The following is a 576,716-nucleotide window of genomic DNA, read 5'->3' as shown; positions in this document are numbered from 1 at the left end:
CTCTGAAGAAAACTAAACACATATCTTTCGCAAATAAGCTTAGACGCATATCTAGTGTTATAGCTATGGTCCAATCTACATGCCTCAAACAAATCCTTATTTCTAAAAACAAACATAACACACTCCATAATGTACAGACCAGTGACAGTCAAAATTTGGTTACACACAAATACAGGCTTACATGACTCCATCAGACTCATAGAAAATATATTTCGAATACAACGCTTTTGCAAAATAAATACAAATCTTTGAAATCTTTATGGTTGCTTCCGGAAAGATAAGGAAAGTGAGGAAATAAAGGTTGCTATTTTCTTAAATATAATAGGTGAAGAAGCAGTAGAACTTTTTAACACTTTTCAACTACTACCAGCTGATAAAAAGGAACTGGTAAAAGTGCTAGGTGCATTTGAGGGCTACTGTAATCCAAAAAAGAATATTGTGTACGAGAGGTATATGTTTAATAAAAGAGTTCAAAACCCAGGAGAAAAGTTTGAAGAATTCCTAACAGATGTGAAGAAACTTGCACAGTCATGTGAATTTCAGTATTTACAAGATCAATTGATTCGGGATAAGTTGGTGATGGGTATCACTGACTTAAGTTTGCAAGAAAGATTATTGAGAATGGGTTCAGAAGAATTAACACTACAGAAGACAATTGAGTATTGTAGATCTGCAGAAGCATCAAAGCAACAAATGTCAAACCTTCATCAGTCCACAAGTGAAGTACATAGGCTAAGGGTAGTTCCTCAAAACCACAATAGAAGTACTCAAGGAAATAATGAAGAAAAAACTGAAAACTTTAAGTGTAGAAGGTGCAATACCATTCATGGTCCCCGGCAATGTCCGGCATATGGGAAGAAATGTGCAAAGTGCAGTAAGTTGAATCATTTTATGGCCTGTTGTAGAGTGCAACCAAGACAATAATCTGTGCAATCAAATGTTCATCCTGTTGAATTGGATTCAAATCAATCAAGGAGTTTTTCTGGTAGATGGGTTGAAGAAGAGGAGAAAGCTCAGGAAGAATTATTCTTGGCACCTGTACAGATTTTGAACAGTATGGATACAACAAAGCGCACACAGGGTTGGTATCAAGATATTTGGATTGGAAATCAGCTTATTAGAGTTAAGTTAGATTGCGGTGCTGAGGTGAGTACTCTACCAGAACATTTGTTTAATAAATATTTTAAAACTAAAATGATGTTAAAACCTACTGAAGTTGTATTGAAATGTTATGGAAATTTTAAAATTCACCCAGTAGGATGCTTAATTTTAAATATTAAATATAAACATTTTGAGTGTATTGAAAAGTTTTTTGTGATAAAGGGTAATGAAATACCTTTGTTGAGTTACACAGCTTGTGAGAATTTGAATCTAATTAAACGTCTTGATGTTGTTAACTCAAGCTTAACTAGTAGTGTGAAAGATTTTGTTAATATTAATGCAGATTTGTTTGATGGATTAGGATGTTTTACTAGTAGTTGTAAAATCGACATTATACCTGGGTCAAATCCTGTAATTAATCCGCCTAGAAGGATTCCGGTTAAATTAATGGAAAAGCTAAAACCTGCATTAGATAATTTAGTGTTAAGAAAAATTATCGAAAAAGTAGAAAATCCTCAGGGTTGGGTGAGCAATCTGGTTATAGTTGAAAAGAATGATGGTAAACTAAGAATTTGCTTAGATCCAAGAAATTTAAATAAAGTAATCAAAAGACCACCAGATGTGCTCATTCCAACATTGACTGATATTACTGAAAAGCTTAGTAATAAGAAAGTTTTTACAGTTCTTGACTTAAAAGAGGGATTTTGGCATGTTAGGCTTGACCAGGAATCATCAGACTTGTGTACGTTTTCAACACCATATGGATGTTACAAATTTTTGAGATTGCCTTTTGGCATATCAATGGCACCAGAATATTTTCAACGTGAAAATTTTAAAAATTTTGGAGACATTTTAGGTGTAATTATTTACATAGATGATTTATTGATTGCTGCAGAAAATGAAGAGCAGCATGACAAAATTTTGGGCTTAGTCTTACAAAGAGCTAGACAGTTGGGCGTTAAATTTAATAAGTCTAAAATTCAATTAAAACAAGACAGTGTTAGATATTTAGGACATATTTTTTCAAAGACAGGAATGCAAATTGATCCTGATAGGGTTAGAGCTATTGATGCTATTGAAGAGCCCACTAATATGAAAAAAATTGCAAAGCATTTTGGGCATGTTTAACTATTTAAGTAAGTTTATTCCAAACTATTCTGAGGTGACTGCCCTCCTCAGAGTATTGCTAAAGATGAATTCCCTGTTCGTTTGGTTACCAGTTCATTCAAATGCTTTAAAGAATTTAAAAGAATTAGTTAGGAAAGCTCCGGTACTGGCAAGTTTTGACTCAAAAAAGGACATTGTACTTCAATGTGACGCTTCTCAGAATGGATTGGGATGTGTTTTACTGCAGGGAGATAGACCGGTTAGTTTTGCGTCGAGAAGTCTCTCTGAAAGTGAACAGCGTTTACCTCAGATTGAAAAAGAAATGTTAGGAATTTTGTTTGGTACAAAAAAATTTCATTATTATATTTATGGTCAGTCAGTACAAATTGTTACAGATCATAAGCCTTTATTAGCTATTGTAAAGAAACCTTTAAGTGATATTGCGTCCAGTAAACTAAAAAGAATGGTACTTTCATTGCTAAGATATAATGTAAATCTAAAATATCTACCAGGAAAATTTATGCATATTTCTGATCTACTATCAAGATCATATTTACCAGACTCTGATGAAGAAACTAATTGGTTATGTGAAGATGTACACTCTGTGGCAATTTACCTTAATATGACAGATTTAAAAAAGAATGAGTTTCAGCAACTTTGTCAGACCCTATATTAAGTAAATTGAAACATTATCATCAAAATGGTTGGCCAAAAAATAAAACAATAGTTGACCAAGCAGTTAAATTTTATTATAGTTTGAGAAATCAACTTCATGTTGAGGAGGACTTATTATTTTTAAATTTTCGATTGATAATACCACTATCAATGCGAGCTTATGTGTTGGGTATTCTACATGAGACGCATTTTGGTATGACAAAAACAAAACAACGTGCTAGGCAAATACTTTACTGGCCCGGAATGACAACAGATATTGAAAAAATGATATCAAAATGTACCATATGTGAAAAATTTTCTAATCATAAGGCCAAGGAACCTCTATTGTGTCACGACATTCCTGATATTTCATTTAATAAAGTTGGTTGTGACTTGTTTGAGTGGTTTGGGAAAAATTTTTTGGTTTTACAAGATTATTATTCCAAGTGGTTGGAAATTATTTTGTTAAAAGACAAGACAGCTGGTGAGGTCATTTCAAAATTAAGAAAAATATTTGCTCCCATGGGATACCTAGGTATGTTTGTAGTGACAATGTTCCTTTTAATTCATTTGAATTTAGGAAATTTGCAAAGGAACTTGATTTTGAAATTATAACTAGTTCACCGCATTATGCTCGAAACGGACACGCAGAACGTGCAGTTCAAACTGCTAAGAAAATGTTAAAAAAATGTAAGGAAACTGGTACTGAGTTGTCAACATCATTATTAGAGTATCGAAATTTACCTATATCTGGATTAGATCTTTCTCCTGCTCAAATTTTGTTTTCACGCAGGACTAGATCCAAAATACCAGTACATTCTAAACTTTTGAAACCTGAAATTGATCATAATGCTCATACTAAAATTAGCAATAATCAGTGTCAATACAAGTTTTATCATGATTGTCATAGCAAACCTTTTAGGCATAATTTTGTTAAAGGGGAAATTGCTGTAGCCAGAACAGTTCATGATAAAATTTGGGAACCTGTTAAGGTTGTTTCACATCATGACAGTCCTCGATCGTACAATGTAGTTAACCAGGAGGGAAATCTAGTACGTCGTACTACTAATTTTTTGAAACCTAGTAGTAGCAGTTTTACAGTACGTACACAGGATGATGATTCTGGAGCAGGTTTAAATGAGTGTAACAAAGATGTGTTAAGAGACTCGATTGAGAATGACTTCACTAGTAGAAGTGAGATGTTAGAGCTTAAGAATGCTAGTAATAAGAAATGTGAAATTCAGGGTGATTTATTTAACGCGGTACAAAGTGTCAAACAATCATGAAGTGAACAAAAGTGCATTGTTGGACAATGGTAGTGACGTTATACCGTGTACTCAGACGCGTTCGGGTAGGTTAGTTAAACCTCCTAGTAGGTTTAAGGACTATGATTTGTCAAGAGTTTAGAAGGTAGTTTTATTTTTAGAATTTATGACTCATTTGACTATGACTTCCTTTTATAAAATGGGGAGATGTCATAACTACAGTTATGTGTCATTGTTGTCATGTTCATAGACATGTGACAGTTTTATAAAAAATGACTTTTGTCAGAATGAGTCAGTGTAAAGTAGTTGTTAGAAAAATATCATGTCGTTAGTTAGCATTTTATTTAATAAAGTTTAATGTTATTAAAATGTGAGTTTATTAATCTAAATATAAATTATAATATACGACGTGATATTACAGTTAGTGGTGTTATCAGGAACACTCCGATCTATGGCTGAGAACTACATTGTTGGCTCACTTCAAGGAGTTTATAACGGGGCCTTCTAAGAACAGGACCAACAATCTCCTGCAACTCAGCAGACCACACCTGAGGGCAGTGCGCTGTACACCGGTCACTGTCGTCAGCTAAGGGCTCACATGCACCGGATAGGCCTGGCGGAAGACGCCGAATGCCGCTGGTGTATGAAAGCTGACGAGTCGGTCCGGCTCTGGCCAACTTCAGGTCTTCCATATTTGAACGGGCGGATGTACGCCCAGGAGACCTGGACAACCTCTCATCCAGAGCAGTTGTTCGGTTCCTCAGGGAGTCGAGTATTCTGGATGAGCTTTAACTTATGTGTGAGCCACAATAGACCTGCGGTCGCGGTTGCGGGCAGAATATGCCCACTCACGGTACATAACTAACTAACTAGTGCCATAGGAAGCCCTACATATAAGGTGGCCAAAAGTACCTTACAACGTCCTTCAACCAAAAATAGGAAAAACGGATAACTTCATAAAGCATATTTTGTGGACAAATTGCATGCCTTAACTTTAGCTCCAGGTGACGTCCTTGTGAGTTTTGATGTTATTTCTTTATTGAACTATGTTACCCATCAAAACGGATATGGAGCAGAGAACGGGAATTTCCACTAATCGCCAAACTGTTCCGACACTGCCTAACCACCACTTATTTCCAATGGCTGGGTAAATTCGTCGAACAGAATGATGGTGTAGCAATGGGCAGCTCTCTCAGTCCGGTAATAGCAGACGAGAATTCGAATAAATCCAAAAATTCAATTTAGTATGGAGACCAAAAAAGGAACACGTCTATCTTTCCTGGATGTAATGGTGACAAGGAAACCTGATGAAACATTGGCCAAAAGGTGTATCGAAAACCAACCCATACGGACCGTTACCTCAATAGTGGATCTAATCATCAGCCTAGCCAAAAAAGAAGAGTGATCAAAACCATCTGAGTTGGAAAAGGAGCTTAAACACCTGGAAAGGGGTTTCGGATGGAACGGTTACAGTAGGCAACAATTCAACAGAACCACTCGTCCACGAAACATCGAACTACGTAGACAACAAACGGGGGATGTTGAAGAGAAAGATGGATGGGCTTGCTTACCATACATACACAAGGTCACGGATAGGATTGGAAGAATTTTAGAGAAGCACAAGGTAAAAACGGTCTTTAGATCAACCCGCAGGATTCAATAGAGTCTCAGATCGGCTAAGAAGAAATGGGATCCTTTGTCGGCTTCTGGAGTTTACAGGATCCCATGCAGCTTTGGATCAAATCATTTGATACACAGCAGTTTTTACAATATCATTAAAACAAAATGATCACAACTGGCATTTTTTTTTATTTCTCTCACAATGAACGTTAATGTAATACGAAAGAAGTAAACGACTAAGATAAGTATGATATAACCTGCATAATGTTAATAGAGACTTTAACTGAGGGTTACGGTTAACTGAAGGTTTACGTTTATAGTAAAAGAGGCATAAGATAAAAATATGACTATTGAAAATTAAAGTTGTTTAATTTAAAGTCTTAATAAGATGATTAGGTCTCAGTCAAACTTCCTATAAGCATCCACCCACATTTCATTACTATTAAAACCAACTATCGTAGGAGGTTCCTAAATGGATGCTTGCGTGGGTAAAGCTGGTACATAGACTAATTAATGTAATTGCACGGCCAATGAATTCAGAGCTAAACTGGAGGCGGTTCTCACCATTTTCGTAATTAATGCAGAAACATTTTTGTTGGAAAAAGTCGTCGCAATAAAATTGCTGTTTAGTAATTGAAGGAATTGGAGAGCAAAAGCAAATAAAACCCCATCGGAAACGAAAAGTCATCGAAGAGGCAAATCCAATATAGCGGCAAAAAATCGTTCAATCCTGCATCTAAAACGTGAGAATGCAATATTAAGCTAACCGTTTTCTGTTATTGATATAAAGGATTATAATTTATTTTCTCACAAACCAGTCCGTATCTCAACGTTTTTTGTTCTAGACAATTTTTTCGATTCTCGTAACGCCATAATTGCATTTGCGGAATATGACGAAAACGGTCAGCAAAAGCTCGAGAAGAAACCTTCTTGTTATTTCTATCCATTCTGCCTCTACTTCCTCTGACACGACCCAACACTTTTGAAAAGAACTGACAATAAATTTGAGCAAAATTGTCTTATCAATACTCCTGACAACAGTTCCACAATGCCCAGTTATAAAAAAGTAGCATTTTACGACTTGATGGTACACCCTTGAGGCCAATTTCTCGGTACTAACAAACCCATAAATTTTAAGCATGTTGGTAAAATCCTGGCCATAACAGAAACCAATGATGGGCAGTAAACTAAACCATCATTTTTCATAAAACTGTCGCACTCTTAAACCCTCCTTTTAACTTTTGTTCAGACTTTTATGTTTATTGGGGGTATATTGCATATAACGGACGCTAGAAAGTCTATATTTCAGCTTGTCTATTTTCACAATAATACAACTTTATTAACTCTGAAAAAATGCCTTTGGGTACCTAAACATTCTTTGTCCTTTATTTGAAAGAATGTTTTACAGCATTAGGAAAAATTGTATTGTACTATTTTATAATAATTATGAAACAAATGATTTTAAATTAGATCGGAAATCAGCACTTATATAATCTGATTTTTGGCTCAAGTTAGTGGTTGCCAAATATTAACAAATAAGTACGGTTTGATTATTTTAACTTTAGTTGCATCTAATAACTCTACTATCTCTGACCACATTGGATGGAGCGAGCAGAGCGAGTTAGATGTCACGATGACATAATTTGACAATGGGTCAAATTATGGTTTTGCCAAATTACGTCAGCGTGACATCATATTTGCTATGCTCGATTCATGGAGCATCAAAACGAATGCTGCTTCTGCTACTGTGTAGAGTTTTGTTTTGTATTATTTTGTGACGGTGTGAGTATAGTAAAGTAGTTATTATACTGGAATAAAGGTTTTGTGCTTTGGTCCTCTCTGATGGATTGGGATTGATAAACAAAAAACAAAACCTATGGTTAATTTTTTTTCCCGTGGCGGTTACGTCATCAAGTGCTCCGCCATATTGAAATTTACGCACGTCGTTTATTACAAGCTAGGCTATCACCGCCCTCTGTCCAAGAAAGCCAAGAAGGTGCATGCCAAAAATTCCAATATGGCCGAAATACTGGTTTGACAGTTTGCATTTGTTTGTATTGTGGAAATTGAGTTTTTCGATGATTAAATTAATTTTTGTTTAAAATCAAGATTTGGGATTACTTGCCAAAGTAATTTTTGTTTGCTATTATATATTGTTGTTTATATGTTTATTGTTCTAGTGAAAGTGTAGTTTGTGTTCATTTTATTGTGTTATCACTATTGTTATTGTTCCTTCATTGTTCTATAATTTGTTGTTGGTTTTTTAACTTAAATTCTATTGCCTCTACAATATGCCGTCCACTTGTTGTTTGCCAAATTGTAAAAGCAATTTGGTGAAAGACCCAAAAGTGTCAGTCTTTTACTTTCCAAAAGACCCTGCTCGAACCCAACAGTGGTTGAAAGCTTTGAACTGGAATGATTTTACTCCAACACACTACTCAGTGGTAAGTACAATATGCTTTCTCATTCAGTAAACTTATTGCCTCTTACATACATAGGTATGTGAGTTACATTTTGAGGCCGCCTGCATTTTGAGAGCAACAAAGGTTTACTCTGAAAAAACAGGACAGCTTTTAGAAGTTCCATTGGCACATTTACATTTTAAAAGAAAGGTCTTGGTAATAATATAAAACCCATTTACCAGTTTTGCTTACCTAGCTTCAAGGATTTCCAAATTTTCTTTGATTGAGCAGTTTTCACATTAGTTTGTTGTACTTTCCAGGACAAAAGGTTCTAACCAAACTTGCTTTGGCTGGACTTTATTGGGTATAAAAAGCCATATCTATACATATCTGGATCAGGAATGAAGCGTTCTTTGATTTTTCACTCACAACTTCTAATCAACTACACGAAAAAATAAAAAAAAACATATTTTCTACTGCATCTGCATAGGTTTGTGTGCAAAACGAAAACCGCTAAATGACCGATAACGCCGCCATTAAAAGTGACATTTTAGGCTTTCTTGTACAGAGGGCGGTGAGGCTATCCATCTTTTTAATCACCTGTTTGGACGTTGCCGTATTGACAAATTCCTCCTTTAAACCTCACAATATACAGGGTGTCCCACGACGAAAGACCTCGATTGATATTGGAAAAAGTATAAATAGGAGAGTTTTGAAAATTTGGTAGGATACTGATGTGGGCATGCCCAATCCAACTAAAATATTTTCAAGATGGTTGCACTTCCGCTTATACCGGAAGTCGATCACAACTTTCTTATTTTAAATAGAACACCCTATATATTATTACATATTTGGATTCCTCACAAAATTCTGACCAACTTTTGTATAGAATGCCCTATGTCTATCTCTAGCCGTTTTCGAAATATTTGATGTTTTTCCAAAAAAGTGACAGTTGCAACGCTCAACATATTTTTGTACTATGTTAAAACCGTATTTCATTTTGCAATGAAACTTTGGGTTATTGTAAATAAAGGATCGTTTTATTAAACTGAGGGTGCGTAACGACTCATTTGTATACAGGGTCGTCAAAAAAAAATCATAAACTTGCCACTAAAAAAAATGAAAAATCTCAAGTTTTTTAAATGGAAACCCCCATTTTTTATGACGGAATCATTTTGAGCATTAAAAATTACTATAAGTTTCAATTTACTTGCCTATACCTAAATCCAACCCATTTCGTTTTATTTGAGAATAAACATTTTTTTATTAGGCTGCATGGTTGGGATTAGCTGGTACTCTAGTTGGCCATGCTTTTGACACACGGTGATATTGGAGACCTGCAGGGCATGTTAATAACACTAGTTTTGAGTGTTTTGACAACAGCAAATATGCCGTCGCGGTTACGTTATTCAAACCAAGATTGCTTAAATCTGTTTATTATTTACGGAAAATGTGATAAAGTTCTGAGTAGAACATGTGAGGTATTTGCCGCTCGTTATCTAGAAAAACCAAATCCATCACCAAAAGCTGTCAAGCAAATAATTGAAAATTTTAAGAATACGGGATATGTGAAGATAAAAGCTATTAAAACAAAACCAATTCTACAAATGTAGAAATTGCAATTTCTAACCAACTTTTGTGTACAATGCCCTATTCCTATCTCTAGCCGTTTTCGAAATATTTGATGTTTTTCCAAAAAAGTTATAGTTGCATTGCTCAACATATTTTTGTACTTATATTAATAATTAATTTAACAAATGTTCGAAATTTCGACCTTCAGCTTCGTGACACTTTGCGCACCTTAGGATCAGCTGCTCATGGGTTGCTGCTCTTATTGCGTTTGGGCTTAAACCACGAAACGCGTTTCTCAGTCTTTCAATACAATTTTCCTTTGTTGTTAAAGGAAGATTGTAAACTTCATCTTTAATTGCCCCCCATACAAAATAATCTAAAACTGACATGTCTGGCGAGCGGGGTGGCCATTGAAACGGTCCGTTGTTAGCAATCCACCGGTCGTCAAACGTAGCTTGTAGAAAATTATTGACAATATGACCATTATGAGGAGGTGCGCCATCATGCTGATAAATTACCCGTCTTCTGTCGGCTAGAGGTAAATTATCCAAGTATTCCCTTTCTAAATCTTGAATTATAGCTAGATATCGATCACCTACAATAAAAACATAGCATTAAATTTAGTTTTAGAACTTCACAATTTGTCGTTTAACATCGTCGATATACCGTTTAAATTTTCTTCATAAAAACGTATCATAACAATTTGGTCATTCCTCACAGCACAATAAACATTAAAACTCCAGATTTCTTGAAAATTTCTCTCTCTAATTACGTGTGGATTTATGTCACACCAGTAGTGTGAATTATGTCTATTGAACATTCCATTTTTAGTGAATTTGGCCTCGTCGCTCCAAATAATATTATTCAAAAACAATTCATCTCCATAGTGACTAGTCAGCAAAAACTCACTAAAAACAACTTTCTTCGGAAAGTCAACCTCTTTTAAGTGTTGCACTAATTTAAATGAAAAAGGGTGAAATTTATGTTTCTTCAGGATCCTCTGAATTGAGCTTTTGGATATGCCTGATTCTACGGAAACTTGTCTTATTGACAAAGTTGGATTTGCAACAAAATAGCCCAAAATTGCAATTTCTACATTGGTATTATTAAGGATTGGTTTTGTTTTAATAGCTTTTATCTTCACAGATCCCGTATTCTTAAAATTTTCAATTATTTGCTTGACAGCTTTTCGTGATGGCTTTGGTTTTTCTGGATAACGAGCGGCAAATACCTCACATCACAACTCACAACTTTATCACATTCTCCGTAAATAATAAACAGATTTAAGTAATCTTGGTTTGAATAACGTAACCGCGACGGCATATTTGCAGTTGTCAAAACACTCAAAACTAGTGTTATTAACATGCCCTGCAGGTCTCCAATATCACCGTGTGTCAAAAGCATGGCCAACTAGGGTACCAGCTAATTCCAACCATGCAGCCGAGCATGCAGCCTAATAAAAAAATGTTTATTCTCAAATAAAACGAAATGGGTTGGATTTAGGTATAGGCAAGTAAATTGAAACTTATAGTAATTTTTAATGCTCAAAATGATTCCGTCATAAAAAATGGGGGTTTCCATTTAAAAAACTTGAGATTTTTCATTTTTTTTAGTGGCAAGTTTATGATTTTTTTTTGACGACCCTGTATACAAATGAGTCGTTACGCACCCTCAGTATAATAAAACGATCCTTCATTTACAATATCCCAAAGTTTCATTGCAAAATGAAATACGGTTTTAACATAGTACAAAAATATGTTGAGCGTTGCAACTGTCACTTTTTTGGAAAAACATCAAATATTTCGAAAACGGCTAGAGATAGACATAGGGCATTCTATACAAAAGTTGGTCAGAATTTTGTGAGGAATCCAAATATGTAATAATATATAGGGTGTTCTATTTAAAATAAGAAAGTTGTGATCGACTTCCGGTATAAGCGGAAGTGCAACCGTCTTGAAAATATTTTAGTTGGATTGGGCATGCCCACATCAGTATCCTACCAAATTTTCAAAACTCTCCTATTTATACTTTTTCCAATATCAATCGAGGTCTTTCGTCGTGGGACACCCTGTATATCTTTCATTAAGCAATTATAAATGAAAATGAGAAAACTATATTGTTTTGGAAAAAAACATTCTAAGAATCTCACATGTTTTGCATGCAATAAATGCTTTTTTTTTTCGAAATCTGTATAATTCATCGGTCCGTTTATTACTGCAACCATTCAACCAACAATACACCAGGTTCACATCTGCTCGTGGAAGATGTGGCAACATAATGGCATTTGATCAAATTTATGTATTAAGTAACTTGTATCTTTCTAATATTACCTGAAACTTATTAGAAATTTGTTTTTTCAACACACAACATATAGATTTTGACAACACCATTATAACCATAGCTTCAAACACCTTTTGTTCAGAGTCTTTTAGAGCAATTGATAATGGACTGGATGGACATTTTAAATTTGGACCCTTTTAAAGCATTATAAGCAAACTCTAGATTAGGCAAATAAAAGTACCTGAAACATAAACTATTTAGTATTAGCAGCTCATTAATACCTCTACCAGAGTCCTTTTTATAGTATTAGGTAAATCACCTTGTCAGCTTCTGCTAAATATACCTTTACTCTATATCCATGTTTCTTCGAGAACCACTGGCTTGAATAAACTTGGTTTTTGTAGAAAATAAATGGACCATAACCATTTTTAACTGAATGATATGGCATCAATGGGGCTGTTCCTAGATTTGTGGACGCCATTTGTACTTTCTCATAGAGTTGAATTACACCAAATAAGAGAACAAGTCCCTCTTTGTCTGTTTAGTAGATTTAACCATTCAACAGGGTCCTATTAGACCAGAACAGGCCCTAAAGACAGGAAGTGGCTGAAGAAGAAGAAGAAGAAGAAGAAGAGTGAGGAGGTTCTTCATGGAAATGAATGTCCTTCTGGCCTGTTCTATCCTTGATCAGATTTCCATTTTAGGGTCACTGTTCTCGTTGACGAGGGCTCCAAGATATTTAATAGACGGCACTTGTTTCACAGCTTGGTTGTTGATCTGAAGGATCGCCCTTCTTGGTGCCTTGGAGAACACGACCACCTTGGTCTTGGCAACGTTTATGTGTAGACCATACTGTGTGCTATGTTCAACGATGAGGTCCATCATATTCTGGAGATGTGGGAGGCTGTCGGCGACCACGACCGTCGACATGTCGGCGAATCGCATATTATTTATGAGGGTGCCGTTGATTTTAACGCCTTCTTTCACACACTTCTCCAGTGCCTCCCTTTACCACTTACAAAATTTATATTATTTGTAATTTAAGCACAATGTCAAAATAGAAGGTTTGCTTCGATAGTGCCTTGTATTGTGTTGACTCTTTTCAGTTGAACTGTATTTTTCACTTTTCGATAATTAGTAAGCTTCAAAAAACCACCATATCTAAGCTGGTTGACCATGTTAAAACTTTTATTACTCCCAAATTAAATGCATAAAATCGAAATTTCTAGCGCTGTAATGTCTCTAATAATGTGTTAAAATTGAGACACTAGCTACTTGCTTCTAAAGGTTTATACTGGTTTATACACCGTAAAATTTGAACAAACAAAACTGGATCATAAACCCATAAATCGTCAACCAATTCAAAATAAATGTACTTCGAAGTATTATGCCTCTCGTCGACTGTCATTTTATTGCCCCCACCTCAGGGGGTTAACAAGTCTATTTCTTTTGTTCGAACAATTTCAAACTGTTTAACCTAAATTTTCAAAAAATATCCTTTACAAACTTTCAGTTTTGAATTTGGGACTATTTGCACAAGCCGGTTTTAAGGATCCCTACGCCTTAGGTTAAGAATAAAGTCAGGTAGGGCCCTGTATCTGTTGCACCATCTGAAGTTTCATTCCTAACTAAGTGGTCATTTCTGAGCCCCTAACAACTCCCTAAAATTAAAAGTTTTTGTTTGTTATGAAATTATTTCTCAAATTAGCAGAAAAATAATTATTCACAATTTTTGAATTATAATGGATGTGTTTGACGATTTAGAAATATTGTGTGCTAAAGTTCCCTTACTAAGTAAGGTTGAAATAAACATGGTGCAAACAAATTTTATGTTAGGGTAGGTATAAATATTTTAGACAAATGACTGCATAAATCTGCAGTCAAACCACAGAGTTAACTTTTTAGTGTTGTCGTCAGTTTGATGGTTCAATAAGTGTCATATTATTTTCACGTTTTTCTCAAAATAAACAGCGTAATAATCTTTGTATAGAGCAGTTTCGTGTCCGAAATGCCGTTCACGTTAAAAGAAGAAATCTCTTTATCAAGACAAGTGAAAAGTGACTTGAAAAACTTACTTGAATCTTCCAGGATTATTTTAAGGCCTCTAAATGAAAATGAAAAAACTGTTTTAAATTGTCACAGGTCCTTACAACCATTTTGAAAGTTCCGTAAAGCTCTAAAAGTGTTCTAAACATTTTATGATCTGTCGAGAACATTCATTGGGTCTGGTTGGTCATATACTATATAATTTATTGTAGTCCCTGCCTTAGGTTATAATTGACAATCAATCGGTCGACATACGTTTTCTGCTGATGATTGTGTCGCAACAGTCTCATTGTGAACAGACTATACCATGTTTGTTATGTTGTAATACTTATTTACGTTTCAAGGGCTGAAAATGACGATAATTACACCCTCGGCCCTTATTTGAGCTTTTCTATTTGCTGAAGACTACCCTTCTTTCGGCCCATAATACCATAGGAGGCAAAGGCAAAACGGTACAGTTTTACTTTACCACCCCCGACAGACGGGTGGTAAAGTAACTACGGACCGTAAATATGTCATAAGCATACTAGAAACGTAGGCGTAAAACTAATTCATATTACCGAGTCCTTCGTGCATAAATTATTCAAATCGTCTTTCAAACTTGAAATAGAACAATTTGAACCTTTCCGGCAATATTTGGGTTCTGGTTAGTTCAGGTATTTCCCTAAATATTGGCCACGTTGTAAATATGACAACGTGGTTCTCTTTGAGAACGTCTTGAGTTTACTACCAAACTTATTTATTATTTTATTTTAATTTTTTCTACTGTCAAATCACAAGGGGTTTGTTAAATTTCTTTCCCAGTGTTGTCATTTAATTTTGTGGGTTGACAACGCTGTTTTTATGACAAAACCACGTGTCATAGTTTGTCTTTATAATCCGTTAATAGAGTTCTGCTCAAGCATTAAACAACTTATCTATTCCGACCAAAATTATTGCCCAATTATACATTGTGGACCATGACGAATTGGACAAATTCAGTGCAAACTTGATGTAGTTTGACTCCTACCCTATGAAATGTCATTGAATAAATAATGCAACACAATACAGTTCAGCACTGAACTTGCCAATGGCAAAACGCCATAAAATAGTACCAAAATGGTTTCCGGTTTCACAGGAAGTAAACATGAAATGAGCTTTGTTTGAACTAATGATTCTGCATGGATGGGATAAGTATTGCTGAGTACTGATTTGCTAGCAAATGGTCCAAATCCATATTCGAAACAGTTTAGTATCAAAAACCCAAGCAAAGACAACTCTGTATATTGTGTTCTTTTTTCGTATCTACGTTCTAGACATGTTTTATTTTTGTATAATATCGCTTATTACTTTTACTCATTTATTGGTTTTTTCTTTTCAGCGTTTCATTCTGCCAAGTAGAGTTTGCTCGAAGAATAGCTGCAGAAAAATGTGTAAAATATAATCTTTTTTTCTGTATTTTGTTTTTATTATAAAAGACAATAATGACAGTGATATGTCAATTTAGTTTTATTATGCAATTATTAAAATGTATGATTATTTCACATATTACCGTAAATTTAACAAAATATGCATGTCGCAAACAGGTTTTCACATATATTTCAAGTTTTGATCGAGCAATCTCTAAGCAAATCTACTCATAAGGAAGGGAGATTGAGTGATAAATAGAGACAAATATACAATATAAGAGGGTGATTTAAAATAAGAAAAGATATGCCTACTTTCGCTTTAACCGGAATATACCATCTTAAAGGTATACATTTTTGTTTTTAATAGATCGTGGCAGTTTAATGTTGTTCATACTGTACTAAAGTCAATAAGTAAGGTAAATGTGATTAAAGGTATTCCTTTTTAAGGTTGAATTAGGTTTTTATTATTCCTCTTTAGACATTTCTGTGTTTGATCTTTAGATTGATTGGACTAACAATAGTCCAGAGAAATCTGGTCTGTAGAATGGAAATATAATAAATTAATGACATCAACACTACTATTACTATTACCATCATTACTTTCGTTCAGATAGTCTGCTATGTTGAAATTAACTTGGTTTCTCCACCTAATATTCCATTTTTCTTTTAACTATGTTCCAAACTCTCGATTGATTGAAAGTATGGGCTACCAGAAAGCTATTGCAAAACTTCTACTCTACCTTTTGTAGCCACATAGTATTGCCTTATAGGAAAATAATTTGGATCATTGTTATGTTAGTATTACCATTACATTCCAGGAGGTTTTCTAGTATTATGATATATTCACATTGAACCATGAACACAAAAAGATCAACTTCAAACTTGACTGATGTTTTGACAAAATTAGAAGAGTTTGTTGGAAAAGAAAGATTATTTTCGTTATTAGCAGCTGGTTTCTGAACTTACTTTTCTTTAACGTTACTTCCTGAATCCCCTATCTAACTAGGGGAATATGGCTTCTGCCCAGAATTGGTCTGACCCTAGGCCATCCCCAGGAAGGCCTCTTTGTGCCTCGGTATACAAGTCAATTGGTTGTCTTGTGTGGTTTCTGAGCTTCATCCTTGATATGGGCGTACGGTGCTGAGCATTAGAAAGACAACACAACAAAGGAGGGCAACACAACTACTGGATGAGAGCAAAATGGGTCCAGGAACCTTATGTACAAACAATATAGGAAAGGCATTTAAGATCAGTTGTCTACAATCATATTATCATAATCCCTAGATGTCTATAACAATCAAATCTCAAATCCTGCATCTCTTGTTTCAATTAAAAGTCTTTTCGTTTTTAAAGTGATATGATCATTTTTAGGGTTTATGGTATTGTCATCCAATTTTTGTATGGCACTCTTGGAGTCGGTGAGAATTAAGGTCTTTTTGATATCCTTATATGAGATATGTTTCTGGACCACCGTATTTATCCTCCCGATCATTCCTGATAATATTGTATCCCTTAATGTAAATGTTTTTATTATTTTTCATCCATGTTTCATTCAGTGCTATTATTTGTAGGGTGTATTCCCAAATGAGAGAAAGTAGTGCATGTTTATTACTTACTAGGCTGCGAATATTCCATTGCAAAAGTCTTTGTGTTCAGTCATTTTTGTCTCATGATTTCCTGGTTTCTCTTCTTTGAGAACATCTATACATTATTTACTATTTAGTTAGAATTCGCTATCTGATCCCATTTAGTCATCCTGTATTTCCGGGCTGTTTATAATAATTGGCATTAATGTTTTGACAATAAGCTGAATTGTGTTATAGGCATTGTTTTGGTTTATTTGTAAGATGGGTTGGAGACTTTCAAGAATAATCACTTGTTACATGAACATTGTTTAATGGTAATAAAATTAATGTAAAAGCTTGACTACCACTTCATTAATATCTAAACTAATTGTTCTCTCATTTCATCAAAGCGGGAATCAAATCTAACCTACCTGACACATGACGTGTTACAAAAGACAGTAAAACTAAATATGACATTTTACAGAAACAAAACAGATCTTAACATAACAGGCATTTCCTTAAAATATTTGTTCTATATGTTCTCTGTTGTAGAGAACATTCTGTTTTGTTGTCGATGATCTGCACTAGGTGGCAAAGTCTGTTGGGTTAAGGGTGTATATGTTGTTTGTCTTGTTGTATTAATGGGTTCTACTTGAGTTCTTGGTTTTTTTTCTCTCTTTATATAGTGGGCTTCTCCCGTTGGGGTTTAGAAGTGCTTCATTATGCTTACTTTTATTATAAGGCTGTTTCATTTCTTAGCTTGATTTCTAACTACTTGATCATATGTTCTTCAAATCCCGGCTGCTGCTCTACTACCTTCCTTCTTTGCATTATGGATATTCGATTAGTAACCTGTTGTCTCGATGGAAGGAGAGGGTGTTCTCTTGAGTTATACTGGAAGTCCCTTTCATTGGTGTTTTGCTTAGGGCACTTATCGTTGGCTTCTTGGTAGGTTATGTTTTCAAATACCATTAGTTTTTGTTTCTTCTTTATGTTAATAAAGTTTTTATAAAAACTAAATTGAATCGAGTATGAGAATATCCAAACGATTATAATATCACCTTACCTTTTAAGACAAATATAATCAATTTTGAATACATTTATTGCAAGTTTCTATGAGACATTCTTCATTATTTGACTTTGTTTTGAATGTTTTCATTTGCTTTTTTATCGGTTTTGATCTGACTTTTTCTGTTGGGTAAATTACCATAAACAAAACAATTTGTCAAGTGCTCACTTTTCGTTTCGCGTTTTGTTTTAAGGATGCACATATTAAATTAAATTAGGCAAAGCTGTCGGCGCCTTTGCCACCAACCGCAACCATTTTGTTACTTGATACCTTCAACGTTAAAAATGGTTTTTTCGAGGGACCTTTGAATCGTGCCGCCGATGGCGGGAAAATTCATTAGCTTAATGATTCCGGGCCCGACTTTCTGTTTCGTATTGTATTAGTCAAATTCACACTTTTTGTTCTCTGTTTGTTAAGGTGTCCGTCATCAATTCGGGGTGGAAATGAGTTTTGCTTTATTTCATTTCGAGGCGGACGTCCTAGTTTTTTCGGCCAAATTTGCTGACTAATTGGCGCCAACGCACCACCATTTATCTCCACGCAAATATGATTTTTAGAAATTTTCGGGTTTGCTAATTTTCGAGTTTATTAAGCGATACGCCCCTTAAAATAACCTTTAAACAGGGCGGTTAATATCAAAACAAAAAGGTAATTTACCGCTAGAAATTGAAAAAACAATTACCTTAGAAATGACTCACACATATTCGTATTTTTAATTATCCACAGAAACAACTTTTGGAAAAAAAAATAGTAATTGATGCTCTATTTTGATTGATCTGAAAAATGGGCCACATTGAAGAATGGAACAATGTCAATGTAATGTCATATTGAAATATCCCCTTTTGGTCGCATTCGTTTTCAAGCTCCATGGAGCAAGCAGAGCGTTTTTGACGTAATTTGACAGTTGATGAAATTATGGTTTTACCAAATTACGTCATTGTGACGTCAAAAACGCTCTGCTCGTTTTTGACGTATTTTGACAGTTGATGAAATTATGGTTTTGCCAAATTACGTCATTGTGACGTCAAAAACGCTCTGCTCGCTCCAGTGCTCTTGGAAGCTTTTCCGCTTTACTTCTGCGAGGTTATTAACTTCTTGACAGAACCATGGTTTGGTGGGATTTTGTGCCTTTATGTTGATTTTCCTTTTCCAATGGCTTCTTCGGCCGCCTGGTGTACCTATACAATTCTTTATATCATTCCAACATATTTCAACATTTTGGTTGACCAACCCCTTTTCCTGTATGTAATGAAAAAAACTGAAATAGCCATTTGATGTAGTTTAAAAAGTTAAATCCAATAATTAGTACCAGAATATTCCTAACCTTCAAATAGAAGAGCAAATACAGCCAATGGTGTTTTTTCTAATTGATCACCCGGTATATTTAAATATTTTCGGAATGTGCTCAAAATTCTTCAAATACTTTTACAAAAATAAAAATAAATAATTTTTAAGGAACAATTTTTCTCTTTTCTACCTTCCTCTGTAATTCAAAATCCAGCAGGTTAATTTCTTTTCTTTAAGAACAATGCAGTACTAAAATATAATAGTATTAAACTCAAAGGTTTTACACAGGTCATGGATTGATGACTGAATAATAATTTAAAGTATTTTGCTTGCAAGTTACGATAAGTAGTTACTTTAAGATCAGACAATGGAAGATACAAAATTAAAGTTTGGGTTCACAAAACTGAAAGTTTAAAAGTCCGTCTTAGTGCAAAGCGGACTATACAGTCTGTAGTCCAGAGTGCAATTCATATTGTTGGTGAAGATGTTATCCACCCATTAAGTACCGGCACATCTAGCAAACTCCAATAAATATGCAGGGACAAGTTCAAATCTGGTGCTGGAAACCAAAAAAGTCCAATGATTAGTTGAACTGATGTTGAAAACAACCAGGAAACTACAGAGGAATAACTCTCCTAAGCGCTGTAATGGAACTATTCACGAAAATCATCTGCGGTATAAGGGATTCAGGAAAAACAGGTCTACCACAGACGCCATATTCATCTTTCGACAAATAGTCGAGAAATCAATCGAATACGAGAAACCGGCGTAAATGTGCTTCATAGATCTGAGCGCAAAGAGTTTGATCGAGTGTGGCTAAATGACATTACAACCATATTGAGATGGGGCAGCATTCCGAAAGAAGTAGTTAGAACTATTGAAAACTTGAACACCAATACAACGACCAGAATACTTGTGAATAACAGCCTGACCCAAAAGGTGCCCATATCAACAGTAATAAGACAGGGAGACTCTATGAACGAAATAATAAAAGACGTTAAAAAAACGCGGGGCATGGTTACAGAACTAACAATACTGTGCTATGCGGATGATGCAGTAATTATATCAGAAAACGAAGATGAGCTGCAGAGACTACTTCATCAATTCTACCTGACAGCGAAACGCGATTCGACGCGATATGTCGATTGCGATAAACAAGACAAAATCACTAGTTGTAGCAAAAGAACCTAGAAGATGCAAACTAGCTGTTAACGACGAAATAGTAAAACAGGTGATGTCCTTCAGATACTTAGGGGTAGAAATAACCGCCCATCAAGACAGAAGATCTGAGGTAAAGAATCAAATAGATATGGCCTCTAGAATAGCCGGATGTTTGAGACATTATATGGAAAAACCAGTTCCTAAAAATAGAAGCAAATACCAGAATATATAAATCATGCGTAAGGTCAATAATCACATATGCCGCAGAAACCACGGCAGACACCAGCAGGACCAAGAGCATAACCCGAACGGCAGAGATGAGAATGCTCCGAAGTATCACGGGATACACGCTACGTGACAGAATACCCAACCAAGAAATAATACGAATTTGCGACATACAGAACATTGTAAGATTGACGAGACAGAGACGGCAAGAGTGGAATCAACACATCACCAGAACGGAAGACAATAGAAATGCTAAAATTGCGAGAGACGGAAAACGACACTCTAGAAGACCGCCAGGCAGACCACCAAAGAGGTGGAGGGATAGCTGGATGTCGACGTCGCAAGGAACTCCTTAAAGCTGGAAAAACAGGCTGAAAGCCTATTTCAAGAAGAAGAAGAAGTTTTCTGGATATTTCATCTGTTTAAAATATTTTGGCTTCAGCTTCATTTCTAGCTTCTTTGCAAGCAGAAACGCGAAAATGTTGGTAGGTTAGGTTTTTGTATATGCAAGTCCAAATTTTGATGTACCTATAGGTTGTGACCAGTTCCAAGTGTGAATTTATTATGAAGACTTGTTGTCATATCATTCTACTGAAAAAACCAATGGTTTACTTAGGTGGTAGTTTTACCATGATTTCTCGGTTATCAACACTCCTGAAGATGATTCTTTGATGGTTTTTATCAACTTCAAATTAGAAACCACGTTGAAAAATTTAGTTGGAATACAAATTTGTGTATCGAAGGGATACTGATTTAAGTTACGTCAAAATAAATATCAGTTTACAAAAAAAGTGATTTCTGAATATTTTAAATTAATTTCAGATTTCAGAAGTTTTTTTGGTGCACAAAATTGAATTGATCTGGACGTACTAGCTGTAACATAACGATCCATCATCCATTCATTGTTTCTTGACTTTAAGGCTAACTTTTTTTAATGAAGGCGATCCATTCTTCCTTAGTGACATGGAACTTTTCAGCGGCTTTACAAATAATTCCCACAATAATTCAAAATTATTTTGCGCCTTCTCAGCTGAACACAAAGAGCGAAATTTTTCAAAGTTACCGCACGTATTTGTCAGTTTTAACCGGTCCAAAAAAATTGCCTTATTGGTGACTGTTGTTTCGCAGCATTTAAGACACCTTGCTCCAGCATCTGCTGGTGGTACTTTGGGTTCCGCGGTCGGGTAAACAATTAATCTTTAAAACGATTGGGTGTCTTAAAACCAATCATCTATTAAATTTATTTAAACAACATTCTCACAGTGTTACAATCAGATTTCTCTATTTTACAATTTTTTGTGCATTTCGGTTGAAAAATTTAGCGGTACTTCTGTAAAGGCAGTTAGGTAGTGGCGATTGGTTCCCACGACGCAGCGTTGAGAATCACTTTTATATCGGGTGATTGAAAAAAGTTCACCGCCACTATGTAAATAATATCGGTATTTTCTTTTGGGCCATGACCAATCAGGAGACGGACAAATGACATTTCCTGATAGCAGATTTTTTATTGAAAACGGTCTCTGGGTTTACGTAAAATTGGTGGGAATTATCAAACAAAACCTAAACGTTTGCATAACATAAAATCGATGTAACCACCAACGTCTGCGGTCAGCATCATCATCTTTATTTGCAGTTGTTTTAGAAATATTACAAATTTTGATTTTGTTTTGCTCTTCTTAATGGTTTATGGTCATACATTTTTAAATCAACGAACTACTAAATCATCAATTTTCTTCATTTTATCTCTGGTACTGCTTCATGCATACAACCCACAAAACGAACTCATTATGTCGAACATCCACATAAATCAAGCCACAATAAGAGAACCATTATGGCCAATTGAAAGGGACAGATACACAAAAACACGTCCAAACAGAGTGACTAAATCTCGTTTACGACCCTATAATTTGTCACCAGATATGTCGAAATATCTATTGGAGAAATGCGGAGCGAAAAATCCGACTTCTGTCCTACCCCGCTGTGGCTGAGAACGATCGAATATTGGGTGCAGACAAACTCAGTGTGTATTCGTGATTTTTTTGAATGTTTAATGTCAAACTTTAGTGTTTTCTGAGGTACGACTACTGTTAATGGTTTCCTTGAAGATGTGGTCTTGCAGTTTTTGGAATAGACGGTAGTTTGAACAAATTATTTTCGAATTAACACTTCATGCTGTTTTTCAGGTATTCTCTGCATTTGTTTACAGATGTAGTTCAGTAGATTTGTTTGATTTTGTTTTTGGGAAACTTGAATTTCAACTGCTTACTTAATTTTTATTAGAATTATTTGCGATTTTTAAAAGAACAGATTTCAGATGATTTTGTTGAAAGTTTTGTTTTGACTATGTTATTATCCACCTGATATTGTCTTAAAAATTTCTATTCTTTTTAAGATTTATTTATTTACTTGTTCTTTTTTGCGCACATTAAAATTTATAAGGGATGCCAGAGATATTCCGGTAGAGGTAGGGATGTCAATTTTTGATAATAATTTTTAGAATTGTCAGATATTATATCTGATTTTCTTGTGAAGCTAAAGTTGCGGACTGATAGAAGAATAGCTTTCAGAAAGCTCCAAACAGTTTTTTGTTCGAGGACTATGCTAATAAGGTGTAATTTACATTGAGTAGTTCCAATCAGGTACCAATTGGAAACATTTGTTGCTGCTTAAGCAAACTACTTGAGAACGCTGCAAAGCTGTCCAACAGATTTCATCTTTGAAGAGCTAGAGACTAAGCTAAGTACTGCTGTTCAAAACGATACTGATGCCCCGATGATGTTGGGAGCGAATTCCAGAAAACCTGAAGTAGGAGCCATAGTGCGACACACCACATGATCTTTAGACGTTTTGTTTCTTGAACTAATTGCGTAAACGTGTCAGAGAAAGTAAGTAATTAGGCTAATATATACAAAACGTTTCTGGTATCCGATCTATTCATTTAGTAGTAGTAGTCATGTATGTAAACATTGAGCGCCAAATAATTACCCTGTTAGTTTCTGAATGGAAGAGTTACTGTAGTAAAGTAGTTAGGTTAGTTTTGTTTTAGGTTTAGTTATTTCTCCGTTTATAAAATAACTTGGCATCCCTGGGATCTATTTTTTGTAGTTTTTATTTGAAAGAATGGATATTAATCAAGATAATAAAATATTACTGAAATGGTGTCGTCCAACGGTTCAAGAAAGGACCCAGTCTCGAAAGTAATTGTCTTAACAATATGTCACAATCAAAGCGTAAAACTAACTTACATAACAGAAAACAACTTTGTCTTCAGCAACATCTCATGATCTTCAAAAAATGTGTTTCTATTTTATTCTTCAAAGCACCGTAGTAGGGTTCTACGACAGAAATTATATGTATCATGCATGTATTTGTCTGCACCTAAACTGTTTTGGTACTAGAAGGGCCACACTCGTTATTTTTCCTAAATTCCGTCCGTGTTGAACCAAAATAGTTGAATTTGTCAGTTTGGTAACATTTCAAATACTCTAGGAACCAAAATTGTAGAATTTGTCATTGTCAATTTGATAACATTGCAAACACTCTTCGAACCAAATCAGTAAAATTTGTTAGTTTGGCAGCATTGCAAAGACACTTCTGAACCAATTATTAGCAAAATTTGTCAGTTAGGCAACAAGGCAACATTTTTAAGGTTTTGAAGTCGGAATTTAACTAAATTCTGACTTCAAAGTCGGAGTTTAACTAAATTCCGAGTTTGAAGTCGAAATTTAAGGAAAATAACGTCTTTGGCCCTTCTACACCTTCTTAGTTTACAGACCAAAGTATTTACTACGAAACAGAAGCAAATCAATCAAGTTCATTAAAAACGATGCAAGTTAATTTCTTCTACCTTTTACTGCCAAAGATTTGCTTTTGCTTTGTACTTTGAGCCAATGATCAATTTTTATTAAAGAGACCCTTGCCTTGCCTAGCTAGTGAAAATGAAGAAGAAGGTCTTGTCTATTAATATTTGCAAAATCTTAGATTAGAAGAGAATACCGAGATATTTGAATCAACGAGTCAACTGAGGCCAAGAGAAAAAACACAACTTTCACATGGAGAGATGTGTGAATGTCATGTTGTTCTGTGTGTAATAAGCTTATGGTAAATAGAAGTTTGATCGAAGAGGAAAGATGGAAAAGACATTTATTAGGTGTTTATCATAAGTCTCTGGAAAAGGTTGTTCATATAAGCTAAGGTTAGTTGAACTCTTTTTATCAGTTGTGATCGCCCTGATTCTAAAAGGATTTAGGTCGTCCTTTCTTCTTCCTGGGGTTTCCACTGCATTACTTGTTTCGGTAATTTTTCCTGGTCCATCCGTTTTACGTGGCCATAACACATGTCTTTGTGTTGTCTTTCTTCTCAATGTTGAACAATGTTCTTTCTTACATTCATCTTGTCTCTTATGACATGTCTCTATTATTTCTTCTTCTTCTTCTTTCATCAGCCCTTTTGCATCCACTCCTGGACATAGGCCTCCCCTTACTGCTTCCATTCGGATCGATTCATTGCCATCTGGTGCCATTTCCTTCCCGCTATCTCTTTTATGTCGTCGATCCATCTGTCATTGTCTTGTAGTGCCACATGCCCCATCCAACGCCATTTCTGACTTTTGTTTATTTCCTCTTTTTTTTAAAGTTATTATTTATTTACTCGTAAGAAACCAATTGGTTCAATTAAAGTTAATTCACTAATTTTCCGTGTTTAACCAGTAAGTTAAGAAACTGTTCTTAAGTAAGTAAACCAGAGATCTAAAGAGGAAAGCAAAACTTATAAATTGGTAAAGTTATCTGAAATTAGGCATCAGCTTATTGAAGCTGGTGATCTAACAGGTGTATTAAAAGCTTAGTCTTCTTTGGCTTCTCTACCTGAAGGTAAACAAATTAACCATGTTTATTCTTCATAGATATGCTGTGAATAGTTAATTTGGTACTTGGTAACTGACCGATTACTTACGCTGTCCTCAGTCAAAACAACGATATAGCAAAAACGGCCGAACCGGTTTTGGGACGCACGTTTTTCATCAAATACCCCGTTTTAACTGAAATTTCTTGATCCCATGACGGTACCATTCATTATTTTAACCAATTAGAGCCGCTTATGCCGTGGCTAAATTTCTGCACCGTTACGGCGGCGGCCAATTGTGAACGGAGTTTCAAAGGATATTCAACTAGAGAACCAGCGCAAACATAATGATCAGAGTCTTTGAAAAAATGGGACAAGTGTACAAACGACAGGTCTGTAGTCCGTCCCTGGGTGTAACGTGTAAAATAATTCAATTTGTAAACCCACATAATAATTTTAAAATTTTTATTAATATTTCTCGTACCGGCTTTAGTAGTATCAAGCACGAAATTTCAATTTTAGCCTTGTTAACGTAGCCGATTGTTTTAGATGAATTTTTTTCGCTGACGCACCGTTCAATTTTCGGAATGGGGTGATGCTCCCCGGCACCGTAGAGGCCATTAATTCCATTTTATTAAAAAACTATTTATTTTTTCCTCGCCCTTGTAAATGGACAGAAACAAGAACCAGCATTCGTCCTTCCATTTTGGCCGCAGGTTCTCGATCAATATAGTTATTTTCAGAAAGACAGAGACAGAGAAGAAGAGAGAACGTTATGTATGAGGCTACAAAAAAATCCAATTTGTTTCCTGATAAAGGAACCTACCGAACCACCAGCATTACAAAGCGGAGATTAAACTACCCCACTAGGTTCCTCTCCATGTAAAGTATCGATAAACTTCAAGGTGAATTTAATCTGTAGATGGGATTGAAAAAGGTTCGTGAGCAGTGTGGAGGGAACCTGTATAATGATTTGATTGCCGCTCTGTATAAAGAAAGATCCGGTAGCCGAGATGGCAAAGAGTGAACCGGGTACCTATTCAACGTGATACAGCTATATTTTAATTTGATATTTTTTATAGGAGTGCCGGCGACCCATCGAGCCAGTACCCAGTAGCACTTTTAATTTAAACCATGAAGGAATTAGTATCGATATCTTTTGTTGCCCGATGATGGCTTAAGGCCGCCACATATTGAGCTATCTATCATCTTCGATTGTTCTCTGATATGTTGAAGTATCTTTAGTCTGATGTCTGAGCATTTAATGGAAAACACTATCTTTTTCCTAAAGTCGGTATATTTACATAGTTTTGTGATCAAAATCATGTCTTTTACAAAATCTAAAGGAAAGCTGATAAATGAACCTAAGAAGCTGTCATTATTAACAGTCAGTACCATTTCGATAACTTTGAATTCTGCTGCTGCTAAGTCTATCATCTAATAGTGATCATTCAGTTAATTTAAACAGGGTTTTAGCTGTCGTGTAGAAAAATTAATACAAGTAGTTGTAGGAAGTTAATGCAATAACACAGAAAAACCGTTTTTATCTCTCAAGGCAACTCATTAAGCACAATATAATATCGTATTGTATTTGCTTATGAAAAGCAAATTTGAATTTGGACTGCACATATGTATAAAAATGTTCCAGAAACATCCACCACATTCTGAGATTTTTAGTAGACAGTCTAATAAAGCCTTAACTGAAAACAGAATACAAACCAGATGGTGAATTTTCGTTGGACTTAAGTAGCAGTTTTGTACTTAAAATACAGGGTGCTGCTTTTTCGATGGTTTTACGGGGTACAGAGAAAACGGTAATAGATAGAAAAAAAGTAGCATACGTGTTCCGATCTCTTTTTCTGAGCTGAGATGACTGGCGAAGAGTGGGCTGCGCAAACTCCTCTGTATTTCATTTGCCATTAAAGTTATCAAAAAAGGAAAAACGGTTTCCCGTAGAAGTTTTGACGTAGAATTCAATGGCGTAGTCAGTTTTTTTCTATTACGTTTAGTTTCTGACATATGACAGTAAGTTATATTTTTTTAAATGGAACACCCTATATGATTTTAGTTCATTTAATTCTGTTGATTTTTACTTTTTCAACGGTGTATTAAAACATATAAGTTTGTAAACGTTAATCTTGGTAATTAGAAAAAAAGCGTTTCCTTAACAAAAAAGTGCTAAATAATATGTATAAAAATACCCACAGTAGAAACAAAATTTGGCTATGTTCATATTAACATGTTACATGTCGTTTTTTCAACTTCTACCTTAAAAATAGTAGAAAATAGAAATGGCCACTTTTCTTATTAAAGTGACGGTATAATTGTTTGTAACTTAGATTTTTAATGAGATTTATTAAAAATATTTAATTTTCTGATGTGTTAGTTTATATGATTTCCGATTTTGTTTGGTATTTTAGCTATTGGCCTTTTTTTAGCTTAGCAAAGGTATTTTTTTTTAAATAACAGGATTAACCTATACAAACTTATAAGTTGTAATACACCGTTGAAAAGGTAAAAATCAACAAAATTAAATGACGTAAAAATATATAGGATGTTCCATTTAAAAAAATGTAACTTACTGTCATATGTCAGAAACTAAACGGAATAGAAAAAAACTGACTACGCCATTGGATTCTACATGAAAACTTCTACCGGGAACCGTTCTTCCTTTTTTGATAACTTTAAGAGCAACTGAAATACAGAAGAGGTTCAAAAATTAACAATTTTCGAAAACCCCCCGTATCTTTGAAACAAAAGAAGTTTGCGCCGCCCACTTTTCGTCAGTCATCTCAGCTCAGAAAAAGAGATCAGAACACGTATGCTACTTTTTTTCTATCTATTACCGTTGTTTTCTCTGTACCCCGTAAAACCATCGAAAATGCAGCACCCTGTACACTATTTGCAGTTTGTAAAAAGTCCTTCAATATTGTCGATTTCTTCCTTTTCGTTTTTACTTTTGATGCCAATGATGTATGTTATTCTGAGTTTTTCACTTCTTTCATCCTCCTCGATTTCTATGTTAGTGCAAACAATTGTCATATTTTCTGTTTTCAACTTGTTAGGTTTTTAATTTGGTGTTGATCCTGAATTAGTTTTCATTAGTGTCTACTGTCCAACCCTAGTAAGTTCCCATAAATTGGCTGAACGCTATGTAAAATTTCGGTTTTGAGGTAAGCTGAGTTTTCCCAGTTTCTTCTTGTAAGACTCATTATCTCTTTGTGTTCATTTGCTTCATCAATTTGCTTTCTTATATAGGCAGTTTCCCATTATTCGTCTGTATATTTGGGTTCCTGTCGTCACCAGTTTACTGATTTATGCCTTGGTCTATTCTTAAATCATGTGATCCAGTTTGTATGGTTTTCCAAATCTTGCTTTTCTTGTCTGTTTGGCCAGTCAGTCCATTTTACCTATATTATTTCCGGATGTTACTTGTAAGTCTGGACATTCTATTCTAAATTTCTTTCTTTTCGGTTAGTGTTTTGTTCTGTGTTCTTCTTCGTCGTCGCTCAATCGGAAGATATTATCATCCAGGAAGTTTTCTTCCAGTTTCAAAATTCAACCAATCATAACTGTAGAAATTAAAGTTTAAAGATTGTATTAAGGCACTTTTCCCTAAGTGATGGTCCTAATATTTGCAAAAAATTGCCCTTAAGGCACTAAAGTGCTTAAAGAGATTTAGTTTCAAAATACAACTAATCATAACTCCGTTATTGTCTACCGGTTTATTCACTCGAAGAACTTAGGCCACTCGCTACGCTTGTGGACCTAATTGTTCTTTTCGTGAATAAAAAATGGTTTAAATCACTTGCTGTATAAATAACTATTAAAACAAAAAAAAAGTAAAACGAGATGAGTTGATTGGTAAAACTGAAGAAAAACAGTAAAACTTAATTTAATACTTTTTTTTCGTCTCTAACATAATATTAATTTGTTATTTAAACCGATCGCGTTACGTAAACCGAGCAGGCGAAACAAAACGAAAAAACCATCGAAAGCAATTAATATTTCTGGTGACGTAACTGTTTCCCTTCAACCAATCCGCAGAAAAACAATACACTATCGATTTCAATTGTCTAGGAAACTGAACAAAAAAACGACAATTAAAAATTGCATTGGAACTCGGTTCTTGCAAATCATTTGCTTTTTTTTTCACTAGTGGCTCGGTTTGTCACGGCGACAGTCCATTAAAGCGGAATCCCTTCTTTTTGAATCACTGTGTGTAAATCCAGTCACTTGATAGGGTTATAGCAAAATAGTCTTATTTACAGTAATTTTGATTAAAGTTCGAAAAAAACCAGAAATATCTAATAACGTTTTCTCTGATAAAAAAGTTATAACTTGCCACTTTACAAAATACATTTACAACTGGGGTTAAGATCTTTTTTTATTTTGTTCAATTAGATAGGTGATACAAGTGATGACTGATTTTGGAATGATGTTTCTGGGGTAAACGCGCTCATTGAGTCGACACACCGCAACTGAATAAAAAACGGAAGCGCTATTCCGACATTTTGTTTTTGCCTACCGGAAATTAGAAACAAATGACAATCTATTGAGCGTTGTATTAAAATAGGCAGTTGGCTTGATCGAGCGTGACGTGATCTCCATGTTATGAAATTTTCATGGAAACTTTATAAGGATTTTCTCCCGAAAAAACCATCATATGTTATCAAAAGTAACAACATAGAAGTACTGATTGTGTGGTCCGCAATTCGATTAGTTTCGGTCCCATTCTAATTCTTAACCCCCTAATTGCGGACGAATGTCGCTCTGGGACTAATTACGTATGACGTGAGAGAAAATTAAGTGAAAATATTGCCACGAGCCAGAACTTTATACCATCTGCTTTCTTAACGATTTGGAAAATTCATGCTTCAATTTTTTCTTCTTGGTTTTTGACCCTCCCCTGTTTAACATCCCTAACAATCTATTTTTACCTTAACACTTCTTCAGTTTTTATTGCAAAAATAGAACTGTAAATGAACTAATTTGGTACTAATTATATTCAGTATAATAATAAGCAATCCTATTTCTGCTATCTAACCCCAACATCCGCATTAAACCCTCTTTAATTAAAATCTATTACTAACAGGCAATATAATAATTAAAATTACCAATTCGTAATTCACAACTCTTTATAAAACAATTAACATGTAATATAAGCTGAAAACCATTACATGTTTTGTGACACGTTCCATGTCCCATAATTTTTTTTTTGTGTTATATAAAAATGCAATTAAAATTGATAATTAATTACCCTATTTATAAAACTTAATAATTCTATTTGTTCTGATTGTATTACTTGTTAAACGGCAAGACAGAAATTCTTTATGAGTGGTAAACTCGAGCGAACAAATTAGTCAAGCTTCTCAGCTATGCAATTTATAGCAAAGCTGAAGTTTGTTAATAAATACAATATTAATTATAAAGCATCATTCACATAAACTTTATGGCTATTGCAACGGTACGGTATGTGTACTGCTAAAGGTTAGGTACATTATAAACTACGGTACTGTTCATACTTGTATACTGTTGAATTAATAACTTAATAGTAGTGCAAAACCTATCTAGCTTTTAGCTTTTACTCTTAAGTTTTGCCACCTTAATACAAGCAACCAATAAGGAGAGCCACTTCAGTCGTTTGACACATGCGTATTTTTGTTGTCAATTAACAGTTCAAAATTCGAAAATTTGAACGATTGCTTTTTTGTATTTGTTTATGAATGTCTGTTTAGTTTGTACCTCATTATCTTTTTTGAAACAAATAGTCGAAGTCTAGACGCTGGTTACGATTATTAGCATGACGTTTACGTTTTGTGTTTCTAACCTGATTCCTATTTTCTAATTTTAATTTTGAGTTTATTGTGAATGATGTCATTTGTCTACTTCTTGCAGTGCACTTACCATTAACAGTACGAATGCACTGCATGATATGTGAATGTTACTTAAGGTTGTTTTGCCATATTATTATAAGAGTAAAATTTTTGCTCTGAGGTACTTTTGGGAAGTAAGGAACTAATCTGGGGATATTAATAAAAAAACGCTTTTTTCAAACCAAACTTTCTACAGCTTTTAATATACCATGTCAGTGTTGTAGCTTGTGACAGAATCTGTGAGGCACCAACAGAACGTAACTCATCGAACAATATTAGAAAAACGCTTCTCCAAAAACATATTGGGAACTTTAAGAAACTGTCATTGTCAGTTGCTGGATAGGGGAATTTAGGACAAAATTACCGTTTGTAGGATATTTTGAAAATAATTTTTGATTAAAAATTTTCTGTATATGTTCAATTGCACCAGAGTGCCAATGTCTAATTTTGAAATTTTCATACCTTTATAAGTAGATTATTAATTGATCATTAAAGAAACAAATATAGTGATAAGACATGCAAAGAAATGGATATAAAAGTTTTAAAATCTAACCGTACATTTTTTTTGCGAGAACAACACTAATTACAGAAAAGTAAATTGAAAAATCATTTTTGACAAAATAATACTGAAAATATTGCAATTATTTTACTTATTAATAATAACTAAAACAATACCAAAATGTACTTTTATTTGATCTTGGATGACACAGAGATATTCTTATTAAAATTTTTTATCAATTTTTTTTATTTTAGTTTTAAAATTATGGAAAGTTCACTACTGGCTCACTACTACTACACTCACTTCACACTTATTATTATTATTAAATGTTAATTATTATTGTTGCCTTATCAAAATAGATACCGGTTTCCAAATTAAGCAATAAGCTTAATTAAGAAAGAAGTATCAAATATTGATTTGCAATTTGTCAAATACCTCTACTTGATAACAACAAAGTAGCTAAACTAAGCACTAAACAGACACTTTGAATAATAGTTTTATTTTTCGTATACGCACCCATCTTGTTTTAAATTTATGGTATATTGGGGGCTTGGTCAACTGTTGGGTAGGGAACGTAAAACCAAATATCTTAGAATAGTTAGTGAAATCATTTTGAGAGATTTTTGATTAGAAAATTAGTTTTTACGTACAGTTTATAGGAGGCCTTTTACTGATAAAACATTTTGATCAGTTTTAGCTTCGTTTTGAGAAAACAGATTTCTGAAAATATCGGTTATTTGATAATGTAATGATACGAGTAATGTATCTAATAATTCTTAGCAGTAGAACTTACTAGGAAGTTGGAGTTATGGTGATTAGTTAAAAGTTTCAATGCCTGTTTTGCTATAATAAGTGCTTTAAGCGTTGAAATTATAATGTCTTAGTATAGATTGCATGGTTTTCTGTAAATTAAAGGAAAAGAATTGAATTTAAGTATAGGTATGTTTTCCACCTGGACTGAAAACATTGATTATCCCACTGGTAACTATTAGTTGATCTTTTATCCAAGCAGAGACCAAAATAGAATTTCCAAGTTACAGAATAAAATGAAAACAAGTTACAAGGATGTTCGAAATTCAATGAACCACCCTGTAAACTGCTCCACTGTATTGTCAATAACTCGGTTATTTTGACAATTATCGGGTGGTTCAATATACCAATTTGTAGCCCTTGAAATTCTCGTTTGACCACCCTCGATTACGTCGATTAATGGAGTTATTTACTGGTAAAACTGAGTTGTTTTTTTTTAAGTTTGATTTCGACAGTTTTTACTGTGACAGCCCAGAAGGCATTTAAACATGGAATAATTTTCCGGTAAATTTCGAAAAGTGGAAATTTTTCGACTCGAAAATTACCGCTTTTACATCTCTGCTATTGACCCATCAAAAGATCCAACGGTGCTCATCTATTGAGCTAAATTAAGAAAAAATTCACAACCCGAAAATCATTTCCCATAACAGAAAGAGGGGAAAGTTGCACTAGAAAAAAATCAATTTAAATAATTTCCGGCCCATCGACCAGATCTATTTTACGTCGATTTACTATAGTACTAAATCCAAAGCGACGGGTCTTATGAAATTTGCATTGTTACAACGACCGTTAAATTTTCTCTTTGTCCACCATTCGAAACCATACCGTTTAAAGGCGCGTTTCCAAATAAAAATAATAAAACAATAATAATTTCACTTGCTAATCGGCATGGGAACTACGGTTTTCGGTTCGCGGAATATCGGTTTTTATTGTTCGAGACCGATTCTTTCGATCGATTCACGTTTTTAGAAAGTGAATAATTGACAAAATATAGTTTTTTTGATGCTGTTCTGTCGGTCCTCCAACCAAATTCCCAGGTTCTTACTTTTACGCAACTCTCTTACCTAATTAAAATCCATCTTTTAAAAAAAGCATTGTGGGTGGTTAATTAGTGTAACAAAAAGTTAATAAAAACTGACTTTTTTTGTCATTTCGATTGTGATAAAACGCTAAAACAAACATCCTAACTTTCAATATACACCGTGCTAACGAGTGTGAAAAATTCTCTAAATTGGTGTGACAGTACAAAGAGTTTTTGATGAGTGGTTTTTAACGTTGTAATTCTACACATTAACCACATTGAAGCATATCCAGAGCTAAATGTGCTTGAATTTTTTTTTTATCAAATTTACAGGGTAATGTCAGCCTCTGAATTTTAAATATGATTTTATTTTATTAAATCCTTAGAATTAAACGCCAAAAATTACTTGTGATTTAATTATTTTAATTAAAACACTCTAAATTGTATCACCTTTTCCTAGTTTCAAATATATAGGATGTCTGTTTTTCAAGCCTCAAAATTCAGCTAGTAGTAATATCAACAGAAACTTCACTCAAAGATGTCCTCCAGTCGCCATTTTTGCCAGCCGACGTCACCCTGATCTGGATTAACTTCCTGGAGGACAACAACAAAATTGTGGTTATTCTTTAGATTAAACTGTACACTAATTGAGACTCTACAAGTTGTCCGAGTTTTTTGAAACAGGACTTTTACATCTAAAAATAAGTTTAACTTGGGGATTAAATTTTGTCGAAAAATCTTTCGTTACAAATACTACGGAGGTCAAAAAAGGCCCAAATCTTTTCAGCAGGTCACTTTTTTCGTGATTTCCAAATATACAGGATGTCCGTTGTTTTAACCTTGGTTATTTGAAGAAATACATTTTGTCAACGGAAACTTCAGTCAAAAGATGACCTCCAGCCGCCATTTTTACCCTGATCCGATTAATCTTCTGTAGGACAAACAAAGTTGTGGTTCTTTAGTTTAAATTTCACACTTATTGAGACTACAAGATGTAGGCCTTTTGCAACCTTAAACAACCAATCAGAGATCATTAAGGAAGGTAACAGAAAATTTAATAAAACATTGTTTGTGTAAAAATTAAACAATTGGTTTAAATTTTAATTAAGGAATAAAAACCTGCATCACTTTGATAAACTACTGTACAGGATGTAACAGATGTTTGCGGCAAAAATATTTATAACTGAAAAAGCCCTGAGAAAGCATCTAAAATATTTTTCTGATTCCAGCGTTTCCACATCCACATCAAATCAGTGATAACAACGGATTTTCATTCGACAACCGTATAGTAACTGATACCAATTTTCGATTCTGCTACTTGATTTCTGTCAAAGTTTCTCTCTAAATTTGGCCGTTTTTGAGATATTTACAATTAAACATTGAATTCACTCAAACTCTCAAAAATCGTAACATTTGGAAAATGCGCCTAACCTAACATCAACCATACAGCTTTGCAAATATTAAAAATATAAAGGTTTATTAATGGTAAATATTTCGAATACGACAAAATTTCCCACATAACAAAATTGTATGCCTGGAATATGCCTGGGTGTGTATTCTTGAAACGAGGGAAGGGAATTATCAAGAGAAAAACCAGTAGAACGTGACAGGAACCCGCCATTGTCAGCTTCCTCTGTCACATTCTATCAAACAATTCTCTTGAGAATTCCGTTCCCTGCTTTCAAGAATAGGTCCCCTGGCAGTTACTTTCAGACAGGGGAATATTCTCAAATATATGCCAGATATGTGCCCATCAGTATATGAAAGTATATTCCCAATACGTGCCTGACATATACTACATATACTTTGTTCTTAGTTCATGTGCCAGGCATGTTTCTCAGGAATCTAAAAATGACATTGATGTAGGCGAAAATTTGAAAATTGTATTTTTTTTGTAATTTCAGTACTTTTTGAAGTTTTTGTTTGGTTATGTGGGTTGGAAAGACATACCCCATATAGGGTTGCCAAACAATCTTCCGTTGTTGTCACTCATTTTATGTAGATGTGGCAAAGCTGGAATTAGAAAAATATTTTCCAGTTAAACATCTTTGAAGTTTTTCAAATTTTTAGTGGGAACCCAGTACACCAAATAAATAACATTTAGCTTAATATCCTACTGAAACAAATTTAAATAAACGGAAATACATTCCAAGTAGCAGAGTTAATCTCGCCGTTATTATCATTTCCAACATCTGCCTGAATGAAACAGTAATTAGGCATCAGAATAAGAAAAATATCATTAAAGTATCACCCGGTATAAAGTAATTTATACGTATCCAATTTTGAAACGGCTACCTGTGTTGGACCGAAAATGATTCATGGTCCTATGAATGAAAACGCATTCTATCTAAATAACACAAAAAATAAATCAAAAATGTAATATGCCTGATGGCTTTTTTATGTAGCCGACCGGGGATTTACAAGGTGAGACAATAAAGGACCGTTTTTTAATCATGGAAGTGTCCATTCCATTGAGAGATGGGTTTCATTCAACCTGTCGGTCATTTGTCAAATTCGCAATTTCCAAACACTACTGAGGTATACCAACAATTAAAACTAACTTGGCCATGAAGAGATTTTTTCAAAAAAAAAAAAAACAAACTAAAAAGACAACATTTAAATTGATTACATAGACATGGAAGAACATTGATGTTGGTCATCATGCACTTCATTAAGGAGGCTGTATAAGAAATGCCACCCAAGGAAAACGTCCTAGTTTTTGCTTCAATGTGAAATTATGACGCTATTGATATAATTTATTTAAACCTTTAAGGTGGTAAACTAAATCGACGTTAATGGGTATCTCAGGGAACTGATGGTCTGGAACATCAAAACGTATTTAAAAACTTAATCTGTTTTTTCTCTCTGTCCATCTCTCTTGGTAAAATAGAGCGTGAAAACTATTATGATGCTTCCAGCTTCCGATCATGCTAAATGTGTGTTGGTACTGGCAGTACTGCATAATTGTTTACGCAATTACCGCCCGATTAGTAAGCCCGATTCGCCGTTAATTCAGCATCAAGCGCAAAAGAACATTCTTCATGTAATGTGGGTGGTCCCGCATTAAATTAAGATGAGTTGCTAAATTTGTCATCATGTTTATTTTTGATGGAGTTTTAACACTGCGAAAACATGTTAATGATATTTTTCAGGTTTAAAGGTGATGGTTCTAAATAGTTTTGTCATTGGTCATGAATTAGTACAGAAAACATTTAAACAAAAGGAAATAAAAAAAATTGTAGTCGAATAACACTGATCAATGTTAAGAAACAGAAATGTCTGTAAGAGACCTTATTTTAAACATCCTGGTCATTGTACCAGGTCTTCGTATAGACTTCTTATGGACAGTAAGTCTTCTTCTTCTTCTTCTCCTTCAGCCTTCTTCCATCCGTTTTTAGACATCCTCTTTCACACTTGCCTGTCTTGTGTGCTGCCGGAACCAGCATCTGGTAAGTAGTACAAGAATAGCAAGAAAATTGCCAATTCAAACTGATATTGCAGGATTTTGAAATAAATTTTTCTTTTGGCGCAAAAATAGTTTGCACATGGGGAACAATATTTCGCACTGATATACCTATTTCTTATTTTTTTATTCAGCATACAGTTATTTCTGTAATCCTCGATAATTCAGTGCTTAAAAAACATATAGAACATATTTGATTCATATTTTGAAATCAAACAAAATTGATATGACGTAACAATGTATGTATGATTTTTTGAATAGACTGTTGCTTAAATTTGATTTGCAGTGCCTTATCAGATATTTTTAGAAAAAAGTTGTTAACAGAATTGACCATAGCTAAAACCGTCCATGTCGTTGGAAAAGGCACTTATGGTATACAAAGCGGTTATAGGAAATAATTTCCAAATTTATGCAATTACACCCTTGAATGATATAACAGTATACACGTACCGACAGCAAATCAAAATTCGCTATAAAAATCCTTAAAACTAAAAATACCTGGTGTTCAAAATATTATATACAATTATCTTATCTTATTTGTTCTGAAAAATACAAAAAAAATTTAAAAAAATTAAAATTACTTTTGATTTAAACATTTTTAGGTTCTTCACAAAATTTTAAAACTTTTTTGTTAACAGTGTCATATACCTAAACATAATAGATTTTCTAATTTTTTAATTTTTTCGTACAAAAATATTAGTTTTTGTTTTTCGTTTTTTTTATGTTTGAAAATTGATTGCAGCGCCATTGTTTCTAAAGATGGAATATTCATATTTAGTACGAACGTTCTACAGGGACGACAAAATTTTGACTTTTTTAAATGGATCACCCTGTGCCTCATTCGTTTTTCTGATAGCTTTTACGAAACACAATAATCTGAGATTTATTTATATTTTTCAAGTTTTACTTGCGTTTTTTGTTATCTTAGCTTTTCTAATAAAGCAATATAGTGATATATGGTACTCTACATACTGCAGTGTATTGATAGATAAATTTAGTTAATATTAGGAAACTCAACAAACTCGAAATAGCTAGACGACGTTTAGTAAGACTTATCTAATTAATAAATATATTATTCCAAAAATTAGAAAAAAATTAAACAAACTATTTGAGCAGAAACCCCATTATAATAATGTCACTGTCACGTGACCATACAACCAGCTACTTCATTGATTTTCTGTTAGAAACCAGTTAAATTTTGCTTCTTCGAAAAAGCCTAGTAAAATACGTGCCGAATTTTTATAATACATATAAAATCCGTTTTATATAATAGTTGGTAGACACAGGGGTAATTGTTAATAAACACCCTGTCGAGTGCAACTGGACTGGGTTCTGGGTTGCCATTTTTAGCCAAGTAAAACTTTATTTAATTGGAATTATTAGCGCCACCTGTGGGCGTTTATTGCATATCTACTCCATTTCAGCTTTAGTAATCTATTCTTATTGGATAGGGTTCTGTCTACTGTCACTGTCAGTCTAATGTCAACTGGCTGTTTGATGGCTTGGTGCATGTCAGTCAATCAGTCATTCATCGACAGTGCAGTGCATCAGTGAACAGGCAGCCATACTTGCTTTGTGTAGTACTAATTTTACCAAGAATTTCCTGAGTTTTATGTGGAAATTTCCATATTTCCTTCTCTTATTGTAGACTAATATCAACAATGAACTCCCTGGCTGGTTATGGTAGCGACGACCACAGCGATGACTCCGGGGACGAGAGATTTCCGGTAAATATCAATAAATTACGTCACAACCAAAGGGTTCCAAAACATGCCCATTTTTGCTTAAAGAAATGGTTTTTTTTCACTTTTTGTCAAGGTTTTTGGTTTTCACCACCATTCTTATAACAGTTTAAAGCGTTTTTAGGTTATTTCCTCCTGGAATACCTATTTGATTTGTAGTTTTTTTCCTTCAGGTGGTGGGAGTTTTTAAACCAAAAACTCTATTTTCCTACCAAAACATATGTTGAGAGCCAAAGATTAGAAATGGAATGTTGCAGTTTATTTTTGTTTAGACAATCTGTGTCATAACTGCACTATTTTCAACTGAAAATGAATGGTAATTTTAATTAAAGTTTCAGTAACTGTATTATTGAGCTCAAAATTTTCTGGGCTAAATTTTGTTTTTGGCAAAACAAAGTTCAGTTTGGTATACTTGAAGGGGGTCATTTAATGAAAAAGTGCTCTATCTGAAAATCTCTGTTTAAGTGAGGAGTTTCATGAGGTTGCTATGTTGCAAATTTACTCTTTTCTGAGTTCAAACTGGTTTTGTTGTGGTATTTTGTTTTGTGTTCCTGCACTAAAAAATGAACTAAATCTGCCACAATACTATAGTAGGTATTACTATTTTAAATTACAAAAACGAAAAGTCAGTGACAAAGGCTCACAACAAGTAACCTGTTCAGGTCAGTTTAAAAATGGTGATTTTTAAGCAACTGAGGTATTTTATATAATTTTTTAAAAATACTTTATCTAGAGCATGTTTCTAAACCATAAAAGACACATAATTTCAAAACAAAGTGTCTTTTGCACTTGCAACTTGAAGCTTTTTTTAAATAACTATCAGATAGTTATGATTTACAGTTTTTTCCTGTCACCATGGGTTCAGTTAATTTACTTTTATGTTCCAAAAATGCAGTTGATAGTAGATCTAGATAAGAAAAACCAACACAATTTGATTGATTGATCAAGTTAAGTATTTGTAAGTTTTCAATTCCACTCCAGGTTATGAAAACTTCATGTATTGTTTCTGTGTAAAGTATCTAGTATAGTCTGTTCAGTGATTCTGACTGTTCTGTCACAATCAGCATCAAAAAATGTATATTCATTATTAAATCTAATAGGTATGGATTGGTTGTCAAAATGATTGATTGTATCGGCTTCTGGCAATTTTAAACCATTCTTACAAGGTTTAAAACATTTGTAGAGGCTTCTGGCAACTTAAAACAGTTATGGGAAGGTTTAAGACACTTGTGGAGGGCTCTGGTACTTTTCAGAAGTTTGTCAGTAGCATTTAGAGGTCTCTGGCACATTCAAAATGACCCTAAAGCCATCTGGAAATTTAAAAGATTTCTAAGAAGATTTAAAACATTTGTAGAAGTCTGACAATTTACAGCCATTATGGGATGGTTTCAGACACTTTTTAAAATGTTCTCTGTAGCATTTTGAGGTCTTTGGCACATTCAAAATCGTCCTAGAGGCCTCTGACAAATTAAGACACTTTTTAAAAAGTTTTTAATTGCATTTAGAGATCTGTGCAACTTTCAAAATGATCCTAGAGACCTTTGGAAATTTAAACAGTTATGGGAAGGTTTAAGACACTTGTAGAATTCTCTGGCACTTTCAAAATGGCCCTAAATGACTCTGGTAATTTAAATCAAGCTAGTTTTTCAAGCCACTTTTAACTTCTGGAATTAGTCTATGAAGTCTTGATATAAGGATTTGTCCCTTTTCGCTATATCTAAACAGCATTTTGGACACAAAACTGATTTATACATATAAGATGACTCACGCTGTTTCTTCATGAAACGTCAAAATAACCTGACATTTATTGTACCCTTAAACTAACAATAACTAATACTATCCTGTTATAAACAACACATTCTCTTTGTCTAATGAAATGAGATAAGGAATATGACCACCAATCAGAAATCACTGAACAGAGTTACCATGTTGAAGAATAATCTAAATAGAATATAAAAACAATCCAGAGAAAAATTTAAGCTAATCTACTAAAAGCCAATAAAAGTGATTCAACAAACTTTAAAACATGATGCATTTGCAAAAACTTGATTATTTGAAATAAAATTGTGAAAAGGTCTCTCAGAATGAAGTCAAAATCTTAAAATTCTCTTCTCAGAACTAAAAATTTTTCAATGATGACCCTTTCACCCTTGCAAATTTTAACTGTTTATTTCATTTTTCTTGTGGCTAGCTGCAAAACTTGCAACATATAAAACTGGATTCATATTTAATTATGCATAAATATGCATAATTATCACTTGGTATTCATTCTATTAAACATGTCACAACATTATATAGATTTAATGTTCTCATGTCCCAAAATGTTAATATTTACTTTTGCCAAATGCTAGTTAGATGAGCAACAAATCTTTCGATAGGAGATGCCTAGAAAAAGCGCCATTTCAAAGTCATACAGCACTGCTCCACCACACGAGGACAATTATGAAGAAGTTGGAATGGACATGAGCGAGGTAATTCTATTTTTATTTAAAATCCTAGTCTGATAATGCTAAAAACAAAACACCAATGGCTCTGCAATTTGTTCTAATTCTGTTCTTTTCCGCGACTGAAATATAGGTGTGATTTTTATGTTTTTTTTTTGTTGGGTTAGTGATTTGGCTTTCTAATAAGTAAAAATCACACCTGACAACAGTTGTGTCCCCCTTGGAAAATTATTTGGGGATTCAATATTACTTTATACACTTTTGTTCTGTGAAAAGATATTTGATATTAACATTGTCTGTTATAATTATATTGTAAAGACCTTGATATCGATCAATCGAATCGAGCCTTCAACAAACGAGCCACTTAAGATGAATTCAGAACGAGAACCTGCAGCTCTTTGGTGAGTATTAACCAGGGTTCTTTTATTTTGGTGAATGTCAGTTTACATCTATAACGGTAATTATTACGATTGTTATATCAGTTATTGTTTTTTTACTAAACTGTTTATAATTCTTAAAACCAAACACACATAGTTGGTCGTGTCACAAAAATAAAATCACACATTATACTGCTTCAGGACGAAAAGTTTTGACTTTACATTCTTTTGCTCTATGTTATCAGAGCCAAGCGTCCAAATAAATCAAAAACTACTCCTCAAATATGCAAGGCCAGACGGTTAAGCGTGACCGTTTCTTCAACAGGACTCCAACGATTCTTCAAATCGTGAACTAAGTGAATCGTCGAAAAGTTCGAGACCCGACAAATCCAATCACGCTTCGAGTTCCGAGCAGAGAACTGATCGTAGAAGTAGCAGCAGAAGTCCTAAACAGTATAAAGGTGAAGACAGAAGGACTCAGAGAGAAGATAGACATAAAATTGATGACAGGCAGAGACGACGCGATGGTAGGGACAGTAGAGAATCTAGAGATGTGGAGCGAAATAGGAGAGATGATGATAAGGGCAGAAACAGACATGAGAAACGCGATAGACGAGATGAACGGTACTAAAAACTTAGGTTTATAGTGCTGAAGAAATTAACAAGGATTGTTGCAGACATAGTCGGGATCGTAGAGAAAGACGACGAAGCAGAAGCAAAGACAGGAGACGATCAAGATCACCCAGAAGATCTAGGTCTCCTAAAGATTCTAGGTCCCGTGATCGGGGATCCAGGGGGTTTGCTTCCAGAAAGGAAAAGGCCGATAAGCGGATGAACAGACTCGATCGACTAGGTCTGCATTACATTAATTAATTTAGTAGCCTAAAACTTAATTAAAAAATTTAGGAATCGAATTCAAGCCCGATAGTTATCCAGCTTCCGCTTTGGAGGATGCGGAGTTGCAAAGTACGCAAGGAGATCGATTTTTCATACCGGGAATTACAGGTTGGTTGACCGTCTTGTGTTATTGAAACAAGTTTAAGTTTGGCGATGTTTTCAGGACGATTTAGGGATCAAATTGAGAAGAGGAAGCTTTTGTGGCAAAAGGCTAAAGAACCAGAGGAAAGTGTTGTTAAGCCCAGCACTGCACCTGTTAGTCTTAGTACAGCAGCTGGCAGTAAATCTTCTAAAGTCTATGAGGCCACCACTTTTGCTGATGGTAAGTTGTACATAATACTAAGTTTTTATTAATCTTTAGATCAAAGTGTTTTTAACTTTTGAGTCTATAAGGCAAATATGATGCTGTTATGGAGATGGTTAGCTAAAACTATCAATTTCAAAATTAGTCTGGCAATTAACAGCTTTACAAAACACTATAAATAAATTCTCAAAATATAACTTCGCTCATTTTAAAGTTTAAAATGAGCGAAGATTTTACTGTTTCCGAGTTATTAGGAAAAACTAGTTGAATGCAACACATTCTCAAATCAGTTGGTTGCAATTTGAACACCCTGTAACTTGGTTGTTTTTGGGAGTTCAAGGAGGTTGAACCACTCAAATTAACCGTTTTGAGCTCCTCTTTCCAGTGGTGTTGAGCAAAAAATTCTATCTGAAAAATTGCGTGCAGAGTGACCAAGAACAGTCAATCACCATACTTTTCATGCACACCCTGTATACTGGAAGCAAAAATGATCCTGTAAATTTACGGGATTGGGTTAAGGAGTTGATTAGAAGCATTTTTGGTCTCTTGCAATTTTTGTAACTTTTACCGTTTTCGAGTTATTTAGGAAAAACTGTTTGGTGCAACAAATTTAGAAATTAGTGAATTTGTAATCTGAAATTTGAATACTATTAAGGACAGTCAGGGACAAAATCGACTGTAAAACCCACTTAGGTTATCCGAATCATGTTTTTAAGCACGTTTTTCGAATCTTCATTAAATTTCCTATTCAATTACCTAAAAAAAACCTACAAAATCAGGTAAAGTCTTAGAGAAAAGTGGTGTCAAAGTATACACTGTCAGAAAGACGGTTTGAATGGACATTTAGGGACCAAATCGCCTGTAAAACACACTTAGAGTCAGAAAATGATTATGTTTACCACATTTTTGGAGTCTTCATTAAATTTCCATCCAATAACCTGAAAAAACATTACAAAATTTGGTCAGGGAGAAAAGCGGTGTCAAAATTTGAAATTCCAGAAACACACTATGCATAATTTACCGGTAAAATTTTCCTGGTAAAGTAAAATATTGGCTTTACTGGTAAATTACCCATCACTATTTTAAAGCCTTTTATAAAATTACTAGCGATGTAATATTGAAGCCTTCGAATAACGAACGAAATAGTTCATTTTAATGCATACATTTTAAAAAGTTTATTTTTCAAATATTAAATTCTCCTATGGTTTATGACCCCATTGTCAATAAAACGTATTATTAGTTATGGTGATAATTAGATTTTTTATCAAACCCACATCCATGTTATTAGCACAGTCTTAGTGAAAGTACACAACAACAGAACAAAAACCTTGTGATTAACCAATCAAATTGAACAGTAATTGTCATTCAAGGAAAATAAACAATTTTGATTGGTCAGGCACAATAGTTATGTTGTGTATTTGTCCTTGACCAAAACCTGCGTTGTAGCTTTTTTTTGACTAATCACAAACTATGAACAATGCTGTGATTTACGCAAATGCTGCCCATGTGGGCTTACGATTATAGTAACATCACGTTCCGTAATATTTCTACGTTCATTACTTTTTAACCTTAAAGGTCAAAATTTGTAGGGTTTTCTATAATTTTATCATATAAAATTCTGTAGATTCAAACGCTTTCCGACTGTTTTCAGTTTTCTTTAACTCTCCCTCGTTCAAGAGGTGAAAATGGCATACACCTAATAAGACAATTTGTCGATTTTTCAAATGAATCCATGAAAAATTGTAGAAATCGAAAATCTTATAATTTTCTGCTTTAACACAGAATATTTTCTCCTTTATATCTCCTACCTTTGACTTGACCAGAATGTATTTATTGCAGACAAAACATCAAACAAATTCAAACGCCTAATGGGCATAAAAGAAACGGACACCGCTAATTTACCGGTTAAAAGCACGGACGTCCTTAAAAAACAACAAGAAATGTTCAGTTCCATGGAAGCGCAGTACGAAGTAGCCAGGACTACCACTCACACAATGCGCGGTGTAGGTTTAGGGTTTGGAAGCCTTCAAAGATAATTTCTATGTTGGTAACACTAGGAGTAATAAGAATTGTATGTAATAAGGCTTGGGAAAGAGTATTGCAACATTTTGCCATTTTTTTTAACAACGTTTTAGTGTTGAATTAACACGCAACTGGTATAATGCATATTGAGGTTACTCCTTATTTAATTCTTTTTATTTAAAAGATGTTTTTTTTTCAGTTGAAAAATTTTTTTTGTATAGGATTTACTTGTAATAAATTAATATGTTAAAAACGTGTATTTTTACTAAAATCCTTGCAGCCCATTTTAGGTTGAAACATCACAGAATTTTGGTTCATCTTTTTAGTGGCCAGCCAAATTAACAGATTTATTTTTTTTGTAATTTTTTTCTTGTCAAGCTGACTGTTAAAAGAGTTGTTTTTTTATCGGAGATTTACCATTATCTGTTGGGATTTTTCAACTTTTTAAATCGCCACGTAAAAGTGCGCTCCGGTTGAGATACTTTTATATGTATAGGATTTTAAATCAATACACCCAGTTATTAATAATTATTGTATGTCGCTGATATTTACAAACAATTTTCCTGGTTTCTTTCGATTTGGTAAAGCTTGAGTTAAATATATACAAAGTTAAGTAAATCAAATCTCAGACAGTTTCTGGAGGTGTGGCACTGCCACCTTCCGGTTTACTTTCTAATGAAAATGGTGGTATTCTGCAGTCAAAAGTGTATCCATCTTCTCTTTCCATTCGGAAAGTACCCCTAAAGACATCCAAAATTAGCTCCCAGATGGTTAACCCAATTATACAGGGTGGTCCAGTTTTAAATGTCAATAATTCACCAATCCATAGCCAATTAAAAAATAAGTTCACATTCATTATGTCATTTTCCTGAAAAGTGCATTCTAAGGAAAATACAGTCCTTCAAATTTCTGTTTAAAAAATCGTTTTTTTTGTCATAACTGTCAAACCGTTGGGGCAATTTGATCAAATTTGGAACAAGCACTTTATTACACGTTATTAGGGTCAAAGACCCAAAACTAACCCAACCCAACTTCAAAATTGTCTTGGAAACGGAAAATTCACTTAAGAAGTTTAAAAAATATTATTGTAGCCAGTTTTCATAGTTTCCAGACAAACTAAAAGACTTTAGTTTTGAAAATTGAATTAGAAAAGATAAACATTTCAGAAACTTAAAAATTGTGTTTGTAACCAGTTTTCATGCAAATCGAGAGACTTTAATACTAAAAATTGACTTGTAGACATAAAAACTACTTTTTCAAGAATTTGTTACTACAAATTCATACATTTAAACCTTAAAAATTGACTTGAACCCCAAAATGTGACTGAACTAATGAAAAGTGACATCAGAAGCTTAAAATTTGCATTTGAAGTAAGTTTTCATAATTTGAAGACAAATTTCAATATTTTAGTCTTGAAAATAGTCTTAGATGCAGGACATTGACATTAGATTCATGAAAATTGTCTTGAAAACTAACTTTTCGTGCTTTTTACTTTGCTTTTCATTTTCTTCGAACTGGGCTATTTTTAGTGCTTCAAAACTGCTTTCAGCTTGGAAAATCGAGTTTCAAAACTATCTTCACCAAGTTATTGACATAGCAAACTTAAAATACAATTTTTACATTCCTCATAGACTTAAAATGCCATTCCAAGCTTTGTCACTATTAAATCGACTTCTAGACACCTCAGTGCTAAAAATTCGTGTATTTCTTAATAAACTAGACTGTTTTTAGTGTTTTAAGGCTGTTTTCAGTGCCTCAAATCGAGTTTCAAGACTATCTTTAGGACTTATCAGGTCTAAAAGCCAGTTTGTCCACTGACCATAATCTTGAAAATGTTATTTCAAGCTTCTTCTCTATTAAATTGACTTCTACACTCAAAGGTGCAATAAATTGTAGCATCTCTAAGAAATTCAGACTGATTTTAGTGCTTTTTAAGACTGAAAAATCGAGTTTAAGACTATTTCCAAAAGTCAAGTTTCTTCAGTAATAAAAGTAAAAAATTTTGGTACCAAATGCTACAATAATACGTTTTGAGAACTAATTTTTAGAAATAAAATAGTCCGAAAATTTAATTTACTTCTAGACTTGTTGTCCAGTCCAGAAAATTGAGTTGTACACCAATTAAAGTCTTGAAAATATACTTTTGGACTCTATTTAGTCCTAGTAAAGTCAGTTCTAGCATTAAAAGTCAACTTTTATATTATTTTTAGTAGTAAAAAATGAGTTTTTCCTCCTTTTTTTAGTTCTTGAGTGCCAGTTTCAGACACTCAACCAGGATGGCAGTCTGAGAAAGCAAATCATAAGACCATTCCTAGTAGTAAAAAAGTTTTTAGACTATTCAGTACAAATTTGGACTTTCACAAGTCTTGAATGTTCAGTTTTAAACTATAAAACGATTTTTTAAATTGAAATTTGGAGGACTGTATCTTCCTTAGGAAACGTTTTTCAGAAAAATGACATAATGCAAGTCAACTTATTTTTTGATTAGCTATCAAATGGTGAATTATTGACACTTAAAACTGGACCACCCTGTATAAAACTGCAACAAAACTCACCACATATGTCCACTGGGAGCTTGAAGGCTCACATGGCTACTGTATTGGAAGGCAGGCAATGATTTGGTAAGAGCTGGTTCTTGACCTACCACTCCTCTTCCTAATACACAACCACAAGTGACAACCAAATTTTAAACACCCCGCCCCCCTCCAACTTACCTCTAACAGTTTCAAGAGTCCCCGACAGAGAAAAAATTCTCCAATGTCGTTCTCTGAGCTGCACAGTTAAATTTCCTAAGTTTTCTAGTCGTATGCAGTAACGCCACTACAAAAATACATTAAAACTAAAACTCACAAAAACCAAAGACCGACTAACCCAATAAACTGAATTGGCGTGACTTTCCCGACATCCCATATAAAAAGGTATGACAGTGACTCGAATGTTTTCAGTTGTTTCTTTGTGAACATCAGACAACTCTAACCATGGATGGTTTTTGTTTTGCCACGCCTTGAGAGTGTCTTGCGCCGTGAATGGAGGATCTAAACCATCCACAACTAACGTTATAACCTAGCAAAATTTGATTTTACATTATCAGTTTCGTTACCTCTGTTAGGGTTGGGTGCTAGAAACTTATCAAACAGTTCATGGTGTAACGGCGCCTTATCGGCACTAACATATGGTATAATGTCTTCATGGGCAACATAATCCAAACCAGGTATGGCATAAAGACTTCTAGAAGAATCTTGGTTTCCCAGAAAAGTTACTGCTTCAGTCTGAGCCCTCTATAATATTTTCTTATTAAATTTTGTCTAATGTGGAGTTTTAAATAAAATCTTACAATATATGGGCAATCTCTTTGATCTATAAGCACTTGATAAAAAGTATGAGTTCGGCCTCTTACTTCTTTGCCAACTCCTGCATTAGGTTCCTCATCACCTTCTCTGTGTTGTGGTAAGTCTCTACAGCAAATGTGCTTTATAAGTCATGGTTGAATTTGAAAGGGTTGCCAGATTATGGGATTTTTCCCAAAAAATAGGATTTTTTTAAATATTTTTTCCCCAGAAAATAACTGGGGATTTTAGGTCTGTTGGAGGACAGTTGGAGTTTATGAGGAACTCACCATACTTTCGAGATCTGTGTAAGGGAGTATACTAAACTATTTGGCAATGTTCTAGGCCAGTTTTCTCTGTTATTAGTGTTTTTCATAAGAACTCATGTTGTGACAAAAGAAAGCAGAAGTTTTGGGCTACATTTTGACCTCCTAACTGTCACAAAAACCAAGTTAGGAGCTGTCAGTCTGTGACAACTTCAATAAAACTTGTTTACTTGAATTGCCGAGGGGTGTGACACCAATAATATTTGGGTCACTCACCAAATAATATTAATAATATGCAATAATCTTACTAATCTTGATAATACGAAATAATCCAATAATATAGTACATAATGCAATAATACTAATAATAATACGAATAATACCCCATAATATAAATAATGCAGCATAATCTTGATAATACCACATAATCCAATAATATAGTAAATAATCTGAATAATACGAATAATACGGCATAATATGAAAAATCATAAAGCCGTGGGAATTGTTGGTTATTAAGAATAAATATAAACATTTTAAACCAACTGAAGATTGAAAAGTGTAGAAATAATTATGCAGGTATGTTTTTTTTGCTTGGTTATTATAAGGAGCTTTTTGCTGGGCTTGTGACAATAATAAACTGACAAATTTTTTTATTTTATTTATTTATTCCCTAAGTATTTTGCCAAAATGTATTTATCGTCTTTAAATTAATAATTTATGCAATTACATATTAAATTACTAGCGGGTGATTAAATAGGAAACAACATGGGCAGTATTGAGGAAATTGAAACTGATACATTACACGTTCGAAACAAAAATGAAATAAAAAAATATGACCATAAAAACCTGGATCAAAACACATTCAAAATATTGAAGTGATTGGTTCGCACATCTACGTGAAACCAGTAGTAAACTCGGATTTTGTTATGACAGCTTTATTTACTGATACCATTTTTGTATTCTAAATTATAATCTAAACAATTTTTAACTTACTCGTTTGCCCTTAAACTTTTGCGCTTTTGCAATAATATATTGCATCATTAATATAATATGTAATAATCCAAGTAGTAAAGAATAATCCTTAATAATACGCTAATCAAGCAATAATACGTATAATATCAGTATTATTTCGAATAATACAATAATACGGGTATAATACCAATATTATCAATAATATCGCATAATATTGAATAATCTATGATAATCCTCGTATTATACAGGGTGGACCATAAGTAATGGGACATAGAGCTACAGCATATTCCTGACATCAAAATAATACGATTTAGCGAAATTGTTCTATACCGAAAATTAATATTAAGAAAGATACAGGGTGTGAAAGTTGAAATTTTATTTTTGTTTTTTTATCATATCTTCACGGTCGTTTGATATAAATTACTGAAAGTTGGTATAAAGGGGTTTTGGCAGGCGTTAAATACGATGCTTTCATTTGTTTTGTAGTAGCTGATAGGGGGCTCTAGCTGCAACCATATCCGTTCCTTCAAGAGACTCTAACTTTTTTTTACGGAACTGAAACGACCATATGCTCTCAAAACATGATTCTAAGATGTTTTCTATGTAAAAAAGGTATACTTGTTGTAAGTCTTAAAAGTTGACTGTTTTAGAGTTATTTAATGTTTTATTATTGCATGCATTGTCATATGTTAATACGATATGTGCTGTATACCCTTAAGTTACACACATAACAGTTTCTGTATGTAAATTTGACCGTTTAAAAAATGTTTGTAAACTTTAAAATAAAGCTAGTTGTTATGAACGCCCTTTTTGTTTTTGTATCAAATCCTACTTAGAATTAAAAAAAAATAGTAATTAAAATCTGCTGTACATGTAAATGCATGCAATAATAAAAGATTAAATAACTCGAAAACGGTCGACTTTTAAGACTTACAACAAGTATACCTTTTTTACGTAGAAAACATCTTAGAATCATATTTTGAAGTCATATGGCCGTTTCAGTTCCGTAAAAAAAAGTTTGAGCCTCTTGAAAGGACGGAGATGGATGCCGCTAGCGCCCCCTATCAGCTACTACAAAATAAATGAAAGCATCGTATTTTACGTCTGCCAAAACCCCTTTATACCAACTTTCAGTAATTTATATCAAAAGACCGTAAAGATATGACAAAAAAGCTAAAATAAAATTTCAACTTTCACACCCTGTATCTTTCTTAATATTAACTTTCGGTATAGGACAATTCAGCTAAATCGTATTATTTTGATGTCAGGAATATGCTGTAGCTCTATGTCCCATTACTTATGGTCCACCCTGTATAATATGGGCCCAAATTTAAGAGAGTGTCACACCCCTCGTGAATTGCTCTATTTCCTCATAAATACCTCTGTTATTAGTGATTTTTTCAAGAAAATTGTGTTCAGTTAAAAAAAAAGCAAAAATGATTAGCTACATTTTGGCGTTTGAGGAAACTTCCTAACTGTTATAGGAACCAAGTTAGCCGCTGTCAAATTGTGACTCCTTCAATATTGCTAGTACAGTTACACTGTTGTATTTCCTGTCAAATATCTCAGTTATTTGTAATTTTTTAAAGAAAATTGGGTGGGGATAAAAGAAAGCTGAAACTAGGGGCTAAATTTTGATGTTTGAACAACATTTCTAGCTGTCATAGTAACCAAGTTAGCATGTGTCAAATAAGGATGCTGTCCTCTTTAAAGAAACAGAAGAAAGATGGCAGTTTGAAGGAAACGGCGAGAGATAGAGAAACAGTAATGACAGTTAATGGAAGAAAACAAGATAAAAAGAAAAAATTTTAAGATAGTAGGAAAACCCAAAATAATTTAGAAATTGGTGTAGATAGCAATTATAATCAGATTACAGCAATTTGCCTAAAATATTAGGTAATTTTGGGACAGTTGGGGTTTATCAGAAATGCACTATACCTCCAAAATCTGAGAAACTGAGTATATGTACTAAGATTTGTATTTCAGTTTTGTGTGCACAACAGTGTTCTAGGCTGGTTTTCCCAGTTATTAGTGTTTTCATAAAAAGGTATGTTTTGACAAAAGAAATTAAAAGCTTTAAGCTAGATTTTGACAACCCTGATTTGAAATGTGGAGATTTTATAGACAAGGAGTCTCTAAAATATAGGAAAAACTCATACAAACCTATCATAAACTCTTGCCAACCATGGAAACAGTACAACTCCTCTATAACCAAATACTTTGTGAAGTATCAACTGACCAGTGTCATATTTACCAGCAACTTTAGGGGTTTCCAATCTACCCACCTCAGCTAAGCTAGAAATGAAAAAAAATACTTGAAATAACCTTGACCAATAAACGTTTATGATACGATGTTTAATTGCGGCTTCTACATTATGAAACTACGCATTAACTAAGAGCTAATGTTATACAACTTACCGAGCGTAATTTCGTCGACTTCCTAGAAATCTAAGGGTTACAATAGGGATGAATTTTTGGTGTATTCTTATACATGCAAGATCCATTTTTCATTTTTGTTACACAGTACTTTTGAAGATCATTCTATATTGTCCTTAATATAATTTAAACTTGTTTAAATGGCACTGAAATTTGGAAAACTTGATAGGGCGAAAAATTTATGAAAACTGGGTTGTTTTTTATTTATTTTTTAACTTGCAAATATGCAAAATGAAGTATTTTTCTGTATTTGATGGATGATGTGACAGTGACAGTGTTAATGGTTGTTTGGGTTATTTCGGGCTTTCTGATTGGTTGCCGGTTTCTCTATTCAAAACAATCAGCTGGTGACTGCCTATAATTAGAGCGCCACTATTCGGCGTTTACAGAACTAATCTCTACCACATTCTGTTGTATTATAAAATATTGATATATCGGTTACTTGATTCTTGAATAAAAAGTTTGTTTATTAATTATTTTTGTTTTGCAAAGGATATCTTTCATAATGATATAATGTAATAAAGGGTCTATCATGTATTAAACGTATAACCTGGATTTCAACTTTATATGGTCTAAACGCATGCATCATATTGTCAAGAATCTTGGCATGCGCGAAATTTTAAACTTTAAACCAAATTTGGAAGTTGTTTATAAATATTTTAGTTTAGTGTTTTATGAATTGAATATTTACAGAAACAGTAATAATTTTTCTTCAAGTAATAAATTAGAAGATTGACCCGTAGAAGTTTTTTTGGATCCGCAAATAAACTCCATGTAAAAGCGTTAATGATAATTTAACAAAACTACCAAAAACTAAAAGCAATAAATCATGACTTACGCATGGAACATTATTTTTAACTTTACCTCTTCCAGAGAGCGAGGGTCTACTGGAATGTTTATTATTAAAAATCTATTTTTAACCAAATTTCCGAAGCGACTCTCTTTAATAACATTAATAAAATAGTTACAACTTAGTTTTACACAACGTAGCACTCGCAGTAACTTTTAATCAATAATTGAATTTTTGGTGCAACTTATTTTTTAATGCGTTTACGTCATTTCAAAGCCACCCCAGTTTTATGTTAATATGTCTTATATACAAGCAACGCCGCCCTAGCCGGCATTTGTTTACCGTAGATACAGTCGGGGCCATAAACTATTTGAACAAAGCTCGCTCGCACATGTCTTTTTCAACCCGCTTCTTCGGCTCGTCGGTTTTAATTTAAACTTCTACCTAATTCGGACTCGTTTTATTTTGTGGCGAGGCCCTGAAACTCGCTTTGTTTGTCCGGCTCAGTCGTGGTGCTCTTTTTTTGCTCGATTTTGTTATTCGGTTTCGTATGTTCTGAGGGCCGCCGTCGCGTAAATGTTTATAGCCTCGAGTGTACCAAGCCGGCACAAATTGCAAATGGCGGGGGTCTATATATAAATATTATTGTATTTTTAGATTTTGTTGCTATATTTTGTTATATGAAGCAAAATTTGTGGTTTATCGGACGTTCGTTTGTGTTCAACGGATAGTTTTTTACATCAAAAACTGGTAAGAACTGTTTACAAGAGCCTATTATTCAGTGAACGACACTAAAATACACCCCCTGAACACCTCGAGTAAATATTACGAGCAGTCGAGTCTAGTTACGACCTACGCGCCGTTTCTTACGTATTTCTAACCTGCGTTCTTAATCCGGATTTTGTCGTAAACTTCGGTCCTAGCTTGAATCGTCTTGGCGATATAATTATTTAAGCGAACCTTTTTGCATTAAAAGTTTTTATCGATCATTTGAGCCCGTTTCCACCTTGAAGTCAGTGCAAAATAACCGTTTACAGCTTCTGCCAAGTAAGTAATTCAATCAGTGCTTCATTTCATTGATAATTTTTGTATAAACAAAGATGTTGACTCAGGTATTGCTATTATTTTTTCAATGCCTTTATTTAAGGGTTAGCCAATATGGCGTTCACAGCTTTTCTGCAATGTTTTGTTAAATTTTTACCCTTATTTTAAATTCCCTTAACGTTTTCCAGTGTCGCATTAGAAATTCCCTAGTGTTATTGAAGAATTTTCATTCATAAACTGCTTTATAGTTGGACATTTTGATAGAGGGTTTATGTTTAGGACGGTCTAACCACCAATTTACCACCCTCTCAAGCATGTCTCAAAAAGCCCCTAAATAAGGTTATGTAGTACTGCTTATGACATTGTTGTAGAACAATTTTTGGGTCCCAAGCCGGTATTCTTCATACAAACAGTGGATATTATGTCTGAATTCCTTAAGAAACCGCATGTTTTCAAGTCAGTGCAACAAAGACAACACTAGCGGGCGTCCTGCCCCACGCCAAGGTTTTCTCTTTAACTCTTTTAATTTACTTTTACAGTCAAGAACATTTCAATTCGAACTTCAATTTTGATCGATTTTTGCTCTTGCCCTGTAAAATTTTCTTTAATTCAATAACGCCTCAAATCTCCAAGAGTCCCACGCTCAGGACTTTTTTGCGTTATTGATTTCTTTGCTAATAATTTTGTTATGTTGATTCAGGGGGAATATGTGGGACTAGTCTTGTGTGATTCAGCGGATTATTTTTATTATCTGTTTAACGCACATCGTTGTGGTGGCATTTTAAAATTAAACATTTTAAAAATATCTTTGTTATACAATTTGTTATTTTAGATTAAAACTTTTAATGTTTTAACTCTTTTAGATTTTTATTTCATTGATTTTCAGTGTAAAAGTTAACCTTAGTGATCACAGAGAATTAGTTCATACAGGTATGGTAATTTCAAAACCATTTCCCTAAAAAATCAATAGGAAGAAAAGAGAAAACCACTCCAAAGCAATGCTCTTGATTGGTTGACTAAGATGTGTCACATTCAATGGATGTGAGGTGATTTGACACTTGGTTGAATGACGTCACGTCCATTGCAGCAAAATGACACATGTCATTCTGCCATTGGTCTGCCACTGATTTCTTATAGATTGAAGGTTTCAGACCTAAACCTAAATAGTTATGGCAAAAATGAAAGTAAAGTGAATGAGACTTAACATTCTAAGAGAAAAGTAAATATTTTGACTGTGACTTTGACTTCTATTAGTTCAAAGCATGATTTTTGCCATGACAAAACTTATTTGAAATAAAACTTCTTGATTCTAGATCTAGAAGAATACATTTTGAGTTTAAGCCACGTTTTTAGTGTAACATTGCATTTTGTTGCAACCATAAATTAAAATCATCAAGAATTAGAGCTTTTAGAATGTACAGGGTTGGTCCATTTATTTTTATGGGTAGGAAGGATACTGTTACTTAATACAGTTACAGGGCTTTTCCTAAGTCATCAGAAGACGCTATTGAATAAAGTATAGCAAAGGTAAAAAAAATACAAAGTTGATACATTTTTAGAGGAACATTTTTATAGATCTTTTTTTCTGGTTCCAAAAATATACAGGGTGTCCCTGAAAGGTTTTTACAACGCTTTGCCGCAGTTAGCTGGGCTCAAAATAAAGCGATTTAACCATATTTGCCTTAATCCAAAAGTTGATAATTACAGAGCTACAGGGCGGCAAAGTTAAAATTTAAAAATAATTTTTAATGGTAGTTTTTATAGCAAACCATTTAAAATTATGAATGGGTTATTAGGTAACAACGGTTATTGTTAATTTACATTGATCCTAGAGGGCGCCACATACGGTTCAAGCAATTTGTTTAATTCCTTTGTATTTTTTTCTGGGTAACGGTAAATCACTTTTGAGTATAAAGGCGTATTCGCCTGTTATTTCTGCTTAGAAAAGGTATACCTTAGGCACTATTGGAAACCGTTTTCTAGAAAAATGCGTTTGAACTACTAAATGTACGTTAATCTCAGTCTAAAACAGTCTCCAGAAGTAGCTCTGTAATTATCAACTTTTGGATTAAGCCAAATATGGCTAAAGACCTGCTAAAGACGCTCTGCGGCAGAGCGTTGTAAAGACCTTTCAGGGACACCCTGTATAATATGTTGACATTTAGTTAGTTAATCAAATGTGAAAATTGTAATTTTATTGTCTTTCGAAATCACAGTTGCCATGAATAATCAAAGAGAAGAATGTGTGTGACAGTTGACGTCACGGTGCGAGCAGAACGAATGTGACATCACGATGACGTAATTTGATCAAAACCATAATTTGACCAACTGTCAAACTACGTCAATGTGATGTCATATTGGCTCTGGTCGCTCCATGTAGTGTGACTTCAACAAATGATAATTTAACCTCAGTGTGCAGAACGAGTTTGACGTTACGATGACGTATTTTGACAGTATAAATGTATTGTTTTATTAAATTACGTCATCGTGACGTCAAATAATAATAACGTTCAGTTCCTTCAAAATTTTACATTCAATTAACTCTCAATTAAATGTCAACCTATTTTATGTTGTAATACATGGTGTCCCATTTAAAAGGGTTTACATGATATTCGTCTAGGATTATTGGAAACCGTTAGATGTACAAGGTTGATTAAATGAACGAAAGGTCTGCTTAAGAATAATTCAGGTAAATAAGGCTTAAAATTGGTACTGTTCTGTTAATATAGGGTGACAGCCAAAAACAGGCAAATTTGACAATTGACTGTCAAATTTGGTGTGGACTTTTAAAATGTCCTTTTTTGGTTTTTGGCGGTATCATATTAATCCAGAGTATATTATTTAGATAGTCCAGTCTACAACTTTTTCCTTCATTTAACCAAAGTTGTATCAATCAACGTTTTCGAAATCCTCCATGTAATTACTCTTATCTGGGACACACTGTGTACCGCTTTACAGGCCGTCATTTTTTACTTTGCGTTTTTGTGTTTTTTTTTTCTTTGTAGACATATACAGGGGGTTCAATTAAAAAAGTACTTATAGTAAAAAATACCCAATTTAAACTTCATAGTTTTTTTCTCTATACCTGACAGTGTTTTTGAAATACAAGGAAACATTTATTAAAGATCAACAAAAAGGAGTTTTTGTTTTTTCTTCTAATATCCACACTAATTGAGATATCAGGCATCAAAATAAAAAACTGAAAAATTATTACCCACCTCTTGGGTCTAACGTGTGCACTATTTTATACAGGATACAGTGTTTCTAATAAGAAAATAAATTCTTCATAAAAAATACTTTCATCCTCTTCCATTTTCCAGTTAACTTTCGAGGTACGTAACATTTTTTTTTAGTTGTTTGGCAATAATTCTTTCACTCTAATCAAATTTATTAAACACACCAGTGGTGGAGATTTTAAGGTGTGTGGCATTTAATAAAAAAAAAACACTAAAAGTTTGAATAAGAATAAGTTTATTCTAGACACGTGGTTAAAATGCAATTTTCTATTTAAAGTTAAAACAAAACTGTAATATGATTAGAACGATATTGGACGTAAATAAAATTTTTGAAAGCGACAGTGAAATATTTTTGGAAGCCTTGCAATAGTTATTATTCAATAACGTCACGACGAAAAAAGTTTACACAGTGTAGGTCTTGTGTTATTATTTGTTCTACTTTTGCGCGATTTTTTGGCAAAAGCGCATTGTCGGTTTTATTTTTAAATATTTTGATTTATTTAAAAGTTCAAGTACGTCAGTACTCATATTTGCGTTAAATCAGCTTGGTTCGGACCCGCGCGCCCGTTTTACAAAAACAATGAATGTCGTGTCACGTCACCATGGATTTTTAAAAATACCTACACATTTTGCAATTAAAAATTCACGTAAACGTGTCCTTCTACCCGAAAAACTGTTAAAGTTGCAACAAAATCTTCTACCTGCATTTGCCCTACCCCGAATCCGGGCGGTTTTTGTTACTTTACAGACCTTATATAACGTAAATGGCCCTACATAGGATAAATAAACTTTCTGGTATTTAGGTACCTGACGAGAATAAGTTTAGTTTATTCTTTTGCGTGTTACTTAACAGTACGGTTCAAAATTGTGTTGTTTCTTTTCACCACAGTAGATTTTTAAATAATATCATATTTGATTCAGTGTTTTTTTTTTTTGTAGGTTTGGCAAATCTTCCACTGTTTTTGTACATAACAAGTCAGTTCATGCTTTACTCAAAATTAGTGTGAGTCACAATCAAGATGGATACACCAGCTCCTCAACAATTTTGTGTCAAGTAAATGAATGTCAATTAATTTGTAAAATTGTATTTAAAACAATTCAATTTAAAGATGGAACAGCTATCAGTCGAATCTGCAGGACGCTTTTCCCAAGTTGCTGACTTCTGAGCATTTCGTCGACGTTACTTTAGCGTGTGAAAATGAGATGCTCAAGTGCCATAAAGTTGTTTTATCAGCATGCTCCACGTACTTTGAAAAACTTCTTCTGGATAATCCCTGCCAGCATCCAATCATTTTTATGAAAGACATGAAGTATGTACGTGCTTAAACTTTTAAGCATTTTTATTTAAATTCTCTTAATTTTAGATTCCAAGAAATGCAGTTGCTAGTAGATTTTATGTACAAAGGCGAGGTTAACGTAACACAAGACGATTTACCATCGTTGCTAAAATCTGCTGAAGCATTACAAATTAGGGGTCTGTGCGGTTCTGATGAACTATTCAATCCTAAATTCTTTGGAAACATGATTCAGTCTTCTGCTGGTAAGATATAAAAGTTATGGAACAATTAGCAGGAAACAAAAAGAAAACTCTTAGGGCAAATGACGCAGTCTCCAATTAAACCAATCTCAAATTATCAAACGATCACTTCGACCCCCAACTCTACTAAAGACAACCTGCCCCAACCCAGCCAAGTTACCATGCCTAAAAACGATGGAGTAGTCAAAAAAGAAGTCAACACTGCGGCTGCCGAAGTAGCCTCAGAATGTGGAGGTGCTCCATCCTCCTCAGAATGTGATAGTAATGATGGAATGCTGCAAATCAAAGGTAAGTCTTAAGTGTGTTTTATATCAAAAAATTTGCAGTTTGGTCACACATTTCCATTTCATTAAGTAACAAAAATTTTAGATACTGAGAATTTTACTACATTGTTTAGAGGGATTTGTTACAATAATTATGACTTTAACAGATTGGAAAAAGCTACATTAAAACATGTGGTCTTAATATTAAATATGATCCAAAGATTTACATAAAAGTTTCGTTACACCATCTATTACGAAAGCAATTTAATTATTGCTTTTTTACTTTAATAGCTAAAGCTAATTGCGAATACATGTGCGGAAACCTGGTAATGCATATACAGAACTAAACACTGTTTAAAATGCGCTATGTTTGGTGTTTTTGCACTATCTCTATTTATATTTTGCAACTTCTTCAGTTTAAATGGAGGATAGCTGGATAGATTAGATACAGCTCTTTTACAAAATGTAAAATAGTGACATAATTTAATTTTCATATTTGACAATGCATTTAACTAGATCTTTCATTGGTACACACTTTAAAACTTAAGTATTTTTCTATCATCAGAACTTGAATGTCAATAAATACTTTATTTGATCTTATTTGAACCATACATAACTAATTGGAAAAAGATAACTTTCTTCTTCTACTACTCCACATTTGCGGTTCATGTGGTGTAGATACCTCATTTTACTACTACTATACTGCATTTACTCTACTCTTTTTGAATCACTATTAATTTACCATTTTACAAAAGTTGTCACGTTGTTTTGACCAAGAAGTACAACTTCTTTGAGTGATTAAGGTGTCAAGTATCCTACTTTTCTGTTTGCTCTAATTTTTTTTGGGTGCAAGCTGATGTTTAGTAGCTTTTTTATATTCTGGATTTGTGGAAATTCAATGCATAATCTATAACAACAGAAGTATTTTTGTTTTTTAAGCTGCATTTTATTACATTGTTTTTAAACCTTCTTGTGTTAGATCAGGTGTAGTTAGTGAGAAACATTCTGAGTTTTTCTAAACATAAAATTCTTTTCAATACATATATTAGTTGTTCTAGGTCAAAAGCAGAGTTTTTATTAAAAAATTGACCTATGCAAAACTTGGGATTGTTATTTTAAGGGGAGAGTTTCACTTGATTTAATGCTCTTAATAGAATAATGAAGAAAAGGTTAATATGTGCACAGAAAACAAATTTATATAGAAGGTAATAGAAATTGGAGAAAACACTCAAGATGCCTATCTTTAAGAGAAGAAATAAAATATGCAGTTTAATACAAAAAAAATATGATATTTATTTTTTTCAATGAATACTTTTTACTTTATTTCTAAAATCTTCATGAATTTTTAAGCATATTACCATGCATAGATTCAATGCACGTGGTTAATTTTAAGTATTTAATAAATTAAAAATGTCTCGTTATTTTTTTCTGCCTTAAACCTTCTCGAAATATAAGCAAATAAAATCTAAATTACTAAATCTAATATTACTACTAAGGAGATTAATTAATGATATATTTTCTCATAAAAATCGGAGTGTATTTCGTTTTCAATATTTAATATTTTGTCTATGCAAATATATTCCACAAATTTGCTGTATGCTTAATGCTTAGTTTCATGTTTTCTATAAAAAACAAGCATAAGAGAAATATTTTAGATAAATTACTGAGAATTTAACAAAATAGAAATATTGCAAAATAGACTAGGTGTGTAGAAGCAAGTTCTCGATAATTTACCATTTTCCGGAAATTTCTTGAAACATTACTTCCCGCCATCTCTACATAAAAATCATCATAAATCTGCATTTTTACCAGAAAGGTTGAATGCGCCAGACTTTTTCAGAGACAGCAACAAAAGAAATTTAACTGAGGAATAATAATTATTTTTTATTGTCTGGTAATAAAATATTTTTGCGGCACCACTTTACTGTACCCAATCCGTTGTGCAAAAATAAAGTTGACCGTTCATCGTCTGCAGTTTGAAATAGACAATAGATAGATGTATATTTGACCTAGTTTGAACTAGGAAACCTTTTTAGATGTATATCGCAAAGGCTTCAAAAATTGCTGGCCTAACTGTTTGTGTAAACTCTCAAAAACTTTGTTTTTCAAAAATTCATTGAGTAAATAAGGGTGGATACACACTAATCACATAAACTGAATTTTATTCTGAGTTAAAATTTATTTAACCAAGTTTATAGTCATAGAGATTCAAATTAATTTAAAAACTGAATAGGTATTTAGTTTTTAAATTCTACTCTTGTCACACATTGAAATATCTATAAAAGAATAGTATTTTGACTTAGATGTCAAAACCCATATACTCAACACATGGCGTCTTATATCAAGCAAAACTTAGAAATCACAGCAAAATTTCTGTTCTAGAAGACATAGAAGAAGGTGATGATGACACATTTTTCGAAGGAGACGGTGAATCTTTGATGGATCAGGAATTAATGGAACAAGATGGACCTGTTAACACTGGCGACAACTCTCGAACACCTGAAACATTTGCGATTGCTAATGTTTCGTGCCACTACGACGGATCAGCAGGAAATATGAGTAAGTCTTTTATTACAGTACTATAAGTATTTAATTTTGTGTTATTCTGATAAATTAAACATCATCATTAGCGGTGCTTACTGTAAGTGAAATATTTTTACAGAACTGTATTATAACGTCACTATGACGTAATTGAACAAAACGATTTATTGATCAACTGTCAAAATGCCAAACCCTTTTATAAAAAAGGAAAAAACCCATATGCGACACATTTGATTTCTAATTATCTCCGTTATGTCAAACAATGGGCTGAAATATATTTTTGGTATTTGACATTTTATTCTAATGTCAACGGTTAGTGACATATTTACAAAAAAAGGGTATGAAAGGTTTTAGTAATTTTGTAATAATTCGATAACTCCTGTAGATATCTTAGATTTTAAGACACATTCTGAACTGGCACTAAATGGCGCAACTTTTTCTCCATTAAACGAACCCTGTAATTATTGCCATTTCCAAGATTCCAATGATGGGTCAACTTGAAAGTTCTCACCCTGTGTAACCTCTAATATATTTGCAATAGTCAAGTGTCATTTGTTTGCAGTTATTTCATCAAATAAATGTTTTAATGTCCGACAGGGCTATTATTTCATCAATAATGACACCTACTAAGGTCAATTAAAGTAATAAATTAAAATCTAAGAAATAATTCCCTAGGGCGTTATTTTCATAATGCCCCCAGGTGCCTTGTTGTCCTTATAATGTCCTTGGCATCTTAATTACTATTTTTAATTTTAATTTTTAAAGTGAGATTTTATTCAAATCCAAATTGGGCAACTTTGCCCCAATTTAAGCTTACTTGTATTTTAAAAGTGGTGAAAAAACACGCAATCTCTCTCCACAATATATTTATTAGACCCTCAAACTGAGGTGAAAGTCAAAACGACTGACATGTTTCGAGCATATAGATGCTCATCTTCAGAGGCTGTAAAAATCTTAATCTACTAAAGAGCTCACCACATAAGTGGAAAACGTACCTTAAGTTTGCTAAATACCGCTGACTGTCTTTCTAGACGGGGAGAGACAGTAAGACCCAGGGAACGGTTTATCAGCGCCCCCTATAGCTTTTGAATTCGAAACTCAACGGTTCCCTACTCTTTGCTTTTACATTTTATCAAGGTTTAACTTTTTTTTTGGAATTCTTCCACTTAATCGCCCATTTTGCCCTGACTGTCTGGGGGAACCAGTGGGATTTGTTAAAGGCTGTAGTTTTTGTTTTTGGAGGTCACCCTGACCCAGGGCAAATGTAGCCCGTTAATTTTAATTCAATGTTATGTGTAATTTCTTTCCTTTTTTTTTCCCATAATAGGTAACTATATTGTTTTATATAAAAACTTCAATATTAACTTCTCAATTGTTTCAGATTTATTAACTCTATAATAATGTTTCACAAAACATTTTTTATGTAAGCTTAATCTGGGTCTTACTGTCTCTCTTACCTGTCTAGAAAGACAGTTAGCGATATTTACTAAACTTAAGGTACGTTTAGAGATTAAGATTTTTACAGCCTCTGAAGATGAGCATCTATATGCTGGAAACATGTCAGGCGTTTTCACTTTCACCTCAGTTTGAGGGTCTAATAAATATATTGTGGAGAAGGTTGCGTGTTTTTTCACCACTTTTACGATTTCACCTCCACTGCGAGTAACATGGACTACTACTTCACTCTTCCTTATATCTCCTCTAAGTACTAAATACCTAGGATCTCCGTGTTGAGGCTCAGAAAACGGGCATTCTGTGTATAATAGAAAAGGAACAATATTTTCTGGTATCACTGCAATTTACGGTGGAAGTGTGTGAATGTACTTTAATAGATACCGTTTTTCTGTCAGCTTCAGTAAACAAAAGGATTAGACGTTCAGACGAGGAACTGAGAAGGGCGGCAGAATGCATAACTCGAGGTCAAACTTTCCAAACAGTGTCCGATCAGTTCAACATCCCCATTTCGACCATTAGGTTCTACATGGCTCGAAAGGTAAGTCACTTAAACATTCAACTAAATGTTCTAAATAATTTGACAAACAGGGAATACTTCCGAGACGTAAACGAGGTCGGTCTTGCGCCCCCGCAATGAGTTTGGGAGCGATGCCAGTGACGGCGAGTTACGCGTCACCGGGTAGTCCGATAGGGCCACCCTATCACATCGTGCACTACAAATTGCCTCAATTAGGCGTTCAGAAACTTAAATAGGGTTACGTTATTTTAAGTGTAGATCGCTAAGGTAGGAAACTACACTCCAGAGAGGATTTAAGAAGCTGTTAAGCTTCCTTAAAATTTAATTAAAGTTACGTTCAATTATCTTTATTTACCAAAGATAATTGAACGTAAGTTGAATTATCTTTGGGAAATTAATGGTAGGTATGGTAGGTTCTGGTTGGTGAAGTTGGTATATCTCTTATCTTCAATTTTCTGATTTGTTTTAAAGGGTTAAATATTTAACCGTTTTTTTAAAGTAGTTCTATAAAACTTTTTACTTATTAATTTTAGAGCTTTAATTGGTCTGCAAATACTTTTTATCAGTGTGTTTGATAGCTCCTTATTAGCTTGCCAAAAAAAAATCAGGTAATTTTTTTCTTAGGTATGATATTTTTACATTACCTATTCAAGTACAGTTATTAGTTTGATGAAAATTTTGATGAAAATTCCTCTATTAAACAGGTAACTAACTAAAAACGAGATTAAAGTCTAAAGTTGGTGATGCGGATATAGCCATTTTAAAGTTTCTGCCAGACCTACCATAACCAGTTAGAGGCAATAACTGGAATGGTCTGTAAAAATCACGATAACTAGAAATTTATTATTGAACGGCAATTTAAACCAATTACTTATTGTGACCATTCAGAATTGTCTACTAACAAAACCAACCAATGACTGAATTTTTACTCAACTCGAAATTGTTTGTGTTTTGTGCCATTTGTGGAATCTCATCCCAGTTATTTTTTTTTTGTTGACTTGAAGCAACGATCTCTTTTTTTCTGTCCACGTTTTATTGACTGGACTTTTTTTTTTGTAAGTAGGTATTGTTTTTTTATTAAGTTTTTTATTATTTGTATTGTATAGGCGCTCATTGCCTATTCGGTTTAGTTATTATATTAATTAACTGAACCTGAATAGGCAAAGAACGGCGTGATAATTGTTTTTGCCAGTATATACATCGTCACGGTCATTCGAGCTGTCTTAAAACCTCGTTCTGCGCAAGAAGTACATACTACTTAAACTAGCGTTTTGTAAGTGTAAAATATTATATGGTTAAGTATTTGTAGAGCGAGAGTGTGGCAGTTTACTTAACTCATGTTTGCCTGAAACTTTAGATGTACAAATATCCCGCTTTTTAAAGCGACGCGGTAAAATACAATTTAATCACTTCAATAAAAAAGGGACATTAAAGCTTCCAGTGCGCTGTTTGATATGACGGTTGAAAGCTTTGACCGTTCGCTACAGTTTAGATATATATGTCGTGATATTCCTCCAGCTTATTTTGCTCAGTTTTACAATTATTCCTATTTGTTGAGATTGTTTTCATTCAATTCATCATCACATCCTCCCCGAACCGGGACTAGTCTAAAAGTTTTCCAGACTGATATTTATTTTTTTACTAACTCTCATAACTTCTTATTAATTATTTTGTCGTCGATTGCTTGCCAAAATAGGGTAGTTAAATTTAATAGAAATTGTTCCTAAAAAATGGACATTTTAAAATAATTTAATGCTGTTTTTAATTGCACGTTTCACGTCACTTTTATGTTTTTGAAACCAGAATTTTCTGTGGCGGATTGTTTCAAATTTGTTGTCTATGTTGATATTTAAATAGGATGTTCTATAAAGAAAATATCTCGTTTTGAATGAAGTACAGCTTTTAAAGAATATAAATTCAATTTCTTCAAAATATTTTCTAGTCTAGTTATACAGGGTGTCCAACAGTACCTTAGACGTTTATGGAGATCTAGACGTACGATCATTTTGAAGATTTGCTTGTTCATTTTATCATTTTTTATTAATACTACTTAATGTGTATTTTTTTACCGTTGCTACATTTAATGTTTTTTTTTTATTGAAAACACTGCATCAATATAATTGTTCTTATTCGGTAGCAAGAAAGCATTTTGGTCATAGTTTAAAATATGGCCTACCAAACTATTGCCGTTAAGGTCGCAGCGCCAGTTGAACTAAAATCGGGCAACCCGTTCCTAACCTAACATTATAAATAATATGACACTGTCACTTCATATTTATGAAACCAGTGCTAAATTCCTAACCAAAATCAATGTATCCAAACGGAGTTGGAATGCCCGAAACTGTTTTCAAAACTGATCACCAGAGGGAATATTTCTTATCTTGAAACGCCAATTATTACGAGAAGAGATTGTAAATTATACAGGGTGAATGAAAATTAATGGATTTCTCGCCAGTCCTAAAAAAATTTAAAGTTGTGTTTTTTTTATGAAATTTTCCTCATTGGGACTAAGTAAGTTCAGGCCAATTGCGTGTGACAAGTACTACCAAGTAATCTTCATAAAACTCTCTCTAAGTCTCATTAACTCAAGCTAAGGTAAAATTAGTTTTTATTGAATTATGTTGTTATTTATGAAGGAAATCATAAGTTGTTATACATCACTAAAATCAGAATAAAAAGATCAGAACAGAATACTATTTGGTGGGCTAAAAATCCAATATAGCGCCCATAAAAAAAAGAAAGTTGATGATGACTGCCAAAAAACGAAACGTCGTGTGGCAAGTTTGAATCCATCATCGAAATGAAAAGATGCTTTTAGTTTTGGAATATCTCTTCAAATAAGGTTAGAAATAAATAAAAACAGAAAATCAATTTTTCAGTTTTTTCCGGATATCTTCGGAGGTACTCGGAAAATCGAAATTTTTAAAACTGCATTTGGTTGAGCATTAAATTGAGCAACTTTGCCCCAATTTAAACTTTCTCGAATCTCTTATAGTTTCCGAAATCCCAATGGTGAGGGTCGAATTTGAATTACCTTGTATAGACTACCTAAATTTTACGGTTTTCAAAATAAACACAAATATGTGAAAAGTTATATAATTTGCTGCAAAAATACAAAATTGAAACAATAATAACATTTCAAATACAATACCTTAATTAATTTACTCTAGCAATTATTCAGAAGGACGATCATTGGCATTTCAAAATGCGATTACTGACTCTAATAATCTCTCAATTTCCATGGAAAACGACCCAATCTTTGTAAGAAGAAACGTTCTTGCAAAGTTTCTATATTTTTTTCAATTTTGTATTTTTGCCGTGAAAACAGTAATTTCTCACAAATTTGCGTTTATTTTGAAATCAATTAGATTTAGGTATACATATATTTGGTTTTCAAAAATAATATACAAGGGGTTTCATTAAAAAAAAAACACGGAAAAAATATTAGTTTTTAACCACCCCGTATAATTTAGAATCAATTTCTTTCCGTAATAATAGTTCGTCAGCCCTTAATTAAACTGTGAACAAAATGTTTGCTTTCTATGAATCAAGATAACCAATTTGCAGAAACAAATTGTAACTATGAATTTATAAAAATCTACAGAATGTTCTATTTAAAATAAGAAAGTTTCTGGTACTTTTCAGTACAAGCGGTAACGTGGCAATGATGAAACTATTTTAGATCAGTGCAAAACACGGAAATTTTCAAAATCCATGATCCACTGTTGGACATGTGGTATGTATGCCAAAATCAAAGTATAAAGTAGAAACTCTGTTATGCTTTTGGTTATTTTGTCTCAATTTTACTAAGTAATAATATTTAGTTAGGAAGCTAACTTTCCTGTTTTTTACTTTTTCAAAAATTGTTCTAACTTAATTCTTTAGGTAAAATAACAGACACTAAGGGCCGGTACTTTCACTTCAGAATAATTAGAAATTAGACCCTACTATTGGTCAATTCTGTAATTTCTATAGAGAGTATTAGCCCTAATAATATAGCCCCCCCATTAATATACCAAAAACAGCTGGTTTGTATAGGTATTAAGAACTCATGGTTTTTCTGTTTATTTATTTTGAAAACTCGAGCTTCTCTATCTACTATTTTGACTATTTTTGTTTTTTGCTAATCATTTGACAACTAAAATACATATTTGCCTAATTTCTGAGGTTAGTGCGTTTTTTCGGAAAAAAGTAGTAGGGAAACCCAGGCAGTTTTTATTACATAAAAGTGAAAAAGTTTTATCAAAACCCAGATTTGTTATCAATATTGTAGTGTTTAGATGGAGCAAGGTTTATTTTTCAACACAATGATGATGATGATGATGATAATTAAGATTATTCAGGCTCCGACTTCAAGTAAGTTTACCATCAATACCGGGTTTTTAGTAAGTTTTTTCTACTAATAAAATAAAAACTAACTGGGTTTTTCTAAACGCACTAACTTCAGATGTTACGCGTTCTTCGACTTTAACCAATTTATTGAAATAGCAAATATTAAATTTTAACACACACAACATAGTTAAACTTTTAGATTCAATCCGCCATTTTAAAAAATAATCATAAAATTATTGTAAAAAGAATTCAGTAATTGCACAGACAATGACATTAGAAAGGCCGATTTTGTGTAATAAATTACAACAATACGGTCTCGCTTTAAAAACTTTTTTTCCAAATCCTCAGTTTGTCACTATCCATTAACAATAAAGTTTGATATTTTATTATTGCTCACCTACAGCATTTCCGCATGTCAATAGTTATTCAAAGAAACTTCAAACAACCGCTCCCACCTCATTAAATGCAATATAGTCAGGTTCATAATAGGATATAATGTGATCATGCAGGTCAATGTGAAATAATTACATACATAGTGCAAAGCCAAAAGTTTCAGTTACTTTTTTCAAAAAATTCAAATACTCACATTTAAAAAAAGGCGAAGCAAATTATATAATTTAAGGTGACACTAGTTGTAGGCGCAAATCTGAAGATATTTTCCTGTAAAGATATTACTATAATAAAGAAAAACAATCGCAGCATATGATAATATGATATAGAAGTTAGATGAAATTATCATTATAAAGGATTATGGAAAAAAGTTTAATGTTATAGCGCGTATATATTTACTTATTTTTCATAGTCTCAGGTCTTTTCAGACTGATCTTACGATCAACAATGACTCTTATAGTCTTTATATGATAAAATAATATAGTAGATGACTATATGTAGAGTATAAGTAACGAAACTCCAAGATGTAGAGTTAGAATTTTTCTTTCGACATCGATATCAAAGTAAGCTTTTTTTAGTGGTAATAATGATACCTGTTAGATCTCGTTTTCGGATATTTTTAAGTTTGTATTTTTGTGCGACCTGTTTTGTGATTTTTGTATTTAACTAAGTTTTTTTAAGTAGGATACTTTTGTGCATTTTACACATTTACAGTAGGTATAGCAACCAGTGCGCGGACATTGTAATAAAATAATAACGCGCTGGTTTCGACAGCCAGTTTTAAATCAGTAGGTAGCTAAACAGAAGATTTTTTGTCTTGTGTGCGTCCTGTTTATTTATTTATTTATTTATTTGTTTACCTTCAAATTATTGAAATTTTTCTCCTCATAGATTATTGATTATTTTTGGCGATATTAGGTTCCGGCAGTTTAATGTAAAGTAAGTTTATTGTATTGTAAAAGTGCCATTCGATATATATTTTTCTAGATACATAGTAAACGGCTTATGTCATGTGAAGACTTAGACACTGATGTATACAGTATTCGGTATTAAATATACAAAATATTATATAAACAGTCGAGGTAATTAACTTTTTGTTTTTTCTCCTTTATTTAATTTAAACAGCATTATACAATGCGTTTTTTTTTAACCTTTTGGCACCTAACACAACTTCCTCTCCATCAGTGTCCCTATACATATTCGAAAACGTCTGATTTTCGTAATTTTATAGATTGAACCAGAAGATCACCTGATCTGTTCACCTGATGGTATAGGTGCGTTGGTATACAGTGAGTGGTCTAAACTGCGTGAACCAAATTTAGGAGTATTTTATTCCCGCCAAAATATGAAAGGTAAGATTTTTTTTATTTCATTAAACCTTTTTTTGCAATTTTGTATTTAGATCAGTAGGTATGACATATTTTTTGGCAATTTTTTATTTTGCTCCAGGAGGGTTCCAATGCATAGCAAAGGGCATATTTATATCAAAGGACCTTAAATTAGGTGAAATAAGTACAAAAAAAGCACTTTAAAATTTTTCATTTTGTATTAGGGGTCTTTTTTTGCTACTTTTTGAAATTTAGTATCTCGGTAATATGGAGGGCTAGACAGGCCAGTTTTAGCTCATTTTGTAGTTTTTTTTTATCGTTTTTCTAATGACGTGTTAGTGAAATCTATAAGAGTTCAAATAAAAATCATTCAAAAATTGAAAAAATACCATTTTTGTAAAAAGTGCAATTTTGGCAATTTTTTATTTTGCTCCAGGAGGGTTCCAATGCACAACAAAGGGCATATTTATACATACCTACATCATACTTAACAAATATGCAAAAAAAATAGTCCAATCAACCATAACAGTAATATTAACTGTATAAATTGCTACTTATCTTATTCCAATGGAAGTTGAAAGGGACAAAAATATCTCTTCTTATAATTGAAAAAAAACTTGTTGGGGAAAAATGTCTTCCTTTCAATGAGTTTTGCTGTTTGAAGATTAAAACAAATTTCTCAAGTAACTATAAAAGGTTTTTTCCTACGCTATTCTATGAGTAGTGTCTGAGCTCCGTTAAATTCGGTTATTAAAAAATACTACAGACATGCAGTTTTGATTTTTTACACTTTCCAAATATTACAATAAATAGCTAAGATAGAAACGTGCAAACCGTTTTGTTCTCAATCTGGTTATAGGAGGTATGACACTCTAAAATAAATAAAAATTATCTTTATCTTACTATCCAAAAATCATCAACATTTCCCATTATTCCATAGTAATTATGCTGAATTGTGCGGTCTCCAATGTTAAAAGATATGCTCATTGACCAAATGTTAATAAGCTACAACTGTTAATAAAGTTCACATAATTTTACATACTGTAAGTACCATATTTAATATTTTCATAAATAATACATATCACAGGTATAAAGGCAATAAACTTTTGTAGGTTCAAGAGAATCTTTTGTTTCAACAAGATATAGCAGAAGAAATTAACGACAAAATCCATCGAGTGAGGTATAATGAAGTGTGGAAAAAGCAAACATTTTGCTAGTTTGAAAATCATTCTACCTCCACCTTCTGCATTTTTGATTCATCGAACAAAAGTTGAACGTAATTTTAGAAGAACTTATTTCTTTCCTACGGGTAAGTATAATTTTAAAAATTCAAAAGTTATTGATATGGTCCAAAAGTGGTAGATTCACACCAAAACCGTTTAAGCTTAGGACATTTGCCAAAAGCACAGATTTCAGCCAAATAATTTTGTTTTGCACATTTTACTAATTTTATCTGTAACAACTTGAGTAACCTCTGGTTTGACCAAATAAATGAGAAGTCGTTCAGTGAAATCTACACTCTCTCACCAAAACTTTTTATCCTTGCCCTGGAGGATGTCTTCAAAAAACTTGACTGGAAAAGAAAACGGGATTAATAACGATGGAGTGCGTCCAAACCATTTACGATTTGCCGACGATATTGTGGTCGTTGCCAGCACAGGTGAAGAGCTGAAAGACATGTTTCGGGAGCTTCGCTGCAGATTGGACTTGAAATGAACTTGAACAAAACAGAGATCATGAGTACAGAAGAGATCCAGGTGACCGTTAACGACAAAATTCAACTTGGCAAAGAAAATCAATCTTCTGAAATCACAAGAAGAATAGGCATCTCCTGGGCAGCCTTTGGCAGACTAGGATTTATCCTTAAATCTAATGAATTTCCTATAAATTTGAAAAGGAGAGTGTTTGATGCCTGCGTGATGCCGGTTCTCACATATGGACTAGAGACAATGGCAATTATACCTGCGAATTTGCCAATAAACTGCAAACCACCCAACGAGCAATGGAGAGGGCTATGATAGGAATCACTCTAAAGCTCGGTTCTCATGTATCAGGAATTATAACGGAGCGCGGGGTGCGGAATGAATGCATTTTACGCACGGAAAACTACTTGTCGTTCACATGTGACGAGTGACACAGTTGCGGAATGGTTGACGGAATAGTGTTAATACAAGTGGGTTTTACAGGCGATTTGTTTCTAACAATTCAAACTTTGACACTATTTTTCACCATGACTGTACCGATATGTTTTTTGTTTTTTTTTTTGGCTATTGAATAGGAAATTTACTGAGGATTCCAAAAATGTACTTAAATCAAACATTTTCTTACTACAAGTGGGTTTCACCAGCGATTTTGTCCCTGACTGTCCTTCCAAACTGTGTTTCTTTTAGTTCAAAATTTGACACTGCTTTTCTCCCAGACTGTACCACATTTTATACGGTTTTTCCAAGTAACTGAATAGGAAATTTAACGAGGATTCCAAAAATGTGCTTAAAACTGTCATTTTCATACTACAAGTGGGTTTTACTGGCGATTTTGTCCTTTACTGTCCTTTCAAACTGTGTTTCTAGCAGTTCAAATTTTGACACTGTTTTTCTAACTGACTATACTCGATTTTTTAGTGTTTTTTTAGACTATTGGATAGGAAATTTAATAAGGATTCCAAAAATGTGTTTAAAACTGTCATTTTCACACTACAAGTGGGTTTTACTGGCGATTTTGTCCTTTACTGTCCTTTCAAACTGTGTTTCTAGCAGTTCAAATTTTGACCCTGTTTTTCTAACTGACTATACTTGATTTTTTAGTGTTTTTTTAGACTATAGGATAGGAAATTTAATGAAGATTCCAAAAATGTGCTTAAAACTGTCATTTTCTCACTCCAAGTGAGTTTAACAGACGATTTTGTTGCTGACTCTTTTTTCAAACTGTGTTTCTGTCAGTTCAAACTTTGACAGCGCTTTTCTCTCTGACTGTACCGAATACCTATTGTTTTCATTCGATTGGCAATCTGAAGCCAAGCCTTCTTCAAGGCATTATTATCCTTGTGCTGAGGGTGCTTAGAATCCCACAAAATGGGGTAACTTTGGACAAAATCAATTAGCGTAGTGTTAAAATCGTTTTCGTTCATCTCCACGGACATATTTGCTTTGCTGTTTCTGTTTTGGTTTCTGTCCCTGTCATGAATGTCATGATTACGACGTTTACGCGCGGAAAATATCAAAATATGCAATCCGGTCCGGATAGACGGACAGAACGCTTACGGAAGAACGCTGATTGGTTGAACGATTTTCCGCTGTCCGCATTCCGCGAATGTTCCGGATTCATGTGAACCAAGCTTAAGGGATAGAATCCGCAACGATAAAATTCGTAGAACTAAAGTGACAGATGTTCTAAAGCTTGTGGCACAACTGAAATGGAGATGGGCTGGTCATGTGGCAAGGCAGGACGACTACAGGTGGGCACATAGGATACTAGTTTGGCGCCCAAGAGAGACCAAACGGGGAGCATTGGTAGGCCCCAGAAACGATGGCGAGACGATATCCAGAATGTTGTTGGAAGGAATTGGACCCGGACTGCTCGAAATAGAAAGGCGTGGAGGGATTTGGAAGAGGCCTACATCCAGGAGTGGATAAATACGGGCTGAGAAGAAGAAGAAGAGTAGGGTATTATTTTTTCTAATGCCCTCTGACCATTTTTTAAATACATATCTACAGAATAAAAGTCGGACATTAAACATTGAAGACACCACAGGCATTATAAGAATTATAATGCCCTTGATATCTTAATTGTTATAAATTGAATGCGCAGTGTATATTTTGAGCTTATCAATAATAATCCTGCTAATTTTTTTAAAGTTATTTCAATGTTGTACCAAATATATCGATGATTTTCTGCAAGTCGAACTTTGTCTTAAGCGTGCATAATTTCTCAGAAACCTTTTTATGGTTTTCCCACTATCTCCTTTTGAAGTCTTATAACGACCTCCTATCATGCATTTACTAGAAATTCTTCGAAGTGATCCGTATCTAGATAACGTTTAAAATCGTCAAAACACACTGAATCATTGTCTTTTTCATTGTGTACTACATTATTGAATTAAAACCACCATTGGCTGACCGCTGACTCACCAATGTTCATAATTAACTTAAGTAATTTGCTTTTCATGACCCCTGGTGACGTCGCGTATCTTGTTAACGAGTATATTTATGCTCAGTTGGGTTCAAGACAGTTTAGTTCTTTGTCACTCTGAGGTTTAAGTGGTTGTGTATAGCGATTGTAATTTATTGATAATGGGTGTTAAACCAGTTTTTATTTTTTCTTGTTTGCTGCTATTAATGGTTGTTAGAGATGTAACCATGCACTCGTATCATTTAGGGGCTTGTCCAGCTATTGAACCCCAAGCTGATTTTAATATGAACAAGGTAAAGGATAAGTACTAAAGGAATATCAATATAACAACATTATTTTTGATCTAGATGTTGGGTATTTGGTATGTAATTGAAAAAACAAGCACAGCAAGCTCCTGCATCATCTACAACATAACGAAAACGGATGAACCGGGTGAATACAAAATAGAGGAAGTCAGTCAACATTTTTTTTTGGCTCTAACACCTTTAAAACACGGTTACCATTACACTGGTACCCTTAAAGTACCTGACAGTGCGATACCCGCAAGAATGAATGTGAAATTTCCTTTAAGTGAGTCCTACTTCAGAGTTATGTTTTTATCCAACTTTGATATTTGTTGTGACTTTTGTAGGTGTTGCTGGATCATCATCGTTTACCGTATTCATGACAGATTATGATACATATGCAGCAATATTCACTTGCCAAAAATTGACTTTTGCCAATAGACAATCAGCTACAATTTTGTCAAGAACAAGGACTTTGGACAAAATGTATGTTGATAAGGTTGTATCCATTAAAAATGTTGTAAATAATAAAATTAATGAAACAAGTTTCGTACAGATCAGGTCAAGGCTGGCAAATTCCCAAATAGATCCCTTTGAACTTTCAATAATCAGCCAGAAAGACTGTCCCAGGGATTTGCAACAAGGTTACAATTTCAATATTGATGACGAGACTATTTCAGCTAAATCAGCGGCTGAAGTGATCAGAAAAGCCGGCGAAAAAATTGGTAAGACATAAATAACAATCTCATTTAGACTAAATTTTTAAAATATCTGAATGTGTACTATATGTATAAACTAAATTAATTTTAACAGGAGATGGCGTCGAATACATAGCAGGAAAGACCAAACAAGTTTACAATAAAGTGACCGATAAGGCATACGATGCTACTGATGAAGCACGCACGGTCGTTCCGGCCGCTCTCAAAAAATTAGAGCCTGAAGCTGAATGGCTTCCCTAAACATTGCGAATATGTATTTAATTTAATTTTGTGCTCAATTGTTGATTTTCTATAAACATTTTTCCTAAAAATAAAAGACATTTTTTAGAAAAATTCATTTCTTATTAGTCACAAAACTATGTAGTGTGGTAAATATAATTTATTTAGTGACTGTTGCTCCTATTGTTTGCAGTTTGCCCTTTTCGGAAAGTAATCGCAGGAAATGGCATGCCAGAACAGTGAATAACGGGTCAGCTGAAGATTATAAATTGTTTGTTACAAACTTTATATGACACACTTTTGTTTATAAACCTAGAATGTTTTGTCCAGTTAGAGTCGTATGAAATAAATGACTACATAACAGCTATTACCAAAACTATATGCTATATCCATTTCAGCATGACGTCATTTGTTGGACGGTTAACCTCATATTTAACTTACCTCTAGCATTTTGACAGATGGCAAAACCCAGAATTCTGAAAACAAAAAACTAACCTAACCCTACTTCTGTGAGTTCTGTTTCTGTTTTCGCATTTTCCATTCTAGAACCATCAATCATAGAATTTTACTAATTTTAGCTATATTTTTGGTATTTCTAATATAATACAAGTTTAAACAATTTTCAAGTTTTCCTTTTTTATTGTGTGTAGTGATTGACATCTTCGGATATGGCAAACATAGGTAAATCTTGTAGTACCCATGTGCTTCAAACTTGTTTCAATGAATTTGTCACTTTCCAGAGTCAGCAAAGCCCGGAATAAAGGGTAAGAAGTTCAAGAAAAAGCGTTTTAACAGTAGGAAACTCTCAAAACAGCTACTAAAGGAAAAACGCGCTCGTTTAATAGTGAAAAACCTTCCATTTAAAGTCACTGAAGATGATGTTCGCAAACATTTTGAACAGTATGGAAGTGTAGAGAGTGTGGATTTATTAAAAAGGCCTGACGGTAAACTTGTGGGCTGCGCCTTTATCCAGTATAAATTAGTGCAGTTTGCTCAGAAGGCAAAACATCACACTCATAATCAACCTTTTATGGGGAGGAACTTAACTGTGGAGTTTGCAAAGGCCAAGGATAAGTATGTGAAAGAGAATAAGGTGGTTGTTAAACCTGAAGTCAAAGAAGAGTCTGTTGATGAGGTTAAAGATGAACCAGTGGAAGTTATAGATGGGGAGGACAACTCAGATTCAGAAGAAGAAAACCCACAAAATTCATCCAAGTAAGAACCCTTTTAGCAATTTTACACATAGAATATAGAAGAATTACTTCAGTAGTAAGTTATAAGTAGAGTCCAGATTTCTAAGAGTTTTGCTTTTCATAAATAAAAACAGCCAACTTTTGATATCTATCTAATGTGAATGATTTAGGCAAAAACACATCATTTGGCACTTTTTTTTCATGATTTTTTTTTGCTTTTTTCTTATTTTTGTGCTTAATATTTAGTTTTTTATGCTAAGGCTTCTGAGAGACAAAAACATACCAATTATCTGTTGGAAAATATTAATTGACAAATTTAAACTGACCAAATAATTTCCAAATGCTTCAAAGTAGTCTAGAAAAATGTAAAAACATTCCAAAACACTAAATAAGTTCCAAAATGTCTTTAAAAATCTTACAAAACAGTGTTGAAGCTTCCAAAAGTTTTCAAATTATTATATATTTTTCAACTTATCTATAGAAGCTCTCAAACAATTTGAAATCAGTCTAGAAGCTTCTGTATGCTTCTAGAGCAGTTTAGCTTGTTTTCCAAAAGTTTCTAGAACATTCTACAAGCTTTCAAATGTCTTAAAAGCAGTCGAGAACCTCAGTGCTCTTAAACTGTAAACACTTTTCAAATGCTCAACACAAATCTGGTGTCTGTTTTGCTGTAACTGCCGTCATTTTGTGACTGACTTTGAAATTAGGAAATTTTTTACAGTTTTCAAGACATGGCACCCTTAAAAATTATATTTTTACAAATGACACTTTACGTCACATTTCTACAATTAACCTTAACTACCTAAGGCAGCTATAGACAATTTTCAAAATTCTTTTAAAAATGTCAAAAATCTAGTATTTTATTTTTCAAGGTCGACGGGTAAGTTGTACAGTAAAATGTTATATTTAATGAAAGTTGCGTCTCTTTGAGAGGCATACATGAAAAAAATTTCACACTGCTAACTCAAGCCGTTTTCGAGATATTTAGAAAAATGTTCGAGAAAAGGTAATCAAGTATGACGCCCTCTAGCGGGCAGACGGGGCAAGTTATCGGTGCCCGCTCAACGTCACGTGATAGATCCAATCATTAGCTACTTAGGATCATTTAATGTGTCTATAGGGAACATTTTAAATAATCAAGTTATTTGCGATTTTTTGGGAAAATGTACTGAAATTTTGTCCAAATGAAGGTTTTTCCTGGCCTACTATACTGAACGGTTAGATGTACATAAAAACTACAAGAATGCAAAATTTTGTTGTTAATGAATCACTAAACCAAACTATGTAAGGTTTGAACCTCAATACAGAGTGTGCACGAAATTGTTAATGGGTCATTATTTTTGCTCACCCTGTACACAATTTTTTAGATAGAATTTTTTGCTCTACACCACTGAAAAGAGAAATTCAATATGTTTCTTTTGAGTGGTTAAACCTCCCTGGACTCCCAAAAATAACCAAGGTACAGGGTGTTCAATTTTTGAACTAATTTTAGAGCAGTCTAAAAGCATCCAAACGCTTTTCATCTAGTCTAGAAGCTCTCAAATCAATTCAAGACAGTCTAAAAGTTTCAGTATGCTTTTGGAGCAGTTTAAAAGGTTCCAAAAGTTTCTAGAACCTTCTACAAGGTTTCAAATGTCTTAAAAGCATTCCAGAACCTTCAATGTTCCTAAAGAAATCTAAAAAGAATTCAAAACACTACAGAAACTTCAAAATGTTTCTAAAGCCATCAGAAGTTTTTCAAAACGGTCTAAAAGCTTCGAAAAGTTTTTAGAACAGTCTAAAAGATTCCAAATGCTCTTCAACTATAGTTTAGAAGCTTCATGAAAAATTTTACAGATTTTAGTTTTATGCTTTTTTGAGAAAAATTAATTCAATTTTTAAGCGCTTTTTTTCACGATTTTAGTGATTTTTAATCCGGACTCTAATTATAAGTATTTTTAAAGATGACACCATTTATTATAGTCACATAGTATTTTTTTTTACTCTGTATTAACATCTTGGCACGGCTAGGTTAGGCAGATTAGATAGAATTTAAAATATTAGCTAATTCATTAATTCATCAAAGTTTTTTTTAATTGAAAGGTTGTAGTGTATATCAGAGTCAATGTTTTTTAGTTCAATGTTTTAGGACAAGTGAAGATGATGTAACATCTGTTACTTCAGAAGTAAAAACTGACAAGAAATCTTTTGAATCTCATGATGTAAATGAGGGAAAAACAGTTTTTATTAAAAATGTACCTTTTCACGCAACCAGCGAAGATTTAAAGCAGTGTATGCTGCAATTTGGCCCTGTTTACTATGCCTTAATTTGCATGGACAGATTGACTGAGCATTCAAAGGGCACTGCTTTTGTTAAGTTTGTCGTAAGTAATTTTTTCCTGATTTATATTATTCCTTCAATTATTTGGTGTTTGAAGAACAAAGAAGACGCTGAAAAGCCACTACAAGCAGGCACTGAACTAACTCTATTAGGCAATGTGTTGGATTGCCACCCTGCCATTGACCGTAACGATTTAAAAATAAAGAACAACTGAACAAAGAACTAAAAGGCAAATCTAAAGATTCAAGAAACCTGTATCTAGTAAAGGAAGGAGGTATGCCAAGTATTTTATTTTTTACTCTACAGCTTGTAATTTAATTGATTTGACAGTTATACTGGCTGGAACCAAAGCAGCCGAGGGAGTATCAGCAAGTGACATGGCTAAAAGGCTACAAATTGAACAGTACAAAACACAAATGCTGCGAAACCTCAACACATTTGTGGCAAGAGATCGTTTGGTTGTACACAATCTCCCAGCAACGTGGGACGACGCAAAACTTAGGTCACTTTTCCAAAAACATGGTGGTAAAGGGGCTGTAATTAAAGAAGCTCGTGTAATGCGCGACTTACGGCAACTTGATCATAAAGGAGTAGGCCAATCAAAAAGATTTGGGTTTGTGACTTTCGGCACACATGAAAGTGCTCTGGCTGCCTTAAGATCACTAAATAACAACCCCAATGTGTTTTCCAAGGCTCAAAGACCAATTATATGCTTCAGTATAGAGAGTAAAACAGCATTAAAAGCTAAAATAAGAAGACAAGAAAAATCCAGAGTTAAAAACCCTAAATCAAAGGACTACAAAAATGAGGTGGTTGGGAATACAAATGAAGTACCAATTGAGGAAGATCCTGAAAGTTTCACAGGAATCACAGCAAAAGCGGGGACAGTGCAGAAAATGAGGAGCAGGTATAAGCTGACTGAACAAGCTAAATTACATTATCAAACACTGAAAAAAGAAAAGAGACAGAAGAAAATGGCTAAGAAGAGTTTAAGTGAGAAAAAGAAAGACTTTATTAAACAACCCAAGCAGAAGTTGGGCCGTGGAAAAGGAGAGGATGATAACTTTTCCAAAATGGTTTCCAGCTATAAAAAAAGATTAGGTGAAGCCCTTCAAGTTTCTAAAAAGTCAAAATGGTACCAGGATTAAGTTAGTAATTAGTAAGTACCTAAATGTTTATTTTTTTGTATATTATGTTTACAATAATGGATTAAATTGATGGTTACTACAAAAATCAAAATTTGTGGAACATATATTACAAAACAGTAGCAAATTAACAAATCTAAATAAATACAGTAATAAACTTAATTAAGTCCAAACACCAAATATAATATTCTTCTGCAATGTTGCACTTCTTCCTGAAATGCACCACAATTATGAGCTATATAAACACACACAACAATGAGTTACAAACTCACCAAACACTCAGGTTTATCTGCATTATTATTAATGTACTCCTTTAAAACTTGATGTAGGTTGTGTCTGGGATTTCTGCACTCAGCTATTGCAGTATTATTATCCTCAATTATACTGGCTAATAATGCCAATACATGTTCATGACTTGGCTGTCTGCTTTTTGATAAAAGTCTAATTAGAACTGGAACAAACTCCAGGAATACCAAACGGCCTATAAAAATATTAGTTATCTATTTATTTAGAAGGAAAAAATACCAAATTTTACTTTTAAAATCAGGCTGGGATTGACATAAACTATCCAAGAGGAACGTTGACTTGGTTATAAGTTTATCATCGCCCCTATCAAGAGCTTTGAGCAATATTACAGGTCCATTATAGTGGATGAACTGACTGAACCCTTCTTCACTATGTCTAACAATTGCTGCAAGTTAACAAGCCCAATAAAAATGTTGAACTAATCACACACCCACAGACATACCACTTAAAGCATACAAAGCTTTAACTGCAACCTGATTGTCCTCATCCTTTTCTAGTAAACTTAACAATTTAGGGACAAACTCATTGTCCAAAACCACTTGTTGGCAATAGGGGTTATGTTGACAAAGCACTGCCAACAATTCACAACCAGCAGCCCTTATTTTTGGATGAGGTGATTTTAAACAAGGGTAGAGCACCATAAAACCACCAATTTTATGGAAATCTTATTTAAAAAAAATAAGTGAGAGTGGCAGAAATGATGATTATTTTTGGTTAAAACTCACCACAAGCCACATCAATATGATCCACATGCTCCAAAATTGTGTCCACAGCATCCTCATACTGAGATACATCATCTTCTGCCTTAATTTTATCTACATTCTTTAGTATTTCAATTTGTTTCCTCAACAGCTCAACCACATCAATAGTCATTGACTTGATTGCATTTTCAAGCCACTGTCTCCTCTGTAATGTTCACAATGAGTTATTATTAATGAAAATTAGTGGAAGCAAAGTACAAACCTGTTCATCCATGGCCATATACTGAGATTCATGTGGGGCATCCTCTGACTTTGTTGCTTCCATGCAAAATTGGAGAAGTCCTTGTAAACTGCGGGGTTGCCTAGGTTGGTTCGGCAATACTTGTATTTCACCTACAACAATTTAAAAGTGATTCTGTGTATGGATAAATTATTGAAAATAAATCAACCTGAAGGCTCTGGTGGGGCACATATTGCTCCAGCAATTGTGGGCTTTTTTTCATCAAGTCCCGGCATGATTTTGGATAATTCACTAGGACAAAACTATGACTGTTTACACGCAATGTGTTTATATTTGAAATAGGGTCTTGTGAAGAATAGCTAACCACGAATTTTGAGTCAATTTTTTTTTTTGGGTTAGGTTACGTCCTATATAGTACAGATAAAAAAGAAAAAATGCGAACGATCCACAATTTTTGTCACAAAATCGTTCAAAAAATCCATGATTTTACAAGCATTTTGTGGAATTTGATCAGCTGATTTGGAAAGTTCGTCTGCGCTGTTGCCAAATCGCACGCGTAGTCTGAAATCAAATATTACATCATTCTTAAAAATTGTAGAAGTGTTTTGAAAAAAGAATGAATATGAGAATATGTGAACCTATGCTAACCTAGTGGCCGATCACATAGAGTAATCAAAAACATGGTTATGCTGTAAGGGTTATTTTTTAAATATTATTAAAAAAAAATGCTTAGGTGAACCTATGCTAACCAAGTGACTGATCACTTAGATGGCAACAGCGGACAAAGCATCTCGTCGTAGTAAATTCATGGTTAGTTATTGTTCACAAGACCCTTTGAAATATTAGTTCTAGATGAGTTTTTCTGTTCTAGAAGGATTAGAAGGAAAGTTTGTTGTTTTGCTGAAATTCTAGAATAATGACATGACAAGTGTAGATTGTCGATGTCAATAACGATTGCACTCGGTTACATTTAGTATCTTTGTTTTTCTAATTGATGTTGCACTGTGTTAGAGAGAGACTTACAATGACCCAACTTCCGTGTTCTACTCTCGGAATGGTAATTTTAAACGTCCATTGTCAACTCTTCTTTTTTTCGATATTTTTAAACAAAGAAGAAACACGAACATCATAACCTTGTTTTTCTCATGTGTTTCTTGGTTATGTTATGTTAAAAGGCAGGGACCAGGGTAAACAGTTTCATTTAAATTTAATTTTCAGTTGATTTTACGTTTTAGTTCTGCAGAACAATGGGAAAAAATCGGTATAACTGGAAGGCCAGACAAGTGGTAAATGCTGTGGTAGATAATTCAGTAACCAAACAGGTAAGTTGCCTTAAAATTTGAAATTGCTAAATCCAATGTGTTTTCTATTTAAACTGTTCACTGGATAGTAACATGGATGGATAGTACATAACATTCACTTTGACTTACAGATAGAATTAGATTTGAAAGCTCCTGGCAAATATGATGAAAGCAATGAGCTAGTTCTACCATCAGCAAAAAGAAAAACTAAGATCAAAGATGATAAATTTAAAATTACTAGAATATTATCAAAGAAGCAACGAAAGAAATTGGAGAAAGTTGTGGAAATCAAAAAGAAAAAAGAAAATGTAAGTATAACTTTAGTTAACTGTGACTTTAACACAGTACAATTTTTATAACTTTTTAGAGAGCAAACTTACTAGAGTCTCTACAAAAAGTACAAGCCAGTTCTGACGAACTTGCTCAGCTCACTTCAATTAAATCAATCCAAACAAAAGGGCTAAGAAAACACTTTTTAGAAGAAGCAAACCCTGATAAATTTAACCTTAAAGTTGACTCTGAAGTTAAACCGGGAGTAATATTAAATCCTTTAAAAGGTGCTAGAAAAAAAAAGGTTACAACTAACATCAGTGGCTCCAAACAAAAAGTCCAAAAGTAGCACAGATCCTAATGTGGTTGGGTTTGATTCTGATAGTGATAGTGATGAGAGTTTTGAAAGTGAAAATGATGAAGCTCCTGAAATGGAGGAGGTCTTGGAAGTAGCAGATAAAATTGAAGAAGCTTCTGTACGAAATGAAGATGATAATAAAGTTGAGGGAGATAATGAGGTGGTTATAACAGAAAAGCCACCAGAAGTGATTGAAATTAAGGATACTCCAGCACCAGTTAGTAATAAACCAGCTGTGTATGTTGATGTTATACGTACAGAGGAGATACAAGCAGCTAGAATGAAATTGCCTATATTGGCAGAAGAACAACAAATTATGGAAGTTATTAATGAGAATTCAATTATTATTGTTGCTGGTAAGTTATTTTACAGGTGAGATAAAAGTAATACTTATTTTCCTTTTTTAATTCTTGTTGAAGTTATTTTTTATAAACAGCCTGAGATGTAAGTACTCATAAAATGAATTTAGTAAACAATGTTTATAAACTATTTATTAAAATTTTATGATTTTCAGACTTAAAATGGTTTTAGCAAAATCACACTTTAAAGTGCATATTATTTTCAAAATGTCTAAACCATGTTCTACAGGGTGATTATTAAAAACGAATTCTAATGTTTTATGATGAATCTTAGGGTGATCAGCATTTTTTTAATAGACCCTGAAAATGTTTAAAAAAATTGCAAAATGTTTATTAATTTATTTATTACCTACTTATTTAATGTGATATTAAATTGGGGTTATTTTTTATTTATTCTCCTGATTATTCCTCAAATTCCTTTGCCATTTTATACTGCAAGTATTCTTCATCTAACATTGTAGTACTGCTTTTTCAAATATTTAATCTCAAGCACTTAAATGCTTAGAGTAAAAAAAAACAATTGAAGACCTTTCTTAAGTAACCTATAACAGTAATAGTGTTTGGTTAGGTTTTATACCTTACAAGTTTGTTTTGTTTGAAAGTTTAAGAGTAGGATTCTGTATTTTTTTGCAAATTAATTAGGTTGGAACTCTTTGTGTAACTTCAAACTTCTTTATTTAATCAGAAATCCACAGGGTGTCCCTGCCCCATTAGAACACTTATAGGTATACTTGACAAGAGAGAAAAATTCTTAAAATATGAAATACGGTTTTTTCTTGAAAACTAGATCTTGCACTTTAGTGCCTTAAGGGCAGTTTTCCACAAATATTTCCCTAGGACCACCACTTAGGGCAAAGGTGCCTTAATACAATCTTGTAGACAATGGAATTCACTGAAACTTTTATTCTTACAGTTTTTTTTGTACTTGTCAAAATAACGGAGTTATGATTGGTTGAATTTTGAAACTGGATTTCTTTAAGCATTTTAGTTCCTTATGGGCAGTTTTCCGCAAATATTTTCCTAGGACCACCACTTAGGGCAAAAGTGCTTTAATGCAATCTACTAAATTCAAATGCTTAAAAATGTCACAATACATCAAGTGGACAAACCACATTAAGTTCTTTTTATCGCCCAGGAAAATACTAAATTCCTCTTTTTTCTTTTCAAATTGGGCAAAATAAGGCTGGTAATTTCTTAAATTTTATAATAGGTGAAACGGTAGCGGTAAAACAACCCAAATACCTCAGTTTCTTTACGAAGCCGGTTATGCACGGGAAAGGCAAATTGGCGTTACTGAACCTCGTAGAGTAGCCGCCATTTCAATGTCTCAAAGAGTTGCCCAAGAAATGAATTTAAGCAGCAGAGAAGTATCTTACCTGATACGTTTTGAAGGAAACGTGACAGAGGAAACTAGGATCAAGTTTATGACTGATGGAGTCCTTTTAAAGGAGATGCAAAGCGACTTTTTACTAAAGAAATATTCAGTTGTTATACTTGATGAAGCCCACGAAAGGTGAATTAATCTGTACACTTTTGGCTTTTGGCTTTACAATTTTTACTTACAGGTCAGTTTTTACTGACATTCTGATAGGTTTTCTTCACGTTTGGTGCCTTTACGCCAGAAAAAGGGCGACCCTTTAAAACTTATCATAATGTCCGCCACTCTAAGATTGTCCGATTTTACGGACAATAAAAGACTATTTAAAGTACCTCCGCCTGTTATCAATGTCGAAGCCAGACAGTTTCCTGTTACTGTTCATTTTAATAAACGGACAGATGAAAATTACTTAAAAGCGGTAATAAAAACGTTTTAATGGTAGTTTTTGTGTGTTGGTTTAATTGCCAGTCATTTTAGGCTTACAGCAAGGCTGTTAAGATTCATACTACCTTACCAGAAGGGGGTATATTAATTTTTGTAACTGGTCAAAGAGAGGTAAACCACTTGTTGAAAAAACTTAGGAAGGCTTTTCCTTTAAAACATTTCAAAAAGAAAGACTCTCAGATTGATAATAAAATTGAAACTGACCAAGAAGAGGAGGCTGATAATGGAGATAATTTTGATACAAGTAAATGGAACTTGAGTATTTTATTTTACAGACTAATAGTACTAAATTTGTATAGGAAGGAAAAAGATCAAAAAGCGAAAAATGAAAGTTGTCCCTAAAATCAATTTGGATGATTACAGTGTCCAAAATGATACTGAAACTTTCTCAGACGAAGGTTCAGATCATTTTTCTTCTGATGAGGATGACGTTGATGACACTACAGTGTATCAGAATGCACAACCTTTGTGGACTTTACCTTTGTACTCCATGTTACCTACACAAAAACAGCAGAAGGTTAGTTTTTATTAGAGACTTGTTGAGGGAGTAGCATAACGGTGTTTTTAGGTTTTTCAACCACCTCCCGAAGGTTGTCGTTTGTGTATCGTAAGCACTAATGTTGCAGAGACTTCATTAACAATTCCTAACATTAAATACGTCGTGGACAGCGGCAAAGCTAAGGTATAACCGTTAAAATTTGTATCTTGACTGCACTTCAGTTTAATATAACTTCAGGTGAAACTGTATGACAAAGTCACGGGATTGACTACACAAATGGTAACTTGGACTAGTAAGGCTTCTGCCAATCAGAGAGCTGGTAGAGCTGGACGTACCGGTCCTGGACACTGCTACAGGTATTTTTTTGCATCTAGTAACACATACTGTTTTTATAATGCGAATTTTTGTGTGTAGATTGTATTCTAGTGCCGTTTACAACGATGAATTTCCGGAGTTTAGCATTCCCGAGATCCAGCAAAAGCCGGTAGACGATCTGTATTTGCAATTGAAATGCATGCACGTGCACAAAATTATGAACTTTCCTTTTCCGACCGCTCCTGATATGTTGCAACTGGCCGCTGCTGAAAAACGTCTTGAATTGTTAGGCAAGTTCTTCATTGTCTTGTAATGTTTGTGTTTTATTTACTTTTGATAAGTTTAATAGTTGAGAACATGTAAAGTTTATGTCCACATCAGGTTATAAACTGCGCTCCACCTCAACCAGGACAGACATTTTTTGGGTCATTTTTAAAACCGCGCCATTTCAAAATGAAACAATAGATTTTGATCAGGTTTGATCCATCGATAAGCTTAATTTATTGGCTTTTGTCTGGTGGAAAAAACTTGGACTTGGATGCACTATAACTGTACTGTACAGGGTGAGACAGAAGTTTGTAAAAAAAAAGGTATTTTTTTAAATAGTCCCCAATTAACAACTAATGCTGAACATGGGGAAGTGTTGTTTAATTCCATATCTCGGGACGTTTTGACCGTTTTCCAGTTAACGTCCTATATCCCAAGCAGTAGCTTTGATTATGTCATTTTTAGAAGTTAGGTTTTGATCCTATTATTATCATCATCATCAATCAGCCCTCTGCGTCCACTGCTGGACATAGGCCTCCCCTAGTTGAGTCTTGCGCGCTACGAATCCAGTTTTTTGTAATTTTTGTAATGTCGTCTGTCCAGCGAGTTGGTGGTCTTCCTCTATTTCGTTTATCGGATCTGGGTCTCCATCCAAGTAATTGTTTTGTCTACCTGCCATCTTGCATGCGAGCCACATGACCTGCCCAGTTCCTTTTGAGTTTTGCTGCATGTACGACCACATCAGTCACTTGATGATGATCCTATATTATGTGTTGAAAAGATTTAAGTTCCTTGACCTATAGAATCATATATACGGTGTCTAGACAGTTAAAGTGACAAAACAACTTGTCCAAACAATTTCTAGTTTCACTCACTGTCTCTGAACACCCTGTAAGGTGTTATCAAACCAACAATTAAACTTAGAAGGTTTTCAGTCGTATTTAGGAGCCTCTGGCAATTTTAAACAATTGGAAACGCTAAAATATGCTTTAACTTGAGACAGGTCATGTGCAAAATGTCACAGTCAAATGAAAACTTATAGGGTGCCTTTTAATATGTCGGTGGCCCTTAGAACTCTCTAAACTTGTATACAACATGACTGTAGAAGCCTCTCGAAATTTCAGTCATATTTAGAGAGCTCTGGCAAAGGTTCTATAGGCATCTGACACCTTTTAGAAGGATGTCAGTAGCACTTAGAGTTCTCTTGCAGATTCAAATGATCCTAGAGGCCTCTAACAATTTAAAACAAGTCTGGAAAGGTTTAAGACAGTTGTAGAGACCCGTGGTATTTTTATAAGTTTCTAAACAGCATTTACATTTCTATAGAACTTTCAAAATGGTCTTAGAGGCCTTTGGCAATTTATGACAGTTATGGGAGAGTTTAAGACAGTTGTAGAGGGCTCTGGAACTTTTCAGAAAATTCTGAGCAGCGATTTTTGGTTTACGATCGTCGGTTTGATAGTATGTAGTAGCTTTTTCTTTTTTGGGAGTTGGATCGGGTTTACGTAGAATCAAACTACAACAGTGTAGCCGACGTTTCGCAAATTTATTTTTGCATCTTCAGCGCCTATGGTTTACAAAAAAAGGGAGTTGAAACTAAATGTGTATTTCAATGGGTTGTTACGATTTACTTACACGCTGTTCTTATGATCCCGTGTCATTGTTTTTTATGCACTCATTTGGAGGCATACACGGGGATATTACACTTAAATAAAACGTTATTAAAAGAACATATAACATTTAGAGCACACACAAATTAAAAAAATTAAAAACTGATGGCGATTTGGTTGGTAATCGTAGTCAAATGATTTGAAACGGCTGGCTAGGGATACTGCTATCTATTTATTTGTGTTATTTTTTGGTGTTTGTAAATTGATATTGTCACGTTTTAAATTTATGAGCCCTTCTGGATTCATTAATTAAACTGACTCACGACGTTAAACGTCGCGCCGGGATCTCAGTTTCAAGGATGGAATCAAACACTGAGTTTTCTATTAAACACTTAAATCTATTAAATACGATATACACAAATGGATGCACAATACGGTTGTAAACACACTAAAAGTTGACAATTTAACAATTGTACTTACATAGACTCATAAGCTAAGGACTTAGCATTTTCTGGCGGCGGGCTTGGTCACTTTCTTGTTGGAACAATTCTGGAGAATGGACTACTTAACTTGATCTTCTTGACCGAGGAGAGTCGACATCTCGACTTCCTGGTTCAGCTGGTCGCACTACCGTCGATTGGTTCACACTCTTCTATACTGCTGAAATCGGCGTGTTTTATACCCGATTGATCGGCTGACGTCGTTTGTTATTGTTCGTCGCCTATTTTTCATATTCCTGCAAAGCAGGTGGTGTTGACTCATCACCGATATAATGCACTCGGTGCATCTTGGTGCGACCTTGCCTCGTGCGCTTAATATTTCGCAATCCTCGAATATTCTTATGTTTTTAAGTTAATAAGTCCATCTTTTGAATTAATGGATTTTCCATTCGTGACAATATGAGCAGCTTTTCAAAGAAATTGTTTTTTTTTCAATAGTAGGCTATTCTAATTAATTTATTCAACTAAGATTTTCGAAGAACAACTAAAATTTGTTTTTTGAAATACTTCTTCATGTCATCAGAGCTCTTTATTTTGTAAAAACTTTTGATATTTGCTAGTAGCTGGAATGGTTCTTTACTACAAACTAACTAAACAGTTTCTAGAAGATTTCAACAAGTATTATTTTTAGGTGTTATCAAAGAAGACAAAGTGACGCCTTTAGGTCAAGCTGTGGCTAAATACCCAGTTTTACCGCGTTTTGGTAAAATGCTGGCCCTTAGCCACCAGTTCGACCTTCTGCCCTATACTGTCTGTTTAGTAGCCGCGTTGAGCGTCCAGGAAGTTTTACTAGAGGTCTGACTTTCCAAAGTTTTAAGGAATATCTTAGTTTTAAATAAACTTTTTTAGACTCCAATTCACACAACTTCTGCTGAAGACCAGAAAGCCGTGCGGGATCGGTGGAGGACGTTAAGAGAACGCTGGGCGGGGTCCGGACACTCTCTTCTTTTGGGAGATGCTGGCGTTCTTCTCAGAGCGGTTGGAGCTGCTGAATATGAGCACAGCAAAGGCAAACTGCAAGAGTTTTGTGATAGAAGTGGGCTGAGGCATAAGGCTGTGATAGAAATACGGTAAAATTTTGATTAGTCTTTTCAACATTTCTTGATACAATAGGTTGTTTGCTTATTCTAGAAAGTTAAGACTTCAGCTCACATCAGAAATAAAGAAAAATTTCTCCAATGACGACTTGGTTGTTGATCCAAAAATGGACCCTCCTTCTGATACGCAGGTATTTTCTTTAATTATTTTTTGCATCTCAAGATATTTATTTAGTGAAACCAAAAGGCTAAATTACTGCGCCAAATTCTCCTGTGCGGTATGGGCGACCAATTAGCAAGGAAGGTGACGTTGGACGAAGTCAAAGACAGAGAGGACAGAGCCAAGTTTAAGTACGCTTACTGGGCTAATAACATGGAGGAACCGGTACATTTGCATCAGGGCTCTGTTCTCAGGAAAACACTGCCCGAATTTGTGGTAAGTTTACTCCCACCGCGTTGCCAAATACTACCAACACATTATTGAACAGGTTTATCAAGAAATTTATGAAACCAACAAGATCTACATGAGGGGGGTGACAGCAATAGAAGCGGAATGGCTGCCCACATATGTCCCAGCGCTGTGTAATCTATCTGAGCCTTTGTCAGATCCACCACCTTATTATAATGAAGAAACTGGTAAGTTGCAACTATAGTTTTGTTAATCCATATAAATTGTCAGTGGGAAATTGCTGTAAATTGAGTTGTTACTCATTGTCATGAGAGAAATGTCTCCAAAATCAATGGAAATAAGTCAAGTTTAATATTTTTTAGTCTACTGTTTGCCTAGAATGATAACCCTAACATTATAAGATAAAGAAAATCTGTATTTCTAATATTCCAACCCTCAAGAGTAACTAACTCTTGGTATGAGGTAGTAGAAAAGCAAAATTCGATTTCAAACTATTTATCCCGTCATTTGTTAAGAAAAATTAAAATAATTTTACTGTTAGATCACTTATATTAGATACAAGTTTGTTGTACAGGGTGTCCCAATAAGCCGTGCACGCGGCTGTTCCTCGTAAACGTAAACCCTATGCAACATATAGTATTCTAATTTGATTAATAATGTAATGTTTACAACTGTAAAAAGGCTATTCTTCACGTTTTTTTCAATAACATCTCGTTTTACACAAGAGATAAGGTACTGCAGTTTTCACACAACGATAGATAATCTAATCTGTTGTTGCTTATGGAATAAGTAATAGGAAGCTAGACCATTGCATTTGATTTTTTCGAGATATCTAAGATGAAAGTGCAATTTTTATAAAAACACCCTTTATCGAAACGACCGAAAACTAAATGGAACTTTATTTTGGGACACTCTACAGGACAGAAAGAAAATGCTCTTAAAAACTCCGGAAAAACGAAGTCTATACGATTAGCCGTTTTCAAGATATTTCATTTCTTTCAAAGCAAACTTTGGACTACTCCCAACACCTTATTTGAAGAGATAGAAAAAACAGTTAAATAGGAAAATTCTTCGTAGAGAATAGGGGATTACTTTTATTAGATTTTTACTATACCTTTCCATTTAAATTTTCAGAGATTTTGGACATTTTTCATTTTAGTGGTATTGAAACGTCCGCTAGCTGTGGATTGCTGAAAATTATTTCCAGTATTTTCCCTTGGCCACATTTACTAAAACATTTTTTCGTAGCCATACTATGTATAGTTTTCGAGAAACAACCGCGTGCACGGCTTATTGAGACACCCCGTACAGTTCGTTTCATTAGCCAATTTAATGCGGATAACTTTTTTGTAAATAGTTTTGACCATTAATAACTACACACCTGAACAATAACTATAGTTTTAACTACGATGGGTTTAGTTATTTGCATTAAATTGGCTATTAACTTTGATAACATTTTGATCAACTGTAACTTTTGGAATAAAACAAAAACTACATTGCATAGTTGACTAGCAAGTTTTTTCGGATTTAAGGATAAACATTAAAAACCAGCGATTTTGTAAGAATTAAAATAGGGAATAAATAAAAAGAGCTATGCAGAATTTATGTTTTTTGACATCTCCAGAAGTTCCCAAATTTTTTTTACTTTAATGCAGTTTTTAAGTTGGCTCTAAATTGCGCAACTTTGTCCTAATTTAATCTACTTTGCATCTCAAATAACCAATTTAAACATTTTTAGGAAAAGTCCACTGTTCCATAACAGGAACGATAGGAACTCAAGCATGGCCGTTGCCAAGAATTGACGTACCCTATCCAGAAGGACTTGACAACATAAAGTGGTTTGCTAGCTTTTTGTTGGCAGGAAAACCCTTCAAAAAACTGGAAAAATATGTCAGCAGTTTATTAAGCCAGCCTGGAATTATGGTGAAAAAATGGGCTAAGTATGTGCATGTACTATATTGGTCTAAGATTTTTAAACTTTGTTTTTATTTACAGCTTACAGCCTAGAACACAAACACTTTTGAAAGCACTTCTAGATAGGAGGATAACTTCGAAACAGTGTTTGGAAGAACAGTGGAAAAAGGATCCAAAATGTAAGTGAATTGTCAACTTTTTTGTCTTGATTATCATTGATTGATCAATTTTTTTCAGATTTGTTAACTGAGTACCTCAACTGGGTGCCTCAGTCAGGCCATGCAGAGATAAGTTTAATGTGGCCTCCCTTAAACTGATGAACAATAAACCTAATTATTAAAGGTAATGATTTTTGTATATTATGTGTATAAAATTTTTAATTTTAGTTGTAATAAAACACTGTAAAACATAAACAATTTACTCTTTACTAAAATCCTGAATTTCATCAGGGTCTTCTTCCTCAAAATCTTTAGTTTTTACATCTTGATCCTCACCATACTGTATTGTGTTATCTATTGTAATTAAGATGTCACCTGAAATAGTTTTAAAATTAGATAAAACTGTAGCAGAGGCTTGCAGCTTACCCATATTTTCATGATTTTTCAGGTTTAAAGGTATAAATCGTACTAGTGAGTAATCTTCAATTATTTTTCCAATAGTTTCGGTAAGGGCTTTGTACTTCAGGTTAAATGCGGACATTCCATTTAACTCCACATCTCCTGCCGTAATTTCACTTTAATCTAGTTTTAAATATGCATAAAAAAAGTTCAAACCTAAGATTGCATGGCAATCAGGTTCCAAGAACCTTTCCAATCGTCTCCTTGCTGTTTTACTTAACAAGTCCATTTTTGACAAAATATTTACATGAGGTAATTCCAAATTGACCATAACACTCAGTGCTGCCATTGTTCCTGTAACTTGCCAATTTTAGTAAAAAAATAAATTAAAAAAACAAGTGACCACACCTGATAAGAATTTAGCACCATCAGTCATAAACTGTACATCAACTAGAAACACTGAACATACATTAAAATTCCAGTCTTGCAACTGTTTTACCAACTTCTTCATTGCTGTTAAATGTGTGTATAACTCAATTTGACCAGGACAATCAAATAAAATGTAATCATTTTCATGCTCCCCTACAATTTTGAACAATTACCTAAAATACCATATTATTCTGCAGATTGTGGTTTACCCAATCTTTCCCTTAACCAATCGGAATTCTCCAACAGGTACTCAATGCAAAACACCAAACCCCCTAAAAAAAGTAACAGTAGATGCAAGGTTTATGAAATTAGGGCTGTGTAGGGTACCATTTGGACCAAAATGTAGTTCATCATCCTCCATGGTGTCTTGCACTTGAATCAACTCTCGGATGTCCACTAGTGGTGTGTAGTCAAAATGTTCAGCAGCAGGATCAAGGTTTACTACCTCGATTGTTCTATGCATATCAGCTCCATACTGTGCTACTGCACTGCAGTATGTAGACTTGTGAAAGAAACAGTTGTATTAAAAAGATGAGATAATTTCTAGTCAAGAATAAATAATACCAACCTTTCCACAGCCTGCAGGACCGACAACTAACTGAGCGTAACGCATTTTTGGTACTATACCTTAGAAAACCAATAAAACATTTATAGCAGAAAAATAAATTTATTTCTTGTGTTTATGTACATGTTTATACAAAAATGTGAGGTTATGTTAATGTTAAACAAAACGTATTGTCAATTGTCAATTTGCTGTTAACGTAAATTTTTCCCACTTTTGACATATACCACGTCATTTTTAGGTTAGGAATTAAACGTCAAAAAACATTTGATGTGAATTTGTTGATCTGTGGAGTGATCTTTTAGGGGTGTAATGTTTATTTATAACATTTAGGAGAGAGCCAAGGGGAATACGTACGAAAATGTTTAAAAAATTGAAAGACAAAATTACCGAGGAGGTGAAAATCAGCCCTCAACGATTCCAACAGCTTACGCAGAGTGTCAGCGACAAATTACAAGGCACTAGTGCCCCAGAAGAAAATATGTTTTCCATTGGAGATGACGGTAAATACTTTTAATTTACTTTCTTGTTTATTCAAATAGAGGCCAATGTTTGTTAGTGGAAAACCTACTAGAATTAGTAATTTGGGTCTGCTGTTCATTTGATTATGTATTGGAATTCAATGAAATTATTTTATTTTACAGTGTACATAAAGGAACAGTGTTTATTTGCTTTTTTCAAATGAATCCCACTTGATTTGTAACTCAAATGCACTAGGTTTCATTTCTTTTATTATTACTCTAAAAATGGCTGTAAATTATTAGCTTAACCTTTCAATTGTGCTGTGATCTCATTTAAAATAACTGTTCTTTAATTGGAGGTATTTATTATGAACTCCATGTCTAGTAAACATACTAATAGATCAATACCACACAAGGTTGTATTAGACATTAAAAAAATATGAAATGGAATAAAAAATCATCAGTTTTTGAGTGTGGTTGAACTGATATAGTATTTTAGATAAGAAAGTGGTCAAAAAAGCTGTAATGTTAAATATAAAATATCACATTGTCAGGAAATATTTTCAGGTACAGTTCTTTTCAAATTGTTTTGTTATTATTTGTTGGTAGTGTATCAGAATTTAGTTTTTGTATTAGTTGATAGTTCAAAATGGACTATGATTATGAAAACCATTCTGAACAAGAGATGTGCAAATATACCTAGAGGGTTTTGATTTGAAATAGCTAAAGACAGACTATTACTTTTTCTCACATTTAACCCAAGACATGAAAATGATGAAGAACAGCTTTTAATTTTTAATTCAAGAAGATTAGGGCTTTTATTGATCAAATTCAACAGTGTAACCATGTCATAATTTTACTTTTTTATATAGGAAAGATACCCAATTAATATGTGAATGACCAAATATTTTTTTTTTGAGGAATGAGCTGAAGTGTTGTTTTCTCCTCCTGATAGACATTTGCATTAAACTATTTATTTTATTTAAAAAAATGTAGTTATTATCAGTTTTTCCAGATTTCTGAATGTGGAATAAATTTCACTGATGTTTTTTCTAAGTATAGTATTAATCATCAACAATTCTATTTTACTCAAAAACTATTATTTGTGATGCTTAGTTGGCAACTTACAAAGTCACATTTTAAACTAAAATCTTCAAGCTTAGACTTATTCTTTTAGTCTATGCTTAAAGCCAACAAACAGTGCAGTAGTCTAAAATTGAAACCAAGTGGAAAGTGCTTACAGTTGTATTTTCTTCACTGTTCAATTGCATTGTTTATTACTATATTATATACACATATTCTTACATGTGCTAACCTAATTGTATTTCAAACTCATATTATCAGGGAATCAAATTTCAGATGAAAATACAAACAGTTCAAATAATGCAAACTCCACAGACCATGGTTTCTCTAGTGTAAATCTGGTTTCCCCTTCTTCAGAAAGAAGCAGGCGCCTGTCTAATTCTTCAATGGCCAGTGACATTTCCTTCCTTCCCAGATATGAAGCAAGCAGTTTATATCATTTACAAGTAAGTGATTATCAATATTTCTAGGTCAACTAAGATTATATCATTTTTAAGGATCTAATTACAGTGAGATAAACCTTTGACCTTGTCTCAATGCCAATTAGTCTAATCACAGTTTTTAATTTTAAGATGGGATTGTTATTTAATGCTACTTTTGCTCACATACTAGAATAATGTTTAAAGGTGAACACATGCTGAAATAATAAAGCTGTCATTGATTAGTTATTTTTAACTCATATTTTTTATTAATATTTTTGATGCAATGTGATTCAGAATTTTAGTTGTTATGCAGATAAATAGAAACAGTTTTATTGCAGTCAGACTTAGATGTGTCCGCGAGTGAGTTGGAGGATAACACATCTCAGTCCTCATCACAGTTTGGCCGTTTATCAAAAGAGCAAATCTACTCCGCCTTTCAAAAGTCGCAGATGCGATATCACAAATACCGCGGTAGATACACGGATTTAGCTAGACATTACAAAGAACTGGAAAAGGAAATTGCTAAAATGAAGGTGCGTGACGCGTTTGTGTTTAGAAAATTTAATTTTGCTAATTAGGTCAACAAAGTGGGATTTTTTAAAAATACGCCTTGCACTAAATTTTCGTTTTTAAATTCAGAACCTCTGTTTGCTTTAGTCGGTTTTGGTGGAAACCCAAGATAAGTCAATCAGACGCGTAAACGAGCTGAAAGAACAGTGCGCACTAGAACAAAAAGCAAAAGCCCATTTGGAAAACGCGTTACGTGACGAATTGGATGAGAAACAACTGAAAATTGACTCCTTACAAACTAAAATTGGGTTGATGAATCAAGGCCAGAATGACACAAACAATCTGGTGGATGTTGAAGACAGAGAAACAACAAACGTGGATGCGGGGAAACTAGAACAGCTCACTAAGTACTTAAATGATGCCAGAAATGAAATCGAGGCATTGAATAGCAAAATTCAGGAGTACAAAGCTAGCGCCATTGTTTATCAGAGTAAGGAACAGCAGTATAAGGCAAAAATTGCTAATTTGGAGAAGGATATTTCAAGTTTTTCTGAAAGGTTTGTTGTTTTCTTATTAATGTTGTTTAGTTAAGTAGGTTCAACAATGGAGTAATGTTCAAGTATCTATTATTTTCTAAATTAAGATTATGTTTGTGTAGAGATGGCCCAATTTTGTCCACGAAGAATTTACGGAAACCGGTAAATTATCGAATATTTTTTTTACAATCAGAATTTTGAATATTTTTTCATTTCATTCATTTCTCAGTAATTTACCGAGAATATTCTCTTGCGCTTCTTTTTTATTGGTAAGTTGTGAATAAATACGCTTCCTTTCTACCAGAATCAAAACAAAATCTGAAACATTATCTTTAGTCACTTTTGGCAACGTCGGAAAGCTCAAGTAGCTTTTATTTCTGTGGTTGGAAAAACTTGGACCACTTTGACGAACGAACTGAAGATATGACGTTCAATGACAGCTGTCATAACTGTAAAAACTCATTAAACAGTGCTGTAAAACTTTAAAATATCAAATAGTCGCCTCTCTTTGATGAATTACCTTTCTTTGTGTCTTGTTATTCGTAACTTTGTGGAGTTAAGTTTGACAGTTGTTACCTTAAATGACAGTTTAAGACGTTAAATTTGACTGTTATGACACACACACACAGTGTCACTTATAGTCAGGTGGCACTTGTTATAACTAACTCATTCAGCAGTGAAATGAAACTATGAAATGCAAAACAGTTATACTTTGTATTTACACCTCAATAAATCTTGAAATTCGACCTTTGTGAGCCAAAGTGACACTTTGATATGTTTCTTACGTCATCTGACAGCCGTCCACAGTCAAAACTCATTCATTGTTCTACTGCAAGGTGTATTTATAGCTCCAAAGAGTTCAATTTAACAATTGTGACATTAATAGACACTTTGGTATGTTATTTATGTCACCTGACAGCGGTAAAAAATCACGCAGCTATGACGCGAAGTTGCCAATCCAAAATAGTTCTACCGCTTAGATAAATCACACTGAACGTTGTTTTTATAGTTCTATGGAGCAAAATTTGATGGTTGTGACGTAAGTATCAAAGTGTTCCTTCACATCAGAATTAACAAATTTGGCTTCAAGGAGCTGTAAACAAAACTTAAACTTGTAAACAGTGCAATTCTTTGTGAGTGAGTTTTGACAGTTATGACAGCTGTCACGTGACGCCAGCAATGTGTTAAACTAATTCTAATTTTGTGTTACATAAAAGTATAAGAGTGTTCCTCAACGTCAGCACTGTCAAATTTGGCTCCATGGAGCTGTAAAGACTACTTATAGTGTGGTTCCTTCAAGAAACACATCTACTTGGCATTTTATAATTTTCAATTTCTTAAATTGTCTTGGCATTTTCTCCAAAAGTAAATTTCTGAAAATGTTCCATCTCTATGTTTGAGTATACAGGGTAGTTTGAAAAATCGTGGCAAATATAGCTACTAATCGTTTTTAGGGAAGAAGAAAACAACATTAAACTAGCCGAAAACAAAATGGAGTTGCATAAAGAGTTGTTGGGTAAAGACTCAGAAATAAGCAGGTTACAGGCAGAAATAGAGTCTTTGAAGGGCAGTCAGGAAAAATCAGTAAAGATGGAAAACCTGCAAAGCCAAAACACTAAACTAATAGAAAAACTTGAAAATATGACTGTAAAGTGCAACACTTTGGAGAATGAGCTGCTGAAACTGGAAAAGTACAAAATGGATATTAACCATCTTAGTGAGGAAAACATTAGACACTTAAACCAAATCCAGGAGGTGAGTGATGAAAACAGCCGACTTCAGAACATTATAGGAACGTTAAAAATTGGTTTAAGTGCCTGCCAAGACAATCTACAGCGGTAATTTTGCTTTTTTCATCGGGTTTAAGCACGATTTTTGTTGTTTTATATTCCTAGGCTTTCTCAAGAGAAACAGGGTCTTATTGAGACAATCCAACAGGAAAAACAGAGCTATGAATCCCAAATAGAGCACTTGAGAGAAAGTGCAAAAAAAGGTTTGTTCACTTTGGAACATCAAATATCCGAACGAATTCGAAGGGAATACTGGGCTAAGGAAGCTGATTTAAAAGAAAACTTTGAACAACGGCTAAAGGAGATTTCAGAAAATAATCAGAATGTGGCAGACATTTATTTGAGACTTGGCGAGAAGGATAATATTTTAACTCAACTTAGTGAGGAGTTGAAGGATGTAAAAGGAAAGCTGGCTGCTAAAGAAAAGCAGTATAGGGAGTTGGAGAATAACCATTTAGAGTTGATTGAGGAGAGTAGTCAGTTAAGGAGTATGGTCAATGGTTTGGAGAGGCAAATGTCAGAGGCTAATAATGAGGACAATCGGGTTTATGAGGAGAAAATTGGACGATTACAGGTTAGTAAATTATCAGTCTTGTTACCAATTATTGTCAAATAACGTTATTTTGTTGTTACTATATCAAACATTGTTTTTTTTTAATCATTGTTGACAGCTGAAAGCTTGAAAACAATCATGACTGATGTTAAATATCAATTCAATACTTTGTTATTTAAATAATGCAGGCAAACATAAAAACCCTTCAAGAGGAAGTAGAGCACTTACAAAATTGCTGTGATGTTAAAGAGAAAATCAACATACAACTTTCTAAGGACATTCTAAAGTTACAAACAACCAACACTGAACTAACCCAAAAATCCCGTCTAATGGAAGAGAAAGAGGAGGCGGCGGAAATGGAAATAACCGAAAACAATTTGCTGACTATGAAACTTCAAAGTTTAGAGCAAGAAAAGAAAGAATTACTTGAAAGTTTTGAGGTAGAACGCAAGCTATTTAATAAAGTATTAGAAGAGCACAACGATTTGAAAATCTTACAAATTAACGTGTCTGAGTTGGAGCAGAGCAATAAAATTTTGGAGGAAAAAGTTGTCCAGCTAAAAGGTTATTTAACTGAGAAGGAAAATGCTTTGGTGGAAGTGAATAAAGCCAAACTACATCTAGAAGAAGAACTAGTTAAATATCAAGAACTAGTACGGATAAGCGAAGAACGAGAAGAAGCCATTGATTTAGAAAAATCTGAATGCGGCTTGCTGCAAATGAAGCTCCAACAGTTAGAAAAGGAAAAGGCTGACTTGCTGAAGTCATTCGATAAAGAACGGGAGGTTTACGATCAAATTTCGCATACATCCAGCGAACACGACACAGTAAATCATAAGGAAGGTATTTTACAAGAGAACGTGGAACTGGCCAAAGAGAATTTGGATTTGAAGCGAATAAACCAGGAGTTGTCTGCCAAAGTTCGACTTATTGAAGAAAGGGATATGGTAATATCATACATCCCTGTATTATTATAGTTTTTAAATAAATTGATTCAGGTGGTTGAGTTGGAAAGCTCCGAATGTAATTTACTGAAACTTAAAGTGCAACGGTTGGAGCAGGAGAAGGTGGAATTACTGAAGAGTATAGAGACTGAGCGGGAGTTGTTTAATCGAATCATGGCCGAGCACAAAGATTTGAAGGTGAAAGAAGAGCGAATAAAAGAGTTGGAAGGAGTTAACGAGAGTTTAACGGCTAAATTAGTTCAGTTTAAGCAGTACTTGGAAAATAAAGAAGAAACTATAGTAAAATTGCATAAGGTAAGTTTAATTTGTCGCTTTTTTGTTACTAATTATTTGTGTGTGTTGCTTTTTTAAGTAAGTATTTCAAAAAGCGGTCGTTTTAAATAATTATATTTAGGAATTAGTGAACAAGTTGGTAAAATCTAATAGTATATCTACAATGTGAAAACTACTAATGTGCTATTGTTGTGACTCGCACATTTGTGGTTTTGACATTATATCGACGATATCTGATTGCCAGTGACTGACAGAAATAATCAGACAGCAAAATGTGTGAGACCGCCTTACGACCGAGGTGTACAACACAAAATTTTTTGTTCAAACGATATTTAGAAATTCTTAATTTTTGATAAATAAAATGAGAATTTATTTTATTGTTATGTTTGCTGGTTATGCATTGTTGATCTGACGTTAAATAATAAACTGACTCTTGTCAGAAATATTTTCCATTTTTTCATATACGCGAAAATGAAATTGGGGGACAAAGATTGCTGTACTGATATGGATGGGTGTACTGCTGTAAATGGTGCACACCGTGACCACAAATCGTAACCAGCAACCATAAGCGTAGACGGTGACATAGTGATTGTTAATTTACTTTTTCCTTGTATTTTTTTTTCGGCCGTTGCTATTGACACCCTTTGAACAAAAATATTTTTAAAGATCACGTGACTTTTATTAAATGCCAAAACGGAACCCTGAAGATCACGTGACTGTAAATGACAAAATATTATTTGACGGGTCACGTGACTATTTTCAATAATTAAATTTAATTTTAAAGATTACGTGACCGTTTTTTATTTTTATCTCGTGACTCATTTTAAGGTACAAATGGTCATGTGAATGTTTTAAGATTAAACATGGAATTCATAATGTATTAAGTATAAAATAACCCTTGATGAATATTAAAAATAAACTAATAACAAATAACTAAACTAAAAATACAACGAAGTGAAACACAATAATTAAAGAAAACACACACAAAATCTGTTATTTTTTGCCTAGAAACAAAACAAAAAATGTGATTTGTCAACTAGACAACGCCGCATTAAAACTGATGTTTTCCAACAGTCAAAATTTCCGAATTGCTGCGTCTGGCTTTAAAATTACGCGATATGCCGTTAGTGGTGCCATCTCACGCTGCTTACTTAAATTAATTTTTGGTTCCATTGCCACTGTTTGTCTATAATTATCATTTAGTCTATGTCCCTACTCTTTCTTTTGTAGGCAAGAAAACTAAATATAATTTTAGAATTTTCAAATCATCATCTTTTAAAATATTTGAATTTTTTTCAGAAACCGTTAAAATCATATCTGGAACCTGCATAAATGTCTTTATAACAACAGGATCAAATGTGCATTACATTTTTGTGGTAATTACTTTGTTGATGATTAGTGAATATTCAAATTTCAAATCAATAATGAATTAGCCATAGTCACTGTTAATTTTTCAAAATCTTTTATAAGGTTACGATTTTCTCTTTTATCTTTTATCTATAGAAATACATTCTATGTACTAAGACGGCAACTTTAGAAGTTCAAGTAAAGCAATGTTTACAATAAACATCTGAAATATTTAATTAGATGTCATTAAACGCTTATCGCAAAAGTACCGCTAACCGCTACGATTATTGACACATAAAAAATCATTCCAAAGTTTCCAAATTGTAAAAATCGGTTTATAACCTGATAGTTTTCATGTCAGGATGGCCGAGCGGTCTAAGGCGCCAGACTCAAGGTTACCTTGCCTATTAATAGTAGGCTCAGAGCGTTCTGGTCCTCTTTGAGGGCGTGGGTTCGAATCCCACTTCTGACAAACTTTTTTTTTTAATATTAGCAAAATGTGTTACTTTATTTATGTAGCTGCTTGTGAATGCGTACTTAATCTTCTGGATTTACTGTTAAATTCAAGTAATAATAAGATACATTTCAAGACAAGTAGTATTAAAGCTACAGTTTTGATTGATTTTTTGATAGTAGTTCATAATCTGATCATTTTTCTATATTTCAGCTCTGGTTTCACTCATTTTTTTACGCCTGCAAGTGTTGATTTAATTAAGTTTTTTTTTGTTTCAAAAATGACCGTTATTTTGAGGGAGAAAGAAGTTATGACTTAAGAGTACAATCTGCTCTAGAAGCTTGATCTAAATAGTTTTTCTATTAAATTAATCGCTAATCGAGACTGCCCTGTGTGAGTTTCAAGTGAGGGTTGTCGACGCCTTGGACAGCAGAATGTCCGCTATTGAATGTCTTTTCGTGGATTTTTCTCGTGCTTTTGACGTGGTAAATCATAGTATTTTGCTTGCCAAATTGTATAGATACGGTTTTCGAAGTACCTGCTTCAATTTGATTCAGTCTTACCTTCAACATAGAAAACAATATGTTTCAGTTAATGACCAGAAAAGCAAATATTCAATTTTAACTAAAGGTGTGCCACAGGGATCAATAATTGGTCCTTTTCTGTTCTTGGTTTTTGCTAACGATTTGTTTAGTTTTATTATTGGGTTTTAGATCCCCATTTTTCTCACTTCTCTACAACATATACCACAACATATACAATCATAGATTTCGGGAAAAGAATTACATCGACAAAACTTCTTACAGGCTATAGTATGCTGACGATACTGCACTTATTGTACATGACAAAACAACCACAAAAGCAGCAGAAAGGCTCCAGATGCTGACAGACCATACTATGACATGGTTTTATAAATGGAGACTCACCACCTCCTTTTATGCAACCAAAAAACGACATAAAGTAGTTGGGACTTACTTTTGACAAAAAACTAAAATTTACAAAATATGTATGAGACAGAAATTATCAGAAGATCGAAACACTTCAGATCTCTAACGTATAAAGACAAAGGAATCAGTACTAAAACAGCTCCCACAATTGACAAATCCATTTGTCGACCAATGTTGGATTATGGAAACATACTGAGGACAAACGCAACGGAAAGAACTATAAAACACGTACAGACAACAGAACAAATATCCAGAATCTCTGAAAGACTGCTACAAATATAGGCTAAATGGAAAAAACAATTCTGATAACTAAACCAGACTGACTATTCCGATTCCAGTTTTCTTCTTGTACCCTACTTGAAAAATTTAGTTTATAAGAACACTACACTTGACTACACTTACAAGTACATTGGGTCAACCATACCTCAAAAAGAAAAACTATTGTTTGGATTTTTTTTAACTATTGACGACATGTTCTGTTAAGTTGATAACCTCCAGCTGTTGATGTAGAAGCATATTCCTGTTAGTAAAATACTATTTAAGAAAATGTTATCTGTCGAAAACATCCATTGGGATATTTTCGAGAATTTCGGAATACTGGCTACACAATTGTTTTGATAATATTTGAAGAAGGACATATTATCTAAAGACTAAATATACGTCCCACACAAAACCTAAACCACATTACATAGAGAAATTCAACATCGAATCTCTGGAAGACGAAAGTGTGAAACAATTGTACGAAAGTAAGCTGTCACAGAAGATAACACAAAACCCAATCAACAGAGAAGATGCTGTAGACGAACAATGGAGAACCCTAAAACATAATATCCTTAACGCAGCCAACGAAGTTCTAGGAAAACGACAGGTAGATGTCAACAGAACAAATAAAACTGCACCATGGTTTACACAGGAAATAAAGGAACTATCAGAACACAAGAAGAAAGCACACATTTACGCAACAGTTATATGCAACAGGCATATGCTGACGACACAAATATCCTTATTTTAGATGCGAGCTCTAAAGGCGCTATCGCAAAAACCGAATTGGTTTATAAAAGGATTTTGTTGTGGTCCGATAAGAATCAATTAAATCTCAATATAAGCACTTTCTTCACCACTTCCCACTTCCACTTCCCACTTTCTTCATTTCTCCAATAACACAGCCTTGTCGGTGAGAGCGACTATGTTTGAAGATTCTGACCGTGCTATAACTTCTTCTAGGACATCGAAAATGCTGGGATTAACTTTTGACTCATGTTTACTCTGGTACGATCATATTGTTTGTAATAAATTACGCAAAAATTGTTATGCGCTAAAATGTATGTCAAATCATTTCAGTCTTGATGTGCTTCTGACTCAATATTACGCGAACTTTTATTGTCATCTGCGTTATGGTATTTTAAAATGGGGATTGAGTTTCCAAGTGTCATGGGTGTCATTTCTATTACAGAAATATGCGTTCCGTATAATGACTGGTTCGAGTCCTCGTCAATCATGTAGAGAGTCGTTTGTTCGACCCAAAGTATTACCTCTGACGAGCATATATATTTTTGAGATCTGCGTCTTTGTTTTTAAGAATAAAGCTCTTCTTGACGCGCCTAGAGTATCGCATAATCATGACACTAGACATAAGATTCGGCTGGTATAGTATATACGAAGTCAGTTGAAACTACTCAAAAAACAATTCTGGTGGAATAATCGTCGGCATCTTTGTTAAACATGGGCGGCGTTATAAAAATTTATTAAGGCAATCAGCTCAAACAGCTTTACGGTGGTTATACTCAGAATTATTGGTGACACTCACACATCAAGTCCACGTTGATTCGCTGCAAATTTCTACGGGGGACAATCACATACAAATTTGCTCGTTTTTTCCTATGCTTTATGTGGTGTGTTGATCGAACCCCGTATTTTGACCTGTCCCAACTGACTTCGTATAGACTATACCTGGATTGCACCGCACCGCACTTTATCAAAAGAATATGGTTTTTAATTCCTAGGTTTTATAATAACCTCAAAAATACCTTTAAAACTTCTCCAACACTTCATGTTTTTAAATTTAGATTGAAAAAGTTTTTAGTACAAAAGTGATCCTACTCGGTGGAGGATTTTTTTAGAGCGCGGGTTTTCAGTTTTTGGCGATTGACGGACATAATTTGAAATTTTGTAATTTTTGTATTTATTTAAGATAAAAAATCTTTTGACGTTTTCGATAGTTACATTTTTTATGTTAAATTGTGGAAATAACTGGATTATTATTATTATTATTATTATTAATATCTTTTGTTTTTTTACGTGGTAAAACAAACCTAACAAAAAACCACGTTGCATTTTTCTAGTGTTTGTTATATTAGGATAATCTGGTTGAAGAACAAGACCTGGCCAAAGTAAACGAAACCTTGCAACTTAAGGAATTGCAATTTGAAACTCAACAAATCGAATCCACCGAGTGCGACTTACTGGAATTGAAACTCAAAGCCTTAGAGGAGGAGAACCGCAACTTGCTTAATTATTTCGAACTTGAACGTGTCAGTTTCGAAAATGCCTTGGCCAAAGGTGCACACAGCGCAACCCAGCTTGACGATTTGAAGCGACAAATTATTTTGATGAATCAAGAAAATAGTGATATGGCTGAAGCTTTCAGGCAGGAGAAGCTTGATATGATTGATTCTTTTGAGGTAAGAACTCAGTTATGTTGCTGGTTTTAAGAAATTATAGTTTAAAAGTTGTTCAGGTGGAAAGAAAGAACTTCCAAATGACCGACGCAGAGCTGCGCAAAGTAAACCAAGAAAATTTGCTACTAAAAGAAGAAAAGGACAACTTGAACTCCAGGCTGAACGAAGAAACTGAACTTCTAGGAGGTCAAGTGAGTATTTTAAAAGAGGAGGTGAACAAACTGCAGGAAACCAATGAAAAACTGCGAAAAGAAATTGGTAAGGTTGGATTGTTCTGGCCGAAGTGTCACAGTTAATTTATTTGGGCGATTATTTAAGATCAGCGGCAAGAAAAACTTGATGAACTCACTGCAACTTTAACCCAACTGAGAAAAGACTTGGAGAACAGCGAGGAGAAGTACAAAAATGCGCAAGAGACGTTGAATAAAGTTAAATCAGAGAAAAAAGAAGCTTTAACTAAAATCAAAGCCATGCAACAGGAACTAGACAAAAACAACGAGGAAATCAGTTCAATAAAGAAATCGTTAGAGATGGTAGACCAACTGTACAACGAAGCCAAAACTAAACATTCCAGCGATTTAGAGATACTGGAAACGACAAAACGTGAATTGAACGACCTGAAAAATGAAAAAATCAAGTATGCTTACCATAATATTTGATACAGTGTTGAGAACAAAATTTTTAGGCTGGAACAGGAGTTACAAAAGAAAACGGACGAATGGCAATTTAAACGAAAAGAAATGAGCGTAGTGGAACAGCAGTTCAACGTTTTAACGCAGGACAAAGAAGCGCTAATACAGGAAAACAAACAGTTGAGAGAGAAAATGGAGGAAATTACTGCGGAATGTGACAAGTTGCGTAGTTTAACGTTGAAAGTTAAGGAACTGGAACTTGTTAAGAATCAAAATGAGGTAAGTTCTGAATTTTGCCATAAAGTGAAACGTTCATTGATTTTTAAATTTTATTCTATGAATTTATTTGCATGATTTATTATCCCTGTAAATAGATTACACTATACACTGAATATTTTTTCATATCAAGATTTTGAGTTTAAAAGGATCAACAAAAACTCTTGGAATATTGTAAAAGCAAACTCTTTTTGTCAAAATGTTTTTGTTGACGTTTTTACATCCATCGAAAACAAGAGAATTAGTATACAGAGTGTTTGAATAATTCGGCAACAGTAATAGCTATTTGGAAAAAATCTTTAAAAACAATCATGATCCACGACGTTTATTGTATCGGTTTGAATAAGTAGATAACAGAAACAATTCTTTTTGGCCTCTTCATGTTTAAACATAAAAATGGTCATGTAATCCTTTAAATACCATTTTGGCATTTAATTAGTAATTTTTACCTTAAAAAGAGTCACGTGACTGTGGAATTTGATTGAAAATAGTCACGTTATATGCACGATAACGTTTTTAAACATAAAAATGGTCACGTGACTTTTAAAATTAAATTTTATAATTACACAGTCACATGATCATCAGAATATCAGTTTGAGTTTAAACATGAAAAACGGTCACGTTATTCTTTAAATATCAGTTTGACATTAAAAAAAATTACGGAATTTTAACCTAACAAAGAGTCAGTTGACCTTCAGAATTCCCTTTGAAATTAAAAAAAAATTGAATTTGAAGATTGACAATAGGTCACGTGACATGCAGGATAACGTTGAATGGTCACGTGACCTTAAAAATGCTCATTTTGCCATTTAAAGTAGCCACGTGACTTTAAAAATTAAATTTGAACTTTAACTAAAACGTAAAAAATAAATTGCAGGTATTTAATCTATTAAAACTTGTTTAGCTGTAAAAAAAGGAAGTTTTGTGTTCAAACTTTAACACCCTATACAGGGTGATTCACGGTGATGGTATATTAAAAGTATCTAGAGAACAACTCAATATTTTTCACTGAAATTTGGAGTGTTGCATAGGTTGGGTCCAAACTTTTTCCAAAATATTTTGGATTTTATGGTGTACGGTGGACCAGATCAGTCGGAAAGAACACCAACTTTTGATTTTCAAAAGGAACACCCTGTTTTTAATCTTCTTTTTGAATTCCTCGCAAGAAGGCTAGTAATTAATGTTATTACTTTCTTATACCTATCTTGCACCGTTTCTTAGATATTTTATAAAAAATGGTGAATTTGTCAGCAAAACGGTGCTCTAAACTTTAATTAAATTCTCAAGTCCTGAAAGGTTTGCTGATGTGACCTTTTGTCCTCAGTTAGACAATGCTACATGGTTGAAAAACCCAGAGACAGAAAATGAAAAAAACCTACAGAGTGGTCAATGTTTTTACCTTTTAGTCGGACAGATAAAAAAACTGCAAAAAGTCCGTTTTTTTAAATGGATCCATCGGCGTTTTATGGTTTGTAATAAAAGAACATTAAATTTAGAACAAATCCATGAATACATTTCCTTTGTTTCTGTCAGTTCAAAATTAACACCGCTTTTCTCCCTGGCTGTACCAAATTTTGTAGTTTTTCAGCTTATTGGATAGGAAATTTAATGAGGAGACCAAAAATGTGCTTAAAACAGTCATTTTCTTATTTCAAGTGGGTTTTACAGGCGTTTTTGTCCCTGACTGTCTTTTCAAATTGTGTTTCTGTCAGTTCGAAATTAACATCGCTTTTCTCCCTGACTGTACCAAATTTGGTAGTGTTTTTTCAAGTTATTGGATCAGAAATTTAATGAGGATTCCAAAAATTGGCTTAAAACAGTAATTTTTTCACTCCAAGTGGTTTTACAGGCGATTTTAACCCTGACTGTATTTTTAAACAGTGTTTCTAACAGTTCACACTTTGACACCGCTTTTCTCCCTGGTTGTACCAAATTTTGTAGTGTTTTTTCAGCTTATTGGATAGGAAATTTAATGAGGATTCCAAAAATGTGCTTAAAACAGTCATTTTCTTATTTCAAGTGGGTTTTACAGGCGTTTTTGTCCCTGACTGTCTTTTCAAATTGTGTTTCTGTCAGTTCAAAATTAACAACGCTTTTCTCCCTGACTGTACCAAATTTGGTAGTGTTTTTTCAAGTTATTGGATGAGAAATTTAATGAGGATTCCAAAAATTGGCTTAAAACAGTAATTTTTTCACTCCAAGTGGGTTTTAAAGGCGATTTTAACCCTGACTGTATTTTTAAACAGTGTTGTTTCTAACAGTTCAAACTTTGACACTGCTTTTCTCCCTGGTTGTACCAAATTTTGTAGTGATTTTTTCAGCTTATTGGATAGGAAATTTAATGAGGATTCCAAAAATGGGCTTAAAACAGTCATTTACTTACTACAAGTGGGTTTGACAAGCAATTTTGTCTCTGACTGTCAAACTATGCTCAAAAGTTGCAAAAATCAGGATTTAGAAACGTTTTTTGCAGTATTTGATACACAACTTATATCTGAGATTTATGACAGTTATTTTGACAGTAGTCAACTTAGCTAAATTATCCTCCAAAAACCTCGTGATACCTGTCACTAATCACTGTCAAAATTTGCCTAGAATTTGCAAGAATTACAGTTTAACACAGTTTTCTTACAGTTTTTGAAAAAGACGTGTTTTATTTATGACAGTTATTTTAACAATTGTCAATTAACAAATTGTTTTTAAATAATAATATCGTTAGATTTGCGTCATTTTTCTCAACTGAAAAACATATTATTTGTCATAATTTAAACATAATAATAAAGAAAAGTGACAAAAAGCTGAAAATTCTATTTTTTAGAGGAGGATGCAAACGTAAATTTTGCCAAACACCTGTACATTAATTTCAATTAGTTAATATAAATTTAAATTTAGTAATTTAATCAAGGCTTACAAACTACAAAGTCAAATTATTTAAACTGTTCCTATTGTCACGTTTAATTTATGAGCCCTTCTGGGTTCACCAATTAAACTGACTCACGACGTTAAACGTCGTGCCGGGATCTCAGTTTTAAGGATGGAATCAAACACTGAGTTTTCTATTAAACACTTAAATCTATTAACCAAACAATACAGTCATGAACACACTAAAAGCTGACAATTTAACAATTCGTACTTACATATCGTAAGCTAAGGACTTAGCATTTTCTGGCGGCTGGCTTGGTCACTTTCGCGTTGGAACTACTTTGGAGAACGGACTACTTAACTTGATCTTCTTGACCGAGGAGAGTCGACATCTCGACTTCCTGGGTCAGCTGGTCGCGCTGCCGTTGATTGGTTTACACTCTCCCCATACTGCTGCAATCGGCGTGTTTTATACCCGATTGATCGGCTGACGTAACTTGTTATTGTTCGTCGCCTGTTTTTCATATTCCTGCAAAGCAGGTGGTGATGATTCATCACCGATATGGTGCACTCGGTGCATCACGGTGCAACCTTGCCTCGTGCGCTTAATATTTCGCAATCCTCGAATACTCTTATGTTTTTTAAGTTAATAAGTCCATCTTTTGAATTAATGCATTTTCCATTCGTGACACTATTTTAACGATTTTTAGTTACGTTAATCATAATCTTATACTATAACTTGTTTAGGCTTTACAAACCAAATGCGATAAACTAAATAAAGAAATATCAGAGTTAAAAGTCCGAATCAATCAGTTGGAGTCAGATAATCGTCACGTGAACGAAGAACACGAGAAAATAATCGGGGAGATGGAAGGGTACAAGGCCAAAGCCGAATTTTTAGAAAATGAAAAAAGCCAACTGGTAAAGTTGCGTGAAGAGGTCGAGGTAGAAAGAGACAGTTTAAGGGTAAGTGAACTAGTTCAATAAATTTTATGTTTTGGAGTTGTTGAAGTATTTTGCAGACAACCTTTATATGAAGAGTATTAAATTGTAGGTGGCAGTCACGGATCTAACCGAACACTTGGAGAAAAACCGCGAAGAACGAACCAACAATCCCGACCTAATGCAAATTCAAAAAGACTTTCTAGAAATCAAAGACAAATGCGATAGGTTACACTTAGAAAATAGGAATTTAAAGGCTGAATATTCAAAGCTAGAAGAGCAATGTAACAGCTTTACTAAGGTTTCTTTAGCCCACAACTAAAATTTTCCCAAATATCACGGTTATTTGTTTAGGTCAAAAAAGAATTGGAAACTCAACTAGCCGAAGTGGAAGGTCACTACAACGAGGTCTTGCACGAAAAACAGCTGCTACGAGACGAAATACAAGAACTAAAATTCTCCCCTGTGTCCCACCAAGAAATAGGTCAGTTGTTTAATTTATCAACTTTCTGTAGTCACTTAATACAGCATTAATAGCAAAACAAGAAACATTACCACTAGAAGCGACAAACGGACCAAGTCACTTGCAAATAGAAGTGGAAAGCTTACGGGATAAACTCACTCAGTATAAGAGCCTTGACATGACCAATAAAAGCTCGATTGATTTCTATGAAAATGAGCTGCAAAAGTTGAAAAACAAAAACGAAAAACTGAACAGAAAGTTGGACGAAACTCTGGTGACTCTAAATCACTGCGCAGAACTGTCGACTTCCACTGAGGTGGAGTATTTAAAGAACGTTCTGTACAACTACATGCTGGGTAAAGAAAGTTTGGTGCTTGCCAGAGTTATAGCTGCCGTTTGCAAGTTTGATCCCGCACAAACCGAGGCAGTTTTACAAAAGGAGCAACAGAAACAGACTTTGGTTAGTAATTTTTCAGTGTCAAATTCCAAGTATAGTCAAAATTTTACCCTTTGAGAATGACGTCAAGCAGGTGAAAACACCTGCGCTCCAGCACTTACATTACATACATTTTAAAAAAAATTATCAACATTTACTACTTAATTTCCTAATAGCTATTTATGTAGTAAGCGCGCAAACATTGACTTTTATGCGCCGAGAATGAAGTTGATTTATTCGAAAGCAAAAATTTTGAAGCACTAATTCGAAAGCATAAAAGTCACATTGTGCGCGTAATACGTACATACAATATCGAAAAATGCATCATTATTGAATGTTCGTAGAAAAAGTATTTTTAATTCGGAGCTGGATTGGCAAAGATAATCAATAGCAGTGTTCGAATCTATGGAGTTCAAAATATCAGCTTCTGAGTGCATTAATACCAAAGATTCTAAATTTTCGTTTGTCAAAGACGACCTTAACCTGGATTTAATAAGTTGTAATTTAGAAAATGCTCGTTTGCAAGAAACTTGACTCAATGGGATGGTTAGCAGAAATTTGTATACTTTTGAATGTTCCGGGTATTGTTAACAGTACTGTTCTCGCGGAGTGAGTTTACCCGTACGTCACGAAGGCTACGTCATTTATAATCATATGAATCATATCAAGTTTTCGTCAACAAACCTGTTGTCATATTATAAAAAAGGGCGTGTCTAAAGCTTCGTCACGTTTAAAATTTTGCGTGTATTGTCAGTCAGAAAGTAGAGATCTTTGGCTGCAAATTTGCACTAAAACAACCTTATACCAAAGCAAATCAAAAATATCTTGACCAAAATAACATTTTTTATTTATGAGACATCTCCGTTTGGATCATAGAATTCCGTCTAAAATTGAAACCTAATTTATTTACCAAAATTCGCAGAGATGTATCACCAATATGGAGTATTTCTTTAACTTTAAGCTCTTGATTTAGGTTCGGCATGGTTACATGTTTCTTTAAAATAAATACAACAAATTAAAAATTCAATAAGACATTCTGAGGGATGCTGTAGTGTCTCATATCTCATTTTCAGGTTGCAATCCACTTATTTTATTTTAAACCCGCTGGACAACATTTTAGACGCTTATTTTATTTTTTCTATTACTTTATTATTATGTTTCAAGAAATTTTTATGAAAAATCTATAATGCAACCCAAAAATCTCAGTCTCTGGAATCATTGAAATGTTAATAGATGTTTCTTACAAAAGTAGATATATTTTACTATTATTAACATACTATCGTTGTACATATTGTTACGGTTTGGGCCTACTATGCTCGATACTCGATGAAACCGATGCGCCGCAATATCTGGCCGGGCGCGTATTAAAGTAGGCCACAGTTAGGAAGCGCCACACCTGGAAGATTCGAAGCAATATAAAAGATATATAATATAAAAGAAGCGGCGCCGACGAGAGTAGTGAAGTAGTGTAGTAGTAGTGAATTTGGGAACGCGGTAAAGTTTAAATAGCGGAGTAATTGTGGAATTGTAGTAGTGTTTTTAGTAGCTGTGTTAATTATTGTACGGAGTGTTTTGAAGTGTAATAAATTTATTAATTGTTGAGTTAAATTGACTTTGTGTGAACCCACGGGAAAATCGTAACAATTGGTGTCAGAAGTGCGATCAGACTTTAGTGCGACGTGAATTGGAACTAAACTAACTGGGTGTGTTAAATTTATTTTATGCCAATAACAAGACGTCAAAGTGCAAACATGGAGGCCCAACTTGCAGCTATTATGGCAATGCTTGAAAAACAAGAAGAGAAACAAGAACAAACAGAAAGGATTCGACAACAAGACAAGGAAGAACAAGAAAGAATTCGACAACAAGACAAGGAAGAACAAGAAAGGATTCGACAACAAGAGAAGGAAGAACAAGAAATGATTCGACAACAAGAAGAAAGAATTCGACAACAAGACAAGGAAGAACAAGAAAGGATTCGACAACAAGAGAAGGAAGAACAAGAAAGAATTCGACAACAAGACAAAGAAGAAAAAGAAAGAATGAGACAACAAGATATAGAAATGCGTCAAGAAGATAGAGAGCGGCAAGAAAAGCGTAACGAAGAAATATTGAACGTTCTAGCGGGGACCAAAACAGAAATCCAAGAGTATGTAACCCATAGTCTTAAAAAGATGGAGTGTGATGTTGAGGAAAAATTAAAGGATGTTCGGGAAGACATTAATGATGTTCGGGACGACATTAGTAAAATTCAGATTGATGTTCGGGAGGACATTAATAAAATTCAGAATGATGTTGAGATAAAGCTACGCGACTTAGAGCAGAAAATTGACAGCAGAGGACCCAGCTCTACAGTGATCACCGGAAACAAGATCAAGCCTCCCACATACGACGGTCAAACTTCATGGGCAACGTACCAACTCCAATTTGAGGCCGCTGCAAATGCAAATCGATGGAGTAACGAGGAAATGGCTGTAGCACTGGTGGTGGCATTACGAGGACCTGCATTGGAGCTGTTACAGACTCTGCCTATCGCCCAACAAAGCAACTATGACGCATTAGTAGCTGCATTAGAACGACGTTATGGGGATCAGCATAGGAAAGGAGTGTACCAAACACAATTAAAGGCAAGACTGCAGAAAACTGGTGAAAATCTAGAAGAGTTTGAAACCGAAATTCGTCGCCTTGTGCATCTGGCTTACCCAGCCGTCCCGGATGAGATCCAAGAAGAACTTGTGGCACAGTATTTTGTAGATGGGATTCGAGATCCGGAGGTAAAGAAATGGCTGAAGATGTTCAAAGGGAGCAACAACAGCGAATTACTGGTTCGAGCGCTGGAAGTTGAAGCTGCGTGCAATGATTTAAAGCCAGAGACTATTCAAGAAGAGAGAGAACCGCCAGCCGATCATGTTGCTACATCAATAAATAAAATTGAATCAATGTTCGGCCAATTAGTGCAACAAATGGCAGCATTAGGAAATGGTCAGTCCAGACAGTTAGAACGGTCACGTCCGATCACTAGAGTGGAATGTTATCGATGTGGACGCAAGGGACACTATAGAAGGAATTGCAGACAGCGGTCTTGTTCTCCAAACCCACAGTGTCGACGAAATCAGGACATCAGAACAAATCACCGGAACTCCTCTGCTAAAAGAAACATTACATGTTATGTTTGTGGACGTAAAGGACATTACCAATGGAATTGCAGACAGCAGTCTCGTTTACCGACCCCGCAGAATTGGCGTAACCAGGAGCAGGAAATGAAGAATCCGGAAAGACATTTACCGCGATATGTAGAGGATCGTCAAGTATTTGATAGTGATCAATCGCGAAGGTGACAGATAAAGAGACTACAAAAAGAATGAAGAGCAGCGTTTCTAAAGAAGACATAATAAAAGGACAGCGCTCAGACTCTGATTTGGAAGTAATCAGAAGATGGTTGGAGAAAGATTTGAAACCGGATTGGCAACAGATTTCCAGATATGGACCAACAGTAAGGGGTTACTGGTTGCAGTGGAATTCGCTTCGACTGCGAGATGACTTAATTACTCGCAAATGGGAAAGTCCAGACGGAAAACGTTTTGTTTACCAAACAATAGTGCCCAATTTCTGCAAAGAGAATGTGCTGCGAGAACTACATGACAGTCGCGGAGGAGGACACTTTGGAGTAAACCAGACTTTGGCTAGAATAAGAGATCGATTTTACTGGATTAACTTCAGAAAGGACGTTGAGGAATGGTGTAAACGGTGTGACCAGTGTTCGTTACAGAAGGGATCCAGCACAATTCGGGAACTTGAGAGAGAGAAGATGAAACCAAACAACAACCGTGTGAAGATGACACTAGACCACAGACCAACTGGTGGCAATTATAAGGAAGGTGATGCCGTGTGGATGTTTCAACCCAGGAGGAGCAAAGGATTAAGTCAAAGATGGCAACGACACTGGGAGGGACCTTACAATGTGGTAAAAAGGTTAAACGACGTCGCATACAGAGTCCAACGCAGCCCCAAAGGCAAGATGAAAATTGTCCATCTGGACAGACTCAAGAGATACCAGGGACTAGATGAAGCGGATCGGGACGATCAGCTTTAAGAGGGGGGGGCAGTGTTACGGTTTGGGCCTACTATGCTCGATACTCGATGAAACCGATGCGCCGCAATATCTGGCCGGGCGCGTATTAAAGTAGGCCACAGTTAGGAAGCGCCACACCTGGAAGATTCGAAGCAAATCGCGAAGCGTTTCGCGGTCATTCTAGAACGTGGTTTGTGAATATAAAAGAAGCGGCGCCGACGAAAGTAGTGAAGTAGTGTAGTAGTAGTGAATTTGGGAACGCGGTAAAGTTTAAATAGCGGAGTAATTGTGGAATTGTAGTAGTGTTTTTAGTAGCTGTGTTAATTATTGTACGGAGTGTTTTGAAGTGTAATAAATTTATTAATTGTTGAGTTAAATTGACTTTGTGTGAACCCACGGGAAAATCGTAACAATATCATATAATGTATTTCGAACATCTATTTTAATGCTTTCAGATAAATCAGTGGTCTTGGCCCGTCGATAACGTCTCGATTTACGTTTTCTAGGTGAAGAAATCATAAGATTACTTGCTTGCTTTTTCCGAATCGAATAAACAGTTTTGCGGGAAATTTTCAAAGCAGCTGCAACCTTCTAGTATCAAAAAAATTACATCAGTAAGAATATGTAAGGTCTTAAAATTTCTTATTTTCTTCCTGAACAGATGATAAAGCTTCTAAAGGTCCTCCATTGGTTTTTTCCAATTCAAAATATTCACAAAGGTTAAGAATTAACTGCTGGGCTTGTCTGTGGAGAATTTTTCCAGGCATTTTCTAAAAAAATACTGTAATAGTAAGTAATTCCGAATTTACGAAAAACCAAATGGCTAAATAAAAACCATAATAGACACTCCCACTTTTTTTTCAAAACAGGTTAATAATTGTGCCAATTTTGGTTAGATCGTGACAGCCGACATAAAAAAAAATAATAATATTATGAAAGTATAGTTTTGTGCAACATCTGGTGACATCTCTACTCAACTCTATGAGTTAGAAAGTACAGATGGCGTTCCAAAATCTAGGAACAGCACCATTAATGCCGCATCATTCGGTAAACACCGATCTGATTGGTTGAAAATGGTGAGGTTTTGTTTTTTGTTTATCAATCCCAATCCTCTGACCGGTTTCGCCGTATTACGGCTCATCAGAGAGGCTATAGGGCTTGATAACCAAAGAACAAAACCTTCGTTCCAGTATAGTCAACTGGATGCCAGAAATGATAGTTTGAGAATGTGGGAATGTGAATATTTTTTTTTTTTTTTTTTTTTTTGCTGTTCCTAGATTTTGGAACGCCATCTGTACTTTCTAACTCATAGAGTTGAGTAGAGATGTCACCAGATGTTGCACAAAACTATCATTTCTGGCATCCAGTTGACTATACTGGAACGAAGGTTTTGTTCTTTGGTTATCAAGCCCTATAGCCTCTCTGATGAGCCGTAATACGGCGAAACCGGTCAGAGGATTGGGATTGATAAACAAAAAACAAAACCTCACCATTTTCAACCAATTATGAAAGTACTTACAGAATGTTAAAAGCGTAGAAACAATAGCTCTTAAAAGAACTGTGGTGGTGTGGTAAATAGAAAACTTTATAAATGATTAACAACACAAAGAAACGGAAAAGAATTAATAGTAAACAAATCAAATAAATTTCGATGGTTTTCAAACTGACAATGACTGAAATAGAAGCGCTAATCAGTAAATGTTTTTTTTTTTGAAGACATTCACTTAGATATTTACCCTTTCTGAAAGTGAACAATAGACAAGGATGAAGTCAATAATGCATGTCTACTTCTAAATCACAGGGGGATGACGCACGGGTAAACTCAGTCCGCGAGAACAGTACATGTTATATTCTAATATAATTTTATAAGCACACATACAACTGTTGCATGATGCCGACGCGTTGCACTAGATCTCATGGTCTTCATCATCATCTTCTTGATTATCGCCATCATCATTATGGTCATCGTTTTTCTCGTCTGAGACATCTTCATACGCATAGTCCGCGTCCATACTTACATTTGAAATCTGGGGCCAAACATTCATGAACGATATAAGTTCTTCTTTCAGCTTTTTTTCGTCAACGTTTAAAAGTAATTTTATTTTCGCCAATGATTTAGGATGAAGATATTCTTGGGATTTTAATCTTCTTTGATCGAAACTTGCCATATCCAAGTAGAGCGATTTGTGCTGCACAAAGCGGCTTTCCATAGTTTGAACAGCTTTATTCACAATTACGAAAAATATCTTTATTTTGAATTCATTTTTAAGGGAAGTTCCAACACTGTCATCTTCAGGAAGTTCTGCCATTTTCTTTACTTTCTTCTTTCTTTTCTCAGTTATTGCTTTGCCAATAACGATGTTATTAAGTGTTTCATCGTAGTTTGCTCTTTCTTCAAGCCTCTGCGTTATTATTAGAACAAAACGTTGGGCTAAATTTGTTGCTTGTGAAATTTTGAAAAGAGCCAATATCAACTCTAGATAAACAGGTCTATTCATCTATTCTGCCGAATATTTTATTTGCTGGGTTGCTGCGGCTTTGCCATCTAGTAGCTCCAATAGCTTCCAATTTGTAGTCAGGAATTTGCTCCCTGAATTTGTCCAGTCTCGCCACTCGGATTAAGCGTTGTCGCTGCAGGGGTGACCGGTAACGCAAAACCGTTGAAACGCTCTCATTTAATACACATGGGTTCATATTGGAGCAAGCCATTGCGCGGTTTCGTCGTAACTTCTCAGTTTCAAAACAGGAGGGCGCCAACATTTCTAGGCTGGAGGGCGCACCGGGATAGGTCCCGGCGGCCCAGCACGGCCCTGATTAGATCACAAATTTAAAAAAAAAATAAAAAAAAAATTTGGTCACAGCTATTTGAAAGCACTATAGATCCAGTGACGTAGTAATTTTTTCAATAAAAAAATCGCTAATAAAAATTCTCCATTTTCTATCAAGAAAAAGTATCGTAATATGACCTGAAAACTGAAATAAATATTTAAAATTTTCTCCCGTAATAGACATTTCATTCCTAATTATTTCAAAAAAAAAATCATTGAAATCGGTTAATAACCTAAAATTTTATAGGGGTGTTTCCATTCTAAATGGGTCACACTGTATTATTAATGTTCATTGATTTTCTGCTGTTATTGTGCTTTGCACAATAAAGCGAAAATAGTAATTTGTCATACCAACATTACCAACTTCTTTGTTTTTCCTAAAAGCGGTTATTTTGGTTTTACTGACCGAGATTTTCTTAGAAATGCTTTCGGCATAGGATAGCAGTACTCACTTTTAAAGCCTCTGATGCTCTATCATACACATTGGAATAATCAATTGGGATGACATCTGGAAACTGTTTCTTTTCGTACTCCAAAAAAAACAGCACATTTAGAATTAGCATTTGGGCTTGCTCATTGTAGCACAGCATTTTTATTCCTTTGATATTTGTTTATATCAAAGTGACAGTAAATGTCAACGTTTTTAATTTGACAGGATGACAAAATTACTAACGTGCCTTTTTTGCTAAAATGGTTTATTTCACATGTTTGATATGCGAGAAACAAAGATGTAAAAAGATGACGTCATTCTCAAAAGGTAAAAATTCAACTATATAAGGTGTGTTTTTTTAGTTAGGACAGTTGGGACTTCTCTAGCATACAGAAAATGCGGATGCCTTAGATCCATTTAAACTGGAGTAACCTTGGAGGTAAGTTTGCAATGAGGACCTGAATATGATATAATAGAGACGGTGATTGTTGTCTTTTGCACTTAAGTGGATATACTTAAATAGTGTGCAACTCTAGTCCTCTTAATAGATCACTTAATCGCTATTTATTTACGCTAGGACCCCAATAAAAAAACGTCTAACATAGCCAAAGGTTCTAGCTTTTGTACAACTTTAAATAAATGGACTTAACACTTTTATATGTTTAGCATTCCAGTTAATCACAGTATTCCTTCTTAGTGTTGTGGATTTTTTATATAATGTAAATAAAAATGAACTGTTTTAGAAACAGCCTTAAATTACTTACATATTTAAGTTTTATCTGAATCACTTTATATAAAGATGTTTACTGGTATTGTTAAAATAAAACATTTTACTAAATGAACGTGAAAGTTTCAGTAGAACCAAAAACGAGGTAAAACTTCTTTATTGCTGAGTGTATACATTTATGTACAAGTGAAAACAGATTAGTAGAGTCCGGATTTATAGGAATTTAGCTTTTCGTAAATAATAAAAGCAGCCAACGTTTGACATCTAATGTGAACGATTTACGCAAAAACACGTCATTTGGAAGGGTTTTTCATGCTTTCTTCTTTTTTTTGTGCTTAATTTGGTTTTTTATGCTTATTTGCGGCTATTTTTTGTATGGTTTTATTTGTATAGGTTAATTTACAATTTAAGCTTTTCAAGCTCTATTGAGATATTGAAGGCTTCTGAGAGACAGAAACATACCAATTATCTGTTGGAAAATGGGTAAGTATTAATTTACAAATTTAAACTGACCAAATAATTTTCAAATGCTTTAAAGTAGTCTAAAAAAATGTAAAAACATTCCAAAACACTATAAAAGCTCCAAAATGTCTTGCAAAAGCTTACAAAACAGTCTTGAAGCTTCCAAAAGCGTTCAGAACAGTCTAAAAGCTTTCAAATGTTTTTCAATATTTATAGAAGCTCTCAAACAATTTGAAGACAGTCTAGAAGCTTCCGTATGCTTTTAGAGCAGTTTAGCAGCTTCCAAAAGTTTCTAGAACCGTCTACAAGGTTTCAAATGCCTTAAAAGCTTCCATAAGTTTTCAAATGCTTTTTAAACTCTCTGGAAACCTTCCAAATAGGCCTAAAGTAGTCTAAAACGATTTCAAAATACTACAGAAATAACTCCAATATGCTTCTAAAGCCGTCGAAAGCTTTTCAAAACGGTCTAAAAGATTCCAAATGCTCTTGTCTCAATTTCTCCAATCTAGTCACAATTGTGGTAAAGTGGCAGAAAGTTAGTGGGCAAGTAAATAGTATGACCTATTTATGAGACTAGTTAGACTACCTGCTGGTACAAATACTTACCTTATGAGGTTTACATTGAGATAAGTAACTAACCCATTTACCAAACCTATGTAAACGTTTTTCAAGTGTATTTTATGATGGTGCAGCAAAGATTGCTTTTCATTATTTAGAATCACTGAAGAAATCTTTATAACTATTTCAGTTACCACTAAATAGATATTGCAGATTGTTTGTTCTACCTAAACGTTTCTCAAATAGCCAGTCTTGAATGTTTACCACTGCCATTTGATTCCTACGGTTTTAAAAGAAGCTTATTTTTGTTGAGGTGTTTGGGTAGGCAGATTTAAAATTCTTTGACAACAACGCTAGTGGCTTGTTTACTTTATTAGCTCTAATGATAAAAAATATATGTAAAGAAACAAAATATGTAAAGTAAATGATTTGTTGAAGAGCTAAAATGACTAGAGAAGCTTCCAAAAAATTTCAAATTTGTCTAAATTTTCCAAAAAATTATGGAACCGTCTAAGAGTTTGAAAATGCCTCTAAATCATTCCAGAACCTCCAAATGCTCTTTAAACTGTCCAAAAAAATTCCATATGCTCCTCAAGTAGAACAAATTTTGAGAACAGAAATTTCCAAAACAGTCTAAAATCTTCCCTATGCTTCTAAAGCAGTATTAAAGTATCAATTCTAGAAAAAAAAATTGCATCTCTGAAATAGTGTGTTTTTACAGATTTTTAATATTTTTATGCTTTTTTGAGAAAAATTAATTAGTTTTTTTTTCATGATTTTAGTGTTTTTTAATGCAGACTCTACTTATCAGCTAGGGCATCCAGGCAAAAATTGGTACACAAATTCAAATTTTGGAAATAACTTATTTAATACTTAAAAGAAGTTCTTAAATTAATATAACTTACTTACATTTACACAAAAAAAATTGAATAATCACCATTCAATTTGCACATTTGGAAAATCACTTAGAATCGCTTTAAAAACTCTTCGGCAACGATTCTAGCTCGGGCGTTTACCGCCAGTTTCATTTCGGATATTTCCTTGTCGATTTCTTCCATGAAGTGTATCACAAAGTCGACCAGTTTATGCTTGTACATTTGTTCGGTGTGGAAGTTGGTGATAAGAAAACTGATGTCGTATCCTTCGATTGGTTTCCGTCGCAGTACGATAAAGTTTTCCGCTCGCATCATCATGAACCTCATGAACTTTTTGCACAGGATTTTTTCAATTTCGTCTGCTTGTTTTACCGCAATACTGATGCGTACCGAATTCACTGCCGTTTCAATTAATACCTGAAAGAAATTTCAAAACTCTAGTGAATAAAAAATTGTTTAAATCCTTGCCAAGCCTTGAATAATTGACTAATAATAAAGTGAAATATAATAAAAGAAATTAAAATAATTTCTTTTTTTTATTAATAATTTCTTTATTTTTTTTTTTTTTAAATGATTCCATATGAGTTGTTGGTTGTAACCTACAAAATATTGTTTTTTAGTGTTTTTTTATTATTATTTTTATTAATAGTTTTTTTCCAAGGTTTGTAAACTTCAAAATTGTCCTTATAAAGTAGGGATGGGGTTGTACAAAACACCCCCTGCATTATAAGGTCACATGACTTTTTTATCTAGTTTCAAGTTTGGCAGTTTAAATTTGCCATTCAGTCACATTTTGAAGCTCAAAATTGCATTACTGTGGGTCATGTTACTGTTTTAATAAACTTAAAACTTAATATTTTTCAATTTGAAGTTTGGCAGCTTTAATTTGACGGCCCAGACAATTTTCAGGTTCAAAACTGATTTTCACTTTTCATATTGTTTTTATCAGGGTCACGTGACCGTTTTAATCATTTTTAAATTCTAATTTCTTTATTAATTTAAACTTGAAAATTCAAAACTGTAGTCATAAGAGTCAGGTGTCACAGGTGTTTCCCCATCTCTATTGCTAAGTGACAGCCTTGTGTCAATTTGTCAAATTGCAAGTGACATAATTTGACAGTTGATCACAAGATGTCAATCAAGCATTTGCAGAAATCCCAACATTGTAGTTTGTGATCATCACAATTATATGTATCTTTGTTTATTTTTTTTAGCAAGTTTTAATGTAATTTGAAATTTTGAAAAATAATTGATCAAATGTTTTTATTCACAAAACCTCATGACTATATCAACAGTGCTGTGATTTCCCAAAAATGGTGGCACTGAGGGCTAACCATAGTTTCATTTATTTTGAGGCACTGTCATATTCTGAATGTGACATCACAATGGCATATTTTGGTACAACATGTCAATCAATACAATTACGTCATTGTGTCGTCAGGATTGCTCTGCTTAGTGCTTAATCATAAAGTTTAATTGTGGGCCATGATAAAGTGACAAACTGCAAACTGTAAAATTATGTCATATCCTTAGATTAGGATAATCCATTACTTAAAACAGTCTAAAATAACCAAAGTGTTTTGGTAAGGTTGGAGTTGTTTTCTGGCAGGTGCATAATACCTAGTTTTTCAAAGTAGGGAAGTAGGCTTAACTTAGGAAGTTGAAGTTCAAAACAGTAGACTATCAAATGCACAACATAACAATGTAAGCAAATAATAATGATATAGATTAAAATATTCTAAAGGATAGGGAACTATCAGAGCTGTATTTTAATAAAGACAGGAAAGAAGTCATTAAGACTACATTGGGGCATTATAGTAAGTTCAACTCACAAAAGTGATAAGTGGTGGTTTTAATATACTTGAGACACACTGTACATTATACATACCTTTTCTTTCTCATTTCTGGAAATTACCACAGGGGTGAGTAATAACTCCTTGGAGCTCCTAACCTCAACTTCGGGTTTATTGTGCCGTTCCACCACTTGTGAACTGAAATTATCCAAGCACATCGCCGCGGTCAGGGTGTGCCTAACCGCCGTTAGGTACGGTTTAAGGGTTGCGGACATTTTTTGTGTTTTAATTTAGAAAAACAACTTTCGGGCTGATTGTGGGGCAAAACTTGACACACCTCCCGTTTTTTTGTTGATAAAAATTATCAACTGAAACTGACAACAAGACAAAATGTCATTTTAATGTCAATTGTCAGTGGCTTAGTGGCGTTGACAGTGAACATGAATACGAACATTTCAAACTGAATGGATGAAATTAAAATATTTCTATCTCATTCTAACCCGAGGACAGACAAGGTATGCAAAAGTAGTGATTTTTTGTTTATTTTAGCATTTTTAGGCTATTCCTCGACATGCCAATTGAAAAGTGTACTTGAAGATGATTTGAAACCACCCTGATTGGCTGAATAGTGGTGCGTCGACTCTTATCCAACTTTTTGATAGGCATCACTGATTTTGCACCAGGCGCGCCATCTATCCATTCGTGAACACGTGAACGTGACTTGTGACAGAAATGACATCACCACCACCAACACTACAAAAAAAAACAAAACATCAACAAACTTAACCTAATAAAAATGTCAAAAACGATCAAACTGAAAATTGTTAAAAGTCTTGACCTCAAACTCATCTAAAAATATTAAAGAATCTATGGGGGTTCTATTTTTAGCCCTTACTTGAAATGACCGAAGGCTCCTCGTACCCGAATGATACGTACAGTTATATCAGCATAGCACCGCCACTAGGCCAGTTCCTAGTGCATTTCTGTGACAATTTGGACTTTTTTTTGGTGCATTTTGAACGATACGTGGTCGACACAGTGGAGCATTTTATTTTAGGCCTCCTCTGCTACATAGTACTATGCATAGTGCTGTACATTTGTATCACCCAGCTGGGATTGCTGAGTTTTGCAAGAGACATGCGAAATGCCAAAAGAGTACTGTTTATAACTGCCCACCCAGATGACGAAGTTATGTTTTTTGGGCCTACTATTTATCACTACACACAGAAACCGAATTGTTCCGTTTTTTTGATGTGTTTATCTTCAGGTAATCATTGAAACTTAGTAAGGTAAGGTACACTAAAAAATACATTCAGGTAAAAACTATGGAATGGACAAAATAAGAACCAATGAGCTGTATGAATCATGTAAAGTGTTAGGTATAAAAGAAGAGAACATAATTGTACATAACAATAGTGACCTACCAGATGCTATGGATGTGCGATGGCCTTTGGAAATTATTGCCAAACATGTATTATACACTGTTGAGGTATTTTTTATTTTACAAGCAACTGAACTCTCAAAACATGAATATTTTTGTAGGCTTTTAATATAACAAATATCATAACTTTTGATAGATTTGGTGTATCAGGTCATCAAAACCACTGTAGTATTTACTATGCTGTGGCTAACTTAATTTTAGATGATGAACTACCAAAAAGTGAGTCTGTTATTTGCGAGGGGTAAACTGCTGAGTACAATTTTGTACAATTCCTAATATGCCAGTAATGCCCATTAATTTCTTATTAAATATTACCCACTAACTTCCTGAATTATCACAACTGGAGAGTCTAAAAAACCTTTTTCATTTAAAAAAAGTAAAAATGAAAAAATATGCCTGCAATGAATTAACCAGAATGGGACACCCTGTATATTTTTTAATTTTTGTTTTCTATGCCAAATTCTAGACATATTTTGTGTATTAATTTTATGTGAAAATTGATATTTTCAGTCTCCAAAACATTTTTCATTTTTACAAATCAGGAAAGGTTTTTTTCTTGGTTTTTGTGTTTTGTCATGTTAGACAAGGTTTGTTCTAGGAATGGTTGCAGAAAGAGGTCAAAATATATAATACAGTGTGGTCAAAAATTCAGTTCTAAAAATCGGCAGAAAGTCTAGTTTTTCAAACAGAACACATTCTTATAATTCTGTCTGATTCTCTGTTCAAAATTAAAGAAGTTTGTATTACGCCACTTATTTAAAAAAATAACTTTTTAAATTGATACATTGAACCACCCTGTAACTGTCAAAATAATCAAATTAATGAGGGGTAAAGTAGTAGTCGTCAAATTTAGTCAAAACTGTTTTTATTGTCACTCACAACACTTTGTATAGAATTTTATATGTCAAGAAAATAAAATGGGCTTTCAAATAAATATGGCCGCCTGTGTTGATAGGTTGCTTCGTTTGGCCGCCAGAGGGCTCCAAAGCTAACTAAGTGTTTTCCTTGACTGTTACTGCTCTAATATCTCTAAAGTATTTTTTTTTAAATCAGGCAGATATGGCACTGATATTTGGCACAAACCTAGCACACTGATTGCCAAATCTAGGGTAGTAGCAAAACTGTAGAAATTCACTCATTAAGGTCGATTTTCGCTTGCACTAACTGGTCAACCTAACGCGCAAAACCTAATGGGATTAATAGTGGCGGTGTTTCAGGCAAATTTGACCCTTACGAAAATTGTAATTTTCAAAAACAGTGTTTCAAAAAATTTCCAAGCATTACGTCGTTGTAGATCTAGTAAGTCATGTGACCGTGTTTTTCTATTTTTCTATAGTCAAATTAGCCTTTAACCAGTCAAAAAATTTTTGTGGTGCATCCTGTCACTAAACCAAAAATAATACACTTTGTATATACTTTCATATGTCGATGGACAGCCAATGAAATGCGTTTTCCATTGACGTATAAAAATCGATTGGTTAGCCGTTTGCCCGCTAGAAGGCGTCAACGTTGACCAATTTTTTTTGGGTATTGTTTTGTTTAATCTTTAAAAACTCGCTTAATTGCACTACTTTTAGTAGCGTCAATGGATAACCAATAAAATGAGCTTTCTAAAAACATCCCTATTTGGGTTGACAGATTAGACGGTTTGGCCGCTAGAGGGCGTCAAATTTGACCAATTTTTTGTATCAATTTCTTGGTGCATCCTTTTGTTTAATCCTCAAAAACTCGCTTAATTGCACTATTTTTGGTAAAGTTTTATACGTCAATGGATGGCCAATGAAATGAGCTTTCTAAAAATACCCCAACGGCTGTTAATAGGTTGGACGGTTTGGACACTAGAGGGCGTCAAAGTTTTAATGACTGTTTTTGGTGTATTTTTTTGTTCAATCGTCACTAACTAGCTTATTTGCTACACTTTGTATAAGCTTTTATATGTCAATGGATAGCTAATGAAATGAGATTTTTATTGACGTATAAAGTTGATTGATTAGTTGTACGGTTTCGCCACTAGAGACTAAAAAATTACTAAAATTACAAAATTCATATTTTTTTCTTGTTTTCAAACGGATTTCATTGAAATTATCAAACTTTATTTATTTTAGTTATGTTTATAATATAATTTAGATCTTTTTAATTTTATTAATAACACTAATTTAATGCCTACTAATTCCTACAGTTTGTATACTATAATGCCCCAGTGGTTTACCCCTCGGTTATTTGCCCCCTAAAGTTTGAATATTGCTTTTTTAGCTTGTGGGGTCTTTGTACTGGAGTCTGTAAATATCATTAGAAAATATTCACTTATCTTGGATATTCCTATATCTTTTCTGATGTCAAGGTTTAGGTGAGTAAAATTTACTGTTTAAGTTTAATTTTTTTATATTTTGAATTGTTAGATATATGAGAGGCTTTAGACAAAGGAAACAACTGTTCCAAGCAATGTACCAACACAAGTCACAGTTGGTGTGGTTTCGCAAGTTGTATGTGCTCTTTTCAAGGTACATGCTCATAAACACTTTGCAGCAGGTTAATTTGGTTGATATTGAACTGGACTACTTGGAATTAGATGAGTGATGCATGTACATTTATAGGCTTAAGGGAAAAAGCAATCTTTTATATTATTGGATTGAATAAAGGCTATTTAATATTAGCCTGAGGTGAAGGCTATGCAATAAAATGAGAAAGTTTGAGGAATTCAGTTTGAGCTACAAATTGAGTTTGGTTTTATTTTTTGTTTATTAGGTGGTTTTGGTGGGGTGGGGTTCGAACTTAGATGGCACATAAAGATGACTTTCCTGTCTAATAAAAATTCTTACAAAATTATAAGAATCAAAGTAAGTTTTCGAAAATCTTTAACTATAAATGTCTTTGACACTTTTTGAGAAACTACAACTTTCACTCTTTTATGGAAGCAAGTTTTGATAATTGCCACGTACCTGACAGATGTCATGTGACACTAAGATTTTAACCTTCAAAAACTCCCTCCCATAAAGCTGAGAGTGCATTTAACTCTTACCAATTCAAGAGAAATTGAAACTTTCATTTTGATATATCTTCGTCCTAATTGAGGCCTAATTTGACAGTTGTGACGTAACTAACAGGTTGTCACGTGACACCAACACACTTTTTATATACTGACTACGTTACAACTATCAAAAATGCCTTCCACAAAGCTAGAAAATTCATTTTCCCTTTGACAGAGAACAACTTTTAAGTTCATTTTTATAGCCCCTAACCCAGGTAAATTTTGACATTTGTCATGTGATCTAGCATGTGATACTAAGACACTTTTTAATTTGATGCTTACGTCACAACTGTCATAAAGTGTCTTCCACTTATAAAGTCAATTTGATTGTTTGACAGTTTTTGAGTAACTAACTATCTTTACCAGTACTTCCACTTTTGAGGAATTTTGTTACAATGATAATTTCCACAGAAACTAATGCTGTTGGTCAATTCTGTCATTTCTACCCAAATTATCCTAAGAATAAACTTATCTGAAGGTGAAAAAAACTAGTCCTCAGTCTGCTCTTGGAAATTTACTTGGTTTTGGTTAACATTTGAGATTTAATGGATTTTGTTTTTTTTAAGTGATTTTTCAAATAATATCGATATTTGGATGAAGCTTGGTATTTGGGGGTTTTGTAACATGAGAAACTTAAATTGGATCTTGGTTTTGCTCTTACATGTTTATTTAATTTTTAACGCCCTGTAGCTCGATAAGTGAAGCCTTGCAGACCCATGCCTATATGGACTTTTTTATTTAAAATACCTGAGCAATCACCCTGGAAACCATTGACACAAATTTAAAAAACACCCTGTATATTTGTCTTAGTAATATTGACCATCGACTTCTTATGCAACTATCACATCGTCTGCAAATAATAACGTTTGCAATGTAGTATGTTAGTATTTGTAAAAGCAGACATGCTACTTAATTAATCTGACCTAAAAACTGCCACATTACCAAAAAAAAAATTTAAGGTTGTATTTCATCAAGGTTTATCATTGTTCCAATACCAGGGCCCTTATAACTAAATTTAAAAATGCCACAAATGTGTAGGTAAACATTTGAAGGCATTCTGAGACAGTTTAAATAATTTAAAGGCATTTCGAGGTATTTCAAGGTAATATGAGGCATTTTGAGCAATAATAAAGCATTGTGAGGTATTTTAAAGGCATTTCAAGGTATTTTGTATGCAAAAAAGCATTTTGGTGTACAAAAAATTATCGGCGGTCTACCCCTCCTGGAATATATAAATACATGACTAAAATAATTCCGATATCCTGCAATTCTAATGCAAACTACCTACATTTGAGGGAAATATTTAATAATTAAAATACAGTGTAAGCTATACTTATTCCCAATTCTCCAAAAGAGTAAAAAAGACTATGAATATTTTTGGTAACAAAGTTTCAAGCCTACAATTAAATCACAATTCTTCTCCAAAAATCATAATAATTGTTATTTTACTAATAACATAATAACAGTCTATTTTACTGCATGTTTATTACTTTTAATAAAATATCTTTCCAGGTTCATGTCTGTATTTTTAAATTACCCTTAACAACCTCTATCCTAAGGGAAGCTTTATAAAAAAAAAAAAACTATTAAATACTTTTATAAAAGCAGCATTTATATTTAATATTAACTAACATATTCAAAGACAAACAATTCTTAATGTAACATAAATTTTTTAAACCAAGCAATCCCTTATTAAATAGGTGCAAATATTAAACATTTTGAATTCATAAATATCACATTCATAGAGTCTGCTAAAATATTCTTTGGTATAACAAATACAGCAGTTAAAATTCACATTCTATAGTCACTGGTTTTTAAAAATTGTTAAAATGATTATCAAATTTATTTTTTTTAAAGCCTCATTAGAAGTGTTTAAAAAACTGTTTATCCACAAGTATTCACTCAGTCATTTTAGTTTACTTATTTGCAAAAGCGGAATGTGAAAAACTACCTTATCAACAATAATCTTAAGTAATATAAATGTATTTTTCAAGCTTTTAAAAACATATAAATAAACTTCTTGTGCATTAAATACAGTTAAAAAGCCCTTATTTTTAACAATATTTATATCACTTTCTCAGTAATACATACTTAGAGACTGTCTTAAAAAATTGTGTAAGAATCAGTCCAGGGCTAAATGCCATACCAAAACAAAGAGATCAGCTTGCAACTTACCCACAAAAATTGTTCAAACTTCATCAAAACTATTGTCAAAATTTGGTTATGTTTGCACACCTCCATTGTATGCATAGTCAGCCTTGTTGTGCATTATTAAACAGTCATCCACAAAGTAGAAACTATCTGATCGAGTTTCAAATGGGTTTGCAATCATTTCATTTACTACAATTGTCACTTGTACTAAAAAATCTATTACATAAAATTGACACTTACTGAGCTCCTGAGGCAGTGTTGGAAACTCATATATGTGTTCACAAGTGTTTCTTGAGTATGGAATGCAGAATCCAAACTCAAAATCAAAAGTTTTTAACAGCTTTTCTCTAAAGAAATGTTTCTCAATCATTCGAAATCTGTTTACTGGATGAGAACCTACAGTAAACTCCACACTAAAGCAATTAATGTTAGTCAGTGCAACACTGCAGAAACATTAAAGGTAACTTACGTGGCCCCAACAGTTTTCAGTTTTAAAAACTGGGGTGTAAACTGGTACCTTACAAAACGTCCAGAATTGGGATCAATCAACTCATCACTTTCACAATTGATTTCTGTAGACCCATCTGTGTTTACTGGTTTAGCTATTTCGAACAGGATAGCTCCGCTTTCCAAATCTCGAATCTTAAACCTAACCAAACGGTAAAATGCTAGTAAATAACGAGATTTAGTAAATTTTACCTGGTGAAATCAATTTCGTAAATATTTGCGTCTGGGTCGCAAAGATAGGTGTCGGTGATCTTTTGCAACCTCAAAACTTCTTCGGGAGTGATGACCTTTTTGTTTTCGGGCGTCGGTAAGGCCCTCGGAATGTTCTCGCGGTTTTCCCTTAGAACGCTCATTTTTTACTGAAATTATTGTTTGTTTAAATGCTTTAATGAATAAATAATAAACAATTGTTTGTAGAAAGATCTTTTTTTTGACTTGGACAGTTGTCAAATGTCAGATGTCTAGCGGACTAGGTTAGCGCTGTTGTCACACATTATTTTTCTTGGTTTAACGACTTCTTGTTAAATAAGCAGGAAAGTGTTATAAGACAGTAAGTTTAGATTTAAGTAACAAAAAAATATTCAAGGCAAGAACGGTAAAGGATGGATAAGAAAGGTCTAATTTTCTATTAGAATAAAGAATGTCGTAAGCGTAATGTTGCCAGTTTAAACGAACTTTCATTGTCAGCTGTTTTTTTTTTTTTGAAAATGACAGTTATCCTACGTAAACTTTAAATAAACTTCTGACGTCACCGTGAGTACGATTCCGTTCATAAATTCTGTTTATGAATAATTAATTACTGTAAACATGTGTTTATGTCTCTTAGGTATTTTCCATGTTTGGCCAATTATCGAATCAGGCAACATTTAGCTGTCCCTGGGCTTAATATCCTCTAATGCTGTCTTTTAATTGAATTTATGTCAAGTACGTTCCTACAAGTTGGCAAAAGTAATAATTTCCAGATGAAGAAACAAAATGTTTCAATCTGCATTTCCAAAAAAGTATAGATTCTTTTAAGTTATTGTTATTAAAATAAATAATGTAAAATATGTATAATTTGTGTTATAAGGACTGGAAATCAGCAGATTGATTGAACATATAGATTGATCTAGGCTAGGAATTGTAAAATTGGAAGTTTTACTATTTAACTGATGATATCAGAGGACACTAAGTACAACTTGCCCTCCGACGTTCTGCTGCCACCGATTTCTGCTACAGGACCCTCGTACCATAGAGAGTAGACTGAGCAGATATCTGCTGGTTTACGGACGGCTCAATGTCCTCAAAAGGGACTGGAGTCGGGGCTTTCTGTGCCAAGGCGGGGGTCTGCTTGACTGAGAGACTGGGACAAACACCGACGGTTCTGCAGGCTGTACTCTACGCCATCAAGATCTGCTCTAGGGAGATGATGAATAAAAACTCCCCTAGGCGGGAATCGATAAAAATCTCAGCCAACTCCAGGTCCTCCATATTTGAACTGGTGGATGTACGCCCAGTAGACCTGGACAACTTCTCATCCAGAGCAGTATTTCGGTTCCTCACAAGAGAATTATCAAGAGAAAGACCTGTAGAATGTGACAGGAACCCGCCATTGTCAGCTTCTTCTGTCACGTTCTATCAACACTTCTCTAGAAAATTCAGTTTCCTGTTTTCAAGAATAGGCCCCCTGATGGATATTTTAGTCTCCCTAATGCTTGATGTTTTTTTGAATGATTTTCCATCATTCCTAGTATTCAAAATTGAAGTTTGCACTTGTCCTATAATATAATTGATTTGTTATTTTGATGTGAAAGTGATTTTGATATTCCTGCCAGTCAACAGTAATTATTGCAAAATGTATGAAATTTTGCACAATATATGAGAAAACAATAAAGTATAATCACAGAGCACAATACCACAAAAAAATTTCATGACATGTTTTAATGCAATTCACATCTGTTTACCAAATTACCAACTTTCTTATTAGTATCTTGGCACGTCTAAACTAGATTATGGCAAAAACATTATTCTATCAGAATGATAGTCACAAGTACAGTTTACATTGATCATATAAACACCAACTCGAATTTATATGAAGTGTTTAACAGATTATTGCCGGATGGTAGTGGCGTGCCCATAAAATAAACTATGCTCAACTTAAAAGCCAGAAATAAAAGCTCTCCTACCATTTCCTACATAATACATATTTCATCCCGGCCCTCGCTCTCGCAATTAAAATTGTCATTAGCAAAATAGCGTCATTATGATTCGAGAGGATGTTTTTTATGCGAACACAATTTGCATTTCGTGTCAATGTTCACTATTATTCCCGTTAACTATGCTCTATTCCGCACTAAGAGCCAGTGGCGTATCCTAAAAGTTTCTTTCCAGTCCAGATTGTTTACTGATTTAGGAAATAATGTAAGTAATTACATGGTTTGCCATGTTTATTTTGAAAAATATTGTAACTAAAATTTTTCTAAAATTGATTTTTTTTAGTTACATTAGTCGGGCATTTAGTGCACCATAATGGGCATAATGCACTAACGGTTTTTCCTTCGATTTTTACTAAAGTGAGGCTATTGAAATGATTTTTGAAAAATGTGCCAGAATTTGCTATATTTTTAATAACATTTGGTACATGTCTCCTGAGTCTTGAGGTGGGTTTCTTCAGTGGTGAGTGTGGCTTTTCAAGATAAGGGATACGCCCTCTGATGGCCAATTTTGGAAAAATCTCATTCAAAAACTCATCACACTCAAAAGTGTTCCATAGAAAATAGTGCCTTCCTATATTTTTTTTAATCCATTTTCTAATAGAGGATTAAAAATTGATTGGTTTGCATACATTTTTAACCTTTTTGTAAACTGCTTGAATCCAAAAAATTCGGTTTTTACGTTTTTTGGGCAAAAACTAAATTAAATATAAAAATTATTTAATTTATTTGCGGGTAAGACCAGTGTAAAGTATAATCGCAACTGAGAGCATGTGACCTGAACACTGCCAGCGAATTTAGGGTCACATGATGCACTCAATGTGGATGAAAAAAACGTTTGGAATGGCATGGCACTAATCTTTAGAATGTTGCCAAAATGTTTAAAAAATTGCCAATTTGCACAGTTTGATGTTTTAGAAAAAGTATCCCATTCAAATTTTGTATATCACTCAATATCCTTTACTAACAGTTCCAATTTAATCAGCAAATCTCATTAGTGGCTTCATTTGTTTAAAGCCATTTTAGTCCTTTAAAAAAAGTGATAAAAAAATTGACGACAGTAAGGTTTAAGTTCGTTTACAAGCAATTCCCATTTAATCGTTAAGTGTCAGTAGAGGAATTGTTTGTTTCAAGCCATTCTCAACCTTATGACCATTTAGCGAAGTTGATTGGTTTGCATACATTTTTAATCTTTTTGTAAATTGTTTGAATCCAAAAAATTAGGTTTTTACGTTTTTGGGGGAAAAACTAAAGTATATATAAAAATGATGATTCTATTTTATTTGGGGGTAAGACCAGTGTAATGTATAATTGCAACTGAGAGCACGTGACCTGAACACTGCCAGCGAATTTAGGGTCACATGATGCACTCAATGTGGATGAAAAAAACGTTTGGAATGGCATGGCACTAATCTTTAGAATGTTGACAAAATGTTTAAAAAATTGCCAATTTGCACAGTTTGATGTTTTAAAGTATCCCATTCAAATTTTGTATATAACACTCAATATTGTTTACCAAACAATTCCAATTTAAACAGCAAATCTCATTAGTGGCCCCATTTGTTTAAAGCCATTTTAGTCCTTTAGAAAAAGTGATAAAAAATTGACGACAGTAAGGTTTAAGTTCGTTTACAAGCAATTTAAATAAAGCTTAAACTTGTATAGCGTGTCCTTAAAATGGGTGATTTTCAAAATTTGGATACGTTTTATAAAGAAATTAAACGAATGTATTTAAGCAGGTTTAAGTTAAATGTTACTTTGACTGTGACAGATCGTTAAAAAAATGTCACAGTCAAAGTAACATTTAAGCTAAACTTGCTTAATTACCCTCGGTGCATACGACGGTTATCATTTCAAAAGAAACAGTTGAAAAATTGGTAATTTAAGTTTAGACAGTAGTAAAATAGTAAGAACTACGCCACGTGACTTGATAATTCAATTTTTGAGCTTGCAACACTGCAAAAGCCAGTTGACATTGTCAAAAACAGTCACGTGAACTTCAAAACGCAGTTTAAACTTTGAAAAATGGTAAATTAAATTTAGACAGTTGTAAAAATTTAAATTGCAAAATACACCTTACGTGATGTTGAAAATGCAATTCTGCATGTTCTTGCAACACTGTAAAGGCCAGTTGACATCTGTCAAAACTAGTCACGTGACCTTTAAAACGTGATTTAAAATTTAAAAATTTGGTAAATTATATTTAGACTATTTTAGACAGCTGTACAAGCTGAAATTGCAAGAGACACATCACGTGACATTGATTATGCCATTTTAGAGGTTGCAACACTGTCCAAGCCAACTGACATCTGTCAAAAACAGTCACGTGACTTTAAAATGTAATTTAAATGTTGATCATTTGGTAAATTAAATTTAGACAGTGGTAAAAGCTGAAATTGTAAAATACACGTTACGTGACGTTAATAATACAATTTTGAGTTTGCGACACTGTAAAAACCAGTTGACATTGTCAAAAACAGTTACGTGAACTTCAAAACGCAGTTTAAATTTTGAAAAATGGTAAATTAAATTTAGACAGTTGTAAAAATTTAAATTGCAAAATACACCTTACGTGATGTTGAAAATGCAATTCTACATGTTCTTGCAACACTGTAAAGGCCAGTTGACATCTGTCAAAACTAGTCACGTGACCTTTAAAACGTGATTTAAAATTTAAAAATTTGGTAAATTATATTTAGACTATTTTAGACAGGTGTACAAGCTGAAATTGCAAGAGACACATCACGTGACATTGATTATGCCATTTTAGAGGTTGCAACACTGTCCAAGCCAACTGACACCTGTCAAAAACAGTCACGTGACTTTAAAATGTAATTTAAATCTTGATCATTTGGTGAATTAAATTTAGATAGTTGTAAAAGCTGAAATTGTAAAATACACGTTACGTGACGTTAATAATACAATTTTGAGCTTGCAACACTGTAAAATCCAGTTGACACCTGTCAAAAACAGTCACGTGACCTTAAAAATGTAGTTTAAATGTTGAAAAATTGGTAAATTATTATAATAATTTATAATCAATATTGTTTTAACTCAATATCATGTAACAAAGATTTTACCATAATAATTACATGTGCATATGCTGTTCTGTTCAATTTTTAATCAATTTTGTTATATTAATACACTACAATTTGAAATATACAGACAATGCCTCAAAATACTCTCAAATGCCTTATAAATATCTCAAAATGCCTCGTAATACCTCGTAATGCCTTGTAGTACCTCACAATGCTTTGTAATAATGGGAAAGTGCTTCATAATACCTTGAATTACCTCGAGTGTGTACACCAAATTACCTCGGCCAACTACCCCTCGACTCAACCAGTTTTAGAGCGTTTAATTTAAATGTTTAAACTGTACAGAGTGTCTCAAATTGTTATGATCCTGAATTTGTCGACACTCTGTATGGTACCAGACGTTTAGTGTTGTTTCAAGACCGCTGTCGTAAAAAAGGAGGCTCTGAGCTAAATTTTGGGTGGTTGGTGTTTGTCTTGGAATAAAATTTGAAATTTTGACTATATTTTGAAAAAAAAAAAAATTTACACCAAACGAGTTTTTCTTCAATATCTCAAAAACGAGTAGAGTTACTACTACTTAAAAAAAACTACTCAAAAAAAGCTTGGTTAACACAACACAACAAGTTTTAAAGCGTTTAAATAAAGTGTAAACTGTACAGAGTGACCTAAGTTTTTATGATCTTGAATTTGTACACACCCTTTATAGTACTGGTCATTTTGTGTAGTTTTCAAAATTCAAATGTTTTTACGGTTAATAGACGTTATTGATTGGAGCAGTTAATAGCTAATTCTGGTGTTAGTTTGTGTACGTATATAAAAATGCAAAATTTATGACAAATCCGTGTTTGGATGATAAAGAAAAACATCTGGCAACAGCTCGAACAATTGCAATTGCAAAGCAAGATGCTTTTCTACGTCACATGGGACTTTTTCGTATACCAAATAAGGGTGGGTTTTACTAACTTTTTTTGAGGTTAAATATATTTAAAGCAAAAAATAAAAAAACATGTGATCCATAGTTATCCGAATACTACTAATTACCATAAAGACAAATTTTTGGTAGACGATCCTATTGGCGTGATTTTCAAACAGTATACCGGCTGTCCTGGATGTCATGTACACTCATTTCAGAAACTGTGACAGACATAGTATGTGAATGCTGAAAAACTCACCAATTTCTGTTAAACGAGTAGAAAAACCTTTTAAAACTCTCTTTCCTTTGATGATTTAACCACTAATAATTATTTTTCTGGTTAGTTATTTTAGAAACATTTTAAATGCTTTAGCTGTTCAATTTGATTCCTCATAACCTGAACACGTGGAAGGATAAGGATAATATAAGAAAAATGCTTGTTTTTTTTTTCTACAAAACGTTGCCAACTTTTAAACAAAATAACAGATTTTAATACAACTTCTGTTTTGTTTTTGACCCCGACTAAAAATCCTCATTTCGAGTTCATAAAACTTAAATCTTTAATCGGTTTTCTGCCAGCCGTAAGACTCAAAGTCAGTTCCTGCTGTGCCAATTAGGAAATGACTGGTTTCTTTGTGTCTGGTGCCCGATGCAATTTTTATTGCGGTCAAAGAGTTTTTGTTTTTAGCGTAAAAGCTTCTGAAAGAGCGCGACACTTGATTGAGCAAATAAGAAACGATTAGGGGGTTGCCGGAGCGGAAATGAGAAAACGCTGAAGTTTGTAAATTCATTGCTAATTCGGTCGGGTCTTAGCGGAATCTTGAAAATTTGTAACGACTTTCGCGAAGAGATTTAACCTATTTACCGAGTCTGCGGAACATCCCTCAAGTCCGATAAATCAAGTCCCAGCGATTTATACACAGTGCAGGCGTTAATTGTGCTCCATCGTCTGATTTCTGCGAAACTTTTTATTAACCACCACTAAAAGGTGTTTAACCTTTATTCCAGCCTCATTTTCCTGGATACTTCCCGAAAAACTATTTTAAATTCCATCAAAACGACGTACTAATTCTCCTAACTGCGTTACGACGTTCCAAGTTTGTACTACTGATGGAGGCTGATTGCTGCAGATGCACTAATGGGCAATTTGCACAAACCAATCAATGTTTTCCATTAGGTGGAAGTAAATGGGATAATTTGGCCTCAGATGTTTCCAGTTGCGCTATAATTTTATGCTTCGTAAAACTGGATTATGCAATCAAAGTTATATTAAACTCTAGGTTTGCTCTAATTAATTTTAAAAGCTCGCTGGTAAGGCTTCTAGCGTTTGACGTTTAACTCAATCATTCTTATTAGCATAGATGATGGTTACATAAGACGTTTGTTAATTATACAGATTAGGGACAGAAATGTCAAAAGAATATTTAACCAAAGTGCATCAGCTGTAATGTTTCTCTGAAAGAATTTTAAAAAATGGTAACAAATTGTTCATTATTATATCGTTTGTCTATTGGAATAGAAATTATGAAAAATTTTGGATTTTAACATTATAATGGGCCTATCCCACATATCATAAATTTTTGTTTTAACGACTGGAATCGAAAGAATAGGATCAAAAAACTAATTTTTCATATTTTTGAAGAAAAAATTATGGTCGTAAATGTTCCTACATTAGTTTGAATTTGTCCATTAAATTTAAAAGATCGGTTTTGGCGCGCATGTGACGTACGTAATTCTGGGCGATTTTATTGGCTGTTGCACGCCATCTGTTTCACTTCTTGTCGCTGATTGGTTGATAGTGTAGTACGTCACCGGCGGCGGGCGTTTTAAGCATGAGATTAATGTAGTTTTTATCATCATTTTTTTTCTATTTAGACTTAATATTTTTGAAAACAAAAAAATACGGGTATAATATTTTCAATCCGTCTTTGTAGTTATGAGATAAAAAAAAATTGTGGGACAGGCCCATTATAACTTAAGTATAAGTGATTTTATTAAAAAACTTCAATCTTTCACATACTAAACAAATGAACAAGATCTTAAATTGGTTTTAAGTGGATGTGACAACACTGTACATAATTAAAAAAATGTCAGTTATGTTTCGTTGATCTCATAATATACAGACGGATCAATACCATATTGACATGGCAATCGGCTATAATGTTTATGTTTCCTATTCCTTTCAAACTCTGTATTTCTAGCAGTTCAAACTTTGTCACTGGTATTTTTTCCTGACTGTACCAAATTTTTTAGTGTTTTTTATTGGATGGGAAATTTAATAGAGATTTCAAAAATGTACTTAAAACAGTAATTTTCTTACTCCTCTGGCAGTTCAAACTTTGACACCCTTTTTCTCCCTGACTGTACCAAATTTTGTAGTTTTTTTCAGGTTATTGGTTAGGAAATTTAATGTGGATTTGCTAAATGTGCCTAAAACTGTCATTTTCTCACTCCAAGTGGGCTTGATAAGCAATTTTGTTCCTGACTGTCAAACTGTGCTCAAAAGTTGCAAAAATCAGGGTTTAGAAAAGTTTTCTCGCAGTATTCGATACAAAACATGTTTCTGAGATTTATGACAGTTATTTTGACAGTGGTCACGTGACGACCTAGATAAAATATACTCTAAAAAAACACGTGATATATGTGTCAAAACTTTGTCACTGGTTTTTTTCCTGACTGTACCAAATTTTGTAGTGTTTTTTAAGTTATTGGATGGGAAATTTAATGAATAATTCAAAAATGTGCTTAAAACAGTAATTTTCTTACTCCAAGTTGATTTCACAGGAGGTTTTGTCCCTGACTGTCCTTTCAAATTGTATTTCTCGCGGTTCAAATTTTGACACTACTTTTTCTCCCTGACTGTACCAAATTTTGTAGTGTTTCTTCAAGTTATTGAATAGGAAATTTAAAGAGGATTCTAAAAATGTACTTAAAACAGTAATTTTCTTACTCCAAGTTGATTTTAGAGGAGGTTATGTCCCTGACTGTCCTTTCAAATTGTATTTCTCGCGGTTCAAATTTTGACACCACTTTTCTCCCTGACTGTACCAAATTTTGTAGTGTTTTTTAAGTTATTGGATGGGAAATTTAATGAAGATTTCAAAAATGTGCTTAAAACAGTAATTTTCTTACTCCAAGTGGATTTTACAGGAGATTTTGTCCCTGACTGTCCTTTCAAATTGTATTTCTGGAATTTCAAACTTTGACACCCTTGTTCTCCCTGACTATACCAAATTATGTAGTTTTTTTCAGGTTATTGAATAGGAAATTTAAAGAGGATTCTAAAAATGTACTTAAAACAGTAATTTCCTTACTCCAAGTTGATTTTACAGGAGGTTTTGTCCCTGACTGTCCTTTCAAATTGTATTTCTCGCGGTTCAAATTTTGACACTACTTTTCTCCCTGACTGTACTAGATTTTGAAGTGTTTTTTCAAGTTATTGGATAGGAAATTTAAAGAAGATTCCAAAAATGTGCTTAAAACAGTAATTTTTTTACTCTAAGTTGATTTTACAGGAGGTTTTGTCCCTGACTGTCCTTTCAAATTGTATTTCTCGCGGTTAAAATTTTGACACCGCTTTTCTCCCAGACTGTACCAAATTTTATATTTTTTTTTTCAGGTGATTGGTTAGGAAATTTAAAGAGGATTCCAAAAATGTGCTTAAAACAGTAATTTTTTTACTCTAAGTTGATTTTACAGGAGATTTTGTCCCTGACTGTCCTTTCAAATTGTATTTCTCGCGGTTAAAATTTTGACACCGCTTTTCTCCCTGACTGTACCAAATTTTATATTTTTTTTTTCAGGTGATTGGTTAGGAAATTTAAAGAGGATTCCAAAAATGTGCTTAAAACAGTAATTTTCTTACTCCAAGTTGATTTTACAGGAGATTTTGTCCCTGACTGTCCTTTCAAATTGTATTTCTGGCAGTTCAAACTTTGACACCCTTTTTCTCCCTGACTGTACCAAATTTTGTAGTTTTTTTCAGGTTATTGGTTAGGAAATTTAATGTGGATTTGCTAAATGTGCCTAAAACTGTCATTTTCTCACTCCAAGTGGGCTTGATAAGCAATTTTCTTCCTGACTGTCAAACTGTGCTCAAAAGTTTTCTTGCAGTATTCGATACAAAACATGTTTCTGAGATTTATGAAAGTTATTTTGACAGTGGTCACGTGACGGCCTAGATAAATTATCCTCCAAAAAACACGTGATATCTGTGACTAAAGACAAAACTATCAAAATTTGTTTAGAATTTGGAAAAATTACAGTTTAAAACACAGTTTGTTTGCAGTTTTCGAAACAAGACGGTGTTTTTGAGATTTATTACAGTTCTTTTGAAAATTGTCAGTTTTAAAAGCGTTAGATTTTTAATATTCAAAGAATTCTCTAGAAACAAAACATCGAGTGAATGTACGTAGCACGTTATGTGAGTACTGGCAGTTCAATATTGGGCAACCACAGATTATACCTCTTTAGAGAATCGTTGAACAGTCAAACATTTTCGCTTTCTTGATCTTCTCATACCTGTTTCTAGTCATTATTTGAATCATCTTTTTTTCTTGATCAATCATCAACTTACTTTAATGCAATTTAACTGATTTGGGGTGAGATTATTGACACCATCTTCTATAAAAAAAGTATGTTTTCCTTGAAAAGTCGTCTGCCTCAAAATAATCGTTAGAGCCCTTCGGCTGTCTAACTTGGCCACTCACAAAGAGACCTCCTTCCCGTGTGATATGCCAAGTTGAGGGTTTTCAGCACTCCGGTGTCCCTGTCCTTATTAATTTAAATTGCGTCTCGACACTCCACAAACAATAACAAAGCCCTCGAGCCGACCAAGATAAACACAGAACAACCCTCTTGGTAAGAAGTATTTGCTTACTTTCCACTTTGTAAAGGATAATAATATGATCTTTTCATTTTTTTCCTTGTAAAGGTGAATTGGGTTTGAATGTTCTGCATAGTGGGATGATTTATACTATAATTGGTGCTTTGTGTCTGGCGTGAACGACGAAGGTTTTGCCAGCAAAACGACACGGATAATGAACTGCGTTTATATTAAAACAAACAGATGATAATTATGGAATAGGCGGTGCTGTGCCAGTTTGTGCAAGTTCTCGACAAACTGCACGTGTATATTCCGGACTTTTAGAAAGTTAATCAAAGTTGGAAGAAGCGACGAGACTGAAGTAGTAGTGCACCAAGAATTTTCATTTATTGGTTTCTCAAGTGTCTCAAAACTTAGACCAGTTTCACTAAAGTTTTAATTACGGCTCTTCAAAAAAAAAAAAAGTGTTGTCTTGGTTAAAGTGATCAGATCGGTCATCCTGACCTTTTAGTTACAGTTTAAGTGGCGCGTCTCTGAAAAAATCTAGCTTGAATCCAATACACGAGCTCTGAAATCCCCTTAGGTGATGGATGACCCATAGAAAACGTAACAACTTTCGTGCAAAGAATTCATTTTCTTTTCCGAGTTTCCCTCAAATTGAACCTTTTTACCGGTATCGACGAGCGGTTTTTTTGCCCTACCAAAAAAATATAAATTAGCGGCCTTTTGTACGAGTCCGACTTGGGGATCTGCCGTTTCATAAATCAACCGGCGATATATCTTCCCCCCTAATCGATTGATTGCTGTAGCGCATCAAGACTCCTTTCGATCAGGAATCTAATAAGGCGACTACTTTTTGTTGCTCCCCTGTTACTAGAATTAGTTTAGTGATTTATGACTTGTTTGGGGCGGTGTTCCGGTTGAATTTAAAGGCTTAAATACACCGCAGTATCTAAATCTTTATATAAAAAGGTGAGAAAAAGTGCACTATCAGACATTTTTTTTCAAGATTTTAATATGTTACTAGTAGAAATGTTAAACTGTTAAGGAATGAACTAATATCCCTTTAAAAGTATAATAGTTATTTATGTATTAAGCACAAAAAGTATGACTTTTATGCTCTGAGAATGATGTTTGCTGCGCGACACAAAGTGGAGCAATCATTCGAGTGTTTGTTGTACCAACTACTCAAATAAAGTGGATTACCTGTGGAAACCTGAGTTTTTCTCCCTCTGGGCTACCCTTTAACGTGACAATATTACGTCTCAAGTTTGAAGTAAAGCATTAACCTTCAGCCAGCTTCGCTTTGGTTTGGTAAAAGAAACTAGCAACTACTTTCTAAAACCTGAAAATTTATATGCGAGTAGCATTCTAATTAAAAAAGAAATTTGACACCAAATCCGGATACAGCATGGATTGATGATGGAAAACCGTACAAAATAGATCTCAAAATTTGGCAAGCCACCAAAGTTGATGTTTTATGTCAAAAATTGGCTTTAACTGAGCAAAAAATTAGTCAGCATTATAGCTACTTATGTACCAAGGGTGTATGTAGTGCATACAATGTTTTACGTTTCACCTAATTCAGCAATTATTTACTGTTTCTGGAATTGAAAAGTAAGCTATACCTTTACCGCTATGTTGTTTAGTGTTTATATTACCTGAATGATGTGACTTTGATAGTCCCATAGAAAACCTAACATAAATAGAACTAAATCTGCAATCAGTGTTGCCAAGTCAAAATATTCAATAGCGCGGTAAAATAATCAGTCAAAAAACGGTAGATAAAAACAAATTAAATTAATTTGTTTTGTTTTACATTATTATACAGGGTGTCTTTTAATAGTTGTCAAAAATTTTAATCATTGATTCTTGTTATAAAAACCGTACTTCAAAAATACAGATGTTTCATTTTTTCATTTAATTGTTTTTTAAATTTTGACATTAGTGACAGATATAACGTGATTTTAAAGGATAATTTAGCTAGGCAGTCACGAGACTATTGTCAGAAATCATAAATCTCAAAAACACTCTTTATATCGAATACTGCAGAAAAACGTTTCTAAACCCTGATTTTTGCAACTTTAGAGCATGGTTTGACAGTTTTGACGTTAGTGACAGTTGTCACGTGATTTCAGAAGACTATTTAGCTAGGCTATGAAGTGACAATTGTCAAAATAACTCTCATAAATCTCAAAACACGTTTTATATCAAATACTGCAAGAAAACGTTTTTAAATCTTGATTTTTGCACCTTTTGAGCATGGTTTGATAGTTTTGACATTAGTGACAGTTGTCACGTGATTGTAGAACATTATTTAGTTAGACGGTCACGTGACAATTGACAAAATAACTGTCCTAAGTCTCAGAAACACTCTTTATATCGAATACTGCAGGAAAACGTCTTTAAACTCTGATTTTTGCAACGATAGAGCATGGTTTGACAGTTTTGACGTTAGTGACAGTTGTCACGTGATTGTAGAACACTCTTTAGCTAGACTATGAAGTGACAATTGTCAAAATAACTGTCATAAATCTCAGAAATTCGTTTTATATCAAATACTGCAAGGAAACGTTTTTAAATCCTGATTTTTGCATCTTTTGAGCATGGTTTGACAGTTTTGACATTAGTGGCAGTTGTCACGTGATTTCAGAAAACTATTTAGCTAGACTATGAACTGAAAATGGTCAAAATAACTGTTAAATCTAAGAAAATCGTCTTGTTTCGAAAACTGTGTTAAAATGTAATTCTTGCATATTCTAGTAAAATTTTGACAATTCTGACAAGAGTGAAAGACATGACGTCATTTTAGAGAATAATTTAGCTAGGCAGTCACGTGACTATTGTCAAAAATCATAAATCTCAAAAACACTCTTTATATCGAATACTGCAGAAAAACTTTTCTTAACCCTGATTTTTGCAACTTTAGAGCATGGTCTGACAGTTTTGACGTTAGTGACAGATGTCATGTGATTTCAGAACACTATTTAGCTAGACTATGAAGTGACAATTGTCAAAATAACTATTAAATCTCAGAAAATCGTCTTGTTTCAAAAACTGTGTTAAAATGTAATTCTTGCAAATTCTAGTAAAATGTTGACAATTCTAACAATAGTGACAGACATCACGTGGTTTTAGAGAATAATTTGGAGTAAGAAAATGACTGTTTTAAGCGCATTTTTAGAATCCTTATTAAATTTCCTATTCAATAAACTGAAAAAGTATATGAAAAGTTTCACAACCAACATAATGGCAATAACGTAATTAAAAACGGTAGATTATATACAAAAAGCAGGAGAACGGTAGAAGAACTACAAAAACGGTAAATATACCGTTTTAACTGTAGACCTGGCAACATTGTCTGCAATACTAAGCGGTGAGTCAGTGTTTTGCCAGTTCTTTGAAGAATTTATCGCCGCTAGATGGCGTCAGCAGCACACATTGAAGAGCCATCTACTGGCTGGTAAGGGAATTATAATGTGGCGGGAAATTTAAACGGTTCTCTTTATAATTTATGACGTTAAATTTATGGTATGATTTTGCGACTTTCCTACGTCGATGTCTATCTTAGCGTTAAATAACTATAAGGTAAATCACCACAAATCTATAGCATCGACGTATAAAAGTTACAAAATCATACTTAGTAGGTAAGTATGTAATTTCAGAGACATTGACTGCATTGTCTGTCACATATGTAGCAACTAAAGATAGATACAAATTTATTTAGTAAAATAACAGGAAATAAATAAAGATAGCAGAGGATACTGCAACATAATATTGACATCTTGATTAACATTCTTGTTTTAATTTAAAAAATCCTCATGTTTCAATACAATTAAGTCTAATGTTATTACAGATTTCTAAGTAACTGAACATAAAAAAGTTAGTAAGTTATTATTTTTATCATCAATATTTATTATTAAATTAAGCATTTTTTAATGGTATGCCACACTTCCACAGACTAAAAGTTGCAATTACTGGATGTGAATATCCAAACTGCCAAACTCTTTTGGGACAAACCCTGGATCGAAACTAAATTAAGCATACTAGATCAGTAATACGTAAATTAGGTATGTTGTATAAATATTGAGAAAATACCTTAATTTGCGCACTTCTAATAACGACTAAACTTCTATATCTGTCGCATTGTCCAAATCAACTCAAAATCCTTTTCCACTGAGCGAAGCGGAGAGGTTTAGAAGGGTTGGAAAACGTAAAGCGGCTACCACCACTATTTGGTTTGGAACAAATTTTATTTCAAATTTTCGTCCTCGTGCGATAGGTAACATACATCTTATTCACCCTTGTTGTACAATATGCTATTGTAGCACACATGGTCAGGACCTAATATTTACAGAGTTAGTTAAATGCACTCTCTGATTAACTAACAAACAATGCGCAAACACTGTTCATCAAATTAAGACCAGTTTTCGCTTATTTTTCACAGCTGGATTATTTAGAGTCAACTTCGTGTGCAATAGGTAACTCAATCCTATTAAAAAAGTTTCACGTTTCAAATGAATAGCAAATGTACCGGCGAAATGGAAATCAGGTTTCTACAAAACGTTTTCTACGTTTCGCATCCGGCGATCACTCATTTACTCCCGGCTCTGGTAATTAATGAGACGGCCATCTTTAACAAAGGTAACCACGTTAGTATTACATCCTCTCGACGTGTGAAGGCCGCTAAATAACTCTGACATGGTCGATAATTAGTTTATAGCCCCTGGATAAATTCCAGATCCGCATTTTCAGGAAAATGATACTCTTTTTGTAAGCGGAGCAGGCGTCTCTTCGCCTTTGTGGTCAGGCACTCGCCTTAATGAACGTATATTGTCGCCGGAGTTCTATAATAAAGGACTCCGGGGCCTAGACACTCTATAAAATCAATGTGCTTGTTCGGAAAAGTCGGTCCCTTGAAGAGTTTCGATTCCATCGAGGCGAAAAATTTTGGTTTGACTTTCTGGAAGATTGTAATTAAGTTTGTCTTCGAAAATTTCACCATGTTTCCACTATTTTCACATAATCCTGTAAGTTTTTTCGGTTTAGTGTTGATCAATTTAACTCATTCTGACAAGACCATATAATAAATCAGGATCGTCAAGTTGTTAATTTCCATTTTTTCCTAAAATATCAGAGATTTGAATTTACTTTAAGTAGCAATGCCTAGTTATATTTTCAGAAAGTCTCATTGCATTACGCTTATTAAACACTGCGGGAATTCTGAATTAGGCTTTTCCATTAAGCAAAATTTGTTTTTATATAAAACTTATTAATAGGTTCAACATGTTGAGGTTCGGAAATTCCGGTGGTAAAGCATTGGGATCATTAGGATCATTTATATCTACCAATGATGGAAGAACCTCTGAACGTTTCAACGTGGAACGTGGTGTACGGCAGGGTTGTGTTCTGTCACTCTTATTGTTTAACGTATATGGAGAATATATCATAAGGAAAGCCTTGGACGGCTGGGAAGGAGGAGTTGTCATAGGTGGCAGAAGGATGGATAAGCTCCGCTACGCTGATGACACCACACTTATCGCCAAAGATGAGCAAGAAATGTCGAGTCTTATTGAGCGAGTAGAAAGAGTGAGCTTGGAGTTCGGTCTACAACTGAACCGTCAGAAAACGAAACTTATGTTAATAGATCGCACGCACATGGAAGAAATGCCTAATACTAAAGATGTCAAGAACGTGGAAGAAATAACTTATCTAAGTGCCCACATCAGCAGAAATGGCGGGTCAAGTCAAGAAAACAGAAGAACGATAGCTCTTGCCAAAACGGCCATGACCAAACTCAACAAAATTTGGAAAGATCGGCATATAACAACCACAACAAAATGCAAATTAGTAAACACCCTCGTTTTTCCAATTGCGCTATACGCAGCAGAATCCTGACTCTTAAAAGCTACAAACATCGCCAGGTTGGATGTGTTTGAGAAGTGGGTCTGGAGAAGACTACTGAGGATTCTCTGGACAAACCGCAGAACTAACGTATCCATACTCGAAGAACTTCCAAGTCAGATAACTAAAATCAAACAACTGATTCTCAAGTATTTTGGACATGTCAGCAGGAGGAAAGATGACAATCTCGAAAAACTTATGGTCCAAGGGAAGGTAGAGGGAGCACGACCTAGAGGACTTTCTCCAAAACGATGGCTGGACCAGGTGAAGCAGTTTACAGGAAAATCTTTCCAAGACAGCATTAGAAGCACGTCAGATGGAGAGAAATGGAGGAAAACTGCTAAAAACACAACATGAGACTAACATAGGATCACGACGCTTCAAACATGAAGCTAACGACTACAGAGAGAAATGCTCATTCAAAAATTGTGTCGTAACACCATCATGTAAAAAGAATATAGTGGTTTTGGTTTCAAGAAAATACGGTCAAGTAGAAAATGTAGATCGTTCTCAAACAACACTGCGTTGGACAAATAACTTCAATATTAATTAGTTTATCTAACAAGTTTACAAAAAATCTTTTCTGGAATAGCAAGATGGTTTTCGTTCGATTTATCGATTTCGATATTCGATTTATTACCTAAAAAGCTGGATAAAAAGAACCCAACAACAAAATATCATCAGCCCCAACTAAATAAAGCAATTGTCTTAGGGAACATATATGAAATCCTAGACTTTCCGCAACAGTAGGATATGAAATAGACCAATCACAGGCAATTTTCAGCGTGCGATATGAAATAGACCAATTACAGCTAATCTTGAAGGTAATCAAAATAATTCTTTTGATTGACATCCTCACTGATAGTCGGTATCAAAACATTGCATATGTTTTGGGGAAATGAAAAAGCCTTTCAAGTTTGAGTTAGTATTCAATTATAGCTATTAATGTTACGGGATTATTATGCGATTTATAGTAGTCGTGGACATTGGTGTTAAATCGCTAATAATCGAGTCACATTCAAAGCTTATCGTAGCATTGGCAACGGCGATGCAAAAACAAAATCAACAAAATTGTATGTCATTTAATTTTTGTTGTCCGCATTAAAATCATGCAAAATTTAGATATTCCTGATAATATATTGGCAGCAGCCAACACTATAAGAAGGTTGAACTTGCTTCCGGAAAAATCTAAAGTCTAGTATGAGAAAGAATATGAACAGTTTTGTGTGTGGCGAAACAAGTACAAGTTCCAGGTGCAGAAGAAACGGTGTTGCTAGCATATTTTGCAAAATTCGCTGCAGAATATTCTGCTTCGTCCTTATGGCCAAAATATTCCATGTTACGAGCGACCTTAGAATTGAAGGAAAGAGTGGAAATCGACAAATACGGCGCTTTATTACGTTTTATCAAGAAGAAACACGTCGGATATAGAGCAAAAAAATCAAAGGTATTGTACCGTCGCACACACGGCAAAATCATTACTTTAGGAGGCCAAAAAGCAATTTATCGAAATAGAGATAGAGTCCTAATTAGCTTGTATTTCTTTAGTCAGGTAGTCAATCTATCCCAAAGCGCATCAAGTCGCCTTTGTTATGATCATAACAAATGAGTGCTAGGGTCCGGCAGGTAAGCGAAGTGATTGTACTGTTAGTTGCTTACCAAACCGTCAAGTAACATTACGCATTTTTTCGTTCGTCTTGTGTTTAAATATCAACAGTGGTCAAGAATATGGAATCTACAGGTATGTATATTATATTTATAGAGTTAAAGTAAAATCAATGTTATCGTAAGTATTAAAATATTACATTGCGGTTCAAGCTTATTTTCTATTAAAAGTTGATGTTAACTTAGACTTACGAAAAAAGTTCCGCTAAGTACCGCTTTCTGACTTTGATATTTCCACTAAATAGTTAGTTTGCCGTTATCTATGTGAATTTTGAGAACTCAAACCAACTCATTGTGACACTATCCTCTTTTATTTACAGGTAGTCGGAGTGATCAAATTTACTCGAAATTACATGTTAGAAAAATGGACCTAATTCTGGTGTTACAAAATGAAAACTTTTATAAATTATGGTCGTCTAAGTGTGTAGAACGATTAATTAGTTATATATTGGACAATCATGGAGTTTACAAACAATCAAAAGACAGTGTTTTACAAATAAAAGGTGTTCTCAAAGTGTTTATTTCTAAATTATTGAAAAAGTGGAAGAAATCGAATTGGAAGATTGAGAGATTCACTAAGTGCAATTCAGAATGGTTAAAAAACGATTTAATACTGCCAGCCGTGAAACCTGTAAGCAACGTTTCAAACTTACAAGGCGTAAAAGGCAGACCATCTAAATCTTTCGAAGAGGGCTCTGTACGAACAAAAAGAAGACGAGTTCAACCAATCGTTGCCAAAACAAGTCCCGAGGTATTGTGTGCTGCTGCTCAAGCTAGTCTAACAAAGAGTGGAAAAAGAACAGCTGCACAAATGGTGAATCTGGCGTTGACTACCAGTCCCCGCAGATACAAACGGATAAAAAAAATTCATGATTCACCGAAGACTTCTGGTATCATACCCTACTCCCCTGAGGAGGCTTTAGCCTTCATTATCGACTCTGACATGGGTAAAGAAGATTACATTCAAATGCAAAGAGGAGCAAAATCTCGTGGCGCCAACATATATCCTGCTTACAATGATATAGCGCAGACAAAGAAATAGTGCTACCCTGACAATTTAAAAATATCAGAAACGTCCAAATCCCCGTACAAGATATTCTTGACCACACTGTTCACAGACTTGCAGAAGTACAGCAGGATGTACTTCTTTTACACCACAATCACGGAGAGAACTCACCCATTCAAGTGGTGTACAAATGGGATCTTGACGGAAGTGGTGGTCATTCCATATATAAACAATGCTTTTCAAACAACTCATTGTATGGAGACACCAACATTATTTTGTGCACTATAGTGCCATTACAAATGTCAGTAACAACAACTACTAATGGAAAACAGATAATGTGGCAAAACCCTAGTCCTTCCTCTTCAAGATATAGCCGCATTATTCGTCTGCAGATTGAGAAAGAGACAAAAGAATCTGTGAAGCTGCATTACGATGAAATAGAAGAGCAAATATTAAGGCTACATGCTACGAAAGTAACTTTTGGCGACAATACATACACTTTTAAACATAATGCTGTTTGTACAATGATGGATGGCAAGACTTGCAACGTTTTAACAGACACATCATCAACGCAAGCATGCAACATATGCAAAGCCACACCCAAGGAGCTAAACCACATAGATTTGCTTTTGAGAAAGCAATACTCCAAAGCTCCTTTTAAATTTGGCATATCTGTGCTCCATTCGTATTTGAGGTGTTACGAGTATCTTCTTCACATCTCCTATAAATTGGAATTGCAGCAGTGGCAAGCCAGAGGCACAGAAACCAAAGAAAATATAAAAAAGAGAAAAAAAGAAATTACGGATAACTTTTACAAGGTAATGGGTCTAGTGGTAGACCAGCCAAAACAAGGAGGCGGCAACTCCAATGATGGAAACACGGCTCGAAAATTTTTTGCTGAGCCTGAAAAAGCGTCTAATATCACGGGTATAAATACAGACATCATCAGAAGATTTTCCAACATACTGAGCGTGTTATCATGCGGATTCTACATCAATACCGAAATTTTCAAAACTTACTGTATTGAAACAGCCAAAATGTGCGTTAATATTTATGGCTGGTACAAGATGAGTGCATCGGTCCACAAACTTTTGATTCATGGAGCAGATATTATTAAGGAGTTGCCGCTACCTGTAGGTCTATTTTCCGAAGATGTGCTTGAGACCAGCCAAAAGGAATTTAAAAGCGTACGGCTTTTCCATGCCAGAAAAACCTCTAGGATCCGCACCAATACCGACATAGCGCACTGGATGCTTATAGCTTCCGATCCTATAATTGCGTCATAGAGAAGGAGCCACAATAAAAAAAAAAACCATTTGCGAAGGAGGTTTTACAAATGCTTGAAAATCCGTTAATAGAAAACTTCATCAACAGGAATGATGATGTCGAAGACGTAGAAGTTGATGATGATGATGAAGCATCCTAATAAGTAATTAAATTAACTATGTATACCTACAGTATACCTATTATGTATGGTAAAATATACTTACTTTTTTATTTTCATAAATTCACTTTTTTATTTATATTTAGTTTATCCGATATAGGTAGGTAGGTTCGTGTAGGTAAGTAGTTAGATACCTATAGGTAAGTAGTAATTAGGTTAAGAGTACGAAATTGGTTTATAAGTACAATATAAAACTTTTTCTAATGTCGTATATTTTTGGCCTCCTAAAGTAGTGATTTTGCCGTGTGTGCGTCGTACTCCTTAATAACACACTTCTTGTACAACACTGTATATTGTTTACAAACAATAAACTGACACTGACTTTTAACCTCGTTATCTGACAACTTCGACTTCACTCACCGCCCTCTGTATAAGAAAGCCTAGAATGTCACTTTTAATGGCGGCGTTAGCGGTCATTTAGCGGTTTTCGTTTTGCACACAAACCTATGCAGATGCAGTAGAAAATATGTTTTTTTTTTTTTTTTCGTGTAGTTGATTAGAAGTTGTGAGTGAAAAATCAAAGAACGCTTCATTCCTGATCCAGATATGTATAGATATGGCTTTTTATACCCAATAAAGTCCAGCCAAGTTTGGTTAGAACCCTTTGTCCTGGAAAGTACAACAAACTAATGTGAAAACTGCTCAATCAAAGAAAATTTGGAAATCCTTGAAGCTAGGTAAGCAAAACTGGTAAATGGGTTTTATATTATTACCAAGACCTTTCTTTTAAAGTGTAAATGTGCCAATGGAACTTCTAAAAGCTGTCCTGTTTCTTCAAAGTAAACCTTTGTTGCTCTCAAAATGCAGGCGGCCTCAAAATGTAACTCACATACCTATGTATGTAAGAGGCAATAAGTTTACTGAATGAGAAAGCATATTGTACTTACCACTGAGTATTGTGTTGGAGTAAAATCATTCCAGTTCAAAGCTTTCAACCACTGTTGGGTTCGAGCAGGGTCTTTTGGAAAGTAAAAGACTGACACTTTTGGGCCTTTCACCAAATTGCTTTTACAATTTGGCAAACAACAAGTGGACGGCATATTGTAGAGGCAATAGAATTTAAGTTAAAAAACCAACAACAAATTATAGAACAATGAAGGAACAATAACAATAGTGATAACACAATAAAATGAACACAAACTACACTTCCACTAGAACAATAAACATATAAACAACAATATATAATAGCAAACAAAAATTACTTTGGCAAGTAATCCCAAGTCTTGACTTTAAACCTTAAAAATTAATTTAATCATGGAAAACCCCAATTTCCACAATACAAACAAATGCAAACTGTCAACCACTATTTCGGCCATATTGGAATTTTTGGCATGCACCTTCTTGGCTTTCTTGTACAGAGGGCGGTGCTTCACTACAACCATCAACTCAACAACTAACTAACCAGGCCTGGTTCAGCTGCTTATATAGGCTTCCATGGTTTCTAGAAAGTTCCCAAATATTCATGAAATTGACTTTCTCTCTCACACTCATTAAGCTATAACATAAATCTCTCTCTATATAAGCAACAGAGCCAGGATTTTCTAGAACACAGACAAAATAATGTAGAACGTAAACAAAGCAACGTAACATACAGGGGTAACAACAAATAACTAAAGAAATCCTAACTAATAATCAAAAGTTCGCTTCGCAACAGTATTTACAAGAAAACAAATCAACGAATTTGTACGTTCTGCTCCAGACAAGGAGTTTTTGATGTTAAAAGTGGCCTTTCTAATTGGAATTGGAGGAGCTTGCCGAACCAATGAACTAACCAACATGACCACGGAAGATGTTGACGTTTTAGAGAACGAGCTGAATGTTACTATTCCCGACTCCAAAACCCACAAGAAACGGACGTTCGCGATAGTATTTGAGTGCGAAGTCAATCCTGTGCTTTTATTTAAAAAGTGTGCAATGTTAAGGCCAGCCCATGTTACTCACCGAAGATGGTTTCTATCATATAGAAAAGGAAAATGTACAGTACAGCACTGCGGCATTCATTTCTTGGCTAAACTAGATGAGTATCTTTCACTTGAAAATCCTAATATGTATACTGGTCACTGCGTTAGAAGATCTTCCGAAAATTTTCTTGTTAATCCTGGAGGGGATATATCGGATTTACAAGAACTTGGTGGATGGATGTAGGGTGGTGGTGGATCTAGAAGAAAGTGTGTCCAAGAAAGTTTCCATTGCTCGCAAAATTCAAATCGGCGATGTCTCCGGCATTGGATTAAGCCCTAGGGATCCGGATGAAATGAAGTGGAATGCATACTCGGCCATTAATCAGCCTTCAGAAGACATAAATATGATCGTGGACTCCAAAAGCAGTGGAGTATCCGTTAAGTTTGAAAACTGTCAAAACATTGTTTGGAATATTCATGAAAAGTCGTTGTAATATTATTCTGTTATCGAACCTGTTGTCCTTCATAACTAACGTATTATTAGTAACTAAGGTTTTATGAAGGAATTAGTACATTTATGATGTTGATAATTATTAATAAAGATTTCATATAAAATCGTTTTAATCTTCAATGATATGATAATAGTATATTATAAATCTAGGGACTAAAGTGGTTCTTTTAATCTCGCGGCGAAAGGTTTGTAGCCGCTAAGGGATTAAAAGACACTTTAGTCACGAAGTTTATATACTATTTTATGCACTTTAGAATGCGAGAAACTAAAAATAAAAAAAATTACAAAACTAACAGTGGTTACAACGGTACTCTCGTATTACTGATAGTTGTTATTGATTGTTGTTGGCATGGTGGATTCACTTAAAATTTATTGTGCCCTGGAAGTGTTGCTATGGCACAAAACAAATGTCAATCAGTTGTTATCAAACGGTGAGTCCAGAAAAATCGTATTTTTTGAAAATGAACATTGAAGAGGCCGCGCAAGAGGCCATCGCTAGCCTTCTTCCAGAAAAATCTCGCGATGCTTACAAAAAACAATTTCTTGTTTACCAAAAATGGTGCGTTGAACAGAATGCAGAGAATTTTACGGATGAAAAGGTGCTCCTGGCTTACTTCCTGCAGAAGTCTAAGAAGCTCAAGGCATCTTCTCTATGGAGCCAATATTCCATGATCAAAGCCACGATAATATCTGAAGCAAACGTCGACATCAGCAAATACAGTAAACTCCAGGCATTTCTAAAGAGACAGAATGACCATTATAAGCCGAAGAAGTCCAAGACATTGGATTTCGACCATATAAGAGATTTTCTTCAAAATGCTCCAGATGAACAATATCTAGGCCAAAAGGTAAGATTATTTTCTTTACTTTGAATATTTTCCTGATAGTACTACTAAAAATAACACCATTGATTATTTTTGTCAACAAAACTACAAAATGTACTGACAGGAGACAATTTTGTTGCAGGTGGTGCTGATTATGAGAGTCGCTGGAGCATGTCGAGGAAAGGAGCTCTGCCAGCTAGACTGCAACGATGTCTCGGATCATAAAAGCTTTTTTCTGGTAAATCTACGGGGTACAAAATCAGGAAAGGATCGCTTGTTTGTGATGAAAAACGTCTGGCGAAAACTCTACGAATGTAGTGGAATTAGTGAGAAAGTATATTGGTCTAAGGCCACCTACAAAGCATACACGATTTTTTGTGTCTTACAAAAATGGGAAATGCATGACTCAGCCCATAGGAAAAAATACATTTGGACAGCTACCAAGGAGAATTGCTGGCTACTTGAGACTACCAAACGCAAACCTATATACTGGGCATTGTTTTCGCAGATCATCAGCTTCTTTACTTGCCGACTCTGGATCAACCATAGATGTGTTGAAAAGACATGGTGGCTGGAAAAGCAGTTCTGTTGCTGAAGGTTATGTTGAAAATTCATTGTATCAAAAGAAGAATGTTGCCGATCAAATATTCACCAATGTCTTCTCCGATGTTGATATGGCATCAGCATCAACCATAGAAAGATCAATTTCAGAAAATGAGACAACGGCAACGGCGACTGCTACGTATGTGCAGAATATGTTTACTACTAAAAATGTTGCTTCCAATTGTCCACCCTTCGTTAGCCTTGCAAACTGCACCAAAGTCAATATAAATGTAAATATATATAATAATAAGAACTAGATTTAAGTTATGTTTATGTTAATTATCCTTTTTCGTCCTTACACTTTAACAAATAAATAAAATTTCAATAAAATCATTGTTTAATTTGGAAGAATTTACTTTAAATCCCCCAGGGATGGGGGAAAGTGCATAAAAATATAAAAGCATCCACTTTATTAAATGATACAAAAAGAAAGAGATACAAACTAGCAACTTATAATAAATTAAACCAATTCAACACCTCAACCTAAAAGTTAATCAGCTGTCACACGGTGAAAATCCGGGTTCTGGTGCACTTTAGGTGCCACCGTATTTTTAGTTATTTTTTGATGAAATCGATGTCAGATTGTTTATTTAACTTACTTTTACTAAAATAAGGTTGGATGAATCACTTTTCCTCAGGAAAAACTCATATTTTTACGTTATTTCAACCGGAATCCGGAACGCCGATCAAACTTTGGCTGCGTCAAAAATGTAAACCCTAAAACGTTTTAAAAATTTAGTGTTTATTTCTGTGAAATTTGGTAAATTCTTAATTCCAATTAGTCGTAGAAAAAACTTCGGGCAAATTGTCCGCATTGCCCTGGTCTGATTGAAACTTTCGTTTTTGTGCGAAAAGGACATATTATTCAACTTTGTTGTATAATTTGTATTGTCGCCTGTACCGTCAATTAATTTATCTTAATAAAAGTTCTAAAGTACATCTTCGGCTATCAATACGTATATTTTTTAATACTGGAGGTTTAGCTATTTAAAGCTTTAAAATCCGGAAAATTTAAACTTTCCGCTACACTAAAACTGTGGTCCATAAACAAGACTCAGTGCTGCCAACTTATTAAATCATAACAAACATCAGTTTGTGAAATTAGTGTGAAATAGATACAATATGATAGTCGTAGAGAAAGTTTAATTATAAAACTTACAACATCAAAAAACCCTCTAAAATTCTGGAAAATGTTAATTAACAACATTAAGTGGGAGTTGACAAGCAATTAATAATCCGCTCTCCATATAATTGGCATCAGAGAGGACGATGTCGATTTTTTCTGTCGAGTTTGCCTTCGAGAAGTACAAGTCACGATCGGTTTTTTCGCGCGATTATCTAATAATCGCAGAAGTGGCACGAGAGAAGGCTCGAGAAGACAATAAAGCCCTCTGTCATCATAAATCAAAGGGTTGAAAAGCCGCCCCGAATAAGGGACGATCCCTTACTTCTCGTTAATCTTTTATTTCATACATTTGTCCAATAAATTATATCTGAGGCGAATGTTATCCATCATAGCGCGGCGGAATAACAAGAGCTTTGCCTTCGTCGTGGCACAATAAGGTAAAGAGGAATTTTCTTTGTTATTTTTGGCTTAAAACATGTCTTACAAGAAACCCGCTAGTTTAGTGTCTTGAAGTTCAAATTTGATTTTATAGGGTAGTTTGTCGCGTAGAAACTTTATTAATTAGCCAAAGTGTTGTTTGTCAGTGACGGATACTAAAAATAGATTATGCCTCTTCAAAATCGCCCCATGCAGGAAGTTACTAGAAATATTACTGACTTTGACAAGTGTAGCTGCTTTTAGTAACTTTTTCTTCTAATTTTTGACTGAAGGTTTTACTAATTTTAAGGAACTTGAAGTGAATTTGATAGTTGAAATCTATCACATGAACTACAGAAATTGGTAACGTGATTGCAAGGATGCTATTTTAACCGTAAAAAGAGTCAAGTCACCTAAAAAATTCTATTCCATTCGACCCTTGATACAGAGTCAAGTGTCACACAGAAATTCTGTGTAGTCGTAAAAATGATCAGGTGACTTTAAGAGCAACATTTTGATCTTAACTATGGCCACGTGACTGATAGAATGCTATTTTAAACGTAAGAAAAATCAAACAATCCCCAAGATTCTGTTCGATGCTTGAAAATAGACACGTATAACCTTTGTAAGTTGATTTGCTAGTTGAAAACACGTGAAATTCCTGTCAATCGTAAAAATGGTCACGGGACTACACAAATAGTATTTGAACCGTAAGAATAGTCAAATTACCTTCAAGATTGAAATACAACGCTTTAAAACCGTCACGTGACCTACAGAAATTCCTTGTTAAAAAATGATCACGTGACTGCCTGGATGCTATTTTAACTGTAAGAAGAGTCACGTAACCTTTAAAAATTCTATTCGATGCTTGAAAATCGTCACATAAGCTTTGAGTAAGTGAAAGTAAAAGTAAGTGAATTTGATAGTTAAAATCAATCACGTGACCCATAGAAATTTCTTTCATCGTAAAAATGGTCACGTGATTGCAAGGATATGCTATTTTATCCGTAAGAATAGTCAAGTGATTTTTGTGATTATATTCGACGCTTGAAAACAGTCTCGTGACCTACAGAAATTACTTGTTCTCGTAAAAATAATGACGTGACTGCCTGGATGCTATTTTAACTGTAAGAAGAGTCACGAAACCTTTAAAAATTCTATTCGATGCTTGAAAATCGTCACATAAGCTTTGAGTAAGTGAAAGTAAAAGTAAGTGAATTTGATAGTTAAAATCAATCACGTGACCCATAGAAATTTCTTTCATCGTAAAAATGGCCCCGTGACTGCAAGAATATGCTATTTTATCCGTAAGAATAGTCAAGTGATTTTTAAGATTCCCTATATTCGACGCTTGAAAACAGTCACGTGACCTACAGAAGTTCCTTATTCTCGTAAAAATAATCACATGACTGCCTGGGTGCTATTTTAACTGTAAGAAGAGTCACGTAACCTTTAAAAATTCTATTCGACGCTTGAAAACAGTCACATAAGCTTTGAGTAAGTGAAAGTGAAAGTAAGCGAATTTGATAGTTAAAATCAATCACGTGACCCACAGAAATCTCTTTTATCGCAAAAATGGTCCCGTGACTGCAAGAATATGCTATTTTATCCGTAAGAATAGTCAAGTGATTTTTGAGATTATATTCGACGCTTGAAAACAGTCACGTGACCTACAGAAATTACTTGTTCTCGTAAAAATAATGACGTGACTGCCTGGATGCTATTTTAACTGTAAGAAGAGTCACGAAACCATTAAAAATTCTATTCGATGCTTGAAAATCGTCACATAAGCTTTGAGTAAGTGAAAGTAAAAGTAAGTGAATTTGATAGTTAAAATCAATCACGTGACCCACAGAAATCTCTTTTATGGCAAAAATGGTCCCGTGACTGCAAGAATACGCTATTTTATCCGTAAGAATAGTCAAGTGATTTTTGAGATTATATTTGACGCTTGAAAACAGTCACGTGACCTACAGAAGTTCCTTATTCTCGTAAAAATAATCACATGACTGCCTGGGTGCTATTTTAACTGTAAGAAGAGTCACGTAACCTTTAAAAATTCTATTCGACGCTTGAAAAGAGTCACATAAGCCTTGAGTAAGTGAAAGTGAAAGTAAGCGAATTTGATAGTTAAAATCAATCACGTGACCCACAGAAATCTCTTTTATCGCAAAAATGGTCCCGTGACTGCAAGAATATGCTATTTTATCCGTAAGAGTAGTCAAGAGATTTTTGAGATTATATTCGACGCTTGAACACAGTCACGTGACCTACAGAAATTACTTGTTCTCGTAAAAATAATCACGTGACTGCCTGGATGCTATTTTAACTGTAAGAAACGTCACGTAACCTTTAAAAATTCTATTCGACGCTTGAAAATAGTCACATAAGCTTTGAGTAAGTGAAAGTAAAAGTAAGTGTATTTGATAGTTAAAATCAATCACGTGACCCATAGAAATTTCTTTCATCGTAAAAATAGCCCCGTGACTGCAAGAATATGCTATTTTATCCGTAAGAATAGTCAAGTGATTTTTAAGATTCCCTATATTCGACGCTTGAAAACAGTCACGTGACCTACAGAAGTTCCTTATTCTCGTAAAAATAATCACGTGACTGCCTGGGTGCTATTTTAACTGTAAGAAGAGTCACGTAACCTTTAAAAATTCTATTCGACGCTTGAAAAGAGTCACATAAGCTTTGAGTAAGTGAAAGTGAAGGTAAGCGAATTTGATAGCTAAAATCAATCACGTGACCCACAGAAATCTCTTTTATCGCAAAAATGGTCCCGTGACTGCAAGAATATGCTATTTTATCCGTAAGAATAGTCAAGTGATTTTTGAGATTATATTCGACGCTTGAACACAGTCACGTGACCTACAGAAATTACTTGTTCTCGTAAAAATAATCACGTGACTGCCTGGATGCTATTTTAACTGTAAGAAAAGTCACCTAACCTTTAAAAATTCTATTCGACGCTTGAAAATAGTCACATAAGCTTTGAGTAAGTGAAAGTGAAAGTAAGTAAATTTGAAAGTTAAAATCAATCACGTGACCCACAGGAATCTCTTTTATGGCAAAAATGGTCCCGTGACTGCAAGAATACGCTATTTTATCCGTAAGAGTAGTCAAGTGATTTTTGAGATTATATTTGACGCTTGAAAACAGTCACGTGACCTACAGAAATTACTTGTTCTCGTAAAAATAATCACGTGACTGCCTGGATGCTATTTTAACTGTAAGAAACGTCACGTAACCTTTAAAAATTCTATTCGACGCTTGAAAATAGTCACATAAGCTTTGAGTAAGTGAAAGTGAAAGTTAAAATCAATCACGTGAATCTCTTTTATCGCAAAAATGGTAGTATTTTTGTTAATTCCGCCTGTTTCCTAGGTACTCTACATCACTTTATTACGTTCTTCCATTTCACTTTATTACCTCTTTGGTCACATTCGTGCGTAAAGTGTTACTTACCACCCTAACGAACACAGCATTTGTTTCACTACATTTTCAAGACATATCACACTGACTTATTCAAAACTTTATGTATTTAAAACTGCATTCAAGACCAAACTTACAGAGTTAATTAAGTCTCGGGAACTCTTCCGATTATGGTAAATATATACGTTGTTGCGGGCACATAATCAATGCCCTCGCTGGTGGTAAAACAGACAATTATTTAACGTTAAACTGAAAATTCGATATATAAACGGACCGATAACCCGCAAAACGCTGTTTATCGCAATTATCGGCGTCGGAGTTCCTTTGTCGGTTTACGCATGGTCTGCGGAAATGGAGCCCATAATTCAGTTTTGTCCGGCGACTGGATTCTGATCGCTTTTCCTGATCATCCCCGATTTATTCCATTATTTTTCTTTTCATTTCCTGGAATTATCTTAATCCGATACAGAACAGGTAGTTATTTTGTCATTACATTAATTAGCAGAACGGAAAGAACCCTACTCTCCTTTTGTGGCTTTCATAACAGGATCGTTGAATAATTAAATTTAATTTATATTTGTTTATAGTAAAATTCCAATTTTGCTACAGGCAATTACAGAACTTAACAAAGTGGTAATTGTAGGATATTCAACCTATCTCATTAATTTATTTACTGTTACAGACCTTGTTTACATTTTTTTTTTATTACTATATAAACGAAGAAAATTATGTTTAATCTTGATGAATATAGATTATTGAACACTGAATGGACCAACCCACAATAATAAATTAAGTTGTTGATTAATTATTTGCTACGCGTACCAGTAAGAATTTTCGATTTTCTTAAATTATCCAATCAATTTTGCCGGTCTTTTCTTAAATAAGCTGTTATTATATTTATCTTAAATTGTCTTTAAACGTTAAACCTAATATATTTCACCCTTCAAAAAATTAATTAACATTAAATTTAATGGTTTTTCTCAGATTTTTGCTTATAGCATGAGATGATTGCACAGCATATAATCAGACACACACTTTATTTATACCGGGTGTTTTAGCTTAGACAAACAAATTCAAAACGTAATTATTCAGTTGTATGTAAAGCTAAAAAATGAGCTTCAAATTTTTCGTGTTTTCCATACGATTAGGATGCTTTAAATAATTTAACGAAAACAACAAAACTTGATTCTTTGTTTAGGTATCATCACTTGTCGGATCGACCGTACCGGGATAAAGATGAATCAACATTGTTAAGAGGATTAAGGCTTTCGTTAGAATGCAAATTTGCGGCTCTCTGCTTGCTCACAATCTGCTTTACACTATATTAGTGTATTATCTCCAAGAGTATCTTTTCTAAACGGCCGGTTTAATTCCAAGTAGTGCTTCTATTCTATTTGCCTAGCAGATTTTCTCTTCCGTTTTTAAGCTGTTGATTTCGTAAATACGTTTTATAGTAGTGTTATGTTGTAACAACAATTTTCGTAAAATAAGTAAATGCATATTAAGTATAGAATAATATTTTTTTTCTAATTTTGGCATATAAAGTGACACTTTTCAAAACTGATTAGAGTGACAAAACGTTTTACTTTATGTAACTAAACCAGTTACATACATAAAGTATCACTTTATGTAACTAGTTATGAAAAGTTCATTTCATCACTCCCTGTTTTTATGCATTTCACTTGTTGTCACAGTTTATACAAGGTGCTATGAAAGTGAATATTTGTGTTAAATCACTTTAAAAGATGGTTTTTACCGCTTTTTGGTCAAGATTGGAAAAAATTATGTATGCAACACGTTTCGAAAATGTCTTATTGTGTAACTCATTCAAATTGTAGGACCTCGCTGCGTTCGCCCTACAAACATTCATTCGTTACACAAAATTGATCTTTTCGTAACTGGTTACATAAATAGCTATTATATTATGATGGTGATTTTTTTGGCTTATTTTACGTCTAAAAGTTATAGTAAACTTAGGTTAGTAAGACGTTTTGTTTTCAAACCACGTTGATTATAACCATGGTTGATTTTTGGGTATTATTATTTTCTTGAGTATGTTAATTACGAAACCATAATAAAGATCAGGAGTTTACGAGTTTATTACTTGACATGAAAATGAAAAATTATCAGAACAGTCTGAAAATTACAAAGGCGTAGAAGGGCCACAAACATTTTTTTTTCTTAAATTCCTCGGAATTTAGGTAAATTCCGACTTCGAACTCTGAATTTAGTTAAATTCTGACTTTGAACTCGGAATTTACTTAAATTCCGACTTCCAACTCGGAATTTAGTAAAATTCCGACTTCAAACTCGGAATTTAGTTGAATTCTGACTTAAAACTCGGAATTTAGTCAAATTCCGACTTTAAACTCGGAATTTAGTTAAATTCCGACTTCCAACTCAGAATTTACATTGTCACATTGCAAAAGCTCTTCAAACCAAATTAGACAACATTTTTCAGTTTGGCAACATTGCAAACATTCTTCGAAGCAAATTAGTAAAATTTGTTAACTTTGGCTACATTGCAAACATACTTCAAAGAAATTAGTCGGACTTGTCAGTTCGGTTACATTACAAACACTCTTCGAACCAAAATTGTAGAATTTGTTAGTTTGATATCATTGCAAGGATACTTATACTTTTGAACCAAATTACCAAATTTTGTCAGTTAGGCAACATTGCAAACAGTCTTCGATCTAAATTAGGAGAGTTTGTTAATTTGGCAACATTGCAAGCAAACACACTTCAAAGAAATTAGTTGAACTTGTCAGTTTGGACAGATTGGAAACACTCTTCAAACCCAAATTGTAAAATTTGTCAGTTTGATAACATTGCATATACTCTTCAACCCAAATTAGTAAAATTAGTTTGGCAACATTGCAAACACTTTTTGATCTTAATTAGTAGAATTTGTTAATTTGTCAACATTGCAAAAACACTCTTCGAACCAAAATAGTAGAATTTGTCAGTTTGACAACATTGCAACTAAATTCCGAGTTTGAAGTCGGAATTTAGTTAATTTCCGAGTTTGAAGTCGGAATTTAGTTAATTTCCGAGTTTGAAGTCAGAATTTAGTTAATTTCCGAGTTCGAAGTCGGAATTTAGTTAATTTCTAAGATAGAAGTAAAAATTTAAGAAAAATAATGTCTGTGGCCCTTCTACGCCTTCGTAGAAAATATTATAATAAATTTAGTTTTAACAACGTGTATCTTTTTTAAGATCAGCTTTTGGCGGAGGACATTTCAGCTGAAGCGTAATACTTTGATATCAGAATGATCTAGCTCTATGTACCACTAATGGTCACACCATCCTGTTTAAAAAAAATAATGGTTTGGTGCAATGTCTCACTTGTGCACTACTTACGTACTGGACAGCAAAAAAATAATCTATCAGTTTTACGTACACCCAATCTGCAACTTTTCTTCCATTTACCAACGTTGTGTGTTTAACAGTTATAGTACAGCAATTTCAACTGAACACACTGTACAATTAATGGCAAGTGTTTTCTAGTCTACCCGGAAAATGGGTTTTTCCTGGCAAAACACACTAAATCCGGACACCCTGTATGTATTAGTAAAATTTTCTCACATGTACGCATAACCACCGCATAACCATTTATACAAAGAAAAAAAATATTTAAGGTTATATTTATACCCTATAATAATAAAATTACTAAATCTATTTGGCTACTACTCCACACAAAAAAAATGAAATAAATTGACAGAAATTAAGCTAGATATTAATAAAAGTCGCGAAAATTTTAGAATGCCCTCTCCGAGGTCTAATACAATCTAAAATTGGTTCGGTATGAGTATCATCATTTTAGAGCAGAAAAACAAATAAAATCTTGATCCACTGTTGTAGTACACATGAATGTCGTAGTATATACGACTATAACCCAAACAAAACACCCATAAACATATGGAAGATGTTTTAGCGTCCATCGCAGACATGCATCGTCCAATCGCCTGCGGTATGGATCGCGAAACCTTTTTCCATTTCAGGGGGCCTCGATTTAAGTTAAACCGAAACGACAGCGCCGGAATAAACAGTGACAGCAACAGAAACATTTTATTTTCCAAACGAAAATGACTGTGTATCACGCGAGATGCGATGTCATGTCACTGGAAGGAACAACATTTTCAGGAATAATGGAATCGTGCTTTGGGGTGCACTCGCTCGCTGCAACTACGTCATGTATTATAGTCTCCACCGAATAATATTACGGTGGAACCATCCAGACTGCCTGCACAATTTTGTTCTTGGATGCTTCACAGTCTGCATTTTATAACATTACATACGTATAATAATCATGAAAAATGATCCGGTTACATTAGAGCTAATGCCACTTAAAAACGCACACACAACCAGGTACTGGGCTTCATAAATTATTTTTATGAAAACGCACGGGACTTGAACCACAATCCATCAACTGTCCATATATTTTTTGCTTAAACCCGCCTCTGTCTAATTAACCCCCAACAGCCCCATTATACGAGAGCGGCTATAAATAAAGGGCTACATCAGATGTCATAATTTTCAAGGGTGCTAAAAGATGTACGGGTATGTGGTTATGACATATGTTTTGATAAATGTCTTCCTTTTGTCGTTTCAAAAAGGGGAACTAGCAAACAAAGAATCTGTTGGTCTGGAACGGCCATAGAGTTATGATAGATTTGGTTAGAATTTAAATTTAAGTTGGATCGTCAATACAGCGTTACAAGTTATCTTCTATTGTATCGAACCCATGGATAATCTTAAACGATTTTATTAACATTTGTTTACAACCAACTAATAATACACTAATATTCAGCGTGTTGACAGAAGCTAAATGAGGGTCATATAACGTCAGAGTGATTAATGAGGGAGAATAATGATCATTATTCCCTTTCGACCTAAGGGCGGTCGCCCACCAATGATGGTAATAATCACATTGTGGATAGATTAGAGGAAGTCTTAGAGCTGTACAGTTTTAAGGGATATCTGTTTAACAGACCCCGTCTTTCCTTGGTGCGTGCTTTTGAAGAACTGGGTGAATTTGTTGAGTATATTAAGACTTACTCGGTATTTCCTGACTTTTGTTATAATCTTAATTATCAAATGATATTGGTCCCGCTAGTTAACCTAAACTTGCGGAAGGATGATTTCAGGGTAAGGGAGTCTTTCCTGGAGCAGATTAATGATGATGAGTTTCCCCGATTATGTCCATATTTACACGGATGCCTCCCTTGATAGCGAAGCTTCATCTGCTGGTTTCGGTATTTTTTGTCCCCAGTTACACCAGGCGGTTGAAATGTGCCTGAAAAAGGATGTTAAGAAGGCTATTATATTTAGTGACTGACGCATAGTGCAATTCAGAAGATTATCCAAACACAGCTTGGATCATATCACCTTCCTTACCAAGAAGATTATTATAGAGGCAAATGAGCCACTGTGGCATTGCGGGTAATGAAAGGGCAGATCTCTTGGCCAGCCTGGAATTTGAATGTCCCGTTGCCCACTCAACTTGACTGGGATGAGTTTTGCCCGGAAATTAATCGTGGGCATTTTGCTGGGTGGCAAATTGCTTTCAGGCAAACATTTTTAAGCAAGAGTCGTAGATACCTTGACGAGTCTTCTGCGTTTCCCTCTAAACTATACCTATAAAGATAGGAGACATATTACCACCATAATTCGTGTTAGGACAGGACATTGTTTGGTGCTTCAACAGTTGTTCAGGTTGGGAAGAGTTGACTCTCCTTTGTGTCATTGTGGTTCGCAGAACACGTTGGAGGATATCTTCTTCCAATGTGATAGAATAAATGGTGATTTGTACTAGGAATTGATTAAAAATGGAATCCAGGCTCCTGTCTGCTTGCAGGGTGTGTTGGGTTATCATCCACCATAATTAATCTCATTTGTCATTTCTTGAAAGTTAATAATATTGATGTATGACTTAAATATTATTGGATCATTTCCAGATCTCTGACATCTCTCTTACCACCCGAGGGTTTTCCAAAAGTGTGACAGCTCCTCCAGAGCCGAGGAGCGAGAAGAGTTTGAATACTTTGTTGTGTTGTCTTACTAACTCCTTAATCAGACCAAAGAGGAGAGGAGCTTAAGCTCCGACGTGGAGTAGACCGCCCTCGAGCCTTTCCCTAACTTGGCTTGGCTGAATACCCAAGTGATGAAAGCCAAGAAAAAGTAAAAAAAATAAAGTCAGAATGATTAATGAGGGAGAATAATGATTATTATTCCCTTTCGACCTAACTGTCACATTCTATCAACACTTCACTTGAGAATTCCGTTCCCTGCTTTCAAGAATTAGGCCCCAGGAGGATACGTCAAGCATAAAACAAGCGATTTCCAGTATTTTTTGAATGTTTTGAATTTTCTTGAATTTCTTTGCAATTACTGCCAATTTACATACAGAAGTTTGCCAAATCATTAAGTATATTCCATGATTTATATTTGAAACATTCTTGCCAAGTTCACGTTGTGCATACCGAGGCGTTTTATCACATGACACCATGTTGTTTTGTAAATAAATTGTTCACGTGACCCATTTTTTCTCCAAATTGATTGAAATAGAATTGAATGATTGTATCGAGTTTGATATATATATATATATAAACAATCTTTATTTTCGATAGAAAAAAGGCTATCGACCACTTGGTCTTTCTGCCTATGTTTACAGTGGGATTTTTTTATGGTTTTAGTATACATGTTAACTTATTTCTAATTATTTACAATTTATTTACAAAAAAAAAAAAAAAATCTTAGTTAAAGTGTTCTAGTAGGGTGGCAGTGGGAAAGAGGTAACGGGATTGTCTGGTTTGTCTTGTTATGCACAGTGGGTTTATTATTGTCCAGTTGTTTGGATTATTCTTCCATTTGTTCTGTAGTTGTATAAGTCTGTCTGTTATTTTGGTCATGTTTGTACGTTCGTAGAGAAGTTGGTTGGATGGGTTGTGTAGGGGGTTTTCTGGGTGTCTTATTTTGGTTATTAGTCTTAGAGCAATCTGTTCCGTAGTCTGAGTATATCTTTTAGTTTTGTCAGTAGCGTTTGCTCTAAGTAAGTGTCCGTAGTCTAGAACTGGTCTACAGATGGATTTGTATATTTGTGTGGCGGTTTTCGTGCTAATACCTTTGTTTTTGTATGTCAGTGATCTAAAGTGTTTTGTCCGTTTAATAGTTTCAGTTCTTGCATTTTTTAAGTGTTTTGTAAATTTTAGTTTTTGGTCCAGTATTACGCCTAAGTATTTTACGTCATGTTTGGGTTCAGTTATGTGGCCGTCCGCGGTTATGTTTGGGGAGTCGTCTTTGGTCCTATGGTTTGGTAGTAAAAGTTGGTTTTTAGTTGCGTTGGGGGTCAGTCTCCATCTGTAGAACCATGTCATAGTATCGTCAGTAAGTGATTGTAGTTTTGACGCTGCTTTTGAAGTAGTTTTGTCGTGTACTATAAGTGCAGTGTCGTCTGCGTATTGTAATATGTATGCGGTTTTGTCAAATCGGTTTTTGTCCTGCTTGTTGTGATTGTATATGTCATGGCAGTATAGGTTGTAAAGTAAAGGTGAGAGGGGTGATCCTTGGGGTAGTCCTTGTTCAGGACTGAAAGGAAAGGAAAGTGTGTTGTCTATTCGAACGTGCAGTTGTCTATTTTCTAGTAAATTTCTGATTGTGTAAAGTAAGTATTTTGGTGTATCAAGTTTATGTAGTTTGTAAAGTAGTCCTTTGTGCCAGACACTGTCAAAAGCTTTGTTAATGTCCATGAACAAACAAGCTGTTTTGTTGCCGTTGAGGTGCGTTGTTTGTATGTTGTTAGTTAAGATAAAAAGTGGATGTATAGTCGAGCGAGTTTGATATTTTAGTTGTTTTGGCGGATTTCAATTTTATTTTAATACTTTTAAAAGAAAGTTTTTTTCTTCTTCCGCTGTAATTTTTGTTATCCCTCGCCTGCAGCTCGTGACGTAAATATTCCCCTTAGGGATTAATGGCTATCATAAAAAGCTCGTTGAATAATATTCTATTATATCTGATATTTTTCTCATATCTACGTAATATTTTTTCTATACGAGACGTTCTAAGATTTTCAAAAATATATTTCCAGGTCGTTGAGTTTATTCAAAGCATATAATTTCTACTCTTATTGTCATGATGCTATTTAAAACATTTTATGACCGTGTTTTTCAGATGTAGACTCTTGCACCATGAATCGTTTTCCTATATGTTTCAGTGTTGGCACGATTCGGTATCATGTCATTTCTAATTTTGTTTTTAAGCTTAATGGCCCGAAAGAAGTTGCTCTAATTCTTCTTTGCTCGAACTTTTTCGCAAATTACAGTTTTCATTTTGTTAGTGCTATTATATCTTAGCCTTTTTCGCTTTCGTGCAGATTAATTTTTATGGCATAATGTATAGGGTGAGAATGGCCAATCTGTCTGAATTTACATAACAAGTTAATGGAATGAGTTGCTAAATTGATGCACTGTTTCAATCTTGTAACGAAAACATTTTTAAATATGTCCAAAGAGTTATTTTCACTTGTTTGGAAATTATTATCTTTTGCCAAATTTGTCAAAATTAACATTTTATTTAGACGCCCAAACCAATGTACCCAATTCATATAAAAATTTCCAACATAGCCTTTCAGCAGTAATCAAAATTTCCATTACATTGAAAGAGTAGCTGAAATGTTATTTATATATTCGGGCAAGGGCGACACAAAATGAGAAAAGATAATATTGGACAAGGCCGTGATTATTCCAGGAAAATGGATTCATGTTAAGTAACTATTACGTCATTTTCCAAACAAGCCTGACAGGCAAAAATAAGCTAGCATAATATAGGAAAATAATGAATAATTGAGAATCGTACATTTAAAGATTATGCGAGAAGGGTATTAGCATATCAACGGGCGACATTTCCCGAACATGATGCATTTAATCAAGAGCCGCACTACTAAATCCATTACCTTAGCTTTGTCTTATCCATTAATTGGTTAGGAGATCGCATTGAATACGTCACAATGGATGGCTTTTGAGATAATGGGACGGAAAGGGGGCGCTAGAAACCGCGACATGGAAATGGGGCGCAACGGATGGAAATAGTGAGGGCTATAAAGTGAAGTGGGTGACAAAAGGGGTTGGGGGTGGTTCAAACCAACCTTACCTATCAATTATGCTTCTTTACAGGGTGTTCGTATCGGAAACTTAACCCTAACAATCTTAGTAACCATAAAAAAAAGAGATCAGTAAATGGAAAAAATAGCCATAAAAAATTGGAAAGGATCAAAATGTAAAAAAGGATTTTTTACATTTTGGTCTTGATGTCCAAAATCCATCTAGGCAACACTATATTTAGATTTTAATGATTATTTAACTCAACCATGATAGCTTTATGGACCAAAAAAAGTAAAAAAAAATAAACGGTAAATTATGATTTTTGTTTGTATTGTTCTGGTTATTGCTCCCTTTGAACACAGTTTTACGGCAGAAATTAAACAAGAAGTAGCAATATTAATTTCCGTCAGTATCTCAGAATTATGACAAAAAACACGATTTTTGAAGCTGAGATTTCAAGAGTGGTGTTTTTTACAGGTCTTCCAGGACGCTCTGTATAAACATAGTTATACAGCGTGTTCCAAGTGGAAGCTTGGTCCACTGGGACTTTTAAAGTTTTATTGAGGAAACATTTGGTGTCGTAGGTGGATGGTATAGGTTAAAGGATTTTATGATTTTATACTGTTATTTACTTAAGTTATTCATATTGTTTTTTATATGTAGCTATTATGCTAAATAAATCTCTTACTTACTTACTTACTTACTTTTAGTTGCAGCAAAAAACACCACTTATTGAACACCCTGTACAAATTTGAGTAGTTTTGACAGTTTAAACTAAACTTTTCAGCACCCTGTGTTTTAAATCTTGGCACCTTTAGCACAAAGAATGAATTGCAGCAATTTCAATTGAATTTTATACAGGGTGTCCTGAAATAAAAATGCACAAAAGTGAAACAACAAATTTCAAACTTTATGATAATAAACTCACACTGTATATCTACGTAATGAGTTTATTACTAGTCCAGGGTAATTACCACTGTCTAACATCGGATCTTGTATATTTACTTTGAAAAAAATTGTTCAAAAATATTCAACTCTAATCATCAAGAGAGATTTACATGTTAATTTTTGACAAATAGTCAAAAAAACCAGGATTTTTAGACTAATTTTTACTGGCGTTCCATTTTTTAAACTATAAAGTGTGAGAGTCTAAATTTGTCTTGAATAGCCTGTATCTTGTTATTTAATTACTACTAGGAATAGTCTTAAAATTTATTTTTCACATCGATTGTCGAGTGTCTGAAACTGTCTTTTACTTCTAAAAGTAGTCTAAAAGTTTACTTTTAAGGCTAAAAATGACTTTACTAAGACTTAAGATAGTCCAAAAGTTTATTTTCAAAAATTTATTTGGTGTACAACTCAATTTTATGGCCTGAAACAAGTTTAGAAGTCAAATAAACACTGGAACCCGTCCAAATTAAATTTTCGGACTAATTCGTTTCTAAAAATTAGTTTTCAAGACTAATATCCTAGCATTTAGTGCTAATATTTTTTACTTTTATTACTGGGATAGTCTGAAACTTGAGTTTTACTGTTATAAATATAATTAGTTTTACTGTTGAAATGCACCGATGAGTGTAGAAGTCAATTTTAGTGAAGAAGCTTTAAATGACATTTTCAAGACTATGGACAGTGTACAAATTGGCCTTCAGGCCTGATAATGTGCATCTTAAAGCACAAAAAACAGTCTAGATTTTTAAAAAATTCTCAAATTTTGATCACTGGGGTGTATAGAAATCAATTTAATAATGACAAAGCTTGAAATGACATTTTAAAGTCTATGGAGAATGTAAAAATGGTTATTTCAGTTTGTTATGTTAAAAACTTGGAGAAGATTGGTCTTCAAGTCAGATTTCAGAAAACTAATATTAATATTCTGTATTTAAGACTATTTTCAAGACTAAAATATTGAAATTTGACTTCAAATGCAAATTTTAAGCTTCTGATGTCACTTTTTAATGGTTCAAAGTCACTTTTTGGTGACCGTCAATTTTTCAAATAGGATGATTAATTTTTTATTCGATTTTTGGAATCTACGTCAAATTTTAGGCCTATTGGATGTAAAATGCCTGTATCGATCCTCAACTGTTTTTGCTCTAGCAGTCTTGATTGGCCGCCCCTCAAATCGAGCAGAAATTCCTAATTTGAGCAACATTTTCGTGCACTTATCCAGAAAATCGTGAATAACTCGCTTATTTGAACCATCCTGTATATACAAGCCATATAACAAAAGAAAGCCAATGAATGGTGCTCTCACGTGACGTTGAGCGAACACGGCTAAGTTTCCCGGGTCGGCCGCTAGAGGGCGTCAAAGTTAAAGTTGCTTTTTTGTAGTTTTTGCTACATATCTCAGGAACGCTTTAAGTTAGAGGTCTGAAATACCACAAACGTACCTTGAAGGAATGCAACTTCTATCTTCAATGCTCTTTTTTCCTCTTTGTCTTTGAAAAATTAAAAACCAAAATTGTCAAAAAAAATGTCATTTTTTTAAGGGTGCCACGCATTGAAAACCATCAAAATTGACATAATTTCCAAGTCATCCCCAAAACCGTGACAGTTGAGGCAAAATGGATGTCAAAAAAGTTAAAATCAATTTTTAGTTTCCGGGAAATATCTCAAAAACTGCAAAAAGCAAAAATGGTCAAACTTGTCAAATAGCTTGACTTTGACGCCCTCTAGCGGTCAAACTATCACACCAATGACCTTTTTTGAGTCAGCCTTTAGCAACCTTTTGTCGTAACTGTTCAAACAACTGAATTATTTTACGTTAAAGCAAAATAGGTTAAATCACTTTGAAGGTTTGTGAATCTTGACTTTGGCGCCCTCTAGCGGCCAAACCGTGCAACCTATTAACTTAAATGAGCATAGTTTTGGATAGCTTACGACCTGAGCTATCTTTTCACTTCAATCACTTTTGGTCGTCAACTGTCAAATAAGCAAGTAATGGAACATAACAAAAGAAAAATAAATTTTTAATTTGAACACTATTTTCGATAAAACATGTTCGAAAACCTACCCAGAACTTTACGTAGAAACCATGCATAGTTGCAGCAAAAAATTCTCATTTGAAAATGTTAACTTGAAGGTCATGTCTCAATTTTGGGACACCCTGTATATGCAATTTTTCCATCAAAGAATGCGCGTTTAAAAATAATAACACACGTGTCCGAGCTTTTTTCTGAAAAATAACTCCTTGAATTTTAATCGAATTTATTCCATACTTATGGACACAGAGTGTATGTTATGACATGGACCAAACCGAATGTTATAGTTTAAATTCGGCTTAAATTTGAACTGTCAAATTGACATTGTTCTTATCAATAGGTTTGCCATTGTCATTATCCAAAAACGATCTTTCAGTTTTTTAGCTAGAAAATTCAACAAAATTTGATAAAGTTGTTTATTTTCAACCAGGTATGTAATGACGTTATTTCTTATGTGTAAACCAGGTGGAAAGATGAAAATTACCTGCTTTTACTTTCCACCCGGGTGGAAAGTACTCACTTTCCACCCGAGTGAATGTCACTACGCATTTTGTTATATCTGGTCTTACTTTTTATAGAAGAGACTGTACCAAACTCTGCAACTGCTCGCAGTTCAGGTGATGATGAGTAACATCTACGTCTTCAGAAATCTCCATGTTAAAAGCACTTTAAGAAACGTTTCAGCTCAAAATATTAAAGACAGAACAGCACAATAATGACGTTGTCAAGATTGTAAACAAATCACCAGTCGTTTATTATGGTTGAAGTCATAACTACTCGTGCACCTATACTACCTTATTGTTAGAGACTATTAGCAATCAATGTTTCAACTTTATGATTTATTAAAAGTTCGATGAGATTTTGATAAATGGTTGAAAATAAAATAGTATACAAACCACGGTAGAAAGTTTAATTTCTGTCTCGAGATAAAGTACCGAGTTTAACTACCTAATCTCTCGACAGAAATCAAACACTTTCCACCTGAGTATGTAATATACTATTACGTATCTTTATACAATTCTGTTAGTGACTAATTATCTAGTTAGAAAGTGATAACACAGCAGACGTAGATATCATCTAAAAGACGCTTTAAAGCGACTAAACACGTCTCGGAAATTAATTGTTCGACATTTGCATACTCCGATAATTCATTAACGCCCATACGCACCAGGAAGTTCTTAATTCAGTAAATTTGGAACATGTTACTTCGTCCCCGGTCGCTTTGATGTTATCAAATAAACTTATTGCGAAAATACGAAACTCGTGAGGGAAAACCAACAAAGAGACGAGAGGCTTCGTTTGTTTGTTTAAACTGTTTTGACTGAACAGACTTAATTTACCATAACAAAGGGGGGAAGTTAAGTACGGTTGATTTCTTAAAGGCGTCCGCATTTGGAATAATAATTACATTAGGTCCCTGTTTGTCGAGTTTTGGTCGGAAAACTTTAAATATTAAAGCATCCGACACGCACGTTAATAAACGTTCATTTTCGACCCCTCATCCTGGATAGACTACTTGTCAATTCAATGGCAACATTATCCTTTGACGCGGATGGATTAATGGTGTTCCCAGGGCAAGAAGTTGAGAGGAATTCGTTTGGAATCTAGGCCACTTTTTTTAGTATCATACTTTCCATATCACACGCTCGAAACTACAATCTCAAAGCATGAGAAAGCAGGGGTCTAAAGCTATCCATTTTAAATATTGATAGTTCAGCTTTAGGAAAGTTTAAAGGCAAAACTTCAAAGTTTTGGTTTACTTGAGATGGAATTCGAGCAGTCACTCGAAAAAGTATATTTGGTTAATAATTTAGTTTTTGGACAACGAGAATATACTTTTCTAGGATAAACTCAATTTTGATTGAAACAAATCTGTTCAATTATAAAAGGGATATGGAGAATTCAATATTTGTCAAAATAATTGACTTAATGGACCATTTATGACGACGTGTACAACGAAATATCACTATAAATCGCATTTTGACTGAGAGAAATATCCCAGTCAATACTATATTCGGATTAATATTCGTTTAAATCCGTCAGCGCATTCGATCATAGTTTATATCTAAAAGCCTCAATTTACTGATTTAACTAAAACTTTTTAACTGCCAACCAGATTTAATTATTATCACCTAAATCTCAGATAATTTGAATTCAATCAATGGAACAGTTCTAAAATTATTAATTAAATAGAGTTGTCCCATTAAATGCATATAGGTTTAACAAGCTTTAAGTTTGTTTAATGGTTACTAACTGGGAAAATCAATCAACACGAAAACCAAATATTAGTTATTTGCCTTCAATCTTAATGTAGATTTAGAGTTTTATTTTGGTAATCCATAACGAGAGAACGTGTACAAGAAATGAACGTTCTATTTGTTTTCGTTAAAGGTTAAAGGTTTGCTTGTATACGTAGAATTTTCTTTAATATTGTTTAATGGAACATTTAGTTTGTTATTTTTTTGGTAAAAATGGAATATTGTTTGTTGTACATTGTTGAAGTGTGCATAGAGACTTTAAAAGTTTCTGTGCTGTTCCTGATAAATTATTCTCTCTAAATTGATGAATTTGTCTTAATGAACTTTCTCTATTCACTTAACTATTGAATCTCTTCGTACAGTCTAGTCAACCAATTTCTCATCTCCTCGGAGATAATTAACTGAAATTCCTTCAAAGGTTCGAAAAGCGAGAAGCCCGAGAGAGTTTACGAAACCCAAGACATTATATCCGACTACACGATCTAAAACCGCAATTTTAAGATCCAGTAAGTTGCCGAAAACCATTCTGACCTCTTCCGCTTTGGCTTTGAGCACTCGAACAAACCGCAGGGCTGCTCTTAACCGCCGGCCGGCGGTCATTCCTCATCGGAGGCGGCATCTGGCGACGCTTGACAACTGGGCCTTGGTGTTTCGGGGGCCCCGGCTACAGATAAGTGAGACCCTTTTCCCTAAAAAGGGCAGACAGTTTCCATCAGCGCCTTGTCGGCAAAATCAACCGAGAATCGGATGAGACACATTCGTAATGGACATGAATAATTCTCTTCTGGGTCGATTGATATTTCGGCACCGATTGTAACCTTTTTTTAAAGGGACAGGAAGGTAAAAAAAAATGTTTTTGAAATTGTGCAACAAATGTGTAAAAACAACCAAAATATTCATTAAAAAATTGGGCTCTAAAGTTTTAATATTTCTTAAATAACCCAAATATGCAAGGGGAAGTAGACGAGAAACTTAAAAAATACAAATGACGAAGAGATCCTTAAATGTAGGAGAAAGTAACAAAAATTATTTAAGCAGCAAAAATAACTTACTTATGGGTAAAGGTGGTAATGTTAATGACGGTATGGGCAGAATTGACTACTGGACTAACTCTTCTCTAACACGTCTTTGAAGTTAACTAATTATTACCTTCAAAAATCAGTTTAATCTAATAATCAAGTAATCTGAATAATTACGTTACGTACTATTAACAACAAAATCAAATTTTATAAAATTTTTCAAATTTGTTGAAAGTACAGTAAATGGAAAATTTATGATTGCAGCAGATAACAAATTGTGGACATATGCAGATTTTCGGGTTTGTTATTAATAGAGTGTAACAACACGCCAGCGGAGTATTTGATCTATCACAAAAATACAGATAGCATGTATAAAACTAATATTTGTAGATTTTTTAAAATGCTGAAAAAGCTAATTTAAAATTTGGTGATATCTTGTTTTTATTAATGTATAAATTGCTTAGTTAGTCTATATTTTTTCTTATTGTGAATTTTATCAATTTCTGATCTTAAATTTTGTCACAAATCGCTACGAGATAGACGTTGTCTTAAAATAATAAAAACTAGAACTTCTTAAAAAGTAATAATATGTAAGTGATTAATTTAAAAGAAGCAAAATAATAATTGTTTTTTTGCTCTACTCCAATTAATCACACTGTATCATCACATCTTAGTGTAGATAATTTTGATTCAGATTATATTTAATTCTATTTTTCGCGGAAATTACTGTTAAACATAAGAAATTATCTAAAAAGTTTTATTTTTGAGCATGTGTTAGTTAAGTGAATTAAAATTATTCCACTACTAGACTGACGATTGACCTTATATCGTAGTTTTAGAAAAAAAACAGTCTAAATTACAATATTGTATCATCATAAGTGTAAATAACTTTACTGGAAGCTAAAGCGGTTCTAAACATTTCAAGAATTTTCATCTAAAAGTGTCTTAAGTCTTCTAAGAATTTCTTAGAATGGTTAAAGGCCTATAGAATCATTTTGGAAATGCCAAAAATCTTTAAAATTGTCAGAGAGCTCTATAGTTATCTTAGTAATGCTAGAGGCCTCTAATTAGTACTGATAACTTCTCAAAACTTGTCAGAGGTTGATTTAAAATGGACAAAGGTCTTTAGAGTCATTTTGGAAATGCCAATTACGTTTAATTACTACCGAAAACTTCTCAAAAGTTGCTAGAGCTTCTACAAGGATTCTAGCTCGTCCAAGAATTTTTCAAAGCTGCCAGAGGCCTTTAGAATCATTTTAGTAATGCCAGAGGGTACTAAATACTCCTGCCAAAAATTTTTAGAAGCCTCTACAAGTGTTTTAAGGGTTCCAAGAATTTTTCAAAATGGGTTAAGGTTTCCAAAATTGCTTTGGTTATACCAGATCTCTTTATTTTACTGATAACTTTTCAAAAGTTGTCAGAGATTTCCATAAGTGTTCTAAATCTTTCATGAATTTCTTAAAGTTGTCAGAAGCTTCTATAGTTATTTCCGCAATGATAGAGACCTCTAAATACTATTGGAAACCTTTAAAAAATTCTACAAGTGTGACAAAAGGATCTACAAGTGTGCTTAAAGATTTTTTGAATATTATTAAAAGTTTCTAGAATTATTCTGGGAATTCTAGAAACCATTAAAGGCTGCTGAAAGTATTTCAAAAGTTTCCAGAAACCTCATTAAAGATTCTAAATTTTTCGAGAAAGAAAGTTGTTATAGATCTCTAGAATTATTTTTGCAATGGTGAAAGTTTCTGCAAGTGTTTTAACCTTGAAGATTTTTTTAAAATGGCCAAAGGTCACTAGTATCATTTTGAAAATGCTACAGACCTTTAAATTCTACTAAAAACTTTTTCAAGAATTTTTAAAAGTTGTCAAAGGCCAAACTTTCCAAAAATTGTCAAATAATTTTACAACCGTCCTAAGCCTTTCAACATTTTTTTTAAATGTACAAAGGTCTTAATTTGGAAAAGCCAGAAACTTTTAAATTCTACTACAAATTTCTTCAAAAGTTGGCAAAGGCTCCAAGTTTTCCAAGATTTGATTTTTTTAAAGTTATCAGAGGCGTCCAAGTTCTAATGATAACATCCCAAAAATTGCTAGAGAGCTTTATAAGATTTTTTAATAATTAATTTATCAACAAAGACATTAACACAAATTTGGCACTAAAACCAAAAAGAAAAATAATAATCAGTTATTAGTTAATGATACAATGAAAAAACCAAGTGTTTATCTCTAAAGTAATTTCTGTAGCAATAGTAAGTAACTGATTTTCTTACAATTTTTTAAATAAGAATTAAATTTTTCTGTGATGTCTCTTCTTCAAATTGACCGCTATAATTCTGGGTGGTGGTTAATTGTTTAACAGAAAATAGTTCTGTTCTTGTTGCTAAGCCCAAAGTGAATTTCCAAAAGTGTTTGTAATAAAATTTAGTTTGAGAGATATTTCTAAACTTTAATCCAATATTTTCTTTTCAGTTACAGGATTGTTTCATAATTTACCTGAAGCAATACCCTTTTCGGAACAGCTAAACCTTTTGATCTTCACTTTTAATTATACGAAATTGGGTTATTCATCTCTTGTTTGAGAGTAAATTTAATTTTCATTCGAAAGCTATTAACGCAATTTTGTGTTTAGTTAATGTAAATTTTTAGACTGCTCCAACAAAAATTTGAATTTTTATCACTTCGCTAGATTTCTACTTGAAAAACACAAATCTGTCACATCCTGCCTAAATCAAAAAGGCAAAAACAAGCTTTCCTCCATAAAGGCCTTATCACATCTTGGATTTTTTTATTTGCTTTGCAAATAAGACCAAAAAAAAACATAGTTATTTAGGATTTCATCCCAATATCCACACCAAAAGCACCTTGACTTTGAATTCCTATATAAACAAAGTTTGTAGCGACCAGGTATGCAGCCCACCGTACAAGCCGGTGTAAGGCGGGTTGCAGGGACTTTAAAGTGACAGACTGACGTTTGACAGTGCCTTTTCGGAAGAATTGACAGAACTGACGTGTGACAAAAGAGGATTAAGAAGGTTGTTGTGGACGAATGTGGTTGTAGTTAGTTTTAATACTTTAAAATTAGAAATAAAGGATTTAAAACGTAAACCGGCTACAAAGTGGCGCCCAACGTGGGGCCGGTAAATCCTTTTTCGTGTATTAGTGTTTTTCTCAGACTTTTCGGAGCAATCTTGTTGATTCTCTGCGTCTGCTTTTCGGCTTAGTTTGCCGCCAATCACCAACGTTTTGGTGCCCTGTTAATGGAAAAAGACAGTTCCCGAACTCAGCGATACCTCAGACGTGAATCTGCAAAAAGCCAACAACCCAACGTTGAATTATCCACCATGGCAACCAACATCGTAATGACACAGGAATTGTTACAACAACTGCTTGCTGGAGTAATGACAAACGTTCCCCGTAACGTGGAACCGGTGCCTGCACTCATACCAGAAGGAAACTTTGTGGACTGCAAATCGCGCTTTTCGGGCAAACGTACAGACAGTGTTGATGCCTTTATCGATGGCATTTCAGTGTACAAACAGTGTGCAAATGTATCTGATGCAAATGCACTTCTCGGTTTATCCATGCTATTAGACAGTGATGCTGCAACCTGGTGGCAAGGTGCAAAAACAACTGTGACAACATGGAAAGATGCCATGGAAGCTTTGCAACATGCTTTTGGAAGAAACCAGCCTCCATATCAAATTTACCGTGAACTGTTCTCCAAAGAACAAGGTAAGGAGCCTACAGATATATTTGTGAATAAAGCAAGAGCCCTTTTGTCCAAATTACCATCAGCTGATGAGCCTATACCTTTAAAGAGTCAAATTGACATGATATATGGCCTATTACATAGTCGTATTAGACGAAATGTCCCACGTGATTCCATTAATTCTTTTGAAACGTTAATTACAAAAGCTAGAGCTGTTGAAGCTAACTTCTCAGAAAACTTTGACAGTAATCTCAGTAACTCTTCGCCCAAAGTGAAAGATGAGGAGAAATTTAAACTTTCACGTCCGAAATGCACATTTTGCCATAATTTTGGTCACACTATTGAAGCATGTCGTAAATATGCGTCTACAAAACCTACGGAAGTTGTCAATACTTCCACCTCGAGTTCCACAGCGAAACCCAGTTTTTCTTGCTATGGATGTGGACTTGCTGGTTACCTTCGCAGTAACTGTCCACAGTGCCGAAGAACTCAAAGACCCAGTCCATCTGAGACCAATTCTGTGGATGTTTTAAACCTTGAAATTTGCTCAAGTTCATATTCAAATGAAAAACCCCTTCTTGAGATTGAAATTGCAGGATTGCGAGGCCTTGCTACTGTCGATACTGGAGCAAAGTACAGTATTGCCGGTGAAAAGCTGTATCAACATCTAAAACAAGTTAGCTGTCCCTCTACGAAAATAAGTTTGACAGTTTCTTTTGCAGATGGGGAACCTCGTAATGTACATGCTGTTCGCTTCGAATGTCAAGTACAAGTGCAGAGCAAACTTTTGACAATGTTCTTTATTGCAATGCCTGAGTATACAAACTCAAAAACATTACTAGGATGTGACTTCATACAAATGTCAAATATTATTTTGGATATACCTCGAATGAGATGGGCCTTTGCAGAAGAACCTGGAAATTTTCACAAATTTTGTACACCACCATCTCAGTCGAATCACGATTGTGAAATTAATATTTTAAATCAACACCTACACCTTCGAGATGATGAAGCTAGTGGAGACATAATCGAGGATGAACAACGCCTGCAGCTAGAAAATTTAATATTACTCAACAATGATGTTTTTGAAGTTTTTTCAGAACCGACTCCGTACGCAGAGCACTCCATAAATCTAACTTCGACTGAACCAACGTCATCGCCGCCCTATCGCATGTCACCTATGAAGAAGGAATACCTGAAAGAGGAGCTCGATAAAATGATTCAGGAAGGAGTAATCGAAGAGTGTGAGTCTCCATATTCAGCGCCAGTGGTTTTAGTACCCAAAAAGAACGGCAAACTGCGCGTTTGCGTGGACTACCGTGCTTTAAATCGCATTACTATTTCTGACTGTTATCCAATACCACGAATGGACGATCTTCTTCATGCCACCGGATCTACTCCGTTTATGTCTACTATAGACCTGCGGTCAGGATATTGGCAAGTGTCAGTGAAACCCTCCGATAGAGACAAAACTGCTTTTGTCTCTCCATTTGGCACTTTTCGTTTCAAGCGCATGCCTTTCGGGCTTAAGACAGCACCAGCGACCTTTCAGAGGTTAATTGACAAATTTCGAACAGGATTACCTGATATTACAATACTTGCTTATCTCGACGATATTATTATATTATCGCCATCTTTTCAGAAGCATATTGAGGACCTAAACAAAGTGTTTGCAAGACTGAGGCAATTTAAACTTACTGCTAATCGCGAGAAGTGTTCGTTTTTATGTGCAAATGTAAAGTACCTTGGACACAGACTTACACGTGAAGGCATTGCAGCGGATCCAGATAAAGTTACTGCCATAGCTGACCTACCACCGCCAAGAAATGTAAAGCACTTACTTAGCTTCATACAAACTGCCTCCTGGTTTCGACGCTTTATTCCAGAGTTTGCTGGAACAGCAAAGCCACTTACGGAATTGACTAAGAAGAACGCTGTGTGGAGATGGGGACAGACTCAACAAAACTCGTTTGACACTTTGAAACGACTACTTACTAGTGCCCCAATACTGCGTCAGGCCGATCCAACTCAACCTTATGTGCTACGAACGGATGCAAGTTCATACGCAATCGGAGCATGTCTGCTCCAGGGGGAGGGACCTAACGAACGCCCTGTTGAATATGCAAGCCGCCTTCTCACGCAAGCCGAAAGGAATTACTCTACAACGGAGCGTGAAGCCCTAGCAGTCGTGTTTGCTGTTCAAAAGTTTCGAGGATACATCGAAGGATGTAAAATCCGCATACTCACAGATCATCAGCCACTACGTTGGTTGATGACACTTAAATCTCCAAGTGGACGTTTAGCACGATGGGCCTTATTGCTACAAGGATTTGACTTAGATATTGAATATACACCAGGACGATGTAATGTGGTTGCTGATACATTATCTAGGCCGCCATGCACCGAGGAAGCTGAATTTTGTGGTATTTGCTCAGTTACCATCGACCTGCCTAAAATGCCACTTGAAGACCTGCGTAAGAAGCAACTCAATGATCCTGATGTTGTTAAAATCATTAACTGTTTCGAAAATCCTGAAAATCAAGTTGACCTAAAACGATGGACAGAGCGGGGATTCATTATGATGAATGGCGTGCTTTATCGTTACTCGTCTGATACTGACTCGGAGGACGCTCATTTTGTAGTACCAAAAGAGTATATTTCAGAAATTCTCTTCGAATGTCATGACTCTCCAGTTGCCGGTCATTATGGCCTTGACAAGACATTGCATCGAGTTTCATCCAAGTACTATTGGGCGACTATGAGACGCGACGTCACGAACCACATTAAGAAGTGCATCCAATGCCAACGGTTCAAACCAGACAACAGAAAACCAGCTGGCTTTCTGCAGACTCCTGTGCTAGCTCAACGATTCGAGGTGTTGTCCGTGGACTTGTTTGGTCCGCTTCCGGAAGCTGAAACTGGAGAGAAGTGGGTGTTTATCATTGAAGACCCTACCACCAAATGGGTTGAACTTTTTGCACTAAAGGTAGCCACCGCCGAAGCCTGTGCACGAGTGCTTATAGATGAAATTATACTTCGCTATGGAACACCACGGCGCGTCATAAGCGATAATGGCACCCAATTCGTTGCAGAAGTAATGCAGTACGTCGCATACACCCTAGGATTCGTACAAAATCTTGTGCCGCTGTATCATCCGGAAGCCAATCCGGTCGAGAGACGAAATCGTGATCTCAAAACGCAACTGGCGATATTAACGCAGCAGAATCATCGTAAGTGGAATGAACATTTACCATCTATCCGATTCGCGATAAACAGTGCCCGGAACGACGCAACTGGATTTAGTGCTGCACAGTTGTGCTTCGGTCGGGAATTGCGCACACCGGGCGAAGTGTACCGAGACTTTCGTGGGGTTATCGAGAACGAAAACTTTAACCATCAAATCGGTTCATATCTTCGAGTGATTGCAAACAATCTATCGCGTGCTCGTGAAAATTGCGAACGTCGCCAAGATGCCTCTAAAGCACTCCAGGACCGACATCGTCGTGAAGGCGAGAACTATCAACCAGGCGAAACAGTTTTAATAGATGTTCATGCCTTAAGTAAGGCGTCCCTGGGTTTCAGCGCCAAATTTGCGCCTCGTCGGGACGGACCTTACGTTATCCTGAAGAAGATATCACCAACCACCTATCAGATAGCTGAAGTAGGTAAAACTGATACGCCTTTGGGAACCTATCACGTATCGGCAATACGAAGATTTGTCGGGAATGACGATCCAGATCCACAGCCCGTAGTCCCTATCCGCAAAAGGGGACGACCTAGGAAGAACACCATTTAAGTTGTTGGATTCTTCCCGGGACGTTGCAGAATCCAAAGGGGGAGGATGTAGCGACCAGGTATGCAGCCCACCGTACAAGCCGGTGTAAGGCGGGTTGCAGGGACTTTAAAGTGACAGACTGACGTTTGACAGTGCCTTTTCGGAAGAATTGACAGAACTGACGTGTGACAAAAGAGGATTAAGAAGGTTGTTGTGGACGAATGTGGTTGTAGTTAGTTTTAATACTTTAAAATTAGAAATAAAGGATTTAAAACGTAAACCGGCTACAAGTTAAATTAAACAAACGAATCGAGTCTTGAAAGTTGTAGGGCCTTCAACATATCCCTGTTCTGAAATAATAAATCCATTACGTTATTTAATAAGGCGTTTCATACTCGAATTTTCTCCGCATTGAACTTTTCCCCAACTTCCCCAACAACTCCCAAATCCAGGCGAAATCTCGCAAGTGTGTCAACAGATTCGGAAAAACTCGAAAGCAGATTTATTACGGGCCAGATCCACGTTTCTAAGTGAATCGGAGTTTTGTTGTTGGGGGGGAAAAAAAATTAATATCCCCCAGGAACATAATTTATTCAGTTAGGGTTTGGGGAATTTCCTAGCTGGGGAATCATTTGACTTGCAAGTTGGAGTAGTGGAAACGGCGTTTTCGGTTTTAAACCAATTACGGGTGTCAAGTAAAAGAGAGCGTAAATAAGCGACGGTTTGTTTTTAAAGTGGAAAGTCGCAAATGTAATGAAAGAAGAAACTTTCGGTCGAGATTTACTAGGAATGTAAGTAAGAAAGGCTATTTGTCTTCTGTCGAGTTGCCAGGGCCATACATTCCAAGCTGCCAGTGAGCGATATAATAAAACACTGGACAAATAATAATTTAGCAAAGTTTTTGCCAGTCCTCGCGGAGTTATGACTCGAATGTCCTGAGGAACTTTCCAGTTTATCGTCAACAGGATTACCAAAGTTACTCGGTCAACCATTAGGATGTATGTTTTTATTTACATCATACATTTTTGGATGAAAAATGACCTTTTTATTGACTTGATATGGTTTTAAAGAAATAGTTCATATATCAAAGTCCATTTAATAATGTCGTGGTTTTCCCAAGTAACTGGTAGATTTCATAATTGTATTAGTTTAAAATGCTTCTATAAAATTAGCAACAGTGTTTATTTAGATTAGTGTTTTTTTTCTACGACCTCTATACAAAATAAAACTTTTCTCTCTCATTTGAGGAATTAAAATATCACTTTTACTCCCTAGGGAGTGGAAATAATTTGCATTGCATTCCGCCCAACAAAAATTGAAACTTTCATTTGTCTAGCCCTACCTCCTTTGAGGCTAATTTTAACAGATGTGTCATTGTTGACAGCTGTCACGTGACATTGACACTTTATAATTCAATTGTGGCGTCATAACTGTCAAACAACCGTATATGAAGCTATAATTTGTTGAACAGAAATTAAAACTTTCACTTTTAACTTTTTAGGCTTACGACTAATTTTGACAGCTGTGACGTGGTTGAAAGCTGTCACGTGACATTAAAACACTTTTTTAACTAGATTCTGACATCATAACTATCAAACACCCGTCCATAAATCTATAAGGTCAGTTTCGTTTAACAGATATTAAAGCTTTCACTTTTACGGCTCTACCTTCAGTTTGAGATTAATTTTGACAATTGTGACGTGGTTGACAGTGGTCACGGGACATTCAGTTTCTTTTGTGACATCACAGCTGTCAAACATCCGTCTATGAAACTAAAAGGTCAACTTTGTTATCTGTCTGCAACGGTTTTCAAGACATTGACGCTTCCCGATTGTGGTACAAAAAGTATTGTTTATGGGTGCATCTCCCATTTTATATTGGAGAGAAAATATAATTTTTTTGGCATAAACATGACTTTTTGTACCACAATCGAGATACATCCTTCCCAAATATGAACAATTTGAATTGGTTAATTACATTGACGTTTGAGAAACGACATTTTCAGGTTATAGTTCCTAACCAGAATGAGATTTTTTGGTTCTCAATTTTTTCTATCTATTGCGTAATCAAAATGGAAAATTTGAGGTGTCAATTTTTTACTGTTATAAAATTTAGCCACTTTGAATTTTAAATGTAATTTGATGTATTTAATCAAAAATCATCATTTTAAGCGGCGTTAATTACAAGATTTTTAAGCCACTTTAAGTGTTGATTTTAGCATTTTCAAATTTTAAATTATCAATATCAGTATTTCTAAAACAATAATTTAACAGAATTTCAGCACAGAAACTACTAATTTAGGCAATGTCTATCTCATTTTAAGCCTTAATTTTAATATTTTTAAGCCACTTGTTGATTTCAGCATTTTCGTAATTTTAACTGTTAATTTCATCATTTCGAAAGTCGTTAAAAATGTTTAAGCAAAGTAAACACTAAATTAGGCTATTTCTATCTCAAACCATCCACATCCTTTAGCGACTTCAATGTAGGGTAGAATGTAGATTCCGCATTTTCTAAACAATTTTTTTGTTAATTTCATATTTAAAAAAATGCACTATCGATTTCAGCAATTTTAAGTGCAAATTGCAGTATTTTTTGACCAATTCTACTGGCAATTTCATAATTTTTAATCGATTTTTAGTATTCATTTCTACATTTTTAAAGCATGTCTACTGTAGATTTTAGCATTTTTAAGAAATTTTATTGTAGATTTTAGAATTTCTAAGCAATTTCAGTATATGAAGAGCACTTTAACGTATATTGTCTATTTTAATTTCAGTGGTTTCAAGTAGATTTTAAGTGTCGATCAACCTCAACATTTCTAGAGAAACTAAAATGTATTTCAGTAAATTTCAGATACTTTTTTAAAAATGCAGTGTCAGCATTTTTTATGCGTTTATTATAACAATTTCACAGTTTTTAAGCGATTTTGAGTATTCGATTGAACATTTTTTAAGCAATTTTATGTTTGATTTCAGTATTTTAGGAAATTCTAGTGTCGATTTTAAAATCTTTAAGCAATTTAAGTGCCACTATCAGCATTTTTAGGCCAGAGTCATGTCAGTTTCAGTATTTCAAATATCATTTACAACAAATTTTATCCAAAAAAAATCAATCTAGGCTATCTCTATTTTAATGTGAGTGCTTTTAAGCCGAGATTAAGTTGATTTCTTCAGAGTTTTTAAAATACAAATTTCAACATTTTTAAAGCAAATAAAACCTATTTCAGCAAATTTCAGAATTAAAATATGCATTGTCGATTTCAGCATTTTTAAGAAGTTCTAGTGCCAATTTTAGTAAATCTTGAGAAATTTTAACATTAACAACAAAAAATTCTTAATCTGGGTTTTTTTTTATTTCAGTGCTTTTCAGTCAATTTCAGCGTTTTTTAAATATCAACCTCAACATTTCTAGAGCAAATAAAATGTATTTCAGCAAATACTAATTTTGACACCTGTCAAGCTTAAAAATGTTACCAAACAATAGACTTCAAACAGTTAACATAAGAAGATGCAAGCCGTTTTGCTCTATTTCTTGCTGATCAGGAGCTATGACACTCCAAAATCTAAAAATGTCATTTTTCAAAGGTCAATATCTCGAAAACCGTTCCAGGTGGATATAGGTTCTGATACATGAAGAAACATGAGTACACCTTAATACATTACACATATTTGTAGCTCTTCAAAAAACGGAGCTACTCCCAGTCCGAAGGGCGTTAATTTAAAAAAAAGCAGTTTGGTACACTCTGTCACTTTTTGCTTTGTAAATTTTTAAGGAGGCCCCTAAGGACAAAAACATTTTAATACAATCTTGTAGAGGATCAAATTTCCTATGACTTTCATTAATTACACTTTCTTATAGCTCCTCAAAAACTGAGCTACCCCCAGTCCAAATGGAGTTAGTTTAAAAAAAGCAGTATAGTGCACATTTTTGCCTTGTAAATCTTTAAGGAGGAACCTAAGGACAAAAACACTTTAATACTAACTATGTAAAATACATTTCATGTTAAATTATTAGTTAATGAGGAAATCAATAAATATCTCGACTAATACAAAAGCATACTTCTTAATACCCTCTACTATACTAATACTAATATAATACATACTACTCATCAACTTATACACCAAAGTACATTGCTCCTTACCTTCCACATTTTTTTTTGTTTTTAAAATACGAATTCTTCACATTTTTACTTTGATTTAATATTCATTACCTACCCGCAAATAATAACAATTAAATTTATACACTAAACATATCACGTTAGGTTATAAAATTGTGATAAAGGGTCGACTAAAATTGAGATATTACTGTCATAACTACCTCAAAAACCGTTTTCGATTTGCAAGTGTAATTTCACATTTAATTAAAGTTTTCCCCAATACACAAAGCGATGTAAATAATGCGAAACAATGAACCCTACATTATTTGTTGTTCATTATTGGCAAATTCATTTCTAGTTGAATAAATGTCATCAATTCGCGGAATTTATTATTCAATCGGATATGTGAAAACAAGTTGTTTATTAACTAATCATTAATTGATTATGTTTATTCAAACGCAAATTAGACGTTTTTATTACAGTTTTTATTGAAGTATAATGACAACTTGCTTGAAGCTTTTATTATAGAATTGAGCCAAAAAATAGAGACGGCTCAATGTAACCATTAACGGTCCTCAATAGAGTTTGAAGCTGCATCTGCGAGTTATTGACAAGCGCATACCGATTCACGTGCCCTCAAAATCGCTTTTCATTATTGGCAGACCCGAATAATAGATTTCGACATGACAAAAATACTGAATATTGAGTGCTGTAATCCCTAGTTGGAACAATTATTTGTTTTCACCGTTCCAGAACAATAACGATGAACTGATACACAATGTGGAGTGTCATTGTCCAATTCAATCAGTGCAGTTTAATTGGGAATTATATCGGGTTATTTTATTGTTTGTAAGTAAATTTTATCTTTGAGTGAGATTAGTTATTGGCCGTTTCAATTTGGAGTGCTGGTGAAATTCGGTTTTGTGTCGGTTTCAAAATGTACGGTAATCACACTGACGTATGTATATCATTTATTGTAGAATATTAGAATTGACGTGCACTTTAAATAGTATTTTTTGGACTCAATTTATGGTTGACGAAAGATAGAGAAAGTTAGTCGTACATGTTGATTGCAGATTGTAATCATGGTTTTCCTCTCTTTCTTAGTTTTGATCTTTTGTTATCAAGTTATCAATTCAATTCTGTATTGCTCTACCAGTAGTCCTTTAGTTAGTCCAGGGTTCTCCTGAAAAAGGTTTTTTGACTTTCTTCAAGCGTTAACTTCTTGCAGAGTTGGGCAGCCCTAACTACTTTTTGGAATGAGTTTACGTAAACCTGCAAATAATCTATTATTTTTTAGTATTTGCAAAACTTTACAAAAAGAAAATGTTTTTGTTTTTATAATGGTGTTTAGTAGTAGCAGCTTTCTTTTCTATTATTGTAATTAAATATTTTTTGAATAGCTGAAAATGCTGTGAAAGAATCTGAAATGTTGAAAATATTCTTTAAACTGCAATTTAAGCTGTGTGCAACCTCCAAACTAAAAAAGAAAATCACGTTTTCAAAAAGTTCTGAAAATAGAACTAAAGTGTTTAAATTGATACATTGACATTCAAATAGCAGAAAGACGTCAAAATATATAATACAGTGTGGTCAAAAAATCAGTTCTAAAAAAGGACAGAAAGTCTAGATTTTCAAATGGAACACATTCTTATAAAACTGTCTGATTCTCTGTTCAAAATTAAAGAAATTTGTATTAAGCCACTTATTTAAAAAAAATCACTTTTTAAATTGATATATTGAACCACCCTGTAACTGTCAAAATAATCGAATTAATGAAGGTCAAAGTAGTAGTTGTCAAAATTAGTCAAAACTGTCTTTATTGTCACTCAACACTTTCTATAGACTTTTATATGTCAATGGATAGAAAATAAAATAGGTTTTCAAAAAGTATGACCGCCTATGTTGATAGGTTGCTTTGTTTGGCCGCCAGAGGGTTCCAAAGCTAATGTTTTCCTTGACTTAAACCGCTCTAATATCCTTAAAAGATTTTTTTTTTAAATCGGGCAGATACGGCCCTGATATTTGGCACAAACCTAGCACAATGATTGCCAAATATAGAGTAGTAGCAAAACTGTAAACATACAATCATTAAGGTCGATTTTCGCTTGCACCAACTGGCCAACATAACGCAAAACCCATTAGGATAGTGGCGGTGTTTCAGGCAAATTTGACTCTTACGAAAATTGTCATTTGCAAAAACAGTTTTTCAAAAAATTTCCAAGCATTACGTCGTGGTAGATCTAGTAAGTCACGTGACCGTGTTTTCCTAATTTTCTATAGTCAAATTAGACTTTTTGTTGCATTCTTTTGTTTAATCCTCAAAAACTCGCTTAATTGCATTACTTTTGGTAAAGTTTTATACGTCAATGGATAGCCAACGAAATGAGCTTTCTAAAAATATCCCAACTTGGGTTAATAGGTTGGACGGTTTAGCCACTAGAGTGCGTCAAAGTTGACTGTTGTTGAATTTTTTCATGACTCTTATGGTGCAGTTTTTTGTTCAATCGTTAATAACTAGCTTATTTGCTCCACTTTGTATAAGCTTTTATATGTCAATGGATAGCTAATGAAATGGAGCTTTTTAATGACGTATAAAAGTTGATTGATTAGTTGTACGGATTCGCCTCTAGAGACAGTCAAAATTTTTGGAAAGTAAAATTACAAAATTCATAATTCTTCCTTGTTTTCCAACGGATTTCATTAAAATTATCAAACTTTATTTATTATATTTATGTTTATATTTTAATGGTGGATGTATAGAAAAAAATATTGTATGATAATTTTATTTATAATATAATTCAGACCTTTTCAATTTTATTAATTATACTAATTTAATGCCCAGTAATTCTTAGTAATGTTGCCAATTCCCAAGTAATGCCCACTAATTCCTACAGTTTGTACACCATAATGCCCCAGTAGATATCACACAGACTAGTTTTTTTTTAAATGTAACTTCTTTTCATTCTAGCTTTGATGGTCTTTTATAACAGTGCCATCTAGAAAAACTTCAACGTTTTTGAAAGCTGTTTTAAATCGAATGCTGCTGTTCTTTTGGACAATTTACCAAACAGACTATTAGCTTTTTACTCCATTTTACTAGAAAATCAGAATGAGTACCGAACAAGCAGCTTAATGATTTCTTATAAAGTACCCCACACTACTCGCGGTAGTATTTCAGTAACTTTTTCATTTCTTTCAAAGAAAAAGCCTTAGTACAATAAAGTAAGAGTTTAAACCAGTCTAATAAAACACAGAGTCACGTATCCAAAGCCCATAAGGGACCAACTTCATCCAGATCGTATTGCTATATACGATCCACTATCTCGGAACAATGCGGTCAGTAAAACTGGTCCTTGAAAGTTCTGGACGGCCGAAAACAAACTGTACTTTAACGACCCCCTCCCGAAAACTATATAAAAGATTTTTTTATGCAAACCTATATTTAGATTGGGCACTTTTAATAGGGCTGGGCTGGGGCTTATTCAATAACAGATCGGTCGACCCTTTTTAAGATAAATGACCGTCAATGTCAGGAGGAAAAAAACCTAAAAGGTTATTTTAGTTTGGAAACAGAGTTTCGACATATTGCAAAAACGCATTGATTCGGGTTAGAAGGAATAATGGAAAGAGGGGAATTTTTTGCGGTACACTCATTCGCCTAGATAATTGAGGCGCGCTCAAAAAGGATTGAGCAACAAAGTGGAACGGACATTTCTTAACAAGATTTTTCCGTAATAAAATGCGGAAAAATGAAGGAAAGCGTCACAGAACCATCAAGACGCGTTAACGTCACCATCAAGTTCCAGCCGAGAAATAGACAAAGAACGGTCAATATTTGCAATTTCCCTCAGACTGGCTGGTGTAAACTTCTGTTAAAGTTCCACAAAACCATAAATTCCGTTTCCTTAATTTCAGGAGCAAATGAATATATCTTGATTAGAAAGAGTTCAACAAAAGCAACTACCTTAAGATGAGTGCTGATGCACATTCATTACTTCCCAGTTCACAAACAGAATAAATCCCGATCTTTTTGCCAGCAGCGACTTCCGAATTAGAGACGCTCCAAAACAGTGGCAGAGCTGGAGCGTTTTTTCAGATAGAACCGTTGAGGTGTTGCTCAAAAATAATCTTTGCGGACGCCTCTGATCGAAAACTCTGCATTAGAACAGACATAAATTCGTGCAGCTTTATAACGCAGCCAACATCGTTCCGGCTCGTTGATGCCGAATAAATTACTCGGCTTTTTCGCATCGGATGCATATTTCAAAAAATTAGTGAGCGTTTGACACTTTCATCTTTCATCTTTTTGTGTATCTTCGCCAGCTGCCGCTTTTGTGGCTCCGAAACAGTGTCGGTTTTCACTTCAGTTTAAACTACTTTGTCGAAGCTTTATGTGCTTTTTTTATTGCGGAAAAACTAGCCTGATTGCTTCTATCACGATGTAAATTCAAGTTAGAGCATAGATGCAAAGGACTTTTAATTAAAATTTTAATAACTTTGCTCATAAACAGACTTGAAATTCCTGAATAAAGAACGTTTAGATAAAAGGTTTTAGAAATGTCTCATGAACTTATAATACTGGTATGGTTCAAAAGCAAATAAGTCCGACGTCATTGTCTTAGTTTTTGTATACCGAAATTCCAACAGAATATTTTATACAATTTTCTGAAATCTTTGATTCTCGTGTCCACTAGAAGTCGTTAATATGTTTCTGTTAAGGTACATTTATAGCACAGAGACAATTTAAAAAAATTCTTGGATAGGCAATTTTAAATAGGATTTTAGCGGTACTTAGAGGTCCCTGGCATTTCCAAAATGATTCTAGAGACCTCGGGTAATTGTACAAGCCTCTAGAATCCTAGAGAACTCAACCTTCCAATTTGAAAAAGAATCTAAAACATTTAGGGCAATAATTTGCGCATTTAAAAAAAAATCTTTTATTGTATTTAGAGCTCACAAGCACTTTAAAATATTTCTAGTGGCCTAAATTTTATTGACAATCATGGGGAGCTTTTCAGACTTGACTGGGACTGGGAATTTCAAAAGAATTCTAGAGGTTTATGGCAATTTTAAGAAAACCTTGAAAAGAAAGCTACGATAGTCGATTCTAGTGATTCTGATGCCTCCGGAAATACTTGATATTAAGGTTTTTGCTTGTTTTTAGCTTCTGGAAAAGTGCTCTTAGTAGTAATTAGAGCTCAAGAACATTTCAAAAATAATTCTAGAGGCCTAAATGCTAGTTTACAATCTTGGGGAGGTTTTCAAGTTTCTGAAGGTTATCAATTGAACTTTTTTAGAATGTTTTTAGTAGTATTTAGAAGCTTCTAGAATAATTTCCAAAATTTCAAAATGATTTTCTAGCAAATTTTTAAAAAATTACCTACAGGTATTTTTGCAGAAATTTACATTTTCTCTCTGGCATTTTCAAAACGATTATAGAGACTTCCATCTAATTTTGGGTTGTTTGCAATAGTACTTAGAGGCATCTGGCATTTCTAAAATCATCTAAAGGTTTTTGACAATTTTAAGGGTGAGGGCAGTACTGTTTTCAGCAGTACAGTAAGTAGTATTTGAAAAACTCTAGTTTATACAGCATTTCCAAAATGATTCTAGAAAGAGACCTCGGGTAATATTTGGGACGTTTTAAGTAGTATTTACAAGCCTCTAGAATCCTAGAGAACTCAACCTTGCAATTTGAAAAATAATCTAAAAGATTTAGGGCAATAATTTGCGCATTTAAAAAAAAAATCTTTTATTGTATTTAGAGCTCACAAGCACACACAAAAGAATTCTAGAGGTTTATGGCAATTTTAAGAAAACCTTGAAAAGAAAGCTACGATAGTCGATTCTAGTGATTCTGATGCCTCCGGAAATACTTTATATTAAGGTTTTTGCTTGTTTTTAGTAGTATTAAAACAAGCTTCTGGAAAAGTGCTCTTAGTAGTAATTAGAGCTCAAGAACATTTCAAAAATAATTCTAGAGGCCTAAATGCTAGTTTACAATCTTGGGGAGAAAATTCCAAAATGATTTTCTAGCAAATTTTTAAAAAATTACCTACAGGTATTTTTGCAGAAATTTACATTTTCTCTCTGGCATTTTCAAAACGATTATAGAGACTTCCAGCTAATTTTGGGTTGTTTGCAATAGTACATAGAGGCATCTGGCATTTCTAAAATCATCTTAAGGTTTTTGACAATTTTAAGGGTTAGGGCAGTACTGTTTTCAGCAGTACAGTAGGTAGTATTTGAAAAACTCTAGTTTATACAGGGTGACCCCCATGTAATGCGACACAAATCAGTATGAGTTTTCTTTATTAAAAATAGGAAGAAAGTCATATGAGCATATGAGAAAAACCAAGATAGAGGGTTTTGTTAAACGTATTTTTTGGTTTTTCTAAATAATAATATTTGAAATAACGTTGATATTTTGATTTAAATCGTTATTTAGAGGAAGCTCACTTCGAGCAACTGTTCTAATTTGTTAACGTTTTTTTGCATTTACTAATATTAAGTTGTTAGGTTAGGTTAGGTTCGGCATAGAAAATGACAAAAAAATAGACTTAAGAATGTAATTACCCCCGTCTAAAAAATGTACTTAATTTTACCATATACATCAAATATTAATTTTGCAACTCAATAGACCCTCAAAAAGTAATATTGTCACGTTTAAATTGTAAAGCCCTTTTGGCCCAGCAACAAACGAGACGTGCGTTTATTACTTTGATAAACGGCTTCACCGAGATCTTGTTTCAGAGGTAGAATCAAACCACTTGGTAGAAAACTCTAATTTAATAACTAAATAGCAGTTAAAACTAAATGACAAAATGGTTGGTTTAAATCAGAATAAAACCTTCAAAATTCACTTCCTTCATTTCACCTTCAGGTGAATCAGAATAAAACCTTCAAACATAATTCTCAAAAGTAACACTTTAAGCAATACCTTTTATGTGGACAAAATATTACAATAATTAAATAGATTATACTTTGTTAAACAATGATGAGGGCAGCTTTCTGGAGGGTTTGGCACTCGCGATTTATTATAATTTAGGAAATGGTTTACTATTCAATTAACTTACGAACCCGGTGCGGGTTGCAGAATTCGGGACGACTACATCATGGTGTTATGAGGCGGAGTCTCCGACCGTCTCCCTTACAAACGCATGTCGAGCTTAATTTTTACCTGATTGATTGGCTGACGGAGCCAGCTTCCTCTTTCTGCATAGCAATAGCAGTGTTTTGCCATCTCCGAATATCTGTTTTAATTTAATGAAATTATACTTTTAAATAATAAGTCCATCTTTTAAATTAATGGATTTTCCATTCGTGACAATATTTCTAATATGACATAGAAACAACACTATAATACATTAAACGTAACACCCATATAAACATTTTTCTAATTTGTACCAGAAAAAATACTGAGACTTACTACTTTTTAGATTTGTTTACAAAATACCGAAAAAGTAGTTACAATTTTATGTCATTAGCACTATTTAAAATTGACTGAACTAGTTCAAGCACCACGTATTACTAACTGTTACTTCTGTAAGAAAAGTTTCTTAGTTAGCCTTCATTAGTTACAAAACAATTAGTTAGTTTTACAACAAACAATTAGTTACAAAAAGTAAATTAAAAACTTTCAAAGTAAGTTTGTGTTTTTACGACAATGCTAGTTGTCTTATCGTTCTAAAGATGCCTATTATTTATTTCATGGTTAGAGTGTTCTGCATTTTTGCTCATCCATAAGTTATCCGCGCATATTTACGGATAGAGCCCATTACATTTCGTCGCAACATTAGTTTTCTACGTGAACTAACCTTTTCAGACGCTGCTTTTCAGTGCATTTCGATTCTCACTGATTTGATCAGCTATTGCATTTTTATGAATGTATTCAATACAAATTTGTATTACTCTACTGGGCAATCAGATAAAATGAGAATATTTGGAAGGTATCTTATAGAAATTAGGGCAAGCTATTTTATGTTCGTTTGTATTACAAAGGGAAATATAACGGAAAGAAATGGTTCTTGTTCTCGTGTGTTCAGAAATTAGTTAACACAAAAAAACTCCACAATAAAAAAAGAAGAATTTCAGAATGTAAAACTTCTTTTTCTTAAGGCGCCGTCTTCATACGTTGGCGATCCAAATGGTTAACATGGTCCTGGATACTGCAGCTCTGAAGATGTCTATTGATGAGCAACCAAACCATCTTCTGAGATCCTTTCACCATGAATTTTGACGTCTGCCGATTGATTTCTTTCCTTGTCTCCTCTCTAGACCAGGGTTAATAATCCAACTTACACAGCGGTACAGTAAAACCGAGAAAACATAACACTTAACCATACAAATTCAAAGTTTTCTTTGGGTCGATCTCATCATTTATTATTGTGTCCAGATATTTGAAGGAGGATACTTGTTGTACGATTTTCCCCTAATCGACAGGTTGGCGTTGATGTTATAGTTTTGATAAAAATAAGCACTGGTTTTTTCAATATTTATGAACAGTCCATCATGTTATCTATCATGTCATCTGCCAGTATAACTAGAATAGAGCAAAACAAAACGATTTTAAATTATAAAACGTTCCCAAAAATGTAAAGGTTTATCCTGTGTAGTACCTTATTTTTCCACGACAAACCAAGATGAATTATTCTCATTAACAACCGCTATCAGAATTCAGTCAAAGCTCCAAAAACCTGCCCGAGTGCTCACATTAATTCTGATTACAATCCAGTTATAGCTAAACCCAGAATAAGGATGATAAGGATAACAAAGCGTCTAAACAACTATATAAATGCAAAACTATTAAAGAATTTTGAAATCCATGATACAGTTAGGAAAGAGGTGAATGATTGTATGAGAGATATTAGTGCAGTAGTAATTTTAATTATGAAATTAGTATAGATGAAATGTGGAAGCAAATACAGAGTTTGTAACAATAGCAAAAAAAAATCTAAGAGGCAAAAGAACCAAGAAAAAGCTTACATCAGAAATTCTTGATCTTATGGAAGAAAGGAGCAAAAGCAGACAACAAAGATGAGTACTGGACACTAAATAAAACAGGACAGAGGACAATGGAGAAAGCAAAAGAGAAATAAGTAGCAGAAGATTCAAGATGAAGAGTAATTCTTAGTTTACAAAATTCAACTGGTCGTCAAGCACAGTTTAATTTAGCTTAATTACTGCTCTTAAATCCTCTTTCTTCTTCTTCTTCAATTGCCTTACACCTTTTGGACGTTGAACAAACACTATCTTAGATATTGCATCCAACAGATTTTTTTTCTACCCTTTTTACCATCCACTTTGCCCTGAAGGAAGCTGCTAATGGCGATATTGTCGTGTCTCATCAGATGGCCAAAGTATTCCAAGATATTCGGAAAACACGCCGATATATCCACATTTCAAAAGCCGAGATCTTTTGCATAAGTTGTTCTGTCACGATCCATGCTTCTACTCCATATAGCAAGACTGTGAATATGTAGCATTTTATCAGTCTATTTTTTTGTGGTAGTGAAACGTTTCTTCCTGTAAATATGATTTTCATTCTAACCAAAATTTGATCTTGCCTTCTCTATCCTGGATTTGATTTCTATGGTCATGTCCCATTGACTGTGGACAATTGTTCCTAAATATGTGTATTTCTTAACGTGCTCTATGGGTGTTTGGTTTAGTGTAAGTCTTTCTATTGCTATTCGTTGTTTGCTAATGCACATCCACTTTATTTTTGAGATATTTAGTTGTAGTTCGAGTTCCTCGGATATAGTTCACCTTCTGTAATAGACTCTGAAGATCTTCATCAAGACTACTAGCTACGATGGCAGTGTCGTCAGCGTATCTAATGTTATTGATGAGTTCTCCATTCATCTTTAGTCCCTCTGGGGCATCATCAATAGCCTCGTCAAAGATTGCTGAAATAAATTGAAAAGTGTAGGCGATAGCACGCATCCTTGACGGATTCCTTGTTTGATTTGAACGTCTTCCGATAATTCCCCAGCTAATTTTATCTTTGCAAATCCTCTTTACTGCGATAAAAGTGCATTAATATCAAATAATCTGTCCGTCGTAAACTGGCATTCATATTAATGTATTTTATTACAATGGCCTAGTTTCAATTCGTTAATCAATAATTTGAAGGGCTAATATAAAGCCGTCTTAATATTCATTAAGAAGCATCAATTATTGAGCAAATTGCAATATGATCTACCAATTGTGTAATAATTCTCTATTGTTTTGTAAATTAATTTTTAATGTAAATAACCATGCAAGATATACGCCATTAAATTCGGTCCTTTAAAATTTGAACATTCGGTATACCTACTTGCAGTAATTGCAACGATGAATAAATTTTCTTCTCTTATGGAATTTTATTACTAAAACAACGGACACCTATACGTACAAAAGTTATTAATGGTGGCCCACCTGAAATTACTTTTGCTGTTTGCCGTTCATATTTTAACCGTTAGCGGTTGCGAAGTTTCATTTTGGGAGAATGTCCGAAAACAATTCGGCTAAGTGCCGGCTAATAATTTATTTATCTTTCAATTATTACGAAATTTTGTAAACGTCACGATTGGTCTGGATTTATCGTCGAAACGACCAAATAAAAAGCGGAACGCCCCGTTTATTATGTGTAATTAATCAACGGGCGTGCGAGAGTAGCTGGGCATAAATCACGAGAAGGATTTTAATAAAACCACCAATAAAAATGGATACAGAAAATCGTATAAAGCAAAAAATGAACCGGCTGTCATGGCCTGGATATTGTCTCTTTAAGTGGTTTTAAGTACTTTATGAACTTCAACCCAACGCGGTCATATTAGTAAACTGTTTTCTGAAGTTAACCGCGATAAAGTTTTCGATATATACCTGCAGTATTATGTGGTAATGAAACTCGGCTTTCCATGAAACTATAGAATTACAACTTGACTCGTTTAGTAATATAGCAGGCAACTTCAAGCTTACACCAGCCAACCAAATTAATTGAAAGTACCTTAGATACAATAGACTTCGTTTGGAATTATAGCCCTTTACACTCTCGGCAACAAGAAAAAAGAAGCATTAAGTTTAATTCCGTTAATGTGCTAGACACCACATAAAATGTGCTCTTCCGGCGAAACACCAATTACCGTTACATCACCCAGTCCCTAACGAAATTTCGAAAGTAATAAAGACAAATTCCGCAACATATCCTTTGTGCAGTAACTTTTGATGTTCTCGACGAACTTGGAGCCTGTTTAAATTGGGAAATGAGAAATTATGTTACTGAAGTCAATTAATATCTCTCCTCTTTGAGGGTGAACATTTTCAAGGGGTGCGACATTTAGCGGACTTCATATAAAGTTAGAAGGTGTCAATAAGTTTGAGCATTATAACACTAACGAATAAATAATAGATAATATTGTCACGAATGGAAAATCCATTAATTTAAAAGATGGACTTATTATTTAAAAGTATAAATTCATTAAATTAATATTCGGAGATAGCAAAATAATAAAATGCGTGAGGCAAGATTACAGTCAGAATGCAGATAGTGAATTGGGTATAAATTAAGCTGGACATGCGTTTGTAAGGGAGACGGTCGGAGACTCCGCCTCATAACACCATAATATAGTCGTCCCGAATTCTGCAACCCGCACCGGGTTCGTAAATTAATTGAATTGTAAGCCATTTCCTAAATTATAATAAATCGCAAGTGCCAAACCCTCCTGAAAACCCTAACTCAACATCCAAGAATTCTACAACGTTATTCACGTTATTCAACAAGGAAATTGTGACACAAATATGCAATTTCGAAAAAGAGTCACTTTGGAGAAGAATAGAGGTTTATTGTGTCGATGTAAATGCATATACCGCTAAAGAGCAAGACAAAGATCTGATCAATCATCAAAAGAAACATAGAAAGATAGATGATGCAGGCCCATGAGATCCATATACTCTATCTTCTTTTTCATGTGCCTTGCCCGTTCCTCCGGACGTTGACAAATACTGTGGAGAGCTCGTCTCTGCCAATCTGAAAAGCTTACCAGCCTCACGAACCCCTGTCTGTTACCTTTATGTGTCTCAGCCGGACATTGATTCAAAAAAAAGTCTCTCGTGTTTGGATATCAATTCTGAACCCCAGCTGAGCATCGTCCAGATCAAACTCCCCTGTATCTGCTATGCTATAAACCAACAACCAAGTACGCCATCAAAAAATAAACATCTACCAAAGACAATGAAGCATAGCTTCCATAGAAAAATAGCTTCAAACCTTAACAGTATGAAAGATCTAATGGAGAAAAATATCAGCAAAAACGATCTATCGTGTCACCCCCGTTACTAGGATCTGGGCTGTGGCTCATAAGATTTCCTCCTTTGGCTTCAAAAAATTAATGAAAGCTACCAGCTGAGTCGGTTTTAGAGAAGAAATCTCCCCATTATTGATGATGCTGCTACAAACCAAGGGGAGTTATGTTTGTGACTGCATCACATTCACAAAGCAGGTGTTCAGGAGTCTTTTCCTTATCTCTACAAAATCTGCAGTTTCTGTGTTTTTCTAAGCCTATCCGCTTTAGGTAGCCTCTCAAGCGCTAGTGCCCTGAGAGGACGCTTGTGAGTGAGCGTAACCTCTTTTGCTCAATTTTCAAATTCTTTACTCCTTCTCCTTTTGCTTCCAGAGCTTGGCTCTTTCGTGTTCCTTTTTCTATTTAAGCTCCTGTTCACCGGTGTAATAATCCAAGCTACAGAAGGGTAAAAGAAGTCCTGGCCTCTTTTTTAGCCAGAATATTGGTTCAGGTCTCATTTCCTTCAATTCCCCTGTGTCTTGGAACCCCGAGCAAGATGACTTTAATATTTTTGTCTATTTAATTGAGTTTGCCTAGACCTGTTGCTACCGTTTTAGAGGCTCCAAGTATTTGGTTCTTGGCCCAAACAGTCTTGCTCCTATTCTGTTGTGTGTCTTGGACCCATCCGCATACCATTTAATGGTGTGTTCGACCAGACGCAGTAAGTAACATATTCGTTAGTTCACTCTCTCTTGTTGCTTAACTTGGTGAAAAACGTCCAAAGTTATATTTCCGGATAGTTTCATCTTTCGGATACGTCATATGTGGAATGCTTTTCGATAGAGATGTCCAAGCTCTTTTACTTAGCAGCATTTGCTCTCCAACTCCGTTCTTAGCCATTCTAGACAAAGCTGCCTCAGCGGATCATGGCTCATGTAGGAATACCCTTACTTTGCTAAGGGTATTTCTAGCAGTACCTTGTCTGGATTTATTGTATCAAGCAGCCACCCCATAGGTAATCATGGCGGTATACATCCATTTCAGATTGCTTGGGTTACAACCACGGGTCTTTCCTGTCAGGCTCCTACATACCATTAAGGCTCTTGTGGCTTTGCTGACAGTTTCCTGAATGTCCCAAAGAAGTTTGTGATCTAGTATTATTCCTAGACATTAACTTCTTGCTTGAATATCATGGTTTCTCTAGATATCTGGATCATATTTACCAGCTTGCTTCTTCTTGTGAATGGTACACATGGCCGTGCACCATCTTTCAGTGACTTGGATATGCGCTTGACTACTACGTACCTTATGCAGTGTCGGTCAGTGCTTGTTATCTTGTTAAGTAGTTTATCTACTACTAAGCTCCACACCTGGGGGAGCTTAGTAGTAGATGACTCGTGGCACACCTGGAGGAGTGCCACGAGTCATGGTGCTACTACCCACTGTAGTTTCAGCAGGCCTGGTTGCAAGCATCTCGCTTATCAAATTCTCTGGCTCATCCTTAGAAAGTTACAATTTTGGCAACACATTTTCGTCTAAAGTAGTCCTTGAAAATATCAGATAACTTTATTTTAAACAGAATCAACGTTAAGAAAAGGAATAAAATATAAGAATATACACAGTACTAAATAAGGAACAGATTAACATCAAAATCTTCAGTCATTGGACACATATTTAGGACAAAACTAGTGTTTTGCTGTACTTTTTCAATGACATTTGATAGAGTAGCATACAAACATAGCAATTTTGCACTAAAATTTCCAATAAAAAATTTTCGACCCGATATTAACATAAACATTAACTTACATTATTTTATTTGATTGGTGGTATAGAAAGAATTATGATAAATCGTTTTAATTGTGAAGTACAATTGATTAATTGCTCCAAGTTTAACCATGTCGATGTCAGCTGTCAAACCTTTGGGCAAAGTTTAAATGATCGGTTATTTTGGGTAAAATTAGTGCTGCGGAAACCCGGAGAAATCAGGTCGAAAGTTTGATTAGATTGGGGTTTCGAGTGTTGAGCTCTGCAGTAAATTAGCGGTGAACATAAATCGGCTCGACTAAGAACCCCAAAGGAAAATCATTTTCAACAAAGCAAAACACGATCGATACGAAAGAAAACATAGTTTATAAAATGACTCTGTTCAGTATGCTGAAGCTGTATGCTGTGATTTTCCGTACTTTCATCCGTCCAACGAAACTGTCGTTCATAATAATGCAACATCTCATGCTACAAAGGTTTCGATATTCAATACTTGCAATCCACTCGACGTCCTGTGCTCCAGACATCAGATTTTGGAGTATCGAAATGCCACTTTGCAACTTGGAGAGTTTTAGGTTATCCCTCTTTAAAACTGCCACAACGTCACCCTTAAGCTTTTCTTTTAAGAAACTCTATGAACTAGATATTCGATTACACTAGAGATGGGGCTCTGTAAAAGGTCCAGGTCAAATACTGGGTTTGTTTAATTTTTTATTACCGATTGTAGTAAAGTGCAGTGGGTGGTGAAAAAACTCTCTTTGCACTGACAAGCATCCTTTTATACCAGCATCTAGCTACACAATAACCACACAAAAACTACTCATTGGTTTGATGGCGGGTTTCTTTCAAAGTCGGATATACAAGTCGCAAAGCGTATTGATTCGATCAAAAGCCGCTTGTTCCTGTTTAGGGGGATGTCACGATTAAGCTTTGAAAGCCATCCGGAGGGCTTTTGCGTGTCGTTTTGCCTAGATGTTTACTTTTTATTAAGATATTTTTGGATTTTACTGATTTATATTCAATACGGAACACGGTATCGGCAGACCGTCCCTTCATGAAAGGATTTTTATGTTTTTGGCGTTTTCGTATCAGTTGTTGCTTCTGAGCTTAGGAAAGTACACATTGAAGTCGAGAGCTTGATGTTCGACGTTGTTTTTCAAGTGATTTTGTGGATATCAACATGAATCCACAAAAAAACAGTTAGTACGAACGTTGATGCATATATGGCAAAAATCAAAGTGAATTGGGATGACGTAGAAATGTATGTAATAAGTAAATGTCTTGAATGTGACAAACAAAGAAGCTTCACATTCAAATCCTTTTCACTGCATTTTTTCAACAGTAAACAAGATTGTAAAAATTGGCATATTACACAGATTCCTGCTTCATGACAGATTACATCTAAGTCTGAGGGAAATTGATAATAAATAAGTGTTGTATAGGGCAATTACATTTTAATCAAGGAAACAGAGAAATTCGAAAATTCCTTTAAAATAAGTGAAATAGTTCAATTTTAAATGAGAAAAATTAGCACAATTTTTTCCGTAGTCCATCGAGATATAGAATTCTGTGTAGGTTCTTGGGTTCTAGTTTGTAAGAAAAACACAATAATCTATTGCATGACAGCTTGTATTTAAACGTTTCGAGGCTGGGATCATCAGTAGCGCAAACTATAAAGAATTAAGAAAATTGAGAAAAAAGTCAGGAAATAAGGTACTATTGAAGTTGACTTATTGAAGAAAATTAGACTGTGACTTTAAAACTTAGATTTTGTTGTAGTAGAAAATTGTGTTTCATGTCAGTTGAACGTGTTTTCTGTCACTTTCTTAGTGGTTACTGTCGTTTATAACTAAATTTAAAACTTTTTGTGAATATTATGGAGTATCTAGAAAGCAGTTTAAAAGATATAAATAGAAAAATAGAATTATGAACATTTGCTGCTGAAGGAAAAAAGGTGGTAGCACACTTATTTTTATATAAGTTTTGTATGTACAGGGTGGTCAACTAAGAATGCTAGGTACTGTATCAAGGAAACCAAAAATGATACATGTTTGAAACAAAAATTGTATCAAATAATGTCCCATAAGGAATGTGGCCATAAGGAATACATCTAAAATATTTACGTGATACCAATGTTGCCGCATCTACATGAAATCAGTAACAACCACGAATTTTTGTTCGACAACCCTAATATCTAACAGTTTTTGTTCCAATCAGTTTTTCTTTAAATGTTGTCGTTTTCGAGATATTGACTATTAAACATCGGAATTTTCACCCTTCGGAAGGCACAACAGAAAAGAACAGTTAAAGATAGAGCAAAACGGTTTACATGTTTCTATCTTACTTTTTTTGAGATCTACCGAACAATAGTATTTCAAAATTTTTGAAAAAATTTGAAATTTTGAGTATTTTTTGTTATATTTAAAATTTTGAAAGTACCTTCGTAACCTAGAACTACGAAGTAGTTCAGTTTAGTTTTTTTAGTAGAAGTAGCTTAGTTACAAGGTGGATTTAACGTAAATTTTAGTATCGAAAGCTAGGTTAGGTTAGGTTAGGCAAAAAACATTTTGAGTTAGCAATTTTAATAAAACGAAAAATACTTGGTATTTTTAATTTTAAAACTAGAGGCGAATACAAAAGATCTTTTAGTCTGAATGAACGATTAGTTACTTACTGATCAGTTATATCCAAGATTAATCATTTCGAAACGGGCCATTTTTAATGACTCTTACCTCGTTTTATGATAAATAGAGGAAAAACTCAAAGTTTGCGGTCCCAAAAATGTATTTTACATTTATAATTTTCTTGGTAAACTTTGTGAATTATGATTTTCAAGAAAGATTGTTGAATTATAAACTCTTTTTCAGTTACAATGAAGGAGAGGTAAGGCACGATATAATTACCGGTTAAAAATACATATAGTTATATTTTTATGTATCTACCACAATATTTTACGTATACTAACACTGAACGTAACAGCGGGTGTTTGCCCTGATTAATCCAACAATAAAATAATGAAAACAAATCGAGGGTTCCCCCAAAAATATATATGGCGTTTTTAACGGTTTATGCGGTCCAATAAATGTCGTTATTTAATGTGCACTAAACCGGGATTTACGGCTGAATTTATCTTCGGCCGATTAAGCCCCGGACTGCACTGGTTCCTAAAACCACAAATAAAATAAACTATAATCCGATATCTGGGCTTGACCACATCTCGACTGCTAAGCCCTGATATCGGGACCGAAGCGCCCGCGGACCAGCTTTATGATTTCTGGGGTGCCCCGTTTCCGGGATTTATTTTCTGGAATGAGGGAAGAGGAGAGTTCAGTTCCATCTTTTCAGTAAACGGCCTCTAATTAGGCTAACTAGTGCTCACCGTTAATTGCCGATGACGCTCGGAGCCATCCTGATTTACTTTCAAGTCTAGCTTCCAGCGTCTTTTGATTTGTTTTCAACGTCGGATTCAATTACCTGGAAAAGCACTGGTAAATCGGAATCTTCCTAATTAGTCGTTCGAGTCTGTTTTGAGAACATCGTTAGCTTTGAGCCAAATTTCAACTCGAGAACAGTCCAGAACATAACTCCTAATCTTAAAATAAATCCGCCATGTATCCCTTCTTTTAATTCAACAGAATTGAAGGCGGAAAGTTCTCCGCCTGGCCAATCGAGATCATTTTCACAATTTCCATCATATTTTATATTATTTCTCGGGTTTTTGAGTTCGTTTTAGAATTGGAGCAGTCCCACCTAATATCTAGGATAAAATTGCAGACGATTTTCCGGAGGTTTATGAAGTCGGATACGTCGGATATAACTCGGTATCTTGTTATTTACGACTGTTGTAGTTTGGCTACGGGCTACGGGATGTGTGTCGCCTTGTTTGTTATTTTATGGAACTTCTACTGGTAGTGAATTAATATAGTCAGTCACAAACTATAACTGTCCAAATAACTAAGTTGAAGCTGTTAAAGTGGGAACTGTCAAACTCGATCCAACCTGTCTTTATTGTGAAATAAGTTGGTTTTTGTACGACATGTCTAATTTTGAGTAATTACAAAGTTTAAGCTAAGACATAAAATTATCTTTACGTGTTGTATGTTCTTTTTATCTAAGATAACTAGTTAAAAACATGTTTTTTCAGATGTTCGAATAGATGAAAAAGGATTTCTCAAATGGTGTCCTCGAACTGAATCCCTTACACGTTTTTCTTTGTAGTTACTTTGGTGATTTGGAATCAAGATTGATCATCATCACAATGGTTTCAAAAAGTGTAAAAAGTTTTGACAGATTTGATTTCAAAACTTTATAATTACTTTGTCTATTGATTCAGGTTGGAAAACATATTTCTATATTTGCATATAATCGTATTCGTAAATTACCGTATGATGTCAAAAATTGACCCCCTGACATTATCTTGATTTACTTGAAATGTTAGTGAATTTATCGTAATCATGATAAGGTTTTAAAATAAAATTTTGCCATGAAAAGAAAAATGAAAAAATTTGGTATATTTGATGCTTAGAAAATTGTATTGTTACGTACCAATTTGCGGTAGTGCATATGCTGTTTAGTTTCCAATGTACAGGGTGGTCCAGTTTTAAGTGTCAATAATTCACCACTCGATAGCCAATCAAAAAATAAGTTGACTTGCATTATGTCATTTTTATGAAAAACGTTTCCTAAAGAACTTACAGTCCTTCAAATTTCAATTTAAAAAATCGTTTTATAGTGTAAAACTGAACATTCAAGACTTGTGAGAGTCCAAAAGTCTATTTTCAGGACTTCAATTGGTGTACAACTCAATTTTCTGGACTGGAACAAGTCTAGAAGTAAATTCAATTTTCGAACTATTTTATTTCTAAAAATTAGTTCGCAATACTAATATCGTAGCATTTGATACCAAATTTTTTTACTTTTATTACTGAAGAAACTTGACTTTTGGACATATTCTTAAACTCGATTTTTCAGTCTTAAAAAGCACTAAAAACAGTCTGAATTTCTTAGAGATACTACAATTTATTGCACCTATGATGAGTGTAGAAGTCAATTTAATAATGAAGAAGCTTGAAATAACATTTTCAAGACTGTGGACAGTGTACAAATTGGCTTTTAGACCTGATAAGTCAAAAACTTTGTAAAGATAGTCTTAAAACTCGATTTGAGGTACTGAAAACAGCCTTAAAGCACTAAAAACAATCTAGATTTTTAAGAAATACTCGAATTTTTAGCACTGAGGTGTCTAGAAGTCGATTGAATAGTGACAAAGCTTGGAATGCCATTTTAAGTCTATGAAGAATGTGAAAATTGTTTTTAAGTTTGCTGTGTCAATAACTTGGTAAAGATAGTCTTGAAACTCGATTTTCCAAGCTGAAAGCAGTTTTGAAACACTAAAAATAGTCCAGAATTCTGAGAAAATTAAAAGCAAGAAAAGTTAGTTTTCAATACAATTTTCATGAATCTAATGTCAATGTCCTCTATCTAAGACTATTTTCAAAACTAAAATATTTAAATTTGTCTTAAAATTATGAAAACTTACTTCAAATGCAAATTTTAAGCTTCTGATGTTACTTTTCATTAGTTCATAGTCACTTTTTGGTGTTCAGGTCAATTTTTAAGGTTTAAATGTATGAATTTGTAATGAAAAATTCTAGAAAAAGTAGTTTTTTATGTCTACAAGTACAAATCAATTTTCAATATTAAAGTCTCTAAATTAGTTTTATCTTTTCTCAGTCAATTTTCAAAACTAAAGTCTTTCAGTTTGTCTGGAAACTATGAAAACTAGCTACAATGATATTTTTTAAGTTTCTTAAGTGAATTTTCCGTTTTCAAGACAATTTTTAAGTTGGGTTGGGTTAGTTTTGGGTCTTTGAACGTAATAACTGAATTATCTCGTAAAGGAAGTTTCAAATCAGAATTTTATAAGAGATAATTTCTTTTTCATTGTAAACAATGAAATTAAAAAAAACACGTAATTTTTGAAAAATATCTAGAGACGTAGAAGATAAGGCAAAAACACTAAAACCATCTTCCTGTATCTAGGCTACTGGATAATTTCATAATGAGTATTAATTTCATAATGCGTGTTCCAAATTTGATCAAAATTGCTCCAACGGTTTGACAGTTATGACAAAAAACTGATTTTTTAAACAGAAATTTGAAGGACTCTATTTTCCTTAGAATGCATTTTTCAGAAAAATGACATAATGCATGTCAACTTATTTTTTAATTGGCTATGGATTGGTGAATTATTGACATTTAAAACTGGACCACCCTGTATAATACTTCCAAGTTTTGCTCAACTTTTGGAGCTGCGCAGATGAGAAAAATTTTTGATTTGACAAGCCAAATCCTAATCTGTCTTCTTCTTTTGAGTTCTTCTAACTTTTGAGTTCTGGCGGCTACATAATTATTAAGGACCAGTACTTTCACTTTTTTAAAGATAATTTCCATAGAATCTAAGAAATCTGACTCTACAATTGGTCAATTCTGTCATTTTTGTTAAAATTTAACCGGACGTGAAAGTACCGGTCCTAATTTTATTGTGTTTAAAACTAAGTTTACGGTATTGTTGTGATTTGTGTTTTCCTTGTGGGTTGTACTGAAATTTGTAAATCACAACAACAATTTTATACTATACGGAAATAATCGATAAAAGATATCAAAGTTTTACTCTAATATACGAGAAACCGAACCTAAACAGTACAAACGATTGAGTTTGACTACTACCTATTTCTGATTTTTCACTTTTTTTAAATAAATTGTTTTCTAAAAAACTGCAAAATATTTATTTATTACATATCTCAAAAACTAGAACCAATTGGAAGAAACAAAAATGAGATTGGGATTCAGAGTTTGAAACTATTCTGGGTAATACTTTTAGGTAGTTTAGGGGTAGTTTTTTTTGGCCTCCGGTCCAAAACCGTGTATTACCTGTTTTCTCCTACATGGAGAAAAACAAACAAAATTTTTGCGACTGTTTCCTACAAAACGTTTTTACGTTACAAATTACATTCTCTTGCAATAGAACTGAAATCACCTTTTACATTGTGACTGCCCGTACTTTTGCAAATTAATTGAATCATATCCCCCCTGGATAAAGTTAATTACCGAGGCAAAACTCCAATATAGAGACGGAACACATCCCTAACTTTCGCAGGCGAAATAATCCAAAATCATCGTTTCAACTGAGTTAACAGGTTCGAGAACGCCCCACAATGAAAAACGATCTCTCGAAATTACTTAGATATAGCTACATCAGCAACTTACACAATTACTCATTGGGGCGATGTATTACTTCGACGGTGTATTCTGATAGTTTAATCGTCGAAAATTTAATTACCAATATAAATGCAAAGTGATTAATTGGTTTAATTTTGATTTTAGCAACAACGCGCCTCCGGCTATGATAATTATTATTTGTTTCGATAGTTTTAAATTAATTATTGTTTTACCAGTTGATTGATGGGACCTCGGGCTTTTGTAGCAAACTTTGTAAACCGCCATGCAAATATGGCGTTTCAGTCCCGATGTTTCCCCAACTACAGCTGTTTGACGTCTTCATAGATCATCTATCTTACTCTATATAGTTAGAATTGTTCTCTTTACATTGCATCTTTCTTCATTATATTGCCCTCTAGTCTGTTACTAGTTAATATGTCATTTACGTACAAAGCATCTTGGGAAAATTTATTTTTTAAAAAAGTTTATTAATGTAATAAAATATGGATTTGAGTTTAAAAAAATTGAGGATTACCAAGGAAATTTTTTGAAAAAAGGTTTTTTGAGAAGTTGCTATTTCAACTTGAGGGAAGGTGTACCAATATTTTAGACAACTATTCACAAAAAATCAAGACCGAACATTTTAAAAAGTGATTGATGAGGTGACAGAAATATGATTGTTTTTCATCTTGGCCTTTGTAACTGTGAACTGAATTCTATTGAGCTCATTTCGAAAAATATCAAGAATTATGTTGCTGCTTTATATTCGAGAGATTAATAAGTAAATCTTCTTCGATGAAGCAAAATTATTTTAAAAACCTGTATACTTGTGTAGAAATAAACGTGAGAATTAGGCAACTTAACAGAGGTGCAAATGCAAGGCACGAGCATGGAGTGGGAGTGATTATCCGAAAGGATGTTGCTAGACACGTCAATAATTTGGTGCTACAATTGAACACTAACATAATACGGGATCAGTGCACACAACAGCGAAATCGATCCTTGCCGGTTTTGAGACGAAATAATACAATTTGGCACAGATTGACCACGAACGAGCCAAATTCAGCGTCCGATGTGGTCCCAACAGACGTAGAAGGGCTCAAAAGTATCAATTATGCAGACTAGAATAACACCGGAATCGATTCTTGCCGGTTTTGAGGCGAAAGAATACAATTTGGCACAGATTGACCACGAACGAATCAAATTCAGCGTTCAATGTTGTCCCATCCGACGTAGAAGGGCTCAAAAGTATCAATTATGCAGACTAGAATAACACCGGAATCGATTCTTGCCGGTTTTGAGGCGAAAGAATACAATTTGGCACAGATTGACCACGAACGAGTCAAATTCAGCGTTCAATGTTGTCCCATCCGACGTAGAAGGGCTCAAAAGTATCAATTATGCAGACTAGAATAACACCGGAATCGATTCTTGCCGGTTTTGAGGCGAAAGAATACAATTTGGCACAGATTGACCAAGAACGAGTCAAATTCAGCGTTCAATGTTGTCCCATCCGACGTAGAAGGGCTCAAAAGTATCAATTATGCAGACTAGAATAACACCGGAATCGATCTTTGCTGGTTTTGAGACGAAAGAATACAATTTAGCACAGATCGACCACGAACGAGCCAAATTCAGCGTCCAATGTGGTCTCAACAGACGTAGATGCATATCTACCACTGATTACAGTGAGGAAGAAGTAGAAGTATTTTACTCTCAAACTAAAAATCTTATAAAGAAACCCCCTAAACAAAAAATCCTTGCCTTAATGGGTGACTCTAATGAAAGGCATAGAAAAAGAAGGGAGACACATTGGACCTCACGGGTTTGCTGTTAGAAACCCCAGAGAGAAATTCTTAGTGTATTTGCATCCGAACTTGACTTCACTTGTCGGAGAATATAGGACAAAATGTAAGATTATACATTAAACAAAACAGCCAAAATATAATCTTAGAAAACATAAGAACGACGACAAGGAACCAAGTAAAGAAGAACAATAAACAAGGATTGCGTAGGAGACTGACAACACAGAAGAACAAATAATGATACTTGCTGAAACAACAAACTGATGTCAAAGCAGGTGATGACCTGATGAATGATGGAGCAAAACATACGTCGTGGATGATGAGAAAAAATTATGTTAGTCATGGAAGAACGGAGAAAACAAAAGAACAGTTTCTCAACATAGAAAGAGACATACAGAGGAACATTCGAAAGGCCAAACAACAATAATTGGATTAGATATGCCAGGAAGTAGAAGTTTTGCAAAGCAGATTCGATGATTTCAACGTACATGAGAAAGTGAGAGAAGTTACAGAAAAATGTATGAAAACTTGTAGTCTGTGTTCAGTGATTTCTGACTGATCACCGTCAAGAGAAGAAAGCTTGAGTACCTCGGACATATTATGAGAAACGAAAGAAAATATCGCCTTTTAAAGTTCGTTCTCCACGGGAAAGTTTAAGGCAGAAGACCACCAGGAAGAAGGAGAATATCAAGGCTTAAAAACTACTACTGAACTAGCTAAAGCAGCCGTGAACAAAGTCATCATATCCAGGATGATCGCCAATATTCGAAACGAATAGGCACTTGAAGAAGAAGAAGAACAAAAGTGCAAAGTTTTGCTAGTTAGAGTAATGATAACGAGAGTACTGAAGATATTTTTTCTTCTCCTTAACTAATACCTTGATAAACAAAATTAGTGCACCATCTGCATATGTCTTTACTTATTTTTGTAAAAAATAATAAAATTTTAAAAAACAAATATTGTAATCAAACAAGCTTTCTAATTATAAGTAGGTATACTAAACGTAAAAAACGACTGTACAAAGCTAAAAGCTTGAACTGAAATGATTAAAAAGAGACAAAAAAGCAATTTAAAGGTTTAATTATTTACTTAAATATTTATTTTTTTAAACTATAGTTACGTAATTTACAAGCTGACTTAGGAAACAAATTAAAATATTCGAAAATGTAGAAGTGATGCAGTAATTTTGTCCATCAGTAAATATCAGGTGGACCAGCAAGCAAAAAGTATGCTAAAAATGTGTTAATGTATAAATTAATTTGATATTAAGTAGTTTTTATTGTTACTATATAACAAATAAATAATATTCAACTTGTTAGCATAAATTGACCGTTAAGGGGTGAAATATTAATAGTATTAAGATATTAACTATATTGGGGCTGTGTATTAATTATTTATGAATACATCCTAATTTTAAAATAAGTATTAATATGTAAAGCTGGATTTATAGATCGACACAACACGACACAAGCATAACATAAGAACTTAAAACATAAGGCATAACCAAGTCAATTTATAGATCTATAAGCCAGCACAACGGTGCACAGCATAGCACAAGAGTTGGCCAAGTTTAAACTTTTGTTTTGTTAAGAAGAAAATAAACTTTTATAGTAAAGAAGAACAATATTCAATCTTCAGCCAGTTGGTTATTTATTGAATAATTTACTTCACAGACCGCAACATTTTTCTTTACTTTTGGTGTTTGCTTGTTTATGGTCTTCTAATTTAATCTTGAACTTTTTCTCATCTTTTTTCTCTTATATTTTGTTGTTATTGTTCCATGGATAGAAACCAAACAGTTCGTACTTCTGTCATTTCTGCATATAGAAGAATTTGCCTTATGATTAGGAAATCTATAAATTAACCTTGACAAGATGCTATGCTTATGCTGTGCTTATGTTGTGTCGATCTAAAAATTCAGCATTACTCTCTAGTATTATACGATTAGATATAATGACGTTAATATTGATTTAAAAAACCAGTAAATCTTACGAAAATGAGATTGCCTACTAGACAAAAGTTCAGTGATGATAAGAAGAACAAAAAAACAATTAAAGGTTTAACGTTGCAGTCTCTAACATTTTCCTACATTTTCATAAAACGACAATGAATAATACAACCAATTTGAAAGACGAGAAAACGTTTTACATAAAATATCCTAAAACGTCACTATTTTCACTCAGATTGAACTAATTTGGGACAAACTGCATATTAATGTGTCTAGTTCAGTCAATCAACTAAACTAAACATTTAAACTGTATTTACAAAATACTTGCAACAAGCAATCTGTTACGGGGGTGATCAAACAAAGTCAGAATACATTAACCGGACAAACCTTACAAGATTTTTTTTATTCAATTTCCTGGCGTCTCGCTCTGTGTAAGCAATCGATTAAAGTTTGACAGCTGACATCAGCACAACACGGCCTTAGATAAATTGCTCTTAACCTCTCAATTATAAGGTAATTGATTTTTTAATAATAACCCCCATGCGGTGGCGCAACCCAAAGCACGCGATCGTTTCCTTTATTCACTCAGTAGGCAGTTTTCAGATTAAGTAATTGCATTCTGTATGTTCACGGCTTATAAACCGTCTATAGCCTCAGTGAAGAATAACAGTACATAGCAGATTAAAGTTGTAAATTTACTTCCCCATGGAGGGCGATTCCCCCACGTATGCAGATCAAAAAGCGTAAAATAAGGAGACGCCGAGGCTGAGAGAAAATAATATATCGGTAGAAATGTTTCTCTATTTTGTGGCCACATCCGTTTACAATATGCGGCTCTAGAGGTTTAAGCCTATTCTCCCGACGGCCATTTTTTATTTCATGTTGATGTATTTACTGCAAGAAAATTCAAAATAAATAAATTTATTTTATCTGCTCCACGTATCCGGGATAAATTGAATTTTTTGTTAGATGAATACCCTGACAATTCACTAACTTTGGGTGAATAAATTCTTAATTGTTTTTATCGTTTCGTACACACCCAGTTGAAAACAAACTGTGCTAAGTCATATTTAACGCTTCCGAAATCGTAAAATTCGCTTTTAAACAGTCAGTTGCCCGAAGAGAAATATAATCCTCGCTAAAAGTTAAAAGTTAAACTTGAGCGCCATTTGTTAGCAGTTTTAAAAGTGGTTTATTTTCCCCCAGCTCGTGAACTCTGCGATATAATTTGTCTATAAACACGACGCCATCTGTTTTGGGAATCTTCCTTAATTTGACAATGAAACAAAAGAAACTTATGACGCTTTCCTGAACACTCGGTGCATTGCCACTTTTACTTTTCAGCTTTACGAAATTAGCTATTGTTTAGTTTTAGTCGTTATTTATTACCATAATTGGTTCAAACAAATGCAATATGCAGTGACGTCATTACATGTATTTAATTGTTAGCTTGAGGAGTTTTGAATGTGACATATAATATGCAAAATGTCACAATCTAAATGAAACCTAAGCAGTCCACATGTTGGTGGAATCTCTCAATAGTCACTCACGTCTGTCGCTTTAATTGCTTCGAAGGCTTTGCTTTCTACACTAGAAAATAATTGGAGTAATGTATAACCTCATTACACACGACTAGGTAATGGGATATTATGTATACAAAACTAGTGAATAATAAGCATATTATTAAACAATCAAAGTTAAAGTAAATTGTCGTGTGAGTAGTAATAGCCACTACATAGAAATAGTAAAATACTATATTTTTTCGACTTTCTGACAATTTGACTAATATTGCTTTTACAAAAATCAAAGTAAATTGAGATGACGAACCAAAAAGATAAATCAAAGTTTAGGAATAACACTATTGATTTCTACGTGATTTTTGTTATACAGGGTAATTCAAATTGGACCCTCACCATTGGGATCTCAGAAACTATAAGAGATAAAAATTGAGGCAAAGTTACGCCATTTAAAGCTGAACCAAATATCTTGATTTTTTGAATATTAGTTTCGTTGTTACCTTTTATGAGACGCCTCTGATCTGGCTTAGTGATCATTACAACATACGCCGCCACTGGAAACCGGTAAATGATCTTATGTATTTGAAAGAGTTTGTGCCTTAATGACAAAATCTCGTGTCTTATCTATTGAGAAGGTATAGTGTAATGTTAGATATTAAGTGCAGTTAACCTTACAGTGCATTTAATTCATATTTAATCTATTAATCTTTACATACATATTTATTTATATTTTTCTTGGGAGAATAAAAGATGTTCAGTATTTTGTCAGACTTAAAGTTAGTAACAAATAGAGTTGTCTGAGAGAACGGGTGTTTTGTGGTCCATTTTTTAAAAGTAAAACTTTTGAACCGCTTTGATGGACCAAAATGTAATTTACTGCAGAAGATATCCAAAAAAAATATTCATTTTTAACCTTATTTGAAGAAATATCCGAACACCGAAAGCACATTTTTATCAAATGACACTTTTGTAAAGTGTCATTTTGTCAAATGACACTTTACGTCACATTTGTACCATGAACCTAAACTAATTAAGTCGGTTGAAGACAATTTTCAAAATTCAATAATTTTTTCCAAAAAAAAATGATGGGATGACCTTAATTTAAAAATGTCAAAAATCTAGTTTCTTATTTTTCAATTTCAACCTGTACGTTATTCGGAAAAATATTATATTCAATAAAAATTTAGTTTTTTTGAGGGTCATACATAAAAATTTCACCGTTTTCGAAATATTTAGAAAAAGTCCGAAAAAAAAGTAATCAAGTTTGACGCTCTCTAGCGGCCAAACGGGCAACTTAGCAGTGCTCAAATCAACAACTCTGCTGTTGTTGATTTTAGTTGACAATCTGACTTGGATGTCAAGTTCTTCGAGTATGGATACTGTTACGTACGAAATAGAGTTTTCGTCCGTAACTCGTTTGGTTTGTGTTTTTAATGTCCATGGGCCTAGTTACACTAGTAGACCGATTCCGATCGATTAAATCCTCCAATTGCACATTTTGTTGTAAATGTGGGTGCGTGACCTGATAAGTTATCAGGTGCCGTAGTCACGTGATTGGTTTCGATTTTTGTCGGGGAAGCGTCGGTTTGTGGTCGTGTGTTTCTTTGTGTCAGGTGCCATGTGGCCTATTTAATCACCCAACTTTGTGATATCGCTCTCTTTACCACTACAGCACCCGAACTTCCGACATCTGACCTTTTTTCTGAGCGGTGTGGCGCGTGTGTGTCTTAAGTTGTTTTAATCCGTGATCATCTGGCCGAATTACAGGTAAATTGGTTTTGTTGTTGGTTATTTTGAATTATTTTGTATCGGCCCAATTTTCCAACACAGTATTGTGTTCGGCCCAACCGGAGATCCAAAGACTCCCCAACCGGAAATCCAAAGACTTTCCAACCGGGGATTCAAAGACTTTCCGACCGGAGATTTAAGGGCTTTCTGACCGGAAATCTAAGGGCTTTCCGACCAGAGATCTGAGTGTTTTCTGACCAGAGATCTAGGGGTTTTCCCGACCGGAGAACTTTTCAATCGGGGATTGAATAAGCCTAACCGGGACTGCTTTGTCCAGAGTTTTCCGGACCAACCCACGTGTTGGAAAAGCCGACCAGCGGCCACAGAGTTTCAGAAGGTCAGAGTTGAACCACCACAATTCCTCACTTGATTTAGTTTTATTTAATTTTATTTTATTTATTTTTTTTAGTTTATATTAGTTTGCTCTAAACAACTTCAACACTTGTCACCACCTCTGGTCACCTTTTTGGTTGCCAGAACAAGTGTTGAAGCTGTTTGTTCGTTTTCCCTGGTGTTCTGCTGTTTTCTGCCTTAGGTACCTGTCACCAGTCTCTGGACCCCATTTCTTACCTGGAAATCAGCGGTGGTCACTACTGACTACTGGGAAGAGGGTACTGGAGGTTCCAGGACCCAAACATCGTCTTAAAGAACTGGTAAGGGCAGTTAGAGACAGTTTGGCACTGGGAAAACTTTTCCTGTTTTTTTTTCTTAATTTCAAATTTAACTTGCCTTTTCATCTTGTTTTAAATTCAACTTCGATTTTGTTTTCTTTTATTTTTTCTTGTTAATTCCTTCAATAATTCGGTTCTTGGCAACTTTTTGTAAATTTTGTAAAATTGTAAATATTGTAGTTTGTTTGTAAAATTTTCCTTGTAATATACACGTGTACATATACAACTAACGGTTCGTTTGATTTCCTGCAAAATATCCAAGTGTGTTCATTTATTCTAATTATGAACTCATGCAATTAATCCACGACCTTGAGCAATCTAATTTAAAAATGTTGAAATCTCATTAACGTGAGGTTTCATCATAACAATACGTTAGTTCTGCGGTCTGTTCAGGGAATCCTCAGTAGTCTTCTCCAGACCCACATCTCAAACGCATCCAACTTAGCGATGTCTGTGGCTTTTAAGGTCCAGGATTCTGCTGCGTATAGCGCAATTGGAAAAACGAGGGTGTTTACTAATTTGCATTTTGTTGTGGTTGTTATATGCCGATCATTCCAAATTTTGTTGAGTTTGGTCATGGCCGTTTTGGTAAGAGCTATCCTTCTTCTGATTTCTGGACTTGATCCGCCATTTCTGCTGATGTGGGCACCTAGATAAGTTATTTCCTCCACGTTCTCGACATCTTTAATATTAGGTCAAATCTTAATCATATAGTCGAGGCAATATTGTTAAAGTATAACAGATGCTGCTGCGGAAAATATTGAAAATCGATATAGATAGAATTTGACGTAGAATTCAAATATCGGATTAAAAGTTGGTCAATGTATTTAAAAAAAACATAAGTTTGGATTGTTACTCAAATTTGAGACACCCTGTATAACAACTATTTATCTAAGTAGTAGTAGTAAAGTAGACCTAAATATCTACTAGTTTTGTATTTAACGTTTCTTGCTAAAGTCAAATTTAAGGAAGTTAAGGGGTTGGTCAAAATTCAACCAATCACCCTGTACACTGACCTTAAAACTAGAAAATTCTTGACAGTTTTCATAACTTAGCACCCTTAAAAAATGACAATTTACGTCACATTTCCAGTGTTAATTTAAAAAAATTAAGGCAGTTGAAGATTTTCAAAATTGAACAATTTTTCAAAATAACCGTGGGAATGGAGACCTCTTTAAAAAAGCCAAAAATCTATTTTTTTTTAATGGACAAACAGTGGGCTGTAAGCTAAAATGTAATATTTAATAAAAATTGAGTCCCATTGAGGTGCATACAGGGTAGAAATATCACACTCCTAACTGCAACGGTTTTCGAGATATTCGGAAAAATGTTCAAATTTAACCCCCTCTAGCAGCCAAACAATGCAATTTAGCCTGGTTTTGTCAACGTCACGTGATAGTTCCATTCATTAGCTACCTACAGTCATACGATGCCTATACAGGATGTTTTAAATAATCAAGTTACTGGCGATTTTTTTAAAAAAATGCACCCAAATTTTGTCCAAATATAGTTTTTTTTTGGCTTACTATACTGACCGCCGTCATATTAGATTTAGAAGTAAGTAAAGAGCTATTACTCACGGGTGAATAATAAGCATATTATTGAACAGTTGTAGAAAAACATTAAGTATGGTCCTCTTTTTTTCCCGTGGCGGTTACGTCATCATTTGCCATTGTTGGCAAAAAGTAAACAAAGAAAATGTTTTTTTTAATGTAAATTTTTGCAATATTTTAAATTTTAAGGATTTATCTGCGATACTACGTGTGAGACTAGATAATGTGTGTGTGTTTCGGTAGACAGTTTTGAAAATGCCACCTTCTTAACACACTTTACAACTATCAACGGGCCCAGTAAAACATTCTGAAGGAACTAGAGTTTGTGGAACAGAAAAGGATGCATTTTCTAATAGAAAACACTGTCACAAGGAAACAGCCCATATATTTACTTACTCCCAAGAAGAGTTTTTACAAGAACACTACAAAAACCAAGTTTATTCAAGCCGGTGGTTCTCGAAGAAAAATGGATATAGAGTAAAGGTGTATTTAGCAGAAGATGACAAGGTGATTTACCTAATATTATAAAAAGGACTCTGGTAGAGGTATTAATGAGCTGGTAATACTAAATAGCTTATGTTTCAGGTACCTTTATTTGCCTAATCTGGAGTTTGCTTATCATGCTTTGAAAGGGCCCAAATTTAAAAAGTCAGATTATCAATTGCTCTAAAAAACTCTGAACAAAGGTGTTTGAAGCTGTGGTTATAATGGTGTTGTCAAAATCCATATGCAGAGTGTTGAAAACACAAATTTCTAGTAAGTTTCAGGTAATATTAGAAAGATATAAGTTACTTAATACTTAAATTTGATCAAATGCTATTATTTTGCAGAATTAGCCCTTATAAATTTTGCCATATCTTCTCTGACTATAAGGCTAGAAACAGATGGTGCTACTGTTAAATACTTTTACATCAGATAGTAGGTTAAATTACTATTTGAATTGTATTATTATTACATTATGAAATATACAAATAAAATCTTTAAAAAGTACACTCAAGTTTCTTTTTTATCTAAGAAGTCGTTTTCTTCATAAACAATCATAAAATTAGATAATTTCTTCAACTGAGATACCTACCTGCTCTTACCATAAATTAAACTGAAATTGAAAAAACATAAATCACACAACAAAACCAAATTGATATGTATTTAATGCTGCATAAATTTACAAAAGGAAATAAATAAGCAATCTAAATCACTAAACCAAGAAGCAAGTTCTTAAAACACCATCAATTCTGTTATAAGTTAAAACACTGCTTTAGGATCATCACAAAACTGCAAGGATTTAATAGTCTCCAGGATACACACATTGTCTTTACTTTCTTGCAAATTTTGGTATTGGGCTGTTAATGACTCGTTTGAATGCACCTATGTGATGTTCTTTCCAGATAATTAAAAGATTAAGATCCAGATATTAATTTTCCAGTTTGGTGAAGAAAAATCTTAAATTTTGCCTCGGAATAACAACACTAATTAATAAACTTAAACAACCCTAAATTAAGTTTTTATTTCTTCTGTTTGTAGTTTTTGCTGTTTTTCAACTTTTTAAAATTCCTCAAAATGTTGTTTAGAATGTTTAGCCGACTGTCAGTTGGGACTGTGCCCTATGTTGCCACATCTTCCACGAGCAGATGTGAACCTGGTGTATTGTTAGTTGCAGTAATAAACGGACCGATGAATTATACAGATTTCGAAAAAAAAAAGCATTTATTGCATGCAAATGGGAGATTCTTAGAATGTTTTTTTTTCAAAACAATATAGTTTTCTCATTTTCATTTATAATTGCTTAATGAAAGATACATATTGTGAGATTTAAAGAAGGAATTTGTCAATACGGCAACGTTTAAACAGGTGATTAAAAAGATGGATAGCCTAGCTTGTAATAAACAACGTGCGTAAATTTCAATATGGCGGAGCATAATTTTTTTCATTGTTAGAACACTCTGAGCCTTCATCGCCTCGATATTTAATCGGGTTGAGTGAAAACCGTAGGCGTGTTTTGTCATTTCTTTTTGGATAAACAACGACGGCGTTGAGCGCACATATATCTGTGTCGAACAAGAATTGCCAAACAGACGAGTTTTAATCTGATTAAATATTTGAAGGACGGTGTTAAAGATAAATACGCTTGATAGCGATGCGACGAGATTTATAAGCGACAACGTTTTAGCAAAGCGATGCTGTCGCATTTGTTTTATTTTTATCCGTTTACTTTATTGGATCGACGCAGATAATCAACGGAAATATATTAAACCGGATGTTAAACAGCGCCGAACAGATCGCGGAAAGTGCAACAAAACTTTTTCGCCGCTTAATGCCGTATAAACTTTACCTTAAATCCTTGGGGGACGCTATCGGGCGTGTTTATCTTGAGTGTCGACTTCGCTGCATTTAATCCGATTAAAACCCAGTTATGGCGCGCTCGTAACTTTTTATTTTGTGTGTGTGCATACGCTAAGTTTATGCCGCCGAGCCTGCTTTATTGCTGGATTAGTTTTAACACAATAGAACGTAAATTTCAATGTGGCGATACTTTATTTGAAACGTCAGATTTTCGAGCTTACCGTACACTTTAATACACTTTCCTTGTCATGTTTATTACACTCGGGGCAAAAATCATGTTCTTTGACTTTGCCCCGAGTACTTTCAGTGGAAAAGGTAAATTCGCAGAAACCTAATTTTCACTGAGAAATTTACTAAAACTAAAGGTGTTTTTTTTAACTCACAATAATCCCTTTTTGCTAATATTTGTCAAAATCAACTATCAAGATTATTAGAAATACAAGTATTACAATTTGTCAGTTGAATAGACATAAATAACTACATAATTTAAAAAAAAGTTAAAGTATAAAACTTTTATTTCCGGAAATTAATAAAATTCATTGTGGTTATGTTTTGTTCTACTATGGCAACTTCGAAATGAAAAAAAGTTTATCTGTAGTTTGGTGTTTACCAAAATCTTACAATTCAGGAATACAAAATACTGTTCTCGCGGAGTGAGTTTACCCGTGCGTCACGAAGACTACGTCATTTATAATCATATGAATCAAATCAAGTTTTCGTCAACAAACCTGTTGTGTTCATATTATAGAAAAGGGCGTGTCTAAAGCTTCGTCACGTTTAAAATTTTGCTTGTATTGTCAGTCAGAAAGTAGAGATCTTTGGCTGCAAATTTGCACTAAAACAACCTTAGGTATACCAAAGCAAATCAAAAATATATTGACCGAAATAACATTTTTTATTTATGAGAAGTCTCCGTTTGGATCATAGAATTCCGTCTAAATTTGAAACCTAATTTATTTACCAAAATTCGCAGAGATGTATCACCAATATGTAGTATTTCTTTAACTTTAAGCTCTTGATTTAGGTTCTGGATGGTTACATGTTTCTCTAAAATAAATACAACAAATTAAAAATTTAATAAGACATTCTGAGTGATGCTGTAGTATCTCATATCTCATTTTCAGGTTGCAATCCACTAATTTTATTTTAAACCCGCTGGAAAACATTTTAGACCTTATTTTATTTTTTCTATGACTTTATTATTAATATGTTTGAAGAAATTTTTATGAAAAATCTATAATGCAACCCAAAAATCTCAGTCTCTGGAAACAATGAAATGTTAATAGATGTTTCTTACAAAAGTAGATATATTTTACTATTATTAACATACTATCGTTGTACATATCATATATAATGTATTTCGAACATCCATTTTAATGCTTTCAGATAAATCAGTGGTCTTGACCCGTCGATAACGTCTCGATTTAGGTTTTCTAGGTGAGGAAATCATAGGATTACTTGCTTGCTTTTCCCGAATCGAATAAACAGTTTTGCGGGAAATTTTCAAAGCAGCTACAACCTTCTAGTATCAAAAAAAAATACATCAGTAAGAATATGTAAGGTCTTAAAATTTCTTATTTTCTTCCTGAACAGATGAGAAAGCTTCGAAAGGTCCTCCATTAGTTTTTTCCAATTCAAAATATTCACAAAGGTTAAGAATTAACTGCTGGGCTTGTCTGTAGAGAATTTTTCCAGGCATTTTCTAAAAAAATACTGTAATACTAAGTAATTCCGAATTTAGGAAAAACCAAATGGCTAAATAAAAATCATAATAGACACTCCCACTTTTTTTTCAAAACAGGTTAGTAATTGTGCCAATTTTGGTTAGATCGTGACAGCCGACATAAAAAAAATAAAAATATTAATAATAATATTATGAAAGTACTTACAGAATGTTAAAAGCGTAGAAACAATAGCTCTTAAAAGAACTGTGGTGGTGTGGTAAATAGAAAACTTTATAAATGATTAACAACATAAAGAAACGGAAAAGAATTAATAGTAAACAAATCAAATCAATTTCGATGGTTGTCAAACTGACAATGACTGAAATAGAAGCGCTAATCAGTAAATCTTTTTTTTTTGGAAGACATTCACTTAGATATTTACCCTTTCTGAAAGTGAACAATAGACAAGGATGAAGTCAATAATGCATGTCTACTTCTAAATCACAGGGGGATGACGCACGGGTAAACTCAGACCGCGAGAACAGTATGTATTTTTTTTTGAGGTTAGACTTTATTATTGCTTTTGACATGGTATGAAACATATGAAAATTGACACATGAGAGAGATATGGCAGCGCAAATTACAAACAGTAAACAAGTAGAAATAATTAAGAACGTTTCAATGACAAAATTAATTATGTATGTAATCTAATACATAAAGCAATATTTTTTTTTCTCCGGTACAAGACTATTCTTATGATTGGTTTTTCTCATACTACACGTGTATAAGATGGTTCATTTATCTACAATCGTACCACCACACGGCGTTTGATATTACAGGTATTTTTCTCTATCTCTATTCTATTCTATAAATAAAAATAAAAATAATTTTCATATTTTAGTTTTGACCGGCCGTGAAAGCCTTCATAGTCGGCTAAAAATAAAAATCATCGTTAAAAGTAACAAGTAAAATCAAAGAAAACCTTTGCAGATGTGTTATATCGAGTAATAACTGGCAAATTTTAAAATTAATAAAAAGCTTAGAAAGTTATTTTTGGTAAATTGGTAGAGTGTTGCAGAAGCAACTCCAGTGTAGTCTGTTCAGTGACTTTTGCGTCACAATCACCAGCTAAAAACGTTTTTGGTGATTAAATGTGATATTCATTGATTGTCAAAATAAAACTTAGCTTAGGGTGTCTTTAAATATTTGCAAATTGCCCTTAGAACAGGCGTGACGTGACTCTAAAGGCCTCTGGTAATTTGTAGAAAGTTTCCAGTCGTATTTAGGGGCTTCTGGCAAATTTAAACATTCTTATACAAGGTTTAGAACACTTGAAGAAGCCTCTTAGTAGCATTTAGAAACCACTAGTATTTTCCTAATAGATCTAGAAGCTTTTGACAGTTTAAAACAATTCCTGGAAGGTTTAAGAGGCTGCTAGAGGCACTTGGCATATTTTAGAAGATGTTCAATAACATTTAGAGGTCTATGAAACTTTAAAAATGTTTCTACAGGCCCCTGGCAATTTGAAACAGTTCTGGAAAAGTTTAAGGCAGTTGTAGAATGTTCTCAGTAGCATTTAGACGTCTTTGGCACATTCAAAACCTCTGACAATTTAAAACAAGCCTGAGAAAGTTTTCTACACTTGTAGAGGGCTCTGGCAGTTTAAAACAGTTCTGGGATAGTTTAAGGCAGTTGTAGAATGCTCTGGAACTTTTGAGAAAATTCTCAGTAGCATTTAGAGATCTTTGGCACATTCAAACCGGTCTTAGAGGCCTCTGATAATTTAAGACAAGTCTGGAAAAGTTTAAGGCAGTTCTAGAATGCTCTCAAACTTTTTAGTTTAGAAAGTTTTCAGTAGCATTTAGACGTCTTCGGCACGTTCAAAACGGTCTTAGAGGCCTCTACAATTTAAGACAAGTCTGGAAAGGTTTAATACACTTGTAGAGATCTCTAGCAATTTAGAACAGTTCTAGAAACGTTTAAGGCAGTTGTAGAATGCTCTCAAATTATTTAGAAAGTTCTCAGTAGCATTTAGACATCTTTGGCACATTCAAAACTGTCTTAGAGGCCTCTGACAATTTAAAACAAGTCTGAGAAGGTTTCTTACACTTGTAGAGGTCCTTGGCAGTTTAAAACAGTTCTGGGATAGTTTAAGGCAGTTGTAGAATGCTCTGGAACTTTTCAGAACATTCTCAGTAGCATTTAGAGATCTTTGGCACATTCAAACCGGTCTTAGAGGCCTTTGACAAATTAAGACAAGTCTGGAAAGGTTTAATACACTTGTAGAGACCTCTGGCAATTTAAAACAGTTCTAGAATGCTCTCAAACTTTTTAGAAGGTTCTTAGTAGCATTTAGACGTCTTTGGCACATTCAAAACTGTCGTAGAGGCCTCTGACAATTTAAAACAAGTCTGGGAAGGTTTTCTACACTTGTAGAGGCCTCTGGCAGTTTAAAACAGTTCTGGGAAAGTTTAAGGCAGTTGTAGAATGCTCTGGAACTTTTCAGAAAATTCTCAGTAGCATTTAGAGATTTTTGGCACATTCAAAACGGTCTTAGAGGCCTCTGACAATTTAAGACAAGTCTGGAAAAGTTTAATACACTTGTAGAGACCTCTGGCAATTTAAAACAGTTCTAGGAAACTTTAAGGCAGTTCTAGAATGCTCTCAAACTTTTTAGAAGGTTCTCAGTAGCATTTAGACGTCTTTGGTACATTCAAAACTGTCTTAGAGGCCTCTGACAATTTAAAACAAGTCTGGGAAGGTTTTCTACACTTGTAGAGGCCTCTGGCAGTTTAAAACAGTTCTGGGATAGTTTAAGGCAGTTGTAGAACGCTCTGGAACTTTTGAGAAAATTCTCAGTAGCATTTAGAGATCCTTGGCACATTCAAAACTGTCTTAGAGGCTTCTGACAATATAAAATAAGTCTGGGAAGGTTTTCTATACTTGTAGAGGCCTCTGGCAGTTTAAAATAAGTCTAGGAAGGTTTTTAGACACTTGTTGGCTTGCTGCCAATTTTTAGAAGCTTCTCAACATTTAGAGGTCTAGAGGTTTCTGATCATTTAAATCAATATTCTTTGAACGTTTAAGTCTAAACTCTGCAAAAGCCATAGTGCAATGTTTCAAAAACGTGAAAATTCTCTTGGAAAAAGTGCATAGTTTCTTAATAAGTTTAGTAACAAAGAAAATATTATTTAAGTCCATTTTTGCTTGGTGATTTATTTAAAGAAGTACAATGATGTGTGTTGTTTTTGCTGTAACTTAAGCTTTTTGGAACATGTAGGACCTTTTGTAAAAGTGCTAAAAACGAAAAAGTAAACTTTGTCATCTGGTCGAGATCTGAATGTGGTCATAAAATGTATCTTCAAATCAAATCAATCATCAATCCAAAAACAGTAATTTTAATATTGTATTTTAATAAATTACCAGAAGAAAAACAAGAAAAATACAAGCTTTGCTACCGGCACTCAAACACCAAATTGTTAGAGTTTACCAATGGCAATTGATGACAATGAACGTTTCTGTGAATTAGTGCAAAAATCCGTGTATTAGCAAAAGCTCCAACAAAACTAAAAATTCCAAGGCGATGCATCATCGAATCGGCCGTTCAGCGATATTTTGCGAAAAAATTTATTAAAGTACACGCTTATCGTAGCCAGTTTATGCGGAAATGACCGGCCGAAGATATAAATAACACAAACGAAACCTTTTAGCATTTGATATAAATGGCAAATGCTTTGTTAAAAAAGCAGTTTTTCATGTTTATTACATCATAAAGGGCCCATCGAGCACTGCGGCTAATGTCTTTGTTAATGGCAACTATTATCGTACTGATTGCCAATAACGTTCGGTATTGTTACAAATGGGGCCGTTCGATAATATTGTTTTTTCCGTCGATAAATAAATACCTGTGACATCGTCAGATTGTTAATTATTTCATAAATAGATGATTAACCTTTTTTTACTTTCCAGTTAATACAATGTTAATGCATTGATACATTTTTTTGTTATGGCAGCTGGAAATTGCTTACAACGCAAACATGCTGAGTTGGTTTAGGACACAATTTGAAATGAAACATAAATAAAAAATTATTTCAGTTTGGTTTTTACATTATAAACCGTTAAATTTCACCAATAAATGGTTTAACCGGTTCAAAACGATCCCACTTAATATTATACAGTCTCGTTTTTACGGTTTGGTTTTTTTTTCGACTAAGTGGACTTTGTATTTAGCTGGATGCTTTAATTAGTACAACGTTTTCCTGTTTGTATTTTTTTTTGGGCTTACGGCCATTAGCGCTAATACAAAAGAATCTGTGTAATTTGCACTTTTGACGATAAAAAAATAGAATTTTTTATCGTAGACTTGCGTATTTTTATATAACGTTTTGTAAAAATATTTACACTGCCAAACAAAAAGCATGTATCATTTATACATATTTTCAACTTTTAAAGTTTTTATATTTAATATTATTCTTAAATGTAATTCAATCATAATTTGCAAATAATTTAAAAAATTATGTGAGTTACCAATTAGTTCTGTAAAGCAGTTGAACTACTCGAATTAATTCAACTACTCACAAATCGTTTAACTCGGTCGTTGAAAATAAGTTTAATAATGTACTACATAATTCATTATTGGCAATCTTGTCTTGATTTCTGGAAAATAGCTGCTTTATGAGGCCCTTGAGGGCAAAATGCCCCTCTAAGGATTTCGTAGAAAATTAAATTCCCTACAATTTTTATCTCTGATCATTTCACTGAATTTTGCCATGTGGCCGAGTTAGAAGAGGTTGAAAGTTGTTGTGCAACATCTGGTGGTGAAAAAAAGGAAAAAAGTGATTTTGAGATATTTGATGTCAAAGTTGGTCTAAACCAGCTGAAGAAATTGTCAACGATAGAGTAAAGTTGATTATTTCACTTGTGTCGAAATTTAGGACAAAATATCGCTTACAAAAGTTTTAGAGAATGTTCAGGTGCATAGTTTAAAATTATTTCTTAGTATACTGGGTGGTCAAATAAAGCGTGGCAAGTATAACTACTTTTTTTTAATGGAACACCCTGTATATTTATAGATATTTGGATTCTCTATGTTATCATAAACATTTTTTATATAACGTGTCCTATGCTTATCTCTAACCGTTTTTGACATATTATTTTTTGAAAATAACAAATTTAAGACTTTGTAGGGCTATAGCTCTCAAACGGATCGAGTCAGAACAAAAAGGATTGCATATTCCTATCTTAACTTTTCATGCCCTATCTAACCTTGGTATTTTTTAAATTTTGTCAAAAAATCTTAAGAGTAAAAAAAATTACAGCTGTCAAATTTAAAAATACCGCGGTTAGATAGGGCATAGTTGAGGCAAAGTTGAGATAGGAACATGCAATCCGTTTTGTTCTGACTCGATCCGTTTGAGAGCTATAGCCCTACAAAGTCTTAAATTTGCTATATTCAAAAATTAATATGTCAAAAACGGTTAGAGATAAGCATAGGACATGTTATATAAAAAATGTTTTGATAACATAGAGAACCCAAATATGTATAAATATACAAGGTCACCATTAAAAAAAAGTAGTTATACTTACCACGCTTTATTGGACCACCCAGTATACTCAGAAATAATTTTAAACTATGCACCTGAACATTCTCTAAAACTTTTGTAAGCGATATTTTGTCCTAAATTTCGACACAAGTGAAATAATCCCCTTTACTCTATCGTTGACTCACCCTGTACAAAAAGTGTACAGTTTCGGAGATATACAGGGTGAAAATAGTCCCTAATCTCAACAGGAAATTGCATTTAACAAAGCCTTGTGCACTAGTTTGAATAGGACATCCTGTATGTTTTTAGGTCGTTGGTTTACGTAAAGTCTGGACTACAAAATGGCGTCACAAGTACAATATAAAAAGTGTACCGTTTCGGAGATACTTAAGGTGAAAGTTGGCTTTAAGTTCCTGAAGAAATTGCTTTGCAAGTGAGATTGGTGCGTTTAAAGTGCCAAATCAAAAAATTTGTATAGAATATCCTGTAGATATTAATACGTCATTTGATTCAGATTTTCCAGACCTACACAATAACCTCAAATGTGCCCTACAAAAATTATATAGTTTCTGAGATATTTTAGGTCATATTACCTCCCAAAAGAATTGCTTGAAAAGTGACGTCGTGTCGGTGCGTTCAAAGTCACTTAAATCAAAAATTTTAAATGGGTACACTCTGTAAATTAATACGTCGTTATTATTCCACTTGTCAAAACCTGCAAAATGAGCTTAAATGCGTCCTACAAAAATTATACACTTTCCAAGGTATTTAAGGTGCAAGTTGATTTTAACCCCCTGAAGAAACTGCAAAAGAGTACTTACATTTTTTCAAAAAAGTTTACTAAAAGTCAAAATTCAAAATTTTTAAATTCTGTTGGAAAAAATTGGAAGGGTCGCTTTTGAAAATTTTGTAAATTTTAGTTTTTATTTTCTTACAAAAAACGATACATTTTTCGCACGAGAAACTTAATTAGAGGAAAAGGAAACCGAATTGATTTCACTTAATTACTTGGATTACTCTGAAAGCAATTTCTGAATTCCGGAGGACACTATCAACGGAACTCCAAGTCCTGAGGTTGACCGAATTCAGAATTCATCAGCGGACCAGCTTAGCGCTCTACGCAGATGACACTGCTATCATGGCCCGGAGCAGGAGCGGCCGACTCCTGACCGGATACCTGCAAGAGAAGACCACATCATTGGAGAAATGGTGCAACAAATGGAAGATCGACCTAAACGCGGAGAAACGCAGGCCATAGTCTTCAAAAGAAGACTAAAGATGAGGATAGAAGGCAACGTCAGAAGGAAACTCCAAACTCTGGAAAACATTGCGCCCAGGACAGCGGTGGACGCCCCATGGTACGTCAGTAACGTGAAGATCCAGCGAAACTTGAAGTTCACCACCGTAACAGAAAGGATCAAACAGAGCGCAAAGGTATTCCAAAAAGCTAAAAGCAGCGAAAATCATTTAATGCGAGAAGCAGTGAACTACGACCCGGAGCTAGAAGTACCCTACCGATACCAGTTACCGGATAACGGGTAATTATTAATATGTTTTTCTTCTGTTTCAGATAGATGACAATTCAAGACCAACCCGCCAAGAAGAGGGCCACAATTCCTCCCAGACCTTTCCCCCGAGTGGCGATAATTTTATTCTTAAAATCTGGGTAGGACCTTTCCGCTGTTATCTCGGTACTAACTGGGCTCTGACTGCACTTCTGGCACTTTTCACCATCCCCCACTCACCAGACCTAACTCCCTAAAACTTTAGGATGTAAAAACATGGATGTTTGGACATACTATAGTTTGCCACGACCACCAGAGATGGACGAGCTGAAGAAGAAAGAAGAAATGGAGGACAAGAAGAGCGCCAGCAGAGCCCCTCCGTCAGCGGGGGCATCCTTCTCCCAGGACAGAGGATGCCGATGCAACTCTGGTAACTTTCCGAAAGGGAAAATTCCTGGACTTGTAGCGACTTCCTCTTCCAGACCTATCCTTCTGGTCTACAGCGATGAGAGGATAAAAAGCAGTAGTCTTGCTGGACCCATCTATCTGAGGCCGTAATATTGGCAAACTTCTGAAAAAACTGTAATATCAATTACCAATTGCAACTACTTTAGTTTAGTAATTGAAATATCAATTACAATTACGGTTATTGATAAGTAGTTAAATTTTAGTACCTACTTAATTACATTTTTCAATAATTAAAGTAATCCAACTCTGCTTAAATCTGTATACGGAATTGCAAAAGTTTGCTAAAAAATAAACAGAATCCAGTTTACTAGTTTATCTACTTGTGAAATGAACTTTTCTTTGAGAAATTACCTTGTTTTTAAACTGAAAATAAAGTTATTCATAACAAGGACCAATTAAACAGAACAGCACACCTTTATGCGAGTGAAAGGACAGCGTAATTTACGTACTTCATGCTTTTAATACTCCGTTCCACTCACCTTGATTTGTCTTCCCTTTTACAACAAAAGGCATAACGGGAAGCAAACATGCTATAGAGCAGCAATTAATTTGCCTCCCAGTTTTATGATGTTAAAGGAGGCCATTTCGAGTCGCTTATATCGCCGATATTTTAAAGTAAATTGGTTGCCCATGTATCACGAAACCGCGAACACGAAACCCAAAAAAAATCTACAAAAATAATAATGCTTCCCCGCTTTGAGTTTGATTTATTTATTCCGTGACTGTAACTGTCTGATACTGCTCAGGCTGTTGAGTGTTTTGTTCCAACTGGAACTAAACTATTCCTCGTTGGGTTTAATTGTAAATGTACCGAATCCAAGAGATTCTGTACTTGTAGTAAATTCAAACTCCCCTGCGTCCTTTGTGCAGTCATCCAGATAAGAAGTTTAATTTTAATTTAAGAAACAATGGATTTTATTCTTCTAATGTCAATATTTATTAACTCCCTTTTGTTCTCCGCGTTATTTAATTAGAATGGAGTGTAATTTAGAATGAAGGGAAGGTCGTTGGCTCTGTAAAATGGAGCCCACCCTATTATCAATCAAATCCTCCACTAAAAATGTTCGAACATGTTTTCGTTCGCATTTCCCAGCCATATACGTGAGTCTCTTTAAATGAAACCAATTCCTTTGCAATTTAACCAAACTGGACGTCATTCAAGTTGATGGATTACAAATTAATGTAACATCGATTTGAGGGCATCTATAAGGGCCGGACTGCTCTCATGCCCTCTCTCGTATGTAGATTTATAACGATTGTACATCCATTTGGTCGGGTTTTCTCGTTTTAAGTCCGTCTGGACGTTAGATCGATCGAAGATTATTCTTTAGGTTGACGTGAAAGAGGCAATTGTTGGAGTTATACATTTTATTGCAATATGTTTACTTCCATTTCGTTAAATATGTATGTTGAAAATACAAGTAACATTTTACTAGTTTAGTAACTATGTATACAGGGTGTCCCACGACGAAAGACATCAAGAAAAACGACCGATAGGAAAATGTTGAAATTTGGTTTTAAATAATTTCATGATATGACCTCCGGTTATACCTGAAACGAGATAGAGCAAAACGGCTTGCATGCTCCTATCTTAACTCTTTAAGATCAACTGCCTGGTGATATTGGATAATTTGACTGAGTGTCAATTTTATTACAGTTAATACATTTTTCCACATGTTACCAAATGAGAGATCTGAAAAAGTTAAGATGAGAACATGCAAGCTGTTTTGCTCTATGAGCCCGACGAGTGGCCTTTTTTTAATGCCAGAGGTCTCTAGAATCGTTTTAGAATTTTGCATTAAAAAGTTAACAAAAAGCCCTGAGGAAAAATCCATACAGCCAGTATTAACTCATTGGAGTAAATAAAACTTTAATAAAACTTTTTAAAAACTGTTTTAATATTTAAATTTAAAAGAAATCCAAGATCAAAAATTTAACATTGTAGCACACCCTGCATTTATCGTGCTAAAACAATCCCTAAGGATCACTGATAATGTAATTTTTATGATTAAAATTAATCATCGAGGTTTGTCAACTTTTTGTTTTATAAGGGTGGGAATGCAGTTCCGGAATGACGTTAATCCATTTATTGATTATTGACTTTATTAACAAATTATAAATACTATCTCTGATAGGACAACAAGTAACTGAACTGTAGTCTATTGAAAAACTAGGAGGAGTGAATGTGAATTAAGTTGGCAAAATTTGATTGGTCAGTTGGCGGTATGATTTACACAGCAGAAATCATAGCCGTTTTCTAAGTTTTCTTTCGGTTTGTGATTTCGAATCCAAACGCGTTATGATTCAAAAGTCACGTGACCACCATCTGGTGCTAAAATTATGGTGTCATGTGATTTTTAGATTATAACGCGTTTGGATCCGAAAGAACTCATAAATCAAATCTAGGGATTTTGTTTGTGTATATCAGTCTTCTTCATTCACTCCATCTAGTTTTTAAATAGACTATGGCTATAACATTTAATGACAGGCTTATAGGTCACCTGACAGCTGTCAAAACTCATTAAATGTCACATAGTAGCGTCTCTTTGATGAATCACGCCGCAAAGTGTTATTCGTTACTATGTGGACTTAAATTTAGCAGTTTAAAGCAGCAAATGACAGGTAAACGTTAAATTTGTCAGTTATGGCACTTAATGACATTTTACAGCGTGGTTTAGAGTGAGGTCACACTTATTAAAACTATTAAAACTCATTCAGCAGTGATACCTTGTATTTACAACTCAATAGAACCCCAAGTTTGACATTTGTGAGTCTAAGTGACACTTTGATATATTTCTTACGTCACCGGACAGTTGGAAGCTGTAATACAATACAATACAATGTATTGTATTACAGCTAATAATTTATTCAGCTTAAACATACAACTGGAATACGCAGATAAGTTGCATTTATTTAATAAATTGCATTGCAAGTGGTATTTATAGCTTCATAGAGTTAAATTTAACAGTTGTGACATTAGCAGACACTTTGATATGTTTTTTACGTTACCTGACAGCTGTCAAAAATTACGCGGCTGTGGCGCAAAATTATCAATCCAAAATAGTTCTACCTCTTGGATAAATCACACACTATAAATGCACATTGTATTTATAGTTCTATGGAGCAAAATTTGACAGTTGTGACGTTAAGTGACGTAAGTAAATTTGGCTCTATGGAGCTGTAGCACAACTTAGAGTGCAGTTCATCAAAGAAACATAACTAGTTGGCATTTTATACTTTCAGATCACAATTCAGAGTAAGTTTTGACAGAAATGGCAGCTGTCACGTGACGCAAGCAAAGTATTAAAGTGTTCTTTATCGTACCGACTGTTAAGTTTGGCTCCACAGAGCTTTAAACACAACTTTCAGTTACTGGTGAATGGGTTTTGTCACTTATGCCGTAAAAAGTATAAAAGTGTTCCTTAAAAGTAAAAACTGTCAAATTTGGCTTCATGGAGCTGTAATGTCTACATGCAGTGTGGTTTCTCCAAGGAACACATCTAAATAGCATTTTATAATTTCCAATAGACTAAAAGGCAATAGATTGCTCGAATTGCTGCTTTTGATGTGCCTTTTCTTCAGCATTCTACGAAGGCGTAGAAGGGCCACAGGCGTTGTTTTTCTTAAATTTTTACTTCAAACTCAGAAAATAACTAAATTCCGACTTCGAACTCGGAAATTAACTAAATTCCGACTTCGAACTCAGAAATTAACTAAATTCCGACTTTGAACTCGGAAATTAGTTAAATTTCGACTTCAAACTCGGAAATTAACTAAATTCCGACTTTGAACTCCGACTGAATTTAGTTAAATTCTGACTTTGAACTCGGAATTTAGTTAAATTCCGACTGTCTAAATTCCGATTCTACAAAATTGTAGAATTTGTCAGTTTGATAACATTGCATATACTCTTCAAATCAAATTAGTAAAATTAGTCAGTTTGGCAACATTGCAAACACTCTTTGATCTTAATTAGTAGATCTAAAATAGTAGAATTTGTCAGTTTGACAACATTGCAACTAAATTCCGAGTTTGAAGTCGCAATTTAACTAATTTCCGAGTACAAAGTCGAAATTTAACTAAATTCCGAGTTCAAAGTTGGAATTTAACTAAATTCCGAGTACAAAGTCAGAATTTAACTAAATTCCGAGTACAAAGTCAGAATTTAACTAAATTCAGAGTTCGAAGTAGGAATTTACCTAAATTCCGGGGAATTTAAGAAAAAAAATGTTTGTGGCCCTTCTACGCCTTCGTAGCATTCTCTTACATTTTCCTTAAATTCCTTAAAATTTTTTTGGCGTTATTTTTTTAAAAATAAATTCTGAAAATTTTCAATTTTTTTTTTTACCTGACAATTATTTTGTATCAAAACAAACCTGATTTATTTAAATTTCCCATTTTTTGCACTTTCTTTTTTTAACTTGGTCGTTCTGTCAACCGCTCAGAATTACCAGTTATGTTTATATTAAACATCCCTCGTGTTTATTTAAGCTGAATCTAAATTTCAGATTTTATTTGCTGAATGTTTGAATAAACACCAGCACCAAAGAGGGCAATTTGGACGGACTAAAATGTAATTATGAATAATGTTGTTATTATCAATCACATATTACGACACATTTAACGACTATTTATGGTGAATTGACACAGATTTTTATATCTTTTAGTTATTATTTTGCTTTATACTGCAGTCCCGTGCGGAAAATACTACTTTCTGCATACGATAGATAATAGTATTTTATATTACAAGTACGGAATGATTTCCTATGAGTACGATGTACGATGTACGATGCAGTAAATTGTATGAGTAGGAAATATAACAGGAAATACAAAAAATATTTTTTCTACGTCTATTATAGAAAATCGAAACTAAAATTAGAAAAATTAATATTTGACAATCAATTAAAAAACTGATTGTGTCAAAATGTTGTGCCGGTTTTGGTGCTACAGATACTGTGATCATTTCCATACTATTTTAAATTTTAACCGTAGGAAATGAAAATGAAAAAATGCGGTTAGGAATTAGGTTAGTGCGTAAACAGCATTTCCAATGCGCTATAGCAAAAAAAAGGTTAGGTTAGGTTGGGTTAAGTTAGATTAAGTTAGCTTAGGATAGGTTAGATTAGATTAGGTTGGATAGGATTCGGTCTTTTTTCTGTAGACTATCTTACTTAAACGATTTTGTTCAAATAATGATGACGTTATGTGTCAGATGCAAAAAAATAACTATTACCACCCATTACGCACATGAAATGTAATCAACATTTACGCCTAGGTTTAGAGTTTTGGATCATACTTACAGCCCGTTTTTTGGGTCAACGGGCAGTAAAGTTATTGACGGACGGTAAAGTAAGTATAATAGTTTTCCAAACTTTCATCTACAAATCATTGTAAACGTTCTACGTACTTCTTTTCTCTCTTGACACGACTATAAGTCCTAATCAACAAGTTTTAGTCACTGTAGACCTCTACTACACAATAATAATTATAATTGGCGCTTTATAACTTAAGTTTATGAAGAACACTCGTGGTTAAGTATAGGAACAAGGAGCAGTTTTGAGCCTGTATGTTAATATAGAAGAGTATATGCGATAGGTCGGCTATCATACAAAATGCAAACTGCAGCCTGTCGAACGGAGTATCTTTATCGCTAAAGTTTCTTTGATCTATTCACGTTTGACAAGTATATGCACGTGAAAACTTCGAATATCAAAAGCAAATGATATTGAAATCGGCAGGGCAACTTTTCGCATCGCATATTCATTTTAGCTCAAGAAAATGAATTCGGTATACGTCATACATGTTTATGAATTTATCAAGCTCGAGCAAGTTTCTTTATCCATCTACTTTCGATCTTGTTGTAGCTTTTGTTGTGTATGGGCGTCGGTTGAATCCGCAGCCTCGTTCCCTATTGAAATCTAAAAATCCCTTTTGATCCCGGTAACCCTACGAGATGATTAAATGGTGAATAATATGGGAAAAGTCTGAGAAAGAGTAAAACCGCCTGTAAATCTACATAAAACCGTCTTTGCAACTTGGTTAACTGCACTTCTCATAAAACTTTTAAAGCCGCGGGATTTCGACACGTAACATTTTCCAATCTGGCCCATTTTACATTATTTAAAACCATTGGTCTCTAGTCTTTAGAAAGCTTTAATGTCTGACAAACCAAAAACATTTATGAATGCAAATCCACCATCTTCTTTATGCAGGACATTTGACAGACCAAATCAGACAGTAATAATTGTTCTGTCCTTTACAACCGCCAAGTGTTTCCTGTTCACAGTCGAACAAACCGCGCAGTTTCAATTAAATTTCCAGTCAATCCTTGCTATACAATGGTCCCCAATATTGCGAAACCTCAAAAAGCGTAAAACAAACTTTGCCAGTTCGAGAATAATGGACTTCTTAGTATTGTGGCCGCGATATTGGTGTCGGTGAAGCAGCAATACCAGGATAATTACTTTTCCAACACATTGAAAACCGCTTTAATCAGTTCCAAAATCTTACGTTACTAACAATTTGAAGATTTTTAGGAAATATAATTTGGTTCTCTATTCAAGGGAATGTAAACAACTTTATAGATCGTAAACTTAATGATCTGTACTTTTAGCGTTTGAAGGATATTTTGGTCAGAAGACGGTTGTATTAAAGTGGAAACATTTGTTTGCACATGTGGAAGTTTGTTGGTGAAAAACATATTTATTGTGAGTTGGACTAAAATATTGGTAGCAAACTCTCATTTATTTTATTGATAGTACACTTTTAGCTGACTTTGGATTTCTGAAGATATTTATGTGAGTTTTTTATTTTTTTCAATCAATTTTTATGTTCACTAAATGTACAAGAAGTTTGGATGCATCAAATAGCAGGAAAATTTCTCTTGTATGTTAGTTATAGTTGAAGATGGGAAAAGTTGTTGAAAATTGAAAAGAAATAGTTTTTAAGTACAGTAACTATCAATAGGCGTTCGACAGAGTTCAACATTATAAACTGATCCAAATCCTAAATAGATTGGACATAGACCAAAAAGACATCCGCTGCATTCAAAGCCTATATTGGAACCAAATGGCTGAAGTCAGAGTTGGTAACGATCTCACAGAAGCAAGACCAATTTGTAGAGGGGTCAGACAAGAGTGTGTTCTCTCCCCACTTTTCTTCAATTTATATTCTGAAGCCATCTTTCAGAAAGCCCTAGAAGAACGCAACGTGGGCGTTAAGGTGAATGGTGTATGGGTCAACAATATTCGTTATGCGGATGATACAGTTCTAATTGCAGATAACATGAAGGATTTGCGGGATATGTTTGGGAATTTCAAAACTCAAGCCTAGTATATGGAAATCAACCAATAGAGCGAGTAAATAAATTTAAATATCTAGAAACGTGGCTGTGTGAAAACTGGGAATCAGACACAGAAATCAGATACCGGATTGAAACTGCCTGAGTGCATTCATGAAATTCAAAAAAGTGCTCACCAATACTGATTTCGATGACTGATTTGTCAAATACTATGACTGGACAGTTTTGTTTTATGGCAGGAGGGATGGACACTGAAGGTGAGCACTATGAACAAGCTGGAAGCATTCGAGATGTCGGTCTGTAAGTGTGTACTGAAGGATTCCATGGAATGCAAGAAGAACCAACGATGAGGTCTTGAGAATAATCAATAAAGACCGCGAACTGCTAGACACCATTAAACGTCGAAAAGCAGCATACCTGGGCCCACGTAATACGCAACGAGAGGTACACCAATTACTGCAATTGATAATTGAGAGGAAGACTGAGGGAAAGAGAAGAATTGGCAGGAAAAAGATGTCTCCGCAACGTTTGGCAGTGGACAGGAATGAGGACAATGCAAGAACTAATGCATACCATACGTAATATGGAAGAGTGGACAAATGTGATCGCAAACATCCATTAATGGACACGCAGCAGAAGTAGAAGAATATCACATTTCATTCGTATATAGGTATAGTATATAAGTAGGAAATCCACATACAGAGGAATGACATTTTTCTTGTTCTACAGGAATATTAGCCATTTTGTTAACAGTCTAGAGATTAAATAATACCCAATTCTATACCAAACACATCTAATTTTAACAATTTCTTTTGAAATTTCGCAATTTCAGCTATTGCCTCTATCCTTGACAAATGATTAACATTTGAATAGACAGTTGGCATCAAAACAGTACTTGTCACTTCGACATTTTTTAATCTAAATATGTAAACTTTGCCAATATTATTAAGTACTTTGTCGTAGAAAAAGTAGGTCAATCTGGTAATAAGTAATATTGTGCTCAAAATTATGATTATCTGTATAAGTGCTTGGCAAATTATGTGAAAAATATGTTGGTACTATGTTGAGGTAAAAAATAATTATAAAAGATTTAAAATGAGCTAATAGCTAAAATAATTAGTAGTAGATTCTTCAATGAGAATATAATGTTGGTTCTCGACTTCTAAAGATTTCATAGAATCCTTTAAATATTTTCTAGCCTCTAACAAAACTTTTATTTGTCTTTTCCTCAAAACTTAATTTTCGATATCGTTGATATCATTCATGCAGTTCATTATGTTAAAAAGCAAGTTAAATTCGTTTATTGTTCTAAAATATTTACTACTAATCACAAGAACTGTATTCACAAAGTTCTATTGGAGTATTCAAAAACGACATGTGGTTGTTTACCTTAATTTTTCTAGAGTCAATATTGCTACAATAAACATAAATCATCTAATCTATTTTACTTATATTCTAGAGAAAATAATATGAACCGACACAATTATAGGCGGCGTCAATCATCAAGACCCCAAATCAAGCCGCGTTTTCGTGTACAATTTAATTTGGAAATACAAAAGGCGCTTTTTATCTCGCCCTTTAATTCCACACAATCTGAACGGAAGTAATAAAAAAGCAATAAAGCCTCACTCCAAATAGGTACTTATCGCCGCCTTTGGCATATCGTAATTAGCGCTATTAAGGTAACGGCCACAATGGCCTGTTTTACAATTACCGTTGTCGCTTTTCGTGGCAAATTAACCTGTTCCTTTCGTTTATGCTAAAACCCGTTTGTAGTCCGAATTAGTCCAGAAATGTATTCTCAGGCTAATTTTGATACTATCAAGACAATGGCGTTCTTAGCATTTGCCTGATTCTTCGTAACTACGAGTATAACGAACTGAATAGCCTGAAGCAGTTTTGCCAGGTCTGAAGAAAATTCTTCACCTCTGGGGAATTCAAACTTTTATTTTTTTTGGAAACCTGGATAAATACGAATACAACGCTTCATTTAACTTATTTATTAAAGCTGTAAAAACTATTTGTCTATATACAGAATTAGTAAATGAAATTGGACAGTCGTAGAGTCTTTAGAGATAAGAGTTGTTTTTGACAGTTCTGACACACAAATATTTGAAATGTATGTAAATACATGAAATGAACACAAATATATGTTTCGGACCGAACTTAATCTGTTGCAAACGTGTAACTTGTCAAAATCTGATTTGTAAAGTTATTAAACTAAAACAGTAACTTGAAAACGTTTAAATTAGTGTTAAACTACGTTATTATATGTGCTTTATTACCTACAGAAGTTACATTTTTAAAAGTAACGCATCCATTTTGGACATAATTAAATCTATCACAATGGGTAACTGTTAAATACCCATTAATAAAGTTATTAAAAAACTACAAAACCTGCTTAAAAGCACTGTAATAGTTAAAACAGTGTTGTAAATCCTAATAAATGCTTGTTTATAGGTTCATGAGAAGAAATTGAACAGTTTTGACGTGTACACGAAGCTATCAAACTAGAAAACATTGCTTAAAAGCAGTACAATAAGTACAAATCATATTTAATGTTTGCTTATAGATCTATGAATACAATATTGACGTACAAATGCATGTTTTAGACCGAATTTAATCTGTTACATTACCAACTAGCCAAATCAGAACCACAGAGCTGTTATACTAAAACAATCACTTAAAAAACGTTTAAATTCGTGTTAAATTACGTTATATGTAGTTTATTAGCTACAGAAGATAAATTCTGACAGGTAACTCTTCCATTTGTCTGTCACAATGGTGGTCTGTCAAATACCTCCCTCCCTAAAGCTATAAAACTACAAAACCTGATTAAAAACACTGTTATAGTTAATACAGTTCTGTATCTCTTCAAATCAAAAATTTCAAGTCAAAATCTTCTCTATGAAGCTGTAAAATGACAAAATTTTTTAAAACTAGTACAATAAGTTAAAATTCACATTAAATGTTTTTTAGAGTGCCATGAGCAGGATTTTTGACAAATGTGACGTGAAGCTGTTTTCTTTGGAGTTAGTTTTATATGTCAAAATGCTCCAAACTGGCAAACACCACTCTATGAAGCTATAAAAGTTCTAAATCATTTTAAGAAAATGTTATAGGTTTATGAGTGGAATCTTGCCGGTTGTGACTTATTGCAATAATGTTTTAAAAACCCAAAGACAAAATTATGTTAATTTTGATACCAGAAAAGCTATATTGAGTAGAAGTAATAATAGCATTTTAAGTTGACTTAAAACTTTTACCAAGTATAAAAATTAGAATTAAAGCTAAACTTCAAAAAACGTAAAAAAATCTGGGGAAATTTTATCATTTAAGGGTTGGCAACACTGGCTTGAAGGGATCTTGCAACTATTTCAATTAGCAACACACGCTTTCCACTCAGATATGTACGAGATGGTATAAACAAATCCCTAAGGATTTAATATAAATACCCAGTTCACGCAGTGGATGTTTGTGTTTTTGGGGGTAGACTGGCAAAGAATTTTTTAATAAAAGACGCAAGGAAAAAATCGCGTTAAACCGGAGTGTCACCGCCAGAATACCAGCTCAGTATTAGAATGTTGAAAAGGGACGACGCACTTTGCATTTTATTGTTTTTTTTTTCTCTCTGGTTTTCGTTGAATGTGCGAGTGTGTATTATGCAAAACGATTCAAAAAATTATCATCACGGCGTGCAAAAAATTAACAACAGGGTTGCTTGCATATTTTGTGCTATACGGGATGTCCCAAGTTGAAATTATTGGTTCAGAATGTGGGATTTTTCATCTGTATTGTCACAGTCAGACGAAAATTTAACGTAAGTTGGCTTAAGGTGCAAAAGGGTTTCAGTATAACTAAATTAATTTTTGGTAAAATATAAATAATTCCCAAACAAAAAGTTAAATTCAAATTCAATCTTCTTTCTCTATACGCAGTTTACAAAATTTTAATTTTACCATCCATATCAAATACTGTGGCCTATATTAAAATACGTTATTATGAAGTTGGTTTCTACTTTGCTCAGGTGTTAATCGATTGGTCTACTCTCTACAACACACTGTATAATTTTCACTTTTAGCTGGAAGCCTGGGTCTATAAATCGAGAGCAACTTTACTAACTACACACATGTTTTAGCAGATTATTTTACTTGATGTTATAAAAGTGGTGTATTGTAAAATTATTCAGTAAAATGAAAAAGACTAAGATTCTAAAACCTGTGAATTTTGATTTTGACATATAAAGTGGCACTTTTCAAAACTGACAACAGTGACGTAACGTTCTACTTCTCGTAAATAGTTACGAAAAGTAACACTTTTTGTAACTAGTGATGAAATGGCGATTTCTTAACTAGTTTATAAATAAATACGACAATTTATTAGTATTTTTAAGTTCTTTTTTACTCATTTAAACTGTGAAAATCAAAAATAAGTACAATTTATATCAAAAGGATACAACAATTTAAAAAATCAATTATTGTAAATATTAATTACACAATTTGTACCTACAGTTCGACAAGTTGATGCCCGCATTTGTCTTGCTGTTGCTTGAATTTGTTGTTACAGAAAGTGATTTGGCACTGCTTGTTTTACCGAGAATGCTAGCAGAAATGCTTTTTTGTTTTCAATCGAGTTTTCAACATATCCATCGGCATGTTGTTTTATTTTCAACAAATTGGCTCCAGAGTCTGCAAGAAAGGTAGCAGACGACCTTCGAAAGCCTTCCATGTCCAGTGAATAATCCTGGATTTCTTAAGCCTTAAGTAATTCAGCAATTTTCTTTGGTAACTGGCCAATACTATTAATACCTACTGGTTGTATACTGCATTACCATGTAGGTAGTTAATAAAAAATCTGTTGTGCTTCAAACTCATTCAAATTGCAGGAACTCGCTTTGCTCGTCCTGCAAGCATTCATTCGTTACACAAAATTGCACTTTTCGTAACTGGTTATAAGTATAAATAGCTATTTTTTCTAATTTTATTAAACAAAGTCAAACTTTTAGAAACTGATTACAGTGATGACACATTTGACTTTAAGTAACTAGTTGGGTAAAGTAAAATGTTATGCAACTGGTGAGAAAAAGTGTATTTCGTTACTTCCAGCTCTAAACATTTTCAGAGAAAAGTTTAGACGATTTTGGTTACACTGATTGTTTATAATTCACAGTTTAAATGTGCCAAATAAAAATCGAACGTTATATTCAAAACATTTTCCTTTTTATTACATTTTTCCATACGAAATTATTTTTTCTAATTTTGGCATATAAAGTGACACTTTTCAAAACTGATTAGAGTGACAAAACGTTTTACTTTATGTAACTAGTTATGAAAAGTTCATTTCATCACTCCCTGTTTATATGCATTTCCGTAGAAACATATGGGCGACATCCATCATAACATGTCGTTGTCACTGTTTATACAAGGTGCTATGAAAGTGAATATTTGTGTTAAATCACTTTAAAAGATGGTTTTTACCGCTTTTTGGTCAAAATTAGAAAAAATTATGTATGCAACACGTTTCGAAAATGTCTTATTGTGTAACTCATTCAAATTGTAGGACCTCGCTGCGCTCGCCCTACAAACATTCATTCCTACACAAAATCGATCTTTTCGTAACTGGTTACATAAATAGCTATTATTGCATTAAACTTATTGAGGTTTGAAAAAATCATTCAAACAAGGTCTATGAAAAAATTAATTTATAAGAAAAGTAGGCAATTTGTTTCGAAAAGCTTTGTCTCAGGTCTTAACCCTGTTACCCGGATTTGGGGGCGAGTGTGACAAATTTCTCCGTGAACACGAAGTAAAAGGAGCTTATTGGAAAGGGAACGAAGAATAATATGTACAATTTCAAGGCAATTTTTTCGGATTTGCCGTTATTCATTTTAGAAACGGCTCCGCAATTCGTATTGTAGGAAAAGTCCACTCACCCTACTAATTTTTTTCTTTAAAATCGATTCCGAGTACTGCAAAGTTAAGCAAAATGCGGGCTGTTGTGACTATAAAATATCAACCACTGAAATCATATTTTACACGATAATTTATATTGGAAACCCGGACAAAAATGCTTTAAAACAGAAACTCACCCCAATAAATTTGTTAGGTGGATCCTGGCACTGGTTGCCATAATAAATATTCCCTAATTTACTTTCGTAACGCCTAGTTATAAAACACTTGCTTCGGGATTTCTTCGTTATAACATTCAGCAGATTTATGGCCTATTTGGTTACCCCAATTTAATCTTGAGTAAGTACTGATATTTCTTGTAGATTTACTTCGCGCAAACTGTTTTGCGGTGTGAAATTACTTCATAATTGGAGGGATTTATTTCGTCCACTTTCACGGCCAGAATAGGTTTAAGGGGTCAAGTTATTATGAGGTTTTATTAGGGTTGTACACTAAAGGTTTACGTTTATGAGTCTCGTAGTTAAAAAGCCTTGGTCTGGAATTTCATTGGTTGTTTATCTTAAGTAAGTAAGTTCATTCAAAAAGCTATTTTTTTGTGTTTCGTTTTTGGAGAATTAAGCAAAATGCACATCAAAAGCAACTGTTCAGCAATGGAATTTACAGCTCCATGGAGCCAAATTTGACAGTTCTGACAACTGTTTTCGTCAACCGGATTGGTCTAAATTTTGGTCAGACATATTTGATAGTTTCGTTGCTTTTCCGTGGAAAGGTAAATTTATCCCAACTTTTTAGCGGAACGGTCAGAAAAAATAAGCAAAATGTCAATGTCTATTGCCTAAGTTAGAAAGAAAGGTAATTTTTGATGTTTATTAGAATTTAAATATCGTCGAGAAGGTGAAATTAAAAATAATTCCAAATAAATTCTTTGCAATTACAAATGCACCAATGAAAAATGTCATTTTGTCATTTCCATCCAGGGCCTTAATTCTTGAATCAGGGAACTTCTCAAGAGAAGTGTTGATAGAATGTGACAGAAGAAACTGATAATGGCGGGTTTCTGTCACATTCTTCAGACCTTTCTCTTGATAACTCACTTCCCTCGTTTCAAGAATACGCACCCTGGAGATTAGTCGAATATTGCAGAATTTGAAGTTTCCATGTTTTGTCGAAAAATGCATCCATTAGGACCATGGAGCTAAATTTGACAATTGGGACATTAAGGATCAGTTTAATACTTTGCTTGGGTCACGTGACTGCTATCAAAACTCTCAATACTCTCTCATCAGTGACCTGAAAGTATAAAATGCTAAATAGATGTGTTTCCTTAAGGAATTGCACTGTAAGTAGTCTTTAGAGCTCCATGGAGCCAAACTTGACAGATCTGACGTTAAAGAACACTTTTATACTTTTCTTATGTCACGTGACAGCTGTCATAACTGTCGTAACCCTTTCAGCAGTGACCTAAAACTATAAAACTAATTTAAAGCTTCATGGAGCCAAATTAAACAGTTGGGACATGAAGGATCAATTTAGTACTTTGCTTAGGTCACGTGACTGCTATCATAACTGTCAATACTCTCTTATCGGTGACCTGAAAGTATAAAATGCCAAATAGATGTGTTTCCTTAAGGAATTGCACTGTAAGTAGTCTTTACAGCTCCATGGAGCCAAATTTGACAGTTCTGACCTTAAAGAACACTTTTATACTTTTTATATGTCACGTGACAGCTGTCATAACAGTCGAAACTCTTTCAGCAGTAACCTAAAACTATAAAACTACTTTAAAGCTTTAGGGAGCCAAATTTGACAGTTGGGACGTGAAGGAACTACACTACTTTGCTTGCGTCATAACTGTCAAAACATACTAATCAGTGACCTGAAAGCATAAAATGTCAAACAGATGTTTCTCTGAGGAATTGCACTATAAGTTGTGTTAACAGTCCCATGGAGACAAATTTGTAATATATGACGTTTTAATACTTACGTCACTTAACGTCACAACTGTCAAATTTCGCTCCAAAGAACTATAAATACAATGTGCAGTGTGATTTATCCAAAGGTAGAACCTATTTTGGATTAATAATTTCGCGCCACAGCTGCGTAATTTTTGACAGCTGTCAGGTAACGTAAAAAACATATCAAAGAGTCTGTTAATGTCAGAACTGTTACATTTAACTCTATGGAGCTATAAATACAACTTGTAATGCGACTTATTAAATAAATACAACAGTTGACGGCTGTCAGGTGTCAAAATAATATTAAAGTGTCACTAAGCCCAAAAAGTGTCAAATTTGGGACATTACTGGGTTGTAAATACAAGGTATAATTGTTTTGTATTTGATAGTTTCATCTCCCTGCTGAATAAGTTTTAATAGTTATAACAAGTGTGACCTGTCAAACTTAACGTCTTAAACTGTCATTTAACGTTACAACTGCTAAATGTAACTCCACAGAGTTACAAATAACAATTTGCGGCGTGAATCATCAAAAAGACATTTTACAGTTTCAGGGCACTGTTTAATCAGTTTTGACAGCTGTCACGTGACTATAAGCCTGCCATTAAATGTCATAGCTAGTTCAGTTCGTCAAAGTGGTCCACGTTTTTCCAACCACACGAATTAAAAGCTTCTTGAGCTTTCTGACTTTGCCAAAATGAGCCAATCGAGAGTTTTAGCTTTGGCATTCGATTTGATTGTAATTTCTAAGCTTTTCCTAAAAAGAAGTGCCTTAGACTGAAAAACTGAATTTTTTGAAAGCCATTACATTATATTGATTATAATGCAGGAACTCTTGTAATACTTGTATTAGTTATTTATTAAATAGTCGTAGTGACAGATCTAATAGTTGTTGTTACACTTAAACATTGGCTGGCTGCTCTTTATATAACGTGTTCCACTAAAAAAAGTTAAACATATCTTGTAAATCTCGATGTCACAAAACTATGTCTCGAAACTACAAAAACTATGTAAAGTGTGTACAATTTTTTTATATTGTCATGTAAAATTCTCTTGGATATTATTGGATAATCAAATGTTAGACACAAAAAAGGGCCATATCTAAAGTCGCCCAAGATTTGGAAGCACCTCAACAGAAAATTTCGCAGTGAGCTTGATGATTAATGCATTTCGCCATTAGATGTCTTTTTCTCCAAAGAATTTAGTCAAATAATTTATGGGAGATCCCGCAGGGGGAAGAAATCAATCAGAACCGTGAGCCCGAGAGATTTTTGAACGGCTTAAATAGAAATAGAAACGTTTTGGGAATTTTTTAGTAGGTCAGTCGTCAACGCTGGAATTTATTCAAGAAAAACGCTTTCACCAAGCAAGAAAAAAAAACAGTAAACAAGTTACATTATCCCAACGACAAAGACAAACGATCCACCCAACGGTTGTTAAACTAATTCATTAATTTCAAAGGGGGGTTTTTTCTTTTAGAGAATGGGCGGGGGCGTATTAAAGACGGCCGTAAAAATCCCAGAAAGGGAGACTTTAAAATTTAATTGTCTCGAAAGTGATCCCCTTAATCGAATTCCTTCGATCCAAGATAATGGGGTAATAAATAAAAAATCGCTCGAGTTATTCTCAATAGTCGCTCGAGCGTAAGTTTAAACAACGTTAATGGCGGAATTGAAGTTGCCGACGATGAAGAACTTTGATCTAATTCCACAGCTGCAAATTGATATTAGAGTTGTCTGTGAAATCGATATAATCTTGAGATTGCCATTTTTGTGCTTGAATATTAAATGAATCAATAAAGAAGTAGTTTCCAAGACAAAGTTTAACAAATTGAAACTAAGATGCTCTGTTGAATTTTTCAGGGTTTTAGTTGAAATTCCTTACAAAGTTGGAATGTAATTTGCGTGCAAGCCAAACATAATTAACCTACATTTTTTGTAAGTAACTAACAAATTTCATTACGCCAACCATTTATTACATTTTATAAATTTGTAAATTTGGATAAAAGTTTTAATTGAGTGAGTAATCTAACGACAGGAGCTTATTCAATCCTCACGGTTTCCAAGATTCTCATACTGATTCATATCAAATCAAAGTTAAAAGAATATAATTACCAAAAGAAGAATAGGTAAAAATTAAAATTATTAAGTTCTACCTAAAACTAAAAGTTTTTGATTTACTTTGCTTACTTTCCATAGTTAGGTACATCTATACTTTTTCGGTCCAGTTTCTGTTAGCATAGCAGGATATCTCTGTTATTGAAATTATTATATCACTAATCTGCCAACAACCAAAGAGCTGGTGCATTAAACTTGTAGTTGACAAATCTAATGCAGCGATTTTTTCCCGAATTTAGAGGATTTCAGAAATTCCACATTATGATTTTCGTTACTCATCAATATTTTGAAAAATAATTAATTATTTGACACATTCTAGGTTATGACATAATATAAACTACACATTTAGTTTTTTATTTTGAGAACTTTGTTTTGTTTGTTTCGTGAGCTCCAATAGCCTCTTGCTTGTTAGCATTCAGCCAAATCTTCATATGAGTACTTCTACGCTCTAAGGGAGAGTGCACCAGGAGCCCCTAGCTCGTCGGGTTGTTACCCTAACCCCCTCCTGTTGAAGAACAGATTGGCAAACTTATTTTGGACTAAACACACAGAGGAAAAGCTCCTAGGATAAAAGGATAAAGCTTGCAGGAAGCATTCACCAAAGCCATGCATAAGCAACACTCAAAACAGCACGCAATCTATAAATGTGAAGCAAAAGCACATTATTATAGCTATTTTAAATCTCATTGTTATGTCCGTCCATAAACTTGACTAATTTCTTCATCAACCAAACCAATTCTGAATGTATGCTTAGGGGTTACACATTAGAGTTATAAACTTTCTTTTAACATATTTAAGTCTGTTAAACCATGGTGCCTTGGGTGGATTTGGCTCCATTTTAAAATAAGTACTTCCCTTATTTCTGCCCATATTTTGATAGATCCTCTTCCATATCTGATGTCCATATCTAATCATTAATATGCTTAATGAAATTCGAATAGTAAAGTCTATATTTTTCTCCTATCAACAGGCCCTCATCTCTACCTCTACTGGCCAATTCATCTGCTCGTTCGTTCCCACCGATATTTGATTGCCCTGGTATCCACATTAAATTGACCTGTCTCCCATCCTGTCTATGTTCATATATACGCTGTCTTGTACATAAGGTACTGTAATCATTAGTACTATGTAAACCCTGTCTTGATAATCTTTGCAAAGTACTCTTTGAATCAGATAGAATAACCATCTTATCATCCCTAAACAGTGTTGCCAAGTCAAAATATTTAATCGCGGTAGATTAATCGGTCAAAAAACGGTAGATAATGGTATATCAAAATATAAACAATTTACATAAGAAAAACAACACATTTACGTTATTATACAGGATATTTTTTTAATGATTGTCTAAAATCATCTACAATGAAAAATAATGTCAATTTGCTCTATAAACCATAAACTTCAAAAATACAAAGTTTTAAAATTCGTGACAGATATCACGTGGTTTTAGAAGATAATTTAGCTAGGCAGTCACGTGACAATAACAGTCAATATATTTGTCATAAATCTCAGAAACACGTTTTATATCAAATACTATAAGAAAACTTTTCTAAACCTTAATTTTTCCACCTCTTAGCACAGTTTGAGGCTAGTGACAATTATCACGTGGTTTTAGTACACTATTTAGCTAAACGGTCACGTGATAATTGTCATAATTCTAAGAAATACGTCTCGTTTCGATAACTGTGTTAAACTTTAATTCTTGCATACTAGACAAATTTGGTTTTAGAGGATAATTTACGTCACGTGACCCACAGAAAATGACAGTCTGTTTTAAGCATATTTTTGGAATCTTTATTAGATTTCCTATTCAATAAACCAAAAAATATTACAAAATTTAGTATAATCAGGAAGAAAAGCGGTGTCAAAGTTTGAACTGCTTGTTAAAATTGGTAGATTGAATACAAAAATAAAAACAGGAAAACGGTTGAAGAACCATGAAAACGGTCAATATACCGGTGTAACGGTAGACCTGGCAACATTGTCCCTAAACTCTTCCAGTGCAGCTTCCATTGCCAAGTTTCTGAAGTACAAATATCAGTGTCGTTTTCTAGATATTTCATTTCTTTCAAAGCAAACTTTGGACTACTTTCACCACTTTATTTTGAAGAGAAAAAATAGGAAAATTCTTTATAGAGAATCATCATCAGTCAGCCTAGCTGCGTCCACTGCTGGACATAGGCCTCTCGTAACAGTTGCCACGTATCTCTATTCTGTGCCGCTTGCATCCAATTTGACTCGACGCGCCGTATGTCATCCGTCCATCGGGTCGGTGGACGCCCTCTATTTCTGTACGCCTCCTGCCTTGGTCGCCGTCCGTTCTTCTAGCAATGTGCCATGCCCAGTTCCATTTTAAGGTGGCTATTCTTTCCACTGCATCAGCGACACCGGTCCTTCTCCTTATTTCATTGTTAGGGATCCTATCCCTAAGGCTTATTCCCAGCATTGATCTTTCCATAGCGCGTTGCGTAACTCTGATTCTTTTTATTGTTTTCTTTGTTAATGTTAGCGTCTCTGCTCCGTAAGTCATTACAGGAAGCACGCATTGGTCAAAAACCCTCCTCTTTAAGCATACTGGTATGTCCGATTTAAATACGTCGCGAAGTTTTCCAAAGGCTGCCCACGTTAGGCTTACTCTTCTACAAATCTCCGCTGTTTGATTGTCCCTGCCCAATCTGATCTCGTGGCCCAGATACTTGTATTTTGTTACTTGTTCAATGTTGTGGACTCCAACATGAAAGTTGTCGCTTACTACTAGATTTGTCATGAACTGGGTCTTCGATGTGTTGATTCTAAGCCCAACCGTTCTTGAGGTTCGGTGAAGATGTTCCAACATTTTCCTGGCCTTATCTACACTATCTGATATTAGGACAATGTCATCGGCAAATCTTAGGTGATTTAGGTCTTCTCCATTTATATTTACCCCCATGTTTTGCCAATCTATTTGTTTACACATATATTCCAATATGGCTGTAAACAATTTTGGAGAGGTAGTGTCACCCTGTCGAACTCCGCGCTGCACCTCAAATCTGCTCGTATCTTCATGAAGTCTAACGCACGCTGTTGCAGTATCGTAGATATTTTCAATGAGGGCGATGTAACGATGGTCAATTCTACAGTCAGCAAGTGCTAGCAGCATTTTATGTTGGTCGATGGTATCGAATGCCTTTTCGTAGTCTACAAATATAAGAATTAAGGGCTTATTGTACTCCACACACTTTTCGATCACTGATTTTATGACTTGCAGGTGATCATTTGCTCCGTATCCGGAGCGGAAACCGGCCTGCTCACAGGGTTGATAGGCGTCCAACTTATTCGTAAGTCGCTTTGTTATGATCTTAGTGAAAAGTTTATACACGTGAGAGAGCAAACTAATTGGTCGGTAGTTTCTTCACCCTGTTTATGTATTATGGTAATGACGGCATTGTGCCACTGGTAAGGGGTTGAACCTCCGATCAAGCATGCGTTAAATAGCTTTTGTATGGCATATGTTAGTGCCGTTCCTCCTTCCTTAATGGCCTCAATGACTATGTCGTCATCTCCGGGTGACTTACCGTTTTTCATATCGGAGAGTGCCGCTGTTATTTCTCCCACTGATATGTCTGGTATATCCTCAGAGCCGATATTTTCGATTTTTGGTATATGATCTATATCAAGCAGGTCTTCATCTCGTTTGTAAAGTTCTGCATAGAAGTCTTCAGCAATTTTTAAAATTTCGTTCTGGTTTGTACTTATTCTTCCGTTTTGATCACAAAGTCTGCAAATATTCTTTCTTCCCTCGGCCAGTCTTTGTCGCAGTACTTTCATACTTTTGTTATCCTGTATTACTTGAGATATATGCTGAGTGTTGTATGTTCTGATATCATTCCTGATTGCCTTTGAAATGTCTTTGTTTATTTGCCTCTGCGCAGGGGAGTTTGGGGTGTTTGTTCTTCGCATTTCTCTCCGCCCACTCATGAGGTTTTTTGTGGTTTCGCTAATTTTTCCTCTTCTGTCTCTTTCCCTATCCTTATACTTTTCTTGAGCATTTCTTACGGCGACGCTAATATGTGTGTTTAGGTCATCTACGTTTAGATCATCCTGTCTTAAGCTTTCTTGATTTCCCAGGTCTGATGTTATGGATGTTTGATAAGCTTTTTTATCCATAATACCTGTCCATTTTTTACTCTTATTCTTTCTTATAATCTTTTCTCTCTCTACCCTCATATTTATCTTAACCCTTGCTCTGACTAGTCGGTGATCGCTTCCCACGGAGAATTTATTTAGTACAGTGACGTCGTGCACGATGTTCTTTTTATTGCAGATTATAAAGTCAATTTCGTTCTTTGTCGTGCCATTAGGGCTCGCCCAGGTTCACCTACGTTGTTCAGCTTTTTCGAAGAACGAGTTCATAGCGAAAAGATTATGTTGCAGTAAGAAGTCCAACAGCATATCTCCTCTGTTGTTTCTTTCTCCGTACCCAAAGGGGCCGACAGCGGTTTCGGCCTCGTCCTCTCTGTGTCCGAGTTTGGCGTTGAAGTCTCCCATGAGTAATGTGTAGTGGGTTTTATCTTGTTGCATGGCTCTATATATGTCTTCATAAAAGTTTTCAATCTCTTCGTCGTTATGGTCGGTTGTTGGTGCATACACCTGTATTATTTTGATGGTGTACTTCTTATTTAGTTTTAGTATAAGATATATAACCCTTGAGCAGATACTCTCTATTTTAACAATATCCTTTATATGTTTCTTATGCACCATAAAACCCACTCCTCCTCTCGCGATATTTTCCTCTCCTTTGTATTGTAGTAAGTGCCCTGATTTAAGAGCTATTTGATTTTCTCCTCTTCTATTTACTTCACTCAGTCCTAAGATGTCCCATTTGATGCGAATGAGCTCTTCTTCCAGTTCGAGTGTTTTCTGTTCAGTTGAGAGCGTTCGGATGTTATAAGTGGCAATATGCAAGGTCCGTTGTCCATGGTAACCTGGTCCACCCCGGTGATTCTTAGCACCCTCTGCCTGTGATTTGATCTGGCCGTTACCATAGCCAGGAATCACTAGGCCGCCGGGGACTGAGGGCCATTGTGTAGTTTGTGTCATGTCATGTTTACGAGGTTTTTAGCCAATACACTACCACGCTGGCCTGTGCGTGTTGGTAGCGGGATGAAGGATAGAGATTTCATTTCCTCAGTCTCTGTTGGGACGGTTATACCGCCGTGACTCGGTCGCCAGAGCCTCTTTTGTTGTCCAGCAGGGAGTACCGGGTGGCTTAGCCACCACTCGTGCAGGTGAGGTTGACATTTGGACTAGCTTTCATCCTTTTCTGCTTTCGTTCCTTACTCCCCTAATAGAGAATAGGGTATTACTTTTATGAGATTTTTACTATACCTTTCCATTTAAATTTTCAGAGTTTTTGGACATTTTTCATTTTAGTGGTACCGAAACGCCCCCTAGCGGTGGATTTAGAAAGCTGAAAATTCCAGCATCTTCCCTTGGCCACATTTACTAATAAAAAAACTTTTTCGTTGCCATACTATGTATAGTTTTCGAGAAACAACCGCGTGCACGGCTTATTGCTACACCCTGTACAGGTTAATTGAGCATAATATCATTTTGACATTTCTTTTAATTTAGCAACTTTATTTTTCTAGTGTATTTTTGTATTGGTTTTTAAAGATTTAACTTCTTTTTGATACAATTTTCCTGTAAAGTATTTTAAAATTAAGCCAAAGTTAAGATGTTTTTCCTAACATTCAGCTTTTACTCACTTTTAATATTTTGAAAGTTCACAAGATGATTGTTTTTGTTAATTCTTTTCAAAACTCCACATCACATAATATTTGTTCAGACAATAAGGCATATAAATTAATACTGCATTTTAAATTAGAGTAGACTTTTTGAAATTAATCTTTTCGATGACTCTTTAGGGCAAAAGTACCTTATAACAATCTTGTAGCGAAAGAAATTCCCTACAGCTTTCTCTTTATCGGTTTTTTTGATATTTTTCCAAATAATGGAGTTAGGCTTGGTTGAATTCCTTGTTTTTTTTTTGAAGCACATATGTGCTTTAGGACCGTTTTTTTCAAAAATGGAAAACATTTTCTACAACTTTCTCCCCACCTAAATTTTTTTGATATTTTTCCAAATAACGGACTTAAAAGCACTTTTTCGTGCTTTGATACAGTATTTTCAAAATATCTCCCTTGGATGACTTTTTAGAAAAAAAGTGTCTTGTACCTATCTTGTAGAGGATAAAATTCTTTAATTTTTTTTTAAAACTCTAGTGAATAAAAAATTGTTTAAATCGTTGCTAAGCGTTGAATAACTAACTAATAATAATACAAAATTTAATAAAATTTTTTGCGTAAAAATCTTCATATTTGATTGGTTTTACAATTTTGACCAACAGGCAAAATACCGCAGAACAAGAGGAAAACCACAATATCCCAACAAAGTACATCCTGCAAATATCATGCCTCAAATATTTTTCAACATCTTTCAGATTTTCTTTCATCTTGCTCTTTCACAAAATGTGTCTATTTCTATTTCAATTGAAAAGTTTTAGAAGTCTACTTACAATAATGTAAAAACAATGGATAATTCATTCAATTATGGTAACAATTCAGTTATTGCCTCTGATTTTAATAAATCAAAAATTTGAAAATCGTGTTCAAATCAAATTGTTATTGCCATTGCCTTTTTGACAGATGTAGGATAGCACACTTTTCTATCCTTTTTTAAAATAGTCAATACTTATACCCTATATCTATTCAATTTGTGGTGGTTATGTAGTGCTCTTTAAAACGTTATTCCAATAATTCTGAGATGTAAAACTTTGTATAGTAATAATTTAAAATTCAGTATTAAAAATAACATTTAATAGAAATATCTGGAAAGATGAGTTATAATGCATAAAAGCTTTATAACCCTACTAGAAATGAAAGCAAACCGAGAAATACTTATGTGTATATCAGGCAAGAATAAGTTAGATAAATTCTTGACACTTACTTATTTTCCATTTCGCCGTTTCCGCGCGTTAACAATAATTTATCTGGATGTTATGAGGAAAAGAATATTTATGAAGGCCCGTACACAATCGCCTGGTAAACCGTAATCGGATAGAAACGTAATGTGAAAAATAAAGTATTTCCCGACAAACGAATCCCACAAGAGCGAGCCTAATATCTCTTTCACAAAACGGATAAAATGTAAGGAGATTTGAAAAAGATAAATGTGGAAAAATTATTTGAAAAGGAATCTCCGAGCCGCTCAACGCGGGCTTTGCAAAAAGCAACAATTAAATTTCAGACAATAACGCCGCATTTTCCGAAGGAAAACGTCGGAAAACCCGATTTTATGTTTGCGTGACGTGTATATTACCTTACACCCTCAGTGTTTTCTATCGTAGCCGATAAGTTTAAACTGAAAGTTAAAATTAGAATGTGTTTTAGCTTGCTAACCCCGTAACCCTATTTCGCAGTTTGTTTTCCGCACGTCTTACCTCGAAAATTCACCCTCAAAAACAGGGGATGTTTTAGGATCCCAAAATATTTCGAGAGCATAAAAGCCCAACTTCCTGTTGAAAATAGTCTTTGTTTATTTAATGCTATTCACGTCCGCCATCAAGCTTCTTGGCGGTTAATAACGTCGGTTTTGTGGGCGTTCAAAATGTTTGCTCTATCGTTTGAAAATCAGATTTCCTGTTTGTTTCCAACTTTTTTTTTTGAGACAATACAACTACATTATTAACATAACTTGATGCTGTATTTCCTTGTAATTATGTTTATTAAATTCAAAGTTTTCAAAAAGCATGATGATCTAGGTTTTTCTGAAATCAGCTGTTTATTTCTTCGTTTCTAGTTGGGTCTTCTGTCTCACCACACAAAAAAGGTTTGCTGGGAAAATAGAATTTTGCACGATTTTGGTTGAAAATATCATATTTACCTAGTCGTCCCAGCACAAGACCACCGACTTAGGCTTCTAAAAAATCTAATGTTTCGGTGGAAAGAATACCACCGTCTTCAGAGAATCTAAAAAATAAAAAATCAACGACAGAACACAGAAAACACCTGGTTGTGGTGTAATTTAGAGCTACGAGAAGGGTTTTGTCAATAAAAATTGACAAGAATTTTGACTTTTGTCATTCCAAGAGAAAAAGTTATTTAATGAAAACAAAATTAAATAAATTTTAGTTTCGTTTGATATGACCAAGTTATCTCCTCCTCTAGAATATTTAACCAATTTTGGTCAATATTAATAGAGGATGTCGCAATTTAGGAGTCATGGTTTAATCTAATATATTATCTTTATGCACTTTAGGGATTAAAAGTGCACTTTTAATCCCTAAAGGGGATCCTCATTAAAAGAACCACTTTAGTCCCTAGGTTTATAATATACTATTCTTTTATTTTACGTCTTTTTGAAAAAGATTTTTTATTTATAATACTACATACATTCCATTGGATTCTAGAATCATTATCAAACAATCTTTCTTTATTTCGTTTTTTAAAATATTGTTCTGATGTTACATTTTTTAGCTATTCGTTTTATTTTGTCAGAAATACCTGGAATGTAAGGTATAAAAAGGTTTGTAAAAGGTAAAATTTGATTTTGATTTCCAGATGGTTTTGGATGTTCTAAATCTCTAAAACATTTATTAATACATGTTTCAGAATAGTCTAGAATATTTTAATGAACAATTTTTTATTATCAAATTGTTCATCATTGCAAAGAATTTCGGCTCTATCAAATAAACTTTTTACAATACCTTTTTTTATCGAATGGATAGACATCATCAATATATCTCCACCAAATTGTTGGTTTATAATTAAAATTATTAATGTTATTTTCTTCGAAATGTTCTATAAAAATATTACTTAATATTGGAGACAATGGAGAACCCATTGCCATTCCAGAATTTTGTGGGTAATATTCATCATTTTTTACCGAACATGAAGGCCACGTGACTCTTTTAAGATTAAAAATGGATTTTATAATGTCACATGACAGCTTTAAATTTCAAAATATTATTTAAAGGAACACGTGATGGTTTTTCAGTTTAGATTGATATTTTTAAAGGCACGTGACCCTCTTTACAGTGCAAATGGCCATGTGACGATTTTCGATCATTTTAACGTCAAAACAAAATCGTAAACGTTACGTGACTGTTTTAGATGTCAATATATTATTTAAAGGGTCACGTGACTGTAAATGGCAAAATACTGTTTACAGGGTCACGTTACGATTTTCAATAATCAAATTTAATTTTTAGTTCACGTGACTCTTTTTTTTTACTTCAAGACGGAACCTGAAGGCCACGTGACTCTTTTAAGATTAAAAATTGATTTTATAATGTCACATGACAGTTTTAAATGTCAAAATGTTATTTAAAGGAACACGTGCTGGTTTTTCAGTTTAAACTGATATTTTTAAAGGCACGTGACGATTTTCTATAATCAAATACATTTTAAAAGTTCACGTGACTCTTTTTTAAAGCCAAAACGGAATCCGGAAGGTCACGTGACTGTAAATGACAAAATACTGTTTAGAGGGACCGTTTTCCAGTTTGAACTGAGATTTTTAAACTGAGGTGCATCCTTTTCATGTACAAATGATCACGTGAAGATTTTCAATAATCAAATTAAATTTTTAGTTCACGTGACTCTTTTTTTTTAACTTCAAAACGAAACCTGAAAGTCACGTGACTCTTTTAAGATTAAAAATGGAATTTATAATGTCACATGACAGTCTTCAAGCAAATCATCGTAAATTTTAAAATTTTGTGAAGAAAATTGTGTATTTTAAAATTAATGTAAAATTCGTAGATACCTAATGCTCACAAGACTCCTATAACTATTTTCACAAGAATCAAAACGTATTTAACTTTCTCAAAGTCAAAACACATCGTGACAACTGAAAATTGTCTCTAATTATTGTTCTTATCTTACATCTGCATACCGTTCTTATTAGCCCAACAAGAGTTTTTGAGTTAATGGCTTGCTTACAAGGATTAATGACTCGACGTGACACCTGAGCTGTTTTGAATATACACTACAATTTGACAAAGGATTTATGTAAATTTCTAATAAAACAGGCAACAAAGTACAACTTTCCGCTTTAAAAGTAAAGAAACGAGTGCTACAATGTCGTATATAACGTAGCTTCGTTTCCCTTGACAGCACTATTCGCAGCTGTAATGCAAGAGCTTTGCAGTAGCAAAGAATTTAATAAACAATTCGCCCGACTTTGCCTTCCCCGAGAATTTTCTTTGGCGCGTTTTCTTTCTGTTTTCCGTGTCAAATTAGGGCGGTTAAAGTTTAATAAGAAACGTCTCAGTGGATGGGGGTCTTAGTTTTTAAATATGCCCACCCCTGTCTTTACGACCAACCAGGTGTTTTATCGATTTCAATCAAATAAATTATTTAAAAAAAAACGTCATAATGACGCATTTCGTTAGGATTTAAGAAAGTTTCTCGTTGCTGGAATTGTCTAGACAGCTTGGAGTACTACGAACCTTATTAAAAACGAGTTTCATAAAACTCTGTTGTCTCTGCTCGTATTATATTTTTGAAATTTAATCTCCTTGTTGTGGCGGATTATCTCCTACTTCAAAAGAACGTAATCCGATGTTAAATCTTGTCTCCAAAGCGTGGAGACGCTGGATTTATCATAAACTTTAGCGCCAAACGGTGCATTGTTTCTCTATTTTTTTTTCCTTGTTGGGATTATCTTAGCCGTTTTCTGTTTTGGATTATTTTTTTTAAACCCGGTCAAGTTTAAGTTTAATTTGTTTATTTTAATGTAGATTTAGTCCTTTATTAGATTATGGGTATAATTAAATAAAAAAGTGTATTGTGTTGTTGAGAAATTAAATTCAAAAATTGATTACTATTTAATAGTGATGAGTAAATTACCAGTAAATACTGTTTGTGTCAGTTCAAATTTTGACACCGCTTTTTTCCCTGACTGTATCAAATTTTGTAGTAGTTTTTTAGGTTATTGGATAGGACATTTAATGAAGATTTCAAAAAAGTGCTTAAAACAGTCATTTTGTCATTCCAAGTGGGTTTTACAGGCAATGACTGTCCTTTCAAACTTTGTTTCTGTCAGTTCAAACTTTGACAACGATTTTCTCCTTGACTGTACCTAACTTTATAGTGTTTTTTTAGGTTATTCGATGTGAAATTTAATGAAGATTTCAAAAATGTGCTTAAAACAGTTATTTTATCACTCCAAGTGGGTTTTACAGGCGATTTAGTCTCTGACTGTTCATTCAAATTGTGTTTCTACCAGTTCAAACTTTGACAACGCTTTTCTCCTTGACTGTACCTAACTTTGTAGTATTTTTTTTAGGTTATTCGATGTCAAATTTAATGAGGATTTCAAAAATGTGCCTAAAACAGTCATTTTCTCACTCCAAGTGGGCTTTACACTCGATTTTGTCCCTAACTGTCCTTTCAAACTGTGGTTTTGGCAGTTCAAACTTTGACACCGCTTTTCTCCCTGACTGTATCAAATTCTTTAGTGTTTTTGCAGTTTATTGGATTAAACATTTAATGAAGATTCCAAAAATGTGCTTAAAACAGTCATTTTCTCATTCCAAGTGGGTTTTACAGGCGATGACTTTTCTTTCAAATTGTGTTTCTGCCAGTTCAAACTGTAGTTTTGGCCGTTCAAACTTTGACAACGCTTTTCTCCTTGACTGTACCTAACTTTGTAGTGTTTTTTCAGGTTATTGATTGTAAAATTTAATGAGGATTTCAAAAATTCAGTTTTAAGTACAACTGTCATTTTCTCACTCCAAGTAGGCTTTACACTCGATTTTGTCCCTGACTGTCCTTTCAAACTGTGGTTTTGTCAGTTCAAATTTTGGTAACGCTTTTCTCCTTGACTGTACCTAACTTTGTAGTGTTTTTTCAGGTTGTTCGATGTAAATTTTAATGAGGATTTCAAAAATGTGCTTAAAACAGTTATTTTCTCATTCCAAATTGTGTTTCTGTCAGTTCAAACTTTGACAACGCGTTTCTCCCTGACGGTAACTAATTTTGTAGTGTTTTTTTAGGTTATTCGATGTGAAATTTAATGAGGATTTCAAAAATGTGCCTAAAACAGTCATTTTCTCACTCCAAGTGGGCTTTACACTCGATTTTGTCCCTAAGTGTCCTTTCAAACTGTGGTTTTGGCAGTTCAAACTTTGACACCGCTTTTCTCCCTGACTGTATCGGATTCTCTAGTGTTTTTGCAGTTTATTGGATTAAACATTTAATGAAGATTCCAAAAATGTGCTTAAAACAGTCATTTTCTCATTCCAAGTGGGTTTTACAGGCGATGACTTTTCTTTCAAATTGTGTTTCTGCCAGTTCAAACTTTGACAACGCTTTTCTCGCTTACTGTAACCAATTTTGTAGTGTTTTCTTCAGGTTATTGAACGTAAAATTTAATGAGGATTTCAAAAATGTTCTTAAAACTGTCATTTTCTCACTCCAAGTGGGTTTTACAGGCGATTTAGTCTCTGACTGTCCTTTCAAACTGTGGTTTTGGTAGATCAAACTTTGACACCGCTTATTTCTTGACTGTAATTAACTTTGTAGTGTTTTTTCAGGTTATTCGATGTGAAATTTAATGAGGATTCCAAAAATGTGCTTAAAACAGTCATTTTCTCATTCCAAGTGGGTTTTACAGGCGATGACTGTTCTTTGAAACTGTGTTTCTGTCAGTTCAAATTTTGGCAACGCTTTTCTCCTTGACTGTACCTAACTTTGTAGTGTTTTTTTAGGTTGTTCGATGTAAATTTTAATGAGGATTTCAAACATGTGCTTAAGACAGTTATTTTCTCATTCCAAGTGGTTTTTACAGTCGATTTTGTCTCTGACTGTTCGTTCAAATTGTGTTTCTGCCAGTTCAAACTTTGACAACGCTTTTCTCGCTGACTGTAACTAATTTTGTAGTGTTTTTTTCAGGTTATTGAACGTAAAATTTAATGAGGATTACAAAAATGTGCTTAAAACAGTAATTTTCTCACTCCAAGTGGGTTTTACACTCGATTTTGTCCCTGACTGTCCTTTCAAACTGTGTTTTTTTTGACAGTTCAAACTTTGACACCGCTTTTCTCCCTGACTGTACCAAATTCTGTAAAAATGTTTCTTAAAAAAAATGTCCGTAAAACTGTTATTATTAAGTGGGTTTGACAAGCAGTTTTGTTCCCAACTGTCAAACGTACTCAAAATTTGCAAAAATCAAGGTTTAGAAAAGTTTTCTTGCCGTATTCGATACAAAGCCTGTGTCTGATTTATGACAGTTATTTTGACAGTGCTCACGTGGCTGCCTAGCTAAATTACCCTCCAAAAACCACGTGATGTCTGTGACTAGTTTCAAAACTCTCAAAATTTGCAACAATTACAGTTTAATATAGATTTCGAAACAAGACGTGAGATTGAGATTTATGACAGTTATTTTAACAAAAATGTCAAAGTCAAAGTAAATTATTGATGGTATTGACAATTTTGACCGAAAATGACTTTAATGAGTTTAATGACAATCATGTCAGATATATTTCAAGCAAACTTTATTTAAACCCGTAAATTTACTGGTCAAATTGGAATTTACTGGTACAATTGGTAAATTTTTTTGTCAAGACTTGTCCTTCAAGACTAGGACACGGTCATGTGACCAACTGTCATATTACCAACCAAATTACAACACAGCTATAAATATTAATAAAATTCCATCAATGCACAGGGGAAAGGTGTATTGATTTTACAGTCTTGACGGTTATTTTCAGCTGAAATAATTTGAATATTAAATGACTAAAGCAGAAATATTTCCATCTTTATTAATAGGTTATTTCGATTAAAGTGGTTTTTGATGGCAATCTAAATGCAACTGATAGATTTGTATATGCTTTAGATTCCAATAGAGACAATTTTAACGTCAATTCCTGGAGTCATTTAAATAAGTAGAGAGTTTAGACGTTTGATGCATTTATAGTGTCCAGGGTTTTCCAAATGTCATATTTATATTTTAAGATGAATTGTTGATAGTAGATGATTTATAGAATTGTCGCATCAACGTGAATTTAATTAGTTTAACTTTCCAAAGCTACACTGCACCAAACTTTACACAATATACGACACATAAGCAGAATAATTGTGGGCATATTTAACTTGAAATGATTTAAGGAACGATCATAGTATTTTATGTGCAGTGCTTAACTGGGACATGAATGCAGTCCAAAAACTAATTTATAATAATCTGTAGTTAGGATTTGAATAATACAGTCCAAATTTAAGGCCTGAAGCTAAAGCATAATTTCCGAATGTAACAGTTTAAATTTACTTTAACAACTGTTATTATTTTAATTAAGTGGATTTATTTTACAAAAAAAAATGGAAAATGCACGTGATTATTATTCTACGATTTCCATCTTTTTTTCGAATGCATGCTCTAACAAGGACAGTTTGAATTATTCTGTGAAATAACGAGTAACATGCAAATTGGTTAGAACGGAGATGAGTTAAAATGAATGTGAAGTATGTTGTCCAGGATTTCCTGCACGTTTCCAATTAAATTTGATCGTTTCCCAGAATTTTATAATAAAGAAAGAAATAGTATTCTTCTGTATGTTTATGTCTGTATCTTTTCGGGTTTTCTGGTAAAGTATTAATACAATTCTGTTGACTAGAAATACCTTTCGGTCCATGTTAAACATTTAGTCAGATGTGCAAGGTGCCTTGGTGTATTTATTTAACCACGATAAAGGGACGATAATCTGCTGTATAAACAAAGGAAACCACAAGCACAACCACATAGGTTTGATAAGGAAATCGGTTTTGTAACTTTGGGAAACCTTTGTAACACTAAGCTCTTGGATTCATACCGTATAAACAGCTTTTTTTTGTTTTAGAATAAGTTACAAAAGTTATCAAAACAGTTTACTTTAAGAAGGATTATGGTGGAAATAAATGACAGTGGTTCCTTTCTAAATACGTTTCTGAATTCGAGGGTTAAGTTTGTTCGAATTATGTTTTTAGAAACTTTCCAAATTGCAGATTTATAGTTTAGAATTTCAAATCTCGGCTATGAGTCTTCGAAATTTCTGAAAAAATTGTTTCATCCAACTGACCTCTGTAAATCTTACCACCAAAGTGTCCCACCATGTTTCGGTTTTTATTACCATCATCATTTTTCTTATGGGCATCATTCTGAAATTTTACATTTTCGATTATAGCTAGTTTTCTGATTACAGTGATGTATAATATGATATGCAATTTTGCAGAAATAACAAAAATTATATTTTATTTGTTGATGTTAGATAATTCAGATAATTGACACTTTGTCATTGCTACTTTCCGTTTTTTTTTCTCACAAACATGACATCTTTTGCATGTTTGACGTTTTGGTTTTTGGAAATCATCATAAACTTAATTTTTCTTTTAAATACGATCCTATTTTTTGCTAGAAATATTACAGAAATACAGACATTATTCGCTTGAAATTTGGTCTTTTAAAAGCATAAAATTTCAAAAGTCAATTTTCTTGATTAGGTTTATTTATTTAGAATAACCGTTTTTATAATACTCCAAAAGTTTTTGTCTGAAATTTGTCTTTTAAAGACGTCCCTTTGATGTGACGGAACCATTTGAAACAATACCAGAAAATTTAAAAAAAATATATAATTTTTTTTTATTCACTTTTGTATAACACCCCCCGGCCTTGATTGACAGATAACCTGAGTTGGGACTTTAAAATGACGTAACAATATACAGGATGTCCTGTTTGAAGTTTTCGATTTAAATCAGTCACACCCACACACAGTTACGTCACGTCACTTTTAAAGCAATTTCTCCAGGCGACTAATGTCAACTGTCAACCTCAAATATCTCATTAACTGTAAATGTGATCTTTAACACAAGTTAGGTCATTTTGTAGTCTTGAGTTAACGCAATACATCATAAAATATACAGGTTGTCCTATTTGAGATAATCGGTTTTTGAGACTTTCTTCTGGATGCTTAAGTCAACTTTGACCTTAAACTTGTCGAATACAGTAGATACTTTGTATTGCACTTTAAGTTCCTGCAGACGTTAAATGCCAAATTTAACCTCAGATACACTCACTAAACTTTAGGTCATCAAATAGCCTTTACATAGAGCTTTCACTTGACCTATACAGAGTGTCCTCTTTCAAATAACCAAATTATTGTACTTTTAACTCTTACGTGGATTTTTTTGCAGACATTAAGGCTAACTTTAACCTCAAAATCTTGAAAACAGTAAACATTTTATATTGCACATTTTATGTCATTCTGTAGGTGTTGACAAACTGAATCGACTGACCTACAAATATACAGGATGTCCCGTTTAAATTAGTTTTGGGACTTTGAACGTAATGAAGGCGTTTTTTTTGCCCTAATTCTTGTTAAGGTCAGGAATACCTTTGATCTCAAATATCCGGGAAACAGTACACTTTTATAGTAAACATTTGAGGTTATTGAACAGCTTTAAGACAAGATGATGACATGACATGATACAGGGTGTCTTATTTAAAATAATCAAGTTTGTTTGAACTTTTTGAGCAAAATTTGATCTCAAATGTCTCAAAAACGGTAAACATTTTGTATTGCACCTTTTAGGTTGTTGAACAGAGTAGAAACATTATTAAACAAAATTTGTATTTACTAAGACTATTAAATTATTTGAAAATTATAAGAAATTTTGAAACAATTTGATATGAGCTGTAAATATTTTCAATTTCAATGAATACTCTGTATCTAACAATTTTTTCTCCATTGAATGAACCTTGTAACTAGCTTTTAAAAAATTAACGTTTGGGGGAAGATTGATTGGTTTCAGTCAGAATAAAGCAAAATAAATCACAAATCTGTCACTAAATCATAGAAAATATCAAGAAATAAGAATAAGGCTAGCGAGATTCTCTACTTTTAGCGCTAGATTATATTCTTTGGAGTACAACCAAATAAACAATGGAAGATAAGGAGTTACTTAACGATACTTTATTTTGAGATCAATCCTTTAAAAACGTTAATTTCTTAAATCACTATTTTACTTAACTACAAATAAAAAAGACAACTTGGGTTACTTGTATTTGGTTCGTTTGCAGTAATCTGGATCTTTATGGTGGGCTTTCATAAGACACTCTGTATCCAGCTTAAAGTTTTCAAGAATAGATTACACCTCCCACATGTTACCAAAATTGTAATTCAATCCTTCAGGTATTGTCTAACGAAAATTCTTGCATAAATTGCCTAAATCGGTTCCGTCGAGCTTACATACACCCTCAACCGGAAAACGTCAATCACACCGGGGAAAGTTGAAAAAGGGAATAAAAACAGGTAAACGTGTTCCTGATTGATGAGCCATTTTCAAAGTCCCTGGGAAAATAAGAAAGACGCGTTTTCTTTAGGAGCGACAGGGTGTGGGGGGGTTGGATATTTATAATAATTTATCTCGACTTTGCTGTAAACTTTTATCAGATTTTGTCAGGCCCTGTCCCGAAATATGTTTTATCATGATTTAAACTTTAATGAAGTTGTCTGAGACCTGATTGATGACCTTAATTTTCCGCGGCCATCCATTACAATAGAAAAAATTACCCACCAGCCTGAATATTCTTCGTGGAAGGGCCGCCCGCCACCAACCACCGATCTAATTATGTAGGGGGTGGCCGCCAATCTCACAGGAGTTAATTGTGCATTGGAAACTTGAACCGCTGAAACCGCTACGGAAGTTATTCAATGTATATATGGAGGAGTTATAGTATACAGGGGGATGGCAAACATCGACGCACCGCAGGGAAATTCACCGAAACTTTATAACCTGACACATCCGGTTCACTAATCGAGAAACATTACGGCAAACGGCCCTTGGGACAGAACTTTTTCAGTCGATGTCTATTCGCTTCGAGCAGATAAATTAATTAAAACTTGTCCCGACATGGACGATTCTAATAATGTAACTCCGACCCATATTGTGCTTTTCCCCTTCTACGCCGTAAAAATTGATCGGATTAGTCTGAGAGGAGTTTTTCTTTCTAATAACGAAAAACATCTGCGGCGGACAGTAACAGGATTACTTTTTGTTAATTTCATAATCTCATAGAGGTTTCCTTTTAATTGAATCATCCTGTAATTTGTCAAGCAAATATAAAAGAACTTTAATACTTTCCCAGGTCACTGAATGATACATAGAGTGCCAGCTCTTATTCCAGTTTATATTACCAAATAATAATCCCACGAAACATTCCGCAATGACCGTTTGAGGTAAATCTATTTTTTGAGTGCCGAAAGCAATACTTTTTCGCATGAGATTGCAGTTCCCAAGTTGTCGAGTGTGGAAAAAATGCTTCTGACAAGTGTTAGTTGTTGGTAGGTTGGTATTTCTTGTGCATTGGATTTTTCCCTGTATCACAAGTTTTTCCAAATTGTCCTCATTTCTCCTTCTCACATGTCCAAAAAAACTTGAGAATTTTTTTGAAGAAGAAAACAAGCCTGTCCAGTTTAGCAATGTGGTCTTCAAAGTTCAGAATTCTGTCTCATATAATAATGTAAAATGCAAATAAGTTTGCGTTTGGTTTTAGTTGTTATTTGTTTGTTCATCCAGATCTTATGCAGCTTTGTCATGGCAGTTTTGGCAATAGCAATTCTCCTTTTGATTTCTATAGACGAATTTCTGTCTCTGTTTATGTTAGCGCCCAGATAGTAAATTTCTTTTGCCATTTCAATATAGTTTGTGTTCTTTTTGGTGCGATCTACTACCATTAACTTAGTTGTTTGCTCTTTCAATAAGTTTAGCCATTTCCTGTTTGTCGTTTGTTATAGGTGTGGTGTCATCGGCATAACGAAAGTTATTTATTCTTCTGCCACCCTCCCAACGGTCCAATGCCATAAATGTTGAATAGCAAAGGAGATAAAATACACGTTTTACGCCATTGTATGCTAAAGGTTGGGGAGACTTTGCCCTCCTCGATTTTGTCTGACTTACTGTTTTCATATAGATGTTTTAATCAGAGCACCAGATGTTGAGGGGTTCCCATCTCTAAGAGAGTTCTCCAAACGCTCTGCTAGTCTAAGAAACAGAGATATGATGATTTTGCAAATTCCATATGCATAATGCTATGATCGCACATAAAAAGCGAAATGCAAAAGAAACTTCAATTGAGATTGGTGATAAAGTTTACGTAGAAAACGTGATAAAAGAAAATAAATTGACTCCAACTTTTGATTCCACAACACACAAAGTGGTAGAGAAGAAAGGTATAGAAACGTCGTTCATCTAAAAAAGGTGGTGGGAGAATAGAAAGTAATGAATGATGTGCAAAAGAAAGATAAAGAAAACATATTTTTGTGTTCTGTTTTTAACGGGTTCTTGATAAACAATTTACACAAATAACAATAACTTATAACAAAACTGTTATAACGTTTTAAACTAACGGCGTTCTAACGGTTACTGCCATACATTAGAATGCTACTCGAACACTTGTTATAGGCTGTTCTAAGGATATACTGGTTGCTGGTTGAGAATCTTCTTCGGATTCTTCTTCACTGTCACTGGAAGCTGTCAATGCAAGAGGGTTTTTATCTAATTTAATATAGATTTTGATGTTTGGCTATTACTGTGTATAATTCATTTTTATATGGGACACGTTGTTCTTCATTCTTTCCTCTTTCACTAAAACTTGATCATCTACATTAGATTTGGATAGCTTTGCTCTTCGCCTTTTATCTGAATAATCTTTCTCCTCAGAAATTGGTAAATCCGGTCAGTAATTGGTGGTATTTTTGTTCGAGTTTTTCTACCAAATAGCAGTTGTGCTGGTGAAACCCCTGTACCAGGATGTGGAGTATTTCTGTCTGTTAGCAGATACGCTTGCAGATCTTTTTGCCAGTTGCTTCCAGTGCTCTAAATCTTGAAAGCAAAGAACAAAATTCTCAAGAAAATTGTAAATAGAATAAGATTTATTGTAGAGGAAGTAAAAATAATTTTTACTTGCTTTACTGTAAATTGAAAGATGTTCAAAGTGGCGACTGTCTGACACTAAACACAAACGTACTCTCTTTTGAAATCCTTCAGCGACATTGTTAAGCATTTCAGGAGATATGGTCCTGAAAGCTTCCCTAATTCGCGCTTTCATATTGTCTGGTGTTGTCGGTGGTGTTTTATGGACAATACCTTTCACGTATCCCCATAAAAACAATCCGGCGATGTCAAATCAGGTGACCGAGGGGGCCAATTTTGAAATCCACCTTTTCCAATGCAACGATTTTGAAATTGTTGATTTAAAAAATGATGGTGCTCCATCCAATTGCAGCCACATTGTCGACATTATTTCTAACGGAATATCTTGTAGCAAAATGAGAAGTTGATTTCTTGAAATATTATTTCATTTAAATTTTCTTCAAAATAATAGGGTCCAATCAAATATCTGCTCATTATACCACCTCATACATTTACTGACTATCTGTGCTGGTTATGAACTATTCTCATGTTATGGGGGGGATTTGAATCGCAATAATGAAAATTACGTCTGTTGACGGATCCGTTATTGTAAAATGTGCACTCATTGCTAAACAGAACTAAATTTACAACATTTTAATTTTCTGCCGCTTTTTCTAACACTTACATACAAAATTCAATAATTCGATTCACATAATCGTTCTCGATGAAGTTAAATTTTATAGTCATGCTTTTTAGCTTTTGAAATACTGTTACATTTCTTACAATTTGGCGTTGTCCTACATAGGGATTTTCAAGAGCCGATGACATCCAATTGAATATTTTTATTTCCTGTAGCAGGCTTGTGTTTTGTGGGTTTCTCATATTGAACACTTTGTCTAAATTTACTTTAATAATCTTTTAAAAACGAATTTGTTTGGATGTCTTCTGTTGGGAAGTTTTGTAGCGTAAACTCGTGAGGCCAATAAACAATTTTCCAGACATTCTCCAAGAGCAAAGATCATATCTTTCCTTTCATCCATTGTATAAACTAACATTTTAGAACAAAGAATTTACAAAAACTACCACTAGAAAACGAAAAATTACTACTAAAGAACGATTTGACAGCAAGACATAATAATTTTGAATTTCATTCAGTGATAATAACTGGTACCAAAATTCCGTAAAATTTAGTTGAAATTTGAGAAATATCGATTTTCCAAGAAAACTCACATTAGATATAGGAGACCTTATAATAATTTTCAATATATAATTAAATTTTGCAATTAAATTTGATTTTGTCGAGTTATTACGATTTAAAGGTTGCAACTATTGACTAAACATTTTGAGACATCCTGTATGAGCTAGACAATTTATCATACCTGAATCAAAAAACTTGTTCTTTTAGCAATAACCAAGCCAATTTTTGTTAATAAAAATCATACAGACGTTGAGTGATTAAACTTTAAAATTTGATGTACATTTTTAGAAAATAACTAATATCTGAGAAACTGTAGTTTAGACATATTTCACCTTAAGAAAATCATCTTTTATTTTCAACGTAGATTCTAAAAATTAAGTAAAATAATAGATTTTTACTTTTGGGACAGACATATATTAAAAATAATTTTAAAAGTAAGTAATCTTTATGTTACAATATTCTCTCTATTCTGTAGACAAAATTCTGTTTGTCGTATACACTCTGTATACAACAAACAATTCTCACACCTGCTGGAAGTCGGAAAGAATCTTAAGAAAACACCAGAGTGTTCATAAGCGACAGGTTGGCGGGTTCATTGGAAATTTCCAAACGTCCCATTCCGCCACCTAAAAGTAATCCCAAATAGCTTCTATCCATGTTGTTATTTGGTAGTCAAGAATATTGTTACAACTCTTCCGTTGCGTTCCGATCGTTCCCGAATCGGGAACGGTCGGGAGAGGCCCATCCTTATATGAAAGCGGGATCCGTTGCTTATGGAATTTAGTTGGTGCGCTGCGGCCCTTTAGTTTACTTCGTAAGCGCTGTGCCCTTTCACCTTTCCAATCGGAAATTACGTGCGTGTATTTAGTTTTCCAGGTCCTACCCGGTAAACAGTGTCCTATAATCGGTTGACATTGTCAGTCTGTTTGATTAATTCAAAGTTAAATATAGATAGACTATGAACAAAATTTCATGCAAGACATTTTTGAATTTGGGTTATTGAGTTTAAGGTGGGGTTCCTCGTTGCGAATTCTGCTCTCGTGCTCGCTACGCTGACGATTTTTCGCTGCACTTAAGGTAATTTTGCTTTAGGGACCGATCATGTTACACAAGAAGGAAATTGCTCGTGTTTGGTTTAGGAGATTGCAGGTACATAACTGTGCACTCCGCATAAAAAACATCAGCACCAACTTTTTTATTACAAAACTTCTTGATATTCCATTTTCTAATCTAGTTTCGTGTCATAACCTACTCAAAATGAAAACTGTTAATTTTGAAAAACCGAAACTGCATTGCTGCACATAACCGGTACGGATATGACATGCACTTTATTATCTAAAGCCAATTTAACGCCCAGCAGTAAAACGGCAAATAGTGAACAGAAAGCTGCGAATTACTTTTATAAAACAATAAAGCTTTCGCCCTCAAGTTAGACTTTCCGAGCGGCTTGTTGGGGTGGTTTATTTCAGTAAGGCTTGGAGTTGTCGTGAGAGACAACTTTAATGGATGTGACAAACATTTTATTGTTAAATCCACATTTAACTGGGGTATAAGTCGGTTGTGCTGGAATTTCGTTTCGTGCTTCGAATTAATTTGAATTATTGTTTAAAATCGCACCCAACAAAAGTTTACATTTATGTTGTTGTTTTACACATCTGTTGAATGTAACTTTTATTACACTGCCATGAGACAGTTGGTAATTATTTATACAGGGTTAGTCACCCAAACCGTTATTCATTCAAAGTTTATTAGGATTCAATATTAAGAGAAATTTCAAATTTTGGAAGTAAATATTTCCATTCAACATATTTTCATCTTTCTGTCACTTCCGGTTTAACCGGAAGTTGATGTCAACTTGCTATTTTAATTGAAACACTCTGTATATTATTGTATTTTTGAATAGTCCTATTGATTTCAAATATTTATTATGTATAATAACCTATATCTGTCTAAACCGGTTTTTGAGATATTGACGTTTGCAAAATGAAACTTTCAGGTTTTCAAGTGTCATAACTCTTAACCAGAATTAGATTTCCGCTTAAGTGACAGATCGATGCAAATATTTTTAAAAAATAGCACTCATCTCATCAAATTTCTTTTAATTCCCAAATTTCAAATTTCGGTTTGGATAGCTAACCCTGTATATTTATTATACAAACTTTGTGGCATCCATTAAATATCTCGTAAAATTCCTGTGTTCTGCACCGTTATTTTTTAGTATATTCAAATACCTATTTTAACAAATAATTTACCTTGAATCGGAATTTTAATTAAAATATTAAAATTGGATTAAACTTGTTGCTTCAACGTCGCGAGATGACGGTATAAAATCTGAAATAAAAATTTGTTAAAAACCAGAAAAAGTTTGTGTTCTGTAATGAGTAAAACATTACTAATGTTCAGTAGTTATTTTAACCTCACTAAAAGAAAATTTTTGTGTAATATACAACATTATGATCATCAGCTGAAGTTTCTACATCACGTCCGCAAACTCCGAAAAGTGTCCAATATAATCTCCCATTCCAATTGGATAACTTCAATATTTGACCAATTAGTCTTTCTCCTGCTATTAAACTGCGGACTGACCGTTCTAATTGGAATAGCTTGACATGAGCAATTCAGCAAAATATTATTAGAAATTGGATTTTGCCATTTAGTTTCAAATCAATCTGAATGCAGTAAACAGCCTGCAGTAGTTTGAAAAAAGGTTTTGGTGTTCACTAATAATGAAATTGTTGTTTTACATACATGTAGTAATAGTATATTACTATTTCACAAGCATGCAATATTAGCTATTACTCACGGAGATGAAGTTTGCGACACGAACAAAAGGCGACTGTTGTAAACCAACGAGTGAGTAATAGCCATCACATGCGAGTAGAATACTATACTTTTTACTACTCATGGCATTTTCTATATTTCTATTGGTACAAATTAAAATATCATCTGATGCTAGTGCTGTTAATGTGGTAATAGGAATAGGTAAATCTAGGTGTAGGTATAACAATATAAATTTCTCGACGAATGAAGAAGCAACATTTATGTTTCTAATTCAATGATATACGGATAGGTAATGCGACATATTATCTATTCAAAACTAGTTAATAACAAGTATATTTTTAAACAGTCGTAAGAAAGTATATGGTTATTTGGAAAGGAGAGAACATCAAACAAAAAAGGGAAACAAATAAAGAATGTAGAGAATAGGGTTGAAGAAACTTGAAATTAAAAAAGTAAAACACAGACCGAATAGTCAGTAAAAGTTCCCAATTAACAAAAAAAAAACAAAAATACAGTTCAATAATAGAGCGCAGCTGCTAAACTGGTTAATTACAAGTACGCAGTAACAAAAAGCAGAAAAAACAAGAAGTAGTAACAAATAAAACAAAAAAAAAATAAGGAACTTGGAAAATACATCAGAACTTAGCAGGTTTAATGAGATATTTAATCTACAACTCAAATACTTCAAGTAAAACAACATTAGAGAACCAGAAGCGACCCGTTTCAACACTACACCAAATCCTCGACAATTTCCAAGTTTGCCAAGCTTATAATATATTTAATTAGTCAATAAATTGGCTGTGTATGCCCTAGGTGGAAAGCGGAGCCCCCGGGCCACCTATAAAACTTTCGTAGTTAACGGTTTCACAGCGCACTTACTAAAATATGGCTCTGGAAGATAACTTCGAGGTACGTCCCACTCCTGGTTTTACAAGGAAGCGACAATTTGTACATTGTCCTTTCATGGTTTCACCGTAAAGAGTTTTTTTCATTTCAAGTATTGATTATCTTGGTGCTAAACTATTAACGGTTCCGCTGAGTGCACGCCAACCCATCTGCTTGGTTAATAATAAAGTTATAAAACTGATATCAGGACTGTACGTCAAATATGTCCCTATTAAGGCAATATCGCCGTTGTTTGGAAACAACCAGGAAACTTTCCAGCTAGTTCCTAAACGACTGAAATTTTAAACTTCGTCCTTTTCTGGGCAATTTCTTAAAGGTCGTTATTTTTATATAAGAGATAAAGTTCGGGCATAAAGACAGCATTCACCATATTGAGGTTTCGGCATAATATCTTAAATGTTTTCGTTTGTTTCGAAACAATTGTTTTTCTGCATTTAGTTGCAAACTGTTTCAACATGGACGAAACTTTCAAAACATATTTTAAATAGCACACAATGCAGAGCCAATTTAAATTCAATGAAATGCGATGCAATGACGTTAGAAGGACGACGCTTTTAGCTATAATATTATTTCCTGGAGTTTAATGCGCTCCACGAGCAATTTTCTATTTTAGATGTACCTAGCTTGTTCACCTCTAGTTCCTTAATATACTCGGAAATTTGCATCGCATTACAAAGTATAAAGTCATTTAAGTTGGTAGTTTTGGCTGTGGGGCTATTTTCCGGACCCGGCCCCATGAAACTATAGAGGTTAACGTTTTTCGTACACCCTCGAGGTTAAAAATCAATTAGGGTTCTAGTTCTTGCAAAAATTTCCCGGGCTCTTTTTACGAGTTTCTCAGTTTGAATGCAATTTTCCTGAAAGTTACAGCGGTGGATGCTTTGAGAGAAATGCGCTATGAATTTCTAAAAAGTCGTTAATTTATAAGAACAATTTAGAGTTTTCTTTACCCGTAATAAAACTTTTAATAACTTAACGTGTTATTTATTAATGGAAAAAATAATTGAATTTTGATGTACTCAGAAAATTGTATTAAATTTATGAGGGAAGTCAAAAGTCTGTCTCGGGCAAAAATCTCCTTTATAAGACCTATAAGGACAAAATACCATTCTTGACTATTGTTAGAAAATTAAATTTTCTACAACTTTAATTTTGAAATATTTTTGTGATTTTTGCCAAATAATCTAGATATGGAAGGTTGAAGTAAACATTAAGACACTTTGTCTTCCCCTAAACTCTCTCTAGCAAATATCTCCTTTCTGAGGCCATTCTTGCGTTTTGGTAGGAAATTGAATTCTTCACAACTTGTATTCTTGAACATTCCTGTAAATTTTGCGAAAGAACACTTTGTCTTCCTCTAACGGTCGTATGCACGGTCAGTCATTTTGAAGATTTAAGTTTAGAGTGTGATTTCCTTTTTAATGCGTGCTATTGAACATTCACAGTATAAACTTGAATTAAGCTTAAACCTTCAAAATGCCTGCTAGTGCATACGGGCATAAGTCAACGTTTGCTTCTTAATTTGTCAAATTCAATACGTTTACGGTGATAGTGTTTTTCCTAAACCTTAATTCACGTTTACATGTATTGTTACGTCATCTTATATTACTTTAATTTTTCAATAACCAAAAAACCAACGTTAAATTTAGCTTAAAAGGAAAACTTGTAAAATCATAAAGTTTATGTTAGGTTAGGTTAGGTAATATGAAATTTATGTTAGCTTAGCTGGAAAGACGCTAAATAAACATGAATGTTAGATTAGATGGATTATTTCCTTCCTATCAATTTTGACCAATCGCTATCAAGAATTAATATAACAAATGTAAATTTTAAGTGGAAAAATCACTTGTCAACAACTGTCAACTTAGCTGTCATGGTGTGTGGTTTGGTGTGTCTCCATTTCCGGAAAAAAAATCGAAAAAATTGCACACTCCTCACAACAACATAAAGAATAGTGTTACCTTTTCTAGCTTGAAAGTTATTGTTCTTATTGTTTTAATTAAAATAAAATGTTTATTTAACTCAGGAAATAATCTTACCAAATATCCCTCGTGCATCTAATTTTTCCTGTGGAAAAATTGGTTGGAAAAATGATTTTTAAGACCACTCTAACTCATGCTATTTGTTAAAACAAATTACTTAGAAACTCGTTTTTCCGAATTTTTCCGGAAAAATTAAATGCACTAGGGATATTACCCCCAAAAAATTGCAAAAAAACATTAAAATCTGTTTAGGGTAAACACAAAAAAAATTAAATTTGGGTTAGAATATATAGAAAAATTGCAAAAATCACGAAACCCACAAAATTAGGTTAGGATGGATAGGATGCAAAATTGCAAAAATATGAAATTTAGGTTAGGTTAACTGGGAACGGTGAAAAACGTGAATGTTATGTTAGGATAGATAGAAAAATGGTAAAAACATAAATTTTAGATTAAAAGAAAAACTCGAAAAATCATCAAGTTTACGTTAGTTTAAGAAATACAAGAAAATTAGGTTTGGTTAGATAATAAAATCGGAAAAATATGAAATTTATGGTAGCTGGAAAAACATAAAAGTTAGGTCAGGGTAAATGGAAAAATTTTAAAAATGTATAATTTAGATATGATTTAAAATGAAAAACCTTGAAAGTTAAGTTAAGATAGATGAGAAACCGCAAACTACATTAGATTTAAGTTAGGTTAGTTTGAAAAATGATGGAAAAACATTAAAATTTGTTTAGGGTAAACACAAAAAAATGAAATTTGGATTAGAATATATAGGAAAATCGCAAAATCACGAAACCCAGAAAATTAGGTTAGGGTGGATAGGAAAAAATATGATATTTAGGTTAGGTTAACTGGAAACGTTAAAAAAGAATGTTATGTTAGGATAGATGGAACATTTTTAAAAACATTAATGTTAGATTAGACAAAAAACTCGAAAAATCATCAAGTTTACGTTAGTTTAAGAAATACAAGAAAGTTAGGTTTGGCTAGATAAGAAAATCGGAAAAATATGAAATTTATGTTAGCTGAAAAGACGGTAAAAAAAACATAAAAGTTAGGTTAGGGTAAATGAAAAACCTTGAAAGTTAGGTTAAGGTAGATGAGAAACCGCACACTCTATTAAATGTAGGTTAGGTTAGTTTGAAAAATGATGGAAAAACATTAAAATTTGTTTAGGGTAAACACAAAAAAATGAAATTTGGGTTAGAATATATAGGAAAATCGCAAAATCACGAAACCCAGAAAATTAGGTTAGGGTGGATAGGAAAAAATATGATATTTAGGTTAGGTTAACTGGAAACGGTAAAAAACGTGAATGTTATATGTTAGAATAGATGGAAAAATGGTAAAAACATTAACTTTAGATGAAAAACTCGCAAAATCATCAAGTTTACGTTAGGATAAGAAATACAAGCAAATAAGGTTTGGCTAGATAAGAAAAACGGAAAAATATGTAATTTATGTTAGCTGGAAAGACGGTAAAAAAACATAAAAGTTAGGTTAGGGTAAATGGAATTTTTGTAAAAATGTGAAATTTAGATTAAATTGAAAATAAAAAACCTTGAAAGTTAGGTTAAGGTAGATGAGAAACCGCAAACTATATTAAATGTAGGTTAGGTTAGTTTGAAAAATGATGGAATTACATTAAAATTTGGTGAAGGTGAGGTAAAAACGTGAAAACAAGAAAAAAACCATGATCATGAAAAAAGTGTAAGTGTGTAAGTAATAGCTATCATTGCACACTCGTTGAATAATATACTATTAAAAACCAACTTGTTAGTTTCGGAAATCCCTTTAACACCAATACTATTTGTTTTTTTTTTTTTTGACGAAAAAACCTACAAAAGGTTATACATTACAGCGTTAAAAACATAAAAGTACATGTCAAATACTTGTCATACTCAAAAATGAAAGGTATTAAAATAATATTGATTACTGTATTTAAGTTAAGTTGAAATTCAGACTTGTAATGGCAAGTTATTTGTAAAGTTGTAAATCCAATAATTATTATTTATATATCATATTTAGTACTGCAATTATGTTTAGTAGTCCAAAATGAATTTACATTTTAACCATTGATTAGGCTGCTTCACTATTTTAAAGTTTAGTTTTACCGAGTCACTAACTAAAATTATGTTATTTATCACTGAGCACAAACCACAACCCTTTATGTGATAAAATCCCTAGCTTGATTAATTCAGACTAGTTTAATCTTGATAAGCCATAATTAACAATTATTTTGCGTATTGACTATTATAATTGAAGCAGGCATCGACAATGAACTATTACGGAAAACACGTTAATTATGTTTCCATCATGTTTAGTTGCGCACAGTAATAATAGCACGTTTGTTTATATACAATTTTATATATTTTGAGAAACGCAAGCTCTAATTGAAATGCACATTTCTTTCGAATACAAATCACAAAAGACCTGGCTCGTTCATTTAATGCAACTGTTTATGGTCCGGTGCATTAATATAATGAGTTTTTGTTTTCAGGCACGACTGATTTTTTTCATCATGTTTGTAGTGGTAGGTTTGTTAGAGAAAACACCGAGTATTCCATGTCAAAAGTAATAATGCTGTGACTTTTACAGTGTAGCAATAAAATAAAAATTAAACTTTGCGTGCTAGTGGACATTTGTCCTGATTTGTTCCTGAATTCCTGGCCTTCATCCGTTTACAGAATACAGTCTTAAACCAGTATTTTAACCAAAAACTTAATTTTCCGGTAAACTTTAGAAAATGTGTAATCAGCCTCGATAAGGATTTAACGAGCAGCCGGTTGCGGGGATTTAATTACACCCATTTATTCATATTATCATATTGGATGTATTCAACATGGAAAACACATTTTAATGGGTAGTAATATTACTCGTTCACGGCCGAGTCTCTAATTACACTTATCTGTTCATAATATGGGTTAGAAATGTTAGAGGCCAAAACAATAATTAGATAGATAAATGCCGATGATACGAGCATGGAAAATTATTGGCAATTACATTACTTTATGAAAATTATATGTGTAGTAGTGGAGTGGTAGTTATTGAACGAAATAGTTTGAAATGGAAAAAGTTTGAGTTGAATATACATATAACAGGAAAATCAATGTTTAATAATTTATTTTACCAGAAAATAGTTTTTTGTAGTTTGTTTAAATCGATATTAGAGGGTTAACGCAGTCTCAGTTGGAAACCAAATGTGTTTGAAACTTGAGCACAAAGAGTGTTTATGAAATAGTTTAGGAAAATTACGTTCAAAAAGTGTGTCCTGTAAGATAATGGTGTAATTGACAAAGTACCTATTTGCAAAAGTGTGTTTAAAAATATCACATTTTGTATTGCAATTATTCAGAAATTACTAGTTAATATTATTATGTCAAAATGCTTTATTACCTAACTTTAGGCTCAAGATTATAATCTTTCACACCTATTATTAGTTATTTTCAAATCAAGCAGCTAATTAACTTTTGCAATTTCAGGTACAACAAAACGAATATACTACATAAACACTTAAAGGGACTAATTATGCAGTATAACCTGATTGATAGCAGTTTTACTTGAAGGCAAACTTAATTAAGGATCAGTTCAGTATAACTCCAATTTTTTAAACATTAAATTAGCATTGACTGATTTTAAGAGTTAAACTGGAGATTGACGTTTAACCATAACCTATAAATAGTCAGCATATAAATTTTTAGGCAAATGACAGGCGGTATGAGCAGCATATTTTATATTTGGACAGGCGATACAATAAACCGGATTCTATTAAAAAATATGGACTGAAATGTCAATAATTTATCTTTCTTATTAGAGATTTTAACAGCAGTGTCATGAAATGTGTGATTTTGTGAACTTAATTGATGGCTAAACAGTTTTCATATTTACCGTTTATAAAATTCATAGTTTTATTTTATTTATGGTGTATTGAGTTAGTTTTGATCCATTCAGTTTAAGCATTTAGAAAGTTTGTTTAATACCATAACGATAATAATTCAAAGCAGTAGCTTAACTAAATTCGCACAAGTGAATAAGTTAAATCTAAATTAGCTTTTTTTAGATTTTATTTCATTAGAAAAGTAAATAATAATAACACGTAAGTTTTTATGTTTCACTTTTCAGTGTAAAGCTCTTGAATTTACTTAATAAGTAAGGTTAAAACTTTTTCAGGTAAAATTTTCACAAAAACATTGGTTTTTGTGTAGATATTTTATCCATTTGTATACTGTATGTCTAAAAAAATCTAAAAATTAGTAAAATATATGTACCTTCCATTAATAAAAAAAAGTTGCAAAACAATTTTTGAAAAACATTTGGACAACCCAGTACAAAAAACACATACGTATACAAACAATATTTTTATTTTTTTAAGATAGTTTAATGTAGATTACGTCATCACTTAACCATAGAACAGATCTCGTTTAAGCTTAGTTGGACTATTCAGAAATAATATAATTGGGTAACCATATTATACATAATATAATATTTTCTTTGATGATCAAACAATCTAAATGATGACATTTAAAACACAAAGCCATGTGATTAAGTTTGACAGGTGTCAACTGGCCTTTAAAATGTTACAAGTTACAAGTTCAAAGTTACTTGACCTGTCTCTTAGAATTCCAGCTTTTGCAGCAGTTTAAGTTTAACTTACCAAATTTTTACCATTCAAACGATATTTTAAAAGTCACTTTGGCAGGCGTCAGCTAGATTCGACAGTTTTGCAAGCTCAGAATTGCATGATTAATGTCAATTTTCAAAGTTTAGTCCATTTTTCGTGGTCACGTGAATGTTTTGACAGGTGTTAACTGGGCTTTATAGTGCTGCAAGCTAAAAAGTTGGATTATTAATGTCACGTGACATGTCTTTTACTATTTTGCTATTGTCCAAATTTATTTACCAAATTTTGAACATTTTAACTATATTTTAAAAGCCACGTGACTGATTTTGACAGGTATCTACTTGCCTTTACAGGGTTGCAACTTTAAAGTTGGCTCTTACAATTTTGGCTAATGAAATTTAACGAAAATTCTTAACAAAGCTGTACAAAAAAAATAGAACATTTTTACATACAATTTTTAATTGGACAGGACGTACACACACTTATTAATTGTCTATAGGTATCTATAACTAGTTAATCCTTCGTAGTTCTCAGTAGATCTAATATAACCTAAAATTATTCTGGATTAAACCAATTAAATTGGTCTTATGGATCAATTTTCGAACTACATGTAGGTATGTACTTAATTTGTGATAATGCTTATCTAAAAGACCAGATGAGCAAACTTATTTATCTACCGCTCTTGTTAAGGTTTTGCTTTAGCATAAACTACAATATTATTGTATTTGTCATCAAATTATAAACTGAAAGCATTATTTGATAGCAAAAACTATTTAAGCAAATTGAAAACTAGGGTACCAGTAATTGACCATATAACCAAAATTTTCACTTTAGCAAAGTGTCTTGTTATTTTATTATGTAAATTGACATGAAAATCATTAACTATAGATGACTTAATGTGTTAATAAGGTGATTAGCTATTTCAACATTTTAATTTTTGTATTTAAACAAATATTATATCCATTCAAAATTGTAGTTTTTTCCAATAACCATGATGTGTCGATCTTTGATTTACTAGTAAATTAGACTACTTCAATTTCTGTTTATTTAATCAATATTTTTACCTACGACCTCAGTGTAAATAGCTAATTACGCATAGTTTTCCGTTACGTAATGAACCTCTTTACGCACAGTTGTTAAAAAAGCGCACAGTTTTAAGATCGGCCACAAACTATTGCTCTAATGCTGGGAAAAATTGATTTTGTTTACATTTCTTCCTTTATCAGAGTATATTAGATGGAGATCATCGCGTAATGCATTGTTCATACAGTTTTAAGTAACTACCACTTCGTCTAGAATATTATCTGCAGTAGCAAACAAATCAAGTAATATTACTGAAAGTTTTTCCTTATCTCTTAATAACTGTAATGTTCCCATAAATAATTATTTTAAGAACAACACTAATAATTATTTAAGTAACATGATTTGTGAATTTTCTAATTACGTTATTATTTTTTTCTTTAGTGGCATAATACCTATAATTAGTACAAAATATGATGTCAATACGTTGAAAATATACTTTTTTAATGAAAAGTTACTCTGAATTATATGAATTGCGAAAACAGGACTTTCCATTTGGTCGTAGGTAAAGTATAGTACGTCACACGTGCTCTAAGGCATTTCACGCACTCATGGAATTACACACTCGCCGCTACGCGGCTTTGTGCGTAACTTTTTCCGTATCGTGCGTAAAATGCTTCTTACAGCCCTAGTTACGTAATATATTATTATAAAAAAACAGCAAAAATATGTGTAAACTAACATGGATTAAAAAACCTAAGTACTGGCGCTGTAGAGAATGAAAGCTATTTTCAATACACTTTGTAGAACTAAAGAAAGAATAGGCCCTAAATTATAAAAAAAATCTTGTTTTTTGGAATTTAAAATTGGTCAAATACTGGTTGCTGGTCAATTACTGTGACCCTACGCTGTTTTTATCATATTTTGTAAACTGCACTTTTCAGTTTTAATCCTCGCTTTACTTCTACATGTAAACGTCTAGTTACATAAAATGGTAATTACCATACATAGGTTAACCTAATTTTATTATGGAAGTACATAGTAAAATAGTTACACAAATAATTGAGGAGAAAAAAATTATATTTTTGACTTTGAAAAATTATTTGATTCGATTTCCGTTTAATTGTATGTCCAGTTACATTGTTTATACATTTAACTCTGTGAATAACACATAACTCCGGAACAGGTTTTAGTGTATATTTCTGCGTTTTAAAGTTTTACATAAAAGATGAACATAAATATAAATCTCTTTTTGCCTTCTTCACCATTCTTAAATTTGCCTAACCTTAACCCCTCTCTTTTTCTCTTTTTTTTTTAAACGCCCCCTAGTTTGACAACTGACACATGTCATTCCGTCTGTCACTTATGGCACTGTTGCCTAATCACAAATAATAAGGATATGTCCTACAACACTAACTAGAATATACTTTGAATTCAAACTTTGAAGGAAAACACGGCATTATTAACATGAGTAGAAAGTCAATTGTTTCTGATATACAGGGTGGTGTAAATTCGTGTTTGCATACCTACGAGAATGTTGAAAATAGGAAGAAATGTCGAGTTGCTTAAATTTGATGCAAATTTTTGCAAAAAAATGTTGATTTTCAATCAGTTTTGTAAGAATTCATAAAATGTATGATAATCGTCTGTAATAATTGATTTTTTGTATCTGATTTACGAAGGTTATTTTCTATGCAGCAAAATACAAAACTTAAATATAATTTTTAGATTTGAGTTGGCTTTTACAATTTACGTGAGTAAGTATTAGCTTCAGATTGCATTTTTAATAAACTTCTTAAAAAGTTATTATTTTCAGCTTAATACTGCACCAAAAAATCACATTAACTTCCATGTTGGCTTTTAGGGATATTTTTACATCAAATCTGGCTTTAAAAATACTTTTTTAAATTTTATTCTACTTCCAAATGTAGTTTACAAGCTTCTAAAAATCAAGTGTTGGTGTGTAACATTCAGCATACATTTTCAAGAAAGTATACTAAAAAAATTAGTTCTAGAAACTTTTCGGCTAAAAAATTGGAACACAAACTACGTGACCACGTAGAAGAATCTCTTCGAGAATTCGACACTTTGCAAACATTTGTGGATAAAGACATTTTTCAACAGTAAAATGGGTTTCCAGAGTCTTATATTTTAAACCGTTTTATCTTAAAATTTAGCTCTAAAACCATCCTTCAATCGTAAAACTATCCCTCTTTTTTTCAGCTTAAATCTATAACAGCCATGTTTTTTCCATCTTCAAATTGTTCTCCTAAAATTACCGGACAATTGCACAAACCAGTTTAAATTTTTTATTATTTCTATTTTTTACATATTTGTTCAGATAAATCCTTTGATTTGAGCTAATATTTAATTCTCCAAGTAAAGTTGAAAACCTCATAAACTTAGTCAGCTGCTGTGGCCCATAAAATCGTCACTTTATTTGTCAAAATTGGGACAATTTTTAATGACAGTTTGCCCTGAAGGTAATTTTGATTTAGTTTGCACCTTTATTAGACTGTTATTTTGAATGTGGTGCATGCTGTTTAAACATTGACAGTCAAAACTTAAACAAAAGGAACCATGCCAAATCGACACTTTAATAGCTAATGTCACCAAAAATTATTGAGTCGTAGTTAAGGAACATTAATAGCGTGTTTTGCTTCACCACCAATTTAGTCGCCAGAAATGGCACATTGTGATTAAACGTTGCTTTGCTCTACTGGCAACAATTATTGCATGCTCTACACAGTCTGAGGTAAGCAGTTATGCATAAAACGCGTCACGTCAATTAACCAGAAACAACATAGTTCGGATAATGGATAAAGCCCAGGCGTGTGTGTATGTCAAGAACAATTCAAATTTAAAGAGAAAATAATACTGGAGCTCAACAAGGCAACTTTGTAATGGCTCCATTGCGAGATCGTAATCTCTACGATATAATTGCCGACAGTAAATTACACGGCTTGCTTAAAAATAAAACGCGAACGTAATCCTTGCGATGTAAAAGCAACGCAAAACTAATTTCAATGCAGCCAGTTTAATTTTATTTCATCTGCATTAAAATAATGAGTTTTACCCTAAAAAGAGCCTCGGTGCTGTTTCGACGAGCACCCCTTCTGGTCCTATCGGAATGCCAACGCGGTGAAAAGACCACGCGATACCTTTTAAACTTTCCAACATTAGGAAGGTTTTAGGGCTTTCGGAATGGTGGATAACGTTTTTGTTTTTCTGGCAATTACTGCACGCCCAAACCGGAATTTTTATCAAACTAGATCTGAAATGAGACTAAAAGCTACTCGGAACATAAAGAACAACGGATATGCTAAAACTGGAGAGGACCGTTAAAACGCAATCCCGTTTGATGTGTTTTTTTTTCGTTTCCAGTTCGTGTACGCTTGTCGTTGTAAAATAGACAAGCAATTGATTTATCGTTTTGTTTGTTCTAGAAGGCTTGAAACGAACCAGGTTTAATCCAGGACTTTAAATTACCTGTTTGAGCACAGCGACATACACGAAAAATGGTTCCGATAACTAACTAACAGTCTGTCGCTGACAACTGATGAAAACGTCTCGGTTTATGTTGCAAAAGTGAAAATTTAATTTGACTTCACTAAACAGTGCTATTTGCATAATGAAAACTCTCCACATCAGTAATGTAAAAATTCCCTCAGCCGCAAACAAAAGCTCATTATGTGAACGCAGTAAGCCATAAAGGGCGCAGTTTAATGGACACTATCCTTTGTGTGTACTTAAAAAGAAATAAATATAAGTAGGTTTTAGTTTTTATAGTCTTGTATACTTAATGTTAGTTTTGTTCCGAGAGGTTGCTTTTAAGCGGTCTTTAGGGACCTTTATCAACTTTTCTTGCTCGGTCAATTAAAAGGAAATCGGTTTCAAAGCTCCAACTTTTATTTAATAATTGAAACTGAAATTAGTGTGATTTATTGGGTTAAACGACTTTTAAATTGGCATCTCTTTATACTAACTACTTAAAAGTATAGAAACAAAACGTTAGACAACCCAAGTTGATGAACAACCCATGAATTTTATTTTACAATTGCCAATTCCAAAAGAAGGAAGAAAATAAATTAAATTCAATACTAAATAGTAGTTCAAGTTACCTAATTAATGTTCTTTCAAATGTATTAAGTAGTAATATTTTAAATAAAAACAGCCAGTCACGAGTATTCATGGTTTTTATACAGCGTGACTTAAACCATTTTTTATTCACAAAATAACAATTTTGAGTGATAATATAAAAAAATATATTAATGATGGTATATGGCACAGAGTACACAAACTAAATTTGATCTCTAACCGTTTTCAAGATCTTTACAGTGACCCTCCTTATCTTAAACACACTGTAGTTACACAGTAAGGTTTACTTTTACATTTGTTAAGAAATCCGTTTCCTTATTTGTCAAAATAAGACAAATTAGTCTTTTATAATCTTCTACTATGTTTTCCATGTAAAAAAGTTTACTCAAATGTCAAAAATGACGTGACAGAAATAATCTGGCTAGCTTACAACTATCTACAGCTTTAATAATTTTAATATTATTTTTCTAGCAAGCAATAATAAGTCGACTAGATAGGATTACAAAAATCAACAAAATTTGGTTTTTGCTAAATACTTAAGCCATAAAGTTAAAGTTTTTTAACCCATTTGGAAAAGACTATTTTGTGTCATTCATTTTTCTGCGTAACTAAAACGTAAAATCGAATTTTATATATCGAATATCGAATTTTCCCTACATAACTAGAATAGCGAATGAGGAAGCCTGACATACACAAGCAAAAGTTACCAAACAAATTTCCCAGATTTTATTTATGGATTTGGGTGACATTTTGATGTTTAGGCACTGTTGCCAGGTCTACCGTTAAAACGGTATATCTACCGTTTTTGTTGTTCTTCTACCGTTCTCCTGTTTTTTTTTTCGATAATATAATCTGCCATTTTTAATAACATTGTCGCTATGTGGGTTGTGAAACATTTTGTTTACTGCCAATTGCCAAATCCACATGATTTATTTTGTAGTGTGTTTTTAGGTGTTTGGACAGGAAATTAATTTTCTTACTCCAAGTGGGGTATACCAGTGATTTTGTCCTTGACTGTTCTTTCAAACAGTGTTTCTAGCTTTTCGAAATTTGACGCCGCTTTTCTCCCTGACTATACTAAATTTTGTACTGTTTTTTCAGCTTATTGAATAGGAAATTCAATAAACATTCTAAAAATGTGCTTATGTCAGTCATTTCCATACTCCAAGTGGGTTTTACAAGCGATTTTGTTTCTGACTGTCGTTCAAACTGTGTTTCTGGCAGTTCAAACTTTGACACCGCTTTTCTCCCTGACTGTATTAAATTTTGTACAGTTTTTCGGGTTATTGAATAGAAAAATTCAATAAAGATTCTAAAATATGCTTAATTCGGCTCCAACTTCCTCCCTAACCTAACCTAATCACGTGATATCTGTCATTAATGTCAAAACTGTCAACGTTTGCCTAGAATCTGCAAGAATTAAAGTTTAACAAAGTTTTCTTACATATTTCAAAACAAGACGTATTTATGAGGTTATTTTAATTTTTTTTGACAACTTTCACGTTACCGTCTTAGCTTAATAAAGTTCTAGACCCACGTGACAACTGTCACTAACAGCAAAACTGTAAAACTGCGCTCAAGAGTCAAATTTTAGAAAAGTTTTCTTGCTGTGTGCAAACGTGTTTCTGAGATTTATGACAGTTATTTTGACAGTAGTCACGTGCTTGCCGAGTTAAAGTACCCCCTAAAACTACGTGAAATGTCAAAATCTGACTAGAATTTACAAGAATTACAGTTTAACAGTTTACGAAGCAGGACGTGTTTCTGAGATTTATGACAATTATTTTGACAATTGTCACGTGAGCGTTTAGTTAAATAGTGTCTTAGAACCGCGTGACAACTGTCACTAACGTCAAAACTGTAAAATTGTGCTTCAGAGTTCAAATCAGGGTTCAGAAAAGTTTTCTTACTGTGTGCAAACGTGTTTCTGAGATTTATGACAGTTATTTTGACAGTATATAGTCACGTGCTTGCCTAGTTAAATTACCCTCTAAAACTACGTGATATCTGTCACTAATGTCAAAATAGTCAAAATCTGACTAGAATTTACAAGAATTACAGTTTACGAAACAAGACGTGTTCCTGAGATGTATGACAGTTATTTGGACAATTGTCACGTTTAGTTAGAGCGTTTAGTTAAATATAGTGCTTTAGAACCACGTGATGTCACTAACGTCAAAACTGTAAAACTATGCTCAAAAAAATCTGTATTTTTGAAGTATGTTTTATATAGTAAACTGGCATTATTTTTTGATGTAGAATCGATGATTAAAATTTTTTGCAATTATTAGAAAGCACCTTGTATAATAATGTAAAATGAAACTTGTTTTCCTAGTAGATCTAACGTTATCTACCATTTTTTGACCGATTATTGTACGATTATGACATATTTTGACTTGGCAACACTGTGTTTAGGTTAGATAAATAAAGTGTCAGTGTATAAAAATAAGAAAACATTAATTTAGAGTTTTATGGAAAATTTAACTAACATAAAAATAAAAATTGAAAGCTAAGCTTGAATGTCCAATCTCATTACCTACTTCACTTATTTTTGATACAGTATACCTATATGGTTTATGCATTCGGATCTTCATTTAATATTTGTTTGTACCACTATAAAATGCTTCTCTTCAGGATACAAATGGTCTAATTCTAATTCCCTTCGCATTTTGGTGAGGAATTATTGACTGGTTCACAAGTCGGTGTTTTTGGACATAACCTGTTAATTTATGATTTCTGGTGTTTAAATCATACCATCAACTGGCCAGTCACATTTGACCACTATTGCCAACCTAATTCGTAATCACTTCTCCTAGTTTTTGTAAATAGACTATAGTTATAAATTTTTAAGGGACACTCAGTATACCATTTGTACAAACAGATCTTTCTCTGCAAACATAATTTCTCTGGCAAACTTTAAGGAAAACCTTTACTCGGAAAGCTCGTCTAATATTACTTATACCGCTTCATTAATTCTCAAGTGGTCTTCCTTTATCTCTGTCTCTGCGTCTGAAATTACAAACTATTTGCGCTGAATTTTCAGTTCTTCCGTTAACATGTGGAAATTATTTTAGTAAAGCTGGTGGATAAATTAATAAATCCAGCGCTGCATATTCTGCAACAATGAGAAAACGCTTGAGATAAGTAACTTTCATTATACAAGCAGTTTGTGATGATTTAATCGATACAATTACACTGTAGTCTTCTGGAGTTTTCAAGGCGGATTATTAAAAACGTAATTTATTTTTGGATATACCAAAGAAAGCAAAACTGAGCTTCACTTTTTGAAATTTATTTATCTGCGCGCAACAATAGAGGAAAGTGCAACTTTTGCTCCCGCAAACAAAAAGAAGAAAAAATTTAAAGGTGCAAAAAAGCAGTTTACTCCAGAGTTGTCTATTTAAATTTTTCTACGTCCAATGTTATGTTTTATAAATAAAAAAAAACCGCAGTTACTTATTATGTTAATAATGTTGGATAATGGGTGAAAAAAGAGGTGTGGTTACTAAGGATATGTTACTCAATTTGTCAAGAAAGTGTCAAAGACACCACATTGATTTCACATTTACTGGGGGAACTTTTATTCCCTAGGTAGTAAAAGTGGTATTTTCATCCCTCAAATGATGGAGGAAAGTTTTATTTTCTCTAGGGGCCGTAGAAAAAATGTTTTTAAGTTTTAATCTTGCTTACGTCAAACGTAACGTCATTATATTTAGAAATCTCTTCTAAATTTAATTCTCATTTTTATTTTTAGATATATTTTTACATCTAATTGTAGAAACTCAATCTGTCGTGTTGTTAAGACCCTATAACTTGTTCTAGTGTTGTAAAAAGGAATATGCCAGGCAATTCATCAAACTTACGAAACTACAATGCTTAGCATCTGTCTGAAATTTTTTTTAGTGCTTTTAGAGATTCACGCCTGTCAATATCCCAGTAAAAGATTACATGACTAGCTGAAAAATCCAAGACATTAATACCGTCATTTCCATTATGCTTCATACATTATGTTCAATATTTAAATTGAATAAACAAAAATGAATTATTTTATCTTCACAAAAAATAAACATTTCCGATATTTATATTTTTGTGTTATCTGTTTGTTTTAATAAATTTCTGTAGAAACGTTTGCGTGTCAAAACCAAAACTAATACAACACTTTTTTCCCAGATTCCACTCGGTTAACAACGATAATACAATTCCGCATTGTATTTTATTTAATTTGCGTTCGAAATTTATTTGAAAATCACATTAACAACTGGAGTTTTCCAATATATTCCTTCGAAACCTACATTTATATTTTTAATGGAGAATCGGAATACATTCGCTTGGGGCACGTAATGCGTTATTACATCACCGAACTGTAATTATTTTTTGTTGCGTCGTGACAAAACGTAATTATAGGTTTTGAATTTTTTATAAAATTAAACTGGACCAATATTTCGGAAGCCGTGTAAAAGCTAACTGAAAATGCGTAGTTAATAATTAAGCGTTCAGAACGTCACAGCCGTAATTTGATTCCTCGTTTCGCTGGAAAAATATGGAAAAAATAGACACACGCTCTAGAGGGCTTAATTATCTAGTCGTTTTTTTTCCAATTTTTCTCTAAATTGTTTTATTAAATATTTAACAACAAAGCTGGCTGGCACAAGTAATGTTAGAGTGTCAGCGCAAAAACGAGCCGAAAGGCTATCATTAAATCATTTTGTCGACGCCTGTCCGATGCAAGAATAATTAAACTAAAATACGCAACTGAATGCTAAACAAATTTAAATTTTATGCAACTGCGTAGGATTCGGTTAAAATTCTAAATAACAGACAGTCGGTATGGCAGGATTATTGTTGCGGATCTATGTGAGAGAGGTATTTTCAATTTTAAAAACAACATAAATAAAAATAATAACACTTTACGCTCAAGCTGAATTGCCTAAATAAAACTAAAATTGAAATAGTGAAAACCGGAAAAATTGTATTTTAATTAATAAATATGTATACAGAGTGTTAAATAGATGAAAAGTTGCGCATTTTTTGGGTAAATAATTTTATTAAAAAAAAAACAAAAATTGCTATTAGAAACTGAATGTTCCTTTTATTAGTTTATCACTTTATGATTGATTATTTGAGAAAATCAATGGCACTTTTTGGATCTTAAGCTAAACGTTGCTGCTAAAAATTTTTTAGGACCACGCCCAAATTAACAATTTCTATAAATTAAAAAATTAAAATTAAAATAGGAATAGTCACGTGACCTTTGTAGGTAAATTTGATAGTTGAAAACAATCACGTGACCTTCAAAAAGTCCCCTTATCAATCATAAAAATGGTTACGTGATTGAAAGGATGCTATTTTTAAAACCTTAAAGATTCCATTCGACGCTTGAAAAGAGTCACGTGACTTTCTAAACTGAATTTGATAATTGAAAACAATCACGTGACCTTTATTTAGGCGCTCTTTTAATCGTTAAAGTAGTAAAGCGATTTTAAGTATGCTATTTTGACATTGAAAACACTCACGTGATCTAAAAACATTTTTTAAGCAGTATAAATGGTCACGTCACCTTCATAGCGACATTTTGGCGTTAAATATGATCACGTAACTTCAAGGTAGCTATTTTAACCTTAAGAAGAATCACGTGACCTTCAAGAGTCCACGCAGGAAAATGCAGTGGCATTAGGTCAAAATCCTACCAGGTGCCAGACTTGTCAACCTTAATGAATACTCTATTGCATCAACTTAATTAGTCCCAAAATGCTCTAAGGTGTCAATTTTCATATCAGCAAAATGGCAAAACTCTCTCACAAACCATTATATTCGTGCTCAACATTGGTTTTTGATATACGACATCTTTTTGAACGTATCTGCTCGTTTGTGTCTCCTACCTTTGTTTTTACAACCGTTTTGCTGTTTTACGACCCGTTTTTTCCACGGATATATGTGTAGTTGCGTAACGATTTACACCCACAAGACAAACGCGAAACTGCCTATTTCTAAGAGTAAAACTTGAGTTGGATAATTAAATCCTCAGAGTCACATTCAAACTCAGGAAAGCTCCTTCAAGAGCAGACAAAACATGAAACAAGGACCAAAAGCGTTGTACTGTCTACTAAAGCTGTTCGTCAAAATCATTCATCTAAGAATTTATAGGATCTGCGAGGAAAGAGTGTCACACACAATTTGGTTTTATGGGCATGGGTATAAGAGATGCACTTTCCTGTTTAGAAATATTGTTCCAGCGCTGCGCTGTGGTGATATGAACTGTAGAGAGTAGCACAATTCATCTCTCTGAGAACCGTGATCAATGATAATTGGGACCACTCACAGGAGATCAGATGTAGAATAGAGAAAGCAACATCGACATCAAAATCAGGTATGGAGAGAGAAGAGAAAGAGAAAACTCGAAGCCTTCGAAACGTGGCTTTACAGGAGGATGCTGAGAACAAGGCAGTAATGGAGAGAATGAAAAAGAACTTGGAAGTAGTACCTCGGACATGTTATGAGGAACGAAAGCAAATATCGCCTTTTAGAGTCTGTTCTCCAAGGGAAAGTTTATAGGAGAAGACCACCAGGAAGAAGGAGAATATTATAACATATATAGGGTTAAAAACTTAAGAACATGGTTCTCAAAAACTACTACCACACTATTTAAAGCAGCCGTGAGTGAACAAAATCATCATATGATGGCCAATATTTGGAACGAATAGTATCTTCAGGGTGGTCCAGTTTTAAATATCAATAATTCACCAATCCATAGCCAATTAAAAAATAAGTTGACATTCATTATGTCATTTTCCTGAAAAGTGCTTCTTAAGGAAAATACAGTCCTTCAAATTTCTGTTTAAAAAATCGTTTTTTTTGTCATAACTGTCAGACCGTTGGAGCAATATTGATCAAATTTGGAACAAGCACTTTATTACACGTTATTACGGTCAAAGACCCAGAGTGCAAACCAAATGCAGTTTTAAAAATTTCGATTTTCCGAGTACTTCCGAAGATATCCGAAAAAAACTGAAAATTAGATTTTTTGTTTTTATTTATTTCTAATCTTATTTGAAGAGATATTCCAAAACTAAAAGCACCTTTTCATTGCCACTTTTTCTCAGCTATTCGATGATGGATTCAAATTTGCCACACGACGCTTCGTTTTTTGGCAGCCATCATCAACTTTCTTTTTTCTTATGGGCGCCATATTGGATTTTTAGCCCACCAAATAGTACGTTTTATTCTGATTTTAGTGATGTATAATAACTTATGATTTGCTTCATAAATAACAAAATAATTCAATAAAAACTATTTTTACTTTAGTTATTGGCTTTGAGTTAATGGGCCGTTTCATAAAATGTCATTATTTGACACTACTTGTCAAACACGATAATTCGGACGATCATTAGAGCTTTTAGAGATTTTACCTTAGTTAGCTTTGAGTTAATGAGACGTTCTATGACCTGATAGTCATGTGACCTTTGTAGCTAATTTGAATATTAAAAACAATAACCTTCTTGACCTTCAAAACAACAGTTTGATTTTAAGAATGGTCACGTGACTGCAAATATGTTATTTGAACCAAACCAAAAACAATTTTAATATATGAAACCTACTTGGAATTGTCAGGAGTATTAAAAAATTTAATAATATACAGGGTGAAATATTTTAAATATTGTACTAGAGTTTCAGTAAATGAGTAAAAGTAATAATAGCTATTTATGTAACCAGTTACGAAAAGTTCGATTTTGGGTAACAAATGAATGTTTATAGGGCGAGCGCAGCGAGGTCCTACAATTTGAATGAGTTACACAATAAGACATTTTCGAAACGTGTTGCATACATAATTTATTCTAATTTTGACCAAAAAGCGGTAAAAACCATCTTTTAAAGTGATTTAACACAAATATTCACTTTCATAGCACCTTGTATAAACTGTGACAACGACATGTTATGATGGATGTCGCCCATATGTTTCTACGGAAATGCATAAAAACAGGGAGTGATGAAATGAACTTTTCATAACTAGTTACATAAAGTGATACTTTTCGTAACTAGTTACATAAAGTAAAATGTTTTGTCACTCTAATCAGTTTTGAAAAGTGTCACTTTATATGCCAAAATTAAAAAAAAAATACTTTTTTCCACTACTAACATGATAAACTTACCATTATTGACCGATTAGTAACTTGAGAAATTAGTTTTCTCTACCTTTTAATGGTCATTGCTGATCTAGCTCAAAAATGGAGTCTAATTTCTAGTTCTAGTCTAGCACAAACACAACATAAAAGAAAATATTATTGACCTAGGTAAATCATAATGTCAATGTATATTAAGACATATGACATATGAAATATACTAATGACATAGAAATATTAGTTTGTCTCTTCATGTTGTTTTTTTGTTGTTATTCTAAATTTTTACATTTTTGATAAAAGGACTATCAAAAATATTGTTAATAGTGGAAAAAACGCTGTATTATCCACGGTTTAGACAGCTTTTATTGATAATTAACCTTATGTCTTAAATCTTTCGTCGCTTTGCTCCTCGCCATTTAATCTTGACATATGGTCAATAAAAGCTTCTGTCTAAACCTTAGTTAATAATATACCATTTTTACGACTGTTTAATAATGTGCTTCAAAACACTCATTACCAACTCCTGTGTAATTAATCATTACTCACGACTATTTATCAAAGGTTCAGGACACCGCAGGCATTACCGAGGTAGAGCAAAACTCAAAGTAAAATAAAGTGACGTAATAGTGTAATGGAAACTATATAATATTAATTACTATATAATAAATGTTTTGAATGGTCACATTCATAAGAACAAATCGATTAGCAATCGAAAAATTTTGAATTCGATAGGCAAAATGACGTTTAAGTAATGCTTTTTCAATCAGTAATCGATGTGTTCTTATGAATGCGTTCAAATTTCATTTGTCAAATTCAAAATATTTAAATTTCTGTAGTGATGTGTTATTACTTGATTTACCTGTCTCTTACGTCATTTCAATTTAATTTGATTTTTGCAGTAGCAGTCAAATTAACATTAACATCTTGTACCAAACGGAAGAATAGCAGGTAAGAGCGACTGTCACTCAATAACTTACAACACTAAACGAATGACAAACAGAGGAAGAATGAAAAGAGGGAGAAGACCATCATTTTGAATTTTCTGTCAAAAAATTCACTTGCACCTCATATTAAAGAAAATTTTAAAAAGGCAAAGAAGTAAAAAAGAAACAGAAGAAGGAAGAGAGGAAGAAGAAAGGAAAAAGGATAAAAAATAATGAAAACCAAAAATAAAAGAAACGAAGTGAAAAAACAACAAAGTGAATGAAACAAAGGACAGAAACAAAGTAGAAAACACAAAAAATAATCAATGACAAACACAAGAAAAAGAAGACAAAAATAGAAAAATATACGATAAAAAATTACACTAAAATGACAAAAATAAAGAAAATACAGTGAGAAAAAATTAAAAGAAAGAGAGGCAGACAAATAAAAAACGAAAAGAAAAAGACAAAAAAATAAAAAAAGGGAATAAATTACAAAGAATGGAGACATAAAATTGACTTGCACCTCATTTTAAAGAAAATTTCACATAGTTTTAAGAAATGACAGACAAAATGGAGTCTCAGGCCGCTGTTTTGAATTTTTTGCAAAAATTACCTTGCACCTCATTTTAAAGAAAATTTCACGTAGTTTTAAGAAATGACAGACAAAATGGCATCCTAGGTCGCCATTTTGAATTTTATGTCAAAAAATTAACTACCAATCCCCATTCAGAGGACAAAAATGGGAGCCCGAGAGTTTTCAAAGCCCGGATTCTCTGAAACCCGCAGAACCATTAACGCTACGGCGCTGACAGTCACTAACCGAAATAAGTAAATTTAAAACCCAAATTGTCAAGTCTGTTGTCCAAATTGTCAACCTTTTATGGATGAAAGAGTGGGGATGTATTTCAGAGTATTTTACTTCCTGGAAAACGTCACTAAAATTTGGCGTTATCAAACATACAACGTCGATTATCTACCGGTGCGAAATTGAGTCACGTTTCGTATAAGAGGTCTGTCATAAACTATTGCCAACAAAGCTCTGGACCACGAGTGATATAAAGCTCCAAAAGGTTTACCCGTTGACGTTTTTTTTTTCCAATACTGGATATCCAGTAACGGACTACCAAACGATTATGTTGTTTATTAATTAAATTTGGAGCTTTCAGCCTGACAACTGAAATTACGCCTGATGGAAAAGTCGTAATATCACCACAGAACGCGGACAATGGTCGAAAGCTTTTTTGTCGCAAATGCATTGTCGATTCCAAACTAATGCGGATTACCGTTGGAAAAAGAGAATAATGGATTTCCGGTTTTGTTAGCATAGAGAAGGAAAAATAACCACCACGCGATCGTTAATCGATCGGTTGGTTCCTCCATTAAAGGACAAGGAGTAATTTGCGGGAAAAGACAATTTTGATGCGAGCAGTATCAACGTTAAAGCAGATTAAAACACGTACAGAGATCGCCTTCTATAAAGCTCTATTGTTGTGCTTCGTTCGACAATGCGGCCCGCAATTTTATTAACATCGTCCCTGTCCAGTGCACACTTTCATCCCTCCTCAAATTTACATACCAAAGCTTTTGTCTGGTTGCCAATGTGTTTCTGGATCGCTGTATTAATAACTTTTTTTAACTAAAGTTTGCAACCCAAATATTTACATTTTACATTGCCTGGTTATGTTCATAGTTATCTAGCAACCTTCAACACATATATAAATCTGCAAATAACTAGGGCTTGTTTTGAAAAGTATTTATATTATGTAACAAATAATTACGGTATATTACAGTTTTAGACTAGATCATTAAATTCAAAGTAGTGCAACAAAAATGCAAAGAATCAAACTTCCTAGTAAATGAAGTTCTAGTATCACGTGACAAATGTCATATACGTCATAACATGATCTAACTAAAAAGTTTCACGTGTCAAAAAGTCGGGTTGACGAAAAACGTTGACTGTTGTAAATAGAGTTTGAGTTCCACGTGACAACTGTCAATTAAGTCAAAACTTTCAAAGAATGCTCAACAAAGACATGATGCTGTAAAAATCGGTGTCTTCAAAGTTTTCTTGTAGTTCTGAAGAGAAAATGTAGTTTTTATCTAGTATTACATGACAATTATCATATACGTCAAAAATTGTCAAACCTTCTTCTAACTAACAGCCTACAAAAATCAAAGTATTTTGAAGTGACAGAAATGCCTTCAAGGTTCAGAGAAAAAAAGTTTGACAGTTGTCACGTGCCTGCCTAACTAAATTCAGTTTTAGTATCACGTGACAACTGTCAGTTATGTAAAAACTGTCAAGGTGTGCTCAACAAAGGTATGATGATGCTGTAAAAATCAGTGTCTTTGCAGATTTCTTGTCGTGCAGAAGAGAAAACGTAGTTTTTATCTTCACGATGTTGTGACAATTGTCACGTGACTGTCTAAGTAAACGGAGTTCTAATATCACGTGACAAATATCATATACGTGAAAAATTGTCAAAGCTTCTTCTAACTAACAGCCTACAAAAATCAAAGTATTTTGAAGTGACAGAAATGTCTCCAAGCTTTATAGGAAAAAATGTGACAGTTGTCACGTGCCTGCCTAACTAAATGCAGTTTTAGTATCACGTGACAACCGTCAGTTATGTCAAAATTGTCAAAGTGTGCTCAACAAAGATATGATGCTGTAAAAATCAGTGTCTTCGCAAATTTGTAGAGAAAATGTAGTTTTTATCTTCACAAGGTTCTGACAATTGTCACGTGACTGTCTAAGTAAATGGAGTTCTAGAATCCCGTGACAAATATCATTTACGTTAAAAATTGTCAAAGCTTGTTCTAACTAACAGCCTATAAAAATCACAGTACTTTGAAGTGACGGAAATCTCTTCAAGCTTTAGAGAAAAAAGTTGTCACGTGCCTGCCTAACTAAATGAAGTTTTAGTATCACGTGACTGCCAACTGTCAGTTATGTCAAAACTGTCAAGGTGTGCTCAACAAAGATATGATGTAAAAATTAGTGTCTTCGCAGGTTTCTTGTAGTACAGAAGGGAAAATATAGTTTTTATCTTCATGATGTTGTGACAATTGTCACGTGACTGATTAAATAAACGAGCTTTTAGTATCACGTGACAAATGTCGTATACGTCAAAAATAATCAAAGCTTGCTCTAACTAAAAGACTTCACGAGTCAAAAAGTCAAAGTGTCAAAGCTTCATAGGAATAATTTTGACAATTGTCACGTGACTGAGTCAATGGGGTTTTAGTGTCGTATGGTAACTGTAAATTATGTCAAAATTGTCAAAGTGTGCTCAACAAAGACATGATACTGTAAAAATAAATGTCTTCACAGTTTTCTTCTAGGGTTCTGAAGAGAAAATGTAGTTTTTATCTTCATGGTAGTTATTGTTACAATTGTGACGTGACTGTCTAAGTAATGTGGTCTTCTAGTATCCAACGACAAATGGCATTAGTGTCAAAAATTATCAAAACTTGTTCTAACCAACAGGCTACTCCAATCAAAGTACTTTGAAGTGACCGAAATATCTCTAAGCTTCATATAAATAATTTTGACAGTTGTCACGTGACTGCCTAAGTAAATGAAGTTTTAGTGTCACTTGACAACTGTCAGTTATGTCAAAACTGTCAAATTATGCTCAACAAAGACATAATACTGGCCTCATTCGTTTTCGTGCTGCATGGAGCGAGCAGAGCTTTTTTGACGTCACGATGACGTAATTTGGAGTTTACAGACTTTACAGTTTTCTAGTAGCGGTTGTACAAATGTGACAAAGTTAGGTTAGGTTAATTAGTAAAACTTGGAAGGAAATATAGAGAAATATATGAGGTTTATGACAAACCGGGGAAAAAACAAATATTAGAGTAAAATAGGTTAAGTGAAGATGAATTATACTTGAGAATGACAGAAAACGAGACAGAAACTTACACATGAGAGAACGAGGTCTAAGAAACAACGGCATGTTAAATTATTAAATCAATATGTTACAATATCAGAAAAGGAAGGTTAGGTTATGTTAGGTTACAATGAGTGTAAACACTTAAAGTCTTCTATCAACACGTAAAGAAATGATACCAAAAGAGATAGAATACAATACAAAAATCCTCAGATAATTTATATTTCTCGAATCGGAGTCTTGAAACTTAAAGTTGAAAAAGTATAGAAAAAAGTAAATAATGGAACAATAGATGAAACAGAATGAATGTAGTAAAGGAAGTGATGACAATGGGAAAGAGTTAACGAGAAGCATTTCTGTTGGTAAGGACCGTTAAGAAGAGTGTATTGTCAAAACAAAAGAAAGAGAAACTAGGTGATTAAAGGTTATTGGAAGAAATCGTAACATTATTTTGAAGAAGTGTAGAAAGAACTTTGCTGCACATCTCTAACAAAAAATATATTCCAATAAATCGATTGCTTAGGGCCGATTAAACCGCCATATTGATGGTCAACTTAAGCTAAGTTTTTATTTGACTGTGATATTTTGCGTTTGACCTGTCACAGTCAAACCGTAATCTAGCCTGAAAGGGATCTAAAGTGTCCTTAAATAGATCGGTATAACCAGACATTAATCAGCCAAGAATGAGCAAAACCATGTCATGACAACAGGTTAGTTATAGAAAATACGCTAGAAAGATTTAGTTATTACACACAATTACGTGTCACACAACCCAGGAATGATTCCTTAGATTGTAATAATGAGTGGATGAAATAAAAAGAAGAAAAAGGAAGACCGTTAAGTTCTTGTCGACTAGTTGATTGTGCTGGTAAGGTCAAACAACTATTGAGAAGAAATAGAAGTTTGCAAGGAATGGGAAACCCGGAAGAATAAAGTATAATGAATAAAATTCATGGAATATCAGTACATTTAAGTTAGATAATAATACACCACATACAATTAATAAATTGAACTAAAGTAACAAAGTAAAGTCAATGCTAATGTCTTTATTATATCAAATTTTTATGAAAAACGTTAAAATGTTGTCATATCATTTTCACTTTATTGAATTGAAACTTTATACAATAATCGCACATATTATCGTAATTCCTCCGACTTTAAGGCAACAAAAAATTACCGACTCATAAATCTATAATTCTTTCAAGGTAGTAAATCAGTGTCGGAAAAGCTTTGTTGACAATGGTAAAACTTCGAATGGGGTTCGTGACGATATTTCACACCCCGGGATAATCGACTTTCTATAGAGGTAAAGAAAGGATTATTCGAAATTGGAAATTATTGTCGACCTAATACCGCCAGAGCCATAAATCGCGATCACATAACTGCAGTTATTTATATTGTATTTATACCCTTAAGCTTTTTTTGTTTTGTTGTCTGACACTGCGGATATACCGCGAATAACACAAAAAAAATATCATTCGAGGATAAAGTTTTATGTGTTCTTTTACAGGGCCTCGAGGATGTTTTTTTCGTCGTAAAACGATTTCATTAGGAGATTGGCCCTGTCAACGGCTTATTCGTTTCTGAAAATGCCTGAAGCCAAATCACTATGAAAAAGAAACACATTTACCACCACACTAGTGCTACTAGTGACCATCTTCAAAAGCACTCACCATCTACATGGCCCATGTATGGAGTTGTGGGTACTTTAGCAGTGGCCTGCTACCTCAACGGTATTGAGGGTGACTTTGTGCACGATGACATTCCGGCAGTGACTTTAAACAGAGACGTTCTAGCACAAAATCCAGTGAAAAGTGTCTTCGAAAATGATTTCTGGGGCACGCCAATGGCAGACGAGGACAGTCACAAAAGCTACCGCCCGCTAACAGTTTTAACATTCAGGTGAGTTATAAAAATGCTACAATGAAAACTTTTCCCTCGTTAATAATTATAAAGGCAAATTCACTCGTTCCTGAATTATTGAGTTTATTTTTAGTTTTCTCTATATTGTTGGAGACCACTTTAACGCCATTACGAAACAGCGAAACTGTTGCTCGTATAACTTTGTTTTCCTAGTTGGCAATTTACATACCTAACTCGTTTTTTGCTGTGTAAAATTCACACAGTAATATTTTGAAATATTAGTGAATAAATGTAAGCTGTACTTATCAAAAAAGCTGTATGATAAACGGTGTATACTAATGCGTTCAAATAGGCAAATACTGGCAACAAAAATAATCCCTTTTTAATAAGCAACTCGTTCAGGGTATTTCATTTTGCTTTGCAAACGATACAAGTGCTGATAAGCAAAATTTCAGTAGACAAATATTTGTCCGCTTTGGCTTGTATTCTCCAGGAAAATTAATTTACATTCTAGATAACTTCATATTAAAATTGATTGTTCAAATTGTAAACAATAATATAAATATTTAAACTAGTTAGTTATTTAAAAGATTTCAATGCATCATGCTAGTAAATTGTGAAAGGGCAACTTTTAAGCAAGTTTGGAAAGTAATAAATCAAAAAACTACGTAAATAAAGTGAGAAAATTAATACTATATTTAGGTACCATAGAAATTACCATGGATGTTTTGTATTAAGTTTTCAGAAAGATTCACATTTTTGCAATCGTCATTCAATTTCCTATTCAATAACCTTAAAAAACCCTAAAAAATTTGATACAGTCAGTGAGAAAAGCGCTGGTGAAGCTTAAACTGTCAGAAACATGGTTTTAACGACAATGGGATACAAAATTGCCAGTAAAACCCAGTTGGAGTGAGTTCTGGACAGTTTTGAGCCCATTTTTGGAATAATCTAAAAAAAACACTAAAAAAAGGTACATTTAGGAAGAAAAGCACTATTAAAGTTTAAACGACCCGAGACACGGTTTTAAAGACAGTCGGTGACAAATTAGCCCAAAAAACCCACTTGGAGTGAGGTATTGACAGTTTTGAGCTCATTTTTGTAATTCTAAAAAATTTTCTATCTATTTCCTTTTCCATCTTTTCCATCTAATTTTCTACCTTAAAAAACACGAAAAAATTTGCTATAGTTAGGGAGAAAAGCGATGTCACAATTTAAACATGGTTTTAAGGACAATGGGTGACAAAATTGCCCTTAAAACCCACTTGTAGTGAGTTATGGACAGGTTTAAGCCCTTTTTTTGGAATACTCATTAAATTTCCTATCCAATAACCTTAAAAAAACACTTAAAACATTGGTACAGACAGAACGAAAAGCGCTGCCACAATTTAAACTGTCAGAAACATGGTTTTAAGGACAATGGGTGACAAAATTGCCAGTAAAATCCACTTGGAGTGGGTTATGGATGGTTTTAAGCACTTTTTTGGAATCCTCATTAAATTTCCTATCCAATAACCTTAAAAAAACACTTAAAACATTGGTACAGACAGAACGAAAAGCTCTGCCACAATTTAAACTGTCAGAAACATGGTTTTAAGGACAATGGGTGACAAAATTGCCCGTAAAACCCACTTGTAGTGAGTTATGGACAGTTTTAAGCACTTTTTTGGAATCCTCATTAAATTTCCTATCCAATAACCTTAAAAAAACACTTAAAACATTGGTACAGACAGAACGAAAAGCGCTGCCACAATTTAAACAGTCAGAAACATGGTTTTAAGGACAATGGGGGACAAAATTGCCAGTAAAATCCACTTGGAGTGAGTTGCGGATGGTTTTAAGCACTTTTTTGGAATCCTCATTAAATTTCCTATCCAATAACCTTAAAAAAACACTTAAAACATTGGTACAGACAGAACGAAAAGCACTGCCACAATTTATACTGTCAGAAATAATAATAATAATAATAATAAATTTGTTTATTTAGCTAATAGCTATATACAAAAAACACAGAACAGTAAGTATAGGTATACAATTCTAAATATTTTCAAAATGCGGACATATTTACAATGTGTTCGCGTAGATGGACTTTAAACATTCTCACAGTATTACATTGTTTTATACATTTTGGTAGCTGATTATAATTAAGAAGTCCTCTATATAAAGGCGAATTTAGGGCTTGATCTGTATTACAATGTCTCAAAATAATAAAATCATCACAATTTCTTGTACTGTAACTATGGACCTCAGAAAAGGTTGTTATTTTTCTACACAGGTATTCCGGCAGTAACCCCCGCTTCATCTTAAAAATAAACAAATACACATCAAACATTATCATCTGACGTACGGACAACATATTCAAAGTTTTCTGCATGGTACTTATTGAGACATATCTATTACACTTAAGGATGGTTCTCATCGCTCTGTTCTGCACGATCTCGAACTCCCGCACCTTAAAACTGGGTAGACCATAAAGAAGAGTGGAACAGAACTGCAAATGCGGCGAAGCGATACTATTATATAGCAATAGTTTGGTGTACAATGACAAATTTTTTCCGACTCTAGAAATAAAATTAACTTTCTTTGCATATTTCCTTAACGTATAGTCAGCATGAGCATGGAATGTTAGACATGGATCAAAAATTACTCCCAAATACTTGATGTTTTGCTCATAAGATATGCTATGACCATCCATTTTCAGATCTATGTCGTCAATATTAAAGCTATTCAATTTACATTTTCTTCCAAATATACAAAATTTAGTTTTTGCTGTATTTATGCTCAGGTTATTCTTGCACAACCAATGAAACAAATGTTCCAAATCTTGATTTACTTTCTGCTGCATCTGCATTAAGTTAGTTCCAGATATATAAATCATAGTATCATCCGCGAACAGTTCGACTCCACAATTCTCAACCACGCCCACAATATCATTTATATACAATAAAAACAACAACGGTCCTAAAACCGTCCCCTGTGGCACCCCATACTCAACCGGTAAAGAATCAGACATACTATTATTCAACTTAACTTTTTGTCGCCTATCATTCAAGTACGACTCAAACCACCGCAACACAACATGTTTGAGGCCCACATTACTAAGTTTCTGCAATAAAATACTTCTTGAGACAGTTTCAAATGCCCTCTTTAGGTCTAAAAATACAGCAAGTACAAAATTACCACTATCTATACTATTAATAAAACTATCACAAACGCTGACCAACACAGATTCACAAGAATGTTTTTCTCTAAAACCAGACTGATTTGGTATCAAAATATTATTCTTATCACAGTGAAGCTGTAGTTGCGCTTTTACTACCAATTCTAATACTTTTTCGTACAACTCGACTGTATTTATGGGTCGAAACTCAGTGTGTACCCTAGTGTTCTGCACTTTCGGGACAGGTATAATAATCGATTCCTTCCATGCATGTGGAAAAACTCCAGCTGTCAGTGAAGAATTTATAATATCTAGTAGGCGGTTTCCCGCCACATCACACACATCACACAGCACCTTTTTAGAAATGTTACTTTCACCGCCCCCTACATTTTTTAGGTTTTTTAAAGTTATTTTCAATTCACTCATAGTAACTGGGTTGAAACGTGAAAAAACAGCATCAGGATTTAATGAAGAAGAAAAGATATTTCCATGAATATTTTGGAAAGGACAAGCAGGCATGCCAGCAATAATATCCGCTATACTACTTATGAAATACTCATTAAATTTGTTTGCAATTATTAAGTTGTTCGTAACTGCGACATCACCGAATTTGACCTCTCCAATAACCGAATTTTTTCTCTCTGGTAATAATAATTTCAAGTTTTTCCACAACTCCTTCGGATTATGTTTGTTGTCGTCGATAGTTCTCTTAAAAAATTCATCTTTTTCAAATTTAATTTTAGAAACAATCAAATTACGCATTGACTTGTATTCCTTCCACACGTCATCATTTCTCTCACGCACCGCTCTAACATACAATGCATCTCTCTCACTCATTTTTTGTTTAATATCATCAGTGATCCATTTTTTGTCTTCATACTTCTGACTATAAGTTATTTCTAATACTGGGCACATAGAATCAATAATATTTTTTATGTCGTTTACAAAGACATCCGCCAACAGATTTACATCACTAATATTACTATTCCAGGGCACATCAAAAAAATAATCCTGTAATTTGCTTTTGTCATACCCCTTAAATGATCTTCGACAAACATTAACCCTATTCCCTTCTACACGATCTCTCCCTAGGTCAACAGACAATATACAATGATCACCAATTCTAGGCGCAAGATGTACTGCATGCTGCAGGTGTCTGTTGTTTGTTACTATATAATCAATCAGGGTTTGACTTCTGTCAGTGATACGTGTAGGTGAAGCTACAATCTGTGTGAAACCACTAGAGCTTATACTATGAAGTATTTTGTCACCATAAAATGAGTGTTTTAGCAAATCCAAATTAAAATCACCAAAAATTAAAATGATTCCATCAAATGCACTAACCCGATCGAGGTAACCAACAAAAAATTCCAAGAATTGTGCATCCTCTTTTTTAGGTGGGTGATACAGTACCGTGCAGAGGTACTTTATTCCAAAATTAGAAAATTCAACCGACAAAAGCCAAACAAAGTTTTGTACGCATTCTACCGATCTCAAAGTACATCTTACGTCCTTTCTTATCAGTGCCATAACTCCACCCGTTCTTCTATTATCCGTCGTACATTTTTCAATCCTATAGCCCTCAATATCTAACTCCCTCAGAGTCACCTCAGCACACACATGAGTTTCTGACAGAAAAACAATTTTTGGTCGCCACTGGTTTATAAGAGAATTTATACCGTCCTTATTGTTTAAGTAACCCTGACAATTGAGATACACTAAACTGGAATTAAAACTATCCGCATCTAATTGCTATTTATTGTATTTATCATTTTGAATTTTTTCAAATCGTTTCAATGTTTCACATTGGTTATGATCCCATGTTGTATGATCTACCTTGAGTGCCATACCATATTTCTTATTTGACCAAAGACAGTTCGAACATTTAACAAAATTACTCTGACAATCACCTAAACTATGCTCTCCACTACACTTAGGACACACTTTTTTATCAGTACAATCTCTGCTAAAATGACCATACTTACAACAGTTAAAGCATCTAATAATACCATATTCATCATATATTGGACATCGACTCCAACCTATACTAATTTTTCCTTTTTTAATTATCACATTATAGGTATTTTGATCTAGTTCTATGATTATACTAAATTTTTTCCTAACAATTTTAGTTTTACGAATTATATCCATTTTTGAACAATTATCATTGATATTTAATTCGTTTTGTTTAGCTATCTTAACTAATATATCACTATCATTCCTATCGTACTCACATTCATCTATTCCGACAATCCTGACACGGTGCTGCAGAGATTTAGGCCTCTCCACATGAAACCATATGAAATATGGTTTTAAGGACAATGGGTGACAAAATTGCCCGTAAAACCCACTTACAGTGAGTTATGGGCAGTTTTAAGCACTTTTTTGGAATCCTCATTAAATTTCCTATCCAATAACCTTAAAAAAACACTTAAAACATTGGTACAGACAGAACGAAAAGCTCTGCCACAATTTAAACTGTCAGAAACATGGTTTTAAGGACAATGGGGGACAAAATTGCCAGTAAAATCCACTTGGAGTGAGTTGCGGATGGTTTTAAGCACTTTTTTGGAATCCTCATTAAATTTCCTATCCAATAACCTTAAAAAAACACTTAAAACATTGGTACAGACAGAACGAAAAGCACTGCCACAATTTATACTGTCAGAAATATGGTTTTAAGGACAATGGGTGACAAAATTGCCCGTAAAACCCACTTACAGTGAGTTATGGGCAGTTTTAAGCACTTTTTTGGAATCCTCATTAAATTTCCTATCCAATAACCTTAAAAAAACATTTAAAACATTGGTACAGACAGAACGAAAAGCGCTGCCACAATTTAAACTGTCAGAAATATGGTTTTAAGGACAATGGGTCACAAAATTGCCCGTAAAACCCACTTGTAGTGAGTTATGGACAGTTTTAAGCACTTTTTTGGAATCCTCATTAAATTTCCTATCAAATAACCTGAAAAAACACAAAAAAAATTGATACAGTCAGAAAGAAAAGCGCTGTTAAAGTTTAAATTGTCAGAAACACGGTTTTAAGGAGAGTTGGACTAAGTTATTGACAGTTTTAAGCACTTTTTTGGAATCCTCATTAAATTTCCTATCCAATAACCTTAAAAAAACACTTAAAACATTGGTACAGACAGAACGAAAAGCGCTGCCACAATTTAAACAGTCAGAAACATGGTTTTAAGGACAATGGGGGACAAAATTGCCAGTAATATCCAAGAGATACAGGCTCGGTTAAATGAGGGAAAACTGCTTTTTAGAGCATTTTAATATCTGTTTTACAAGTCAACAACAATCAACTTTTTTTTTTCCAATACTTGGATTTGTTTTCAAAAATTATTCAATTTGCAAATTTCCAATGATTTGTTACACAAACATGATTTCTGACAAATTACTTTTTTTATTTTCATGGAAGTACGTTAAATTCATTCTTATTATTGAATTCGTGACAAACACACCAGAAATTATGTTCGTGTAACCCCGTTGAATTACAAATTGAATTGTTTTGCCTATGATTAAAATATCCAGGTCTGTATTTGAAAATGGAGTTGTTTAATACTGATTTACCCTGGGAAAAAAGTACTAAAATGCTCCAAAAACTAACTTTTTTCATGTAAACAACTGTATAAGTTTTTATATCGTTTTAGAGACAGAATTAGTGGTACAGCATTGCCTTGTCTCATTTAAATTATTTTGAAACTCCATGTACTTATCACTGTGTTAATTACGTATAATGTTTGGTGTAGTTTTCTTAAAGATTTCATACATCCAGGGTAATTAGAGTAGTAATGGACTAGAAGTAATAATTTTGGTATTTTATTCTACTTAGAATTACTATTAATCATATTGTATATCTATCTATCTATCTATCTATTTTATCATCATAAGATTTTCAAATAAGTTGAACAGAAGGGTGCAAACCGTTTCTTTAACTTACTTCTCTGATTATTCACTTCTTACATGGAATAAGGCCGAGTTTAAAACGTAACACGTAGTAAACCATTAACGAACTACTTTGTTGCTTGCTTATGTGTTGTTATGGACAAGAATTAAGTTTATGATTACGACTAAGACTAAAAAATTGGGTAAACCCGACTTGAAAACGCAGTGATTCTTAAATTTAAAATTGTCGTCCCTTAATAGCCGTTTTTAGGATACCATAGAGCAAGTAGGGCCTGTTTCTATATTTACCACTAACTGTCAATGCCATGTGTTTACTTTATTACTTTTACAAATATTACAATAATTTGTCTTTTGTCAACTTTATATTGTCACATTTTATTTTCTATTATATATTTGTTTCAACCGCAAACAAACTGCCGAACCAAACAACACTTGTCAGAAACTTGTGAGTAATCAACTCTCCTTGAATTTAACCAGACATAGTAATATAAAGAAAAGTTTCCAGACGAGTTTGTCGACTTGATTTGTTATCGATGTGGTTTAGCCTGTCTGGCAATCAAGTAACTCTGTATAACAACTCACAAAAGCAGTAATATTCTTATCGTTCCAGGTGGTGCGTTTCCCAGTGAAATTAACATAGAAAATTGAGGTTTATTACAAACGAAAAAAATATGAATGAAAAGCTCATAAATATTGACGACATTAATAGCCAACCTCAACACGAAATTAATCAGCAAATAACATAAATCCAGGCAGACTGAACGCGAGAAATAATAACCCAGATATGCAAATGGGCGCAAACAACGAAAAAAAGTCAGGAAGTCTTTCGTCAAAGGGCTTTCGGCCTCCCTTGGGGAGAAACAAAACGTTTCCTTAGTGTGTCATAGACAGCGCATTCTGGCACAGTTTAGTAGAGTGTAACCGCAAAAAAGGTGACCTTACGTGACACTTTCCATTAACATTCATTTCGAATAGGAAGGGAGACCCTAATTCCCTTACCCAGTTTAAGGAATCAACACAATTGAAAAGGACTCGTATCGAGGAAAATGGGGAAACGTTTATCCCTTTTTGCCCTTTGCTGTCGTCGCATTAAATTTACACATAGTCGGTCCAATTTAATAAGTGACGTATTGTGCCTTCGGAATTTTTAAGAGTACGGAAAAATTCTCGGGGGTGCTTTACATGCCGCGAGGGTGTAATACAAACACCGGGGGTGTGCTTAAAGGTTTATCAGTTTAACCGCCCTTAATATATCAAAGATGTTATCGGGCGTAGACGTTTGCGACGTCAGCAAGGGCCGGAAACACTTCTTTTGTGTCCAATAGCAGTAGATGTTCGCCCCAACAATGCATTAATGACGTATAAAAAGTGCTACAAATTTTTCCTGGGAATCCGCTCACTTGTGAGTTATTGAAGGCGGACAATTGGATTTTTCATTCTTTATTATTCCGAAAAACGAAATGGAAAGAACAGTAAAAGTTGATAAGTATTTTTATTCGATATCTTTAAATTTGATGATGTGACAATGAAAAGTGTAATTTCATTTCGGTTTGTCCACAGTTTATCTTCAATACAATGTCAATAAAATACACAAGGTAGCTTTATAATAAATACAATAAATTAATTTTCTAGCTTTTGATAATGAAATACTAAATTATTGAAGTCACAAACTCTGTTTTATACCAGTAGAGTTTGGGTAAAACATGCATAAATACAGATTTGGTTTAAAAGGCAAAAAACCCACCTGAAACATTTATAGCTATAAAAAGAGCAAATATAAACCAAGCAAAACATGAAAGTTTACAAATGAAAACTGAATTAATTGATTGATTAATAGACAATAATAGTATATTTTTAACCAAGGTTTGGACAGAAACTTTTATTGACCGTATGTCAAGTAAAAATCATTGATAATATACTGTTTTTTCCACTATTAACCATATTTTTGATGGTCCTTTTATTGAAAAATTAAAAATTTAGGAAAACAACAACATGAAGAGACAACCTGATTTATCTGTCTCTGTCAAGTCAAGTATATTTCATATGTCATATGTTTTAATAGACATTGACATTATTATTTACCTAGGTCAATAATATTTCCTTTTTTGTTGTGTTTGTGCCAGACTAGAACTAGAGTTTAGAATCTATTTTTGACCTGGGTAAAAATGACCTGAATTAAGGTAGAAAAAACTAATTTCTCAAGTTACTAATCAGTCAATAATGATATGTTTATCATGTTAGGAGTGGAAAAACTACTAACTATAATAAACTACTAAAGGTTTTTTATTATGCTTCAACGAGTGTATAATAATGATTATTTTTGTAAGTAATATATCGATTATACGCGAGAATAAGTTTACTTTCTCTACGATGGTTCTGACTTGTGTCAAACCAATCAAAATAATCAACGGATGTCATCTAAGGAAAATTTTGATTGCACATAGATTATTAAATTGATTAAGGATACGAGTTTTCAAATTTATTTCATATTAGACCCATTAGATTTAAAACAAAAAATTAGTTAAACACGTTATTACAAACGTAAATTTACGCAAATTTACACTTTTCTATGTAAGAAAGGATACAATTTTACTAACTTTAGTTAGAATATTTGCGGATTTTATTGCAATAATTCTTAGTCAAGATTAGGATGGAGTTGAAGGGTAAACCATTCATGATCATTTACTACGTTTCCATGCAAATTAAAAACGTTCTCTAAACGTTTTGAGTTTTGAATTTTGCCTTGTAAACTCATTTTCAATTCGGTTTCAATCAAATTTCACTTCAAGGTCGATTCGCCGATTTTTTATCGGGATTGAAATAGCATGGAAACACCTTAAAAATGAAAACGATTTTGAAATCGAGAAAATACGTCACAATTGTGTATTGTCAACCTGTAAATGTTATTTTTCACTTCTTTAAGTTACAGAACATAAACAAAAATGTTTCATTTTACAGTTTGATTTGTTTTTAATTTCATTAATTGTTGTTACTAATAAAGTAAGCAATAATTACATTTTACCTTATAATAACTACCTGAAATGTTTGACTGGACAAAGAAGTCTACTGGAAATTTTCCAAACGCAAAACATCAATCAGTACTTTGATACCAAGAAGTATAAAAATGGAGAAATTTACCAATTTGTTTATGAGGAATTAGTAAAGAAAAGTGTAACTACTAAGAACGTTTTGCAAATTAAAAATAAATGGAAAGCTTTGAAGTGCATGTATTATAAAGTGAAGCGTAAAAATGGTACGTAAGTGGAGAAGTCCCTTCAGAATGTAACTATTTTGCCATGCTTGATGAAATATAGAGTGCCAGACCATCATCCAGTTTGTGGGGTAGACACTCTTGACGAATATGAAGAAAGAAGTGCATCGGAACTCAAATGACACATCTCAATAGTTTCTGCGTTTTGTCAAAAGCTCCATCTAGTTTCAAAACGGAATTTCAAAACGATTTGAAAATTAGCATGGAAACTATAACAAATTTAAATTTTGAGATCGTTTTAAAAACGCCTTCAATTGCATGGAAACGTACTAATTGTATATGAAACAGTCTGTACAATTTCATACAGGCGACAAAGATGTATACTAGTAGAAACTATAGTAACTGAAATTATAAAAATAAACAAGATAATTGAAAACTTAGGCCACGAGCAATCATTAACAGTTAAAAAACTAAACGACTAAACTAGGTTAAAGTAGAAAAAGCTTGACGTAGACCATCAAGAGAACTAAACATACTATTGAGCATAAAAGTGCTTTCTGCTCACTGTCTAGAGAACTGCAAGTCCCTATTGCCTCTTTTCAGACTAATATTATGTAAGGACTCTATGAGAGTATGATGCCAAGACGTGTACAGGTTATTGTGATAATAAGAAAAATAAAATAACTTAAAAATACATGGTTATATGGTTGCTAATGGTGAAATTTAAACGTAAAGAAGGCAAAAACTAACTTTCCAACTTATCAGACCAGTTGGAAAGTTAAACAACTCTACTCACACCACTACCCAAAGAAATCATCCTCAAGAGTAAGGAAGCTGTTTGTTTACTAAAAACTTGGAAATTGGACCAAAAAATGTTAATTTTGTTCTGAAGAACTACTTTAACCGATAGAATTGCAGATTTAGGTTTGGAGTGACAGTTTGAGGTTAAAGTAAATTGAAAATGGTTTTTGGATCCAAAAAATTCAAAAGTGTCAAAAAGTTGGCAACTGAACCAAAAACGTGGCTAAAAGTGTTTTAATAAAAAAAAAACGATATTTAATACATTTATATGTGAGTAAAGCATCACAGTTCTTCAGACGATATTTAATCGAATCTATAACACAGGCGAATATCCCACCAAATAGTCAACAAACATCAAATTTTGTTCCCTTGCCGAAAAAGAACAATGCAACAAAATGTGAGGACCACAGACTAATCAGCCTCATGAGTCACGCACTGAAGATATTCCTGAAGATTACCCACTACAGAATATCAATAAAGTGCGAAAGAAACATCGGATCCACACAATTTGGATTCAGACAAGGTTTAGTCACGAGAGAAGCATTAGTTGCGACTCAAGTACTGATTCAGAACTGCAACGATCAGAGAAAGGACATAACGTTGTGTTTCATCATTATGAAAAGGTGTTCGACAGAGTCCAACATCATAAACTGATCCGAATCCTAAATAGATTGGACATAGACCAAAAAGACATCCGCTGCATTCAAAGCTTATACTGGAACCAAATGGCTGAAGTCACAGTTGGTAACGATCTCACAGAAGCAAGACCAATTTGTAGAGGGGTCAGACAAGGATGTGTTCTCTACCCACTTCTCTTCAATTTATATTCTGAAGCCATCTTTCAGAAAGCCCTAGAAGAACTTGTGGGCGTTAATGTGAATGGTGTATGGGTCAACAATATTCGTTATGCGGACGACACAGTTCTAATTGCAGATAACATGGCGGATTTGCGGGATATGCTTGGGACTGTCGGGGAATGCAGTAAGAACATGGGCCTCAATATCAACACCAAGGAGACTAAATTCATGATAATTACTCGAAAGCCACAAGAATTTCAAAACTAACATATGAGTAAATAAATTGAAATATCTAGGAACGTGACTGTGTGAAAACTGGGAATCAGACACAGAAATCAGATACCGGATTGAAAATGCCCGCAGTGCGTACATGAAATTCAAAAAAGTGCTCACCAATACTGATTTCAATCTTGGCTTGAGAATTAGATTTGTCAAATGCTATGTCTGGACAGTGTTGCTTTATGGCATGGAGGGATGGACACTGAAGTGAGCACTATGAACAAGCTGGAAGCATTCGAGATGTGGGTCTATAGGCGTGTACTGAGGATTCCATGGACTGCAAGAAGAACCAACGATGAGGTCCTGAGAATAGTCAATAAAGACCGCGAACTGTTAGACACCATTAAACGTCGAAAAACAGTATACCTGGGGCACGTAATACGCAACGAGAGGTACCAATTCCTGCAATTGATAATTGAGGAGAAGATTGAGGGAAAGAGAGGAATCGGCAGGAAAAAGCTGTCATGGCTCCGCAACGTTAGGCAGTGGACAGGACTGAGGACAATGCAAGAACTAATGCATACCATACGTAATAAGGAAGAGTGGACAAATCTAATCGCAAACATCCATTAATAAGCAGCAAAAAGAGAAGATTCTAAAATAATTGCAGATTGGAACAATAACTTTTGATCAAATTTTGTATTTTTTTAGATATAGAAAATTTAAAAATTCAGTGAACAAGTGAAGCTGAATAAGATCTTAAGCCTAGTGACCGACTACTGAACAACCAAATGAACTTAAGTCTTAAATTCACAAGTAATAGAACTTTTTACTGTCTTATACTGCAAATAGAACAAAATCACTGCAATAACAAGCATTTCAGTACACAGAATCAGCATCAACGTATAGATTGAATGAAAGAAACTAGACTCCTAGAATGCTACAATCAATTACCAGAGTGTCATTAATCAAAGCGGTGCGGACTCGAAAATGGTAAACCTCATTAAAAAGCGGTTTATCTTCTGTTCTTCTCTTTCATAGCGAAAACATTGCAATTACGTAATTTATTACGGTGCAGCTGAGCGAAATACAAAATAAAAACATACAATGGCTTAATTCGTTTAATCTTAGCGAGACGGTCTTTTGCAGTATACCCTGTTTACTTGCACACAGCGGTCCGATTGTTTGTTCTCTGAACAGTCAAAATCTGCTTTTACTTATAGTTCAATTGTGCTAAGTATTTGCTGTAAAAGCAGTACGAACAATAACAAAGTTACTGTATAACTGCACTGCTGTTGAAGAAAAGAAAAGCTCGAAAAAGCACTCTTTCTTATGTAAATTCGTGGGCTGTTCCACTGTTCTCTCTCTGGCAGTGATCCTTTTATTAATAGTGTGAGCTAGATTTTTAGCAAAGCCTTTTATTTTGCGAAAAAGCTTTCGCACAGCGCGTTTGTAATAAAAAGCGTCTTTTCATTCTTTTTTTAATTTATATTTTTAGAGCAACCATTGCCATGAATATTCATGACAATGTGTTGCAGATTTTTCGAAACCGTGCCGGGAAGATTTCCTTCCCGCTTTTGCATATTTATACTTTACACTTTATTAAATCGGTAAATTAATTGGGTTTTATTTTCGCAAAAAGGAGACAGACAATATTTTTTAATATCTACAGAAAGCGCAGTCACGTTCGATCGATTTAGCGACGGGGTATTTGTCAGCCATCCAGACTGGATGCAATTGCACAGCAATAACGGCAACGAATTTATCATCTAATTATATTTCTTCTTACGTAATGCTTCTTAATAAAAAAAAAACTAATTGCTTTCGTTCAGTCTCTCCATTTTCCGTGACACTCGGCAGTTAACGCCATTCGAGCTTTAAATTAAAATTTCTTTTTAGTTATTTTTTCAAATTAAGTGCGGTAAACTTTCAGGTAAGCAACTTTGTTGGGTTTATGACCAGACCGACAAATAGTTTTTCGTCGCTTCGTAATTAATCCAGTGTTGAAAGTACAATACACAGTTTTTATTACTTTATTTTTCTTCAAGAAAATCTTGATGAGAAAAGAGATGGTAAAGAAATATTTAATTAAAACATTTATATAGTAGCAGAATGTAAATACACTGCGCATCAAAATAGTTTATGTATTAAGCGCGCAAACCATGACTTTTATGCTCTGAGAATGACGTTTCATTCAAGAGCATAAAAGTCACATTGAATTGGAAAAAGCCAATAAATGAGTTTGTGCAAACAAAAGGAGTCGTATGGAAAAAATACTTCAAGAAACTCTATAACACCGAAGAAGCCATAAGCATCGAATACTACGATAACCATCAAATAACATTGAGCGAAGAAGAGGTAATGGCAAAAATCAAAAAAAAAAAACAGAAAAGCTCCCGGGACAGGCCTCATCCCAAACGAACTTCTGAAATATGCCAGACCTGAACTAGAAAAACATCTAAAAATCGTCTACAACAAAATTTTAGAAACTTCGGAAATACCTACGGAATGGTACAAAAGTATAACTATCCCTATATTCAAGAAAGGAGAGAAGACGCACCCAAACAACTACAGGGGCATAACGCTGCTGAACACAAGCATGAAACTCTTTACCGGCATTTTGAAGGAAATACTTAAAACACAAATAACAAACAGGGAAGAACAACAAGGCTTCAGACGAAACAGATCCAGGCAGTCGAATTTAATACACCAGCATATGCCTGCTTTATTGATTTGATCAAGGCATTTGATAGGGTTCGCCTCTCCGACACCATAAATATACTGATAGCGAAAGAAACGACAGACACCATCGTAAGAGCAGTCCGCAGTCTCAATATGAACAACATGACTAAAGTAAAGGCAGGAGACATTTATACGGAAGAGTTACCGACACCAGGAGGCATCAGACAAGGTGACAGCCTTAGCCCATTTCTGTTCAATCTCTTAATATAGACAGATAGACAGACAGAAAAAAAGAATCAGCATGGTATGCTACGCCGATGATGCAGCTATTTTCGCGGAAACGGAGGACGATCTACAAAGACAACTTCACAAATTCTGCCAGGTCAGCTAAGCGATGAACATGACATATCTATAGAGAAAACGAAAAGCATAACCTTTGCTAAAGATCCCGTAAGATGTAAGCTGGTAGTTCAGGACGTAAATATTGAAATAAACAAATATGTAATTTCAGAAATTCTTCTTCTTCTCAGCCCGTATCCACTCGTGGATGTAGGCCTCTTCCAAATCCCTCCACGCCTTTCTATTTCTAGCAGTCCGGGTCCTTCCTGCAACATTCTGTATATCGTCTCGCCATCGTCTCTGGGGTCTACCAATGCTCCGTTTGGTCTCTGTGGTCGTCCTGCCTTGCCACATGACCAGCCCATCTCCATTTCAGTTGTGTCACAAGCCTTAGAACATCTGTCACTTTAGTTCTACGAATTTTCTCGTTGCGGATTTTATCCCTTAGAGTGATTCCTATCATAGTCCCCTCCATTGCTCGTTGGATGGTTTGCAGTCATATGTGAGAACCGGCATCACGCAGGCATCAAACACTATCTTTTTCAAATTTATAGGAAATTCACTAGATTTAAGGATAAATCCTAGTCTGCCCAGGAGAAGCCTATTCTTCTTGTGATTTTCTTCGCCAAGTTGAATTTTGTGACCTAAGTAAACAAATTCCGAGACAACCTCCAGGGGTTGGTTGTTAACGGTCACCTGGATGTCTTCTGTACTCATGATCTTTGTTTTGTTCAAGTTCATTTCAAGTCCAATTTGCAGCGAATGCTCGATGAAGCTCCCGAAGCATGTTTTTAAGCTCTTTACCTGTGCTGGCAACGACCACAATCTCGTCGGCCAATCTTAAATTATTTAGACGCACTCCATCGATATTAATCCAGTTCTCTTGCCAGTCAAGTTTTTTGAACACATCCTCCAGGGCAAGGGTAAAAAGTTTTGGTGAGATGGTGTCTTCCATGCCTTAATCCTCTTTTAATTGGAATATTGTCGGTTTTTAACTCATCATCTATTTTTACATGAATGGAAGCGTTATTATAGATTTGTTTGATGAGGTTTGAGTATCTAGAGTCGATCCTTCCATTGTCTAGGGATTCTAGAATTGCCCAGGTTTCGACAGAGTCAAAAGCCTTTTGGTAGTAAGTTTGTAGACGAAGGCCAAATGGAGTGTTATATTATGTTCTGTGGCTTTTTCAATAAGAGTGCTAAGTGTCTGCAGGTGGTCGATGGTACTAAACCCCTTACGGAATCCCGCTTGCTTGACCGGTTGGTATGAGTCCATCTTATTCGTCAACCGGTTAAACTAATAACAATATTATATTAGTGTTAATATGAATTAATGACTGGGATGATTTTTCCAAAGTAACTTAACCCTAATTTAAAAAAAAAATCTTACAAGCACAACATAGTGACGAGCTGGTATAGAATTTTGAAGTTGGTAATATTAAAAGAAGGAATCTATATTTATGATGCTAAATAAGTAAAGTATGCAGTTTCTGGTAGAAAAAATATTGTTCCTAACTTTTGGGCAAAGTGTTTTGTTGCCACTTGCCTGATGCCCTAATTAATTAAATTTATCCTATAAATTTGTCGAGATATTAAAATAGTTGTACAAACTTTAAAATTAAGCGACACTCACAAAAATAATGTTCGGCTGTGATAATTAAAAAGTAGGAAAAGCTTATGCTACGATTTGTATTATTAAAAGACCTTTCAAACAACAATATTTTCTCGTTTTCAAGACAAAACAGATCGATTATCAATAGACTAGTCTACTAGACTACTGATTGAGTGCACACGTGATTATGACATTTCATAGCTTCTAGTTTAATTCTGTCAATCTTTCCGAATCAAATAAAAGATCGCTCAAACATGACGGTTTTGCTATAAAAAATCAAGCTCTTGAAATAATTTAAGATTAAAAGGGATCGGTCCCGGCCTCTATTATTCTTCTTCGATGGTTTTCAAGAGTCACGGTATAGTGGGCAAAAAAGCAAATAAAAGAAAAATCACCCTCTTTCCTTAGAAGAGGAAAAACAAAGCGTTTTATCTTTCTGATGTGTCTTGGTCTAGTTTCCACTCTGTTTCATTGAAAAACACAAAAAAAACCTCAAGAAGCTTTCTGAGGCCGTTAATATTCGTTTAGGAGCGGTAGTTATTGCGGGGTTAACTAATTATTCGTCGTGGAAGCAGGTAAAACATGCGCTATTCTCGTTTACTTTAGAGTTGTTCGTAGAGTTTCTAAAAGCATTAAAACAAACAGAAATTTCGAATTGTCATAGATTAACCGCGAATTATGTGCGGTATTATATGTATACATTAACGCAAAACAGTTCCAGAGCGGAATTAATTCTGACAGACCATAAATATGAAAAGTTTTTGGCACGGGAACTATGCAAATGGAGAACGTGGAAAACGGGAAACGTTTTATCAAGTATGTGGAATTATTAACTGAAACAAAAATATTCGTTCTGAAACTCACGGTTAATTTTTTTACTACCAATGACAGTTCAATTGTATCCACGCTCTAAATCAATTTAATTGCGACTGGACCCAGATGAAATTAGCTTAAAATAAAATGGGGATTTTCTGGTCCGGACCTCCAAAAGGCTAAAAACTTAATCTCAACTACATAAGTGTACATTAAAACTTAAATGACGAGCTAAAGTTTCTTTCGGCTTGACTCTTTTCCTTTTTGGGATGTTAAACTTTAAAGGAGAGTTTCTCTTGCCAGCTAGCAAACGGATTTTACAGCAACGTATACGGAAAACTTTTTACTTTAATGCCGGACATAGTTTCTAAGTCGCCCAACCACTTTAGATTAAAGTTTCTTTATATCTCTTTTTAATTACATTACATATGTTTGTATTTAGCACGAGAAACCTCATTGAAATTGTATATAAAACAGAAATTATCCTCCATTTGTATGTTTAATTTTTGAAAATAAAACCACACCTGCACAATATCAGTATTAAACACCCAAAGAATTTCCTGCAGTTTAATTTGCATATTTATAGGCAAGTTTCGGAATTTGGTGCATGTAAATAACTGCATAATATTTCGATTTGTTATACCCGGAGACATACAAACAATTAGTGGAAGGAAGAAATCGAGTCAGGATGCTAAATGATTGACGCTTGGATTAATTAAAGTCCAAGTTAATTAGTTGGGAGTCATTAGTGCTATTTAGTTGGTTTTTTCACCTAATTTTCAGTATTAAAATCATAATTAATTTTAAACAATTAAGTTATGGATTTGACATAGACAATTGGTCCTAAATTGGATGTATTTAGTTCTTTAAAGCTGTTGCAAATATAAAATTTGTAAATTTGCTTAATATACAAAAAACACCCAACTTTGTTCTGATCTAACCGATCTCGTAATTGTACTAATAAGAAACAAAATATCTGTATACAGGGTAATTCAAAATACTCACCACTGGGATCTCGGAAACTATAAGAGAGATTTATTTAAAAAGTTTAAATTGGGGCAAATTTGCGCAATTTAAAACGATTTTCCGAGTATTTCCAAAGATATCAGGAAAAACTGAAAATTGTAGAAACAATTTAGTTTTTACACTACAAAGTAGTGCATTTTATTCTGATTTCAGTGATGTATGACAACTGATGATTTGATTTATAAGTGGCAAATTAATTCAATAAAACTAACTAAAACTAGCTAGCCTTAGTTGGCTTTGAATACTCAAAAATGTCCTAATTTTAAAGTCAGTGACAAAATGGCAGCAGTTAGAGCAAAACAGACACCAGATTCGTGTTCTCCATGTCAAAATTAGTTAAATTGACCACCTTGACACGTCTAAATCGAATATGGCGGCGGTCAGTATAGTAGGCCCAAAAAATCTTCATTTGGACAAAATTTTGGTGCATTTTTCCAATAAATTGCGAATAACTTGATTATTTGAGACTTTCCGCATAGACACATCATATGATCGTAGGTGGAGAATGACTGGAGCTATCACGTGACCTTGAACGGGCATTGCTAAGTGGCCTCTTTTGGCCGCTAGAGAGCGTCAAACTTAATTACCTTTTTTCCGAAATTTTTCTAAATATCTCGAAAACGGTTTGAGTTATCAACGTGAAATTTTTACCATGTATGCCCGTCCGGCGACGTGACTGTTATTAAACATGACATTTTTTATACAACGCACTGGTTGACCTTGAAAAATAAAAAAATTAAAAAAACTTTGAAAAATTAATTTTTTTGGTGCCCCAAAATTTTTGATTTTTGAAAATTGTCTTTAACTGCCTTCATTAGTTTAGAATAATGGTAGATATGTGACGTGTTTTGTCATGGGTGCCATGTCTTGAAAACTGCCAAAAATGTCTTAAAAAGCCAAGGTTAATCTAACATACATTAAAAAAAAAAACGTTAAGAAAACGCAGTTTTAAAAATGATGACAAAATGAAGTTTATCTAATTTTGTCTTGTCTCTCTTTCTTCTCTTTTTGTTTATAAATGAAGTTTAAACAAAAAATTAAAAGTAGTGCAGAATCGCGTTTGATAAGAACTGTCAAGTAATGTTCAACTAAGGAAATTTAGTTTTTATTAAATTATTTCGGAATTTATGAAGCAAATCATCACTGTAATCAGAAAGAAAATCTAACATGTCGCCTATAAGAGAAAAAAACTGGATGATGATTAGATAGTCGAAAAATCAAAAATTTTAAAGCGGTTTTTGGTTCAGCTTTAAATTGCACAACTTTCCTCCATTTTAAACTTTCTTGTATCTCTTATCGTTTCCGAGAACCCAATGGTGAAGGTACAATTTGAATTACCCTGTATAAGGTGAAAAATGAAAGTTGGAAGCACAGTAAAGCTGTACATTTCTAAGCAAGGCAATATTACTTACTTTTTATAAAGTGCTCTCTCGGTTACATATTGATTTAAATATTGCAATATTGCAAATCTATTTAACAGTGTACGTTAACCTAACCAACTAAATTAGTAATTAATCTAACGCAGTAGGAATTTATTTAAGGAATATGGTGTCACTTATTAATAACGCGAGACAGTCCGGTAGAAAATATAATCTCGTTTAAGATTATAAAATTCCTTAATTTAATTTGCTCCATACAGCAATTAATTAGACATTTAAAACTACTATTTAAGCATTGAAAAACCGGAAACTAAATGATTTTAAATGAGAAACATCTTGTACAACACATCACATATCCGAAATCACTCGGTAATCCAACTTGCTCTGTAAACAAAGTCAAAAATGCAAATTCCATTGGCGGTCGATAGAGTTTACGAAAGTTGGACGCAAACATTTGGATTGGATTTGTTTCGGTATTCGGGTGCGATTTGTATTTTTGGTTGATTTTGATCCACCAACCATTTACGCACTCAATTAACTATATCTAATATTTAATCGTCTTAATTAACTAGCTTCGTTAAGCATTAGAAGCATATTTCATTAACTTTGCCATCAAAAGTTTCTACAAGCAAAATGTCAACTGGATGTTTAATAAAACGCCGAGCCATAAAATGAATCAATCATTTAAGATGGAAACTTTTCGAAAAGCCTTGGAGTGTTTGTCTAATAAATTTATAGCTTGTCCATGAAACTTCGTTCTTACGGCATCGACACTTTTTCAAAGATTTATTGGTGTAGCGGCCGCACATTTTGTATTTGTCCACTTTATCCCTGAAAAATCAACGTTCTAAATGGATATATCGTTTGTCAGGGTGCGTGTGGCTTTTAGGGCGCATTATTGGTTTGTTTGTGCGTTTTTTCGATGGCATCCTGCTTAGTGTTGTACAAACATTGGCCAAAATGTATTAGTTTACTTAGGATGATTAAATTCAATAGATTCAAGGACTTTTTTTTATCCAATGCACGTTGTCCTATATTTCTGTATGTTTACAGATTTTAAATTTTCTGAAATCAATGAAAATTTCAAGTTAAAGTCTCAAGTGAAAATGACTACAATTGAGACATTTTTTAATTAATAATAATTGTCAAAACTTACAATAAAGTCAAAATTTCACCAAGTCATAGTTTAGCCTATAAATATAAATTTCATTCTCACACTCACACTCAAAATCATTCGTCATTTTTCAAACGTCAATATTTCTAAAACCGTTGCAGATGGGTATAATACATCAAAAATATTTGAAATCGATAGGACTATTCAAAAATACAATAATATACAGGGCGTTACATTTAAAATATAAAAGTTGACATCTACTTCCGGTTAAACCGGAAGTGGCAGAAAGATGAAAATACTTTTAAAATATACCACGTATTGAATTTACCTTAATTCCAGAATTTCAAACTTTTATAAATATTTGATTCTGATAAACTTTAATTGAACTGTTTGGGTGGCTAACTCTGTATAGTTAAAATCATGACTTTCAAGTTAAAAATTGATGAATCACACGTTATAAAAATGGGAAATCAACAACCATATTGTCATTTAGGTTAAAATTGGCTGTTTTAAATAAAAATCACATTTCAAACCTGTTAAACACAATCACTAAATTTTACTAATTTTGTCATATTTGAGACCATCCTTTAAAGTTTCCAAAAAGTCAAGTTTCAGTAACTTTTAAAAATGCCCCTTTTGTTAATTTTCAGTAAAATTGTAAGTTCAGTTTCAATGTTTAAAATCAGGTTTTATCTGTCGTTTCAATGTTCAATGTCACTGTGATAGTGTTGTCAGTTGTTATTTATTTTGACAATGTTTAGTGCTTTTGTAAAACTGAGGATACGATTTTGAAAATAAATTATAGACTAGGCAAAGTTGCATTTTAGTCCCTTTTGTAGTATGAAAAACTTAATTTAAGTTAAAAGATCAATAATTTTCAGATTTAAAATAGGCCACAAAATCATTATAAGAAAATTAAATTGTATTTTAAAAAATTCTCAAAATTACTCGCTGAATGACTTGAATGCTTGTTTTTGCCAAAATTAATTTGCTTAGATATATTAATTGAATCAGATTCATTTAGCTGCCATTTTTCACTCATTTCTTTAATAATGATGTTTCCCCACCAGTCGTTTCGTTTCCTGGGTTTCAGTTGTTACAAAAAAACGAATTTTAAAACAAGTAAATCAGGTTGAATTAAAGCAATTTTCCCACTACTTTTTAACAAACGTTAAGAAATTTTCATAATTTTTTATATTCACTCACACTCAAATTAGGCCCTCATTGAAACTAATTAATGCATACAGAAAGTAAAGTAAATGAACCCTAATTTGAGTGAATTATAAGAAAATACTGAGTCTGAGATGAGTGTAAATTTAACATCATGTTTGAATTCCGCCCTTAGTCATAGTCGTAATCATAAACTTAATTTTTATCCATAACAACACATAGTAAACAAGATAGTTCAAGTTATTTTTTGTATGATTATTGATTACGACTACGACTAATAATTTGGGTAAACTCGGCCTAAATAAATTACACATATTGGTGCTTTGTGAAATCGTCAAAAGACCTCTGACAAAGAAGATATCTCCCCTCGGGGAAAGATTCGTTAATTCTCATATAAAATACAAGCAACTCACATCCTTCACAGTCATTTGAACCCCGACTAGAGAATTAATGACTTAGCCAGTGGCTACATAAAATACAGACTAAATAAAGTAGGGGACAAGAGGGCAAATGAGCGTCCTACGAACCCTACTTGGCCCCAGGTAATGTTTTTGCGGTCAAATTTTGACATCAAAAAGGGCACAAACAGGAAACAGGACGTGACGTTTATGGGTTCATTTGGCAACGGTCCGGTTTCCGGTTTCCTAAAAAAATATGCAGCTAGTGGTTTTGCCGTATTGCTCTAAATTAAATAATTCAATAAAAATGAGTGTTTATATTTAATAATTCGAGTATTTAATAATTTGGTTGTGTAGTTGAATTTAATGGTTGCAAGAAAATATGCATTAATATTGAAGAGGGTATACAATAATAATTCCAATTTAATTTGAACGCAAAAGCGTGCGTTAAAAATATGATTTATTGAAATATTTTATTCGAGATTTACTGCCGTTCCAGGAGAACGGATCCCATTTATTAATTAAACATTTCCAGCTTGATAATTTTATTGCATTCCAGAAGAATGAATGAAATAGACATAACTCATCGAATGCCTGGTTACACAATTTTGTTTAATTATTTGTGCATGTAAAATGTAGTTTGATTTCAACGTAAAAAAAACCACAAATTCTACTGCAAAAAATATAATTCTAGCACCAACAGTACTTATAATCGTTATTACCACTTCACAATCCTCCTTTATGATGGAATATACCGCAGAAATTTGAATGACGAGATGGGAGTGCTACTTCGTGGATGAAAACGAAAATGTAAATATACGTTTCGGTCTTTTCAGAATCCTCCATGTAAAGTGCTCGGCAGGAAAGCTGATAGAAAGATAATATTTTTGTTTTTCTTCAAAACGACAATATTTCGTTTTGCATCTCGTCGTGTAACATGAATGGTTTAATTTTTTATCGCTACACAATATGTAAATATTCCTGTTTTTCGGTATTGAAGATAAGTAGAGAAAATATTAGTGTAGTTTGCTCTATAACGGTTTTAAATATGGATAAAGATCTTATAATAACTAAGCTGTTTGGGCCTTTTTAATCACAGGAAATTCAAGATAAAATTGTAAAAGATTCTTTGCGACTTCTATATTTTGTTCTCATGATCATCAGCTGGTTTAAACACCATTCCAGGGTATCTCATATTTTTTCATTAATTTGGAAAATTACTGGTTTTATTTACAATGAGAAGACTGAAAGAAAGTTTCAATTAAGGCTAGTTGAGAGATTTCAGAGATTTTCAAGTCAATCAAGCCATAAAATACCTCGATTGACCTCAAAAGCTGATATGGGCAAAATCTCTGATCTGTGACAATGTCATATTTTTTGTTAGACAGGGCTTTTGATTGTATTCGTTTTCAAAGTTGTGAGCTTACTCAAACTCTTCTCAAAAACTCACTCAAACTTCTGCCTCCAAATGATAGAGTTTCTTTGAGGGAACCAGAAATGTCCAGTTTCAGCATGTTTGCGATATTCTTCAGTCTTACTTTTTTCCGGAGTTAAATCCCTTATTTGTAAGTATCAGACGAGTGTCAACAGATTATTATTTTGTTCGTTTTTTTATTTATATTAGGCTTACATATTATGGGCCCACAATTTTATGCACTTATGTACTCGTATTATTATTACTTGAAACTGTTTCAGTTGAACGCTTCAAAAGACAAATCTTTTATATTTAATAGATTGTACTAATAGTCCAGGAGGTAGTGATTCTGACTTATTTTTCTAGTGTTTATATTATATTTCTAATATCCCTCTCCTCCTCTATTTTCTTCCTCCAACCATCTCTGTCCTTCGTCGCCTTTCTCCAGTTTGGAGTTCCGAACATGGATCGAGCGTCCCACTGGTTGTTGTCTGCCCATCGCGCCCCTGGTCTTCCAACCGGTCTTTTCCTTCCAGTTTTTGGTTGAAAATCGTCTCTTCCATCCTCTGCACATGCCCGGCTGTTTTAAGTCTTTGTAATCTTATTGTTGTTGCCAGGTCTGCTTCTGCGAAGAGCTGGTAGGTCTTGTGGTTGTATCTTATTCTCCACTGTTCGTTTTCTTGGACCGGTCCATATATTCTTCGAAAGATCTTTCTTCTTTCTTCTCTTTGTCAGAGCGTTCAGGTCTCGCTTCCATAGCACAACACTGGGCGTATTATTGTTTTATAAAGTTTAAGTTTTGTTTTCCTGTGGACTTTGCCTGATCTGATTATGGCTGAAATGTGGTAGTATACTTTATTGGCATTTCTGATTCTTCGTTGGATCTCCTTCATCTCGTCCCGTTTGCTGGATATGTTACAGCCTAGGTAGGTAAAGTCATTGACCACCTCAAAGTTTACTGTCATGTTCTGGCCTCTCCTCCTATTGCTTCGGATCTGTATTAATACTTTGGACTTATCTTCATTCACTTTTAGGCCCACTTCTTCAACCGCGCCTTCTAGTTGTATGTAGGTTTCTTTCATTGATCACACAACAATGACGTTGTCAAGATTGTAAACAAATCACCAGTAGTTTATCATGGTTGAAGTCATAACTACTCGTACACCTATACTACCCTATTGTTAGAGACTTTTAGCAATCAATATTTCAACTAAATGATTTATTAAAAGTCTTAAGAATTTATACATACATAAAATAATTTCATAGAAAACATCTAATTGACATTTATTGTTATGTTAAACAAAAACTTGTTTGCATATTTGATTGAAATGTATATGTTCAACAATAAATCCATATCCGTCATATAATTCAATGCAGTGCATTTTTGTTTTTCATTGTTTAATGTTGATTCATTGGCATTATACAAGTCTGGCCAAGCTTAACTGTTATCTTACCTATCACTAAAAAGTATTCGTTTGTTCTGACACATTTTCCTCCTCATGAGACAAATAAGTATTTAGTCAAAGATAGTGATAGTTGGATTATAGAAAATGATCCTCATTTTTATTTTCCAATACGTCAAATATAAGCAACTCCTACAGTTTGTGAAATATTTGCTGTCTGGGTAGATAAGTACTAAAAATCTTCATTGCTTCCTTCCTGGATTATAACTTGGATAGTAGATTTAAACATACTCTTTCCTAGTTTTCTAACTTTTATTTACATTATTCATAACTTAGCAGCCAAGTGTAGTAAATCAAAGGTATATTCCATGAATAATAATTTAATAACCATTAATCCGTCCATTAATACTGCGGACGATGTTTAACTTCTAGCAACTTTGCCGATTAACTTCATCGTTTTAGTGTTCGTTCAGTGCCCATATAGACCGACCGAATCTTAAATACACAGCAAGATCCACCTGCTGTGTACCTTCAAGCACGGACTAACCTGAAAAATTAATTTACATTCCAGTGTGTGTCTGTAAGTTTTTTTTTTTGGTGCTGCTCGATAATCCAGTACGTGAACACAATAGGGTTGGAAAATAGTCTTTTGCCGCAGTAATTCCAAACATTAATTAAAATCCTTTACAACGTCATCGTACTAAAGTTAACAACAAAGGAAACGTCTGCATTATGCGGTGAATCCAGGAAAATCCAGACGCGGATTTCGAATAAATTGCGTTAGAGACTGGAGCGATTGTGTACCTAACGGGCTAATTATGTGGAGTTAGTGCAGAATTACCTTCCAAGTTCAATTAGGAGTTATTGTATCATCGAATATCCCAATAGCCGAGTTGAAGGCAAAAAAGCAGACGCAATTCGAGATGCTTAATGGGGTAGCGGCTAATGAGAAGCTGCCAGGAAACAACCCTTTTTTTCTTTAGTTCTTTTGAGTAAAAATTTCACTTAAAGTTTCGTTCCTTGTTCCGAGGCGAGTTTCTTGCTCATTAATTTACATTTATAATTAAAACGCAATGAACGTAATTAGGGCGCGGGCAATTCTTTTCAGCCAAGAAAAAGTTTGAATAAAATTCTTTCCCAGATCAGGGTGCCCTCTTAATGCCCATCTTTATTCAAATGGGAATTATCACCCTTCAGAACATCTGTCAGTAGAAATATACTTTGGATGTTCTGGATATGAATGATTTTGCATAATTTGATAGGTTAAACTGAAAACAATTAAGAGTTATCAATAAAGAGTCCATTGTTCAAGCATCATCAAAGCAGTTACCACGGCCTCAGAATACAGACTGGGACAACACCAAATACTCAGTCTGTACTACGCGGATTGAGTAATGTGCTTCAACTACCTCGGAGACATAATTCATAAGACCCGTGATGACATACGCAGTGGAGACGAGACCCGACAGTGCCATAACCAAAAGACAGATGAGAACAACTGAAATGAAAACCTTCCATGCCATATCTGATTACATATTATGGGACAGACAGACAAATGCCCATTTCAGAGAAGAATGCGAGGTCGATGATGTGGTAAGATGGGTAAGAAGAAGTAAGTGAATGAACATGTCAATAGAATGATGGATACACGACTCCTCAAAATAGCGCAAAATGGAAGCAGACCGCCACAAAGGTGGAGACACAGTTGGCAGTCAATATCAGGAGAGCAACGAACCCAGACAAAAACAGGCAAAATGTCTTACTAAAACAGAAGAAGAAGAAACTGAAAACACTTCCTTCCTATAGGGGATTATAGAACAAAAGATAATTCCATACGAAATCAAGTAAGACAAATTCTTAATGAGAAGTGCACACAGATAAAGGAAGAGTGTGACAACACAGATCATCAAATCCAGGCTTTAAACAAAACGGTGACACTATCAAAGGAAAACTGTTTAACACTGATGATGACAACAAAAAATCGTGAATGACAACATATAAAAGATAGGAGAAAACGCAAAAATTATACCACAAGGTACCAGTAATCCAGTAAATTAAAGAAAAAATAACAGAAACATGGAAGAAGAAAACCATAGGCAAGCTAACCAACGAAAACGGAGAGTTGATAGACATCGAAAGAACATGGGAAAAGCATATAGAGAATCTATTTTACAATAGAAGGGAAAACTCACCAATGTCTCGAGTAGAAACTGATCACAAAATAGTAACTGAGAAAACTGCGGCTGCTTTTACAACTTTGAAAGAAGGAAAATCTCTACGACTAGATGGGATACAATCAGAATTTTTTCTTCTTTCTCTCTACAGCACGAAAAGATTATGCAAATGCTTAGGGACACTGGATTAGATTACAAAGAATCATAAGGAACTGAACTGGGTCATCAACCTGAACTTATACTGGAACCAAACAGCCACCATAAAGCTCAATACAGAAGAACAGAGTAATGTCATTGCTAGACAGCGTGGAGTTAAAAGACCCGTGATGACATACGCAGTGGAGACGAGAACCTTTACCGAAGCTTAGGAAATACCGACCAGGGATCCTGCTAAACGGAGAATGTAGGAATAACATTCGGTACGCGGACGACACTCTTCTAAGGAGTAGAGTCATGGAGATTGACAAAAGCGACCCAAAAAAGACTTGAAGTATTTGAAATGTGGGTGTGCAGGAGAATTCTGAGGATCTCAGGGGAGGACAGGGTGTCTAATGAGGTTGTTCTGGGAAGAATGAACAATGGAAGCCTCATTACGAAAATTCTCCAGGGAAAGGTTTTTGTCAAGAGAGTACCCGGAAGGTGTAGGATTTCATGGCTAAAAAACTTAAGAATATGGTTTTCCAAAACAAACTGAAATTCGGAGCAGCAGTAAACAAAGTCATCATATTACGATCGCCAATATCCGGAACAAATAGGCACTTAAAGAAGAAGAAGAAACTATGTAGAAAACTGGCTCATCAATGTTTTCAGCTACTTATGATTAACAAAAAATTCAGAATTTAATTCAAAGCGGTTGATTTGAAACTTTCAAATATTGCAACATTGATTGACATTAAGAACAGTGAACCTGTTTGATTCGGTGGTTTCCTGAAAATCAATTTGAACAATGGAAACTCCGTCGATGTTTTAGCGCATAGGCGTATGGTTCGGCAACAATAGCGGCATATTAACATGACAAAGCAAGGTAATAATATCGTCTCCCATAGTTGGCACTAAAATTAAACTGCAAACCAGTGGAACCGCATAACCAGCCGTTGCGCAGTTGTCGCAAAATCATACGGCTCCGTTGGCAATTAACGTTCTGATGGAAAACTGGGACCAAGTTAAACGTTTTAATAGACGATGCTATACAAAGATAAATCCGAGGTCCATTGTTGTCCTGATATGAAATATAATTAAGAAATTTCTGCGTCCCTTGAGTCTAACGCGGAGATTAAGCTGCATTGGGTTGATTTTTTCATAATGTTGTCAAAACTTTTATCAGAAAAGAAAAGACCTAGTTTAGTATACTACAGAAAGATGAAAATAACGCCAAAACCAACGAAGATAGGTCTAATATTCTTATGAAAGTTGATGAGGATTGACCGAAGAACAAGATGCCATGCATACAGGGTGCTCTATTTAAAAAAAAATATTAAACATAATTTCCAAAATTTCCAACTTGAAAATTCTGTACAAGACACTTTGTATGATGCTGTCATTTACAGTTTTGCCTCCCTTTAAGCTGATTTTGGTTACTTTATCACAAGTAATTAGGTCATTGCCCATAGGAAAATTTTATGTTTGCTCCTAATTTGTGTATTTTTTTAAATAAGTTGGCAACGTAGCCTTTTTATGAAAAAAACGAAAACTAATTCAGATGCAGAATTTTACAAGGAATGAAATCAATAGTAAAAACAAATCAAATATATTTTGTTTAAGAAACAAACGGCTAAAAGTATTTTAATGCTGCAGATCAAATGATCGGGATCAAGTTTCATATAAAGATTAAGCACCGTTAAAAGAGTCACGTGATTTTCAAATAATACTTGACATTTACAGTCACGTAACCTTCAGGATTTCGTTTCGTAAAAATAAGTCACGTGACATTTAAAAATAAATTTTTATCACGATTTAGTCACGTGGCTTTGGAAACCACCAGTTTAAACTGAAAAACAATCACGTGACCTTTAGTATTCCATTTTAAAGTTGAAAAAGAGTCTAGATCTGTAAAAATATATTTTTTTACGTGTCCATTTTCACTGTGAATAGAGTCACGTGGCTTTAGAATTGTCAGCTTAATGGTACAAAATGTCACGTGACGTTTACTGTGAAAAGAGGAACGTGACTTTTTTTTTGTTTAAACTAAAAACGGTCACGTGACCCCCCAAATAACATTTTTGACAGTTAAAAATTGTCACGTGACATTATAAATTCCATTTTAGGCATTTACGAAAATTATACCTACTAATTCCACCGTTTACCACAATCGGTGTAACTTTTAAGGATCTGGTTCATTACGGTGGAAAGAATTTTAGAACGCGATTGGTATTCCTGTTCCTGATATGTCTTTGACATCTGGCATCCAGATGTTTATTGTTGAAATGTTTTATAATATCCGCATACTCTCCCTCCATCTCGCAAACAGAACAATTCCAATATCCATTTTAATTAACAGGTCATCCTCATAAGCTAGCTAAACTGTGGAACAAACCGCCAAACCGTCAACCATAAACTAATTTTTGAGGTTATGATTCTAAATTTTAAGGGAAAACCTGTCAAAAGTCACATTTTTCTTAATTTACCGATGGAACTTCTCGATCCATAAATCATAAACCGGGTACATATATTCGGTATATGGGTAAAATTTCAGAACGGCAATGGTAGTTACAAAAAACAATATTCGAACGCTATAGGTTAAACAGGTATCTACCGGTAGAATATTCGCAAATGCCTATTGAAGATGTGACCTTTTAAATATGAATTTCCCAATTAAAACAGTCACGTGATCATCATCTTAAAAATATATTTGATGATTGAAAATCGTCACGTAACCATTTTCATTGTCAAAAGAGTCACGTGACTTTGGAAACCATCAGTTTAAACTGAAAAACGATCACGTGACTTTTCAAGTATTATTTGGACATTCAACAAAACAGTCACGTGACCTTTAGGATTCCATTTTAAAGTTGAAAAAAGTCTAGATCTGTAAAAATATTTTTTTTTACGTGTCCATTTTCACTGTGAAAAGAGTCACGTGACTTTAGAATTGTCAGTTCAAAGGTAAAAAATGTCACGTGACCTTTACTGTGAAAAGAGGAACGTGACTTAAAATTTTTAGTTTACACTAAACATGTTCACGTGACATACCAAATAACATTTTTGACATTTAAAAATTGTCACGTGACATTATGAATTCCATTTTTAAGACGTGACCTTTTAAATATAAATTTTCCAATTAAAATAGTCACGTGATCACCATCTTAAAAAATATATTTGATGATTGAAAATCGCCAAGTGATCATTTTCATTGTAAAAATAGTCACGTGACAAAAAATATCAGCTTAAACTTAGAAACGGTCACGTGACCCTTTAAATAATATTTTGACATTTGAAAGCGGCCACACTTATTTCGACTGAGCGTACCTCCGTTACTTAAGGAGCTACAAAAAAGTGTAAATAAGGAAAGTTGTAAGAAATTGCATCCTCTATAAGGTTGTAGAAAGGTATTTTTGCCCTTAAGAGCCTCCCTAAGGAGTTATAAAGCAAAAAGTGACAGGGTGTACCAAACTGCTTTTTATCAAATAACTCAGAGCTGATCATAATTAAGAGTTATGCTATTACTTTTAGGCCCAGTACTTTCAGTTCAGAATAACTTTATTCTAAGGATAATATCTATGGAAACCGCGAACTCAGACGCTGCTATTGGTCAATTTTGTCATTTCTATAGAAATTATCCTAAGAATAAATTTATTCGGAGGTGAAAGTACCGGCTCTTAATGTAATATAGTTAAGATGTGATGAGAAAATAACAACATGGGACTTTGTAACATTATTGTGCCACTCTGTAAGTTGTTTTAAGCCTAACAGGCTACAACAAAACTTAGAAATGCATTTTTCAGTAAATATTAAGCATGTAGCAATCATTTTCTAAACAGGAAGTTCATATTGTAGAGTTTTCGAGTTTGTAGGTTCACATGTGCAAAAAACGGTAAAATTAAAACTCGCTGCTTGTGCATGATGGATGACCGTTTAACAAACGGATGAATGACGGAATTTCCCACTCGAGTTGACTTAACCACTCGAAACGTCGATAACGTCCCTCCAAACATCTCTATGAGTCTATATTAAATTACAGGGCACGGGTTGTACGCTATTTATCATGCAGTTTGACAAATGCTGTTTTTACCCGAATACACACACACACCAAAAAGGCAATTATTATAGTGTGCCCATAGATAAACGAAGAATTATTATTATCCGTTATTCGTATCGTGAAAGATATTTTGACCTCAAACGAAAAAAGCAATTTGCTTCAGGAGTCGTCGGATTGAGACTTTATTAATATCTGGATAACTACAGTTTCCGGAAATCCATTTCGGGCTCCTGGAGTCCAATTTCAAGCGTATTCGGCATAAAACCGATCCGAGGCAAACTGGAAAACTCGTATGCGCTCCTGAGAACGCAATAAAGCCCCGAAGTAGTAGAAACTTCTAGGAAATATGCCACATCACTTAACACTTTATTAAAAATTAAACAACCTAAATACCCCAGCTGAATGTGAGCAGTTTGATTTTATTACTTAAGTTCTGGATGTCACTTTTTTTTAGAAAACATGTCTGTGTTTGTTTTCCCACAGTTGAATCAGATTGAAAGCTTTCCAGCTAATCAGCATTTAGTGTCTTTAGACTTCTCATTAGTAATCTCTTAGCGAGATATATTACATTTTAAGGGTGATTTTGAGCAGCTGGTTCCTCTATGTCGAAATTAGGCATGATTCACAGCCAGCCATTAAACATAAATCAAATGTAAAATGTAGGAAACTTTAAATTTCAACTATCTAAGAGCTTAAACTGATGGTGGCAGCTAAAAAGAAATTCCGTACGCCTATTAGCCACTGCATTGACTAAATGACTCCCTTATTTTAATGGATTCGAGACAGCTCTTAAGTGGTTTTACAGTTCGAGCTCAAACCATTTCATTAAATCTCTCCACATGGGGTTGAAGATGGAACTAAACGTCACTTGCAGGAAATTCAGAGCCCGTTGCGTGCACCGAGTGGATTGAGAACGAATGTGTGTTGCTTATAATTATCGAATTTGGGATTTAGTTCAATAGTTCTATGCAATTTGCGTTAAGCGAGCTTCAGAGCAATTAGGGTGTTTCCCAATAACTGGCGAGTGCAATTAGTTCACTGTTGAGTAGTACGCAGATAGAATAAGGATTGTAGTGGCATATCATAAACTAATTGATTGAAAAACAAAATCGCTGGTAAAACCCACTTAGAGTAAGAAAATAACTATTTTAAGCACATTTTTAGAATCCTGATTAAATTTCCTATTCAATTTGACACACATAATGACAATGTTAGTAAAAACGGTAGATTATATACAAAAATAATACAGGAGAACGGTAGAGGAACCACAAGAACGGTAGCTATACCGTTTTAACCGTAAAGGTGGCTACATTGTTTTTGAGAAATTTAGCGTCAAAGTTGTTTTTGTCCTCCAATTGGACATTATTGTAAGTGCTTCTTTCACTTTTAAGGAGAGGAATTAACATTATTTTAATTGGGACACTCTGTATACAGGGTAATACAAATTCGACCCTCACAATTGGGGCAAAGTTGCTCAATTTAAAGTTAAACCAAATACCTTTTTAAAAATTTCGATTTTTTTAGTACTTCCCAAGATATCCGAAAAAACTTAAATTTTGATTTTGTTTTTATTTATTTCTAACCTTATTTGAAGAGATATCCCAAAACCGAAAAAACATTTTCATGGCCACTTTTCATCAGCTATACGATAACGGTTTCGTATTTGACGCCCGACGTTTCGTCTGTCGGCAGTCATCATCAACTTTATTTTTTTATGGACGACATGTTAAATTTTTAAACGTCAAAATAGTACGTTTAATTCTGATTTCAGTGATGTATGACAATTTATGATTTGCTTCATAAATGACGAAATAAAGACTTGACAGGATCTGTCAAACGCGATTATTTAGACTGCACTACTTTCAATAATTTTTTTTTCATATGAAAACTTTATTACTTACTTTTACACATTATTTTTATTTTAAGATTTATTAGAAATTTAATACGAGCACATTGAGAGCAAATCAACGTACTTACTTTTATGTTTCCAAGGGAGAGGTCATAATTTTGAAAAACTTGTCACCGACCTTGAAATTATGGCATTTTTGGCAGTTTTCAAGACATGGCAATGTCATGACACCCATAAAAAATGACATTTTGACAAATTGACAAATGACACTTTACCTCACATATCTACCATTATCCTAAACTAATAAAGGCAGTGGAAGATGATTTTCAAAATTTCCAAAAAAATTATGAGATACCCCTTATAAAAACGTCAAAAAATCTGTTTTTTTTTTAAATTTTTTAAAGTCTACTGGTGTATTGTACGGGAAAATGTTATATCTAATAAAAAAAGTCTCTTTAAGGGGCATACATAGTACAAAATTTCACACTGCTCACTCAAACCGTTTTCGAGAGATTTATCAAAATGTCGGTAAAAAGTTAATCAAATTTGACACCCTCTAGCGGCCAAACGGGGCAACTAATTTGTCATTTATAAAGCAAATCATCATAATTTGAATTCAGAATAAAATGCTGTATTTGGTCGTGTAAAATTCCAATATGGCGTCCATAACAAAAAATAAAGTAGATGATGACGGCAAATATGAAACTATAGCTGATAAAAAGTAGCAATGAAAATGTTTTTTCGGTTTTGGGATATCTGTGCAAATATGGTTAGAAATAAATAAAAACAAAAAATCAAAATTTCAGTTTTTTTTGGATATCTTCGAAAGTACTTGGAAAATCGTAATTCGTTGCTCCAATTTAAACTTTTTCCGAGATCCCAATGGTGAGGGTAGAATTTGAATTGCACTGTACTTGTCAGAAGAATTTTGAAGGTTTCGTGATTTACAGCTTTGTGGTGATTTACAGCGTGATTTACAGCCAGTGGCTCAAACAGTGTTATATTAGCCAGGTTATTCCCAAATATGATGCATTAACAAAGTGGATGGCTATTGAAACGCTCAAATTTTAATAACTAAATAATAATCAAAATTCAAATTTCAAAAACAGATAACAGCGCCAACTGCGATTGCTTTTTATCTAGTAACATAAGAATTATATTTTACTGTCCGACACTGCAGCATTATTATTAATTTGCTTTTAACGTTGTAATCAAAAGTAAATAGCCAGCTTTAGTGAATGTAAACAGTTTGACTAATTACCAGTATCAATATTTAATATTTAATTACTCAGTTTTATCAATATTTATAAGCAGCCTCGTTAATTAAAAATATTTTCAAAATGCCCTTCAATATGTGATGAGTTTGACTAATTAATCCGCAATTAACGAACATGATATAGTTGGTTTATAATAATGTGAATAGTTGCAATTTAATTTGATTCCCGATCCACTGCATTAGCAGACAACAAAATATACGAATTATTCAAGAGGTAGTTACAGTGACTTTATTAATAATTATTATTTTCACTAGGTCTGATAACAACACAAACAATTAATCCACCTATCAATTACTAATAAATGTTTCAAGCTGCTCAGGCAAAAACCTGAATAGAAGAAATGTTTTATTATTAACGTTCCACATTAAACCGCAGTTCAATGCCTAATAAATTTATGGTTCAAGGGTAACAAAACCGGCGTATACTTTAGCATACCCTGAAAACCTTTTCCGGTTTGAAAGCCACCGGAGTATCGAGTGGAGGGATACGAGTTTGAACAATAGAGCTAATGACGTTTTAATGACTAAGTGGAAATACAGGCCAGATTCCATATCAAAGAGTTTTGAGGGGGGAGACGGTTTTTACCTTAATTAACAAACAAGTGGAAAGCAATAAAAGCGTTTTTGCGTCTACCGTACGTTCTGTAAATAAATTTGTTTTGACAGGATAGGACTATAAAATTAAGGTTTGAAATTAATTGATCTCATGTACTCAGGTCATTTGTCATGAAGTTTTTTGGGATTTTGCAAAAGTGACCGAAATTACTTTAGGAAGAGGTACAGAAAACGATCAAAAAACTGTTCCTGAAACTGATTCAATCCAATGGAAAAACTTGCTGTCAATATGCAGTTGTCCCTAAGCTCCTTTCCTAACTCTGTCAATATTTATAGCTAACATAAATGTATACATTTTAAACAAGCACAAAACTAACCTAACCTAATCTGACACAGTCTGGGAACGTATTTGACAGATTTGTGTTAAATGAATTAGGAAAAAAGTTACAAGGTTCCTAAAAATGTTTTGACATTTGCAGTACAGCAATAGCAAAGTTATTCAACGTTACCTTTGAGGTTTTAAGGAGGAGGTGCTTTAATGATAATGTTATTAAGGAGCTGTACTGACCTGAAGAAGAAGGAAAAAGAATATACATAGTTTAGTTTTTCTTCCCGCACAAAGTAGTAGATTAACCATTAATCTAACCTTCATATAACTTCAATATTTTATCATCTAAAATAGGTACCGTTAGGATTTGTACAAAACTCAAACTCCCTTGAAAATAGCTATAAATAAATCTTAATATATTCTGTCATAAGTATTACCTAAAAAATAGTAATAGTAAATTTTAAATAGTACCAAAAGTGAACTAAATTTTCTGTGTAGAAAAAATAAAATATTGTAAACTCAAAAAAGTTGTAGTTACGTTATTTTATTTGTTTTAATGTGACTTTGATATAATAATGGTAGTTTTCTTTTTGTATTTAGGGCGCACAAAAACCAATAAATTTGGATATTTTTTAAAACGTGACAGCAACATAACGTTAACATAAAATATTTTTTAAATTACATTTTTACTGCTGCACTTCTTACTGTTTTTACTTAGTAGAAAGCCAGAAGCAATTTGAAGAGCTCATCCTGTATAATAATTCGCATTTATAACATAGTTACATCTGTGTAACGTTATTCTACGTTATAAAGATATGGTCAAAATTCCTGTCTTGACTGATGAAGGCCATTTAAAAGTTATTGTCCTTTGCAAAACAAACAAACACTAAAGTTACGTTAAGTAAGTTAAAAACGTTGTAATAGTAGAAAAAATAGATTAATTTGAGACAGAAACCTTTACTACTAAACATTATAAAAACATAGTAAATTTGACACATTTAAGAGTATGTATCCTCATGGGTTGTATCAGATTAAAATCCAGTTTAGAAAGAGTTCTAGAAAGTATAATTTATGGTGTCCATTTGTATTTAAGTGAAAAAAATGGCATTATTCTCTTTCAGTTAATAGTTAAAGTAAAATAGTTAAAATAAGTCCTTACTATGACATTTGAATAACGCCCTGTACCGGTGGAAGCGCAAACAAGACTTATTTGTAAAGCACACTTTAGTTTCGGAAATGACCTTTAAATACCGCAAAAATAACGTTTCTACGATTTACCGTTGTTGAGAGATTCCACTTTTTCCAAAACAAATTTTATTTGGACTACTTGGTGACTTGGAAAATGGTCAGTGATCATGTTGGAGCCACCTTTAAAAAATGGTAAATATGACAACATTACAAACAATATGTTATTAATTTATTTTATGTTATTAAGTTACTTTAGTTTTAGGAAATATGTCATAATCGCACCATTGCGGAAAATGGTATTAAGTTACGAAAGTGGTCATTTGGACTTTGGTTTTAATAACTTTTGCAAATTGGTGAAGATGGTAACAAAAAGTAAAAAACTTGAAAAATGTAAATATTCATTACTTAGTTTTATGAAAAATGTTAATTTGGCAACATTGCGAAAAATTGATATTAAGTTACGAAAATGGTCATTTCGACAACGTTGGTAAAACGTGAATATTGATGGTGTTTTAACAACTTATGCAAAATGGTAAAGATGGTAACATTGGAAAAAAGTAATAAACTTGAAAAATGTAAATATTCATTACTTATGAATAGTTTTAGAAAAAATGTTAATTTGGCAACATTGCGAAAAATTGATATTAAGTTACGAAAATGGTCATTTCGACAACGTTGCTAAAACGTGAATATTGATGGTGTTTTAACAACTTATGCAAAATGGTAAAGATGGTAACATTGGAAAAAAGTAATAAACTTGAAAAATGTAAATATTCATTACATATGAATAGTTTTAGGAAAAATGTTAATTTGGCAACATTCCGAAAAATTGGTATTAAGTTAAGAAAATGGTCAGTTCGTCAACGTTGAAATGTGAATACTGTTCATGTTATAGTAGAGAAGAAAATTTAATAATTTTATATAACCAACAACTTTGAGCAATTTTGATTCCAGAATATTCTTGACTCATATTTTTATGTAATATTTTTTACCTAGTAAACAACTTACATTATTGCAGATTTACTTAATTAAAGCAAAGCCCTGTTTACAATTCTAAGTTTATTTCAAATAGCTTTTCCAAGTTTCATTCCAAATAACCGTTTAGACCGTATATAACTACGAACAAGGGTAAAACTGTTATTTTTCATTAAAAAGTTTTGCTTACAATTACAGTTAAGCAGAGTATACATGAAGGTTCTTGTTTTGTTATATTAATGTTCTACAAAGTAATTTATTTTAAATAAAAATTTATTGTTTTAGTTTTCAATGGAGCAAAGAGTAAGCAGGTTTTTTTGTTATAATAATATTTAAGTGGTTTAGATATTGTGTTTGATTGCAAAAATGAACTCAGAACTAGAGGGAATACAAGCCTGTTGCTCTATTTTCTGAAATCAAAAATCCTGATCTACTAATATCCTATTGTTCTTTGTGCAATAATAATTTAAGGAAAATGATGCTAAATAACTAATTTGAATGTTATATTTTACGAAAGAGGTGGCACGTTTATATCTGTCTTACAAGTATGTTTTTATGAAACGAAGATGGCAATTATGTATTTAGTTAAAATTTCAATTTAAAATGTGCTTTTAAAGAGCGGTTTATTTTATATTGTTTTTAGTACATTTTTAATTCCTGGAGAATTTGTGCATGGAGCATTCATGCTCTGCTTCGAATTTGTTCATTAACTTTTGTCAAAAATGTACGATAACAAAGATTTTTTAGCTTGGAACAAAAAGTATGTTAAGCCAAAGTTTGTATCAAAAATTAAATTTGCATTTCGAATTGTTGAAACAAAAGCATTACAAAAAAAGACTCTCGTCAGTAACAGAAACTCATTAACGCCGTTATAATCCAAGGGATTTTCGGTAGAATCAAAAGGAGGAGCCGGGAAGAGAATTGAAATAAGAACGCGGAAGAAACGACCGTTTGTATAAAACGTTATGAATTTTTTTATGCTCACGATTCCATTCCGTTAATACTATTTAATTCCCTTTTCTTGAAGATTTCTGTTGTTTTGGGGCTATTCTATATAGATACGGACAAAACATTTTTTGGCACATAATAGAAAGCAATAAAACGAAACAAAAGAACACTTAGCACAAGGGCAGAAAATTAATCCTCAGAACTAGAAACAATTACGCCATTTACGTCGGACCAAATTAGATGTCATTGTTCCAAGTTGAAAAGTCCAAGGCGATATCGATGTTCGGTCAATTGCCCGAAAACAATTAAACATAAATCAGAGGTTTTATTATTTTCTAGTGCCACGTTTCTTTGTGCTTCAGATATTGGAGAGAAAAATGATTCAAGCGTTCTCAGAAACTTTTATGAGCCGTAATGTGCTTTTGCAACGATAAAGTTTCAGATCATTGGCTATTACTGCAGATATAATATACATCTTTGAAAGTTGAAATATTTTTATATTGCTCCTAATGGCATCTCCAATTTATTATCCGTCCATTCCATGAGTTCCTTCTTACAGCACTACTTAGGTAATACACTATTACCTACGACTGTCAGTGTAAACAATGAATTACGCATAGTTTTCAGTTACGTAATGACTCACTTTATGCACAGATGTAAAAGAACACACAGTTTTTGTTTTCTTTTCTCGCTTTATCAGATTATATCAGATTGTGATCATTGCGTAATGTTTTAAGTAAATAAATTAGTCTAGAATATCATCTGCTATAACAAACACATCAAGTATTGTTATTGAAAGTTCTACTACTTCTAATATTAATAATAGCTCGAACAAGCAAGAAAACAGTTACATCATTTGTTTTTAATAAATGTAATGTCACCATTTATAATTATTATAAGAACAACACTAATAATTAGTTAACTTGTTTTTATAAAAAAAACATTACATTTATCTTTTGTAGCATAATTACCTATGAAGTACAAATATAATATTAATAAAATGAAAATATACTTTTTTAATGAAAAAGTTGCAAAAACAGATATTTACCCATAAGTATAAGTGTGCCACACAAGCTCTAATGCATTTTACTCATGGAATTACATTCTACAAGGAAACTTACTCTTAGTAAAATGCTTCTTACAGCACTATATGCGTTATATTCTATTATACAGTGTGACCCATTTAGAATGGAAACACCCCTATAAAATTTTAGGTTATTAACCGATTTCAATGATTTTTTTTTGAAATAATTAGGAATGAAATGTCTATTACGGGAGAAAATTTTAAATATTTATTTCAGTTTTCAGGTCATATTACGATACTTTTTCTTGATAGAAAATGGAGAATTTTTAGTAGCGATTTTTTTATTGAAAAAATTACTACGCCACTGGATCTATAGTGCTTTCAACTAGCTGTGACCAAAATTAAAAAATTAATTTTTAATTTTTTTTAAATTATTTATTTATTTTTTTTGAAAGCACTATAGATCCAGTGGCGTAGTAATTTTTTCAATAAAAAAATCGCTAATAAAAATTCTGCATTTTCTATCAAGAAAAAGTATCGTAATATGACCTGAAAACTGAAATAAATATTTAAAATTTTCTCCCGTAATAGACATTTCATTCCTAATTATTTCAAAAAAAAAATCATCATCAAAAAATCATTGAAATCGGTTAATAACCTAAAATTTTATAGGGGTGTTTCCATTCTAAATGGGTCGCACTGTAGAAACAAATTTTAAAAATCCAAAAACTATTGTAAAAAGATTTTTATTGCCCACATAAGTCTTGAATTTCTAGGTGAGAACTGAGCTAGAGAGGACCAAAATGTATTAAGCCTGGTGTATTTCCGCAACTAACTGAGTGCACCTAATCGCCGTACGATCACCATTAATTTACAACCCGCAAGCCTGCCTCCTGATTGCTGTATTTCACCGCAGAAACTCGGTTTGCAGACGTAAACTCCTTATGCGTAATCGCCTTTAGTTGTCATGCTACCTCAGATTTCCCTTTAGCAGTCTCGTATATCAATAAAATGAGTTATAACCAGCGAAATGCGCGAAATCGATAAGTGTGGATCGCTCGACAAATACGAGACAAAACCAAATACGCATATATGTAGATCAAACTAGAATCATGGCCTTAATGCATCTACTTAGGATGATATAGTCAGTTTCAAAGCGTTATGCAATCATAGATAATGCATGAAACTGATCTGGTATGTATTAGCTAATCCATTACGTCAAGGATTCAAATTAAAAGGGATACGGTCGACCTTAATAGCTGATTCTGCCAAGGTTTGTTCCGGATAGTTACAACCTCAAGAATTATTGATATTACGAAGTCTCATAACTGAATTGTAATAAAATATCGTACAAATTGTTAGGAAAAGGTTTATGAAGCTTTGAATGTGCCCTCTAATATGATATTGAAAATTCTGCTTTTCTAAGAAGAAGTTTTTCAAACATCCAATTTAAAATGTATGGAATTTCCTAGATGTTCACATTGGGTAAACAATTTTTTTTATTGTTCTGTTACCAGAATTGTATAAAGCAATGCATTACAATCATATACAGAGAAGCAAAGTAAATAAGGTTGATATCAGTAACTTTGAAAATTTCTGTCAATATGAATGATATCAGAAAAAACATGAAAATCTATCTGGAAAAGTGTTAAACGTGAAAAATGAGTGTGTGAACAATGTTTTATCTTAAATTACCAGTCAAGAAACGTTGACTACTCACTAAACAATTTTTTAACTTTGTGTCTAATTTTGGTGGTCTAACTGAAATTTGCTTGAAAGATATCATTTTCCTGTCGATGGTTTCATTAAAGTCATTTTCGGTCAATATTGTTAAAATGAAATCTTGAAAAATAAAGACTGAATAAATGGCTGTTTTGATTTGTTATTTATTGTTTTAAGAATTTTGGTTTATTAGTTTGGTTAAAAGAAATGAAGTAAAACTTTTCTGTTTTTAAATGAGTTCCAGTCATCACTATTTATGAAGAACAATAGCATTGTCAGCGTTTTGTCACCTTTCTTTATTATCTTATGTTAAAAATATGCCAAGTAGTTCTTGCGATCAGAAAAATCAATTTGAAGATATTATTTAAAGAATTTAAAATTTACATTGACCAACTGACAATTATCAAAATAACTGTCAAATCTCACAAACACCACTTGATTCGAAAACTGAAGGAAACTATGTTAAACTGTAATTCTTGCAAATTTTTACAGTTTTGACATTAGTGACAGATACCTCGTGGTTTTTGGAAGATAATTTAGCTAAGCAGTCACGTGACCACTGTCACAATAATTGTCATAAATCTCAGAAACACGTTTTGTATCGAATACTGCAAGAAAGCTTTTCTAAGCCCTGTTTTATGCAACTTTTAAGAACGATTTAACAGTTAGAGACAAAATTGTTTGTCAAACCGACTTGGAGTGAGAAAATGTCTGTTTTAAACACATTTTTGGAATTTTTATTAAATTTCCTATCCAATAACCTGAAAAAACACTACAAGATTTGGTACAGTCAGGGAGCAAAGCGGTGTCAAATGTTGAACTGCCACAAACACAGCTTGAAATGACAGGCAAAGATATAATCGCCTGTAATAGCAAACTTGGAGTGAGAAAACATTTGTTTAATGCACATTTTTGGAATCCTCATTAAATTTCCTATCCAATAACCAGAAAAAAAAACACTATAAGAAATGGTACAGTCAGGGAAAAAAGCGGTGTCAAAATTTGAACTGACACAGTTTGAAAGGACAGTCAAAAACAAAATCGTCTATAGACCCGCTTGGAGTAAGAAAATTACTGTTTTAAGCACATTTTTGGAATCCTCATTAAATTTCCTATCCAATAACCTGAAAAAATACTACAAGATTTGGTACAGTCAGGGAGAAAAGCGGTGTCAAATGTTCAACTGCCAGAAACACAGTTTGTAAGGACAGACAGGGACAAAATCGCCTGTAATACCCACTTGGAGTGAGAAAATGTTTGTTTTAAGCACATTTTTGAAATCCTCATTAAATTTCCTATTCAATAACCTAAAAAAAACACAAAAAAAAATGGTACAGTCAGGGAAAAAGGCAGTGTCAAAATTTGAACTGCCAGAAACACAGTTTGAAAGGACAGACAGGGACAAAATCGCCTGTAATACCCACTTGGAGTGAGAAAATATTTGTTCTAAGCACATTTTTGGAATCCTCATTAAATTTCCTATCCAACAACCTGAAAAAAACACTACAAGAAATGGTACAGTACAGTATTTGTAATTTACCAGTAATTTACTTTATAATAACTTGTTATGATACTTTGGTTTGTTTGATTCGAAATGGTTTACCAACAAATTCTGGATTAGATGTGTTTTACGTTTATAATTATATTTTTTAGCTAATGTTTCACCCAAATATTGAATATTCCTACTGATTTCTGTTAATGATAAAATTGGTTCAATTCAGGAATAATCACATTTGCCGAGTTATTTTTATGAAAGTTTTAGTAACTGAATGGAAATAACAAATATCACCTAATGGAAAAACTGATAGAGATCGCTTAGAATAAATTACACCTGATAGAGTAAACACAACGAAAGGAAAAGTGACGCTATCGGAACGTTTTTTGCTCTTTCCATTACAGTTTTTGTAGGTAAACTAAAAATCACATCAGCCTTTAGCTTTACCTATAAAACAGTTGTAAAGTAGAATATACTAAAAACAGTATATTGTAACAACAATACCTTTATTGGTGCTGACTGGCTGATTTTCGGGTGGAAGACCACCATATAATGTTATTCTAATAAAGCGTTCTTAAATTTTATGAATAAAATTTACTAGACAATTTTTTGGGGCGACGTAAAAGAAAACAAGTCGGGCATATTGCTTATAGCACCTTAAAGCTTAGGTGAGTGAAATATGGGCCGCCAAAACAGTGTCACATCTGGAAAAACACAATCTTAGAAGAATTTATGAAGGCCATTTTCCAAAGGCGCCATTTTTTTTCCGTCTCATGGGAAATTTTCTCCTCTAGTGTAATATGAAGGAGAAATAATGCGTATTTATATTATTTCGAAAACCGCGAGCGTTGATTAGGGCTAAACGACCCTTGGAAAGTAACAATTGTCGCATTGTATAAATGGACCGGGGAAAGGAATTTTCCAATTTACATTCACCAAGGCTAATCAATATGGTGTTGGAATAAATCAGGCTAAACTAGATTTCCTTCCACCTTAGTTGTTTATGCCTAAAGCGTTTGGCCAGGCAGCAATTGAGGGCAGTAAAGGCTTTAATGGTCGCCTATTGGTCTCGGTATGATAACTTCCTTTATGCTCAATGGGATGTCGCATTTGTCCGTTACATCAACCCACCTGCGAATAATAACACCAGGCCGTTTGCATGCCGATACTCGGTTATTTATTACCCGTAAATCTTCGGAGTTGTTATTCAATTGACTTGCTGCTTTAGCGATTTTCAATGGCAGTTCGGATGGAATTTATCGGATTGTGAATGTAGTGTCGATAAAGTACCTGGTTGAACAAACAGCATTGGTTTCAATGCTGCTTTTATTTAACATCCATGAACAAAACCAAATTTGGTTGTGTTACCGTGTTAGGTGCCTTGTTTTGAAAATAAATATTTTAGGTGAACTTACGGTTTTTCCGGATCAGGTGGTTTGTGGTGGATCACCCTGTATTAGTACGCTAGTTTAAAAATCTATTTTAGAAATAAATGTAAAACTAGAGTTAAATGTCAAATTTCACAAATAAAGTAGAACTGTAATCAGGTAGATTCAACTATTGGTGTTTGGAGACCATTAGGTAAACGCGTTTTAGAATGAAATTTCCTTAGTAGATACGAGACGAGGATATAATGTAATTTTTAACTCCGTTTGGACTCAAATGATGTACGTCCGAGTCGCAGTCAGCACTCATTTAAATTCATATTCTCAAATAGGGGACGTTTCCTTATCTAAAATGCTATAATTTAGCCACACAGTCTTCCAAGCCTTTGTGCGACTGGCACTAAAAATATTCCGCGTGCATAATTTAACCGCCCTGTCATCCCCATAAAGATCCCTCCATTATGACGTTGAGGGAGAAGGGTTATAAAATGTGTCCCCCTGTGGATTAATTCGGGGACCAAATGGATCAGAGGGAGCAGTGCATGGCAGCAACTTTTTAAGGACATAAAATGTAGATAAGGAATTTTGTTCTATAAACCGTTTGTTTTTACAGGGTGTCCCAAAACATAACGTTACCACTTCAAGATCATTCAGTTCAAAGTAGTCTCAGTGGTTTGTAATTTACTTTGAACAATAAGATCTTTTGGTTTTAATCATTGAGCAAGGGACAGTTTTGAAACTTTTTTACGAGTGAAGTAGGTAAAATATGTTGTATGGTTCATTTATTTTCCCGTGGCGGATACGTCATCATTTGCCATTCTTGTCTATTATATGTGTTCCGAGCGCGATAGAATTTTGACGTCATCTAGTCACGTCGGCAATGAATCAGGACGACAAGGCTCGGAAAATCGGCCGCCATTGTTGACAAAAAGTAAACAAAGAGACATTTTTTATTTTTGATGTAAATTTTACAATATTTTAAGGAGTATTTTGATTTAACTTGTTTTTAACTGCGATACTACGTGGGAGACTAGATAATGTGTGTGTGTTTCGGTAGTCAGTTTTGAAAATGCCACCTTCTTAATACACTTTACAACTAGCAAGGAGCCCAGTGAAACATTCTGAAGGAACTAGAGTTTGTGGAACAGAAAAGGATGCCTTTTCTAACAGAAAACACTGTCACAATGAAACAGCCCATATATTTACTTACTCCCAAGAAGAGTTTTTACAAGAACACTACAAAAACCAAGTTTATTCAAGCCAGTGGTTCTCGAAAAAAAAGGATATAGAGTAAAGGTGTATTTAGCAGAAGCTGACAAGGTGATTTACCTAATACTATAAAAAGGACTCTGGTAGAGGTATTAATGAGCTGCTAATACTAAATAGCTTATCATGCTTTGAAAGGGTCCAAATTTAAAAAGTCCCATTATCAATTGCTTTAAAAGACTGAACAAAAGGTGTTTGAACCTATGGTTATAATGGTGTTGTCAAAATCCATATGCAGAGTGTTGAAAAAACAAATTTCTAATAAGTTTCAGGTAATATTAGAAAGATACAAGTTATTTAATACATAAATTTGATCAAATGCCGTTATTTTGCAGTATTAGCCCTTATAAATTTTGCCGTATCCTCTCTGACTATAAGGCTAGAAACAGATGGTGCTACTGTTAAATACTTTTACATCAGATAGTAGGTTAAATTACTATTTTAATTGTATTATTTACACATTATGAAATATACAAATAAAATCTTTAAAAAGTACACTCAAGTTTCTTTTTTATCTAAGAAGTCTAGTTTTCTTCATAAACAATCATAAAATTAGATAATTTCTTTAACTGAGGTACCTACCTGCTCTTACAATAAATTGAACTGAAATTGAAAAAACATGTTAAATAAATCACACAACAAAACCAAATTGATATGTATTTAATGCTGCTGAGTAAATTTACAAAAGGAAATAAATAAGCAATCTATATCACAAAACCAAGAAGCAAGTTCTTAAAACACCAACAATTCTGTTATAAGTTAAAACACTGCTTTAGGATTTAATAGTCCCCAGGATACACACATTGCCTTTCCTTTCTTGCAAATTTTATGGAATAATTCTTGAAACGTTGGTATTGGGCTGTTAATGACTCGTTTGAATGCACCTATCTGTGATGTTCTTTCCAGATAATTTAAATTGAATGTTGTTGTTGTTTCAAAGCAAAAGTTTGATTGGAACTTTCCGCCTTTATTTACCACCAAATGTTGCAAGTTTTCCAGTTTGGTGAAAAAAAATCTTAAATTCTACGAAGGTCTCGCAATAACAACACTAATTAATAAACTTAAACAACCCTAAATTAAGTTTTTATCTCTTCTGTTTGTAGTTTTTGGTGTTTTTCAACTTTTTAAAATTCCTAACCTTAAAATATTTAGCCGACTGTCAGTTGGGACTATGCTCTTTAGATGTTACCACATCTTCCACGAGCAGATGTGTACCTGGTGTTTTGTTGGTTGCAGTAATAAACGGACCGATGAATTATACAGATTTCGAAAAAAAAAGCATTTATTGCATGCAAAACATGTGAGATTCTTAGAATGTTTTTTTTTCAAAACAATATAGTTTTCTCATTTTCATTTATAATTGCTTAATGAAAGATACATATTGTGAGGTTTAAAGGTGGAATTTGTCAATACGGCAACGTCCAAACAGGTGATTAAAAAGATGGATAGCCTAGCTTGTAATAAACGACGTGCGTAAATTTCAATATGGCGGAGCACTTAATGACGTAACCGCCACGGGAAAAAATGAACCATACCTAGTACTTTATCCTTCTTGCAGTATACAATATCTTAATGGTTATTAGAATATTATAAAAAAAATATTGCTTATTATTAACATGCATGTCATATTTTCACAGATTCTGTGAAAATTTCACACAAAATTTACTAACTAGAAACTTGAAAATAATGTAAATTTGAATTTTCTATTAAAGAAAAATTATCTCTCTTACATTTTTTTCTGTGCACACAGGACTGACCACCTAATTAGAATATATTGTAGCATTATAATTTCGTTAAAATTAAACTTTTTAATTTGTTTCAGGTAAGCAACCACACCCTCGAGAAGTATTACTAAACTAGCTGATCATATCACACTGAAGCAACAAGTCAAACAATTTGGTAAACAATTTATAAATATGTATGGGTTTAGCAATCATGAGTTAAAAGGCTATTGCACCGTTATACTCTAAACCAGGTTTAACGTAAGAATGATTTAGACTAAGTTTAAAAGTGAGTTAAACTTCACACTAAATTTAAACTTAGTTTAAACTCAATTTCAAGTCAACAGGGCAAATGGCAAAAGCTTTCCTAAATGTATGTCCATAAAGTCAATGATTGATAACGTTTTTGGTTTGGTTAGGAAATATTATAATATAATATATTAACCTAACCAATATGTCAAAATCAAATTATAGTGATTGGAAGAAGGGAAGTACTACTTGAAATAATGTGAACTTGTAGATGTGAGACTAAAAACTAATTCAATGTGTCAAGAGTTACAGTAATCAAAATTTCAATATTTCTAAAACTGAGTCAAACATTTTAGCAAGGGAATTTCAAAAGTGCTTAATAGCTATTTATGTAACCAGTTACGAAAAGATCGATTTTGTGTAACGAATGAATGTTTGTAGGGCGAGCGCAGCGAGGTCCTACAATTTGAATGAGTTACACAATAAGACATTTTCGAAACGTGTTGCATACATAATTTTTTCTAATTTTGACCAAAAAGCAGTAAAAACCATCTTTTAAAGTGATTTAACACAAATATTCACTTTCATAGCACCTTGTATAAACAGTGACAACGACATGTTATGATGGATGTCGCCCATATGTTTCTACGGAAATGCATAAAAACAGGGAGTGATGAAATGAACATTTCATAACTAGTTACATAAAGTATCACTTTATGTAACTAGTTACATAAAGTAAAACGTTTTGTCACTCTCATCAGTTTTGAAAAGTGTCACTTTATATGCCATAATTAGAAAAAAGCCTTTTTTAAATGTTTACAATTCCAATTCTAAATTCAATCTATGTATATAAAATCAGCATACTTGTAAACCTAACACCAATACAGCCTTACTTTCGCTAACATTAACAGGATAATAATATCAAAATTAATTTGTCGCAAAAGTAAATATTAGCCTTGCAGTCGACTAAATTACAGTTTTAATCACTTTCGAATAACAACACGCTTTATTAACGTGATGGGGTATTAATTTTAAATTAAATATTAATTCAAGCACTTTTAGGTAAATGAAATCATCCGGATCTTTTCCCAAACCGTTAACAACAAAAAAAACCTTTAATCATCCCACCGCAAAACGAGAAAACAAGGAAGAAAAACCACAAAAGACGAAGAAGTTTCGACCTCCTAAAGGGCATTAGACCTTGACGCCATTCTTTTATGACTCGCCCCATTGAATATTAAGGGAGCGGATTTTTTTTTGAGGGTATTAAGAGCGCAACAAAAAGGTCCATAATTTTTCTCTTAATATGTTAAGCTTTACAGCGCGAAGGCCAAAGGTGTATTATAAAAGTTAATGCCGGGATTAAAAGATTTCGTTAAGCTAATGCCTGGATGGTAAACAGGACCGGAATTTCAGCCTGTTTGCTTTACCGTATTACTGATGTTTGTTCTAGTTTTTTTTTTTTGTATACTTACTTACCAGAGTTGATAAAAATGTCTACTCGTAAATAGGAATTAGATAATGCAGGGAATTTATTTTGGAAAATACAGTAGTAGTAGATTGTGTAACCACAGTTTAAAAACCGTATTGTAGTACATAGGGTAAAGTGGTGCACTCTCAAGCAGCTCTCAGAGTCCCAGTTTCACATTTACTTGAATTTGTAGTGTTTTTCGAAGGTTATTTTAAAGTTTTTGCACAATTTTCCTTCATAAACGTACAACAATGCAATATGTTAAGTAAAGTAAGACCAGTTAAAAATCGTATTGTAAAATAGAATTTTCAAACAAATTTTAGTGTCATATTTAGGGTCTTGATTTTCAAAACAGTTGACTGTTGTCCTGTCTTATGTTCAAATTTTTGAATAGTTGTCTTTGTCGAATGAACTACCAATTAATAGCTATTTACGATATGAGTCCAAAGTTTTAGCAATTTTTATTTTCAACCATGTTACATACATAATGTTATTTCTCAGTGGAAAAATGTAAATTACCTGCTCTCAGTTTCCACCCGGTCGGAAAGTGAGTACTTTCCACACGGTTGAATGTCAATATGCTTTTTGTCATATCTGGGCTAACTTTTTACGGTTAAGAGACTCTCTTCCGCGACTTCTGTATCAGCTCGCAGCTTAGGTGGCAAGTAACATCTGCATCTTCAGAAATCTCCATATTAAAAGCACTTTAAGAAACGTTTCAGCTCAAAATATTGAAAACACAATAGCACAATAATCAGGTTGTCAAGATTGTAAACAAATCACCAGTCGTTTGTCATGGTTGAAGTCATAACTACTCGTACACCTATACTACCTTATTGTTAGAGACTATTAGCAATCAATATTTCAACTAAATGATTTATTAAAAGTTTGATAAGATTCCGATAAATGGTTGAAAATAAAATAGTATACAAACCACGGTGGAAAGTTTAATTTCTGTATCGAGATAAAGTTCACCGAGACGAAGTCGACTACCTAATATCTCGACAGAAATCAAAGACTTTCCACCTGAGTATGTAATATACTATTTAAAACACCGTAGTCGGAAAGTAAAATTGAAACCACTTTATTTTTGGCGCCAAATAAATAACTTTGTAAAAAACCTACGTTGGGCGTCAAAATTGAAAACTCATTTTAAAAAACCCACGCTGGACGTCAAAATTTTAATAACTTATTGACAAACCCATGTTGGGCGCCAAAATTAAAACGACGTTTCGAAAAATCTATCTTGGGCGTCAAAATGTGTATAATCTTCTGTAGAACCCACGTTGGAGTAGAACCCAAGTTTAAATAACATTACGGAAAACCCTTGTAGGACCCCAAAATTTAAATAACTTTGTAATAAAAGATTAACAATTAAAGAACTTATGCACTGCATTATACGCATTATACAGAATGTCCCAATTCGTATCTTTGGACATTTCTGTGAGTTTAACTATTAAAGATCGTTTACAAAATTTATGGTACAATTTCAAAATTTATTTTTACTCATCTTGTTTGAAATTCAATAATTTTTTAAGATACTTTTTACGGAAGCACAGTGGGTTTAACAAAATTATTTGTAGAAAGGTATACATTCAAACACTTGTGACATATTCAAAATAATTTTTAGATGTCAAATATTAATAGTTATTTGAAACGTTTTAAAATCAAAGAGATGTTTTTTAATTATGAACAATTTCAAACTATACCTACACTTGGACAATTCAATTTTTTGCGATGATTACGTTGTCCTCATTTTGTTGTTGTGTTCATTTTGTTGTTGTGTTAATTTTTGATATGTCTACACCATTTACACATGTAGTTTAGAAAGCGTCAGTTGAATTTTAGAAACCATAAGATGGATTTAAAAAATATCACTTGTATTTCAAAAAAGGTACTTTCAATTTTAGAATAATAACTTTGATTTTCGAAATTGCAATTTGTATTTCAAATTAGTCACTTGATTATAGAAAAGAGCAGTTGGATTTTAGACATGGTCATTTGTAATTTGGAAAGAAAGTTGAGCAAAAAAAGTAAATAAGTAAAAAAAGTAAATAGTTTAACGAATATTTTTAATAACATTGTGGTTTAAGCAGTTCAATGAAAAATCGATTTATCTCGAAAACCGTTTATTTTATCGAAATAAAGGAAGGGTACAATTTTTCGATAAAAATGTCAAGAGTATATACATTAATGGCGTTTGCAGCTGAAAATAATGACAGCTGTCAAAGTTTAAGCAAATTGTTGTGTCTTAGGTCCAGTTAGTTCCTGCCTTTCGAAGACGAGATACCTGGTTTTCATGTCAAATAGAAACTATCTTTCAATAAAACATTAAACCCAATAATCCTTACAATATACAAAGTGTTTCAAAAGTTACCGCCAAAAACGTTAATTCAGGCAGTTCTTTGGGGCTCGATATTTCCCTTAGGAATGACTTTAAAAAAAATTATATGAACAAATCATATTATTTTGACCTCCCCTGTATGCCCCCGATTGTCATATAGTTACGGGACACCATGTTTATTTTATATAAATTAATACTTCCGATGGGCGGGTTTTTTTGCTTAAAGTGATATTAAAAAAAAAACAATGAACTAATAACCACATAGAAACACAAAAAAATCTGAAATACAACGTTTTCTAAAACCAAATTTACGATAATGAAATACAAGTTATAGATTCTGAAATCCAACGTATATTTTTAAAATCCAAGTGATATTTTCTAACCTACCGGTGTAAATGGTGTAGTGACTGGATTTTTACAATTGAGTCACGTGACTTTCTTTTCAAAATAAACTTGACAAGACAAAACATAATATAATAATATAAGTAGTAATAGTAGTAGTATACTATACCAGGTGTCCAAGAGCACCCTGGACATAGGAGATTAACATGGGAAAATGGTTTTGATTTTTTTGCGCCTGTACGGTTCATTTAATGGAGAAACGCTTTAGATAAAAGTTGTAGTGCACATTTTCGGCTATCAACTTGTAATTTTTTCATTACCGTAGATTTGACCATTAAGACGAAAAACGGATCTAAAATTCGGAAATTTTAAATCTCCCGCCAAGCGGTCGTTAAGGAAAGTTTATATCCGGTCGTGCTACCAACCTTTCAAAATCATAACAAATCGTTGTCAAGTCATTCTGTAATCAAAACATTCAAAACAAGTTTATTTAGTAATAATTTTGAGTTACTACCCACATACTGCGAAGAAAATACAAATAAATCGTGATAAAAACACTTTATCAGTAGCCACAGCCCAAAACTCTTGTAAGTTGCATTCATAACCTCATTCAATGTCTCTACTAAACTTATTTACTTTGTAGCAAAATTCTTAAAGAAAACACTGGTTTTGCTTGCAAATATTTAATGAGGATGACCGAATCACCTATCTCAAGCCTCTTCATAACACTACCAAACGATTTAGAGTGATGAAAACAGTGGACAATGAAGATCTTTGAAGATAAGTTTCCTACTGTACAGGGACAACAACAAAGGGGCCAAATACTTCCTTCAAAAGTGGTGTGATTTAGTTTCAATGTGCTTAACTTCATGGACTATCATCAGCGAGGGTCTTCACCAGTGTTGCAACTAAAACTGTGAAATGTGAATAATCTTAAACTGGCTATAAAACCTCTGAGAAACCCCTTCTAAGAAGAGAATATGGACTTACACAGTCAAATTATCAGTCAGGTGACAAAACTTTTTGTATATGGGTAGGTATTGTCGAAAAACCAACTTTTCAATTGAGCTATCTACATGAGCTGTTCTATTCTAGGTTTAGGTATTAACATTATAATTGTGTTCTTTTTTCCACACACTCAATTGTTCCAAATAAAACTTTGTACACTGAACGTTTGTATTAATTATTTATTCACAGTTCAAGGTACAGTATACATTTTCTTCAAGTGAAAAGCTACATAGGTACAATAGGTGGCAAAGAAAACTGGTCTTACCACATAAACAGTGATTGTTCCACAGATTGAGTGTGAGTGGGTGAACCTGTCACCATACAAGCTATGCTAAAAACAACTTTGTCTTACTAACCTAATGTTTGTTTGGATAATAGTGGAGTTCCAAATTAGCAAAGGTAGGTGAAATGTAGTGATTGAAAGTCTCTAAAGGGAAACAATTTGCTTCTAATTCAATACACCATTTCACAGGACATACCTTTACTAATCAAATGTGAACTCGAGTTACACATTACTTGCAAATAAACTATTTTTGGTTAGTAGACATTTTACAAGTATCCTTGTAGGTGAATGATGTTCAAGTTAACTAATGGAGCTAATTAAATATCAGTACTTACTTTACCCTGTAGAGATGGGAAAAAACATTGACAATCAGTTATAAAAAATGCCTTTTTACTAACATCATACAATGTAAAACCACTTAAAAACTATGGTGTGTTGATAACACTACAAAACAGAAGGATACAATAAAACTATCAGTCACATAGGTCACTAAATTGCACCACTTTTGAGGGAAGTATTTACCCTCTTTTGTGGTCCCTGTATAGTAAAGCAACTTATCTTCAAACATCTGCAGGCCTTCCTAGTCCATTGTTTTTATCACTTTAAATCGTTTGGTAGTGTTATGAAGAGGCTTGAGATAGGTGATTCGGTCATCCTCATTAAATATTTGCAAGTAAAACCAGTGTTTTCTTAAAGAATTTTGCTACAAAGTAAATAAGTTTAGTAGAGACATTGAATGAGGTTATGAACGCAACTTACCAGATTTTTGGACTGTGGCTCCTGATAAAGTGTTTTTATCACGATTTATTTGTATTTTCTTCGCAGTATGTGGGTAGTAACTCAAAATTATTACTAAATAAACTTGTTTTGAATGTTTTGATTACAGAATGACTGACAACGATTTGTTATGATTTTGAAAGGTTGGTAGCACGACCGGATATAAACTTTCCTTAACGACCGCTTGGCGGGAGATGTAAAATTTCCGAATTTTAGATCCGTTTTTCGTCTTAATGGTCAAATCTACGGTGTTGAAAAAATTACAAGTAGATAGCCGAAAATGTGCTCTACAACTTTTATCTAAAGCGTTTTTCCATTAAATGAACTGTACAGGCGCAAAAAAATCAAAACTATTTTCCCATGTTAATCTCCTATGTCCAGGGTGCTCTTGGACACCTGGTATAAGTTTTTACTTAAATTGAATAGTCTAAGTGTAATTTGCTAGTCCCGCTTTTCTTCCGCACAAATTGTAAAAAAAAATGTTGAATTTACAACAAGAGGAGTAAAAATTACCCTAATTTTGAATTTTTCAATAAATTTTGACTTAATCGTCAAACTGACAAAAAAGTCTAGAGACATTGATCGCAAGGTTGTTAGACTGGATTTTTCAATATTTGACTTCACCTCCTTCACACCCTGTATAGTCGGATCGGTGGTAACTTTCACAAAGATTATTTAAATTTAAAATGGGGTCAATCAATTTAACCAGCAATTACAATGCTAGAACTGTTATTATACTAATGCAACAAATATAATGCTTTCTCTCCATAACTTCAAAACGGAATACAACCAGGTTGAGAACTGTTTGATTAACTCTATAAACGTGTACAGATTTAAAAGTAATAAAAACGCAGTTTATCACTTGAATGTTAAGTAATTAAACGTGTATCATACTCTGCCATGTTATGAAAACCCTAATTACACGTGGTGAATATCTCGTATATGCGATTGTTAAAAGGAAACTCCAGCTTTTAACCTCAATCTCGACGAAATTTTCACCAAACATACGTTCGAATAGACATCGGGGTTTATCGCGTAATCATCATCAACACCTTATCATCGCGTGTTTATTTCCGCGCGAAGGGGCGCCTTATGGGGCGTCATCCCTAAATAATGCATATCTAAAAGTCAAGTGTACATATCGTCACGAGGTCTCCCCTTCGTTATTCAACCCTCCCAGTCATGTGACGCGGATGACATATAAAATGTGCAAATGGCGGCCGCATACCGAGAGAGAGCTAATTTTGCGTTTCAGATGAGCATAATTTCGTTATTAGGCTTTATGATGATTAACTGGCTGCCGGGGTAGGGGAACGTTAATTATGACTGTTATAATTTCCGTGCCACTAGTTATATCCGTTATATGATAACAGTTTAAAGGAGTTACATGCCGTAATAATAATTGTTATAGGGCATTAACAATGTAAGAGGTTGATACAAGTTTTATTCGTCCATTACCAAAGTTGAGCCAAGAAAGCCAGACACCTTCCCCCTCGCTAATCTCAGACCCTAACTTCCCGGGTAAATTATTAAAACCTTCATTACCCACTCCTCCCCTAATACCATCGGGATTTTTGTTCTTAATTTGATTTATGTTAGGTTTTTAATGCGGGGGAATAATAATAACCTTTTAATACTAAACAAAGCAGTATGACAAGGACGTCATTAAAAATGAGAATCTTCGTTAACGATCCCAAAGGCGAAGGAATATTGTTACAGGGTCGAAACTTTTCTGATTTACAATTTACAGTTAATATACAGGGTGTCTAATAGTGCAGCTTTTGTTTTTGACGTACCTACAGAAGGTTTAAATAATTAATTTCTTAAAACCGACAAATATCATTGTGGATCAAATAAGCCACTCTCTTAATGGGTTTTGCTATAAGAACTGAAAATAGTTGGAAGCAGAAATTGGCCAAAATGACAATTTATTGGTTACTAACCAAATTAGAAACATGTTTTCGACACAGCTGCAGATTGTTGTAAAAGTCAGTTGTGGAAGGTTTAAATATTTCATTTTCTCCAGGTATCAAAAGGCTTTTATTACAACAAATATTATTATGGTTTAAATTTCCTTGAAGTCAGCCACTATCTAAATGGGTTTTGCCATAAGAAATGACAATAGTTTGAAGAAAAACTGGACCAAAATAACATCTTATTTGTTACTAAACGAATTAAGAAATAATGCACTCTTTCAAAGTTTTGACACATCTGCAGATTGTTCATTTCCTCCAGTCCCTAAAAAGCTTTAATTACAGCAAAAACAACAAAAAATATGGTTCAAATCTACTTGAAATAAATCTTAATGGGTTTTGCCATAATAACTGAAAATAGTTTGACGCAAATATGAACCCAAATGACATATTCTTTGTTTTAAGAAAATGAAGACACTATGCATTTTTCCAAAGAGGGTTTTTATGTTTTTGAAAGTTTATTATACAGTCTGTCCCAAATTCGATGCTCACCATTGAGATCTCAGTTATTATCGAAGGTACAAACATGTTTAAATTAGAAAAGTTTTAAAGAACTACATGGCTAATTCAAATTTCTTTTAAAAAATAACCCAGCATTTTTTGTTTTCGAGATATTAGAACATGATGATTTTTTCTTTGGCCATTATTGTGCAAATCGTTTAGTAGACAACTGTTAAACTAAAATAAATATTTTTATACCATGCGATACATCAATAAAATGGTGATTTTTTGGCCTATTAGATGATAATTAAATTGGATAGGTATGGCCTCCATAAGTAAAACAAAAGTTAGTGTCCAAACCTCAAAAAAAAAAAATAAAGAGAGAACATTTTTGGGACAAACAAATTATTTGTTAGAACAAAGTGTCCTAACAATGTCGAAGTTTACCGGCTGTCCAATAAACAGTTTGCAAAATAATGACCATGTAAGAAATCCTCACTGTTCAGTTTTTTCGAAATATCTTGAAAACAAAAAATAATAGAATATTTTTCAAAAAATATTTGTATTAGCCATATAATTCTTTAAAACTTTTCTAATTTAAACATTTTTGTTACTTCAATAATAACCCAATGGTGAGCATCGAATTTGGGACAGACTGTATATTTTTTATTTTCCTTTCTTGTTTTTTAACTGTAGCTTCTTATGCTAAATAAATATTATATTATTATTATTATTATTATTATTATTAAGAAGGTTTAAATATTTTATTTCGTGCAAGTTTTAAAATACAAAACACATTAACTTAGTGAGTTTTATTCTTTATTTAAATGATGTCGTGACAAAATTTCAGCTATTTCAATTAGTTTAAACAACATGATTAGAACTTTTTTCGATGTTTTTCTTTATTTTCGATTAATGAAATTATCAACAACATTGTCTTAGCAAAAAATGTATTGAAAATAAGCACATGGTACAGAAACTCCCAAAAACAACTTTTTGTTTTTTGACAGTCAAATAAATTTAGGTTAGGTTAGGTTCACTTCATCTCATGATGCACCTGAAGCCACGTTTCATGGTTTATTGAGCTTTCAAAAGCAAATCAATCGTTAAAAATGCTTATTCACCCTCTCATAACGTCTGGTCTATTTGAATCTCATTTATTGTTTTAACGTTTCTTCATGAGTTTTTTCTTTAAATTTATCTCCTTATATTTATTTTGAATTTTTAGCAAAAAAAATTGAAGAATTAAAAATAATAATTGATTTCATTAACAAATATTGTAATGGAAAATTTAAGGGATTTGTGCAAAAGTCGGTCACAAATAATTTTTTTACTGAAGTAATTTTACAATGCCACGAACAAGGAAATGAATAAACATTAACCTCAGAAAAAATAGTAAATTACATTCCTTTTGATATAAAAATACAGAAGCTTTAGTGTATTATTTTTACATTACAGTAATAAAACAACGAAAATTATCCATTATAGCCTAGCCATTTAGCTACCGCTAAACAAGTGAAAAATGCTTTCTCCTGTAATTGGAGCAAATTAAAAATTCCTAACAGATTTTACGGGTGCGATTATTAGAAACTACTTCCTAAAGGAAAACATAATCCCTTATATGGAGCCATTAACGAGGCCGTTGCCCGGTTATTTATTAACATTTGGCATGTGAGTTCACGTTTTTGCCTAATGCAAATTGACGAGAAAAAATCGAGGTACGTCAAAAAGGCAAACCCAAAAAATATCTGCTATTATCAATCTAAATAGTGCCTTTGTTGTGCTGTGCAACCAATTATAGCGCTAATCAACTTCTAGAAAAGAAAAACAACCACTAGCTAGTTTCGTCTTGAAAAACAGTTTAATTACAACTCTGGGAAAGCTCTTTCCTGTAAAATAGCTGCTGCACAATAAACGCTGATTAAAAACTCTATTGCTATTTCTGTAAACTGCAGCTCAAATTGATTAAATGCTATCGTCGGTTCTATCTAAAGGGTAAGTTTATCATTATTTATTCCATTAAATTATCCCGCAGCAAAGTACAGAAACTTTTCGCTTCTAATTAAAAAAGTTCACCGACCTATTAGTAAGAGTTTGATTGACAATTTTCTGGTAGGAAACAAATTCGGCATGCGAGATAAAGTGCCAATACCAAACCAAACAATAATCGGTTTCGGGTAATTGCTAGAATGTTCGATACCGCCGGCGATGTCTGACTCTAAACAATTTCAGAGAAAACAGGAAACTTTTTTAATTAGAAGTTTGTCCCGAACAAACGACTATCGATAAATAAAAATGTGTGTTATTGCTGCGGTTCGGGGAACCAATTGGCTATTTGCTTTTTTTTTGTTTCTTGCTAGGGGAAGTTTAATTCCAGTTGAAACGAAACCCTGCTCTTTGAGGGTGATATTGGCAATAAGCGTATATTTGTGCTTTTGACTTACGCTCTTTCGCGCAAAAATTGTTGCAATAATTGAACCAGATAACCTGTTTTCCAACCCCTCACTTTGACTGCGTAACTAGTTTTTTGGTGCAGAGTGAGAGAGAGTGCCTACCATAGAAAACACACACACTTAAATTAGACAGGACAGAAGAAACGTAGATAGATATATCAGGGACACCTTACAGGCTTTTGACAGACTTAGCACTAGATGATCTGATCTATCTAAGTCCACAGAGGACCAGAGGACAGCTGTAGCCACTTTCCTAGATATAGAAGGAGCTTTTAGCTATGGTTCAACAGCCTTACCTATCTGAAAATTGTTTTTCACAATGTAATGTAATCAAAAGAAAATTCTATTTAAAAGACAGGCCCTTAAAGCTTTAATCAAACTTTCAAGCTTCCAAGGTTGTCAAAATAGTCTTGTGGCCTTTGAAGCACATCAATAAAGTGTCTTTACATGCGTCTAATCAGTTTTTGTAATTTACTTTTTCCCTATAACCCATTTCTGTGAGTTACTTTTCGGGGGTAATTGCACAAGTGCATAAAAATTACCGATAATTTTGCATGAAAACTTGTTATCTCTTAACTGCATGAGTTTATTTTCATATTTTTTTGGCGAAAGAGCCCGACACCGAAGGTGGGGGGCTTTTTTAGAAAAAAATATGAAAATGACCGAATGCAGTTTGCAAAGATAACAAGTTTGAACGCAGAATTATCAGGTCATTTTTAAGGCACGAATGTAATTTTGGGGAATATTTCCCGAATAAAGAAAATGTTTTGGATTTGCTGCCACTATACAGTGCGTTTTTTTTAACGCGCAACATAGGATTTTACGTGTTAAACTTTTAAGCCCATGTTAGACCATGTTATTTTGGAACTACAAGTATAAAACTTGACGGGTGTGTCTTTAGTACCCTGAAGCTTAAGTAAGTCTACCAATTTGGTCTAAAAAGTGATTTAAAACTGCAAAAAATCATTTTTTTTCGAAAAGATTTTATCCTTTCATACTCCCTGTATGCATTGTTGTTCCTTGTTGTTTTTGATACTGGCAGGGCAGGTAGCAGGTAAAGTGACTTATTTTGACTTCATCACGACCCGACATCTTTTGAACGTCAAAAGGGCATTTTATGATTGTTTGGAATATACTGTTTGGCTTCAAATGGAGGTCACTTTGAACAATTCACTTATAAAAATACTTCTTTTGTTCTTAACTTTCTTGATATAAAGTTAATGATCACCCTGTTTTACTTTCTACGCCAAATTTTACCTGCTACCTGCCGTGTCAGTATCAAAAACAACGAAGAACAACAATGCATACAGGGAGTATGAAACGATAAAACCTTTTCGAAAAAAGATGATTTTTTGCAAGTTTTTTAACACTTTTTAGGCCGAATTGGTAAATTTACGTAAGCTTCAGGGTACGAAATAGCCACCCGTCAAGTTTTATATTTGTAGTTCCAAAATAACATGGTCTAACATGGGCTTAAAAATTTAACACGTGAAATACTATGTTGCGCGTTAAAAAAAACGCACTGTAGATTGCTCAATGGAGCTCATTGAGCAAGTTCCAAACCGTTCATTAATTTTTGTTGACATCGCGTTTGACATTTTTTGGTTACAAAAAGTCAAAAAACTGCGCAAGGACAACAATTAGTGTACTAGCAATAGGCTCTACAACAATGCAGTCGTTATAGATACGTACAGTGCAATTATCGAAATGCAATTATCACTTTAGAATGCAATTATCGCTGTCATTCTGGTGAAAATGCACTGCTCATATGGGACATTTAACACATGAGGGAAATATTCATCCTAACTTCAGTTTATTAGCTAGTACAATTACTGGTCCCACAAAAGATAAATAAATTTGCAGTAAATTTTTGCAATCCTCTGAATGTCATCAAATTTAAACACTTTTTTGTTCGATCCAGTATACAATTTAAGATATAGCCAGAGCAATTTAGTTGGCGATTACGTCATGTGTTCGTAGCCATATTGACATTCACTCATGTCAAGGATTACTTCATTGTTCATGTTTCTACCTTTTTTCTCATCGTACGTTCATTGGCGGTTTGTTGTGATCATTCTTTTGATTGCACAATAATTCTTATCCATTTTTTGTCTGATTTTTTTTTTACTTAATTTAATATTACTGTCTGTCCTAATTTCCAATTACTTTATTTAATATTTTTGAAGTTATTTACAAGGAGAAATTCAAGAATAAATTAATCTGACACCAATAGAAAGTAAGAGACTTTCCTAATAATTTAGTGAATATAGGATTTTGATTTATGTTGATAAACTATAAAAACCACTTTTATTTAGGCATGCCAACTATAAAGTAATCAATATTCATCTGTATTTGTTGTCTGCGTGTTTGTAATACAGGGTGTCCACTAAGTACATGGAAAAGGTACTGCGACATTCTTGAGATCAAAAGTTGACGATTTAACCATTAAAAAGTGTTTGGTCTAAATTCTTGAAAAATAATCTATTTTCTGAATTTTTTTTCTGATTTTAATGAAACTCTGCCATTGGCAAATGGTAAGTTCTTCAGTGTCTTGGATCAAAAATTACCAGAATTATTTTGTTTTTACAATTTTTTCTTAATCTGATGTATTGGTCGTTTTTCTGGTTTAATACTTATGGTAAAATCTTCTAGCATTCTTGGTTATTCCGCAAAAAAATGTTTTTGTCTCCTTGCTGTCTATCATTGTATGAATTTACTTATTGCAAATAACTTAGCCACCAGTTAATTTGATAAATATACATTAACTATCAAACTTTTGACATTGGTCTGACAGCTCCAAATAATCTCTAAAGAAGAATTTACCGATATGGTCAATTATTATCTTTTTCTTTATTTACCAATTTTAGACATCCATTGCAAAGTTTGTAGTAAAATTGGACATTAATAATTTTTTTAAACTGTCACTAACGTCAAAACTTTAATAGTTATCAAATTAACTGATGGCTACGTAATTTGAAAAAAAATGTGTAAATTGAGTAATTGGCAAAGAGCAGAAAAAACATTTTTTTGTAAAAAAACTATGAATGTGAGAAGATTTTACCAATAGTACTAAAGTCTTGAAAGCGGATCAACCAAACACTGAAGAATGCGAATTTTTCATAAAAACATACCATACAACATCCATCGAAACGTTCTCCAAATATTTCCGAAAACAGATTTTTTTAACAAACTTTAACCATCAATAACAGTGGAACCAGACACTTTTCGCTAATGACAATTATGTCAAATCGTCATTTTTTCGATATACTAGGTTTGTTCGCAGAGAGGTTTTTCAACTAGTTAGTATTCAGAAAATTAAGTACATCCATTGGTCACAAGTCAGAAAACGTCATAGTCACGTGACCGTTCAACCAATGAAGCTTGACATTTATTGCTTCTGACTTGGAAACCAGTCAGGGATTGCCTCTGCGAACAGAGCTAAAGAATGTCACACTATCCTTTTGATCATGTCTTTGCTGGACACCCTGTATAGGGTTACTTTTGCAAAAAGTCTCCTTCAAGACCATCTGATAATTAAGCAATAAAGCTGAATGTCAAATTAAAAATATTCAAATATACTAGATTAACGTATTTAATTTCCATTCAAATAAATTTATTGAGTATACATAGAATCTTTTGGACTGATCAAATGTTCAATTCACCATCCCAAATGAATTATATATGAATTTTTAACCAATAAAAACGTATCTGAAACTTATTTGCTTATATTTTTTAATAAAATTGGTATAATATTGAAAAAATTAATATTGTCTCTTTATTTGCCACGTTCAAAACGTTGTCTATCCTACTGTGTCTTTGTTTAATTTTCCTCATTTATTAAAACTTCGTTTAATTGACTAAAAAATAATAGATTCTTATAACTTATAGTCATTCTTATTCAGGTTAATAATAATTTATCTATGCTACATACAATTCTGTTATCAAACTTATCTGAATTTAAAAGGAAAAAAGTGCCACTAACTGTCAATAAGAAGCCATAACTTTGTTGACAAACTATGTCCTTCGGACATGGGTTCAAACTCCCCCAATATATGGTGGGCACATATGTTAGTTAGGAATATAGTCTCTCTAAAATATATTTTAAGTTCAGTTCGAACAATAGTAATTTTCTTTTTGTCAGATGATTGCTGTCTCACGACATCCTAAAAAAATTCTGAAAAGAAATACTTTGTAAAATAAATTTTTTAAATTATCTGTTTGGCAGTAAATTACTCAAAACAGAATCGTGTAAGAAATTGTATCAGTGTGAGCTATATCATAAATCTTACGTAGATAAGGTATTAATTTCAATCAGCTTAATAAGCAATTATAAGAGACGAACAAGTAATCTGCCAACTTAAAAATCAATTATGCTGCTATCAGTTTAGACAGATTGATTTATTATCGATGCTCGAATAATTGCGAAAGGAAGGTTTATTTAGGAGGGTATGGTTAAGTTAGGACAATTGCAGTGATTTCGCTTGTAATATAGGTATTGAAAACAAAACATCACTTCACTTTAACTCTAAGCTGAAAGTCTAGAAATTCTGTCCAACTTAGATTGAATAAAATCTAGGCCAAGGCAGCAACAAATCTAATTTGAGCTAAATAGACTGCAATATGGATACACCAAAAAACTGAAAAATAGACACAAAATAAACAGGATAATCGATCCATAAATAAAAGAAACACGCTGGCTGGCCTTAGGTGCCGTCGTTTAATCGATAAATAAAGGGGGAACATAGTTAGCCAACCCGAGTAAGTTGCAATATTGCGACAGGATCCCTCGGGTTGCATGTGTATTGTTCAGGGACCGGCTGATTGAGAGAACTAAGATTGACCGTCAGAGAAATTGTCAATCAAGGAAACGAGTTTCAGCTACGTTCTGAAGGGACCCCGGAATGTCTCCAGTCAAACTTCATTAAGGTGACATTGCAGCACCGGATTGGACCGGACGTTTAAACAAGAATATCTTTCCGTTCCACTTTAATGAGTTTAGAAGTTGCGCCGGAAATTCTGTCGTAAAGTCTGCGCTTTTGAAAAATGCCCTAAATGAACTTGTGTTGCTTTAAGAGCAGCTGCACGTTTACGTATTACCGACACCAAATAAAAGTCTGATATTACAAAACTTGCACAGTCCAGTCGATTTTCGGATAGTCATTATTTTTGGATCAGAATACTGGAAATAGTATCACAGTACTTGCTAAAATATTGATAAAAAGCAATATTCTTCTTCTGCTGCGTGTCCATTAATGGATGTTTGCGATCACCTTTGTCCACTCTTCCCTATTCCATATGGTATGCACTAGTTTTTGCATTGTCCTCAATCCTGTCCACTGCCTAACGTTGCGGAGTCATGGCATTTTTTTCCTGCCGATTCCTCTCTTTCCCTCAATTATCAATTGCAGGAATTGGTACATCTCGTTGCGTATTACATGGTATACTGTTTTTCGACGTTTAATGGTGTCTAACAGTTCGCGGTTTTTATTGATTATTCTCCAGACCTCATCGTTGATTCTTCTTGCAGTCCATGGAATCCTCAATACACGCCTATAGACCCACATCTCGAGTACTTCCAGCTTGTTCATAGTGCTCACCTTCAGTGTCCATCCCACCATGCCATAAAGCAACACTGTCCAGACAGTAATTCGTAAGCCAAGATCTCAAGATCGGCATCTGATTTCTGTGTCTGATTCCCAGTTTTCACACGGCAACGTTCCTAGATATTTAAATTTATTTACTCGCTCTATTGGTTGATTCTTATATGTTAGGCTTGAGTTTTGAAATTCTTGTGGCTTTCGAGTAATTATCATGAATTTAGTCTTCTTGATGTTGATATTGAGGCCCATGTTCTTACTGCATTGCCCGACAGTCCCAAGCATATCCCGCAAATCCTCCATGTTATCTGCAATTAGACCTGTGTCGTCCGCATAACAAATATTGTTGACCCATACACCATTCACCTTAACGGCCACGTTGCGTTCTTCTAGGGCTTCCTGAAAGATGGCTTCAGAATATAAATTGAAGAAAAATGGGGAGAAAACACACCCTTGTCTGACCCCTCTACAAATTGGTCTTGCTTCTGTGAGATCGTTACCAACTCTGATGAACTAATGCTTCTCTCGTGACTAAACCTCTTCTGAATCCGAATTGTTGTTAATCATGTTAATTGTTGGATCCGATGTTTCTTTCGCACTTTATTGATATTCTGTAGTGGATAATCTTAAGGAATATCTGGTCCTCACATTTTGTTGCATTGTTCTTTTTTGGCATTCTATGTTAACCATTTGGCGGGATATTGTGGTGTGTTATAGATTCGATTAAATATCGTCTGAAGAACTATGATGCCTTTGTCATCCAACAGTTTGAGCAACTCTACAGGTATGCGGTCTGGGCCAATCGCCTTTCTATCTTTGGATGTATTGATCGCTCTTATAATTTCCTCTTTTGTGATGGGAGGTCCAGAAAGGTCTTTGCCGTCTACATTTTCAACAGCAGGTTTTTCATCGGCAAAAAGGCTGCTAATATAGTTTTCCGATATGATTTTACACTGTTGATCATCCTGCGCTAATTTTCCCTGATCGTTTTCTGCATTAGAGAATAGACTCTTATATAAACTAAAAAGCAATAAAAGTATGATTGTTATTTTGTCAAACATTTTTATAAAACAAAATTATTTTGCCCTATTAATGATTGCTGCTTGATTTTTTTATTTGAATTTTACTTTGATTTTTTCCATATATTTCTTGGGAGAAGGTTCACCCAAATCCTCATATTCAAATTGTTTGTTTTACTGTTTACGGTCAATTTATCAAGTTATTAATGTAATAATAACTGGATCGATTTATGGTTTTTAATGCTAAACCACCGAATAATGGTATCGACGGTTAATAATCGGTTAGAAACTAAAACAACAACAAATTTTACGTTTAATTACTAGTGGTTTAATTGAATTCTAATTAGCAACAAACCTACTTTTTACTTCAGTGAAAGTTTTTGTACTGATATATAGCTTAGAAGGAAAACTTGGAAAAAATAACAATCAATTTCCTAGTGGCTGTCATATTTTTATATAAAGCCTAGTAAAACTGAATGGTTTGACAAAAAAGCCATGTAACCGTGTTCAGCAAACAAAACCGAAAGAGTAACCCAAAAGGGATCAAGAAATAATCGAGTGAATATCCACTTGAAAAAGAAACTGAACCATCAAAGAAGCATAAATTCCGGGCTTTTTATTGTTATTCCACTCAGCCAGTCCCGGACAAGTTCCATTTTCTATTCTATTCATAACCGGTCTTTGATACTTTACTGGTAGCATTTATGTTAATTTGGATTTTTGTGACCTGTCAAGTCTGCAAGGTTAATTACGTACGGCTTTGATTAGTATTAATACGCCTCGTTCCGATCGAGACCGAAGGGCAAATTGCCTATCATAAACAAGGACATTAGCGTCGTAATTACCTCAGTTCCGTAAAGATTTATTTACGGGTGTGTTTGATGTTTGACAAGGTCATTATTTGGGACACGTTGTAGAGTATTATCATCCGGGAAAAAAGTTAAACCTAGGGATCCCTGGGGGACATAACGGGAATAAATATTTGCCAAGTAATAAAAAAAGGTCGGTTTTGAATGAAATCAAGATGTAATAACATTATCTGGATCGAGTAGCCTGACGAAAAGCTTCAAGGTTTTGTGTTTCATCCTTTCGATTGTTATTATTGACCGACTTAATTTTATTGACTTTCTTACTTTGCAGAAATCCCATCGGGGTCGTCTGAGGAATCAAATATTTATTTTGGCATTCGGTTCATTTAAAGTCGGAAAATCTTCAATCAATCAGTAAAACTTTTCTTAAGCTTGTGAAGAGACTAGTCGTAAATTTGAGACAAAATATGAAATTTAATGGAGTGAATTAGTTTAATATTACTACTTAAAGTGTGACATCAATGCGACAGAAATATTGTTACATTGTTACATTATTGAAGATACGAGTTTTTCTTAGCAAAAAACGTGTTCAAATATAATATTAACTCTACAATAAATCAAACATAACCTTTTAATTGATAATAATATGGCAAGATTAGAACATAGTTTTAAGCTTTAATTTTTAAGAAACAGTACAATAAAACTTAATTGAAAAATATTTTTGTGCACTTGTCAGTTCTAAATAGACATTTTAACAAAAAATAAGAAAAATGAATCATAATTGAACAAAAAAAATAAGATCCATTCACAGCTGGGTCTTCAGCTACATCGACATAACAACAAAATGGCTGGGAGTTACAAGGTTTGCTAATTAGAGTAGCGATATCTAGAATATATGTAAGTAATATTAGCTACAGGGAAATGTATACAAAATAGTATATTACTTAACTAGTGCTGTAAGAAGCATTTTACGCACGATATGGAAAAAGATACGCACGAAGCCGTAAGTGTGTAATTTCATGAGTGCGTAAAATGCCTTAGAGCACGTGTGACGTACTATACTTTACCTACGACCAAATGGAAAGTCCTGTTTTCGCATTCATATAATTCAGACTAACTTTTCATTAAAAAAGTATATTTTCAACGTATTGACATTATATTTGTACTAATTATGCCACTAAAGAAAGAAATAATAAAAAGAATTTCATAGAAGTTTTTCATAGTTTGGGAGGATATGACACACTTTTCTCTACATTTTTTACTGTGACATGATGTAACTCGGTTGGTAGAACAGGATATAAATTACAAGACAATGCCACAACAGAATAATGTAAAAACATTGATACTTTAAAGTATTTGTATACCAGATTGTTGCAGATCACCTTTTTATATGCTAATCAAATTTATTCTCTTCTCTTCAACACTGATTGAATTAAAAATATTAACCTATAAATTGAAAAATTAAATGATCTATGATGACAGAAGCAATGGACATAACTGGTTTATGGATTAGACAATCAAATCAATCAATTTTTAATACAGGTTAGTGGAGTAACAGAGGTATGTCTAGAGTCCGGATTTCTAGAAATTTTGCTTTATGTAAATAATCAAAGCAACCAACCTTTGACATCTAATGTGAACGATTTATGCAAAAACACGTTATTTGACAGATTTTTTTGATGCTTTTTTCTTCGTTTTTGTGCTTATTTTAGTTTTTTGTACTTATTTACTGCTATTTTTGTATGGTTCAACTAGTTTTTTACAAAACAAGCTTTTCAAGTTTTTTAAAAATAAACTAAACTAGTAACTGCTTTGACAAAAAATTGCTATATTGAGATATTGAAAGCTTCTGAACGACAAAAACATGTTGCAAAATGTATAAGTATCAATTTACAAATTTGAAAAAACACCAAAAAAGTAGTCTAAAAAAAAATGTAAAAGAACCAGAACCTTCAATGCTCCTAAAGTAGTCTAAAAAGATTTCAAAACACTACAGAATTGCAGTCGGATGTCATTCAAAATAGTCTAGAAGCTTCCAAAATCATTTAGAACAGTCTAAAAGATTCCAAATGTTTTTCAACTAGTCTAGAAGCTTCCAGAAGTTATTAAAGCAGTTTAGAAGCTTTAAAAAAAAATTCTGAACCGTGTAAGAGATTCCAAATGCCTCTAAAGCATTCTAGAACCTTCAATATGCTGTTTAAACAGTCCAGAAACCTCCCAAATGCTCTCAAGTAGTTAAAAAAAATTTTTTAAGTTTTCAAAACAGTCAGGTCAAGCATTTTGTAAAAAAAATTTGCATCTCTGAAAGAGTTTTGTGCTTTTTTACAGCTTTTTAGCTCTTTTGAGGAAAATGATTTTGCTTTTTAAGCGCCTTTTTTCACGATTTTTATGCTTTTTAATCCGAACTCTAGTTATGTCAATAATTAACTGATGAAAAAACTTAATCTAACTCTATTTTTCTATTGAAGTTTAATTAAGTTTTACTTAAAATCATAATTATTTTGATTTTAGATGATGTGATTTTACAAATAAATTCAGTTTTAGATAACTATTTTCAGTATGTACTGTTTGTATTACCTTTCTACAGAGACTGCTTCAAGAGTATACCAAATGTTTTAAATTTTAAAGTAAATGAAACTTGGACCATTTCAAAAGGGACATGTAACACCTACATCTACTTTTAGTTTTGGCGTTTACAGCCCCGTTGAGGTATTGAATGTCCCCATTCATTCCCAAACTCCATGCAGAACGAATTTATTATGCTTCACTATCTTCTGGTTTTACTAATCTCTTTTTGGCAAGTTATGCCTTGAAATTGACAAATTGTAAAACAAGAAAATTTAGAAAAAGTTTGATTTTAGAAATTTTGTTTAAATATGATCATTTAGAAAAAGATGTTTTCTAAATGATCATATTTACAAACAACAACAAATTTTCAATTACGTGATGGAAATTCCTTCGTACCCTTCTCTAAAGTCAAGTCCTTGAAACTTTGTTGTAGGATAATACAAGAGTAAACAATTCCAACTTTTAAGCAAGACTTAGCGAATTAACGGTATCGACTTTCGGATTAATCGAGCCGAAAACGAGCCTTCTGTTTACTTTCTAATACGACTGAGCTTAAATTTATTGCTGCATTTACAACTATTCAGCAAATGGAAAACCAAATTGACTGCTGCTTATTATTAATGAAACTCTCATTTAAATAGGCAATTCAGGACAAAGGCACAAAGAAAACCGCGTTTTTATTATTAGGAAAAACTCGAGTGGGGCCTCTATCTCGTCTCTAACACCGATACGAGTCAAAGACACAATAGAGATGGAGCCGAAATAAAGCTGAGTTCATTTCCTTCCTCTTTTTTAATGCGCCTCCCGGGGGAAATTTGATTTTCCGAATAAAAAAAGCAACCCGGCATAACTAAGTGCTCTGTCTCTGGTGCAGTTCTGGCCCAGATTCAAAACCCTTTTGTTACACCATTTTTCCTCTTTATGAATCATTAAACTCCATAAATATTATAGCCACACAGCCCCTAAATCATAACGCGGCGTCAATGAGACTAAATATTTACTGTCAAAGAATACATACAAGGACAGAACAATGCGGTAAATAAATGTCAGCCTGGTGGGCATTAACACTGCCAGTCGGGGTAAATAAGTAAACAGGGGGGCGAAGATGTATTGTGTTCGGGTAGTTCTGTTGTGCTTACCTTTGTTTGTGTAAAATTGATGAAATTTAGCAAATTGAGTGGGAGCCAAAGGGCGCGTTCCACGCTACTAGGACCCTTTTGAACCGCCAAGTTCCGCGTGAAAATTTACGAGGGTCAAGGGCTTGCAAACTGGGTTTGATTTATTATTAAGGTGCAGTGTCCTAAAAGGCCAATCCGGACCTATGGCGCTGTGATTGCGGAATACTCTAGTTATGTTTGGGATTTCGCTGCAATGTTTTGATTAAACTTAGCCGCAGGATCTCTCAACGTTATTAAAAATATATTTCTGATGGCTTTGAGGGAGGATTTACCACCTGGAATGTTTTGAAACATTTATTTCGACATAAATCAATCTTTTAAAAACATTATTAAATGAGATTTTTTGTAATCCTCACTAAAGGATAGTTAATAGAACATATTGATGTACGTTTCTTGTCGTCTCAAAACTACTTCTTTGGTTTATATTTTTTCCCAATTAAAGTATTTATAAAAAGTTTCCTAGTGACAACACTACACTTTGGATAATCTGTTTTTCAGTGTTGTAGTACTAAAGCAAAATTTATTCTGCACTCCAACTTGAAAATGTTCTTTTCTTAAAGAGAATTGTTGTATATTAAGAGCGGAAAGTAGATATTTGCCGCTTGCACATGAAAATTGCAGCTTGAGGCGAAGCCGAACGCTGCAATCATGTAAAAGCGGCAAAAGTACTTTCGGCTCGAAATATAGACGATATTTTTCGACGACGGAGTAGAAGGACAATTCACATCATTTTCGTAGCTCGAACTCATTGTCACCGATAAATCACTTTGACGGAATGGCTTTATTTCAAACAGGTATGTCAAGCGTTGTTATGAAAACGCCGAAAAAGTTGATGAGTAGATTGTTAGGAGAAAGCAAAAACGCTCTAGGACAGAAAATGATTCACTTTCTGTGCACGTGCGGCGAATAACCACTTTCTGCTTTGAAATGGAAGCGTACATGAGGTACTTCCAAAGTCAGTAGTCAAAAAAATAATTTATCTGCCCTTTAGACTTTTTACAGTGAATACAATACAAAGTGAGTGACAATTTTAATAACTTACAATTTTAATTGACTTTCATGATTCTCCAGTAAATCAATCACACCACAATGAAAAAACTACTGATGATTTATTTCTTACAAAACTTCTTGATCGAATTCTTTAATTTTTTTCTTAAAGAACACCTTTCAAACAGTTGATTGATAGTTTAATAAAAATATAAATTATGGGTATTTTTAGTCGCATTTACAATATGATATATACAACTTTATTACCCCCATAGCCCAATTATCCATTTTTGAAATTACATAATTCACAGAAAATATTTGTCAATCCTGTAAGTTTCTGTTCATCAGGTTGCAGATGTAGAGAGTTTTAAAAAGATGTACTTTTTCTAGACTAAAAGACTAAAACTAGACGTGGTTTTACATGCGTAATTGATGTTTTTTTTCTTTTTTTTTTGATTATTTAACAGCTACTTGGCGTGGAGCCCAACCCTATAATTAAGGAATGTAGAGGGTTGGTCCGTTTATTTAGACAGCTTGTGACGACTTTATTTTTACAGGATAGGAAAAACTGTTAATACAAAATTATAGGCTTCTCCTAAATCGCCAAAACACCTAATTGAATAAAATAATAGACAATGGCAAAGGTGAAGAAAAATACGAATTTCATAAATTTTTAATGAAACACATTTCTGATGAGTTAAAAGATCTTTTTCTTCTAATTTCAAAAATATATAATAAGTTAACTTTTGGTTTAGGCTTTTTTCGAATTATTGGCATTAAAAAATTGTTATTTTATTGTTTTTTTTTAAATCTTAGGTTGGTGTCATAAAAAACAAAAAAACTAAATGTTATCAGTAGTCGAGTTGATGCTCCATCCAGTGTGAAAAGCAAACTTGACGTCTGTAAATGACATTTATGACCGTTTCTCGAACATTAGCAAACTACTTATTTACTTACTTTTTTAAATACCATGCTCTATTTTTTACTGTAATTTCGAAATCTACGATAAATTCTAGGTCTATATGACTAATTCTTCTAGGTCTGTATCGATGTTCAATTGTTTTTGATATTAAAAAAATAACCAACTCACATTTTACAACAGATTTCGCTGTGTGTTACTAGATTAACTAATCTTCATATTGTTAATATATAATTTTGCAATTAAAATAAAGCCTAAACTAAAGGGAACTGCTAAAATTTCTATATTAGGAGAGAAGAAAAATTTTTATAGTATTTCTTGATTTTTTAATATAAACTTCCACTGCCTAAATTCCTTCAGGTTAAGGATACAAAAATGACGTAAAGTGTCATTTGTAAAAATGTCATTATTTAAGGATGCCACGCACTGAAAACCATCAAAATTGACATAATTTCCAGGTCATCCCCAAAACCGTGACATTTGGGACAAACTGGATGTCAGGATGATGCAGGGTGTCCCAAAAAAGTGAAAAACAATTTTTAGTTTCCGGAAAGTATCTAAAAAACTGTGTAAAAAGCAAAATGGTGAAAATTGTCAAAAATCTTGACTTTGACGACCTCTAGCCGTCAAAGTATCACACCAATGAACTTTTTTCGAACATACCCTTGAAAAGTCTTTGGTTTAGACTATATTTTACCTTTAGTGACCTTTTGTTGTAACTGTTCAAATAACTGAACTATTTCAGATTAAAGCAAAAGTGGTTAAATCACTTTGAAGGTTTGTGAAGCTTGACTTTGACGCCCTCTAGCGGCCAAATGGCGCATCCGGTTAAGTTAAATGAGCAAATAAGCAAGTTATGGAAAATTTTTGGAAAAAGTGTACGAAAATTTCGCTCAAATTAGAAATTTAATTTAATAATAAAAGAAGAAATAATTTTTATTTCTTTTTTAAATTTTATTCAATTTATTTTTTTTATTTCTGTTTTTTAAGATTATTGAACACTATTTTCAGTAAAACAGGTTATATTTTTCAACCGTTATTTTCTCGAAAACAGCTGAATATCGACATAAGATATGCTACATGAAAAATACCTAGAACTTTACGTAGAAACTATAATTGTAACGAAAAATTCTCATTTGAAAATGTCAACTCGAAGGTAATATATTAATTTTGGTACAGCCTGCATATCAAATTTTTTCATCAAAAAATGAGCAATTAAAAATAACACACGTGTCCGAGCATTTTTCTGATAATTCCCTGAATTTTAATCGAATTTATTACATACTTTATGAACACACTGTATATAAATAAAATAGACATAAATATCGACAAGATCAATCAATTGAGCTTGCTGGAGAGGAAATAGTTGAATATCTATTTAACTCAAATATGCCTAGATTTTGACGTAGAATCACCCTGTTCACACTAACCTAAAACTAAAATAGACACAAATATCCACAAGATTCGAGTTTTGCAATTGTTTCACCCTGTATCACTCCTTACTAATATCAGTTTTTACTAAATATTATATTACATAATACAAATAGACTAAAATTGTTTTTCTACTCGCGTGGAGAATTGTATACTTTTTCGCACGCATAGAGTGGAAAGTTAGACTTTTCCGCTCTAGTGTGCTAGTGCTGCACAACTATAATCGCGTGCGGAAAAGTTTTGCTTTCCGCACTTGTTAGAAAAATAACTATTTCACTACATCTGGAATGGAGTAAGCTTAATTTTATCCAAAGCATTTAACAGCAGTCTTTATAACGGAAAATCAATTTTACGCTCTGCAACACCTTGCAATTCCTACAATTAAACGGTTTAAAAGAGCGAAAAAAAAAGCCGGCTGGAAAAATCGGAGACATTTAAAATACGTTTTAATGAATATGAAAAATTGCAGCAGGTAAATTACTCTTCTCATTCAGAGCCAGCCGGGTAATGGGAACGATTTCTATGAAAAATTCCAATTAAGTCACTTCAGGACGAAAATAGCGTCTAACTATGCCTGACACTTTTTAAAAATAATAATTTCTTCCTCTCTCTTTCCGCTGTTACTGCAAAATTAAGTCTTTTATAATAACGAAAAAATGCTGAAAGGCAGGTTGCCAGTTTTCTATGCGAACGTTTTTTTTAATTGCTACGATTAGGATGAATACTTGTCAGAAAAATTACGCCAATTTGCAACTGCATTAACCAATTTTTTTTTAAACTGTTTTGGCAAAGCTTTTATATTAAGCAAACAACCTGTCTAAAGCATTATAATACCTGGTCGGAAATTAGTAAACATATTACGCGCGTCTTGGTTTAATATCTTTAAAAGCCCCCAAAATACAGTCTCGTATCTCGATAGAGTTTCAGCGGAAGTGCATACGTAAAACTGGATATTTATGAGGCAGGTCGAGGGATTTTTCTTTCACCGAGCCGAATTTTCCATCGGATAAAGCCGAACTGGTGTTCACACATCAGAATTGCACGAACAAAAAGGAATAAAAATTATTCTAGCTTATATTAAGCCAAATGCAGTATATTTTGCAAAACTAAGTTTTTGCCCTTAAATTGATATAAATAAAATTGTTATAATAAATATATTTTAATTTAAAGTACCATATATTAACATTAATAGCAGAGTGCGGTGAATCTGTTGTTAATGCGGCATTATTTGACCGCATAATCGATACACGTAAATGAGGTTTATTTTAAAACCTCAGCTAGACCTAAAATGAGATAATTAATTGGAAATTCTAAACGGATAATTGAATATAAACTATTAGTTGCTAAGGTTTCAAATTACTGTAGATTTTGCTATTTGTTTGATTGATTTTTCGTTTATAAGCTACGCTTAATTTAACAGAAAACTATGCTGGTTTTAGTGCCTTTTTTTCATATTTTTAAAGCTCTGGCTGGGTATACAAAGTTTTCAGTACATAATTGCTTCGCTTACTGCATGCTACTACTTGACCAAATGCAAATGATTAAAAGTCCAGCATAAAGTAAACTAAGTTTAATTATACGAAATAATTTTCAAGAGATTACTTACGTTAATTTGGCAAATACCACGCGAAATGGCAAAGGGCCTTCCTCTCAACTGACTTGCCTTCGAAGTCTGGCATAGACTGAAAAGGGAATGCGCTGAGTGATTCCCTAATGGTTAGATTCAGAAATTTGTTGGCGTTTGAATGTTCGGGATTGCTAAAATAACCGCATCAGTAATATATTCTGGTTACGGAAGTAAGATAAATATTTTGTTCCATGTATGGAAAATCTTGGTTAGTAGTTATGCAAAAAGTATGTCAGGAAAAAAATTCAGCAGTGTTGCCAATGTGAAGAAAAAAGTAACTGCTTCAAATGCGGTTCATGTTTCAAACATACAGGGTGGCCCATCTAAAACAAAGGAGAGACGCTTTCCAATTGGATATGTGTTTTCTATATTTTTTAAGGTGTGTCCATGAAATTCTCAGTATTCATATCCTCTAATCCTCCGAATATTTTACTTTCTATAACGTTGTATAACGCACTTTATAGACGTTAGTGAGCCATTTCCTCGTCAATGGATTAGAAAAAGAAACCCTATTGAATGACCGGCAGTTTTCCCTGATTTGTCACCATTAGATTTCTTCTTCTGGGGACATTTCAAATCAAAAATGTATGCTACACCTAACCTAACCTATTTATTAGAAGAAATTCTACAAAATGTTAGAAATTCTTCACTTTAAATCAAATTTGTATTACTGTATGGAAAAGGTTAATAGTGAACATTTTCAATATTTGATAGCCTAGAACACTTGCAGTAAAAGCTGCATTTAAAGTTAAAGATGAAAAGTTGAAAAATTAAACAATTTAAAAATTAGACTGTATATTCCTTTGAAAGTTTTTTATATAACATAGATTGTATTAGCGTGTAACAGTTACAATATAAAATTGATCTCATTGCCTTATTTTGAATAATTTAAATTTGCTCGATTTAATAACTTGGTAAATTAAACAATATTGTTAAACAAAGTTCCAAGTGAGGAGCAGCTGTACTATTGTAGAGCAAATATTTTGCATTAAATGACTGTAATATCTACCATAATAAAAATCCAAAAAATATGAAACAATACATAGCCATTTGAAAAGCTTGATTTTGATTGAATAAATTTTTAAGTTCCTGATTTGTTTTCGATGGGCCCTCCTGTATAATAAATGGCATATATATCCAAAAAACTTGTATTAAGCACCCATTCATCAATGTAACTTAGAATGTCACGTGACAACAATCAAATTAACTGTAATAAAGCCCAAAACACTTTCCATTTGAATTATTGCAAGAAAACTGTTCCCGTTCATAATTCTTACAGCTTTTGGCCAAGATTTGACAGTTTTGACGTTAATGGCAGTTCGAACGTGATTCTAGAACACTACTTACTTAGACAGTCGGGCGGAAACTGTCAAAATAACTGTCATAGTGCAAAAAAACTAATTATTTCAGTTATTGCAAGAAAGCTGTTATTATCATCTATGATTTTTTCAGCTTTTGGACAAAATTTGACAGTTTTGCTGTTAGTGAACATGATTCTAGAACACCATTTACTTAAACAGTCACGTGACACCTGTCAAAATAAGTGTCATAAAGCGCAAAAACCCTCCTTATCTGAGTTATTGCAGGAAAGCTCTTTCCGTCCATAATTCTTTCAGCTTTTGAACCAGGTTTGACAGTTTTAACGTTAATGATAGCTGTCACGTGATCGTATAACACTACTTACTTAGACAGTCACGTGACAACTGTCAAAATAACTGTCGTAAAACGCAAAAACACTCTTTATTTCAGTTTTTGCAAGAAAGGTGTGCCCATCTATGATTCCTTCAAATTTTGAAGAAGATTTGACAGTTTTGACGTTAGTGAACGTGATTCTAGAACACCATTTACTTAAACAGTCACGTGACAACTGTCAAAATAAGTGTCATAAAGCGCAAAAACCCTCCTTATTTGAGTTATTGCAGGAAAGCTCTTTCCGTCCATAATTCTTTCAGCTTTTGAACCAGGTTTGACAGTTTTAACGTTAATGATAGCTGTCACGTGATCGTATAACAGTACTTACTTAGACAGTCACGTGACAACTGTCAAAATAACTGTCGTAAAACGCAAAAACACTCTTTATTTCAGTTATTGCAAGAAAGCTGTGCCCATCTATGATTCCTTCAAATTTTGAAGAAGATTTGACAGTTTTGACGTTAGTGAACGTGATTCTAGAACACCATTTACTTAAACAGTCACGTGACAACTGTCAAAATAACTGTCATAAAGCGCAAAAACATTCCTTATCTCAGTTATTGCAGGAAAGTTCTTTCTATCTATAATTTTTTCAGCTTTTGAACAAGGTTTGACAGTTTTAACGTTAATCACAGCTGTCACGTGATCTTATAACACTACTTACTTAGACAGTCACATGACAACCGTCAAAAAAAAACTGTCAGAAAACGCAAAAATTCTTTTTAATTCAGTTATTATATAGTTATTATTTTACAGCGCACAAACCCTCTCCTTTTCTGTTATTGCAGGAAATCTCTTTCCATCTATGATTGTGACAGCTTTTGTGTAAGGTTTGACAGTTTTAACGTCAATGACAGTCGACACGTGATCCTATAACACTACTTACTTAGACAGTCACGTGACAACTGTTAAAATAACTGTCATGAAACGCAAAAACACCTTTTTTTTCACTTATTGCAAGAAAGCTGTGCCCATCTATGATTTCTTTGTTTTTGTTATTTTTTGTTGCGTTTTTCAGTTGGTTTTATGTAAAAACTTAGTATCACAATTTTTATGAGGTAACTAAGTTACACGAGTTTCGCCTAACGAAAGCATCATCAGACGTAGGGATGGCAAGAACCCGCATAAAAATTGTAAGACTTTTTATAGGTATAACCAGTTGTTAGAATAAAGTCTGAAAATTATGAACTACTCCTTTGGGTTTATTCTTTTTTCACTGGGCTGTTGAATTTTCAAGATATCTGCTGTACTCACTATCTACAGTTTCACACAAATACACTACTATAGATGGTGGTAATGGAATACAGATGTCAATGAAAAGTAGTAAAAGGTATAATCCATATTCACACAATGAATGTAGGTTCATCAAAATCATGATATCTGTTCATGATTCTGAACCAGAAACTGATCTCGAACTGATTTGGGTCATCTGCATTCTGCATGAATGGGATAAGTGTGGCTGTGTACTGATTTACAGACTATAAACAAATTATCGTGCAAATGGTCCAAATCCATATTTGAAACAGTTTAGCATCAAAAACCGAACAAAGCTACTGACAACATTTTTGTTATTTGTTATTTTTGCCCAACAATTTTGGAACACCCTATATAAACTAGTCAAAGGCATAACTCTGTTTTCTATAGCGGTTTTAGCAATTTTAATAAATTGCCAGTACACATAAACTACTGTGATAACTTTAAACCAAGTTGAGATTATATTTAATTAATTTAAGTTAGTTTTTTGTTGTAGATTTGTTTTAAAGTTTGACTTTGATTTTTATATGTAGCACACTGTATGCTAAATAAATAAACATTTTTATTGTTATTTAGTCCCTGTTGTAAAAACTCTTCAGAACACAAAATTTTAATATGAAATGAAAATAGAATGGGTTTAATTAAGCTATTTTCCTTATCTGACTTAATAAGCAGTTACCTAACGAGTAGCTGGCATCCAAAACATACGATTGAAAATAATGGGATACAATTTCCTGCTGCAATTAGGTAATGACTTGATAACAACACAAGTTTACCTGGTAGCAAACATACAAACACAATAAATAATTTATAAAACCGATCCAATTTGCATGAAAACTTGGAAACTTACGTCAGGTAAAGGCGTATTTACAGAGGCTCGTAAGCCAAGTTCGCGTTCATTGTGCCATAAACTTTTAGACATTTAACGTATAGGATCGTGCGCTTTCATAATATCTAAATGGGTTTCGAACGCTTTTAGGATATTAACCTGCATTTAAGGTTGGTTTTCTCGCGTTATTAAGAATGGCGCTCCTCATATTCAGATCTTGAATTTTTCCAGCAATTCTGTAATAACACAAAATTCAATTTTTCATCCAAGCCTCCTTTTTACTCGTTTAAAGAAATCCATTACGCTTCCATTCTCTTCTGCTACTAAATAATAATGTAATACCGGCAGGTATTACAGTAGAAGCACTCGGCTTTCATTTTGCTATTTAGAGTAATCCATATCGTAGAGAGTAGAAGGAATCAAATCCATATTCGAATTATTGGAATTCGTAGTAGTGCATTCTTCATATACCTATACTTCTGCATAACAAAAACATTTGTTATGCATTGGGACTGCGTCCCAAACTATTCAAAGCTTCGCTAGGAATGTACGTTACGCTCTCCGAATAGTTGTCCCTGTCTCAATATGGGATTTCGGTATGATCCAGGCCCCATTTTGTATGCCAATCCCGTCACTCTCGAAATCGTATGTCTGTTATACCTATGTCTTGGGAATTGTTCCGAATTATAAACAGCAAATAGGGTCCTTTTCTGACCAGATATAGGTGAAAACGTACCCCTATTTCGGACCTTCGAATAAGAGGAATGCTTATTGTCATATTACGTTTCCCATGTGGAATAATCATAAAAAAGGTGCCATCAGATAAAAGACAATATTTTTTTCACTGGTGATGTTATGACCTCTTTTTATTTGGGTTATCTTCAAGACACTAAAAAAGTGTGACAATACCAGTAAGCTTGAGAATGACATTTTTCATGGTTGCTGATTACGTAGCAGTGTGTACTATATGTCACAAAAGATCTTTATGCTCGTAAGTATTTCTAGTAGGTTATCTTCAGAGTGGTTACGGACAAAAGTTTGTGAAATCAATAACAGAAATCGCTTTGAGTATCTAATCAAATAATTATCTACCTTTAGACTGTGACATATATTTAAAGTAGCTGATTTAATTAAAAGATTATAATAATGGTGACTGGTATGAAAGTAACAGTTTTCTAAATACCTTTATGTTTAGACAGTTTTTGATTAAGTTTAGTTGCTTCCTTTAGTCTATTTTTGGAGAAAATAGAGAACGCCAAAAAAAAAACTTAGCTTGCACATTTTGCTAGACATTTAAAAAAACCGCTAGAAAAGTATCTAATTTAGTAAACTACAGATTTGAAAAATGCAGATAGCACTCAAAAGAGATGAGCTGTAGTATAGAGAATATATCCTGCAGTACAGGGTGTCCCGCGAGGTAAGGGACAAAATGTTACTACGTGTTCTTTAGGTAAATTTGAGTCGAAAATATCTTCCTTACCAAGAAATTTTTTTTTATACATTATTGTTAGTTATTGTGTCGAAAACTACAATAATGCCTAAAAATAACTTTATTTAACAAAAAAAAACTACTACTACTGTGAAAATAATTGTTTACAATAATTTTTCCTTCACATTGTAAGCGTAATTTAGCCCTTTTAATGATGTGGCTGAAGCTTTCCCAATAACACGGTGATTTTTACTTAAATTTAAAAAAAATCATAATTTGGTAAGGAAGCATTTTTGACTTGAATTTACCTAAAGAACACTTAGTAAAATTTTCTCTTTTACCTCGCGGGACACCCTGTATAAAGATATTATCCCAGCTCAACGTTTTTAGTAAAAATAATGGGCAGTACAATTCCTCTTAACTGTTTGCAAAGCAATTTCACAGATATACAAAATTACATTATTTTCATCATGTTTCATATTAGTATAGCTTTTTATATTTTTACCAAAGTTTTTACCAATATCTTAACCAAAGTTTTCTGTCCATTGTTTGGTTTGATCCTGTGAAACTGGCTTATTTGACTGACAAGGTATGAACTTTTAGATGTCTATGCTTAGCTAATGAAATGAGGTTTGCAACTATACGGGTGTGGTAAAAGAAAAACCGTGTAACGGACAGAGAAACATTGATAATTTCATGCGCGAGACAAAGACAAAAAATCTAAAAAATGTCCACGTAGGCGAAAGAAATAGAAAATTTTGCTACAACTGTTGCCAAACGCTATTTTGAATTCGTCGACTAAGTAATTTTGTAATTGAAACATTTCAAATCATTTTCGTTTATTTTAATAATCTGTTTACAAAAACTTTCCTGTGTTTAGTTCGGTTTTGTAAACATTTGTCATTTGAATAAAACTATACCCTGATTATTATAACGGGTCTTGTAAACATTAAGCATTCACGAGTTTGGTTTGGTTACAATTTTTTTTTGCATACAGATTACGGCTTTTATAGTCCAGAGAAAAAGGAAAATTTGCGGTAAAATCACAATTTTCTTCAAAAAATTCCGATAAAAATCCAAAAATGTACAATGATTTGGTGGAGTAACCGCAATTTACCTTACTGCGATGTTGTCAAATATAGGCTTAAATAGCTGTTACACTGCTACACAATGAACGGTACAATTAACATTGCAGTACAATTAGCCACTTTTGCTTTGCCACCTATACTAATCGTATATTTAAGCTACCAAATATATTTTTATGAATATAAACAATACAAATCAGTTAAAGTATTAAATACTACTAACGAAAAAAAAAAAAAGCGTCTGGCAACGGCGCATAATTCACAGAGAATAACTGATACTTGACAGTGTGTACGTCAACTTCAGATGTAATTCAATGTTTCTTCAATTATGAGGTTAAAGCATAATTCCCGCCTTTTTCCTTTGTTTACAAGAAGGGTGGATAAATCACTTTCGCACTTGGTTAGTCTAGGTCAGTTATTGATGCATATTTTTTTCTTAAATTTGCAATAAACAAATATTGGTACTTATACGAATCGGTCACTACGGTTAGCACTAAGTTGCCAAGCATTATTTTAGTTTTTAATAGCTGCAGTTTTCGAGGTTATAGGTATTATGTAGATCATTTGGCAACATCGAACCGACACAGCGTCGAACAGCTGATTTCCTGTCTTGTGTGGTTCTTCCACCAAATTATCGTACATTTTAAAGATTTTTATCGCAATTTTCTGAAGAAAATTGTGGATTTACCAGATGTTGCACAACAATTATCATTTCTGGCATCCAGTTGACTATACTGGAATGAAGGTTTTGTTCTTTGGTTATCAAGCCCTATAGCCTCTCTGATGAGCCGTAATTCGGCGAAACCGGTCAGAGGATTGGGAATATTGGGATTGATAAACAAAAAATAAAACCTCATCATTTTCATATAAACGAATGTTCAGTCATTTTATTTAAAAATAAATGCAGTAGCAGAAACTAGACCAAACAAACACCAATTCATCGAAATAAATAAAAAAAACGATCCAATGGTCAATAGTATAATCCAATCGATGAATTTGGATAGACATCTGACAACATTGTCGCGAAGTATTGGCATACTAGACTTTTTATTGGGTTTTCTGTCTTTGTCTCGCCTGTGCAATTATCATTGTTTCCATGTCAATAAGGACCATAGGATAGATGGGTTTCCGATGGTTGGTTTTTTTGTAGTACACCTGTAATTGGTAAAACTTATACCTGTTATTTGGACTGCAAATTGTAGATCTAAAAACCGTACTTGACTAACACTAACACTCAATTTGCAGTATTTACTAAAATTGTGATTGATGATAAACATTTGCTCTGCACCTTGAAACATCCAATCACACTGAAGTGGTACAAAAAGTATAAAACTCACAATCAGCAAAATCCGACCTGCTGACTGACTGACCCTCCGACAATTTCAACCTTTTAACAAACGGGCTCAAGACGTCTCTATTATCGACAACGGTAATCGGAAGATTAAACATTTCGAGTAGCTCGAACAAACGCCGTAACGTTTTGAGTCAATCTTTGAGAGGTTAGAGGCCTCCATTTATTTTTCGGTCGATGTTTGCAGACCGTCAGTCAAAAACCCAATTCGACCCGTTCGTAAGGTGGACGTCCGATTTGGCGAGCGATCCTTCTAGAATATTGATGGGAGGTAAATTATTGGAATGCCGTTGTGGCAAAGGGTGTTTGGTTAAAAGGAAAAATGCTCTAAGCGGATTATTGATTGCCACAGCTTCTAAAATTTTAATTTCTTGGAGCCTAATTGGGAACAATTAAAAGGTGTCAGAATATTGGAAAAGCAATAATACATACAATTTTTACGTTCTACCAAAATTCCTATAATCAGCTACGGTTTAACAAAGTTTTATCCAGCCAGTTTTGATAAATCTGAGTTTAAATTATGAAGAAAGAACAACAGGTTGACTAAAAAACCTCTAATATCTAATTAGAAGGTGGATTAGGGATGACTTTTTGATTTTTCAAAAAAGGTTCACATTTCGTGTCAAACATTCATAATGTGTCAAGTTACATTACAAGTTGAATTACATAAAAGAGAACGTGATGGTCAGATATGATGACAGCAGACGTTCACATCTCCAATCACGAGAAATACTCAATATTACATTCCCTGATCTAAAACTCATATCTCTATCTACTGTATACATTTCTCTTCTCTAGTCCATCTTCTAATTTGATGTTACCAGGTATTTTAGTCAACAATGAAACCTGTTGTTCTTTGCCCAAAGTTTAGATTTCTCGAAACTGCCTGAATAAAACTTTGCAAAACATTATTTGCTGATCCAAGAAATTTTGAAAGTTTTGAAAGAACAAAAAAATTGATAATAAAAGTCATTACCGATCCATTTGAAAAAAATGGTGGTGGATGTCGCTGGTCCGAATACCCAGGTCCTAAAAATTCGAAATGACCATCAAGAGATTGATTTTTTAACCTTACGTGATATTCCAAAATTCCATCTTTGTAGCTTTCACCTTGTGGAAAAAGCTGGACCGTTTCGAAACATTTGTAATACCCTGTAGATTTAAGAGCTTTTGAATAATTTTTACTTTGGGAAGTAATAGAGAGTTTATCTTAGAAGTTTATTATTCCTTTGGTGCTGACATATCGATTTATTTACTATTAAAGACTACACAGGTTTCAGTCAATTTGGAGCCAGAAACTTTAAGCCAGAAAAAACTTGAAAGACAAAACTTAAAACTTCCACCACATTTTCAGCTAGTAATAATAATAATGATACTCTTTATTTCAAATATGAGTTATACATAAATGAAATAGCGTTATATGTTTCATCATCAGTTATTTACAATTTTGGTTACAGGTTTTGACAATATTCCTTTAAGTTATAAGGCTCTAGATTTATTAGGTAATTTTTAATCGCCTTTTTGAATACTTTGTCGCATGTTATCATTTTAATACGTTCAGGTAGTATGTTATACAATTTTACGCATCTGTAATAAGGACATTTTTCGGTTAACGTTAGATGTTTTGGGTAATTTGCATTTAAGTTTCTAGTTCTACAATCCTGGTTATAAGGAAACTGAAACAAATTGGTTTATTTTTAAAGAAGAACATAATACATTCGTATATATAGATCCCAAATACCGTCAAAACTCTCAAAGATCTAAACACTGTCCTACAGCTCTGCAAATAGCCCATCTTTTTAATTAATATTATGGTTTCTTTTGGACTACAAACACATTTTGCATCCTATTACTATAGCCCCACATAATAATACCATATCGCAAAACTGATTCAAAATTGGCAAAGTATGCTACTCTCAGAGAGTTTTCAGACATGTACTTACCGACAACGCGTATACAATAACTAGCAGAATTCAATTTATTTACTGTTAATCTAATTTGTTCTGCCCAGTCCAGATGTTCATTTAGCCATATTCCTAATAATTTAGCATTTTCAGAAAATTCTATTTTTATGTTGGTCAACTCCATATGTTCTGGTTTATTTATTGCTGTTAGTTTAGTTCTAAAAAATAATATTTGATTTTTTTCTGTGTTCAAGAGTAATTTGTTCATGGCAAACCAATTGTTTACCAAACCAAAGAAATCTTGTTCATTTTTTATGACATTTTCAATTTTTTTGGCCCCAGCAATTAGGGTGGTGTCATCAGCATAATTTATTATTTGTCTATGGGGCGGACTACTCAGTGAGCTAATGTCGTTTATAAAAATGATGAACAGAACCGGTCCAAGAATGCTTAGAGTAGATGTTGGAATTCGAATCAAAATATATTTTAGATCTTTGAGACAATTTTCAATCCAGTAATTTGTTGTTAACAGCAAGCTTAAATGTCAATTTTCTTTGATGAAGTCAATTTGTGTTAAATAAACATGAAAATTGACAGACAAACTTAAAGCGTCCAAATTGATTTTCAACCAGTACAAAATAACAACAATGCAAAAATATTACATAAACTTGCACTTTTCTCATCAACAAACTTAGCGAACTTTAATTTATTTTCTAAATGAACGTTTTTAGTGAACTCAGTATAGTTTTGAAGTACTCTGTGACTTAAAAGGTTTCTGCCTTCTTGAAATACCGTCATCATAAAAAATGAGCTCCTAGAAAAGTTTTAGATTGGTTAAATTCGTTCCGGTTTAATTAAATACCCGGAATGTAAATATTGGCCAACATTAAAACGTAATTAGAAAGAGAGTCCTTAAACCACTCGACTAATGCAATTTTAAACGAGTGTTTACATTAAAGGTTTCTCGTCCCCCCAACCTGTGTAAAAATTAAATTAATTGCATTACACCCTGTTTGTTTTTCATTTATATTTAAATTCGTTCCTGACGGAGAGGTGTTTTCGCAAAAGACACAAAAAACAAAAACGTAGGCTTGCGAAATTTTTTTTTGGACACTTCTCGAAATTTTTGTAATGGAAAAAGTGGCATGTGGAAATAACGAATCCCATCCGGTACCGGCCATTCAACGTGCAGCTGCAAATTTGCGCAAATTTGAATGCAACCAGTAGGACGACATTGCCGCTTTGAATATTTATGAACGGGCTCCCGGAATATATCTGCGACGCCATGATACATATTTAAATGGCCCAGTTGTACCGGGTCCTTTTGTAGCAAAAGTGGCTCCATGCTTAATTTGTTAAATACATAAATCTACCGGTTACGAACGAACGACGGGAAAATTGAAACCAGCAAATTTGATAAGCATATTCTCTGTTTTTTATTAAATTTACCGAAATAATGATTTGGAAGATTCTCTTAAAGTAAATTATTGGTTCGCAGAAAATCTCAGTCAGTTAAATGAAAAAAACACTCAAAATATCGATTTTCATATTGTACAGCATTATGAGCTGGTCTGTCATGCCTGGAATACATCCTGAAACTCCTCCACAGAATTGCATTTGAAGGACGTTGTAACATATGTTTGTTGTTTCTACGGACTTCCCAATGATTGTCGTTCAGCTTTCTCTGCAAACAAGCTAGATCGAGACTGTAAGGAGGCTGGGGTCATCAAATCACTGCAGTTCTTCTTCGGTCTAGGAAGTTGGAATTGGACGCCACCTGGGGGCATTGTCATTCCAGAATCTTTCTCCTAACCATCTTCCTGGGGCAAAGCAGCATCCCAGTAGTCCCCTTACAGTGTCGATTTACCTCCCTGAAACCTTTTTTTCCCCCGACTGAAGAGAAAGATTAAAAGAGTGCATTGGGAGTCCGTGGAAACATTCAAACGCATGTTATAACGTTTTTAAGAGTTTAAATGTAACTTCCAAGCATCATAAAAAGTGCATTGATGCAAAAAGGGACTGTTTCGAAGAGTCTAAGTATTTGTAACGATAGGTTTAATCAATGTAATTTTCCCAGAAAATGCGTATTACCATAGCATGACATAATAAACCATGTATACACAATGCCACAAATTCGTGTGTAACATATGTAAACTATGGCAAAATTGCGCAATTTGGAGTTTAATAATATGTCTCTTACAGTTTCTTGTCCAATTTGTAGTCCTTGTCTGTTTAGTTGAATACAGAGAATGACTTGGAGAATGAATCAAAGAATGGAATAGCATTGCAGGAAAACATATAAGGACTGGATTGGATGAGTGACAAGTACGAGAGAAATAAGGAGTGGGATAGGAAACTGCAAAGTTAAAGTGAGAAGCGGAAGAAGAGTACATACAGAAGGAGGGGAGAAAGAGAGAAAGGAAGGAAATTAGTAAATTATTTATTTTAATGCAAGACATGAAGAAAATTCAAAGTCTTAATTATGAGGAAAGGGAAAAAGGGTTCTCATATATTAAAGAGCTAACCTGTCAAAATACTTACAAAGTTTGGTAATTGGTGGGAAAATTGTAAGGAGCAGAAAGTCGGAATAGAAGTAAAATTACAATGAAAAAATAAGTAGTGAGATAAATGGGATAGAAAGTTGTTAAATGAATATCATTCTAGTGGAAAAGGTACATGGGTTAGAGAAGGAAGGGAACAGAAAGAAATACGTAAGAAAAAAAATAGTGATAGGAAAGTAGCAGCTTTTCTGATCTCAAACAGTAAAGCTTTCTTACTCTGTTCTTAATGTTTAATATGTCATTCTTTATCCGTTTAAAGTTTCTAGTAAAATTTGTGTCTAATTGCTTAAAGAAAAAATTGTATTTTCAAACATAACAAACTAATTAAGACTTGAATGCAAAGCCTAATGCTACATGTTACCGTGGCGGTAAGTGAGTTTTTCCTGCAAGTAAAAAGCACTTCCAAATTAGTCTAATCCCAGTTAGTTTTCCTGATACGTAAACCAAGTAAATCGAATAAACCCAGAATAAAAAGCTGTCGCTTTTTAAATTAAACAGGTGCTTGTTCAGTTTCTGAGTGTATACGGGGTTTAACTGACCTCACTTTTTTATGTTTCTAAAGCTAAACTGCAAAACAAAATCGTCTGAACTGTCTGTCAAACGAACGACCCCACGAATGGAAAAATCGATGCTCTTCCAGCCAGCGCCGAGTTGTTTTATTACCGTAATGATAGTAATCTTTGAGAGTAATGTTTCTAATGAGTCTATTAAGGTTACTCAAAGTGCCCCAGCTAGGAATTCCGACAGCTATAGAAATACAACGCCAAGAAACTAGGCATTAGCGAAATACGCCTGCACAGATATCATCTCGAAATTCAACGCCGAAATGAGAATCCAACAGAAAGACAATGAAGTTTCCACCACGCTGAGCGAAAACTACTCATTCTGAATTGTTAAGACGAAACAGAAACAAGTCCCGGATAATTATTAACAGCAGTTGTCGAGGTCTAAAAACTTTTTTCCTGCTCGAATTCAAGGAAATTTCACGCCCAACGATTTACATAAGCGCACGGACTAATTGAACTGGGAGTAATAAAGGAACGAGCACGGAAAAAGGGGGGAAGAACCGGGTAAACGAAAACCGGGAAAGATAATAAGATTAATTGGCGCACTAATATTGCTAATTGCCGTGTTCTGCCCAAGTGGGCCGCTTCTTGATGGCTTCACGAATTAGGATTATCTAAAACGGGATTATACCATTAAAATTTTTAAATTTTCAATTTGAGATTTCTTGAAAGCAAACGTGAGAATTCAACGAAAATGTTGATCAAATTGCATCATATTCATAGACCTGTTAGACTTTATTAATATCATAATTAAAAGGAATGATTCCAAAGGAATATGTCAGCTCTCCCAGAGAGGTACCATTGATCTGTTTGATAAAAAGTTGTTCTGAGTACCGTACGATCAGCAACTAACTAGACAAAAATCATGACCTAATGTTCTTAATAGACTAGTTACGTAAAACTAAAGTTTTTTTACCGAAAATTAGTTCAAAAATTGAACACCTTGTATCTTGGTTGTTTTTGGGAGTTCAGGGTCGTTCAACCACTCAAAAGAATCGTCTTAAACCGCTTTCTTCAGTGGTGTAGAGCAAACAATTGTGTACAAGGTGAGCAAAAATAATCATCCACTAACCATTTAGTGCTCCATTAGGAACAATTTTGAACTCTTGAAGTTTTTTTGTAAATCTAACCGTTTTCGAGATATTTTCTAGAAACTACTTGCACTTTTTACCCAAAATTAGTTATATTATAGTATAAATCTAGTGCCGTACTGCATAATTTCTTTAAACAACCATTACTTCACTCAGACTGCAATAAACAGGTTTGGATATGAGAGAAGTGACTAAAAATGCAATGAACAAAATTTCAGCCAGTAACTCGGGAATTCAGGGGTTACTTACGGTCCTGAAATTTGTTGTGAACACTTAAATTGAACCTAAAATTCAGTGCCGTACTGCATATTTTCTGTAAACAACTATTACTTCACTTAGTCTGCAATAAACAGATGAAATATAAGAAAAGAGTCTAAAAATGCAATGGAACAATCTCAGCCAGTAATTCGGCAATTCAGAGGTTACGGTCTTGAAAATTGTTGTGAAAACATCAGAACATCAATTCCTGAAAGCAAGGAGCAGGACTCACACAGAAAAAAACAGAAAAAGCTGACAATGGTAGGTTTCTGTCACATTCTGCTTACTTTTTTCTTTATATCTCCTTTCCCTCATTTCAAGAATACACTCTCTGAACAAATAGATATACAAAGGGGAAGTCCTACCCTCACAAATCCGGTTAATTTGTATTCTGAATGACATAGTAGATAGAGCACCTGATGACCATGTCATAAATACTAAAAACAATGGCATAACAGTAAATAATCTGACTTAACTGGAACAAAGCATGACAAATCATATCATTCATAAATTGACAACATAAACAAATAATCAAAAATATGCAAGCAACGGAATGCAATCGTGAAATATTTGCAAAAAAAAACGTTTACTAATAATAGGAATGAAAATTGGGCAAGAAACACATATTTGGTTTACAAAAATGACTTGACACTAAAAAGGACAAACAAGAGAATACTTCTGGCAGTTAAGCAATAAATTACTGGAGGATACTGCCTATTTAATGCAAAAGGAAACAATAATTACCTCTAAAGCCATGAGAGACATGCATAGAGAAAGGAAATCAGTATAATCAAAGAAACAAAGCTACTATGGAATATATAATGATAGAAATTTGAGTACAATATGTAAATGATAATAAAAAATGTGCAGAAGAGCTAAATGCTGGGCCATTTCTCACAACAACCACTTTTGTGTTTGGTTTGGTATAATCTGCTCCTTCCTGCTATGTTTCTTTGTATTCATTGACTGTAACACTCGGTTAAATAGTTCATATCACTTTCATTTAAAACATTCGTGTGAGAAAAACATCATATCCATTCTTGTGCAGAAAACACTTTTATTTTATAAACAGATCATTTTCAGTGTTGTATCTAAAGAATCGTAAATAACCAAATACATTGCAAGTTCAATCAAAAACATCCTGGATATTAATTAAACAATACACATAAAAATAAATTTTACATTTAAACTCAAATAAATAATTAAATTGTGTATGTGAAATCAACAGTATACTAACAAATTAAAATAAATATATCTATTGGCAAAAATATTAATAAACGCTTAAACAACATTAATTGTGTTATAATTACTTTAGCCAACCTTTTATAAATAATTTCAATTCTGATCGATCACTAATAATATTAATTATTCTATGTTTAATCTACATTTATGTCTCTGTCCTTTCCTTCCGGCAATATTACAACAAAATAACAATTTGAATATTAAATTCTTTATGGAATAATTGGCCAAAAATGCTCCTGAAGAATTCAGGCGCGGTTTTTAAATAACGATCCGGAAATTTTAATTGTTTTACTTCCGCAACAAAAACTAAAAGCAGAACAGATTCTTTGTCTTCCTTAACGAGTTCCGCCGCTCAATAATTAGAAAAGTTTCACAAAAGATTACCGCAAGTATTGAATTTATTAAAAGCCAGCTTTGAATGTTTCATAAACGCTGATTGGTAGATAGTTTTTTTTTGTGTAAACTGGCCTGCTCAAACTTTGTATTAGCTGTTCAAAGTTTCTAATTTAGACTGTCGCTCCCAGGCTTGTTTATTACGTCTTTTAAACGAAAAACAGTACATTGACCTGTCACTGCATAAAGGATAAGAAGATGCAGTTTCGGCGTCAACCGGGATGATATATGAAGGGATGATATTACTTTTTAGGCACCCAATAATATTTCAAACCACGCTCTACGACATCACTCTAGACAACAAGATTTTTGAGGTCTACGAGAAACGCATGCTAAATAGAGCGATCGAATATTGAGGAGCTTTAATGATGCTTCATTTGCATTTTTTTCCAACACGTCGTTTGGCATTAAGGTGCCAGACGAGGTGGATTACTTTTATATCAAAAATATCGAACATAGGAAATATTGAGTCATTACTAACTCAACTACTAATGATATTTTAAAATTTGTTCTTACATAAATATGTTAATTTCTAGAGAACTTGACAAGAAAATAAATATACAATATAATATATCTGATGTGTTTTTTTGGGGTTTTTAAAGTTTTTTGTTTTAACAAAATTTTTTCTCAATACTATGCTAATAAATGGTAGTACGTCCGGAAATATCCAAATAATATAACGAAACGATGTTAAATCCAAAATAGTCTAGCAAATTTGTAAGAGTATAACTTAAATTTCTTTTGTAAGATGGAAAGCAGCATAGACATGCAGTTAAATACAAAACTAAATGAATATTAAAAATAAAATATTTATAAAGAGGTTCCCACGAGGTCTTCTTCTTCTTCTTATTCATATTTAAGATCTCGCGATCTGTCAGTTTTGCAGGTTCCCCTGGATCAGTTCCTGGGAGGTGGACTGCCAGCTGTCCATCTCTTAGGTGGTCTTCCGGGTGCTCTTTTCCCTTATGGTTTCCCTTCAAGTGCGATGCGTGGCAGTCTTCCCTCTTCTATTCTTCTCACGTGAGCGTACTAATATCTTTTTCTTTGTCTTCCCCATCTTACGATGTTTTGCACCCCACATTGTTCCCTAACGTCAATGTTCCTAATTCGGTCTATTCTTGTTTTTCCCATTGTAGTCCTGAGCGTTTCCATTTCGGCTACTCGAAGCATTCTTTTCGTTATGTTGGTTTCTTCTTTGGTTACTATTCCGTATGTCATGATTGGTCTGGTCTTATAGATCCTGACCTTGCTATCCTTTCGCGTGTATTCGTTCGTCCATATTATCTGCCTTAAGGAGCCCGACATGACAGTCGCTTTGTTGATCTGGCTTCTTAGGTCCTTCACTGGGTCGTGATAACTCAACAGATCCATACCCAGATATTTGAATTGTGAGACTTGCTCGATGATTTTGTCCTGAACTACCAGCTTACATCTTACGGAATCTTTAGCAAAGATTATGCTTTTCTTTTTTCCATAGATATGGTCATGTTCATCGCATCGAATTTATGTAGTCTCTGTAGATCGTCCTCCGTTTCCGCGAAAATAGCTGCATCATCGGCGTAACATACCATGCTGATTCTTTTATTCTGTCCAATTCGGTATCCCATATTTAGTGATGATACTTACCTCTATAATTCTGTCCATTAAGAGATTGAACCGAAATGGGCTAAGGCTGACCTTGTCTGATGCCTCCTGGTGTCGGTAACTCTTCCGTATAAATGTCTCCTGCCTTTACTTTAGTCATGTTGTTCATATTGAGACTGCGGACTGCTCTTACGATGGTATCTGGCGTTTCTTTCGCTATCAGTATATTTATGATGCCGGAAAGGCGAACCCTATCAAATGCCTTGGTCAAATCAATGAAGCAGACATATGCTGGTGTATTAAATTTGATATATATTTTTCTTTTACTTGTTTAATAATGAATATGGCGTCGGTCGTGGATCTGTTTCGTCTGAAGCCTTGTTGTTCTTCCCTGTTTGTTATTTGTGTTTCAAGTCTTTCCTTCAAAATGCCGGTAAAGAGTTTCATGCTTGTGTTGAGCAGCGTTATGCCCCTGTAGTTGTCTGGGTGCGTCTTCGGTCCTTTCTTGAATATAGGGATAGTTATACTTTTGTGCCATTCCGTAGGTATTTCCGATATTTCTAAAATTTTGCTGTAGAGGATTTTTAGAAGTTTTTCTAGTTCAGGTCCGGCATATTTCAGTAGTTCGTTTGGGATGATGTCTGTCCCGGGAACTTTTCTGTTTTTCAATTTTTTGATTTTTGTTATTAACTCTTCTTCGCTCAGTGTTATTTGATGGCTTATGGCTTCTTCGGTGTTATAGAGTTTCCTGAAGTATTTTTTCCATACATTTTTGGTGACTCCTTTTGTTTGCACAAACTCATTTATTGGCTTTTTCCTGTTCTTGAGCATCTTCCAGACTTTCTTCTGTGCTCCATATAAGTCGTGATACATATCGCTTGTAAATTTTGCCCAGTAATCTCATTTCATGGCTTGATTCTTGCATTTATTCTGTTTCTCACTTCTGTATATTCGGAGTGTTTTTCTGGCGTTGGTGATCTCCTATATATGAGGTAGGATTTCTTTTTATGTTGTGAAAGTTCTTTAACTTCGTGACAGAACCAGGGTTTTTTGCTATTATTGGTCCCATTTATGTTGACTTTTCTTTTACCAATGGATTCTTCGGCTGCCTCTACGATACATCATTTGAGCTCCGCGAGGTAAGGGGCAAAACTTCACTATGGGTTCTTTGGGTAAATTTGAGTCAAAAATGTCCTATAAACATGGATCCGCAAATGCCTCCTTACCAAGATATGATTTTTTAATTTAATAGTGTTATTGTGCCAAAAAGAACAATGCTATAATAATCTCTAGTATATTAAGAAGTATATTAAGCACATTTGAAGAGTCACATACCAGAAATCACATACCAGGGCTGAACTGCTTGGTGAAATTAATAATATCGCTGACCATCTAAAATAACCACCGTGTTGGGAAAAAATGGGGAAGATATCAGCCACATAATTAAAAAGGCTAAACTATGCTTACAATGTGAAGGTGGACACTTTGAACAATTATTTTACTTGTATATTATAATCATTACGTCATCCTATTCTTGTTTTGCAAATTGCCAGTGTGATAACATCTAACTAGAATGATCTTATTCTCTTAGCTTTAAACCAACTAAAAAGACATTTGTAGGTTCAAACTAAATTCGAGATTTTCATTAAGTCAATCTTAAATTAAACAAGCTTTCCATATTACCAAAGTAAATTATAGGCTTCGTGTTTTCGTGACACTAATTCCCAACCATTCACTTTCTCTCTATTTACGTAACTTTATTGGCGCTTTAAACCCTAGTTACACTAAAACGCCCAAACTTTCCCACTTTGCATACAATCTACTCTATTTGTAAATAAGTAAAGCTTTATGCATTTTTTTGATGGTATTATGCACGGAGTTTGTAATAGAAAAATATGAACTTTGCCAAAATGGTTTAGTAACGAGCCATCGGTTGGAAACGTATTATTCGAAAATACAATATGAACGAGGCACACAAAAGGCTGCTTACATTTTAAAGTTACCAGGAGTGTTTGCCTGAAAAACTTTATATGGTTTATATTATGTGATCTCATGAGTTTGTTTTTGTTCGTTGCTGGCACAATAAATAGTTAATTTACTCGAGCAGACTGCAAAAACATGTAATTCCTTCGAGCAACTAGCGAAATAGTTTTGCGGACGTGATTTATAATGCTTTTAGCCTTTCGGTGCTGTGCTCAAAAATTGTTATTTACTGGTTGTTGTTTGTCCATCCTAACCCGGTTCCGGAGCTCAATATGAACTTGGATATTGCCCCGAGATTTCTCTGGCGGAAAATGTGGAAATCTCGTACTGTGTTTATCTAAAATTGGAAACTTTTTACGACCGATAGAAAACTATTATGTATGTACGTATAGGATAGGCGAATAACAGTAAATCAAACGGAGGCGCAATCAGATAATGCCCTAAATTCCTTAATATCTCCTCTAATGCAATTATCAAGTTCCATGCAAGGACTTAATCGTTCATGAATTCGTTGCTAACTTCATTACCGCTGCGGTTACGAAGCCTCGAGATCTTCCTTATTCCTTGGAACGACGGGCGGGCGTCTTTTGTTTAGCATATTTAATTGAATTTACCATTCCGTAAGCTAAAATTAATTAAATCGTGAAGTAGTTGCTCTCATGTGAGGTAAATATCAAGTACGCTGTTCGAACACTCTTAAATTCACTTTCGTTTAATTTATATTGCTCATGGTGTTACTTTAATTTTGAGAGTTGTAGGGAAAGGCAGAATCCAGTTTATCAACGAATTTCTCTGGTTGATTTTTCTAGGTTTGTGTCGTCGTTATGTAATTATATGTCGAAATTTTTATTTTATATTGAACAAAAAATATATGTTTTTAGAGTTTTTATTTTTTTAGCAAGTATTAGAAATAAGTAAGCTTTGTTCAGTGATTTCTGACTTCTTTCTGTTGCGTCACATACCTTATTTCTGTAGAGCAGTTTTGTGTCCGAAATGCCGTTCAGGTATAGTAAAAAGGACCTTATACCAAGACTTATTCCAGAAGTAAAAAGCGGCTTGAAAAACTTGCTTGATTCTTCTAGGGTCATTTTAAAATTGATAGGGACCTCTAAATGCCACTGAGAAACTTTTTAAAACTGTCAGAGAGTTCTACAAGTGTCTTAAACCTTACCTTAACTGTTTCAGTATCCCAGAGGTTTCTAAAACCACTTTGATAGTTTCATGGACCTTTAAATGTTACTAAAAACCTTCTTAAAAGTTCCAGAGAGTTCTACAAGTGTCTTAAACCTTCTCTTAACTGTTTCAGTATGCCAGAGGTTTCTAAGACCATTTTGATAGTTTCATGGACCTCTAAATGCTACTGAGAACCTTCTTAAAAATGCTAGAGTCTTCTACAAGTGTCTTAAACCTTCTCTTAACTGTTTAAAATTGCCAGAGGCCTCTAAGACCATTTTGATAGTTTTATGAACCTCTAAATGTTACTGAGAACCTTCTTGAAAGTGCCAGAGAGTTGTACAAGTGTCTTAAACCTTCTCTTAACTGTTTCAAATTGCCAGAGGCCTCTGAGACCATTTTGATAGTTTCATGAACCGCTAAATGCTACTGAGATCCTTCTGAAAAAAGCCAGAGACTTCTACAAGTGTCTTAAACCGTCTTTTAACTGTTTAAAATTGCCAGAGGCCTCTAAAACCATTTTGATAGTTTCATGGACCTCTAAATGTTACTGAAGAACTTCTTGAAAGTGCCGGAGAGTTCTACAAGTGTCTTTAACCTTCACTTAACTGTTTCAGTATCCCAGAGGTTTCTAAGACCATTTTGATAGTTTCATGGACCTCTAAATGTTACTAAAAACCTTCTTAAAAGTTCCAGAGAGTTCTGCAAGTGTCTTAAACCTTCTCTTAACTGTTTCAGTATGCCAGAGGTTTCTAAGACCATTTTGATAGTTTCATGGACCTCTAAATGTTCCTAAAAACCTTCTTAAAAGTTCCAGAGAGTTCTACAAGTGTCTTAAACCTTCTCTTAACTGTTTCAGTATGCCAGAGGTTTCTAAGACCATTTTGATAGTTTCATGGACCTCTAAATGCTACTGAGAACTTTCTTAAAAATGCTAGAGTCTTCTACAAGTGTCTTAAACCTTCTCTTAACTGTTTAAAATTGCCAGAGGCCTCTAAGACCATTTTGATAGTTTCATGAATCTCTGAATGTTACTGAGAACCTTCTTGAAAGTGCCAGAGAGTTGTACAAGTGTCTTAAACCTTCTCTTAACTGTTTCAAATTGCCAGAGGCCTCTAAGACCATTTTAATAGTTTCATGGACCGCTAAATGCTACTGAGATCCTTCTGAAAAAAGCCAGAGACTTCTACAAGTGTCTTAAACCGTCTTTTAACTGTTTAAAATTGCCAGAGGCCTCTAAAACCATTTTGATAGTTTCATGGACCTCTAAATGTTACTGAAGAACTTCTTGAAAGTGCCGGAGAGTTCTACAAGTGTTTTTAACCTTCACTTAACTGTTTCAAATTGCCAGAGGCCTCTAAGACCATTTTGATAGTTTCATGGACCTCTAAATGTTACTGAAAACCTTCTTAAAAGTGCCGGAGAGTTCTACAAGTGGTTACACCTTTCTTTAACTGTTTAAATTTGCCAAAGGCCTCTAAGACCATTTTGAAAATTTCATGAACCTCTAAATGCTACTGAGAACCTTCTTAAAAATGCTAGAGTCTTCTACAAGTGTCTTAAACCTTCTCTTAACTGTTTAAAATTGCCAGAGGCCTCTAAGACCATTTTGATAGTTTTATGAATCTCTAAATGTTACTGAGAACCTTCTTGAAAGTGCCAGAGAGTTGTACAAGTGTCTTAAACCTTCTCTTAACTGTTTCAAATTGCCAGAGGCCTCTAAGACCATTTTAATAGTTTCATGGACCGCTAAATGCTACTGAGATCCTTCTGAAAAAAGCCAGAGACTTCTACAAGTGTCTTAAACCGTCTTTTAACTGTTTAAAATTGCCAGAGGCCTCTAAAACCATTTTGATAGTTTCATGGACCTCTAAATGTTACTGAAGAACTTCTTGAAAGTGCCGGAGAGTTCTACAAGTGTTTTTAACCTTCACTTAACTGTTTCAAATTGCCAGAGGCCTCTAAGACCATTTTGATAGTTTCATGGACCTCTAAATGTTACTGAAAACCTTCTTAAAAGTGCCGGAGAGTTCTACAAGTGGTTACACCTTTCTTTAACTGTTTAAATTTGCCAAAGGCCTCTAAGACCATTTTGAAAATTTCATGAACCTCTAAATGCTACTGAGAACCTTCTTAAAAATGCTAGAGTCTTCTACAAGTGTCTTAAACCTTCTCTTAACTGTTTAAAATTGCCAGAGGCCTCTAAGACCATTTTGATAGTTTTATGAACCTCTAAATGTTACTGAGAACCTTCTTGAAAGTGCCAGAGAGTTGTACAAGTGTCTTAAACCTTCTCTTAACTGTTTCAAATTGCCAGAGGCCTCTAAGACCATTTTGATAGTTTCATGAACCGCTAAATGCTACTGAGATCCTTCTGAAAAAAGCCAGAGACTTCTACAAGTGTCTTAAACCGTCTTTTAACTGTTTAAAATTGCCAGAGGCCTCTAAAACCATTTTGATAGTTTCATGGACCTCTAAATGTTACTGAAGAACTTCTTGAAAGTGCCGGAGAGTTCTACAAGTGTCTTTAACCTTCACTTAACTGTTTCAGTATCCCAGAGGTTTCTAAGACCATTTTGATAGTTTCATGGACCTCTAAATGTTACTAAAAACCTTCTTAAAAGTTCCAGAGAGTTCTGCAAGTGTCTTAAACCTTCTCTTAACTGTTTCAGTATGCCAGAGGTTTCTAAGACCATTTTGATAGTTTCATGGACCTCTAAATGTTACTAAAAACCTTCTTAAAAGTTCCAGAGAGTTCTACAAGTGTCTTAAACCTTCTCTTAACTGTTTCAGTATGCCAGAGGTTTCTAAGACCATTTTGATAGTTTCATGGACCTCTAAATGCTACTGAGAACTTTCTTAAAAATGCTAGAGTCTTCTACAAGTGTCTTAAACCTTCTCTTAACTGTTTCAAATTGCCAGAGGCCTCTAAGACCATTTTGATAGTTTCATGGACCGCTAAATGCTACTGAGATCCTTCTGAAAAAAGCCAGAGACTTCTACAAGTGTCTTAAACCGTCTTTTAACTGTTTAAAATTGCCAGAGGCCTCTAAAACCATTTTGATAGTTTCATGGACCTCTAAATGTTACTGAAGAACTTCTTGAAAGTGCCGGAGAGTTCTACAAGTGTTTTTAACCTTCACTTAACTGTTTCAAATTGCCAGAGGCCTCTAAGACCATTTTGATAGTTTCATGGACCTCTAAATGTTACTGAAAACCTTCTTAAAAGTGCCGGAGAGTTCTACAAGTGGTTACACCTTTCTTTAACTGTTTAAATTTGCCAAAGGCCTCTAAGACCATTTTGAAAATTTCATGAACCTCTAAATGCTACTGAGAACCTTCTTAAAAATGCTAGAGTCTTCTACAAGTGTCTTAAACCTTCTCTTAACTGTTTAAAATTGCCAGAGGCCTCTAAGACCATTTTGATAGTTTCATGAACCTCTGAATGTTACTGAGAACCTTCTTGAAAGTGCCAGAGAGTTGTACAAGTGTCTTAAACCTTCTCTTAACTGTTTCAAATTGCCAGAGGCCTCTAAGACCATTTTGATAGTTTCATGGACCGCTAAATGCTACTGAGATCCTTCTGAAAAAACCAAGAGACTTCTACAAGTGTCTTAAACCGTCTTTTAACTGTTTAAAATTGCCAGAGGCCTCTAAAACCATTTTGATAGTTTCATGGACCTCTAAATGTTACTGAAGAACTTCTTGAAAGTGCCGGAGAGTTGTACAAGTGTTTTTAACCTTCACTTAACTGTTTCAAATTGCCAGAGGCCTCTAAGACCATTTTGATAGTTTCATGGACCTCTAAATGTTACTGAAAACCTTCTTAAAAGTGCCGGAGAGTTCTACAAGTGGTTACACCTTTCTTTAACTGTTTAAATTTGCCAAAGGCCTCTAAGACCATTTTGAAAATTTCATGAACCTCTAAATGCTACTGAGAACCTTCTTAAAAATGCTAGAGTCTTCTACAAGTGTCTTAAACCTTCTCTTAACTGTTTAAAATTGCCAGAGGCCTCTAAGACCATTTTGATAGTTTCATGAACCTCTGAATGTTACTGAGAACCTTCTTGAAAGTGCCAGAGAGTTGTACAAGTGTCTTAAACCTTCTCTTAACTGTTTCAAATTGCCAGAGGCCTCTAAGACCATTTTGATAGTTTCATGGACCGCTAAATGCTACTGAGATCCTTCTGAAAAAAGCCAGAGACTTCTACAAGTGTCTTAAACCGTCTCTTAACTGTTTAAAATTGCCAGAGGCCTCTAAAACCATTTTGATAGTTTCATGGACCTCTAAATGTTACTGAAGAACTTCTTGAAAGTGCCGGAGAGTTCTACAAGTGTTTTTAACCTTCACTTAACTGTTTCAAATTGCCAGAGGCCTCTAAGACCATTTTGATAGTTTCATGGACCTCTAAATGTTACTGAAAACCTTCTTAAAAGTGCCGGAGAGTTCTACACGTGGTTACACCTTTCTTTAACTGTTTAAATTTGCCAGAGGCCTCTAACACCATTTTGAAAATTTCATGAACCTCTAAATGCTACTGGAGATTTCTACAAGTGTCTTAAACCTTCTCTTAACTGTTTCAAATTGCCAGAGGCTTCTAAGACCATTTTGATACTTTCATAGACCTCTAAATGCTACTGAAAACCTTCCTAAAGGTGCCAGAAGGTTCTACGAGTATCTTAAACTTTCCGTTAAATTAGTGTTTACTGAGAATATTCTTTAAATAGTTTATTTTATTTGAGGGTTTCCAATAAATGTTTGCTTCTCACTAGAATGATGACAAGAAATTTGAAGCTTATGTCATAAAAACTACCACTATTTTTGCAACTGTTAATGCACAAATACATTTTTGTGAGTAAAATATTCACAAAACTATTGAAACAAAGTAAACCTTGGTTTCTATGAGAAATTGACAAGGTTTGGATTTTGGATTTCGAGAGGGTTCAAGTTTCTTTTTAATTTAATAAATAATTTAAATTAAACACATGTATTAGATGAAAGTTCAATATGGTAAGTTCAATATGGATTCAAAAAAAGTTGTATTTCATACATATTTTTTATCGCACTGTATATTTGATTTTTAATCTCAAAAATGCCTGCTTAAAAAACTTCAATTGTAGTGTTTTCTCCAAATTCAATTATCTGAATATTAAACAAATTAATTTCAAAACCTTTGCTGAGCACTTATTCGTATTTTCACCATCCTTTCCTTAAATTCCTGAGAATATTTCATCTCTAGCTATGCTATTTCAATGATATTTGATTGAGCAAGATACGAATACGAAAGTTTTTTCTGCTGTTTGGAGTTTAATCCTGATATCTTCCTAGAGAAAACAGAAGAAAATCATTTTCTATAAGATTTTAAGCTAATCCGAAGTTATTGCCTGTTCGCTGGTCACCAATAGTTCGGATTGCCAAGTTTCTGAAATTGTCTTAAGAAAGCTTTTTACTTTGCGATTCTTATGGTTAGTTGTAATAGTCCTGGAACACCGTTTAGTATTTAGAATTTTTCTCGGACTTTTTACAAACAAAATAGGTAATTTTGTACTTTGCTTTGTACACTGTTGGTTGATTTGACGACGATGAAACTAAAAACGAGCCTTAGTTAGTTTTGTATGCGGATTTCAGAATCTTTGACACAAATATCCAAGATAGTTAAATATGGCAAAAAAATGAAATAAAAAAACAGACTTAATGGAAAGTTGTATGTTGCATTTAAAGCATTAACTTAAAACCGGCCTATCCGCAATACTATCTTCCACAAACCTACTACACTCGTTATGCAGGTCACGGAAACCGTTTGAGAATTCCAGGAATTGCTTAAAGGAGTTATGGGCTGATTAAAAGTGAGCTTTTAGGAGAATTTCGAATGGTGAATTCATTGCGATGCAAAGGAAGGGTTCGCTTACAATACGGCCCCAGTTTACGGGTCTTAAAATTAGATTTAACCTCATCGGACCTGGAGCGTCTTCCCCACGGGCCTAGGAAATAAAACCGCCCTTTTAAAACTAAAATCCCTTGTTAGTTTATTAGGGCCGCCGACCGAAACGAGTTTTTGCTTTGGCTTTATCTAGTCACTTAACCAAACAGTTTATTAGGCGTACGCCCTCCAACTTGGTAAAACCACTAGCGAACATTTAATTTTGAAAAGACTTTTCGCTTTTGTAAATAAGAATTGTGCAAATAAAGCGGATGCTTGAGATACACTTAAGGCTGGAAAGCTTATCGTAGAAATATTTAACGAAGAAAGTTAAAGTTAATATTACCTTAGACAGCAATATCACGAAAACGAATTAATAACGAATTACGAAGAGCAACACAACTCAAAGATTGGAAGGAGTTTGCTTGATGAAATTCTTTCAGTTTGCATGCATTTTAACGAAAACCAAAACCAAACCAAAAAAAGAGCAAAACAGTAGACCTAGAAGAATTTTACTTTTATTTTTGGTATAAAAATACTTCAATGTAAATAAAAAGTTTGTCTCACAGTGGAGGTGGACAAATACCAAATTGGAAAGAACACACAGACTTCTCCACATTTTTTGCTAAAGCTAAATAATATAATTTTATTGTGAAGAAGACTGAAGACTTTAACTGAAGTTGCCATTTACATATACATCTAATTGTAACATGTATAAAGTCTATTTAAAAAACATTCTTTTTTTCATTTAATTATGCAACTTTTCACTCTTTTTAACTATCTATGAATGGGACTAATAAATAATTAGATTAGTCTCTTAGATAGTTTGTTATATTTTAGTAGATCTCTGTAAATTGGAAAGAACACACAGACTTCTCCACATTTTTTGCTAAAGCTAAATAATAAAATTTTATTGTGAAGAAGACTGAAGACTTTAACTGAAGTTGCCATTGACATATACATCTAATTGTAACATGTACAAAGTCTATTTAAAAAACATTCTTTTTTTCATTTAATTATGCAACTTTTCACTCTTTTTAACTATATATGAATGGGACTAATAAATAATTAGATTAGTCTCTTAGATAGTTTGTTATATTTTAGTAGATCTCTGTAAATATGACTATCAAACTAAAAATCATTCGAAACTGGCAAGTTAAATACAGCAATCTTGTTCCACGCACACCAACTGAAAGACAAACAAGATTCGAGCGAGTAATTCAAACATTGCTTTCGAAACCTCGATTGTATGTTTGGTTAGAGAATGTCGCACTGCAGAACGTAATAAAAGTACCAACTGGAATCTGGGGGAGAACGATTTTCCCTATTTTGTTGGTTTTAATTTAGAATAACCGTAAACGTAAAACGGTCTCGGTTTCTCTTAAACGTCTAAAATCACGAGCAAACCAAAAAATACCGATTTTTATTCCGTTACGCTTATAACGAAATTCATGGAAATGAACCGGGGTATGTCAGTTACAAAAAGCGTATCGGCGTTTTCCACTTTATCGTCGATTCAAAATAGAAATCTATCGGAAAAATTAAAAGAACAGGAGGGCGGTTCGAATTTAAATTAGGGAGAACAACGGAGGCGAATGCGGAATTTCATGTCTACGAGGAATACGGAAATTATATTAGGTTTCAAATAACGATTTTCAATTCCTGTTTTTTACACAAGGGTAAACTTTGAGAAAGTTTTTTGCCCATAGAATATTCAAGAGATAGCCAGACGTAGCACTCTCGTTTAATAAAGTTTTGCATTTTTGATTTTAGCATCATGATTGGAAACAAGAAGATATTAAAACGATGGGGCAAGACCCACTGAAGCAATAATAGTAGTCGTTATAGTTAGTTTTGTATAAAGGAAATGTTTAAGATTTTAATGGTTTTACATAGTATATTCACCAATTACATTATTATTTATTACTTATTATACTTACTACTTATTTGATTTACAACATCATATAATAAAATAGATGTTTTTATTCTTTAATTGAACACTAACTGAAACTTGAACGGCTTTTTCATTGCCTCAAAACATAAGCCAAAATGCAATGTTTTGATGCCAACTGTCAGTGAGGATGACAGAAGAATTATTTAGTTTACGTTCAAGATTAGCTGTAATTGGTCTATTTCATTACGCACGCTGAAGATTGTCTGTAATTGGTCTATTTCATTACGCACGCTGAAAATTGCCTGGGATTGGTTTATTTCATATCGCACAGTTGCGGAAAGTCTAGGATTCTGTATTCGTTCAACCGTTGGCAACTGCCTAATTATCCGTTCTCTAAACTGTTAAGGAATGAACCAATATCCCTGTAGGAGTAGAAAAAAAGATTTCTATCACACCTTAGGGCAATTTTTTTTAGGTTAAACCGAGTTTTTACCGGGTTTAAACCAATGAACTCAAAAATCAAGGTGCAGTGAAATCGAGAAATTGTTAAGAAAACGGAAATGACTAAAAAGCTAATACGACAAAGAATATGATAAATTGCTCAAATGGATGGCAGAAAACTGGAAGAGTAATAAAGGAAGTGTGCTACTGGTGTACCTACTAGAATAAAATAACCGCACATTATTTCTTTCATTCAAGTATTCAATAATAAAATAGTATATTTTTCAACGACCGTATGATTATGGGAACTATTCGTGAACATGAATCATCTGAGGGAATTATACTCATTTATTTAATTTGGATATAGGAATCCTATGACAAGAAGAGAAACACGTAATTTGCAAAGGTTCTCTATTTGTAATCTATGTATCATGGGATGCAATAAAGATAATTTGATTGGTCAATTTCTGTGATTTGGAAATCAGAAATCACTGAGGTATGGAAATGATACCAAAATCACATGGAATAATTTTAATATTTTAGTCGTAGAGAAAAGGTATTAATAGCGAATAACAATGTTAATTACCATAAGCTCAGTAAACATTTAAAACATGCACCAAAATAACTTTATCTGAAAATGTTTGGATGAAGACAATACCTATAATGATTTCGTACATACAGGGTGTCCAGTTTCAAATTATGTTCATGTGGATATTGGAAAATATAAGGTTGGCTAAATGGAAGAAAAATTGCAGATTAGTTTGCTTAAAAATAATCCAGGATAATCATGTTTTAAATTAGTACAAAGTGAAAACCGAACAAAGTAATACATATCTTATCTGCAAAATGTCCATATTTTTCTTATTGCTACAGCTACAATGGTAAAATTTTCAAGTTCGGGATAATGATGACATTCAGAAAGTCTTGTTTAAGTAGAATACAGGGTATTTTTTTATATTTCACTCAATAGCTAACTAACTAAGTTTAAATAAGCAAAATTGCAGTATTTTTCCTGAATTGCCTGAATCTAACTTCAGAATCTAACTTCTTATCTTGTCAAATTTTTGACGCGTGTTTCGATTATTTTGAATGGAACAGCCTGTATTTTAATTTCTCAATCGGAAATTATTATTTTTTTCTGATTTTAAATGTATGTTATTTTTTTGCTTTTTATTGGTTAATTTTCGCGAAATATAGGGTTTTAGTTTCTTTACAATTTTTTTTGTCCTGTAAAGACCAGTTGAAATCTGTCAAAATTAGTCACGTGACTTTGAATATGTAGTCAAATCGTTAGAAATCTGGTAAACTAAATTAAGATAGTCGCAAAAGTTGAAATTGTAACACATCACTTTGATAATTGAATTTTTGAGCTTGCGACGCTTTAAAGGCCAGTTGATAACTGTCAAAACAGTCACGTGACCGTAAAAAATAGTTTAAACTGTAAAAATTTGCTAAATCAAATTTAGATAATTGTAATAGCTAATATTGTAAAATACACGTCACGTGACGTTGACAATGCAATTTTGAGCTTGCAACACTGTAAAATCCAGTTGACACCCGTCAAAAACTGTCACGTGACTTTCAAAATATAGTTTAAACTTTGAAAAATTGGTACATTAAATTTAGGCAGTTGTAAAAGCTGAAATTGTAGGAACCAGATCACGTGACGTTGATAATGCAATTTTTAGCTTGCAACATTATAAAATCCAGTTGACCCTTGTCAAAGCAGTCACGTGACCATAAAAATAGGTTGTCAAAAAAAAACTGTGAAAATTTGCTAAATCAAGTAGGTTGTTCTTCTATCTTTTCTTTGGTCTTCTTATTGGTCTTTTGCGGTAAAGTTGGTTATCTTTGCAGGTAATCTGTCAGGTGTCATTCTATGAACATGGCACTCTCTTTTCCTCAGACATACTTTTCTTAGGAAAACGTATGGGCTATCACATGTGCCCCATTAGAACGATCTAAAATTACAATTAAAAAAAATTTAAAGCTGTCAAACATTTTGAACAGCCCTCATATTTGTACAGATTATTTTAAAAAACTGAAAAAAAAACTAAATGACCAAATGGTGAACATGCATGCCAATTTTCATTTGAGTAATTTTTTCGTTTAGGAATTGAAAATAAAAAATTGGTTTTAGTAGCTCACCTTTAAGGTGCTCTAATTCCGCTAGAGGGCACTTTTTCAACTACAGTTTATATGACACTTTGGAGTTTGAAGCTTATTCATTGAGAGCTGTCAAAACGTGTAAATATGACATCAAAGTAGTATTAGAATGTTTTTATAATAATTTAACTTTCTAACAATATTTGAAGCTACAAAGTGTTCAAAGAAACAACCAGTAATTTTCAAAATTCAAAATAAACAGTCAAAATAAATTGATAAAGTTTGATCTTCAATCTTGACAATAAAATAATAACTTTTTGCCTGATTTTAATCTTATTATTTTTTCTACCTTGACTACGTTTAATTATTCTACTGTCTTAAAATTATCTCAAATTGCATGAATTACTTGCTATAGATTTGACAAAGCATTGATTATTTAATTGAAGATATGTTTGAAGCCTAAAATGTAATTTTTGCTTCTTCAATTTTTTCTTACAAATTGAATGTTAATACTGTCACTCCTGAATCAAACTTAACCCTAATTCTTCTTTTTCGTTCATCTTTTTCTTCTCTGCATTTACAAACTAAATGTACTTTTCACTCTTGAATTATTCTACAATCAATTTGAACCAACCTGAAGAGAAAATGATGCGTATGGTCAAAAATAGACCCGCTGGATGTTACATTGCTCCCGTATGCTCTGTACATGTTTATGTATTTATTTTTGAATTAATAAACTAATTTTACATAAAATATTTAAAAAAATGGGGTAAAACTTTGTCTTGACCCGCTGAAACAATAATGGTGAAAAAAGTTGGTGCAACTGGGGAAGTCTAGGAGTATATTATATTCGAAGACGAGTTCCACATATTCGATTGGGAATTTATAGCCGCAAGTCCAATGCGGAATCTCAATTTATGACTGCTGTACGTGTATTAAATTCAAATAAATCTGAGTAACGGGGTATTTGAAGTTGGGGGGATATAAAACTGTCTTGGCCTGCACTTTATGGATTTTTAGTGAGCGTAATCATACGAAAAATTAAGAAACTTTTGTAGGAACGCGCAGCGATAAAATCCAATACACCTCCATTATTTTTTAAATTTCACCGAGCAACTTTTTAAAGAACTTTGGGGCGTAATTTTCGCCCTCTTTTTCACGACGAGGTCATTGGAGTGTCTAAAATTCAAATGAGAAGAGCAACAAGGTCTGACGAGGAACTTGACTGGAAAAAAGTCAGTCGACTGTGACGAAGCCGAAAGGTGATTTGCGAAGCTTTCAAGTCGCACAAACAAAATTAACCTTAGACAAAAGCATCTGTAAAACTAAGCGCCCTTTAGGCTGAACTCTTAATGAATTCAAGTATCCCCCAAAATAATTCTCTCAACACCAATTTCCATATCTTTAACATGTAAACTCTCGTCGTAGTGGAGAGGCTAAATTATTTAATCCAAACCTCGCCTTACATTTAAATTTCCGGATTCTCGCAGTGGCTTAAATCTATTCCAAGATTCTATCGGATCCATTAAAAAGTTTAAGAAGTTCCTGGAGAATAGTTTCTGGATTTACGTAGTTCGTGGCGCTGCTCCCGGGTGATTGAATTTCGCCAATGGATTAGTTTATTTGCAAAGTTTTTGCGGCCAAATAAAATTACCTGGATTTAATACCTCCGATAGTGGAATCGCCTTACTACCACTTCTTATTTCTTCCCATCCAGGTTTTATAAGGCAATTTTGGAGTAAATGCACCATAAGCCGGCTCAACTCGAGCCATTAATTCTAAACAATTAAAGCGGAAACACGTAAATATAAGGTCGTTAAATAAATTCCGGCAAGGTGAAATATAAAACAAAACGTAATTAACAAGAACTGGAAAGGTGAATTAAATTAATAAATTACTGCAAATTAACAAGGAACAAAAAGACTATATAGCGTTTAAGACGTGAAGCGCTTTTAATTCCTTTGTAAATTGATCTATTTACGTTTTTAACTCGAATTAAACTTCATCTTAGTGGAGCAGGCTTAAAGTTGTGGTGGATCTTTGACTAAAAGCAAAATGTTTTGTGAAGTTCAAACTATAGACACTTTAATTAATAACTTTAAAGGGTTCTTGAAAACATTCGAATTTTCGTTACGTAAGTTTCAATTAACGTGAGGATTTGTAATACAGAATGTACTCTGTTGTACTTTAAGCCAAGCCACAGTCAGTAGTTAAGCTGAGCTTAAAGTACTACGATAAAAATGGTGGTTAAAGTCTTTTAAATAAACGGTTTGTAAAACATCTAAATGTGAGTGAGTAAACGTCTCGCCAAGAATCTAAAATTATGTAGTAGTGTCTAACATGTTCAAAAATTGGTAAATATGCGGAAAATCAACTAACAATAGAAAGTTTATATTTATGGTAGTTTAGACTATGGCTCTTTTTTATCTGTATTGTAACTGTCAAAAGCAAATTAAACTTGAGCTTGGTTTGTAGACAGCAAACGTCACATTCAAACCATTTGTCTATTAAATGGTCATCTTGTGTGTGTCTAAAGCGTACATAGTGCTAACGGTATCAACTTGACAGAATAAACTATTCGATAACATGTGAGTTTGATAGATGCTATCATATTTGCCAGCATGGACAAAACATTTATTTTATACAAAAATGAATCGTTCTTCAATCATTATTATTTATTGTATTATCATTTCTCTCATAAACATGACGAAATTATAAAAAACGAACCAACAAAACTCTGTTTTTCTCTTTTTTATTATACAGGAAGCTAGCATTTTTTATTTGTATAATTACTAAGGTTTTACCATTTACTGGCGTTTCTTACCTTCTGGAATTGCTCCATCTTCAGTCAGGGGACAAATGTGTGTTGTATGGGGTGCTCACAGTTCATATTACTTTTTTCATTGGTTTCTGAATCTTTTATTGTCTATTTTATAAGTGTACATTATTTTCACATAATTAGTTTAGCTTGATGGTTAACTAGTAAGCACTAAAAACTTCCACCAAAGCATATCTTAGGGACCATATTTTTAAAACTTTGCGGAACTCTTATACGGCTTTAAGAGTTCTTCAATAGGACTTAACAAACCTTATTTTGGAGAAAAAAAATAATGTTCGAAAATGTATAGAAATTTATATATTATAATATTCAAAACAATTCAGTCACAAACGATAATAATTATTAAAGTATTGAGGGAATTTCAAACTCGGTTTGCCTATACTGTCAGGAATGGCAATTTAAACGTTTAATCTAAATCGTTATTTGTTATTTTTAATAATTCAAAAACTGTAAATCTATTTAATCAATATTATTTCTACTTTTTTAAATTTTTGATGTATTTATGTTGAAAGTTAAATTTTTTGATAAATGTTGAGGTTTTAGATTAAAGCCTGAATGAGTTTGTTTAAATCCTTAAATAAGAATATTTAAAAAATAAATAAAAAGTCGGTTTCAATAAACTTATCAGATTTATGTTATCGATTTGGGCTTTAACACCTCAAACCGCTGCTAGATTGCAATTATTATCAAGTCTGTATAAGGAGGGCCACTATGGGGATCTTGAAAACGGTTAGAGATACAAATTTGTTTAAATGGGAAAAAAGTTGCGTAATCATGGCCTTAACAAAGTGACATTCACAAAACTTCGACTTTTCTTTCGGTTTTTGAGATATTTTGAAAAAAGTTATTTTTTTGGTTTTACGTTTTATTTGTTTGTGACACTTCTCCACAACAACTTTTAAAGCTCTTTTAAGTGGCATTATCAGTTTTTCATTCCGACGTTTTGTTTTTGCGAAACCATCATCAGCTTCATTTTTTTAAATACGACCCCTGACGTTTTTATGTGAGATTCTGAAAGCCCTTTTTATTCCGAATTCAATAATGTATGAAACTAAACTTTTTTTATTTTCACTTTTTTTACTTTTGTAATTGAAGAAAACTGTGTTTTTTTCTTATTTTTAAGCATAAATTAATAACAACCATCTAAATAACCTAAAAAATTTATTGGCGTAAGCAATTTTTAATTTAAAAAAATTACAAAAAATAATTTTCAGATCCGTAATAGGTCATTTCTTTATTAAGCTCAAAAAACAGTGTAAAATGCATTTAAACCATAAAGTGTCATAAATTATTATTGAATTTGGAATAAAAATGGCTTTCATAATCTGATATTAAAGACCAATGAGCGCATTTAAAAAAATAAGGTTGATGATGGTTCCACAAAGACGAAACGTCGGAATAAAAAACTGATAATGCCACTTGAAAGAGCTTTACAAGTTGCTGTGGAGAAGTGTCATTAGTTTTGGTCAATATTAACGTCACAAAAAATTAAAATTCAAAAAATTCACTTTTTCAAAATATCTCATAAACCAAAAAATATTATTAAGGCCATGATTACGCAACGTGTCTCCCATTTAACCAAATCTGTATCTCTAACCGTTATCAAGATCCCTATAGTGGTATAATTATATTAAAAAAGATTAGAATTCACAACATGAAACACAATTTTTATCAGATAGTCTCATCACAGTTTTCAAGTTTTATCAGTTTTGCCGGCAACAAGAACTCTATTTCTTTAATTTCGTTCAGGGAGTGTTGAGTTTCAGGTGAAATTGTACTTCTTAAATGAGATTTCTGCGTGTAGAGTATTTTATTAAAATTTAATTTGAAGCATATAGTGCTTAAAGCTTGCATGCACCGAGTAATACATTAGGATTTACTTCCACCACAAAAACTTGCAATCAAAGAAGAAACTACATAAAAAGGAACTGACGTACATACTTAAATAAATGAGAAAAACTGCAATAGAAATTTCAGTTCATTGAGTAAATGCAATACGTTGGTGGTTTTCCTTCTACATACCAGTAATTGTAATATTCGTGTTCCTAATCGCTCTGATTATGGTTTTTAAATATTTACATTTAAATAGAATGAAGGTGAAAATAGTGGCAGTTTCGATTTTCACTTTATTTTAATATTTCAATAATTACCTACTTCAGCACCAAAGTCTGAAAATCACAAAGTCAACTTTAATGTTTAAAAATTGGTTTTCTAGACATTTATAACCTTGCAACAGTAAATTGACTTATTACATTCAAATAGTTAGAGTTTCCTGCTAACCAAATTTAAATATACATCAGGATGTATTGAAAATGGCGCCCAAGTAGTTTTTAATATTGTATCGTGCGAATCAAAATCAAATGAATCAAATCTGTCAGCAGAGGATAGATAAATCACGCACAAACACAAAATACACAATAACAAAATATAACAGATTACAATTTAAAAAAAAAACAACAATGGTGAAACCAAAGCATTAATTATTGTTGCAAATAAAGCCATTGAAGAAACATTGGATGATACAAGCTTAAACAAACTCATGTAGACAATGGCACTAACTGTACAAAATACACTAATTCCTGAAGTCAAAGACAAAAATCCAAGAGTTGCAAAGACGAACCATCATGTAAGGAAAGACTACGAAATCAAATTACATCTTTAAGAAGGGATCTGTCCAGAAGTTTTGTCACATCTATTAAGGGTTAAAAATCAAAAAAAAAAGCTATACCAGAAAAATAATATAAAAAACAAAAAAGACCATATTAAAACTGCTGAACAATTCACAGCAAAAGTGTATAAAATAAAAAGATACACAGAAAGAAGAATATTATCAAAACAAACAGTTTACTGAAACACTGTTATGGGAAAGAAACACGCATTGAGAGAACTATACCTACAAGAGAGAAAATGCAGAAATACTGAAAAAGCATATACGAAAGAGATGTCCAACATAGAAGTACATTTAACTGGATTTAGAGGGAGTATGATAAGTTAATATAAAAAGAATGGAATGGAATGATGTTACAGAGGCGGAAATCAAAATAGCGCTCAACAGTGCTGCCAATTGGAAGGCCCCAAGTCTAGATGATATACCCAACTTCTGCTTGAAATTAGAAGCTATTCACGAATATATAGCTAAAGCCTATAACAAGTTATTTGAAAAATCAGAAAAAATGCCACAAAAGGCAAAACATACTTAATCCCTAAGAGTAAAGAATTTGTAGGAGAAGTGTGTGTCTAAACACATTTTTTTGTATAAAAGTCTCACAAAAGTAAATCTGAAAGACTGTATACCCATCAGCAAAAAGGATGTTCCAAAAACTGCTACGTTAAAGACTACCTTCTGACAAGCAATATGGTTCAGAATGGCTGTGAAAACAGCAAGAAGAGTCTCTCAATTGCATGGATAGATTACAGAAAAACATTTGATAGCATACCACATAGCTGGCTAATAGAAACTATGCATATTTGTAGAGCCTCACTTGTATTGCTCTCATTTGTATCCAAAAGCATGGCCAAGTGGAAAGCCATTATTCATTTGTCAAAGGGAAAAACAAGCTTAACCCTAGATAATGTAAAAATAAAGAATGGAATCTTCCAAGGAGAGTCCTTGTTTCCTTTGCTTTTCTGTATGTCCCTATTCCCGTTGAGTTCAATACTGAAGGATACAAAAACAAGTTACAGATGCAAAAATGAAAATTTGAAAATAAAACATGATGATCTAAAGTTAATAGCTAAAGATGATGAAGAACTAATGGAACAGTTAAGATTAAGCAATTTAGCGACGACATACATATGCAATTGAATGTTGAAAAATGTGCTAAAGTAAGCTTTACTAAAGAAAATCCAAAATTATAAGAAAACATACAACTGTGTGAAGAGACCACCTATAAGTAACCTAAGAATCACTTGAACAACCAGACGTGTGCAAATACCTTAGTATTGAAGCTTCAAACAAAATATTATAGAAGAATAAGAGCCAAAAAAACTAAAAACGGAATTAAATACCAAAAACAAAATGTCTGTTATTACATCACTTGCAGTACCTGTAAATTCAATATAGCTTCGGAATCATAAAATGAACACAAACTTGAGCGGCAGACTACACCATTTACATATGTAATTTAGAAAGCGTTATTTGAATTTTAGAAACCATGTGATGGATTTTAGAAATATCACTTGTATTTCAGAAACGGTATATTCAATTTTAGAATAATAACTTTGATTTTAGAAATTGCAAATTTTATTTTAGAATAGTTTCTTGTATTTCAGAAAAGATCAGTTGGATTTTTGACACGGTTATTTGTAATGTGGAAAATTAAAGTTGTATGTCAGAAATCTTCATACTAACATTTTTGTAGTGAAAGGTAATTGTGCTGTCATTGCTACAGTTATTAAAAGTTTTAGCAAATGAAGATATGTCAATTCGGATGTAATTTTGTATTCATTGACAAAGTTATTCTTGTTGACGCTTTGTAATTGTTACTATAGAACAATTTGCTCTCTGTATATTTTATATAAATTAATAATCCAGATGGGCGGTTTTTTTTCTGTAAGTGATATTAAATTTAAAAAAATGGACTAATAACCAGACAGAAACATAATAAAATTCTGAAATTGAAATAACTTTTTTCAAAATACACATGACAAATTCTGAAATTAAAATAACTATTCTAATATCCAACAGACCTTTTCTGAAATACAAGTGACTAATCTGAAATACAACTCACGCTTTCTGAAATCAAATTTACGATACTGAAATACAATTTTTAAGTCCTGAGATCCAACTTATGTTTTCTAAAATCTAAGTGATATTTTCTACACTACATGTGTAAATGGTGTAGAAAGTTGTTAAATATTCACACCGTACTCCATCCTAGAGGCGATATTGCTCGTTTATTTATACAGACTACAGACCTCGAAAAACAGAAGGAAGAGGATTAATATGTATTGAAACCAGTCATATCATAGCTGTAGAGGGTCTTCACGTGTTAACATTTTAAGCCCACGTTAGATCATGTTGTTTTGGAATTACAGGTGTAAAACTTGACGGCTGTATCTTTAGTACCCTAGGGCTTAAGTAAGTTTACCACCAATTCGGTCTAAAAAGTGTTTAAAATCTAACAAAAAATCATCTTTTTTGAGCATGGTATATAAACAAAGCACAAAAAACAGAGGTGCAAGTCCTAAAAATAACAATACACAAGAAAATCCCAAAGTACCCGAAACAAAGAAGTAAAAGCAATAAAACATGAACTTAAAATGAAACGGATAGAGAAACACATGGAGAAGTGGAAAATAAAGAAATACATAGAATTCAAATGCATGCATTCTTCAAAAATGAAGAATCGTGGAAGTGGCATACAAATGCAAACACGTGAAAGAGAAATGGTGTGAATATACTCCAGATCCCGTTGTCCTCAGAAATTACCATCATATGGATACTTAAGTCCAAATTAACGAAGCTATCATCATTAATAAAAATTGTTGTTAAGAACAATAAACAGACTACTTGCATAATAATAAACGTGCTGAAAAAAGCTCAATTAAAAGGATTTGCAAATAGAGGTACACAGATTGTGGAAGGTGAAGCAATATTAGTAGATCTAAGACTAATATCAGTAGTAATCGTTATGGGGCTAATATTCAATACTACCTGTGAAGTCGTCAAGGACATCACGGGAAACCACAACTTGCAAACAATGCAAAGGGCAGGTTTGTTTTTTATTACTACTTCAAACAGGATAATAATATGTGGAAATAAATAATACTCACGGACATATACTTAACACGAACACAATGATATAATATGGTGTTCCCTTTTTGCAAGAACAAATGTTTCAATTTTCTAGTTTCCTAATGTCTTTGTCCTTCAAGCTCCGCGTCCGGGAATAACGAATTACCTTAGCCAAATCTAATGCTTCCCATTCTGCACATTTCCGCTCGCAAGCCGCTGCAATGTTCTCACCTTTATTAACCCCACAATTTGTTCACGTCAATCCCAAATTTCAGCTACGTCCTGAGGATCCGAGACGAAGGAACGTTGGCTACGTGTTTGCGGCCGAAATTAATGTTCCCGTGTAAAATTTAAGGGCACTCATCACAGACAGAACAAACTTTCCGTGGTTCGTAATAAAAATTCGGTTTTATGTGTGTGTGCGCGCCAAAGAAAAGTTTCCTCTAAACGTTCCAAAGCTAGTGTCGGGATCTAAAAGTTCTTAACGGGCGGAACAAGCTAAACTTCTCAGAAACATTGTCACCGAGACAGCGGTTATGCAACCACCGCCCCTGTTCTGATTAATTGAGAAAGTTTAGAAGCGCATCCAGGACCGCAATTCTCGAAATCCGATGCAGGCTTAAGGTGGAAAAACCTTACAGTTCGGTGTGATGTACTGTCTTGAATATTAACTTCTGATGGCTCAGATAACTCAGAAAAAATTAACTCTAAGTTTAGACATTAAAAAATGTTAAATTTGGTGCTCTTATTGTTTTTACCAGATTAAGATAAGTTCTCCATTAGTGCCCATCATATCAAAAAAATGGGTTTCTCTTTTATAAACATTAGTATTGTTTGAATGATAATATCATACTAAAAACTTAGAACTAACTAGAAGTCATTCCTTTTCAAATATGGCTCCTGGAGCTTTATTGTAAACAAAAACGTGATTTATTTTATATTGTATAAATGATTTATTTTTACTCACGACAACACAATTATTGGCATTTTGTAAGTTTATAAGTACACGATACATAAACTAACATAATTTAATTTTCCCACCCTAGTGCGGGAAAATCAGTTCCTTCCGCGCTAGTTCGGGAAAGTGTATCTTTTGAGACCGAATTTTTTGTGGAAATGTTATCATTCGCGCACCATCGTAGAAAAAAACAATAATCAGATTTTAGTTTAGTTAAGATAACAAAAACTAAGACAAAAGTTAGAAAATATAATGAAATTGGAGAGTATTAAAATTAGGAATACATAGAAGGTATAGTATTAAGGTAATATGTTGACAGGTGTCACGTGACTGTCTAGGTAAATGGTGTTCTCTGACGTGTGACAACTGTCATATATTGTCCAGTGTGCGAAAAAAGATGCAAGAATCACAGTTTAAAACAGTTTTCTTGCAATATTCATTTACATCATCATTACATTTACAGTACACCATTTTGGTCTCCATGATCATTATTTTAACAATTGTCACGTGACTATCTATGTAAATGGTGTTTGAGTTTTATGTGACAGTTGACACAAAAGTCAAACCTGTCTAACTTTGCCGAATGGGTCCATGAAGCTGTAAAAATCACAGGGTATAATAATAGTTAACTTGCAGTATTCGAAACAAGACGTGTTTTTTTATGGGCTCCTGACAATTAGTTTGACAGCTGCTATGTGACTATATGAGGAAATAGTGTTTCGGTATTACGTGACAACTGTCATAAACACCAAAACTGACATCCTTGCCCAGTTTGGGCATGAAAGCTCTTTAAATCACAGTATGAAACAGTTTTCTTGAAGTATTCGACACGAGTCGTGATTTTTAGCTCCTTGACCATTATTTTGACAGGCCGTCTAACTAAATAGTGTAGCAGTATCACGTGATTGCTGTCACAGACGTCAAAGTTTGCTCAACCAAAATATGAAGCTGCAAATATGAACGTTTATGGTAGTACCTACATTTTTTTATACTGTTCGAAACACGACGAGCTTTATAGCTTCTTGATATATAATCTGACAGTTTATAGGTTACTGTCTAGGTAAATAGTGTTCTAGTATCACGTCACAACTGCCAGAAATGTCAGAATTGACAAACTTTAACACAGTTTGGTCATGAAGCTCTAAAATTCACAGTATGGGATAGTTTTCTTGAAGTATTCGTGGTTTCTAGCGTCTCGGTCGTTATTTTGACAGTTGTCACATAAGTGTGAAATTAAATAGTCTACCAGTATCACGTGATTGCTGTCCTAGACGTCAAAGTGTGCTCAACCTCAAAAGTACAATTTGAAACAATTTTCTTGCAGCGATAGACACAAAATGTACTTTAAAGTTTCATGATCTCTAATTTGACAGTTGACATGTAATTGTTTAAGAAAATGGTGTTTTAATACCACGTGACAACTGCCATAAACGGGAAAACTGTCAAACTTTACCAATCGGCTCATGAAGTTGTGAAAATCACAGTGTAGAACAATAGATAACTTGCAATGTTTGAAACAAGACCTGTTATTTTATAGGTTTCTGACAATTAGTTTGACAGCTGTCACGTGGCTCTATAAGAAAATAGTGTTTCGGCATCACGTGACAATAAACATCAAAAGTAACAAACTTTGCTCAGTTTGTGCATGAAAGCTCTTAAAATCAAAGTATGGAACAGTTTTCTTGAAGTATTCGAGACAAGTCGTGGTTTAGAGCTTCTATGTCATTATTTTGACAGTTGTCCTGTGACTGTCTTATTAAATAGATAGTGTACCGGTATCATGTAATTGTTGACACAGACGTCAAAGTTCGTAGGTCACTCTCTACGTAAATAGTATTTTAGTATCACGTGACCAGGAAGGTCAAAACTGACAAACTTTGCGCAGTTTTGGCTCTGCCGTGAAGCTCTAAAAATATTCGAGACAAATCGTGATTTTTAGTTTCTCGGTCGTTATTTTGACAGTTGTCACGTGACTGTATATTTAAATAGCGTACAAGTATCACGTAATTGCAGTTGCAGGCGTCAAATCTTACTCAACCTCAAAAACACAATTTGAAACAATTTTCTTCTTAAAAACAAATTCAATATATACAGATATATTATTAACATTTTTATGTAACGCCTAAATTTTCATTAAAAATATGATGAAACAAATCATTTCAAATTTAATAAATTAGAAAGCATCTGATGATCAGAACAGAAGAACAGAAACAGAAGATGATCTGCAAAGACAATTGCATAAATTCTATCAAATCAGCCGAGAGTTAAACATGAACATCTCTACAGAAAAAACCAAAAGTTTAACATTTGCAAAAGATCCGCTAAGATGCAAACTAGTTGTAGGAAATGATATTATTGAACAAGTCTCACAATTTAAATATCTTGGAATAGAACTCTCAGGCCACCACGATCCGGTAAAAGACTTGAGAAGTCAAGTGAACAAGGCGACGGCTATATCAGGATGTTTAAGGTAAATAGTCTGGTCGAACCAATACATGCGCAAAGACAGTAAAATAAAAATCTATAAAACATGTGTTCGACCAATAATGGCATATGGCATAGAAGTTCGCGAGGAAACAACTAAAACTAAAAGCATGCTCAGGGTGGCAGAAATGAGAAGCTTAAGAACTATACTCGGAAAGACCAGAAGGGACCGAATTAGAAACACGGACGTAAGACAGCAATGCGGAGTACAGGACGTAATTAGATGGGGGAGACAGAGGAAAAGGCAATGGTACGCGCATGTGAAGCGCATGGAGGTGGGCAGATTACCTCGCATAGCCCTCGAAGGAAAACCAGTAGGCAAAAGAATACCAGGAAGACCACCAAAAAGATGGAAAGACAACTGGCATTCCACCTCCCAAGAGCTGATACAGAGGCAACCTTGAAGATAACAGATCGTCAGATCTCAAAAAAGAAGAAGAAGAAGAAAGCATCTGTTGACAATTTGCAAATTCTTGAATATGTATTTATATTCATTCTAGGATAAAACTGCTATTCAAGAATTATTGAATAATTATTCTAGTCTAAAGCCTAGTTTGTAAAAGAAATTATTAGCTGTAACTTTAGTATTAGCAATAAATTTAGCATTAACTTTAAGAAAGAAGGCTGTTTATAAATCTCCTAATTTAACCACACAGTTTTCTGAAAAGTAACCTTGAAAATGAAAAACTTTAATGTTATTTTTTCAATTTTTGCTGCACTAAATCAATAGAAAAAGGATTCTCTTAATTTATGCTTAAAAATTTCGTAAATAAAGAACAAATTCAACAAAATGTTTGTCACGAATACTAAAGTTAAATTTTGTTTTATAAAATCAGACTAGACTACTATTTGATGAAAGTCATTTGACCAACTTAACTGTAACCTAGAATGCTTGACAACAACTTGACAAATAATCCCCTCATAATTTGGTCATAAATTAACGCTTATCTAAAATTACCATCAAAAACAATATCAAGCAATTTAATGTAGTTGCAGTGCAGTAAAACTAACGTTAAAGTTGTAAATAATAAACACGTCGCGTGGCCCCTAAAGCCCATCAAAAAGCGCATTATTACCGCCGCCTGCAAACACATAATGAACACCCCGAATGTCTAATACGTATATATGTATGCAAATAGGAACAACAAGGAAATGTAGTAGCATTGCGAATGCAGCAAGAAATTTCCTAGCACTAGGGATATTACCTATTCAAGATTTTCAGCGTCGCTGAGTTTCATAGTTCAACTAATGCCGACAGTCTGAAGCAAGCCAGCAATCAGACTTTACAAGAAATTACTATAATATTCAATTCTGTTTGTCAGGATAGTTGCCTTGAGTGATTGGCTTCATTCGCAGGCAATTTCTACTCGAATGACTTTCGTGACTCACTGCTTTATTTACTTTCAGGAACAAAGAAGTTTCTTACAATTTTTAGTGGCAACACGTTCAATTAGTCTCGAATGTAGAACAGAAAACATAACGTTGAATTTCCGCCACAAAGGTTCATGTAGGTTCATTACTAATTCCGAACTGCGTGAATCTTTTATAAATCCGGAATGCAGTTCGGACTCTTATTTCGATTGAAATTTCGGATTTTCCAATTGGATGTTTCGAAGCCAATGAGAATTCACCAGTTTATATTTATGTCTCCATGAGGAAGAAAAGCAAAGGCTTAAATGCAATTTTTATCCGTCAATGAAATAGCAAGTACCTTCTTGGAAGTTTGTAGCTCAAATATAGACTCGATATCCCGTAAAGCGGAAAGTTCTGAAAGCTCGTTGATACACTGCCGTGATTGGGGAAATATGCAGATATAAAACAATATTTATGGGGCCCGAGGCTAAAAGTGGGTCAGGAAATAGTCTAATATATTGTGGAGGATGCACAACTACAGTTTGAACGTTTCAACGAAGCTGGAAATCAATTCATTGCTATCTGAGTAAATAAAACCAATATGATGTATGCGATTGTTTTCTGGCTTTGCAAAATGTAATATCGTGGGTTATGTTCTTGTTTTTTTCAAAAATAAGTCTGTTAAAGTTATTAGTTTATCTGTTAGGTAAGTCGTGGGTTTAGGTGTGGCAACAAAAAGGAAAAGCACATGGAAAAGCTTCGAAATGACATTCAAATCAACGTCAATCAACGAGAAGCTTTTAATTCGTGTGTTTGGAAAAACGTGGGCCACTTTGACGAACTAAACTAGCTGTGATGTTTAATGACAGGTATAGTCACCTGACAAGCTTTGAAAGCATAGAAACGAAAGTGTAAAGATATGGGCATCCCACTAAATAACACAACTTTATATACTTTGAGCTTTGTAGACGATCAAGTAATTTTGGCCCAGGACTACGAAGACCTGGAGTACATGACCCGGAAATTAGTTGAAGAATATACCAAATGGGGCCTTGAAGTGAACGTAAATAAAACCGAATATATGTGCATAGGCGGACTACAACAAGACCTTATCCTCTCAAAGATACACAACAGAGAATAAAACCCTGCAACAAATATAAATACCTGGGAGTGTACAGGGTGCTGCATTTTCGATGGTTTTACGGGGTACAGAGAAAACGGTAATAGATAGAAAAAAAGTAGCATACGTGTTCCGATCTCTTTTTCCGAGCTGAGATGACTGGCGAAGAATGGGCTGCGCAAACTTCTTTTGTTTCAAAGATACGGGGGGCTTTTGAAAATTGGTTATTTTGGAACCTCCTCTGTATTTCATTTGCTATTAAAGTTATCAAAAAAGGAAAAACGGTTTCCGGTAGAAGTTTTGACGTAGAATCCAATGGCGTAGTCAGTTTTCTATTAGGTTTAGTTTCTGACATATGACAATAAGTTATATTTTTTTAAACGGAACACCCTATATATTTAGTTCATTAATTCTGTTGATTTTTACTTTTTCAACGGTGTATTAAAACATATAAGTTTGTAAACGTTAATCTTGGTAATTAGAAAAAAAGTGTTTCCTTAACAAAAAAGTGCTAAAAAATATGTATAAAAATACCCACAGTTGAAACAAAATTTGGCTATATTCATATTAACATGTTACATGTCGTTTATAAACAGTTTTTTCAACTTCTACCTTAAAAATAGTAGAAAATAGAAATGGCCACTTTTCTTATTAAAGTGATGGTAGAACTGTTTGTAACTTAGATTTTTAATAAGATTTATTAAAAATATTTAATTTTCTGATGTGTTAGTTTATATGATTTCCGATTTTGTTTGGTATTTCAGATATTGGTCTTTTTTAGCTTAGCAAAGGTCTTTTTTTTAAAATAACAACTTATATGTTGTCATACACCGTTGGAAAGGCAAAAATCAACAGAATTAAATGACGTAAAAATATATAGGATGTTCCATTTAAAAAAATGTAACTTACTGTCATATGTCAGAAACTAAACGGAATAGAAAAAAACTGACTACGCCATTGGATTCTACATGAAAACTACTACCGTGATCCGTTCTTCCTTTTTCGATAACTTTAAGAGCAACTGAAATACAGAAGAGGTTCAAAAATTAACAATTTTCGAAAACCCCCCGTATCTTTGAAACAAAAGAAGTTTGCGCCGCCCACTTTTCGCCAGTCATCTCAGCTCAGAAAAAGAGATCAGAACACGTATGCTACTTTTTCTCTATCTATTACCGTTTTCTCTGTACCCCGTAAAACCATCGAAAATGCAGCACCCTGTACATTACGAACGACGGTACCGCGGATGAAGCAATAAGGGACCGAAACATCCAGAGACGTAGAGCCATCAACCTTCTAAACAGAGTGTACTACGGGACCAAAGCATATCGAAAGCCAATATACGTGGCCCAACTCAAATGGTATGAACACGTCCAGAGGATGGGAGAAGAAAGGCTACCCAAGCAAATCCTTAACTGGACACCACAGGGGAGAAGAAAAAAGCGACCCAGAAAAAGCTGGAGAAAAGGCATCATTACACAAGTTCGAGGAAGAGAAATGGAAGAAAACCTGTGGATGAACAGGTAAAAACAAAGGAAGTACTGCATAACATTTACAAAAAATTATATCATAAACAAGACACGATAATCTCACGACAAAAGACGCGCAAGCAGAATCTTATGCGCAGCCCCCACCACTGCTTTTTTACACTCCTCCCACTTCCTACCAGTATAAATAGACAGGTTACACATGTTCCGCGTTAATTTGCGTTTTGATCGGTTAAGTGGCCGGTGTAAACCTCAAATTCTCCGCTGTTGCTTTTAGGAATACAAAAGCAAAGTGAAATCATTTAGCGTTAGTATTTCGAAGGAGAAAAACAACAAGTTACCGGGTCGCACGTTTGCTTAAGCATTCAGCGTGCGACGCAGACAGACATTTACATGTTTGTATTTTGTTTATCTCGCCAAAGCGAACGTGATGCGGTTGTTTGCTTTACAAATGGCCGCCTTTGACCTGTCGCTTATTCCCCGAACAAACATCGCGATCTGTACGAGGGTGGGTTATAACCATTGGATTCGTAGCCATGTTTATTTTGTGTGTACGACAAGCTCGTTTTGTCTCAATTTACTTCCATCCAAAAATACGCTCATTATAATATAGATAATGTGTCAACACTGTATTATATTTTGGCCTAACTGTCATAAACACCCAATGTAGCTTGAAAATAAAAAAACAATTCTTTGTTTCGACACCCTTCTTTTTCAGCTTGACTTACTCTTTAACTTTTTTCTTCAGTGCCTTTGTGGGAGATCTTCTTTAGTCTAACTGGTTGTAACAAGAACAGCTTCTTCTTCTTCAGGAACTTCTTGGCAGGTTGTTCGTATTTATCGCCTTCGTCAACATTTTCAGGTTCTTGCTTCTTCAATACTTCAAATTCTAGATCAAGTTTTTCTAAAGACTTTACGTTTTTTTCTACGTCTTTAAGTTGCCTGCATTTGGTCTTCTTGATCTTCTCTGCTTCATCAAAATTTCATCTCCAAGGCTGCAGTACTTCACCCATTGGTGGGAAATCTACCCAAACTATTTTGTTCTTGAGACATAATTTTGGTACTACCATATTTAGAGGTTACTTAGCATCAGTTGGTTTTTAGTTCTTTAGGTTTATCTCTGCTAGATCTTGATTAGAATTAGTTTCTCTTTCTTGGGCTTTGCTTTCCTTTTTTTGGTAAGCGTCTACCACTTCTTCTAGTGTCTTCTTCAGATCTTCAAACTCTTTGTCAATCTTCTCCAGTTCTTTAATTCTGGTGACACGCTTTTTATTTTTGTGATTAACTTTTGAGGCGTCAGCAACGTTTCTAGAGCGCACACCATTATCCCTGTAGACTGGTTCCAATTCGGTGATTACTGGTTTTTATTCTTTTTCTCCAAAAGGTAGGAAGTCTAGACTTCTAAGCTTGCTCTTCAATCTTATCTTCGCTAATTCTTCAGGCTCTTTGAGTTTTTTCACCTTTTTCTTAGGTTTTCTTTTAACTTCATCAGTCTTTATATTCAACTATCTACGTATCTACTGTATTTTACAGCTTCTTCTTCAATTTTTCAACCTGAGCTTCCTCAGACTTACAAATTTTCCTTCTTCTTAGTTTTAGGTTTCTTCTCATTTAGTGGAAAATCAATTTATATTTCATGTCGAGTCCCTCAAACGACACAATGCTGTTGTGTTTCATTACGGTTTCTCCTCCAACTTTGAAAACTTCTTCACACTCTTTGTTTTGTGGTTTGAATTACTTCTTTACCTTCTTCAGATGGTTTTGGTTTATGCTTTTTTTCCAATTTGATTTCAGGCACTTCTTACTCTTTTGGCTTCGGAACATCTGGTTGTAGTTTCTGTTAATAGTTTCAGGAACATCCTTCGGTTTCTTCTTTTTGATTTGTTTAGCATTTTCAGTGTCTTAAGGTAATTCGTCTTCTTCCTCAGGCTGAGACAATTCAAATGACTTTAGCTCTGGTGACTCCGTTTCATTGTCGTAAGGTTCAAATGGCGGAACCTTTATATATTTGTCTTCCTTCTTTGGAACTTGAGGGACTTAGGGATTAATGGGTTTTTCTTTAATGAGAATTTCTTCAGGTTTGGCTTTAGGTACTTTCTTCAAAGTTACACCTTCTTCATCTGGTGGTTGTTCAGGTAGTTTGCTCTTACCCAACTTCAGTTCCTTCTCTTCTAGGGGCTTGGCTTTCTTAAACTTCTTGAGTTTTTTATAAAGGTCCTTATCCAGAGTTTCTAGTACTTAATTTTTCCTCCTCTTTTGATCAAGTTTTTCCAAGTCTTTAAGGTCTTTTTTGTTATCTTTTATTCTAATCTTCTTTTTCTTGGGTAACTTGGCTTCCGCTTTCAGATTTCTTGATGCTGGCGCGATTTGCGGGTGGGAATAAAATGTAGACCATTCAGCTCTTCAACCTGAGTATTTTGTCTTTCTTCATTTCAACAGGTGGTATTACTCTTCTGGACTTTTTAGAAGCAACTTCTTTTTCTGAATTTCTTAGATTTTTCTTCTTCTTCAGCAGCCTTTTTTTCTTCAAATGTCTTATTTTTAAAAGGGACCAAATTAAAAAATTATATGTCATATCGAATGAAACTAAAGAAGAACTCTCTCAGAAAAAACATCTGATGAGCATCTCGGCATTGCTCTTGAATAATTATGAGACGTTTCTAAAAAGTATAAATGAAACCGGATTATCGTAAGGAATCCGTATAGTATTTTTAGTGGTAATACCCCAAAAAAGTATCTATTTCTAGGTAAAAGTTTCATTCAAATCAATATTTTTGTCAAATCAGCAAGACTGTGTGTTTCAATGGAATAAAACCTGCAAACAGTTTTACAGTTCATCAATACAGCGTAACAGGGATCCAAGCGCCTAAAAGCACCCTTAAATCCAGTACCTAGTATCCTACATGAAAAACCTTTAATGACTATTGCTTTCGAATTCAATAATCTGTTACGTGCTCCATCTTTAATGGCGTCAAACTTTCACAAAAGTCACTCGGTGAAAGTTAATAATAAGTTAATCCGACAGTAAAGTTTTCTCGAAAAGTATCTTATTAACAACGGGCACCGTTTTGATCGGGAAAAAAACAGTTCTAACTCCGAAATTCAATCAAACTTGGCCTGATAAGTTATTCCGGCAGTGTTACGTATTTTTAATTAAGATTCGACGTTTCTTGATTCCCGCAGATCAAGGTGGGATTTGGGTTACGGGCTAAAAGGAAATGTTAATAATTAGATTCTCGCGTTGGATTACGCAGGTTGATTAAGGCTGATTTGCTGGAATTTGAAGAGTAGGAACGTTTTAAAAGTTTAAGTCAGTCACGGAACGATTAAAAAATAACAAATACCGTTACTTTTAATAATGTATCAGCCTTTTTTTTCAGAGAACTAGTCTGCAGTAGTTAGTTATCTGTTTTTGTCATGGAAAAGATGAAAATGTAACTTTAATTTGTTACAAATTCTGAGCCTAAATTGAGTGTTGGGTGGATCATACAAAATTAACTTAAACCTCTAGATATTACTCGTCTGAGTCACATCCAGAGCTGTCGCAATTACTCAAAAAAGTAATTAAATTACAATTCCAAACTACTCTAAAATTGGTGTTGGTAATTTAATTACCTTTAGTAGTTGAACTACCTTGTCAAAATTAATTCAACTACTCCCGAATCGTTGAACTCTACATCCTTGAAAATAAGTTAAATAATTAATTATTTGCATTTCATTGCCAAATACAACTACATAGTAAAAAATAAAAAAACTTTTCGCTCAAACCGCCAGAGGCTCCCAAAAATGCCCTTAATGTTCCGATAAAATCGAAAAACAGTTAAAATATTGGAATTGCCACAAATCTCTAAATATTACTACTAAAAATCTCCTAAAGGCTGTCAGAAGCAAATACAAGTGTCATGACTATTCTAAAAATTTTTTTAAGTCATATAGTTGTTAACATTTTTCAAATACTGCCAGAAGCCTTCTACAAGTGTCTTCGACAATGAGGATTCTAGAATCATTTTGAGTTTGCCAGTGATTTCTATATACTACTGAAAACCTTCTAAATACCCAAAAATTGTCTTAGAAAAAGTCTTTAAAATGACCAGAATTTTTTAAATACTACTAAAAATCTCTTAAAAACTGCCAGAAGCATCTACCAGTTTCCTAAAGAATTATATTGGTACTGCCTCTGAACAGCTTCCCTGAATACTATTGAAAACCTTCCAAATATTACCAGATGCGTTCTACAAGTATCTTAAATGATTCTAGAATTCTTTTAAGTTCCAGAAATGCACTAAAAACCTACCAAAAATTGCCAGAAATTCTAAAAAACGTTTAGATTTTGGCTTTTAAAACTATTTTATAATTTGCCAGATATTTATAAATACTATTACAAACCTCCCAAAACAACAACAATGTTCCAAGATTTTTTTTGAAATGGCAATAAATCTTGAAAATAATTTTGGAATTGCCATAATTCCTAAATATAACCTAAATCTATAAGGCTCATAAACCATATAAGAATTTTCTTAAATTGCAATATATCTTTAGAATCATTGTAGTTGTTGTTAAAGTGTTCTGTCTTTTAAATTTTTAGTCGTTTCTAGAATCAATTTGGTTAAAATTAAGTTTGATTTGACAATAAACTTGACAACATCGCTCATTGCTATACCAATCCGACGACCGTCGAATCAAGTTAATTTCCTGCAAATAATATTTGTTTCGTTATCAAACATCAGAAACAAGTGTATGTACACGTATACTTTTAATTCAGTTTTCTTATTTAAAAAAGTGTTGAATTACCTACTGGAAGTAACTATTCAATTACTTCCTTCTCCTTACTTTCAACTTTAGTTATGTTTTTTTAAAGTAATTCAATTTTAGTAGTTCAAATAAAAGTAATTGGATTACGTTTTTCAATTAAAGTAATCCAACTAAACATTTTGATGTCGCCACAGGTCAATCACTTTTATAGCAGAAAAATGGTTAATAAAGTATAAATACAGTCTAGCAAAAATGCAATGCTATTGTGTCTATTAAACAACTTGTTTTTGTTTTTAAACCTTACAAACACAAGACATACAAATTTTCTAGCTGCTTTATCAAACCATTTGAAGATATAAAAACATATTATTTAGTTTCTTTTTATCTGTCTGGCTGAAGTTTTTATTTTCGACAAGTGGTCTCCAGTGGACAAATTTCCTTTTTAACAGTGACAATGCTCCAAATTAAAGGCCCCAAAACGAATATTAAGACGCCCCAAGCGATTTCGCATACAAGTCACCGCTTGTATTAAAATTCAAAATGGAATTATGCTAACATGGATATTTTCAAAGGGCAGTCGGACAAGCATATTTAATAAACGAGAACATCACAAAACGGACCGTTTTAAACGTCAAAGTAGTTTACGTATCCTGAATAATATATTTCTACGAATTTACGAAATTAATGTCCAGCTGCGGATTTGGCCCCCTTGCATACCAACCCCACACCCCTCTCCATCATTCCGTAATTTCTGCTCATTTGTTTTATGTTGGTAGTTAGGTGAACTATTACCAAATGTATTATTTAGCATAAGTTGCCACGAATGCAATTTTAGCATTGTTTGTTCTCTATTTACAGAGCTAATTATCTATGTTTTGGGCTCAATCCAGTGGCGTTCCATCTAACCAACATTGCTCTACATGCAGTAGCGTGCCTGCTATTCACCAGAGTTTGTTTGCGTATAGCCGGGCTGAAACCACCGTTTGCCACCCTGGCCGGTTTGATGTTCAGCGTACATCCAATCCACACCGAAGCGGTAAGTAGTTTCATTATTTCACCTTTTGTGCTATCTGACTGACGTGTTTTATTATTGAGTTTGCCCGATAGTCAAGGAATTTCAATAACAATACATAAATATACGCACGCATTTGGAATTTATTCGTTTTCGTCCGTAACTACACGAGAATAGAACAGGGATTTGGGCCAGAAATCAGATTGCCTCGCTTTTATTTTACTTCCACGGTGCACGCAAATGGGAAATCGTGACAGCGAATATATTTAGAGCAAAATATATTTCGTCTATTTGCTCCGGCAGGCTCGATATTCTAGTGGGAATAAAACAAAACAGCTCCCACATACACAATGTCAGATGTTCGGTCTGGTGTGGTATGCGGGAAAGCTCTGGATTCGGCTTTTTTCACCCCATGTGACGTCACTGGGAACAAATGCACCGAAATTGCCCTTGAGAAATTCAATCCAGCGAGGCATGTTAAGTTAAACGGTTGGAAGTGCAAAAGAAAGCACTTTACGTCAGAAATAAATGTTTGAACGTAAAACTGGACTTGTAATTAAATATTGCTCATACTTGAATATACAAAGTGTCCAGCTTAAATGTCAAATGTATGTACAGGGTGATTGGTTACATTTGCTCTTAACCTTATCTCTTAAACTTATTGACTTTTTCAAAAAATGTCAAATAGGATAGTTATAGTTCACGTCATCAAGGTTTTGCAGAATTACCTTTTTAATATACTGGGTGGATCAAAAAATGCTATATGACAGAAAGTTCTCGACAAAACATTTCCGGTATAAATGCTTCAATCTTTCGGTAGCGTTTTGAACAAAATTATTATTCTAGTTACTGAGAGCTTTTACTTCTCGCAATATTATCTAGTTTTGAAAAAATAATTATTTTGAAAAGTGCGGATGTTAGTTATACAACATTAAATATGGAAAATATTGGAAATAATAGTCGGAATCAGAATATCAAATAATACGATGGGGTATTCATTTAAAAAAACAAAACTTTGTGTCTATTTTGTAGCTTTTTTGATCCACCCGGTATATTATAAAGTATATCCTGCAAAACTTTGAGATCGTGGATTATAACTTTCGTATTTGAAAAACAAGAACTTTCATCATCGACTAGGATTACGCAATTCTGCCAGGAAGAAAACTTTAAAACACATGGTACAAGCTGCCACCTAGACGCTTATATACATACCTGGAAGGCTCCAGGAGATCGCCCAGACATCATCATCATCATAATCCGCAATCAGATCGACCTAACCTAACCTAACCTATCCGGGCCCTCAGACCATGTTCTCTTGATGGCGGTAATCAAAATCAAAATGATGACAATCAAAACCCATGTACCACAGCGAAAGATAGATTACAAAAGACTTAAAGATGAAGAAACCAAAAACAAAGTTATCAAAAACTTTAATGAGAAAATACTGACAACCATAGATCGACAGACGGTAGAGGAAGCTAACATTGTTGCCGTATGGGAAGAAATGGAGGCTGCCATGACCAATGTTGCGGAGGCAGAATTAGGACATAAAGAAAAAGCACAAAAACACGATTGTATGACAGATGAGAAACTGGCGCTGTTTGAGGAACGAAGAGGATACAAGAACAAAGGGAATGGTGATAACTACAAAAAAAATCCAGAAAGTCATTAGAACGAAGATAAGAACCGCTAAGAATGAGTGGCTGGAACAACAGTGTGAAGAACTAGAACAACAACAAAGAATACACGATGACTTCAACCTACACAGAAAGATAAAAGAGACGGCAGGAGTATATAGAAAGAGTCCATTCTCTAATGTATAAAACGATCAGAGAAGCGCTCATTAGCGCAGGATGATCAACAGCGTAAAATCATATGGGAAAACTATATTAGCAACCTTTTTCCCCATGAAAGACCTGCTGTTGAAAATGTAGACGACTAAGACCTCTCGGGACCTCCCATCACAAAAGAGGAAATTATAAGAGCGATCAATACATCCAAAGATAGAAAGGCGATTGGCCCAGACCGCTTACCTGTAGAGTTGCTCAAACTATTGGACGACAAAAGCATCACAGTTCTTCAGACGATATTTAATCAAATCTATAACACAGGCGAATATCCCGCCAAATCGTTAACATCAAATGCAACAAAATGTGAGGACCACAGACTAATCAGCCTCATGAGTCACACACTGAAGATATTCCTTAAGATTGTCCACTACAGAATATCAATAAAGTGCGAAAGAAACATCGGATCCACACAATTTGGATTTAGACACGAGAGAAGCATTAGTTGCGACTCAAGTTTCTCATTCAGAACTGCAACGAACAGAGAAAGGACATAATGTGTCATCGATTATGAAAAGGCGTTCGACAGAGTGCAATATCATAAACTGATCCAAATCCTAAACAGATTGGACATAGACCAAAAAGATATCCGCTGCATTCAAAGCCTATACTGGAACCAAATGGCTGAAGTCAGAGTTTGTAACGATCTCATAGAAGCAAGACCAATTTGTAGAGGGGTCAGACAAGGGTGTGTTCTCTCCCCACTTCTCTTAATTTATATTCTGAAGCCCTAGAAGAAGGCAACGTGGGCGTTAAGGTGAATGGTGTATGGGTCAACAATATTCGTTATGCGGACGACACAGTTCTAATTGCAGATAACATGGAGGATTTGCGGGATATGCTTGGGACTGTCGGGGAATGCAGTAAGAACATGGGCCTCAATATCAACACCAAGAAGACTCGAAAACCACAAGAATTTCAAAACTCAAGCCTAACGTATGTGAATCAACCAATAGAGCGAGTAAATAACTTAAAAATCTAGGAACGTGGTTGTGTGAAAACTGGGAATCAGACACAGAAATCAGATGCCGGATTGAAAGAGCCCGCAGTGCGTTCATGAAATTCCAAAAAGTGTTCACCAATATCTCCAATCACCAATACTGATTTCGATTTTGGCTTGAGAATTAGATTTGTCAAATGCTATGTCTGGACAGTGTTGCTTTATGGCATGGATGGATGGACACTGAAGGTGAGCACTATGAACAAGCTGGAACTGAGTGTACTGAGGTACTGGTGTACTCAGGATTCCGTCGACTGCAAGAAGAACCAAAACGAGGTCTTGAGAAAAATCAATAAAGACCGCGAACTGTTCCAATTCCTGCAATTGATAATTGAGGGGAAGATTGAGGAAACGAGAGGAATCGACAGGAAAAAGATGTCATGGCTCCGCAACGTTAGGCAGTGTACAGGACTGAGGACAATGCAAGAACTAAGGCATACCTTACGTAATACGGAAGAGTAGACAAATGTGATCGCAAACATCCATTAATGGACACGCAGCATAAGAAGAAGAAGATATTACTGTTGATATTATTTTGCTGCGCGTTTTTTTCTTACATGCCGTATAGAAAATGTCTTAATTTTTAAGTGACCAAATGAACAGATACAAAAACACTTAACCAAAGTATCACGAATATTGTTAAAGTAGACTTCTTATAAAACTACAAAAGTAACAAATAATGAACTTTAAATTTGTGATAGTTAAATAATTCCATCGAACTCCCAGACTATAGCATCAACTTTTAGATTAAATCAGTAATTAGATTTCACAGTTCCGAGATACTCTCAGATAATTCCGAGTAGCTGTTAATCTCCAAATAAACTCGTCTTTTAGATAGTTACGACCAAAATCTTCTTTGTCTACACTTGGCAAGCATTTCGGGGTGTCGTTCTTTTTCATTCCATTCATCCGAAAGTTTACGGACCTTTCGTAACAAAAGCCCAGGACATAACCGCATTAAGTCACTACATTTAATCAAATCTATCCGAAATGGTTCCGTAATCCTATAAAGCGTTACCAAGTTCCGGAATAGCATTATCCAGCTGCAGATCCAAGCTGGAAAGCAGTAGCGCGTACACGGGTAAGGTGATAAGCCTAATTACATGTGACTGAATTTGGCGGTGCCCAATTAATTATTGCATTTAGATAAGCTTCAATACCGCTTTAAGTTATGGGCACTTTATTAGGAACAAGGATGTGTTCTGTCAGAAGTAATTTTTTTCTAAGAGAACACTATCAAACGTATGCTTCATAGTATATTACGCAATTAGTGCTGTAAGAAGCATTTTACGCACGAATTGATGCTTTAAAGCAGATCTGACGTGTGTGTACTTTACCTACGATAAACTGTAAAGTCCTGTTTTTACAACATACATATAATTAAGAGTAATTTTTTTTTCATCCAAAAAAAGACAATTTTTAACGTATTAACATAATTTTTGTACTAATTATAGGTTTTCATTTTTCACAAAAAAATATATCTTTTCTTGCTTTTTTTACATTACTGCTATTAAACTCCTCAGTTCAGTTCATTAATGTGTTTGCTATTGCAGATGATATTCTAGACAACCTGGTAATTATTTCAAACTGTATGCATTTCGAGATGATCAGCATCTAATATACCCTGATAAAGTAACATGTTTCTTTACAACACTGTGCTTAAAGAGGGTCATTATTTAACGACAAACTATGCGTAGTTTTTACACTGACGTCGTAGGTAATAATATATTACCTAACTAGTGTTGTAAGAAGCATTTTACGCACGATATGGAAAAAGTTTGTAGAGTATGTAATTCCATGAGATACTATACTTTACCTACGACCAAGTGTAAAGTCATGCTTTCACAACTTATATAATTTAGAATATTATGTTTGCTATTGCAGATGGTATTCTAGACGAAACGAAATTTATGCTTAAAACTTTAAAACTGTATAAACAATGCGATGATCTCTATCTAGTATACTTTGATAAAGCAATAATTGAAAATAAAATCAATTTTCTAGTTAGTTTTTGGCCGATTTTAAAACGTTTTTTTACAGCTTTATAATATATATCCAATAGAAAACAACAACTGTACGTAAAGAAGGTCATTACGTAATAGGAATCTATGCGTAATTAGCTATTTACACTGAGGTAGTAGGTAAAAGTATTTATGAGTGACTCTACTTAGTTAAAACTTACATATCTACGGCAAATGCATTAGCCGGGCTTATTTACTAGACAATCTAAAATGTAAATGGATGCAATCAGGAAGGAAACTCCACTAGAACAATTTAATGGCGAAAAGCCCAGGAGTAAGTCTTGAAAGCTTTTCTAGGTTTTAATTGGCGAGCTTCCAAACGGCTGAAAGGTTAATGAGATTCCGAAATAGTTTAGATTGAAGCTATATTCAAAGATGTGTTATTCAATTTGCTATTAAGCCCTTTGAAAGCCCTTGAAATTGGTGATTTTTTGGTAAAATTGATGGTGTGATCAGCAACTTGTCACTTTAAGTTTAAGTTAAAAATTACAGTCACGACGAGACGATTTCTCATTATCCGCGATTTGGTTTGTCTACATTCAGTTTCAAATTATGACACCAAGTAATAAAAAGTGGTAAAAATACTTTGCTTCATATTTAAATATTAATATGTTTTCAAAAATGTGTAATATTTAAAAGTTGATATTCAGCAAATTAAGTGTATGGTTGTATTGAACTTATGATGAGTTTGGGTTTGCCAAATATGCAAACATATAATTTATGTAAAAATCAAACAAAAACATGATGACGTAGCAATGAAATAGGTAACAGTTTTGAATATAATAAATGTGTCATTAAACGTCAAACGTCGTTTTGTTTGATTATACTCTATTTGGGTTGTGTTTGGTCCCATGGACAAAAAGTTTTGTCCCGGGTTCCTTCGGTCCCAAATAGTCGGAAACGGTCATTGGGAGATTTCAGAAAAAATTGGCATAAGCTCAGGGAAATCGCATTTTTTGCCAAAATTTGGTTTATATTGTGGGTGGGAAAATTTCCCATGTTTTTGTCAAGGTGAGGTTTTAGGATGGTCAGGAGACCTCAAATAATGCCAATTTTTACCAATTTTAAGCGTTTTTTGAGATTCTTTAAAGATTACAAATTTTTTGACCGGACCTGGCCAAAAGGGCGTAGGAAAGATTATGCTAAACAGAAAAATATTAGCAGATACCAATGGACTTGGCTAGAATATCAAAAACTATCGTAAATTTAGCTAAGAACATAGACTTTTACGATTTTTACCAATTTTGAGTGATGATTTTGAATTGAACCAATTTTTGATCTTTTTTGAGCGGCTGTTTCTTCAAATTGATTCACTCGACTTTGATCGTCAAACTGGCGAAAACGTCTAGAGATATTGACCACAAGACTCGATTAAGGTTTTTGTGAAATCCTAAAAATATTTTTGCGAGAAATGGCCTTAACCGAATTCACTTTTTGACTACACCTCAGTCACACCCTGTATACTCGGATTCGTGCAAACTTTCAAAAAGATCATTTAGGTCATCAGAAAAAAAAGAAAATACCTTTTTGAGAAAACAGCCGCTCAAAAAGGACCAAACATGTAGCTTTCTTTTTCTTTTTGAGGATTAGTTTATTATTTATATCAAGAAAAGAAGAAATAGGAAATAAAAAAAGAAATTGTCACACAAAACCACTAGTATCACATTTCCAGGCAATACAGGGTGGTCCATGTCAATAATTTACCACTTGATAGTCCATCAAAAGATAAGATGACATGCATTATGTAATTTTCCTGAAAAGCGCAAAAAATTGAAGAAGATACAGTCCTCCAAATTTCATTCTGAATTGTCTGAAACTGCATTTCAAGCACTAAAAACAGTCCGGAAATCAAGACAAAAATTGTTGCGCATAATACTAATTTTTTACTACTAAAAATAGTCTAAAAGTACTTTTAAGGCTAGAAATTACTTTACTAAGACTGAAGAAAGTCCAAAACTGTATTTTCAAGACTTTAGTTGGTGTACAACTCCATTTTCCTGACTGAATTAAGTCTAGAATTCAATTAAATACTCGAAACAGTCCAAATTTAATTTTCGGACTAATTCATTTCTAAAAATTAGCTTCCAAGACTAATATCGTAGCATTTAGTGCCAAACTTTTTTACTTTCATTATTAAAGAGTCTGAAACTTGACTTTTAGTATTATAGATAGTCTTAAACAAGATTTTTCAGTTTTAAAAGCACTAAAAACAGTCTAAATTTCCTAGAAACGTTCCAGTTTTTTGCACCGATGAGTGTAGAGGTCAATTTAATAGTGAAGAAGCTTGAAATTATATTTTCAAGACTATAGACAGGGTAGAAACTTGCTTTCAGTCCTGATAAGTCAAAAACTTTGTGAAGATAGTCTTGAATCTCGATTTTTTAAACTAAAAACCGCCTTAGCGCACTAAAACTAGACTAGATTTTTAATAAATGCTCGAATTTTTAGCACTGAGTTGTCTACAAGTCAATTTAATAGTGAAAAGGCTTGAAATTACATTTATAAGCCTATGGAAAATGTAAAAATTGTTTTATAAGTCTGCAATGTCATAAACTTGGTGAAGATGGTCTTGAAGCCAACTCGTATGAACTTAAAGACTAAAATATTGAAGTTTGTCTTCAAATTATGAGAACTTATTTCAAATGTAAATTTTAAGCTTCTGTTGTCACTTTCTATTGGTTCAGTTACTTTTTAGTGTCCAAGTGAATTTTCAAGGTTTAAATGTGTGAATTTGTAGTCAAAATTTCTAGAAAAAGTAGTTTTTCATGTCTACAAGTTAATTTTCAATACTGATGGTCTTTTAATTTGTCCGGAAACTATGAAACTGGTTACAAAGACAATTTTTAAGCTTCTCAAGTCAATTTTTATTGTTTCAAAGTAGATTTATTGATTTCTAAGTCCATTTTCAACACTAAAGTTCTCCAATGTGTGCGGAAACTATGAAAACTGGCTACAACAACATTTTTTAAGCTTCTTAAGTCAATTTATACTTGTTACAAACTTGCTCAAAATTACCCCAACGATCTGACAGTTATAACAAAAAACCGATTTAAAAGATTGACATTTAAAACTGGACCATCCTGTATATTAATTGTAGCAGTTAAAAATATTGCCAAAAGTTCTTATTTAATTTTTATTTTTTTATGACTTAAATTGAAAATTTGCAGTTTCTTTGTATTTCATTTTTTATTTCTTCTTTTCTTGATATAAAGATGTCAGATACTTTTGATTTTACCGGAAGGTGTCAACAGCGAAAGAGACAGTTAACAAAAAAGCTTTTATGTGAAACTAAAATAAGTAATTTTTTCAACTAAAGTAAGTTTTAAATTGAGACGTGCACGACAACGTTTGCGATCTTCCATCAAATAATATCCCCTTCATTACGCAAACAAAAGTGAATTTAATAATCCTGAAATTCCTTAGAAATAATACTCCCCCCCCTCACTAAGAAAATTGTTTTATATTGTGACGTGAAGCGTATTTTGATATACGTATATTAAATTCTTAGTTGTTGCCGAAGTATGTGGGGAATGCTCCTGTTCTGGGATTTGCGTTGAGAGCTATTACGTCATCTAATTACTTTCTCTGTTTTTGGCAAATACGTGGGTGGTACGTTGATTCTTACCAACTTTGGAGTTGATGAGCCGCAAAGTTTGAAAAACGTTCCCAAAATACGTCATGTATCAGAATGCCGCTAGTAAATACCATGAAACCCGCGAACACACATTATTACTGAAATTTATTACGTGTAAAAGACCAAACTTTCAACTATTTAAACTGAATTCCGCTGTAGACAATGAGCTCGGGTTTTCATTGTTCATTTCCTAGATTTGGTCATAAACTGATTATAGAACTGCTGCGTTTAAACGAGCCCTAAAATTTCTCAACACGTAATCAAATCTATTACGTGCAAACTGAGAAAGTTATGAAACTTTTCCTTCTAAGTGAATTAAGTGGATTACTTTAAGCGATTTGAATATTAATGGAATCTTTGTACGGGTAAACATTACCCACCTCAAAACGATAACGTACACTTTATTTGCTTTGTTAAGTCGGTTATCAGAGAACCAACTCTCTCATAACAAATTGCCCGCCGGCATTTCGTTTTGCTGGCCCGAGATGCATTGCATCATCCCGAACAAGGCCCCGGCTCAAGGCTTAATCCGATTAAGTCAACTTAGTTTACAAAGTACCGGTGTGAACTGAAGTTTATTAGTAGTTTAAACTTTGGCGTTTCACGCACAGGAAGTCGCCATTTTAATAAGCATCAAGGCTCCGGAAAGCCGACTTTAATAATTGCTTCTACCCGGAATTCAAATTGTTGCACAAATAGTTTTAGGCAAACCTACAATACCCAGGAAGCTTACTAGTTTCATAATGTAGGAATGTACGATACACATTATTTAATAAATTGGTTAGGATTTTTATTTTTTATATACTATCTTCAGTGTCGGATTTAGGGGGGTGCTAGTAGTACTAAAAGTGGTAAAGCCGAGTTTAACAACACGTAAATGCAAAAAATATAAACTTTTTGCACGGTTTTCTGAAATAGTTATTTTCCTAACAAGTGCGGAAAGTGATCGCACGAATCTCAGTCGAGTTTGGGAAAGGCACTTTCCGCACGTGATATGAACATATTTTTTTCTTCCAGCTTTTCCAATAATTATTGAAAAAAAAACAATAATTGAAAATACATGATAAGTGAAAACTGAAAATAAATTTTTAATAATAGAGAATTTAACAAGATTGTTCATTTAATCATAGGTATCCATATTATGTATGTAACTAAAATATAACAGCACATTAAAAATATTAAGTACAAAAATAAAACTTGATTACCATAAATGGGTTATTGATGTGATGAATTACCTTTAAACGTGTTACTAATATTAATAATTAATAAACAATTATTATATGGTATAATAATTTTTTCAACTCGGGTGCGGTAAAGTGCACTTTCCGCACTCATTTGAGTGCGGGAAGAAGTATTTTTTCACACTAGTGCGGTAATAGTATATTTTATATTAAGAGCGGAAAGTACATATTTGCCGCTTGAGGCGAAGCCGAACGCTGCAATCATGTGAAGCGTTGTTATGAAAACGCCGAAAAAGTTGGTGAGTAGATTGTTAGTAGAAAGCGAAAACGCTCTAGAGCAGAAAACGATTCACTTTATGCTCTCGCGCGGCAAATAACCACTTTCTGCTTTTAAATGGAAGCGTACATGAGGTACTTTCAAAGTCGAAAAAGGTACTTTTCTGCAATGAAAGATTAATTTACAATAAATGAATAATAAACCTGCAATTTTGAAGTTTATATGTGTAGAGCAAAAATACCAATCTTTACCAACCTGTTTATGAAATGTTTAAGCGAAGAAAAAATGAGTGCGGAAAAGTAACTTTACCGCATTAGTGTGGATAAGTTACTTTTCCAGCACTTATTTTATTTTTCAAAAAAAAAACATTTAAATCAAAAAACCATAACTGTATATTTGATTTCTCAATTAAAAATACACTTTTAATCAATCATCTTTCATTTTAGTAATTTTACTATACATTTTCGTTCAATGAAAAAATGATACTCGTAGGAAAAATTTTGTACCTAACACATGTGGAAAGCGTCTTTTCCGCCCTATAACTACAATTACAGTCTTGTGCGGGAAAATACCACTTTTCGCACTTGTTAGGTAAATAACTATTAAAATGTATACATAAATTAACATAATTTAATTTTTCTACCCTAGTGCGGAAATATTATCCTTTGCGCACGCTTGTAGAAAAATAATAATCTCATTAAGCCTCTTCAGGATGTAGAAATATTGAAATAATACGAGAAAAACAAGAAACGTCACATCTTAACTAGATTACATTGAAAGTGAACATAAAACAACTTATTTTTCTGTCAAAATGATGTTAAAAAAAGCAGTTTGATGCATCCTGTCACTTTTTGCTTTATAACTCCTTAGGGAAGCCCTTAACGGCAAAAACACTTTAATACAGTCTTGTAGAAGATGCAATTTCCTAACAACTTTTTTTAGTTACATTTTTTTGTATCTCTTCAAATAACGGAATTATGCTCAGTCGAAACGGGGTTAGTTTAAAAACGTGTGGCCGTTGTAAATGTTAAAATATTATTTGAAAGCCAGTGTTTGAATGACCGTTTTTCAGTTGAAACTGATATTTTCAAAGTCACGTGACTATTTTCAATCATCAAATTTAATTTTAAAAGTCACGTGACACTTTTTTTAAACGTCAAAACGGATCCTAAATATTACGTGACTGTTTAAATGTCAAAATATTATTTGAAAGGTCACGTGATCGTTTTTCCTTTTAAACTGATATTTTTAAAATCACGTTTTTTACAATGAAAATGTTCGTTCACATCACGATTTTCAATCACCAAATTTATTTTTAAAAGTCTAGTTTTTTTTAGTCTAAAAACGGAATCCTAAAAGTCACCTGACTGTTTTCAATGGCGAAATCAGATTTGAAAGGTCACATCTTAAAAATGGATTTCATAATGTCATGTGAGAGTTTAAATGTAAAAATGTTATTTGGACCGTCACGTGACTATTTTTCAGTTTACACTGACATTTTTAAAGTTACGTAACTCTTTTTTAACATCAAAACAGAATCCTAAAGGTCACGTGTGATCGTTTTTTTTTTATTTTAAACTGATACACTGAATCACGTGACTATTTTTAAGGTTAAAATGTCACATACCAGTTTTTACGTTTAGACTGATATTTTTAAAATCACGTGACTCTTGTTAAGGTAAAAATGATGGCGTAACCATTTTCTATCATCAAAATTAATTTTAAAGTTTACATGACTTTTTTTACGTCAAAACGGATCCTGAATCACGTGACTTTTAAAATTGAAAAAGAAATTTATAATGTCACGTGACAGTTCCAAATGTCAAAATGTTATTTGAAGAGATAGAGAGATACCATGAAGCTTAAACTGCTGTAAAAGACATCTTGAGAATGCTTCAATATTTCACTTAGTCCAGATCTTCAAAATCTGATCCTCAATACACACTCGCACAGATGTCATTGTGCTTCAATTTTACTTTAAATTAGTCACTGTCACAATAGGTTTTGCCATAAGAACTAACAGTAATATGTAGCAAAAATTATTAATTAAAATAATATGATATAAAAAGAAGATGTACATATTTTATTTTCTACGTTTTAATTCGCACTTTTAATTAGTTAATATGTACAGGGTGCTGCATTTTCGATAGTTTTACGGGGTACAGAGAAAACGGTAATAGATAGAAAAAAAGTAGCATACGTGTTCCGATCTCATTTTCTGAGCTGAGATGACTGGCGAAGAGTGGGCTCCGCAAACTTCTTTTGTTTCAAAGATACGGGGGGTTTTTGAAAATTGGTCATTTTGGAACATCCTCTGTATTTCATTTGCTATTAAAGTTATCAAAAAAGGAAAAACGGTTTCCGGTAGAAGTTTTGACGTAGAATCCAATGGCGTAGTCAGTTTTTTTCTATTACGTTTAGTTTCTGACATATGACACTAAGTTATATTTTTTTAAATGGAACACCCTATATATTTTTAGGTCATTTAATTCTGTTGATTTTTACTATTTCAACGGTGTATTAAAATATATAAGTTTGTAAACGTTAATCTTCGTAATTAGAAAAAAAGCGTTTCCTTAATAAAAAAGTGCTAAATAATATGTATAAAAATACCCACAGTCGAAACCAAATTTGGCTATATTCATATTAACATGTTTCATGTCGTTTATAAACAGTTTTTTTAACTTCTACCTTAAAAATAGAAGAAAATAGAAATGGCCACTTTTCTTATTAAAGTGACGGTAGAACTGTTTGTAACTTAGATTTTTAATAAGATTTATTAAAAATATTTAATTTTCTGATGTGTTAGTTTATATGATTTCCGATTTTGTTTGGTATTTTAGATATTGGCCTTTTTTTTAGCTTAGCAAAGGTCCTTTTTTTAAAATAACAGGATTAACCTCTACAAACTTATATGTTGTAATACACCGTTGAAAAGGGAAAAATAAACAGAATTAAATGAACTAAAAATATATAGGGTGTTCCATTTAAAAAAATATAACTTAGTGTCATATGTCAGAAACTAAACGTAATAGAAAAAAACTGACTACGCCATTGGATTCTACGTCAAAACTTCTACCGGAAACCGTTTTTCCTTTTTTGATAACTTTAATAGCAAATGAAATACAGAGGATGTTCCAAAATGACCAATTTTCAAAAACCCCCCGTATCTTTGAAACAAAAGAAGTTTGCGCAGCCCACTCTTCGCCAGTCATCTCAGCTCAGAAAATGAGATCGGAACACGTATGCTACTTTTTTTCTATCTATTACCGTTTTCTCTGTACCCCGTAAAACCATCGAAAATGCAGCACCCTGTACTCGTATAACAGAATTATGTACGAGTCCCATAAAAAAAACAAAAACTGTAACATTTTTGAAAAATTGATTATGTATAATTAATTTTAAAACAACAGTGCCCACTGAAAAATACGACTAGACATAATTAATACACAACTAAATAACCTGCCATATAAAAGGGTTTTAATTAAGCGCAAACCTAATCATTTAACTAAATGAGTTATGTGCTATATACGGGATAAAACTGTCCGTTACCCGTCATCCTAGAAGTTATAAACGTGGTTTAATTTATGTGGGATAGAAAGGACAGAAGCTTAAAACTATTAGCGAGTCGCTCTTCATGCAAGGAAGTTCTTTGGAAACTACCTTCCGTAAATCAAATTAAGCCCTTTAGGCTCGGGATACAGCTTCACGTATATTAGGTGTAAACTAACCTTTACAAATAACAGCTCATACAAACTGCAGACCCATAAAAAAATATTTGGTTATCCAAATAATTATCTTGTTCAGTTTTCAGTTCAAATCCTGTTTGTTTAATTTCTCGTTATTTTAAACACTCTCCCATAATTATCACTGCCGTTTAAAGTGCCACTTTTTGCCTTTTTGTTGTGTTTAATTGGAGATTAACTTTGCCTTCCAAAGAAAGGCTGAGTCGGAACAAAACAATAGAAATTAAGCCAACTAACCCAATCCCAATTTTCGCACTAGAAAAGTGGCGCAAATAATTAAACACCCCGCCTGAACAAAAACTAGCTCGGGCTTACTTTAGAATGGCATTAAATTTTGATTAGCGAAGAAATAAACAGGAGATTTATTTTTGCCGGATTTGTACGCTTGTTTGGCTTCGTCAGGTCGCTTTCCAAAAAGATTTATTTACTGGCTGTGCAGGAAATAGGAAAATACCGAACTTTGCAGGCAAACTGGAATTATCCATCAAGCGAACAACGGCGCAATGCGTCAAACGAATTAAACTTACTTCTTAGCATTTATCGTCGTAATTTCTGTTCAATTGAAATGAATCCCCATTTATGTACATATTTCGTATGTGATTTAATGCGGCGAGTACCGAACGCAGACTGATTGAAAACGCAATTAGCTTTATTGGGGCAACGACAGATCCGAAATGTTACCGTTATCACGTTAATGAATTCCAGATAACGCCTGAATTACATCGAAACAAAATGTAATCATGTACCTCTCTAACGAGGGAACCCGATTATTGTTTGACTTGTCCCCAAACAGGACAAAGTAATATCAAACTCTAGTCCCGAAAATCTGGAACTCATTACCAGGGACAGTTTGGGATTTGGTTTATAGGTCAGCGTCGTAAATTACTTATGCAGAAAGTAAGATCGATATTTGCGACACACTTTTTCCCTCCAAACTCGATTACTTCAAAATATATAATACACTTTTCCAGTTGCTATACCGGTAAATCGAATAAGGCCCCATGCATTCTGGAGGGATTGTGTTTTCTCTTGACAATGCCCTCCAGAAACGTGTTGTCGAAATCAAATCGTGACGGTGCAGTTTTATTTAGCCGGCATATATGCAAATCGGAATTCGTGACTTTGAATATGTAACGAATTCGTTATCTCAAACATATATTACGACTTATTTGCTCAGGCTGAGCTAATGTTCGGTTAGATTTCGAGTGATACTTTTTCAAATATGTCAGGCATATTTATATAAGCACGGAAACGTCTTTCGGATATTCGTAATATGCTTGTGGGTTTGGAAAATAAATTTTCTTAAATTTCAGATCTTTTTGGGTTAATCTTCTTACCCAAATACATTTAATTTTAAAGCCAAATATACGAGTAACTACAGAAGAAATTGTAAGTCTCGCTTTTTACAATTGAATGTTTAATTTTGGGTTGTTGTTGTTTGAGTCTTGTAATGAGTTGATAAATCACTAAAAAATCAATTAATCATATCCACAGGGTGTCTTTTAAAGGTCTGGACAGTGTTCTACCACAGGCAGCTGGCATCTAATTGATAAGATAGAAACGACAAGAAACTGACGGTCAAATGGCATTGGTTTTTAAAGTTTTCTGGATTTACAGCTTTATGGAGAGGATTTTGACGGTTATCATATTTGAAAATGGACTAAAATTAAGTCAAAAACAGACAGAGATCAAATGTTATAGATGCCAAAAATGCATTGATAAAGGGATAAATTACATTCACCCTTTTCCAAAGTCAAACTGATATCGTTACTTTTTTGTCATATTTAAAAATAAACTAAAATGAAGTCAGAAACACACAACCAAACGTTATAAATGGGAAAAATACACTGATGAAGCTATAAATGCATTCAACTAAAGTCAAACAGATTTTATTACTTTTCAAGAAAGTTTCTTTGTTTTGTACCTCCATGGGATAGAATTTCACAATTTATGGGTTCAGAACAGAACAAAAGACAGAGCTGTAAGATGGATATTTTAAATTTGACAAATAAAGAAGAAACCGTTTGCAAATGTTACATTCAAAACGTTTATATTTCTATTAACTGTTACGTCACTCTTTTTGAATTTGATTTTTGCTATAATACAGGGTTTTTCAATGAAAAGTAGCCACTCTGAATATCTTCCAAAATAATTTCTCTGTTAAAAAATGCTTGAAGAAGCATTCAAGACACGTCAACAAAGATTGCAAGGGGGACATCTTTTTACGTAGGATTTGAATTTCTGCCATCAGCCCCTTTGCCGCCATAGCCACCCCCACTAACTAACTAAGTTTTCAAATGGCACCATACCCTGTGTGGCACATCGTTGGAAAGGGTATTTCATAAGGAATTAATTGCACTATTTTATTTGTACATTTGCTTTGAATTGAGACCAAAAAAATACGTTTTGTGTTTATTTTTTGTTAACTTTGTTGTTAGTGGCTACTTTTCATTGAAAAACCCTGTATATTGGTAGTGTCCGCGGGTGGACTGAACTAGTGAGTAAAACTGGGTGTTAATATCTATTCAAAACTAGTGAATAATAAGCATATTATTAAACCAGTCATGGAAAAATTGTATTTATTTATCGAAACTCTTCCGCAAACTTTAAATTCGTTATTATACACAATTAACTGGTAAAGATCGTAAACTTACGGGATTTTAACTGTCACCAGGCCCTAGATTCTTGAATCGAGGGAAGGGAGTTATCTAGAGAAAGGACCACATAATTTGACAGAAACCTGCTTTTGCCAACCAGTTCTGTCACATTCTATCAACACTGTTCTTGCATCGAGCTGTTCGCAGGTGATACAAAGATTTACATATCTGGGAGTAACTTGAATCTTATGCAGACGAACGTAAACAACGATTTGGAAAACATATTTAGATCGCTATGTAAAAATAAGCTTAGTGTCAATCCACTCAAGTCAAAGTTTTGTCTGTTTGGGAGAAAAAGTAGGTTGAGAAACGTCTCTGGAGCAGCTCGATGTAATTATGAATGGCACCAGGATTAAGTGCGAAAGTCAAATAAAGTATCTGGGCGTAATTTTTGATTCCGAACTGAAGTTTTATGCCCACGCTGATTATGTAACTCAAAAATTTTCAAAGAAGGTGGGCTACATTTCGAGAGTAGGAAGACAATTGTCTATGGAGACCAGACTGTTATTGTATAACTGTATTGCGGCCTCTCATCTGAACGAAGGAAGGGATTTATCAAGAGAAAGACCTGTAGAATGTGAAAGGAACCTGCCATTGTCAGTTTCTTCTGTCACATTCTATCAACACTTCTCTTGAGAGTTTCGTTCCCTGCTTTCAAGAATAGGCCCCCTGCTCTTTTGTACGGTCTACCTGGTTTTAAGATAGATCAGATCCAGATTGTGCAAAATCGAGCAATGAGGTGCATATTGCGATGCAACAGGTATACTCCCATCGTAACAATGTCCACGATTTTAAGCATGTTACCTGTCCAGAAAATGATTGTTTGCCGTTCACGTGTTTGTGTTTAAATTAAAAAATGGACTGTTATAGTCTATACGAAGTCAGTTGGGACAGGTCAAAATACGGGGTTCGATCAACACACCACATAAAAGCATAGGAAAAAACGAGCAAATTTCTATGTGATTGTCCCCCCTAGAAATTTGCAGCGAGTCAACGTGGACTTGATGTGTGAGTGTCACCAATAATTCTGAGTATATAACCACCGTAAAGCTGTTTGATTGGTTGCACCACAGTTTCTATTGGCCAGCATTTTAAAATCTATTTTTAGTTTTTCCAGATGCTTGTTAGACCCACATTAGCTTCCGTACTTGTGGAAAAGGCAGTGCAGTCCGGTATTTAGAGTTTTCATTCGTAGCATATTAAAATATTAATAATATTGTTCAGTGTGTGTTTACATATTTAATACAGTTTTTGGGGGTTTAAGTTACATTGTTTATTAACAATGATACCTTTTTCTTACTTGTTTTATTGATCAGTTTATGCAAAAAGCGCCTTAATAAATTTTTAAAACGCCGCCCATGTTTAACAAAGACGCCTACGATTATTCCACCAGAATTGTTTTTTGAGTAGTTTCAACTGACTTCGTATATACCTTACCACCCTATATATGCAAGCGGATCAAGTTTTTTAACGAAGTCCACAGTTACAGCACGAGAAATTGTTCTGATTTTGTTTTGAGTGGAAATTGTACAAGAACATATACAGTGCGTTTTTTTTAACGCGCAACATAGGATTTCACGTGTTAAATTTTTAAGCCCATGTTAGACCATGTTATTTTGGAACTACAAGTATAAAACTTGACGGGTGGCTGTTTCGTACCCTGAAGCTTAAGTAAGTTTACCAATTCGGCCTAAAAAGTGTTAAAAAGCTTGCAAAAAATCATCTTTTTTCTAAAAGGTTTTATCGTTTCATACTCCCTGTATGCATTGTTGTTCTTTGTTGTTTTTGATACTGGCACGGCAGGTAGCAGGTAAAATTTGGCGTAGAAAGTAAAACAGGGTGATCATTAACTTTATATCAAGAAAGTTAAGGACAAAAGAAGTATTTTTATAAGTGATTTGTTCAAAGTGACCTTCGTTTGAAGCCAAACAGTATTCCAAACAATCATAAAATGCCCTTTTGACGTTCAAAAGATGTCGGGTCGTGATACAGTCAAAATATGTCACTTTACCTGCTACCTGCCCTGCCAGTATAAAAACAACAAGGAACAACAATGCATACGGGGAGTATGGAACAATAAAATCTTTTCGAAAAAAAATGATTTTTTTTCCAGTTTTTAATCACTTTTTAACCCAAATAGGTAGACTTACTTAAGCTTCAGGGTACTAAAGACACACCCGTCAAGTTATAGACTTGCAGTTCCAAAATAAAATAGTCTTACATGGGCTTAAAAATTTAACACGTAAAATCCTATGTTGCGCGTTAAAAAAAACGCACTGTATGTTCACTTCAGTATTGTACAAAGGCCTTCAAAATTTTAATATGTTGCCCAATATAATAAAAAACTGTGATAATTTGAACAATTTTAAAAGAGCCCTAAGACAACATGTTGTAATTTAAGTGCTTTAGCTTGTTTTTGTTTAATGTTTTTACTTTTTAATTCGTTACTTGTTTTTAAACAGGTCCATATTTGTCCATTTTATTTATTTTATTTTTACCTTAATTTTATAATTTTTTTTATATATAATTTTTATAGTGGCATGATTTGTCATTGTGTTAATTTTTATAGCTACATGCTAAATAAATACCATTATTATTAAACTTCTATCGATAATTCTACTCCCTGCGTTCAAGAATTAGGGCCCTGATGTGGTCAGTATTTCCATTCTCCCAGAACGCAAAATGGGCTGGTCAGTCCTTACAGAGTCGATTACAGCCGTAAAGATGGGGCAGAGATTCCCATAAAAGAACCCCTTGGTAATGAATGGCCGAAATGAATTTTAGTTAAAAGGATCGGGGTCTTCTAATGAACTGACATTAGGGTGCGGCAAGAAGCCGAATTTCCAAACAAAGATATAGGACTTTAAGAGGAGGACTATGTTATTAAATCGATTAACATTTCAAATATTTAAAGGGATCTGACGCCGTCCATACCTTCCAGATGGAATGGTCCGAAATATTTGACATGTCCCAAGGGATAGCCCCCAGTTATGAAACTCAATTTAGGAGATCCCATTAGCGGACTGGCAAATATAGGAAATTTGATGTGATATTATTAGGCAAAACCTTATTAAGGAAAATAAAATAGAGTAGTTTGTAAGTCAGTACACATTTGGTCTCTTATTGATCCCGCCAAGTCTCACATCGTTGTTGGCACGTCCTCGCCACAACGGAACCGGAACGTGCCTCTTTCAATTTTAAACTTATTGAGAGGTTTTCCGCCAGTCAAATTAAATTACTAGTTTTCAATGGTGTAATTTAGCGACCGCCATTAAAAGGAAGTGCTTTCGATTTGGTTAAAAAGCGATTCGTAATACCCCGGCCCTCTGTTCGGGCACAACTTGAAAGCTAAGATTGCTTTTGTGCGGAAGTGATAAGTTTAATTAGTTCGGGCTGTTTGGTCTCAGTTGGATTTTCCTGCTCTCCAACTGTAATACTGTACTACGTGATGAAGTAGTCTCATGGCCGCCATTATGATAAGATGTGAACGGTGTGAAGGAAATGGCTTAATAGCCGGCACTACCGGGGATAGTTGACTGCTTTGTAATTGTTGATTACGAATTGCTTAATTTCACATTAAGAGAGCTGCAGATAAACATTTGTTTAGTTTGACAATTGCTCAACTTTTAATTAACATGGAATAATCTTATTCCTTCTTAATGATTTTGTGTCATTTCTTTTCTGTCCAAGTGCTGAATACTTGAGTAAATTAAAAGTGTTGTGTGTTAAGCTTGAAGTAGCTTTCCAGGTATTGCGTCAATTCTCTTTTTATTTTAAAGTACTATTATTAGAAGTATTCGATTAAAGGTATATTGATTAGCAATTGATCAATAATGGCAATCCGTCTGCGTTATAATTGTATATTTCCGTCAGTCGGAATGCTTGAAAGGTAAACCTCACTTCTGACTAACAATTATTGTAATTTTGCTCTGTCTACAACTTTAAGGTCTTCGAAATCGAAAACTAGCGACATTTTTTGGACATATTTTGTGGAATACTCCTATTTTAGCATCTTCTGTTAACCGAATCATTTTTGGCCAACATAAACGGGACACCCTGTAGTATTCTCCGTCGATTTGATTACCTCGGTATACGTAGTGAGTTATCAAAACACATAAACATTTGTGATTGGCAACTTCTGATGATTTCTCTGTCAGTAAAAATTACTTGCAATAAATGAAACAAATTTTGCAAAAGTATAGGAAATTTTTCCGCAGCAAACATTACAGAAAATGTATGTATCACAGTTATTTTATGATGAGAAATAGCGTAGAAATAAACCGCAACATAATAATGACATAAATGAAACTGGGGCCGGCTTACAATATTATGTGGCTCATTGATATAACTCTATTTCTTATCATACTTTGAAGGTAATAAATATTGAAAAAGTGAAACATAAAATACAAATATTAAAGTCACAAGTTGTCATTAAAAGTATGTTACTTTGTTTATTTCGCTTCTCTAATCCAGATTAAGAATGGATTGGATTTAACCTTAATCCATAACAGGTGACAGTGCTCCAAATTAGGAGGATTGGATTATGATTTCTTAATCCAAACTGTGAAATAAACGTCCAAAATTTGGATTAATTTTAGTTGGGTCTAATTTAGGCTATAAAATGACATGACATTGAAAGTTTTGATGTAAGTAATGTCAATGTTATTTGTTTAAATTTTGTTTATAGTTCATGCTTACTCTTAAAGATGAATAAGAAAATTAAGAAAATGAAAATGAATGAATTTTAAAATTTCAACCTCAAAAAGTACATTTTTTTATTTAAAAAAACGTTTGATAATTGTTGGTTATGTTGTTTGGATTAAAATAGGATTTAGATACCATCCTAATCCTCTAAAATCATAGGAAATAAACTGTCACCTGTTATGGATTAAGGTTAAATCCAATCCATTCTTAATCTGGTTTAGAGAAGCGAAATAAACAAAGTAATTATGTATCAAAAAAGTTAATTTCAATTTTTCAATTTGCTTCTTTGTTGTTTCTTCTTAAACAACAGATGATGGTACTCAAACTAATTACGCTGTAGATAACTTACTTTTAAAAAGCTATCAATCACTGATAATTTATTTTAGCTTTTTAAATTAAAGACATCGATGTATTCAACAATTCAAAACAATTACTTCCCGCCCTGATCCAAATAATGATATTTCTGATGAATAGTAGTTTAAAAGTGTTCCTTGCAATGAATTCAGACAAATACCAATGCTTTCAACACTATATTTCTGTAATTTGAGATTATAATTTTAGTTAGTTGATTTTCACGCCATGAAAACTAAATTAATTTTTTTTAATAGCCTGTATTTTGAAAATGACTTAAAGTGTGTTTTTTGGTCATAAAATTAGTGTGTTTAATAAGAAACACACTGCTTATTGTTATTACAAGTTTTAGGTTATGGTTGTTCACCGTTTTATGAAATATCTTCATTATCATGGCTTATTAGATACAAAGTGGACCTATCTAGTACGGTTTTATCTATTGATTTGAGTGTAATGATAATGGATTAACAATACTTACTCTTCTATAACTCGTACGACTTAACCAGATTATTTAATTTTTTTCTGTACAGTTGAGAAAAACCAAATTTTTGTCTTCCATCACTATTTGCTGAGAAGAAGAAATACACAATTTAATAAAAATTCAGGCTCAATCTATTATATCAATCTATATAGTCTAGTTTAATGTTTTATTTGGTTTATGTTTCAGAAAATCTGCTTTTACAACTCACTTTACCTTTTTTAAAAAACAATTTATTTAGATTGTTAACACTCCGTATTAAATAACCGCATTTCCTCCCTCACGTCGTTTACCATAAAATATCAAAATAATAAGACAAGTCTAGAGCGCCTTCACGCTTAACTACAACAAAAATGATGATAAATTTAACTTTAATCTTACAACTAACATGGAGAAGCACTTTCAATTTTACAGAAGGGTCTCTCTGTCTGTTTCGAGTAAAATGCTCTTGGGTATGAAATAGCATTTTGCTCTCCCAATACGAGAAGCAGAGACAATAAATTTTAGCAGCAACTTTTCCAAAGTCGAGCGAGCCACGCTTTTTAATCCGAAGAGTGAACTACATCATTACGAGGCCACTGACGTCGTTTTCAACCTGAACCGAGTTTTCTATAGCACGTTAAGCTCGGAAAAGTGCGCACTTTCCTGTACCGCTTCTGTTCGAAACTATGGCAAGAACGTGTCGGTTCGAACGATTTTATTTTTCAAATCAGATTAAACCGATAATAAACCACTTTGATGGCCGCTAAGTTTGATAATACAGGTTATCCATGTAGAAAAGCTGTTTAATAGTCTTAAGAAGCCCATTTACCTGGTGATTTTCAAGCAACTATGTTGGAAGATAGATTTGCTTTCCAATCAAAAAATTTCCCAGCAACCACATTATCAACCAGATTGCCCGATCAGAACTTGGTTTAGTGTAAAAATGTAGGAAGCTTTGTCAACTGGTAGTTAGCAAAGTCAAAAATCATTCAAAAGTTCAACATTTTGAAAAAGGGGACTTTTTGGACCAGCTGAATTGTATAATACCTTTACCACCCTGCTTTGGAGCATACTCCATTTTGACATTTGACATTGATGTCCCTAATATAACTTTTATTTTGCAACTAGTTTATTATTAACAAACAATGATCTGAAAAAAGCATATGACAGCGTATCCCTAGTAAAACTGTGGAAAACTTTACAGCAGAGTAATATCAACTTAGAAATTATAAAGGCTGTGAAATCCTTCCCTGAGTTAAAACAAGCTATGGTCTAACATCAGGATTTACGGTTACCAAGGGGCTCAAACAAGGTTGCTGCATCTCCAACAATATTTAAAATTTATCTAGAAAACTGGATGTGGGAATACCTGTGGACGATGATTATACAGTTTACACACAGTTTCAAGCACGAAGAGCAATTTCCATGCTAAATAATACACTATGGAATAAAAATATACACACAAATAACCAAAAACTAATAGTGAAAAGCATAATAACATACAGCTCTGAAATATGGCCTCTAAAATAAAAAAACACTCGGAGCTACAGAAATGGACTACTAGAGACGGGCGGCAGGAAAAGCCAGAAGACACAGAATACCAAACGACACATTAAGACATAGCATGAACATAAAACACGACATTATCGATGACATTAGAACTCAGCAACTGATATGGTATGGACACGTACAGAGCTTGCCACAACACCAAAAAAAAATCCTAGAATGGAACCCCTAAGGAAGAAGGAAAAGAGGAAGACCACGCAAGAGCTGGAGAGAGGGAATTGATAGTGAAGTTCGGGAAAGGGGCCTGGAAGAAGACATGTGGAGATATAACGGGAGGTGGAGATTTGGAATCGGAAGACGTAAAACGTTGTAACCCCGATATTTGACATTTGGGCAAATTATGCCTTGCCAAATAACGTCATCGTGACGTCAAAAAATCGGTCCTTGGAGCGTGATAACGAATGCGGCCAAAAAAGACACAAAAATATAATACGGCCTTGTCAGTTACTTGTCAGTTATTACTAAACAATTAGCTATTTCAATCATTTCACCACATTCTTCTTTTGAAAATCATTACTTATGCTCTTTTTTTATCAGTTACTCTTCTTTTAGAAGTTTCTGACCAATTAGGAAACTCAATCATTTTAACGTATATTGTCACGTTAAGGGTTGGTTGAGGGGGAAGAATACTCAGGTTTCCACAGGTAACCCACTCTTTATTACGTAATAGTGCCTTAATCTCTAGACGATAATCTTACCCCCAGATGGCTAAGATGGCGGGGATCATGACGTGGTCTGGCTTCTAGGCAAAGGTACACGGAGGGCGACGCTTTAGCGGTGGTGAATGAACCCTAGACTTAGGTCCGAGGGCATTCACCGAGCCGGCAAAGACGCGAAGAGCCTAACAAAGGGAGGTAAGCTGGAACGGCAACTCGTGCTGCGCGTCCACACTAATTCCTTTGTTAGGGCTGATCTAGGGTGTGGCACTTGGTCACCTACTGCTCCACTTTTAAGTTGCACAATAGGCGTACCCAGACTAACCCGGAGATCAGTCAGTGACTTCCCTCCGGGGAAGACCCCAGAGTTCGGTAATCTGTACGTGCTTTTGGTGCAGTATTTATACCCACATCATGACCCCAATTCGCCAATATTGCTGACACAAACATTGTACTGGGGGAGACCGGGGCAACTTAGGGTAACGGCGCCTAGTGTAATCTTTATGTTACATGCCCCTCCCCTAGAAAGTGTTCGCCCCGAACACTAAAAGCGAAACTTATACATAAAGTCTACATATACTAATGTTAATCTTAAATGCTATAGGGTGTATAAAGGTGGTGGAACGAGTCCTTTATTTCTTCACCAGATTACAATATAATAGCTTAATATAGTAGAGATAGGGGTGTACTTTAAAATATCACAAATGTTACATTGGGTCACCTTTCAACCTTGCTGTTGCGTCTATCTTATTGCCTTCCTTATTAAGCGAAATTCCGTAAAATTGCTCATTGTACCCTTCTTTGGCACCATCGTCTAAGTGGAAACGCTTCACCTAGGCTTCATCTCATCGTAGTGCCTTCTCTTGGCACTGTATTCTCTAAGCGGCAAACTTCATCGCTTAGCTTCATTTCTTCATATTCTGTCCTTTTGCGTGCTCCTTTAGCACACCTATCCTTGGACATGTATATTTCTTCCTAAGTAACGTCAGCCCATTTGGAGATGCTTCTTCAGCTCGACTTATTAAAGACTTCGGGTGCACACGGGTGTAAGTAGAACCGTCGTGGCGGGACCCATCTGAAGATGTCGGCTTCTCCAAGACATAAGGCTAGTTCGCTTTTCAACAAGGCTGTAGCAGTTGATCGATAGACGCAACAAGATTGCCAGGTTGACCCTAAAAAAAATAAAATAAGATTCCAATTATTACTTTGTTTGCCATACATCTCTTAAAACATAAATAAAATCATTATGTAAACCAGTACACTTTGTTGTTGTAACCTAGAACTTCATAATTGCACGAATTTGCTAGGTCATCACATACCTACACTTAGGTCAGGGACCGCGACACTGACCTAGAAATCAAGATATTGTAAATAAATAATTGCGTTAACTATACACTTATTCTATGAAACCTAATTAAGAAAATTTGCCTTTTACCATACCCATTATAATACGAAAATAATGTGCTGCTATGCACCAAAAATGTTGCGCTATGGTTGCCTTCTTAGAGCGTCCTACAGGCCCCTCTTGACATTGCCCTACTCAGTTCAAGCAACTGTGAACCTGCAGGCTAGCCCTTTTCTTCCACAACCTATCATTGTGTTTGCGCTATGTCTCTTCCTTATCCTTCTGGCCCTTGTCTTAGCTTATCTTCTTCCACTTGAGCTTCTGTACCTTATTCGAAGCGGGCTGCCAGATTTTGTGGACCTAGAAGTGTACCGTCTTCAATCATTCCCTTTTTCTTTGTGCTCTTGTTTAGCGTCTGCGAGGGTGTGTCTGCTAATGTGAGGATTATAGACGGGGATCGGTACCCGGCGCCTCCACCATGTCACGTTAAGGGTTGGTTGAGGGGGAAGAATACTCAGGTTTCCACAGGTAACCCACTCTTTATTACGTAATAGTGCCTTAATCTCTAGACGATAATCTTACCCCCAGATGGCTAAGATGGCGGGGATCATGACGTGGTCTGGCTTCTAGGCAAAGGTACACGGAGGGCGACGCTTTAGCGGTGGTGAATGAACCCTAGACTTAGGTCCGAGGGCATTCACCGAGCCGGCAAAGACGCGAAGAGCCTAACAAAGGGAGGTAAGCTGGAACGGCAACTCGTGCTGCGCGTCCACACTAATTCCTTTGTTAGGGCTGATCTAGGGTGTGGCACTTGGTCACCTACTGCTCCACTTTTAAGTTGCACAATAGGCGTACCCAGACTAACCCGGAGATCAGTCAGTGACTTCCCTCCGGGGAAGACCCCAGAGTTCGGTAATCTGTACGTGCTTTTGGTGCAGTATTTATACCCACATCATGACCCCAATTCGCCAATATTGCTGACACAAACATTGTACTGGGGGAGACCGGGGCAACTTAGGGTAACGGCGCCTAGTGTAATCTTTATGTTACAATATTTTTGCTCTGGTTTTATCGGTTCGCCTTTTTTCAAATTTCTGGGCAATTAGCCGGCGCAATCATTTTATCACATCCTTTTATTCTTCTCTTGAAAATTTTGGGCAATTAGCCAGCACAATCTTTAAGCAGAAAATTTTAGGTTAGGTTAGGTTAGATTAGGTGGGCATGGTCCTACAAAACTTTTTATATTCATATATTTTTTAAAACGCACCGCAGTTATCACGAATGCAAGGATTAATTTCAATTTACCTTAAAAAGAGGGTTAATCTATTCTCTTTTAAAGGACTCATAGGAAACTCAAATTAACCTGTGACTGTATCCAAAAACGCCTATTACATCTGCCCCAAACTCTTGTTAAAAGACGGAAAGTAATACTTTTCTGCATTGTGATTGAAAGTCATCATCAGTAAAGTTCAGAAAAAAGACACGTTTTAGAAACATATTTGTAATGGTTTTTTTACATGTTATTATACTAAGAAAGTACAGTAACATACTACCATACAAACAGGTGATATACAGAAAAATGTAAATTTCAAAATTACAACCAATGCTCAAGACAAGGATCTTAGGTATCACGTGTTTCAGTGTGTCAAAACGAATGTGACGTCATTCAAAAGATAGTCACATGATCACTCTATCAGAAAGTCTTATTAACATCTTCTGACCCACTGTCAAATCACAATCACATTCGTGCTAGTACACTAACTCATGTTTCTTACAAAGTTTATCTCTATTTTTGTCTTGAGCATAGGTTTGCGATAGTTGTCTCTTCTTATCAAGGTATTCCTATGTACAATTTTTGTAATTTCTCTATCAGACTATTAGAAACAGTATGTATCTAATAAAAATTTCTCGATTATTTTTTACTTTTCTGAAATCGTTCTACCGGTTTTGCTATTTAAGAATTCTCAACTTTTTAAGATCCATGTCGATGTTTTTTTGAGTTTTCAGTTTTAGTTTCAACATTCAAAACATGAACTAAATTGGGTAGGTTGTATTTGTTTTTGAATGCAAAATGGAAGCAAGTGGTTAAAATAAATTAATTGGTACAAAAAAAACTTAAAAGAGGCACTTTTAGCATGTATTTACAGACTGAAAGAAGCAGCAGAAAATCTGAAATCTCCCGAAAAAAAAATAGTTGCCAATTCAAAGGACTTCTTTATATTGCATACGTTTAGAAGCAACCTAAATTGGTTTTTCTATGCAGTTAATTGTCATATTAAATAACTAATATGAACGTTTCAAAGAGATATTAAATTTACTAGCCTCTAATAGGCAAATGGTCGCCCATTTTGCGCAAGTATACATCCGGAATCAGCATTAAACGGTAATAATAGCCTAGCAGATTGGTCAAATATAGGCATTATCCATTCATTACTTTGCCATAAATAAATGATCGTCGGCCATTCGGAATAATTTGTGCATTTGCATTATCCAACCCGAAATCATCATAGTTATAAGTCATTAATAAATCACGCAGAAATAGAAATTCCATTAATAAATCACTGCAAAATAGAATTTCATAAATTACCGGTCCTGTAATCCGTAATACTCCCCGAAACTATCGATTGGCAAGAACAGCTTAATCCACGAAACCGAACCTGACACGGATTATTACACCGCGTTTATAGACAGTGGTGATGAATGGAATGACGTTTTGCGGTTGATTTTTAACCGAAAAAACGAAAAAAAAAGGGAAAAAGAACGCGTTAAACGAAAATTCCTGCCGCCAAAACGCCCGAAAGAAAAACCTCTTCGGTATTCCGCGACTTATTTACAAGGCAATCTAAAATGCAAATGGCGGCAATCCGGAAGGAAATTCCATTAATGCAATTCATTGGAGAGAGCTCGTTCTTAAAAGCTTTTCAAGGTTTTAATTGACCGAGTACGAAACGTTTGAATACGAATCAGCTTTAGTCACTTTCATCAAATAAGTTTCGCATAATTTGAAAGGTTTTTTCTGGTTACAGTACAAACTGGATTTTGAAAATCTGTAATTTTTGTAAGTCTGTAGAGAGAATTGCTGCAAAGTGTATACTTTAATATAGCTTATAATTCATTCAAATCAAAATAGGTACAACCATCCAACAGCAAGACATTATCTCTTACACACCTTAAAGTCATCTTTTAGAACATGAAATTTGCTACAATTTTCTTTTATTAGAACTTTTCGATAGTTTCTTAAATAACGGAGCTATGCTCACTTCAAAAATCGAACTAAATAGTTGATAAAGAACACTTTGGTGCATTCTATAACTTTTGGCTGTGTAACTCTTGGCAAAAGCCTTTGAAGAGGAAAGCAGGTGTAATCTTCTATAGCATGAAATTTGCTACTAGTTTTTTAACGTTTTTGATAGCTTTTCTGATTTTTGAAAAGCCTGCAAGTAACTTCCACAAAAGGAAGGAAACCCAGTCAGGGGAATCTTCATACAAGCGAAGCAAAACTGTTGCTGATCCTGCTGAAGCATAAGACATAATGCAATCTTTCAAGCAAAAAGTAGCTGAACGAGATGTTTGTTGCAACACAAAATCAACCTGTTGGTTTTTGAAACCTAAATGAATGTGCTACAGGCTCAAAATCAGACAACCCATTCGTATATTCCCCCAAGAAATATTGAAACTCAATAACCAAGTACTAGAAGTACCAGTAGTTCTACAGTTTTGCAGTACGCCACTTGTATCCTCCTGTTCTGATCAGCAGTATTTCATACAGAGCCATATATTGAAGTTGATAAACCACATTCTGGCTTTTCAACGTATTGCGTACCCATCAGTTGTGGGATGCAGTTCTGAGCCACAGACACAACTATCAGAGGGTATCAGCAACTTCACTCAAACAATCGATTTCTTATCTGAATATATTCATTTAATGTTGTTATTAGTGCACTGCACACCTCTGGGACTATTCTGGATATTAGCTGTTTTGATATTTTTCAGAACAAACTTCTAAACCCAAAAATTTCTGAAACCAACTGCATCTTCTAGTTTTAAATCTGCCAGTAAGCTGCTGCCATTGTATTGTGCTCTGCTTTGGAAAAGTTGCCTTGGCCAGTATTATGAGCGACGTCTCTGTCGTTTGATATCATCTGATGTCTTGATTACAGCATATGCAGTGCAAGCTACAAGTAGATCTTCTGCTTCAAATGACATACTGATACAAGTAAACGCGGAACACTGATTGAACACTTTGACGAACCGGAACGAACAAAAAATAGGTTTCGTGTGGACGTGGTCGTGTAACAGCTTGGGAACTGTCCACGAACTGCTTGCATTCTGATTGTGAACTGCTCGCGAACAAGACTGTAACATGTTCGCGAGCTGTTCGCAATAAATTTGCCGGTGGATACGCGCCTTTACGGAGCTACGCTCACTTGAAAAATAGCACTTTGGTGCATTATAACACTTTTGGCTTTGTAACTCTTTGAGGAGGCTTTTAAGTATAAAAACACCTTAATGTAATCTTGTAGAGCATGAAATTAATGATTTTAGATGACAATCTAAAAGTAAATAGGTTTATCTAGACAATTTTCAGTTTTTTTGGCTTTTTATCTGTTGAATTTGATGACCATTGTAATTGACCACCAGTAAGCCCAGGTTCTGAAACCCTTGAAATTGACTTTAAAAGTTAGAAATATATTTATCAAATCAATTATCATGTTCTGTGATTGTCGACTGTTGAATTTGACTTAAGACCTTCAAAATTGGCTTTTTTATTTTTTTTTGCTTTCTCTGCCGCTTGCAAACCCAGAACTTGGTTCTAAAAGCTTTGGCAATGCTTTAAGGTAAAAAAACGCAAAATAAAGTAAATGTTTAATGCTTTTTTGACTATTGAATTTGACTTTGAAACCTTGAAAATTGACTTTTTTGAAGTTTTTAGCTTTCTCTGCCCCTTGCAAGTCCAGAATTTGGTTCTGAAACCTTTAATAATGAAAATGGGTTCATCATGTAAATTTAGTAAAATGCAATTTTTCAATGTCTTTTTGGCTGTTGTCTGTTAAATTTAACTTTGAACCTTTTAAATTGACTTTTATGAAGTTATTGAAATTGAAAAGCAGATAATTTAATTCAAAAACTTGAAACTTTGACTCTTAAGTTTGTTTACTGCTGACTGTTGAATTTGATAATAAAACTATATATTACTCTGCTATTTGAAAGCCCAAGATTTGGTTCTGAAACATTTAAAAGTGACTTGGCAGTTAACGCCAGGTTTATCAAGACAATTTTTATGTTTTTTTGACGGTTGAGGGTTGAATTTGACTTGACTTTTGAAACCTTTGGTAATGACTTTAAGGTTAAAAAATGAACCATTAAGTAAATTTTTATTTTTTGTACTGTTGTCTGTTTATTTGTTTAACACTCTGTATACTATTTATAACAATGTAATTGAAATTGACGGTTAGATAAAGTTAGAAGTGTTAGTTATTCAATTATTGATTACTTAGGTAATAATTAATGACTTTTCTTATTAATGCCTGCTTAAAGATGGAGTAAAAATAATGGCCTCGTAGTAAATTAATCGTTGAATAGCTAATAGCACTATAATTTTGCATAATTATTTTAAGAAGTATTCTCTACTACACAAGAGATTAATACAAACAATGTCCAATTATTTAATCTAGATCCAAATGTATATTTTCCCACCTTACGTCATCCTAAATAGCACATTTAATTCGAGACAAAGCAAATTAATTTCCGCACAGAACATTTCCGGAAGAATCAAGAGCGTGAACGCCATTAATTTTCCTTCCACCAACAATTTAATACATCAAAACATCACGAAACCCATTTTCCCATTTTCCCGAAAGAAATGGATTCGCCAGACAGGGGCTCCCCGCTTTATATTATTAGATGGCGACGTAGTTATTTCAGGCTCTGTACAATCTAATAATTCACATTTTCTGAATTTTAACGATCAAATATTCAGTAACGAGTATTGTAATATCGCTTTAGTTCACAGAAAAAAAAATGGTTCCAGTTACCATCTGTTTGCTTAATAATTTAAGACCCAGGTAGCGTAATTTACTGCTGATCCACATAAAGTAGCTATCTAACTTTCAATCTAGTAGAATTTATATCTAGAACATACTGGTGCAAGGATATGTTAGGTAACGATTTGATTTCACTGCATTAGCAGGGTATACACTTGGAAAAACACAGCCTCTGCTTCTGTAAAGATTTTTTTGCATGACTGGAAATCATTCAAATGAAATTCGTATACGTTTTATTAATGGATCCGACCTCGTAGAAGGTAAAAGCTATATTTTTAAGGCACTGGCCGCAATAAACGAGATTTATATCCAGAAAAATCCGAGTTATTTGCGGCAATAGGTACTCCTCATGTTTTCAAGGGGTTTATGGTTCCTTGGAAAGACGCAAGCAAATTATATACGTCCCGCATGCCAGTACATTCAGTCCTTTTGTACTACGTTATTCCGGATTATACTATGTAACATTCTTGTTTGTTTCAGGTCACTGGCATTGTAGGAAGAGCCGACGTTCTTGCTTGCGTGTTCTTTCTGATGTCCATCTTGGCTTATCATGGGTAAGCAAAACGTTTAGTTTTTAGATAAACTAGAATGTATTACCGGCAAGATGTCAAGCTATAAAACTTTCAACACCTGTTATATCAAACCATCTTAAATAACCACAAGACAAGATAAATAGGCGTTATACATGAGTATTTATTCTTTGACATATGGTAAATGGTATGTAGTTGCTTACTACCTTGACCTTAATGATGGTAATAAATTAATCTGTAAATTAGTAGTAATTATTGTCTTTGACTATTAAATCCCCTGCGTTATGTTAGTACATAGACCTAAACAACATTCTGAATTGGCTAATGACCAAAAATCACAAATTTTTGTTTAGAAATTAGAACAGCGTTGCTAATCTTCTGAATTCCTGCTATTACATTTTGCATCATTTGTCAAATTTTACTGACCCATCTTGTAACCCAACGTAATTTAGTTCAAAATTGGACTTATTTTTTGATAACATTAAATACAGGAATGTTCAAATTCCTAAAAACAAACTTAGTGTGTCTTTATAATAGAGATAACTTGTAAATTGGTTTTATTTCCTACTGATATTTAAGTAAAATTACTTTTTTGCCACCCTGTACGTAGGTTATTAAAACATTATACATAGAAAAATTTACATTAATTTTGGACTTTTTTATTGGAATTACATCATCCTGTTGGTTTATATGGATCAAATGAGCGGTCCATTTTATTGCATCATAGAATATCACTATAATGTTGCTGTTTTTCAGTCTTGCCTAGTGTCCTAATGTTAAAGTTCTGCCTGTTTCCAGTCATTTAGTGCTTCCTCTGCTATTTCTGTTTTATTATCGTTTCCTGGTAATTTCTTGTTATCAAAAATTAGCTTGAAAAATGGAAATCTTCAACTCTAAAAATGTTAAAATTGGAAAAAAAAACAAACAATTGGTCTTATCGGTCAATATCGGCTATAGCATTTCTAACCTGATTTTTCTATGTTTGGCAGTTTTGAGTTTGGTTAAATTCGTGAATACTGTTTTAAATCCAAACCGTTTGTAGTACTAATAACTTAATATCATTATAGGCTCGTTTGCTGGAGTCTCTCAGTATCAAACCTTGATCAAGATCAATATAAACAACGTCCTGGAGACTAATCGTATGTTTTCTATTAACTTGCTCTTAGAAAGAGAGCAAAAATTGACAATCCGTTATTATAATAACAAAATGGCAAAACTCGGCCTAAAGGTGCAAAAAACAGAGTTAATTAGACTACCAGAAAAACTAGTAATACATTTCTTCTTCATCCATGACTTCTCTAGTTCCATTTATATAAGTAACTACATCAGTGTTTCTGATGAAAAGGTGTTTTCTTAAACTTCGTAGTTATGGACCCTGGTACAAATGGGAAGGCAGTCTTTTTCTTATCAGAACTGGCAACACCTGTACTATGTATGTGAATTTTTTTTCGTTTCTTGTTTTAAGTCAATTTCAAGATTTTTCTTTATCTTTGGGTTTTTCTGCTGCTTTTTATTCAATTTGTATTTTTTTTAGTGACTTTTCTGGCTGTTTTGGATCCAGGCAAACTTCTTGACATGCAGGAAGGAGTTTATTGGGTAATTCCGCAAAAAAAAGGGGTGAAGCAGAAAGGAATAAGGATGATAACCAGGCGACACGTGTTTCTGCTTTTCGGCCTCATCAGGCATGTAACTCCATCTGTACGAAAGGAGGTTTAAAATGTTGACAAAATGTATGAAAGGAGGTTGCAATATTGACAAATTAACAAATTCTACTAATTTAAATCAAAGAGTGTTTGCAATGTTGCCAAACTGACTAATTTTACTAATTTGGTTTGAAGAGTATATGCAATGTTATCAAACTGACAAATTGTACAATTTTGGCTTGAAGAGTGTTTCCAAACTGATAAGTTTGACTGATTTCTTTGAAGTGTGTTTGCAATGTTGCCAAACTCACTATGTTTACTAATTTGGTTTGAAGAGTATATGCAATGTTATCAAACTGACAAATTGTACAATTTTGGCTTGAAGAGTGTTTCCAATCTGGCCAAACTGACAAGTTCGACTAATTTCTTTGAGGTGTGTTTGCAATATTTTGTCAACTTAACAAATTCTAGTAATTTAGATGGAAGAGTGTTTGCAATGTTGCCAACCTGACAAATTTTGCTAATTTGGTTCAAAAGTGTCCTTGCAATGTTACCAAACTGACAAGTTCGACTAATTTCTTATTATTGAAGTTTGTTTGCAATGTTGCCGAATTGGATAAATTACTAATTTGGTTCGAAGAGTGTTTGCAATGTGACAATGTAAATTCTGAGTTTGACGTCGGAATTTAACTAAATTTTAAATTTAACTAAACAATTTTTGTGACCTTTCTACGCCTTCGTAATTTTGAACCATCCATAAGTCTCGTTTTAATGAATTTATATTAGAATTTTAAAGAAAATTCCCACTTTTAAAATAACATAAACCTTAATTTTGAATTTAAATTGTATCCCAAAGTCCCAACAGTAATCTCAAGTTATAGTTTGTTTATTATATCGTCTCATAACTTCACTGAATAATTTCTTTTAGCGCCAAGAAAATAACAAAATACTATTCAGATTGTATATTTATTTGCACATACATTATGTATATCAAATTTGCTTTGGTGTTTGTACGATTTCTCTTAACTGACATATTGCGATATTTGGTTTGGTTTTAGATTATAGTGGGAAAATTATTAGACATAATTCACTAGAAACAAATTGCAAAATATTGTTTTTTTTTTAAATAAGAGTAATATACTTCTTTACCTACGACTATAATCCTTTTTCTTACAACACTTTTCTTTTATACTGTTATTTTTAATATTGAACGATGCGTAAAAATATTTAAAAAAATCGCGGTGTACCCAAAAAACGATCTGGAAAAACTGCGTGCTCCTTTCAACTTATGAAAAATACGTTCAGCTTATTTAAAACCCCGAGCGAGCCACTTTTATTTATTGGACTTAATATTTCAAATAAATACGTAAAGTCTTTTTTTTTTCCGGGAAGAGCGCGTATAAATGACGTCGCATTTTTCATTTTTCAATTTTTCGTCCGTTTCTGTATTATAAGAGTGCGTGTGTGCGTGGGAAAAATTAGGATCGACTGCCGCGATAAGAAGCTTATACGAGCATAGATGTTATTACTGCTATTATTTGCCTAAATTGCTGGTCTTTTTTCTACTTTTATCAAAATATTGGATTGCTTTAAGGCTGAATGGGCTCCGAATTTTCCGGAGCCTCTATTTGGGTTAATTGGACAGTAATCTTTTTTCATAACGGCGACGTTTATTATTCACATTTATTTCTTCAATAGATTAGTACGAGACAAATTAATTAAAAGGTGTCTCTTCTGGGTTTTATGAATAATTAACTTCAATTTATTGTAGGTATTAAGTTATATGGGATGGTATTTTTAATGCCATTTAGGTCCAATAACGGTTTAAGCTGGGATTTGTTTACGGGTATTAGAAAATATACCAGTTTAAATAGATGCTTGAATATAATATAATAACATTACAGTTAAATTTTATCTTACCAAAGTCACTAAAAACTGAAATTAATCATAAATTATATCATAAGTTTATTTTAATTAGAAACTGTTGAGCAACCAGAACATCCAGCTTTGTTATTTATTTACATAAAAGTGAAAACCTTTTAATTAACCCTAAACAAGATCAGAACGTTTATTAGAGGTAATATACGAGTAGTAGCGTGTTATGGGCACATTTTGAATGACACAGCGTCATAAAATTTTAACAACAACGTAATAAATCCAAATTTAGCTAATCACAAAGCCGCAACGGGACAGTCTTTAATTACGTTACTTGTACAAAGATATTGAAAAATAAATGTGTATCATAAACTCGTAATTATGAAAATTCAATCGTTCCGGAACGTTTGTGGCTCGTTTGTTTTGATTTGACAGCTAATTAAAGCTGTAGTTTCGATTAACTCAATAAAATCGAGTCTAAAATGTTGTGTTTTGCTTTGTGTGTCACTGTCTGTATGGTGAATAATCCCAAATTAATTTTACGCAAAAATTATAGCCTTGTTCAAATTAAAACAAGTTTATTTAAAAATAATTCCTCTATGTAATATAGCTGCATAAAACTGGAACACTTTTTAATTAACCCTAAACAAGATTCAGTTAAGACGTTTATTAGATTTACCGTAGCGTGTTACGGGAAATTTTGAATGGCATTAATAACGAAGCTTTGTAAAAGTCTACCAGCAGCGCAATAAACCTTAATTTAAGTATCACAATACCCAAATGAGTATTTTTAATTGCATACCTTGTACAGGGTGACTGTTTATATTTTACTCAATAGCTAACTTCTTTTGAAATTCTCTAAATTAGCAAAGTTACAGTATTTTTTTAAATTATTGAAACATGTTTTAACTATTTCAAATGGAACACCAATTTGCTCAATCGGAAGATTTCTATTTTTTGATTTCAAATATGCAATATTATATTCAATCCACTTTTATGTGTAACTATCCATGGTAGTATAACAATCCTAGAAAAGTGTGTTAAAAATGCGGATTATTCAAAGTTAAAGCAAAGAGTGTTAAAAGGGTAGGTTTAGAAAATTCGCTTTACTTTGACGCCCCCTATCGGCAGAACCTCAGCACCAACTTTTATACATCAATAGAAAGCTTGTTTCATTGGGTATCCATTCACGTATAAAAGTCCCAGACAAATGTAGGAAATAAGCAAGTTATTCAAAAGCAAAGAGTGTCAAAATGGTTTAGTTGGATAACTCGCTTAAATTTGACGCCCTCTATTGGCAAAACCTTACTATCAAATAACCAACTTTTTTACATTAATGGAAAGCCTGTTTCATTGGCTATCCATAGACGTATAAAAGTCATAACATGGTGTATCAAATAAACGAGTTATTCAAATTTAAAGCAACAAGAGTCAACATTGTGGATAGAAACCACTTTTTCAAGGGAATGGAATTTCTGGTCACTAAAATAAATTTTGTAGAATATCTCGTAACCTAGTAGAATTACGGAAAAATTGCAAGAAATGAAAGTTGGGTAAAAAAGGTCAAGAAAACGGAATCTGGACTTAATTCCCATATTAAAACTGCATCCAGGGTGAACAAACTTCATTCAGACTCATCCTGTACACCGAGAGCCACCAAAATAGTTTTGGAGCACATCACTTGAAACAGGAGAGCGACAGTTTTTATGTAGTTTACTGTTGTGGTACCTCAAAAGACAACCGATCGAAAAATAGGTCTCCAAAATGTATTTTGTCGTATATTTTTTAAACCAGTAGACATATGGAAAAAGTTCAAAGGTCAGAACTTCCTAAAAAAGGAGATTCCAGGATTTGAACAGCAAAAGTCCCACGCTTTAAATTTATACAAATTGGCCCAAAAAAAATTAATTTTTTCGTAAAAACAATTGGAAACAATACAATTAAAATATTAGTGGTAATAGCTACCTTTGCTACTGTTATTGCAGGTTTCAAATTAGCATGCCTTGAATACTAAAATAATTGAATTACTTGATTGATATTGGCATTTATTTTTATTCAAAATGTAGAAAATTTTCAATTTAGCAAATAAAATACAGGGTGACCCATACAAAATAACCTAAACAAGTGATTGACATCTGTCAATTTTGACATCAGATTCTGGTGATTTAAATACGCAGTCAGATTAAACTTAACAAAGTTAACTAGTGAGTAAAATAAAAACAATAACTCTGAACGATATTATTATTGTCGATTTATTATTATGTATAATATGTAATATCTTCGATTTAGTTCACAAAATGTTTGAATATGTATTTTCTGTCTGACGCAACTATTTTTATAAAATGGTTTTCGTACAAATTTGAAACATACCACAGTATCTTCACTTTAGTCCATAAAGATAATAAAAGCCTGACTTTGTGTGATAAGGTATTCAAATACACTGTTGTTGTAGAGAGGTAAAAATGCGTTTCTAATCTATCTATTGTTAAATAAGTTTTAGAACGAATTAGGATAACATAATTATTTCTTGGACGAGTCCAATTCAGACTTATTCTATTTATTTATTAATACTATACACTTACTGTAATTATCACAACTTTGTATAGAGCTAATACCGGAAGATTTGAACCATCCACACCATTTCTCATTTGGAAACTAGCTGACTGTGGGCCTTTTCCCGGTAATAAATTGAAATACCAACAGACCAAAACCCCTCATCACGATTTATCTAAATAGCGTTTTTGTCGAGTAGTGGAAAGCCTGAAAATACGACCGGAACTATTTATCTTGTCAAGAAAGGAAAACTGCGGCAAATAAGTCCTAATTGACAAATCGATTGCTTACGCAGAATAATTCGGTTGCAGAAACGAGCACAATTTTCTCACAATTACGTGGGACAGTTTTATTTTTAAGGCACTCAGCTAACTAGCACAAGGAAATAAATCTGCGAGTTTATTTTCCTTCTTGGATAGTCTAAACCATTTTACACCCACGGGTCGGCATTAAATCGCGGTAGACGAGGGAGTTCCCGGCTTTGCCACTAGCACATTTTTAGCGGCTTAATTATTGGCCCTTTAGGAACCCTAATACTCAAACGCAATCAAAGGGATTTATTGCATTTAAGGGATTTTTGTGTTAGCGTCGACGGGGATTAGTTTAACCAGAGGTCTTGTAAAACGATGCTCTAGGAAAATAAAAATACAACTTAATCAAAAACTGAGATTAAATTTGGATCGTAAAGTGATATTTTTCCGGATTGTTTTATGTGGTGTAAGGGAGCGTTTATCGCGGAATAGGGACAGCTGGAAGCGAGTCCCTTTCAGGGCGGACTGTCAGATTTTTCGAGGATTAATTATTAGACCTTTACACCCCGTAATCCCTAAAACGCAATCTGCGGGATTTTCCCGATTTAAGACTTTTCTATAAATTGCCCCTATTACGCTTCAGGAGGTCGATATAAATTCCGGGGATAAGTAGGGTAATCTCAAAAATTATTGATGTCGGTTCGAGGTTTGCAAATTAATTGTATAATTTACTTGGCTTAAGTCAGATGACTACTTTAGATTAGACCCACAATAAATTCTTATAATTTTCTCTTTTACAAACTATTGCAATTAAGAAAACTAACTTTAATTTGTTTTAATCCAACTCAGGTAGAACCTATTCATTTGACAACGACAACACAGACGAGAAACTCAGATAATGACAAAACTGAATTTAGAAAAAATGGAAAAACAAAACATAGAAAAAAGGAGAATTTAGTTACAATGATGCTGTCTAATTGCTCCGAAATTTTTTAAAAAAGAAAAATTTAGTATTTTTATTAGTAGTGTCTTGAAAATAACAATTTTTCAAGAAAATAAAAAAAATTTAATTTTTTTAATAGAAAAGATAAACTTATTTATTTAGGTTATATTAGGATATTTACTTACTCCCAAGAAGAGTTTTTACAAGAACACTACAAAAAACAAGTTTATTCAAGCCAGTAGTTCTCGAAGAAACATGGATATAGAGTAAAGATGTATTTAGCAGAAGCTGACAAGGTGATTTACCTAATACTATAAAAAGGACTCTGGTAGAGGTATTAATGAGCTGCTAATACTAAATAGCTTATGTTTCAGGTACCTTTATTTGCCTAATCTGGAGTTTGCTTATCATGCTTTGAAAGGGTCCAAATTTAAAAAGTCCCATTATCAATTGCTCTAAAAGACTCTGAAAAAAAGGTGTTTGAAGCTATAGTTATAATGGTGTTGTCAAAATCCATATGCAGAGTGTTGAAAAAACAAATTTCTAATAAGTTTCAGGTAATATTAGAAAGATACAAGTTATTTAATACATAAATTTGGGCAAATGCCATTATTTTGCAGAATTAGCCCTTATAAATTTTGCCGTATCTTCTCTGACTATAAGGCTAGAAACAGATGGTGCTACTGTTAAATACTGTCACGATCTAATTTTTAGTCGTAACGCGGGGACGTGTAGGCTGGGGTCGTAGTCAAGTTAAACTCAAAGATTGGATAACAAAAACAACAACGTTTATTCATAGAGAAACTAATAAAGAAAGATTAAATGAAAACTGAATTTATAAAAAGCATTGTCAGACATAAGTTGGTTTAATTCAAATTATAAGGTTTGTACTTACATGATAATTAATTCACAAACCATTTTGGACGAGGGTAAGTGTCAAGGTAGAGTTCCCTTAACTTTCGCGACCGAACCGTTTAGTTTCGCGGATAATTTCTAACCAACTTTTTTTTCCAATTTCTCGGCTATTTATTGTAAGGTATTGCGATCCCTTAGTCAGTTCAATTTCTTAATTGCTTGTCTAAGCACTTGGATCATTGTCCGAACAATTGATGACTTATTGCTGACTGGCGATTGCAACACCTTAGCTAGCTTCCGTTCTAAAAGGTTCGATTGCTTATTTTGCAACCCAAGTGGTCGACGACTTGTTTCGGTCAGTGGCCGATTATTTGCTGACTAAGTAATTAACGAAAATCTACTTGTGACAATACTTTTACATCAGCTAGTAGGTTAAATTACTATTTTAATTGTATTATTTACACATTATGAAATATACAAATAAAATCTTTAAGAAGTACACTGTAGTTTCTTTTTTATCAGAAGTCTAGTTTTCTTCATAAACAATCATAAAATTAGATAGATAAGTTCTTTAACTGAGGTACCTACCTGCTCTTACAATAAATTGAACTGAAATTGAAAAAAACATGTTAAATAAATCACACAACAAAACCAAAATGATATGTATTTAATGCTGGATAAATTTACAAAAGGAAATAAATAAGCAATCTATATCACAAAACCAAGAAGCAAGTTCTTAAAACACCAACAATTCTGTTATAAGTTAAAACACTGCTTTAGGATTTAATAGTCCCCAGGATACACACATTGCCTTTCCTTTCTTGCAAATTTTATGGAATAATTCTTGAAACGTTGGTATTGGGCTGTTAATGACTCGTTTGAATGCACCTATCTGTGATGTTCTTTCCAGATAATTTATATTGAATGTGGTTGTTGTTCCCAAGCCAAAGTTTGATTGGAACTTTCCGCCTTTGTTTACAAATGTTGCAAGTTTTCCAGTTTGGTGAAGAAAAATCTTAAATTCTACGAAGGTCTCGCAATAACAACACTAATTAATAAACTTAAACAACCCTAAATTAAGTTTTTATTTCTTCTGTTTGTAGTTTTTGGTTTTTCAACTTTTTAAAATTTCTAACCTCAAAATGTTGTTTAGAATGTTTAGCCGACTGTCAGTTGGGACTGTGCCCTATGTTGCCACATCTTCCACGAGCAGATGTGAATGGTATTATCATACAGGTTGGAAAAAAGGTGGATTTGGGTGAATCTCATCTTCAACTTCATGATAATAATAATCATGACAGTAGAAAAGAACAGCTGAAGAGTGCTGTAATGATTGAGTTGGCTAAATGCCTCAAAACTTAATAGTATAAGCTGCCTAATAGCCCCGAAATATTGAAAAAAAAAAGAATTTAGTTTTTGTTGGCCTCAGAAAAGAGAGGAAGGGTGTGTTGAAATGATTTAGCTGGCCAATTGCCCCAAAAATTCAATTTGCTGAGCAAATGTGAAAAAAAATGTGCAAAATTGTGAAAAAATAAAAATTTAGATTTTGTTAGCCTCAAAAAAGAAAAGCGGAAGAGTGTGCTGAAATTATTGAACTGGCTAACTGTGCTGAAATTTAAATGTGTGAGCTAGCTAATTGCATCAAAATTTGGCAAGAAGAAGAATTTTGTTATTTTAAGCGTCAGAGAAGAAGAGCAGCAGAATGTGTTAAAATCATTGAGCTGGCTAATTGCCTCAAAATTTTGAAAGGAGATGATTGTAGTTTTTTTGAGAGTAAATTATTTTTTATTGAAATTTTAAAGCTACCTACTTGTCTTAAAATTTCAATTTTTTTGAAAGAAGATTGACTGATTTGAAAATCTCGTTGAAACGTCAGTTAATTTATCTCGTTCAAAAAAAGACCCATTACACACACGGTTTGAAACTCGGTTTATTAAAACTCACACCCAATGTGCGGTGGCATTTCAGTGGTTTCTCGCAAAAACTGCATTCATAAATCACACCCCCCGATTACAAAACACGTGCATAAAACGGGTCGATACACACGATCGTGTATAGATACGCGTAAGCCATAAACTATGTATATTTCGATTTTGGGCGGCCAAAGCCAAGATTCGTTTTTATTTCGTTTTACCGGGGGCGAAACTCCGGGGAGAAATCAGCATGATTTGTTGCATGTTGTATTTGGCGTTGGCGGATTGAAGTTTAGATTGGGTTTAAAATTTAACAACTGACGAAAATCGGCTCAGAAGTAGTTCAACTTTAAAATGAAAATCGAAATTACTTTGGTAGATTTTTTTTTGAAAAAAATCGACATAAATTTATATAGGAATGAACTCGTGTTATTGTGAATAACACTACTAAACGGCTCAGGTTGTCCAATGTTGAATAATACTAAATAAGTTTTCTTAAAAATTAAAAATTATAGCCATGTATAATGAGGGAAATGGATATAATGTTATTACTTATACTGAGCCAAAAACGTTTATAAATCTTTAGCTTAAAATATAACAGTACAAGAATTAACTGAAAATGCCTAGAAATTCAATTAGCGGTTAGAAACAACCTAAATTCACTTCAAATTCTTGAAACACAACGTAAAGCACGATCTTAACCAACAAAATGTCAAATGGAAGTATGAGAATGCAATAAAGCGATTCCTAGGAAAATCTCTGCAATAACAGACTCAAACAAACTGGATGGCATTCAACAGGATTGCCTAACCGAAACCTCGTAAACTGAATTCCTAGCTAGAACGTCTATTGCGCCCACATAAACTAACTTAAAAAAGAAAAAATTACCCCCGAAAGTACTTTCCGAAACTTTTGTCGGCGGCACGTGACGGGAAAATTTGAATTTCCGATGGAACCTTTCCCGGGCGCACGTTTTATGTGTTTTAGACGTTATGCGGGCGTTCCCGACTTTTTACACCTCGCATTTTAATAAATTTCCATAATTCTGTTTAGATTGAGTCAACATCCTACATGGGGTTGTGTTGGCAAGTTCACAATCAAAACGGTTTAAATAGGAGCGCGTGCTGAATGAACCAACCAAAGAATGACTTTTGTACAAATTGTTATTTACCTCACTAGGATGGAAAGTGATATTTTTATGCACGTCACTGCAATTTGTTTAACAACGCAAAAATGATGCAATCGAGTCCAAAAAATAGACTTCCCGCAAGTGTTTAGGTACTATTTTGCATCCACGTTGGACAAAAGAAAGATGTTGTCACGTTTCTATAACAGATATCTTTGATCTTTTGTTTGAACCAAAAAATATCATGCGGTGTTTTTGTCCGTAGCTAAACAAATTTCTTAAAATATTTAGGACATTTATAGAAATTATTGATAAATTTTGGGAGGTTTTTAGACTTTAAAGCTTATGACATTTCCAAGGCCTTAAACCAAAGTAATTTTTGAATAATCTGACCAAAGTAATTCTAGAAGCTTTTTAAAGATCATGAGAGGTTTAGGTCACTTCTAGAGGCCTCTATATATTTAGAGGCATTTCCAAAATGATTCTGAAGACTTTTAGGAAATTTTGAAAAATGTATGGCAGGGTAAAACACTTGTAAGCATCTGGCGATTTAAAGATTATTTTAAAGGCCTTTAAAAACTATGGAAGATTTGGAACTCTTCGACAATTTTTGGAAGGTTTTCATTACTAATGTAATTACTTGTAAGAGGTTTATGTCAATTTTTGGAAAATTTTCCGTAGTAGCGAAAGACCTATGGCATTACCAAATTGATAATAGAGGTTTTTGACACTTTTAGAAGATTATTGAAAGCTTGAGAAAGCTTGTAAAGACATCTGGCAACTTCTTCTTCAATTCTAAAAGTTTCTGGCAATTTTTAAAAATGTATGGAAGGTTAAGGACACTTTTAATTTTTATAGGCGTATAATATTATTGGAAGGTTTAAGACACATTTAGAAGCCTCTGGCGTTTCAAAAATAATTCTGAAAGCTTTTGGCGATTTTGAAAACCATAATTATGGTTAAGGACACTTATAGGTGGCTATGTAAATTTTTGGGAGATTTTCAGTTTTAGAAAATAAATGGAAAATTTAGAATGCTTGTAAAGGCAACTTATGGGAGGTTCTCAAAAGTATTTAGAAGCCCCCAACGTTTTCAAAATAATTCTAAATGCTTTTGGCGATTTTGAAAACCATAATTATGGTTAAGGACACTTATAGGTAGCTATGTAAGTATTTGAGACATTTTCAGTTTTAGAAAATAATTGGAAAATTTAGAATGCTTGTAAAAGCAACTTATTGGAGGTTTTCCAAAGTATTTAGAAGCCCGCAACGTTTTCAAAATAATTCTAAAAGCTTTTGGCGATTTTGAAAACCATAATTATGGTTAAGGACACTTATAGTTGCTTATGTAAATTTTTGGGAGATTTTCAGTTTTAGAAAATAATTGGAAAATTTAGAATGCTTGTAAAGGCAACTTATTGGAGGTTTTCCAAAGTATTTAGAAGCCCGCAACGTTTTCAAAATAATTCTAAAAGCTTTTGGCGATTTTGAAAACCATAATTATGGTTAAGGACACTTATAGTTGCTTATGTAAATTTTTGGGAGATTTTCAGTTTTAGAAAATAATTGGAAAATTTAGAACGCTTGTAAAGGCAACTTATGGGAGGTTTTCAAAAGTATTCAGAAGCCCACAATGTTTTCAAAATAATTCTAAAAGCTTTTGGTGATTTTGAATACCATAATTATGGTTAAGGACACTTATAGGTGCCTATGTAAATTTTTGGGAGATTTTCAGTTTTAGAAAATAATTGGAAAATTTAGAATGCTTGTAAAGGCAACTTATTGGAGGTTTTCCAAAGTATTTAGAAGCCCGCAACGTTTTCAAAATAATTCTAAAAGCTTTTGGCGATTTTGAAAACCATAATTATGGTTAAGGACACTTATAGTTGCTTATGTAAATTTTTGGGAGATTTTCAGTTTTAGAAAATAATTGGAAAATTTAGAATGCTTGTAAAGGCAACTTATGGGAGGTTTTCAAAAGTATTTAGAAGCCCCCAATGTTTTCAAAATAATTCTAGACGCTTTTGGCGATTTTGAAAACCATAATTATGGTTAAGGACACTTATAGGTGCCTATGTAAATTTTTGGGAGATTTTCAGTTTTAGAAAATAATTGGAAAATTTAGAACGCTTGTAAAGGCAACTTATGGGAGGTTTTCAAAAGTATTCAGAAGCCCACAATGTTTTCAAAATAATTCTAAAAGCTTTTGGTGATTTTGAATGCCATAATTATGGTTAAGGACACTTATAGTTGCCTATGTAAATTTTTGGGAGATTTTAAATTTTAGAAAATAATTGGAAAATTTAGAATGCTTCTAAAGGCAACTTATGGGAGGTTTTCAAAAGTATTCAGAAGCCCACAATGTTTTCAAAATAATTCTAAAAGCTTTTGGCGATTTTGAATACCATAATTATGGTTAAGGACACTTATAGTTGCCTATGTAAATTTTTGGGAGATTTTAAATTTTAGAAAATAATTGGAAAATTTAGAATGCTTCTAAAGGCAACTTATGGGAGGTTTTCAAAAGTATTTAGAAGCCCCCAACGTTTTCAAAATAATTCTAAATGCTTTTGGCGATTTTGGACAATATAGATTCGTATTTTTTCTAATACTTGTATGTAGGATAATTTATTTTTTGTCAGGTTTTTAGTGGTTTTTAGAGGCCAATAATATTTTCAAATTGATTTCAAATTGAGTATTAGCCTTGGCAGTTTTCATGAAGGTTTAGGACACTTCCAGAGGAAACTGGCAATTTTTTGAAGGGTTTAGTAGTATTTAGAAAATTTTATCATTTTCAAAATGATCAAAAAGTTTTTTGGTATAGAAAGAGACTTTAAGAAATTTTTGGAAAAAGTGTGTAGTATTTAGCACCTTTTGGAATTCTTGAGGAAGTTTTTTCTATTTAGTTTTTCAAAATGACTCTCAAGGGCTTTGGCATATTAACAGTTTAGAATTCTTGCAGGTCTTCAGTAGTATTTACAAACTTCTGGCATTTTCAGAATAATTCTAGAAGTCTCTGGCAATTCAAAAACTTAACATTTTTTCTTTCTGCACTTCGGCAATCCAACCAAACCAAGTTGGTTAGAACATTTGTCCTGGAAAATACAACAAACTAATTAGAAAACTTATCAATCAAACAAAATCTGTAAATGCTTAAAGCTAGATAAGCAATACTGATAAATAGGCCTTATGTTACTACTAAGACCATCCTTTAAAATTATTTTTGTTATAGAAGGAATACAGTACCGGCAAGTATAATAAATACATACTAAATAGTACCTGTTTTGAGAACAATACTTATGAAGAGGCAGCAAACAAAAATAACTTTAAACCGTAAAAATTCATCTAATCCTCAAAAAACTCAATTACTACAATACAAACTAATGCAAACTCTGCTCTACTATTACTCTACTACTTCTATTTCGGCCATATTGGAATTTTTGACATCATCTTCTAAGCTTTCTAGTATACAAAACGGTGATACAAGGAACAAAATATTGATTATGGACAGTTTACTTTGCAGCACTGGGGCGAAAAAGTAACTTTGCCCCACTAGTACAAAAAGGATCTTTATTTTAACTAAAGTACAGGCGTAAAAGTTAACTAGTAGAAAGAGTAATTCACAGTCGCTTTGAACTACCTAGAAACTTCTTTTTTTACTGCACTTTTGTATAATGTTGTTAGAAGTTTTAAGCACTGGAACAAGGTTGAAAATCTTCAACTCAAATGAAAAACCATATTTTTCCAGTTTAAATCTAAGGCAAGGCTTCACTACCTTCAAAACTGCCGATAATAAAAAATTATCGTAGATCTTTAAACTTTTCGCGAGACCAATAGATGTCGGGGTAATACTTTTTGAACAAATTCAATTTAGCAAACTTCTCAATATTAAGTGGGTATTCGAAGTGGAGCTTGAATTGATTAAGGCAAATGCGTAAAAAATAACCGCTTGGATTAGGAGAGAGAGGCTTAAAATTGAAATTTAAAATTTTCAACTTGCAGATCGCCTCCGGTGTAAAAGTCCGTTACTTGACTCGTCTAACTTTCCTCAAAGTTAGCATCGATTGTACTCCATTTGCATGATTTGATTCGGGGCCCTTTTATGTAATCCTTCGTGGGGTTTTCAAGCGTCGGTTGCGGAAATGTAAAGTTTGTTAAAGGAGTTCGATGACTCCTTTCTTATTCTTGAAAGTTTGTAACAAAGGTCACTGCTGTACTGACACAAGCTTTGTCAGGAGGATTAGCAAAAAGGTTTTTACCTTACAAATTCTTTTAGAGTTGTTTATAAAAACCACCCAAATACCCTAATTTTTGATAATGCTACCACGTAGACAGTAAAAGTAACAAATCGCTATATTTTTTAACTTTTTACTGAAATTAAAAGCCATTTAAAAACTTGGGTTACTCTTGAACTTTCTTTATCTTGTCAAATTGTTGGTTTTATTGGCTGTTTTTCACATTTTAATGGTAACTTATGTTACTGTTAATGTTTCCATTTTGTACTTTTCCAAGTTACCTGCACTATATTTTGAGAAGAGTTAGAAATGAACTAATAGTTTTAACTTAAGATCTACATTAAGAACTTTAAGTTGTTTCCTTCGATGCTTTTCTAAATTCGCTCAGTCAAACACGAAAAATTTCAATACGTATGTGTCCTGAGAGTTTTTTGGTATATTTATGGGACATCCTATATAAAAGTTTTGACAAAAAACTTGGGGTTATGTCAACACAAAATAACAACCGTATTTCGTTTTCTGTTTTTATATACAAATTATATTGTGTACCATTTAGTTAGAAAAATACTTGCAATTAAATGAAAAAGTTCTATTTACAACAATGTAATTTTGGTTAATTTTTGCTTCAAAATATTCTCAGATATTCTGGCAAAATCCATTAAGATAATGGATACATACCATTGATTTTTGATGTAATTAAAGCTTTTAAAAAGGAGTAGAAAAACAAAAAAGTTAACTTAATTTTTCATGTTTTTCAGTGTTTGGAAAGTTTGATCAAGTCATTTTATGCGCTAATAAAACTTGTGCTTAAATCTGATTTATAAATGAATTTATCAAATTTTTTGACATCGAACTGTAGTGTAAAACCTGTTTTAGACAAAAGCTGTCAAACTGTGAAAGTTATATCACGAGACCATGCTGTCAAATTTTGTCCGGTTTACTGAGATATCAATACAACTTATTCATGCATTTTTTAAGTGAGAAGTGCACGAAAATTAAAATACCTGAGTTTACAACAAATGTTTAAAAATAATAAAAAAAAAGATATTATTAAAGATGGAATTAATACTGATTTTTTATTAAAACATTTTTGTTTTGCAAAGTCTGGCAACGTCTCACAACTTTTCAGTTCGGTTTCTATTCTCGTAAAACGAGCATTTTTACTCTAAAACTAAAGCCTAACTTTGTTGTACAGGATGTCCCAATAAACCGCGCACGCGGCAGTTTGTCGGAAACTATACGTAGTATGGCTACAAGAATTTTTTTTTAAACTAAGTGGAACATTGTTTTGAGACACTCTACAGGACAGAAAATGCTCTTTAAAATGCCGCAAAAACAAAGTCTCTATGATTAGCCGTTTTCGAGATATTTCATTTGTTTCAAAGCAAACTTTGGACTACTCCCACCACTTTATTCGAAGAGATAGAAAAAAAAGTTAAATAAATGAAAATGAATGAAAATTCTTCGTAGAGAATATGGGATTACTTTTATGAGATTTTTACTATACCTTTCAATTTAAATTTTCAGAGTTTTTGGACATTTTTCATTTTAGTGGTTTCGAAACGCCCCCTAGCAATGGATTTAGAAATCTTGGCCACATTTACTAACAAACATTTTTGTTTGTAGCCATACTATGTATAGTTTTCGAGAAACAGCCGCGTGCACGGCTTATTGGGACACCCTGTACAAACCACAAAGTCTATTCGCCAGCGTCAAAAACAACCAAAATATTTCAAAAACCTTTCAAATGACTTAATTAATTCAAAATAATTGTATAGGTACCAAGAAATGTTTTTGAACTTGAATGGTGGTTTTGGTCCAATTTCACGAATCCCTTCCTGGTTTGTTGGAAAAATAACATTTTGGCAATGTCACTATAACGTCACGTGACCTTTTTCGCGCCAAAATTTACAAATTTACTGTTCAATTTAACTTGATGGCTAATATTTTGGAGAAAGTTATAAGTTCTAAAACGCCATATGTTGTCAACTATAAAGTTTTGACTTTAAATGGTAAAAATAGTAGTACTTTTGGTAAAAATTCACGACTTTCCTGACAAATATAAAATTTTGTCAAAAAAACTATTAAAAGTGGTAAAATTACCCCAAACTTCGAATAAACAAAAAATTGTATGTCTAAAAACCACAATTTTGTTGATCTTAATTTGTAAAGGAATTGACAGTTTGGCAACGCCGCAATAAGTAGCTAACTCCGTTATTGTCCTTAACTTTGGAACTTTCAAATTCAAGTAAGCCAGATTGAATAAATTTACTGCTCAAATTTAACCTTTCTTCTGTTTTTAGGGTTTCCTAAACAATTTTAGGACACCCTTCATTTTAACCTTTAATAACTTAATTGTTTGAAGGTTTTCCTAAAAATATCGTTTGAGGTAACAAAGTTTATTGCTTTTACCGTTTTGTCCTAGAGGTTGCTTGCTAAAGTCTTTTTTTTTCTGCTTATCATCAAATTTAACCAAACTTTTAACTGATATACCATCCATTCCCATCTCTCCAGGCCATAACATTAGAACTGCACTGTATATCTTGTGGTCGTTCCAATGGGGATTTTAACCATCAAAACTGACAAAAGAAATGCTTTTCTAGGTCAACATTAAAAGTATTAAATTTGCGGAGAAATAGAGGATAAAAGCAAACAGTGGCCGGAAGAACTTTGCAAAATTGCGTCCCCAAAGAGGCTGGCCGCGATTGAAAAATAAAGTTCTAAAAGCCCGGATCCGAGTTGCAATAAGCCGAAGTTAACGGGATATTAAATTAATATTCAACAGAAATTTCATAACTGTGGATTTCGCAGTGGGCAAACCGGATAACGCTGAAACTTCATTTAGAAGTTGCAGTTTGACTTGAGGCAGATGCTGACGGTAAACAGAGTGCAAGAAAATTGGCCCTCAAGTCTTATTCGAATTTGCTTTCTTCTCCGTTTTCGAACGTCAGCGAAAGTTTAGCCTCGCTGGACGTTAAACCTGAAAACGCCCATTTTAGGTCCTTCGTTTCGGGGGAATCCGTCCAGAAGCAATTTTCAGGCGTAAATCTGGAAGACTAATGGCGGCCAGTTTGTTAGAGGGCCTCCGTCCTCCGAGTTCTGCTTATGCTGTTTGATGGGACGCACTTAAAGACCTCAAATTACTCTTTGGAAACGATGTTTATTTTTCACTCTCCCGAAACTATTCGGACTCGGTGGGTGTAATTCAAGAGGGGGATTAAATGAAATCTACGCGACATATGAAAAATACAGCTTTCAGCCCTATGTTCAGTCGAACAAGCTTTTAACAGCAGTCTGAATAAATAACCATTATCCAGTGTAGCTGGCAGCGAAACGGAAACATTTATTCAAAGTTCGCCATACTCGAGACCTTTTACTCATTCCCCAACTTTTGCACTATTCCCAATATCCCAGCTTCATTAAAGCAGAGAACTTCCTGGAAGCTCGGTGGACCTTAACGGTGTCCGACTCTAAATAAACTTTAGGCGAGCGATGTTTCGGCTTGTTTTAAAATTTAGATGTTATTACACTCGGAAACGATGCACTAACTGAAATCTGCAATGGAAGCAATCTGATGCAGATTAATTAACAATCTACGGTTTGACAAGTTCATGATGAAGAATTGTCTAGTATTGTCAAGTTGTTCTAGTTCAGCTTTGTCTTCTTTTTGCCGAGGAAACCTTAATTGTCGGATCTTGTACGGATTGTAAAGTGTTTGGAGTATGAAGTCCACGTTAAGTAATTTTCTAACATACTTAACTTACTTAAAAATGTTAAAGTTTTAATGGTTGTCTTTTTTGCTGCAATAGACTACTGAAGCCAAATGAAAGCTAATAAAAGATATAAATGACAATCTTAAGAATTGTTCACTTGGTTACTGTTAAAGCCCTGTAAAATATTTACTGTCGTGAATAAAATTGTGCTTTCGCAGTTTATTGGTGATTTAACAAGAAATATAATACAATAAAATAAAGTGTAAAACTCAATTATTTTTAAAATTTTCTTTATGCGTAAAAGATGGATCGCAAACAGAGTTAGATATACAGAAAATTCAAAATTATTCATATGAACCAGTGCTGTAGACACAAGTATTTCATAAATGTATTTTTTTAATTATACTCGTTGAATTAAATGGTTTCTAAAGCTATAAACCCATTGGAGTACACCACTGTGCTCTGATGTTTCAACTTGTTGAACACACCAATCGTTTTTGTGCTTTATTTTTACTCTTTTTCATGATATTTTGAATGTTCTAACAACTTATATCAGATAATATTCTAATATATTTTAATTATTACAAAAAATATACAGGATGTCCGGTGCTTTTGTAGCAGAAGATTAATCACGTCCAAAAATAAACCTATTTAAATTATGTTCCCAAAAAATGACTAAAAAAAAAACAAATACAGTATGTTATGTCAGTAATTATAAAAACTTTATTATTAGTACATATTAATTATTACTTTTTCATTATCAAAATGCTCATCAATTTACAAAGTAGGCATAATTAACAAAACAGGAGAAATTATGTAAAGTATCAAAAAGCGCATTACCTTAAAAAAGTTTCTAAACTAAGCAGGTAATTTAAATTTCTAAAAGTAAAATTCTACAAACTACAAAAAAGATCTAAAAGAGGACATACCATACAAATAAACACTTTATAAATGTTCCAGCTTTGGATTTCTCAATTTCAAGTCTAGGAAGGCTTCAGTCAGCATTGTTTACTAGTCAAAGACAAAAAAAAAGCATTCTGGCATTAACTTAACACTTTAAAGTCTAAAGTCTTTAAAATTGCTTCTTGTCTTCGTTTTGGCAATCCAAAGCATTCAGACAGCCATTTTTACTATGCAGAAACAACCAAAAAACTTCTGTCTTTAACTTGACAATTTTTGCACATTTAGTTGCTTACAGCTTTGCTTTTTGACAATCCAAACTGCTTACAAAGGCTTTGGCTAACATTTTTGACTACTCAAAGACAGCAAAATGCATTCTAACTTTGACTAGACACTTTGAAAACATTAAACATTCTTCCAGCTTTGATTTTCTCAATCCAAACTTCTCAGGAAAGCTTCAGGTAGCATTTTTAACTCAAAAATAGCAAAGAGTATTCTGACTTAAAATTGACACTTTAAAGCCTTTAAAATTGCTTCTTGTCTTCGTTTTGGCAATCCGAAGCATTCAGACAGCAATTTTTACTGTGAAGAAACAACCAAAAAACTTTTGTCTTTAACTTGACAATTTTGGAACATTTAGTTGCTTACAGCTTTGGTTTTTGACAATCCAAACTGCTTACAACGGCTTTGGTTAATATTTTTGACTACTCAAAGACAGAAAAATGCATTCTAACTTTGACTAGACACTTTGAAAACATTAAACATTCTTCCATCTTTGATTTTCTCAATCCAAACTTCTCAAGAAAGCTTCAAGTAGCATTTTTGACTACTCTCAAACCCAGCAAAGAGACTTAATTTGACACTCACTTAAATTTAAAATGCTTCCTGCTTGTGTTTTGACAATCCAAAGCATTCAGACAGCAATTTTTACTATACGAAAACAACGAAAAGACTTGTTTCTTCAGTTTGATAATTTTGGAACATTTGCTTAGGACTTTGGTTTTTTACAATCCAAACTCCTCACGAAGGCATCAGTTCAGATAAACTGTATACTGTTAAAATAAAAAGAAAATTCAACAATATACCGGGAGTTTTGTTTGAAGAATTTTAAGAACACTTCTTCACACTTTCTTGTTCAACCCCGTATAATTAAAATTACGTTTTCATTCATCGTTTTCCTAATCTTACGCTTTGGTAGTAAAACTATTTATTATTTCTTGAAATTTTGGACTCTCTGTTGCTCTTTCAATTTCATTTTATTTCTCACTATTTCCTTTTTGAACTTTACTTTTTTCCAATTTTACTTTGGCCATTTTCTTTTGATTTTAAAGTGTAAATATAATGGGGAGTTCATATTAGACATTGTGAAAAAAAAATGGTATGAAATGTCAGTTTAATATTGAGGGAAAGCCCATTTAGAAGTAATAGGAAACATATAGTTACCAATTACCCTTTATTACAAGTCATAAAAAAATCTGAAGTTAAATAAATCGAAAAACTAGGTCAATCAAGATTAAAATTGAGGTTTGACCTATTTGTTTGAAAACAACAAAGTGAGATTATATAAGGTACTATTCTATACGAAAAATCCAAATATGTTCGTACGTTATGTTGAAATCAAACAAACCACTATTATTACATGACTGCTGTAAAATGCACATACATTTCAGCGAAATTTTGAAAGGAAAACATACATTCGAGCGTATAATATGAAATATTTATTACTGAAAAATCAACCCACTTGAATAATATTGATTGATCTGTGAATATAAAGAAAAATTTCTTTGCAGCGATTGTGTGATGTCAAGTTTTATTCCATAAAGCAGCAGTAAACACAAATTGGCATATTAACTGTTTTAAATTTAAAATAACTCAATCGCCTATAAAATCAATTTAAAACAATAACGTTCTCAATAAATTACTTCCCAGGTGTTCTCAGTGAATCCATTAAACTTCGCTTGTAAGGTGATTTATCGGAGCCGAAATAATAAAAAAATAATTACTTAAGAAACTTAGGCGACGTTCGAGGCTTAATGGAAAAATAATTGGGCGTTTAACTTTAGTTGATTGTATAGCGACTATTAATATCTCTGGAAATTAAAAAGTTTTTCCGCTTTCTTTTAGCCCGTTTTGCTAATTTCGAGACTGGAAAAGGGCACAACAAAGCGGACCCTTTTCTGCGGAAACTTTTTAATAACATTCAACTCGACCCTATTTAAGTTTATTACTTTTTAATATAGTTGCGTTCCTAACCTTTAAATAGCTTTTATTGCATTTAAAGCCTAAAGCCAACAACAAAGCAGAAACCAGTTGCGATCCGGCTTGAGATATGCAAATATGTTATGCGCTGACTTAATCCCATAGCCTCAAGGTGGCTTTACGAACTATCCAGGTGAATCCTCAGCTAATAAGGCCCTCACGGTTAATTGAAAATCTAACTCAGATAATAACTCATAGTGGGGGAAACGTGTTGCAAGATAATCGGAAAATTCTATCTCTTGCTCGACCCCGTTTCGCTTAAGGGTTGCAATGCAACACGATAATGGCTGAAATCCCGGCAATGTGTTACCTTAATTTACATTGCTTGATGATGATCTAGTCTACAATAATATTTCAATCAGCCATCAATATTCTAGATTCGGAAACTTCCCAGGCAACGATGTCAGAAGCGAGTTATGAAACTTTAAAGCGCTATGGCGGAGTTCTGACTAGAAACTGAGTAAATGTTAATGATCCAGACCCAATAATCAAATTTTCAATAAAGTTTTTATAATGTTTAATGAAAAAGTTTTGTGTTAGTTACAATTAAATAGTTCTGAAACATTTACTTTAAACAAACATATTGTATAACTTTCTTGACAGTCATTTGGTTATTTTAACTATCAGCCTTGTGATAACTAATTTAAAACAATTTTTATTGGTTTACACACTTTCGGTCAAAACTTTATTAGGTTTGTGCATACTTGCCTGGTTTTAAACTTACTCGATTACTTTCTAGATTATACACAGTGTTGCCAAACGTATTTTATTTTTCGGGGTAGATGTGTTGAATACACTCCTGCTAAGTTCTCACCAATGAATAAAAAAATATACTTGTTCTTTTTACTCATTGGTTCTCACCGTTTCGGTTTGTTATTATTGGCAATGTTGTCAAGTCAAAATATTTAATGACGGTAGAATAATCAGTCAAAAAACGGTAGATCAAAACAAATTCATTCATTTTACATTATTATACAGGGTGTCTTTTAATAATTGTCAACAATTTTAATCATTGATTCATGCTATAAATAATATTAAAACCGTACTTGAAAAATACAGTTTTTTCATTTTTTTTATAATAATTGTTAGACCACGTGGTTTTAAAGGATAATTTAGCTAAACAGTCACGTGACAATTGTCAAAATCATAAATCTCAAAAAAAAAAACACTCTTTATATCGAATAATAAAAGAAAACGTTTCTAAACCCTGATTTTTGCAACTTTAGAGCATAGTTTGACAGTTTTGACGTTAGTGAGTGTTGTCATGTGATTGTAGAACTCTATTTAGCTATACGGTCACGTGACAATTGTCAATATAACTGTCATAAATCTCAAAGACGCGTTTTATATCAAATACTACCAGAAATCGTTTATAAACCCTGATTTTTGCAACTTTAGAGCAGAGTTTGACAGTTTTGACGTTAGTGACACTTGTCACGTGATTTTATAACACTATTTAGCTAGACGGTCACGTGACAATTGTCAAAATAACTGTCATACATCTCAAAAAACGTTTTATTATCAAATACTACAAGAAAACGTACCTAAACCCTGATTTTTGCAACTTTAAAGCATGGTTTGACAGTTTTGACGTTAGTGACAGTTGTCACGTGATCGTAGAACACTATTTAGCTAGACGGTCACGTCACAATTGTTAAAAAAACTGTCATAAATCTCAAAAACACGGTGTATATCAAATACTACAAGAAAACGTTCCTAAACCCTGATTTTTGCAACTTTAGAGCATAGTTTGACAGTTTTGACGTTAGTGACGATAGTCACATGATTGTAGAACACTATTTAGCTTGAAGGTCACGTGACAATTGTTAAAAAAACTATCATAAATCTCAAATACACGTTTTATATCAAATACTACAAGAAAACGTTTCTAAACCCTGATTTTTGCAACTTTAGAGCATAGATAAAAGTTTGACATTAGTGACAGTTGTCGCGTGATCGTAGAACAATATTTAGCTAGACGGTCACGTGACAATTGTTAAAAAAACTGTCATAAATCTCAAAAACACGGTTTATATCAAATACCACAAGAAAACGTTCCTAAACCCTGATTTTTGCAACTTTAGAGCATAGTTTGACAGTTTTGACGTTAGTGACAATTGTCACGTGATCGTAGAACACCATTTAGCTAGACGGTCACGTGACAAAATAATTGTCATAAATCTCAAAAACACGTTTTATATCAATTAATACTACAAGAAAACGTTTCTATACTCTGATTTTTGCAACTTTAAAGCATAGTTTGAGAGTTTTGACGTTAGTGACTGTTGTCACGTGATTGTAGAACACTATTTAGCTAGACGGTCACGTGACAATTGTCAAAATAACTGTCATAAATCTCAAAAACGCGTTTTATATCAAATACTACCAGAAAACGTTTCTAAAACCTGATTTTTGCAACTTTAGAGCATAGTTTGACAGTTTTGACGTTAGTGACCATTGTCACGTGATTGTAGAACTCTATTTAGCTAGACGGTCACGTGAAAAATAACTGTCATAAATCTCAAATACACGTTTTATATCAAATACTACAAGAAAACGTTTCTAAACCCTGATTTTTGCAACTTTAGAGCATAGTTTGACAGTTGTCACGTGATCGTAGAACACTATTTAGCTAGACGGTCGTGACAATTGTCAAAATAACTGTCATTCATCTCAAAAGACGTTTTATTATCAAATACTGCAAGAAAACGTTCCTAAACCCTGATTTTTGCAACTTTAGAGCATAGTTTGACAGTTTTGACGTTAGTGACGGTAGTCACGTAATCGTAGAACACTAATTAGCTAGACGGTCATGTGACAATTGTCAAAATAACTGTCATACATCTCAAAAAACGTTTTATTATCAAATACTACAAGAAAACGTACCTAAACCCTGATTTTTGCAACTTTAAAGCATGGTTTGACAGTTTTGACGTTATTGACAGTTGTCATGTGATTTCATAAGACTATTTAGCTAGACTTTGAAGTGAGAATTGTAAAAATAACTGTTAAACCTCAGAAAATCGTCTTGTTTCGAAAACTGTGTTAAAATGTAATTCTTGCAAATGTTAGTAAACTTTTCAACACTTATTGACAATTCTGACAATAGTGACAGACGTCCCGTGGTTTTAGAGAATAATTTGGAGTAAGAAAATGACTGTTTTAAACGCATTTTTAGAATCCTTATTAAATTTCCTATTCAATAAATTGAAAAAGTATATGAAAAGTTTCACTAATTAAAACGGTAGATTATAATATACAAAAAACAGGAGAACTGTAGAAGAACTACTAAAACGGTAAATATACCGTTTTAACGGTGGACCTGGCAACATTGGTCGAAGTCGGAGTGTGGTCATCTTATTATATTTATCAGCGCATTTTTAAAGAATGCGAAAAGGCAATATTATTTGTTTTCTTTTTTGTTTCTTGATTGTTCTATTTAATAACGGGGTAAAATTTGATGGCAAAAGGGAGCGGGGTGAAGTTATTGGAAATGAGGTAGATCTACCCCAATCGGGGTAGCTGCGGCAACGCTGGTTATACAGTGTTCAATGTGTGTAATAGTTGAAAAAATGTGATATTGTTTTAGGACTCTTTTACATAATTTTAATACCCTCTAATATTATCTCCCCATCAGGTTTAACTAAGCAAATTTGTTTATGAAACTCTTGCTTGCAAAATATGAAAACGATTTTTTCTCTCTCTCGTAAGATATTTTCCAATATTCATTTCTGAATTCATGTAATTTAGGGAATGCTAAACTGGTAATTTTGTTAAAATTCCTCTAATAATCTAGTTTATCCAACTAGCATTCTAGTGAAAGACTAGGTCAGGCTGTCAAACATCAGAGTTCAGTCGGTTTTAGGTTGACAACAATGTGTGGATATTGTTCAGATATTTTTAATTATTTATTAAATAAAAGTAATGTTATTTGTAGAATTTGATGATAATTTACAACAATCAAACAATAATTACTCTAACATTACTGGTAAGATAATATTAGAGGATATATGGGTTTTGGTTAAATGGCTATGTTTGCTACTTTGGGTCTAATCAAATGTACTGAAATCAAGAATATTTACAAGAATTTTCAAAGTATCAAACAAAAACTGAAAAAACTGAGTATGTAATGATAGCTATTCTTCATCGAGTGAGTAATTCATATGTACAGTACTTTTAATACCACAGTAGACAAGTCAAATCTCTTTTTAATTTAAATGAACTAGTGGAAACAAAATTTTCACCAAAAAATGTATGTTTTAATACATAAGAGGTTTAAACTTTGAGAATCAATCAGTTTGATATTTAAAGTAAAAAAAACTCTGAAACAAATGAAATATCTCGAAAACGGTTGATCGTAGAAACTTAGTTTTAGAGTCCACTAAAATCATTACAAGGTTGTCAAAAGCTTCTAATAATTCTATAGATACCTACAGATTTTAAAATGCTTTATATGTACATCATTATAAATGCTGAATTAGAATTCTTAAAATCCAGTGCTGTAAGCAAACTTAAACCGGACACTGTAAAGAAAATGTGTCTTTACAACTTGGACACACTATAACACGTGAAAATTAGAATAAATCTAATTTTCACGTTTCCATTTTGCAATTTCTATTCTGGTGCAGACTGTGGCCACATTTTGAAGCTGGCAGAGATTAAATTACTAACAAAAGGCCCTAAATACGTTGTAGAGCTCCACAAAAACGTTAATTTCAGATTTAATAAAATACGTATTCAGGTGTATTTCAAAAGAGGTTTCATAGCACATTCACAACGAAATAAAAGCAGGGTTTATGGGGATTTATTCTTTTGATACACACTATAAAGTACTATATTGTACTGTGAAAAAAAAAAACCTTTGAGCATCCATTTTGTAACGAGTTTATAACTTGATTTTAATCAATGGCCTGCCAATATAAACGTCTTAATTAGGCTTCTCGGAAATATTTCCACAGTACATAACAAACCTCTTTAACTTTCTAAATTAACTCTAAAGCCCTATAATTTCGAAAGTTGATTTTGGCCAATAAAAAGTTTGCGAGCAGCAATAAAAGCCTCAATATCATGTAAATGCTGATTAAAAAGTTTTTAATATGGAAAGTTTTCCGTCGGAGAAAAATTCCCTTCTTAATGTCAGAGGGTGTAAACGAAACCGGGTTGTTTTCTGCTTATTACCCGAGAAATACAATAACTGGAAAAAGAAGGTGGATATTAAATTAATATAGTCGAGTCTTTTTTTTGTCAAATGCAACAGAGTTGCAGAAAGTTTTTAATACGGAAAGTTTCCGGTCTAATATATGGAGCCTAGCAAAACTGATTAGTTTGAAGAAACGCACCGACACGAAGGACAAGTTATGCATAACATAAACTTAATATAAAGTTCGGATCTAGTCGGAAGGAAATCCCATCTATGTAACTCTAAACGAGACCCAAATCTGATTTACAGTCATCCTAGTGCCTACCTCGAAATCCAGCTTCGGAACAGCGGCGCAGGAATTGCCAGAATTTCCAGAGAGCGGCAAATATATATCTGGATAAAATATACACGCGTAGAATATAAATATAAATCAAGACTATAGGCAACACGTGGGTATGAATATTTGATTAGCCAGGAGCCCGTGCGCCACGCTCTGTTTCCAGACATGGAAAACGCTCTCGCATCAGCACAAATGGATGTGAGGCTAATACCAAAAGCACAATTCTCTTTTGTTTCTTGGATTACCCTAATTTAATACGTCATCATTTTTTTTTTGTGGGGGGAAAGTTAATCGACTCATCTTTCATATAAAATTATAGAGTGTGAAGCAGATTGGGGTATAATTTAACCCAAAGTCACATCATAACGTATTAGAAAAACGTGCAAAATTTCACAGTTGGTAATATCAATTCACTGCTAAACATAAAAGTTACCATAACGCATATGTAAAAATGAAAAACCTGATTGTTATTATTGACTAATAACCCAAAAGGTTTTCAAATTCAGCATGGTTCACAATATGTCATTGATCAGTGAATGTTTTTTTCAAAATTAGGCCATTTACTCAAATAATAGAATAAGAATTATAAAAAGCAATTATTCAGTTGTAATACATACACTTCTCTAAATCTTTAGAACATTTTTATGATACTTAATAAATCTCTTTGTGAAATCAAGGCAACTTTTTTAAGAACACTTCAAGTTTCATCAAATCTTAACCTCTTAAACTGGCTTTCAGTTTATTTTTCCTAATTGCATATTTTGTGACTCAAAGTAGTAGTATTTCTCTTAAAATGGCAAATAATATTTCACATATTCTGTAAACGATTTTAGGGGTGGATTCCACCCTTTTCGAGAAACTCACATTTACTCGTATTTAATCAACTAAATCGATGTAATCAAACGGATTTAATGACACAAACAACCCTAAACTTTAGCCGTTTGGGTTTTGTTGATCCACCCTGTATATCTTTAAAATTAAGTCCATATGGGGCATTTACAGTAAAATATTTAAGGTAATTAACTGCTTTCATTGTTTTTTCTACTTAATGTTCACAAAAATACCTAAAATTGCTCTGAAACTGAATAACAAAAATAAATTCTCGGAGATATCAACAGTCGATTAATACAAGAACCTTAACGTAAAAAATAAATTATAATTTTTTTATTTTTAAAAGCTCGTGGTCAGATTATTTTTTCAATTAAAATACTACAAAATCTGTAATACTAATTTGCATTATAATATTTATAAAAGTAATTAAAACGTTTTTGTCAATTGGAAAATTACATTTAATTTTTATTATTCATTTACTGTTCTTTCAACTTTAAAAATTGCTGATTAGGTTAGGTTTTGAAATGATTTTTTTAGGAAAAACGTTGGAGAATAATAAAGTTCAAATCGCATTTACTCTGTATCTCATTACACCATAACATTTACTCTTCTAGAATTCGTAATAACATTTTTTTCATACCTTCTAGAGCTACCCTGTATAATAAAAATTGTTTACTTATTGTTGATTGATTGACTATTTTTTTACTAAACTTAGTCACTAGTCAGTAGATATTTTCAATAGAAGTTGCTACATACAACCAACGCAGTCATTTATAATCACCCTAATTAAGATATATTTAGAAAACTTGCAAATAATTTGTTTGTTACAAATAAACTATTCCAGTAACCCTAAAACACCAACGTTACAAAACATTATCGCACTTGCATTACCTATGAACTATTTTAAAACTTTCCCATACGACAAATTAATAACTTTTTTGCGAACAAACAACGTAAATGGCTCCACCATAAACTTTCCGAAACTGGCAAATTGTTGAACAAACTTTTTGGTTTAAATCCCAATTGTACTTCTGCGGCTTTATATTGGGTTTACCCCAAAAGTTACGCTAATTGCCTTATGGGTGAAATTGTTTTTTAATGCTTATTATTCTCGAAAGGACATTTTCCAATCGCACTGCGATCTCTACACCAGCGATCGGCTAATCAATGATAAAGTTGTAAAGTTTTGCTTTAATAGAGGCTAGGAAATTAAACAGATAGTATCAATTCACCGAAGCTTAATAAGCGGTAATATTAGAATGACCGTCCATAAAATGGATACATTAATATTTGATTGATCGTTGAACCAACGGACGTATCCATTAAGCGATAACATCAACTAGCTAATAATAACATTAACGATCTACAGTTTTATCTCTGCTAAAAATCTTCAATACACCAATATGTTCGTTGTCTGGGGAAATTATCGTGCAGTTCTTTCTGGGATTCAGGAAAATTATTCCCACGAGGGTATTTGGATTTTGGTAATATCCAGCCTGTTTGTAACAATGACAAAAAAGTAAAACAAAATATAACGAAATTGGATTGAATTATTTGAATAGGTGTAGTATAAAAGAAGGAAAAAGTATAACTTACAAACACGGTATTAAACGAATTTTATTTAATTAATTCTGTCAAATATCTGAAACAACCTACATTAGGTACTCAAATACCACAATACCTTTATTTATTCTTCAAAAAAGACAAAATTTGTAAATTGTCTAGCATTGATTCAAATTATTGATGACTGATTGAACTGACATATTTAAAGATGGTGGGATTCATATAAATAAACTGTTTGGTTGATTGTGTTTAACAAATTAAAATTATCAGCAAAATGTTTCATGTTATCTTAAGAAGTATAGAAGAAAAATGTTGTTTTTAGAAGATTGTTTTTGTAATTTTTTCTCTACAACGTTCTTAAATCCTTTTTGCTTTCTCATATTTCGATGGACTATAGTAATATGAAGAATACAGTAGGTTCTGTCAAAGTCTTGTATTCTTCACTGTGCACACACAATTACAATTTATTTTGATTACAAGCTAGTAGATCCTTTAAAGTAGACTTGAACAACTGACAGTTCTAAACTGATTTTCACTTAAAAAAAGGATGGTAATATTCAAATTTTGTCTCTATCATTATTAGAACATTCTTTCATTCTTCTTCTTCTTGTGGTTCCTATCCGTTACGGATGTTGGCAATCAGCATGGCGAGCCTAACCTTGTTTACGGCAATGCGGAAGAGTTCGGTTGATGTTTTTCCGGTCCACTTCCTGAGGTTATGCAGCCAAGATATTCTTCTCCTTCCTGGACCTCTTCTTCCATTGATTTTTCCCTGGATGATTGTCTGGAGTAAGGAGTACCTGGAGTCGTTTCTCATGATGTGGCCCAGATATTGCAGTTTTCGGATCTTGATGGTGTTCATAATTTCTTTTTGTTTATTCATCCTTCTTAGTACCTCTTCATTAGTGATATGTTCGGTCCATGATATCCTCATCATTCTTCGATAGAGTCGCATTTCGAAGGCTTCTATTTTCTTGGATGTGCTTTCATTGAGTGTCCAAGATTCCGTCCCGTATAAGAGGATAGAAAAGATGTAACATCTGAGAAGTCTCATTTTTGTTTCCAGTGTAAGATCATGGCTTCTGAAGAGTTTGCTCATTTTGTTGTAGGCGGCTGTGGCTTTGGCGATTCGTGATTTGATTTCTTGAGTTGCGTCCCAGTTCTCGTTTATACGTGTTCCCAGGTACGTGATGTGTGGTACTCTCTCTATTGGTTGGTTGTTGATGGATAACTGGATGTTGTCAATCTTGTTCTTGCTAATGACCATAATTTTGGTCTTTTGTATGTTTATGTCCAAACCATATTCCTTACTAACTCTTGCTATTTTGTTGATAAGTTGTTGTAGTGCTTGTGGGCTATCTGCGAACACGATGGTGTCGTCCGCGTATCTTATATTACTCAATTTCTTCCCATTTATTGAGATGCCCTCCTCTTCTTCGTCGTCGAGCGCCTCTTTAAAAATCTGCTCGGAGTAGATGTTGAATAGCAGGGGTGAGAGTACACAGCCCTGCCTCACTCCTCACATTATTTTGACGGCCTCAGTTGTTTCTCCGTCGACTCTTATTGTTGCCGACTGGCCCCAGTACAAGCTACTTATGATATTCAGGTCATTGGTATCGATCCCTGTCTTCTTTAATATTTCCATCATTTTGCCATGTTGAACCCGGTCAAATGCTTTGGCGTAGTCAATTAAACAACAGTAAACGTCAAGGTTAACGTCTCTGCATCTCTGGACAAGGACTTGGACAGCAAAGAGTGCTTCTCTGGTTCCCATCGCATTGACGAACCCGAACTGGTTTCGAGAGATTAGGTTCTCGCATCGATTGTATATTCTTTTATGGATGACTTTGAGAAAGGTTTTCAGCAGGTGGCTCATCAGACTTATCGTTCGATATTCTTCACATCGTTTTGCGCCTTGTTTCTTTGGCAGTGCAATGAACTCTGAGACTAGCCATTCTTGTGGTATTTTACCTGATTTGTAGATGTTGTTGAAAAGTTTGGTGATCTTCTTTAATCCATTTTCGTCTAGAAGTTTCAGGAACTCTGTCTGGATGTTGTCAGGTCCTGCTGCTTTTCCCTCCTTGCTCTGCTCTATAGCTGCCCTCACTTCTGATTCCATTATTTCTGGCCCACTCTGTGCGTTAGTCCGGGGATCTGGGGGGCTCTCTCTATTATCCTCAAAGAGGTGCTCTACGTAATTAGTCCACATCTTCTTCTTCTCTTCCATGTCTACAATGATGTTTCCATTAGCGTCAACTAGTTTCCCTAAGTTTGTATTCCTTCTTTATCCAGTGACTTCTTTCACCTTCCGGTGGACGTTAAAGTAGTCATATTTCAACTGCAGTGCCTCTATCTCCTCACAGTTCTCTTTCTGTTCCTTTTCTTTAGCCATTCGTATTTCGTTCCTTATGATGTTGTTTATCCTTTTGTATTCTATGGTGTTATTCTTGTTCAATCTTCTCTCTTCCATTAGGTTCAATATGTAATCTGTCATCCAGGTTTTCTTCCTTACTCTTTGTCCGTTTTCCCTTAGAATAGTGTTCTTAATGTGTTCCACTTTACTTTTCAGGTGATTCAAGTGTTCTTCTACTGAGCTATCTTCTGTTGTTTCTGCCATTGCTGCATTCAGCTCTTTCTCTACACATTCTTTGATCTTCCCGTTTTTCAGCTGTCTTAGGTTAACTTTTAATGGAGCAGCTTTCTTTATCTTCTTCATAACCACTTTGAATCTTCCGATAACTGGCACGTGGTCGGTTCGCATATCTGCTCCCGGGAAGGTTCTCATACTTAAGCAGCTGTTTCTGTACCGCTTGTTGACTAGTACGTAGTCTATTTGATTCCTGACTATTCTCCCAGGTTTATCAAGGGGCGATCTCCATGTGTATAAACGCCTCGGTGGTTGTTTGAACTGTGTGTTGAGGACTACAAGGCCGTGTTCGTCTGTAAATTTTTCGAGCATATCTCCTCTCTCATTCCTCTCTCCCAAACCGAAAGACCCGATGAGCTCGGTTTTTTCTCCAGCTCCCAACTTTGCGTTAAAGTCCCCCATGATGATGTTAACTTCTTTTTTGGGTAGCCTCTCGAGTATTTGGGCGACATTCCTGTATAATTCTTCAATTTCCCCTTCATCTTTATCTGCAGTGGGGGCATAAATCTGGATGATGTTTAGATTTACTGGTCGGGCGTTAATCTGTATTAGAAGGACTCTTTCTGAGAATGGGACAAAGTTCATGACACTCTGCGCTATCTCCTTGGTGACAACAATGCCCACCCCATTCAGAAACTTACCATCCTGTGTTCCTGCATAGTACACTCTGTGTTCGTCCACATCCACCGAACCCACTCCCGGCCACCTCATCTCGCTAATTCCCATGATGTTTACTTTCATTCTTCTCATTTCTTTTGTTGCGTTGTTGATATTTCCAGCCTGTGCCATCGTTTTAACATTCCAAGTACCAATCCTTATCTCCCTGTTCACTTTCATTACACTGCTCAAAACATTTCCTCCCGGAGATCCGATCGAGGAACTATTCCGGACTTGTTTTGTTGTGAGCCTTGCCATGATGATTTTTACTAGGACTTATCCATTCTGGATCTTTAATGAGGTGGTTTGTCCAAAATTCTTCCTCATCCTTATGTCGTTGATTACTTGATTGTAATTCATCCGCCTTTGGGGCCGATTTCTCAACCCCAGGACAATAGGGTGCCCTTACTCTTGTCGGCTCATCCACCCGAAGCTGTTGGCTGACAAGAGGGGATTACTTATACCGGTAATCACTCGGTCGACAGGGCCTCGTTAGTTGTCTAGCAGGGTGCACCACGTGCAGGTGAGGTTGTCAGTTGGTTAGGCTTTTACATTGTTCTGCCTACCCCTTACACCCCCATTCTTTCATAGTAGACGCTAAATTTTCATTTTGTCAAATTTCATCATGAACAAGTGTCAAACTGTAGAAACAATAACTGTACAACAGCTTATGTTAGGCAAAGTATGTCTGACATATGATGATAATATTTATTATGGAATATGGACACACCATCGGATATTGAGCCTTTAAAGACTCTATTAACATTCTGAATACTGTACCCATAATTATATGTACAGTGATTTATACAGCTTCGACTGTTGGGGGACTGATGGGATAGGTAAATTCTCAAACTTTTACCTTTTTACTACTAAATTAGTTGATATTTAGAGTAGGGTTAAGTTACGTCAAGTCAGTCAGTTTTTTTTAACTCATAGAAAATAGAATATTTAAACCTTCTAAAGATGGCTTTTTACAACAGTCTGCAGATGTGTCAAAAACATGAAAATCTTCTTTGGAAATATGCATACAGGGTTAGCCACCCAAACCGTTCATTAAAAGTTTATTAGGATTATAATAAACTTTTAATGAACAATAATATTAATAGAAATTTGAAATTTTGGAAAAAAAAATTAACCCGTTTAACCGGAAGTTGATGTCAACTTGATTCTTTTAATTGGAACACCTTGTATATTATTGTATATTTGAATAGTCCTATCAATTTCAAATATATTTTTCATTTATTATAACATATCTATCTACAACGGTTTTCGAGATATTGACGTTTGACATTTTAAGGTTTTCAAGTGTCATAACTCCTAACCAGAATGAAATAGAGCAAAACGGCTTGCATGTTCTTATCTTAACTTTTTGATGTCTATCATTTGGTAATATTTTTAATTTTGACAGGTGTCAAAAATTTTATCAGTAAAAAAACACCTGTCAAATTTTCTAATATGACCAAGCAATAGATCTCAAAAAGTTAAGATAAGAACATGCAAGCCATTTTGCTCTATCTTATTCAGATTAGGAAATATGACACTCCAAAAACTAAAAATGAAAAATTATTCAAACGTCAATGTTTCGAAAACCGTTATATACGGAAGTTCCATTTAAAATAAGCAAGTTGACATCTACTTCCGGTTAAGCCGGAAGTAACAGAGAGATGAAAATAATGTTACCCATCGCATTTTTTATCTTACTTCCAAAATTTCAAATTTCTATAAATATTTGATCCTGATAAACTTTTAATGAACGGTTTGGGTGGCAAAACAATAAAGGCTATAGAAATTGCACTGAAAAACATAAAAGTAGTGGTTCTTGACTCACATTTTTGCTTTAGAAACTTTAGAAAAAAATGGCACAAAATAATAAAATCCGTAACCAACCAAACAAGCAGACAGCGGTCAAATGTACTAAAAACAACAAGCTCTATCGTTTCAATAGTTATCGATATTTATTTATTCAATGACTTTAGTTGGGTTTCCGACCTGTAAAATTGTGGAACTCGGAGAATCGGACAGATATTTTTGTGGTTAGTATGCCGAAAACGATTTGGCCGCTCAATAGCATGGACAATTTCCATGACTTCTTCATCAGAAGAAAAGGAAACACTGAAACATCCATTTGATAACAAATTAACAACACAGAAAACAACAAATTACTAGAAGCAAATTACTTAGCCGTCAATACAAGTGCGTCACTATTTGTAGATGATATCTGGTCGTTTTAGCTGAGATATCTTATCCATAATTTATGAAAGCGACAGGTTTGTTCAGAACCCCAAATTGGACAAATAAGACAAGTTATCGAATCCATATTCTTATGTGAAAGAGATCTATTCCTTCAAAAACCGGGCATAAAGGTATTCTTCGCTTGAAACTCGTATAGTGTTTCTAGAATATCCCTACAGAAACACAAATTCCTAAAAGTGAAAGGAACCATCCAGTTTCTTTCATAATATTAATAGATAACCTTCTTCATTCCAGAAGCGTTATCCATACGTTATCCTTCTGGAATTTAAAGAAGTTGTTTACCTCATGAAAAATGTCATATAATCTTTCAAAGCGAGAAATTATTAGTTGAAAACCTGCCAACCTACAAGACAGCTGCCGCTGACAAATGCAAAATCAAACCAAATTGCTTGTATATTGATCAGGTTGTCGCTTCGCCACGTACGCAAGTAAATCCAGACAGTATTTATCTCGGTGTAAAATCGAAACGTTCGCAATATATCTCAAGTGACAAATCGATTGCCAGCTTGGAATCATTTCTGGATAAGTTGCCAGCAAAGGTATCCTTAGCATTCGAAAAAATTGCCGTTTAAAACGAAACAGGAAACATTTTTTTTTCATATCTCCAGAGTGTTATTTCTAAGCAACGATTTCTTTCCGGGATTTCCCACAAGGTTTAAATTTATTTAAAAGATTGTTTTTGTGTTTGCTTTTTTTTAGGGCGGTATCGTTCGATTGGTTAGCTGCGTTTTCAATTCCCAACTAATTTATAGCGTCTGTTAGTTCAAATTGAAAAATACGCTCTGGTGGTTGCACAGCGCTACTCAATTAGCTGCGTATCCCAGGGGATCAACAAATTTCAGCTGATTTTTCAGCAGCCTGAAATTTCCAATTGAGCGCAACAATTTACGATACCCAAACATTTTTTGCCATGTAAATAATGCGATTAATCGGGTGACGCTAACAGTTTTCAAAAAAGCCATTTGCGTTCCCTTTCAACCCGCAACCTCCGAGTTTCCGAACATAAGACAAGTGGCCGCAAAACAATATTAAGAGGATTACCAGGCTTTTGGCGATCCCTTTTTTATTGCATTTCAAGAGATGTGATAACCGGGGGAATATCAAAGATATTCGTGCTGAACCCAGATTTTTCAGTAATCGCGCTTACGGGCAGATTTATGTGTATCAAATGGACCTTTCCTTAAAAGGGACATTCATTTTAATCTTATCTCTGTTCGAAAAACGCTCGATCAAAGGAATGAGTGAAATCGATCGTAAACCGTTTGTAATTTTAATCCTTCCGTTATGGAAATCAGGTGTGGGAAATTATCGCCGTATGGACTGAACAAACATTTATAACTTTGAAAGGACTCGTTTGTTAAATCGATTCTGGAATAATCCGAATTTCACGTGTGCAAACGGTTTTTTTTCCTGCCCCCGACGGTGAAAGTGGAACTTTGTTCCCCCTGAGGATGCCATCTGGCCGTTCCGTTCTGCTTTTGTCCGGTTTAATTGAAAAATACGTTCGGGCCACACACTACGTCACTACTTAATTAATTTTGGATACGACCAAAAGTTCATAAATTAGACCTTGTGTTCGATTGTTTTAATTGGATCCAATCGAAAATATATTTGCGCAACTTTTTATTTTTTTGATAAAATTTAGATCAACGATTTAAGGTTTTGTTTGGGACAATCCGTGCTGAACACAAATTGACTTAGCTTTGTTATAAACGGTTTTTATCAGAATGACTCGTAGAACACACAACATACAGTGTGTCCGAAATTGGTTCTACATGTATTGGGATCTCGCTCAGGAGAGTCGGTTAAATGGAAAAAGTTTTAGAGAATTTTATGTGAAACTTATTTCCGTTTTCCAAACTAAATTATCTTTTAATTAGATTTATTAAATTAGAAAGAATCTATCGTCATTGGTTTCCGAGATATGGATGAAAACTTTGTAAATTCTTACGGCCGCCATCTTGAATTTTTGCATTTTTGAAAAGCGCTTAAAAAATTCTTGTCAATGATGTACTTGATGATGGTATTATTCTTAGATTGTCATTTGTTTTTCATAATGGCGGCGATATTTTCTAAGGCCAACTAAACAAAAATTTAAAAAACATTTTTCTACCCTTTAGAAACTAAATAATACCATCATCAAGTACATCATTTAAAAGGATTTTTTAAGCGCTTTCCAAAAATGCAAAAATTTCAAGATGGCGGCCATAAGAATTTACAAAGTGATCATCCATATCTCGGAAACCAATGACGATAGATTTTTTCTAATTACGTCATCGTGTTCTACGTGAAAAAGTGCCTTAATAATGTCTTTGGCTTTGTTAAAGAGCTGTAAGCAATCGTTTAAAATGCAGCCTCTGACGTTTTCCCAATTTTCCGGAAAACGGAGAAAGATTATTGAATTTGGAAACCAGAAATAAGTTTCACATAAAATTCTCTAAAACTTTCCCCATTTAACCGACTCTGTAGCTCTTACGGTTACCGAGATCCCAATACATGTAGAACCAATTTGCAGCACACTGTATACAGGATTTCATTTCAAGTCAAAAGACCCTACTTGCGTTTCTGTAAGATTTAGGTTTGTCCATTATGTATATTTACAAAATGCCTAATGTCACTATGTTAGTACATATTCATATACTTATGCAAATCATCAAAGCCATCATCAGACCTTATGCAAATTAGCAAGTGTGTACTTAAAAACTCTAGAATAGCTGACATGAGAGTTTGGCAGGTGTTAAAACTTTTGAAGTTAAAATTGACAGTGACAAAAAAAACAAAAGTGACAGTTAAAGTGACAGTTGATAGTGACATACAAGCCAAATTGCTCCAAATTGTGAAAATCTCATTTTCGAATGTCAATATCTAGAAAAGATATTTTTTTATTTCCAAAAATATAGATACATTAGTCAAGATAAAAAACCAAAACTCAAAGATGATTAAATATAATTATTTGTTATAATTAATAAATAGAATCGTCAGGAGTGTTCAAAAATGCATTAATATGCAGTGTTTCATTCAAAATAAGCAAAATTGGTGTAACATTAAAAGACATATTTTAGTTCCATTGGGCATGTTGATTTTACTATGCTGCCAATGGGCCTGTCCCACAATTTTTTTTTATTTCATAACTACAAAGACGGATTGAAAATATTATACCCGTATTTTTTTGTTTTCAAAAATATTAAGTCTAAATAGAAAAAAAATGATGATAAAAACTACATTAATCTCATGTTTTAAACGCCCGCCGCCGGTGACGTACTACACTATCAACCAATCAGCGACAAGAAGTGAAACAGTTGGCGTGCAACAGCCAATAAAATTTCCCAGAATTACGTACGTCACATGCGCGCCAAAACAGATCTTTTAAATTTAATGGACAAATTCAAACTAATGTAGGAACATTTACGACCATAATTTTTTCTTCAAGAATATGAAAAATTAGTTTTTTGATCCTATTCTTTCGATTCCAGTCATTAAAACAAAAATTTATGATATGTGGGATAGGCCCATTTTCAAAACCTTTCTATTTGTAGTCTTTTGTATATCAATCGATGTCTTTCACCGTGGTATATACCCTGTACATATGCCATTTTTCATTTGATTTCCCATCATTTGAATGAGAAAAAAATTGTAGAAACTTTTTAACTAATATGAAAACTAGAAACATAATGTAAACCCCTCTAATGATATTACCACGATTTGAAACTGAAGTTAAACGCCATAAGAACCTTCTGAAGCACTTAAATCAAAATAAAAACTCAAAAATTACTAAGAAAAATTACGAAAGATATAAAATAACCTTAAGTGGTGATTTTTCAGGTTTAGGACTGCACCATTATTTAGCACTAAGAATCAAAATGTATATCTTAAAGAAAGTATACAAAATAGATTAAGTATATAAGATAATAAGTATAATTTACTTAATATCTAATCGATTATTAATAAATTATTTGTGGTTTTCGATGGACAGAGGATAGAATGTTCTTTTAAACGAAAACTTAAATTACTTGAAACCACCTGCAGGTATGAGAAAAAAAAACAAATAGTTTCTAAATTATATATTAATTTCGATTTTTTTACGAATAAGGGATTAATTTTGATGACTTTTGTATATTGCTATAGAATATATATATGTCCTATTAGTTACAAACTGACTCTCCCTACCTACTTACCTCCTGCTTTGTGGATATGGTTTACCTTAAGTAAAATTTGGAAAAGTTTTTATAATTCTTTAAATGAGGTATTAATAACTTGTACTTCTGTACCTTTACCAGAAGTAGAATATTCGATTAAGCAACGCCTCTGATTTTCGGAGTTATGACGAGAAATCGTATAGTGGTTATCGTTTATTCGGATATACTAACCATAAGAAATAATAAGAAATAGAGAATAATTGCAAAAGGATGTTCTAGACAATGTCACAAACAAGAATATGTCACTTGTGATGTGATTTTGTAAGAATAATTTTTAATTCATTACATTTAAAACACTAGAGTTGAAGAAGAGCTATTAAGAAACTAACTGGGCACGCTTTAACTGTTTTATTTTGTAGCAATTCTAGGAATGTATCTAAAATGTGACTCAGAGCTTAATAAACTGCTTAGAGGATCTTTCAAAATTATCGCTTTTCTTCTCTAGTAATTGTTTACGCTAAATGTTATTGCTTGTAGCAATAGTATGCTACTTAATTATTATTTTTGTTAATTCCTTAATTTAGCTCTATTATCCTTTTCAGAAACTCATCTGAAGGAAGATATCATTTATGGACTAGCGTGACAATGGGAGCAATGAGTATGATGGCAAAAGAAACTGGAGTGACCGTTTTCCTGCTGAACTTGGGTTACGATTTCTACCTGCAATGGCCCAACATCAAAAAGTAAGTTTCCAATGCACGTCGAATAAATAACTACTACCCCAAGTGCACCCCGGCTGATATAAACTGCAGTCTTATAATTTTTTTACGATCAATAAACCTCCATGACCGGACCGTATTGTTTTCGTCAAATCTCCGACCGTAAAAGACCGAAGCACCAAAATCTGAAATAAAAATGAAACAAGGCTCGTTTTATTGGCAAAATAAAAATATTCCCGCCAGGTTATATTATGTTGAGTCGTAATTTTTATTTCGTTTTTGATTCTTTACGGGCCGTGATTTAAATAACGTTTTAATACTCAACGCAAAAGCGTAAGCAAAAATTACTGCCTGTCAAGTTTTTTTTTTTTTTGTTACAAGGACACACGCAAACTTTGATGTTGCCCCAAAACTTGTTAACAATGTAAATCCATGCAACTTTTACCCTAGAAAAAGTTTTTGAATTTGATTCCGCTTTTTCTTGCAGAACAATCGCGGAAGTTCGGTGGAATTCGGAAAGTTTGGAGTTTAGTTCCCGGGCCACAAAACTGATGACATCGGTAAGTAAACAAAGTATCTTGTATGAGTTTAACAGAACTGAAAGATTTATTTTCTTAATCTAAATTTATTTAGTTTACATTTTGGGAAAAGTTTATTATGACTTAATCAACTGTATAATATTTAATTAGTTATTTGTATAGGACAAGCTACTCTCTCATACAACGTTCCTAAACAAACTATACTCATAATCCGACATTTTCGCGTATAAAGCACGAAAGAAACAAAGCAAGGGTCTTAGTTTATTCATTGTGAGTTTAAGCCGCCCTATTTTTCGTTAAACCCTAAAAAATTAATGCTGTTTTCCCCAGTAGTGAACATGCTATGCAATAAATCTCGTTTAAACTGATATGCTCTAGTAAGGAAAATTTAAAATTGTTATATAAAATTAACAAGTTTGGATGAGGATAAGGTCAAAGTGGGCTGTATGCAGGAGCTCACTAACGACAGAAAAACATTCCGAATATACAGAAGTGAGAAACAGAATCAATGCCAGAATCACAGCCCTAAAACGAGATTATTGGGCAAAATTTACAAGCGATATGGATCACGACCTATATGGAGCACAGAAGAAAGTCTGGAAGATGCTCAAGAACAGGAAAAAGCCAATAAATGAGTTTGTGCAAACAAAAGGAGTCACCAAAGATGTATGGGAAAAATACTAATAACACCGAAGAAGCCATAAGCATCGAAAACTACGAGACAAACCATCAAATAACACTGAGCGAAGAAGAGGTAACGGCAAAAATCAAAAAATTGAAAAACAGAATAGATCCCGGGACAGACTTCATCCCAAACGAACTTCTGAAATATGCCGGACCTGAACTAGGAAAACATCTAAAAATCCTCTACAACATAATTTTAGAAACATCGGAAATACCTACGGAATAGCACAAAAGTATAACTATATTCAAGAAAGGACAGAAGACGCACCCAGACAACTACAGGGGCATAACGCTGCTGAACACAAGCATGAAAGTCTTTACCGGCATTTTGAAGGAAATACTTGAAACACAAATAACAAACAGGGAAGAACAGCAAGGCTTCAGACGAAACAGATCCACGACCAACGCCATATTCATTATCAAACAACTAAAAGAAAAATCGATCAAATTTAATACACCAGCATATGTCTGCTTCATCGATTTGTCCAAGGCAGTTGATAGGGTTCGCCTCTCCGACATCATAAATATACTGTTAGCGAAAGAAACGTCGCGAAAGAACACCATCGTAAGAGCAGTCCTCAGTCTTAATATGAACAACATGACTAAAGTAAAGGCAGGAGACACTTATACGGAAGAGATACCAACACCAGGAGGCATCAGACAAGGTGACAACCTTAGCCCATTTCTGTTCAATTTCTTAATGGACAGAATTATAGAGGAAGTATCGCCACTAAATATGGGATACAGGATAAAAGGAACAGAATAAAAGAATCAGCATGGTATGCTACGCCGATGATGCAGCTATTTTCGCGGAAACGGAACACGATCTACAGAGACAACTACACAAATTCTGCCAGGTCAGCCAAACGATGAACATGACCATATCTATAGAAAAAACGAAAAACGAAAAGCATAACCTTTGCTAAAGATCCCGTAGGATGTAAGCTGGTAGTTCAGAACAAAATCGTCAAGCAAGTCTCGCAATTCAAATATCTGGATATGGATCTGTCGAGTTATCACGACCCAGTGAAGGACCGAAGAAGCCAGATCAACAAAGCGACTGCCATGTCGGGCTGCTTAAGGCAGATAATATGGGCGAACGAATACATGCGAAAGGATAACAGAATCTATAAGACTTGTATCAGGCCAATCATGACCTACAGAATAGAAACCAGAGAAGAAACCAAAGAAACGAAAAGAATGCTTCGAGTAGCCGAAATGAAAACGCTCAGGACTATAATGGGAAAAACAAGAATAGACCGAATTAGGAACACTGACATTAGGGAACAATGTGGGGTGCAAGACATCGTAAGACGGGGGAGACAAAGAAAAAGATATTGGTACGCTCACGTGAGAAGAATGGAAGAGGGAAGACTGCCACGCATCGCACTTGAAGGGAAACCAATAGGGAAAAGAGCACCCGGAAGACCACCTAAGAGATGGAAGGACAGCTGTCAATCCACCTCCCAGGAACTGATCCAGAAAATTCTGCAAAACTAACAGATCGCGAGATCTTAAATATGAATAAGAAGAAGAAGATTCAATAAAGGAAATAAACTAAAGAATAATTAAATTCCAGATCCGGAGTAATTGTTTACAAAAAATATTAAAATTTAGGTTCAGACCATTTGCAGACATTGTCAACAGTCACTGATTAGTGATTTTACTTTTTTTACTCCGGACCTAGAATTTATTTACTTTGTAATTTATTTTCTGTAATATTTCCCTTAGCCAATATACCATCTAAATTTGAATCTGTTAATACCAGGTTCTTCAAAAATTATGACCAAAAGAAAATTAGACTAAAAACACTAATCATTCTGTATATTGGTAACGCTAACACATCATCTATGATATATGGGTGATTTCCAATCATGAGAAATTATAATGATGACGTAGATTATGCCTAACCAGGACAAATATTGCAATTTTGCTAATTTAAACTATTATGTCAGATCCAATTTAATGAAGTTAGCAATTAAGTAAAATACCAGGTGTCCAAGAGCACCCTGGACACAGGAGATTAACATGGGAAAACGGTTTTGATTTTTTTGCGCCTGTACGGTTGATTTGATTGAAAAATCGTATTAATGAAAGTTGTAGTACCTATCACGGACTAGTTTTCTGTATTTTTTTCGGATCTCTAACTTGAGCCCTTTCGTCGTAAAACACGAACAAAAATGAGAAAATTTAAACTTTTTACCTGCACTGTATAAGCGGTTGTCGAGCAACCGTTCGTGTTTTACGACGAAAGGGCTCAAGTTAGAGATCCGAAAAAAATACAGAAAACTAGTCCGTGATAGGTACTACAACTTTCATTAATACGATTTTTCAATCAAATCAACCGTACAGGTGCAAAAAAATTAAAACCGTTTTCCCATGTTAATCTCCTATGTCCAGGGTGCTCTTGGACACCTGGTATAAAACAATCGCCCTGTACATTGACGCCATCTCTGTAGGTAAACATTCATTTTTTTTTTTAATTACTATAATTTCGAAGTAATTAATAGCAAAAACCGCAACCCTGTAATTTAAAAGAATAAGCGAAATACCCTAAAAAAGTGTCGAAAATGGGACCCACACAAAGTATCACAAAAAACAATTAGGTATTCTTGGTGAAAACGGATAATTCGCAGTGTTTTAGAAATATGTATTTCGAATTCTAACTTTCAATTCTGCTAACTTGTCTGGTAATCTAACTTACATTTTCATAAATTCGATAATCAACTGATCAACTTTTACGTTTAATTCTAATCCTGGTTAACATAAAATGTCTGTATCAAAGTTCCTGTTTCACCAAATCGCAATTTAACTTGATTCATCGAACTTGGAGAATATCCTTTTAATTACCTTTGACAACTTTAGATACTAAATACTTAGGTAACTTGTAGATATTTAGCTCTAATTATTTCTAGATTATCAATTATTATACCGGTTGTGGTTTTATTATACGATTAACTCTTTGCTCAATATTTTTTTCTGTTAAATTATTGACTATAATATTGAAGTTAGACTTCGTACACATTTCTAGAAAAATAATATGTAATAATCAAATTCTCAAATAATATAAATTCAGAGTTTGGTTACGTGCAATGTAATACTGGATTTTATAAATTACACTCACTTAAGTTGCATTTCTCAGAATAAATCTCCATCCAATTAATGTAATTAATTAGAGGCAATAACGCCTCCAGAGGTTATCGTCTAACCTCTCAATCAATATATCAGTTTCCGATCCTTGGGGAGCCAACTATCGATAGCGGTTAGGTTAAAGTTTGTTCTAATCAACTTGGTCAAGTAGGGTTCCCATATTAAATTACAAATGCATCGACGTTTCGTTCCCGGAGGGATTATATGAATATTCCATAACGGAAACTTGTATTATTTGGTCTTGCATAAAAAGAAAAACAACTACTGAAAGTAGGCTAACTTAAAAACTCCCGATATTATTTTCAGACCGGAGTGTTGCTCGCTTTGAGATTGGCAATTTTGCAAGGCTCTCTGCCGAGATTCTGCGAGCAGGATAACCCGGCAGCCTTTCACAGTTCAATATACGTCAGGTAAGCTTATTTTCGTTTATTTACATATTATTGCGACAATGTCGCGCACAGTATGACTCGAATGGAGCGAAGCTCAATAAAATTCCATCGCAACAAATGTCAATTTTGATTCGGGCAAATAAATATTCAATGAAGACAAACTGTACTCCCGATGACACCGAAACAATAAATCGCCCGAATTAATATTCGCCGATCTCGTCGGATAATTGGATTTCTGAAAAATGACGTTTCTATTATTGTATAAATTATGACGGGACCTAAACTCGTCCGATTGTAATTATTACGGTAATTTAGAAAATATTTGTCATCAAATATCGGGAATAATTGAATATTCAGTTAAAATTTTAGTCTCCTACAATCATTTGACAATTTTAATAGCGCTATTCACTTTTCAGATCAGTGTAATTGTTATGTTTGTCAAATTAAAAACTATTAGCTCAATAATTACTTAATGGAAAAGAGCTGGGATCAGTTGAATATGAAGTTTTAACCAAAAAAAATGCAGTAAAATTTCTCTTTTTGTATAAATCACACTAAACCTAACTTTATTAAAGTCTGGTTTATCTGCTTTTGATAGTTATAGTAAACTTTTGTTGGTTGTTTGTCAGAGTGTTAAGATTAATTTTACTTATTGAGGACTTGTTTATGCTTCAATTGCTTCATCAAGAGTGTACTAAATTCATTTATTACAAACAAGTTGTAATGTCTGTAAAGTTGTGGTTTGTTAAACAGTCTCTAGACATTTAATATACAGCATGTTCATTCCTGTTTAAAAAAACGTTATAACAAACCTTTTTGTTTCCTGGGGCCCTATTTTCATGGAGAGATTCTCACTTAGTCTTAAAATCCGTATTTTTAAATATAAACTTAAAATATATACAGTGTTTTGAGTTCTACCCTAAATAGAATGAATGTTTGCTTGGTTTTAATTGTTTTCAACCATATGTAAAAGTTGCAACTACTGTGAAGATTGAAACAGTGCAGGAGGTGGTTTTTTGGTTTAATTAAAGTAAGAAAGCAAAACAAAAACAGTACAGCAATGGCCCAGCTGGCAACGTTGCGATGAAACTTTGTGACAGGTCTTATAACTGAACTATTTTGTGTTTTCTTCATTTCTTGATCAATTGATTGTTTATTCGTTAGTTGTCGTGGAGTTGTGCTTAATTCTGTTACTAGATTCTGGAGTTCAAATACAAACCAACAATTCGGTTATTACAATTTCAAACACGGCAACAAAATGTCGTGATTGTTGAGTTATGTCAATTTGGCCAATACGCATGTTTTTTCGATTCTCAGCTGTGAGAGATGCAATTCTGTACTGGTCCGGACCATGAGAGATTGAATCAATTTATTTCAGGCAACCCGTTATACATCAAACTCATGGCGAAAATGTCACATTAGATTTAAATTGTTTGATTCTAATAATATGACTTAGCAAACTATGAGCGTTGCTATTGGATGGAATAATCGCCATCTATTAATTTGACTTTTGACATGGTTTCAATTGAGGTTAATTTGACGTTTTGCAGTGTTAGGTTCAAAACTTTTGAATGACGTTTGATAGAGAAGAATACACATACATTAGTTCCGAATACACTACTTTGACACATTTATTTTTTGACACACTGTTTCATCATATAATGTGCAAACTGACATACACAAGGTCAACTTGCATGAACGTGTAAACGGTACAGTACCCAACATGTCAATTACGTAACCATCATTTGAGTGAGTATCATAGAAGACAATGCTATCTTACAATAACTTAGAAATAAATTAACGAGAAAGAATACGAGTTCTGCTTTTAAGTTTCGTATTTTCCTTATACAAATAAAACAGTAAACTTTAAGTAGGGAATGACAGGTTTATTAGTTATTTACATTTAAAGCCCTTATGGGCGAGAAGTCGATACACCAAGGACAATAAAAAGGCAAAAAGTAAATTGTTTTTGAAGTATATTGCGTTTATATACTTCTCTTCAAAACTCAATTATTGTGAAAGTTATAAGCATTATGGGCAAAGTTTAATATATCTCAAAAACCCTTGTCATATTGACTTGTTTGTTTTAATATTAGAACGAGAAAGTAGCAAAAATTTAGTGATTCAAGATTCCTTAATCAAAAAATGTTCATAATTCTTTACCGCCATTTTGACAGAAAACAAGATCATCTTCATAATCTGCTTAGAGATATTCAATACAGCAAAAACCTGCCAGACTGGAAAAAATACCTAATCGTCTTCAGTAGACTCTGAATCTGAAGAATACTTATACAATAATGCTTTGTCACCATATCACAAAAATTATGATCAAAATTTATAATTTTGATTAGCTGTTCACATGTAGTGTCATCTAAGTATTGCCAGATGAAGTACTTTGTACACAAACTGAGTTTACGAATGAAACTACTTTTAGATTCGTAAACCAGAGATGAGGAAATACCAAATTTACATTTTTGTACACATCAAATCTGTTCAATTATTGTTATCTTCTTCTTCTTCCGCTGCTATCCATTAATGGATGTTTGCGATCACTTCTGACCATTTTCCCTATCTCTGGTGGTGTGAACTATTTCTCCTGTGCTTCCTATTTCTGTCCAATATTTGATATTTGGGAGCCACGACATATTTTTTCTGTACTTATTCCTTCTTCCTCCTTTTTCTATTAATATTACTATAGTCAATTGTGTTTCTCTGTACTTGGCCACAAAATAACCAATTTTTTGAAGTTGACTTCTTTAATATCTTTTACCCCTTATACACGCAGGTAAAATGAGAAATTTGTTTAGTTTTAGTTTATTAAAGTATCTTCTTTTCCCTTATTTGTAATTACTGTCTAGTGTTAAAATGCCTTAATAAATACATAACTTGTGGTTAATAAATGTACCTCCTCCTGCCCTCGTGCTAAACTTTAGAATTATATTAAAAATTTAGTTTATCAAAAAAAAACTAATAAGGCAACAATATAGGTACTAACCAAAGATGAGCTAATACAAAAAGCAGCTTTTACACATGAAAAATGATTAAACATTTTAATAAAATCTCTCTGTTGGAGCTAATTTCATATGATAATGATGTTTGTGCAACAAAACAGACTGGATTTATACTTATTTTTAATGTGAATAATACCTGATTATCAAAAGCATTAAGTTTTTGAACAATCAGACAAACTTTTAAACTTTGTGATAAAATGATTATTACATATTAATGGTATATATTGTTACGGTTTGGGCCTACTATACTCGAGTCAGGATGAAACCGATGCGCCGCAATATCTGGCCGGGCGCGTATTAAAGTAGGCCACAGTTAGGAAACGCTACCTGGAAGATTCTTGAATGGTCAAGGCAACCCGCGAAGCGTTTCGCGGTCATTCTAGAACGTGGTTTGTGAATATAAAAGAAGCGGCGTCGACGAGAGAGTTAGTAGTGTAGTAGTAGTGAATTTGGGAACGCGGTAAAGTTTAAATAGCGGAGTAATTGTGGAATTGTAGTAGTGTTTTTAGTAGCTGTGTTAATTATTGTACGGAGTGTTTTAAAGTGTTAATAAATTTATTAATTGTTGAGTTAAACTGACTTTGTGTGAACCCACGGGAAAATCGTAACAATTGGTGTCAGAAGTGCGATCAGACTTTAGTGCGACGTGAATTGGAACTAAACTTCGGGTTAAAGACTTGTGTTCAGAACCGGACTAGAGATTTTCGGAACAGTGGTGTGTTAAATTTATTTTATGCCAATAACAAGACGTCAAAGTGCAAACATGGAGGCCCAATTTGCAGCTATTATGGCAATGCTTAAACAAGACAAGGAAGAACGACAACAAGACAAGGAAGAACAAGAAAGGATTCGACAAGAACAAGAAAGGATTCGACAACAAGAGAAGGAAGAACAAGAAAGGATTCGACAACAAGAAAAGGAAGAACAAGAAAGAATTCGACAACAAGACAAAGAAGAAAAAGAAAGAATGAGACAACAAGATATAGAAATGCAAGAAAAACGTAACGTAGAAATATTGAACGGTCTAGCGGGGACCAAAACAGAAATCCAAGAGTATGTAACCCATAGTCTTAAAAAGATGGAGTGTGATGTTGAGGAAAAATTAAAGGATGTTCGGGAAGACATTAATGATGTTCGGGACGACATTAGTAAAATTCAGATTGATGTTCGGGAGGACATTAATAAAATTCAGAATGATGTTGAGATAAAGCTACGCGACTTAGAGCAGAAAATTGACAGCAGAGGAGCCAGCTCTACAGTGATCACCGGAAACGGGCTCAACAAGATCAAGCCTCCCACATACGACGGTCAAACTTCATGGGCAATGTACCAACTCCAATTTGAGGCCGCTGCAAATGCAAATGGATGGAGTAACGAGGAAATGGCTGTAGCACTAATAGTGGCATTCCGAGGACCTGCATTGGAGCTGTTACAGACTCTGCCTATCGCCCAACGAAGCAACTACGAAGCATTAGTAGCTGCATTAGAACGTCGTTATGGGGATCAACATAAGAAAGGACTGTATCGAACGCAATTAATGGCAAGACAGCAGAAAACTGGTGAAAATCTAGAAGAGTTTGAAACCGAAATTCGTCGCCTTGTGCATCTGGCTTACCCAGCCGTCCCGGATGAAATCCAAGAAGAACTTGTGGCACAGTATTTTGTAGATGGGATTCGAGATCCGGAGGTAAAGAAATGGCTGAAGATGTTCAAAGGGAGCAACAACAGCGAATTACTGATTCGAGCGCTGGAAATTGAAGCTGCGTGCAATGATTTAAAGCCAGAGCCTATTCAAGAGGAATCCGTTCCGATAGCCGATCATGTTACTACATCAATAAATAAAATTGAATCAATGTTCGGCCAATTAGTGCAACAAATGGCAGCATTAGGAAATGGTCAGTCCAGACAATTAGAACGGTCACGTCCGATCACGAGAGTGGAGTGTTATCGATGCGGACGTACGGGACACATTAGAAGGAATTGCAGACAGCGGTCTTGTTCTCCAAACCCACAGTGCCGACGAAATCAGGACATTAGAACAAATCACCGGAACTCCTCTGTTAAAAGAAATATTACATGTTATATTTGTGGACGTAAAGGACATTACCAATGGAATTGCAGACAGCAGTCTCGTTTACCGACCCCGCGGAACTGGCGTAACCAGGAGCAGGAAATGAAGAACCCGGAAGGACATTTACCGCGATATGTAGAGGATCGTCAAGCTTTGGATAGTGACTTAAGGTACCGGAAAGGACAAATTCATAATGGTTGGAGGATTGGTCAAATCGCGATGGTGACAGATAAAGAGGCTACAAAAAGAATGAAGAGCAGCGTTTCTAAGGAGGACATAATAAAAGGACAGCGCTCAGACTCTGATTTGAAAGTAATCAGAAGATGGTTGGAGAAGGATTTGAAACCGGATTGGCATCAGATTTCCAGATATGGACCAACAGTAAGGGGTTACTGGTTGCAGTGGAATTCGCTTCGACTGCGAGAAGACTTAATTACTCGCAAATGGGAAAGTCCAGACGGAAAACGCTTTGTTTACCAAACAATAGTGCCCAATTCCTGCAAAGAGAATGTGCTGCGAGAACTACATGACAGTCGCGGAGGAGGACACTTTGGAGTAAACCAGACTTTGGCTAGAATAAGAGATCGATTTTACTTGATTAACTTCAGAAAGGACGTTGAGGAATGGTGTAAACGGTGTGACCAGTGTTCGTTACAGAAGGGATCCATCACAATTCGGGAACTTGAGAGAGAGAAGATGAAACCAAACAACAACCGTATGAAGATGACACTGGACCACAGACCAACTGGTGGCAATTATAAGGAAGGTGATGCTGTGTGGATGTTTCAACCCAGGAGGAGCAAAGGATTAAGTCAAAGATGGCAACGACACTGGGAGGGACCTTACCATGTGGTAAAAAGGTTAAATGACGTCGCGTACAGAGTCCAACGCAGCCCCAAAGGCAAGATGAAAATTGTCCATCTGGACAGACTCAAGAAATACCAGGGACTAGATGAAGCGGATCGGGACGATCAGCTTTAAGAGGGGGGCAGTGTTACGGTTTGGGCCTACTATACTCGAGTCAGGATGAAACCGATGCGCCGCAATATCTGGCCGGGCGCGTATTAAAGTAGGCCACAGTTAGGAAACGCTACCTGGAAGATTCTTGAATGGTCAAGGCAACCCGCGAAGCGTTTCGCGGTCATTCTAGAACGTGGTTTGTGAATATAAAAGAAGCGGCGTCGACGAGAGAGTTAGTAGTGTAGTAGTAGTGAATTTGGGAACGCGGTAAAGTTTAAATAGCGGAGTAATTGTGGAATTGTAGTAGTGTTTTTAGTAGCTGTGTTAATTATTGTACGGAGTGTTTTAAAGTGTTAATAAATTTATTAATTGTTGAGTTAAACTGACTTTGTGTGAACCCACGGGAAAATCGTAACAATATGTTTAGCAGTATTAGTCAATATAATAGGTATAACTGAATGTATTCTGATATACTCATCAAACATCAAAATGATAGAATTTTTAGTGTTAATCCAAATAAATTAATAAACTAATTTGCTTACTTGTATTAACAGAAAATAGTAGTAGATATAAAGAAAATGTGTGCTTAGCACACCCAAGTAAATCCATTAAATATACAGATCTCTAAAGCTAAACTTTAAGCTTGATTTCAACATTTTCTAAATGTCTGAGCTCGGCAAGATTTTATATCAACCTGTACTAACATACTATATTTAAAAAAACTTAAAAAAAAAATTTCTGAAATTCTATATTGACGTAAATTTTCATGAAATTGGAATTATTCGTTGTGTAAATTAGACCTACTTCTAGAGATTGTTGCGAGTTTCCCTATAGTCAAATCAACTCCAAATATTTGTAATCAGTTTCTTTCTTTGTGCGACTTGAAATATATTCAGATTAGATTCAGTTTGTTAGGTATGTACATTTTTACGATTTTTTTTCTGGAGAGTTTCCTTCCGACTCGATGTTTTATTCAGAAGCCCAAAAATAAAGACTCCATCGTTGGGTAAAGAAGCGTTTCTTTTGAAGTTTTATCGGCGTTAGTCGAGTGGCCTAATTGCCTCGAAGAGAAAAAATACCCAAATCCACTTCTTGCATTTAAATAATCATTGTGTTTTTGTTGTTTTTCAGATTGAAATTGAGTTTGACCATTTAAAACGTGTTGGCTCGTTAGGAATTTGAGGGAATTTAAATCAACGTTAGCCCCTAAACCATTTCGGGGTAAAAACGTTTTTAAATTCGATTGGTAATGGAGGTTTTTTGACAATCATTAAACGTTTTCCTAGTATTTGGGACCAAGAACAACCAATCTACTCAGATTTGATAAACGCGTTTTTCTTGTTGAAACTCCACCGCGCTTTCACTTTTTCTCTCATTTTCTCGCACAGTTTTCCATTTTTACATGATTACAGTTCGTTTTTCCTTAACAATGAATAATGTATACCGCCGCCGGGATGGCTGTAAAGTCATATCTACATAAACGAAGATGAACTTTCGATTACTCGTACAGGTTTACGATATTATACTGTTTACTTTGTTATGAGAAAAAATATGACGTTGTTTTTTTTTTTCGGTAAAGTTAAATTAACATTCTACTTAAATTAGAATTTTTACGGTTTTTGGTTGCAAACCGAAGAAATTAGCAAATATTTCAGATTTTTTTTGTCTGACCAATATATCTGTTGGGTTGGGCATGCCAATATCATTATGTTGTAAAATATGTCTATTTGTTTGCATATTAAGGGTTGTTTTTTGTTGTGGAAGTGAATTTCTTCTAAACTTAAGAAAAATAATAAGTGTCACATTTGCGTTGAAATTTGACAATGCAGTTCCAATTTAAGCTTTTTACGACTTTGACGTTATGTTAACTGACAATTTGTTTTCAATGTTGATAGTAGGTTCACCAAAAATAGTAGAAAACGTTACTATAAAATGTAAACAGGACTTAGAGACATGATTTACCCTATATTATTGACAGAGTGTTCAAAGAATATAGGTAAACTGGTAAAGTAAACTTACTCATTAGGTATAATATATTAAGTAATATTAGTAAAACTTTCAGAAACTTTAAAAAACAAGTTTAAGAGATAGTTCGGTCAATTTAAGACAAAGTAAAAGTAAAAACTGCATTTGTGGCGAAAATCACCTAGGCAAGATCTTTACGACTAAATATACACTTTGGCAACAACGCATTACTTTGGGACTGTAACATATTTGATTTTTTCAACAACACTGGCCCTAAAATGCGTTCTTGCTCAAAAGTGGCCGAAAGACACTTTTTTGTTTAGTAATGTAAAATATAGGGTGTCCAGTTTTAAGTGTCAATAATTCACCATCCGATAGCCAATCAAAAAATTAGTTGACTTGCATTATGTCATTTTTCTGAGAAAGATCCAAATTTCAATTTTAAAAATCGTTTTATAGTGTAAAACTGAACATTCAAGACTTGTGTACTGAATAGTATAAAAACTTGCTATTTACTACTAGGAATAGTCTTATAATTCGTTTTCTCAGGCTGCCATCCTGGTCGATCGTCTGAAACTGGATTTGAAGAACTACAAACAGTCCGGAAATCAAGACAAAGATTGTATTGTACATGAAACTCATTTTTTAATACTAAAAATAATCTATAAGTTGATTTTTAAGGCTAGAACTGACTTTACTAGGACTAAAGAAAGTTCACAAGTCTATTTTCAGGACTTTAATTGGTGTACAACTCAATGTTCTGAAACAACTCGGCTTTTCCAGTCTTAAACTCGATTTTTCAGTCTTAAAAAGCACTAAAAACTGTCTGAATTTCTTAGAGATATTTAGAGAATTTATTGCACCTATGAGTGTAGAAGTTAATTTAATAGTGAAGAAGCTAAGCTTGAACTGACATTTTTAAGACCATGGACAGTGTACAAACTGGCTTTTAGGCCTGATAAGTCAAAAACTTTGTAATATACTTGATATACTTTGTGATAGTCTTGAAACTCAATTTGAGGCACTGAAAACAGCCTTAAAGCACTAAAAACAGTCTAGATTTTTAAGAAATACTCGTATTTTGAGCACTGAGATGTCTAGAAGTCGATTTAATAGTAACAAAGCTTAGAATGACATTTTAAGTCTATGGAAAATGTAAAAATTGTTTTTTTAAGTTTGCTAAGTCAATAACTTGGTGAAGATAGTCTTGAAACTCGATTTTCCAAGCTGAAAGCCGTTTTGAAGCACTAAAAATAGTCCAGAATTCTAAGAAAATGAAAAGCAAAGTAAAAAGCACGAAAAGTTAGTTTTCAAGACAATTTTCGTGAATATAACGTCAATGTCCTGTATCTAAGACTATTTTCAAGAATAAAATATTGAAATTATGAAAACTTTCTTCAAATGCAAATTTTAAGCTTCTAATGTCATTTTTTATTAGTTCAGAGTCACTTTTGGTGTTCAAGTCAATTTTTAAGGTTTAAATGTAGGAATTTGTAATCAAAAATTCTAGAAAAATTAGTTTTTTATGTCTACAAGTCAATTTTCAATATTAAAGTCTCTCGATTTGTATGAATGTTACAAACACAATTTTTAAGTTTTTGAAATCAATTTTTATCTTTTCTAAGTCAATTTTTAAAACTAAAGTCTTTCAGTTTGTCTGGAAACTATGAAAACTGGCTACAATGAAACTTTTCAAGCTTTTTAAGTCAATTTTTCGTTTCCAAGACAATTTTTAAGTTGGGTTGGGATAGTTTTGGGTCTTTGAACGTAATAACTGAATTATCTCGTTAACGAAGTTTCAAATAAGAATTTTATAAGAGATAATTTAATTTTCATCATGAAATATGAAATTAAAAGAAACTGTAATTTTTGAAAAATTTCCAGAGACGTAGAAAATAAGGCAAAAACAATGAAACCCATCTTCCTGTATCTACTCTACTGGAGAATTTTGGCAAACGTCATTCATAATTTATCAACATTTTTACTTTTGTGTAATACTAAATACTAATACTGTTTGATGTCATAGAAACAAGTGATTAATGTTGATTTATATTGAAGTGAATGTAATATCCAGACAGAATGTAAATAATATTGTATTAAATAATAAACAATATTTTAACATAAAATTTTTCTTTTCCAGGTTTCTCACATTTTGCTATTTGGCAGCATTCAACTTATGGCTGATACTATGTCCGGCCACACTGTCCCACGACTGGCAAATGGGTTCAGTACCTTTAGTAACGTCCATGTCGGACTCCCGGAACTTCCTCACATGTTTCTCCTTTGGATTAGTGTTCTTGCTGGCGCTGCGCAGCATCCTCGACTTTGAGGTAAACCAGCCAGCACAAGCTCGTTTTAGCTTTCATCCTAATCCAGCCTAATAAGCTATTCATTTAGAGAGGTCGGACGAGAAGTTGCCGGCGAAAATAAAGCGAGGCCAACTTCATTTTAAAAAGTTAAACGCGCTCCGGAATTTTTAATCCGGCACTAAGAAAGTTGCGGCCGGCAACCGTATTGCTCTTCCGGAAACGGTTCGGGCAATAAAAGTTTCGGTCAGTAAAAGTTGGTGGATAAAATTAAAAGGGGAAATAACAGTCGAAGTTTCGAGACTATGTAGCTACACTGTTTTAAAGTTTTTTTTGCTGAAACTTGGGAATTATTGCAGACTCTTCGACATCCTCCTTTGGTTCTGGGACTGTTGTTCCTAGTTCTCCCGTTTTTGCCCGCATCCAACTTGTTCATCACTGTTGGATTTGTTATCGCCGAGAGGGTTCTGTATATTCCTAGGTAGTTACTCTAAGGACCGGTACTTTCACTTAGATAGAAACCGTGAAAGTACAGGTCCTAAATCAAATAAAGACAGACAATACAGAGAAACAAATTTCAGTTTGGGCTGTATCCTGTTGGCAGTTTACGGCATGCAAATACTTTGGCAAACATACTCCAGACACCGACAAACCATCACTTGTTTCATAGTTCTCATATTAGTTAGCAGCTGTTTGAGAACGGTGATTCGTAACAGAGATTGGAAGTCCAGGGAGTCATTGTTGAGGTAAGCCAAACTTAACAAATTTAGGATGAATTAAAATTATTTCTGCCAATTAAACTCGCTGCGCAATTATTTTTAATCCGCAAACTTTCCTTTAATTGCCCTTGTCCCCATCAAGCCAGCCAGTTGGGGACCTTAATGAGGGGTTAAGTAGCGAACCGTGTTGCCAACTGTACTTAAAAAAGCAGTGATGGCGTCTAAATGAGGGCTGACGGTCTGTTTATTTATTCTCGTGAATGCGGGAATTAGTGTGTTTTTGTAGGCATCCAGACTGCCTGGATAAATATTTCATTTATATTGTAGTGGAACTTCAACTTTTCATATTATAATATCCAGAGTGTCCGGAAAAACGTGCGTATTTCAAAGTGAAATAGTTCACTACCCATTTTTCAAGTGACATTAATGACATTGTTGGCAATGACAAGACAGAAAAGTGACATAATATAGCAGTAAAAGTTTTACTATTATTTAGGACGTTCAGATCAGATTAAGATTTGGTTTGGAAATATTTTACCAAGACTAACCTAAATGGTGGTTATTATTGCATTATAATGCAATTCTAACTTTTTTAAAAATGCAACCTGCTTGAAGTAAAATTATCCAGAACCAGACAGAAAAAGGAACATAAAAATGATTCTAGGTTAGAAAAATTATTGAAAATACTCTCCAGACGAAGTCGCAGTACTTAACATACTGTACAGTTAATGCATAGAAATCACACCAAACACAAATAAAACTCCATACAGTAAATAAAAAAACAATATAAAATAATGCAAGTCAAGGTGGAAAGGGGCATCAAGTTTCAAAGACAAGAACTGACATGACAAATAGGTCACGTCAGATGTCATTAATGATTTGACACTACTGACAGTAAAATATTTTTGAAAAATTGGGAAATATTTCATGAAATTCTCAACACTAAACAAAAATAAGTGTGTGACAAGTCTCAATAACATTCTTTATGCACTTTATGGATTAAAAGTGAATTTTTAATCTCCTATTTTAGGAATAAAAGGGACACTTTTAATCCCTCACACACAAATTAAAATATTATCAGCTGTCAACGTGACAATCGCTATCAACTGTGATTGTTCGGTTTGGTAACGGACAATTTGACAGCTCAAAATCAAAAGTCAGCAAAAGAAAATTGAGTCACACTGATTTTGTTACTTCTCAAGTATGTTTCGTTGTTTTGTACCTCTATAGGATTGAATTTGACAGTTTCCAGGATTATGACGGAACTGTAACTGACAGCCAAATGTTAAATCTGGAAAAAATCCACTTATAAATCTTTAAAATACCTTTGGTACTGTTTATACTTATTTTACTGTGTTTTAAAAATGTGTCGTGGTTTTAAATATTTATGAAGAAAATTTTGACGGTAATCGTTTTTAAAAATAGACTAAAATTAGGTCAGAAACAGACAATCAAATGTTACCAATGCCAAAACTGCACTGATAAAGATATAAAATGCATTCAACCAAAGTTAACCTGATTTTGTTAATTTTCAAGTATGTTTCGTTATGTTGTACCTCCATGGGATCGCATTTGACAGTTTTAGGGCGGAACTGGAACTGACGTCCAAATGTCATAAGTGTCAAAATTTCACCCATAAAGCTGTAAAATACAAATACCTTTAGTAATATTTGTAAATACTGATTTTATCGATTTTAAGAGTGTTCTGGTTTTGCAGCTTTATAAAGAGGATTTTGACGGTTGTCATATTTAAAACAGACTAAAATTAAGTCAGAAACACCCAACCAAATGTTACAAATGCCAAAAATGCACTGTTGAAGGTGTAAAAATGCATTCAACCAAAGTCACACTGTTTTCGATACTTTGCAAGTAAGTTTCGTGGTTTTGTACCACCATGGCATTTGACAGTTTCCATGTTTAGAGCAGAACTGTAACTGACGTCCAAATGTCATAACTGTCAAAATTTCACTCATAAAGCTGTAAAATACAAATACCTTTAGTATACATATTGATTTTACTCGATTTTAAGAGTGTGTTCTGGTTTTGCAGCTTTATGAAGAGGATTTTGACGGTTGTCATATTTAATCATTATTTAATCATTATTATGATGTCATATTTTATCATTAAGTCATTCTTCATATAAGCGACGTTCACAATTATAATATTCGTAACAACTCTGACTTTAGACAGGACTTTTACCGACTTAAAGCCAGCAGACTGGGCTCTAACTACTATTGCATAAGATTCTTAAACAAATTGTCTGCAGAACTGAGAGCTCTACCAACAAGCGAGTTTAGCCCTCTAATCAAGCGATTTTTAATTGAACAAGCATTCTTCTCCATTGAAGAATTTACTTCGCTTCAAACTATTGATATTAATACTCACACATTATAGCTATGTATTGATAATGCACCACCCCATAACATAACAATCGCAGGTACTCTAAATTTATGTTTTGTTTTGTATTAATTTAGTATTATTGTTTAACTTTACCTCACTATAGTAAAGATTTTATGCGCATTTTATTTTATACAATTACCAAATTTAATGTTGACTAAATGTATACATTTCCGAATGTTTGTAACATGTTATATAATAAATAAATAAATAAATAAATAAATAAAATAGACTAAAATTCAGTCAGAAACAGACAACCAAACGTTACAAATGCGAATAATGCACTGTAAAAATGCATTCAACCAAAGTCACACTGATTTCGTTACTTTGCAAATAAGTTTCGTTGTTTTGTACCACCATGGCATTTGACAGTTTCCATGTTTAGAACAGGACTGCAACTGACAGCCAAATTTCATCTGTCAAAATATGACGTAATGATATAATAGAAAGGAAAATCAAGGTTTAGGAATAACACTATGGTCTTCTAGGTCGTCACAGAAAGGTAAAAGTATGTGAGATTTGACAAATGAAGAAGCAAACTTTCACCAACCTTACAATCAAAACATTTATGTTTCTATTACGTGTGACTCATGACTCATTACTCACGGGTAGATAATGGGTGTTATTATCTATTCAAAACTAGTGAGTAATAAGCATATTATTAAACAGGCATAAAAAATAGTAGTTTTCCTATTCAGTGTGCAAAGTTATGTTTTCCCACACGCGAAAGCAGTTAGACTTCTAGACGGATAAGCTTCAAGTGCGGGAAAACTACTTTGCACACGTGTTAGGAACAATATTTTTTCTACGAATGAAATATCTATACATTTTGTTTTTAATTTTTATTGATATTAAAAACAACAACTTATTACTATTTATTGTTATTAACAACATTAATGTTAAATGTACAGTTGGTCGCGTTTTTTAAATTGATCGCAGATTGAGCAACTGAAGGTAAAATACTGGTACTTGGAACTGCTTCACTTTCTTTAGGATTGAAGGTCAGAATTTTGTTACTTAATCCTTTTTTATAACTTGTGGATTCCTCAATGTATTCTTCAGCTACCGTAGTCGATTTCCAACCCCCCAAGCGTTTTATGTCAGTGATTCCTTCTCCAGAATCGGCCAGGAACGTTGCCGATGATCGACGATAACTGTGCCCTGTGTAGAGTTCTGGATTTGGCAACTTCAAAAAAATAGCTATTTCAGAAGGCATTTTTCCAAAACTGTTTACTCCAAGACTTTGCGAAAAACATTTACCCTTTCTGTAAACTAGGAAAAAACGATTGTTTGACTTTTTTGGACGTAGGCCGGTGTATCTTCTGTACAGTTGCAGGTAGGTTCCGTTATGAACTTCTTCTGATATTATAAAGTTTCTTGCTGTATGATTTTTGGAATCCCTAATTTTAACAATTATGAGGTTTCCTTTGTCTTCAATATCTGTAGTGGTTAAATTGGCTAGCTCTTCCCTTCGACATGCACCAGCAAGTCCGAATATAGTGGCAACTTTAATTAACAGGTAAATTTCATCTGGTGCGGAGTTCATAAAACTGAATATTTCTTCTTTTGTAAAAATTTTCGCCTTTTTAGGTTTAAAACCAACATTCTGCTTTTTCAGAAATGCAGTGAGCTTATAAAATTCACCGATATCGATGTCTGTTTTTATTTTTATTACATTTTTGAGCATTGAATACTTTGACCACATTGTGTTAGGTTTGAATTCTTTGCTTAAAGTAACAAAATACGCTAAAAGTACCTCTTCCTTTAAGGTTTTTATCCCCTTTTGTTCGCACCATTGGGTAAACAACTCGTACTGTTTCTCGTATTTTTCTCGCGATTTGAGAGGCAGCAATTGCAAACTAGCCATGTTGGCGGCTTTTAGAACATCTTCCGGAAGTTCATCTTCAGTGATATCCATTATTAAAATAGTTTTTTTAACTTAAATAAGTAAGAATAAACACTGTTGTAGACTTTAAATTGCATATAAATGCGTTGTTTGACAATGAGCTTTGGTTTCTAAGGAAACAAGCCTCATTTTCAAAGACAGAGACAAGGTGGTTTATTTACCTAAACTGTACGGAAGAATAATGTGAAAAAAGTCGTGTTTTTTATATGAAACCCCTGAATATTATTACATTTTTGAATTCTACGCAAAATTCTAAGCAGATTTTATGTATAATAGTCTATATAAAACCACTGTTGCAAGGTATAATCAGCATTTTAAAAAGTGTGCGGGAAAAAATTTTTCCCGCATAGTGTGCGGCAAATTGAGCAATTGAGCAAAACAAAAAAAAACGAAATTTTGGAAATTAGTTTTTATTTTTTTACTAATTTATTAATAAGATAACTGAAAACAAAGGCACTTTACCATTGTCACTTTTTCTCCTTTTCAAGGGAACATTTGACGTTTTGTTTTTTAGTTACCATCATCAACTTTAATTTTTTTTTACGGGTGCCATACTGAATTTTTGCATATTTGAATAGAGCCTATTTTTCTGATTACGATGATGTGCCATATGTTATGGTTCAGTCTTGGAATTTCGTAAAAATTACGAAAATTATGTTTTTGCAAGGAGTGCATTGAAAATGACATCTCAAAACTGTCAGATGATGAATGACTAGTCTAATAAATTGTTGACTGATATCATCTACAATGCACTCTTTGTGAACATACAATTTGTGATAATTTAGCTAAACTATAACAAAATACATTTTAAATAAGTAAAATTCGATCTAATATGGCGTTCCCAAAACAAAAACCTAAAAACTGATGATATGGTTGTCAAAAACTGACACTTTTTATGTCATTAATTATAATTCTCTAAAAAGAGTAAAAGTGGCACGATAAAATTTCATTTATTTTTAGATACCTCATCAAATGAAAATCAAATCAGGAAAGACCCAGAAGAGTGCGATAAAATAAGATCAATCAACAGTTGATTAGAAAGTCAGAGAGGATTCCGTGACGTCATTTAACAGTGCAACATTCTCATCGGTTTTAAAATGTCAATGATGTCACGTGAAGAAGTGTCAAGTGACTTAAGAGAATGGGCCTATCCCACATATCATAAATTTTTGTTTTAATGACTGGAATCGAAAGAATAGGATCAAAAAACTAATTTTTCATATTCTTGAAGAAAAAATTATGGTCGTAAATGTTCCTACATTAGTTTGAATTTGTCCATTAAATTTAAAAGTCTGTTTTGGCGCGCATGTGACGTACGTAATTCTGGGCGATTTTATTGGCTGTTGCACTCCAACTGTTTCACTTCTTGTCGCTGATTGGTTGATAGTGTAGTACGTCACCGGCGGCGGGCGTTTTAAACATGAGATTAATGTAGTTTTTATCATCATTTTTTTTTTCTATTTAGACTTAATATTTTTGAAAACAAAAAAATACGGGTATAATATTTTCAATCCGTCTTTGTAGTTATGAAATAAAAAAAAATTGTGGGACAGGCCCATTGTTGAGCTGTCATTTTCAAGAGACCCTTTATTAAAACAAAATTTCCATCATCACATCACACTCGACACACATCGACACATTATCGTAATCAGACAAAATAGCCCATTTCAAAAATGTAAAAATCCATAATAGCGCCTATAAGAAAAATCAAAGTTGATAATGGAAACTAAAAGCAGAAACGTCGGAACTAAAATTTGATATTGACACGTTGTAGAGGAGAAAAAGTAGCAATGGTAAAGAGTCAATTTGTGTTCAGTTATCTTATCAAACAAATTAGTGAAAAATAAAAACTAATTTCCAAAATTTCGGTTGTAAGTACTAAGAATTTTTAAATTTTTAAAGTGGCATTTTAATCGAATCCTAATTGCTCAATTTTGACCCAATTTAAACTTCCTTTTATCTCTTCAAATAACCGAGTTCTCCATGGTGAGGCTCGTAAAACGGACACCTTGTATTACACTCGGTGTTTTTATGACATAAAAAAGCCATTTTTTGCGACAAGATCCTTTAATTAGAAGCAAAAGCAACTCGATATCCCTTCAATAAAAGTTCGGTCCAAAGCCGTTCGACTGAAGAGAAAACTTACGTGGAGTTTGACTTTTCAAAATCAAATTAAACTTCCAAGGGCAAAATAAATTCCGTCGGAAACACGTAAAGTTCTTACGAAAATGACTAATTAAAATCTCTCAGGATTCAAATCCATTGGGAAATTTACACGTTTAACTTGGACAGCGTTTGTGTTGACACTGATACTGAAATTCGCACAAAGTATTGATTGTACTGGCTCCAAAACCTTGAACGACAGGCAATCTATTTAGTTCAAAGCTCAACAAGAAAAATTACGATACCTTTAATCCATTTGCCTTTTTTTTGAGGTTTAGTTGTTGTGGGAAAAATGGCAAATTCATAGCGGGTCCATTTATTATGCCACTTAACACTTCGGTATCCGGAAAATTAATGGTTCTATCTACACTTCCCTTAATGAATGAAATTAAAATTAGATAAATTCCGTCAGGGTAGGTTGAAAGGTCTGAAGAATCGAATTTTCACGTTTTGTTATTTGTTTTGCGGCATTCAATAGTCGTTAGAAATGTTATTAACGATGAATATTTCCAACAGATAATATTTGCATTTACTGCTCCGCCTGGTCGTTATTGCGATAAAATCGACATAAAAATAACTCCGAACATAAATAAAACCGTATTATTGACTTTTATAACACTATAAAGCGATTTCCATTAACTTTGGTCATTATTATACGAAATTAAGGCATAAAGAGGGGCGGTATTAATATCAGACTTAATTATTAAAAATTGCTTATGAAATACTGCTTCAAATTAGTGATGGACGATTGTGAATGATATAATCGAAATATTTCGATTATGGCAGAATGATCGATCATTCGATTATTATAACTGATCATTCGAATAATCGAAATATTTCTATTCGGAAATAGTTGAGAAGTTTTATTCATTATTCATTAACTGAATGTAAAATGTTGACCCAACTTTCAGACAAATATCGAATATAATCATTCGACGAGTATTCTTTATTCGATAGTTCATTTCATTCGAAACATTCCGATAAAAGATTGTGATATAAAAAATAAATCGGGTCAATAAAGATGCAATTGTTTGAAATGCAATTAAATCTCTGTGTACCAGCTACATCCGTACCTTCCGAAAGAAACTTTTCAAAAACCTGTGTTATAACTAACTTAAGAAGAAACCGGCTTGGATCATATCGTATTTTTGAACACAAATTTAAATTCCTACTCCACAAACGCACAAAATTATACTTAACTTATTCAATAAATGCATAAAAAACAACGTAATACCAGACACTTGGAAAACGGGAATAATAAAACTTTAGACCCATTACACTACTTCCTGTACTGAGCAAGATGTTTGAAAATATTATAAAGAATAGACTACAACACTTCATTGGACAACACATACCGCCATACCAATTTGGTTTTAAACCTAAGCACTCAACTGTTCACCCCTTGCTTATACTAACTAACAACATACAAACTACGCATCTTGAAAACAAGAAATGAGCATGTCTCTTTATGGACATCAACAAAGCATTTGACAGCGTATGGCACAAAGGACTACTATACAAACTACACAAACTGAATACTCCAAAATACCTAATCCACATTATTAGAAACTTACTGGAAAACAGACAATTAGAAATACGTATAGACAACACCCTTTCCTTTCCTTTTATTCCTGAACAAGGACTACCACAAGGATCGCCTCTATCACCCTTCCTCTACAATATCTATTGTCATGACATAAACAACCACAATCTACTTGACAAAAACTACATAAGCAAACATGACTACATTCTACAATATGCTGACGATACAGCACTCATAGTTCATGCCAAAACTACGGCAAAAGCTGTAGAGGAGCTTCAGACATTAACAGACCACACGACGGCATGGTTCTACAAATGGAGATTAACATAAACCCCACGAAAAACCAACTCCTCTTACCAAATCACAAAATAAAAGACAACTCTCCTACAATAACAACAGACGGTAATGTAACTACACCAAGCCCAGAAATAAAATACTTAAGGTTAACACTTGACCAAAAACTCAAATTTACAAAACATGCACAAAATTATTAAACAAACTAAACATTTCAGAGCCCTGACGTACAAGAACAGAGGTATAAGCACAAAAACTGCAACTAAAATATACAAATCTATTTGCAGACCTCTACTCGACTACGGACACATACTAAGAGTTAATGCGACCAGCAAAACAAAAAAACACATACAAACTACAGAACAAATTGCACTTAGACTAGTAACCAAGATTAGACATCCTCAAAACCCGCTACATAACCCAACCAACGAATTACTCTACGAACGGACACAAATGACAAAAATAACAGAACGATTAACGAAACTAGAGGCAAAATGGAAAGGCAACCCTCACAACTGGACAATTATAAGCCCCATCTCCCTCACAAGACCAAATAGACAATCTCGCTACGCCTTTCCTCAATATACTCTGTTGGAACATTTTACCTAACTGAACTAACTATTAATTTTAACCTTTTCTTTGTAAAACATTATTTTTTTTTTTTACAAATATTTATGTAGGTACATTAAGTTTTGTTTCTGTAACATTGGCAGAAAGACCGGTAGGTCGATAGCCTTTTTCCTCGGAAATAAAGATTGTTTATATATATACCTATTTAAATTCCTAATTTATATACATATAATATTCAACTCATGTAAGTATGTTGCTAATAAAAGAGTTTATTTTTATTTTGCTCTGCAATAATTTTACCTTATTTTCATTTTTCTACTGCCTCATCTATATTTCAAGTCTTTCAACTTTAGGCTGTTTGTGGTTAACATCTTATTATTTTATAATCGATCAATCAAATCTTTAGTTAAAAGCAATCATTATTCTTTCGATTCACTCCGATTGTGAATAAGTATCGATTATAGCCGACACTTTGCACTCTGATTCATTTATAATCGATCATACGAATGATCATTCGATTATTCAAAGCGATTATTTCGATTCAATCGATTGTGCCCATCACTACTTCAAATTAAACCAAACGAAAAAGTAGATGATCATTACTTTCTTATGTTGTATATGTTTATTGGCTTTGACACGTTCAGCCATATTATTTCAGCGTTTTATACGTCAGCTGTAGTAAAGTCGGTTTATGGGAACATCACTCCAAACATCTATAAACACTCTTGAAGCCTCTAAGATCCGATATTTTCGGTTTACGACCGAGTTTGAAGAACATGCTCATCGTGAGTAGTAAAGCGGAACAAATTGTCGGAGCTACTTTTTAAAACGCCATAAACTATTCAGTTATCTAGTTTTTCGGTTGACCAGGGTTTATAGCTGCCTACACTTTCTTGCGGTTGTGATAAGGTTATGGGTTGACTTTGTTGCCAAATTTGGTCAAATTTTTAAGGAAGTGAAACGTTTGACCAATTTTTTCCAATAGCGGAGTAGGTTACCGACGACAGCAAGATAGTTTCTGGCAATTGTTAGATAGTTTTTAACAATGCCCGTGAATTCCTGGTATTGTCAAAAACAAAACATTGCAAAAGAAGAACTTTTTGCACTAAAAATCATTAAAAAATTGTACTTTTTGGCACGATTTCATAAAAAAGCAGTTTGGTGTATCCTGTCACTTTTTGCCTGCGCATAACTCCTTAAGGAGCCCTTTAAGGGCAAAAACACTTAAATAATCTTTAAGAGCGTGAAATTTCATACCACTTTCCTTATTTATATTTTTTGTAGCTCTTTAAATAACGGAGCTTTAAATCAGTCGGAATGTTAGTTTTAAAAAAGTCAAAATATTATTTGAAAGGTCACGTGACCGTTTTTCAGTTAAAACTGATATTTTCAACGTGACTATTTTTAATCATCAAGTTAAATTTTAAATATCACGTGACACTTTTTTAAACCTCAAAATCTTGAGACTACTTGACCGTTTTAAATGTCAAAATATTATTTGAAGAGTCACATGGTCGCACAATTTTCAAGCATGAAATTTATTTTTAAAGGTCCAGTTTTTTTAACGTCAAAAACGGAATCCTAAAGGTCACGTGACTGTTTTAAATGCCTAAATCGTATTTGAAAGAACACGTGACCGTTTTTAAGTTAAAACTGATATGTTTTAAGGTAAACATGGTCACGTGACATTTCCAATTATCAAAATTTAGATTTAAAGTCACATCTTAAAAATGGAATTCATAATGTCACGTGACAGTTTTATATGTCAAAATATTATTTGAAGGGTCACATGATTGTTTTTCAGTTTAAACCTTTTTCACATTCACAATTTTCAATCATCAAATTTATTTTTCAAAGTCTGGTTTTTTTAACGTCAAAAACGGAATCCTAAAGGTCACGTAACTGTTTTAAATGCCTAAATCGTATTTGAAAGAACACGTGACCGTTTTTAAGTTCAAACTGAAAAATGGCCACGTGACATTTCCAATCATCAAAATTTAGATTTAAAGTCACGTCTTAAAAATGGAATTCATATTGTCACATGACAGTTTTATATGTCAAAATGTTATTTGAAAGGTCACGTAACCGTTTTTTTTTTAAGTTATGTATGGTATTTCATGTTCCTTGTTCGAAATGTTTAGAAATATGTATAGGTACTTAGTAATCAATATTCAATACTTGTTGTTCCTCTTTGCTTGTATTTTTTATTATTATTATCTTTTTGTAAATCTTATAGCAATTTTCTAAATAAATTCATTATTATTACTATTATTTTTAAGGCTACGTGACTTTTTTTACAGTAAAAATGGTCACAAAATAATTTTCAATAGTGAAATTTATTTTTAAAGATCACATGATTCGTTTTTTAGCAACCAAACCGATTCTGAAGATCATGTGACAATTTTTCAGTTTAAACTAATATTTTTAATGTCACGTGACTCTTTTGGACAATTTTCAATCATCAATTTTTTTTAAATGCCTAGGGAATTTTTTTTAACGTCAAAACGAAATCCTAAACGTCATGTGACTTTTTTAAGATTAAAAAAGGAATTCATAATGTATTAAGTATAAAATTTAACACCCCGCGGTGAATGAGTTAAATCCGACACTGATTGCCTGCTAGTTTCTGACAGTTGTCAGATAATTTATGACAATGCCAAATAGTTTCTGACAATTGTCAAATATATCAAAAGGGAAGGTAACACAAAGCCTTCTCTACAAAAGTTTTATTAACCCCCAAAAGGTAAATAAAGCCCTCCTTTACCTTTTAATATACCAGGTGTCCAAGAGCACCCTGGACATAGGAGATTAACATGGGAAAACGGTTTTGATTTTTTTGCGCCTGTACGGTTGATTTGATTGAAAAATCGTAATAATGAAAGTTGTAGTACCTATCACGGACTAGTTTTCTGTATTTTTTTCGGATCGCTAACTTGAACCCTTTCGTCGTAAACCACGAACAAAAATGAGAAAATTTAAACTTTTGGCCTGCACTGTATAGGCGGTTGTCGGGCAACGGGTAAACAGATCATTGTTGCTGGTACGGTTGCTCGACAACCGCTTATACAGTGCAAGTAAAAAGTTAAAATTTTCGAATTTTTTTTCGTGTTTTACGACAAAAGGGCTCAAGTTACAGATCTGAAAAAAAAACAGAAAACTAGTCCGTGATAGGTACTACAACTTTCATTAATACGATTTTTCAATCAAATCAACCGTACAGGCGCAAAAAATTCAAAACCGTTTTCCCATATTAATCTCCTATGTCCAGGGTGCTCTTGGACACCTGGTATAATAAGACTTTTGAGGAGAAGGCTTTGTGTTACTTTGCTTTTTAAATTTGCTTCCATCCCCACTTTGAGAAAATGGACTGTTACTTCACTTTAATTATCGGATAGTTTCCGCAATTTTCAGAGGACATCAGTTGTATTTAGAAAGTAAAAGTGATTTGAAACAAAGGTTTGAACCAAAAATTTTATTTAACGAAAAAACAAGATTGACAATCAACAATCAGGATTGTTATCTTAAAAAGGTAATATAGGAACAGAGTTGTCGATAATTGGATTACTTTAAAAATGAAAAACGTAACCGACTTTTCAATTATTTTCCGAATACTAAAACAAGATCTGCGAGTCCCTGAAAAACAATTTCAACCTTCTGTTATTTTTCCCATGACAGAATTTATAAAAAGTCTAGAGGAAAAAATTGTAACTAGTTAAATTCTCTACCATAACCTGAGAGAGACATTTTGTCCGTAAGGGCCTAAGAAGGGAGATATTTTCTTAGGAATGTTGTTTGGGGCGGTCGTTGCTTAGGGAGTTATTTGTTACTCACAAATCTGTGACTCCTTGAAAAACAATTTAAATCTTCTGAACTTTTTTCCTTGACAGATTTCAGAAAAAGTCAGAGATATTTTGTACTTAAGAGCATCAAAAGGGAGATATTTGCTCAAGAATTTTTAGAGAGCACCAAGTGTCTGAGTAGTAAATAACTAACAGTAAATTTTGGAACTGTTGTCTAGCCTAGATGCCTATGTAGCTAAATAGATTAAATTCAGATGACTCAAAAAAACTAACTTTGTTGATATTATCGGAGAATGTCAGAAAATACACGTAATTTTGGGTTTGCTGTATTTTTTTATCCAAAATCTGCGCATTACAGCGAGGGCTACCAAAATGGGATTTCTAAACAGAACATTGTGCCCTTAATTGAAACTAAATCCAAAATCAATCACCTTTACTTAAACTGCTAATTATGATCGGCACGGTGCGGGTAATCCTATTTTCCTAGGCGATCTAGCACGATTATTCTCATTACTCCTTTACTCAAATTCCTGTCGGCCGGCAAATGGGAAATTCACTAATATTGCGGCGATTAAAAACTGCTAATTATTCAAAGTCAAAGGGGCGTTAATCCGTTATAAAAGTTAGCGTACTATGCGGAACATTTTATCGCGTTTACACTTAAACGATTAAAAATTGCGTTTTTGCTATTAGGCAAATCATAGAAAATTTGCATTTTTGATGGAGATTAACCCAAGCGTTGATAACCGGTTTTATGGATGGTCTTTAGGTAAACACCCCGATTGCAAAACTAGCGTCACAGACCCCGTACTTCCGTAAACCCGTACTTACAAGACCGCATTTGGAGCCCGAAATGAAGGAAACATTATGCGTCTTCCAAAACTAAGTTTGCACAGCCAGAATTACACTGTTTTCCTCCTGGGATTTAAAATATTAAGTCAAATCTTAAAATGCGGTGGAAATATTTATGATTTGCAACCATCAAAATATCAAAGCAGGAAACGACTGAGTGCTTCTTTATACCAGACAGTGCATTTGAGGATTAGCGAAGGTTTTTCCGTTAAATTTTGTATCAGTTTCGTCTAGAGTTCAGTCTTTCCATTGCGGCAGCTAGAGATGTGTTTTCAGTTGTAGGAAAGGTTACCTGTTAGATCTGTTTACCAAGTAACATGTATACATAGAGCATTTCTTTGAGGATTTACTCAAAAATTTGTGACTGAAAGATTTACTAACAAGAGGAATTGAAGGTTTTTACGGTATCTAAGGTATTTTTGGCATTATCTAAATTTGTAATTATCACTTAAAAACTTGGAAAGACCATATGAAAACACACCGAATTGTGTGAACAATTAATTCCCATAGTTTAAGTGTATTAAATTTAACTTATAATTATTGCTATTATGCTGATTAAAGAAAAATCAATATTTGTATGTTTTATACTGATGGGTAAATTACTGGTAAAGTAAATATTTTACTTTTCCAGGAAAATTTGACCGGTAAATTAACAGTAAATTACTGGTAAATTACAAATACTGTGTTTCTGGCGGTTCAAAGTTTGACACCGCTTTTCTCCCTGACTGTACCAACTCTTGTAGTGCTTTTCAAGTTATTGAATAGGAAATTCAAGGAGGATTCTAAAAATGTGCTTAAAACAGTCATTTTCTCACTCAAAATAGGTTTTACGAGCGATTTTGTCCCTGACTGTCCTTTCAAATTGTATTTCTGGCAGTCAAACTTTGATACCGCTTTTTTTGCTGACTGTACCAAATTTTGTTATGATTTTTAGGTTATTGGATAAGAAATTTAATGAAGATTCCAAAAATGTGGTTAGAACAGTTATTTTCTCACTCCAAGTGGGTTTTACAGGCGATTTTGTCCCTGACTGTCGTTTCAAACTGTGCTTCTGGCAATTCAAATTTTGACACCGTTTTTCTCCCTGACTGTACCAAGTTTTGTAGGGTTTTTCTCAGGTTATTGGATAACAAATTTAATGAGGATTCCAAAAATGTGCTTAGAACAGTCATTTTCTCACTCCAAGTGGGTTTTACAAGCGATTTTATCCCTGACTGTCCTTTCAAATTGTATTTCTGGCAGTTCAAACTTCGATACCCCTTTTTTTGTCCTGACTGTACCAAATTTTGTTATGATTTTTAAGTTATTGGATAAGAAATTTAATAAGGATTCCAAAAATTTGGTTAAAACAGTAATTTTCTCACTCCAAGTGGGTTTTACAAGCAATTTTGTCCCTGACTGTCTCTTCAAATTGTATTTCTGGCAGTTCAAACTTTGATACCGCTTTTTTTGCTGACTGTACCAAGTTTTGCAGTGTTTTTTCAAATTATTGGATATGAAACTTAACAAGGACCCCAAAAATGTGCTTAAACACTCATTTTCTCACTCCAAGTGGTTTTTACAAGGAATTTTGTCCCTGACTGTTCTTTCAAACGGTGTTTCTGGCAGTTCAAACTTTGGCACCTCTTTTCTCCCTGACTGTACCAAGTTTTGTGATTTTTTTTTTCAGGTTATTGGACAAGAAATTTAATGAGGATTCCAAAAATGTGCTTAAAACAGTTATTTTCTCACTCGAAGTGGGTTTGAGAAGCAATTTTGTTCCTGACTGTCAAACTGTGCTCAAAAGTTGCAAAAACCATGGTTTAGAAAAGTTTTCTTGTAGTATTCAAAACAAAATGTGTTTCTGAAATGTATGACAGTTATTTTGACAGTCGCCACGTGACTGTCTAGCTATCTGATACTCAAAAAACCACGTGATATCTGTGACAAATGTCAAAACTGTCAAAATTTGCCTAGAATTTGCAAGAATTACAATTTAACACAGTTTCCTTACAGTTTTCAAAACTAGACGTGTTTCTGAAATGTATGAGAGTTATTTTGACAATTGTCATTAAATTACTGATAAATTATACATTGTTTAAATAGTAATATCTTCATATTCAGTCATTGTTCTCATCTCAAAAAGATATTATTTGTCATAATTTAAACATGAGATAATGAAGAAAAGTGACAAAAAGCTGAAAATGCAATGTTTTCGAAAAGGCTATTTGTTCATAAAAAAAAGTTATACGATTGGAACTCATTTGGTACAAGAATCACTTTGTCAGAAAAGTTTTACTTCATTCATTTTATTATTGTGAAACAAAAATATCTAAAACAATAAATAACAAATCAAAACAGCCTTTTATTCAGTCTCTCTTTATTTTTCAGGAGTTTATTTTATTTTGACAATATTGAAAAATGGGGAAAATGATATCTTTCAAGCAAATTTTAAATAGACCAATAAATTTACTGGTAAAATTGATAAAATTTCTACACACAAAAATCACACTAAATTTTACTTTTACAATTTTACTTTATCTTATCACGCTAAATTTACCATGTTTTTAAAAACTGCGTTTTAATCATCTTTTACACAACATAACTACATCTTAGTCTGAGAGATTATCATTAAAAATAAAAACATTTATTTTTTACTTAAAATGTGCATCATCATCTAACAAATTATGAAAACACTATGGTTTAATACTAAACTTTGCAGACGGTCTACAAAAGTATTGAAAAATCAGAGTAATCATCAGAAGATTACTAAATCTCCTTAGATTCTTGACTTGTTATGTTAAAAAGACAATAACTTACGTTATTGCGTGGTGAAAATCAGTTGAAAAATAGTATTCTACTATTTACAGGGCCGGCCTTCAAACTCTACCTCACAATGCCAAAATGCACTACAACTATGCAAATTTCCTAAGGGATTCGTCCAGGCACGAACTAGCCAAATCGCACTACTACATGGCCCTAAAGTAAGACTGATTACATTTTTTGTGTAACTGTGGTTATACTACAAAAATGGTAATTTTTAGGTTGTGGCCGACTTATGCCAGCGCTCACAACAATTTAGGCACCATCCTCAAAAACAACTACGAAGCTGAGAGGCACTTTTTAGCCGCCATTAAGTACGCGTCCAATCACGTTAATGCTCATTTTAATTTAGGTCAACTATATCGGTAAGTTTTTATTATACAGGGTGTAGTAGGCTCACTTGTGTTTAACCAATTTTTACTAAAACCCCAAAAACAAACTTTATCTTTGTAATTTAGCTACTGTTTTTGTTGTTTTTTACAGTAAATAAGTTTGTTTGCAGAAAAGATTCCCAACTTTTCATTGTCCGGAAGTCAGGAAATATCATAGTCAGGTGAACATTCAACCAATGACAACCGACAGTTTTTTGATTTTCTGTTGGAAATCAGTTAGAAATTGCCTTTGTAAACAGGCCTAATATGTCAAACCTTTTACTAATAAATAAGAATGTCCCTATCTAATTGACAACTACAAAAATGACAATTATGTTCCTCTTTGACTACAGTGATGTTGGACTTATATCCTAATCTGTTACTTTTAGTGCTAGTCAACTTTTATCACTTTGTGACTCTCTTTTTAAACATTTTAAAGACTGATAATTTATCATATTAATTAATTATTACCAAATTCTAGGAAAAACAACAAAACCACCGAATCCGAACAAATGCTTCAAAAATGCATCGATTTAGAACCGTCATTTACTCCAGCTTATTTGGAACTAGCCCGTTTGAGGGGCCCCAATCACAAAACCGTCCCCAATCTTTTAAAAAAAGTAGTGGAACTCAACCCAAACGTTCCCTACTACGCGGCCAAGTTCGGCGAATGGCTGACGAAAAAAGGTTCGTCATTTATTTTGGTCCTTCCTGACTTGCTACAGTTTTCATACGTTCCAGGCAACCATCTGGAAGCGTTAAAATTCTATTGGAAATCCCTCAGGATAAGTGCGACGCATCGGGAATCCGTTATCGGGGTCTTCAAGCACCTCCGTAAATTCGGACAAAAAGCCCGGATGTTTCAAATGCTCACCAGGTACTTAAAAGGATCCACTGATTTAATTTATAAGCGTCTAACCGTTGTTTTTCAGGTGGCATAACCTGCTAAGGCATAAAGGCACCAACTTGAAACAAGACTTTTATCTGCAAGAGTGGCGGTTAAAGGCTGAGCTTAGTTACAAGATAAAAGAGTATTCATCTAGCTTACATATGGTATGTTGTCAATATACAGAGTGTTGCATGATAATAACTGACACAGTCAATACTAAGTGAAGCGGTGCTCCGTAATAAGAAAACCAGGACTTTTTTATGCCAAAAGTGTACTTTAATAGAAAAATGGCTAAATACTTGCACTCACAAATTGATAAAAACCAAAGATGTCTATTTCTTTGACACAATTTTAGTTTAATGCATATTATTTTTAAGATAAAACAAAATAACATAACATCTTGTCATAAGACAGGATGTTAATAAATGTATTGAACAATATAAATAACGTCTAGTTTGACAGGTAATTGAACATGAATTTGTGAATGTATTACACAAAAAAATTTCGGAGATATTCGATTTTTGTACTTTTTTTTTGAAGTTGCATAAAAATTTTGTATCTCTACCATTTTTGGGGAAAAGTATAAAATAACATAAAGAAAAACAGTTAAATTTGAAACAACCCCCTGTCAGTTTTGACCGCGTTTACCTGGTTCTAAGTGGGTGTGAACCTAGTCGACTAGATGCAGTAAAACATTCTAAACATTTTTGGTTTCTTGTGAAACTTCCGTAACTCTAACCGTTTCCGAGATAATCGACTTTTTCATTTTTTTTCGGAAATCGTATCAAAATTTTGAAACATCCGTATGTTCGCTGTTTTTGGAGTTTCAGCGACTGTAAAAAGCTCAAAATGTTTGTTTTGGACTCTTCTATCTCGTGCTAGCCACAACACGATTGAACATATACTGAATGTTTAAGTTTAAAATAACATAAAGAAAAACAGTTAAATTTGAAACAACCGCCTGTCAGTTTTGGCCGCGTTTACCTGGTTCTAAGTGGATATGAACCTAGTCGACTGGATGCACTGTGCAGTAGATCATTCTAAACATTTTTGGTTTCTTGTGAAACTTCCGTAACTCTAACCGTTTCCGAGATAATCGACTTTAAAATTTTTTTTTTGGAAATTGTATCAAAATTTTGTAAATTCCTAAAATCTTGGCCGTTTTTGGAGTTTCAGCGACTGTAAAAAAACTCAAAATGTTGGTTTTGGACTCTTCTACCTCATGTTAGCCGCAACACGATTGAACATATACAGAGTGTTTACAAAAAAAACAGTTAAATTTGAAACAGCCTGTCAGTTTTGACCGAGTTTACCCGGTTCTGAATATTTTGGGTTTCTTGTGAATTATCCGTAACTCTAACCGTTATCGAGATAATCGACTTCTTTTATTTTTTTTTGGAAATTGTATTAAAATTTTGAAAAATCCGTATCTTTGCTGTTTTTGGGGTTTCAGCGACTGTAAAAAGCTCAAAATGTTCGTCCTGAACTACTCTCTCACCTCGTGCTAATCACAACACGATTCAATAGATACTGGGTGTTCAAAAAAACAAATAATAAAACAGTTTAACATTTGAAACTAACGTTCTGCCAGTTATGACCGCGTTTACATGGTTCTAAATTCTAAGCGGGTGTAAAACCTAGTCGACTGGGGGTTGACCGTTATTCTGAACAGTTTTGCTTTTTTTTGTAAAATTTCCGTAACACTAATCGTTCCCGAGATATTCGATTTGTTACTATTGTTTTGGAAATTGCATCAAAAGTTTGAAAATTCCGTATATCCGACATATTTGTGGTATAAGCGACTGTAAAAAGCTGAAAATGTTTGTCTTGAACTGCTCTTTCACCCCGTACTAACCACAACACGATTGAACATAAACAGGGTGTTCAAAAAAACCAAAATAAAAACAGTAAATGTGAAATTAAGGTTCTTCCAGTTGTGACCGCGTTTACCCGGCTCTAAGGGGGTGTAAACCACTGGGTGCAGAAAGTTATTCTGAGTATTTTCGATCTCTTGTATAATTTTTGTAACTCTAACCGTTTTTGAGTAATTCAACTTTTTTTAGAAATTGCATCAAAATTTTGAAAATTCCGTATCTCCGTCATGTTTGTGCTATCAGCAACTGTGTACTGTGGCCTAATTCTTGAAAGCAGGGAACGAAATTCTTGAGAGAAGTGTTGATAGAATGTGACAGAAGAAGCTGACAATGGCGGGTTCCTGTCACATTCTACAGGTCTTTCTCGTGATAATTCTCTTCCTTCGTTTCAAGAATACGCACCCTGGAAGCGATATTTGCTTTTAATAGTATGAATTCCAGATACTACATAAAAAAAGTAAATATTTATCATTATTTCTTCTGGCTCTTCATTAAAAAACATAAGTAACTGTCTGTATCTCAAAAACAATATACACCCCAGCATTCAGTGGCATAACTAGAGTGTTTCACTTTCACAATAAAAACCGATTAATTTGGCAGAAATTCTGTCATTTTTAATATCAATTTCAAATCCATGGTACTTACAACAAAATGAACATCAGATTTGAGTTTCTACGGTCGAAATTATCTAGGAATATTGTTTCGATTCGTCCAAATTCGTGGAAAAACCATCAACTGCCTGACAAGCTTTCCAACTTTAAAATGCTAAATTTTTGTTGACCCAATTTTGTTCGTTTTTATTTGCAAAACAGTTCAACTTACATGGATTGGAAATTGTTAGCACATATGTGCTGTATCTATGTATGTAGAACTTGTATTACTTCTTCTTCTTCCAGTGCCTATTCGTTTCGAATATTGGCGACCATCCTGGTTATGCGATAGCCTTGTTGACTGCTGCTTTAAACAGTTCTGTGGTTGTTTTTGAATACCATGTCCTTAGGTTCTTGAGCAATGATTTCCTTCTTCTTCCAAGCCCTCTCTTGCCAAACACTTTTCCTTGGAGGATAGAGTTTGTATTTGTTGTAATTGCTCATTATATGTCCGAGATATTCGAGTTTCTTTCTCTTAATCGTTTTCATCACCTTTTTTTCTCTTTCCAGTATTGTTTCGTTGGTCACTCTATCTACCCATGATATTCTAAGGATTCTCTTCTTTCTTCGTATTACTCTCTCTTCTTTCTTTGTATTCCTTACACACTTTTTAATGTCAAGGTCTCTCACAGGACATCTTTTACCGAAGAGGCTTGCAAAATTAACCAATGTATGTGTCTTTCAGTAAATTGCAAATATAAAAAATAAAAACTCATTTGAAACACGGTAAAAATCTAATAATATTAAGAAGTAATTTAATATTTGAACTTTAACTTAAAACGTAAAATAAAATTAACATAAACTTTCTTTATGTAGAAAAACGACTCTACAGAGAGGGTAAAGGACCAGAAACCACCAAAAAGCAAATCAAAGGAAAAGATGAAAATCCTCCGGGAAAAACGTGGAGAAGAAAAGAACGAGTCCAGCGAAGAGAATGCAAAGTCTCTCGATTTTTCCAAGTTTGCCCTTCTAACCTACTGCTAGGACTAACAAACTGTAACAAAATGTTGCCTGTGATTCGTAAAATTGTTGATGCAGCAGACAAAAACCGGCTTCTAATACAACGAAACTAATCAAATCACAACTGACAGACGTCAATATACAGGGTGAACGCGTTCGAGAACCAATAACATGACGGTATTAGATAACAAGTCTGCTGAACGTATTATTATTGTATTTTTAGGTGAAAATCCATCAGTATTATTTATATTATAGTGTTAATAAAGGGCGATGCTTCCAATTCTTGTAAAAGTTAAACAAAGGGCCAACCAAAAACTACGAATATGTATATGTAAATAACCTTGTAAATAAAGTATTCAGCACCTATTTTTAAAACCACATACAGGGTGACCGACAAAATGCTTATGAATAATTGAAACTGGCGTTGTTGCCTATTGTAATAAAAAATAACAACAACTTTGTTACCATAAATGGTCTATACAGAGTGATGGAAAAATGATGACATTTTTAAAATCTACAGTTGGACACCCTGTATATTAAAACTAAACCCTAATCATAAAATAGTATAAAAAAGTGTAACTTTTTTGCGAAAACAGCCTAATTGTTCAATATTACTCAATATCCCAATAAATTTTCTTTATGACATAAATGTAATTAGAAAGATGAACCAGTGTATTAAATATTTTTGATATACATACACTAGATCGGTCGCATATTATGTAAAATTGACGACAGCTTCGAAATTATTAAATAGATATAATAAGTAATAATTCGTCATTGGTGTAAGCTGCATGAATATTATATAGACGGGGGCCATTTGAAGAGTATACTTTTAAATTTTAAAAACAAGTGGAAAACAGGGCGCATTTAAAAAGTACTTTACGAATGAGTCAAAAAGGTGGTCAAAGACCTTGCCAGTTTGTATTATAAAGTTACTTTAAAGCCTGATGGTTTATTGTATAAACACACGTTTTTATTGTAAATAAATGGTATTTATTTACTACTTGTTTTGTTGTTTGAAATAATTGCTCCCATTCCTTTAGTTGTCTTGACAATTCGCGAAGGAACTGAAGTACCAGGAACAACTAAAATTAACCTCTTTTCATGCAAAATTTAGCTTTGCACGTACTTGTGCCGTCATAGGTTCAAAGGAATTTAATTAATAGAATATTTTAATACACATAACTTTATTAAACCAACGAAATAAAATACTATGACTTTCATTGCTTATTTAAATCTATATCACATAAAATTACACAGATTCGTATTATTGTTTCTTAAAATCTCAAAATTAGTGCTCTATAAACTTGTGTGCTAGTTAGTCACTATAAGTGTGTATATGACCTAAAAAAAACTTCACTAAAATTGACCTAATAATACTGTTACACATTGTACTTATTTGGTTTTTGGGATTCCTTTTTAAATACAATATTAATTATTATAGGTACTGTGCCTATATTAATCTAGTAATATTTTGAATATAGTTTGAGCAACTTTGATAGGATAATAACTTCCCTAAATGTGGTTTATAATTCCTTGTTGTGGTGTTGAGACAATGTAATATCTAGATTGAATATCATTTTAAATTGTTTCCATTTATTTATTCTACTTGGAACAACAACCACAACTAACCTACAATGTTGCATCTAAGTACTATAAAATTATTATTAGTGTCACATGAAGTCTGAATTGAGTTTTGAGCAAAGTGCATGTCCTACAAGACACATGTTGTCCCTTAAAATCTGGGTATCCTAAAAGTTTAATCCTTAAAAGTCTGAAGTGTGCATTATTAGTAGAAACTTTGTTTGGAGGTTTATACAGAGTTAATTCCAAAGATATGAACTCATCCTTTCTTCAAATAAATTTCCAAAGTAACTATGATTGAATTCCTTATATTGGTAGTATAAACTGTCCATCTAGACAGCTCAAAAATTTAAATTAACAGTTAATTCTAATTGTGTTTAAAGCCCTATTTGGTAATGGAACAAGTTATCCAACTTTGGAATCACCCTGTATTAGACCAAGACTACCTACAAAGATATACAGGGTGTCCAAGAGTGGATGGTACATATACCTTTATGGAGATCTGGACGTAGGATCATTTTAAAAATTTGCTTTAAGTAAGTAAGGAGTAAGGGTCAAAAATATTAATTTTTAGCCACCCTAACTTAGATCTCCATAAACGTCTAAAGTACCATCCACTGTTGGACACCCTGTATGTAGTGGGGGTACAAATTGTATCACAAATTGGTTAGTATGCAAATATGTTTGTGCTTAATACGTCATTTCTGTGCTGTGATGCAAAAAACTAGTCAGTTGCAATCAAGAATCACTTATACAGGGTGTATCTAAATAGAACTGAAAGAAGTTGCATTATGATTCTTTGGTGAAAGTAAATAAATAGTTCTACAGAATGCCCTAAAAATGAATGCAATATTAACATTTTAAAAATGTCATCTTTCAAATGGAATATAATCAAGGTTTTTTGCATTTTCTCAGTTCCATACTGTTTCTAGAATACAGGGTGATTCACGGTCATGGTATATTTATTAGAAGTATCTAGAGAACAACTCAATATTTTTCACTGTAATTTGGAGTGTAGCTTAGGTTGGGTCCAAACTCTCTTTCAAAAATATTTTGGACTTAACGCTGTTGCCAGATCAGTCGGAAAGAACACCAACTTTTAATTTTTAAATGAAACACCCTGTTTTCAATCTTATTTTTCCTCGCAAGAAGGCTAGTAATTAATGTTAATACTTTCCAATACCTATCTTGCACCGTTTCTTAGATATTTTATAAAAATGGTGAATTTGTCAGCAAAATGGTGGTCTAAACTTTAATTAAATTCTCAGACAATACAACATGGTTGAAAAGCCCAGAGACAGAAAATGAAAAAACCTACAGAGTGGTCAATATTTACCTTTTAGTCGGACAGATAAAAAAAACTGCGAAATGTCCGTTTTTTAAATGGATCCATCGGTGTTTTATGGTTTGTACTAAAAGAACATTAAATTTAGAACAAATCCATGTATATATTTCCTTTACCTAACTTCAACCGTTTCTGACTTATTAACAGTTTTTCCGGTAAGTTTTAAAGGTAAATATTGACCACCCTGTAGGTTTTTTCATTCGAGTCTTTGATTTTTTCAACCCTGTGATATTGTCTAACTGAGAACAAAAGGTAACATCAGCAAACCTTTCAGGACTTGAGAATTTAATTAAAGTTTAGACCACCGTTTTGCTGACAAATTCACCATTTTTATAAAATATCTAAGAAACAGTGCAAGATAGGTATAGGAAAGTAGCAACATTAATTAGTAGTCTTCTTGCAAGGAATTCAAAAATGAGATAAAAACAGGGTGTTCCATTTGAAAATCAAAAGTTGGTGTTCTTTCCGGCTGATCTGGCTGGAGGCTACATTCCAAATTTCAATGAAAAATATTGAGTCATTCTCTAGATACTTCTAATATACCATCAGCCTGAATCACCCTGTATATCTCAAATACTCCACTTCAGTTAATTGTCACCAAAGAATTTGTGTAGTATTAAAACTATACACCCTGTTTAATTGTCAATTATATCAATAAATTAGGCATAAATTTTCATATTACAACCTGTACTTAATGCTTTTATTAAATATCAAGCAAATTTGGCAATAATCTCACTCTTTTATGTAGTAACCATAATTGAAAAATATTATTAAACATGCCAAGCACAACCACAACAATTTAAAAACAGTTAATAGACATTAGTATTTGTTATTATCTAGAACCACCCTGTACTTACCTTCACTTAAAATAAGCTGTAAAGCAAACACATGCCACAACAGATAAAACGTCATGCACTAATTAAGGAAAAATTCAGTCTTCATTTCCTTAGTACCCTTCCAAAAAACATCATTATAAAAAATATTATGGTTAAGGCTTTAAACCTTAACATTAATTAACAAAAAGCTTAGCCTGGTATTAGGTCAGGTTTTTCCAAATAACTGAATAAAACTTCCCATTTTAGCTAGCGGCCCCAAACTGAATTACAATAATAGTTTCAGTTAACAGTTTCATTCCTGTTTTTGTACAGGTTTATAATTAGCCTGCCTATAGCTCAACACTAAAGTAGCTGCTTAAATGTAATAAAACATGGAATTCAGAAGAGAGCAAACTCAGCTAATAAGCCAAAACAATACTTATTTGTGGTTGTCCTGAAGTTATGCTGGTGATCGCGGCCTGGCATTAAGCTTAGCCTGTTCAGCAACAGTGACCTTCTCTTTCAGTAAGTGGAATTTGGCCTGCATGGTCCTCAACTGGGAGTTTAGTGTAGTGCTCAATTGTTTTTGAAGATCTTGAACCTTTTAAACAGTTTTTAAAACCGAGTCATAAACAAATATAGTAAACATACCTCCAAGATTTCTTTTCGTAAATTCTGGTAGTTGTCTTTGACCTCACTTACTGATTTGAGCAGGTTGTGAACTTCCACTTTTTGACCATCATCAGAAAAAATTTCATGCTCAATATTCCCTACTTGTAGTGCCAGGGTATCCAGACGAGCGTCAGTGTGCTTCATCTGTGTGAATATTACATTTTGTTTTGCATTGAAAAGTGGGGCATGTTTAATTATTAACAACACCCCCAAGAAATTATCATTAGTAGTTTGTTGAGGACTTCAATGGGTTAGATACTAACCTTATTCTCTATGTCCTCGACGGCCTGTTCCATTTTCTTGGGCCTAAAAAATCGAAAAATATTAAAAACACCAATTTTGAATCCTTTTTGAAAAATCAATAACAATATCCATAACCTCACAAAAATTAAATAAATTTGGACGTCACCGATGTCAAAAGAATCCTGAACCTGATTGGCCTAAAATAATGTGAATTGCTTAACAATGCAAAATCTAAGTCTAATACTACTCGTGACGTCACGGTGGGTGCTTAAATCCATGCATTTCCTGTCTGTTTTTAGTTTTCATATCTTCTATTAACAAAGAGTTTATTTTAGATTAATTTGACAACATTGTAATAGGAAGGACAACATTAGAAGAGACCTTACTTTGAGAGCAGATCCTTTATAAGGAAAAAATGTTTCCTGATTAGCCAAAGCTTAAAATTTATTTTGCAGTACCTGATGAACCAATTAATGATCCCAAGTAGTTAACGTAGTTTCAAAAAATTAAATTTTAACTTCAAAAATGTTGCAAGGATTGCCTTCCTATTTTGTTGACTGATATTTTGACTTTGAATTACACAGGATCATAAATTAGATCATTGGTTACTGCGAAACCTGTTTTCAGCTTAAGCATTTTTCAGTTGCAAATTATTACCAATAGGAAGATAAAAAGGAAAGTCGGTTAACACGAATTATATTACAAGTTCCTTTTTTAAAATATACTGCAGTATTTTATAGACAATTCTTACCATTCAGTAACTTCTGATAACAGAAAAATAAACAGAACATTTTCATGAATCAAAGATTTTTTATCGCATAATACGATAACAATGCAACCAGAAAAACGGCGAGCTGCATAAATGGTTGCATACATCACTTACCAATAAAACGGGACACTGTAATTTTGTCCCATGTAGTAACAATGTAGTAATACCGCTAGTCAATAGATGGCAACAATCAGACAAATTTTAAATTGTCTTTTAATAATAAATCATTTTATTTATCCACTCTTTTTCAAAGAGTTTCTTCTTTTATTATTTTACGTTTCCAGGGGTGTTTCAAGAACCGGTTTTCTGGCACAAATTAGTTTTATTTTCAAATAAAAACCCAACAACGTCGAAAACTTTCTATAAAACTTGACAGAGAAACAATAATAGCGCTTATGATTATCAAGGTAATAACCATCAAATAAACTTGATTTCATGTATGCGGTTATTTATATTGCAAACGAAGTTTGGCTTTTTTTCAAATATATGTCACCAAGAATACAGTTTCGTGTATGCATGGTTATCTAACTCAAAGTGTTGCGTAAATATGTATGTAAAAATTTTAATTTTATGGGAACATTGTCATTATTTAATTAGTTAATAAAAATAGTTAGAGTAATTTAAAGATACGACTCTTTAAATATCCAAAAAGTATTATTGAAAAAAGACCAATGAAAGTAGAGGATCAATGACATCCGTCAAACAGTATTTATCGGGGGTGTAGCTCAGATGGTAGAGCGCTCGCTTAGCATGCGAGAGGTACCGGGATCGATACCCGGCACCTCCAATCTTTTTTATTTTTTACTTACAGCTGCGGTTTATTATTATCTTAAACAGTCACTTTACAACTAACTATTTTAGTATTTTATATAAATTTGGTATTTATAACGAAGTCGTTTTTCTTAGGTCAGTGGATACGATAATTTTATATCGATCTAATAACACGCAACACGAAAGTTTAGTGGAGCGTGTAACATTTAATTAGAAATTGTGGATGATTTTCAATAGAGCGATGCGGACCCTCATATCGATCAAACCGTAATGAGCTCCATATGGGGTACTAGACACGCGACAAGTAAACTTTACTTTTTTTCAATCAGCAGTCTTGTAATTTATTATCTACTCTAGATAATAGTCACGAATATGTGATACTAGATCAATATTCTATTTAATTTTATTAAAAGTTGGTATCAAATAAATGACGTAATTAAGTCAACAAACGTTATTGTACACACAATAATTAATTTAACGACCTTAGTGGCCGGATTTTACTTGTCAAAACAAGACAAAGGGAACTGAACTGGTAAGAACTACAATCTAATAAACCAATAATAGTCTAGGTACATAATATGATTTCTCAACTTTCAACCTCTTACTGTGCATTAATCTAGATCAGTTGGAAAAGTGAAATGAATATTACTTGATTTACACCCTCGAATACTGCATTTTTTTCACTTTTTTAATCTAACAGGAATCAGACAATAAAACAAGCAATTTGTGAATGACAGTCCATTGAACCAAAATCAATTAAACAAACCCACGCACAGACCTAAAAGTGTATTATTATACATATTATAGTTTATTCTTAGGCCAAGGCTACACTTACAGGCTACAATAGATTATACAATGACGCGTGTCTGGGTTTATATATTCATAGGAAGGAAATTGGTGAAACCTTTTTCGAATTTCAATTACGCATATCCTTTTATGCTATTGTTGTATGCGCATCTTTGTCTTCAACTTTTCCTTTTCATGACCATTTAATATGAACGCCTTTTTTGGGTTTCTTTTTTTTTGGTGGGTGGATTAAAGAATTTTTAATACACCTACATAGATGCTGATATGTCAAAATAATGTTGATTTATATGCAGTAGTTGCAATCAGCATCAGGGTGTGATTGGTCAAAAAAACAGCTTACAGCTTGCTGCTTTTTGTCCAATCACAAACTATCCATTGTGCTGAGATTTACACAAATGCTGTACATATGGACTTAGTTAATTTTGCTTATTGCATTGCATTGCAATGCTTGCTTATTGCTTGAATTGCCAATGGAGGTCTTTCATGATTTTTTCTAATTCATATTTAAGAAGAACAACCTAAAAATAATCCCGCCAGTATAACGTAGTAAGCTATTAACCAATAAACGATAAGAGACTTAAAAACATTTAAAATAAATAAAAGCTTCATTAAATACTAATACATATAAAATAATAATTATTATGTCAATTACAGTTATTACAATAAATAATTACTACTAACTTATTTTTGATACTGTTGGCAACATTGTAAAGCACCTAGCTCAAGCTCAGCAATGCCGCTTTATTTCGTGACGTTTTTCAATCAGTGTATGTTGTAGTGGTTTGCTTATGAGGTACGGCAACACTGCTTTGTAAATGTCATGTCAATTGCGGACTGACAGAGAAATATCATTACTGTCATTGGGGGGGGATAGATTTTGATTTTAGAAAAATAACCACACTTATGTTTTTACGAGTTTTACTGTTTTGATGCAATTTCAATAATTATAATTAAATCCAACTAAAATTGATTCATCTCGTTATTATTTTGGCCATCATAGAACCCCACAATGTGTATCCTTTTCTATCCAATGTCATTGAAACAGTACTGCAATAAACCAGTTTTGAACCTAACCCTATTCAAATTCATAAGTGACCGTTAATTGGTACGTCAACGTCAAAGTAAAAGTCAAAATAAAAGGTGCAACAGGGTTGCCAGATTAGGGACTATTTTTTCCAAAAAATAGGAGATTTTTTTTCTTTGCGGTATATTACTTCCGGAGGTTTTTTCCTGGGAGGAAAATATTTACTAGGGAAATAACTTTTAATAAAAGAAACATAACTGGGGATTTTAGGTCACTTACTACTCTAAAAAATTACTCCTTTTGGGTTTTATATTTAAGTTTGGTGTGCACAACAGTGTACTAGGCCGGGTATTAGTATTTTTCATAAAAACTCTGTTGTGACAGAAGGAAACAGAGGTTTTGGGCTACATTTTGACATTAGATCGCAACTGATAACTGTCATAGGAACCAAAAACCAAATTGTGACACCTCCAATATTTCTAGTACAGTTACACTTCATGTCAAATAACTTGGTAATTTGTAAATTTTTAAAGAGAATTGTGTTGACATAAAAAACTGAATTTACGGGTTATATTTTGACGTTTGAACGAAATTTCTAGCTGTCCTAGTATATAGTAACCAAGTTGGCACGTGTCAAATGAGGACACCTGTCATCTTTAAAAAACCGAAGATCAATGACAATTTGAAGAAAGAGCGAGAGAGACCGACTTCTAAAGAAGATAGGGAAAGAAAAATGACAATTATCGAAAGAAAATGTTATAAACAAATTGAAGAGAATAGGAAAACACAAAATAGTTTAAAAATCGGTACACAACAGGTTTAAGGCCGGTTTTCTCAGTTATTAGTGTTATTTTCATAAAAACTCTATCTTGACAAAAGAAACGCACTTCTTAACTATTACAGGAACCAAGATAGGAAATGTCAGATAGTGCTGACATCTTTAAAAAGTTTGTTCACTTGCACTACTACTCTATTTCCGAACATATTATAATAAGATCAATAGTACTGGCTATATTTTGACGTTTCAACAAATCTTCTGTCATAAGTAAATTAAAACTTGTCAATTAAGGACACCTGTCATTTTTAAAGAAACCGAAGAAAAGTGACAGTTTGAAGAAAACGGAGAAAGTTAGAGACTGATGAAATGTATTAAAATTCAGGAATAACAAAATAAAATGTATGAAAATATTTTTTGGGGATTGTTTTATTCCGACTGGGGAAATGGAGTCAATGGGTCAATGGATCACTACGTCATACTGGTCATACTGCCCGATTTGAAATACAAATCAAAAACGTAAGCAAGTTTTATTTATTTTTTTAAACTTTGTCGAGAAAATTTACAAACAAAACTTTAAAAAACGTTTTTCTGTCCTTTAGAAACTAAATAATGCCATCATCCAATACATCATTGAAAAGGATTGTTTAGGCGCTGTTATTATTACGTCATCGTGTTCTACCTAAAAAAGTGCCTTTAATGTAGGTTTCAAAACTCTCTTTAGCTTTGTTGAAGAGCTGTAAGCAATTGTTGTAAAATGCAGCCTCTGACGTTTTCCCAATTTTCCAGAAAAAGGAGAAAGATAATTTAATTTGGAAACCGGAAATAACTTTCACATAATATTGTCTAAAACTTTCTCCATTTAACCGAATCTGTAATATAGAATGATTTTATACTACAATATGAGCTAGTAATAGTAATTAAGATACCAAGAGCATTATAAGAACAATCCGGTTTTACAATTTTTCATAATGACCTCACCTGAGGGCATTATGAAAAATAACGCCCTAGGGCATTATTTCTTAGATAATTGACCTTAATAAGTGGCATTATTGATGAAATAATAGCCCTGTCGGACATTAAATCTGTTTAAAACACATTTTTCTACTGCATTGACATAACTACTTGCATGAACTTTATAACAACAATAACAAACTATTTTGTCACTATCAATGTTAAGGTATTAACCTAATAACATGTTTAACTAATATAAACCACATTTTTCAGAGTCTGATAATGAAAAGTATCGTTTATTACACGTCCGAAATAGTTTTTTTATTATACTTAACAGAAAATACTACATTTTCAACTGTTTATAAAATACAGTAAATATGACATTTTCGGAACAGCGCACGGAAATTTTTTCCCGATCCCTCTTTCCGTGCGCTTAATAATAAACATAGATATCCATGATACTAGATATCCTATGGCAACCCGAAGAAAAAAAAGAAACGAGTAATGTGTCTATAGCAACGATTTATTTATTAATGACAAATTTTATTTTCTGTCAGAGAAAATTAAGTATTTATGTATTTATTCACCGCCCTCTGTACAAGAAAGCCAAGAAGGTGCATGCCAAAAATTCCAATATGGCCGAAATATGGGATTGACAGTTTGCATTTGTTTGTATTGTGGAAATTGAGTTTTTGGATGATTAAATTAATTTTTAAGGTTTAAAGTCAAGACTTGGGATTACTTGCCAAAGTAATTTTATTGTTGTTTATATGTTTATTGTTCTAGTGAAAGTGTAGTTTGTGTTCATTTTATTGTGTTATCACTATTGTTATTGTTCCTTCATTGTTCTATAATTTGTGGTTGGTTTTTTAACTTAAATTCTATTGCCTCTACAATATGCCGTCCACTGGTTGTTTGCCAAATTTCTAAAAGCAATTTGGTGAAAGGCCCAAAAGTGTCAGTCTTTTACTTTCCAAAAGACCCTGCTCGAACCCAACAGTGGTTGAAAGCTTTGAAGTGGAATGATTTTACTCCAACACAATACTCAGTGGTAAGTACAATATGCTTTCTCATTCAGTAAACTTATTGCCTCTTACATACATTGGTATGTGACTTATGTGAGTTAAGGACAGCTTTCAGACAGGACAGCTTTTAGAAGTTCCATTGGCACATTTACATTTTAAAAGAAAGGTCTTGGTAATAATATAAAACCCATTTACCAGTTTTGCTTACCTAGATTCAAGGATTTCCAAATTTTCTTTGATTGAGCAGTTTTTACATTAGTTTGTTGTACTTTCCAAGACAAAGGGTTCTAACCAAACTTGCTTTGGCTGGACTTTATTGGATATAAAAAGCTATATCTATACATATCTGGATCAGGAATGAAGCGTTCTTTGATTTTTCACTCACAACTTCTAATCAACTACACGAAAAAATAAAAAAAAACATATTTTCTACTGCATCTCCATAGGTTTGTGTACAAAAAAAATCCGATAACGCCGCCATTAAAAGTAACATTCTAGGCTTTCTTGTAAAGAAGGCGGTGATTTATTACATTTTGCAAAAATGAATTCAGATTGTGAAGAAAATCGGGATATTCCCGAAAATATCTTACAACGAGCGGCAGAAGTAAGTGCAGATTTATTACCAGTGAAATCCAGGTTGAGATATGAACAAGAATATAACAGTTTTACCGAATGGCGGACTCAGAAACGAATCAAAATTGTGAGTGACGATATTCTTTTAGTATATTTTTCTGAAAAAGCCAACACTATGAAATCCTCCACTTTATGGAGTCGATTCTTCTTTCGTCGTTAAGGGGATCGGTAAAGACTTTACGTTTTTCGATCGCGATGCTTGGCCTACGTGCAGAAAAATATATAAAAAACACTGTTCGTTCTTTGTTTCTGTCGATAAAACTACGGCAGTGTTAACACAGACATTACTGTTTAAGCGACGATACTCCTAGAGTGATATGGAACAAAGATGCAAGATTTCCGCTCCGAAAACTTTTAACCCAAATTACGACTTTAATTTTTAACTTATTTGCAAGTTTTTTTTTTATTAAATAGCTAAATGTTTGGGGAATGTGCGAAAGTTATTTTTGTCACCAAAAAAGTTTTGCAGGTAGGAAAAATAGTGACTTGAAAATTATGGTAATTTTAGCATTTTGTTAAAATGCTTCTAAATATTTTGATTGACGTACTATTAATATTATATTGACTTTCGCACATTCCAGCAAGTGTCTTCTTTCATATGCCGTTTAAAAAACAGCAATATCAAGCCTAGTTTTTTTTTAATTTGGGTTAAAAGATTGTCATAAAATGCATTGAATCTCCCATAAGACGTTTTGCTTTACCGATGCCCTTAAAGAGTTGTTTGGCAATAAAAGAAAATACTCACCATCAATATCCAAAAACGATTGCTTTTTTGAAACGACAAGCTGTAGGATATATACCAAAGAAATCGAAGATTCTTACAGCAGAACAAGTAACCAAATTTTTATGTGAAGCTTCAGATGGAGAATATCTACTAGCAAAAGTAATTTTAGTGTTTGGCATCTTCGGTGCATGCCGCAGAGATGATTTAATACGTTTGAGTTTAGATGATGTGGAAGATAATGAGCGTTTCCTTGTCGTGTTCTTACGAGATGGAAAAACTCACAGGTCAAGAAGTTTTACCATTACCAATGAAAATTGCAAATTCGATCCCTGTACAATTTACCGTAAAAACGCAGATCTCCGCCCTAAACATATGGAGAGTAGAAGATTATTTGTTGCATACCGAAACCAAAGATGTTACGCTCAACATGTTGGGTGCCATACTATCAGTGGTATTCCAAAACTTATTGCAAAATAACTAAAACTAAAAAATCCCGAAGAATATACCGGACATGGGCTAAGGCGCTCTTCGGCAACCATGTTGGTGGCAAACGGCGGTGATTTGCTCACTTTGAAAAGACACGGAGGATGGCTTTCTTCCAATGTAGCAGAAGGATATATAGAAGAGTCAATACAAAGAAAAATTGAAGTATCACGGAAGTTGTTTAGCCCTTGTAACTTGGAAACTACAACATCTGTAACAGTCAATCAAGAGAACCAAAGCACACACGAACACTCCGCTTCAACATCTTTAGCAGAATCTTTAGTTCAACAAAAAGAAATGCAAAAGGGATTGAGCTTCAACAATAATACGAATTGTACAATAAATATTACTATTAATAATAACGGTTCCCGATTCCCGATTTTCTTAATATTTTTTTGCGATATTTTTTGTTTATGTTGATTTCAGGTACCTAAGTATAATAAAAAATATCGTTCATTACTCGTCCAGAAATGGATTTTCCGTTCTTGCATGACTTCCCGTGTTCGGCTGCGCCTCACACGAGAATTTGTCACGCGCGCACGGAAAAATCCTCATTTCTGTACTGGTAATGAAATATACTATTCCCGTTCTCGCATGACTTTCCGTGTCGGTGACGCACGCACGAGAAAATCCTTTTTTCTGGACTGAGTATGAAATGTATTATTTAAAAATATCACAATTTTGCATCTTTCATCTATCCAAATGGTAAAACTATTTCTTATAAATAATAAGTTGGTAATACGAACCAACGACTAAGATTTTCAAATTCGTATATGCACCAGTGCAATTCCCTAAAGACTATCACTCTGCATAACACCTGGTTGAGATTCCAATGACATTAGTAAGATAGGAAAAGTTTAATAAGCAAAATTTAGCCTGCTGTACCTTCTAGAAGTATGGATTTGAAAGGCAACAACAATACACAATGCAATTGTAAAATGATTCAAATTGTACGACATGGGCGAGGCGACAAGTCTAGGCACTGATCTAGAGCAAGGCTACTATGGGTGGAACCACTTTAATTTTACAGTAGGTACCGAGTATTTCAAGTACGCCTACGCTTTGACACCCTTCCTGCATGGCAACATTTTCAGTTGGCTCTGTACAAACAGTCTAAAAACAAGTCCCGTAATCGAAGATTGTAAGGCCACTTTTTCTACACCAAGAAGATGATACGTAACTACCAGATAGGCCAGCTAGCAATTTAACGTTACCCATCATTTAGTGTAACGGTTCCTAGTCCTTCTTTGGTCAGGTTGAGGGCCTCCAGTGACGTGGTTCATACTAAAAAACATTTTTCTGGCTTGTAATACAGTGAAAGCCACTGAGAGTTTGGTCTAGTTTCATCGCTATTACACCACATCTAATGATATAATTCTGATCGGTTCTTCTTTTGTTTAGCGGCAGATGCATTGTAATTCTCGGTTCTGCACGCTTATGAAGATCACGTAACGAGAAGCTGAAGAATTTTTTTTGTGTACGTTCGTGAGCCATGCAACTTATAGATTACGGCTTCGTCGTCTTCTTAAATAAACGACGATCTGATTAAAATTAAATTATACACGCCTTTCACTCTCGCGAATACATCCAAAGATGTTTCGCATACTTTCTAAGAACTGATCAACGATCTACGACTAATCGTCGAATCTTCTCAATTTCGTTAATCCGATCGTTTTACTGCTTAATCGAATTTCCGTCATTGTAACCACTGTAAGTTGTATAATTTTGGTATTACGTAAAGTTTAGCTTTGTTGATCAGTTTTTTTATTCTGTTTTTATTGGTGTAGGAGATTTATAAAGGAGAAGAAGATAAAAATATTTTTTTCGGGGGTAATATCCCTAGTGCATTTAATTTTTCCTTAAAAATTCGGAAAAACGAGTTTCTAAGTAATTTGTTTTAACACATGCTATTTGTTAAAACAAACTACTTAGAAACGAGTATTCCAATTTTTCCACAGGAAAAATTAGATGCACGAGGGATATTTGGTAAGATTATTTCCTGAGTTAAATAAACATTATATTTTAATTAAAACAATATGAACAATAATTAATAAGAACAATAACTTTCAAGCTAGAAAGGATAACACTATTCTTTATGTTGCTGTGAGGAGTGTGAAATTTTTTCGATTTTTTTTTTCCGGAAAAACTGCTGACAGCTAAGTTGACAGTTGTCAAGTGATTTTTCCACTTAAAATTTACATTTGTTATAATAATTCTTGATAGCGATTGGTCAAAATTGATAGGAAGGAAATAATCTATAATAAAGTGGAACAGTATTTTTTGCAAAAAAAGGTACAACGGATGCTCTCATCAGGGATTGATTTGCGTTATTATATAAACCTGCATTGTTAAAACCTTTGTAGATGTTCTTAATATGAATAAAGCATCTAAGTTGGCTCAGAACAGACGTTTTTCCCATTTAGTCCCTCTTGGATTTTAGATAAGTCATAAGTTATTCAAACATGGACTTGTTAATCCTGTAGAGCAGCATTTTTGGCGTCCTGTTTTTGTTACACCGTCCAAATTTTTCTTTAAAGACTCTCCAAAATTTGATTGGCATGCTCAATAATTGTTTTATTAATTATTAACCGTCTCTCGTTAATTCATATGGTTACGGTTTTCCCGTGGGTTTACACAAAGTCAATTTAACTCAACAATTAATAAATTTATTTACACTTCAAAACACTCCGTACAATAATTAATTCAGCTACTAAAAAACACTACTACAATTCCACTATTTAAACTTTACCGCCTTCCCAAATTCACTACTCCTCCACCGTCGAGACCGCTTCTTTTATATTCGCAAACCACGTTCTAGAATGACCGCAAAACGCTTCGCAATTTGCGTCGAACATCGAAGATGCTTCCAGAGGTGTCGCTTCCTAACTGTGGCCTACTTTAACACGCGCCCGGCCAGATATTGCGGCGCATCGATTTCATCCCGAATCGAGTGGTCGTTCAGAAGTATCGAGCATAGTAGGCCCAAACCGATACACTGCCCCCCTCTTAAAGCTGATCGTCCCGATCCGCTTCATCTAATCCCTGGTATTTCTTGAGTCTGTCCAGATGGACAATTTTCATCTTGCCTTTGGAGCTGCGTTGGACTCTGTACACGACGTCGTTTAACCTTTTTACCACATTGTAAGGCTCCTCCCAGTGTCGTTGCCATCTTTGACTTAATCCTTTGCTCCTCCTGGGTTGAAACATCCACACAGCATTACCTTCCTTATAATTGCCACCAGCTGGTCTGTGGTCCAGTGTCATCCTGTTCTCAAGTTCTCGAATTGCGCTGGATCCCTTCTGTCACGAACACTGGTCACACCGTTCACACCATTCCTCAACGTCCTTTCTGAAGTTAATCCAGTAAAATCGATCTCTTATTCTAGCCAAAGTCTGGTTTACTCCAAAGTGTCCTCCTCCGCGACTGTCATGTAGTTCTCGCAGCACATTCTCTTTGCCGGAATTGGGCACTATTGTTCGGTAAACAAAGCGTTTTCCGTCTGGACTTTCCCATTTGCGAGTAATTAAGTCATCTCGCAGTCGAAGCGAATTCCACTGCAACCAGTAACCCCTTACTGTTGGTCCATATCTGGAAATCTGTTGCCAATCCGGTTTCAAATCCTTCTCCAACCATCTTCTGATTACTTTCAAATCAGAGTCGGAGCGCTGTCCTTTTATTATGTCTTCCTTAGAAACGCTGCTCTCGCTATTCTTTTTGTAGCCTCTTATCTGTCACCTTCGAGATTTGACCAATCCTCCAACCATTATGAATTTGTCCTTTCCGGTCCCTTAAGTCACTATCAAAAGCTTGACGATCCTCTACAAATCGCGGTAAATGTCCTTCCGGGTTCTTCATTCCCTGCTCCTGGTTACGCCAGTTCTGCGGGGTCGGTAAACGAGATTGCTGTCTGCAATTCCAGCGGTAATATCCTTTATGTCCACAATTATAACACGAAATGTTTCTTTTAGCAGAGGAGTTCCAGTGATTTTTTCTGATGTCCTGATTTCGTCGGCACTGTGGGTTTGGAGAACAAGACCGCTGTCTGCAATTCCTGCTATTGTGTCCTTTGCGTCCACATCGATAACATTCCACTCTAGTGATCGGGCATGACCGTTCTAACTGTGTGGACTGACCATTTCCTAATGCTGCCATTTGTTGCACTAATTGGCCGAACATTGATTTAATTTCATCTATTAATGTAGCAACATGATCGGCTGGCGGTCATGTTGCTGTCTCTTTTCTTGAATAGTCTCTGGCTTTAAGTCATTGCACGCAGCTTCAACTTCCAGCGCTCGAACCAGTAATTTGCTGCTGTTGCTCCCTTTGAACATCTTCAGCATTTTCTTTACCTCCAGATCTCGAATCTCTTTTACAAAATACTGTGCCACAAATTCTTCTTGGATTTCATCCGGGACGGCTGGGTAAGCCGGATGCACAAGGCGACGAATTTCGGCCTCAAACTCTTGTAGATTTTCACCAGTTTTCTGCTGTCTTGCCTTTAATTGCGTTTGATACACTCCTTTCCTATGTTGATCCCCATAACGTCGTCCCAATGCAGCTACTAATGCTTCATAGTTGCTTTGTTGGGCGATAGGCAGAGTCTGTAACAGCTCCAATGCAGGTCCTCGTAGTGCTACTACTAGTGCTACAGCCATTTCCTCGTTACTCCATCCATTTGCATTTGCAGCGGCCTCAAATTGGAGTTGGTACGTTGCCCATGAAGTTTGACCGTCGTATGTGGGAGGCTTGATCTTGTTCAGCCCGTTTCCGGTGATCACTGTAGAGCTGGCTCCTCTGCTGTCAATTTTCCGCTCTAAGTCGCGTAGCTTTATCTCGACATCATTCTGAATTTTATTAATGTCCTCCCGAGCATCATTTAATTTTACCTGAACGTCATACTCCATCTTTTTGATACTATGGGTTACATACTCTTGGATGTCTGTCTTGGTCCCCGCTAGAACGTCCAATATTTCTACGTTACGCTTTTCTTGCCGCTCTCTGTCTTCTTGTCGAATTCTTTCTTCTTGTTGTCGAATCCTTTCTTGTTCTTCTTTGTTTTGTTGTCGAATTCTTTCTTCTTGTTGTCGAATCCTTTCTTGTTCTTCCTTGTTTTGTTTTCGAATCTTTTCTTGTTCTTCTTTGTCTTGTTGTCGAATTCTTTCTTCTTGTTGTCGAATCCTTTCTTGTTCTTCCTTGTTTTGTTTAAGCATTTCCATAATAGCTGCACGCTTCGCGATTTGCGTCGAACATCGAAGATGCTTCCAGGTGTGTCGCTTCCTAACTGTGGCCTACTTTAACACGCGCCCGGCCAGATATTGCGGCGCATCGATTTCATCCCGAATCGAGTGCTCGTTCAGAAGTATCGAGCATAGTAGGCCCAAACCGTAACAATATTTTTGGATCCGTCTGTTAAACATATTTTTGGAGAATTATTATTAACCTTTGCAGCCATTTTATTTCGAACGCATTTTTTTTGGGTTTACACTTATGCTCTTTTAGCTAAATTCCAAAAATAAAATAAAAAATATGGCCTTGTAACAATTTATCCAATGGAATTTTGGACAAGTTGTCTTGGCGTTTTAAACTCAACTCAACGTTTACAAGGAGAAAAAATGTCAGTTTTTCAGACTGTAAGGTACGAATGCACCATAAGTCATTTTGAAGGTTTAAGCTTAATTTAAGTTTAGACTGTGAATGTTCAATAGCATGCTCTACAAAAAAAATCACACTCTTAATAATTCGTGTGGTTGGAAAAACGTGAGAAACTTTAACAAACTGAACTAGCTATGACGTTTAATGACGTTATAGTATAGTTATAGTAGCCTGACAGTTGTCAAAACTCATTAAACACTGCAGTGTAACTGTAAAATGTCAAATAGTCGGGTCTTTTTAATCAAAATTACATTATTCGTAGCCCTGTTGAGTTATATTTAGTAATTGTGACGTTAAATGATATTTTAAGACATTTGACTGTTTTCAGGTGACTATACACTTGCTCTAACTATTAAAACGTATTGTAGGTTCTATTTACACTTCATTAGGGCCCCAAATTTAATAACTGTGTTGATATGTATTGTACGTTACCGGACAGCTGTCAACGGTCAAAACTCATTCAGCGCTAACATATACAACTGGAATAGGTAGATTAGTTGAATTTCTTTGATACATCGGATTACAAGTTGTATTTGTAGATCCATAGAATTGAATTTAACAGTTGTGACATTTATAACAGATTCTGTGTAATTTTTTTCACTTTCACCCCCAAAGTAACCAATCCAAAATAGTATTCGAAAATCTGGCTCGAAAAGTTTCCGTTTACCGTCATTTGTTAAGTGTCAATTGTCATTTTTACCTGTCAGTTTAGACAATACTTGCGTTTTCCACTGAGAAGTCTAGAGCAAAACTAGTAAAACTAGTGTAGTTGCATTCTATTTTATCAATTGTCATTAAAACAGTAGGTCAATACACTATTTTTGCAATAGATTAAGATGATGAAAAGCCAATTGAAAGACAACATTGACAGTTTGACACACTAAATGTCAATGCTGTCAATGTCAAATACGTCATATAACCACCAACAAAAACTGCTCATTCGAAAGTTTCGAGTATCTTCCCGGAAAGTTTCGGAAGAAATATGAAAATTCACAGAACTCTATTAAAGTGTTCTTAACGTCAGAACTGACAACTTTGGCTCCATAGAGCTGTAAACACAACTTTAGACTGCAATTCCTCAAATATACAAATCTATTTGGCATTTTATACTTTCTATGTCACTGGATGAGTGAGAACTAAGACTTCAGCCAGCAGCACTTTCCGCACTTATTAGGAAAATAATTATTCGTGACGTAGTGACGATCATGTGACGTAGAAAAGGCCAGTCTCTCTTCTGGTGAGCGAAACAAACAAAATATGTATGGACGTACGTATTATATGCATTTTTACCAAATGTCAAAGTTTCAACTTTCAAAGTGTCAACTATCATTTACTGAACACATTCTAATGTCGTTGCAAGGTTGCCATATTCACTTTAAAATACTGAATGTATGTTTTTTTAGTTTCAGTTTCACCGAATTAAATAAACTCAGACACACTAAAAAAAATTTTTCAGCTTCTTACTTTTTAGGTCTGCAATCGTTTATACTTCAACAGAATATACGCAAATTAACAAAAATCAATTGATTGGTACAAGACATTATTAGGCAAGTGTTAATAACTTTAGCACTGGTTACAAAGAATGAATAATTCGCCACTCGACTCTAACCTTCCACTTACGTTACGGAGTTGAAGAGTCTCTAATTACGTCACACTGGCGATTTAATATTGAAAAGCAAGACTTAATAGCATTAAGGCATTTTTATGCATTTACCATTTTAGATTTAGTAACTAAATTGGATAGAACCTATTCTATCTTGATATTACTGGTACTCACCAGACGTCTTAATTATCAACACTAGCGCATTTATAGTCAATAATTAGCTTGCAATATTCTTAATTACGAATACAAAACCAGTTACGAGTGTCCGTCGTGACCTTAATAACAACTGATGGACTGCTCATCCTTTTATATGAACCGTTAGGTGTTTCAGGATTTTCAGAGTGTCAAGTGTCAAATTGTCTGCACAAATCTTTACAGATGGTTTCAGTGATTGACATTAGCACCAGAACGCAAAAACATCGTGGCCAATCATATAATTTAATAAATAAACGCCGGCAACAATAAGTCCATATAATTGAAGTTAATGAGATGCCATCAGTTGTTATAACGTTCCTAATTGTATTATACTGGTTTTATTGTGTTTGCGCTAGGTTATTAGCGCATTTCCTTTCCCGGGTCAAAAAAAAAATAGAATTTAGCGTTATTAACCCATAAATCTCATTAAAACTCCTCTCTCCCAGTGTGAGTATAACGGGTGATTTATGTTGCTGTTGAAAACTGTTTACCGACACCAACAGTTTGTAGTAACGACACTGGTTAAGTTTGAAAAAAAAGCAGCTAATTGAAAATATCTAATTAAATTCACCATTAGACATCTGGTATCTTAATTTGTCGAATGGATTCGGTCCATATTCTTCAAGTCGTGTATTTATACGCCTTCTTGCAGGCGCGACTAGTGAACGTTACCAAGTCAACCACTTCGGTTTCTATTCTAGTTTATTTGTTACACATTCGGACAAATGGAAAGGCAGACGACACAGATTTCAGTGGAAAAGTCGAGGTGAAATGTTGTACACACGGTTCACTATCACTTGAATACGGTTAATCAGTTTAGTGATTGTATTTAACGCCTGCTCAAGGATAACAACAACCTACAACTCCTAATTTATAATTGTGAACTGAGTAGGTAAATTAGAATTTTTATTACTCAAGACAAATTAAGGTTAAAATTCAGTTACTAACATGTTCAGTTAAATCACAGTTTGTAGTCAATAATCCATCAAAATCTTTGCAGACAAAAGTGGACAAATTAAAAAATCGTAAAAATAGGCCACAATTTGATTTGCATATCTCAAAAATGGGTGTCACAAAATATAGAATTATCAATTAATTTTTTCCATGTCATGATCAACATATTTCTTCTTCCACACAAAGCACATTAAAAAAGATTTTATAATAGACAGTCATACAGACATTTATATACAGCTTTATGACAAAACTTCTATAAGGAACTACAGAAGTCGAAGAATCTGGAAATAAAGGTTAAGGCTGGATGCATGATGATCAAGTGCTTCTTCGTCCCACGATCTTTCCCTGCATGATGAGTTGGAGGATTTCATATTTTGAATTACGCCTAACATGCCCAAGAAACTCTAGTTTTCCTCTCTTAATTGTGAAAATTTCCAGTTCCTAATCCATTCTTTCCAGAACTTGTTCGGTCGTAATGCGGTCCATCCAGAAGATCTTTAACATTTGGCGGTACACCCACAACTCAAACCAGTCTCTTCGATGTTTCTTTATTCTGTGTCCATCCTTCAATATCATATAGCGACACCGGAAAGACGTAACATCGTAAGGCCAGAGATATATCCCAGACTGTCAGCAGCATAGTTCCTAGGTATTTCAAATGATGGACTTGCTCAACCGTTTTACTGATGTTTCCTGTGTTACTTCATCTACAGTCTCTGCACAACTTTGAGACAGCTTGCTATTATGACAGTTTCGTACCTGGGGGCCTATTCTTGAAAGCAGGGAACGGAATTCTCAAGAGAAGTGTTGATAAAATGTGACAGAAAAGCTGAGAATGGCGGATTCCTGTCACATTCTACAGGTCTTTCTTTTGATAATTCCCTTCGCTCGTTTCAAGAATACGCACCCTGATGTTGTTGAGAGTTATACTATTGATTGCTGCACCTGCCAACTTCTCCTCCAATGCCTCCCGAAAAACAAACTCCGAGTAAATATTAAACAACATGGGAGAAAGAACACACCCATCTAACAAACACATTATATTTTATTACTTTATAGACAACCAGCTGAAATAGCGTTAAATGTATGAAGTAGGTACTAAAATATAATGTACCTAGCAGTGGCTAGAGGCATGTATTACTCTTTCAGAACAAAATAGACAGAGAATCTGTAAATTTGGTTATATCTACGAAATAGTGTTCAGGCTATTATCCATTATTATTTAAAAAGTGAAAAATAGCATCTTAAGGAATGTTGTCAAAGGTCAAAAACCAGCATCCAGTGATTATTATCACTCTATCGCATCTACTGCGCCTTTCTAAGATATAATTTATTGAACTTGACTCTGTCTAGGTATACCAAATTAGTATGGAATTACCTGACACCGAGTTTACTTTATATGCATACACGCAGATAACATCTACGTGCATCATCTACACCCAGCACTTATGGGTTGGGAAACGCGATTAGTACCGTTGCAAATCAGAATCCTCAATTAGACAAGCGGAACGGTAAACGATGAATTTGCATTTCGAATCTGGGGTAATCAGTTAAAAGATGGTCAGGAAGTGTCGCCACTATGTGGTATTCCATTTATCATCATCATCATAATCCGCCATGTTGCACACGAAGCGGTTTCTCAACAGGCTGATTTGAATACAACTTTACACGAGCATCATTAATAATTTAATAGGGTTGTATCAGAGTTACACTAATATCAGAAAATAACGTAATTATATAAGGGACATAAATAAAAATCTAATTTTCTCGATTCATGAATAAAACATTCACGAGCGAGCATCATCATGGTGAAATCGGAATTTCAAATCGATTGTTTATCTATAGTCGTTATTGGCCAATGTCAAATCAGTGGCACAATAAGCTCATGTCGAGAACTAGTTTCATTAAATCCACATGTTGATTTATCTATAATCGGTGTGATTATGTATTTATAAGATGCTTCTGGAATTGTCATTTTTATTTGTATTCAGACAAAGTAAACTTTCTAATAACTATTAAATTGCGGTGTTGAACATCAAAGGAATTAACAATTTGCGCTCTGTGAGTAAAATTATTGTCACAAAACATCCACAACAGAAGTATGTACTTGTATCTAAATATTACAGTAATGAAATCAACTGCATTATTACAAAATATAAAGAACAATTTGTGATAATTAGCACTCCAAGACTCAAATGTCATGGACCAATAAAAAGCTCAATGAACTGTAATTATCAATTTTTCAAAGATAATGGTGGGTAAAGTGTAAATTTAAAGATCATAAAACAATGATATCTACACGCAATTTATTGACATTCAAAGGTGTAATATGAAGCTTGTCACGTTTTATCAGATAATATGTACTTTGTCAGGCTTTTAAATTGTCTGCTGCTCAGAACTATGTCAAGTGTTTATATGAACGACCAGTGTACTTCTATTAATGCATTGCGTCACACTGTTTAATTATTACTCAGGAAGATGCATGTTGATTGAATTATTCAAGAAGTTTGCAACGTTTTGTGTATTTTTAGAACCACAAAAATCTCGTCTGTCAATGTCTCATTGTTTTCATAATCATTAAAAACAAGCAATCTTCACAGAAATGACAGTTTTCTATATTCCCTAAACCTAAATCAACAAGGTGAATATGATATTTAACAAACCGAAAATCGCAAGGATTAAAAATGTTTAAGAAGAACAAAACTACACTTTATTTTTATACCTACCCAAGTTGTTAAAGAAGGTTGAATAAGGGTTAAATAAAGATGAAAAAACAATAAAACTAGGGCTGAACCAAGTCAGAACGTCAATGGAATTTCCTTTAATAATGAACATTGTCAATATGCAAACTCTGACCTTATTATTACACAATTAATTGGGATTCCTCTGGCAAATATTTATAATTCAAACAAAAATTTACATTATTTTTACAAAATTACAAACAACTAATAAAATATTTTTACATTACTACCATTCAAATTTCTTTTGATTGAGTTTGTTATACCTATTAGTGGATATGTTTATGAAGCGAAAACCCACACAATCTACAGCAAGCAATCTAAAATCTTTTCAATAATGGGCCTGTCCCACATTTTTTTTTTATTTCATAACTACAAAGACGGATTGAAAATATTATACCCGTATTTTTTTGTTTTCAAAAATATTAAGTCTAAATAGAAAAAAAATGATGATAAAAACTACATTAATCTCATGTTTAAAACGCCCGCCGCCGGTGACGTACTACACTATCAACCAATCAGCGACAAGAAGTGAAACAGATGGCGTGCAACAGCCAATAAAATCGCCCAGAATTACGTACGTCACATGCGCGCCAAAACAGATCTTTTAAATTTAATGGACAAATTCAAACTAATGTAGGAACATTTACGACCATAATTTTTTCTTCAAGAATATGAAAAGCTAGTTTTTTGATCCTATTCTTTCGATTCCAATCCTTAAAACAAAAATTTATGATATGTGGGATAGGCCCATTATTTTAAACCAAAATTCATAAGATGTATTAGTAATTATTTTACGCTTCATAATCAGACTGTTTTTCATTTTCCTCATCTTTGGACATTGTTAATCTGTAAATGGCCCACATTTTGAACATTTTGTTTGCTTTGGTTATTGAAGGTGCCCTGAAATGTCATAGGTGCACCTATGGTTGTACCACTATTAATTACTGATCTTTATCGACAATGTGAAGTAGAAGTCCATGTTCTCAAAATGGAGGTGAAAGTGTTAAAAGAGAGGAAAGAACACACAGCCTTCTCCACAAAATATTTATTAACCCCTAAATGTTAAAGGGAGGGGAAGTGCTCAACTAGTTTCGGGCACATAGGCACCCATCATCAGGAGCTCAAAAACCCTAGAAGGGGTGGTGGCTATCTTTTTAGACAGGGAGAGAGATTCCTGTAATTTAATTTAATCAATTAACTAAACTTACTATTAATACTTAACTGCCGATTATGGCTGTAGTTATAAATTTAGTTTTTCTCCAGTTAATATTTGTTACCTTTAATCATGTCATAGTATATAAAAATGATAGGCACCAGCCCTTTCTAGTGTTTTTGAGCTCCTGATGATGGGTGGCTATGTGCCCGAAACTAGTTGATCACTACCCCTCCCTTTAACATTTAGGGGTTAATAAATATTATGTGGAGAAGGCTGTGTGTTCTTTCCTCTCCTTTATCAACAATATTCTTCAGTACTCTGAAGCAATTTTTATACTTTTCTTAGTCAACATGATGTTTTTGGAGCTATGTTTTAGTCCTCAATGTTTTGTTGATTAGTTGGTATTCTAAAAATTTGAAGTTTTCAGTTCTATGCGGATTTTACAAAACGAATAGTCCAAATTGATGGTTAGAAGTTTCTTGAGCAAACCTGCTGGACTGTCAAAACCCCATATTTCCATAATTATTTGAGTCACCATGTTTGATTTACGAGTACATTGTATTATTTGTATTTCAAAATAAGAACAATTCGGGAAATACAATGTTAGAGAAATGAAGAAAGTGTCTAACTAACAATCCAAAATAAAATGAGATGACGTAACAGTGTACTATTCTTTATTGGTCGCATTCAAAACATTAAATTTTTTTCTGTTACTTGTCTTATCCTATTTTACTTAACTAATTATGCACATTTTGCCTGTAACAACTAATTTCCAAATTACAGTTAATTAACTTTGTCCTGTAAATATGTATAACTCAGACATTAGTAAATTCCTATAATTATGTCCAACTTATTAATGCTGTTATGCATAAAGAGAAAGCGCTATTACATCCAAAACAGGAAATTAAAAAAATCTTTAAATTATTACATGGGTGTCAATATTTCAATCAACCTAATGGTTGGACACTGAACAAAAAAATGCCTTTGTTTTGAACTAAAATGTGCAAATTTTCAATAATAACAACATTTTCTGGCGTAAATCTTTCGGTTACCGAACCGTTAAGAAGCAATTCAAAATGACTCTGCGAGTTTTTCTTAATTAAATACGCCGAGATTTACCGGTTAAGCATTTTTTTTCTCCACGTCAATGTCGGTCAACGTATTCGGTATGATTGAGGAATTACCTAATTTAGCGGTAATAACAATAAGTCGGTCATAGGTACGGTTCGGTAATCGGAAACGGCTTTTAAAAATTTAACGGTCTCATCGGATTATGCACAGTAATTAGATCGGTTAACGCTAATGTAATCTATTTCATAGTCAGCGAAAAAACCACACTTCCTCATTAAAACGTTCATTCTTGTGAAGCTGAAAAGCTGTAAATTACATCGATCAGTTTTCGTGTCTTTTTTGTAGCTGCATTGGCGTAGAATTGCAAAACTTGTTTTTGTTTGACGATTTAGATATGATATAATTACATACTTTGTTAGTAGTTGCACTACAAATCATAGTTTTGGCAGAATTCTACAATAATGTTGCTCTGCTATTTCTTCAAAATTACATTCTTTCATATTTCTGTAAACACAAGTTTCTTAAATATCTTAAAAATTTAATTACTTCTGAAAATATTTAAAAACTTGGTCTTTAATAGCTCGATCGTCGGTAAACACACGTTTAGAGGAAAATTTATTTCGACAAATTTTGTTCACCCTACTAGCATTTTAAACTACCAATTTCTTCAACCGTACGTACTATTGATTTACATTGATTGGTTTTTGTAAATCCAAAGTCGTTGGAGTTGTAATAAATATGATTAAAAAGTACCAAACAGTTTTAAACTAATTCAAGTATTTCTATTTTTAAAATTAAACTTTAAAACTCTGTATAATCATGACAAAGCATTTTGGACTGTATGACCATTTTTGTCATAGGTCCTTATTCATTCATTACAATATTATAGAAAAAAATATAGATGTAGCATGTTGCTTAGTAAAATGTTTATCCAGTTTTGTATGCCTGGTTGCATATACATATAACCTGACTACTTTAAATATTGACTATTTTGACGTAATTGTCCAATGTCATAAGACAGTAGAACACAATTTACTAGACTGTCATTACACAACTGTCAAAGTAATGACAACGAAGCTATAAAACCCACTCTATTTATATGCTTTCAGTCCCTGACCTCATCAAGCGAAACTTTGACTGTTTGAACGTTAATGACAGTTGTTATGTGGCACTAGAAGATTTTTCAGTAAAATCTTATGTCACAAACAATAATAACGGGCAATACAACGAGAATGTAAAACTCATTCTGTTTCTAATACTGCTTGGAACTGATTTAGCTTTGACTTTTTAAGATTCACAATTCACGATTTTTAGCCGAAAGAGATGTCAGAACTCTCAAAATAACACTCCAATAAAGCTATAAAAGACGTTCTGCCTCTAATACAGCAAATAATTTTAATTTGATTCATTGAGGTCTCCAGGAAAAACGATGACAACTTTGGACAAGATCAATGGACAACTGGAAAAATAATGGTCATGAAGCTTTAAATTCCAGTAAACGTCATAAGTAACGTCACAACTGCCAAAATATAGGCAATGAAGCTGTAAACTTAATCTTTGTCAGACTAAAGTATTCTTAAGTCAGTATTTCTCATGTAAAGACAGTATTCAAGAGAATACCTAATAAAAATCTTAGTCATTTTGAAATATTATTAGAAAACTTTTTTATTAAAATTTTAAAACGAAAGAGGTACTTATTATACAGGGTGGTCCAGTTTTAAGTGTCAATAATTCACCATTTGATAGTCAATCAAAAAATAAGTTGACTTGCATTATGTCATTTTTCTGAAAAACGTTTCCTAAGGAAGATACAGTCCTCCAAATTTCAATTTAAAAAATCGTTTTATAGTTTAAAACTGAACATCCAAGACTTGTGAAAGTCCAAATTTGTACTGAATAGTCTAAAAACTTGCTTTTTACTATTAGGAATGGTCTTATGATCCGCTTTCTCAGACTGCCATCCTGGTTAAGTGTCTGAAACTGGCATTCAAGAACTAAAAAAAGTCCGGAAATCAAGACAAAGATTGTATTGTGCATGAAACTCATTTTTCACTACTAAAAATAATATAAAAGTTGACTTTTAATGCTAGAACTGACTTTACTAGGTCTAAAGAGAGTCCAAAAGTATATTTTCAAGACTTTGATTGGTGTACAACTGAATTTTCTGGACTGGACAACAAGTCTAGAAATAAATTAAATTTTCGGACTATTTTATTTCTAAAAATTAGTTCTCAAGACTATTATTGTAGCATTTGGTACCAAAATTTTTTACTTTTATTACTGAAGTTTTGGAAATAGTTTTAAACTCGATTTTTCAGTCTTAAAAAGCATTAAAAACAGTCTGAATTTCTTAGAGATGCTACAATTTATTGCACCTATGAGTGTAAAAGTCAATTTAATAGTGAAGAAGCTTGAAATAACATTTTCAAGATTATGGTCAGTGGACAAACTGGCTTTTAGGCCTGATAAGTCAAAAACTTTGTAAAGATAGTCTTGAAACTCGATTTGAGACACTGAAAACAGCCTTAAAACACTAAAAACAGTCTAGTTTATTAAGAAATACCCGAATTTTTAGCACTGAGGTGTCTAGAAGTCGATTTAATAGTGACATAGCTTGGAATGCCATTTTAAGTCTATGAAGAATGTAAAAATTGTTTTTTAAGTTTGCTATGTAAAATAACTTGGTGAAGATAGTCTTGAAACTCGATTTTCCAAGCTGAAAGCAGTTTTGAAGCACTAAAAATAGTCCAGAATTCGAAGAAAATGAAAAGCAAAGTAAAAAGCACGAAAAGTTCGTTTTCAAGACAAATTTCAAGAATCTAATGTCAATGTCCTGCATCTAAGACTATTTTCAAGACTAAAATATTGAAATTTGTCTTCAAATGCAAATTTTAAGCTTCTGATGTCACTTTTCATTAGTTCAGTCACATTTTGGGGTTCAAGTCAATTTTTAAGGTTTAAATGTATGAATTTGTAGTAACAAATTCTTGAAAATGTGGTTTTTATGTCTACAAGTCAATTTTTAGTATTAAAGTCTCTCGATTTGCATGAAAACTGGTTACAAACACAACTTTTAAGCTTCTGAAATGTTTATCTTTTCTAATTCAATTTTCAAAACTAAAGTCTTTTAGTTTGTCTGGAAACTATGAAAACTGGCTACAATAATATTTTTTAAACTTCTTAAGTGAATTTTCCGTTTCCAAGACAATTATTAAGTTGGGTTGGGTTAGTTTTGGGTCTTTAACCGTAATAACGTGTAATAAAGTGCTTGTTCCAAATTGGATCAATATTGCTCCAACGGTCTGACAGTTATGACAAAAAAAAAACGATTTTTTAAACAGAAATTTGAAGGGTTGTATTTTCCTTAGGAAGCACTTTTCAGGAAAATGACATAATGAATGTCAACTTATTTTTTAATTGGCTATGGATTGGTGAATTATTGACATTTAAAACTGGACCACCCTGTATATAATAAGAAACAATAATGAGATATGTAACGAAACCTATGGGTCAACCAACTTGCTGTCTCAACTATTTCCCTAGAATTATTATAAATAATGTAAACTGCTTAAACTAGCATTTTTGTCTAGTTCGATCCAATTAAAGTATTATTAGTGAATCATTATTCAGTTAACTTTCGTGCGATAAGCTGCAGATAATTAAGAAAGTAGCCCTTTACAGTATATTTGCAAAGTTGTATAGATAAACTTGTCATTTGGAGGTTTTAGTTTGTCAAAAATGATATTCAAACATCATTTCCAAATTACAAAAAATGAATCGTTAAATTTAAAAGTTGACAGTCTTTATCAGATGGTTTTAGAAGTTTTGAAACTTTGTTAAAGAACTAGTAAGAGAATGGTGCATTGCTTCTGTAAGTTTGTCTTCGAATTTGATTAAACGAACTGTCCAAGAATGATTATTATACCAGAAGTACAATAATCAATTCTAACCGGCGAAATTTTATAAAAAAATCCAATCATATAATATACAATAGTTTGAAATAAAAAAAAATTATTGAAGAAGACAGGTGTCAACACATCTGCCCTACTACTACCAACCAATCCATTAGTCAACCAGACTAGTTTAATGCCATTAATAAAACACACATCAGGTTCGTACTATCTAAAAGCGAACACGTATTGACAAACCACCAGAAATAAATCATACAGAACGAGCTTCCTGTATAATTAAACTGGGATAAACTCGTTAAGCTTAATCTGGTTAAATACATGGCAGCACTTTAGCTTGTAGGAAACAAATCATCCGAAATGGACCGCTCTATGTAAACTTACACCGAGTGTTCGAGCAATTTATGTCAATTAACTCTCATCCTAAACCAAGTGTAATTTGCTGCACATTCTAATAAATATTTGTTGCTTATCCAATATTAATTCGATACGCTAGTTTTGAACAATTTGTTACTGGTGTTATTAATGTCTTGAATACACCAGTGACCTACTTACCATAACTAGAAAGGAAATGCTTTTTAGTTGAGGAGTGTAAAATTGATGAATATGGCACCCATCATAATAATAACATTTCAACACAACTTGGTATTAAAGCATCCTCGATGCAAAATGTCAGTACATATCTAATGGAAGGTCTTGGACTACTTTCGAAATCTTCTCGAGTTTTGATGAACAAATCCTAAGTGTTACTAATTATTGTTTCTTGAAGAGTTGATGATTAATTAGAGGAAACGCGACCTTTTTTTTCATTGATGTAATGTGTAGGTGCAAATACCAAAATTCTTCGAAGAGAAGATTAAATTACTTCATCTCTCCTACAACCTTACAACAGCCATTTATGGGAAAAGTACTTCCTAGCTTGGATTTTCTTTTTTGTCACTGTGTTTAATTTTAATGAGCATTAATGTTCAATGGTCAACATTTTATTTTAAAATCATTTTTAAGGAAAATAAGTTTAGCATATGTTGAAAGACAATAAAAGCAATAAATGAATGAGGAACAATTTAAGTGGATTAACAGTCAAGATCGCTTCGATCATTCTAATTTGGAGCCTAATGTAATGTATTACGATTTACATGACAATAACGTATGTGTATAAAAGACTTAAAGAGCAAGGCCTGCTAAAATTATTGTTCTAGAGATGACGCAATTAGTTAAATTTCATGGACAGTTTTTTTTCTGTATCATAATAATTGTTATGCTTGCTTCATAACAGTAAAGTAATATTTACCATTTGGTTTGGAAAAACCGTTCAATCAGCTCTTATCATAATAGTAATGGAAAAAACTAATTTATGGCATTTTTTTATGAAAGAAGATAATGTTCAAATAATAATCTTCAGCTTAATCAGGTTTTGATTAAACTAGGTTTTAGAAATAACTGTTTAGTATTTTGAGAGCATTTTAAAAATTTTTGGTCTGGCATTTGACATAGTGAGCGCAAAGATAAAACCCTTCTGTAAATCATCTACAAGTATATTGAAAATCAAAGCAATTTAAGGTGACATCAGAAGTTTCAAAAACTTGCGTCAACATAGGTTTTCTATTTATTAGTATATTTCAACAGATATGAAATCCGAGTTTACAGATCATTCTAAGGAAGGACGTCGGATATGAAATTGACCAATCACAGATGCGATATTATGACAACTGACAGTTGCCACCAAAAGAGTACATTTGGGCTTGGCCACCGCCTTCTTTACAAGAAAGCCTAGAATGTAACTTTTAATGGCGGCGTTATCGGATTTTTTTTTGTACACAAACCTATGGAGATGCAGTAGAAAATATGTTTTTTTTTTATTTTTTCGTGTAGTTGATTAGAAGTTGTGAGTGAAAAATCAAAGAACGCTTCATTCCTGATCCAGATATGTATAGATATGGCTTTTTATATCCAATAAAGTCCAGCCAAAGCAAGTTTGGTTAGAACCCTTTGTCTTGGAAAGTACAACAAACTAATGTAAAAACTGCTCAATCAAAGAAAATTTGGAAATCCTTGAATCTAGGTAAGCAAAACTGGTAAATGGGTTTTATATTATTACCAAGACCTTTCTTTTAAAATGTAAATGTGCCAATAGAACTTCTAAAAGCTGTCCTGTTTCTTCAGAGTAAACCTTTGTTGCTCTCAAAATGCAGGCGGCCTCAAAATGTAACTCACATACCTATGTATGTAAGAGGCAATAAGTTTACTGAATGAGAAAGCATATTGTACTTACCACTGAGTATTGTGTTGGAGTAAAATCATTCCACTTCAAAGCTTTCAACCACTGTTGGGTTCGAGCAGGGTCTTTTGGAAAGTAAAAGACTGACACTTTTGGGCCTTTCACCAAATTGCTTTTAGAAATTTGGCAAACAACCAGTGGACGGCATATTGTAGAGGCAATAGAATTTAAGTTAAAAAACCAACCACAAATTATAGAACAATGAAGGAACAATAACAATAGTGATAACACAATAAAATGAACACAAACTACACTTTCACTAGAACAATAAACATATAAACAACAATTACTTTGGCAAGTAATCCCAAGTCTTGACTTTAAACCTTAAAAATTAATTTAATCATCCAAAAACTCAATTTCCACAATACAAACAAATGCAAACTGTCAATCCCATATTTCGGCCATATTGGAATTTTTGGCATGCACCTTCTTGGCTTTCTTGTACAGAGGGCGGTGGCTTGGCACTATCATATTTTCTAGTCTAAACATGTCACAAAATATCCCATATAGCACGTACTGATGTCATTTACGTCACGAACGATCGAAGGGATGTATAAAAAAGACGATGTAATGTGACGTCAAGTAGCGTTTTATAAATGTAAGTAATAAAACCATGACCAGTGACAAACACTATGATGTGAGCTGAGTGATGATGAGCTCTGCCCAATAAACACAACTACGTTGAAGAAACGTCCTGAACGAAGGATTATCCGATCACAATCCGATCCGGATAACACTGGGGACAGGAGACAGGACACCGGACACAATCACCTGCAGAAGCACCGACTGGGAACAGTACCGAATGCTCCTGCAGCGCAACGCAACACCCATCTCCAGACTGGAAACAGCAGCAGGAATCGACGATGCAGTCCGAATTCTAGTTCAGAACATCAGACAGGCGCTAGTATCGACTACCAAGGTAACCACAAAACCTTATATCCCTTATTATGTTTCAGGTATCCCGCAGGAAACCAAACAGATAATCAGGAACAGAAGACGAGCCAAAAGAACCGCCATGAAGACAGGAGCTCCTGCAGACAAGAACAGGCTCAACCAGCTTAACCGGCGAGCTAAGGCTGCACTGGACGACCATAGAGGGGACAACCAATGGCAGGAACACCTAGAAAGCCTAAATCTCGAGGTCAGGAAAACATGCAGAGCGCTGCGACAAAAGAGGAAGCTGATTCCAGCCATTCACGACAACAACGGGATTGTCTATGAGAAGAGGGACAAAGCAGAAGCCTTTGCCGAGGAGACCACAGCATTGGAAAAATGGTGCAACAAATGGAAGACCGAATTGGTCTTCAGGAGAAGACCAAATATGAGGATAGAAGGCAACGTCAGGTTAAAAGACATGGACATCGAGTGGAGCAACGAGGCAATGTACCTTGGGGTCAAGATGGACAAAAAACTCACGTGGGGAAGCCACATAGAATATCTATAATCAGTTACTGCGAGAATCCTGCCACAAACGCCCCCGATACCATTTATTGGATAAAGGGGTAATTATTAATTTCATTAATTTTCCTTCTGTTTCAGATAGACGACAATTCAGGACCAACCAGCCAAGAAGAAGAGGACCACAATTTCCCTCAGACCTTCCCCCGGATGGCACAAAATTGATTCTCAAAATGTGGGTAGAACCTTTACGCTATTATCCCGGTGCTAACTGGGCTCTGACTGCACTCCTGGCACTTTACCCCGCTTTGCTTACGCAAAAGGGGGAAAACCATCCCCCACTCACCAGTACCTAACTCCCCAGAACTTTAGGATGTAAAAACAGACGGACGAAAGCAGGCTGTTTGGACATCCTATAGTTTGCCACGACCACCAGAGATGGACGAGCTGACGAAGAAAGAAGAAATGGAGGACAAGAAGAGCGCCAGATGAACCCCTCCATCAGCGGGGGCATCCTTCTCCTCTGGGAACTCTGGGAACTTCCCGAAAGGGAAAATTCCTGGACTTGTAGCGACTTCCTCTTCCAGACCTATCATTTTGGTTTACAGCGATGGGAGGGTAAAAAACAGTAGTCTTGCTTGACCCATCTATCTGAGGCCGCATTCCCAGCCAAAGAATATGGGCGCGTTGAAGAAACGTCGTACTGAAACTTATGCTGATAACGGATAATTTTAGGAGCGTGGACAACGTTAAAATAAAGTGAAAATGTCGTTTGAATCAACGTTGATTTAACTTGCAACAGCAACGTTTTCTGTAAATGTACTTTTTAGCATTAGCAAGACATACTTATCAACGTCTATTTTACTTTGTTATCCAATAAGCACAACTACGTCGAAGAAACGTAATGAAACGTAACCAAACGTTGAGTTATTGAAAATGTCGCTTAAATCACTTCGCAACAGCAACGTTGATTTGAAAGTGTAATTTAACGTTTGCAACACATGCTTATCAAACGTTTGTTTCACGTGACTTTGCAAAAGTTATGAAAAATGATTAGCTACGTTGTTGTGCACATGTAAAAAAATGTTTTATTTTAACATTCGCGTTAAAAAGTAATATACAAATGAATATTTGAATTTTAGTTTTTGAGAAACTAATTTTAAAATAATGTTAATATGTAACGTTGTTTTAGCTTTTTTTTTATTTATATGGTGCCGGTCATTCTCAGAGCATAAAAGTCATACTTTTTGCGCTTAATACATAAATAACTATTGTTACGGTCTGGGCCTACTATGCTCGATACTTCTTAACGAGCGCTCGCCTCGGGATGAAACCGATGCGCCGCAATATCTGGCCGGGCGCGTATTAAAGTAGGCCACAGTTAGGAAGCGCTACCTGGAAAATTCTTGAATGGTCAAGGCAACCCGCAAAGCGTTTCGCGGTCGTTCTAGAACGTGGTTTGCGAATATAAAAGACGCGGTGTCAACCGTAGTAGTAGTGAATTTGGGAACGCGGTTAAGTTTAAATAGTGGAATAATTGTGGAATTGTAGTAGTGTTTTTAGTAGCTGTGTTAATTATTGTACGGAGTGTTTTGAAGTGTTAATAAATTTATTAATTGTTGAGTTAAACTGACTTTGTGTGAACCCACGGGAAAATCGTAACAATTGGTGTCAGAAGTGCGATCAGACTTTAGTGCGACGTGAATTGGAACTAAACTTCGGGTTAAAGACTTGTGTTCAGAACCGGACTAGAGATTTTCGGAACAGTGGTGTGTTAAATTTATTTTATGCCAATAACAAGACGTCAAAGTGCAAACATGGAGGCCCAATTTGCAGCTATTATGGACATGCTTAAACAAAATCGACAAGACAAGGAAGAACAAGAAAGGATTCGACAAGAACAAGAAAGGATTCGACAACAAGAGAAGGAAGAACAAGAAAGGATTCGACAACAAGAGAAGGAAGAACAAGAAAGGATTCGACAACAAGAAAAGGAAGAACAAGAAAGAATTCGACAACAAGACAAAGAAGAAAAAGAAAGAATGAGACAACAAGATATAGAAATGCAAGAAAAACGTAACGTAGAAATATTGAACGGTCTAGCGGGGACCAAAACAGAAATCCAAGAGTATGTAACCCATAGTCTTAAAAAGATGGAGTGTGATGTTGAGGAAAAATTAAAGGATGTTCGGGAAGACATTAATGATGTTCGGGACGACATTAGTAAAATTCAGATTGATGTTCGGGAGGACATTAATAAAATTCAGAATGATGTTGAGATAAAGCTACGCGACTTAGAGCAGAAAATTGACAGCAGAGGAGCCAGCTCTACAGTGATCACCGGAAACGGGCTCAACAAGATCAAGCCTCCCACATACGACGGTCAAACTTCATGGGCAACGTACCAACTCCAATTTGAGGCCGCTGCAAATGCAAATAGATGGAGTAACGAGGAAAAGGCTGTAGCACTGGTGGTGGCATTACGAGGACCTGCATTGGAGCTGTTACAGACTCTGCCTATCGCCCAACAAAGCAACTATGACGCATTAGTAGCTGCATTAGAACGACGTTATGGGGATCAGCATAGGAAAGGAGTGTACCAAACACAATTAAAGGCAAGACTGCAGAAATTCGTCGCCTTGTGCATCTGGCTTACCCAGCCGTCCCGGATGAAATCCAAGAAGAACTTGTGGCACAGTATTTTGTAGATGGGATTCGAGATCTGGAAGTAAAGAAAATGCTGAAGATGTTCAAAGGAAGCAACAGCAGCGAATTACTAGTTCGAGCGCTGGAAGTTGAAGCTGCGTGCAATGACTTAAAGCCAAGGATCAGGGCCGTGACTATTCAAGAGGAGAGAGAACCGCCATCCGATCATGTGGCTACATCAATAGATAAAATTGAATCAATGGTCGGCCAAATAGTGCAACAAGTGGCAGCATTAGGAAATGGTCTTTCCACACAGTTAGAACGATCACGCCCGATCACGAGAGTGGAGTGTTATCGATGCGGACGTACGGGACACATGAAACGAGATTGTCGAGTAAGGATACCGTCCCGCTCTCCAACGAGGGACGTACAACCATCCAGAAGGGACCAGGAAAACTCCCACTAGTCAACATTACGGGGCGAATGTTGACTAGCGAAAACAAAGCCCCCAGAATTATCTCCATCAGAAGACTGGGTAGATCAATGGGAAGCCTGAACGTAGATGGAAAGGTGGATGCGATGAACGTTACTTTTACTTTGGATACCGGTGCGGCAGTATCTTTGATCCGGTCAAACCTTGTGGATAAAAGTCAAGTTAAGCCTTTACGAAGAAGTATTCTCCTGCGCACTGTGACTGGAGAATCGGCTAAAGTTTTAGGAGAAATAACAGTCAAGATTTGCCTTGGAAGGATTACGTTTTACCACACCGTGTTAGTAGCAGATATTGAAGATGAATTTATTCTGGGAATGGACCTGATTCGTCAACATGGATTTTCTTTTAATCCCGAGCAAAATATCCTAAGGTTTGGAAGTGAAGAGTTCATCCTGTCAACCAATCACCGCTATGAGTCACCCATTAATGTTTTGGCATCTCAGACAGTAAAAATAAGCGGCAATTCCGAGCAAATAATCATTGGACAATTGGAGCAGAATTCTGGGAGCTGTGTTGGACTTGTACGAAACCCGGACCGACCAGGAAGATGCCTCATTGGGAAATCACTTGTAAATGGAGGAAGTGAAGTCCCAATAAGAGTTGCAAACATTTTTTCAGACGACGTCAAAATCAACAAAGGCGAAATTATTGCAATATTCGAGCCTGTAGTCAAAATAACCAATTGCGATGGGTTACCAGAACAGGAGGAGCAGTTGGGGGAAAACAAGCTCTTAAATGAACTTGAACAGACCTGGAAACATCTGTCAACACCACAACTGAAGAAGGCTCGGAAACTGATTTTGGACCATGGTAGCATATTTGGAACACCGAACAATATGGGAAAAACTACTATTGTAAAACACCGAATTAACACCGGCAATGCACAACCGATTCGACAACCACCTAGGAGACTACCAATAGCCAAACAACAGGAAGTGCAGGAATTAGTGGACAGGATGCTTGACGACGGAGTTATAGAAGAATCCTGCAGCCCTTGGTCATCACCTGTTGTTCTGGTCACTAAGAAAGATGGATCAAGCAGATTTTGTGTAGATTACCGAAAACTGAATGACGTGACCAAAAAGGACAGCTATCCACTTCCCCGTATCGACGACACACTGACGACTTTGGCAGGATCCTGTTGGTTTTCTACTTTAGATTTGAAGAGTGGGTACTGGCAAGTTGGCATTGAGGAGCAAGATAAGGAGAAGACTGCTTTTTCTGCTGGAAATGGGCTGTACCAATTCAATGTGATGCCCTTCGGACTTTGTAATGCTCCTGCTACGTTTGAAAGACTAATGGAAATTGTGCTTCGTGGCCTTAACTGGAAAACTTGCTTGGTCTATCTGGACGATATCATGGTGATGGGAAAAACTTTTGAAGAACATCTGGACAACTTGCAAGAAGTATTTGCTAGAATAGGTGGTGCCCATCTTCGATTGAACGCCAAAAAGTGTTGGTTCTTCCAAAAGCAAGTCGAATTCCTTGGGCATGTGGTGACGGTCGACGGAATCCAGACGGACGACAAGAAGATCCAAGCAATTAGAGAATGGCCAGTACCAAAGGATAAACACGAACTCAGAAGCTTTCTAGGACTTGCCACCTACTACAGACGGTTTGTGGAAGGATTTGCCAACATCGCAGCTCCGCTACATCAACTTACTGAGGACAAAACACCCTACTGTTGGAATACCCAATGTGATCAGGCGTTCAGAAGGTTAAAGGCATCACTTTGCTCCAGTCCCATCCTCAGTTATCCACAACCAAAAGGAAAGTTCATTTTAGACACAGATGCCAGTAATTCTGGTATTGGAGCTGTATTGTCTCAAATCCAAAACGGAGAGGAACATGTCATAGAATACTTCAGTAGGAAACTTACCAAAGCAGAACGGAACTACTGTGTAACGAGAAAAGAGCTACTGGCAATAGTAAAATCAGTCGATCACTTTCACAAGTACTTGTACGGACAGGAATTTTTGATAAGGACTGACCATGCGGCACTCAAGTGGCTCCTCGGAATGAAACAACCGGAAGGACAAGTAGCAAGATGGCTTGAAAAACTCCAGCAGTATAATTTCAACATCAAGCATCGACCCGGAAAGCTGCATAATAACGCAGATGCTCTATCAAGAAGACCTTGCGCCGAAGAATGCAAACATTGCCAGAAAGCGGAACAACGTGAAGGTGTTGTGTCCATCATAATGGTTCAGCTGAAGACCAATGATGAATGGAGTCCCGATGAGATTAGGAAGGATCAACTAGAAGACAGCGACATAGGCCCATTGTTGTTGAGAAAGGAACAAAGCGAGCCAAGACCAACATGGCAAGAAATCTCTAGCAAAGGCCTGACGTTCAAAGCACTTTGGGCTCAGTGGGACTCGCTTGTGGTTGAAGGCGGCTTGCTAAAAAGAGCTTGGGAGAGTGCCGATGGAAAAGAGATAAGGAAGCAGCTGGTAGTTCCCAGAGGAAGGGTCGACCACGTACTGGAGGAAATGCACAATGGAAAGACTGGTGCTCATTTGGGAGTAAATAAGACTTTGGACAAAATCCGGCAACGCTTTTACTGGGTGAACTACTGCCAAGACGTGAAATCATGGTGTCGACAATGTTCCATTTGTGCAGCTAGCCACGGACCACAGACGAGATCCCGGGGACCTATGAAGCAGTACAACGTCGGATTGTCTTTCGAACGTTTAGCCATAGACGTCGCTGGGCCTTTTCCGGAGACCAACAGAGGCAACAAGTACATTCTTGTTGCCATGGACTACTTTAGCAAATGGCCTGAGGTGTTTGCGATTCCAAATCAAGAAGCCAGCACAGTCGCTGATATTCTCGTCGAAAATGTCTTCAGTAGATTTGGTGTGCCGTTGGAGTTACACTCTGATCAGGGACGAAACTTTGAGTCCAAGCTCTTTCAGAGGCTCTGTGACCTGCTAGGCATTAGGAAGACCCGAACAACGCCGCTTCATCCTCAGTCGGATGGCATGGTCGAGAGATTTAATAAGACCATAGAGCAACATCTCTCAAAGGTTGTTGATCAGCATCAGAAAGATTGGGACCAGCATATTCCGCTCTTCTTGATGGCTTATAGAGCAGCAGTCCACAACTCAACGGGACAGTCACCATCTAAAGTTCTGTTTGGTCGAGAACTGCGACTTCCATGCGATGTGGTGTTCGGATCTCCAACAGGCCAAAGCACGAACATTGAGAACTACGTTGACGAGTTGCAAGACAGATTACTGAACATCCATGATCTGGTCAGGGAAAGTTTGAATCTAACTAGCGACAAGATGAAAGCTCGTTATGATCTGAGGGCCAATTCGGGAGGGTTCCAGAAGGATGATAAAGTTTGGTTGTTTAACCCTCAGAGGAAGAAAGGCAAATCACCGAAATTAACACCTGTTTGGGAGGGACCTTACAATGTGGTAAAAAGGTTAAACGACGTCGTGTACAGAGTCCAACGCAGCCCCAAAGGCAAGATGAAAATTGTCCATCTGGACAGACTCAAGAAATACCAGGGATTGGATGAAGCGGATCGGGACGATCAGCTTTAAGAGGGGGGCAGTGTTACGGTCTGGGCCTACTATGCTCGATACTTCTTAACGAGCGCTCGCCTCGGGATGAAACCGATGCGCCGCAATATCTGGCCGGGCGCGTATTAAAGTAGGCCACAGTTAGGAAGCGCTACCTGGAAAATTCTTGAATGGTCAAGGCAACCCGCGAAGCGTTTCGCGGTCGTTCTAGAACGTGGTTTGCGAATATAAAAGACGCGGTGTCAACCGTAGTAGTAGTGAATTTGGGAACGCGGTTAAGTTTAAATAGTGGAATAATTGTGGAATTGTAGTAGTGTTTTTAGTAGCTGTGTTAATTATTGTACGGAGTGTTTTGAAGTGTTAATAAATTTATTAATTGTTGAGTTAAACTGACTTTGTGTGAACCCACGGGAAAATCGTAACACTATTTAATGAAAGTGCTTGCTTTGCTTTAATTTAGATAAACATGTGGTTAAAATTGTGGAATTTGTTGATAACGTTGTTGTAAAAGATAAACATGAGGCATAAAATTGAAATTTGCGCAAGATGTTTCAAAACATTCCCAATTTAAAACTACGGGAACAATTTATATCCTTTAGAGTATCATAGTAAACACATAAAATCGTAAATTTTGACTTTAAATATTGTATAATCCATCTAAAAACGCATTAGCATACTCACTAGATATTTATAGCTGATTTATCGGCAATAGTACGAAGCGAGTCAACCTTCTTCATAACCAGAAAATTAAAAACTATTTATAATTCATCGATTTGTTAAAGGTAAATTAGCCTTGAATGAATATAATAATAAATAGCACGTTTTCTACGTCCTTACGCGTATAGTAAACAAATTTTATACAAACAAACAAATTACCAGAATTAATTTTGCATCATCCTTCCGCTAATTATACACCTTATGTTGTAAAAAAAGCAACAATTAAATGAAACTGATAATGAAATAAAGCTTTGACAAATCACTCTACTGCTTCACAATGCATGTTTTTAATCCGTATCCCACAAAATTAATGCATTTTTCTTACTAACAATAAAACTAAATGGTTCCGGTTCTCTACGTTCATGCAGGAAGTCAGCATTTTTTCGAATTGTGTTTAAAAAAATACGGCAGGAATTTGGCTTGTAGAGAGAACGGTTTGTGCACAAGCAAAAAATCTGTAAAGTTCAAATTTATTAAAGCCCCAGTCAATATTTATGGTTAGTGAAAGGTCGTGCCATGTCAGGATGTCAAGAGAACGACCGCGGTAAAATGAAACACAGTCGAAGCATACATTTCTTCCACTTCTTCTTCGCTGTGTAGATTTACCGGTTAGGATTTTTACGGGAAGATAACCAGGTTTTGTGTAGGTCGAGACCCCAGCCATGGACAGCTTGCACCTTCTTGAGTAAATATGGTGGTTTTCAACCATATACGTATGGGATTGATAGCAAGATAACGGTAATTTTCTGTGTGAATTTCTTATTCATAAACTATAGTTGATTCCGGATTTGGTTACCGCAAATAAAACGTACTAATCAAGCTGTTTTGGTTTGAGATATGAATGGAATTTGATGCTGACTGACTTGGCAACGATGTATTTACGACTTTGGTTGTGATAATGCAATGAACAATATTATTGCATGTAATCTAATTTCCATGTATTTCAAATTTAGGTGTAACCAAATTAAACTAATGGTTATTTAAATAAAACGTGCGAAAAGTAGTACTTTCCGGCAGCTAAATCGGGCAAATTTGAGGGGGGAAAGACGTTTTTCCTATAAGGGACAACTTTTAAAAAATTGAACAAAAAGTAAGATGAAAACCTATGGATTAACAGAGAACTAGTAGAGAAAGTCACTAAGTACAAATACTTGGGAACAACTATCAATGAAGGTAATGAACACCACTGAAGAAATTATGTTAAGAATTGGACAAGCCAAAAACCATATTTAACCAGAAAATATGTTTTCTTCCTCTGCTTCTTTTTCCTTCTATATCTTTCCCTGCATAATACTTTGCAACATTAACATATTTCTCTCAGCTGCAATATCAGGTGCCCAGATATTGCAGCTTACTTATTTTATTTGTTTTCCAATATATCCTTTTCCTTTCTCATTGTTCCTAGTACCTCCTCCTTGGTTACCATGTCTTCCCAACTTATTCTTAAGGTCTTCTATATAACCACATTTCAAATGAGTCAAATCGATCACTTATATTTTTATTTAATGTCCAGGATTCCATCCCTGATAACACCATCGAAAAAACGTAGTATGTCAATATTCTAAATCTAAGTTGTAAATTAACATCTCTGCTGTGTAATACATTTCTCATTTTGAGTAATCTGAGAAAATTGTACAACTGTAGCTCCATTGAGTTGTTTAGAGCTGCAATATCAAAAATTAGAATAGCTTTGATGATAGCCAATTTTCTGAGACTAGAACGCACTTAGGAATAAGTTGGGAATACATGGTAACCAAGAAGGAGGTACTAGGAAGACTGAGAAAGGAAAAGGATATATTGGAAAACAATTATAGTAATGAAGCTGCAATATCTGGGCCACGTGATATTGCAGCTGAGAGAAATATGTTAATGTTGCACAATATTATGCAGGGAAAAAAAGCAGAGAAAGAA

General features: G+C 33.9%; 15 protein-coding genes, 4 long non-coding RNA genes and 2 other non-coding genes across 27 annotated transcripts; 14 read left to right on the top strand and 7 right to left on the bottom strand.

Annotated features, from left to right (window-relative positions):
* The first annotated feature begins 38,774 nt into the window (after window positions 1-38,774).
* Window positions 38,775-45,292, top strand: LOC145726664 (uncharacterized). 2 transcript variants are annotated; one of them, XM_081975871.1, is made up of 7 exons: window positions 38,775-38,980; window positions 41,374-41,466; window positions 42,142-42,440; window positions 42,494-42,669; window positions 42,723-42,821; window positions 42,877-43,035; window positions 44,857-45,292. In XM_081975871.1, exons 1-7 carry the CDS (start codon window positions 38,915-38,917, stop codon window positions 45,051-45,053), a joined length of 1,089 nt encoding a protein of 362 aa, XP_081831997.1. In that variant the 5' UTR covers window positions 38,775-38,914; the 3' UTR covers window positions 45,054-45,292. The 2 variants fall into 2 exon arrangements, with proteins under 2 accessions (XP_081831997.1, XP_081831998.1); XM_081975872.1 differs by having other exon boundaries at window positions 38,824-38,980; window positions 41,347-41,466.
* Window positions 45,293-45,557: 265 nt separating this feature from the next.
* POLDIP2 (DNA polymerase delta interacting protein 2) lies at window positions 45,558-52,314 on the bottom strand. Of its 3 annotated transcripts, none has more exons than XM_081975874.1 (8): window positions 52,021-52,313; window positions 51,766-51,897; window positions 48,374-48,494; window positions 48,140-48,317; window positions 47,911-48,089; window positions 47,754-47,859; window positions 47,595-47,694; window positions 45,558-45,779 (listed from the first exon to the last, which is right to left on the bottom strand). In XM_081975874.1, exons 1-8 carry the CDS (start codon window positions 52,104-52,106, stop codon window positions 45,665-45,667), a joined length of 1,017 nt encoding a protein of 338 aa, XP_081832000.1. In that variant the 5' UTR covers window positions 52,107-52,313; the 3' UTR covers window positions 45,558-45,664. The 3 variants fall into 3 exon arrangements, with proteins under 3 accessions (XP_081832000.1, XP_081832001.1, XP_081832002.1); XM_081975875.1 differs by having other exon boundaries at window positions 47,911-48,074; window positions 52,021-52,312; XM_081975876.1 differs by having other exon boundaries at window positions 45,595-45,824; window positions 47,574-47,694; window positions 52,021-52,314.
* Window positions 52,315-53,162: 848 nt separating this feature from the next.
* Window positions 53,163-69,219, top strand: LOC145726662 (uncharacterized). 3 transcript variants are annotated; one of them, XM_081975869.1, is made up of 8 exons: window positions 53,163-53,578; window positions 58,048-58,162; window positions 58,218-58,418; window positions 58,473-58,648; window positions 58,703-58,933; window positions 61,291-61,467; window positions 63,300-63,442; window positions 63,493-69,219. In XM_081975869.1, exons 2-8 carry the CDS (start codon window positions 58,128-58,130, stop codon window positions 63,655-63,657), a joined length of 1,128 nt encoding a protein of 375 aa, XP_081831995.1. In that variant the 5' UTR covers window positions 53,163-53,578; window positions 58,048-58,127; the 3' UTR covers window positions 63,658-69,219. The 3 variants fall into 3 exon arrangements, with proteins under 3 accessions (XP_081831995.1, XP_081831996.1, XP_081831994.1); XM_081975870.1 differs by lacking the exon at window positions 53,163-53,578 and adding an exon at window positions 53,729-53,875 and having other exon boundaries at window positions 61,294-61,467; XM_081975868.1 differs by lacking the exon at window positions 53,163-53,578 and adding an exon at window positions 53,729-53,875.
* Window positions 69,220-73,684: 4,465 nt separating this feature from the next.
* Window positions 73,685-74,935, top strand: LOC145726669 (apolipoprotein D-like). Its single transcript, XM_081975879.1, has 5 exons — window positions 73,685-73,892; window positions 73,947-74,169; window positions 74,231-74,382; window positions 74,440-74,608; window positions 74,697-74,935. Exons 1-5 carry the CDS (start codon window positions 73,761-73,763, stop codon window positions 74,840-74,842), a joined length of 822 nt encoding a protein of 273 aa, XP_081832005.1. The 5' UTR covers window positions 73,685-73,760; the 3' UTR covers window positions 74,843-74,935.
* A 400-nt stretch (window positions 74,936-75,335) lies between these two features.
* Window positions 75,336-79,677, top strand: LOC145726661 (RNA-binding protein 28). Its single transcript, XM_081975867.1, is given in 6 exon segments — window positions 75,336-75,502; window positions 75,562-76,036; window positions 78,143-78,377; window positions 78,432-78,531; window positions 78,534-78,608; window positions 78,665-79,677. Coding segments are annotated over 6 exon segments (1,716 nt in total). The 5' UTR covers window positions 75,336-75,489; the 3' UTR covers window positions 79,483-79,677.
* On the bottom strand, window positions 79,568-81,711 carry LOC145726665 (hsp70-binding protein 1). The gene is made up of 8 exons (XM_081975873.1): window positions 81,570-81,711; window positions 80,936-81,068; window positions 80,749-80,879; window positions 80,511-80,691; window positions 80,228-80,449; window positions 80,015-80,170; window positions 79,752-79,960; window positions 79,568-79,691 (listed from the first exon to the last, which is right to left on the bottom strand). Exons 2-8 carry the CDS (start codon window positions 81,000-81,002, stop codon window positions 79,638-79,640), a joined length of 1,020 nt encoding a protein of 339 aa, XP_081831999.1. The 5' UTR covers window positions 81,003-81,068; window positions 81,570-81,711; the 3' UTR covers window positions 79,568-79,637.
* Window positions 81,712-81,813: 102 nt separating this feature from the next.
* On the top strand, window positions 81,814-91,804 carry kz (putative ATP-dependent RNA helicase kurz). The gene is given in 20 exon segments (XM_081975882.1): window positions 81,814-82,049; window positions 82,160-82,336; window positions 82,396-82,596; window positions 82,598-83,016; window positions 84,226-84,528; window positions 84,581-84,609; window positions 84,612-84,811; window positions 84,871-85,081; window positions 85,137-85,354; window positions 85,406-85,519; window positions 85,574-85,692; window positions 85,751-85,941; window positions 88,660-88,823; window positions 88,878-89,098; window positions 89,160-89,256; window positions 89,313-89,501; window positions 89,554-89,701; window positions 91,213-91,414; window positions 91,470-91,567; window positions 91,626-91,804. Coding segments are annotated over 20 exon segments (3,456 nt in total). The 5' UTR covers window positions 81,814-81,974; the 3' UTR covers window positions 91,706-91,804.
* Window positions 91,748-93,105, bottom strand: LOC145726668 (GPN-loop GTPase 3). Its single transcript, XM_081975878.1, has 7 exons — window positions 92,943-93,105; window positions 92,702-92,876; window positions 92,584-92,646; window positions 92,354-92,527; window positions 92,162-92,299; window positions 91,973-92,107; window positions 91,748-91,921 (listed from the first exon to the last, which is right to left on the bottom strand). The coding sequence occupies exons 1-7, from the start codon at window positions 92,985-92,987 to the stop codon at window positions 91,806-91,808; spliced, it is 846 nt and encodes a 281-aa protein (XP_081832004.1). The 5' UTR covers window positions 92,988-93,105; the 3' UTR covers window positions 91,748-91,805.
* Window positions 93,106-93,189: 84 nt separating this feature from the next.
* Golgin245 (golgin subfamily A member Golgin-245) lies at window positions 93,190-118,738 on the top strand. Of its 2 annotated transcripts, none has more exons than XM_081975866.1 (17): window positions 93,190-93,439; window positions 94,838-94,926; window positions 95,241-95,435; window positions 95,560-95,969; window positions 97,403-97,786; window positions 97,844-98,312; window positions 98,480-99,238; window positions 99,290-99,550; window positions 104,635-104,958; window positions 105,015-105,213; window positions 105,274-105,592; window positions 105,641-105,866; window positions 109,473-109,691; window positions 109,780-109,968; window positions 110,022-110,151; window positions 110,205-110,590; window positions 118,259-118,738. In XM_081975866.1, exons 1-17 carry the CDS (start codon window positions 93,298-93,300, stop codon window positions 118,280-118,282), a joined length of 4,725 nt encoding a protein of 1,574 aa, XP_081831992.1. In that variant the 5' UTR covers window positions 93,190-93,297; the 3' UTR covers window positions 118,283-118,738. The 2 variants fall into 2 exon arrangements, with proteins under 2 accessions (XP_081831992.1, XP_081831991.1); XM_081975865.1 differs by having other exon boundaries at window positions 94,757-94,926.
* Window positions 101,233-101,348, top strand: TRNAL-CAA (transfer RNA leucine (anticodon CAA)). Its single transcript has 2 exons — window positions 101,233-101,270; window positions 101,304-101,348. It is a non-coding gene; the product is annotated as a tRNA-Leu (tRNA).
* Window positions 118,739-120,492: 1,754 nt separating the features above from the next.
* Arpc4 (Actin-related protein 2/3 complex, subunit 4) lies at window positions 120,493-122,687 on the bottom strand. Its single transcript, XM_081975881.1, has 2 exons — window positions 122,407-122,687; window positions 120,493-120,935 (listed from the first exon to the last, which is right to left on the bottom strand). Exons 1-2 carry the CDS (start codon window positions 122,584-122,586, stop codon window positions 120,609-120,611), a joined length of 507 nt encoding a protein of 168 aa, XP_081832007.1. The 5' UTR covers window positions 122,587-122,687; the 3' UTR covers window positions 120,493-120,608.
* Window positions 122,688-122,872: 185 nt separating this feature from the next.
* Window positions 122,873-126,467, top strand: PIG-L (phosphatidylinositol glycan anchor biosynthesis class L). The gene is made up of 5 exons (XM_081975877.1): window positions 122,873-123,578; window positions 123,628-123,800; window positions 123,854-123,971; window positions 126,006-126,099; window positions 126,152-126,467. The coding sequence occupies exons 1-5, from the start codon at window positions 123,212-123,214 to the stop codon at window positions 126,327-126,329; spliced, it is 930 nt and encodes a 309-aa protein (XP_081832003.1). The 5' UTR covers window positions 122,873-123,211; the 3' UTR covers window positions 126,330-126,467.
* A 1,904-nt stretch (window positions 126,468-128,371) lies between these two features.
* On the bottom strand, window positions 128,372-129,887 carry unc-119 (unc-119 lipid binding chaperone). The gene is made up of 4 exons (XM_081975880.1): window positions 129,631-129,887; window positions 129,401-129,580; window positions 129,172-129,344; window positions 128,372-129,120 (listed from the first exon to the last, which is right to left on the bottom strand). The coding sequence occupies exons 1-4, from the start codon at window positions 129,789-129,791 to the stop codon at window positions 129,002-129,004; spliced, it is 633 nt and encodes a 210-aa protein (XP_081832006.1). The 5' UTR covers window positions 129,792-129,887; the 3' UTR covers window positions 128,372-129,001.
* A 15,805-nt stretch (window positions 129,888-145,692) lies between these two features.
* Window positions 145,693-146,304, top strand: LOC145725994 (uncharacterized). The gene has a single exon (XM_081974920.1). It carries the CDS (start codon window positions 145,693-145,695, stop codon window positions 146,302-146,304), a length of 612 nt encoding a protein of 203 aa, XP_081831046.1.
* A 6,735-nt stretch (window positions 146,305-153,039) lies between these two features.
* Window positions 153,040-154,594, top strand: LOC145726183 (uncharacterized). The gene is made up of 2 exons (XR_014177528.1): window positions 153,040-153,685; window positions 153,804-154,594. It is a non-coding gene; the product is annotated as an uncharacterized LOC145726183 (long non-coding RNA).
* A 62,371-nt stretch (window positions 154,595-216,965) lies between these two features.
* On the top strand, window positions 216,966-217,715 carry LOC145727341 (uncharacterized). The gene is made up of 2 exons (XR_014177861.1): window positions 216,966-217,493; window positions 217,557-217,715. It is a non-coding gene; the product is annotated as an uncharacterized LOC145727341 (long non-coding RNA).
* A 2,001-nt stretch (window positions 217,716-219,716) lies between these two features.
* Window positions 219,717-221,291, bottom strand: LOC145726285 (uncharacterized). Its single transcript, XR_014177555.1, has 2 exons — window positions 220,956-221,291; window positions 219,717-220,768 (listed from the first exon to the last, which is right to left on the bottom strand). It is a non-coding gene; the product is annotated as an uncharacterized LOC145726285 (long non-coding RNA).
* Window positions 221,292-267,168: 45,877 nt separating this feature from the next.
* On the top strand, window positions 267,169-534,838 carry LOC145727174 (protein O-mannosyl-transferase TMTC1-like). The gene is made up of 16 exons (XM_081976649.1): window positions 267,169-267,730; window positions 296,517-296,908; window positions 424,247-424,424; window positions 456,370-456,443; window positions 496,854-496,994; window positions 497,458-497,530; window positions 501,650-501,753; window positions 511,880-512,069; window positions 512,405-512,526; window positions 512,627-512,791; window positions 529,139-529,252; window positions 529,313-529,456; window positions 529,944-530,149; window positions 530,204-530,339; window positions 530,395-530,515; window positions 533,692-534,838. Exons 2-16 carry the CDS (start codon window positions 296,616-296,618, stop codon window positions 533,857-533,859), a joined length of 2,229 nt encoding a protein of 742 aa, XP_081832775.1. The 5' UTR covers window positions 267,169-267,730; window positions 296,517-296,615; the 3' UTR covers window positions 533,860-534,838.
* Window positions 463,860-464,945, top strand: LOC145727175 (uncharacterized). The gene is made up of 3 exons (XR_014177797.1): window positions 463,860-463,980; window positions 464,059-464,241; window positions 464,305-464,945. It is a non-coding gene; the product is annotated as an uncharacterized LOC145727175 (long non-coding RNA).
* Window positions 534,839-535,005: 167 nt separating the features above from the next.
* On the bottom strand, window positions 535,006-538,673 carry LOC145726429 (uncharacterized). Its single transcript, XM_081975477.1, has 3 exons — window positions 538,515-538,673; window positions 538,231-538,395; window positions 535,006-538,180 (listed from the first exon to the last, which is right to left on the bottom strand). The coding sequence occupies exons 1-3, from the start codon at window positions 538,545-538,547 to the stop codon at window positions 538,040-538,042; spliced, it is 339 nt and encodes a 112-aa protein (XP_081831603.1). The 5' UTR covers window positions 538,548-538,673; the 3' UTR covers window positions 535,006-538,039.
* Window positions 538,674-539,977: 1,304 nt separating this feature from the next.
* On the top strand, window positions 539,978-540,050 carry TRNAA-AGC (transfer RNA alanine (anticodon AGC)). Its single transcript has one exon. It is a non-coding gene; the product is annotated as a tRNA-Ala (tRNA).
* The last annotated feature ends 36,666 nt before the right edge of the window (window positions 540,051-576,716 follow it).

The sequence above is a fragment of the Ips typographus genome, linkage group LG3 (assembly GCF_016097725.1).
Source record: "Ips typographus isolate SLU linkage group LG3, UJ_Ityp_2.0, whole genome shotgun sequence".
Lineage (NCBI taxonomy): Eukaryota > Metazoa > Arthropoda > Insecta > Coleoptera > Curculionidae > Ips > Ips typographus.
This window is presented reverse-complemented; position numbering and strand designations above follow the sequence as displayed.

What these genes read in the sequence shown, in the direction of transcription:
- LOC145726664 (XM_081975871.1), top strand. Translation starts at nt 38,915, where the DNA reads ATGAACTCCCTGGCTGGTTATGGTAGCGACGACCACAGCGATGACTCC. An exon ending in CCGGGGACGAGAGATTTCCG is followed by an intron (nt 38,981 to 41,373) that starts GTAAATATCAAT and finishes ATCTTTCGATAG; the next exon opens with GAGATGCCTAGAAAAAGCGC. An exon ending in GAACAGACTCGATCGACTAG is followed by an intron (nt 42,670 to 42,722) that starts GTCTGCATTACA and finishes TAAAAAATTTAG; the next exon opens with GAATCGAATTCAAGCCCGAT.
- POLDIP2 (XM_081975874.1), bottom strand. Translation starts at nt 52,106, where the DNA reads ATGGATCTTGCATGTATAAGAATACACCAAAAATTCATCCCTATTGTA. An exon ending in TTGGCAAGAGTTTATGATAG is followed by an intron (nt 48,495 to 51,765) that starts GTTTGTATGAGT and finishes CATTTGCTGTAG; the next exon opens with AGACTTACCACAACACAGAG. An exon ending in AGCACCCAACCCTAACAGAG is followed by an intron (nt 48,090 to 48,139) that starts GTAACGAAACTG and finishes TTATAACGTTAG; the next exon opens with TTGTGGATGGTTTAGATCCT.
- LOC145726662 (XM_081975869.1), top strand. Translation starts at nt 58,128, where the DNA reads ATGGATACACCAGCTCCTCAACAATTTTGTGTCAA. An exon ending in CATGATTCAGTCTTCTGCTG is followed by an intron (nt 58,649 to 58,702) that starts GTAAGATATAAA and finishes GAAAACTCTTAG; the next exon opens with GGCAAATGACGCAGTCTCCA. An exon ending in CGGATCAGCAGGAAATATGA is followed by an intron (nt 61,468 to 63,299) that starts GTAAGTCTTTTA and finishes TTTTTCTGTCAG; the next exon opens with CTTCAGTAAACAAAAGGATT.
- LOC145726669 (XM_081975879.1), top strand. Translation starts at nt 73,761, where the DNA reads ATGGGTGTTAAACCAGTTTTTATTTTTTCTTGTTTGCTGCTATTAATG. An exon ending in GAATGTGAAATTTCCTTTAA is followed by an intron (nt 74,170 to 74,230) that starts GTGAGTCCTACT and finishes TGACTTTTGTAG; the next exon opens with GTGTTGCTGGATCATCATCG. An exon ending in AAAAGCCGGCGAAAAAATTG is followed by an intron (nt 74,609 to 74,696) that starts GTAAGACATAAA and finishes TAATTTTAACAG; the next exon opens with GAGATGGCGTCGAATACATA.
- LOC145726665 (XM_081975873.1), bottom strand. Translation starts at nt 81,002, where the DNA reads ATGCCGGGACTTGATGAAAAAAAGCCCACAATTGCTGGAGCAATATGT. An exon ending in TCATATTGATGTGGCTTGTG is followed by an intron (nt 80,450 to 80,510) that starts GTGAGTTTTAAC and finishes TTTTTAAATAAG; the next exon opens with ATTTCCATAAAATTGGTGGT. An exon ending in ATCCCAGCCTGATTTTAAAA is followed by an intron (nt 79,961 to 80,014) that starts GTAAAATTTGGT and finishes ATATTTTTATAG; the next exon opens with GCCGTTTGGTATTCCTGGAG.
- LOC145726668 (XM_081975878.1), bottom strand. Translation starts at nt 92,987, where the DNA reads ATGCGTTACGCTCAGTTAGTTGTCGGTCCTGCAGGCTGTGGAAAG. An exon ending in TTGGTTAAGGGAAAGATTGG is followed by an intron (nt 92,528 to 92,583) that starts GTAAACCACAAT and finishes TCAAAATTGTAG; the next exon opens with GGGAGCATGAAAATGATTAC. An exon ending in TGGTGCTAAATTCTTATCAG is followed by an intron (nt 92,300 to 92,353) that starts GTGTGGTCACTT and finishes GGCAAGTTACAG; the next exon opens with GAACAATGGCAGCACTGAGT.
- Golgin245 (XM_081975865.1), top strand. Translation starts at nt 93,298, where the DNA reads ATGTTTAAAAAATTGAAAGACAAAATTACCGAGGAGGTGAAAATCAGC. An exon ending in GCAGTTTATATCATTTACAA is followed by an intron (nt 94,927 to 95,240) that starts GTAAGTGATTAT and finishes GTTTTATTGCAG; the next exon opens with TCAGACTTAGATGTGTCCGC. An exon ending in AGGAAATTGCTAAAATGAAG is followed by an intron (nt 95,436 to 95,559) that starts GTGCGTGACGCG and finishes TGTTTGCTTTAG; the next exon opens with TCGGTTTTGGTGGAAACCCA.
- Arpc4 (XM_081975881.1), bottom strand. Translation starts at nt 122,586, where the DNA reads ATGTCCGCAACCCTTAAACCGTACCTAACGGCGGTTAGGCACACCCTG. An exon ending in CCAGAAATGAGAAAGAAAAG is followed by an intron (nt 120,936 to 122,406) that starts GTATGTATAATG and finishes AATTTCTTTCAG; the next exon opens with GTATTAATTGAAACGGCAGT.
- PIG-L (XM_081975877.1), top strand. Translation starts at nt 123,212, where the DNA reads ATGACCGAAGGCTCCTCGTACCCGAATGATACGTACAGTTATATCAGC. An exon ending in TTTGATGTGTTTATCTTCAG is followed by an intron (nt 123,579 to 123,627) that starts GTAATCATTGAA and finishes AAATACATTCAG; the next exon opens with GTAAAAACTATGGAATGGAC. An exon ending in ATGTATTATACACTGTTGAG is followed by an intron (nt 123,801 to 123,853) that starts GTATTTTTTATT and finishes ATATTTTTGTAG; the next exon opens with GCTTTTAATATAACAAATAT.
- unc-119 (XM_081975880.1), bottom strand. Translation starts at nt 129,791, where the DNA reads ATGAGCGTTCTAAGGGAAAACCGCGAGAACATTCCGAGGGCCTTACCG. An exon ending in TACGAAATTGATTTCACCAG is followed by an intron (nt 129,581 to 129,630) that starts GTAAAATTTACT and finishes CCGTTTGGTTAG; the next exon opens with GTTTAAGATTCGAGATTTGG. An exon ending in AACACTGCCTCAGGAGCTCA is followed by an intron (nt 129,121 to 129,171) that starts GTAAGTGTCAAT and finishes TGACAATTGTAG; the next exon opens with TAAATGAAATGATTGCAAAC.
- LOC145725994 (XM_081974920.1), top strand. Translation starts at nt 145,693, where the DNA reads ATGTTGAGGTTCGGAAATTCCGGTGGTAAAGCATTGGGATCATTAGGA.
- LOC145727174 (XM_081976649.1), top strand. Translation starts at nt 296,616, where the DNA reads ATGAAAAAGAAACACATTTACCACCACACTAGTGCTACTAGTGACCAT. An exon ending in GCAGCATCCTCGACTTTGAG is followed by an intron (nt 512,070 to 512,404) that starts GTAAACCAGCCA and finishes GAATTATTGCAG; the next exon opens with ACTCTTCGACATCCTCCTTT. An exon ending in CACTACTACATGGCCCTAAA is followed by an intron (nt 529,253 to 529,312) that starts GTAAGACTGATT and finishes GGTAATTTTTAG; the next exon opens with GTTGTGGCCGACTTATGCCA.
- LOC145726429 (XM_081975477.1), bottom strand. Translation starts at nt 538,547, where the DNA reads ATGGAACAGGCCGTCGAGGACATAGAGAATAAG. An exon ending in TCGAGGACATAGAGAATAAG is followed by an intron (nt 538,396 to 538,514) that starts GTTAGTATCTAA and finishes ATATTCACACAG; the next exon opens with ATGAAGCACACTGACGCTCG. An exon ending in TACGAAAAGAAATCTTGGAG is followed by an intron (nt 538,181 to 538,230) that starts GTATGTTTACTA and finishes ACTGTTTAAAAG; the next exon opens with GTTCAAGATCTTCAAAAACA.